The 559,992-nt window shown below is 47.0% G+C and overlaps 20 protein-coding genes and 1 long non-coding RNA gene across 51 annotated transcripts in view; 12 read left to right on the top strand and 9 right to left on the bottom strand.

Moving 5' to 3' along the window:
* LOC130146908 (ATP-dependent RNA helicase DDX19B) overlaps nt 1–10,326 on the top strand; it is an 11,630-nt gene extending 1,304 nt beyond the window's left edge. Inside the window, exons 1-12 of one of the 2 annotated variants that reach the window (XM_056333534.1) lie at nt 52–100; nt 548–601; nt 693–931; nt 1,414–1,549; nt 3,889–3,981; nt 4,660–4,762; nt 5,512–5,626; nt 5,806–5,983; nt 6,424–6,661; nt 7,718–7,880; nt 8,646–8,837; nt 9,258–10,326. In XM_056333534.1, coding sequence (XP_056189509.1) covers nt 913–931; nt 1,414–1,549; nt 3,889–3,981; nt 4,660–4,762; nt 5,512–5,626; nt 5,806–5,983; nt 6,424–6,661; nt 7,718–7,880; nt 8,646–8,837; nt 9,258–9,319 — 1,299 coding nt within the window. In that variant the 5' untranslated portion in view covers nt 52–100; nt 548–601; nt 693–912 and the 3' untranslated portion in view covers nt 9,320–10,326. Of the gene's footprint in view, nt 1–51; nt 101–547; nt 602–692; nt 932–1,413; nt 1,550–3,888; nt 3,982–4,659; nt 4,763–5,511; nt 5,627–5,805; nt 5,984–6,423; nt 6,662–7,717; nt 7,881–8,645; nt 8,838–9,257 lie in introns of those variants that run through there. The other variant, XM_056333533.1, reaches the window with a different exon arrangement.
* A 583-nt stretch (nt 10,327–10,909) lies between these two features.
* On the bottom strand, nt 10,910–35,092 carry UBXN10 (UBX domain protein 10). 2 transcript variants are annotated; one of them, XM_056333540.1, is made up of 3 exons: nt 31,364–35,092; nt 16,816–16,937; nt 10,910–14,382 (listed from the first exon to the last, which is right to left on the bottom strand). In XM_056333540.1, exon 3 carries the CDS (start codon nt 14,365–14,367, stop codon nt 13,486–13,488), a length of 882 nt encoding a protein of 293 aa, XP_056189515.1. In that variant the 5' UTR covers nt 14,368–14,382; nt 16,816–16,937; nt 31,364–35,092; the 3' UTR covers nt 10,910–13,485. The 2 variants fall into 2 exon arrangements, with proteins under 2 accessions (XP_056189515.1, XP_056189516.1); XM_056333541.1 differs by lacking the exons at nt 16,816–16,937; nt 31,364–35,092 and adding an exon at nt 16,330–16,417.
* LOC130145971 (phospholipase A2, membrane associated-like) lies at nt 20,460–22,040 on the top strand. Its single transcript, XM_056331533.1, has 3 exons — nt 20,460–20,704; nt 20,947–21,053; nt 21,383–22,040. Exons 1-3 carry the CDS (start codon nt 20,460–20,462, stop codon nt 21,526–21,528), a joined length of 498 nt encoding a protein of 165 aa, XP_056187508.1. The 3' UTR covers nt 21,529–22,040.
* LOC130146912 (basic phospholipase A2 Cdr-13-like) lies at nt 22,980–24,603 on the top strand. 3 transcript variants are annotated; one of them, XM_056333543.1, is made up of 5 exons: nt 22,980–23,131; nt 23,374–23,580; nt 23,865–24,009; nt 24,121–24,238; nt 24,318–24,603. In XM_056333543.1, exons 1-5 carry the CDS (start codon nt 22,995–22,997, stop codon nt 24,440–24,442), a joined length of 732 nt encoding a protein of 243 aa, XP_056189518.1. In that variant the 5' UTR covers nt 22,980–22,994; the 3' UTR covers nt 24,443–24,603. The 3 variants fall into 3 exon arrangements, with proteins under 3 accessions (XP_056189518.1, XP_056189517.1, XP_056189519.1); XM_056333542.1 differs by having other exon boundaries at nt 23,371–23,580; XM_056333544.1 differs by lacking the exon at nt 22,980–23,131 and having other exon boundaries at nt 23,372–23,580; nt 24,132–24,238.
* Nucleotides 24,749–26,819, top strand: LOC130146913 (basic phospholipase A2 A-like). 4 transcript variants are annotated; one of them, XM_056333547.1, is made up of 5 exons: nt 24,749–24,887; nt 25,225–25,281; nt 25,453–25,582; nt 26,058–26,164; nt 26,303–26,819. In XM_056333547.1, the coding sequence occupies exons 2-5, from the start codon at nt 25,242–25,244 to the stop codon at nt 26,425–26,427; spliced, it is 402 nt and encodes a 133-aa protein (XP_056189522.1). In that variant the 5' UTR covers nt 24,749–24,887; nt 25,225–25,241; the 3' UTR covers nt 26,428–26,819. The 4 variants fall into 4 exon arrangements, with proteins under 4 accessions (XP_056189522.1, XP_056189523.1, XP_056189520.1 ...); XM_056333548.1 differs by having other exon boundaries at nt 25,182–25,281; XM_056333545.1 differs by having other exon boundaries at nt 24,749–25,281.
* A 179-nt stretch (nt 35,093–35,271) lies between the features above and the next one.
* Nucleotides 35,272–46,342, bottom strand: OTUD3 (OTU deubiquitinase 3). Of its 3 annotated transcripts, XM_056333536.1 has the most exons (9): nt 42,913–43,112; nt 42,097–42,245; nt 41,215–41,327; nt 38,039–38,161; nt 37,199–37,324; nt 36,532–36,628; nt 36,067–36,248; nt 35,528–35,727; nt 35,272–35,440 (listed from the first exon to the last, which is right to left on the bottom strand). In XM_056333536.1, the coding sequence occupies exons 1-8, from the start codon at nt 43,080–43,082 to the stop codon at nt 35,551–35,553; spliced, it is 1,137 nt and encodes a 378-aa protein (XP_056189511.1). In that variant the 5' UTR covers nt 43,083–43,112; the 3' UTR covers nt 35,272–35,440; nt 35,528–35,550. The 3 variants fall into 3 exon arrangements, with proteins under 3 accessions (XP_056189511.1, XP_056189513.1, XP_056189510.1); XM_056333538.1 differs by lacking the exon at nt 42,913–43,112 and adding an exon at nt 46,241–46,342 and having other exon boundaries at nt 35,272–35,727; XM_056333535.1 differs by having other exon boundaries at nt 35,272–35,727.
* On the top strand, nt 46,229–48,747 carry RNF186 (ring finger protein 186). Its single transcript, XM_056333539.1, has 2 exons — nt 46,229–46,338; nt 46,864–48,747. Exon 2 carries the CDS (start codon nt 46,947–46,949, stop codon nt 47,865–47,867), a length of 921 nt encoding a protein of 306 aa, XP_056189514.1. The 5' UTR covers nt 46,229–46,338; nt 46,864–46,946; the 3' UTR covers nt 47,868–48,747.
* Nucleotides 48,748–52,734: 3,987 nt separating this feature from the next.
* TMCO4 (transmembrane and coiled-coil domains 4) lies at nt 52,735–93,963 on the top strand. Of its 4 annotated transcripts, none has more exons than XM_056333532.1 (14): nt 52,735–52,813; nt 56,384–56,568; nt 56,991–57,165; nt 61,777–61,804; nt 63,773–63,905; nt 67,543–67,640; nt 68,320–68,463; nt 68,984–69,103; nt 71,120–71,284; nt 71,834–71,970; nt 73,479–73,563; nt 77,340–77,457; nt 80,416–80,533; nt 93,202–93,963. In XM_056333532.1, exons 2-14 carry the CDS (start codon nt 56,390–56,392, stop codon nt 93,532–93,534), a joined length of 1,833 nt encoding a protein of 610 aa, XP_056189507.1. In that variant the 5' UTR covers nt 52,735–52,813; nt 56,384–56,389; the 3' UTR covers nt 93,535–93,963. The 4 variants fall into 4 exon arrangements, with proteins under 4 accessions (XP_056189507.1, XP_056189504.1, XP_056189506.1 ...); XM_056333529.1 differs by having other exon boundaries at nt 52,779–52,834; XM_056333531.1 differs by lacking the exons at nt 52,735–52,813; nt 93,202–93,963 and adding an exon at nt 89,822–91,669 and having other exon boundaries at nt 56,382–56,568.
* Nucleotides 93,964–95,134: 1,171 nt separating this feature from the next.
* HTR6 (5-hydroxytryptamine receptor 6) lies at nt 95,135–100,200 on the bottom strand. Its single transcript, XM_056333550.1, has 3 exons — nt 99,411–100,200; nt 97,628–97,786; nt 95,135–97,361 (listed from the first exon to the last, which is right to left on the bottom strand). Exons 1-3 carry the CDS (start codon nt 100,191–100,193, stop codon nt 96,966–96,968), a joined length of 1,338 nt encoding a protein of 445 aa, XP_056189525.1. The 5' UTR covers nt 100,194–100,200; the 3' UTR covers nt 95,135–96,965.
* Nucleotides 100,201–104,778: 4,578 nt separating this feature from the next.
* On the bottom strand, nt 104,779–117,727 carry NBL1 (NBL1, DAN family BMP antagonist). 2 transcript variants are annotated; one of them, XM_056333211.1, is made up of 4 exons: nt 117,551–117,727; nt 107,378–107,572; nt 107,049–107,160; nt 104,779–106,200 (listed from the first exon to the last, which is right to left on the bottom strand). In XM_056333211.1, the coding sequence occupies exons 1-4, from the start codon at nt 117,571–117,573 to the stop codon at nt 105,946–105,948; spliced, it is 585 nt and encodes a 194-aa protein (XP_056189186.1). In that variant the 5' UTR covers nt 117,574–117,727; the 3' UTR covers nt 104,779–105,945. The 2 variants fall into 2 exon arrangements, with proteins under 2 accessions (XP_056189186.1, XP_056189187.1); XM_056333212.1 differs by lacking the exon at nt 117,551–117,727 and adding an exon at nt 111,165–111,185.
* An 11,329-nt stretch (nt 117,728–129,056) lies between these two features.
* MICOS10 (mitochondrial contact site and cristae organizing system subunit 10) lies at nt 129,057–144,479 on the bottom strand. The gene is made up of 4 exons (XM_056333845.1): nt 144,333–144,479; nt 133,010–133,057; nt 132,273–132,382; nt 129,057–129,301 (listed from the first exon to the last, which is right to left on the bottom strand). The coding sequence occupies exons 1-4, from the start codon at nt 144,397–144,399 to the stop codon at nt 129,293–129,295; spliced, it is 234 nt and encodes a 77-aa protein (XP_056189820.1). The 5' UTR covers nt 144,400–144,479; the 3' UTR covers nt 129,057–129,292.
* Nucleotides 133,064–143,931, bottom strand: LOC130147066 (uncharacterized). The gene is made up of 3 exons (XR_008821094.1): nt 143,670–143,931; nt 142,336–142,479; nt 133,064–141,913 (listed from the first exon to the last, which is right to left on the bottom strand). It is a non-coding gene; the product is annotated as an uncharacterized LOC130147066 (long non-coding RNA).
* Nucleotides 144,480–150,620: 6,141 nt separating the features above from the next.
* CAPZB (capping actin protein of muscle Z-line subunit beta) lies at nt 150,621–214,408 on the top strand. Of its 3 annotated transcripts, none has more exons than XM_056333841.1 (10): nt 150,621–150,638; nt 153,363–153,469; nt 170,138–170,227; nt 181,756–181,877; nt 187,306–187,419; nt 200,469–200,610; nt 201,136–201,252; nt 209,165–209,230; nt 210,820–210,896; nt 214,157–214,408. In XM_056333841.1, exons 2-10 carry the CDS (start codon nt 153,467–153,469, stop codon nt 214,242–214,244), a joined length of 819 nt encoding a protein of 272 aa, XP_056189816.1. In that variant the 5' UTR covers nt 150,621–150,638; nt 153,363–153,466; the 3' UTR covers nt 214,245–214,408. The 3 variants fall into 3 exon arrangements, with proteins under 3 accessions (XP_056189816.1, XP_056189815.1, XP_056189817.1); XM_056333840.1 differs by lacking the exon at nt 150,621–150,638 and adding an exon at nt 212,163–212,275; XM_056333842.1 differs by lacking the exons at nt 150,621–150,638; nt 153,363–153,469 and adding an exon at nt 212,163–212,275 and having other exon boundaries at nt 170,105–170,227.
* Nucleotides 214,409–214,777: 369 nt separating this feature from the next.
* Nucleotides 214,778–223,191, bottom strand: SLC66A1 (solute carrier family 66 member 1). 7 transcript variants are annotated; one of them, XR_008821092.1, is made up of 9 exons: nt 222,802–223,191; nt 222,322–222,543; nt 221,474–221,603; nt 221,155–221,242; nt 219,890–220,044; nt 219,565–219,657; nt 218,975–219,160; nt 215,896–218,644; nt 214,778–215,720 (listed from the first exon to the last, which is right to left on the bottom strand). XR_008821092.1 is itself a non-coding variant. In XM_056333843.1 (8 exons), exons 2-8 carry the CDS (start codon nt 222,489–222,491, stop codon nt 218,546–218,548), a joined length of 921 nt encoding a protein of 306 aa, XP_056189818.1. In that variant the 5' UTR covers nt 222,492–222,543; nt 222,802–223,191; the 3' UTR covers nt 214,778–218,545. The 7 variants fall into 7 exon arrangements, 2 of the variants coding, with proteins under 2 accessions (XP_056189818.1, XP_056189819.1); XR_008821090.1 differs by having other exon boundaries at nt 214,778–215,657; XR_008821089.1 differs by having other exon boundaries at nt 214,778–216,490; nt 216,599–218,644.
* A 61-nt stretch (nt 223,192–223,252) lies between these two features.
* On the top strand, nt 223,253–227,338 carry AKR7A2 (aldo-keto reductase family 7 member A2). The gene is made up of 7 exons (XM_056333012.1): nt 223,253–223,482; nt 224,139–224,326; nt 224,866–224,970; nt 225,496–225,592; nt 225,693–225,792; nt 226,128–226,257; nt 226,823–227,338. The coding sequence occupies exons 1-7, from the start codon at nt 223,263–223,265 to the stop codon at nt 226,982–226,984; spliced, it is 1,002 nt and encodes a 333-aa protein (XP_056188987.1). The 5' UTR covers nt 223,253–223,262; the 3' UTR covers nt 226,985–227,338.
* A 107-nt stretch (nt 227,339–227,445) lies between these two features.
* MRTO4 (MRT4 homolog, ribosome maturation factor) lies at nt 227,446–229,889 on the bottom strand. Its single transcript, XM_056333013.1, has 8 exons — nt 229,778–229,889; nt 229,640–229,698; nt 229,466–229,569; nt 229,284–229,365; nt 228,969–229,036; nt 228,580–228,731; nt 228,050–228,126; nt 227,446–227,749 (listed from the first exon to the last, which is right to left on the bottom strand). The coding sequence occupies exons 1-8, from the start codon at nt 229,803–229,805 to the stop codon at nt 227,603–227,605; spliced, it is 717 nt and encodes a 238-aa protein (XP_056188988.1). The 5' UTR covers nt 229,806–229,889; the 3' UTR covers nt 227,446–227,602.
* A 38-nt stretch (nt 229,890–229,927) lies between these two features.
* Nucleotides 229,928–241,812, top strand: EMC1 (ER membrane protein complex subunit 1). 2 transcript variants are annotated; one of them, XM_056333010.1, is made up of 23 exons: nt 229,928–230,062; nt 230,194–230,318; nt 230,557–230,628; nt 230,786–230,879; nt 231,336–231,464; nt 231,618–231,744; nt 232,080–232,229; nt 232,541–232,708; nt 233,299–233,370; nt 233,840–233,899; nt 234,150–234,272; nt 234,502–234,598; nt 235,303–235,419; nt 236,321–236,520; nt 236,710–236,859; nt 237,144–237,305; nt 237,548–237,667; nt 237,895–238,032; nt 238,461–238,634; nt 238,791–239,001; nt 239,225–239,309; nt 240,409–240,538; nt 240,765–241,812. In XM_056333010.1, exons 1-23 carry the CDS (start codon nt 229,983–229,985, stop codon nt 240,942–240,944), a joined length of 2,964 nt encoding a protein of 987 aa, XP_056188985.1. In that variant the 5' UTR covers nt 229,928–229,982; the 3' UTR covers nt 240,945–241,812. The 2 variants fall into 2 exon arrangements, with proteins under 2 accessions (XP_056188985.1, XP_056188986.1); XM_056333011.1 differs by having other exon boundaries at nt 229,929–230,062; nt 230,557–230,622.
* Nucleotides 241,813–241,867: 55 nt separating this feature from the next.
* Nucleotides 241,868–320,549, top strand: UBR4 (ubiquitin protein ligase E3 component n-recognin 4). 5 transcript variants are annotated; one of them, XM_056333007.1, is made up of 107 exons: nt 241,868–242,235; nt 246,386–246,483; nt 247,184–247,287; nt 247,943–248,072; nt 248,170–248,309; nt 248,666–248,768; nt 249,290–249,431; nt 249,587–249,711; nt 250,427–250,551; nt 250,791–250,850; nt 250,975–251,165; nt 251,413–251,512; nt 251,602–251,739; nt 252,238–252,355; nt 252,786–252,973; nt 253,537–253,696; nt 253,829–253,914; nt 254,893–255,062; nt 255,733–256,015; nt 256,617–256,749; nt 257,164–257,243; nt 257,877–258,005; nt 258,461–258,643; nt 258,870–258,992; nt 259,082–259,311; nt 259,955–260,079; nt 260,670–260,767; nt 260,901–261,058; nt 261,762–261,971; nt 262,990–263,091; nt 263,986–264,086; nt 264,282–264,480; nt 264,715–264,903; nt 265,259–265,322; nt 265,513–265,704; nt 266,130–266,200; nt 266,328–266,475; nt 267,019–267,246; nt 267,469–267,639; nt 267,742–267,924; nt 268,208–268,366; nt 268,948–269,100; nt 269,388–269,615; nt 270,471–270,628; nt 271,667–271,838; nt 272,000–272,201; nt 272,497–272,660; nt 272,882–273,098; nt 273,486–273,702; nt 275,096–275,128; nt 276,247–276,310; nt 276,792–276,926; nt 277,597–277,771; nt 277,995–278,132; nt 278,582–278,703; nt 279,305–279,416; nt 279,907–280,037; nt 280,179–280,356; nt 280,547–280,651; nt 281,155–281,286; nt 281,978–282,146; nt 282,858–282,954; nt 283,351–283,458; nt 283,937–284,053; nt 285,246–285,455; nt 286,201–286,350; nt 287,052–287,279; nt 287,395–287,473; nt 287,963–288,205; nt 289,143–289,311; nt 289,909–290,053; nt 290,784–290,869; nt 291,350–291,437; nt 291,572–291,765; nt 292,818–293,057; nt 294,214–294,352; nt 294,903–295,028; nt 295,195–295,323; nt 295,784–296,127; nt 296,359–296,449; nt 296,830–296,914; nt 297,315–297,442; nt 298,163–298,292; nt 298,793–298,950; nt 299,487–299,596; nt 300,129–300,270; nt 301,024–301,105; nt 302,127–302,300; nt 302,735–302,856; nt 303,267–303,464; nt 303,592–303,672; nt 306,011–306,098; nt 306,503–306,630; nt 307,069–307,176; nt 307,405–307,524; nt 308,262–308,452; nt 308,802–308,975; nt 309,509–309,608; nt 310,169–310,387; nt 310,657–310,770; nt 311,074–311,216; nt 311,519–311,644; nt 312,426–312,620; nt 314,855–315,079; nt 318,584–318,674; nt 319,256–319,418; nt 320,146–320,549. In XM_056333007.1, exons 1-107 carry the CDS (start codon nt 241,868–241,870, stop codon nt 320,208–320,210), a joined length of 15,753 nt encoding a protein of 5,250 aa, XP_056188982.1. In that variant the 3' UTR covers nt 320,211–320,549. The 5 variants fall into 5 exon arrangements, with proteins under 5 accessions (XP_056188982.1, XP_056188981.1, XP_056188980.1 ...); XM_056333006.1 differs by having other exon boundaries at nt 281,149–281,286; XM_056333005.1 differs by having other exon boundaries at nt 281,131–281,286.
* Nucleotides 320,550–333,537: 12,988 nt separating this feature from the next.
* On the top strand, nt 333,538–370,661 carry IFFO2 (intermediate filament family orphan 2). The gene is made up of 9 exons (XM_056332569.1): nt 333,538–334,283; nt 359,267–359,327; nt 359,611–359,706; nt 361,937–362,077; nt 363,842–363,984; nt 366,414–366,534; nt 368,818–368,907; nt 369,571–369,701; nt 370,460–370,661. The coding sequence occupies exons 1-9, from the start codon at nt 333,652–333,654 to the stop codon at nt 370,563–370,565; spliced, it is 1,521 nt and encodes a 506-aa protein (XP_056188544.1). The 5' UTR covers nt 333,538–333,651; the 3' UTR covers nt 370,566–370,661.
* A 6,821-nt stretch (nt 370,662–377,482) lies between these two features.
* On the top strand, nt 377,483–387,699 carry ALDH4A1 (aldehyde dehydrogenase 4 family member A1). 2 transcript variants are annotated; one of them, XM_056332847.1, is made up of 15 exons: nt 377,483–377,606; nt 378,328–378,421; nt 378,751–378,843; nt 378,958–379,005; nt 379,393–379,548; nt 380,117–380,266; nt 380,394–380,468; nt 382,927–383,114; nt 384,008–384,081; nt 384,609–384,805; nt 385,190–385,237; nt 385,595–385,747; nt 386,441–386,562; nt 387,162–387,280; nt 387,411–387,699. In XM_056332847.1, the coding sequence occupies exons 1-15, from the start codon at nt 377,581–377,583 to the stop codon at nt 387,521–387,523; spliced, it is 1,656 nt and encodes a 551-aa protein (XP_056188822.1). In that variant the 5' UTR covers nt 377,483–377,580; the 3' UTR covers nt 387,524–387,699. The 2 variants fall into 2 exon arrangements, with proteins under 2 accessions (XP_056188822.1, XP_056188821.1); XM_056332846.1 differs by lacking the exon at nt 377,483–377,606 and adding an exon at nt 377,933–378,155.
* A 32,232-nt stretch (nt 387,700–419,931) lies between these two features.
* Nucleotides 419,932–520,366, bottom strand: PAX7 (paired box 7). 4 transcript variants are annotated; one of them, XM_056332157.1, is made up of 10 exons: nt 520,282–520,366; nt 518,104–518,339; nt 517,312–517,441; nt 516,175–516,303; nt 470,418–470,617; nt 456,755–456,920; nt 455,967–456,166; nt 431,055–431,120; nt 424,020–424,266; nt 419,932–420,047 (listed from the first exon to the last, which is right to left on the bottom strand). In XM_056332157.1, the coding sequence occupies exons 1-10, from the start codon at nt 520,364–520,366 to the stop codon at nt 419,932–419,934; spliced, it is 1,575 nt and encodes a 524-aa protein (XP_056188132.1). The 4 variants fall into 4 exon arrangements, with proteins under 4 accessions (XP_056188132.1, XP_056188133.1, XP_056188135.1 ...); XM_056332158.1 differs by lacking the exon at nt 431,055–431,120 and having other exon boundaries at nt 516,175–516,309; XM_056332160.1 differs by lacking the exon at nt 431,055–431,120.
* Between the last annotated feature and the right edge of the window lie 39,626 nt (nt 520,367–559,992).

The raw sequence follows: 559,992 nt of genomic DNA, 5'->3' as shown, positions 1-559,992 counted from the left end.
AAATGTAGGTAGCTTCAGAATGACTGATTTTGTGTTTTTCCTCACTTGTAGTTGAGCAATTTACACCTGAAGGAGGAAAAAACCAAACCAGATGCCAATGGTGAGTTACAGCTGCTCAGATGGTCTTAGCAAGGGCATGTTTTTCCACTGGGTTTGGAGTGCTGCTGCCACAGTAAATTCCCAATTAGTAAAGAAACTCCAGAAGAGGGAAACATAAAGTTAAGATTGAACAGTAGTGTAGGGTAAATATCCGGCTCTTGTGCTTGTTCTGCTAGGCTAGCTTTTTTTGATCATGGTTTGCTGTATTCAAGGAGCTGTGTGGGTAAAATCTGTTGGTACGGTGGATAGAATTCAGTTTGGCTGTAGAGAGCGAGTAACTTGGGTTTCTTCTGCACAACGATAGAGCAGAGCTGTTCTCAGGGCTGTTCTCATCAGGAAAATCAGCTGTTGTAGCTTTTCTCCACAATATTCAAAATGTAAATCTTTGCAGGTGTGGGCTGTCTCTGAGGCCTGACCTTACATGTGCCCCAAAACTGTTTTAATTTAGGTACCGTTGTCAAGGCAGATGACAACATAGAGAAGACGGAGGATGAGGAGAAGGGTAAGTGCTTTCTTGAAAGATGCTTTGGCAAGGAATGTTGAAAAGAAATACGTTTCATTTATACTTAAAGTAAGTCTGCCTTATGTCTCAGGATGGATGATCTTGTATCCTGCCCCAAGGACTTAATTGTAAGACATGTCCTTCCTCCATAATACTTTTAAAGCCATTGGGTCCTGTAATAACTTGGGAGACTCCTGGATTAGAGTGGAGAGAAATAAGGGGATAGCAGTATCCTCAAAGGCAGGACTGGATACAGGAGGAGTTGGATAACCTGGAGCTGGAATTGCTGTAGCAACCAACATGTTGCGTTTATGAAATGGCTGTTAAGAGGTGGGTATCGGCTCTAAATATTTCAGAAGGTGGCTTTAGAAAACAGATTTGTTAGCAAAACCTCAAAGTGCAGCAGTTTAACCTGTTTTGATCTCACTTATCCTCAGCCCTTGCTGTGTTTCAGCCCTGGAATCTTTCGAAGTACTGTTTGTCCTCAAACTTCCTGTAGAAAGAAAAAAACACCCTGAAAGGTGTCTGCCCACATGTCAGATAATACTGAGGCTTTAGGAGGCTTTTAACCCTGTCCTGCCTTCCAGTTAGATGCTAAGCTATATTATCTTAAGTAAGCAGAGTTCTGTATCTGTTAAGGTCCCCCTTAAAACAGTGCTTGCTTTGGTTTATCTTCCTGGATATTAAATGTGTATCTCTGGGATGTCTTGATAGATGTCCCATTATTCAGGAAGTTTGGGCTCTTTTATGACATTGCTCTGTAATAGAGACTTCAAAAAGTGATTTATTTTTTCTACCTGCTTTATCAACAGAGGACAGAGCTGCCCAGTCCTTGCTGAACAAGCTAATCCGCAGTAACTTGGTTGACACAACAAATCAAGTGGAGGTGCTGCAGAGGGATCCCACATCGCCTCTCTACTCCGTCAAGTCTTTTGAGGAGCTGCGACTGTAAGTGCCCATCAGCTCAAAGCTGCTAGAAGGGTAACGCTGGGACGGGTCAGAGACTTCTCTGCGTTGAGCTCTTAGAACCTGGGAACAGACGTACTGAACAGGCTCCCTGATGGCTGTATTTTTAGTGTGTTGTTTGGCCCACTCGGTTGTAGGAAGTCTCGTTCTTGAGCTCACGGGGCGCAGCGTTGACTCACTTTTGGTGAAACTGCAAGAACAGACGTGAGTTTGGAGCCAATCAGATAGTTGGGAGCCTCCCCTCGTGTCCCGATAGATTCCCTGGCTGCATAGGAGATACTGCTTAAAAGTGCATGTGTTTCTGTTTCAAGTTACTGTGAATTTGTCATTTATAAATTAGCACATGATTTATTGTATTATTTAAATGCAAGGAGAACTGTTTTCTCTTGGTACCTTGTGAAGGCTTCCATCTGAAACAAGCTCATTTTAATTCCTGCTCTGTGTAGAGCTAGCATTGCTTTCTATAATCAGCTCTAGCAACACTATTCTGAATTTAATGTATGGTTTTCATCAAATTTCCTTCAAGTGCACAGTGGAGTTTGCGTGTGGTAAGCTGGATGAGGTGAACAGAGGACAGAGGGCTGTCCTTCCATGGCCACTGTCACCGGGGTTATGTGAATTGCAAAGTGAGACCTTTTCCGTGTTGAAGGCATTGTTATTTTGCCCCCAGTTCTCCAGCAAATGCAGGGATGCTCGGAGCAGGTGTTTGGCAGCACCGCAGTGTTTTGGAAAATACAAGATTTGGTTTATTGGCAGAAGTAATGAACACAACCATCTTCTGTTCCTGATGGTTATTTGTGAAGGCCCAGCAGCAGCACTGAACAGCACAAAGGGAAAAGCTTGTCTTTTCTCTGCCAGCAATACTGGATTTATGTACTGGAGAGACTACTAGCATTAGTATTTTCTGACCCTTGCTATTGAAGACCTTTACCGGTGGAGCTTTCAAACAACGATAGCTGGACTTAAGGCATGATGGATTTATTTTTTTTTTTTAATGTGCTAAAGAGGCTGTCCTGTTGAGATTGTTGTTGGTTATATTGATGATCTTGGTTTCGTTGCTCTTTTGCAAGCTCCATGGGGAAATCGGAGCCGATGAGACTTCTCACTGTGAAATGTCAGGATGTCATTTCGTTCTGTTAATGTTAGTGGTTGAACGTCTACAAAAAAAGCTAAGGTCCTGTAGTGCCTGTTAGACTAATTCCCATCTTTCAAAAGCTAAACAATCCCAAGTGAATTAATGATGGGGGCAGTCAGACTAATTGAGTCTTCATTTTGTTATGACTTGGCGTATCCTTGGCAACTGTTGCAGAGTTGGGCTTTGTACGTCCTTGCTACTGAGTAGTACAAGGTTACATTTTCAAAGAGCTTTTGTTCCAGCCATCATCTGAAAGTAATACACGATTTTTTAAAAGCATGCTTGTGCTGAATAGGAAGTTCTTAACAGCGGGAAATGGTGGGCAGGAAATCTGTAACCTGCTTTGAAAGGAAAGCCCTTACTCCTGAGCACCGCTAACAGCACTCCAGTAAGCACTTGGAGGTCATCAGCTAAGAGTTCACTAGCACCATAACCTCGATTTTAGGTGGTTGTTGGATCTCCTTGTCTACACAAGTGTCTGCTGAGACTAGAAAGCTCCCTCGAGAAAAAGCAGTTGGTGAGCATTTGACTAGCAGTGTCAGTACATGCTGAGGTCTGAGTGCTGGGTTATACCTATGGATCACTAGGTGCAGTCATGGTGAACTACGCTTACCCAGTCCTTTACCCGTTTTGTGTGCTACACCAGTATCACTCTGGTGTGAAGATGTCAGTTTGTCTTGCAGAATCCACTGCGACTTCCTGAAGTCCTTGCAACGATTTCATGACGTTACGCTTCATTCTGTTCTGCCTGTACCGAGGTCGCTTAGTCCCGTATTTGAGTCTTCAAGGAGTGATAATTTTGGTGCCGAGATTAGGCATGGCTGAGGAAAAGCGATTGGCCTAAAGGACAGGATTAATACTTTCTGCTCTGGGTTTCCCAGGATTGTCTGAAAAGCTGCTTTAGAAAGAGAAGCCCAGCGCTAGCCTTAGAGCTGTGACCCAAGGTTTTCCATGAAAGGCAGGCATGCAGGCTGACTTACTAAATCAAAGGGGTTTTGCAAAGCTTCCTTTCCAGACTTTCTGCTGTCACTAGCTGTAGCTTCCAGGCACTGATCACAGTCACCTCACCGGTGTGACTGTAGTGGGTACACAGAAAGGAGAAGCTCTGGGTCTGGTTGCGAGGTTTTTTCTCACCTTTTTGTACACAAATGAAAACCAAATGTACTTTAAATTCCTGTGTTTTCAGGAAACCACAGCTCCTGCAAGGAGTCTATGCCATGGGCTTCAACAGACCATCTAAGATACAGGAGAATGCCCTGCCCATGATGCTTGCTGAACCGTATGTACACATACTTTCTACTCTCTTCCAGTATAGGAAGGGTTTGACAGATTTAGTGTACTATTACTGAACTCTGGGTGGGACGATAGTGATGGGGAAGCTGTCCGGGCTGTGGTGAAAGGGTTCCCATGCCACGGTGTTTCTGTGGTCACAAGCTATGTGACAGCAGCCCTGGACTTGTCCTTTTCCTAGGGCTGATACTGAACGTGCAGTGCTGAGGTGCTCAGCCGAGGTCAGTCCAGTTTTCGTAGTCAGTGTAGGGGAGTAATAATGAGGCCGCTATGGAACGTAGCTCCAGAAATCCTGGGTGGGTGGGAGTAGTTGAGATGCTGCATTGCCTGCACGGCTGGTTTTCTTCTCTGTGCCCCTGAGCTGAAATGTCTGAAGTATTGAGACACTAGGGGGAGATGTTTGAAATGGAAAAGTACTGACAGTTAATCACAGTTTTCATTCATCAAGGAAATAATCAAGTAGTGCTGAAAGAGAGTTGGTAGAGGGCAGAAGCTAACTTCTGCCCCGTGGAGCATAGCTGGTCAAATTAGGCACCGGTCCAGAGCAGTGGTAAATCTAAAAGGTACTAAAAAGCCACTCGCTGCATTTTCTTTATCATTCAACCCCATGAATATGTTGTCCGGGTGGTTCATCTGGTTGAGCTCGTATCTGTTGGATGTTTTGCAGCCCACAGAACTTGATTGCACAATCTCAGTCTGGTACTGGCAAGACAGCTGCCTTTGTCCTGGCCATGCTCAGTCGCGTTGAACCTGGGAACAAGTATCCACAGGTAAAGTTTCCGGGATGTGACCATTTCGGGGGGGTTAGGGGTGGTGCAGTGCCGCCTAGTGAAGAGGCTGGGCTTCTCTTGGGACCTTTGATACTCTATTTCTGTAAACTGCTTATCAGGGGCTGGTGATTTGGGGATGTATCGAAATGTTTAATGCAGAAGACGTGGATTTTGCTCACAACTTCTTCCTATCAGTCCCTCCCTTGCATAACTCAGGATGCCATTGGTCTGTGAGGAGTTACGTCAGGGGGATATCATTCTGGGGGAAATTAAATCAGAGAAATATTGCAGGCTGGAGGGGGTTAAGGTAGCGGAATTTGGGATGGAATGGAAGATATCTGTGGCAGTAGAGCAGACGGTGCCAGGAAAGGGACTTTTTCAACCCCTTTTCCTTATGAGATAGTTGAGCAGCTTTACCAAGGCTCGAGTTCTTTACTTAAAAAATGCTGTTCTTATCTCTAGGTGTTAGGTTCCTTGTTACTACTGTCCATATATGTCCCCCAGCAGAGTATCTGCGCTCTCGATTCTGAGGAGCAGAATTGAACACAGAAAGCTGGTAGCTCAGCGACTGCATCGATTCAACTCATTCCCCTAGTTTCAGGATGCAGAGCTGTTGGGCTTTCAGAAACTGTTCTGCTGCTCGCATGTTCATCTCCAGGAAAACGTCAGTAAGGATTTTAGAAAGCAAGTGTGACGGTGTTGCCCAGGATGTTGATAATCTCAAACGCGTTGTCATTCTGTCCCTCCAGTGTTTGTGCCTTTCCCCAACATACGAGCTGGCACTTCAAACGGGAAAAGTGATTGAACAGATGGGAAAGTTTTATCCGGAGCTGAAACTTGCGTATGCTGTCCGAGGCAATAAATGTGAGTAAGGTGAAACGCTACTAACAGACTGTGAATGAGAAAATGATCTTCCTTGGGTGCAACACAACAGACAAACAATAGAGCAGTGGGACGGTGAAATAGGCTAGCTTGGAGAGGGGCAGAGCGTTTCGCTGTCTGAAACAGCCATCTTACAAAAGACCTCCTTTCTGTCTCGGCAGTGGAGAGAGGTCAGAAGATCTCCGAGCAGATCGTAATCGGTACACCCGGCACTGTGCTGGACTGGTGTTCCAAACTGAAATTCATAGATCCCAAGAAAATCAAAGTGTTCGTCTTGGATGAGGCTGATGTGATGATAGCAACCCAGGGCCATCAGGACCAGAGCATCCGCATTCAGAGGTAAGGCCTTGGTGTGCGTTGCCTGAGGTGATACTTGTTTCTTTCGATTGTAGCTATTTTGTAACGCAGGGACAGCAGGACTAGATTCTTGACCGGTGTCTTCACCGATAAAGCAACAAGATTAAAATGATATATTTAGCTCTAATCCAGATGGTTAATAGAGGCAGAATGTCAGGGGATGACAAGTAGTTTCATTTTCTTACAGAATAAAAAGCCTGTCCCTCAAGCAGGGTTTATTAATTTTTAAGAATGCAAGTCTGGATGCCACTGGTCCATGAGGGAACGATCAGGCATTGGTGAGATTAGTGTCTTCCCAGCCACTGAAATAAATGGTTCTGAGGTCATTGTTCTGCTTTGCCTGCAGCGTTAATCCCATCAGGATATCAGGGGGGTGACAGTGTTGCATGGGAACCCTGCCCATTTTGCTCTCTCTCTTGCAGAATGCTCCCCAGGGACTGCCAGATGCTGCTGTTTTCAGCCACTTTTGAGGATTCTGTCTGGAAGTTTGCTCAAAAAGTTGTTCCTGACCCAAACATTATCAAACTGAAACGAGAGGAGGAGACACTGGACACTATTAAGCAGTATTACGTTCTGTGCAATAACAGAGACGAGAAGTTCCAGGCTCTTTGTAATATCTATGGTGCTATCACCATTGCCCAGGCCATGATTTTCTGCCACGTGAGTCCTTTCGGGGAACGTTAGTCCCAACAACCCTATTAGTGTCTGCTAGTGCTAAAAACCTGGCCAGGCACGCTTGTCAGAAAGAAACTGAGAACATGAACGGCCCTTTTCTTTGGCTTTTCTGGCTCCCTCTTGGAGTGAAATCTTGCAAGCTGTGATAGCCCTAGCTAGTTTGTTTCTCTGGGTTTGTCCGTCCAGGAGAGCACAATAGTCATTTTTATTCTTGAAGTCCTCTGAGGCAAAGATCAAGTAATGCACAGTTTTCCAAAACAAAGTATTACTCGGATCTACTTAAAAAAAAAAAAAGTGAGGCTGGAAAATGGATGAAAATAGAGCAGAATTGAGGGATGGGGAAGACCTGTAGTTCTGTGGCCGATACATAGCTTTTCCTGGGACTCCATTTCCCTCGGGTAATTGGCGATATACCTCTGGGCTCTCCCTGTGAATCATACTGAGACTTTTTCTTTTTTTTTCTGGAAGCCACTGTAATAACTCTTAGGAAAAAAAACCAGTCCTGACACACCAGAACAGCCATGTAAAGCTTGCTCAGGCAGGAGAAAACCTGTATTTGGAGTCTGCTGCAGCAGTCTGCTTTTAGCCTGTCTCAAGTATCAGACATAATCAGAGCTCAAAAAACTATCAAAATTGGAAACTGTTTAATTCAAGACTGCGTAGAGCCTCTGTGGGATTTCACAACTACATTCAGCTCTAACCCTGCCATTTTCCAAGCTGAGTAGTTTTGTTTTCTTGGCAATGCTCGTGAGTTTTTAGCGTACACATGTAATGCAAGACTCTCTCATAGAGTGAAAGCTTGGGAGCAAAGCACAAAGGGGTGCTTTTCTTAAACAGTGTTCCTGTGGTGGCAGATGCACGTTTTCTTATTTGTGGTGTGAGAGCTGGGAGCACAGTTTGTAATGGGGAGGGGGTGGGCACAGCACTTGGGAGATATAAAAACTGAGCGCCCACGGAGCTTCCAGTCAACCCCAGAGAGGTTTGTTTCTGCTTTACAGCATTTAAACTTCTCCCAAAGCCGGGCCTTACTTTGTGTTTCAGACTCGGAAGACAGCTGGCTGGCTGGCAGCAGAGCTCTCGAAGGAAGGCCATCAGGTGGCATTGCTCAGTGGGGAAATGATGGTGGAACAGAGAGCTGCGGTGATAGAGCGTTTCCGAGAGGGCAAGGAAAAGGTGCTGGTGACCACAAACGTCTGTGCCAGAGGTAGGGCATGGCAGAGCTGCGCCAGAGAGGGGCAGAAGCAGCAGTTCCTAAGATAACATACTGCTGGCCAGCTTGCAGAAAGAATTTGCATCTCAAGTGTTCCAGTCTGGACAAATTAGTCCTTAAAGTAATTCCAGGACTCCTGGGGTGCTGACTGTGTCCTTGCATATAAAGATGCCTGTCGGCAAACACAGGACTCCTTGCAGGCATCCCGCAGCTTGAGATGAAAAAGTCCATCCCATGAGAATTTTATGCCTCTGGCACCAAGCCTGGCTCGTACTGCTGACCCTCAGTGTTTAAAGTAAACATGTGCTGAAAGCAAACTCCAGCAGGAATTTGTGTTGCAATTTGACATCCTAGAACAGTTAAGACAATATAGTACTTGGGGACAAAAAAAAACCAACAACCAAACACCAAGAGGCCTTTACAGCTTCAGGGAGGAGGAGAGTTTCCAAAATTTCAAAGTTAAAGCATCTCCCAACTGCTTTTCCGTTAGCCGTTTCAGTGGGATTCTCTGGTGTAACAGCTAGATAGTTTTTATTTCAAAGTACCCTGTAAGAATATTGTGGAAAAGATCCATTTCGGAGCTTGAGACTGGCTTTTAACTCTTGACTCAATGTGGAGGCAGCCACAGGGCAGCTCTTGGAAAGCTGTTGGAAGTGCTGCTGCTGGTAACCTGGCTTTGGTGAGCCAGCTGCACACAGGTCAGGCTAGAGGGGGCTGTTCCTGCCCCAAATGTGTCATCTGATGCTTTCTTTTTATCAGGGATTGACGTAGAGCAGGTCTCTGTTGTTATCAATTTTGACCTTCCTGTGGATAAAGATGGAAATCCAGATAATGAGACTTACCTGCACCGGATCGGACGCACAGGTCGCTTTGGCAAGCGAGGACTGGCTATTAACATGGTGGACAGCAAGCACAGCATGAATATTCTCAACAGAATCCAGGAACATTTCAGTACGTACCCTCAGACTTTCTTCTTTCTCTAAAATTAGATGTTATTTCTGCAGAATTTTGACTAGCTGTGTACTGAGCAGACCTAATGGGTATTTGTTGAGCCTTAAACCGACTGCAGAACAGCACATCAGCTGCATTTTGCGTCATGTCACTTAGGATTGTGAACTGCTACAGATGATGGGAGCAGAAATAAGTCAAGTTGTCTGCTTGCTGTCTACCTGATAGTCCTTAAAATGCATGTTCCAGAGATTGGTAACATTTGAGTACCCAGATGGGGCTTTGATGAAAGTTTTACATGGTAGTTTTAAAACCTGACTGAACATTTCACAGATAAACCCAAACTCCCTGAGACCAGCTGAAGAAAGCAGCTTTCCCTTCTCTGCTCTGTGTTACGAAATCTGACTGACTTATCTTTTCCAGACAAAAAGATAAACAAATTGGATACTGATGACTTGGATGAAATTGAGAAGATAACTAACTGAAGTACAGCTGCTGGAACTGGTGTGTACCCTGCTGTGGAAGCTCTCCCACTACAATTGGATCAGCGTTCAGATTGGCACGCCTCTCAGCTAGTCCCGCAAAGGACTCTCTTAAGATATGAGTACACAAAAATTACCTCATTTTAAAAATTGCAGTTGGACTTCAAATTGTGCAACTATGGGGAGGAAGAGGAAATGTTTACAGAAGCTTTTAACATTTCTTAGTTTAGCCTTAAAACGGGATGATCTTTTGAATTCTAAGAAATACACTTGCCAAAACAATGGGCAATATGTAATTATTGAAAACAAATTTTAAAAAAAAAAAAAAAACAACCAAGGAGAAAGCTTTATTGCCTGTAATTTGAAATTAAGTTCAGCATTAACCTGATCAGTTAAAATTCAACAGCTGAATATTTAATGGACATAAGTAAAGGAGGAAAAAAAAAAACAAACCACAGAAAACCAAACAAGGCAGCTGGTTTTTGGCTAAATACTCAACTTGTACAAAATAGGATGTCATTCTTTTTGGCGCTCCCCTGAGCTCTTCCAGACTCATTTCTGGCTTCCTGATGGATTTGCCTTGCTTTTCCTTACGTAAGTTGTCCTAAGGATGTCTCCAGTAGCTCATACTTGCAAACACAGGTGCCGTGTTGCTTTTGCTGGGCAGTATTTTCTTTTAATTTGTCCTCGATTTGTTATAATGGCCACTATGCATAAAGCAGTGCAGTGGTGACAGTGCTTAAGTATGTACTCTAGAAGTTCATCTGAAGTGTGTAACCTCACCAAGGTGTAGGTGGGTGGGGTGGGGAGGGAGGGGCAGTATGAAGGGAACTGTACTTATTAAGTTTCTGAATAAATTCACCTCCATAAAATGCTAATGACTGTTGGAGTGGGGGTCAGTCACCTTAAGGCAGGTGGTGCCAGTTCTAAGATGCTGCTGTGAAGCTCTGCATGAATAACATCCAGAACTGCCGGGCTTCATCAATCAGTAATAGGAATAAAAAAAATAATCATGGTAGCTTGTATTGACCAAAAGAAAAGACTTTTTGAACACCAAATTTACCTATTACAGTATGTTTCAGTATCAAGAGTTTTGAGTTAAATTGCTCAGCCAAACTGCAGACGGGAAGCGCTCCACTTTCATTGTGCTCGTAGTGCAAAACAGGTCATCAGTCCCTCGCCCCAGGGTGATCCTTGCCGGAGAAGGAATGATTTGCAACTTCTGTGCTCGGGCTTTTAGTTCGGTTGGGACCATTCTCGTGCGCGCAGCTGAAAGCCTGTGGGTTGTTCCCCCAGCCCGGTTTCCAGGAGAAGGAAGCTCCTGAACTAGAACGTAGGGTGCACATTTTGGGGAAAAATGGGACGTGCGTGAGCAGCCATTGGCCTGCTACTCGATGCAGGAATCACTTCAAAACAAATGTATAAATTGTAAATTTAACTAGGAATTTTTTTCTTTGCAATTTTGGCCATCATATTCTGTTCAAAGACAGGAACATGGATCCTTTTACCAAGTAAAAAAAGGCTCATTTAAAATGTACCTAAAATTTTAGGAAATTGTGCACCCTTTTATCAATTTGTATAAAGGCTTTAGTGAAAAAAAAAAAAAAACAACTGTTAAAATTAAACTTTTTGTATTCTGGGGTGTATCTATTTTTATTCTGTTGGAAACCTATTTAAAGTGGCAGGTGAGTGAGTGCTTGCGTGTCGAGTGGAAGACTTGTTTCAATCACCTACTTTAATAGTACAGTTGAATGACCTCGTGACAGCAGAGTATTGGGTTGAATTGTCATGAAAGCTGCTGCTGGTCCTGTGTGCTGTTTCTAATGTACTTTTAATTGGAATAAAGAACACATACTGAACAATGCCTTGGCTAATTTCTTGCTTGAATACTTTGTTGTTGTTTAAAAGCCTTAGGTAAGGACGTTCCCAGCTGGGAGTCCTGGTGTTTTTTTCTATTTATGACCTTCTCAAAGCATCCTGTGACAGACTGAACTTCATCTGATTTAATGCTGAAATTTTTAAAAACTTCCCAGGAGGAGGCTCTTTAAATGATACCACACAATAAATGAGGTGACATAAATACTCTTCTTTTCCTTCTTGTGCTGGAGTTGGCAGAGTTGGCATCATCCCCTGCATGCCCAGATGACTTTGGAAGGGATGGGAAGGACAATGCAGGGAGAAGAGAGGTGTTTTCCCTGCTCTGCACTTGCCTGATGGGGTTTTTAGAAAAGGGAATAATTAAAATGCACCTCTTGGGAGATGCTGTAGCCTGGGGTAAGTTGGTTAGAGGACCAAACTCATTCAGCTTCATCTTAGATGGAGATATTCAGGAGGAATATCCCCTAGCACAAGAAGTGCTGTCCACTGTGATCCAAGTTGTTTTAACCAAGAGCAGAAGTGGAAGAACATCAGCCCTGTACGCTCTCAAGCCTGCGTGGTGGTTTGCCCTGTCTCTGTTGTTAGCAGTAGGCAGTCACTGATCCAAAGTGCTTCTTTCATGCTGCAATCTTGTATTTAATAGAGGACAGAGAGAAAAACTCCGGGAAGGCACTTGCAAGGTGGTGTGAATGGCAGCTGACCGTCCCAAAGTCTGATTTGGACGGTCCCTGAGGTATTTGCCATCAAGTTAACGGCATTTCTTGTTTAAGAGAATATGCGATGGCTAAACCTCCTGTTCACATAAACCATTCCAAGTTCAGGTTTCAGCCTGAAAGGTTTTATTGATTACACTACCACACAGTATGAAGACACTCTGAAATGGAGAAGGAATACAGTATACACAAAATCATAATAAGGGAATTAACCACCTAACGCCAAATGAAACACAGAAAATGGTTCCTGCTCTCGAAACATGAAATGCTTTGCTCCCCACTGAGGTTTGATTACAAGCCCCCACATGTTCGGATATCCTGATCTCCCTGAACATGGGGATTGCCACAGCGCAGTTACCATCACCCACAGTAGCAGGCAATGCTGTTCCATCAGGTACCATTTTCATAAAGCCACTGGACCCCAAACACTTGGCTTTAGAATGAGCCACTATACTCCTGGTCAACCCCAGCATCAGCTTTCTACTGCTGCTCCAGTTACGCTGAGGTTAAAAAAAAAAAAAGTCAGGTTTACCTCCGAATATTACAGCTAGCTTATCTGTGTAGCAAGCTATCCGGTTTTTTTAGTAGATTGAAATACTGCCTTTGAACCATATGTATTTCCATTAGAAACTTAGGTATTTTTTTTAGCACTGTGTTTATCTAAACCTGCCAGGTTACCCTATCAGCCTTTTTTGATGGTAGCATAGTAAAACACAGTCTACTGCATAAGCCAATTCCTCAGTCAAATCCAATTAATGTATTTTTATTTAAAATTTCTCAAAGCAGCCCCTTGCTTGCTTGGACTCACTCATTTCAGTGTAAAGGTGTTAAATGGAAGTATTACGTAACATCCCATCTTAACTATCCATCTATTCTTACTTATGGAGCATGAGTTGAATGAGAGAAGGAAAACTAAGTAGAAAATCCTGCTGCTCACCAATACAGCCAAAATAATGACTAGCTGTTCTTAAAAAGGTGATGTAGTCACTCTTAAAAGCTGCACTGAGGTTATCCAGAAAGAGCTGAGCCCTCACAGGTGTATTACCATCGGTCTGGCAATTTAATACTTCACATTAATCCGTTAATGTGTAATCACTGTTATTTCCAGATGGGTTTGGGGTTTGATCTCCTTTTCGGTCACACTCAAGAAGATGTTTAGGGTGAAGATGGTGCTCCAGAATAACACAGTTTTGTTTTTACCTTCCCAAATAAGTGCCTCTGCACGCAGATCCACTCTGGGAAGTGGCACCTTCCCACCATAATAGAAAAGGACATGGGGAGAGGTCTCAGAAACTTCAGTCTTCAAAGAACATCATCAGCACTTTCAAGAAACCCAGAAGGCCAAAGGTTGGTGGTGCTCAGGACGCAATTTGTGATGGCACACATGAAACAAGATGCTACTTATGTAGCAGGTATATACACTTGAAATATTGTTTCAACATGTTTACACAAGTGTGCTTCAAGGGGAATTTTTGGAAGGTGGCAAGATGAAGTAGGCCCAGAAAATACCAGGCCGTTTTTCAAAAGAAGTAATGCATCCCACTCAGCAGAAAGACCCACAGCGGCGTCTCTGTGCACCTAAAGACCTGCATCGTGCTGCTCTTTCTGGCAGATGCACAGCACGGACATGTGGAGAATCCCACATTCATGGAGGGACCTCGTAAGGTCAGGGAAACTCCTTCGAGGCACCTCCATCGTTTCAACACTGCAGCGTTTGTATTTGGCTGACATCTTCTGTTCTGCCACAGCAAGGACCGTCTGGAGACTGTCAGTGGGCTTGAAATGATGTTCAAATCTCTGACCAGAGGGAGATCGAATAGCGAGCAGCAAGTGCGACTCTTCTTTCGGAGGCTCTTCCAAATTTACAGTCAACATCGAAGGGCTCTCCTGCCTCAGTTGCATTCCCAGTTTCTTGGGGGGACACTGCACCTGTGAGCTCTCTTCAGCGGGGACATCGCTTTCTGGCAATGTGCTGGCAGATCCTTCTTCCCCAGAAAGAGTTTTGATTTTCGGAGTGTCCTCCAGCTCCCTGTTCACTTTCAGCTGGTTGGTCTGTTCAGCCACTGCATCCACAGTGCCACTCCCTTCACCTTTCCAGCCGATAGAGGGGAGCACCCTGTACTTGTTCAGGGAAGAGGAGCTCCTCAAAGGTATTTGCTGCAGGAGCTCTGGGATTTCCTCAGGAGACACATGGCCAGATGGGAATGCTGGTTTTGTGAACGATGCTCTCTGGCTGTTAACCACCTCATGAGGAGCTGCTGGTGGCGGGGAAGATGGCACTCGGCAAGGACAGGCTTCCACGCTCTGAGAGTAATTGAAGCTTGACCTCGTGCGTCCCTTGGCAGATTTTGGCCTGGTGACATGCATGTCTATGGTGTTTGTCCACAAGAAAGCAGCTGCCGTGCTTGAAGGGAAGTAGAAGTGAGATGGTGCTAAGTTCAGGAGAGCCGCTGTGGCCATTGCTTCTCAAGGCACCTGTGGATGGGGTAGCAGAGGGAAAAGTTACAGGAATCAGCCAGAAAGTTTCTAGAGAGCTTAATCTCCCTACAGCTCCCACTTCTGTGCTGCATGTCAGCTAATAATAGCAATAAATCTGGTGTATCACCATGCAGGCAGGCAGCAATTCTACGGTTCAGTAACAGCTGAGTCAGAGACGGCGGGATACGTGTATTTATAGGTGCTGGCTTTGTCAGGGATTGTTTAAAGTTGACCCAGAGCGTCAGGAAGTTATGCCCTTCCCAACTTAAAGTTTTTGATGGAAAGAACAGAAGCATTTTATTCTGAAGCTAGACACTCAGTGAAAATGGGAGATGAGTAGACTTCAAAGCACAGATCTGGCCTTTTTGCTGTTCCTGCAGTGACAGATCAAGTTCCTGTTGCAGACTTTTGAGTAAGATTCACTACACTTCACTTTTTAAAAAGCTCTGAAGACCTTTGAAATTGAGTAAGTCTGATTCAATACAGAGAAACCCATTCTGACTTCTCCTGTGACCAAAAGCTGCTTAACAGAGATTGATACTAACCCCCTGTTAAAGATGAAGTCATGTTCTGCTGTGTGTTCCCCAATTTAAGCTGCGCTCAGACCACCTGTGCTTTACCAGAACAAAGGAGTCCAACAGCCCAAACAACTGGGCCACAACCTTACAACAACATTTTTTAGAAGCGCAACAGGGTCATGCACCTCTTCTTTTTCTGTGGTTTGCATAGCAGGATTTATCAAGGAGGAAAAAGAAAACATCAACTTTGAGCCCCTGGCATTCTCTAGTAATGATAAAGTTGGACTCGCCTCCTGTTCATCACCCCAAAACAAACAAACGAACAGAAGGGAACAGCCACTGCTGTTGTTCCACAACCTTTTGCCAGTAATGTGTTAACACTAGATTTCTCCTCCGCTTCCGTGAAATGGAAAGGCTCAGCAAGCCAACACCAAGCAAAGCCAAGGCCCAGTCCCAGCACACAGGCGTGCCCTGACCCGCTCCAGTACAGAGCTGCTTGGAGGGAGAGATCTGTCCCTCTGTAAGCCTCCAGCAGAGCTCCGGACAGGGACACGCTGCCCAAGTGACTCATCAGAGTTACCTAGGAGCTTGTGGGAAGGAGAAGGTGTGTGCCTTTCGTTTACTGCCTCTAACAAATAAACACCAAGGCAACAAGCTGTAGTTCGGCAGCCTCTGAAGAGGAACTCCCAAGTGCATCAGAGCACTTACCAGGTATCACCAGTTACACCACCAGTTCAAACAAAAAACTCAAAGCAAACAACCTGTCCAAAGCCATGGTGAGACCCTCCTGAGCAAGGGCCTGCTCTGCTTCAGCACAGTATATATTAGAGGTTAACTATGAGGAGTTGTTTTAAATATGGTGTGCTTTACATTTGGGTGCCTCAATTGGGATGGGGAACTCCAGTCATGGAGGGCTGTGCCCACAAGTGCCCCCAAACATGGTGACCCCAGGGCCTGGGAGGGCAGGCACCCCAGGCCCTTAGCCTGCCGCACGGAAGAGCCCTCAGTGCCACAGCCTGGCCCCAGCCCCACAGCTAAGCCTAGTCCTACAGCCAGGCCCCGGCCCTATAACCCAACTCCGTGGCCAGGCCCCAGCCCTATAACCCAACGCCACAGCCCCACGACCAGGCCCCGGCCCTATAACCCAACTCTGCGGCCAGGCCCTGGCCCTATAACCCAACTGCATAGCCCCTCACCCAGGCCCTGGCCCTATAACCCAACTCCACAGCCCCACGGCCAGGCCCCGGCCCTATAACCCAACTGCACGGCCCCTCTAGCCAGGCCCCGGCCCTATAACCCAACTCTGCGGCCAGGCCCCGGCCCTATAACCCAACTGCACGGCCCCTCGGCCCCACAGCCACCCCCCAGCCCCACAACCCAGTCCCTCAGCCGGTCTCGGGCCCAGCCCGACCCTGTCACCCCTCACCTGCCGCCCCGGGCCGCCCGCGCCCGCCGGCAAACACAGCCGCGTTGCCATGGCGATCGCTCCACTTCCGGTCGCGCGGTAGACCCCGCCCCGCCACCACAGAGACGAACTGGCCGGAGCGCCGCCGCGCGCGGTCCTCCAGGGGCCACGTCGCGGCCCGAAGGATGGCGGCGCCGGGGTCCGTTCGGGTCCCCGCGCCCTGGGCTCCTTGAGCCCAGTGCGGCTGCGGTGGGCTACACGGCCTAGCTGCCCCGGCACAGCAGCGGCCTGTGGGATGGGCCCAGGGGCGGCCGTGACACTCCGGTGTGGGTGTCCCAGTGTGGGCCCAGGGGATGTAACTGGGCCTGGGGACAGCCCTGGTGTCCCAGCGTGGGCCTGGGGGCTATAACTGGGCCTGGGGACAGGCCTGGTGTCCCAGCATGGGCCCAGGGATATAACCAGGCCTGGGATGGCCACAATGTGCTGGCACAGATGGGAGGGACATACCTGGACCAGGGGACGACTGCGGTGTCCACGTGTGGGCTCTGTGGAGAAACAGTCTGCAGTGCTGGGCCTTGAAGGTGGTGGGGGACAGCCCCAGCATCTTGTGTGGGGCTGGAGGCTTCGTCCTGGGGGGCACAAGGGAGATGGGGGGGTGAGCAGGGGTGTAGCAGCAGGGCTGTCTCCCACACAACTGCTCCAAACCCTGTAGGTGAGTGTGATGCTGAGGCTGTCCCCATCCCTCCTGCAAGAGCTCTCTTTCCCCCATCCCACCCAAAGCAAAACTCTGCAGTTGTCACCCCACTTGAATACAGAAAACCTTTTTTTTTTTTTTTTCTTAACCCTGAAAGTTTAAAAATATGGTGTTACACCCTGTCCTGAGCAAAGGCAGCAGAATGAGAGCAACGGGACTTGGTTCTAACCCCCCTGTGGCATGAGTTTCAAGATACTGTGATTGAACAGCTTCACCTGAACGATTGCTGAATAAGACCAGACAAATAAACACCAAACTTATCAGGTGTTTGATGAGAACACCTTTAAAACATTACACTTCATGCACAAGATCATCCAGGGGCCTAAAACAACTCCCTGGGGGATTTTGCAGTTTGCTTTGTGCCTGGACGCTTGGCACCCTGGTGTCTGCTGACAGGGAGGGGGGAGTCCTTCTGATCCCCCAGGCTATAAATGATCCCTGAGTCAGTTTTCATTGTGGGAACACCCCACATAACGCTGACATTTCCATCTCTTCCCCATTAATCCCTATTTAAACCCGCTTCTAGTTAACCAGATGCTTCTCCCACCAACAGATGCCCATCAAAGGCAGCAAGAAACGAGCAATAAATAACTTTATCTACCCTCAACCCCGGGGATCTCCACCCTGCAGGTGGGGGAAGATCAAGGCATACCTGTGCGCTGAAAAGGTAAGAAAATAGTCACATATCAGCTCATCCCATCCAGAGGATGTTGAGCAACACCACACAGAAGACACAAACGTTTTGCAGATCAAAGCACCAGGTGTATTTACATTTCAATAAGTCCCTGAACACACAGATGTTGATACCCCTCTTTGTTTGCTCCATAGAAAGGCTGAAAAGTTTCATGTTTCCAATGGGATAGTAACTTCCACGGGTGGTTTTTAAGCCCTAGGGTTTGTGGCTCTGTGAAGAGAGGGTTTAACTTGGGGTGCTCACTCTCCTGAGAACTCTGTAGAGAGGGAGGGTTTAAAACAAGGGGATTTGGTTAAAGCCACCTGTGGATCCCCAACCTGCTCGATCCCAGCCCTCTGGTCTCTGTTTAGGCCCCCGGACGGTGCCTTTTATACAGGTTTAGCCAAACTCTACGGCAAAACCCCAAGCGATCAGGTCCATCTTTCACCATCGGGCACAACACAGCAGCAAACCTGCCCTGAAGGGCAAGGACCTGCAAGGCCAAAGCGTGTGAGCATGAGCAGCACAGAACACAACAGGGAAAATCTTCCGCAATGGAAGTTTTTTGTGGGTGAGGTGGGAAAGGGATACTCAAATGCCATGGTTTTCAAAGTCAGGTGGGGAAAGCAGAGGGTTTGGGTGTCGGCGTGATGCCCATCGGTTTGCATCGCAGCATTTTGAGATGGTTTCTTGTGCAGATGGAGAGTGGGTAAGCCACTCGGTACGCCTGAGTGGGGAGGCAGGTAAGCTGCTGCTCCTCAGCCTTTCCTTATCAAGCTTGGATGGCTTTTTATTCCACTTGGCAGCAGGAAATACAAGGTTGGAGGGAAGAAAAGCCCCTGGATGGACATCTCTGCCAGCATTGGAGGACAGCCGGGAGGCGATGTCGCTTCCAGTGAGCAGCTTTGGTGGCTCTCAAGAAATTCCACAAGGTATTTTCTTCTTGGATACAGACCCCAAGCCATTTTCTTACAATCCCACCCCTCCACCCCACATTCCCTTCCCTAGAAGGGTGGTTAATTGCAGCGGGTGGAGCCCTGCATACGTGCCTGATACCCTCCATTTGTGTGTGTGTTTGCCTCGTGGTTTCACAGGGAAGATAGCAGCTTTTGTTTCTTATCTCCTCCAGTTTTCTGCCTCCCATGTGTCTTTGTATTGTGTCTCAGTTATGGTGATTAAATACTGTATTCAAAAAGCATTCCGAGTTGGGTTTCCATGGCGTTTCCAGCCTTTGCTGCTGCTGATTTAATTTCGCGGACCCCTTGCCCACACACTCCTGGAGTCTCCTGTGCCCTGAGGGCAGGACCGGAATCCCTTCACCTCCCTTTGCGATTCCGTGTGGCTGGATTTGGATGCAGACATGGATTGGGGGGGGGCAATTGCAAGGGAAAGACCCAAGAGAACCCATCTCTGAGGATGCAGGGTGTGAGTTAGCGAAACCAAGTGCCCGCTTGAGACGACACTGAGGCCAAAGAGCCACCTCTGCAGCTGGAGCAAGGATGCAACATCCTCTGTGGTGCCAGCTCTGCACCTCCTGGGCGTAAATCGCTTTTGTCCTGACTCTCCAGCCACTAAATCCCTCAGTTTGTAAAACCATGGCCAAGACTTTGTCTGGCCTCATCCGGGAGCTGCATTGGCCCGAGATGGAGATGGCAGAAGTGAGATGGCAGAGGGAGCATCATGCCGGCTGCGCTGATGGCACACCACTATGGGGAAACTCTTGTTTCTGGCAGAGGGAAAGGATGGAAACCTGCTCTTCACCGAGGGGCCACTCAGCGAGACCTGCTCTGCGATGAATAGCGCCGTCAGTGCAGATAGAGGAGGGGGTGGACCTCACCATCTATATAAAGCAAACCCGCCGAGCCAGCAGCCTTGGAGCTGCGAGGTTCAGGCGGGGTAAGGAGAGGGGGGATTTTATTGCTGTTATTTCATCAGACAGCACGTGGGGCGGCGGCGGGAGGCTGCAGGCGGTGAGTTTCTCCATCAGCCCCAGGCAGGAGAACCGCTGTGTCCCAGTACACATCCCTGCCAAGTGCTGCATCCCAAAACCGGAGTCAAGAGGTTCCATCAGGAGTCAGCTGTGTGTACTTGGGCACGGTGATACCTTCAGGATGACATACATCCATGGGGACAGTAACATCACCGTGCAGTGCTGCCAGGGTGCACCCGACCAGCCCCATGCCCTTGGCAGGGGCTTGAGGGCAGCGTCTGTCCTGCCCCTGAGGTGCTGCTCATCACCTGCTGTTGTTTCCTCCTCCAGGGCCAGACTGAGGATGAAGAATCTCCTCTTTGCCATGCTCTTGGCTTGTGGTAAGTGCCCTGGTTTCACCAGGCCAGGCTGGGATCTCATCTGCATGGCAAAAGAGGTGTACAAACCCAGAGACTTTGTGCACGATTCAGGTTTTTGTTTAAATTTTGCAGTTTAATGCTTCGTGTAGCACTGCTGTGGTCCTGGAGATACTTGTGACGGTGAGGCTTTGGGATGCCGACATCCATATTTATTTTAAGGGGCTCTGGAGCCTGCTGTCACCTGCTTTCCTGCCTGTGCCAAGCCCACGGCCGATCCTGGCCATGTGGCATTGCCAGCTGCAGGATGCAGGCATGGCACAGCCTGTACAGAGAGCAGGAATACCTTCTGCCAGATGGGATCAGGGAGCTGCAGAAACCAGACATAATCCTGAGGGGGTTTTGGGGGGGCTTCCCATGGTTCACATGCCCGAAAGCATGTATTTCCAGCCCACACCAGCCTTTAATTCCTCATGGGTAACTCTGCCTGCCCCCTCGCTGGGCACCGGCGCGAGCCCGACCCTCTGCCCCTCCGCAGGGCTGCTGCCAGCTCACGGCAGCGTTTTGGAGCTGGAGCGGATGATCAAGTCGGCCACGGGGAAAAGCGCCCTGCTCTCCTACAGCTGGTACGGGTGTTTCTGCGGCATCGGGGGCAGAGGGACCCCAGTGGATGCCACCGATCAGTGAGTACCTGGAAGAGCATCGCTGCCCGGCTGCGGGGTGCGCAGGGATCCGTCCAAAGCTCCTCGCTGGCAGTCTGCTGGTGCTGCTGTGCTCTGATGGGGCTTTGCACCGTTCCCCAGCCACGTCTTGCTGCTGCCTTGTCATCCCCCTCCTCCCGGGCACCTTAGATTTGATGCTGGACCTTCCTTTATCATGGGGAGGGGGGGTTGGGGGCAGCAGTTTGATGTGGTGCCCCTCACAGGTGCTGCCGCGCTCACGACTGCTGCTACAGGAAGCTGAGAGAGGGCAAGTGCAGACCCCTGATAACCCCCTACCACTTCGACATTGCTGATGGAGACATTGTTTGCAGTGAGTACCGACAGGCAGGGGGTCCCACAGAGGTGGGCAACCAGCGCTGCTCCCCATGACACCCAAGCCCCAGAGCAGGGCACACAGGAGGGCATCCCCCAGGGATGGAACCAGCCTGATACCCGGGTGGGTGCGCATGGGAGGAGGCAGCGTACGATAAATAAATGGGCATTGCAAGGGACGTGAGCAGGTTGGAGAGGGCAAGCACCGGGCACGCTTCCTCCTGTGCTTCCCCCGGGCTGCTCCAGGCATCAGGGTGCCCCGAGGGGACTCCATCGCCGATGCAAGCCAGAAAAGCCACTGCAGAGCACCGTGTTTTCCCTCCACAGGTGATGAGCAGAGCTGGTGCAAGAGAGAGACCTGTCTATGTGACAAGGCGGTGACTTCGTGCTTCGCGAGCACTTTGCATTCCTACAATAAATCCTACCGCTTCTATTTCAAGCTGAAATGCCGAGGAAGTAAGCTCCAGTGCTGAGGAGGGGAAACCTGCACACAAAGTTGCAGATTTTGACTGGCTTTCCCCATTGCTGTGGCAAGAAAAGCCTGACATGGGGGCTGAACAGCCGAAGCCAGCAAGGCTCCCCGCAAGGTGATGCTCAGGGTGAGGAAGGGTGTCCGCGTTACGGATGGAGATCCCCCACTTCCCATAAAGACACGGCGGCTTCCATTTTTTATGTCCCTTCCTCTTCTCTTTTCTCTCTTGATTTAATTTCCCACAGATAATAAAAGGTTTTCAAAATGATTCTCTGTGGTGTTTTTCTGAAAGAGCCACTGAGACACTGCGATGGTGGCGTCTGGGCTGCTGGGTCCGGCGAGCACTTTTGCATCGCACAGCTTAGTCACACCATCTGCCTGATACCCCAATATTTCCATGGTCCCGTCAGCTGCCTGGAAAAGCTGAAGATCCAGCAGCAGCTGGAATTCACAGATCTATCACCAAATCTATCCCGCTTGGGGCAGTATTGCTGCTCCGGGTCCCCAGCTATGGAGAAGCTCTTTGCATCAAGCAATGGGGACAAATAAATGCCACCAAATAAAGCTCCCTGGGGTTTGTTAACAAAACAATTCCACAGCAGCGAGCCCTGATGGCAGTCAGTTTTTTTGGCTTTTCTCAGCAACGCTAGCTGAACTCGCTCCTGGAGCTTAAAAAATGGTGCACTAAGGGCGAGGTGAGATAGGACCAAAAGGTGTTTTTACAGGAATACTGGAAGTGGGAAAATGTGGGAGGGGATCTGAGACCCTCCTGTGACACTGACGTAAATAAGCTAGCCAAAATCAAGGCTAAAGAACAGTGATCTGCAGAGGAGAGAAGATGTCAAAGCCTTGGCCATCCCAAGGCAGATGCTAATTTAGGAAGGCAGTGAAGTTGGTGGCTGATTTCTCCGTAAGGGATGAGTTCTGCACAGGGGCTTCAACAAGGAGATGAAAAAATAATACAGAGGGAAATAAAGAGAAGTTGCATTCACTCATCCAAAAGTACCTATTTTGTTTCATTCTCCTCTCACGCTGGGCGAGCGTTTAATCATCCGCTATCTGCGTAACCCCGTGTTTCTGGGAACTGCGCGTTTAGAGATGCTTTTATTGCTGCTCATATACTTCTCTTAAAGAATTGGTAACTCACCCTGAATCACCTTTGCAGCGTGGCAGAGGAGCAGCTCCCAAACCGTACAACCCCTTGAAAACCCCACACCTGCTTCATTCACGGCTGCTAGGATTCAAAAGCTGAATCAGGGCTATTATTCCCCACCCCCACCCCGATACAGCGCCGTGGTGCTGGGGAGGGCAGGGGAAAGGTCCTCGGGCATCTCTGCAGGCAGCAGAGAGTGTTGGCTTCCTCCTTGAGCTGGAAATGATGCTGCTTTGCTGGCTCAGCCCTCCCGTGCATGGGGTATGGCGCTGGGGTGCTGACGGGGATTTCTTGTATTCCTGTAAAGGGGAAGGATGGCACCTTCTCCTCTGCGGAAAAGCCCAGTCAGCAAGATTTGGGGGAGCCAAGCATTGACAGTGGGGAGCAAACACTATATAAGGAGAGCCCTGCTGGCTGCAGGGCCCTGCAAGCAAGCGGCCGCTTTCCTGAGGTAAGTGGGAATGGACAAAGGCTTCTCCTCTCTTTCTTACTTTAACAAAAGCCGTGGTGGGCGCAGGGAGTGAGGTCCGTGCTGGGGAAGCAGGAGCAAAGGAGAGGCTCCCTGAGGTGCCAGCCCAGAGGCAGAGTGGCGGGGTGCAGCCCTCTCTAGGGCTGATCCTTCCTCCAGCTTTTCTTCCTTTCCCTTCATTTTGCTTTTTTCCAACCCTCTGCTTCCCATCCCCGACACAGCAGCGCTTTGGGCCAAAGCAACGGCGACGGGGACATCCTCACCCTGCTCATCTGCCCTAATCCTCAGAGCTGGGGAGCATCTCTGCCCTGGACAAGGAGGGAAGCAAACAAGAAAGTGGTTGACAGAACGGGGAAACGGTTTGGTTTCCTTTCCCAGGACTGTCAAAAAGATGAAGTCTCTCCTCACCTTCACTGTGCTGTTTGCTTGGGGTAAGTGTCCTCACCCGCACCTGTCCCACAGCTCTCCATGCAGTTATATCGATGGAAATTGGGACCAGGCTGGTGATTTCTTAGTCTTTCCCCATCACCACCTCTCCCAAACACAAACGCTCTCCTGCACCGAGCTGGGAGTAAGTTTCCTCTCAGTTGCATCTACTTGCTTCTAAGACCTCACTCACCTAGCACCAGTTTGGGGGCCAGAGGGATGGAGATGCTGCTGGGGAGCTGGGTGGCAGCATCAACCCCACCAATTTCCACCCCCCCCACCCCCCCAGGTTTGTCCCCAGCTCACGGGAGCCTCTGGGAGCTGCACAAGATGATCACAAAGACGACAGGGAAAAACGCCTTGCTGCACTACTCCTCCTACGGCTGCTACTGCGGCTTGGGGGGCAGAGGGCAACCCAAGGACGCCACAGACAGGTATGTACCCACATCAAAATCTCCCTGCCTGAACACAGCCTTGCGTTGTTTCAAATCTGGGGAGGGGGGCGGGGTAGCAGGAGGAAAACCCCCAACCCTCAGTGCCTCGAGCTCCCCTGCAGATGCTGCCAGCTGCACGATACCTGCTACAACAGCCTCCAGAGCTACCGATGCAACGCCAAGATGCAGGGCTACCACTACAGCTGGCGCAGCGGCAGCCCCTCCTGCAGTAAGTAGAACCCTGGAGAAAGGGGGTGTCACCCCCCCCCCAAAGCCAGGGGTGACCTCGGGCTCCCCTCTGCCTGCAGGAGAGGGCTCCTGGTGCGCCCAGCTCTCCTGCGAGTGCGACCGCAGCCTGGCGCTTTGCCTCAAGCGGAGCATTGGGACCTACAGCAAACGCTACTGCTTCTACCCCAAGCTCTGGTGCCGGTGATGGCAGAGCTGGGATGCAGGGCTGGAACACGCACAGCTTCTGTATCCGGATCGCCCCATGTCCTTCTGCATCCAGATCGCCCTAAGTCCCTGCCTCCACGGACCTCGTTAGTGTGGCTGTAAATTTAATCCATGTGAAAATAAACAAAGTGCTTAAACCACCCCAGTCCTCCATGAGCTGCTGCTGGGCAGAGAGAGAAATCCCCGTAAATACTCAGTATCATCTTCCCCGAATTCTGCAAAAACTCCATCTCGGCCCCTGCGTCACTCCGGGCTGCAGCCCCCAGGAGAGGGGGGGGTTTGGCCGGCGAGGGAAGGGGCGTAGCACGCAGTGGGTTTGGGACAGACGAGTCATTTCAGCGCTTCCAGTTGAGAGCCGGGGGGCCGGACACGGAGGGCAGCAGGACGGACTGGGAGCGAGGAAGCGGAGCCGGAGCGATTCCCCGGTGAGCAGCTCCCACCACGGGGGACCCTGGGGGGAGGCAGCAGGCACGCCGCCGCCGCGCCTGCCGCGCTGCCTTGCTCTCAGATCAAAACTGAGCTGGGAAGTTGCTGCTGCTGCGTGATGCCCTGGGCGGTGGGACGGGAGGTGGGGGGACAGCTTCAGAAAGCATCTGCTTTTGGCCAAGGGGCAGAGACAGAGATGCAAGGGGGCACAGCTGCCTTCCTCCCTCCAAATTTCGGGACAATTTGACCTGATTTTGGAGAGACGAGGCTCACACGGCAGCACCTGTTGACAGGCCACGCTGCTGGGCTGAGTCAGGCTCCTGTTCCTCCTCCCAGACGCAGGTGAGAGGAAGATGAAGGTCCTGCTGGCGCTGGCAGTGCTGTTCGCCTGCAGTAAGTGCAGCCGTTCCCAGACCCACGGAGGGGAGACGATGTGGGGAGCATCCCAAACCCCTGTGCACTCCACGGGGAGACTTGCAACCAAGCCCTCTTCTCCCCGCTGGTTCCCCAGGCTTCATTTCTGAGTATAACTTGCAAAAAATCACATTTTTCTGGTCGCTCTAGGTGTGTTCACAGCTCGTGGAAAGTTCCCACGCGCACCAGGACTGGAGGGAAGCACCGTAGGAAACCTGACCGCCCACGGTTGCTACTCGGGATGGGGCAGGAGTGGCACAGCAAAGGCTTCCATGGACCGGTACAGGCAGCGCTGCTCCAGAGGGTTAATGCTGGCCCTGGGATGGCTAACGCTGGCCCTGGGGTGACCCTAGGGCTTGTGAGCAACCTCAGCAGCATCCTCTGGAGCTTTGCAAAACGCAGAGCAGGCGATGGGCAGCAAGAGGAAGGGAACAAGTTTTGGGAAAAGGGGAAAGTGAGGCAGTGGTCACCCCCAGCTCCTGCCCAGTGACAGGCACCTGGAGTCAGTGGGATGGCACCAGCGGGGAGGGGTGGGATGTGCCAGGGTGCACAAGGGCTCTCGGAGCTGGGCAGGGGTTGCACGGGGAAGCAGAGGAGAGGGTTGGCATGGAACGGACTGGGAAGAGCAGCCTCTCAGTGATTTAGAGCGGGAGGAGGAGGCAAGAGGTGGCTCTGCTTGCAGAGCCTGTCTCAGGTTGGTTAGGAGCAGCCAGTGGCATGTTTCAGATGAGGCCAGGCTCTCCTCCTCGCCGCAGGTGCTGCCTGCTCCGCGCCTGCTGCTACGCCAAGCTGGTGGCACGGCGGTGCCGCCTGGGACCGATCCAGCCCCTCTCGGCGCCCCAGGCAGGAATCCCCACCTGCAGTGAGTCCCCACCCTCATGGGTCACGACGCCTCTTTCCAAAACATCCCTCTCCTTTGTGGTACCTATTTTTGGGGCAGCACCCCAGGGATCTTCCTGAAAAGAAGGTCTCAGGCATGCTTCCTCTCGGGTCCCTGCAGGGTCCGGGACCTGGTGCCAGAGAGGAGCGTGCAGATGCGAGCGAGCAGCCTGGCTCTGCCAGATGCGCGGCCGGGGGCTGCTCCGGCGTCGTAGCAAGTGCCGGGGACGTGCCGGGAGGTGTTGAAGGAAAAAGGCTCTGCAAAACCACCTCCAGGCTGATAAGCAAAGGGCCAGCAGGGCGCTGGGAGCATTTCCCAGCCCTGGCGGGTCTCCTCCTCGGGGCTTTTTGGCTTTGATATCAGGACAACAACCCTCTTGTGAAGTTGCATCATTATACACTGGATGCGAGGGGGGAGAGCAGCACAGATGCGAAGTTTCAGCACTGAAAAACAAGGGAGGGGTGGACACCTGTGACACATCACTGCAAAGGGCGAGATGGAAGCCAACACGAGCCTCTCCGCCGACACTCATTTCCCCTTGGCTCGAGCTCCCCGTGCAGCCTGTCAGCTCCCTCTGCTTTTTGCTTCACTGCAGATTCTCTTCTGTTGCTCCAAAATAAAAGCAGAGAGCGCAAAACATCGGTCCTCAGTGTGACATGCCTCAGCTGAGCCCAGCAACCACCCTTGCAGGCAGCGGGGAGAAGCTAACCTCTCAGCTGGGTCTCCCCCTGAAATACCCAGAAAAAAAAATGACACCCAAGAGGTGACGCATCTCCCACCGACATGCGGCTGCCCCCCTGGCTTAACCCCGAGCTTTGGGGGTCTGAAAATTTCCAGTTGCTCTGAGACAGACAAATCAAAGCTGGTGCAAAGGGCGGCGGGCAGGCGTGATGCCACGGGAGGGCTGGGCACTGACAACCTTTGCTGCAACAGGGTGGCCGGGAGTTTGCCTCACGCCCAGCGCGGAGCAAAACATATTTCTCACCAGAAAAGAATGTTTTGGCCCAATTTTGCAGCAACCCCAAACGCATCCCCTAGGAAAAGGCAGTTCAGGCGGTGGCTGCTTCCCCCCTCACGCTGTAGCATCCCCAGGGTACAGGTTTTCTGCGCTGCAGAGCAATCCAGCTGCACTGACCCCCTGGGAGTCAGCACTGCACACCCCCGTGGGGCTCAGCAATGAAATACAGCCACAGAAACAGCAACAAAATGCTGTTTCCCTGGGTGGGGGGAATGATGCCCTGGGCATCAGCAGCTGTAATTCCCACCCTGGCTTACCCCAAAGCTGAAATCAATGGCACTGGGAAATACCCTTTAAATCAGCAATGCTCCCCGCCCTGGGCTGTAACCCTGGCATCAAGCTCTGCCACCCTCCGCGTGCAGCAGCGTGTAGTCCTAGGGGGGGACAAGGAAGAAGGTGCAGCCCTTCACCCAACGGCTGCTGCTTGAAGGCATAAATCAAGGCTCAAACCCTTGCCGAGATGGGAAGGGGGTGATCACGCAGATTGCAGGCCAGGGTGAGCTGAAACACCCTCTCCCTCTAAAGTCTGGGTGAATTTTAACAATCTGTGTATTTTTCTGCTCGTACATCTGGCTGTACAAACCCATTCATGTGGAGCTCCAAGTGCCGATGTGTCGGCTCAGCTACTGCACCCACTCGCTACGCTGCGGTAAATTGGGCTGCAAAAGTTGCATTTTGCATGCTGCAAATAAAACCCAAAGTCCACGTCTTCCCAGGAGGCGTTTGGCTTGGGGAGGACGTTTATTTCATATTTGGAGAAGGGCTACTGCAAACCTGTCGCAGGCAGAGGAGTTGGGGCAAGAGTTTTTAACCTGGGAGCTCAGCCAATTTGATGCACAAAAATATACATTATTCCCCAGGGATAAAAACTGGCTGCGGACTCAGAAAATCTTGAATTACGACAAGTCCTGCTCCATCTAATGGACTTGCCTCCATCCCAGGGGTCTTACATCAGCCTGGAGGGCTGATGAGGCAAATGGCACATACCAGAGGGGGGAAGAGGTTTTGCTGAAGCCCTGCCTCGAGTTCCCTTTTCTCACCATCTCTCAGATTTCCTCGCAAGTCACATCCTTGTTACCTGCCTCAGGTTCCCTATCAGTGACGGGGGGATTTCCTTGCCCTGACTTTGTGCCTGCCCGTGCCGGGGTTCCCTGCAAAGCACTACACATCTGCAATATCTGCCAGAAGAAAACTGCTGAAATGATTGTTCGGCGCCACCTATCTAATTAGAGATTCTCTCTGAGCAAACGACACAACCATCAATCTTTTTTCACCCTTCCATCATACACCACTTGCATTATTTTTTTTTTTTGCTTACCCTGCTGCTTGCCTTATTTTGTTTCTACATAAAGGTGAAGCAGACACCTCAGGCAATGGTCCGTGAGCATCACCTGCTCTCTCTTTGAAAGCAAGACTGCAGTGTCCAGCACACGTGAGGAGAGCGATGGGGCACCCCACACGCAAGGGGCATGTAGGCACTGACAAGCTCCTGTTAACCAGAAAACCGGCGTACGGGGCCTTTGCTCAGCCCTGTCTTCAGCCACCACCCATTCGGGAGGACACCGGGACCTTCCTCTGCTCATGATGCTGCATCTCACCCGCCTTGCTAAGTCAAGACGCGGAGGCTGCTGTGCACTGGCTGTGTTTTCTCCCTGCCCAGGTAAGTCACGATGGTGATGGTAAGATACAGAACGGCATTTTCTAACCAAGACCCCAACAAACTAATAGTCACCCAGGAACAAAGTAGTTCTCCTTCTCCCACGGGTTCTCCTGTTTTGCTCAGGGAAGCACTGGGATGCTAACATACCCAGTGCACAGACCCGACCCCACTTCACCAAATCCTCCCCTGCAAAAGGCTCCCCAAGAACAGAGCATCCCCCAGCCAGGACCTCCAGCAGCAGCAAGAGGCTCACACACACAGCGGGACCCACACAGTGAGGATGGCCAGTATTTGCCCACTTTGGGCTCTCCACAGGAGGGGCCTCGCTGAGCAGGGAGATGGTGGCCATAAAGGGGGTGACCAGCAGCACCCTGGGCTCCCCCAAACACCAGAGCTGCCACTGCCAGACACAAAGCTCTTCTTGCTGCTCCTCTGCCGAGTACCCCCCCCACCAGCTCCCACCTCGCCAGACAAGGTGATGCAGAATGCCTGGTGCTCACAGTTCTATCCATAAAATTGGGGTGAAAATGTTCATTTTTGCTGTGGAGGGGTGGGATGAGAGATTGTTTTTCTCGGTGCTCCTAACCCACACCTCATCTCCAGTCGCAGGGCTGGTCCCTACTGGATTCAGTTTGGTTCAATGCTCAGGCACAAGACAGGGAAATTGGTGCTGTCCTACATCGGTTACGGCTGCTGCTGCAGCTTGGGAGGATCCAAACAGCCGCTGGATGCGACCGACGGGTGAGCTGGGACCTGGTGAAGGCAGAGTGGGTACCCCCAGCCCTCCTCGCCTCCCTCTCCCTGCGTACAGCAAGGGGAATGCCTTGCCCCTCTCCTGGGAGCCAAGATAGCAACACAAAACCCATTGCTCGTCCTTAAAACCTCTTTAAAAGTTGCTTAGTAGCAGTAGCTGATGGGAACGGCGTGCATCGGTGCTTCTTCTGCCTTTGCAGTGCTAGGCAGGGACGCACCGGGGTCCCACCGCCACCCCGACTCACTGCAGCACCCACCAGTGCTCCGCAAAGCCGCTGCAGCAGAGCAACAGCAAAGCAATTAGAGCTGCGCTGACGACGCCAGAAAGGCACGCGTCACCCTCCCTCGCTCCTACAGCGCAGGCAGTGCTGAGGAGAACAAGGCTTGACCTAACCTGGACACAAACCCAAGGCGTTTCTCCCGGGGGCTGGTCCCCACCGCAGCATCATCCCCACTGCTGCCCGTCCTGCCCTGACACAACCTTGGGCTCCCAGGTGCTGCCATGCCCACGACTGCTGCTACCTGCCACTGCCCTGCCCTCGCCGCAGCCCCAGACGTCACGTACACCTGCTTCAGCCAGGGAAGCCGGATCACCTGCGGTAAGAGACGGTGGGTCACAGCGCGCAGGCAGGCACGACCACCCACGCTCTCGGGGGCTCACTCGATCAGAGATGTCCTCTAGACCATCCTGAGTTGAAAACTGCTTGCTGGGAAGGGGTAGAAATGAGGGGAAAAGTGCCAGGAATAGGGCAAACATTTTATTTGCTAGGACAACGGTGAAGTTTAGAGCTTGCAGACCTCCCAGAGGAGGGGGCTTGCTGTTGTGGAACGGGCAGGTACCGAGGTGACCGTCCCACTTTGGACAGGGACCTGGCCCTGCCATCCTGGTCTTCCCAGAACAAACGCTGCTGTTTCACGGCGAGCGGATAGAGACAAAGCACTTCCCCGTGATCAAAGCAAAGATCTACACATACATGGTCAGATAAAGTCAATTAAATGGTCCTTCCAGGGCCACGCGTGGTTCACAGCCAGGTGGCTCCATGCCCCAGGGGAAAGGGGTGCCTACCCGAGACCCCCCCACTTCAACGCGGGGGCTGCTTACGCCTGACAGACACCCCCTGCCCCTCGTACCCCTTGCCTGATGCCATCCCCCTGGATTTCCTTCCAGGATCCAGGACTCTGTGCGAAAGACGGAGCTGGGAGTGCGACAGGCTGTGACTTTGACAAGAATCACCCCAACCTTCTGCGCGAGGCCCCCGTGCCCTCCTGCCAGCCCCCCAGGCTCCACACCCCAGAAACTGGGGGGCCACCCCCCATGCGGTCAGGCTCTGACACCTTTCACCGGAGCTGGTGCACAGGGAAAAGCCGAACCCCCACAATGAAATGAATCATAAACCCAAAGGAATCTCTGCAAACAAAACCAAATGTTCAAAGGCAGCCTGAAGGATTTGTGTTCCAGGAATCGCTGGTGGAAGGGGTAGGAAACAGCATGGAGCTTCACGGCTGATTTTCTGAAGTAAATATTTATGCATACATGCAGTTTTGCATTTTTTTCTTAAAATACATTTACCCAACAGTGACATCTGAGCAGCCAACTGCTAAATCTTAAGAGCTTCAGAGAGAAAAAGAAAATTATCAACAAACTGAGCAGCTGCTGCAGCCTGACTCCAAACCCAGCTCCCCTCAGGGAGCTTGGCCACAACACAGCCCCAGCCCACTCCTAACGACTATTTAAGTAATTAATACTCACGAAAGCCGTGGGGGAGTGTGGTGGTGGTGGTCTCAGAGGTTTGGGGTGGCTTCTTCTTGTTCCCCATCTCCAGCAAGTCTTTGTAGGGCCAGAGGCGCAGCGCTGGTCTCAGGCTGCAGCCCCTGTCCCCCACCGCAGCTGCACACCATCTGCAATTAGCCGTAATGAGCCAGCACCAGCTGCCCCTCACCCCTCCGGTTTTAATGCCACCTCCGGAGATGTGCTTTGCAGCTTCAGAGCGGGGAGGGTCCTAAAATAAAGGTGCTTTAGGGGTGTTTTTGAAGAGTTTCACTTCAGCACAAAGGGCTCCTGCCTGACTCCATTAAGCATCACGAGCATCGTCCCGGCCCCTTCCTCACACTCCCTACGGCAAACACTGTGTCTTCACAACTCCAAAACGCTCATTTCTACTTTTACTCATTTTCTGGTGCCACTCACTCAAGGGCTTTGGGATGCGGGAGGGGAGAGCTCTGCTCCAGGCAGCACCAAGGAACCATCACACAGCTCAACACAGCACAAACCATCTCCGTTTTGTAGGAGGCTGGAGCACGGGTCACATCAGCCACCATTTCCCCCCCTTCCTGCAGCTTCCAAAGCCTGTGAAAGCTGGCAGGTGAACATACACCCCAGCAGCTGGATCGCATCCCCAGGAAGGGTTCAGGTTGTGCAGACTCCTTCAAATAATTGGAAATTTTTGTCTTCAGCCCTCAGCACACCCCATATGCACAACTCCATTTGCATAGTTCGGCTGGCAGACCTTAGCAATATTTATTGCGCTTGGCATGCAAAAAGCAGAGGAGGTTTGGTAACAGAAACGAGTGTCCGGAGGGGGAAAGGAGAAGAAAACTCTTGTGTAGTTTCAACAGATGCCAACAGAAAAGGAAGGCACCTTCCGAGAGCACTGCAGATGCAGGTGCCATGGATGACGTGGCTTCTGTGGCTGTTCAGACACTGCAGATGAGGCCAAGCTGTTAAATAAACCAAAAAGCAACTCTCCCAAGAAGAAACAAGGAGTAGCACAAGCAGAAGAGCTCTCCCATCCACAGCAAGGCCAAGACACACTTACAGACATCAGACAGAAGCTGACTAAATGCTTAACACTTCCAGTTCAAGTGAACTCTGTACCTACAGGGGCAGGATCTAGAAAAAGTCTAGGGAAGACGATGGTAGATGGGATTCAGAGAAAGCAGCTTTCTACATCGTCCTGCTCCGTGTTCACCTTTGAGAGGCTGGCAGTGACCCTGCCGGTGCCGCAGCAGTCAAAGCACGCTCCTGGCCCTCTGCCCACTTGTGACCTTCGAAGATGTAAGCTAGCAGCTAGTAACAAACAGCAATCCTCCCCAAATACCGAGGGAACGGGCAGTGCTTATTGTCCCATGACCGCATATTATGAAGCACAGTTAGCTCCACCAAAGAGTAAACACAAGCTATGAATCATGTTTCTCTCTTGCTTCTTGCCTTCCTTTCTCCTGCAAGGAAAATCCACGACCTGTTTACAAAGCAGATTCTCTGTGTAAAAGCAAGTTCCCAGAGGAACACTGCGTAAGGATTCCACAGAAAAAAAAAATTTCGAAAGGGCACATTGAAATTTCTACAGCTAAAGGAAAAATCGAAAACAGCCAAACCCAAAGTTTTAATATCTTTGGATAAAAAATGCTCGTGCAGGTACAAAGCTATCCTGGCAAAAATAAAGAGAATTTGATTGGTGTAACAAGGCATAGGAGCCCAGCACACTAAGTTTATTTTAATCATATTATACTTGGAAACAAAAGCATTTTCAGCCGCAGGTATCAAGAGGCCATGAGCTGAAGGCCAGCCTCTCCCTCTGCTCCATAAGTGGTGTTGCTGCTGCAGGCCTGCCCATTCAGCCCGCACGGGTGAGCTTAGGTCTGCCCGGGCCCTTCATACCCACAGAAGGCTCAGCTACAGGGCAGCTCCCCTCACATCTCCTCATGCTCCAAGCACCAACAATCCTTTTATCAGCTCTGGCTCAGGAAGACAAAAAAAAAAAAACACTTCATTGAGATCAAACATCTTATTTGTAGCACACAACTGCAAATTCTTATTATCTTTGCAAACCTGCGGAATGCACCCACCTTTCAAATCAAGATACAGCTGGGCAAGACAGAGGTGACACTTTAACCTGAACTGCCTTGCTGTGCCCACTGTTTTCAACTCGGCACACTGGCAAAGCGACTTCTACTTTCTCCCTGTTAAGCTCTGACTTGGCATTCTTTCCACTCCCCTAAAACTGACTGTCTGGAGGAAAAAGAATTCCTGGAAGCTACATCACTAACAACAGGCTATCTAAGCTTGGCACAAAATGGGTTTTACCAAAGTCGTTTTCCACTTCAACAATGGTACTGTGAATTCAAGGCTGATCCATGCTCTTCCTACCTACGATGAAATACTACTCAGACTTCCCTCTGCAGCATTTAGTCACGTTTACCACCAGCACCTAAAGCAGCACGTAATCCACTGCTTCACTTGCCAGGTACTATGTCCCACCACAAAGCCTAAAAGCTGCTGTGTATTACTTTTTATTTCCACCAAGCTCATTACAGGAACCAAAGGAACTTCTTCAGCAGCATTACACCCTGTTGTACTTGCACACCACCAGTACCCAAAGTGGAGCTCCTTCCTTTTTATTCTTCAAATACTCTTGATAAACAGTAGCAGAGCGTAACTAGTACTAGCTCAGATCTTGGCAGTTCATTAAAAAAAAAAAACAAAGCAAAAACAAAAAAAGCATTTATATTTCTGTGCCGATTTGGAAACTTCACAGAATGAATAGATTTTTCAAAAGCAACATTCCTTACTTTTGAGAAATCTATTTCATCTCTGCCCTGGCTGATGAGATGTCTCCTGTTATCTATTTCTGTGTAAGTGCACATGTGCTGGATACAAATCCAAAAACCTGAGTGAAGCTGAAACACTGCAAGCCATAAATCAAGGGCCAAGTCCCACAGCCCTTATGCTTCAGTCGAAATGCACAGTCCTATAGTGGAAAGCATCACCGGATTCAAGCTGTACCTTCTACAGTACTTGGTGACCTTACCAAAGAGGAATTTAAGATGAAAAAAGTCCTACCCTGGAAAAACTTTGATTTATGAAGAGTGAAACAGGCAGGGTTCCCAATGATCACTGCTACTTGGAAGCTTGTTCCCAGGGCTCTGGATCCTTTGGCTATACTGATTTCATTTGGAGACTGATGGCTGTCAAGTTCCTGGCTTGGACTAAAGCTCTGGAGTAGCCCAAAACCTCCAGAGCATGTCAAAGGAGATGAGATTCCAAATGTCCAAGTAACAACATTTAACAGAAATCTCATGCCTGCTCAGGTCGCATTTTACGACGTCATTAGACTTCATCAGATTGGATTAATTTGCTCTATGGTCTCATGAGTTCATTGGCATTATTATTCTTTTTTCTCCCCTACAGGTCTCATCAGCTAGCAAACGAGCTGATCCCAAACTTAAGCTAGAAGCAAACATGGATGCAGCAATCCCATTCTCCCTTCACGTACTAATCACTTCTGGAACAGCCTAGTGCAACACGAGCAGTTCTAGTTAGATTAAAAACTTATCACTGCATCCTCTAGTTAGACTAAAAACCTATCACTGCATTCTTCCATGGGAAAGAAAAGAGGAATGTCATGTTTGATATGGTATTGGCTGATACACCTAGCTCTGGAAGGGATTCTGGGATTCTTTTCACTTACATTATTTAAATAGAAAAAAAAAACAACCACCAAAACCCACCCACCATGTTCCTGAGTTGACAATTGTTAAGCTTTCCCTGACAGCAAAGTAAAATAAAGCTCCTCCAAGCAATACCAAGTAAAAAGTTGCTATTAAAAAAAAAAAAATCTAAGCATATCAAGAGATGTCAAAGCAAATCTGACACTGCTGTGTGAAGAAAAGGTTCTCACCTTTATCTAACTCCAAAATTATAAAAACATGTCTCTACATTTTGTTATTTTCAAACAACTCTTCTCACACAGAAGCCGATGCAGAATTACCAAGTAACTGTTGGCCCCACAACTGAAGAAACAGGAAGGTCACGGGCGCTTGGAGATCTCTGCAGAAACAGATTTTAACATAATAGGTGCTTGGAGATTTGCTTAAGGGGAATTTTGTCTTAATCAGTTTTATTTGCTTTTCTCACCAAGGCACTCGGAACACATTCGCTCATATGTTTAGGGCTGCCATGGCCTTCACCAAGGTGACGTGGTTGTTTGAGTCTGTGTCTCTCCTGCTGCTATCTGCACAGTTACTCTTGTTGGCCAAGACCTTTTGTCGGTGCCTTTCTTCCTGCCGCTTCTTCTTCTCCACACGCTGCTGTTCCTTCTTTTGTTTTTTTGATACCTGAAAGGGAAGGATGAAAACAGAGATGAAAGCACACTTTTTTTTTTTCTGTGCAGTTGAGGAAAAATAATACACTGTAAAGGAGACAAGCAGATATCAAAGCAGTGGCCAGAGAATGTTTACTCCAAACTACTTATCAGGACTTTTGCGTCATTTTGGGAAGACTGCCACATGTCACTATTAAGTGTTTGAGAAATCACAGCTGTAGCAGCAACAAAATCCAGTAGGAAGAAGCTCTTTTTAATTCAAAGGAGAGGGCAGTTGCTGATTAAACAATCCTAAGCATTCCTCTGATCATGAAAGGGCGTGCAAATCACTGCCAAACCACACTTCACATACCTTTGGGTTTCTGCTAGCTCGATTCTCTTCATCGGATCTAGCCTGTCCTTTGTTATTTTCTATTTCACCTTGCCGCAAGCTCCGATTTCCCAAGATTCTTGAACCACTTCCATTTTCTTCCCACAGAGTTCTGCTACACGATTTCTGATCTTTGCTCAGGGGATCATGCTGCTCTTCAGTACCTACCAATAACAGAATTCTTTCTCAGACACACTCTATGCAGAAGCAGTCTCACTGTCAGCCAATTTCTTCTGCCATAATTTCTGCAACAGTGGTTTTTTTGGAAGCTGGATTGAATGTGCTCTCACTAACAACCTGCCTGAGCACAGAAAGGCTGAGGTGGGAGCACAGCCGACAGCAAGCTCCAACTCCTACTGTCCATGTTGAACTGCTGTTTACAGTGAACACTAACATCATCAGACAGCGCTCTTCTGAAGCATCACATGACAAACTCTGTGTACTTACTGATTCTTTCCACTTCGTTCACTTGAAAGATGGCAAATATTGCAGATTCTATATTGTAGTCTTCCACTTCCAGAATCTGGCTTACTAAATCAGTGTCCTGTCCACAAGATGAGAAAGATAATACTGAAGAGAGCTCAAATCACTGACATACACTGATTTAACAACCATCTGCACCACTGAGAGGGGGTTGCTGTCTGCTTTCAATTAGCCTGTATTCCATTTCTGAAAAAGGTGAGGGGGAAAAAAAGACTTTAAATCCTGAAGATACCAGGAAAAAGGAACGTGCTGTTTCAGTGTAACTGTTTCACTGGGAACTGTTTCAGTCTGCAGGAACCACACAGGCTACCCAGTGACAACCGCCAAGTTAGCTAGTCATTTGGGATGTTCAAGTACAGACATCCTCAAAGGATTTCAAATCTTACAGAATTTGTTTCAAAGTGATTTTTCTGAGATGTTGCACGACAAACCTGCCAAAATTATTAGGTATCCATACAGAGCACCTTTCATCTGCATTTAAGGGTTGAGTCTAGGATGAAATGCATCCGGATTTATGGCTGCAGTGCTGAAATTATCCAAGATGAGTATTTTTTTACGATTCTTCCCAAGGCAACTTTCATGTATCAAGAAGGTTTGAACATTAAGCACAAAAAGGCTACTCAATACTTACTGAACATCCAGTTGCATTACACACTTTTTGTACAGCATCATCCATTTCAATTTCAATCTCATCTTCAGAGTCACCCTTCTGCGGCTTCACTTCCTCCTCCTTATTTGAATCATTTTTGCAAAGCATCTGCAAGAAAAGCAAAGACCAGCAGATCACACAAGCATGCAGCGATTTCATGATATGCAGTAAAAAAACATCTGACATCATAATGAATTTATTTATTATGGCACACTTGTCTCAGAAATATCCTCTGCCAAAGCATCTTGGAAATTGTGTAACTTCTTCATCACTGACACCATTTCCCACGACTCATACGCTACTGAGCAAGCTCTCACATACTACAAAATTGTGCATACCTGTAAATAATCACTGGCTTTTTAAATGCAGTATTTATCTTATTACAATACCACACATTACACAGTTGTGTGCAGAGAATCTCAAGGACAGCACAGCTTACTCCTTGACATGAAAAAGTGAGATATGAAGAGGACAATTGTATCCAGCTGTTGCCTTTCCAGCTCTGTCCTCCCTCCCCTTTGTTTCTGCATTCAAGGTGCATAAGTATGTAACTTAGATGAAGTTGCTTCAAGACTTCTACAGCTCATATCACAGCAGCAGATTTGGGATTGATTTCCAGCCCAGTAATTTAAACACTTCACAGCCTGTCTCAGGACAGCAGGCAGCACTACTTACAACGACCTCAGGGGCTTTCCTATGCCCAGCGTGACACAGGGACCAAACTCTCAGTCTCGATGCAAATGAGAAAGGAAATGAACTGGTCATTTTTATCTCTTTTATTTATTACCCACAGCTGACTCAGGTTGTTCTGCCATAACCAACCTCCATCTGAAGATACGCTGGAGCTTCAGAATCGTCATTGATTCTCCTCACACTGTCATAGTGCTCTCCATAACGATATGCAATATGCAGCTCCCTCACGTTATTTTTATCTGTGCCCCGAATCTAAATAAAAGAAACAAATTGCAAATGAGCATTTGGAATCAACTTCAGCATTGTATTTTTCAAAGTATTATTTTTTTTAAGCAATGATAAACACTGTGATTGGAAGCAAAGTACGTGGCTACTGAAGCATCTTTAAGAGTTGACCTAATAATCCAGATGTGCCTACAGTAACAACAGAGCTTCTGTCTCAAGGATCATATTTGAAAACCAGATACACAACATTGGGTCAGTTACGTCATAACAAACAAAACATGGTATGAAAATATTTCAGTGGACAGCTCTTAACTATTTTCTAAAATTTCCACAGGAGCTGTGAGCTTTCTTAATTGCCTTTCCCAGGCCCAGTCGCAGTGACAACTCCCACTGAGTGTACAATGCCTTCTTCCCCTCAAACATGAAGGAAATAATAATAAAAAAAAAAAGTCCAAATTATGACCACAGTGGAAACACATCACCCAGACTAAGTGGTGTTCAGCAGCTGGGACGAGATGCTGTTTTAACAGTTAGCATTCAAAGTGGTTATGTTTTGTTTTTTAAAGAAAGACTAACAGAAATAAAGCCAAACCATGAAAACGTACTAACTCGATTCAGGAGCACTATTAACCACCAAACATTCCTTTGCTTTGTCAGCACCAAGTACAGCGGTTTCTGTAGAAAATTCCTGCTCTGAGTATTATCTGTACTGATGCAAGAATCATTCTACCCCAACCACCAGTGTCTCAAGTTATTAGCTAAAAGCTACACAGCATTCCAACTCTTACAAGGAATGCAGAAAATTACCTGCATTTGCAGATCTCCTTTGCTTACCTGTCAAGCCAGAGTTCAAAGATCTGACAGCCTTTCTGGAGAAGATGTCAGTAAGCAAATGACAACAAATGCTTGCTTTAGGGCTCCACAATTTCTCAATCCTTTTACATCTTTCAGTCAGCTTATCCTAACTTAGGGAATATACACCAAGTCACCTTTCAACCATGTCTTCACTCTGCGTTGCTCTAATGACTTCAGATTTCACGATAGAGATTATCCATTCATCTATTTCACACTTGCTCACCTTTAAGTTCCAACTCAACACTTGGTTATACTTAACTTCTGCCTTTTATCCTGTTATTTGACATGTTGGAACTCAGGAAAATTTGTTTTCAACACCTCTCCTCTGCCAGAGCCTCAATGGGTATCTAACAAATCCCAAAGCTCTTTAAAGATCATTCTGAAAATTACCCAATTTAGCTCTCAGTAGTGAAGCCTCTTTTTGCGTGCTCTTTCCACAGTACACTGGAACTGTAAATAAAAGATAGCTGCAGATAAACAAAAATAAAAAAAAGGCAAAACCACTGAAAAAAGGTAAGCAGTTATCCAAAAAGCCAATAAAATAGCCTGTACATCTGAGCTAACTTGAAGCTCTACATTTACAGTCACTATCAAAAAAGGTAAAGGGCGTTTAAAGCCCTAAAATGTCCACGCAGAGATGCCTACCTCCGAAGAGCTTTTGATTAGGCCAGAGATTGAGATACAAGCTGGAGGTCCTGAACACTTCTGCTCACATCGTTCCAGCTTAGCTGTACTGGATCCAAATGGTTCTCTCAAAATTAAAGGATAACTCACCATCTGCTTTAGAGGAGGGAGATATTCACTCTATCTGCTTTAAGCATCTTGCTCACCTGCCTCTCTGGAAATGCTCTCTTTGGAATCTCATCTTTCTAAAGTTTTGTTGGGCTCCAAAGAAGAAAGGGGGAGGTGGGGGGGTGGGAAAGTAGGTCGACATATAGAAAATCAAGAAAAAAAGGTGTCCTGGGTTAGTCAAGCCCACCAACTTGCTAACATTGTCATCATGTTTGTGACGCCTTACATACTTCAATGTCCTGATGTATCCTCTGTGCGGGCAGGAGACTCCTTACATTACAACTATTACCTTACGCCAGTCTCAAGAGCCTAAGACAACCCTTTACTAATAAGACTACACTCAGGCAAAACAGAACCTCATCACAAACTCTGTCTTTACAACCCTGGAAAGGTCAATGAATGGGGAAAAAAGAGTTTAAGCTTTTTAAGAGGATATACAAAATATCGATAGGAGTTAAGTACACAGAGGTGAGCACCCCGTTCAAAACAGTAACAAAAACATGAACCGCACCCCCATGAACTCTCCCGCAAGGTTGCTACCTCGGCTCGCTCTCGCAGGTCAAGCAGTTGAGGATTTTAGTTAGCTGTCTTACTGCCCATGGCTGCCACGCAAATGAGCTTAAACTCGTCTGGGTTCAAGAATCCACCTGACACGGTTTCAAATGTATTTGAGACACCATTGACAGTGTTCACCTGGTCTTTTATCTTTATTGCCTTGTTTAATCTATATACTTCATTGGTTCTGCCTGTAAATTGTGGCCAGAAACAATCCTGACTTAAATACAGGTTCTCACTTGCTCAATGGACAGGCAGATTGAGCGTGGACCCATTCCACGGTGGACTTGCCATAGAAAAACAACGAAAAAAAGCAAGCAGGAGGGACCTGATGGGTTGCTTGTTCCAGTGCCCTGCTGTCAGAGGAAACCATACCACACAGCCCTTTCCAGAAGCTGATTAAACACCACCTCAAAGTTTTAAAACTTCTTGCCTCTTCCACCTCATTTCTCCAACTGTCAGAAACCTTCTCATTCCAAATCCCATGCAGAATTGACAGAGCTTCATTCCAACACAGCCGCCATACCCTGTACTTCCATATTTCTGAATCTTATGGTACAGGTTTCCTTAAGCCTGGCTCAAATTCCTATCAGAAAAGTAACCTCATGTGAAGTCCAATCTTCAGAAGACAGGGAAACAGAAACACAACAACAAAGCTTAAAACCAAACTAAAACATGCTGCTCCACGTCCACATACTTTCACACATTCATTGTTTTCTTTCATTCCCTCTCCTCCTAGCTGAAATCTGGAGTGTTTTTGCCCAAGGGTGAAAAAGCAAGCACAACTCTACACCATACAGCTACTGATTGCTCTTTTGTAATGATCAGGAAGTTTCAACACAATTTGTAGGTCACAATATAGAAGTTTCGTTTCTCACCTGCCACAGCGGAGCATTAAGCTGATGAATAACCACATTCATTTGATTGTTCCTTGCAAAGGCCACAATAGCATCGTTGCCAGCAAAGGTACCGGGCTTGGCCAAATTGGTAACTAAAGGAAAAAACATCCAGAAGAGTTGGAAACCTAGTTTCTGGCAGTTCCAGAAGCACTGGAGGGATAGTGAGTAACAAAAATTCATCACAAGCCCAAGAAATTCCGGAAAGAAAAACCCAACTGTGAAACAGTGACTGCTGAAGCAAAAATTTGGCAGGGACAGAAGTTAATGAGTCTTAAATGACCACAGAAACCTCTAAAAAATGCAGTACACCCTTAGATTATGCAAGGCCATCAGCTCTGTGTTAGCTCAGAAGGAAGGAGTGCCACATACTAAAGGCCCAAACCACTTTCATGCATCACCTGCATGGTACTTGGCACATCCTCGAAGCTTTCAGAACAAAGGCTGTATTTTTGTCTGCTTTGGATCTTCCCCTGTGTTACCACCATGAAATATCAAGTGTCAAGGAGAAGAAGAAAGCCCAAGAAATCAGCCACTTGACACTCACCAGCATTCAAGAAGAACTAGGCAATTTTTGCAAGTTCCTTTTGAAAACATCAAATTTTAACTTCTTGGCTTTTTTTGCCTCTCTTTCCTTCTCCAATTTTTTCTTAAATTTAAACTTATTTCCAACACCGATTTAATACAAGTTTAATAGCTCATCATTCTATGGAACAGACAGAAAGGTACACTCACAGTTTCTAAACTAAAGAGAAGCCCTAACATAGTCTTGGAATAAGGAACTGTTTAGTAAGAAGATATGCTTAATGAGACGTAAACACATTAAGCAGTAACCCTTCCACTAGTATCCCATGGAGACCATACCGTGTTTCTCAAAGGGTACATCATCCTCCACAAAAGGCTCAAAATCCTCCCGCTGCTTTATCATGTAATCCACTGTTTCCTGGCGATGTCTGAGGTGGTTCCGCGAGTGCCCCTCAAGCTGATCACCAAGGGCCCGAAACAAACAATTGCTACCGAAAGAGAAACCACCAGTTAGCGTGTGTGAAACATACTAACATACACCATTAAACCAACAACTGGCGTAGCAGCAAAAAGATACAGTGATAAAAGGAAAGTATTTGTGCTCCTTCTGCCCAGTTAAGTTCAACAAGGATATGAATGTGAAGTAGCACCTATTCCCTGTACTTTAAATGGCTGCTGCTACTAGAATTGCTGGTAAGAACATAAGGTTTTGAGTGAACATGTCTACAGCTCCAAAAGGGTAAGTCAAGCATGGTAAGACTGCTAGGCCAAACTGTCTTAAACTGACAAAAGACGTAATGCGACAAAGGACAACTCAATGATCTACCAAGCAGTTTCTCAGCAGACATCTAACACCTCTTTCACCCAATACTGATGGTCCTTCCTACGCTCTGCTCAGCAGACCAGGGGAGCCCTTAGCCCCGCCAGGGACCAGGCCTGGGTCCAGCAGAGCCCTCAGCACCCCCGGGGACCAGGCCCTGCACACCCACAAAGCAGAGCCCTCTGATCCCTGTGGGCTCCAGCGGGGAAGCCCCCATCCCTGCGGAGCACTAGCTCCACTCAGCCACGAGGGGAAGGCCCTCAGCTCCCGGGGACACAGGCTGCCCACCCGCCGACGGAGGAGAAGGCTCCCGGGGGCAGGAGGCCGGCGCTCACCCATCGCCCGGCACCTCCCGCAGCTTGAGGCCGAGGGCTCGCAGCTGCCGGGCGAGGCCCCCGCCACCCGGTGCGGGGTCGGGAGCCGGTCCGGCGGAGGGCCGCCGGGGCCGCCGCACCTTCCTGGCTCCGGCGGCGGGCCGGGCCTTAGCCGCCTGCTTGCGGGACATCCCCGCCGGGCGCCACCGCGCCTGCGCCGCCGGGCGCCCCTCACGTGAGCGCGGCACCATCGAGAGCAGCGCGGAGCGGCCGGAGCGCCGCCGCTCTAGCCCGCCCCAGGCGGATTCCTCCAGGAGGAGGAGGAAGGCAGGTGGGAGCACGGGGTCCCGGGAGGGAAACTGAGGCTAGGGGAAGCGGAGGGCTTTAGGGATCAAAGGCAATGGGAGCTGTGAAGGGAAGAAGCGTGCAGGAATCAGCTGGGAGAAGGGGGATCGGTGGGGAGGAGGCTGGGAGCCTGCAGCGAGCATCATTGATACGGTACCAAAATGCTTTGCCCGAGATCGCCACGTTCCGCGCCTCATTAGCTTCCACTGTGAATTACACTCTGTCCAGGGGCTTTTTCCTCGGGGCACGGCCACAGGCTCCGGTGCCTCTCCCAGCAGCCCCAGCACAGCCCCAGCTGACCACCATGACCCCTGGCCGCTGCTTTGGCCACCCTCTCCCGTCACACGCCAGGGCGAGTTACTGCAGACAGTAACCATTCCACACCAGATCCACGCTCCGGGGTGAGCTGAAAAGGAAAGGACCCGCGAGGTGGCACCACGAGAACGTGGCTGACAGCTGCCACGGGAGAGCTGAAACTGTGAAAATTAATTAAATTAATATGTGTAATATGCTGAAGCTTAGTGTCCCATTTCCCCAGGCACGGAGGGAAACTCCTCCAGACCGCAGAAGGGGGCTGGTGACTCAGTGACTCGGCCAGAGTATGGATTTGGGGGGATGATTCCCTGCTGTCCTGGTGCCACTCTTCCCACAGCAACCACAGAGGCCATCCGCAGCTGCCCCCCCTCCCCGTTGCTGCCCCCTCCATCTATTCTCTCCCTCTACTCTGCTTTTCCTCGCCCTACTTTTCTCTGCAGGTATCGCAACAGAATCTGCCTGGTGCTGCCAGTCGGATTTATGCCCAATTCCTAGCAGTCTCAGTTCAGAAGGTGCAGCCAAATGGTTTCACGATGCACGCTAAGGAAACACTCCAAATTTGGGAACAGGCCCTGAGATAACGAGTGAATCAACTCCCTTGGCAGGAATATTACAGACGTGCCACGAAAGCATGTCGTAGTCTAACAAGGCAAGATAAAAATCACCAGGCAGGATTCTCCTGCGAGGTGTTTCAGATCACAAAAGGCACCATCCGCTGCAGCTTTATTCACCACAGAACAACCTCCTTTTCCACCTCAGCGTAAGAAACTCCTTGGCACCCCAAATGACGTGGTGTAAATCTGAAGGCGACCTCTCTGCTTCACCCGTACTTACGCTGGGTAACAGGGGATACAGTGAGAGGCTTCACATCAAGATAAATTTTTTTAAGTTCCTCTTGTTCAGAGTCACAACAATCTGAAAGAGAGGAAGAAGCTCACAGGACTATCACCAGCACCTTCTCAGATGTTTTGAATAGTATTGTGCTCAAAGCCCTATGGCAAGCAAGGATTTTACTCTGAAATGACATGACTACACTTTTATATCCATATCCTGTCATAAACAAGTCCATAAGAAACATTCCATAGAAACATATTTTCTTATGCAAACACACTAAAAGCAGGAAAACAAGATGAGTATATAAACTGACTGCAAATGATTAATGAAACAGTAATTAGCCTAAGTAGTGTTAAAGGGCTATAAGCAATTCAGTTAAGTATAACCTGCATGCAAGCCAGTGAACATCACTCGTGACACCAAGGACAAAACTGAGTCAAAATTAGGGCAAGTCCTCTGACACTTGGCTGAAAATTTCATCAATGGAGGACAACGACAAAGACATATTTTTAATCCACTACGACCAATAAAAATTGGGCAGGGAGATGACACGCTCGCTGAACAGCAGTGCTGAAACCACAGCAAATTGCACGGTTGCAGCCTCCTGAGCCCCCACACTAGATCACGCATCCTCCCCTGGGGTCCCCGATCCACGTGGCAGTAAAGCACAGCCCAGGAAAGCATAAGGGCCTCTCTGAAGCACGAGGACCTCGGCTTTCCCCTTCCCTCAAGCGATTTGTCCTAGCTGCTGACACACATCTGCAGCAAGACAATTATGCCTCTGAAGCAGCTCCGAGTTTCCAGAGCACACAGTCGGAAGGCACGCAAAAATCACTCCCACCCATTGTCAGAAGACAGCACATGGATACAGAGGCATGGATTCATCCCACCTCCTTTTAAACTTGAAGTTAGGAGTGTTGCCCCTCTTGGTGTCTGTTCCAGCTTCCCAACATTGGCAGGACAGTTTCATACTGTTCTAATAATCAAGAATCAGTAATTTTATAAGACATTTCCATTTTGGACATGGGAACTGACAGACCAAATTTGAAACTGCTAAAACACTGTGAAAATGGCAGGTTTCTCTTCCACTTTCCCAGAACTTTTTAACAGCATTAACTTCCTAATAAAGAGGTATGTGAAATGCAATAGAAAATTCTCCTATTTTTAAACATAAAAGAACCCGCTTCCAGGTGTTCTTGCACTTCAAGTACAAGTACCACTTCTGCAACTGAAAGATCTTCAGACTCCTAAAATTTGGGGTCACCCCAAAGTCCATCAAACACTGCAATACGCCACATCAGCAGAAATGTAGCAGGAACGCCTAGATACTTTTACGGTTTGCTTACAACAAACCTTCTACTATTTCTCAGCAAAGAAGAACAAGCTCTTCCCCCCATCATCAGCAAGTTCATGAGATTAGAGTCTTCCTGAACTCCTTGCCCTCCTAAATTGCAGTTATTTCATTTATTTCTGTTGCTTTTGTTGGAGGGAGGGGCTGGCACATGGTAACACAGACAGCTTGAGCATTCAGGTGCATGTGAGGCTACTGACTTGGTACTGCCTGTCTTCTACGGGTAATGCTGACTTAGTCCGTCTTTCTGGAGTTAGTGAACCTTCCTTTTCCACCTTCCTTCCTTCCACAGGATTCTTCCTGACAAACCACCATCTGTATTTTACCCCTCAAATAAGAAGGGAGGAAGAAATTAAGAGACTGAGGGATTTTGTTCAGGCATATATTTTTTTTTCCAGACGAGATGAACATTCACAAAACCACCTAACAGAAGGGCGTTCCTGAGTGCATGAGGTTGTCCTTCGAACACTACAGAAAAGAAAATGGTGCTACCAAGACACTAACCTTGCTCTTGATCTCCAGCTCTCTCTCATGGACTGTGTAAGACCCTAAGTCATGCTTCAATTCACACCTGGAAGCCCACTGATGACTGAAACCAACAGGTACTCTCCTAGGATAAAAGAGTTGATAATAATCAGACATTTAATGCTCAACATTAATAATCTCATTCTTTACTTTGTGCTGTAGGGTACCAGCTCGAGGGTAGTGAGTATTGCTAAAGCAAGAGCAGACTTCCTAGCCAGAGCTCCAAAACTGGTGATACTTATGCTCTCTCTAATCAAAGTACTGCACCCAATACACCAGTGTTAATACCAGATAATTCCTCTGAATCTGTTGCTGTCCAGCAAATAAGTGTTTAGAGACCAGTGAAATTGCTTTCAACAAATAAAGTACTAATTTAATAATAATGGTAGCGCCTGGCTACCACAGTGAAGAAAGCTGCAGTCTGTTAACGCCATGGGGTCTGCTTCCGGACAGAAGTTGCTCAGTGATATTATCAGCCATTGTAAAACATCTTGGCCGTGAAGTTAATGATTAACTCAGGTCCCCATCTCATAAAAGCACCGTATTGTAAGAGCACAACACGCTTAAAGCTAGCTGTCACTAATCAATCATGCATATAACAGGAATAAAGCAACACATATAAGGAGCCAGAAACTCAGAAAATCCTTCAGCTAAGGGAAGACAAACCGCACTGAGGTTTATCTCCATGGAGAAATCCACTGACAAGCCAAACAGTGGAAACAGCTCGACAGCTCCTGGAGTACCTCAGGCCGACAAGGACAGTCCTGTGCTCGCTGCAGAAGGTGCTGCAGAAATGAGCAGAGCAGGACCCCTAACCGAAAACGCTGCCAATGTGAAGGGACTGGGATTTATGGAAGAACATCTTAAAAAAATTGAGACACCTTCAGGCACAGAGCAAGACGGTCCTGATGCCATTAACCCAGCAATTTCTGAAAGAGACTGCCCAAACGCAAAGCCTCTTGTTATGCTAACGAACATAAACCCTTCTGAAGCATGCAGTTTTGAAATGAACCACCAGTGTCCAACCACAACGTCTATTGATACGGACTGCCTAGTCTGCTTCAACAAGTACGATATTTACAGAGTACCAAAGCTCCTGGACTGCCAGCATGCCTTCTGTGCAGTCTGCCTCAAGCTCATCCTCAGGAAAGAAGAGAGTACCTGGATCATCACCTGCCCCCTGTGCAGAAAAGCCACTTTTGTGTCAGGAGGACTCATCCGCACGCTTCAAAATAAAGAAGACATCATGGAGCACTTGGAAAACCCAGATTCAAACCCTGAGGTACACATCTCAGCCATAGGGCTGGACAAAAATAGCTGGACTCTGACCAGCCAAGACGTTTTACACGGAGATGAAAATGTTCCAGCGGACAACAGACTGGCGATCCAGAGACTAGTGCTGCTCCTGCTGCTTGTGGTCATTCTCACTATCCTCATCCTCCCATTCATATACTCTGGGCTGATAAAATGGGTAATTTGTCTCATGCTGACTTTGGGGTTGGTCCTGTCTATGGTGCTTTGCTGCACTCCTAAATTCTACTGGAGGTGTAACAGGGACTCGCTCACCTCCTGCCGCAAGGAGACTCACATTGCTGCCATCGCCTGAAACAATAACCTGCGCTGCTGAGAGAGAATGGACCAGTCCTGCCTGCAAAGCTGCATCCTAGGCGCGCCAGTCAGTTACTGGACTTTGAAAGCAATCATTCACGCAATAAATTCAACAGGTGCCTAAATTGGCCCAATAGCAATGAGTTGTTAAATTTCATTACTGGAAACATAGTCAAATATTTATATGTTGGTGTATACAAGATAAAAATTGTAGGCTTTCCATACAATTTTTATCCCAGACTAATAATTTTGTTGGTTTGCTTTTGTCATTTTGCTCTTCTCCATGTCATTTCCTGATTAGCACTTCAGAACATTATCTGAAACTCCTGACAGATATGTCCTGTGAAAATCCTGTGGATGTGTTTTCCTGGTCTCTTAACACACGTACACCTTTTCTTGTGACAATGTGGGGAAATGAGACTGCTAAATTTAGCCTAGCCTCAGTGGAAGAGAGTAGTTTTAACCCAGATTATCACTTAATCCCTATCACTGCCCAAATGGTTGTTGGTAGGGACAGGAAAGGGACTGGGAAAAGGGGATGTCAGTTGATGCCATTTTAAGTTACACACAAAACTGGAGAGGAGAAGGCAAAATCAACACTCCTGATCTTGAGTCTGTGGCTTGCAAAGGGTAAAGCTCTTAGAAGTTCATGACCCTTCAATATTCCCCATGTTATTTAGCACAGAAATGGTTCCTCTCACCTGAATTCCTTTATCTGGCTACCTGTACCACCTCTCTTCTTGCCCTCTTCATGTTAGGTTCAACATTGCCCCTGGAGATGCTTATAGAGATAAACAGAAACCTGTCAATTGTTACGCCATACCACATCTGCTATTTTTACATGGAATGTGTCCATTAAAGTTCAGTAATATTAATTACTCATTGACTTCTGTGTTTCAATTCCTCACTGACAATTCACATCAAAACATTTCAGTTTCCTCATTGACAGGAACTACAGCTGAGAAAACATATTAGGGAGTCTGCACAATTGAGCTGGTGAGTAAAGCAAAGCAGTAATGTGTTGGATTTTTTTTCCTTTATTTAAAAAAATACTTAGTTGCTAACAGAATACCCTATAACCCAGCTAAAATTAAATTGGAAAAAATCAGGAGTTTGCTCTAGTTAAGTTACATTTTTAAGAGCACCATGGATCTCAGGAGACCTTGGATCAGGCCTGGGGTAAATATTTGTGTTCGATAAGAATGGAAACTGATGTACTCCAGTTGCTCAGTATATAAATATACATAGTGTCTCACCAGCAGATAAAACAGATTAGACTAAGAGGGGAAGGAGCTGTTCTCCTCCTAGGGTCTTGGAAAAAAACAGGTCTGTTTTCTGCCCCAAAACACAAACCTTCAAGGGAAATAAATGCTTTGGGTTTTCTCATATATTTGGACAGCAACTGGCTTATTGCAGAGTACATATATAGTAACATTTGCTAATATCCAACCAGAAAAAAGCTTTTCAATTGGGAAAAGGCAGGTAGCTTTAAATCCAAATACTGTATTATTCCAAATACAAAGACTGGAACAGTTATTCAGCTTTACTGAAAATAATTTTAGAAACTCTTGGCAGGTCTTTCAGCTCATAGACAATTTTCTTGTCGAGTTCCCTTCACCAGCACTAGTGGGTGACTGGTACTGTAAAGGTTTGTAACAATTCGTATTGGCCTGAACGTAGTGTGCATGAATGCATCAGAGTAAGCTAGAAGCGTTAAAGGAAGATCATGTGCTAATTGCTACACTGGTCTCATTCAAACAACCAGATAGCAGGAAGAAACAGACTGTCCTAAAGATAAGATGGCAAAGATGAACTGGACTAGAGCCATAACATTATCCCAACTGGTGGAGGAAAAAAAAACCAACAACAAAAAAGATAAAACTTGGGGAATTTTGCCTGAGGGAAGAGACCAAGCAAAGTATCAAACAACTCCAGAAGGGTGTATACATTGAACTCAGTATCAGTTTGTCATTGTCAGTCCAGAAATATAATTAATAGACGTAACAAAATGAAATATAATGAAGAATATAGAGGCAGCATCCCTTGTCCTTGTATCACTCACAATGGAGCTGGCCAGCCCATGTGGCCTTGCCAGCCCATGTGTGTGAACAAATGAAATCAGAGAATTAATGTAAACGGGAAAAATCCATTTGTTATATACCCTGTCCTTCCAAAAGGGTGCATTCAAGTTCTTTTACACTAATTTCTCCAGTGCCAAAAAGAAAAAAGGCCAACAAAAAAGGGCTTCCCTCAAGGCGGTACACAGCAGCAAGAAGGAAGCGCATGCGCTGTTGGCTACCAGTGAGAGATTGGCCCACTGAAAAAACCCCTATGGATCCATACAGTAAGATTAGCAGCCATGGAACTCCAGGTTTCCACCCCAACTGCTTTGCATCAGCAGCTTCCAAGCTTGCATTCAGCAGTTCAACTGAAACATTTCTTTAGCCTTTGAGAGCCACTAACAATCAGCTGATTCAGAGTTCATGGATGTTGGTGGAAGTCATTAGGTCCTAGAACCTGATATCTTTATAACAGCTGTGATTCTCATCTGACAAGATAAGGCTCCATGACAACGTAAACCTCTGAAGCAGCAACTGAGTTTATGGAGAAAAGGCCAACAGAAATGTATTCCCATTCCAAAATGGAAAGGATTTTTTTGTACTCAGATTTAATTCATGCCAGTATTCCTGGAAAGAAAGTTTCAGCTCTGAACTACGTTGCCCTGCTTACCTTACCTAGCTGGCTCCCAATTTCAGAGAGTGATTAGGTTAACACACCACAGCCTGAAAGAGAGAGGTTCATAATGAGCCCAGGCAGTAGTACTCAGCTGTACCCAAGAAACTGCATAAATATCTGAGAATTGGGATTTACAAAGACAGAATCCCATTGAGGCATTAAGAGCATCATAAGACCCAACATCAGTATTTAAAGGCTATAGTCTGTATAGACAGAATCCTGGACCAGAAGCATCAAAGGTACTTTGTTTAACAACAAATGTACACAAGTGAGTTTCAATTAAAAAATACATCTATCTTTTTGTCATGCTGTGCTTCTGCACTGCCCCTCTGCCCACAGGACCCTTCCCAATGCCACAACTTTTCCTATCCCAATCCCTTTCCAGGCTTCTCTTCAACAAACAGCACCTCCATCAACCACCACAGTCACTAGTTACTTATGTAAGAGTGAGACAGGTGCCTGAAAAATTCAGAGTGTAGGTGTTCTAAATTACTGTTAGATGTAGAAGTCTCACTTTATCTGCAGAACTTTAAATTATCCATAATTTTGCTGGCTTTGATTACTATTAAACTATATAATGAGATCCCAAGTTTACAACATCTGGTAAAACTCACTCCTAATTGTCATTCCACTCAACTTCGGTTTTGGTCCACTTTTAACAGCTCTTCTGCATTACCACACAAATAGGCAAAAATAAACATGGAATAAATAAGACATTTCACACCTCCACACCGCTCAGATTCAGTACAAACAGAACTTTAGGTCCTCAAACACAGAACTGGCAAATCTACAAGAAACTAATTTGCAGATCTTGCTCTGGGAAGATCTCCACAGATTTATGCCCAGGTGATTCCTTACTTGTTGTGAACCATTTGCAACTTGTCTGTTGTGTTGTGCAGTTACTCAAGTGAGGTAAAGTCACAGGTGAAGCAGATACCTTCTGCACCCTAACTGGGAATCAACAGAACTCGCCTTTTGAACTTTAGTGTCATATTTAATGACTACATGATGATGCTGAAAATACCTATATTTAACATGAGTACTTGTGCAAGTACACTCGAGGGGGGTGTCTAACATTAGTACCATGCAATCAGGACAAGACTTTGGCCAAAGAAAAATCATCTTTTAAACAGAATTGGTACCCAGCTTATTTTAAAAATGTATTTATAAGTCAGTCCCACATAGCATGTTTTAAAGTACGTATCAGTTACCCCAGCTACCAAGCAACCAAAACCAGTTTTGCTTTTGTGAAATGTGGCTATACACAAAAACTGCTCTCTCCCCCCTGAAAAATACCGATTTCTCTGAGGATGACTATGCACTGCACTTAGGGTTCCAGCTGGAGACTGCTTTCGCAGCAAATGCATTTCTTAAACCCCCAAAACACAACGCAAAAGCATTACGCTTGGATAGCTGAACTAACTCCAAAGTATTCGGATTTCTGCAAGGCCAAATAACCAGAGTGACACAAAACCTCTGGAGGTGACTGTGTCAGTAACCCTGCTGCTATCAGCAATATGTACATGGCCCTTACATTGGTCTGATGAGTGCATATATACGCACACACTTCAGCTTCTGTTCCTATGGCTTTGGGATCCCACCCGGTAATACAGCACAAAATTCAAGACTCCACTAAAGCTTTAGTTTTCCTCAGGGTAACCCCCAGCGACACCAACCTGTCCTGTGTGGAGATGGCAGAGAACTCCTGGGGTAGGAACCTGAGAGCAGCTTCACGAAACTCACATGCCTACTTCTCTGATGGAGAGGTTCTCACAGGGGGGAAAAGGGCTTTAGGACTGGAAGGACTTGAGGGAAAAAAAAGAGCGAAAGGGCTGGTACCCAAGTAGGCCTGAACCCCCTGCGAGCCACCAATGCGGCGTACAAGGCCCAAGACCGCAGATAAAGGCGGGCAGCGAGGGCAAAAGCCGCTATACCCATCTCACGGTGGAGATGCGCCTCCCACCACGCCCGCGAAGGAGCCGGCAGCCGGGAAAGGGTCGGCCCGGGGCTGGCTGTCGGCTCGCCGCCACCATCACCTCAGCCCGGCGCGCCTCCCAGCTCGGCTCCGCAAACTGAGCGCCGCGCTACGCCAGTCGCGTAGGCGAGCCGCAGCCCGTCTGCCATACGCACATTGCGCAGCAGCGGTGGGACGGGCAGGAAGCGGAAGACAGCGGCGGCTGCTGCTCTTTGAGGCCGGGCCGGCGGCAGGTCGGGGTCGGGCTGGGAGAGGTGGGGAGAGGGGCTGCTAACGGCTGGGGTGGGGCTGAGGGGGAGGCCGCTCCCCTCTCCTTAGGCGGGACCCCTCTCCTTCAGGCCGCTCCCCTCTCCTTAGGCGGGACCCCTCTCCTTCAGGCCGCTCCCCTCTCCTTAGGCGGGACCCCTCTCCTCAGGTCACTCTCCGAGGAGACTGCTTTCCTCAGTGGTTGTCAAAAGTGCTACTTTCTGTTAAAAAAAAAAAAAAAAAGCTTGTATTCTAGCAGCAGAGATGTCAGCCACACAGGATTTGTGGTAGAAGTGAATATCGGCAGCTGTGGAGGTGTTGGTCCTCACAGCTTTCCCAGCTGAGGTGTTTCCCTCACATTTTCCCACTAGTGATTTCTCCCTGCTGGCCTCATCCCTCTTGGCGGCTTTGCCACCTTCTGTGTAATGAAATTGCTTCTCTGGCGCTGCTGCTACAAGCATCTGGATTAACCGAATCACACGCACTCTGTTTTGCAACTAGTTAAGCTTTTAGCTTTTCCCCATCCCCTCCGTCTCTGAGCCCTGTTTTACATTTAGCATGCATCTCTGCAGTGGCCATCTGTATCACATTCATGTGTTTTTGCAGCAAGATGTGATTTTTATCCAGGACTGAATTAATTGCATTCTGTGTTCGTACTTCATATCTATGGATTAATATCACATGGTGCTGCCAGCATGTGAGCACGTGTGTGGCTCTGGAGTCCCATGCAGGTCCCCAAGAAGACTTGCCCAAATACTTCCACAGTCTGTTGTGTCCGATGCTTAACCGCAGTTCAGCTGTGCTGTCCTTCAGTGTGCCTCGCTAAGGGACTTTTTGGCCAGCCCCATCTGAATAATTATCTACAGCTAGTTATCTGAAGTGAATGAGATGCCTTGTTAACTTTTGAGGGTCTTGGAGATTAACACATCAGCGGTTTGGCCATTTTTGTCATAGTTTTGGACAAATGCAATGCCAGCATCTCTGTATTTCTCCTTCCAGCAGCAGGGAGCACATGTGTATTGTACAGTTTTAGATTAGGATTATCTTTAGGGTTGTCTTTCTGCTTTCCAAATAGGACTGTGGGAGCCACTATATAAAACACACCACCTGTCAAGAAAACAAAGGGCTTTGTGTGAAAAGTGAGCACTGGAAGTGATAAAAAAGTGTCTCTTTCAAGTGATGGTTCAGATTATGGCAATGCTATTGATTGCTGAATCACATTGTTCAAGACAGAGATGTGAATTCCAGTGCCACAAGCTGTAAATAACTTTTGAGTTACATTTCTAGCTCTCAATTCCCTCCTCTTGAATTTAGTGGCAGAACTTCTTGGCCCAAGGCTTCTTCACTGAATCACAATTGCCCTTTTTTTATGCTGCATGTCTGAAAACCCAAACCCATTATTTCCTAGGCATTTATGAAGAAATAGATACCTGTGTATGTATCTTTTTGATATACTTGATACATTTGATGTACATTGAGCATACTGATCAGAGCACCTTCAAAGTCTTTCAAAACTTTCTCTGGGTGTTTTAGATGGTCAGCATTGTGAATTATTTGTTGCATAATAGCAATAAAGTTGCATGCAAGAAGCCACTATAGTGTCGCTCCACAATTGGTCATATCTTTTGTGTTATTGGGAAACAAGGTTAAACAGCTGTACTGTTTTTGGATCCTTTTTAGCTGCTTTGCTTTTCATATGAGTCTGTGTTAACAAATCAATAAATCTATCACAGCAGGGAGGGGCATTTTATTTTCAGTGTTGTCTCTATAATAAGCTCACAGGTCTGTGTCCAGAGGTGACCAGACGTTCCAAGTAATTGTTTGCAAAGTTATTGAAACTTTAAACTGGGTTATTTATCTAACTTGTAAATTAGATTATTTCTGGGCAAATTGGTCCATAAGTCTGGATGTTTTAGGAAGATCAGAGCCTAGTGAGTGATGTGAAATGGATTTTCATGGTCCAAATGAGGGCTTTGGAGCTGCTGAGGTAATTAAAAAACAGTCTTGGTATTTTGTTAGAAAGTTCTGGAAAGCACAGAGGCACATCCTGCACCACCTTTACAGCTGCACTTCAGCAAGCACAAATGCTGCTGTGTGTTGAGGTTGGTGCTGGGGCTGAGACTGATCCCAGGTACCTGCTCTCCCTAGGGAAGCGTAATCCAGCCCTTCCCTTCTCTGGATGGTACGGAAATAACAGTTAGTTTATTCCTGCGGACTTTGTGCTCCCATGTTGCTGGAATGTGATGTTTCCATGGAAACACACCGAGATGCCTTAGACCCGTGTGCTCAAGCCACTGACATGCCAGGAGGTACCTGTTGCAGGGGGGCTGAGCTCCTTCAGGGAGAGAGATGCAAGTTTTGATAACCATCAGCCCTCAAGTGATGAGTTTTCTTTGCATTTATGTATCAGCAGTTAAATAGCGCAAGCTTGAGCAATGCAAATCACTTTGAATAAATTTCTGAGCGGAAGGCAAGACAGACACCTTTCCTGGAAGACCATGACAGACAGCACCCAGATAAAAAAATCTCTTTAAAAAGAGCTACTCCTGTGCTGCATTTATTTCTTTGAGGACTCTTAAAACAATCCCATAAATGGTCTCTGCATCCTCTGAGATTCAGCTGTAGTGTCATGGGCTCCTAATTTCTACTTAGCCACTTTCTTTTCTTCAGGGCTCAGAAAAAAAGGAAACATTTAAATATGAAGTATATCATGAAATAGGTGATTTGAGCCCCGTAGAAACCAACTGAATCTTGATGAAGTCAGTAGAAATGTCAGGTGATGTAGGTGAGCTTTGGAGCAGATTGTTACCCACGTTGAATTGTGAAATGAGCTGTTGTCACATCTCTCTGGTTTCAGTCATCTTGTCAGCTGCTTGTATAATCAGAGGAGCTCCGGGGCAGCGGTTGTAAGCCATTCAGTTGGAAGCATGCACATCTGCACTCTAAAAAATAATATTTTGGCCCAGCTCTAGGTCCATGCAATGCAGGGATTTTATGTTTGGGGAAAAAGCAGTGGCAGGTTGTATAAAGAAGAAAATGTTACAAGCAAAGCCTAGCAATGTCCATGGGACACGCTAAAAATCGTTCTCATCAGAGGCTGCAGCTAGACTCAACTTTCTTAATGCAAAATAAACAGAGAAGTGATTTGGACTGAGGATGAGAGGCAAATTATTTCCCAGGCAGCTGTACTGGTCCCTGCACCAGGTGCAGAGCTTTTATTCTACACGCTATTTTTGCAGTAAACATGTGAATGATATGCCTGACTGGAGCTCAGTCTCTGCATCTTGAAGAGGACTTCTTTCATTCTTTGAAATATTGTTGGCTCATTTTGTGCAAAACTTTTGAGAATTGGTGAAGAGGAAGTCTCCTGTTGTCTTCTATGGTCACAGCACCATGTTGTGGGGGGATACACAAGCTGGACCTTGGCAGACTTGTCTTAATACTGACAGCAAGTGTGACAGTGAAAAATCAACGGCGATTTGTCTCCTTGCTTCCTGGTTTCCAGCTGTTTATTGGATCGTTTTTTTTCTTCTGCTTTTTCCTCTTTGAACTTGCAGGTAAAAATGGCTGCAGAAGAGAAGTGGAAAGGTTGCACTTCGAAACAGCATAGCGAGGCTGAACAGGCAGGTGAAAAAGAACCGTGTGTGCTTCTGGGCCAGCAGCTGGGTGAACCGGGAAGATTTGCTTATGCGGCACTTTGTGGGATATCCCTAGCATCGCTGTTCCCTGAAGAAGAGCAAAGGTACTACACGGGGTGGCAGGGGGTGAGCAAAGGAGGTGGCTTTTGGGCAGCAGCTCAGATGGAGCTGGTATCAGACTCTGGATGGGGTCTTCTGAAGTTAGGGGAGTGGAAGATCCTTTTGACATTTTCTTAATGTGTTTTCTTAAATGTACTGACTTTCTTACACCTTTTAAGACTTCTATACTTAAGCACAAATTGCATCCCTTAATACTGCAGAGTTCACAGCCTGCATTGAAGTAAGGTCTGGCCCCATTCAGATTGCTCGCTTGTTTTTTTAGCCAGCTTGTGTAGCAACTCAACTTCTGCCGACTTCTTGCAATGCTTTGCTTTTTGTGTGAACAGTAACAGATCAACATTTGAAACTTTCACAGCTTGTGAAAGTACCCAGTTACAGAGCCTAAACTGTGACTGTTGCCTTACAGCTCCTTCAGGATGGAGTTCATTGAGGGCTTTGTGAAATGGCTGGACCTGCCCGATGCTGTCTTACCCGCCATGACAGCATTTGCTAGTGGCTTAGGAGGTGAGGGCACAGAAACTTTTGCCCAGATTTTGCTGAAGGATCCCACCTTGAAAGAAAATCCAGTTGTCATTACCCAAGTAAGTTCATACGCTCCCCTCACCCTTGTTTGCTTTTGCAGGAGAGATTTGTCATACGTGTCTGTTTGCAACGGAGGTTCTGTTTGTACAGTCAGGAATGTAAAATTAATATTTCTGATATGCATATATTTCTGAGCAGCTGTGTGGGTGACTGGTGGTCTCTCTATCCATAAACAGCTTGTGGAAGTGATGAACACGAGGCATGGTTGCTGTCTGTTGAATTAATGTTTTGTGTGTTTGATGCTTTCACTCTACAGAACAAAGAACTGTTAAACTTTTTATTTGACTGTATTATTGCAGTGGGTTTGATTCATATGTGTGTTTTACAGATTTTGGTGAAACACTGAACATGATAGACCTGATTTTAATTTGCTTAAAAGCCTCTTTACCGTAGCTGCAATACAAAACACCTCTACATACATGCTCCAAACAGCACAGTTCCCAGAGTCAGCTTTTACTGGAAGGCAATAAGTTATTGTGACTTTATTTTCTTTCACCAAGGAAGTATTAATGAGACTGGAACTCCATAACGTTCTGATGTAAAAGCTGACATAGAGATAAAAAAGGTGAAGCATTTCGGTGGCGTTCACCTTTGCTGCAGAGTCTCAGCTGGGGAAGATATCTGCTCATCCAGCCACACATTATGCTGTGCAGGGCAAAGAGCACGGTAGGCTACCACTGATGCCACACGTAATGTGGCCACTGTCACCTCGCACCCTACGCCGTATGCTGCACACAAGGGAACAGCGAGACATCCTTTGTGCAGACAGTGCTCTTGTATTGAGTAACAGCACACACTCACCTTTAGCAATGGCCTGACAGAAGAGGAGATGTGAGAACACAACTGCGTAAGGAAAGATATGATAGGAGTGAACTTCCTTGGTCATCGTGACCAGCTCCCATTATCTCAGCCATCTTTCCTGTCTCCTAGTCAGTCCATAAAAGGCTTCAGAGGATCTGCTCCAAACATCCAAATGTTACAATGCTCAAAGTCCTGTAACAGTATGAGTATAGCGACAGAGAATCATAAGTTTAATACGTTAGGACAGGTCTTCTAAAATAAAAGCAGCTGTTTTGATTTTGTTTGCTCAAAATCAATAAATCCACACTTGCTTCTTTCTGCATTTAGATGGCTTGGTGCTTCCCAGGTTATTTAACCTCATTCTCTCTGCTTCAGGATGGATTCTCTAGATTTAGGCAAGTCTTCCTGCATTGCTGCTGAGTTTATTAAGGGTGAAATTTTGGTGAAATCTAGCTTGTGCTTCCTCTGAGCATATGTTGCATAAGGGCTCCATGTGCTTTTACAAAAGTGGCTCCGAATCAGCAGGACCGCGCGGTATTTTGCTCTGATCCAGAGAACTGAGGCACTTATCACCTGGATTCAGGTGGAATACAGAAGCTGTAGATAACAATTCTTTGATTAGTTAAAAGCAAAGATCAGGAATAGCTATCAGTCTATGCCACAACATCAGTGCCTTATGCAGTCTTGTATATGAGCAAGGTGATTGATTTTGTCAAAGGAGAGAGAGAATGAAAGACTTTTGTAGAGCAAGGCAGCAGAGGCTTGCAAGGTGTGTTTGGGAGAGTCTGCTGGCATGTGGGAAATTTCAGTGTATCAAGCTGAGATCAGCTTTTTCCTTCTTACCTGAAAATAAACAAGCTACAGCACAAGCTTTGTGAATTCTTGATATGTTGATTTATGGTGCTCTTGCTTCTTCGTAATCAGCTGCTACTGACGCAACATTTACTGTTCCTATAACAACTATACACTTTAATTGCTCAGTGTGTTCAGTGGCAGGGTCCTGTTGGCACTAACACCTGCATTTTTGAATGCCCTCCATCTCAAAGGTGCTGAAGGGAGGATACATGAGGTCAGGAGATTAGAGGTGAGCTCAGCATTGATTCAATGAAAATTTGAGCCTTATGGATTTTTATCTTTGTTTGCATTCATTGCAGATGACTAATACAGGCAAACGTTGGTTAACCAAATCCTTTAAGGACAGTAGTTATAACACACAGGCTGTGGGTGCGGTATGAGAAGGCAGTGCAACAAAAAGAGGTGAAGAAGTGATGATAGGTGACAAAATGTTGAAAGTTCTTATTATGAATAATTTTTACTTTGAATGCCCATTTTTCTGTGTCTTTCCACACACAATACAGTTTCTTCCACTGCAGTGCAGATTGGGTGCTCTCTGTTGTTGAGGAAATGGGTTTTGAACTTGCAGCAATTCATTAAAAGCTGGCAAAGACTCCGAATAAAGATTGCTTCCCTTTGTAAGGTTTCTCAGTCATATAGGTGGTAGTCTTGTGCACAGAGCTCACAGGGAGATTGAAAACTCCAGTTTCAAAATAAGACTGAAATATAACAACCGCTGCTTAGAGGAGGAAAACATACTACTTGTGAACTAATGTAACCAATGCTGATTTGAATTCAGGTGACTGCACAGCAGTATGTGCAAAGCCTAAACCAATTAGTAATAGTTGAGAATGCTAATTGGCACAGATGCCATAAAAACAGTAGTTCCAGTTTATCACCTAATTACCTGTATCCATCTGTCATCTTTTGAAATGCATGGAGGCAACTGCTTAGGCTAGATTTTTAAAAGAGGTTATTTGATATTAGGTGCCACAGATGATACTGGGCATATCGTACAGGACCTGAGTCAACACCCATGCTTCCCTTTGCAACACACAGGGAGAATTTATTGCCTACAAATCATTGCTGCATAAACCAGTAACCCTGCTCAAGAGGCTGCTTACATTAGTCCATGGAAAAGGATGGCAACAAGGTCACAAGCTTCACCCTCTTCTAGACTTCAGGCTTTTTGCTTCATCAACTTTCTGCTTGGAGCTCCCAGCCTTGGACCTTCTGGTGGGCTTTGACACCTCTGTGCCAACCCTTCCCTCTAAAACCGCAGCTGGGGAGGAGGTGATGGTGCCCACTTACCTAATTCCTGCGTAGTCACAGTACTCGGGCTTTGGGAAACCAGAGTTACATCTCTCCCTCTGCCTGTAGGGATTCACGTCTCCAGTTCCCACATCCCACCAACCAGCCTGGGGAACAGTCTGCAGCGTGTGTGCATGTACAGGGTACTAATCATGGCCGGACCTAAAGAGAAGCCTTTTTTTTTTCTGCATTGTGGTGATTAGGGGAACAGAGGAGACGTGATTCAGTGACAAAAGGGTTATTCACACACTGGTGATGGAAAACCAGGATATTCCTTTTCTTGGGTGAGCGCTTTGGCCATTGAGATGCACGATGAAGGAGCAGCGATGACTGCTTTGTGCAGAGCCCAGCCCAACAGATATCTTCTAGAAATCCTTATCCCATTAGGATTTGCAGGACAGGCAAGCAAAAGAAGGCTTCGCTGTGAATAGGAACAGCCACCCAGATACTCAACAGTAGAGCTGTGTGTGTGAAAACATTAAGCAGCAGGTTCTGGGACTGTACCAGGTGAAAAAGCACCCATAGGTGGGAGTTGAGCTGCCCTAATCCTTTGGTTTTCCCAGTCTTATGCAAAAGCTCTTCTCCTTTATGAAACAGCAGATTTTTCTCAGGTTAAAATGATACTCAGAGTCCAGGCACTTAGCTTGTATCTACAGTTCGCTCCTCTTCTGGTAGGAGTTGGTTAAGGATGCCTTGTTCTCCGTTCTACATTTCTCATGCAGTAGGGAAAAGATTAGAGACATTTTTATGATACAAATTTTGCTTAGGAGCTTATGGGACTAATAATTATAAACTCCTTGGCAGCCTCCTACATCTTTGGCTGCATTTTTTGTGTTCCCAAAGGGCTAAAGGATTCCCTGTAAAATTCAGCTGTGCTTTACTTGTCTGTAGGAGAGGGAAGTAGCTAGACTGAGCTAGTGCTTAGTGTTGTAATTACGTAAAGAACTTAAAATTTGTCCAGTGACAATAAAAAGAGAATGCAGTAGTAAAACCACTGGCCTCTTTTTTTCATGGATTTGTCCATAGAAACCATCTATTGGATTGATTTGTTTTTCCAATTTTTTTTTATGGTGAAGAGCTAACACAGAAGTCAAGTCCTTCAGTCTTGACAGATGGCTATAAATTCTGAGTTTTCTATTTCTGAGCACTTAATCCAAAAGAACTTCATGTCAGTTCAGCCTTACTGCCTGGAGCTATGAATGCCCACAATACCAAAGAAAATAGGGGCCACTGGTCCATTAGACTAGCATTCAAACCTGTCACTCATAGTGTAAATATGAATATATATGACTATATAGCAAAAAGAAGACATTAGACAGGTAGGAAGATTAGACCTCTTTTCTCCAAACTTTGATGTCTGGTGTCACCATGGTGCTTTCAACTGCAACAGAGTTGCTAATAACAAAAAATACAGGTTGCTTCAGCATGTACCAAGCATTATCTACTTCCATCCAGCCATTTGGACCTGCATGTGGAGAGTTTTGTACTGGAAATATCTGGCTTTGCTTTGTGCTGCCTTGCTGAATTGTAGCGTGCTGGCTTCCCATGTTTATGAACTGACATGCTGCAGTAATTATGTCATGGTCTGATGGGGTTTCGTGCCTCCATTTTGATACCTCCAGACATAAATCTTCAGTTTTAACTTGAATTTTATTTTTTTTTAGGACCTTCTATCCTTCTCTCTTAGAGATGGTAAGTTTACCTAAGTTTACATTTGTTCATTGTAAGAATAATGTACTTGAGTTTACATCTGATACTTTGAAACACTCAAAAAGCTCAAGTTACCATCCTATTTTATCTTAGCATCCTTTCTGGCAAAAGCAGCACACTCTTTTCTCTGTGTCCACTACAGGAAAAGCTACTATTATATTAAGAATGATTAACAATACCTGTTAAAAACTGAACAACTGTTCACCTCCTTGCCTCCAGATGCTGTGCATTGGCATCCAAATGTATGTGATAGTAGAAAAATTCTGAACCGACATACCTAGAATGGAGTGTTTCTACCCAAGTGTTTCTAGGGGAGCAGACAATTTCTTCCTTTAGGAAGGCAGTAAAGCTGTTGTGACAATCTCAGCCTAGCAAACATTCTGCAGATTGCTTGTTGCCTAAAAAGAAAAAAAAACCACCTGGAATAAATTCCAGAGTGTCCTGTGTTGCCTATTATAAATAAATGTGATTTTACACATATATTATATTACACATAAAACAATTTTCTGGTTTACAATCCATAACATGGATTAGTCTAATAAAATTAATGAATAAAGACTGCCTACTTAACAAAATGTTCATTTCTAAAAGGAGCCTGTTCTATATTGCTACTTGCATTTTTTAAATCTCTGTGTTTTAACATGTTCTCCAGGAAAGAACTCACTGGTTGCTGATTAGCCTGTTTCACTGCAGAACAAAGTACCATTTTTGTTCTTGCTTTATTTTTAATGGAAAATTAACAAGTCAGTCATTGCAAAACTGCTTATTTTGCTAAGCTGGAATTTAAAAGAAATATATTTTTCAAGCCTTGCTGACTTGCTGCCAAGCTGGCTAAATAAAAAGCTAAGTTGTGTGTTAGCAGGCAGGAAGCAAGGAGGCTACTTGTTAAAACACCTGCTTGGGCTTGCAAGATATGGCACATATGAGGGATGAAGTTCCTTATTTCTCAACTAAGCCCAGATCTTAAGAGTGGTGTCATTAAAGCCTACCTAAAACCAAGTAGTTTGGTATCCTGGTAATGATGATGCTAAATAAATAAACTTAATAGATTGCGAAATGCCGTATTTGATCTATGTGTGATCAGAAACACACTTTGTAGTTGGGTGTTGCTGGTATCTTCACCCACCCCTAAAAAAGCAATTGTGTTTTTTCATCCCAGAGTGCACTGTAACCCTTTACAAAAGCCTGCCCTCAGGAAGCAGCAGGTGCTACTGAGAGAAACATATTAAAAAAAGCAAGAGATGGCACAAATAATTTAAAATCTATTACACTTACAATGGGGTTCTTTTGTTAAGAACACCTGCTTATAAGCCCAGGAGTAATAATTTTTCCTATTGGGCATTTTCTGAGTGCGCTCTCTGCTCCTGCATCTCCAGCAGTGAAGTATACCTGCAAACAGTTGTCAGTGATGCTGCTAGGTTAGCCAGCGCGTAGCTTTAAACTCCAGAGTGCCTTTTGTTGCCAACAAGATGAATTGGAAATAAAGCTTTTGCATGGAGGTGCATTTTTTAAAAATACCGTATCTTGCGTTGGTGCATAGCTGAGGTATATTGTGTCATGTTACCCAGATACATATTTGATATTTCCAGTTAGGAATGGTCTTGCTGCAGCATTTCTCTGTTGAGAAGAAAGATGCAGCCTACCCAGAGCCAAAAGGCCTCAATCACAGAGGAAGCAGACCGAAGGATTTGAGATCCTTCTGCCATAGAGGCAATTACCTGGTGCAGTGACTATTCGTAGGATGAAGTTTACAGGGAAGAAGGATTTTCCATTTATCGCTCTCTTTAGATAACAGGAGTCGTGTTCAAATACATGGAAGACAAAGAGGGCCTGAGGGAAGGAGCTGTACTTGTATGTGACGTGGTCCTCTAGCACAGCTGAGTGCGCCACTCGCTATTTAATCTGGTGTGATGTAGACTGATTGATTTCCTGGGCTTCCTTCTGTTTAAGGGTACTATGATGCTCGAGCCAGGGTGTTGATCTGCCACATCACCTGGCTGCTGAGAATCCCCTTGGAGGAGCTGGAAGTTCTGGAAGAATCTCTGCTTGAGAGCCTGAAGGAACAAAAAGAGGAAGAGTCAGAGTAAGAACATTTGGGGTGACTGTGCAATGAAAAAACACTGCTGGTGCTTGAAAACTTAACAGCAATTACTTGTTCCTAAGTCCAGTCTCTGATCATTCCCCCCATGGCTCTTAGCATAATAATTTATGGCTTGATTGGAGTTGCAGAGCCCTCACAGCACTTCAGCTGCACTGAGAAGCAGGAAGGCTCAGCATTCTTAAAATCAGAGCCAAGAGCCAACCTTGCAAGCTGGTAAAGGCTACTGCACACTGGGGAGCCTCATTTCCTTGTTCCTGTTTCCTCTCCTAGACGGTAGATTATGCTTAAATACATCACAAAGATCTTGTGTCTCTTATCTCATGGCACAATATTCTTCAGCTAGAATTGCCTCTTGCAGAATGAAGTTCCTGTAAACTTCAGGATTAGATCCTCAGCTGCTCATTTGCTATGAATCTGTCCTTCTCTGTACCTGTTTAAGAGACAGCTGTCTAACTCCTGTTGAAGGTAGATTTCCAAGGGCAACAATCTGCATCTTTAGATACTTACAGACCTGACTCCTAATTCTGTGTTATTAATATGAGATTAATTCTTTTAGTCACTACTTCTTAGATGTGAAACAGCCAAAAAGTTGGTGTCTGTAAGAAATGTAGTATTTTTATATTCCACTTATCAGGAGGAATTATGTGAAGGTTTAGTAATATGTAAGGCAGTAAATGTGTCCATAGTGGCTTTCAAGGGACCTTTTACTATTTTTACCTGTCAACTCAGCAAACAGATTATTAGATTAACCTGAGTGCTAATAAAGGCTTTAATCAACATCACTGACACAGAATAGTTCAGACATTACTGTGGGGTCCAGCATGGAATCTTTCCATTATTTCAATAAAGCTTAACTTTATAGCGCACTGTAAAAAGGGGAAGTCAAAATAATCTCAAAGATCATGGACTGCTAAACAGCACAAAATCTGGCATGCAGGAGCAAGGGTTGGTATTAGTGGGGGCTGTTGCTGTGCTTTGTGGAAGCAAACTCAGGAGTGAGCCTTTAGAGCAGAGAGCACCAATGCCGAGGGTGGGATGTCACTTGCAAAGATGATGCTCCAGTACTTAATTCTGCATCAGTTGGACTGTGGCTCCTATAGCACAACCCCAAAAGATAGCAGTGTGTCTGGTAATGGCAAGAGTAGCTGGAGAATTACGCTGCATACTTACAAGCATGGCTTGCAAACATTGCAGCTAGCCTGGTGGCTTTTGTGCATATCTGGTGTGGTGAAAGCCATGGATTTCAATCTTGTTCTTTGGCCAAGTTGCAGCCATGGAAGTAAATACGTATTAGATAAAGGAAAAAAGAAATTCTTTATAGTGAGAGTAGTCCAAGACTGCAGTGCGAACACATTTGTTACTGCAGTGCTAAAACAAGGCTGATATTTGTGGGGAATCGATGACCCTTTGTTTTAAAGTTAGGAGTCAATGGGGAAAGGAAGCAGAATATAAACCTGTCACCGCTTTGACCTCACAGACATTTGGGGGCAGGGAATACATTAACATTTGTTTAGGATGCTTCCAGCTTTGACCATCCACCAAGAGGTTTTGGAACAGTAACAACCAAACAGGGTTCTGGCAGCTGCCTCATAGGTGCTTTTTACTGGTCTTTGTTAACAGGAGGTTTTGCTCCTGCCTTTGCTGCTGGGGATGTGTTGGACAGTGGCCCAGAACCTGCGAGGTTAAATGTACGGTCATCTATAGAACAATGCTTCAAACACTTAAATCCGTATTACTAGCACCAAATGTGTTCTGACTTGCAGGTGTGGATCTCTCTTTTGTACACAGTTCTGTAGGAAACTGGAAAACATGATACCAGTTGTTCACTAACTTGTACTCCTGCCACTTTTCATCATTGGAAAATGTCCTGAAATTCCACCTATAAAATCTCTCTGAATATAATTTGTGGTTCAGGCAAGGAGCTGCACGTCAAAGATCACTGAGGGTAGAGAAGTACCAGAAGAGGCAGTTAATTACCATAGTGGATAAAAAGCAGTCTAGTAATCGAGCGATAATTGTAATGCAGAAGCTATTAGGAAAGCAACTGTCAAAAGCAGTTGCTAGCAGCTACGGAAGGAAAGCAATGACAGGTAAAACTTCTCATGACAGTTGTTTTACTTACTGCATCTTCAGGCGGGATTTAGCTGCAAACGATCTTTCTACCCACATAACTCAAATTGCTCATTATCGCAACTGAAGCCAGTTTAGCCATATTTCAGCTCCCTCAATGTCATTTGCAGCCCGAGACAACAGCATGTTGACTGTAAAAGCTGATGAACCACTATGTAGAACAGAAATTGCTGGATATTGCCAGCTGAGGTATTAACAGTCAGACTGCAGCACTTGTTTAAAGGACTCCAGCAGCAATTGTTTCCAAAGCCAGGCATTCAGACTGGGGACTACATGCACCAGCTAGGGCACATCCAAATACTGCGTTGACCATGGGGTTGTAGAAAGTGGACTTGGTTATATAGAAAGTGCTGACAAGGTAGCCGTTGCAGGCTGCACTGCTGTTCTCTGTGGACAGTTACGTCTGCAGCTGCCAAATGTAATATACCATGTTTTTTCGGAGTATCTCTGTGGAGACAAAGTCTCCGTGCCATGCAAGTCAGTGGGAGTTCTGCCATTGACTTCAGTGACGTGGGGATTTCACCCACTGTGCTTCATTCTCCTCCTGCTGTGTTTTACAAAGCTGCATATTGTTTGGGACTCGTCTAAAATTGTCTTTATCAAAATTACAGTGTGCTTAGGGGGTTCCAGGAAGGATTAGGCAATTATCTGGATAATGAAAATCCACAATTAAGCTAGGATTAAGAGGAAAATATCCAAGTTTGGAAGCAAGATAAATTCTCATGTTTCAAGGCCCAGATTAACTGCTGCATAAGCAGGCTAGAAGGAACCTTCCTCTGTAAACAACTTACTCCAGTATCCTCTGTTTCTCACACTTTCCTCTGAAGTGGGAAGTATTTCTTGTAAGAGAGAAACCAAAGACAGTGGAGACAAGCCAAAAGTAGTGGCTATTAAGAGGTTCCTTTTAGGTGTAGTTACCTGTTTCTGATAAGCTTGTTAAAATGTAGCTTAAATGTACACAGACAAATGAACTAATGACTGTGTTTAATACCTATTATATTATATTGTGATGTGCAATTAGAAAGTGGCTCAATGTAAACACTGTGGCTGGAAAATAGTTTAATTCCATCTCTTTGTTAGCACAAATTGCCCCTATTCCCTTTTGTTTCAAAAACTTTTCCCTGTTTCCACTTGTGGAAACCACAGCTTGCTTGTGGTTTTTTAAGACACAAAGGCAGTATATAGTTATTGAAATGCTTTTGACTTTTTGTTTCTTCTTTTTTACAAGCTTCAGCCCCATTAGGAAGGGGTTTCCAAGTAAGTAACATCTGTTGGCTTTTGTCAGCAATTAAATTGTTTCAATTTAAATCTGTGGGTTTATGTCCATGCTCGTAAATCTGTGTGTGTTGTCACAGTCAACACCTGCATGTTACTTGTTACTGTTCCCGGTAGGGAAATTACACTGAGGAGAATAAAAGCAGATTCTGATGTAGCACTGTTATCTGTCAGGCTTCTCCATCAGTTTTTGTGCTTTTAATTCCCCCCACAGAACTGCAGAGGTATCAAGAAAAAAGAAGGAAAGAAGAAAAAAGCTGAAGAGATACCTGCTGATCGGTTTGGCAACTGTTGGGGGTGGAACAGTGATAGGTGAGGCTTGCCCTAGGCATTTTGGAGACTTGCTTCTGAATTGCATGTACAGCACTAGCCATCATACCTTTTAGCCCAAGCTCTAATTTTAAAAGAGTTCACTACTTTTCTTTGCCAGGCTGAAGGTAGTATGTCACTTAAGATACCGAAAAACCACCTCAAACAAAAAAAACAAAACCACCAACACCAAAAGAAACCAAATCCAAGAAAAGTATTTTCAGCCACACAAAAATAAACCTGAAAGAATTAGCTGGAAAAGTTATTCCAGTTTAGCTTCAGTGGCTGGGGGACTTATTAAACTGAGGCTGTTATCCTTAAAAAATGTTTTCTCCTTTTTGCTCTTGTGTTGTTAGAAGATCAGATATTCCAGCTCTCAGTTCAAGATAATGTGAGACCAGATCAATGTTTCCTAAGCAAATAGGGCATAGCTCACCCCAGCATACCACACATGCTTCCTTTGACTTCTAAATTATTCTTCATTTGTACTGAAGTCAGTCAAGGAATCTGTGCAGAGATTCAGGACCTGGGGAGGGTCTCAGAAAGCCCCTTCAACGGTGATCAAAAAAGACCATAATTTGTACTCTTAGTTGCATTAGCAGTACGCACACAGCACAGGGACATGACTGACTGTGTTTTGTCAGTGGTACCAGTTTGGTGATATTGCTTGTTGCATCTTCAGGCTTGACAGGGGGTCTTGCTGCCCCGCTGGTTGCTGCAGGAGCTGCTACTATCATCGGAAGTGCTGGAGCAGCTGCTTTAGGTTCGACTGCTGGAATTGCTGTCATGGCATCCCTTTTTGGAGCGGCTGGAGCTGGCCTTACTGGTAAGAGAGCAACGACACATTTCTCAGCTACTGAGGCACAGGATCATGTCTGCAAATGCAGAGCTAATGACTTAACTGAGCTCTGCAGAGCAGGGGAAGCAATACGAGGTGTAATCTTAGGACTGTGACATTTTTATTTCAATGCTGATTAAGATACTGCATAGCCCCTGATGCCCAAGTAGGAGAAGAATATTCAGTATGTGGCTAATGAAGGAAATGAAAGCTTGCTGCTTTGGATTAGAAAGATGCTGCCATGGAGAGCAGCAGCTGTTACAGCTGATGTCTGGTCTGCAGCAAAACAAGCCTTCTGCTGGGATTTCCTCAGATCGCACAAGCTCAGAAGGATCATGTTGGCGCCTTACCAAGCTCTAAGTAATGCATGGACTGGCTGAGGGGTTCAGAAAGGAAAAAAAAAACCCTATTCCAATTACCCGAGTAATTTCTTATGAACTTCTACTGTTATCAGTCTGTCCTGGCTTTGTGATTTCTAAGACCCATGTTTCTGCCTTGCTGTGTGTAGGATACAAGATGAAGAAGCGTGTGGGAGCCATAGAAGAGTTTGAATTCCTCCCACTTACTGAAGGAAAGCAGCTTCATATCACCATAGCAATTACTGGATGGCTGTGCACTGGCAGATATGGTAAGAACAAGAGGAGGAGACTGAGAGAAGCCTGGCGAGCAGTGTCTGTGTTCCACTCCAAGGCAGTGCGCTCTCATAGCACACATAGCACACACAGCTCTTCCCCACACTTGCGTGGCCTGATAAGTAAAACAGATCAACTCTCAACATAAAGACTTTGAAACCCAACCTGCAATCCCAATCAAAGCAAAGGAGAGAGGGCAGTGAATTGGTAGTGATAGTAGGCTTGGTAGTAGTCATAGCAGGATTGTTTCTCTTAATAAATGCTTTCTGGTTTTGCTAGGAAAGGTCTGTTTGGGGTGGATGATTTCCAGCACTAGTACAAAGTGTCTCACCTCTCTCTCTTATTTTTATCCTCCAGCAATTAACAGAAAATAGCATCTTTTTTCTTTCTTGGTATCTGCCAGCTAATGAGGTTTATTGGCAAGAAAGTTCTGTCAAGTAAATCCTGTTAAGCACAGCACTCAGGAGGTGAACATACAGGCAGCCACCTTGAAAGGTCTGTAGTGTTTTATTTTCCACGTAGCTTGTCATATAAAATATGTCAACTGTCTGCTGATGTGTTCAGCAACCTGACTGAACAGCTGCCAATTTATTCTGAAGCATCATAATTAACAGTGGATATTATTAAGGATGTCTCTGTCCTGTTATTTTTGCTCTGCAGCACTGCGCCTTGGCTTTTCTCATTGTCTCTCTGCCAGGGGTCCAAATCCTTGGGGTTGGAGGGCTCCTAGGCACTGTTACAAAGACAAGTGTGTCCCTTCAGGAACCTTTTTGTGTCTGCTTGCCCTTAAAAGGGAGTTACAAATGACACACATTCTTCTTCCATAACTAGCAATCTGCTATAATGTTTAAAAAAGCAGAACTAGAATGGTCATCTGTTTTCCTCCTTACCGCTGCGTGTGTCTATTTACACACTTGCCTGACTCCTTAAAACAAAGCGACTAGCGACAGGATTTTTATGGAATTTGCCAGCTTGTGATTTTTGAGCTCCCGGTAGCTGCCTATCTGCACGTTCACAGATTGGACAGTACATTGCGGTGCAATCGGGCATGGGGCTCTCTCATGGCACTTTGGTCAGCAGCTGCCCCAACCTGCCCACATCGTTCGGGGAAGGAACAGTGTGGGAAGGGGTTTAGTTAATTAAGGTGAAAACTGCTTTGCCATTCACAGTTTATCTACCATTAATAGCATTGCCAGGCCCCTCCTGGCCACTTAATACAAACTCCACTACAAGGAGGAGAGAGAGTATGGCTTAAAAATTGTTCTTTTAGCCAAAAATTAGACTCGCACAGTGGAAATTATCCATTATCTCTCAAGCATCCAGGCACTGCTTTTGAGTAGCACCTGGAGGGAAAAAAAAATTAAACTGAAGTGGCTAACAAGGCTAGATGACAAAGTAAAAATAATTGCAGCCTGGATCTGCAAATGCAGATTCCTTGCTTTCAGACAGGGCCATTACTGCAATCCTTGCCCACCTAACTGAAGTGCCAGAAAGGTGTTTTATGGTAGATTTTGACAAGATCTTATATATTTTCCATGCTTCTGGTCCCACTGAACTCAGTCCATGCAGCCATTCCGCACTTCATCTTCCTCAGGACAGGCCTTCCTTTGATCTATATGACAAGATGGAGCTGCAGGACTTGGCCAGATGGCTGATGATAGGAGGAATGTCCTTCATACCTGACATAATTAGTGTTAATGTCCATCTGTCTTGGCAGTTTCTGAGTCAACTGAATGGGTCATTAAGTCTGAGCCTGTCCACACTGAAGACTCTTTGCCAGGGCAGCTAAAGCTGTACCGTTATTTGCAAAGCCCAAATTTATTGTAAGGCATTGGAAATGCAGAGTCTAAATCTCACAGTATTTTTAAATATGATTCTTGATCATCACAGTATATCACTATATTCCAGTGTCCTGCAGGTTCACTTCTGATTCTCTATTGGGCTCGTCTTGCCAGGAGTCAGCCATTGTTGTTTTCTCTGAACTTGAATTCCATCTTTGCAACCTTTCTCAGGGAGCTTCACAGCACCATGGAGCAGCATGTTGCAGTCAAGTGAGCAGTATTGTCTGGCCTGGGAATCCAAGTACTTGATGGAGCTTGGCAACGCCTTAGATACCCTGCTGAATGGTTTTGTGAACATGATGGCTCAAGAAGCCCTAAAATTCACCGTCTTGTCAGGTAAGAACCTAAACGGTATCCGATCGGCTTGAGTGGGTCTTGTGCAGTTTCACTGCTGGTGTCTGTTTAAAGGAGCTTTTCTAAACAGAGAAGATTTCTGAGAATGCATGTCCCTTGGACCACCCTGCAGAAGTGGCCTGAGAACCTTCTCTGCCACACCTGTAATTCAGATTTGCTTTCCTGGATTGCTGTGCCTCTGTGTCATTGACTTGTTTGTTTAAAATGACAGCTGGAAACACCTTCCTTCACGTGTGACTGTGTTTATTTCTCTGTTATTACACTGTGGTTTACTGCTTTACATAAACCTTTCAAACACGCAGGTTACATTCATGCATGGTGTCTGTTTGCCTCTGTATCAGAACATCAGATTCTTTCTTATCTTTTGTCTAGCAAAACATTTCTCAGATCAGCTCTTGAGAAAGAAGAACTGGAAATGACAAAAGGTCCTAGGCTTAGCATTTAACTTCAGTGAACCGTCTTGCTTTTGATGTTTCCTAAGAGCAGCCCAGATTTGTGACTATGCCGTGCTGTTTGTTTTGTGTGTTGCAGGTATTGTGACAGCCTTGACTTGGCCAGCTTCACTCTTGACTGTTGCCAGTGTCATTGACAACCCCTGGGGAGTGTGTCTCCATCGGTCTGCTGAAGTAGGCAAACACCTAGCACATATCCTGCTCAGTCGACAGCAGGTAATTGGCTAGAAATTATCCAGAATAATGGCTGGAAGGGATTTGGCCCATGGAGATTTAAGTTTTATAGTCATGCTAGTAAATTATCAAGTGGTATCCTTCCAAGGAGACAAAAATTAATAATAAATAGAAAAATGAAAGAATGCTACATGAAGGTGACCAGCATGTATCTTGTTCACTGGGGAAAAACAGGAAGTCCCAAGTGAATCAGAGAAATCCTGCTAAGATCCATTCCATTTAACCTAAAGCTTTTCTAAATGAAGCAGAAGAGATCCAGGTCACAAATGACAGATGGTGTGACCACGTCACAAAACAGCCAGGCCAACTCACCTAGTGGAAATCTGAGAACAGAAAGTAAAGACAGATTTAGATAAAGATAACGGAGAAGAGAATACAGAGAGTTAGAAATATTCACTGGTAATTAAGAGGTATTAGCAAAACAGCATAAGAGAAGACCGTGCAGCAGTAGATGCACCATGAGCCATGTTTTTGCCTCCAGAGAAGCAGAATGGGCTGGTACCTGAAAGAAGTGGCAGAAATTATTGACCTTCCCTGGGAAAGCTTGCAAAAGATGTTCTGCCCCGCAAAAGGCTGCCATTATTTGCTGGGCTATCACTGGCATGGAGAGAGACTGGTTTTTGCTGGCCACATGTTCGTCTCAAAGGCACACTAGTCCTGCATCTATTATAGAGGAGCCCTATGGGAGCCACAGCCCCAGAGGTGCATGTCATAACAATATGAACAGCAGAGTAAAACCAAACTTGATTTCTCATAAAAATATAAACCCAGGAAAGGCAATTCTTTTATATAAGCCCTTTGTTTTGCTTGGGGGCATTTGTTACTGTCTTAAGCATTTGCTATTGTGAAAACACACATTCCAACGTGCTGGAGCATCTAAAACTAGTTAGTGTATGCCTAAGGAGTCCATTGCACACCTGCTCGCTGGGTAATACAAAGACCAGTTTTCATTGTTGTGGAGATTAGGCTCTCTTTGATCTTACAGAAAATCTTATTAGGCTATTCAAAGTAAAAGCTTACTCCACATCATTTTTTGTAACAGCTACACAGTGCTGCTGTTGTTCAGTTTTAAATCTAGAAGTGGTCAATATTTTTGTAGGACAGCTTCTTCTGTTTATTGAAACATTTCTAAGAAAATTTTGCTCCTTGAATTAGGCTTTCATTTGGAAATTTCAAAACAATGACAGGGTCTGTTTTGTTTCTGTTTGAAACGTCAGCTTTGTTGTAACTTCCGATTATTTAATTCTTTCCACTGATTTTCTGAATATCAAAAAATACAAAATACTCAGATATGGAGAATTCTCAGTGTTGAGCTGTGCGTAACTTTGAGGAGACACAACCCCTTTGAAGTCAATCAAATCACTCAAATGTTTGAAAGATCATGCACAAGCATAAGCACTTTGTGGATCAGGGTCTCGGGGATCCTGCGGCCAGTCTCTCTAGGCCTAGAACAGTATTTAACGGCATTTTCTCCTTTCCTTCTTTCTTAGGGCAAGCGACCTGTTACACTGATTGGTTTCAGTCTAGGTGCAAGAGTCATTTACTTCTGCTTGCAAGAAATGGCTCAAGAAAAAGGTAAAAATCACCTTCTAACTTTTTCCTCCTTTATTTTCCTTACTGCTGGTAGAGGAGTTTTTCTTCCAAGAGGAAGAGTTCTTCTGGAACAGAGCTTGGGTCTTTTAGGATAGGACAAAAACCTAAAAAAATGCTTTTGAAATGCATTTGGAGCCAAATTCTACTGTCATTTCCACCAGTTCAGTGGATTAAATCCACTGCCTTCACTTGAGGTTCTCTAGTGTGTCAGTTTGGTCTCCAGCCTGTAAACAACAACTTGACATTTTGTGACATTCGACTGCTAGATCAGTCTGTGGGCTGCCCACGCGCCACTGTGATCTTGGCAGAGGATGCTTTGCCTTTATTGGAAGCTCTCTGTAACTATTGTATCTGATTCCCTGAGTCCTCCCTTCCATTTAAGTCACTGAAATGCCACTGTCATCTGCTATTTTCATGGTAATTTTCCCCCAAAGTCAAGTATAAAACCATCTGTCAATTTATTACCCATTGTGGTTCTGTTTATTAATAGATTCTATTTTTAATTTAGAAAAAGAATAAAATCATGATGATCAGTTGATGTAAATTGCATCTTGGAGTTGAGTCAGTAGTGAGTGTGTTCGTGCAGCCTGCCTTCCCCCCTGCATAGCAATTTAATTCATTAACCATTTAGCCTCACAAAGAGTCACTAATAAATAAGGAGTTTTATAAAGGAAAATGTTCAATGAAGTCCAATAAGGTGGGAATAGAGTCAAGTGAGGACGAAGGAGGTCAGCATTTTTTCTGTCAGCAGCTGCGTACCAGAGCTTCACTTCTGGTTTAAGATGGAAGTCCTCAAATACAGGAATTTTGTTCTCAAAGTAAATCTAATCAAATCCAGAATGATCCTAATGTAGTTATACTGAAGCCAGAACCCAGATTCTAAGCTGGCCCTAGATCTACTCTTTTTATATCCTGAGCATGCCAGGGGCTGAGATATTTTCAGGGTTTTATTTAATGGTCTGCAGTCTTTCACTGGAATAACATGGGACCACAGCTAAGTAATATGTGAAAGGAAACCATTAGGGGTCTTCAAGGTTGGCTGCTATTCTAAAGAAATCTAAGTATCATAATTATGTATCGTAGCAGCTCCCCACTGTACACTAATTTTTCAGTTCCTTAATTGAATTATGAAAGCTGAGCTGTTTGTGAAATGAAAAGCAGCATGTTTAGTGCAGATTGCCAGGGCGTTCACATGCACATTCCAGTGCAAGCCACAGAAGGAATGGAGCTGGGACCTGGGACATCTGAGACTGATTTGGGTTTGGACTTGGATGTCTCACACAAAAGAAATACAAGGCCTAGTCATGCAGGCCTTTTGTATCCAGATGGCAGTGGCATTTCTGAGGACAAATAAATAATCATGATTATCCAGTGAAACACTATGGCAGAAACTCAAATTCTGTTAAAAAAACCCCACTCTTCTGCAAAGCAATTAAATAACCTTTGGGATACTTCATCAGAAATGAGTTTGGAAGCAAGAGCTTAGTAGGTTTCCAGAAAATGACATTATAGCAGAAGATGTAGTAATGACCCATCAGAGACAAGTTATTGCATGGGAAGATCATTGGTCTGATTTCTTCATCACAATTCCCATGCATTTTTGTAAATAAAAAGTGTAAACTAATGAAAACTGATAATGGCTGTTACCACCAGAGCCTGAACCTTGAAACCAAACTGCGCACCACAGGAGTGAGGTATCATACAGTATGTATTTGTCTGATACTGATCGCAGTGTCCTACAGAACTGCTTATGTGACCAGTATCGCCACTGGGTTATCATCTCTGCTGTGGTTAAGTATCAGGAACGCGGCTGCCAGACTGTGGCGTGAAACACTGTCCCAGTGCTGCATCTGCACAATGCCCAGAGAAAGCTAAATTCCACCCCTGTTCTCTTTTCAGTGAGGACTAACGTGATGAGATGCTTTCCTCTTTGCCCAGTGAGCTGTACCCTAAAGGCACAGCAAAGCACGGCTCCCAAGGACTGGTGGTGACCTCCGGGTCAGTTTGTATCTTCCGCAACTTTTCTGGACAAATCATCTTACTAGTTTTTCATTTTTGGCCATCAGTAAATCCTTCCCCCCCCCCCCCCCCCCCCCCTTTTCCTGCTTGTGCAGACTTTATTGTTCTTCATCATACAAAAAAACTAGCAAACTGCGAAATACATTTATCTAGAGTGTCAGCAAGTATGTCCGTGATCTGTTCTCAGGTTTCTGTCTCCCTCTGTCAACATTAAAAGAAAAAGAGTATTTTTCAGCCAAGGCTAAACATTTTTGTTCTGAGCAAGAAATAACCTGCACAAAGGACCGGAGAAACAAAAGCTTCCAATACCTTGCCCAAATGTTCAGGATCCTGATGAATTAGCTGTTTGTTTATTCAGTTGGCTCACACTGTGGCCATGGAATTTAGTACCTTGATTGGAACGAGCTCCCCATTTGCAAGGCTCTGGGTTTCGTTTTCATTGCCCATGATTATGGGAACAGGACTTTATTGCTCACAGATTACACTAACAAAACTGAATTGCTCTTTGCTGTTCTCAATTGGCGCAAAATTTGCTTTGCAATAAGAAATAATACCACCAGAGCTCTTTTGGGTTGTTGTCAGGTGCTGGAATTTACACTGCAGAGAAAGATGCAGGCACTGCACCCAGCTCCAAGTCGTTTACTGCTATCAGGGAAAGGAAACCAATTGATTTACATTTTAAAAATCTAGCCAGGCAGTGCCTCTCCGTCAAGACTTAATGTGGTATGCAGTCATTCTCACTTTCACTTCCCCGTAAACTTCAGCATATTATTTTATGAACTGCAAATGCCAGCCTGAGCATGGTTTAGCTCACATCTTGCAAACTCTGGTCTCCCACAGGTGGGGAGTATGGGAGTGCTATGCCCATGAGTCTCCCAGGACGTATGCTGCTGTGAATTTCATTTAACTGCTGTGGCATCAGGTGCTTGATCTCTCTTTACAAAGAGGATTTATGAACAGATATTAATATATCATTTAGAAGTTTAGGAAAATAGCAGAGCTGCCCAATATTTCTCATTCAGTCATTAATTCTACAGAAATTCCCCACCTGCAGCGGTCTGATAAGAGGGGGAGATTTATTATGCTTAAAAGTCAACATTCCTTTTCCGTACATCATGCCCTGGGCATTCAGGTTGAAGTACCCTTCAAGAAAATCAAACCAGTTTGACAGATTATCACTTTGTGTTGGCAAATGCCTTATTGCTAGTTCCCAATCAATATTAAGAACTTGGGAGGTTTCTGTTGCATATACAGGTCATGTTTTTCATGAACTCAGCTCTAAGGACTGGTTGCAGGCAGAATTTATCATGCTTAATATATGACATTTGCTCACTATATGGAATGTCAGTCCCTTTTGCCTTTTTCAAAGCGTAATAGTTCAGCTCTGTGCTAAGCCAGGTCAATAGGTCTGTGGAAAGAACCTTCCCCAGGTTTGCTGCTTGAACTGCACCTTTCTGGACAGAGGCCAGGCCACTACTCCCTCTTGCCATCAGCCTGGTTCCTTTCACTGTCTCAGGTTCTTTAATTTTCACATTTACTGGCTCCAGCTGGAACTGCAGGCACTTACCATTTATGCAAAATTATATTTAAGATCCTCCCTTCTGTTGTTTCTATCTTTAAAATTTAAACCACAGAAATGATGATTTTTCTATAGTGCACGTCTGAACATACCCCTTCTTCATGTACATGTTTTCTGATCCGTCTTCTAAATCTGAGCTGTTCTGCTTTCATCTTAATAGACTCTCAAGGGATCATTGAAGATGTGGTCTTACTGGGAGCTCCAGTGGAAGGAGAAGCCAAGTATTGGAAAGCAATCACAAAAGTGGTGTCGGGCAGGATCATAAACGGTTATTGCAGGTCTGTATGAGCTCAGTCCCCTGCTTCATTATCCTACTGTCACATTGAAAAGATACTGTACATTTTAAACATTTTGTAAGTGGATAATTTTTCAGCTGGTGAGTACATTGATTCAGCAGTGTCGTAGTCTCTTCCGTCCGGAGGTCTGTTGCCTGCATTAATTGGAGATGACAGTCTTCAGGAGACACTTGAAGGCTGTTCTGCTTTTACACTGGAGCCTGAGGTGCGCAGTGTGTAGGTTCTGTTCATACAATCGCAGTGTTGTATTGCTCTGGCAGCTTAAAGCTGGGTCAGTTTGGTTTTGTGCATCATTTGACATATTCTAAGGCCCCTTTAAATCTCAGCTTTATGTAAAGGACTATAAATACGGCTGTTAAGTTCACTGACAGTTAAAGAATGTGAATTCAAACCTATAAAAGCTTTGAGACACAGTTCACTAGGGGCTGCTTATAGGGAACAAGATGTAAAAATTGCAATGGAAGGGAAGGAGCTGAAGCAAATTGAAGATTTTTTACATCTAGAGTCAGTTTCTGGTCAAGATAGTCCATGTGAACAAAGGAGGTATAGCTGGAATAGCTGTAGCAATTAACTAAGGATGTGAAAGAATAGAAAGGTTACCTTGAAACCAAGTATCAGCCTTTTAAAACTGTGCAGACAACTGCTAGGCAGAGTTGTGAGAGCTACTGGGCGAAAAGAGGGAGATTCAGAGGCACAAAACAACTGAAGCAATTTTATAAAAGCTATTAAGAATTCAAGTGACAGTTTCAAATCTAATGACTGTGTATTGGAAGATAATTGTGACAAGAACATTGCTTACCAGCACAATTAGAAGATGCGAAATTCAAATGAAGGGATGAAGCAAGGAAGACTAAGAGCATGGGCAAATAAATTGAGAAATAACCAGGCAAAGATTAGCAAAGAACATGTAAATGCCAGTCAAGACAGCTTAGAAAGCCATGAGCCCTCAGGTCAAGGACAGTTGGAAATGCTGTTGGTACTTTACATATACAAATACAGAAGTATGCCTACATACAGACATATAAGATGAGGAAGTATTGTGTTCATGTGCATCTTAACACAGTATATTAATTTACAAAGAAGAATTAAATAAAAGAATTAAAAGCATTCAAGATTAAACCAACAAATTATTAATCACATCTGGCAGTTAGGCTGAAAATTGCTGCTTTTGTCCTTTTTGGATCACAGGAGGTTTTATGGATGCCAGATGTGCACACCAGTTTCAGTATTTCTTCACTTGACATAAGGAAAAAGCAATTGCTACCTCCTTGGGAGTGCTTCTGTGTTCCTCCAAGAAGCCATAAATGACAGCAATTGTTGCATATAACTGAATCTGCCCTGGCAAATATCGTTCCTCCCTGTGTTATACAAAAATCAATTTCACTGTAAAAAGCTCAGTGTATTCATTTCCTATAATGAAAAAACAAACAAAACAAAAACAAACAACAAAAACTTGTTATAGTTTCTAAGCCTGCATGTACTGTTGGAATAAAATAGTATGTGTGTTTGTACCTCTGTGTGTGCAGTAATTTGGTTAGTCTCTGCTTTGGCAAGCCCATGTCTTGAATGTTGAATGAAAAATGACACAGAAATTGTAGCTCGTTGCTCACAAATAGGAAGAAGCAGGTGAGGAGACTGTCAGGAAATATTCCACTATGCAGGTTCTCTGCTTTGCCCTCAGATGCTGAATTTGAGGGTTATGCAGTTAGCACGAGGGACAGCTAGAGGAGGTAACTGAGAGACAGGGAGAATTTATGTGGGGATATTAGATGTGAGAGAAGGATTATACAAACGTTTTGTGGTGAGACCTCACCTGATTCTGATTTCTCTGGTCTCGTGCTTATACAAATTGTGGCCTCGTTCTGTCACTTGAGGAGTAACTCTATTTAGGTCAGATGAATTACATTGAATAGAATTCCTGCAAGATCAGATTTGGGCCTAATTTGTTGAGCTTCAGCCCACTGCAGCTTGTCTCCTTTGGCTTTGAAGTCTGAAAGGATATGGAGAGTGAAAGCCAGCTGTCAGAGCTGTCCCATCCGATTTCACAGCAGGGTTACAAATTCCTAGTGGGAAACCTTAACGAAATTAGTTAGACTCACTCAGCTTTTGAAAGAACCCATGCCTGAGTAGTGTGGATGTGTTGCAAAGACTTTGCAGAGCTCTGCATAGACTTAAGAATTCTAGGATAGACCATTTTGGAATGGACAGGAGCAGCCAGAAACAGCCACCTGTGCAGATGCACTTCACCTTCTGCCATCACAGAGTACAAGTACCACTCACATCCAACTTAAATTTACTCTGCAGAGTGTAGTGGTGTTCAGGTGCCCAGATTTTATGCTGTTGCTCAGTGCAGAAGAGGTTATGTATTTCCAAAGGACGCATCACCTTCTCTCATCATGCTATAGTCTGCCCTGAAGCTGTCACAGTGACTTATGGCAATACTTTACAGTGGGAACAAACTCTTCCTAGTTCTGTCATTGAACCCAGGTATTTATAGAGTACCTATAAATCAGGAGCAATCCAAGGAGCTTCACAGTCGATATTTATGTCAGCAACATTGGTATTGCAGGCCTCATCACGTTTACAACTGTCTACAGGCTGGAGAACTTCTGCCTATTAGTACATTAAAAAGATTAAATATGTGAATGTATTGCAATCTCTAAGCAAATACAGGAATAAACAGAAGGGGTCAGATTTTTAAACATGCGGCATGTAATAAGACTACACCCGTGAACGAGGATTAAATTCAGATTTACACAGATACCTTGCCCTGAATGCGGCAACTGCTGCGATTCCTACATCAGACAAAGCTGCAGAGGTCTCAGTCCAGACATCGCTGTCCTTCCCTGCCCTTCTACCCTCCTCGTGGTCTGAGCAGACACATATTGCACGGGTTTGGCAACAGGATTTATTCACGCTCTTCTTCTGCTCTGCTCCTAGGGGCGACTGGCTGCTGGGATTTGTATACAGAACCTCTTCTGTCCAGATCAACGTTGCAGGCCTCCAGCCAGTCGACTTGGATGACAGGAGGATGGTAAACATGGACCTTTCGTCTGTAGTAAGTAGCGCTTCTTATATCATCAGTTTTTGTCAGCTGCCCTTTGCTTGCAGCACTGTAACCTCACACTCATCGATTAGGAGATGACAAGATACTGCGGAGAGCACCTCTGTGTACATGGTCCCTCTTTCCTTTCTTTGAGATAACTCTTATCTCAGACTTCACTATAGATTTTGTTGGCCCAGACAGCACTCAGTATTGAGCAAAATAATGAGAATTTTTCCTCTCTTGCTGGATATCTTTGGGGTTTTTTTGTTCTGAAATATCTCATACTGGAGACAGACAATGCCATTATTCTCTTGCTGTCTTGCAAGCCCCCAATCAGTGGGTAGGTAGGATCAGCAGCTGAGAAACATGGAGCTCAAACACCCAACTGTGGAACAGGTGCAACCTGCAATCTGGTCTTGGTGGAGTCTTCAGCGCTGTTCAGGTTCATCCAGGGTCAAGTTTGTAGGCCTTGTACCTTGGTCCCCTGGGCTGCACTGATGCCGTGGTGCAGGAACCAGTCTGTAATTACAGAAGCTCTGTGATACCGCCGGCTGGTTTGCCAGGTCCTGGCCTGGGCTGCCGCCTTTTTGGAGTGGAGGTCTCGCGCAAGCAGGAAGCGATTCACCTGGTTGTCTCTAGGTATTTAGTTTCCTCAAAGCTATCTGGTGTCATTAATGATAAGCCACTATATCATAGGTCTAGCCATATTCAACCCAATTACCTTAAGCAAACTAATGATCTTACTGCCTTATCTTTACTCATGAGCGAGCTCTTCCACAAAAAATAATGCGAATTTAGCGTGTGTATTAATTTTCACAGTAATCTTGGACATGCAATTTTGTTTCTATGTATCTTAGATGTTTTAATTCATTTTTCACTCTCTGCAAACTGGACTGAAGAGGCTCAGCACAAAGCTGAGGATACTTCCATGGGCATTGTTCCTGCCACGACTCCTCCCAAATGTCCCCACAAGCTGGTAGCGATTGTCAACGTTGCTCTGCAGCCAAAGGCACTTTTAAGCGCTTTCAGATATTTTTGAGCACCAGCCCACTGAGCCTATAAATATGCAACTGTTACCAGCTCATTTCATTCATTATAACTGAGCTATGTACAGCCCCTGCCAGAAAACACAGGACTTAATGCTGTACAGATAAAACAGAGACTTTGCAGAACAAAATACAGGCTTCCCAGAAAGCAGTGGTATAGTAGAGGCTTTTAAGCATGGTCCAGTACTGTAGCTGTTCTCGTATCTTTGCATCTTACTGGGTTGTCGTGGACAGCATTTCCACATGCTCTTACATCTATTTTTTCACCATCCTCAGATGGTCGCCTGCGAGCAGCGGCATCTGTTGCTGGCGTGAAAAGCAAAATGGCCAAAGATGTTAAGCAGCGGTGGCATTAGGGTGACTTTTCCTGACAGTTCAGTCTGTTTTATTCTCCTCTTCTTGACTTCTCTTCAGAGACCCTCTTTCTGTTGACCTTCTGCTTCCTGCACTCTGAAACCCCCTGGAGTCCTGCAGACTTTATCCTGCCTGGCTCACAACAGCCTCTCCGCTTTTCCCCCAGAGGAGCAGTATTTACATTTCAGCTAAATGAATAATGCTTGCAGAGCTGCTATCTGCTAATCTCCTATTGTTGTACATCTGTATCCATGCTGCACGATGCCAACAGACAAATCCCAGTGCTGTTCTCATTTCAGAAAGAGCTGACACTTTCACTTGCTTAATCTTACTGCAAAGCATTGGGGGGAATAAAGAGCAACCCCCACAGGGGGAAAGACTATATTAAGTAGATGTCATTCTCTTGATCCATTTTCCAGACCATGGAGCTTTATGAAAAGAAATACACTGCATTCTTGTGAACATTTTACAAGTAAAAGGAGCAAGAACAGGGAAGGAAATATTCAGGGGCAATATTTTTTAAAGTGGCAAGAAAGCCAAGATGGATTTTGCTGCAAACATAGTGCAGTAGCATAACAGAAATACAGAGAGAGATATTTTCTATAATAGGGACCAGCTCCATCCCTGCAGATGCCCTTGCTGGAGGTCACCGTGAGTCTCCTGCCAGGAATAAGAAGGGACAAGCTGTGATAGAAGAATAAAGCATAGCTGATGCAATGGTGTTCAGCATGAAAATATTGTGCAAGCAGGCAGCCTCAGCATTTTAGGCATCTCCCAGTCCATCCATAGTGAAAACTGGACTGGAACCAAAGAGCTGGGTTGTCTTTGCTGTGGTAGCACCAGAATCCTCAAATGAGTGGAGGACTAAGAGACCTCGGTATAAGCAGGAATTCACCTTCAAGGCATTTATTGCATGTCTCTCTTAATTAGTATGTTTTTTATCTGACTGTCAGTAAAACTGAGAGAAAAATGTCCTCCCACTCAGCAAATGCAGTTATAAAAGCCTTCCTAATGGTTACAATGGCACTGATTTATTCAGTAGATTTATTTGACAGCGCCTGTTACAGAGACCGAGGAAGTAACTGAGCTGTAGTGTATTAGATTGATTGCTGTTTGTTCAAATGGGATATTGTAGATTACATTTTGCATTAACATTTGAATATTGCAGAACTGCTCAGAGTCAGAACATAGGCAGAGCATTTTCATGGAGGCTCACAAGTCAGGAATGGGTACTTAAGTTTCTCTGGGCGGTTTTACCACAGCAGAAACCAGGGATGAACTTGCAAGCTTAAGGGCAGTAGGAATGTGTGGCTGGAAGTCTAGTAGAGAGCATGGGTGGATCATGACAATTATTGCAGCAGTCAGTACTGTTCTCTTGTTAGTCCAATATGAAAACAGTCTTAAACAGCTTTAGACTACGATTAAGTTTTGCATTGACTTTAAGACTCCTTCCTTTCCTGTGCTTTCGATGGCAGCTGAATTCTCCTTTTCCTATTGTGGATGGCAGCTGCCTACCTGCTGCCAGTGCTCACAAATCCCTGTAAAGGCAACACGTGGCAACACCAACTGAGAGTAAACACCTGGCGTGCCAGAGCCGTGCTCTGTACAGCCCACAGACTAAAGATACACTTTTCAATCTCTAGAGCAGTGATTGCAATGGTACGGAGAATGCTGATACATTTCACAGCCATATTCTTCTCCTGCGGCATCTCTGCACAGTGGAAGGCAAAACAGCAGAGTTTCTTTTTAGAACAATCCGTATCACACAGCAGCACACTGTTGCTTTATCCCTCTGAGATACCTCAGAAGCTTTTTACCTCTTCTTTTCTTTGCTGCTCTAAGTGAGCAATGGGAAAGCCCTCTTTATGACAATGATTACAAACCAACCATAGAATCGTGTAAGTTGGAAAAGACCTTCAAGATCATCAAGTCCAACCATTAACCTGGCACTGCCAAGCCCACCACTAAACCATGTCACTAAGCACCACATCTCCACGTCTTTTAAATACCTCCAGGGATGGGGACTCCACCACTTCCCTGGGAAGCCTGTTCCAGTGCTTGACCACCCTTCTGGTGAAGAAATATTTCCTAATATCCAACCTAAACCTCCCCATGCGCAACTTTTCCTGAGTTCCAGCCAAAGCTCTCTGTTCAGCCAGGCTGGTCTTCCCCACCAGCTCATCTTTCGGCACGTGGGGACAGCCTGCTCCTGTACCTTCAGGATTTCCTTCTTGAAGGACGTCCAGCCTCCCTGAACCCCCTGGACCCTCAGGGCTGCCCCGCAAGGGACTCTGGCAACCAGGCTCCTAAACAGGCCAAAGCCTGCCCTCCAGAAGTCCGAGGTGGCAGTTCTGCTGACCACCCTCCTTACTTCAATGAAAATTTAAAACTCATTATTTCATGATCGCTGTGCCCCAGATGGCCTCCAACCATCGCATCACCCACCAGCCCCTCTCTGTTCGCAAACAACAGGTCCAGAGGGCACCTTCCCCAGTGGGCTCCCTCACCAGGAAGGTCCCTCCCGCACGCTCCAGGAACCTCCTGGACTGTGTCCTCCCTGCTGGACTGTATTTCCATCAGACTCCTGGTAAGTCAAAGTGCCCCACGAGAACAAGAGCTAGCGGTCGTGAGACTTCTCCCAGCTGCTTACAGAGCATTTCATCTGCATCTTCACCCTGGTCGGGTGGTCTATAATAGACTCCCACCAAGGTATCTGCATCGTCAGCCTTCCCCCCGATTCTTGCCCAGAAGCACTCGACCCTATCGACACCATCGTTAAGCTCTAGACTAACTCAGGAATAACTGATTTTTCTTTCCAAAAGCTGTCTTAGAGGAGGGGCCTGGTATTCCCATTATGAGGGAAGGCAAACAAATCCAAGGCAGTCTGGCCTTCAGCCAAGCAGGTACCCAGCATACATGAATACCGTAAGCAGATGAAAAGTCTGAATTTTGTGAAATCCAACTGATTTGGCACTTTTGTGACTTGGGCTTTTTTCCCCTAAATGCATCAAACTGTGTTTTGTTCCCCTGCATTCCCAAGACTTGCAGGAAAGAATTAATTGTCGTTACGAAATGTGGATTAATTAAGAACCCTGGGAAGTTCAAAAGGCAAAAGGTTGCCTGTGTCTCATTACACCTTTGTTTCATTTGTTTCAAATGAGCAGTGCCACCTCCCATGGTGACAGGCATTAACAGGATCAGAAAAGCAAGAGCTAGGAGCAGAACTTGGCTTCAGGCAGCAGCTCGAAGGGGCCCAGAGAGCCTTCTCTCAGATCTGGGGACCTGCAAGCCTTTTGGGAAACAAGTCTACGTGTCTGCTTGGCTCTGAGGTCACAGGGATGATTTCTTCCTCTTCACATGTCCCTACAACCCTGGAGTCATCAGTGGCTTAGTTTTCTGTGATCCTTCTTGCTGTTGATTTGGGAATTCCAAGAATCACACATTGAATACATATTAAATAAATGTTTCCCTTTGGGATGCAAGCAGAGGGTGCTGGCAATATCAGTATGTTAGAACAGAGGAAGAAACTGGAAAACCTTTTCCATAAAGTGCGTGCAAATGGACCCATTAGTAACTTGCAGTTTGTTTTTGCTTTGTGGCAGAAAAAAACCTCAAAAGCCCATGTCCCTCCTTGCTTCAACACAGATGTATTGCTTCACCTTGGTGTACGCTTTGGGAGGCTGGGGGTATTTAGCTGCTTCTGAGAGGCAGAGAGAACCGTTTTATAGTACTCCCTGAGCCTTTACTCCATAAGGCTGGTGCCAAAATTCACATACGTGCTGCCACTCCGAAGCAGTGTGGTGCCAGAACAGCATGGCCTTCCTGCAGATTTATAGAAGTAATTTTCCCATTTCCTCCATTGTGCGTGGAACATGTGGGTATCGTTTCATGGTGGACTTCCACAACATCTGTTTGAGCGTGTACAGTGTTCAGAGACCCCAACAAAGAGAGAGAGACCCTGGGCAAAGCTGAATGGCTGGGACTGCACCCCTCGCCTTCAGAAAAGCTGAGATTAAGTGCCACATTGTAGAAAGATCCACAAGTAGTTTACATTTACATCTAATAAGTTCAACAAACGAAATTTGCTATTCCACTTGAGTAACCAGCAATGTTTTCATACCATGACATCTTTCTCCCATGGAGCCTAAGAATTTACATCACTTTTCACCTTTTATAGAGCTTCTTTTACATTGCATATATATCAGAGCACCTTGCATTTGGAAACAGGACTGCTCTTGCAAAGCCAGATGTTGCAGACTCATTCTTGACAGGTTTGCGGCGAACACATTTGTAGCTGTTGACTTTGCAAGCAGCTCACCTGATCACACAGACCCTAGTCCAGCAAAACAGCCAGGAAAAGCAGTGGGAATTTTCCCTAAGTAGTGTTAATTACATTTGGTTCTGCAAGGGTGGCTACACAAAGCACGGTAAGGTGAATTAAGGATAGAGAATTCAGCTTTCTATCTCCTGTCTTATGTTGGAACACAATCGCTAATTCTGTATAATTTTTGTGTTCAGTTTTGAACTTTGTTCCTAACCTCTTCAGCTAACATGGAAAGAAAATTCAGCTGCAACATCCAATTAAAAGTGTTAATCAAGGGGAAGACTGACTTAGCTGACACATTGTGTACGTGAGGTTTTTCTCCTGCAGCACACTTTCAGCTAACGTGTTTGAGATCTCGCAGTTACAACAGCACATATTATTGATGTTAGCTGCCTGTAGCTGAAAACACCATGAGGCTTACCGCTGCCTGCCGCCCCAGCGACACTAGGGTGAGGTCAGGGCTTAAACTGGCTGCAGTCCCAGTGTGATGGTTCTGTAGGAGATCACATTGCTAAGGAGAGGTGTTGCACTGCTCCATAGCTTTGGAAATTTCCCAAATGCCCAAGACTTCTTGCCCAGACAGATTATTACCATCAACTCATAAGGGGTGAATAAGGTGAGAGCAGGTCATTGTCCCCAGAGACAGCAGGAATTCCCTTAGCTAACCAAAAACAATCTTGTTTTGTGGACTTCGGCTGAGAAGTTGGTTTGAAAGCCACGAAGATGGTAACATTTCAGCTGCCAAATCTTGTGTATTCCTGGAGCAAGATGGGGAGAGGGAGGGTGATCAGTCCCTTTTGGTGTTACAGAGGAGTCATCCTCCACTGCAGGCAGGTCCTGTTATATCATCCTGACTATGGAGACTGAATCTCATCTCAGTGTTTTCATCTGGACTCTTGAAAAATTCTCCATAATCCTGGCTTGATCAGTATAGCAGATATTTTGGATCACTAGTGGACTGCTGTAGTTTATAACATCAGATACCTGGGTCCCCTAAGCTACTTCTAGGAACACTCCAGTTCAATACCTCAATCCAGTCTTCGTTTTGGGAGATCTCTTTTCTTCTGAGGCCAAGAGATGATGTTCAGATTACTCCCCAGTGATAATTATATGCACAGTTGATGCTGGGCCTTTGAAAACATTCTTTATAGCATCTAATGTAAATAATTTGCACTTGGATTAGCACTGAAAAATAAGTATTTGATTATAGCCACCTTAAAAGTGAGTGGCATGTTTTGCAACTTTGATATAGCTGGAAAGACTCTCGAGTGTTCAGACACCAACCCGATAGCTAGAGAAAAGAACCAATTCCACTTCTGGTAGTTGTCAGAGCATCAGCAAAATAAAACCAGTCACCAGCAGCTGTGCAAACGGTTGAAAAATTCATGGCTCAGTGTGCGGAGCGTGTTACCTGTGAGCAGAAGGCCACCTGTGAAGGTACCTTTCCCTTGAAACTCTTTCAAGGGCTGTCTTATTGATCCAGAATTTATGAAGCTCCTTCTTCCTAACTTTATCCTGCCCGTCATCGCTGACATACAGCTGCTCTCCATCTCGCCCCCTTAGGGCTTCAGGCTTCCCAAACTGATTTCCTCCATTTACTTCCTCTGTTTTCTTGTTGTATTCTGTGTTTCACTCCTCTCCATCAGTCCTCTTGGAATTGGTCAAGGTAAATCGAGAGTAAAGCTGGCAGAGTTTTTCAGCAGCGGACAAATCCAGCAAAAGAAAGTGTTCACTCAGAATTTTCAACACTGACATGTTCCCACAAAAAAACCCAAACATATCAAAGTTTGATGGGAAAAGTCCTTGGAAAAAGTTACTGCATTGGCGTGAAACTGCCTGAGTGCTGTCTGAGGGTAACATCCCTCAGTTATTGTCCCGGAGGTGAGAATGACTTGATCAATAAGTTGTGGCTGAAAGATGATTGCATGTAAAAATTACAGTCTTGCTCAAGACATGTTGCTGTAATTGAAGGAGAACTTTTACCGGTCAAGTTAATTGTTAAATGAGGAGAAAAATAAGAATCGAGCGACTTAGTCTACTCACAAAACTGTAATTGTGTGAAGGACTGATTTAGAAGCAAAGCCTATTAGCTACAGCTGAATCATGCTCCAATCTTTATTCCGTCAGTTTTTCAGAGCAGAAATAGAAACATTAAAGAGGAATAATGCAAATGACATTGACAGTATTTTCAAAATAAATTCAGCTCTATAGAGTTTTCCTCAAATATGTTTTTATTAGCTTCTCCTCTGCTGGAAGCGAGAATTGCTAATGCTCAGGATATACCTATAGTGCAACACAGATGCCAGATTCACACTTTTTAATAAATCCATTTAAATGACAGCTTCTGAATCAGTGGATGTGTTCACTGCCCTCACTTTTGAAAACATTGTTTCCTAAGAACCCAAACAGAAGAATTTTCTTTCTATTTTAGCTTAATTCAGCCACAGCCTCTTTCCAGGTTTGTTTCATGTTCTTCTCGTTCTCGCTATGGGAATCTGCTCTGCCACTGGCTTTTGGCAGGTCCAGCCATATTCCCCAGCTTGGGCAGCGTAAGATCTTTGCCAGAAGCTCTCAGAAAACTGTGGAAAATAGATAGGACATTTTCCACCAGGCTGAATGCCCTCTATCATGCTGGATATACCCAGCACTCTGAATTAAGGCTTACGCTGACACATGGGAATAACTCTGAGCAGAGGAGCCTGCCAGCTTGGCAGGGATGACTGCATTTTGAGTGATAACCTGGCATAGCTTGAGAGTCCTATAATCAATCAGGCTTTGCCACCATCTGGAAGAGGACGGCTGCATGGCTTTGGAGGCAGTACCCAGAACTGAGGATTTTTTTGGAAAGGAAGAGTGGCATGCGAGTTTCTTCCCTTCTGTACCAATGCCACGCCAGAACTGGCTGTCAGTTTATTTCAGCGCGCAGGGTTGCGCTCCGGTTCTCTTCCTGAAAGACAAATTCACTGCCACTGTTGGAAACGGAGAGGAAACCCAAGAGTTGAACGGGCAATTGCAAGAGTTGCTGAGCTGGCTTTATTGAGATATGCCACCCGGAGGCAGTTTGCATTTCATTATGTGTGTACACAAAGTGTCTGGCACCATAGTGGGAAGAAAGCACTGCTGAAAAGTGAGGTGTGATGATTAGCTGAGCTTCAGAAACTGCAGCTCACTCTGTTAACTCTTTTCATCCAACACAAAATACCGTTTTCTATTAAAACAGACAGTATTTGCCAAAAGGGAATCCTGAAACTGCAGTGGCCTCCAAGATAGTCTTTACTGCTCCTGCTGAAATAACAAAGCCCTGGAGAGATGTTTTAACTTGAGGGTATCTTCTTCCTGCACAATAAAGTTGCTTTTTGGATGTAATGGGCTCAAAACAAGTCAAAGAGGTGAAATTCTGAGCCATATTAATGACCTGCGCTCCTGTGACTTGCAGAGGGTACCTGTGCGTGCTCCACTCGTGCTGCATGCCTCCTGTGCTCCTCAGGGATCCTCTGCAAATCCCTAGGATGTTTGGTCAAGGAGAGCAGGAGGAAGGCACAGCCCAGCTGCTCTGTCCTGTATCTGTCCCTGCAGGTGGCAGAGGCCAAGGGAACCCAGCTGAGCTCTGGCAAACTACGCAGCCCTGCAAAGCAAAGCGCTCCGCACGCTGTGCCAGGCTTTGGAGCCGGTGTGCACTCCTTGCCTTGGCTGCTTGGGATCGGCGGCGGAGCTCTTTTTGTAGGAAGCTGGACAGGATCTTACAACAGTTGGCTCTGGAGTAAGCAAAGACTTCTTCTGCCATATTGAGCAGAGTCCAAAAGAGCTGGATAGATCCTGCGTTGCTGCTCTATCCGTTCTCTTGCAACGCTGGGGAAAACCAACTGCAAAGGCAATTGAGCAGAGCCGTGGAGATTGCTCTGGCTGACCATTAATGGAGAGAGCTGCGTGGTAACTGCAAATGGATTCCATTATCATCCTTTCTCAGACACGCTGATCGCTGTCCCCTGTCCCTCTCCAGCTAGAAGTGCTGTCGTTAGCATGGGGAGCAGCATCTGCGCTGCAGAGCTCACAGCTCGCCTTGCTACAGTGGCCACCAGTGAGTTGGTTGCAGGCCCAGGGATGACATAATTTGTTTTCAAAGCTCCCATAAACTGAACTGTGTTTTTATGACACCATAACCAGAGGCACTTATTGCACCAAACAGAAAGACTTCTATTTGAATTTAATAGATGCAGCTGATAGGCTTAACGATATTTTGGATGCTTTTTGGGTGGATTTGAACTTGAAAACTTTTCCAAACTTACTGAACTGGCGCCTCCTTTCAGCTGCCCGATTGATCCAGCTGAGCGATGCTATCGCCTGTAGTTCTTTGGAGATCTTTCGGTGCCGTGCCATAGTCCTGCAGCAGAATTAGTGACACAGACGGCTGGCTTGTGTTTTCTAATGAGTCAAAGCAACCATAAAATCAGATATACCAGGGGAGAAGTCACCTAAGCACACTGATTTTCATTTCCTTGTAACAAGCAGAAACATATTTGCTTTGGTCACAAGAACACTTTTCTATTCCATTTATTCTTAAATGCTTCCTGCACTTTGTTCTGGAAAATATTAAAACAATTCTTTACTTCCCTGTAAAATTTTATTGTCCCTTACAGTGTTTTAGATGTTCCCATCCCATCTCCAGTGCAGCCTACCAGTGGAGGAATTCAGCTTTGCAGATAAAAACAGGCTCTTGAGAGATGAAATTGCTGAATTTTCCCACCAGGCTGGCTTCACAGTGGCAAGGCAGTATGTTTGCTGTTCTTTTGCTGGTGGCTCGGTATTTAATATCACAATATAGCAGAGAAGGAGTCCTGCCTCCTCCTGTGCTGCTCAGGGCTTGCACTGGGCCGGCTTTGTGGGCTATCCTGGAAACAGCAGTGGGTTTCCTTTGAAGAGATGTCGTGGTGCTGGCAGACCTGCAGTAAGGGACAGACTTTCAGGAGGGTCAGCTTCTCTTTTAGCTGCGTGAGGAAAGGCTCAGCTCTTCAGAACTGCTCCTATCCAGCGTCTCTCAGCGATCGTGGTGCTCGAGGAAGAGGAGTTCCCCATGGTTTTAGTGGAAGCTGCTGGATAATGAAGCGTTATGAAAATCTAGCCCTCAGGGTGGCAGAGGAAATTTGTTCTGACTCATGACTAGGTGAGAGAAGAGGCTGAGAGGTCCCCAGGTGGTGGCCAGGGCAGGCAGCTTGCGGTGACTGTAGAGGTTTCAGAATACAGCAAAGCAAGAGGCTTCAGCAACCCCTCCCAGTAAGTCCATTTCTTCCTTGTTTCTCTCTGCCTTGTCCAACGCTGCACTCATTTCTTTTTTAGCACCAAGCCTTCCCACTGTGTAGGGAGTTCATGCTTTTTCAGAGAACATGTACGCATCTTAACAGCCAGTCCATTAGCCCTTCAATGGTTATTTTAATTAACTAATCTGTTCAAAACATCAAGAGCCTGTTGAGCCATCTGGACTGATGAAAGTCACATATTGCATTACTAATGTGCTGATTAAATCCTTCATTTTGCTCCAAGTCCTAAGCGCCTCCAAACGTTCCCACTCAAAAACTGTTTGAATTTTGCCCGTGCAGGAAAGGAGGCTGGTGTTAGGGTTGGGGAGAGGTGCTGGTAACCCTGCTGGCCGCACAGCGAGGCAGGGTGCCCAGGCACCAGCCAGCCTGTGGGACTGAGCCGGCAGGGAGTGCAGCGGGGGGCCGGGGCTGCTCTGCAAAGGGCTTTCACCGCCTCGTACGAGCAGCCAGCCCCTTCCTGGGGTGCTCCTACACGTGGCCGGGAAGCGGGAAACCCAGGGCTGTGGTGGTGGGTGTTCCCCGCTGTGGAAATTCCCTAATTACTAGTAAGGTTGGGGAAAATAGGAGGTGGTGTTAACTGAGACAGCTTTCTGGCGGGGTCAGGAAGGATGTAAAGTGTTAGAAATTGAATTTACCAAAGATGTTAAATATCTGAGGATGCAAATCAGACCCCTGAAGCTGTGCTGAAATCTGTAGGCCGGCTGGTGCATGCACCATCAAAATAGCCCCAGCTCAGCCTCCCCGCGCTTTTCCCCTCCACAGAGAAACCAGCTGGAAATCCACCTGGCGCTCACAAGCGCTTCCTCCCATCTCGGCTGTGAGCACAACAGCCAAGGAGCTCTGAAGGCTGCTCTCTGGCAGAACCTTTGCTGTCGCTGCCTCAGACGCTGGGTTTGCACAGGACCCCTGACACAGAAGGGACCTTCTGCCTTCCCAGCCAGGTAGCCTGCTGTGGATGACAACGACGACCTGCGGAGGAGGTTTTCTCTCCCTCCTGTGCCCTGACTGGAAGGACGCATTCCAACGTCCCTCTCAGAAGGGTTTATCTTATCATGGAAATCACCTTACAATAAAAATGTGTGGGGTTTTTGCATGTGCTGTTGACTTTAATGTGGTTTATGAACCCATAACTCTCAGGCTCCCGGTTTTATATGGTGTGGGACAGATCAGTGCACCTTCCGGCCAAGAACCTTAACACGCTCGGTAGCTGCTGTGAGATTTAATGACTATATTCTACTTTAAGTAAGATAATTTTTGCTTTTACAAGGCAGCTAAGGCACAGGAAGGACACGTAATTTAGCAGAGAACAAGGGGCTGAACTAAGACAACTTGTCTCCTACCTGGGTGTCTCTCACTGTGGCACATCGCCTCCTCTCTTACTCTTGTGGCACCCAGAGTCTGGGGGTTTGTAACTCAGCAATGTTACAAACATTGTAACGATGTTACTGAGGAGAGGCAATGCAGCAGCAGCAGCAGCCGGTTCAGGTTATTCAGTGGACAGCTGCGTTTTTCAGACCTCATTCTTCCAGCCTTTCAGAGCTAAACCCAAACCTCACGACAGTGCTGGCTCTGGAGATGAAGGACTTGACGGAGCTGCGCTCCCTGCAGCTTCCCCACTAACAGGACTCTTGTTGCTTGCAGGTAAACGGCCACCTGGACTATATGAAGCAAATGGACACGATCCTAAAAGCTGTGGGCATTAAAACCAAGGAGTGTTGTCCGGAAGAGAAGGGCAGCGGCAGCCTTTTCTCCCCTCCAGCCAAGAAATCACAGCGGGCAGCGGGCCGCGAGGCTCCGGAAGAGGAAAACACGGTGCGAGAGGAGGATGCGGCCGATGGTGAGGCTCTCCCGGCCGGCCGTGCTCAGCACCCTGATGCTCCCAGCTGTCTTGGGGGAGAAGCCTCACTCCCCTGCCCAGACTGTTCGAACAGTGGGGACGGCAAGAAAGAGGCAGCAGGCAAAGGAGCAAATTAGAGCTCTTTGTGTTAGGCAGAGATGCTCCGCCAGCACTAAAACCGCTTTCAAAGCACCATCCTGTTGCAGCAGGATTCCCAAAGGAGCACTGGTGGAGCCGGCAGAGCTGTAGCTGCCGTTTGCAGACCCTCCCGAGAGCTTGGAGCGTGGCAGCGGCGTGTTGCTGCATCAAAGCTTCTGGAGCAGCCACCCACGGCATCTCCCATGGACAAGGAAGGGCTGGTTCCTGCCTGAATCAGCACTGCTCAGGAAGTGGCGGCACTTCCCTCCTCGCACAAACCGCGTTGGTTCTTGAGGGAAGCAGCTGTCACCGTTAGGGACTGTGTCTCTGCTATGTAACTCCTGGGAAAGCAGGTGGCTCTGCGGGTATTTTTAAGCATATCATGGAGAGGGGCTCGTCACTAGGAAATTAAAACCATTTTTCCCGCAGTGGTTGATTGGGGTTTTGGTTTCATGTGAGCAGGTGTGCTGCGGGCTCTGGCTGCCCGGCTATGTACGTCTCGGCGTCCCCGCTGCGGCTCCGCTGACGGGGCAGGCGTACGGCTCGGGCTGCCTGCCCTTCTTCCCCTCAGTCCTGTCAGAAACGCGCGTTGAGACCCTAGGTGAAAGACAGCAGAAGAAACAGAGCGGGCTTTTTATGATTTATTACTTTGTGAAATTTCCTCCCAGGCTTTGCAAGCCAGCAACCCACAGAGACTTTTGTTTTGTGTCCCACACACTTCTCCAGCCTTAAAAGCCCCCTCTGGACATATTTTTAATTGGCTTAGAAGAAAACCAATACTTGGCATAGGATAAATATGAATCTGTTTGATTTCTACCTCCCTTTATAAAAGCGGATTGGCATCCGCTCTCTTCTCCCCCCTCTCAAACCGGAGGGAGGGACCCTGCTTTACATCCCCGGCCTTGCAGAATCTTCCAGAACCCTACGGGACTGATCCACATCTTCCACAAAAGGTCCCTCTCTGGCCTGTTTTGCTGCTGAGCCCAAGGCAGCACATCCAGCGGGAGCACGGCGAGGACAGGCCCCAGCTGAGAGCACCCCTGTGCTTCCCTGCTTCAAAACAAGCGCCGAGGGGTGTCAATACCCTCCCACACCCACACCTGGAAGGTCTTGTTGAGTCACAGGGGGAAATACTGCGCCTGCAGCTTCCGATTTCGGTCCTCCTCCCTCCCGGTTCCAGCACCAGTTTAACCAGCACCACCTCTCCCTTCTCTCCCCGGACCTTACCTGCCGATTATTGCTCACGGCGTGGGAAACGCGGCGGTTTCTGGGGGCAGCGGTGCAACCTGGCAGCGTGCCATGGCTTTGGCTGCAGCACCCGGCTCTTCCTGTCCCCCCGTCCCGCCACCGAGTCCAGTATTCACACTGGAATTTGAGCTGTGATCAAAAGCAGCTTATTTAGCAAGTCCAGTTTCCATATGACGCCAGGAACACCATTAATAAACACCTTTTCTTGGTTTTCTCTGTCATTTGAGAGACGTTATAGCTCTTTGATCATATTCAGGAATACATCTGTCTTGAGATAGCTGGGCCATCGACCAGCTACTTCCTACCTGATCCTGAAACTACATTATTTCATCTCTGCCTCTGGCATGATGCCTTGCTGCGGGGCGACGGGAGATATCCCGACACAGGCTATGGGGTCCCACCACGGTGGGCCCGGCGCGCTGCTCGGCGGTGCTGCTGCCTGCGGGGAAGGGGCTTGACTTCTCCACTGCACCAGAGGATTTGTCCCCAAGCAAACGCCTCGTTACAAAGAATTGGCTCGATGAGGGTAGTGCATTATTGCTTTCGGACATCTGGCTTGAGGAGGCTGTCTCTGTTTCTCCATCTCCTGCAGCCTGTCTCTGCGGAGCCACCCACCCAATGGACCTTCGGAGTTTGTCGTGGATTTTTCTGCTCCTTTTTAACTGGAGTTGGAGTCGAAGTATGTTTTTATATAAAGCCATTTGTGGAAAGACGCACATCTTTACCTTCGTGCTTGATACCAAACTCAAGCTACGTGGCCACAGCTACGTGGCAAAAATGTATTGAACAGTTTGATGTTTGAACCTGTGCTCAGTTCTCCTTTGTCACGGTCGTTTATCACTGACCGCTGGGCCGGCCGTCAGCTGCAAGGGGATTTGTGGCAAATAAATGTCAAGTTACTCATAAAAACACTTGTTGTTCAGTTCTGGAATATACGTGGGCAACGTGGAAAGAAAACTAATGAGACTGGCTTGGCGTGTGGCTGCTTCTTGCAGCACCCCGTACCCAAGGGACACTCTGTGTTCATTTCTCTGTGTGACCGTGAGTTCCAGGAGCACCTTAGGGTGCCGCAGGCAGCGCGGGGTGCGGGGTGTGAGGCCAGGGAGGGCACAGCAGCCAGCGGCCAACCTGCCTCTGCGTCTGAAAGGCACTTGAGGAAGACTTTGCTAAAAGCATTTATTATTTTTTAAGTGCCCACTTACCACACTACTCGCTATTCCTCCTGCTTGTGGCTCTGTGTGTATGTTGGGGGAGGGGGCTGGCATTGTTATTTAAAAGACAGTATTTGTTTAGATTCTTATTTGAAGCAGGGGGAGGGGGGGAAGGTGTGTTTTCTAACAGCATCATCTAAAAATTGATGGATTGTCAGAGCGCAGTGTGATGGTCGGATGCCAGAAATAGGAAGCTGTAGGATGAAATCTAAAGGGAAGCTGATCTCGTTACTTACTACTGTCAGGATACCCACGGAACCACCACCGCGGCGAACGCCCACTCTCTTGCTGCATCTGCAGAAAGCAGCGCTGGACGTTTTGCATCAAATTTAATCCCCCGTAGTGCAGGCTGCTCATGACCAAACACGGTGGTTTCGCTGTGTTGCAGTTTGGCAGGAAACCGAGGCAGGGAGAGCCCAGATCAGGTGAGGGAATTAAGCTCCAAGGAGAAGTGACGTTCTGTGGCCTGAGGCGGCCCCAAACCCCTTGTCCATGAGTCTCGGGACGTGGTTTCCACCGTTCCTCTGGGCACACTGCGTAAGGGAGGCGATCGGCTGAGCCGTGTCAGCGGAAGCTGGAAACCTGGCCTGAAGTTTAGGGAGCCGGAGGCTGGCGGAAGCGTCAGGCGCCCGAGGTTCGGACTAACTGGGGATGAAAAGGCCACAAGAAGCAGCTCTGGAAAAGGGCGAGGCATCGGTGACGGTGAGCAAAGGTGGCATGGACACAGAGAGAAACGAGGCAGATTCGTTCAGCGGTAAAATGCGGCTTTGCCGTTTAAACCTACCCGCCGAAGTGCTCGGTGGCAGCGCCTTCTCCGAGGAAATGCCGTCGTGTTTGGAGAGGGCATCGGGCAGCGAGGCGCGGGCAGGGAGAAGCCTTGCAGCAGAGCAGCCCCTTGGAGAGTTTGCACCGGGCTGGGGGACCCCTCCCAGCACACAGTGGCCCGTAACCCCCTGCCAGGCCACCCTGGCTCAGGCCACGGGGGTGCCGAGCTGCCTGGGCTGCGGCCCCGCGTCGAAGCGGTTGAGCAAGCGGGGGCTGGGGGCTGGGGGGCCACCGCCGGCCGGCAGCAGGCCCTGTTCATTCCCCAGTGCCCCGGAGTCAACCGAGTCGGTCTCCGCCTGCAGGGTGAGGACGTTCTTGAGGGACGTGGCGGCGCGTGGTCCGCTGTTGGAGTTCCTCATGGAGAGGGAGATGGCGCTGGGCCGGGGCTCCCCCGCGCGCCGGCAGCAGGGCAGGTACCTGCCCATGGCTCTCTTGAAGTCCCTCATGAAGAGCGGGTAGATGATGGGGTTCATGGTGCTGTTGCAGTACCCCAGCCAGGTCAGCACGTCGAAGAAGCCGGCCGGGACGCAGCTGCAGACCGCCTGGCGGGGGGACAGCAAGGGTTAGCAGCATCTCCCACCTCGGCCCCGATCCGGAGCGGTTTCCCAGGCATGCCAGCATTTCCTTTTTGAAGGAAACCTTCCAAACCCTTTTGAAGGGCTTTTTCCTGCCGTTGCTCCCTGAGGAAATTGCATCTTTGACCCCAGAGGCTCTCCAGCAAGACCCGCAGGTGTCTAAGATTGAGCCCAGCTGGATTCGAAGCGTAAAACTTCTGAAAACCCGACATAAGCCCGCCCGACGTGCTTACCTGCGTCACGTTGGTGACAAAGAAGGGGAGCCAAGCCACGAAGAACATGCCCAGCAGGATGCCCAGCGTCAGGCTGGCCTTCAGCGCCTTCTTGCTGTGCTTGGTGGCGAACCTCCTGCTCTCGCTGCCGGCTGCGGGCTGGCTGGGGGCGCGGGGAACCTGCAGCGGGACAGGGGGCGGTGGGCCAGCGCTTGTCCCCAGGCCAGAGCCACGGGCACCCCCGCCAGCCCCCGCCAAGGAAAGGGGCGTTTGGGCTGCAAATCCCCCACCGATACCCGCCGTTGTGCCCCGTCTCACAAGGGGCAGGAGGGCGGCGAGCGCCGCAGCCCTGAACCACAAATCAGGAAGAGGAAGCAACAGAAACCCTCAACATTGAGAGTATTTTGGGATTTTTTTACTGCAAAATAGTGATTTTTTAATACTATTTTGTAATACTGTACATTAGGCTGTTCTTTTATAGAAAAATCCGACTCAGTCAATGTTTTGGTCAGGATAAAGCATGCCCTAAAGAGCAGCTCTAGCTGCTGATTAGAGCAGCAAACTACATTTTAAAAATTACATTTTTTTTTTAAAAATTACATTTTTAAAAGCAGGACATCAAACATTTCACCCTACAAACACCACAACTAACTCAGGCCTCTATCCACTTCTGCAGTCTGAAATTGTTATCTCAGCCTTCTGCCGGAATTACTTGAGGCCCCATTGCCACTCAGCTTCCTACCCCAAAAGAGAACAAAAAGATGTTAAAAAGATGAAACTCAGGGGTTCCCTGAATTTTGTTTTCAGCTCACACCCACCCCCCACACCAATGTGGGGCTCCCGGAGCCCGCGGGGACACTCGCCGCCGCTGAGCCACGGGGTGGGTGCTGGTTCGCCACGGCAGAGCAAAGCACCGAGCATCGCTCGGGGAGCCGGGCTGCAGGGCTGCGGAGGGTGAGTTCGTAGGGTCTGGGTGGAAAATAAACATTTTATGATATTGCCCGTTGGTTCTTCCGTTCCCATTTTCCTTTGGGAAGCCTGGCACACCTGATGTGCGGGAGAGCTGGCCAGCTCAGAGCCCTGGCTCCTTAAAAGAAAGGAAAACAGCAAACTAAGTCGAGGTATTTAAAGGCAATTAAGTTTGTCTTTTTCCCTATAGGATATGAGGTCAATAAAGCCTATTACAAGGAATTAAAGCTGTTAGATTTAGTGGCAATTACCTTCTCCCGGAGAAACACAAACAAGGGCAGCCACGTTTTGGCTATAAAAACACACACGCCGGTTGAACCAGCGCTCGAGTACGGAAGCATTTTGCAGTTGCCGTTATAGACCAGGTGACAAAAACAGAAGCCGGCTGTTCAAAACAAGGTGCTCCCCAGAATTTGGTATGTGCTATTAATTAAACTCCTTCTCCCCCGCATGTCTCACACCCACCACGGCCCAGATTTACGAGTGGAAAGTCAGATAAGATTAAAACCCTCCGGGATGACGCTCGCCAAGAGTGGGGCGAAACCGCATTTATTTTGCACCACTGAGCGCTTTCGCCTGTATCTTAATTTATTTCTCTGCTTCTGCTCATGCCGTTACTGTGCTCCTGAGCAGCTTAAAAGCGCAGCATCGCTGGGGTGAGACACGGGGCACCTTGGGGGGACAGCAGGGAGGTGGGTGCTGCCCAAAATCTCCCTCCCTGCTGGTTCCAGCCCTTTGCTGGCTCCAGCCCCGAGGCCACCTGGAGGGCAGACCCCCCCCCAGGCACTCAAATCACTGGGGTCCGCCAGGAGCAACGTCCCTGGGGCCACCTTACCTGTGGCGTGGTCTCGGTGGTGGTGGCGGTGGCCACGTTGGAGGCGAGGGAAGCCACCTGCACCGCTTGCTTGCGGGCTGCCAGGAGGATGCGGCAGTAGGTGAAGGAGATGGCGGCGGACGGGAGGAAGAAGGTCAGGCAGGAGGCCACCAAGGCGTAGGGCAAGCTGACCAGCAGCCGGCACTGGTCCTCGTCCCCTTGGGAGGTGACGTTGGGGGACCGGACCTCGAACTCCAGCTCATGCCAGCCCATCTTGATGGGCAGGAAGGAGGCCAGTGCAGCCAAGGTCCAGGTGGCCAGAATGAGCCAGAGGGCCCTGCAGGAGGTCATTCGCAGCTTGTATTTGAGGGGGGAGATGATGAGCAGGTAGCGGTCCAAGCTGATGATGCAGAGGTTGAGGATGGAGGCGCTGCAGCACATGACGTCAAAGGAGTACCAGAGGGAGCAGAAGTCGCTCCGCAGCACCCAGCGCCCATAGAGCTGGTTGAGCATGGCGGGGGGCATGACCACCAGCCCCACCATCAGGTCGGACATGAAGAGGGACACCAAGAAGTAGTTTGAGGTGTTGCGGAGGGAGCGCTGGGTGATGATGAGGAGGATGAGGAGGAAGTTCCCTGCCGTGGTCAGCAGGATGATGAAGCAGAGGAAAGCGGCCACCCAGCTGCTCCCCACCAGCAGCGAGTGCTCCCCCAGCATGCTGGCGTTGGGGGCCCCCAGATCGTCCTCCATGAGGAGCCGGGGGGCAGGGCTGGCTCGGGAGCTGCGGGGACCTTCTCCAGGCATGACCTGGGCTAGGTGATCATCGCCAGAGCCAGCGCCGGGGGAAGAAGCACCACCTCTCCCTCTCCACTCTGTGTCCGCCCTCCTGACTCCTCTCCTCCTCCTCCTCCTCTCCCTCTCTTCCCCCTCTCTCCCTCTTCACTGGCGATCAGGGCAGAGTGACATTCCCAGGAGCCGATCAGCAGCAGCAAGGTTCCCCTCCCCGTTACTCACAGACAGGCATTTCCTCGTCCCTGCAAATCCCCCTGCTCCACGATGTCCATGGACGCCGCTTCGCTGCTTCTGGATGCTGGGGATGCTCTGGACACCAGGGAGGCTTGGGATGCTCGAGATGCCGGGGATGCTCTGGATGGCAGGATGTTCTGGATGCTCTGAATGCGCTGGACCAGGGAATAATCTGGACCCCAGGATGCTCTGGATGCTCCAGGTGCTGGGATGCTCTGGACCCCAGGTTACTTCTGATGCCAGGGATGCTCTGGACCCCAGGATACTCCAGATGCCAGCGATGCCCTGGGCCCAGGATACTTTGGATGCTGGGGATGCTCGGGACCCAGGAAACTCTGGATACTGCGGATGCTCTGGACTCCAGGATGCTCCAGATGCTGGGGATGCTCTGGACCTTGGAGGATCAGCTCTTGCCCCCCGAGCTGGGCTTGGCTACCTGCAGAGCTCTGCCCCCTGGGGCAGCGGAAGCCGCCCCCCGCCCCCTGCCCCCCCCCCCCTCCCCCCCCCCCCCCGAGTTCCTCTGTGCCTTCGCTTTGCTGCTGCTGCAGCCAGAGCCAGCAAGGAGAGGCAGAGCAGCCTGGAGGCGAGTACAGGGATGCTCCCCGCCGGGGGAGGCGAGTACAGGGATGCTCCCAGCCAGGTTCGCCCCTCAGGAGGACGATGCAACACGCAGGGGTGTGGGAAGGTGTCTCTCCCCTGGCAGAGGTGCGTCCAGCGCGCAGGGATGTGAGCAGGGGTGTGTGTCCGTGAGCAGGGGTGTGTGTCCGTGTGCAGGTGCCAGCCGGACCTTCACCTGCTGCTCGGTGATGCACAGAGAAGGATGCAGAAATGCCGATTTGGAGGAGGTGGGGCCGGCGGGGGGTTGCGGGGGGAGAGGAGGAGATGAAATGAAATGCTAATGAAAACATGGATCTGGTCTAAACTCCACAAAGTGGCAGCCTGAGAGTTCCCTCTCCTGCCTTAAAGAGACAGCCAGCACTGGGCTCTGCCTCCCCACCGGCGCTGGAGACCCCGACCCCGCATTCGCCTGGCAGGTGGGCAGCGACCCACAGGCCAGCAGGTCCCTACGCCCGGCCGACAGCACCAAAAGCCAGGCTCCATCCTCCGCACCCGCCGATAAAAAGCAAAATTTTGCAAAACCAAATAAAAAGCCACAAAACCTGCCTGCCATCGCCCCCAGTCGCCTGCCCGGAAAGCGGCCAGAGGCACGGGAGGACCGGCTGGCCGGTTTTCCAGCCCTCGGCAGCCAGGGATGGAGGGTGGAAGCAGAAGCCGAGGGGAAAGGCTGCCCCTCTGCCCCAGGGCTGTTTGGGCTGCCCGCAGCACAGCCCGGGGCCCCCCTTTGCAGGGGCAACCCTGGCTGGACCCACGGCAACTTGCCCTTTGGCAAGTGTGAGGCAACACGTCAGAGGACCCAGCGGGTCCCGCCGGCTTCTCCGCCCCTTGTGGTGCAGAAGACACTTCGGAACCAATAAGTGCTGTTGGGTGCCCCACGCGACCACCTCCACGCTCCAGGGCCAGCACCTCGGGGGGCTCGGCAGGGACTCATTTGGGGGGGTTTAATTTCCAGCTCCAAAAGGGGCTCTTTTCTTCCAACAGATGGCTGCAGTTCCCGCTGGTGGGGAGACCAACGCCGAGGGCACCGATGCCAGCACAAACCAGAGCCACGCGTGCGTCTCCGCTGCGCCCCTGGCACCCACCCCTGTGGTCACAGGGCCAGACGCTGCCGGCTGCTGCCCCTTCCTCCCCTGCGCCACTGCCACAGCTTTTGCTAACACGTTCCCCTGGGACGATGCTGCTGCAGATGTGGGGGTGAGGGCCAGCTGTGCACGCCACGCGCCCCACCGGCCCTGTCCCATGCCCGTCCCCAGCACTGGCTGTGCTGCCCAGCTGCCCACCCCCAGGCAGAAATGTGTCTCTTCACCAAGACCTACTTTTCTCATCACCTTTTCAACAACTTTGTCGTGCTTTTCTCAGTGGCTGAACGGGTAATTCAGGCCTGGAAACCATCTCGGAGCCAAGGACGGGGAGATGCAAAGCAGGGCTCACCTCCCAGCGCGGACACAGCCCATCTGCCCCCCACTGCCCTCCCCGGATCTCCGTGCCCCTCAAAAGCTGTTCACTGGGAAGCAGCTGCCATCGAGGACAAGCTGCTGTGCACGGTGCCCACCCTTCCCCTGCTTCCCCAGGACCCTCTCCTTGGATGCTCCCAGCCAAACCTCCCCGGCCACCTCTGCGTCACTCGGTCCTGGCAGGCGTCCCAGGGCAGAGCACACACATGCAAGGCTCTGATCGCAGCAGGAGGTTTCTTTAGAAAAGTGCTTGTACCAGGAAACCCTCACTTCCTCGCCCCATCTGTGCTGGGAGCAAGCGAGAAAGCCCCCCACAGCCCGCTCTGCGGCAGCCCCCCCAGCTAGGGCCCAGCAGTGCAGCAGCACAGATTTATCCCAGCTGCTCCACGCTAGCGCTGAGCGAGGAAGCCCTGCCACGGTGCAAAGCCAACCTCCCCCCCAGCCCCGCTGCGCTCCAACCATACCAGCATCTTGGGTATCTCCAAGAGCTTTTGCTTCAGAGGAGATGGGATGGGGAGCGTCCCCTCCACAGGCAGGGATGTGGGAGGTTTCGCACGCTGGGTTTGGATGTATTTGCTGGGGAAGCGAATCTGAATTGATCGAAGTAAAAGGTGTTGAAAAAAACCCAAAAAACCTGCCTTAAAACGAGGTTCAAATCCTACCATCGCCCCTGCAAAAGCTTCTCTGCTCCGGCAGTTCTGCTGGCCTGTTTCTGCTGTCTCCCCTGCGCCGCTGGGCACATCGGCAGGGGCCCGTGGCTTCCACCAGCTCTGCTCTCCAGTACCGCTAGCAGGGAAAGCAAAACCAGGTTGTCAACAGCCACTCAAGTGCCAACGTGGGGAAAAAAAGGGCCGGTGAGCCAGAGTGAGTGAAACGGGAAGGCCAAGAGACCTCGGTGAGGACATCCAGGGTGGGCCAGGGCTTAACACAGCGGCCTCCGATAGTGCAACCTATCCTCAGGACCTCATTCCATCCTTTACCTGGGATGGCTCCTTAGGGCCGATTTTGGGCAGAGCCTGGCTTAGGGACCTTTAAAAGATTTGTGTTTTCGTCTGCAAAATGGCTCTCCACTGCCTGCCTCCCCTGAAGCTCAGGTTGTGTGACAGGAGGTGGAGACACCCTGCTCCAACACCCCGATCCGCAGCTCCTGGAGTTCACAGGAACGGCCCCCCCGCTAAACCCAGCCCGTTTCCACTGTCCCCCAATAAAAGGGCCACGTGGCGGTGCTCAGTGACAGCAGGGGCTTCTCCACCTCCTCCTGCCCCCCTGGCAAAGCCCCCCTCCTTGGGAAGACACTTTACAAGCCTAAAAACATTATCTTCATGCACAGGACACCTCCTCCCCTGCCAGGGTCCTTCCCTTTCGGCCTTTGCTGTGGCAACCGCTGCCGTAACGCAATCCCGCTCCCGCTCCCCACCCCGAGAGCTGCTCCCCACCCTTGTGCAGAGCCCCCCGAGCCTGGCACTCGGAGAGGGGGGCAGCAAGAGCCCCCGGCACGGCACAGCCCCCTGCCCCTCCGGGAGCAGACGGGACCTTCCCCAGGGTTAGGCTCAGACAGGGGAGCATCATCTCATCGTTTTGGGGGCACAGCCACGCCCGGTGCCCGGGCATCGGTGGGAGCGGAGGGTCACGGGGGCAGGCTCTGCCCTGCCCAGGGAACACTCGATCCAAACACCCCTGGAACGGGCCCGCTGGTTTTCAGCCAAGGCGCTTGGGTCCCCTCCTCACCCACGAAGGGCCGTCCATGTCCATGTCCATGTCCAAGTTCGCCATCCTCTGCTCCAGTAGCACTCCCGGGGCCACGAACAGCTGGAGGCCACGAACAGCTGGAGGCCACCAAACAGGCTGGATCAAGAGTGTCACCTAGTGGCAACAGAGCTGATAAAGGTTGCGTGATCCCGCAGAGACCCCACGCACTTCCCACACGAGTGGGACCCGCCAGCCCTTAAACCTCCAGGCTGCAGCGACACGGGCGCTGGAGCGCAGCTGATGCGCAGGCTCCCCGCGTCCACATGCAGCCCATATGCTGGGATTTGGGGATCCGTTTTCCTTTTAGCGGCTCTCCCTCCTCCTCCACCTCCGCCTCCACCTCCGCCTCCTCCTCCTCCTCCTCCTCCTCCTCCTCCTCCTCCTCCCAAATGGAATGCAGCAGAAAGCTAAAGGGAACCATCGCTCTCCCATGCCCTGTGCCCTCCTGCGCTGCTGTCCTGCCCGGTGTAAACGGCCTTCTCCCCCGCCAGCCCTGAGGAGCCTCCTGCCAAAAACCAGACAGGCATCAGAGCACTGAGAAATGGAAGTCAGAACTAATTTATTTAAGAAAAAAAAAAAACAAACAAAAAACAAACAAATAAACAAAAAACCTTGTAAAAAGGAGGGGGAGGCATCGATTACAAGCTCTGGAAGCTCTTGTCAGGACAGCGCCAAAGAAATCAGCTTTATACAACTGAGAGAAAGGGGTAGCAGGAGGGGCCCAGGGCTGTCCCCCCCCCCGCCCCCGAGCCTCCCCAGCCCTGCACGAGCAGCCCCCTGCAAAAGTACATCAGCATCCCGGCACTCGTCCCCCTTCTCCCTCCACCACCGTTAAAGTGCAGCAGGGAGAGGGGGGAGAGGGGCTGGCTCCCACCCAGCCCACCCCCACATGAACCTGCTCCTGGCTTTCCCCTGGGGGCCATGCCAAGCGCGAAGCCCCCGCGCCTGTGGCATGGCCCAGGTCCCTCGTTCCCGGGGAGCTCCGCGGTGGCCCTGAGGACCAGCAGGGTAAGGGCTCTCGTCACCGCGGCTCCCCACAACGTCACACACACAGCCCCAGAGGCACACCCCGGGGGCCACACACCCCCCAAGAGCTACCCAATTAATTAAGGCAAGGGGGTTGGGGGTGAATTAAGATCCAGCACGTGCCAGGAGGGACAGCGCGTCCATGCTGAGCCCACGTGTCCTTAGGCAGGCAGGGGGAAGAAGGGATGCCGGCGGCCCCGCACGCTCCGGGAGAGATGCGCGTCTCTTGTGGGACCGTGGAGAAGCTGCGTCCTTTCTTCCTCCACCCGAAAACCCCAGGGCTCAGCGAGGGTGCGTGTGACCCGCAGTGAAGAGCGGGTTCAGGAGCCTGCAGCCAGCCCCGGCAGAGCCCAGCTCAGCTCTGGCTCTCAGCCGAAACCCCCTCGTCCGGGCTCCCGCTCCTCTCAATATATTATTACTATTATGTGCAAGTAGTTTTGCATCAGAAGACGCCGAGCCCTCCTCTCTCGCCCTGCAGCTCCAGCCCCACGGCCGCCCCTCAGCCCTGCTTGTGCCTCAGAACGTTCCTCCAGCCCCGGGGTGTCGTGGAGAGCAAAGCGTGAGGGTAGCTATTAGACAGGAAAGACTCCACCACCCCCCTCCCTCCCCCAACCCCAGCCCTCTCCCTCGCACACACCCCCTGCCCGCGCCGCTGGCTGCAAGGACAGTCCGCAAGGGCCAGGTCAGTCGTCGCCCTCCTCCTCGTGATGGTGGTGGCTGGAGGCGGGAGGTTCTTCCACCTCCTGTTGGTGGTGGGCATAGTGATGGGGGCTGGGACCCTCCGCGGGCATGTTCTCCTCCGCGTTCAGGTAGACGTTGAACAGGGCTCCCTCGTGGCTCGGCTCCTTCCCGCAAGCCTGGCAGCTACAGTGAAGGATCTTCTCCACCAGCTTGTCAACCCTGGGGATCTCGTCGTTGCCTGGACAGTCCAGTGTCACCTAGGCAGAGGGACGAGGACACGGCAAGTGAGGGTAGAGCTCAAGGCCCGGATGGCCATCCTGCCCCACACCCTGCAGACGTGGGGTATTTTAAGCGAGAAGCGATGGCTCCTGTCCGTATAAACAACCCTCCGCAGCCAGTCTGCAAGGCAAAGCTCTCTGGGAGTGGCTCACCAGGGTCACAAGCTGCAGAGACCCAGGGAAAATGCACCAACTCGAGAGGGACACTGCTCCCAGGTGCTACCGGCACAGAAATATCAGCGGTAACTGCAAAGGCCACCCACAAGACACGTTGCTGAGCATCTCAGGTAGCTTGGACTAAACCATCTGCCCAAATGGCTGAGTCGAGAGCAGAGCAGAGCGCTGAGCCCCGCTCCCCGGGTGCCTGGGCTGGCCTCGGAGGCAGGGTTTATGGCTCTGCCAGCATCAATGGCGGCATCAAGCTGTGAGGTCTGAGGGTGACGGGCAGATGGGCTGTGGGAAGCACTTCTGGACATCACAGAAGTCAAAAATTCCCGAGTGGGAGGAGGTGAAAAAAGGAGTGGTGGAGAGAACAGGCAGGAAGGATGAGCACAGGGATGAATAATGCAGGGATTGACGGGGGATGCTTCTGCAAACAGTGATAAATGCATCATTCATCACATCAGTCACGTTGCTTCCAGCAGCCCCTTCTACCCAGGCATCTCAAGCCAGGGTACAGCCACCTGAGGGACACCCTGGAAGGAAACTACAAGCAGGAAAACCTCAGGGAAGGGGAATGACTTGCCCTAAAGCGGTGGCAGAGCAGAGCTGAGAGCCCCTGAGCGAGGCCCCGCAGAAAGAGCCGTGGAGCGGGCAGGGATACTCACGATTTCCCACATGGACTGGGCTGGCATGCAGGAGTCGCAGTGCACCAGGGACTCCGTGGACTGAGGGAAGGTGTTGGGGACGCTGTAGCTGAAACACTGTCCCAGACAGGCCCTGCAAAGACAACGGGAGGGATGAGGGCTCAGGGGAGGCACCTGCTCTTCCCAGCAATGGCAGAAGGAGATTTGACCTTCCACTGAGACAGACAGAAGGCAGCCGGGCAGAGGCAGGACATGGTGCGAGTGACAGTCCCCAGAGCCACTCCGGCGTCATCAGCAAATGGAAATCAGCTTCAGCCGCACGCAGCTCTGCCCCCAGGGCGGATCCATACCTGTTCTGGATGGACTTGGACTCGCAGCCGCTGTGCCCCACGATCTGGGTGATGTTCTTTGCCTCGCACCAAGCGCTCTTGTCCGGGAAGAGGGCGAGCTTGTTGATGGGGGGGGGTGCGGCCAGGAGCAGCGCTGGGAAGAGGGCACCTACCACGAACCATAACATCATGGCCAGCTCTGCCAAAACCCTGTAACTGGAGAAGAAAGCGAAGCGTTAGCAGGGAAGACAAGAGACAGAAAACAGCCCCACTTCTCCAAGCCCGTGGCAGTTCTTGGCTGCGACAAGCATAGGTGCATCCCCCCCCCGTGTGCCGGTACTCACATCCCCCTCCCCAGCCGCTGCCGGGGCCAGGAGGGCTCCCCAAAACACTGCACAGGCACTGGGAGATGCTGCTGTGCCTCCTCCCTCTTCAAAACAAGCTCTGGGGCAGGCAGATACCTGCATTACTTCTCCCAAGCTTTGGGCCAGAAGCAACAGCAGCTTTTCAGCATTTCCCACCCGAAGCTGGGCTGGGAGGAGTTTGCAAAACACAAGTGTCACTGCCACGGGCCGAGCCAGGTTGGAGAAGTTGTGGACCGCAGAAATGTTTTTATTTGAGGAAGGAGCAGACTTGCCCACTTCCTCCTCTCCCACTTTAAAAGCCCAAGCCGGCCTCGCCGCAAGCTTTCCCGGAAAAAAAGGGACCGCTTTCCCGGGAAGGAAAGCCACCCTCCTCCTGGCAGCACGCAGCAGATGTCGCTGGGAGGCAGCAGCACGCAGGGAGCCGTGGAAACCTCAGTCCAGAAGGTAGAAACCCACAGGAAAGACCAATGCAGCACTGATTTTTATAGAGCCACTCAAATTCAGCCAACGGTTACTCTGAGGACGGGACCTCAGGCTGCAGACGAGGTGTGTGGGGGGCTTTTATCACTGAGCATAACCCTCACTCGCAGAGCTGGTGGGCTGAGGGGGTTACTCACCGCCCCGGAGCAATCCCATGCCGCTTTCCTTGTGGGTCAGCTCTGCTCTCCAGCCAAGGTGCTGCATTAACACTCCCAATCGCTGGGGAAAGGCAGATGGAAAAGCATCACAGAAACCGGGAATTTTTTTCCTTTGTGGGGTTTGGATGGAGTCACAGTGAAAGGCAGGCATTTTCTACTTCCTAAAATATTTGTTAGAACCACGCTATTTGTTATTTCCTTCTATTTATTTATCCAGACGAAGATCCAAAGCCCACACTGGAAAGACTCTTGTTGATTCCCATGGCTCCTGGGCCCAGCCCTCTAACGCTTGCCGGGAAAGGAGAGGAAAAATGCCTTGTTTATGGGAGAGCGGTGTCAGAGGCAGCTCTGCGCTGGGGACTCCCAGCTGGGTGGTCCCCCGGTCACTCCGTCCACCTGCACAGTCTTCACCAAGACATCCTCGGCTGGAGGACCACCACACTTCTCTGAATGATGGAGATGGCCTACTAAGCACTTCTCCCAGCTCCAGCTCAGGTCATTTTAAGGTCATTATGGGGCAGAGGGTTTTGCCCTGTTACACTTCCGCTGAGCCCAACATCCTTGATTGGAACCGAGAGACGAAAGCGAGACGCTTCCTCATCTCCATCCCAAGGCAGCCGGAAAAGGGCGTCCTCATTCCCTGGCCCCGGCATCTCTGGAGGAATCAGGTGGACCCTCTGCTATGTTTTCTGACTTCTCGGTGATACAGGAACATAATGGTATAACGCAGCAACACCTTTATAGTCCTGGCTTCCTAACCCTCCCAGCACTTTGTTGATGTGAATCCCGTGGGTCCCTGGTGAGAATACCCACACAAAGCAGGGTTTGCAGGTCTTGGTTGGAGATAAGCAGAAGGTTTTTAGCCCCTGAACTTGCAATACCATTAACAAGAGCGGTGTGGTTAAACACATTCCTCCTGAAGACACTTCTTCAAGCTTACTTCTGCTTCCTGAATTATATTTTTTTCCATTGCAGTAGGGGAATTCTGCAATTTCTGCTAAGGAGACATAGCTAAGCTGCGCGCGCGCACACACACACTTGGTTTGCTTGGTTTTCTGAAACGAGCATCACTCATTCCTCAGATGCCAGCAGCTCTGGGCTGAGGAATCCCGCTCCCAAAGGCAAGTCCGAGATCCGAGCTGGGATGTGACCCAAACAGCAGTAACAACCCCCCGGGGAACAGCCGAAATTCCTCTGGAGTCAGCACACAAGTTCACTTCCACACGCCCGATTAGAGAGCAATTTCCTTCCTTCCAAAGAAAGGTGGTGGCTGGTTTTTCTCCAGGTTTCTGTGCATGTCTACCCAGCAGCAAACAAAGAGGCAAACAGTTCTGTCTGCGCTGACAGTCCTGCTTCCCTGGGACCTTTTTTTTTTTTTCATTCCTGGAGGGAGGCGTTCAGTACAGAGGTGTTTCTGCAGCACTGGTCAGAGCAGACCAGTTGCCAGAGGCATGACGGATCATCTCTGAGCATCTGGGCTCCTGTCTCGCTCCGATACCGAGAGGAAGACGAGTGAGGTTGTGCTCTGCTAAAGCACAGGGCCTGGCCTGGATTCAGAAAAGCACTTAAACACACGCTGAAGCCCTCTCCTTTTCTGAGCAGGGATGGCTTTGTAACCAGGGCCCCTGGCAGCACGGCCACAGTGAGCAAGGGAACCGGGTACCTCTACAGAGACGGAGCAATTCCAGCTCTGCCCCATCCTCCAGGGCACGCAGGTCCTGAGCGCCGCTATCCCTCCCTGATGGCCACAGCCCCACGGTGTTTTCCTTCTCCCAAGAATGCTCTGGAACCCGCAGGGCCACATTTCTAGCAAGTAACAAGGTTTATGCCAGCGCCTAGGAAAACATCTGATGCAGCTGAGTTTAGGAGGGAGCTGAGGCTGGAAACAGCCCATGTTCGCTGGCATAGTTCAAACCAGTCATGCGAACAGAGCTGCCACTAAAACCATTCATCTGACAGCAGCCACAGGGTCGGAGACAAAAGCACCGTGTTCCTTCTCCCCCCCGCCCCGGCTGGGAAGGGAAGGGAAAAAGGAAGACAAGGCACCCAAGCAGGTTTGCAAACTCCTGATTAAATAAAGGCATTGAGCACATTCCTCCGTGACAAGCTAAATTACACGTTGCAGCCCCTAAAGGAACAAGTGTGCTGACCCCAGCCCTGGCCAGCTGGCGGGAGCAAGCGCTGCCCCGCACACAGGGACTTCTTTCTCTTCTCCACACCAGGGCACATTTTTTTCCTGCTAGTCAAAGCTTTTCAAGCAGAAAGTTCAGCTCAGTTCCGGCAGAGCCATCAGCCCGTGAGGGTCTCCCCCCTCTCCCTCTGCAGGGAACCGCATGGCAGCTTCCTCCACCATCCCTTCAGCGCATATTTGAGAAATCAAATGACTCAGCCCTTGAGCCTGGCACATCCCGGACTCCAGAGACAAACAACTCCTCAGCGCACGCACAGCTGCAGCCTTGTGGTGAGCAGCCCCGGAGCCCTTTTCCAGCCTGCCCCAAGCCCAAGGAGCTGAGGGGCAAAATGTGCAGGGCTGACGGGGCTCAGCCGTAGCACCCCAGCACCCCGCCGGGGCCGGGAGCCTGGCACGGGTCCTGCCGGCTGAGCCTCCCACCAGCCTGGCTGCCAGCCCTGGTGGCGGCACACTCAGATGTTTCGTGTCACCTGGAATCGCTCCTTCCTCCCATCCCGGCAGTCCCCGGGGGCTCTCAGGAGTCCTTGCAAGCAGGACAGTCCCCACCAACGCCTGAAAGCAGCTGGGAAAATCTACACTGGTTGCATCGGCCGGAGGACAATCACGGGAATTACCTCGGAGGCCACATTCCCACCATCCAGCCCACAGCTGTTCCCGGCCACTTGGAAACCAAACACTTCTGGAGGAAAATAAAAAAGATCTAATCAGTTTTACCCTCTTTTTCCAGTGGGAAGTTTAAAGCATAATACAAGACAAGCCTGCAGGTGGACATGGGGAACATTTCATGAGTAGTTTAATATATTTATAGGGGTTTTTTCTTATCCAGGATCTTGCAGTTTTGCCAAATACATAAAGCCACAGACACAGGTATATTGTGCTCATGGCCACACACACGGCATCCCAGGTTCTGAGAGACAAGAAGGCCCTGAGCTTTATAAACATTGCTTAGCCGAGGCTCAAAGCCCGTGCATGCAGCACAGAAACAGTGTCAGCTCCACGCTGTAGCTAAGGAAAATGAGGTACAAAGCCGGGAAATGGCCTTACCTCAGCGCTTAACTCAGCCATCCAAATCCTTGTGCGAGATGCATGAGATCTCAGCAGAGATGGACAAGGTCAAGGTGTCAGCTCCTGGTCTGGATCAGAGCTGGGACCTCCACCGTCCTCTCCTGCCCCCCTGGACACACGACTCTTGAGCTACACCCTGCCAAGCCGCCAAGTGAGTGTTAGACAGGAATCACAGTGGTAACGGGTCCTGCTTTTGTGTTCAACGAGTTATTTGTGCCATTTTACTGAGAAAAGTTGCTGCAAGGCACTGCCCGGAGAAGGTCCCAAAGACGTGGTGCTGGGTGCACTGCTCCGTGCCTCAGTTTCCCCACTCGTGGGACCACAGACAGCGGAGTGCTGTATGCCGAGCGAGCCGATGGGTGCAGAGAGAGCGGAAAAGCACAGGGAGGTCTCTGGAACACCAGACTTCCTCCAAGGGAAGGGGCTCCCCAGGGCAGGAGTGGAGGGATGGCTGCCAACAGCCTCTGCCCCACACGATGCGGCATGCGTTCCTCGACAGGAAAGGCGCTGTGCTTCAAGGGCAGGTGGGAGTCAGGCCGGGACATCGCTGGGGAGTCACACAAGGACAGCGTGCCGCAGGGCGAGCGGGGGTCGCTGCATGGAAACTAGAAAGCTCTCCAAGGACTCGGGTGGGATCACCCCCGTGCACGGAGGTGGCCAGGAGCCATCTCGTTGCAAGTAGCTACAAATGCTAAAAGGCAAACGATTGTTTAGGCACCTACAAGGAAGCAAAGCTACAGTCAGCGTCTGGTTTGGTGGCAACTGGAAAGAAACGTGTATCTGTCCCAGAAAGATCCAGGGCATGGCTCTCCTCAGACATGGGATCTTGTCTAAACAGTTAACCCCTGAATCCTACAGGGAATTTGCCTCTTAGGAATCTCAACTCAAGTACTATTTGCTTACATATAACAAAAAAAATCTAGCCGGCATTATTAGCAGGAAAAGCTTAAATTTAAACTTCAAAACCCTAAAAGGTCACTGCATACTAACAAAAAATATCAAACCAACCGATTTCATTCAATACTTGTCCTTATTTCATACCTGCCACTTTCTTGCAATTTGCATTTAGCTAAAACTTCACAATTTCCAATTTAGGTGCAAAAAATACAAAGCGTAACATGCTTTTGGAGACTCTACTATTGTGCCTGCAGCAGTCCAAATTCATCTGATCAATGTCACGACAATATTGCCAGGGGAGAAGGAAGAGCACTATGCCCTGAGAGTATCTAGAGGTAATTCTTCAGGACAGCAAGATGGATGGGTGTTTAACTGAACACAGAAGTCTCTTCTGAGCTGACAGCTTCAGTCTTGTTTTACTGAGCTGCAAAATCTGGGAAGAAATTATAAAAAAATAAAAAGGGAACTACCGTAGGAAGACATTTGATATTTAACATGCACAAGAATCAATCCTACAAACTTTTTGATAACGGCGCAAAAGCTGTGTCATTTCTCACTGTGCATCTGGCTGCCTCTGCTCCTTTCAAAAGCAGATGTTAGAGTTTCCCTTTCCGTAACATATTAATCTCCACTCAAGCTTGCTTGGGCGATTCACAGAAGTAAAGCAGAAATAGAGAAAAGCAGTGCAGCATTTTAAAAGCCTTCTCCCCCCCCACTTTGGCCAGAATTTCAAAAGACTTTGGTACATTAGAAGTTTAAGTCTGGCTTCTCAGCCAGGCACTGAGCACTCCAGAAACTCACATTTTGCAGCTGGAAAAAAAATAAAAATCCAAGCTCTTTTACCTACAAAAGTCATTGGAAAGCTACCTATGGACTTAGATAGGCTTAGAAGGAGCTCCTAAAGGAGCTCTGCTGGAAAAGGGACATGCTAATGGCCTGTGGAGGAGGCAAGAGTAATATAAACAGTTTCTGGTAATTTATTTCAATTACTCTATTTCTTGAGCACTGAGAACAATCACGGCCAGGAAAAGGCATCAGCCTAAAGCAGAGGAATATATCCTGGCCCCCACTACCCTCCACTCCCTCTCTTCTTTAAGCACCTGCTCCAAACGTGGGGCTCTGCAGCCCCTAAGAGCAGCGGGGCAAGAGGGATGGGAGCTGGAAAGCTAGCCCAGCACTAGCCTCCAGCAGCCAGCAGTTTTGGGGAGCCCCGGGATGGGGGTGCCTCGGCGAACTGGGGACAGGAGAGATCGTACAGGCTCTGCCTGCGCCCCTGCGCCAGGGAGGACCAGTCTGCCACGTGTGCTGGCTGCAACGGTCCCCAGCGGTGGGTCGTATCTGGGTGCGTTGCAGATAATAGGAGAAATAGGCACTTTTAAACACAGCTGTGAGCTGCATTTCAGCCAGGGGCCTTGCTCGCATGTCTGGACCTGAACCGGGCTCGACTCCCTCCCACCTTTCCCCCGGAGCTGGTGTTTCCCACACAGCCGTCCCACACGCTCGCTGCCGCCCGGCACGGGAGCTGAGGGGATCGGCCGAAGCTCTGGCGGCGCGGGAGGACAACAGGCATCCGAACGTGGACCGCGCATCCCAAACCCTTTGGAAATCCCACGCAACAACAGCGCTGGCTGCCCTCCAGCCGGGCTGCCCTCTCTAAAGCTGCCCCTGACCCCTGCAAGCTGCAGTCTCCCCCTCCGCGTGGGAAGGGGCTGTCTTTTCCTCCACCGCGGCATCACCAACAGAGCCTGACCGCTGTCGGCATCTCCCCCAAGCACCTGGCTCACCCCGGAGCCCACGGTCACACCGCTTCCCCTTGCCACCCAAGCCACAGCCTCTCCCCTCCTTTTTTTCGGTGAAAACAGCTTTCACGGGGCTGGTAATATGCATGCTGCCTCTGGGAAGGGTCCCAAGAGTCGCTCGCTTTTCCCGTGTCTGATCTGCAGGCAGGCACCAGCCGTTTCCCAGGGGAGCACTTCTCCCAGCAGGCCCAGTTCTGCTTCCACTTAGAGTGAGGTAAACTGGGACCGGCTCCTCCGAATGACTCCACTGGTGCAAATGAGCTCAGAATCTGGCACTGCTCGTCTTACTCAAAACAAGCCTAACTGGAACCAGATAAAACCAGTTCTAGTACATAGTGGCCACTAGGATTATGATTTTTTTTTTTTTTTTTTTTTAATTTAGCACACACGCCGCGTAAGGCCAACCTGCAGGCAGGGATAGGAGTTGTCTCAAATGCCAACCGCGCTGGCTTTCGGCTCGCGCGGTCATTCATTACCAAACTCGTATAAAAAATCGAGCCCTGTCCTCCGCAGCAGGGTTGCGCTTGCAGGATCAGGTTCCCAGCTGCTGAAGCAAGAGGGAAGGAGAAAGGGGTTTGCAGCTGAAGCTGTGGACTTTTCAGTGACAGCTCAGGATCCTTCCTGCTGTTTCCCCTCTCCCTTTACGCCCGTTTAGGCTGTATCCCAGCCACAACAGCAGAAATCCACTCGACCCGAGTGCTGCTTCGCCCTCTGTTAATCTCTGATTTACACTGCACCAGCCTTCCCAGTTTGGACGGCATAAAGCCCAACGTCTGCGTTAGTTACCCACGGCACTGACTGCGATTATCTCCAGTACTGAAGCATAAAACCAGGCAGCAGCGCAGGGCCGGAGGCTTTCGGGGGTAACGGAACAGCTCGCAGCCCAGTTGGTATTTTCAATTGCTACCAGACGTGCCGGAGGCTGACCTCACACTTGACATCCAGACAGCCTCCCTAAAACTGCAGGACCGGGCGCAGTAACCACAGCGAAACCCAACGGTGAACCGAATGCCGGTGTTTTTCCCCGCTCTGGGACAAGTTGGCCGAGCTCTGTATCAAAGAAGGAGGCTTAAGCCTTGTTTGAGAGTGACCAACGCGAGGGCCCGATCCTGACGCCATTTCCAAAGCTCGACTCCAAAGGACTGCGATCTTGGGGATGGGGGTAGCGGCCCAGCCCAGCTCCACGACTGGTAGAAATGAGCGTTGTGTTGCTCCGTTCCCACCACCGGTGCTAATTTACACCCAGGAAAGCCCTGGCCCCCACCGCCCCATGTCACTCCCTCCCTAAACAGCACCACGAGAGAAACAAAGGTCCGGGGAAATGGCAGGCACAGCTCCTGGCTGTGCTAACGGGAGGTGCGGAGGGCAGACCACCCCTCATTTCCAGGCCGGTCCTCCCCCAGAAGGACGGTTTTATCAGCTGTTCAGGTTTTTAAGAGTCTGGTTTGAGCGGGTGTGAAGTTTCTTTCCCCCAAGCGCTCTGGTCCTTGCTTTATCACAGGGGATCTCCAAGCCTGGGCGACTCGAGGCAGCGGGATTTTTTCCAGCAGACTTCAAGAAAAAAAGGAGCAGGAGCAATGCCCTTGGATGGAGCAAGTCCCCGGCTTTGCCTGCCCCACAATTGTTGCAGCTAGGGTAGGGGAGCCGGCAGAGGTACTGGGAACGCTGTACTGGGAACGCTGTACTGGGAACAGCACAGAGCTTGGGGAGGAGGCACTGCCCAGGAGTTTACTCTGCTTCTCGGGCAGGTTTCCCACGCCTATACCAGCTTACCACGACCTCAGCAATGCCAACAGACACCACGAGCAAAGTTACTCCAATACGGGCAGGTCTTCAAGGCTACTTTAAAAGTGTTCTGGTTCAGGGCCCAATCCTGCACTTCTTGGGCACCCGAAACTCCCTCCAGTTTGACTCTTTTCCTCGCTCCGGAAAGACGACCGGGCACTCGGCAAGGCTTTGCTCATTTGCCCTTTTTGCAAGACCGCAAACTCCCCAAGCTGGAATTCAGCACAGAGAGGTCAAGCCAAGAACCCGGATTCTTCTCAGGACTGTTTGCAAACAACTTGGGATTTTTATACTGAAGGCAAATTCCATTTCCCATCCTGCGGTTTGCAAATTTGAGGCGAGCTGCCTTTTTCGTGATGGGAGACTGCCTTCGAGAAGCAAAAGTGCCCATTGTACACAGCTGATTTTTGGCTGGTTGGACACTGCAAAGAGGACATTAAGTTTTCTAGGCTAAAAATACAAGGGAAAATCTGGGCCTTGCCATATCACCAGGTTCCTTCCCACTCGTTTCAGTAGGGTGCAGATTTTTCCCAAAAAACCCCTGCACAGCAAAGCTACGGTGCCCTAAATCCACAAACACTTCACACAGGCTGAATTTTTAATTCGATGGGGTTATTCCTATCCCGTAAAAACTTTGATTGTGGAGCAGAAGCAGAGCATAAGTTTCTCGTAAAAGTGCCCTCATAAGAGAAAAGTTAGTAGGCAATAAGGGATTGTCTGGATCAACTTTAATGCAGCCTGAAAATGAGCTGAAGCGTGCTCTGTCCCCAGAACTTCTCTCAGAGAAAAACAGAAATCCCCACTGTGCATAAAACGCAGAGATGATCATATATAACAAGTCAGAATTGCAGCAAATATTGAAGAGAAACTGAAATATGCTGTTACAACTCAAGAAACAGGTAGAACTATGCCGGAGATAAACCTTTGTAATATTTCAGTAAGCACAAAAACCTATTTGTAAGATACAAGGATGTATTCATCCCTAGTGCAAACTTTTCGAGTACCCATTGGGAAAACCTCCTTCCTTCATGCGTGATACCCGAACTATACGCGTCCTCCGGCGCTGCGGTTCATGGATAGTCCGAACGTTCCCGTTCGCTCCCTGCACTGTTGTTCGAAACCCGGAATAGATGGGAAGGAAGGACTCTGTACCACAGATGTGCAACCGATAGAGCGCAGCTCCTCGTATCCTATTCTTTTTATTTTATTCGAGCTAAAGCGGCGGTGGAAAGAGTTTAACGCTTGCACAGCAGACCCCCCGAAGTCCGCCTCATCTGCAACCGATTTCTGCCCGGGGCGATATTCTCATCCTCCCGGCCATCCATCACCCGCGGGGGGGGCAGGGAAGGGAGAGGGGAAAGAGGCGGAAAATCTGGTGCTGATCAAGCGGCGGCGAAAAAGCAGCAGGTCCGCTCCGCTGGGGCGGGGGGCACACAAAGCCGAGGGGTACTCACCACCCAGGCGACGGCGGGCGCATCCCATGGGCTCCGGGGCCGCGGGCGGCGGCGGGCGGCTACAGCCCCGCGGTGCCCGGCGGCTGCCGCATCCTCGGCGGCCCAGGGCCGCCTCCTCCCCCCGGTGCCGGGCTCCGGGCGGTGCCGCCGGCCCCGCCGCTCGCGATTGCACAATCGGGACAGGGCGGGGGGGAGCGGGAGGAGGAGGGGAGAGGAGGGGGAGGGAGGGAGGGACGGAGGGAGCGGCTGCAGCGCCTGCCCGCCCCGCCGGGGCTCGGCCGCTTGCTGGGGCGGTTCGGGGAGCCCCGAGCGGCCCCCGGGGGAGCGGCTGCCCCCCGCGCCGTGCCCGAGCGTGGGAGCCCCTGGGGTCGGCAGCCCCTGGCAGAACCCCCGGGCGGCGGGGCCGGCAAACCCCCGGGGGGCGGGCAGCACCCCCGGGCAGCCCCCCAGCCAGCAGGGCCAGCAGCACCCTTTGGGGCTGGCATCCCCCCCGGGCAGTGGGACTGGCACCCCCTGGGCATCCCCCCGGGCAGCAGGGCCGGCAGCCCCCGGGCCGGTTGCGGAGCTGGCAGGCAGAGCTAAAAAAACCACGGGGAGAGCCCGTTGGCAGAGCACGGCCGTAAAACTGATGGGTCTTGAAAAAGAAGAGCCGTGTCCGAAGGTAATTTCCCAGCATTTGCTCCTGCAGCGACATAAACAAAGTCTGGATTTGCCTCACCGAAGGCAAACAGTTCCTATTTCAACATCCCACTTGATCGAGTACTTGGGGGAGAGTCCCAGCCGCAGCGAAGGCTTTGGGAGAGTTCTCCAACACCAGGGAGGCCAGTTGTCTCTTCTACTCTTTCTTTTTGCTTCCTCTCTCTCATCCTTTTCTCTTTCCTTTTCCTGCTCTCCCATTAAAAAACTGAACACAACCCCAGCGAAACCCCATTCATCGCTATCTTTCAGTTAGGGTAATTGCTGGAGGCCGGAAGGGCTCTCTTTCTGTCAAGGCGCAATTAATCTGATAGAGGCCTCCACATGGCCTGCACTACCCAAGTCAAAAGATACCTGCAAGGCTTGGATGGGCTTTGCTGGCTCCTGTTAGTGTGAAGATTTGCGTAGGGATCAGAGAAGCAGGAAGAGGAGATGGTAAGAAAGCACCAGCTGCGCCGAGCCAGCGAAGCGTCAGCCGTGCCCTGGCGGTGGTCCTGGGGAGAAGCTAGGAAAGCAAGCTTCGGGGCTGGCTGCTAGCTGAAGGAGGCTGGAGGTTGCCAGCGAAGGAATGGTTTCCCGCTGCTTGGTCCCTTCCAGCTCCAGGACAAGAGGATTTTGTAAATAGGATGACAAAAAAGGAGACATCAGAAGGAAGTTCTCAGGTTTGTGGATAAATGAGGAAAACCAAGATGTAGGCGCGACCAGCTATGAAGCAACAGACCACAGGCATCGAGGTGAAATTCCCCCAAGAGTATCAGGTCCACGGTTCAGCATTTTGATGTTTTTTGTGGGATCCTCAGCACTGGGGTGTGATTACTCTGAGCGAAGAACCAGGCTGCGTGCAGAGATGTGAGCCAGCGTGCAGTTCATTCACCTCCTACTATTCATTCTGTTCCAGTTCTGTAAACAGCCAAACAGCAGAAAAGGGGAACGCAGCCATCAGTAAATCTGGGGGTGGGAAGGCACAAGGACCGCGGTTCAGGTTTTCTGGTGTCAGGAGATGCAAGCAGAGGTGCTGTATGACAGAGCAGGCTGGCTGGAGGATGAAAGAAGCTGCCGAGAGGCTGTCAAAGCCCTGGGCCAACGTTTTTTCCCCTTCCTCTCTGGCAATGCGGTATCGCAGCCAGAACAAGGAGTGAAGACCTGGTGCCTGCAGATGTCATTTGGACAGACACTGGCTCAGGCACGGGCTGGAGGCAGCTGCTCCGCGGCTGGGAGCGGACAGGAGGGAGAGCAGGGAGGCAACAACACCGGCAGGAAAGGAGCCATCCTCACCGCTCGGGCCCCTTGCCCCCAGCCAGGGATGCTGGCTTCAGCAGCGTTTTTGGACTCTTGCTCCACATCACCCCTTGGTTTCCCAGCTCCTGCTCTCCCCGCAGGCCCTGGGGAGCTTGCTGCCTGCTCCTACACTGCCCATGCCAAACCACACTCTTGTTTTCACGCTGAGAGGTGCAACACGTAGTACGATGCAACTCTCCAATCCCCCCGACGACAGCCCATTTTATCAGCCTGTTGTTTTCCACCACAGATAAGACACCATATGAAAACACAGGTGCACACAGCCTTGCCCAGAACATCCACACACCCACTGATGTCTTCCCCCTCAGCCCCTTCCCCTGCTGCTGGATCGCCAAAGGCTTTTGTGCACTGAGACACAGCAGAAACCTGCTCTCCGGTCTCCAGGAGCTTCCCTCCCTCGCCCGCTGTTGCTGTTTTGGGCCCGCTGACAAACGCCCACAGTGCCAGGGGCTCCCCGCTTGTCAGGACAGGACTAGAAACTGTGGGCGTGAGAATTAAAAGGGTGTATTTGGAAGTTAAAAATAAAACTATTCCTTTTATTTGCGCCTTAACACAGAATTCCAAAGCTCCCTGCCCATATCTGGATGCTAGAAAACGCACGTGCCGGAAGGTAGCTGGGAAAAGAGCGAGCGAGGGCGTGTGTATCTGTGATGGGCTGCAGGGAGCAGCAAGGGGGGAACTGCCCTTCACCCACCGCAGCAGGACCCACGCTCCATCTCTCCCCCAGCGACTTGCGTTTTGTTCGCTAGCCCCGAGACAAACTGCGTAGGGTCCAAAGAAGAGGTCTCAAGGGCTAAACCCTCTTGCATGACCCACGAGGGACTTGGGAGAGCGACGTTTGGGTCTGCCGTGGACTACCCTACTCCACCTCAGAGCAGGCAATTCATCTCTCCGCATCTCATTTGCAAAACAGTACAAAATTGCACTGCAGCTCCCTGGAATGAAGACAGCTCGTTATCAGCTCCCTTCTCTCACCCGACCATCACCTGCTGGAGCTGAACTCCTGCTTCTTGGTTCCTAAATAAGCCCTAAGACAGCTCCAAGATATCTACTCAGGACCTCAAACTGCTGTGTGTAAGGACATACATGTCTGAGGTGAAGGGAGCGGTGCTCATGCCAGGAGACGGAGGCAAAGGTTTTACTGCTGAAAAAGCTGGGGCTGATTTCCCATCACCATCTCGGGTAGAGTAGCGGCAGGTAGGGTGTGAGGAGCCCATCCTCCCATCGCTGCTAGTGTGCGACTCTCACATTTGTGCAGTTCCAGCACCCACGGGCAAGGACGGAGCAGTCCTTACAAATACCATTCTTGCTTTTTTAGATACACTCAAAGCACGTGCATCCAGTAGCACTTCACTGCTCGTTCAGCCCACCAGGTCGACCCACCCCGAGCACTGCATCTGGCTTAGTAACACACACAGCAGAGGTAAGGAGAGGCTAGAGGGGAAGGTTCAGCCACGGGAGGAATTTGGACCAGCAAGCTCCATCAGGCCACAGCTGCAGGATACGGGATTTGAGCTCGGTGCTGAATCCCTTTGCGTAGGCAAAGCGGAAGGGCACGAGTCCTAGTGGTAATCTGGCTAGCTGGCTTGCACTGCAGAGTCTGGCTTGGCTGGCCATGTGTAGAAACGGAGATCTAGGGACGGACCTGGCTGGCAGGGACTGTGCTCAGTAGTAAAAGAAAAGGATTTATCATAGAGCTCATTAGAAAACATCTGGGCTCAGCAAATGACCTGGAATGCAACTCAGCAGTGGGGCGCTCCTCTCTTCCTTAGTCCCGAGAATGCGAGCTCCCGCAGGGCAAGACTCGAGCCAGCTGTTTCCTCTAATCCCATCAGCCTTTCCTTCCACAGGGGTCCCAACGCTGGGTGAGCGGGAGAGAATGAGAAAGTCCCCGTTCCCTCCCCTTGGTGACTGGGATTAGTGGTTTCTCTGTAGTGCCGTGCCAATGCATTTTGGGGCCCTGGGGCAGCAGTAAAAAAAATGTACCCCTCCCATCTCCGAGCAAGTCCAAGTGTGTTTAATCACTTTATTTTTCACCTTGCCCAATCGTTCCCTGCTCTCAGGCGCTCTAGGCCCCTTCGTCCCTCCCTCCCTCGCTTCCCCAGCAACTCCGGTCATGCAAAATCCTTCTCCTATTCAGTTCATGTCTGCAGGGGCAGCTTCTATCAGGGAGGGCTGGGAAGAAGCTGTTGGGCTTCATTTGCAGATGCCCTCTTCCCTACAAGTTCAAACAATTTTTTTTCTTTCTACTTCAAAAATACCGGTTTCCTCTGACTCCATTACAACTGGCTAAATCCCCTCTGATAACCATCTTATTTTCTGCTGCACAACTTCCCCCTGCTGCAATCGCTCAGATCCTCTTATTATATGAATTATTTTTTCTTGCAGCACTGCCTGAAGGCCCCAGCCAGGCTCAGGGCCTCGTCACAATAGGTGCTTGTATGTGTTTAGAGACAGTTCTGGCACCGAAGCGCCTACAAACTGTCAACCAGCAGTACAAACTTAGCACATACACATGTGTGCAGGGAACATTTTGCACATTACCGAAAGGAAACCGGCACCCGCCTGAAACGAGGTGACTCAGCCCAGAGCAATATTGCACTGCTGTTGCATGGGAAGAGGCTCCTGCACAAACTCTCCAGCCTTTAAGAAAAGCACCCAAGATCAGAACTCTTGAAATGCCAGTTTCTGAAGTCCTGCTGCTGCAAGAGAGTCAGCCGTTTTTATAGATTAGGGTAACAGAGCAAAAAGAATGTATGTATGTATGTGCTAACAGATTAAACTCCTTTGCTCCCAGTCCCCCCACCTTACAGAAGACAAATGCAAATGTAATTCTTAAAGTGATAACATGATTTTCATATTTTAGGAGGGTGCGGTTCAGAAACGTGGGACCCTCAGAAGCCTGCGTTCATTGCCTTCCTCTCCTCCTGCCCTGAAGCAGGATCGTGATTTTTGAGTTTGTGAAGCTGATAACGCTGTTGCAGCCGATGAGGAACTGTACGAAACTGGCCAGGAGTTGTAGCTTATCACTGCTTTCATGAACATGCCGAGACATCCGTGTTAGCACTGGACCAATTTTTCATCATTTTGGTTTTAATTCTGGTAATAGGGACTGGCTCGGGGGCTGCTCCAGTGTATGACAAGAGTTAACGTTGAAGCCTCAGCTAAATAATTAGACAGCTCATCCTGTGCTCCGAGAAGTCACAATGACCTTCTCTCTATCTGCCAGCCTACCTCTATTTATACCTAATATGGATATAAAATCCACAACTTAGCCGATAGTAAACTAGAGCCTCCCACAAGCATGCTGCCAGTATACTAGGATGCTCCCAAAGATTAAGGCAATTATTTCTCAGGCCTTAAAAAAACCCAGTAAATTCACTTTCTCCGTTCTGTCCGATGTGGACTCCCCCATGCAGTCCCTCCAGTGCACCTCCAGCCCACAAACACTCCTGCAGTTCCAGCCCCAGGCTTCCATCCTTCATTCAAAGGTGCATTTATCGACACACGAAATACCTCAACCCTCAACAGATTTTTCTGTGAAACCATGTAATCTTCAGAGAGAAATAAAGAAAAAACGGGCCCCATGCCTGGAAAAAGGAGCAGGGGAAACACACACCATCAGCCGTTCCCTCAAACAAACCCAAGGAAAACAGTGCAAAAGGGAGGAGCTGGAAGAACAAAGCAGCAATGATCAGCACAGGAACAGGTTGTCTTACATCCAAGAACCACACCAGGGACATCTTCAGGGAGCGTCTTAACAAACGGGGTCCCTCAGCTAAGAAAATTCTGTGTTTAGTTCGTACCAGATTAAGCCATGGGACAGAGAGCCGGAGCACTGCAATCAACCTTTATGACCTTACAAGTTTAAGAGAATTTATGGCCAACAAGAGCAGTTAGATCATCTGATACGAATCCATGTGTGTTACAGGTCATTTGACTTCACCCAGGCACTCCCAGGTGGAGCACAGGAACTTGCATTTAAGACATCAAGGGTTGAAGAATCCACCCATTCCGCTACCAGCTTATCCCAGTCTCTGCTTATAATTCAGTCCCTCACTGCTCGCCTGCTTGGGTCAAGCTTCAGCCTCCAGAGATTGCTTTTCATTACACCTCTCCCTGTCAGCAGCAAACCCTCCCATTCCTGGGTTTTCACGACCCCTAAATCCTTGTGATCTCTGGCTATGATCAGCATTTGTTGCATCTGGATGTCAAAATTCACATTTGATTATATCAAAATCTACGTCGCTGTACTTTCTTTTTCATTTACATAGCATCTCATCAAATAGTAATTATTCATCTGCCACCATTTTTACACTTACTTCTAGATAATTAATGAAAATTACAGGTAATACAAAGCGGTACACTGACTCCTGAGGGAGACACGGCATCCACAGACCCCAGAGCACCACTGTGTTGCAAATCAGACACAGGGCCATCAGGACACAAAATATTTTCTTCTCCTGTGGCCTCAGTCAATCTTTGACCTAGAAAGAGGCTGCTGAAGAGAGAGATGCTACAACCCATGACAGCTGCCTTCAGCCTGAGCCTCTTTTCCCCTTACTCCATCCAGAACTACCGCCCTTTCTCCCTTCTTGCTCTGTGCTACAGCACATTGTCCTGGAGAGGAAGTGCAGGAGTTTGGCGACAGAGAAGCAGGTGACTGGAAGAAATGAAAGGGTGGATAAGAAAGTGCAGAAGTATTCCCCTTTCCACAGCACACCTTCACCTTGTTATTCCAGCATCTTCAAGGAGCAGAAGCCAAAGTATTTTGTGAACTGTGGGGGGCGATTCCATCCAGCGCAGACCGGCAGGGTGCTGTGGTGTCCCACAATATACACTAGCTGGCTAACAGAGCTGAATTTTACCCGGCAATGAAGTTAGGTCTTAAAGCCACGACCAGGTGGGACGAGTATCACCATTTCCATTTCACAGGGGAGAAAACTGAGGTGCTGTCCATCACAACTGGACTACTAAATCCTCGGGGAATGCATGGCTCATGGGATTAGTAATGGTTTTGGGTTAAGCTGTTGGTCACTACTAACAACTTCAAGTGCAGCAGCAAGAGGGAGGAAGAATGCTCTCTGAAACTTCTAAAAAGAAACACGCTCCTTCATACAACAGGAGATTTATGAACTGAATTTTAACTGATAAGGGCATGTCCTTTTCTAGGAAGGGGCATACGCTCCTAACCCAGATCTGGAGTCTTTACAGGCACTACTAATAAAGACTACAGATGAAGAGCAATTTAGTAGTCACCAACAACTTTCTCAGCATCTTTAAAAGCTACAGGAGGTGGGTATCCACCACCAGGAGGAACATCCAGCTTAAATAGCTAGCAATGCCGTACAGCTAAGTGCTGACAGCCAGAAATCACAAGAGAACAGCGATCCACAGCTGAATTTCCATAAACTACATTCTCATTTAGTTTCAATCTCAGTTAAGCACTTCACTGTGGGTGGGCTACAGGCTGGACTCTCCGAGCAGTTAAGACACAGTCCGCACTGCATACAGCTGCCTACTGGAATCGGCATGCCGAAATTTGCACCAGTCCCATTTACAAAGACAGGAGTGGGGTGGGAGAGGAGGAGAAAGTTTATTTCACAATAAACACTACCGGGGTGTGGTAGGGGGCAAAGCAACAAACCCCAGCCAGCTCAGAGCAAAAGGAAGGGTCAGCAATGCCTCACCGATGCAGAACACTGCTGGAAAACGTGGTTTGCCCAGCAGGTCACCGATCGTGTGCTCCCCAGCTCTGCCACCAGCCTCTCCCTTCCAGCTGCAGCATAAGAGCTATAGCTCATGGCAGATCACTACCACCACAGCCACCACGCACCCACTGCTTACATTTGCAATTGAGCACCTTTGTGATTTCTTTTGCACTGCTCCAAAATTTCGGAGGGAACCCAATAAAAATATATAGAAACAGAATTCCTTCTCCTTTGGAGAACCATCCATGTGAACCCTTTGGGAGAGCTGAGCTATGCTATTGCTGCTGTGTTTCCACTACTGGAATGACACTGTCTCCTTGATATTCTCCCTCTATCTCGATCTGTTACCTCAGCTTGTATTTAAGGTCGATGTACTAAAGCAGTGACTATCTTCTGGTGTTATGCTTACGCTATGCCTAACGCCGTGGTGTCCTATTCCATGAGATGCAAAGAACTGGTAATACGTTTCAATTTTTTTTTTCTCTTTATCAGATTCGGTTTTACCCCAAAGTCATTACTGAGGATCTCAGTGTTTTACACCTATTAGTGATTCAATAAGCAATCACCCCCTGGACAATAAAACAGAACTCCTAACTTCTCAGAGATTTGCCATTAAGAATTTGGGGCGATGTGAGGACAGCAAATGGTTGCAGAACATACCCTTCTGGAGTCTCTCAGACTGTGAAGCAGGCAGCCTTCCCCTGAGACTCCATGACCTGCCAAGTGAAAAAACAGAAAGGACGGCTGATTGAGTTCAATGGCTCAAGACTCAAATTCGAGTCCCAGCTCCATGCCACATTCCCTCCAAGACTCATCACTGACCTTGCCTACAGCTTCTCCCATCTTTACAATGGAATTATAAGCCTTTCTACCTCCCTTAAACCCATCTGTTTAGTTTGTAAATTCTCCAGGGCAGAGACTGGGTTTTATTTGTGTGTACAGCACCACATACAGCAAGGTCCTGATCTTGGCTAAGGCTCCTACACATGATTGAAATACAAAGAAATGACGGTATCTTGATCAAACATGAAGAATTCAGATAAACAATAGAAAAGCAGCTTGATATTTTTTTTCCTACAGTCTCTGCTTTTCCGTGACTTGTTTATTCATCTCAAAGCCTCAGCAGACATCTAATCAAGCTGTTAGAGAGTCAGATTTGTGGCCAGTCAAGCACTTAGGGAGTTGTTAAACATTCAAAAACAGTTCTGTTCAGCAAACAGCTTCTTCTTTTTTGGGGTGGGGTTTTTTTTTTGCTTCTCCCTTCTCTTAGATAGCAGTATGGTTTCTTTACTCACTGTATACTCACTGATTTCCTATTCCAATTGCATCAGGGTGATACAGTAACTTCTCCACTAAAAGGTCTCATCATGTTTCGGGTAGGGACACCTGACTTTTTTAGGCCCATCTTGTTTGCACTTTTTGGTACTGATCCAAATCACACTACAGTTAAGACGAAGCAATGATTTCAGCAGGCTTAAGAAAGAAGGAAAAATGTGATAGTTTCCAGATGAGCGTATTATACTAAATTTAACATGCCTTTTGGTACTTAGAATTTCCACTTTTCCCCCTTCCATTTATGTAATTAGAAATCAAGCAGCAGGAAACCATTCCTATTCCAACCTCAGTTGGGAACAGTATGGTCTCATTCCCATAGAGGGAAACAGGAGACTTGTCCTCACCAGGAGATACTTTGCACAGCTTACATGGACAGGTTCAAAAACAGGTTTTGAATAATACAACTTTAATCAAACCAAAACAAATACAGGCCCGTTATGTGCTAGTTATATATGCATATACATATCTCAACACAAAAAACAAGCAAGGCAGCTGTGAAAAACAAACAAAAAAAAAAGGTTTTACCCCATTTAAATGACAAATTTTAAATTCCACTTTTTAAATTGTGCAATTTTTCCACACTCACCCTACTAGATTTCGTATTATTGAGCGAGAACACTTGTTGTGATTATTCTCACTCTAGCAATAAAGGACACACTGTAAATTGATATCTACAACTGGTACCCTCAGAGTCACAGGGCCAGCAGAACCACTTGATCACAGGCCACAGCAGATCAAAGTAAGAATGAACTCTGGGAAATCAATATTTGAACTAAAGCAGAGCATACTAGGGCAGGACAACTCGTCACCAGGGACAATAAATAAAAGTGGAACCCATCATCACAGCCCAAATGACACAGTGCGAGCTAAAGTTTTTTCCGACAGCCATTATATTCAAGAGCGCTGCTACCACTTTTGGTTCTCCTGTTTCTTACCCAGGTTGATGCTCTTCCCTCCAGCTGAGCACAGGGGCTTACCAGACTGCTAGCATTGCAGCACACATGCACAGAACTCAATAAAAACACTTTCCAAACCACAGAGGAGCTCTGGCTCCAAAGTACATAGTTCAAATTAAAAATTGGGGCCAGATAAAATGATTCAAAATTGGGAAGAAAGAAAGAGATCCTGTTTCCAATAAGCTGTTTTGACCTGACTGATGAATGCAGTCCGGCAAGGGAGGAGGTGGAAAAACAAGGACATGCTCGAGCAATGGTCCTGGATGGTATCATGCTTTGACAGTCTTTAATGCCGCTCTGGCATTAAAGCTATTTTATTTCACAAGTCCATTGCTCTAGGCAAGCTCTTCAGCTTCTGTTGACTCTGGGCACAGCTCAACATGTTTCTTCAGCCTGCAAGATCCACACACATGCGCCCAGGGGTATGTGGGGGTGCAGGACCGCCGTAGCACCCAGACCAAATCTCAGTCCATTGCTCGGTGAGATAAGGAGCTTCTCAAGCTCTCCAAGTTCAGAAGACCGACCCTCAGACCATCCCCTTCCTTTTCTGGCACCGTTTAAAACACAAATATTGCGCAACTTGTTTTCCATTGTGTTTTCCTTTCTGGAGAGGAATTTTTTTGTCACTCTTCCATCTGCCAGCACTCACCATGCAGCAGAACAGGCTTTCAATAAAGGAAAGTTCCACATCAATCTGTACCATTCTGTTTCTATCTCAGGAGACAAGCATTTACATCTTGTGCTACGCAGACAATACGCAGCAAGCATGGGACAAAGAAAAGAGGCCCTCGAGAGCCATCGCAATAGCTAGAAAATTGTGCTGAGTAAAGAAACACTGAAGACAACCTCTTGAGTCAGGAGAAGAGCAGTAGACAACATGCCAACAAGTAATTACAAGGACTGGGGTAAATGGAAAGTAGAAAGGAGTACTTGGACCAGTGAATTGCCAAGATAATAAAGAGCTTTAAGTATTTGTGACTTTCCCAGACACTGAAACCTGTATGTTCTCCCACAGAAGAGGGGTGAAAAAAAACAATCAATCTAAAAAGTAAGCTCAGAGCTAGACATTTAGTTCACCCACTATCCCAGGAAGTTTCAAAACTGGGTCATTCCATGACTCTAAGCTTCAAGACACAGCACTGGCTAGCTGCATCAGTCACACAGTTAGGATCTGCCCTTTTGGATTCTGCCTCTTTGGAGAGGACAACATTCCAATTGTAAAGGGCAACTGTACAAACAAGACATAGGAGTATTTATATTCCTCTCCAAACACCAGCAAAAGCACCAGGGGTCTAGTGGGTGATTTATGAGGTGGGAATGCTTCTTTGAACTGTACGTTAGACGGGGGTTGCCTTGCAGGAGTGGAGAGGAACATACGACGGCTGTCTTTTCTGAAGAGCTCTCACAATGGCTTTTACCCAGGTGGTCACAGCTGCTAGGTACTCAAAATGAAGTTCGCTCCTTCCATTCTCTCTCCCTCACACTCACATACAAAGTCAACACACCAGAGAAGGCCATTTTTCCTTTATTTATTTCCCAGAAGAGCTCTTCCTTGCACTTTCCAGACATGATACAAAACAAGCAACAGAACTTTGTTTCATGTACAGAAACAGTTTGTTGGAGTATAAAGAGTTACTGGTGATCGTTACTGAAGAATGTTGGCTTATTCCAGGGGCACTTCAGTATTCCTGAGGAATAATCATTGATTTCTCCTTCCTTCCCACTGGGATAGTCTTAGTCATTAGTCACTGTTCCTGTAAAGCAAGAAGGCTTATATTATTAAAAAGCCATTTGGGTTCCTTACATGGAAGGTGCTGCACGATGTAAAGCAAGCCACTTAGCTTTGTGACATTTCCAGAAGGTAGACTAATATTTTCATCCTTCACTAGACTAAGAAGTTGAGCGTGGAGAAGTTAAGCTGCTATTTTCATACCAGAAGCATGCCACGTTTTCATGCATATAACCCTCCATTCTGATAAAACGGGTACTTCAAAAAAAACCCCAACATTATTCTTCAAGTCAACTATTCACAGATTGAATAGAAATCAGATAGAAATCAAAGCCACAAACAGCAGGAGGAAAGGCTCCAGTTGCCAGACTTCTTGTATTCTTGCACATCAATATAATCCACACTGTTATCAGAGTACAGGGTTGTGGGTTTTGGGGTGATAAATACAGGCTAAATAACCTGAGAAATATGATACTTCCCATTTTGCAAGAAAACCTATTCCATGTAACTTTCAGTCATACTGTTTTAAGCCTTGAATTGCTAGATGTTGATTTTAAATTCAGCTGAAGTCACAGTGAAATCCACTTGATCAAATTACTTAAAAAAAAAAAAGCAGCCCTCAATCTTATGACCACAAATTAGAGCTTTTCTGCATTTTAAGTAGTCTCTTAGTCTACATGAATGGCTCTTGCATTGGTGTTAGTGTTTCATGATCAAATTACTAACCCAAAGAATGGGCACTGTGATGATCCAAGTTACAGTTAGAACAGCTGTAAAGTCACTTTGCAGTCTCCTGATTATTTGGTATCGTGAAGGTCCACTGTCCTCTCTCATTCTCACTTAAGATTCAGAATTAAGAACTTGATCCTGAAGAATCAAGAATCCAGACTGGATAAAGCCCCGACTAACCTGGTCTAACCTCATAGCTGACCCCAGTCTGAGGTCAGACTAGATGACCTTCTTGAAGTCCTTTCCAACTTGAGTTATCCTGTGATCCTATGCACTTGACAGGTTCAGAAAACTAGAAATAATTTCTTTCAGGTTAATCAGTGTTACATTTCTCTCTCTCTTAATAAAGCTAATTTTCTTGCAGAATCTCACATTTTGACAAGTTAGCATTTGAACAGAACTCAGTTTTGTAAAGGAAGTCCTATAGAGTTTAGCTACAACAGTGTTTTCTAGGAAAAAAACAGATGAGTGATAATGCAACAATATTTTCCATGTTCCTAACCAACAGAAATGAAATAATTTTGTTGTAATAACCCTGGAGCCATTATCCATGACATGACATTTTGGAGAGAATTAATGATATTAACCATTAGATGGCTTCATCCATGTGTTCCCTCTCTCCACATGTTCAGCTTCTTTGTGCCAGAGAAAGCTAGCAGAGACAGTGCGCTGGAAACTATTTGTCTAGTCTTGTGCCATGCAGGCAGCTGTGGTTCTTCTGCAAAGTGTCCTTCCAATTACCTCATGCTTCGAAGGACCACCCTTGCTCCAGAACACAGATTAGTCCTTAATCCAAACGAAATCCCTTACTAGGCTGACCTGAAAGTCAGTTTTCTGTTGCCCAACATCCCTACAAGCATCCTTGAATGAATAATACTTTCTTAAGACCCTGTGAACAGGGCATTTACCACTCACCTGAAGCCACAGGCATGTCATTCCAAATTCTTTTTTGAGACATAAATTGGAGGAATACCCTCAGGATGGTGTGGAAAGCTAACATGTTTTAAATGTTAACAAATCCAGCCAGAAGACTCAAGCACAGACTTTTGATTCTGGGCCGTAGCTTGCAGTGTTGCATCAGCTGCATCTAAGTCAGTTTCTCTATGTTGCTATCCAAAATATTTTATTCTGAAGAAGTTGTTCAAGAATCTTGTTATCGTTTCTCCTTTCTTATCAGACAGCTGAAGAACTTATTTATAAACAGGTATGTCTGCTAGGGCTGCAGAAGGGTGGCAACACGTCTGCCCATAAAACTCAGGAGGATTGGACTCAACTTACAGCTCTAGATGCATCAGAAAAAAAGCCCCAAAACACTTTCAGGCCTCCTCCATCAGCAGACAAGCGATACAGGAGCAATTTTTGCATTCTGTATACTTGCCACGAAAAGTTCCTGGCAGAGCATTTGATCTCAGTACTTTCTGAAGTGCTAAAATAACTGTAAATATGTCCTGGTGAATGCCTCTCCACTGGTATTAGGGAAATGCTTTTAGCAATATATGGCTTTGGGGATCCAAAGTATGCACGCATATCCCTTTTGTCCCCAGGTGCCACAAGAATAAGCTACCATACAAACAGCCCCAACTTTTACATGTAAAAAAAAGAAAGAAAATATTAACGGAGACAGTTTGTGGACTTCATGCACTGCAGGCAGTTTGTGAGCACACAAACAGTTCCTGTTAATTCTTCTAGTTTTAACTGTTTTATCTCAGCATGGTCAGTGATAATACTGAACTCACGCAGATTATCCTCTTCGAAACTATTTAAATTGTAGAATTTCTCCAGACTAATTATTACATTACTATCCAGCCAAACAAGCCACAAAACTTACTAGTGTTTTCATGTTGAACAGGAAAAAAAAAACAACCCCACAGAAAGTCAACAATACACTTCCACAGGCAGATCTACCTGACATGACTTTCAGTTTCTTCCTAGCTCCTCTCTTTCAAAGTCTGAAAACAACACAGTTTAAGTTTTTCAGCTTTTCTAACATGTATTTTTATTATACTTGTTTTCAGTTGTGGGAAACCTACCTGTAGAATCTGTTAGACTAAGTCTGTGTATTCAGTCTAGTAAGTTTACTGCTAAACACACCAAATATTAAAATTTTTTGAAAAGCAGGGGAACCACCCCTGCTTCAGCAGTACAAGTTTCTTACTGGTACACTTTTGTGAAAGTCAGAGGAATATCCATTTAAATGGTGTCTAGAGGTACCATTTAATGCTCACTTATAAAGTTACCAATTAATAGCAACTAGTACCAATACTTACTTTTACAAATTTACCATGGAGAAGATACGGAGACTGGAAGTCATGTTGACAATTGGAATAAGCCATTCCTAACCCCATCCCTGACCCAAAAGCAATAGGCCATGTCCTTCCTGTGGGGCAAGCAAGCAGAGAAGAAAAATTAAAGTCAAGAAAAGTTGTTCATTTCACATGACAGTGAAAGCATTGTTAAATAAGCACCAAGAAAGAATAAATTACTGGAAGACACATATTAGGCATTTTCAAGTTCTACGAGCCCTAAAATTGTCTAAAAACCAGACCACTTCAGAAGAACAACAAGAGTAACAGCAAGTAAGGCATCGTATTTAGAATTTAACGGAGAGCAATCTCTACATTCAAGATACTACTGAAAATTATTCCATTACCAAAGCATAACTAAAAAAGAATTTAGATCAGTTTTAAAACACTGGCAAGACTGGCATAAACTGATGTCTAGACACATGGCTCCAGTAATTTGGCTCAGGGTTTCCTGCAATTCCAGAATTTGAGCTGAGCACAGTAGGAGCTTAGAAAGATGCTGCGTGTCACAACCTTGTTACACAACAGCTAAAAGTTTAGGTAACTCCATCTCAACTGAAAAGAGATGACCTATAATGAAAGAATTGGTCTAACATGCCGATTAAGTTTTACATGCCTCAAAGACTTCTTGGTTTTAAACTGCACCTAAAATAGATGGAAATAAGAAAACCAGGCAGCCAAGATTACTGCAGCGTACTTACTTTTGAAGAAGATGACTGAGAAAACAATTCCTAATCCAAATCCAGCACCTGTAAGAAGAAATGAAGTGAGTGAGGACTAAGATAATGCAAAGTAATGGAATGTGATTTCGTTCTTTACAGTAATTCTTGTTCCAACCCAGGAATATCAGGCTACACGTTATTTCATCACACAAAACAAAAACGTTCTGAAATAGCAATTCTGAAAAAAATAATTGTTTTCTTAAAAAATTTTAAGAAGCTATTTCAGATTCGAATCCCAACATATATAAGTAGATTATCAGAAAGATTTGAGAAACAAACCAGACTCTCATCCCAGGGAAACTTACTGAATTTCTGTCACCATCTACAATGTGGAATTAAGATTTATTTGGCTCATTGTCAGCAAATGAGAAACACTTAAATGAAAACTTCTTGTGTCCTTGAGCTTTAGATTTTGCAGATGAATATCTTATTGTATTTCGTTTATCTCACTACTTTAACTACTTCAATGTGTGTCCTGAGGGCAGCAAAACTTTGATGCTTTGTGTTACCCTATACCTTGCAAAAGAAAGCTCCAGGCTGCTTATCTTCCACATCCACAACATTCATTATGGAGCATATTTAAACACATTAGAAATGAAAGACTTTTCACATCCTCATACTATATATAGAAATAACTGCAGCAGTTGAAAAAAATTTATCCAGCACCATTAAAAAAAAAAACACCTCGGCTGGCACATTTAAAAATAATTTTTGCTTTCCTTGGAACGTGCGCTTATGATTTTTTGCAAGAAGTCAGGCAAGTCTGCAAAACTCCTCTCATGACCCAATAAATGTAACAGTGAACACTTGGAGCTCAGTGGGCAAATTCTATCTTTAATTCTATCCACTAAAGACAGGAATTTTAGATAAGGCGCAGAAATACAAAAGTTTAAAAAAGGAAAAAATAAAATCAGTCATGCATATGCTCATTAAAAAAAATTCTAAGAGTTGCAGATTTATTTTGTAGCAAAAATATCCTGTTATGCATTTCAATTCTCCCCTTTCAATACAAGAAATATAAGAAGTATAGCAAGCTTTATTAATTAAAAGACATACCTTATTTTTTTAAAATATTCCTAAGACCATATGATCCTTATTTAAGCTCCTGTTGAACACATTACTAACTGGGTTAAGTCCAGAACAATACTAAAGAATCATATACCCTCACGGCATATAGGAGTAAGTTCCATTTTTCTTTCTTTTTAGTTTCCTTCTGCTTTTTAAACCTTTTTCCGTGCAAAAAATTATCTAATGGTAGATTCTATTGAGGCTCAGGTATTTAAACAATACTTATTGCACTACCTAGTAAGTTAACCAAGCACCCCATGTTTTTCGTTGATTATAAAATCTTGAATATTAGAACAGAGATGACCAAACAAATGATCTGAGCAAACCTCCTTACGTTTACTCTCCTGTTAGGGCTTCACAATCCATATTTACTGAGAGCTGGAAATCAGAGTTGCTTTTGAAAACTCTCTTCATTCTACTACGGATTTTCAATTGTGACAGAGGTAACTACTTTACCAGGTCACTACAACTTTGGAGTAGGTTTACAAAACATGCAACTGCAGGAAAGAACTTTGACTGCCTGCCAAGTGGTCCTGACATAACTCCCCCAGACATTTTAGAAACCGAACCTTTTGCAGAAGGTCAGATTTTCACTCTAATCATTTGCACAGCTAAGGGAAAGTCTCAGTCCCTCAGATGTCTGGTCAGAGCTTTGGGTTTTTTTCTGCATTACAGACAGCAAGAGATACACTACTTGGAGCATCTCATACAGACAGCTAACTACTCATACCACATCACCGACCGGCACTTATATGCAGACTGGAGGAGACATCATGCATTACTAAGTGCAGCGGTTCATCCGTGCTAATTCCTCCACTCCCCCTCGCCAAGTAGGGCCTTCCTTCTGTACCTTTGCTATAATACAGCTGGTGTTGGCTCTCCCAGAATGTTTACGCTATTAAGGATAATCACTATCTTCAAGAATTCATCCAACGGACAACCGGTCGGCCCTCTGACCTGCCTCCTTCTGCCAGTCTTTTCCTGTAATATGCAGTTATGCTGCCTTTTTGTTTTGGGCTGTTGTACCATAGGTCTGAAAACGACTTTCTGGAGGCAATTACTTTCCGTTCAGACAGCAGTAGGCGTTGTTTGAACTGTCCAGTTCAGAAGGCCTGTCATGCAGTGAGTGATACTGGTCCTACGCTTCCTGTCCAAGAAAAGATCCCCTCTGCCAATCCAAACAGTTTAGCTAATCAATGAGAAATGATTTACACTATGACAAATTCTGCATCATCTCAATGCAGAGCCCAGGCAGTTTCTAATGTCACCACATTTTCCACGTTACCAGTCAAGTCCACATTCTTCTTACCGGAGTGGTGGTAAACTGCTTACTTTCTTAAGAAAAGTCTGCACTAAGGAAGCTGCTATCCTTAATACAGTTTCTTTCCATCTACTTCCAGAAATCGTCATTGTCTTGTATTCTCTTCACCTCCTTCAGATGCTCTCTCACATTACAGCCCTGCTTATAAGGGCTCCACGCAGGTGTCATCAATGCTGCTTCCTGCTGGCTATGGGGGAAGCTACAGGATACACTTAAAAGGTGAAAAATTTATTTCTGCCATCTGCAATTCAACCTAAACCTAAAACAAAACCTAGGTCTTCCCCCATGCTAATACCCAACAACACTGTTAAGCAGATGTGGTCCAGCACGACTGACTTAGGAAAGACCATTCTGTCTTTCCTCAAAAAGCTTCTTTCTGAAGCAGTGCATCTCAAGGGATTCTGCTTTTTCACGAAAATGCAATTTTCATGCAATTTTAGAGGCTATCACTGCAGCCTGTTCCAGCAGGAAGGTAAGTACAGTGGCTGATCAGTTTAAAAAGATGATGGTAAGATACCTAGTGCCTTGCTTTAAGTTATGAAAATGCCACAGAGCAGTAAAGGAGACTGACAGCTAAGGATTTTTTGTTTTCTGTACAGGAAAGTAACTTGAGAAACGAAGCCAAAGTACCACCTTAGCTTCCCTCATCCCAAAGGCAGCTAGGTTCACTCCTTTTCTTACTGAGAAAAAGGCTACAATCTGTGCTGAAAATCATTGCTGATAACACCCACCAACAAGAAACACTTAGATCTGCCCCCTCACACCAGCCAGTGCACATACAGCATTCACTCCTTTCTACTTGGTTTTAATGTTTAAGCATTGGTTTTAACTTAAAACCAGAAGCTTCGGCTACATTTAATTTCTCAGCCCATCTGGTTAAGAACCTATTCCTGTGGATAGTTTGTCACTCATCTTCATTCCACTAGAACATATTTGTGGTTATGTGGTCATTTCCTGCGTCCCCAGGACCAAGAGGGAGCGAAACCATCTTACCAGCAAAGTAATGCGTTTCACTTTAATTCTGTATAGAGTTACACCAGAGATAAACAATGGCAGAGCTGTTGATGAGTTTTACAGGTTTAAGTTCTCACATGCTCAATTTCCTTTTAAAGAGGCAACATGTTGCTTCAAAGAGCCTCCCACCTGACCAGGGGACACTCAGTCTGCAGCTGTTTCTACTAAAGATCAGCACCTCTAGGCCAGGCTTTAACTTCATAACAATAAAACATGAAAGGTTTATCTTACAATAAAAACAAACGAACATGGAAAAACTAAGGGCTTGATCCATGCCGGGCACATTTTCCCTCCCTTTCTTGCATGACAGACTCTTTGGAGGAAAAGGCCACAGGAAAGAGTATAACCCATTTTTCACCTTCTCTGACAGTTTAAAATGTTTAACTAGAAAAACAGTCTCTTCCACCCTACATCTATCACTTCAGCTTAAACCCATTTACAGTCAAGTGTCAACAGGGGACAGGACAGTTCTGTGGCCATCTTACTCCTGCTCCCCAGTAAGCATCCTGGCCGTACGGACCAGTGCAGCCACACGGAATTGGTATTAGGCAGAAAGCCAAGTCTCCAAAACTTTTTCATTCTACTTTTTTGGCTCATACACCTTCCATGAGAAATGTCACAGTACCTCAAATCAATCTGACACACAGAAGAGCACGTGCCGTATACCCAACAGGACATCATAAAAGTGTCTCTGAGAGAAACACAAATCTTCAGGATGGGCTCCTGCCCCACAAGAACATCTGGGAAAAGCTTCTTCTATAAATTTAGTTAACAGTCCCTCCAACAGCGGTACTATATGGTTCTTTCCTAGGCTACCCAAGTAGCTATGGGCTGAAGCACCTATTAAGACTTGCCACACCTAGATACACTTTTCTTCACTAGTTTGAAACTTAAAAACTGAAGGATTAAAATATATATGCTCACTGACACTTGGCCAGTGTGTTGCTGTTACTATAGCAGCTGCAAGTTCTTCAATTACTTAAGATGATGACAAAAAGAAAACTATTTTCCTCTGCTGTTCCTTATACACAAATACAAAAGAGCGCTACAGTCTCCTGTCCATCAGATTCTGTTATTTTACAATTTAAAAGAACTAAATGAATGAAATCAAATGAACAAGAAGACATCTTCCAGGAGCTCCTTCTTCTAAGAAAATAGCGACTACTCTATATAGACAAGACACTCTAAAATAGGTCACAGGCTTGTCCCAGCAGAGAAGATTGCTTCCCAAATAGAAAGAGCGCTTCCATTAGGATCGAGAAAATTGATTAGATTGGTTAGTTTCTCCGAGGACAGCAATAGCTTCAAGGTCCAACAGCAGATCTCATCCATGGGCCTGATACACTGGAAGTTTCAAATGAGCATCGGCTCGGGCCAGCACTAAAATTTGCTTTAGTTAAGGAAATACCCAAGAAAACTCAAGATCTTCAAAACAAACAAAAAAGGCAAGCAACTCTCCAAACTGTATTCGCCCTCCTGTTGCAGTGTCCCATCCTGCCCCCCTCCAATGCTGCTTTGACAAGATACACAGGTAATTGTTTTGCAAAAACAGGGAGGAGAGCCTTCTTCATATACCAGGGCCTTTACAGGGCAGTACTGATCACTAGTTGGAAATCCGAGACCACAAAATCACTTATTTACAGACAGAATTAATTTTAAGCAGACCCTTAGCAAGGTCTTTCATGGCAGGAATCAGGTTTTCTTCAAACATCAGCTTTGAAGCTTTCATTCTCATCTCCCCTGTTGTGTGGATTGTTTACATAGCAGACAGAAAAAAGCAAGGACGCTAGAACATCACGAAACTGTATACCAAGTACTCAAGGAAGAAGCAGAGGGGGGAAAGTATTTTTTCTTCTTCTAGCATTTGACTGTAGTAACACAGAATACTTGGAATGACAGAATATAAATATCCAAATACCATTATAATACAAAAATCCCAACATGCTTTCAAGGGCCGCTGCCACCCTTCAGCACTCCTGCAGGTCAGCCTCTGCCCGCAGGCTAACCTTACTTAGATAAACATCGGGGCTTTTGCAGATGGACAGGCAGCAGCAGGAAGTATCGCCTTAGCCCATGATCTCCCAAGCAATCACAGCAATAGTCTCATAGCAGACCCAAAACTTTTCATCCTCACACCCATGACTGAGCTGCTGAAAGGAGAGGGCACGCGCATTTCCTCCCTCTTTTAAAAGGGGAGAAGAGCGGAAGCTGTTCTTTGAATAGACAGCGCAACTAAGGACCTCATCATTCAAGCTTTTAGACAAAGTCAGGGTTGCACTCAGTTTAGAACCACATATAGAAGAAATCAGCAAGATACTCATAATATGAAAGATACACCTCTGACAGAAAACTCTACTTTGTCTTACTGCAATAAAACATTCCACTAACAAAAACAATGGCACTGCTAAAAAGAAAAGTTTAGCTGGAGTAAACACATCCACATTTAGAGCTTTCTCAATCCAAACTACGAGGGTTGGCACTCAGGCTTCTTCACACCCATTCAATGTAGGTTGACCATTACTGACGTCTACTGGCTCAGCAAAGAAATAGAGGCAACTTAGAGCAAGAAGCGTTACGGTGGCATCTCACCAGCAGGAATGCTAAGGAAAGAAGCATGACCCTTCTCAAATCTCTCACTATCAATTTATTATCATCAAGGATGTGCCAGCAGCCCTGAAAGGATTTTCTTAGGGAACTATATCTGATAGAACAAAGAATAAAGAGTTGTTCCCACCTACTGCTGTAACATCTTCAGGACCAAGATAGTGGTTTAGGGTATCACTTGGCTAGAGTCCTCATTCCGTATACAGTGTCACTGTGTGCCACCTCCCAAAAAAGGCACAGTTGGCATCCATCAATGCACTAATGCACAGGACAAGAAGTCAGCACGCTTTGGATTCATTTCCAGCAGAGGAGACCTTACGTAGTCTGGGGTTTTAAATGGCTGCACTACCAGATGGATGCCACAGCTCTTCTTTCAGGTTTTCTTGCACACCAGATGTATTGCCAAGAACCGGCGGGAAGAAGGGTCGAGCAGGGCTTCCCCCAGTATCGCTCACAGCTTCAGTTAGCAAGCCGATGGGTGCACCCAGGGCAGAGCTTTCTGACCCAGCCGAATGGCCAGCCAAGAGGAACAGCAGGACACAGCGCGGTTAGGAGAAGAAACACCTGGATTCCTAAAGATTTTCCTGTCTTTTTCTTCCAACAGAAGATAACAGCCCCTTAATCAGAACTCTGCTAACAACATAACTAAATATTGCTGTTGGACAAATTCTGCCTCTCTCTTCCAAACAAAACATGTTTTCATTAGCTGTACTGTCTTCCTGCACAACTTAAGCCATAAGCAGTTAATATTTACACTACTTGGTCTGCTACAAGATACAACTAGTAGAATTGGATCTTCTCCTGTATGACAAAGGAAAGTAACCTGGGGTTGCAAACAAAGCTCACATAACACCACAGTTGTGTGATTGCATAATATTTGTGTTCTCCAGTATTAAGAACAAAACCCCAAATGAAGAACAAGTCTTTTGACCTGGTAGCTAAGATTGGATGGCCACGTTGTAATTGCCAAGCAAAAGAACACTTCAAAACAGGAATTTCAGGATTTTTGTGCATTTAGAGAAAGTCTAATCCAGTTTTCAGAAAGTATAATCAAGCTTTGTTATTATATAGACTGACTTTATCCTATTCATAACCATATGAAGGATTATTTAAAAATACTGACATTGCAATCCATACAATGATTCTTTCTGAAAGACTCAATCTGTAGAGTGACACAAACAATACTATTTCACCCTCACCATTAACAGAAACAGCTCTTCAAGCATGCCAGATGATGCAAGCCAGAAGAAATCACATTAACAGTTGCAGGAGAATTGGAAGTGCCCTTTTCTCTTTAAAAATTCCTATTAAATGGAAATTTGGAGCAGTTTTTATTTTCAGATGTCAAAACAGAGGATTAGAGGAAAATGAAGATCACTACACTGGGTTATTTACAAGCTTCCAGGATGAATTTTGGTCAGCCACAGACATATGTCAAAACATTTATCTCATGCAAAAATAATGAACTTCAGCACCGCAACTTAACACAAAAGTCAAGAAGCAAACAGCTTTCCTAGGACTACCTTTCAATAACAGGTAAATTACAGCATTTGACTAATTTAAAACTACAACAGTTTCAAAACAAACCAAGACACACTGGCACACAAATCTCCCTCTCCTTACACATATACTCTTCATTGTCTCCCTGTTTCCTGGAAACAGCATGTAACAATAATTCGTCCAAAATTACAGCTTTGCAGAGAAAAAACAGTTCTGTCTGTCCTTCATGAGTAATTGTCTTTCCAAATAAAGAGGAACGAACTACCAATTAGTTAAACAAACAAACAAACTCTTTAAACAGGGTTTGAAGCTGGTAGGATGGTAGAAGACCACATTACTAATTACCTCCCTGTCCTTTCTCTGCAGAGCTCTACTGAATAAAAAGGAAGAAAAGGCTGTGAAGGCTGGAGAGGGGACAGGAGTTTATAAAGCTTTGCAAGTTGGGAAGAAAAAGAAAGGCCACTGTAGTTTGATTCTCCTTCCTTACACAAAAGAAGCAACTTTTCTGATGGGTAACAAAAATCAGTATCAGTAAGAAAGATAGACCAGAATTTATTTAAATGACTGCAGGGGTGAAAAGTCTTAAGGACGGTGTGAAGCCAGAGCCAGCATGATCTGGATCACCCATCAGAGAAACCGCCTGGTCAGCCAAGAAAGCACAACCCAGCCCCCTATACAAAGCACTGTGGTTACAGCTAGATTTAGAAAGGGAACAAAAATACCTAGACCCATCCTCCCCAGTAGCAAAACAAATGTCAGTCCTAATAAGGAGGTGAGCGCATAAACTCTTAATGTTCTGAGGTTTTGTGCAGGCAGGCAGAGTTTTACAGTACTTAACTCTTTGAAGTGAAATACTGTCTTAACAATGCCTGACAACGTATTTTGTTTTGAACTAACAGGAAAGAGTTTTAATACTAACTACAAGATGCACACAGGTAGTGACCAAGAGGTCAAAAATATAATACAGCATTTCAAATGATGTAACATAAGATAAATACGTATTTTGGACATTTTAGTGGCAGGAGATAAAAGTTTCTTCCAGGAGCTTGATCTCCAACTAAAACAGTATAGTACCACTACAAACACCACAGCCAACTACAAACACACTGGTTTATGCAACTGCAGCGAAAAGCCCGACAGACTACTACAAGACAGAACAGGCTGCACAGCCTCCAGCCATTATTTAAAAATACACTATTACTAATAAAGTCACCTCGATAGCTGCTGCCTCCCCTTCTCACTCTCTTCTGTTTCCCATGTCCCTCCAGCCCTCAATTAATCCACAGGAGTTGTGTCTCTACAGTTCTCACAGACACTGGAAAACTGTCCGTCATGCAAAGCTTCAGAAATTCAGTGCTTTCCTTTATTTACAGGGTCTGGAATGGGAAAACACAGTGGTAATCACAATGTTTGTTCTTCCCCATCTATTGGCTGGAAAGACCTCTCTTGCAATAGCACTCAGGAAGGATATAAAGGAACATACAGGAAGGAAACTGTGGCCACCAAAAGGAAAAGTCCAACAAACAAGCAAGGATTTGGTAAACTTCTATATCCCATATAACAAGCAATAAAATTTTCAAGTAAAAAAAAGTTTATTTTCTTTCCTTCTTCCCAGTATAACAACCACCCTTGATAGTTTATTGGGAACTCCAGCAAACTTTGCAGTAATATTACAAAAGCAATCACCATAACCACAAAAGTTTTTGAAGTCCCTACAGAGGAAAAAATCATTTCCATTGAGAAAGTTTGTGTTGTCAGTGCACAGTTAACTGTTTGCATAGCTAGGCTACAGACTCACTTCGCATTTAAAGGCCATCATCATCTTCAGTCACAAACTACTGGAGTATGAAGAACTTCTTGGTTGTTCCGACTTCCAAAGTTCATACCGAGCCATTTGTTGTTAATATCATGGAGGAGGTTGCCAGCACAGATGCTTCAGTTACTGGATCAATTGTAAAAGCACACAAAACAAAAAATGCTATCACGCATGAAGAGAAACATGTGTCTGAGGCCATCACACTGGATTTAGTGCTGAGGATAAAATTAGAGCCCTGCAGCCCATGTGCCCTTTTTGGGCAATCCAATGAAAAGCATAAATTTTACTGAGACCTCAACTCAATGCCATCATGACGCTAACACTGGGAATCCTTGGCCTAGAGCACTAGAAAGTCCAAACATACATTTTTTCTTCTGTTGCCACATTAGGATGGAAGAAAACACCACATTAAAACAAAAGGCCTGCTGAAGCAACATGCTACATCGAAATCGGCCCTGTATCTGCTTCTTTCAGCCTCCTGGAGAGGCTTTCCATGTACAGGATTCCTATATGTACAGCTGCAGCATAGAACAAGTTCTTGTTTATAATTTGGCATACTTAATATTTTATGATAAAGCAACCAACGCTATGGAAACATAAACATATCTGGATATGTTTGTCAGACAAACCTGAATAGAATTTCATAAGGCAAAACATTTCTCTGGAGCACTTGACACTTTTCAAAGGCCTGCTATAAACAATGGAAGTTTCAGTTTACTTAAAATTACTAAACATCTTTTCTAATGGAAAAGTATTAGGCAACTAAAACACTGAGTTCCTCATCAGCTTTCAAGCATAAGGCCACTGCAGCAACAAGAAATAAACATTCACATTTCTCAGATAATATTTATGGCTCTAAAAGAGACGTCGGCACCAACAAGGAACGCACACCTTTTGTGCCAGATACTTTACCTCTGGGTCTATACATTGCATTTAAAGATTTGGGTTTGTACACACATTTTGTAAAACCATAGACTCTTGTCTGGTCGATTTTCCAGCCTGTCACATTAGGAGCACCAAACTGCACGTACTCAATTACGATCGCTCCCAAAACTTGCAGTTCTAAGTGCAGCATTACGAACTGTTTGCTGCAGAACTGAAGCACTGTAGGCACGTGCACAGTCTCAACTTTAAGGACAAACAAACATAAGGAAAAATCAACAGAACTGCTCCCTAACTTAAAGGCACAACTGTCTGCAGGGCTGGGAGAGTGGACGGAAAGCTTCTCAATGTCAAACCATGCACTGTACAAAGTAACACATGCCAAAGCTATCAGCATGTCACTCTGCGTATCGCTTTTAATAAACACAGCCCACCTCGTACACTGAGTGATGTAGACAGCTCGGCAGGAACAGGTTTGGAGAACCAAGGCCTCATCGCAGTGAAACTCAAGGCAGCGAGGCAGTGGCACCAACGGCCCGGGCTGTGCCCTGTGCCTACCCGGGCCCATTCATTCAGGGCAGGGGGCGTCCCGCGGGCCCGCAGCCCAGCACGGCGAGAGATTTCCCCGGGAAACCTCTCGTCTTCTACCGAGGGAGAAACCAGAGGCCACAAACGCCCCTCCGCTACCGGACCGCGGGTAAGACAGGCCAGGCCGGACCGCAAGGCCCGCGGCGGCGGCGGGAGCGGGCCCAGCGGGGGTCCACGCCCGCGGCCAAGGTCACCTTGCCAGGGCCGGGGCCGCCCGGCTCCCCCCGCCGCGCCGCTCCCCGACCCTCGGGGGCAGCGTCTTGCGCTGAGGGCGAAGCCACAGGACATCCCGCTGCCCCGCCCGGGCCCACAGCACGGCGCGGCCGCCGCCGCCCTCAGCCGGGCCCGGAGCGGCGGGGGGCACCGGGCCTCACAGGGCTCTTCCTCGCCGGGCCCGGCCGCGCCGCCGGGGCGGGCACGCGGCGGCTCTCCCAGCCCCGGGCCGCCGGGCCGGCGGCCACCGCTCCTCCCCGGGTCCTCCCCCTCCGCCCTGCCCTCCCCGCCCTTACCCAGCTTGACGGCGGAGTCGGCCAGACACCGGTCCCACTTCCTGCCCAGCTCGCCCTCCGACGCCATCTTGGCCGTCCCCTCCCACCTCAGGCCGTGCCCTCGCCTCCTCCCCCGCGCAACTCTCGCGAGATATGCTAGCTCGGGCAAGCGGCGGAATGCTAGATCTCGCGAGATTTCCCGCGGCCGCCGTCGTCAAGGTTACTGGCGGGAGGGCGCGATGGCTGCTGCGCTCGACCTTGAGGCCGGCCCAAACTCCCGTTTTTCCCCGTAGGACCAGGCCCACCACAGTCCCAGCCCTTCCTAGGCCCAATCCCTGCAGCCAGGGCTCCCGCTGTGGTCTTGTATGGCCTCGTATCCCTCAGTCTACAGCAGGATTCGCATCTTCTCACAGGCCCCTAGCTTGGGCCCACACCTGTTGACCTGCTCCCCTCAGGGCTCTCACCTCATCCTTGGTAAGAGCCGATCTTTGCTGTAGGATCCCATCTCTCCCACTGCAGTTGGGTATATCCCGCTGGATATGCATTCCCACGTAGGTTTTCCCTCACCAATGCTCGCACAGGTCCTGCATTCTACACAGCTCCTGCATTTTAGCTGGCCGCCCTCTGCTTCTCCTCAAGGCCTGAAATGAGGTACAGGGGTGTGAATAAAACAGCTGTTGCCAATCTCTATTGATGTCCCAGGGATCACTTCTAGTTAAGAACAACCCAGGCCCCACACCTTTGTGCTTAATTGGGAGTAGGAGCTGAATAATTTCTGGAAGGCTGTTGTATTCAAGAACTATTCCATACAGTAGGATGCTAATATTAGATTAAGGAGCTGCGGGGAAAGTTCTCAATGATTTATGGTTCTTTGGCACATCCTGAAATGCGCTACAGCCTTGTGGAACTGGTAATGTAAGCGTGAACAGTTTCAAACTTACTGTAATGATCTTTATATTGCAAGTGTTGTGTAGGCTTTCTGGAAGTAATTCTCTAGAAGCCTTGTGGAAAAATACAGAGCATTTTTTGAGTAATAATGTCCCCATTCACACTTGGTAAGGCAATTTCTAGCTGTGATTACTTGTTTTGATTTCTTCAAGGTTTGACAGTTTTCTTTATCAGGTTGGAGAGGAGGAGGCAGCTCTACTGCTTTATAAAACTGGAGGTTCTTTAACAAGTCAATTAAAGACTAAAGCAAAAAATAGAAGTCAAAACTCTGAAGTTAGCAAAAATTTTCTCAAGTTATTTTCATTTGTGGTCTTCCGTTTGTCTTAAAAGTATAACTGGTTTTGATCTAGAGCAATGATGAAAGGTTTTTCCAATATTTGGTTTAGTTAAACTCCTTCACATATTACTGAACAATCACAATTGCCTATTATTTTTACTTAGTTAAAATAAAAAATATCTGAATGGCTTTTTTAAAAAGTTTTTTTGGCAGGTGCCTGGTTAAACTAAGCCCTTGCAGGTCCAAGAGGTTTCCCTGAAAGGGAGCCTCCTTTTCTCTTCCTCCCCCTGATAATTTACTCAAATCAGTTTGCATTGCTACATAGTGAGTATCAAAAATAGAACCATGCATCAAGTTACTTATAAAAATACCACCAGGATCAAGCAGGTTTTTTTCTCCTGACCGGATAAAAAAAGTGTTCTGAAACCACTGACCCAGTGGTACATCCCCATGTGCGAGCTCCACCCTCCCATTTCAGAACAGCTCTGGAAACTATCAGGAAGAGAAAGATATTTGAAGCCTCCAGATAATTCTTTGATCCCCACCATCCCCAAATTAAATTCCAGAAATCGGTGTTTAAAAACAGCCCAGAAATGTGGTCTTCCCTTTGGCAAAAACAAATACCTGGTGCAGGCCAATGTGTAGTCTCACTTCACACTTACTCATTTTCAGGCTGTTAGGCTTACTGGCAAGTGCTGTTTCTTTGGGGATGAAGGAAGCGGTGGTGAGCTGTTGGACTGTAAGGCGCTTCATAAAGGGTCGCATTGCTGTGTAATGGGTCTCAATGTATTTTGACAGCCTTGCATCAGGAACCTGGAGCATTAAACCCTTTCTGAGGGGATGGAATAGTTCAGTGTAATTGTTTTGAACGTCCAGCTTCCTTCTGAGAAATCAGTCTGCTGCTTTTTAAATCCCAGAGTCACTGAGTGATCAGAGGGGGCTCTGGAAAACGTTATCCATTAAGGATCTAGAGCACATTCTCTGTACCCCTTCCCCACCCCAGGGAAAAATTAGGGCAGGAGGGAATGTGTCCAAAGACAGCCTTTTCTCTCCATTGCTATAGTTACTTGGCAATTAGACCCTTGCAGTGTAATATTGAGTACTTATTATTGTATGACTCCAAGGTGATGTTTAGAACACGCGGTTCTGAGAAACCTTTTTTGCATTTTACAGTGCAGCATGTGCTGTCCCAGGGTTCCTTCCTTCCCTTCTCCACACACACTCTTCTCCTTTCTTCCCAGTAAATAAATAAATGAAAAAAGAGAGAAGGCTGAAATGAAGCCAGAAAGCTTAAAAAAACCCAACTTCCCTGCCTTTTTCTGATGGAAGTCAACTTTTGGTAGGTTCAGACCTTGTATCACCAGTTATACTGACGATAAACCTAACTTGGATCACATATTAAATCAGTAAGACTACTCACCGACTGAAAGTTAGGCATTCAATTAAATAAACTGCTGGTTAGCTTTTCAACAGGCGGCTGTCAAACAAGCTCGAGGCAGAATCCAGGATCCAAGCTGAGTAAGTGCCACTATTATTCTTCAGAATTGCTATTTCTCTGGTGGAAGAAGCCATGCACAGGGCATGTCCATACACACATGAGGAGATGAGGAGCTTTTTGGGGGCTGCACCAGCCAGAATGCAAAGCCCCTTTTCAACATAAGGCTTCATTTTCTTTTAACTGTTAACCCTAGCTTTTATATAATGCAGTATAGGATGGTTCACCCTCACCTCAATAGTTTTTGCTTTAAAACTTCCAAGCAAGTTTCTTTTAAATCTTGATCCTTTCTCAAGATGAACTTATTGCCTCTTACCCTGTTTTTAAGAATCCTATAGCATTCCTCCTGTCAGTTCCCCACTGGATACTAATATGCTCTTGATCTCCTCTCTTCCAAAGAATACACATGTAAGTTCTCCCATAGTTTTAAATAACATAAATCGCCTCCCCCACACACACACTTATTTATTTATTTTCTGCCAAGAGTAGCAGCGATCTGCATAGGAAGACAGCAGTGTAGGAGTTATCTGCTTGAAATGGTTGACACAGCCTTGGTAGCGGGCCCCCACTTCGCTGTCTGTACTTCCAGAACACTTCTTTCACGTTACAGAGAGAATCAGACCTGGGCAGGAAACTTCAACTCTCAGTCTCCACTCGAGCTTGTTGGGTTTTTTCTCTCGCAGATACAAGCTGTATTCGCCAGCAGATACTGATGCTTATTTTTCTCTTTGAAAGCCTTCTCGCTATCCAAACAACAACAAAAAAGGTCTATGCCCAAAGTCTGCAAAGTCCTCAGCAGGACTTTGCCTTAAAATGGGAAAAGTGCCAGAGACTCCATTAAGTCTCCTTTGCTATTCCTATTGATTTTATGTGGAAGGCTGTCGGATACTGTGGGGATGAACAATAGTCTAAAGGCTGAGGTAGACTTGCATTAGGAGGGACAGCTTGCAATGTGGAGTGAAATACCATTCAGTCTTTTCATGGTGATCACATTCACGTTAATCAGCAAGTCCATTTTGTGTCTGTGCTAATGTATTTTCATGACAGTTTTGCCAAGCTGATGTTATATTCAGTAGTGTGGTATTGCTGGTTACAGTTGTCAGGTATGGCTGATTGAAGCGAACCTTTGAAAAATGGAACAAGGTGCATCACAGCTTGTTGTGCTAATTCTGCTTTAAGCTGCTTTTGCCATGAATATGAAGTGTGCCCCAAAAATCTCTGGAGAAAAGCACTTGCATGGAAAGACTGACCTGAGTTTTTGCTAATTCTTGTGTTACAGGCGTAAGCACCACTAGGACATTTCTTGTCTTTATGTGATGTGTACTATATTGTGATCATTTTTTAGTTTAGTAGTAGAAATAGGAAAAGAATGCATTGCACTGTATTGATAGAAGCTTTCTAATTAATAAGCCCTGAAAGAGTGTTATTTAAGTGTATTTTTCCATTCATCCATGTGACTGGCTAATTCTATACAGATTCTAACTAGTGAACCATGACTATTGTATTAAGAAAGAATCCAGGCCCTTACAATTATTTTGGCTGGTATATTAGCAAGCTTCAAATGAAGTGCAACGTGTCAAGGAAAAAGTAAGGGAATGGAAATTTTTGTTTCCTTCTGGTGCATTTAATCAGCTTCTCCTTGATTCTTTTTTAATGACAAGCTGCAGACATTATTACTACAGTTAATGACCAAGTTTGACAAGAATGTTCTCAATACTCTCTTTGCTCAGGCTAAAGACATTTCTGAAAGCTCCTGTCTATCATGCTTTCTGTGCTGAAAACATACAGTTAAAAGAGCAGTTGCCATTACAGAAATAAACAGCATCCTAGGATATGCAATCAAGTAGTATGTGCTGGAAAACTAGCCACCCCAGACTGCAGTCCACTGTTCTGGAGTGATATTTGGAAAAAAAAAAAAAAAAAAGAAAACAAAAGCCTTGTAGTCCTTTTCTGAACAAGCATTGCTGGGTTTCTCGAGGTGGAATTTCAGGTACATCTCAGTCATATTTGTCAATTGGTATTAAACCTTTTGTGGAATACAGCTGGATTGAAATCTGTGGGATATGTGAAAAGAGTGTGGCTGCAAGCATCTCCAATGCACATCCAGACACAGTGTACTCAAAATGTGGGCAGGTACTTTTGGACTGAAATAAAGCAATTGGTATTAGTGCATGAAGATGTTACTTTATACATGGAAAAAACGTCCAAGATCTGGACCCAGGTTGCAGAGATGTGACTTTTTAATGTGACTCTCTGCCAAACCTTGTCTGTGTACATGTTGGCTTCAGCTCTTCAGTCTGAGAAAGAGGGATGTGGGAAATTACTTGGTTTCACCTATTTAGGCAAAACAATTATAAGAGAGTGGCCAAAGCCAGAAAAAGCTCATGCCTCTAGTGATATGTGTGCTTGAGTGATAGGTAACCTGTAATTTCTCTGCCGTTACTGTGACAGTGCTGCACTGGCAGTTGAATGTCTAATTTTTTGCCAGTTTATGGACATCTTAGGCTGGTAGGTAGGTTTACTGTCTTTGGCATTAATCAAACAAGCAGATCTGCTTGGGTGCTATGAAAGTGGAAAAAAGTCTGGTTTTAGCTTTCTTGGAGGGGTGTGTGGAATGCCTCAAACCTCCCTCTAAATGGGCAATATGTTGTTTTTCATTAAACATGGTATTTTGATATACTCATCAGTTCCTGCAGTGAATGGGGAAACTCTTAAAACCTTTATACGCAGAGTACTCTCAGCAAACTTGCTTTGGAATCTGAATGGGAGGGAGGCTTTTTTATTGTTTGTGTGTTATTTTGACAGTGTGTACAAAGATCTCCATAGTGAGAACTATCTGTGGCTTGAATACAGAATTCCAAGGCGTTGGGTAGTTTTGTAGGTACCTTTTTCCTATATTAGTTTCCAAGAAACACTTGGTTTTCAGCCTCAAATCAAGTGATGCTGCTGGTTTACTAACTCTGACTAATAAAACCCAGCAAGCTAAACTTTACCATTGCTGGAAGACTCTTGCAGCAATAAATTCAATTTATGAGAACCCCTAATAAAAGTTTACATATCTTTCAAATGCCACAAGCTTGACATGAAAGAAAATGGTCAATCTGACCTAAAAAAAAAAAAAAATTCTCAAGATGCCTTCTTCTTTAATAGAAAAATGAATATTCAGTGAAGCATGAAAGTTTTCTCTAGGACCTTGTTTCTAAGCATGTTCTCAGAGTCACCCTTGGTCCTGGCTAAACACTGGAAGAAACAAAATAAATAGCATTTCACCATGCATGAAGGAGGATAAAATAAAAACCACATTCATGTTGGAACACAAATGCTTTAGGAAGTTCTGGCTAAACGTGAAAAGTACTTTGTAATGCTAGCAAGTATTTATCCCTTTGCTTCCTTGAATATAATCAAACATGTAGGGAAAGCACATGTATTTTATAGTTGCTGATTGCAAGATCAAAAGCCTTGTTATTAAATGGACATGAATCTGATGTTGTAGGGCCGTTAAGCCGTCAGCTGACATCATTGTTTGCTTCCTTTGTTTACAGACCCTTGATTTAAAGATGTGTAACATCTGACATGAAGCCTTTTGAGCACACTCTTTTCTGTTTAGGTGAGTGATTCTGTGCCAGGAGGTGGTAGGAAATGTCTGTAGTGCGGGTCACGCTACCTCACAGCGCTCAGATTTATCGAAGGTCCCTGAATTAGCTGTGTTTGGTGTCAACCCCTCCACAAATTGCAACAGAAGGCAGAATGGCTACAACTGTAGCTCCATACGTGGAGCCTTCTGCCTGCTGAGATCCGCTCCATGCTGCAAATTGCAGCCTTACCAGAAAGAGTCTGGTCCTACATCTTAATAAACAAACAAACAAAAATTCCCTTAAGCATGTCCTGCTGTAAACAAGTGAAGTGAGCAGCTGGTCCTCATTTGAAAAGATGTTACATCCCATTTCAAAAGGAATCTGCAGATCTTCTTAATGCAAATATTTTTAGGAAAACAAAAAGCAGCTGTTTATTCCTCTTTATACCTATTAGCAGGAGAACAAAATCCAGAATGCTTGTATTTCTTCCACTAAGAAAAACATCCTTGTGGCCTCAGCATTCATTTGGATCTCAAATTGTTTAAAATACATTAGGCTGCATAATTCTGCCGTTGTTCTGCTTCTTCAGCAAGCAGCTAGAAAGTTTCTGTTCCTAATGATAAAAGCTACTAAGAGTAGAGCAGTCACTGAATGCTTTGTGTAAGTTTTGGGACAAAAATAGTGATGTTGAAAGCATGCATTTTCAAATTCATCCATTTACCAAAATATCTGCCCCACATCATACATGTACATTAGATGTGTGGATCCCTGTAAAATGAATGAGTAATTTGCCCTGTGTAATGAGCAGGCTTGCTTAATTACTGCTGGTAGGCACCTCTGAGGGAACATACGGACCGAAGGATCTGGGGTTTGCAAAACAGATAGCACTTGGGATTGCTGCATCTTACAAGCTGGTTTAAGGAGGTTAGGCTGACTAATATTGGAAAAGAATTAAAAATTTGGAGACTTTAGAGCAGGAAATTGCTTCTGAGGTCATGTGGCCGCCCTGCTAACCATGGCAAGATTACTTCCCATCTTAGGGTTTATTTGGTAGTGGGTTATTGATGGAGTTTTATATGCTTTTGTTTTTTTCTGTGAAGTAATGGCTCCTGTTTTTCTTGCAATTGTTCTACTGTTTTCTGTCCTTTGCCTCCTGGGTTTGTTGTGTTCTTGCACTGAAAACACCCAGAGGCTTAAGAACGGCAACAGAGGAATGGAAAAAAGTGTGTAAAAGTGAACTTAGCAACATGGGTGATGGCAGATTGTCAGAAGGCATCAACATACAGTGTTGATTTTCTAATTAGTGTAAGCAGTGATAGCCGTTACGCCTGCACGCGGTCATTTGTTGTACAAATTCACGTATGCCTCCATGCTAGCTGCTGTTCCTGGATGCATGTCCAAACTGAGCTTGTTCTTTTCAACTGAAAGCTACGGCTGGTTTGCCCTGTTCCGTTAAACGAGTAGAGTTGTTACCTCTGAGAAGGTCCTGTTTGGTGTCTGACAGCCAGGGAAATTGAGAGTGGAGCCACAAACATCTGTGATAATGTCCAAGTGACGAGTCAGAGCTTGGCCTTGGTCATCTCCTGCGGGAAGGACATACCACAGTGTTACTTCCAAGGGAAAAAAGAAGCAGTGCGCAACTCCCCTTGTCCTCGTGTCCAGTTTCAACAGCAAACTGAGGAAAGTAAACGGAACAACAAAAGGCTCTTGAGCAGCCGCAGCATACTGGTGGAGGGTGCTTGGGATCCTGGCACTATAACTCTGGTGAAACGCAGGCCAAATACCAACTCCAAAAAAGCTGCAGAGGAAGTGTTGTCACATAATGTGCCTGATGCTTTCCTGGGGCAACAGGGTACACTACAGCTCTGAAATTTGCAGGTCCGTATGGAGATGTATGGGTCTGGAGTCAGGGTCATTTTCACCCGAGATCACTGAAATGCGAGTTTGTGCATTGAAGGGAGGGAAGGTTTTATTTCTGGGACGGTCTGAGAAAAGGAGAGGTGCTTTATTTGTGCTGATGGCTATCTCGGTTGGGAGATCCATATCACAGCTGCCTGAGCCCTGAAGTCATCCAATCTGTAAGCATCTGCTCAGCTTCCAGCAGGTACCTACACGCTTTGCCGAATCAAAGGCTGAGCTTCCAGAGAAAGCTGAATACTTGCTTTAGAAATTAATCAACCCTGGCCTTCAGCAGCCAGAGGCTAATTGATTTTCCTTGTCGCTTTAGAGCTGAAGTAGATGTATTAACAGGCAGCACCAGTGACCTCTGTTAGGCGCAGTTCTCGACGCTGATGACGTTGCTAAAACGTTACCTGTTGGGGCTGACGTTTTGCGCCCTAACTGCTGCGTCGTACCGGCTTTTGTTTAACCTTAAGGGTTATTTAAGCGTTTAAAATGTGTTGGAAGGAGGGATTCGCCACTAGGGCTTGGCGGCTGGCGCGCCCTCCCGCAGGCCCCGCCCCCTGGCCCCGCCCCCGTCTCTGATTGGCCCGCCTCCTTCTGGGGGCGGCCGGGCTTACCGCCGCGCTGGAGTTGGTGGTGCCTGACGCCCGCGGTGCAGCTCCCTCGCGGGGCGCCGCAGCCCGCCCCCCCCGGGGGGTATGAATGGTTCCTCCCGCTCCGCCCCCCTGCCCCTCCCCGCCCCGTTCGCGCGCCGCGCTCCATACTTGGCGATGGCCGGCGAGCCGCGCGCTGATTGGCAGAGCGGCGGCGAAGGGGCGGGGCGGTGCGGCACTGACCCGGATGTTCACTCCTAGGCAACGGCGGAAGTGGAAGGGCCGCGGCCTGCCTCGGAGGGAGACCGGACGGGACCGGGAGGCGCCGCCGTTGCTACCGCCCAGCGCAGCCCCGCCGAGCCGCCATGGTAAGGGCGAGAGGGGCGGCCCTGGGCTGCTGCCTGCTCCCTCTCCTCGCGCCTGTCTTTCTCCCTCCTGGCGGTGCTGCCCCCTCCCATCCCCCCGGTGCCGCGCCCCGGCGGCTCCTTCGCTACCCGCCCCCTCACCCCCCCACACCGGTCGCGTCGCAGCGGGTTGGCGGAGCGGGTGGGCCTCGCCCGCTTTCCCTGGGGCGGTGGTGAGGGAGGCCCCAAGCCGGTGCCGCCGGGGGAGAGGGAGCAGTGGCCTGGCCTGGCTTTGGGGGCGGCGGCGGCGGGGGGCTCTGCCCGGGGTTCTGCAAGGCCCGGGGGCACCGGGTGTCCGGGCCCGTCTGGCTGCTCTGCTGCCCGCTTACTTCCAGGTTTGTGGGCCTGATAGCTGGGGTGGTGTTTACAGAGGGAATGCTTCCGCTTTGCATGGTGAATGTTACCGCTTGATGTACTTGTAAACGGAGCCAGTGAACGAATGCGGCGGCTGCAGCAGCGTTTGAGAGCGATGGGGGCCCCATTTGCTATCGCTGCTGCTCATAACCCCCGAATTGTCTCCCACCGTCTGGCATTTCCTCTGGAAGCCGGACTCGCTTGTTAAGGTGCGTTAAGATCTCATGGAACCTGCAAAATACAGGAAGACCACGCGCAGTCAGGTAACGTTGCAGTGCTGGGCGCTACTTTTCTGTGTGGATGAGAACTTTCAGTTTTTTGGAGGAGAATCTCTGGTTTCTTCAGCCATGTAAAATAATCTCCATTTTGCTGTGTGTTTGCTGAATGGCTTTGCCCAGGTCACAAAACCTTTGTTTCCTTTTGGCACCTTGTGTGAAGGGGGCGGATTTCATCAGCTCTAAACAAATGCAGTAATAAGAACAGGAACTGGCCCAGGCCTGGTCTGCTCCCAGCTCTTCTGGGATCGATGTGTGCATTTGCAGAACCTGTTTAAGGCAGCATAACCCCTGTGGATGTAATCACTTTTCTGGAATCACTGAGATACCTAAATATTGTTTGGGAATTTGTGATTCAGGCTTCCCAACACAACGATTTAAGAATGTTCAAATGTATTTAGATTTCATAGAACCACAGAGCAGTTTGAATGGGAAGGGACCGTACAGAGCACCCAGCTGCAGCCCCTGCCGTGGGCAGGGACCCCTCCCCCCAGCCCCGGCTGCTCCCAGCCCCGTCCAGCCTGGCCTTGGGCACTGCCAGGGCTGGGGCACCCGCAGCTGCTCTGGGCAGCCTGTGCCAGTGCCTCGCCGCCCTCACCTGGAACAGTTTCTTACTAAGATCTAGTCTCAATCTACCCTCTTTTAAAAAAGAACAACCTAGTGCCTGGCTATATAACAATATAAAGGCTGGTTAAGCAAGCAAGCAAGTGTAATCCTTCTTACCTCAACCATAGGAATTTCAGAGGCAATACCTTAGATTTTTTTTCTTCACAGCTGAAGATCATTGTGATCCTGCCACCTGTATTATACAGGATAAAGATCTTTCTGGTGAAAAATGGTTAAGATCTAGGTTCTGCTCCTCTGGTCTTGTTTGGACAAACGAGATGCTGTACCTGACTGAGTGTGGGGGGTGACAGGATGGAGCGTCTTATTGCAGTTGTGTATCTTATTTCAAGATACTGAAATCTGTATGTATGAGACCTGACAGTAGAATTTGAAATCAGGATTCCAACAAACTAACCTAACTTCTGTTGTGGCAAAAATCCTCACAGGAGAAGAACTTGAGAAAAATGAGCAGGCTTCATGTAAAGTAACAACAGTGATACCAGTTTCTTTTAAGGGGATATGAAAGCATGCTATAAGAAGAATGTGGTCAGGGTTTAGCTGTAATTGTATCAGTCATTAGGAGGAGGTAGAGCACAGATCCTTTAGAAATTTCGTGAGCATTATAAGCTTATGTTGTCTTCTGATTTTTTTCGTGTTTAGTCATGGAGACCACTGGGCCTAGGAGAAATTTGATCGGAACGTCCAGCACTCTGTGGTGGTTTCTGTTGTTGAGTGCACTTCAGGGATGAACCTGTGGCAGCCACTCTGTTATTTGTATGTCATGGTGGCTGTGTACACATCTGAAGGCTCCAAGAACGTGACAACTTAAACGTGGCTCATCTAGGTCCAATAGTAGGAGGGCACAAGATGAATCACTGTTCGTGTTTGCAGAAGACAATTTGTGGTGATATTTTAAAACCTTCCTGACTCTTACAGTTATCTTAACGTTATGCAGAAAGTGCAATTGAAGCATCCAGTTTCAATTTAAGTGCAAACTCGGTGTTTAGAGTACTTCCAGGATCTTTCATTTTAGTGCGAATGAAAACACAATCCTGAAATGGAGCACTGAGATGCTGAAATGGCCCTTTCATTGGAGGCAACAGCAAGTTCCCCCCCAACAGCTGGGAGAAGCTGGTATGGTACAGGATATTAGGTCAAACACCTTCTTGGTTCCATGGGGTTACCAGTAACTGTGTAGAGCAAAGGTTCTCATCTGTCCTCTGCACTGCCTCAACTCTTGAATTGCTCCTGAGTGAGAATTCAGAAGTGTGTCTGCATTTCAGTCAGGTGCTTGGTGAAACAGGGCAGGGCAACACATGAGGCTTGAAAACTGCTTCGATGGATGCTGTCTCTTCTGCTAAAAATAAACTTAATGCGCTGTTCAGGGCTAAGCAGGACTGGGGAGAGTGGATCTGCTGAGATTTCTGCAATTGTAGGTTATGAGTGGATGGAATCCAGTTACTCTTTGTAAAAACAAAAATCTTCCTTTCCAGGTTACGTAGACTGTCCTGATCACGTTAGCAAGTATTTCTTCTGCTATGCAGCTCTTCAGGAAAAGGTGGAGAATTTTAGCAAAATTTATAACTTAATCAACCATAAATTCGGGCTGTCTAGTGTAGTGCTGGCTGCACATCATCCATTTAGAATTTGTGAGGCAGCTAAAAAGTGCTGAAGCACAGCCAAGGATGCATGATGCGACACCGACACACTCGATGCATAAACATTGTGTGCTATTCAGAGTAACTAATATTTTCAGGGTAGGGGCTGTTTGTCTTCAGCAAGCACATTGCTGCTTGATAAATAACTTGGTTTTGTGCAACTGCTACCAAAGGCGTATTAAATGATTTGTGAAACTGAGCAACTAAAGGTAGCACTTTGCCAGCTCCTTGAACACCAAGCCCATCTCCCTTCTAAACTGATTGTGCTGCTTTTGAAACCTTACCGTACAGCGCAGGAGCTCACGGTAGGTTTTCAGTGTCCACAGCAAGTCCTTTGCACCTTGTGCCTTTGAAGAAATACTGACTTTAGCTGTTTTGTAGAGTCCATGTTTTATTAGGCAAGCCAAGTATATGAGCTTAGCTAAATGTTATCTTAAAAGGCAAATTCCCAAAATAATCAAGTTAGAGGATATCACTGGGAGAGGGAATACTGCCATTGCAGTGATGCTTAATCTTGTGGTTTATTAGCAAAGGGAAAACATTTGCGAGCTAAAGTTGTTCAAACAGGATTCCCTCGTATGGTAAATATATATGGTGATATCTTACTACTTGACATCTGGGAGTACAACAAAATGAAAGTGCAGTTCAGCCCTTTTGAATTACTATTTTTAGTCCTTATTACTGTAGCTGAGTGGAGAAGTTACTCTCTTTGGGAGAGAGACATTGCTGCCCTATTGAATTTCCCCTTTGACAGTTCTCGGTTGACTTTCACATGCAAAGGATAGCTGATGAACTAACTTGGGGGTTGTGCGTGCTTGTGCAGCACTCCCCTGTGCTGGGTACTCATCCAGTTTGGGTTTGGATAGCCAAACGAAGACTTGGCTGGGGAGTGCCGATGTTTATTCTCCTGCCTGCCCTTTGGAGGGATGTTTGCTCAAGTCCAAATGGCTCCTTACTCTGCTAAGTAAGCTTGTAGAGAAGTGTTTTGTTTTGTTGGGTTCCCCCCTCGCCTTGAGCTGCTACACATCGTAGTAGTGCCACCTCAAGTTGAAATAAAACTGAATGTGTTTCAGTGTCTGCTCGAGAGAGAACAGCTTTACTGGAGAAGCGTGAAATTCTGAAAGGTGCCTGTACAGGCAACATAAGCTGGAGTTCAGGTACATGCTAAGCTCCATTTTTTACTCTGCTTTAATCCAATGTGATGTTTAAGGACTTCCCCCCCCCCCCCCCCCCCGGCAAAGGTCATGATTGCAGAAGTATAAGATAATCAAAATGATGTTGATCTTCTGGTTTTATTCGTATTTTTGTTCAGTCACTGTGCATTATAATTTCCCACTTTCCCATTGATTGCTGGGAGTCCTGTAGAGTTCAAAAAGCTTTGACCAGATCTTTGTCTCTCTCCTTAATGTGGAAGGTCCAAAGCATGTTTGTGCTTCAGTTCTTCCTAATTCTTTGGCATTTCCAGGAAGAAGGGCAAAAAATCCCCACTCCTTACTTAAAAACAGGGGACTTCAAATTTGAGTTTCTTTTGTGGGTGAAACCTGTGTGGTATAAAGGAGCAGTTAACACATGCGAACAATGTAAGCCTTCCCCAAGCTTCCTGCTCTTTCTAGCTGGGCTTCAGCCCAAAGTTTGTTTGCCGATAGATTGTGTTAATTAAAGAACTTATCTAGCTTGAATATAAAGATCAAGAATTCAGGCCAGTGCAGTGGAAGCGTGCCTACTTTAAGCTGGAGTATAAACTAATTTTTTTCTTCAACTCTCATGTAATGTCTTCTTAAACACTTACTAGTCCATGAAGGAGGTGTTCATGTTGATGTTAATGTGAGTATTGACCAAATCCTGGGAGTGGATACCCGACTAAGGACTTTATCTGAAACTTGGAATGCATCTGGAAGAGTCTTAAGCTGTTGTGCCTTACTTGAGCTGAATAATACATTCCTGTTACCTGGACCTGATCAAGGTGTCAAAATTCACTTATGGGGTTTTGTGTCCTAAAGCAGGATGGGGACAGATGCTTCCAGGCAGGTTGTCTTGGGAAGTTTGAGCTCTTGCTTGTCTGGTAGATGAGGTGTTTGCTTTTGAAACTTCCTTCATGGGGCACGAGGATGAATGCTGGTTGAGCAAGTCTTTAAAGATGTTTACCTGTTAGTTGAGCTGAGAGGTTTTATTCTGGGAAGAAAATGCAGTGTACTTGAGGAAGGTGTTTTGCTTGTTTCCTAATTAAAATGTAATTTTCCACAATAGGTGCTGTCTTGGTAATGCCAAATGCAGTTGGAGTCCTGTCCTTTTTCTGAGTTTTTAGATACAAAGAGGTTTTGAGTAAGGAATTGAAAACAGGATCTATTTATTATTTGTGGCCAAAACAGGCTTCTACTTAGAATTCCTTTAGTTGCATTAGATAATATCTTGTGCTCTGTTTCCTAGAGTGGTGGCCTGAGCCTTGGCATCAACCAGTGAGATTAATTTTCTTGTATTATCTAGTGCTGTTCTTTCACCCTACCTTCCTCTGCTAGGGTTTAGAAGGAAAATGTGCAGTGTGCTTTCAGCTCATCTCTTTGTGCCACAGCTTCCAAGTTGGGCCGAAGAATTACAGGATGGATTTACACACACTTGACTTACCTGGCTGCCCTTCTCATAAATTGCTTGCTTTATTCCTGCTATATGCAAATGAATCCTTATTAGTTTACATTTCATCAATATAGCCTGTGTTATTTTTCAGCCCAGGGTTGGTTAGGAGTCCTGACTCTTGGTTTAAACCCACGAGATGTTACTGAAGGTGTTCGCAGCCGTGCTGCAGAGCATGTCCTTGCTGATGCTGTTTCCCTGAGTATGAAGAGGATGTCCTCCATGCCTTTTTGTTACAGAAAGTGGAGCTGGGTTCTTTCCTGGTGCGTTGACTTGGAATTTCAATCACGTCCTTGTTGCAAAGTGGGAGGGTTACCAGCCTGGGTGAAAGCAGAACCCAGGATCAAACGATTTTAGCAGCATCAGCTGAAACAGGACTGAAAACAGCACTTAAGTAAGAGTATTTTGTGCGGAAGGGAAAAAGGTCGAGACCGCATTGAAGACATAAGCTTAGTGGTTGCCTTAAGCCACCAAAGACATCATAAATAAAATAATCTTTATTCTCTCGGGGAATTTTGTTTGCATTTCTTCAGGTGATACTTTCTATCTTTTCCATTAGACAAACTGCTGAGTTAGAAAGCGATGTCCTATTACCTGCCTTCCCCAGTTATTTTTGCTTTGGTAAATACCAGGATTTAAAAAAAGCTTGCTGCTAGCAAAGGTGCCTGCGCTTGCAATTTGAGACTGGCTGAGGAAACAAGAGATGGGTATTCTGGTGAGTTAATTCAAAGGAGGAGAGAGCCATGAAATGGAGGAATGAGGTAAAATATCAGCTGCATTGTGCTGACCGCAGCAGTTAATAGCTGTGTTTATCCACCGAGTCCTGTCGCTGTGCAAATTTAAGGGTCATCGTGAAGAGTTTGGGATGTAATGCTGAGAGGCGGCATCTTGGCTCAGTACGGACAGTGCTTCACCGGATGGTCAAATTCAGCTTTCATGTAGCCATTAGTATGGGCAGAGCTATTTCAGGTGAAAACTGGCCAATAAGTATTAACTTTGTATTAAATTGAAGGAGAAATTTGATGTGGATTGAAACTGGCACGTGTGTGTTGTGTGAAGCACTGCTCCTCCATAAACTGTCTCTACTACTTAAATTTATTAAAAGTTTTGCAGAACTTGCGTGTCTTGTTGGATTGGACGCTGTCTCTCAGCAGTTTTGACTTAAGGGTAAGTCAGACGTGTTCTGAAGTGGCAAGGAAAACATAAAAAGACGGAAAGAATAGGCAAGTCTGGGAAAATTTTGGCAAGGGAAGGAATTCCAGAGAGCGTGAACATCTTGTTAGGTGGAGATGTGATGTTCTTATGGCCTATATATCTGCAGAACCATTAGCTTCCTAGTTTAAAACTTGAAATCCTTAGCACTGAATCCCTTGAATGAAACTGAATTGTCTTGCAAGCTTTGCAGCGTAGTCAGCAGGGTACGTTTTGCTAGACACAAGCGAAAGGCATATTAACCTACTTTTTTGACCTTTTAGGCAATCGGAGAACATTCAGGGATGAGGGCTAATTAGATAACCTCTCTGTCTCTCCGCTCTGCCTTGCCAGGCATCCGATTACTTGCCAGAGTTATCTTGTGAATTTACAACCCCGTCTACTAGACTTCAGGACGCTGGAAAGTGCTGAGTTTGAATATTAAACTGGGCAGCTGTCAGCATGGCGGCAGCTTACCGGGGGTGATGGGGGCTCTACAAACAGGCCGGCATAAAGCATTATACTGAATTTGTATATCAAACGTTTGTGTTAGTTATGCTTTCAGTAAGCATGTCAGTGTTGGTTATCGAATATATGCATCCCTGCCGCTATAATAATGTGCATTTTCTCAAATGTTTTTGATGGAAGTAACTTCTCATAAAAAAGGTTTAGGTTGTAGTTGACTGGAAGGAGAACCTGGATCTGTCAGGCCAGGGCCAACTTGCCAAATTTTACTGTTTTCTGCAGGAAAAAAATTCTCCATTTCAACTGAGCAGTTCCTCTGCTGATGCTTTTGTGACCAGGCTGATTTGAACATGAAACGAGCAGTATGTAGAATAAAAAAAAAAAAAATACACCACATTTTGAAAAGATCATCAAGCATTAACAGGATTAAAAGAAAGCATTACAGACAATATGTTTGCGGATGTTCAGGATGACAAATAGTGCTGAATCTCAGGAGCTGGTTTGTATTTGTAGTAATTATGGTTTCAATTGAAAAAAATTGATCTGTGTAGAAATTAAGCAGTCTTTCTCTAGAGGCTGATTTGGGCAATTTCTCCATATTATTTGAATGGAAGGCAAGAAGACGATGTGACTATGAAAAGCAGGTCATCAGATTTATGAACCAATGCAGACCTACTGTATTAGGTTGTTTCAAAGACTGAATTAACCCGGTTAGCCAGTTAGTAGTAGATTTACAGAGAAAGAATGAGGTAATGAAGTGGAGGATGGGGATAAGAGAGTATTAATCAGTAATTTGGGACATGTTTGCAGGGTTGAAGCTGAGAGGTGTACAAAAGGATCTTGCAGAGGTAAGTTATAGGAGTTTTTGCAGAAGGGCTGGCAAGGTCAGGAAGAAGATTCTGTGAATGATTTCCTGTTGATGGGCAGTCATCTTCTCTTTGGTGTGAGTCAGTGCGAGTGAGCTGATGGGGGAAGGAGGCTGCTCAGGAGGTAGCTTCACAGTTTTCGGAAAGCAAGACTGACTTGACTGCACACCACCTTACTACAGGGCAAAGTATTTGTGAAGCTACAAAAAATGACTGAAGCATAGCGTTGAGTTGAGTCATAAGGAAATATGGAGAGGCACCTGAAGTTACTTGATGGATTAATACTGAATGGTTCCCCTGTCAGTAAAGCTGTCTGGGTCTGGATGCCTTGTCTTTTAGGGGTACCTGTGTGCTTGTGCTCAAGCCAACCTCTGTTCTGGTAGTGCAGCTATCAGGCAGGCATTACGGGCTTCCTTATGAAGCAAATATGTCCTTATTGCAAAATAAGGACAAGTTCTCATATCTCAGTGCTGTGCTGTTACAGGTTGTTTTCATTTTGTTTAGCTAAGATTTCCTATCTGTAGTTATATCTAACAAAATGTTATTTTGTGTTAAATCCAGACTTGAAATAGGGTGTGTGTGTGTAAGAACCCTGTTGTGCAGTAACATTAGTCTAATTAAATCTCTTAATGTTATTTGGCAAAGGTGGTCAGCTCTGCAGTCAACTTCAGTATCTTTAATCCCATTTATTAAAAGTTAGCGATGCTTTTTTGCAATCTGTGCAACTTTTCTATGTAGCTCTGCTGTCCCCATCTTACTCTTTCATGTGGGGCTAATAGATTGCATATTCACTTGATGCCATGATTTATTGGGAAATGACTTTTTGCAAACTTTATGCTTCACAGGAATTCTTGGCACCAGATAAAAGCTAGTAAATTACATTGTCATGTTCAATGACAAGTTTAATAAATAAAACATTGTTTCTGTTACCCAGAAGACAAACACTGGTGCAGAAATCATTAGTGATCGTGGCAAAAGGTCAAGATGAATAGCCTGTTCCCAGAAATCCTTGTTGCTGGTCCATCGTGCTCTTCTGTTTGTATGTGGTGGCTCATTTCCTTGGGCAGCTGACAGATGCTTGCACCGGGCTTCAAATAAACTGATGCAATCGATGTTAAATTAGTTTTGAAAGTAGGTACAAGTCTCTGCCATCTCAAAATACGTCCTTGCTGGGGAGGAGGTGCCAAGAAATGTGAATTGTTTTCACTGTGTGCTGTACACCTTTGCAGGTGGGCTAACAGGAACTGAAATGCATCCAGTCGAAAAACAGCCTTGGGGAGCGCAAACTAGCCGTGGAACATACTCAAGGAGATGCTGAATTCTTACTTCCAAAGCAAGTAGTAAATTACAGTCAAATGGCCTGCTCCAGACTATTGGGGGTTGTCAGGTTTTTTTCAATAGATGTAAAACATTTTGGCAGATAGTTGTTCCATGAAACGGAGCTGCTTAATAAAGTAATGCAAGCAGCTCTGGTTTAGTTAGAAACTAATGGATGGAAGTGCCTTCAGAGTATTATAATTCACTTGATAATTGTTTCTAGAGTTGAGCTAGGATGTTGGGTAATGTCCCATGAGCAGTAAACGGCACTTACCTGATTTAGAGGTAAGGATGATAAAGCCAAGTCAAATACAGTGTATGACTGAAAGGATGCTTGAAAGCAGCTGTCTAAAGGTAAAGCAATGAAGGAGGATTTGGCAAAACTGTGATGGCAAATTTTGAGATGCTCATTGAGCTTCAGTGCAGGAGGAGATCTCTTTGGTGGTTGCTACTAGAAGACTGTTGCCACTCCTTAAATCTGTCTAGGCCTGAAATGGTGAGAAGTATCCAATGTCATCAGCGTGCTGGTGGCAACGAAACTTAAGCTGCCTCATTTGCTCCCCTTCCCGTAGATTATTTTAGTTCCCCTGCGTGGGTCTTTGGAGCAGTTGTGCAAGTTACTTTTTCCTGTAGAACCTCTGTAAAGAAGAGATCCCTTGTGAGCACTCGTCCTTTTGGAGTTGGTGCATATTAAACTTCTGGACCAGTGTAGAACAAAAGCTGGTCAATGTTTCTGAGGTTTAGAGTAGACCTCTCATTTTTTGGCAAGCGTGTAGGTGCATTTGTCGGTGTGTACAGCACCTAGACTTGAATTTAGAAATCAAGCCATGAAAGTGTTTTCAGTTGTTAATTGGGGCTAGTACTGCTTTTCTATAGCGTGCTCAATTGTTTTGAAAGTTAAAGCGGCGCAGAATAAAAGAAATAACGTTCTGCAGGAGACCATCTGAGAAGTATTCGCTGACTCAAAAGCTGTGGTGTGACTTGCACAGTTGCTCTGTGAGTAAATACTGGTTACAGGAGAGCTGTGGGAGACAGGGTAGAGCAGCTTCTACTAAATTCTTCTGATCCATCACTTCTTGCTTTTATTTTAATCTTTAATCCTTCTCACTTGTAATTTGTGGAATAAGCGCTCTCAACAGTTGGTCTGTCTGTTTGGCTTTGACCACAGTGGTAATGTGACCACAGCAAATTGAGCTAAACACGTTACTAAACTTACAGCGTGGTCATAAGTGTCTGAGATAACAAAAGCCACAGGATCACATCCTAACCAGAGAAGACAAAGCTAGAAGTAGTTCAAGAGAAGGAGAATATAGTCTACATGAGTGTCATGTTCTTTTAATAAACATTGACCTATTCTTTTATGACTGTCCACAACATGGTTTATCTCCAGGTTTTATTAAGTTTGTTTCTTAAATATGCTATCACTGTTTCTCCCATGAGTACACCTTGCTGTCGGGAAGCCGTGATTTATAAGTGCATGACAAATGGTTTTAGATAGGATCTGCCAGAAGAGGGTTAATAGTCAAGGGAAAAATAATGTAGAAAAACAGATTGCAAGGAATATGTGCAGCTGATGGAAACGTCATGAGTGCAGAACTTGTCTGAGATTCATAGCTGTTACCATCTAATATCTTAAAAAATGAATGCTGACAGCTGAGAAGGGAATCCTGCGACTTAGCGTACTACTGTACTTTTTATTACACAGGGGTTACGATAATTCAACCCTTTGCTAAAGCTTCCAGCAGTAATACTATCTTACTGTGCAATTTGAAAAGGGAGTCTTCTGCCTTTTGAGCTCTGGAAGTTGCCAAGGATTAAAATGACAAGCAGGAGGGGAAGCTGTGTATCTGTTTCAATTAAAAAAAATTAGTGTTTTAGTACCACAAAGCTGAAACATTAGTCAGACATTCCTGTTGGGAGAACTGACAGGAAATAATATGATTTATAATCTGGGGTATGTTTGCAACACAAAAGGAAGGAAAAAAGTAATTTGCTGATTGGGTACTCCTGGCCCTGCGTTAATTTACAAAGATACTTTGCTTGTAAACTGACCAGTGACCAAAGGGATCTGATGTGTGATTTTTTTCAAATTGCGGGAGTTGAACAAATGTTCTGGTTTTGGTGTCCCTTCAGGTTTTTATCTTACATTTCTGTTCTCTGAAAACTCAGATGCCAGCTTGTACTTTAAATTTGGATAACTTTTCACATGCCACTCTTGAGCAAAACTTAAGCATGAAACAGAAGACCTTTTTTTATCTGTTAGTAACCCAGCTGCAGTGTCCTGACAACTGTGGCATCTCAGGACCAAACATGAGCAGCACAGGCCAAATAATGAACGTTCTTACTACATGTTTGTGGCTTTTTTACTTTAATTCTAATATTTGCAATAATTTCTGGGTTACTCAGTTCTTCTCAGCTGGCATCACAGATTGGAAGGGGTAGGTAGCACCATCATGCCTTGAGTAAGGTGTTAGATTTGGTTTGCTGGCTAGAAAGATTTGGTGGCCCAAGTGACTTATTTCCCAGAAAGGGCTAGAATAGGAAGAAGCCACCACTGCAGTAGCACTGAAGTACCTCAGCTGGTTTGTCTTGACTCAGGGGTGAGCTCAGAGTAGTGTTAATACAGAAATCCAATACAGAAGTGAAACAAGTCTGGCTTTCTTTTTCAAGAAACTGCCCAACTCTGTTAATGCTCAGCAATAACATAGTCAAATGAGCAGGAGCTATCAGAACAAAGCTGTGAAGGCTAGGGAATTAAATCTGCAATTCTTTGTGACAAATAGAAGCAAATTCCTGCTGATTGGAAGGCTGGGAGCTTTAAATGAAATCTTTTACCTCCTTTCAAGTGGAATAGCTCAGCCTTTGAAATGGGTAGAGCTGCAGGTTTGTGTAAACCTTCTTAAAACCCAGAGTATAAGTTAAGTCTCGTGTAACTAGCAATGAAGAGTTGTCATGATTTAGGAATAAAGCTTGTGAATTTCTGTAAGTGTATATAGTGAAATGTGTGTGTAAAGATACCGTTTAAAAAGTGTGAAATACTTTCAGATGGTAACTCATCCAGTTGCTAGTGCCTATTGAAAAGAGAAAACAAGTATAGCTTCTGTGAAGTGTTACTGGTTCTGCCAGTGACGCTGGTGTTTGAAAGGCTTTAGGGATGTATCTTGACTTATAACAACCTCATTTATCAGGTGACAATTTTGTGCAAATTATGATGCAAACATGGCATGGTTTATTACTTCGGTCTGGCGGAGCGTATTTGTGTGCTGTGAACTGGAACAGCTGCATGAGAAGTAGCTTACTTGCTTGCAGGTTTGCATAATTTTGGGTCTGTCCCTGTTGCCTGATGTTATCAGCATATGTGAGCCTGGCCAGGGACCATTAACGAATGCCAGCTATTCCTGGGCCATGTCCCCCTCATCGTAAGCAGCTGTGGGGTTTCAGGGATATGACAAGTGAGGGTCAAAAGGAAGTTCAGCATTTTGCCTGCTGTAATTTTTGCAATTTGCATGCCTAGAGTGACTTCCTGGTTTTTTGTTAATGTTTTGCATTAAATAATGTCCACCCATACCTGGCCTTTAATTGCATTCATAATGTAAGCAATATTGTTTAAAGTATGCAGCAGTGCTTCTGTGCAGCTACACATTTGTACAACTTTTTTTTTTTTCAGCACTATTTGTTTTTATTTGAGCCTCAGCACAGTCTGCCTAGTTGACCAGAGACCTGTGGCTCTTTTGAGAGGGTTTCTCTTGCAGATCAACTAAGTACAGTGGGGATAGAAGAGCAGATGCAGGCAATGGAACCTAAACAAACATAACTACTCCTGTAGACATATTCATAACATTTTTCCCTGTGGTAGTACCATGGGAATGCTATAGCAGATGCTTAAGTGGAGATTCTAGATAGCCAGACATCTTTTGAGGAAACTTATGAAGGAGCTTTCATCTAAGCTAATATTTTCAGTCTTTGAGATTCCTATGATCTCTAAATCCTTCAGTGGCTTGAGCTGTAATAAAACTTCATTTAGAATTTCTGTCTGAACTCCCTACTCCTCCACAGGAGCTCTGTGCTGGATGAAACAGGGGAATGGTGGAAAACAGCCTCATATCAAGTAAACACTAAGTTCATTAAGTCCTGCGACCTCAAAGAGCTTGGCTCTGAGAGCAGCCCAGGCTGGGAGACAGCCTGTCTAATCACCTGCGCAGTGAGCAGGGCTTTATAAGCCTCTCTGTGTCTGAAGGCAAGAATTCTGTAGAAATGCTTTGTCTGGAAGTCTATTTGGAAACCATGTCTTCAGTATGCAATTTTACAAGAGAATTAAGCAAGTGGAAATCCAGTACAGGGGAAGTTAAGAAAAGTAGGTTGGCTCAACTGCAGTGAGGTAGGTTGGGGTGGACCTTGAGTTCCCAAAGAACACCTTCCTCTTACACAAATTGTGTGAAGGCTCTGTGGGATTAAGTGCCACTGATGTGCCACTTTTGAAACTGTGGTAGCACATGCCTTCTGTAGGGGTAGTATCACCCTTCTATAAGTCGGGGAACTGTGTGCTGCTGCTTTTGGCACCTCAGATGTGGTTCCCATCTCTTTGTATGTAAGTATCTACAGCTACTCTATGTGCTCCAGCTGGGGTGGAGGTCTGGAACCAAAGGATGTATTTGACGACAGACTTGGTTTTTAAAACCTCACTTCACCTAGAAAGAACCAGAAGCAAAAGATACTGGTAGTATTAACCTTTCAGTTCTGAAATGGGACATACCAGATGTATCCAATATCACAAGGTACCACTTTGCTCTGTAATCTGGGTGCTTTGTATTGCCTTTTTGACTGTGCCAGTATGGATTTGTGCTGGATTGAAGTGACTGTATAACCACAGCTTTAGGGACAGTAATACAGCAGAACTTGCCTTTATTTTGGTGCTTTAAGAGATCTGCTGTCAAGCTGTTTCATTATTTAAATGCTCTGCAAGAAAACTGAATAGTCCTGCTGCTCGGCCTTGCTTTTACCTCTTTGATACCAGAAAAACATACTGTTAGTATGTGCTTGGATATTTTTGTTTTTCCATTGTGCTCATCCACGCATGCCAGCCATGTCTGAATCCTTTTAAGAATCTCTGCCTTAAACGGTCTTGCTTGTGTCTTTTTACAGCTGTTATTGAATATATTCGTATTAAAATGGTCAGTCAAGTTCTTCTGGTTAATCCATAAACCGCTGCAGATGTAGATACTCCTTCATTCAGTGTAGTTTATTTCACAGTTGTTTCTTTGCAAAACACTGGGGTTGCAGCTTTAGCGGTGGTTTTTAACATCTTTCCTTCGGCATTTTTGTCTATTAAACAATTCCAGCTGGCAGAGGAGGACGGAGCACTTCCGTAAGTGTTCCCACGATCTGAAAGTGAGGAGCATGACCTTATGACCATGTGCCAGCTTTCCTTTCTGGATGTAAGAGATAGCAGGAGGTAAAGACAATACTTTGTAAGAAAGGTCCCCTGCTGGAGCTGGACAGGCGTAGGCCATCTAAACAGTGTCTTTCTCTGGGGACGGAAAGGTTACTAGCAAAAAGAGAGTAGTTCTCCCTTCCCCTAAACATTTAATGAAGATAACTAAAAAGTTTTGAAAATCTTGGCCATCACTTTTGTGCATGAATATGGTGATAGTTCAGTGGTTGGTTTGTGGTTGCCTTCCAGGGTAAATAACATCCCTCCAGACTCACTTCAGCTAAGGATTTGCTTGTCACATTATCCAAGTATTTAAAGGGTAGGGGGGTGTGTGTGTATGTGGGGTGGGTTTATGTACGTTGCTTGAAGGCATCCTCCTCCAGTGACAAGAGGTGACTGGCGTAAACTTCTGTTCGTGGAGTCTGTGCACCCTGCTTTGCAGGCTGAAGGCTCAGATCTTCAGGAAATTATTGCAGATATGGGAGCCTGATGCCTGACTGGCTGTAGAGCTGGAAGATTTTGCAAAGATCATGTCCTATAACTTGACCTGGATGAGAAGTAAATATATAATCTCCCCAGACCAGGCTGTCTGAGTTGCTGGCTGTAAAATATTTGTCTTTAGACGGTGGATAGATAGTGCCTCTTAAGAAGCTTTCGTAATGGATGTCTGCTGAACAGGGAGCTCCCTCCTTTCCCCATTGCTAGGGTATAGCTAAATTGCAGGAAATTTCCTGTTTCTCTCTGACCTGGGGGCTGATACTTGAATAATGTGATAATGTAACTACTTCAGTTTTGAAGCCTTTCTTAAATAAAACTTTTAGATCTTGGCAGAACACAGGAGGGAGAAATTAAAGCTAAGCTCTTTGTATATGGGTGGCTAGAAATCGCAAAGAAAAAAGGGAGGGGAAGAACGAGAGAAAACAAACTGGCTATGCTTCAGTGCCTAGTGACCTGCTGATCAAAGTAACTCATGCAGATTTTGGGTACTTGTTAGGCTTGCAGGAAAGGGTCTGTTTATATCTGTTGGTGAGGAGGAGAGCTAAAGGTTATGTCAAGAACATGGTTCAGCTCGTCAGATGTCTGTGGTAATGTCTCTTGCACATTTTCTGACTCTGAGGAGAAGTTTAAGATTGGGTGGGGTTTTTTTTGTCAGAACTGAATGTGAGACCAGCTGCAGTAAGTCCTTTGGAATATGTTGTTGCCATTTCTCAAAATAACTGAAGTCCCTGATTTCTCAGATGCAGGCAGCTTTTGGTGTGTTTTGTAGCAAGAATAAAATAATGGATCATACTTTGTGTCCATGTTTCATTCTGTGGCTTTTTTTTTTATAAAGCTGAAGGAGGGTGAGCCAGCTCTGTTTTGGAACAGAATTTGTCTTGGATACTAGTTATCTCAAGCTGAATGGCGTAATACAAATGAGGAAGTGTTAAAACTGCTTCGGGAGAAGGAACTTCCAGTTCCCTAACCCAGATTATTATTGAGATAGCATGGAAAAACAATGCATTACACATTTACATGAATGTTGGAAACTGTTTTGGTGAGGTAAGGACTGGACTCTTCCATCAACAGCATGGTGTTAAATTGGTGGCATGACCCTAGTTAAAGCTGTGCTTTTAAATCCAGAGTTTAGAATGCTTTTTGCAATACCAAGTCAGTAATCTGCAATCAAATGGTACTGAACTTTACTGAAATCTGTTGTTTGTGTTAATAAAAAACGTGTTGTCGCTTAGAATTAGGAACTGTATCTCTTGTATCAGGAGCCTGCAAGCACTGCAGTTCTTGTGTGCCTGTGGTGTATTACCTGTACACATTGTAATGGAGGGATGTTCTTGTTTCTGCAGAGTGACCAGCAGCTGGATTGTGCCTTGGATTTGATGAGGCGTCTGCCTCCGCAGCAGATAGAGAAGAATCTCAGTGACCTCATTGACTTGGTGAGTATTGGATGCTCTGACCAAGTAATGGCTGAGTCCTGGGTGTGATGAAGATCTGGTATGTAAGAACATTTTCTGAAGCATCTCGAAGGTGTGGTGATTTGTTTCTCTCCTTGTCTTTTAGCAAGCGTAAAGAATACAGCAATTGCCCAAACAATGCCGGGAATCTATGTGTTCATTTTGAGCAAGCCAACAAGTAGTACTGTGTAAGCATGGGCACGCTTTCAGATGAAGGGTCATTAGCAGTTTTCTTGATGAAGTCATCGCCGGTTTGGGAGCTGTTGTTTAGTAGAAGTAATTTGGAATAGTTGATACAAGGCTGATGCATGCCCTTGTTACGTGTGTGTCTCCTGGTGAACTACCTGCCTGTTTGTAGTTTGACGCAGGGTTTGTGCGGTAGGTGCAGTGGATGTGCTATGTCACATGCTTCAAAGATGTTACTGAGACAGAATGTGTCAGAACACTGGGGTTCTGGAGAACACCCAAATCTATTTCTAATTTATGCCGTATCAGGTATTCCGCGGTCTAGCGAGTATCCAAAAAAACCCAGCCTGGCCCGCTGTCTTGTGCCTGATCCCTGTTTTCTGCTTGCCCCTGAAACAATTGTTTTCTTTCTGTAAATTGCTAGTGAAGAAAACTAACTTAAGGATGTGTATGCTTATTACTAGTTGCATAGGATCTAGTTGCACATCCTGTGATACACGTTGGGCTATAGTAGGCTACCTAGTGTCAATTCTCCCTTAAAACAGTGTGGGCCCAGTTGTCTCTGGAGTAACTTAAAGTATTACTGAAATATGGGTTTGATCTATCCAGAACCTCCTATAAGGGTACCTGGGAAAACTTGTTTCTATTGTTAGTCTAAATATATGGCTTATTTTTGACCTAAGCTTCTGCATTTTTGCAGACAGAGGACACTGAAGTTGGAATAGGACTGTTAGACCTTTGAATTCAGCCTTTGGTCTTATCCATAGTAAGAACTGCATCTCTTTTTCTGGGGAAGATCTGAATTTTATGTGTGATACAGACAACCTTGTCTGAGAGACACTAAAAATCTGGTGGTTCTACACATAGCAGCTATTCTAGTGCCTCTTAATTAAATTGTGTCCGAGCCGTTAGTCATCTTTGTGTGCAGAAGAGCAGCTGCTTACCAGGTAAAAGTTTAGTTGAAGAGTCTGTTCCGAAGTGGTGCTGAAGCTGGTGCTGGTGAGCTTGGGAGGAGTCCTATGGTCAAGAAGTTGTGGCTGCCTTAAATTTATCAACCTCTTTAAATACTGCTTTTAGTTACATAAGCCAAGGTACAGGTAAGAAAGCTCTGTGGGTCAGGAAAGAAATTATTCCCTGCAGGAAGGGATTATTTCTCTTTCTTGAAACCATTTAGTAATTGGCTACATCTGTGCCACCAAAACTCTTGGCAACCTAAAACATCATTTTTGTGGCTGTTGCTGGAGGTAGGACACAGTAACTAAATCATTGATATGATCTGGTGTGACGTGGTTGGTTTTCTGATGAAATTTGGAGGACTGGATGGATATCGGGGTTTGAGTAGCTCCAAGGACTGTTCAAAACAATGAGTTGTTTGGGGAGCTATGGTAAGCTTGACTGTATAATTGGTATGAGGTTTTTTTTTAATGACTCAGAAAATTGCTGGTTACCTCTAAATGTTGGAATTAGTTTTGGATGGTGCTCATTAGTGCTCTACATGCTTTCCATCAGCAACACGCTCGCTGGGCTTCTTTTCATATTGAAAGTGTAACATGAAACAGACCAGCTTGAATAATGCTTGTTAGAAGGAGGGTCTGTGCGATTCCCACACTAGTCATTGTAGTCACTTCTCTGGGGCAGAGATGAAATAATTGGTTAAATCCAGTATGATTTCTTTATTGTTGAGACATCTGTAGGCTTCTTCTGCAGCCACTCAGCCTGACCTCCACAAGACTGAAGTCTATGCTCTAGCTAGACAAGAGCAGTGTATGCACTGCCACCTGTAATAGTTCCAAAAACATCATAAGCCAGACTCAAGCAAATAGTTTTTTGACCTTTTTGGCAAGTTTCATCCAAACCTTTACAGCTGATGTTTTTATTCTGTTTCCTGTACCATTACCAGACAATAGCCTCCTTGAAGTAAAAAGTCAAACTCCAAATGCATGACGAGCATGAGCAGGTTCATTAAATTGGTGATAGAATTATAAAAGATGGCACCTTGACTTGTGCTTCCTTTGAGCTTGGTTTCCTTGTGCTGGAGCAGACGTGAAGCAGAGGCCTGCGTCACTTTTTGGTGTGTGTGTGTGTAAAGTGCAGTTTATTACTTGAAGTCCACTTGCGGCTCATCTTGCCACGGTCATTTTGTAGGGATTGATCTCCAGATGGATGAGTGTAGCTACTGTTTTGATGTGTGCTTAAGATCCACTGAAAGGAGATGAAGATGACTTAGGAATGTTTTTGTATGTAAAAACTTTTCAGGATTAATATAGTGAGAAACTGACATCTACTTCCTAGGCTCGTATTCCTGCTGGGGTGGATAACAGTGCTATGTTTCTTCCCTGAGGTCCCTCTTACTCTATCAAAGCCACGCTATGCTGTTATTTTTTAATTAAAGAGCATCTTGGTGCCAATGTGACGATATGGAGGATGTTCAACTGTACATTAGTGCCCCCAAGTGTTGGGCGGATGAGGGAAAGGGTCCAAACTTGAACATGAAGTAAAGGAGTGGGTGGAAGAAGAGAATTTTTGGGTCACTGGCCCTCATCAGACCAGACACTTTTCATTCATTAGCAAAACAGTTTGTGGTTTGCCCTTTTACCACATCTGTTGTTGCATTTTTCAGACTGCCGGGTCTTCAATTAGAGTTCATTAGAGGCCTTGTCAGTCATAGGACTCCAGAAGTCCTGCCTGAAAGAAGCTGTGCATGGTGCTGGTAATGTGCCTTGGCATGGAGTGCTCTGGTTGGAATTCAGTTAGTCATTATTTGTAAATAGACTACTCGGAGGCTGTCAAAATATGCAACAGGACTTCTAAATCTCTACAGAAAGAGTTGAGTGCAGGCACGTACCTTTTTAAGGACAATTCATTAAAATTAGAATAAATTTCCATGTAGCTCCTCTGGAAACTGCAGTAACTGAAGCGTTGGAGAATCTACCTGTCGGCCAAGTCTGGACTGTAAAGCAGCTCCCGTAAGAAGAGCGCTAAAGGCGATTGCTTAGATGGATTGGTTATGAGGCTGCCCCAAGCGATAGCATTTGTAGCATTAATACAGATAACAGTCTAGCATAGATACTGTCTCACCTCCTTATTGCCTCGCATCATCCAGAAGTTGCTGCTGTTGATACACTGTGCTTCTCATAGAAGTCAGTTATGAATCCTGTCTGTTCTCAGCACTTCCTGAAAGGGAACATTAAGGTATTTTTTGGATGGAAGTGTCTCTTGGTATCAGTTAAGACTAAGATCTTGTTTTGGCTCATGGAAATCGCATTGAGTGGCATGAAATAAGGAAGCTGGTTGATCTGATCTTTCAATACAAACCATTAAGTCACTCACAAGCGGGCTCTATCAGAATTGTCCTGCTGCTTCCATTCTCTTAAGCTAAGTTGTACATTAAGTCAGTCCTGGTGTACTTGTAGCTGTGTTCTTCCCAAGGGAGACCCTGAAGACATCAGCTTTCAGATAGCGCTGCTGTGGAGGATCTCTTCTTAGGATACAGCATGTGTCACAGGGTGGGCGAGTGGCAGCTGGAGTCACGGCCTCCAGAATCTTTTGGTTTTTGGTTTTGGGGTGTTTTTTTTGCAAGACAGCTTCACTGACATGTCTTAGAGGGGTGTTTCTCTGGGAAAGGTGGAAGATGGAAGTTGGATTTATTGTGCTTGTAGGCTACATGCAGCAAATATGGGATCCGTGACAGGACTGCCTTGATGGCTTTGAGACGAGTGTGGAAGTTGATGTGCTTTCAATCTCGGTAAAAGTTAAGCAGGTTCCTTTTTCAAATACAAGTTTCCTGCTGGGTGTTTAATTTGGATGTTTGCCTGTGTGTATATAATATAAATTAGATAAAAAAAAAAATCTAGCTGACTCAGAAGAATCAGGTGGCTGGTATAAAGTGGGGATGGAGAATCATCCTTACAAAACTGGTTCATGAAACGGACAAGCAGGCTTGCCAGAGTGGGGTTTGCTCACAGCCACAAACTTCTTCCTCCCTTTTCCCAGTAAGACTGATACTCAAATAATAGTCAACTTATTCCCCGAAGTGAAAACTTTCTTGAAGTACAGAATGAAGTTATGCTGCCATGGAAGAATTAAAGCTGCAATTCTTCATAGATACAGCAGGCAGTAACTTTACTGGTTATTTTTCAAGGCTGTTTGCAATTAAGGATCTGGGAGGTGATCATATTTGCTTTCTCATCACAGGAGAATGCTTAAATATTTTTAGTAGAATGTTGTTACTTTTTCGAAAGTCCCAGAGTGATGAATTTAAAAATGTGTGAACTTAAGATTTTTGAAATATTTGAACAATATTCAGGACCTTGCTTCACATAGCTAATGTGCCTCCAGGCAAGTCTCAAATCTGCTTGCACGCCTTTAGTAACTGAAGATATATGAAGCTAGAGAATTTATCCCCAGGCAAACTGCGTTGCTTGGTCTGCACAGACCATAAAGAACATGAGAATGTGACTGCAGCTTTTTGTGTTTGGAGTCCAAGAGCCTAAACAGTATGCAGTATCGAGGAGAAAGATAAAGTAATTGAATGCAGATGGTCAGCTGAACATCTAGTGAGGGTGGAAGATGTCTTAAAAAATAATAAAAAAAATCAGACCTAGTGAAAACTTAAAATAGTGGAAGCAGAAGTGCATTGACAGCCTCGTGGTCTCAAAGCTGAGTTTTTGACCTGCTGTTCTTCCTGGACTTGCTGACTTGTGTGATATGCTCTAAGCCACCAGCTGCCAGTTTAGTTTCTAATGCAAGGATTATTGGCTAAAGAAAGGGGCTCTGGCACTCTGAATAAATTTATGGTTGTTGAGAGCCAGTTTTCCATTTGGTGAGTGGCTGTAAGCAGGAGCTTTTCCAACTAGAAAAGATTATGTCTGGATATCTTGATGGTAATTGGAGATAGCAATTAATTTATATAAATTGTTAATGTGATGCTTGGCTTAGAGCTAGCAACCCCACTTAACTTGCAAGAGATTGTAAAAGTGAATTTCACTTCTGGCTTCATATTCACTTACTCTTTCTTTTTAAGCCTAAACTCTGCCTTTTTTTCTTCCAGGCTCTTGCCACAGCGCTGCTGGTGTTAGAGACCCTTAGAATGTCTGTTTAATTATCTTTCTGAAGGAGTATGCGTGTGTATCAGTTGGTGAGCTTGAATCCTAATTAGAAACCTATCTAACATCTTTTAAAGATGGGGGCAGGGGGAAGCGAGCATATAGAAACATCGCTGGAGAGAGTATGCCTCTGCATATCCCTTAATTGTTGCTGGATATCTCCAACACCAGCTGGACTCTTGACAGAAATAGTCAAGGCTTCCCAAGATACTGATACACTGTGATGGCTCATGGGACTTGTGACTGGTAATGAGATACAGAAGCCTTCACCTGCAGGTCACTAGTCAAAGTCTAGGGCACTCTGGTTGTGCCTGCCAGATGGCTAGCTTTTGTTTCTCAGTAAGCCTCAGAACGGTAAACCTAGCAGAAGCCGTTTTATCCACTAAATCGCAGGAAGAATGCCAAGGACTCTGTTTTATGAACAGTAGTCACCTTTTTAAATGCAGTTCCTTGAGCTGAATTGAAAAATTCTGTAATTAATGTCATGTTTCTGCTGTGACATCGCTAATGAGACAAACTTGGATCTGCAATCTTGTTCGTTTGCCTTTTTCCAGAAAAGCTGATTGGTTTTAATTTTGTTTTTGCCATTTCTTGCAGTGTTGGAATTCAGTACAAATACTTGAATAAAGCTGAGCTGTTTCCAATATCAATTACCTTTGGTCTTGAACACAAAAGTCCATTTAAGTGTCATTTAATAAACAAAGCTTGAAGAATGTGTGGCCCTTGGACATCTGATGGATCAAATTAACATTTAGCAATGTGTGGATTTGTGGGAGTGACTTTACTAGTGGTTTTAGGCCCAAGATGAGTGGAGCCAGGCTTCCTTCTTGAGTTTCCACAACATCCGTCAGGCTGTGCCTGTGTTCTGCAGGAACAGGAAACTCTAAGGCTATGGAATGACTCAGAAAAATTATAATAATATTTTATTAGATGCTGGCCCAGAGGGGAAGAATCTGAGCTGAAAGGGCTTTGTGTGCCAAAATGGTTATTTTGCAAGAGAGCCTGGTAACTTGCATGTGCTCTTCTTTGCTATTTCCCCAAGTGATCCGAGCGGTGGTGTTGTCCACTTCTGTAATGATGTAAGCTGTCGTAAAAAAAAAAAAGAAAATCAGGTCTTAAGAGTTCACATGCAATTTACTCACTTGCCTGTTTTGATGTGGCTTTTAATTAAAAACGCCTCTAGTCACACGTGTGTTCAGATACCTGCACATTATAGATGCAAATTCAAAAGACAGGTGAATCTGAATGCCTTCTGTGCTAATCTTTTGAAGCTCACTTAGTCTTCCTTCTGGTTCTTTAAGGAAAAGGTAGGTTTAATCTTTAATTTTGCTGCATTTGAACATAGTTTTCTAGCGTGTGAGGTTTCTGTGCAGATCAGTACATGCTGACCTCTGAATAAACATGGAAAAAGACCATTCCCAAGGACAGAACCTTGCACCAGTGATTTGCTGTTTCAATTGTAAACATGATTCTTTTCAGTCAAGGCTGTAGAATACAACCACAACCGTAGTGTACTCATGTTGAGTGGCTAGGAAGCCAAAATACTAACTTCTGAATGTGTAAGGTGCAGAATTTGATGCAATTCAACCAGCATGATCAAAGTGAGGGTGGGGAGTGCCTGGAAGATGTGAAGAGCTCAAGTAGAGTTCTTTTTTTGTCTATACTTTTTGGGATGCTTCTTTAATCATATTTAAAAAAAATAATTCAGAAACAATTTAGTTAGCAATAAGTTCCTTTAACCAAAAAGGGAGTCAAGAAGGTATGATTATTAGGTTAGCTACTCCAAAAAGGTACAGTTTCAACTTTGGCACAAGTGATTATTTGTCTTGATAGCAGAGCGGTTGACTTAATTAAAACACTGTCCACATACCTGGCTTGCTGTGATGGAGAATAGTGTTACACGAGACAACAGAATCCTTGTTCAACATGCAGGAGAGTATACTTAACTCACTTTTCATTCAGTTTTTCTTTCCCCTGTACTACACATTCATTGTATCTCTCCCTGGAAAAAAAAAATAATCCCACAAACACAGTGCCCTGTTGCACGGTATGAGCTTCTGAATGCTGCTGCTGTTCAGTTCCAGGCTGAACAGCTGAGTCTGGACCCCCCGAGATTCTTTTTTTTTCTTTTCTAATTTACATTGAGGGTGGTCTCACTCCATGACTACACATACAACCACCATAATAGATGATTGAGTGCTTATTTGTGGAAACATGTGTGCATTAGGGTCCAGAGTACACTGTGGACCAAATTAAATTAATGATGGCCTTTAGCTAAAGATAGGAGGTTAAGATTGTATTCTACATCTGACCTTCTGCTGCTTAGGGTGGGAAAAATTTCTGTCAAAATAAAGGTGGGAGCCCAGTCTTTGCTTATAAAAAAAAAAATAAAAATCCTCTTGCTGCAATGTTTTCATTGCAGAGCACTTATTTATAGCATCGTGATGAATTGAACAAAATCACTGCTTTGGCATTTCAGTATTAGGCCTGGGGAGTGGGCTAATTCTTGCGTTTCTAAATTTTAAGTCAAAGTTCCTTATATAGTGACTGTTGGAGGCTTGCACTCAAGCACCCAAGTGCTTCTTAGCTTTTCAGTCAACACAGAACAAGCGAATAGGAGAAGTTAATAATGCAAACCCAGTGTTTCTGACTGAAACCCCAGAGGATTGGTGGTGGTTCTAAGCAGAGTTGTCTTTGCTGGCATCAGAAGGTTTGTATGTTTTCTCGCTAAAGGTAAACTGAATTCTGCGAAAGTCTGAATCTGCACAAAAGTAATTTAAATGTTTTGGGAAGGTTCAATACTTGACATGGAGAAGAATTTAAGGAAAGGTGTATGTGTAGTGTGAAATAATTGCCCAGTGCTTATGTGGCAGCAGCTAGCTTAGCCTGGCACTGGCAAATACCTCATCAGTACGTGGTCTAAAATGCAAAGCACCTAAATTCAGAAGGAATCGAATAGTCTCATGAACGTGTAGCTGAAATGTTTAAAGCTGCAAATCAAATCACTGCATTTGCCTTGTAGGCAGCTTCCTAGAGTAGAAGAGGAAGACCAATATGCTTAAGTCTTGTAAGTTCATTCTTAGAAAGGAAATATAGCAGCTGTCAAAATGTAATAAATGATAGAGAAATTATTCTTGCGAGGTAACTGTAGCTCACTTTTCCGATAATTAGAATTACATGAGTAGTTCCATCAGCTGGGATATCTGTTCTGTTTATAAACACTGTTGAGACTTTCTAATATTTTCAAAGTAGATGGGTGACTTTTTTATTCTGAAAGAAGGAGAATATATTGCCTGAAGTCCTGTCGAGTGTCCGTACCAAAGAGACAATGGATGTGCAGCACACTGTTACAATGGAGTATTATAATATAGTGTAGCATTATATTCTAGTAAGGATATGACATAATGCATTCACTGTTAGGGCTGTAAGACTAGCCATAGCACTTAGAACTTGGAAAAGTGACCGTGCTCATGAATAACTCTGTTACCAAATCATCCAGAGATAAGCTTAGGTCACCATTACTGTGTGGAAATTAAATAGCTTGCATCTTAAAAACAACGTGTTAAGAGTTTCTTCTAGTCAATAAAAGATTGTGCTCTCTCACTGAGCAGTACAGAAACACCATACTAGGCTTGTGCTATTTTTAAAGGAAAGTTAAATTTAAAAGTTATTTGTGTGGCTTTTTGTAAGGGTTGTAAATTCTGATGGTTGTTAGGAGCTTTTTTGCAGGGGAATTCACTCTGTCTTGAGTTCGGGGTTTCTTTTGGAAGTGCTTTGTATGTATATTTGAGTTTGAAGAATTGTATAGCGAGACCTCTCGTGCTCCCTTCCTGCACGCGTAGCATAGGGCTTTTCCCAAAGAAAAGAAATAGAAACAAGAGTCTGGGAAGAACGCCACTTTTCTCCAAATTGTGTTTCCATCACTATTACTCATGCTAAACGCATGTCAGAGTGAGGAGTCTGTTCCTGGGCGCTTATCTCTCTGCTGATGGGCAGCTGGCCAAATTGCAGCCAAGGAGGAAGAATATATTCAGCTGGTCACTCTTAGGAACAGCATGGAGCACAGCTCTTTGTGATGGGGTGCTTTGGGTCTTGTTGTGTGTGCATCTGAAATTGAAGCAGTCATCTCAGGTTGCTCTCTGCCTGAAGAGTCAGCCTAAAATTAATAGTTAATGGAGAAGCGAAGGAAGAGGCAAAGTGGAACCAGATGGGCTCATGAACACAGATACATCATTGCACTTAACTTGTGCCACGACACTGCTGATTTGTATCAGCTCCGTGGAGTATTAGGGTTGTCTGTTTTCAGAAAAAGTAAAGATTTTCCTAAAAGCTGCTTGCTTCCTGCCCGCTTTTATTTACTCAGTGGATGTGTAATGGTTTTGAGGTTGCTTCAGCCAGGTCTCCCAAGTATCAGACGATGAACTCCTATGAGAAGCGTCTAGCTTTATATAAATACTTAACTGCCCTGCTCTTTCATCTGGGCTCTTCAGTTATCACTCGTTACCACGTTACAGTGTATATAGGCCAAAGTAAAAAACAGATTTATATTTCAGCTTTTACAGCACTGTTGGTAACTTTACTAACCATTTCTTGATTTTCCTCTTATTTTTTGTGTGTTTACAGGATGATTGTGTGGGTTAGGTGGTGTATCTCTTGCTAGGCACATGTTTCATCCTTTGGTCTTTCTGTTTTTTGGGGTTTTTTTTGTCTTTTGCAGTCACATTGTTTTATATTTCTCCCTCCTTACTTTGACTAACATCCTCTGTATGTTATTGCTTTGTACTCAGAAATGTTTTTGTTTCAGGCAGTTTGATCTCTCATGTCACATCTAGTGCATTAAAATAGTTTGCTATTTTAATTGCTTTGCATTTTTTGCTTATGCTTTTGGGAGCTGCACCCCTAAGTTGGTTTTTCTCCTCTAGGCTTCTTTCCTTTGGAATTATATTCACCAGTTCACTGAATCAGTGACTTGAAGAGAAGAAAGCACACTTCCAAATTTTCTTTATTCCTTCCTCCCTTCCCTTTTTGTTGCTCATGAGTTGTGAATTCATCACTTCATGATTAATTTTACCCTCGATTACCTTTTGTCTTCACGTTCTCAATCAGGTTTTCTTCTCTACAATGTAGAATGAAATGTGGAAGAAATTCCACACTGGTTATTTCTTTTATCTTCTGTATTAGCATGTTGTCACCGTATATTCAAGAGCTTACCAATTGTCCCATATCCTGTTGCGTTCCCAACTTTCCATTGGGAAAGGGTGTTTTACTTCCTTGCAACAAAATCTGGAATGCTTTTCCCAAGGGAAACACACAGTACACTAATTGTTCAGTAATAACTCCAGGAATGATTTATTGATAGTCCCTCAGAAGGATTGGGAAGCGTGGCTGCACATGCCCTAGAGTATGTCCAGGGGAGATGGAGTTCCTGGAGGGAGCTGCTGGCCTGGCCGAAGCCTGCAGTATAGGGATACTGCTATCGATAACGGGGCTGCCATCAGCTCCGGAGTAAGAGGCCACAGGATGGAACTTGCTTGATTTGCTTGTGCTTGCATTCACGCTAGTTTCAGGCTGCAAAATGTCACCTCATCTCTTTGCGGTACATCGAAGCCTCTCTGCCGCGTTAAAAGCAGATCTTGTAGTCTTTCTCCCCATGAAGTGCAGGGGTACAGCGGGGGTTATGAGTCCCTGAAAAGCTACCTGTGTAGATGTATTTCATTTTATATGTGCACGCGCACAGACACACGTGTGCTTTTATTAGCCAACATGGTAATGTTTGGCCAGCTGCCTGGAAACTGTTCTAAACTCTACCCAGAGTGGGAGCTTGTGAAAAATACACTCTAGCATATGGATGGCGTATTCTTTTAGCAGCTCCCTTGTTTCTACTCCATTATAAATATTTACCTTTATTCATCAGTCCGCGACAATCAGTTTACTGGCTGTCTTTGGCAAGAAGCTAACATCGAGAAATGTATATATTGAAGTGTACTGGACCACACTAGTGGTTAGGTAATTAAACCTGAAATTATTAGTGGTGGGAGTGTAGCATTGTGTTGTAACTGAAGTGCAGATTGCTTTTTTTTTGTTTTAAAAAAATGGTTTCTGGCTTTGGGACAGACGTGGGTTATTAATAACAAAATCTGTTCTTAGGGATGCCAGTCTCTTTTAACTTTAATGTCTTACCCTCTCTTCCCTTCCTGTTGTTTTTCTCCAAACCATCAGGTCCCAAGCCTCTGTGAAGATCTCCTCTCCTCTGTTGATCAGCCATTGAAGATTGCGCGAGATAAGGTGGTAGGAAAAGACTATCTATTGTGTGACTACAACAGAGATGGAGACTCATATAGGTGAGTTCATATCCAAAGCAAGGAGCTGACTGGTTTACTTTGTAGATGAGAGCTATGTGCAAGTATTGCAGTCCCTTCTCCCTCTTGTTTCTAGCCAAAAAAAGAAATTTAATGATACTAAACTCTTCTCGGCGATGAAATGGGGACTATTTCACATCCTCTTCTCTTTAGTAAGACATGGGGTCCTCCACAGGCTGTGGGTGGGTATCTGCTCCATCGTGGACCTCCATGGGCTAAAGGGGACAGCCTGTTTCTCCACGGGTGCCTGGAGCACCTCCTGCCTGCTGCTGCACCGACCTGGGTGTCTGCAGGGTTGTTTCTCTCACATATTCTCACTTCTCCCTCCAGCTGCAGTTGCCGTTGTGCAGTTTTTTTACCCCCTTCTTAGATATGTTACCCCTGAGCTGCTGCCACTGTCACTGATGGGCTCAGCCTTGGCCAGTGGTGGGTCTGTCTTGGAGCCAGCTGGTGTTGGCTCTGTTGGACGTGGGGGAGGCTTCTAGCAGCTTCCCACAGGAGCCATCCCTTGGTAAAGGGCTGACTAACATATTTATCTTAGACTTTATGTAGCACAGTTATATCTGAGAGAGTTAAAACCAGTCGGATCTCTAGAAGAAATGACCGTGATGGCCTTGATACGAAAGTAAACCATCTATTGTTGCAGGGTTGTAAAATCTTTGGGATGGATAACAACAGAAAAGAGATGATGCAAGCAGTCAGTTTAAACAAATTCATCTTTTGCTTGCGCAAAACAGGGTGGACTTGCCAGCTGGGAAAGTCGATTTCACTCCCATTTTGCAAGGGATGGAGCCTGACTTTGGACATGCAGTGTTGTTAGTTTTATGTGAAAATCTTGGCCCAAGTTTTTAGAAGAGAAGCAATCGCTCTCTACTGAAATAGCTAATTTATTCTGAGGACTTCAGACAAAACCACTGAAAATACTTACACAATATAAGCTATATGTAATTAATTTGTAATGAATTTTGAAGTAGAAGGGACTGTAGTACTGGAATGGTACAATCTTTTCAGTATTTTGGCTGAGAGTTTGAACGCAGTCTCTCTTAATGTTCTTATTGTATACCTTGCCGTTAGGATGATTACAGTTGAGTGACTCTAATTGTTCAAGTATTTGAGTGAATTTTTTAATATTTTTTTTTTTACTCACCCTCTTTTCTGCATTGACTGACTTTTCTTAATGGCTCTAGTGACAGTGTCATAGTTCCAAATATTTCATTAACAGTCACAAAGCTTATAGTCCAGAAAACTTTGTGAATATTGTATCACTTACCTTTTATTCTTTACCCTTAATGAACAGTGCTTGGCTGTGAACTAATGACCACCATTCATCTTATGTCCTGAGCTAACAGCTTGGCCATTCTGCTGCTTCTGGTTATGATTCTAAGGGTTACGTTCTGGCTCTCCTTGCAGCTTCAGTGTAATAGTTTACGTTTTTAGGGCTAACATTGGAACTGATCTACCGTAATAATCTAGTTTTGCTTTGGGTATATTTGTAGTAGTGTTTTACATTCATCTGCCCACAATGGTTCAAGAATTTTAGTTCAAAGTGGAATTCCAGAAAATATTTTAACAATATTTTTTTTTCTTTGGCTCAGAGGCCATCATTGCAGAAGCAGGTAAACTTATAAAAGATTCTAGATTAATTGGATTCAATTGCTTTGAGTTGCAGGAAATGTACTTCTCTAAACTGAAAGCATATCTGTCTGCAAGTGATTTACACAGGGAACATGCTGAGATTCATTTTTGTCCTAGGAATAGGAGGAGGAGAATGATAACGTGTGCAGTTTGGCAGTGCATCTGGATCGTGGCTGAGTGTAAATCTTAATGAGTTTTTTTTACAAAAATAACCTATTGCAGTGGGCCAAGAAGAAAGAAGGTCTCTAAGGTGAAGTGTTCACTCATGTTCTAGTCTAACATTGAAAGTTTGTTCAACCTTCTACAAAAGTCTGGTGCTTTTTAAAAGCCTTTGTGCATTAAGCTTGTAGGTTCAAGCTGTTCAGATCTGCGTTAGCAGCTATGTGGATTTAATCAGTTCTAAATTAGTAGCTAGAATAGCATTTTATAGCTACTGCCCTCCACAAGATGTACTCGTGCAGCTGTATCCTGTCTGGCAGATGCAACAGAAGGGATTAGATCCTGTATTTCTTGTGGGTCATTCAAGAGATGCTTTCTCACTGAAGTTGTGATGTGTTCCTTGCAGTCCCCTTGGATCCTATTTAGGCTGTTGACAGGAGCATCTATCACCAGAGACACAGGAAACTTGAAAAGGCACTTGTTAAACAGTATTGTGACATGCTGAAATAACTTAAAACACTTGCACCCTCCTCGGCCCCTGCGTGTTTAATTAGTGCATGTGGCAGCCCTTTCTTTAAGGTTGTTTTCATGCTTGCCTCTGAAATTTGCTCAATCTCCTTCTGAGACGGTATTTAAGTAGTTAAGAAGCAGGAGGACTTAGGTTTTTTAAATCACTTGGAAATGTTCAGGACTTAGTAATGGAGTTTCAGAAGAGCGATTTCATTTGTTCATAAAGAATAGGCATAATATATTAATTGCTGCATTAAAGAATGCTGTTCTTTAAGGCTTTTGATTCGGATATTCTGGATTGAAGTGATTCTTCCTTCTGGAATTGATTGGTCTCAGCTCTGTTTTGTGAAGTAAATTCTTTCCTTCATCACAGAGCAAAAGCCTTTGAAAACCAAGCCATGCTAACGTGTGCATGTGTTAATCCCATTCTGTGCCTGCGTTCAGACACTGTTATTCATACCTCATAAAATCTGAAGTTGTTACTGGAAAGTGGCTCTTACACTAATTTAATCAATTAGGCCAAAATCTAGGAGGAGTTTACTGTGCTTTTAAAAGCTTTTGATATTTCCACAAAGATTTTTCAGAACCGCATGCTCAATTAGAAGTCTCAAGAAATACTGTTCCCTGCCTGCAACATGCTACATCCCTAATTACTGCACACTTCAAACTAAACACCAGGCTTTTTCTTATTGGAGAGGTTGCTAATTGCATTTCTTTTAATACTAATCCAAGGATTTCAAAGCATTCTGTGGACAACCGAGCCTCATGCTACTTTGGCAGGGAAGGTAGAGCTAGGCAGTCAGACATTCTTACTGGGAATCAAGTTTTATAGGATTTTTTTGAATGACTTTACAGTTTGACTGGGAATTAGCTTTGAGAAAAAGCTGCTGCAGGATGTTTGGCCATTCAGGTGATAACTCCAGCAGTTTCATGGGGCAGCACCCTGGGAAATGAATATCCTAATGCTTAGCCCGTCACAGTTTACTCCTTCCTTGTATTTAGACAGACTTGATACTCTCTGTGTTGCGTATGGATCAGACCAGAAGGTAGATTTTTGGAGTCTCTCTCTTGGATCTTCATAAATTTATTATTTTTGTTTTCTTCATATTGTAACAGTGCTGCTTGTGGGAGCAGCCTTTCATGCACATAGTTTCACAGGCACTTCTGCGAGTGGTCCTGTAATAATGAAGGTTTGTGGAGGATGTCAAACAGCCGTGGAATCCACATTGTGAAGGCAGAGCTTTTATTAATTTTTTTTTAATATGACTTCAAGGTCCTGACTTTGTCCATACATTTCCACGCTAAGTGTGTTTGATCACTCTATTAAATGGAATCCTTATGGGGAATTTGGTGCCAACAACACTGAAACCTGTTAGCTGAAACAAAAAACATTCTCTTTTAGGGAAATTAGAGGTCTGACTTTTGAAATTTAACCGCTTGTCCATCTGTCTTTCTTCAGATAGCCCCCATTTAAGTTTTTTAAATGGGTTGTGAGTACTCTTCCACAAAAAGAAAAATATGGGGTTGTGTTAATGAGGGTTTTGGTTGTGTGTTGGTTTTTTTTTTTTTTTTTAGGTGAAGTTGCTTCTGGCTCTGACTGTAACGGGTTGAAAATGCCACAGTCCCTTAGCTAGAAGAATCTATGTTAGTAGGCTTCCCTTAAATCCCGTCCCTGCAGCCTGCAGAAGAGATGTAAGGTTTAGAGTATCTTCACTGTGGCTTCGGTATGAGTTCCCTGCTTGCCAGTTTCCTAATCCCTGATGGAGAAGCATAGTGTTCTGAATTTACAGAAAACAGAACGTTTTTTGAATCAGCCTTTTAAAATTTAGGGAAAGAAAAAGCAAGTGCATCCTAACGGACGCTGCTGATCAGGTAGCAGCGTATGCACTGCTTGGCATACGAGCCCTGGCTTTGCTTTTGCAGACTTCATGGTAGCAAGGTCAGTGCTGTGACTGCCATAGCTTCTTTGGTGTCGTTTGGTTTTATGTGTACTGCCTGATGGGTGTAGGTGTGCCATTTGGGAATCCCGCAGGAAGAACTGGCGGTGATTTTTGTGTATCTTCGAGATTTCAGAGAGCTGTTAGGTAAAGGAGCACTCCTGTGGCTGTTGACTCTTCAAAGTTTTAAAGTGAGAACCACCACCTGAAAAACATAGCTCTGGTGGAACGTGACATAATGATTTAGCTTTTCCTGGTGTCTCACCTTTTGAATCAGATGTGGTAGGGAGGAGTGAAGGGTTGTGAAAGCCAGAGCAAAGCAGAGCCTGTTCTTTGTGCTTTGTACTGAACAGATGTCAAAACTAGATGCCTTTGAGAAACGAATAACAAATGGCTGCTGAGGAAAAAGCCCTTACGTATGGACTGCATTAAGATCTAGTACTAGTAGGCTGGAACATTTTGAGAAGGGAGCAGGTAAAGGGTAGAGGTACCTTTCTTTAAACTAGCAGTGATATATGTAGGTTGGTTATTCCAAGGGGAAATGAAAAGGAGAATGCAGGTTTACAGAATGGGAATTATAAAAGTCCCAAGCAGATGGGCAAAGGGGTCCATTAATCTTTTAATACCAAATCTTTCATTAAGAGCACAAAATCTCTTCCACACCTGCAGAAACTATAGTAAAACCTACAGCTTTACAAACCCTGTTAAATCCTTCAAACTGTTCAAGCGTTTTCCTAATGTTATGCTAAAAGTAGAGTTTATTTCAAAGCAAAATAGTGGAGTAGAATTTGGACCTTAATTGTAGACAGCAGTGTTTGGCTCAAATACTGTCACGTCCCAAATAAACTACACAAACTATTTGTGTTTGCATGAAAATAATTTAAAATATCTAATGTGCTGAGACCTCCTTTTTGAATATTTAAGAAGGATATAGTAGAAACCTGAAGATGGTAAGTGTTCCCCGGGTACACGAAATTTTGAGGAGTCAGTGTCCCCTTTTTGTCAGCGTTTGAAATGGCTGTTGAGGGTGAAATGCTTACAGGTTGCTCTCGTGCCTTTTGGTTTTCTGGAAGTTTGGCATCTGCGGATCAGCTCAGACCCAGCGATCCCAAACCTTTCAGTTTGTCTCGGTTGTCTAACTGCCTCTGTTTTTCTTGTCTCTTTGGCAGATCACCATGGAGTAACAAATACGATCCTCCCCTGGAAGACGGTGCCATGCCATCTGCTCGCCTGCGCAAGCTGGAGGTGGAAGCCAACAATGCCTTTGACCAGTACAGAGACTTGTATGTCAGTTCTACCATACAGAGCCCTCTGCTTTCTTTGTTTCCTTCAGCAGGCATGCAGTACACACAATGAGTCTAAAATGTGGTCGCTAGCTGCCTCTGAGAGTGGCATACCGAGGAAATATGGGTGGGCAGCTGCTGATCTGCTGTTGGGAAGCGTATCTGCTGTGATTTCACAATATGAAAACATGATCAAATTTGTCAGCTGATGCTGAGGTGCTTTCCTGCCTCCCTCCCCCCTTTAACAGATTAATGGTGTCTTTGTCCTGAAATGACCTGTGTTCTCTTTGATCTTGACTAAGTTCAGTCTTAAACCATCTGCTTTTTCCATTCCCTCAAGCCTGTAGTCTCTCAGAATATCTCCGTGTGTGTATGTACATATATATCTATATCTATATATCTATCTCAGCAACTTTCACATCTTCCAGTAAAACAGCAGGCACTAGTATACCAAAACGCAGCAGCTATATGGGGATTAATGTACTTCTGCTGCAAGGGCCATGCTTTGACGGTCGTTTTAGGCCCTGTCTTGTTAAAGAGGTGTAAAGCAAAGGAATTAATAGAGCATGTGTCAGATAAACGTAGATTAGGCAGTGCCTTTTTTAAAGCAGCAACAGGAAACTGTCTGGGTGACTTGGCAGTTGAACAATTTTTCTAAAAGGTGGGACTGCCCTGATCTTGTATTGCAATTGCGTCCAAGGGCTTGAGATGTGATGGGATTTAGCTGTTGTCTTTATAGGTTGTGGTGTCCTAAGCAGTGATGGGATGGAAATAGTAATGCAAAATGTAAAAATCAAGCGTGGGTTGCAAAAAAAAAAAAAAAGGAATGTACTGCTTTCTTCAGTAACGGGATGCTCTCTTACTGGAGGTGCCTAGTGGCCATGAAGAAGGTGAAGAAACTTGCTTCTTCACATTGCTCAAAAATAGAGATAAAACACATCCTTAGAGGTAGTTCACTGTGCGTCACTGTACTACTACAATGCTAACAAAAGCAGGTTAAAAGGTACTTTTCTTGCTTGATTTTCTACTTATTTTAAGATGTGGGTTGATGTAAATGTAGCCTGTCCAAAGGTGTAATCATCACATTTTTGTTACAGGTATCAGATTTTTACTCATTTTCATGTACTATTTTCATAGATACAGAGCTTGTCTTGTAAGGAGCGGTTGGTATCTGAACTTACTGGAAGAAAGGAACTTTGCATTTGCAGCAAAGAGGTTTGCAGTTACTCCCCAGGTGCAGAACAGACTGGGACCAATAGGATTTGTAATACACTCAGATGAAAATGAGTAGGTTTATGCAACCAAGGTTGTCTTTTAAAATCCGTTTCTGATCAAGTGACCATGAACTCATGGCTGGGTACAATAACTTCTTTAAAAAGGTTTTGTTGGCTGGAAGAAAAGCACGGTGCAGATTACTCAGACTTGGGTGAATCTGCTGAACCCTGTTCAGCGTGTGGTACAACAGTAGTCTTAATATATTGTATGGAAGTAAAAGGCGAGATTGTATAAAATTTCATCTTTCAGTTTGTCAGTCCAAGTTTTATAGGCGATACATTGTTAGAGGGGATACGGGAGGGGTTTCTCACAAAGACTTCATTCTCATGTCATCAGCCAGAAATGACAGAGGCATTATGAGTCGCAGTGTAGTCAGACTAGATAAGCGCATCTGTCAGCACAGTATGCTTTGATGCATGTTATGATCTCAGAAATGTGTCAGAAAAAGAGGAGAAGGGTGGCTTACGTTTTGCTGAGCGGTGTAAAAAAAATTGTGGCATTTTTGGAAAGAATTTGCAAAGTTAGAGAAACTTAACCAGACCATTTGAAAGGTTCCTCATGCTTGAAATTGGAAATGATTTGTATTTTACCTACAACAGAGGATTGGATAGAAACATGCTTTTGTTCTAGTAGATGGACTCTGCAGTTTCCTTAATAAGACAATTGGGTTTTGTATTTTGACATCAGAAGCTTAATTTTTACTTGGAGATTGGAGCCGTGGGGGGAAATGAGGTGGGGGTAACAAGCATCAACTTTTCACGCTGCTGCTTGCTGGTCTTGCCAACAGATCAGGTTGGGAATGGCTGTAACAATTACCCGCGTAGCAGCTGCTGAGGCCATGTGGGAGTCTGAAGTGTGGGGAAGGTTGTAGTGGGAACAAGATGGCAATTGCAATGATGTAATTTCCATGGTCTGCTGGAGCTGGAAACTAATACTGTGTACCCACTGTAAAGCCAGAAGTAGGACCGAGCCATGTGATGGCAATTAAAGGTGTCAGTGGCCTTCTGGTTTGGCAGTTTGCAGCGCTGGGAAAGGAGTGCATGATGCATCGGTTCCAGGACAAAGTTATCAGTGGTGTTTCAAATCCCAGAGGCAGTGGCAACAGAGTTTTTCCAGCGTTGTGAAATATTTCAGGCTCATTTGAAAGCATTGTTGTATTAATCAAAAAAGTAGTGTGCTGGCATCTTCAGTGCTGTATCTTTTGTGGAAATTAGGGTTTCTGTTATATGGGAAGATTTATGACAGGTCCACCTTCCAGTAACGGTGTTCCTTTCGTAGGCAGTGGCCAAAAAACTTTTTTGAATTGACCTGCAGAGACTTCTGTTGTCTCTGTTCACTCTGATGGGTTCGTCTGTCCAAACAGCCCGTTCTTGGGTGACACCAAGCTAATTGATACTTCACATTACAAACTCTTTTTCTTAAAAAATTGCAAATTTAAGCACAGTGGCTGTTGCACTGTTAGGCTTTCAGCTTGCGTTGCAGAAATGCAGGTTATGAAAGGGGATGAAAATGGTGTGGAGAGAGAAACCTCAGATCTGACACAACAGGTTCTCATACAGCGGTCCCTTAAGCGGCTGTTCTGTCCCTCTCGAGAATGTTTTTGAACTGCACCTCTTAACCACAGCTATGCTGTGTTTTATGGTAGAGAGGTAACAGTTAATACAAAAATAATCTTATGTAAGCAGTCATTCACAGAGAACACCGGGCCCCAGTGTGCTTGAATTTCCTGGGCTGTTAGACATTTTAGGCCTATAATGAGGGTTTCTGCTAGCTTTTTCAAAGCAGTTTGTGGCTTTGTTTCCAGCCATGCTGGGCTAAACTGCTGGATCTTGTGCTCGCAGTCATCTGGCCGGTGTGGACTGCCCATCGCAGAAAGATGTTGTGTTATCTTAATACCTTGCAAACGCCGATCTCTGAGGTGTTGCTCTGCACAGTGCTCGCTTCATTCCCCAGTTTTGAAATACATCTTATACTGGTCGTTCTGGTGGGGTGTGGAAGAGGAAGACGTCTCCTTCCTATAGAAAAAGAAGTGCTTGTGAGAATATGTGCTATTCCCACTCTGCTCTCAGCATATGGTCCCAGCTTCCTCTGGATTATCTCCCGTTTTACCTTTATGCACAGTAAGGTGATAATACCTCGCAGGGTTCATCTTGGGTGTCTCCCAGGACTTCAGATAGTTTCAGTTTTTCCTTGTGGCAGTCCCATTTGGCCCACATACCGTTCCTTTTTAGATTTCTGTTTTAATCAGGTGTGGTAAGTATCCACCTACGTTTAGTGACTCATTGGCACGTATTTGCTGTTTCCCAAGGGGTTGGCACCTGCTATCGTGGGTGTTTTGATAGCAGCAGCCTGTTACGCATTTGTTAACAATTTGCGTGAAATAATCCATTTGGATTTCCTCACTGGTGACTAGTTTTGTCCCAAAAAGCTTATTGGCCAGCACACTGAATGACCGTAGCGTGCAAACAAGCTTGGAGGAGTCTTGTAATATTGCATGGAGTTGTTTCAAATTGTGAAAGCTCGAGAAGAACAACTTTGTTGGATCCTCAGTGCCTCTTACACCAGTGCTGAGTTGTTCCCTGCCAGTGTCTGTTTTAATGCATGCTACCTTTAAGTATCTTCAGAGTTGCCCACCTTTTATTTCTGGAGGCATGTTCACATCTTTTTGGGTTAAAGAGGAATTGTACTGGGTTTTAAGTCCCTGTCTGTTATCTAAGTTAAACAACAAGCATATTTCTTGGTTATCTGTTTTACCAAAATGCATGTCACTTTCCCAAAAAACAACTGTTTCATTTTGATCTCCTGCTGCCAGGTTTAACTCAGACACTGCCTGAAGCTAATGCCGTGGTATGTTTTTGTTCAGTAGGTTATTATTCCCAGATGGAAGTCTAATATCTTACACCATTCAGTTAGAGCCTTGGCTCTCCGCTTCCAATATTGTGAAGATAATTTCTTCAAACACATGGTTGTAATGTATTGCCCTTTGCTTGACGTGTGTGTGCGATTGATTGAAATCAAAGCATAATGAGGAGCAGGGCATCTGGTTAAATCTATCTATTTTAGATGCTGTGTTCTGTTGTTTTGCGTTGGAGATAATCAGTGCTTTAATTAAGTAATCTAATTGCGCTTTGTTGTCTGGAAGAAATAATTTCTGAAGTGATTAAATAGACCTCCCTGGGGAAGGATGCTGCTGATCTGAATATTTCTACAAACAAGATGAGTTTTGGCAACTTTGGACTGGTTTAGTAAGCTGACATACATTTAGAAAGCTATTTCTTACTTCTTTGTTTCTTGGGTTAAGTTGGATTTAATGGTGCTTTTGATTTTTAACAACCTTTAAAAGAAAAGGAAAGAAAAAAATGCTCATCTTAATCATTCTGCTCCTGAAAATGTTTCTACTGATTAAGGTTTTGAGTTCCCTCAACAGTGTGAGCAATGAAGCCTTTTGAACTTCTGCTTCTATCTGTGTTTTGATGTTGATCCATTTTCAATTTATTATGTTAGTGCTCTGGACAAGGAATTTGGTAGGAGCGGAAGGAGGTCTGGGAGAGGATTGACCTCTAAAATGTCTTTGTTGTGTGTAATCCTTTTATTATTGAATTTTGTTTTGGAATCCGGTCCAGAATGGAGTTAGTCACTCAAATGTTTGATGGTGTTAGCAGTGCTGAGGATGGCACCCCTGCCAGCCAAGCATATGTCATGCTCTTTGCGGTATAGAAAGTACCAAACCTGAACGTCTGTCACCTTTCTGTTTTCAGCTCGAAGATGAAAGGCTACAGTGGCTGCCTGTACGTGTGGCCCTTCAGGAATGCGCAGATTTGGGAGCCTTTTGCTAGAGAGCTTGAAGGTGCTGCTGGTCAGGGGCAGCAGCAGAGTCCCAGTGACAGGCAAGCTTACCCGTCAGTTTTTAGAGTGCTCAGGGCTGACTTTTTATTAATTTTTTTTGTTGTTATTAGTGTGTTTAATCTCATTGAAGAGCTTGATTTACTGAACTTGCGGGTTGTCTTGTTTTGACCCTGTGGCTTGTTGGCATTGAACTCTGCACCATCATCTCTGCTATCGAGTATGCTCAGATGTCCTGTAAGCTGCTGGATAGCTTTCCCCTTGATAGCTGTTCTTACCGGTTTTCTTAATTTATTTTGGATTCTGTGCATGAACCACCTCCGATACTGGCCTTTTGCCCGCTTGGCTTGATAAGAAAAAATGGCAACCCTCTATTAGGGCTGACCTTAGACTTTAATCCTTTCAGAGTGCTGCTGTAGATTGTCATCTCATTTCTCCTCCCCTGCCTTTGTATGTTTGTTTACCTGGTCTGATAGACCACACGATCCTCTCGGCGGAGTTCATTCCTCTCCGATTTTGAACTTCTCGCAAGGTTTGTAGCAACTGCTCTATTTATCTGCCTGACCGAATTTGATTTATATTGTGCGGGGAACAGCGCCGATTCCACCAAGTAAATAAAAGGAGAGCACCAGATGTAAGAGGCATAATGAGCGTTTTTGGTTTTAGCACAGCCTGCCGCTGCTCGTGCCTGTAGGTGTGCACGGGGGAGCAGGCGCTGAGCTTCGATTCCTGTAGCCTGCAGTGCCACTTTCAACTCACAAAGTGATTAGGCAGCTGTGAGCTCTTTATATAAAGCATTCTGTCTATGTTTAGATGTAAACCTAGTTTGCCTAAACTCAGAACCCATGGAAAGCTTTGAAGTGACTTTATTGCCATTAGCTCACTGTTCCTCATTAATGGTTACTAGCCCTTTGTGATGGCTTTCTCTTGGGCATGATGGTTACTGTGGTTTTCGCAGCAAGGGCCCTGCAGATTGAATCCAGATGCATTTGTTATGCATCGTAGCACTAAGGAAACCTGACTTTCCATCTCACTGCTGGCGAGGGTTTTGCACAATAGGGTGTGACATCAGGATTATGTCATCTGTGAGATTCTTGCCTCCGGGTTAGACTGATAAGTACAAGATGAAGTCTCATAAGACAGACCTAAACTGCCAAGATGCTCGCTGCTTTAATGTTCGTGTGCTTTTAAAATTACAACCATGATGTTTTCCCAAGGAAATTGTTTAGATGTAAGAGTAAACAGAGCAGCGTTGGGAGTCCCCATGGGCAGCTCAAAACTCAAACCAGAATCAATATTGAAGTTGCTGATATATAATACACAGATTAGAGCAAACTTAGAGGGGAAAAAATTAAGCATACTGTCATGCTGTGAAAACTAGATTAGTTGCTTTTCATCTGATTTTTATTTTCTTCTTTGGGTGCTTCATTTTGGAGCAGTTCTGTACGGACTACATTCTTATCTTCTGAATCTGAGATATTTGGCGGAGGAGGAGTTTTTCCCTTGGGTTCCCACGGTTCTCTGTGATTACATAAAAGTGAACGCTGGAGAGGGAAAGCTTGTATTAGGAGGTCAGCACTGATGATGCAGCACTGTCCTCAAACACCGCTCTCTGAAGGCTTGCAATCCCTAGTAAGAAATTACTTACATGCTTTCAAAAATGGAGTGAGACTAGATTTTAAAGTGTTGGTTTATTGTAATCTGAAATTTTCAGACTGAGTATCTCTTAATAGTAGTACATGGCTGTGCTTGCACTTACAGAGATTTTTACCTTTTGCCCTCACAAATCTGTGGTGTTTTAATGGTGGAAAATTGAAGACAGAGTTACTTAATAGCCATCTTGTAGCATGTCAGATATTGCCTGTTCAAAGAAGTACATCACGTGAAATCTGTAGTCTGCACAGACTTTGGCAAACCCGATACATGACACGGAAGACTTCTGTTGCTGTCTTCTCCCCTCCTACCCATATTTGAATTATAGCTGGCAGAACCTAAAATGTGTCAGACTGTCGGTGGCTGAAGCAGTGGGCTGTCTCTGCAGAGCACGCTGGTCCAGCGGATGGGTACGGGTGAAAGATTTGTAAGCAGTCGGCGCTTCCTGGTAGTTAATGAACCGGTTACAGGTTTGGACATGTTACAAAGTGACCCATTGTCTTGCTTATTAGGTGGCTAATGGAACTGTTTCCAGGTGACTTCTCAAAGGGGATTTAGTCATTAGTTTCCATCTGCCAAGAGCAATCGGATGGTAAGGAAAATGTGAGCAATACATGTTTTGTGGTGGTTTTATTTATTTATTTTAAAAGAAGTACTAGAAGGCACAAAATGGGAGGCTCTGGGAGGTTTTTTTAGCCTTCAGGATCCCATTGTTTGGATACTGTTTTTGCTCCTTACGGAGTTCTTGCACTTCACAGCTCTGCTTCGCAGTTTGAGTCATCCCACCATGGTCCAGATGTGTGCTTTTAAGTACAACTGGCATTGAAGTTACACATACCTAACTAGATTGGTATGTTTGCTCGAGGGATTTTTGCACCTGTGTATGCTGGAAAGAATTTCTGTAAAATACCTGTACAGAGTCCACAAGCATACTTTGGGCTGAATTCATAAACTGCGGTGAAAAACAGCTGGTCTGTATACACAAACATTTTAACTTCTTCATTTTAAGTATTTAGCTAACATTGTGAAAGTGTTACATGGTTGCCCTCCTGGGACCAAAGAAGGAGGGAGAGAGGAGTTGTAAATCATCTGTACTTAGGCCAGTGGGAGAAGTGTTATATCCTGGTTAGTTCCTGGTACCAACCTGCCCTTTTTATTAGAGAGCAGGCTTGTGAGCCTCGTTACTAGAAAGCTGGATGGAGGATGCAGGCAACAAAATTTGGTGACACTTCAGATCTCTTGGTGTTGCCCTGAAGGCTTCCCCCCCCTTCACTATAGCTATAGATTGCAGGTGATTGGAATGAACACCTTAGCAAGGTTTTGGGGTTGGCAGAGGGTGGGGTGCTGAACTTGCCACTTCCTTCATATTTCTGTTGCTGTTTATGTGCTGGTCTGAGGTGATGGGGTGCAATCACAGGGGAAGGACTCGGTGAAAATTGTGCCAAAGTCATTTGCCGTTACAGCCATCTGTTTTAATAATGGTTGAAATGCCTGTTTCCTCACCTGGTATTTTAGGTAATGTTTTGGGGTTGCTGTTAGACACTGGCTTCTCAGACTGTGACTTTTAAGTCATTGTCACTCTTGTAAAAACATTTGTAGCTGAATGCTCGATATTTTCCTTTGGGGGTAGGTTTTTTAGATGACATGTTTCTTGGAAGTCTGTTGATCTAAATAGATGGAGACATTTCTCTTCCTGTGCTGAACTTCTGTAGCTGGAAGAAATGGCTATGAAACCTGGGAGGGGGAAGAAAATATATTTTGCTGCTTTAAATGAGCCAGCTCAAAATACTGTGCAACTCTTTTGAAGGTTTGCATAGCCAGTCTGGGGGTTCCAGGTACTGGTGCTTTGGCACAAGGGTTTTGTGGCTTAGTGCTGCAAGAGCCATAAGCCAGAGACACTGGGTGGGTTTTTGTTTCTGGCTCTCGGTTACTTACTGGAAAATACGCAAGTGTTTTTATGGATGAGTGATTTGGTTCTGAAGTGTAATTGAAAGTCATGGTTTGTTTGTGTTGCAGTGCGGTGGAAACTCATTTTCTCCGTCTAGGGTCCAGCATTCATTTGCAAGGCTTGTTAAGAAGTAGAATGCTATCAGGAAAGTTACTGGTCCTTTTCTGATCTGTCCTTTAGTGGTAAACCAAAGTGATTAATCTGTCCTTCTTTCTTGAGGTCTATGCTGGAAGCTGGGGGATTTCCTCCCCGATCACATCCCTCTTGAAGTTATGGCTTTGTTCTGGCCACAGTGTCTCTATTTCATGGATACAGCTCGAGTTCCTTAAACAAGTTTCCATCCTGCGTCTCCACCCGCTTAGACTTCAAACACTTCATAAAGCTTTGGATCACTTTTAGCTTAAATATTTTCTTTTATTCTTACATTTGTAAAGTAGGTCAGCCTTAAGTGTGACATTTTTTGTATAAAACAGCTTTTTCCAGGAGTTCTGTGGTTGATGAGTAACGGATATAAAACTTAAGTGTTTGATCATGACATTAAAACTGTAATTGATTTTGAGTGAAATGCTATTCTGAATTTTGTAAAGAGAATTAATGATTATGTTGGGCCCTACACCTTTTAGTCACCTTCCTGGTTAACTTTATAAAAAGATTTTACCAGAGATGTAAGAACACTGGCTGTCCTCAGAGAGGACAGGGGTATCGTTTGGACTAGATGGTCTTTCAAGGTCCCTTCCAACCCAAACTCTTCTGTGCTGCTGTGATACCATTTGGCAGCATTTTGGTTGTTAATAAAGGGACATGACAACCATATGACTGTTTTTTTCATTTTTCGATAAGAAACTTGTCTGTAGGTAAACCCCGGAGTGCATCCTGGAGAGATGCGTGTCCCTGAGCAGAAGAGGAGAGATGGTTTTGCTTTGAATTGCTGACCTTTGAAAATGGTTTATCCTTGGGGATGTTTCTGCGGTACCCCGGAAGGAATCAGACTTTTCCTCCCACTTCAGACCTCTTGTGCATGTCAGAAGCATCTGCAGATTTCTTTGTACAGGGCCTTGGGTGCTGTGGGAGAGGACTCAAGCTTCTAAAGAAGATGGATTGCCTTGTATGAGCGCTTCTGCATGGGAGGATAACGTAGCATGAGCAGGGGTATCCAGAACAGCCGGTCCAAGAAAATTGTTTGACCCAGGAGCTGTGTTGTGCTTTCAAGGTGTTCTGCTGCAACTGCAGCCTGTGACTGATGGGCCTGTGCTCTGCTTTGCCCGCCCGTGTCTTTAACAGCGAAGATACCAGCTTATCCCTTCAGGAACCTTTTCCAAGCTGGTTACCTCTCCTGCTTGGATTTTAATAAGTGCTGCTTTTTAATCTGTGGTGAAGGGGTTTCTTGGAGGTAGCCCAGCTTTCTTGCAGCAAATCCAAGTTCATGAATGTAAGATTTAAATTCCTACCAATCTGTCTGTCATCCCGTTTTCTATTATGTAGCAGCCAATTAACCTGTAGCACTTCTTTATTTTTCTTGAAGAAAACAGCTTTCAAGGAATGTTCCCCTCTCCAAACACGACTTTCTTGGGTTTAGCCAGTCTTCAGAAATCCCACTTTGGTGCATTTTAGTTGCTGCGTGAGGAAAGGGGAAGTCTAATGTAGTAATCAATTATATAAATTTTCTCCCCATGAAGGGGAGGAGTGGATTTTCGAAGCGATTATATATTGCTGAAGCACAGAGAGGAGGCTTTGGCTAATATATATCCCGGCGTGCCTTGGATTCATAATGGTTCGGTCGCTGGCATTGTTGTTTGGGTCTCAAGATACTGGATCTGGCTATGGCAAAGCAACTTTATTGAAATAGCATGTTGGTATTTAAAACAATATTAATACTATATTTGATTCATTAAATATACAAAGGCAAGTTAAAGCGTTTCCATGTGTGCACTGTTAGTTCTGGCGGGAGGTTCTTCAGATGGTTTTATGTGGTTTCAGACAACATTTTAGCACATTCTTAAAATACCCACAAAAGCCTTTATGTAAAATCTCATAAAGGTGAACCACATAAAAATTATTTTTTTCCTGTTTCATGTCATTAGGATCAAAGTACAGTAGGTAAGAATAAATTTCCAAAAACCTTGTTTCGGTCCTTCTCTTAATTAATGTTTCATGCTCATAGCAAGCTCATAAAGTGGGTAATGGGGAAACTAACTGTACACACTGTAATATTCTCAGCGGCTGCCAGTTCATTTTGAGTGAATTCACTTATTCTATATATGAATATTTTTTTTAAGCAAACGTGGTCTGGAAAGGGACAATAGCTTCTGCTCTCTGGCCTTTGATTCACGCTGCAGTTTTGTCAAAGGAGAGGTCGCTTAGATTGGAACCGAGCTTCGCTGCGGGACTGAAATTCCCATTAACTGCGTTAACCCAAATCCATTTGTGAATTCCCCAGGGGATATAAAAAAGGTGTTTGTTGGTTTGTTAGGTTTAAATTGCCTGCTGGAAGTCTGGCTTTAGCATGCCTGTGGAGCAACGGGCTTTCCTTTTTTAATGGTATATTATCAGTGGCTTGACAAATATGATAGGACAGTGGTGTGTATGTTTGTTATGTGCCCAGGCTAAGCTTGGTGATGAGTAGCAGTAGCCACCCATTAAAAAGAAAATTATGTTGTGAGTTAATGTGAAGTCATATACCCATCCTGGGGTCAACATTGGTTTTGCTACAGACTTGGATGCATGCGATTAAAAAGAATTGGGGCTGTTTTGGTGACTCTGCCTTCCTGAAAAAACATACTGGACTGGTCTGTAAGTGCACAGACTATGTTGAAGGTTACCTGTGTTGTTTGCATTAACTTCCCAATATCTTTTCTCTGACTTGTAAATAAAGTCCAAAATGCACAGTAAATCAAATCTTATGTGCCATTAACGACTGCTAGGCTTGTGGTTAGAGAGGAGGGGAGCGTGCAGGTGGGAGGGTGCAACAAACGTTTCATGTTGGTGATGAGTGAGACTTTCCTTTCTTGCAGAAGAGGAGAAACATGCAGTCACTTGCAGATCGATGGGATCGTCTCGGTCGTGACAGTAAGAGGCAGGAACGTAGAACAGTTTAACCTGTGTGACTCCTCAGCTTAGCTGCTGGGAACTGTCAGGCAGAGCAGCTCCTCCTGTCTTTGGATGATGAGCTTCTGCTCTGCTCCAGACAATGAATTCTCAGGTGTTTTGTCTGCTTTATGTATGTACTTGCAGAACAGCAGTACGTGCTCAGAGCAGGAAAAAAAAAGTGTCCAATGAGTAAAATTTTGTGTCATTGATCTTGTGGCTCAGCTGAAGTGGCATCTCCTCCTTTCCTTAGCTCTTTGCAGGAGATGGTGATTCTGTGCAGTGTGAGTTCGTTGCTGAGGTCTAAGAGTTCTGCGCCATGAAAGAGTATTCCCTTTAGCTCAATACTCCTAATGGCTCTTCGGTAACTTAAGAATGGGAATTGTTGGTAAAAAGCTGTGGGGGTCACAGTTTTGGTGTTCTAGAATCCAAAACTGCATCTTGTGCATCTTTCTTCGTACACTGTTGGGTTGCTTACCATTCTTTTAAAGTGTGTCTTCCATCTGGCACACAAGGAGTGTAGGCCTGGTGTTACAAAGAACGTGTGGGGTTCTGCAGATGTCATTGTTTTATTAGTATTTCTAGGCGAGTGTTTTTTGCTGCCAGCAACCTGAGATTTAGGTGGTCTGGCTTACTTTCTAGGCTCAGTTACGGTATACAATAGAATAACACGTAAACCTCAACAGCATCCCTTCGTTTCTAAGAACCTTGGTTTCCATTCAGCCCGATTTGTAATAAATCAATAAGCTTCACGCAAACTTTTGAGACAGCAGCGTAAAGCGTCTTGTTCCCTTTTGTCTTAATTAGCAGACTTTGTTGTAAAGATCTTCCAGACTTTCCCAATAGCAAAAGGGGGGGGGGGGGGGGGGCAAACTGTAAAATAAAGCCTTGCGCTCAGCCTGCTTTGTAGCTTGTGCTTTTACCAGCTGTTACAGTTAATTGGAATCAGAGGAATTGTTTGCTCAAGTACTGTAGAAATCTGTAACTAGCTCTGTTTCTCCCTAGACTTTTATTCTCCTTTAGAGAAATGTACAAATTTTTTTGTAATTAAAAGTCTTTGTATTGTAAAATGATTTAAACTGCTGTGTTTCTAGGTATGTTAACTGGTGAGAGTGTGCCACCTTAAAAGAAAAAAAATATCTTTGCTAGGATATAGAGATTCTGCTTATTTAAGATTATTATTGCTATCTGACTCTGGCTTGGATCCTGCTTACTTTTAACATGCATATTGGATTGCGTCCTGCAGGTATTTTGAAGGTGGAGTCTCCTCTGTCTACCTCTGGGATCTGGATCATGGTTTTGCCGGGGTGATCCTCATTAAGAAAGCTGGAGATGGATCAAAGAAGATTAAGGGATGCTGGGATTCCATCCACGTGGTGGAGGTTCAGGTACAGCCTCTGGGGCAGCTGATATACCCAAGTGAAAACAAAACCCAGTTAATTCCAGACAATTAACGAGCACAGGTGTTCCACTGAACAATGCAATATTGTGTTAGGGGCTGTAAACTTCTTTCCCCTGTTAATTTTTGAGAATTCCCTGAAGCAATTTGGATAGAGATAAGTCAGGGCTGTAATCAAAAAGAATCCCAGAAGAATTGAAAGTATGTTGCTTTCTGTGCATGTGATCCTGAGATTATTTTTTTTTTTAATGTAAAGGTCTACAGATAAATATCACTAATTAGGTAATAAAAACAAGGTAAAAAGAGGTTAAATTGCTCTAACTAGATTTGCTTTGGAAAATTAGGGGAATGAGCACACTTAAAATGGCTTTTAAGAACCGGATTGTGCCGTGTGAGTGGAGTTATACGTATCTGTCCTGTTGCTTGTGGAATCTTCTGGGCCAGCCACCGTTTGGGTTTTGGCGGGATTTTAACCTTTTCTCTCTACCCCTTTTTGTTATCCTTCCACTTCTAGGAGAAATCCAGTGGTCGCACTGCTCATTACAAGCTGACCTCCACAGTGATGCTGTGGCTGCAGACTAATAAAACTGGTTCTGGTACCATGAACCTTGGAGGGAGCCTTACCAGACAGGTATGTCTGTATATTGCCACAAGCGTATGCTGCAGACCCGAGGCATGCCTTTCCTTATTTATATACCCAGTAGCCCCAGTCAGGCACAAAAAGTTGATTTTGTGAGGTGTTGTATAAACATCTATTCTCCTGCTGCGTATGCAGCCCAGTGAAACAGTTAATGCGTAAGTGTGTAATTGCCAGGAAGCCCCTTGAACTTGGCTTGATGGCAGTAGAGCTTTCAATTAAAAATATAAAACATGCAGTAGGAGTTCAGACTTGCTTTTAAGTCTTGGTTTGTCTTTCGGTATTCCTAAATCTTCATGCTTCCATATGTATTACCCAGATACTTTTATCTGTAAGATTTGCTCACTTTCTTACTGGAAGATTCCAATAGGATTCTAAAAATACAAGGTGACCTCTTTTGTTATGTGTCTCTTTAAAAAGCCAGCTTGGCCACTGTGAACAAACCTGTGTTCTGCATTGACTGTAGGGCTCTGCTGTTCTTGAAGACATCACTTATCTTTTCCTATTCTTTAGTATATTCCTCCTGCAGTACCAAAACACCAATTTAAGAAATCTCTTTTAAAAAAAAAAAAAATCTTCTAAACTTTGGGGATTTCTGTGCTGGTGTTAATTACTTAGACTCCCTCTTGAGAGCTGTTTTTTGCAAGGAATGTGCCAGACTGCTGGCTGTTTGGGCCGGGCTGCTCTCAGTCTCTGGCAGGCAGGATCTGCCGGCCTTGCCTCCACGGGGTGAAGGTGCCCACCTGCCAAAGGTTGCTGTCTCCCTGCTTCATGCCGCTGATGAATTGCGGTTGCTTAAGATCTGGACTGTGGAAATCGGTGAGTCGAGCAGAGTAATAAACTCTGGAGGACAGGAGGCGTGTTGTATGGTCGTGAGTGACTAGAGAGACTGGCAGTAGCTACAACTCCTTTATGAGACTTCCCAGGGCAGACTGTTGCTTTCGATACAAAGGACAATGCAGACTCTGTTAAACAGTCCGTGGTTTTGTACAGGTTTGAGCCAGGCGAAGGAAAGAAGGGTCTGTGATTGCAGAGAGGAACTGAAGCGGTGTTAGTCTTGCAGTCGCAGAAGCTTGCCCTAGACCTAGGTGATTTTTTTTTTTCCATGTTGTCGATTTACAGAAGAAGCTGATGGAAAAGCGGTGCGGGGGGGGAAAGGCATCTGGAGACAGTTTTGAGCACTGCATACTTTTTTAAAATTTTTGCAGTAATTACACCCGAGTTATGGTGACCCGGACAAATATTTAATCACAGGCCTTGCTAATACTTTAAATCATAGCTGTGAAGTGGAGGCCAAGGGCTTAACTCTGGCCATGGCCTTGTGGTGCGTGAGAGCCGTGCCAAGGAAAACAAGAGCCTGTTGAGGATGGGTGTCCTCAGTACACCTTGGCCTGAACTGCTAGGCCTTGTTTAGTTTGACTTTCATTCTCTAAGCTTTAGTGGGAGATTCATGCTTCTGTCATCATTTTAACAGCAGATCATTTAATTCATATGTGATGCATTAAAGCAGGGGCCTGCTTCCAATGTAAGTAACCATAAAAAAGCCACTGGGGTAATGATGCACTGCTTCTGCACAAACAATGGAAACTTGAGTTTCAGAATTTAGCTTTGGGCTGGAGATTTTCTGTTTGCAGATGCCATAGTAGGCTTAACGGGACAGGCTTCGTCCGAATCCACGGCAGAAAACGAAAATCTTCATGTTGCCTTGAGGTATGCCCTGTGAGGAGGAGCTGTTTGTCCTCAGCCATTTATTTAGCTGTAGCTGGACTAAATGCCCGAGCACAAGGCTTTTCCTTTGCTGTCAATCCAGTTTGCCACATCACCTCAGGACAGCAGGTTTTATTTTTACTTTTTGGTAGGCTTTTTATACAGTCTGCAGCAAACTTAGGCACCAAAAGTAGGTTTTAGCTATCTCTCGAACGGTAGGTTACAGTTTTACCTCGATGATATCAGTGATCTGATGTCCTAACCATAATTTTGAAATAGTTTTGTCCATGGTGAATGGTACATGGTTTTGGTCAACTCAACATTTAAGCTACTTGAGCACCTTTGATCCTAAAATGTGAATAGCAGATGTCCTTGTGTTTCAGTGGAAGCTTTTGAAGTGTTCACAAGCTTTGTAATATCCTGGCTTATAAAGTGATGGCAGAGAGAACCTTTCAGTGCCTTGAAAGAGAAGTCTGCTGAGAGCCATTACTTTGAAACCGGTTTTGCCTTGTAGCTGCAAATCGGGTATTTTTCGAGTGATGACTGGAATGATTAACTTGGTGGCCAGGAGCAGGCGCAAAGGAACAGCTAATGTCATGCCTCCTAATTCACCACCTCTGGCAGCGGTGAAGAGCTGGGCATGTCTCACATTGAAATGCTGTGGGGAGCGTTCGCAGCTTCATATGGAAACACTTGTTCAGTAATTCCCCTTCCTAATGTCTGTGGATTACGCTCGGTGCGAGCAGTCAAGCAATGCTGTTTGTTCTGTGACTGGGCAGCATGGTGGAGCGGAGCTTGGATCTGCAAGTAAGAGTCTAGAAATAGCCGTTCTCTGCTGTCGTCTCCTGTTGGTGAAATATTGTTGCCCTGCATCAGACACGAACGTTGCGGGGTTTGTTGCCTTTGTCAAGACTTACTTGGAAAAACTTGTCTTTGCGTTTCTTGAACATCCCCAGACCCTTGTTACTACAAGGCTCCCACTTGGGCTGTTCCTAAATGTTGTGCTGAATTTCTGAGAATAATTTTTTCCCTCTAAGGCGCCGTGTAAAAATTTGGCTATTTTTACACCTGGCTTGGGGCCGTGTGAAGGTGGGTTCAGGGTAGCTCTTGCTTAGAGGTCATGTCCCTGGCCTACGTCTGCTTTGGTGTCATGCAGTGAGAATTGACGTAGCTCTTCCGATTCATTGAACTGCTGCTTCTCCGTGGCTTTCCCAGTGCAGTTTTTCATGTGCTACAACCCGAGTTGTCTCTGCTTTTGTTTCCAAAAGTAACTGTACGAGCATTTTATGGTTTTGAGCAGACAGAATAAGGAAAATAGAGGGAGAGATGTGGTAGATGAAGAACTCGACCTGTTTTGGGAAGCTGAAAACCTCCTTTGTGTAACTTTAATTTACTTTACCTGGTGGTTTTTGCAAATGAGAACTTCAGGCTTTTGCTTTATCAGTTCAATTACAGGAGTTTCTTTAAACGAACTGAAGTCAGAGACTAATTCAAATAAAATGTCACATGATGTGTTCTGAACAGAGTTTTGGATTTTGGGTGTGGTTTTTTTTTTTTAAATGTAGGTTTTCAGATTCTGTCCTGATCCAACAGAGAAACGTGTGTATATGCACACAGAAGTATGCAACACAAAGCCATACGTATTGTGAGATATAGTTCTTACATAATTTGTGCGTATGCATAGCTGAGTTTTCTATGTGGATGTATATGCTTATCACGAGAGGATGGGAGAAGGCCTTAGCCAGCTCCACGCACGTAGGATCCATAGACCGTAATTTTGGTCTGAAAACTTTGGGAGTATTAAAGCTGTAATGACATCCTCATCCTGGCTACCTCGTTAGATGGTTGTCGAGGCAGTCCTTTTGTGTGGGAGAGCACTCATCTTCTGGCCTAGTGAAGGTTTTGTTCGAACCTTCAGCAGTATGTGGTGTTATACGTAAACACTGACACAGCGTGTGTAGCCGTCTGTTTTGACTCCAGAGGACGTTACAGAAGAACTTTTTGGTGGAACTGGAAGGAGAAAGCTGGGTTTCTTCTTTTTTTCCTCCCCCAAGAGGCGTGCAGTGTCAGATAGAGAACTTCTGGTTTTACACTTGCCTAGGCAAGGGTGCTCCTCCAGGCAGCCCGTCCTGGAGACGAGCCTGGATGCAACTCGAGAGCTGGGAGCTGAAGCGCCACGGGCCAGAGGATGGAGGAGGTAACTCGCAGCTCACGTCCGTCGCTGGCAGGCTGCAGTCAGGACAGGCTCTGAGGCTGGAATTCGGGCAGGGAAGGAGCGATTGGAGTGTTATGTGCCGGCTGCCCTGACTGGGGGCCGCAGGCTGAAGTGCTGCACGTCTGAGAGGAAAGGACAGGACACGCTGCCTTCAGTTTACCACAAAGAGGGCAACGCTTGCAGGGAAATGAAAAATGCCAGCAGCTTTTCAATTACCTTGCACATTCTCCAGTGACTGCAGGTAACTCCCACCCCCCTCCTGATTCAAGCCAGATGCTTGGCAGATGATTTTCTCTCTGACAGACATTCGGGTCCCGTCCTCTCTGTGTACATTGGAATCACTTGTGTCGTTTGCCATGGCGCTGTATTGCTTTGGCTGAATTTTGAGGTTTCATTAGGCTGCACTTTTATTTAAGGTAAGAGCAGCTGCGTGATCCTGTTACATTTTATGCAAAGTAGATGTAGCCTTCCCGATTTCTGGCAAATAGTCAAAACTGCACTTTGTTGGACAGATTTCTGGAGCCCCCTCCTTAAAAGCAAGACTAACAGGTGCCTTTCTGAGATCTTGGTGCGCACAAAGAACCTGTGTCTGCTTCCTAAGCCAGGATGAACATTGTGAGGAAGTGCAAGTTTGCAGAAAAAAAGTTGGCTCAAAACCTGTAGTTTATTTACATACAGAGGTGTGGGAAGGGGAGGATATAAAGTTGTAGGTGAAGCGAAACCTGGGATTTCAGATTAAAGCTGCACAGATGGGTGTTGATTTTCATACTTGAAATACTCCCTAGCGAAGGTGGAAGGTTTTGCAGAGCTGGATGAAGGCTGGTCTGTTGCAAACTGAGCTCCCCCTGCGTTCAGGAAGATGTACCCTGTGATATATTACTGCTCAATAAAACACCAGCAGAGACATTCTGCCATTTATCATAATAGGTAAATCCTCCGAGGCTTGTGCTCTGCAATTAGGAGAGTCGTATATTTCCATCAAGTTGAGCTTTCATGTAAAGGCCTATCCCACCGACTTCCAGATGTTGGAACGTAAAGCGGGGCATTGGGGAGTGTTTTATCACCGGAGTGATCTTCAGGTTGTAGCGGTGGCGATCCTCGAGCTCCCCCTCAGCAATCGTCCCGTTTCCTGGAGGTGCTGGCCCTTTAATTGCTAACCGAGGGGTATTTTAGGGTGCAGAGGATGGCAGAGATGTACTGAACGCTGATTGTCTGGGAAATGATTTCTGCTTCACAGGAAGATACGGATTTTACAGTGGTTCAGTTACGTAATAGCTGGTGTTAGAAAGAAGAGAGTAGAAAAGCTGAGCGTGTAAGGACCAGCGGCACGTAGCCTTGATGTAGCATCCCCGGGTTTGCTCGTGGTTTCGAATGTGCAGTTTGGTAAAGGATATGGGATACCTTTGGTTACGCTGGGTAGAGTAAATACAAAGGCCATAAAAGGGTGAGGCAAGTTCTCAGCTGATTCCTACAAAGCTGCAAGCTCCATGGAGCTCACAACCTTCATTTATCTAGTTACAGTTTGAAATAAGCGTTGGGGAGAGAGAGAGAGGCTAAATTTTGCCTCACTGATCTCCAAATAATTCCGTGTATTTTCCACCTGGAGACTTAAGCCTGCCCACTGCCTGTGGCTTGGGAGCCTTTGGCTCGCATCGGTCTGTGTTTCATTAAAGAGATTTTCATGTCGCTCCGTGGCCAGAGCAGCTGTGGGTGTTGTTGTCAGTTCTTCGGAGCAAAATGGTGGATGAGTTTCCTTCTTACCTTTCTAGTATTTTTAGATGCCTTCATGATGAGCCCAAGTGTTTATCCAACTTATATTTCTCTCTTCGTATTAACTCTTCCTCCAAATTAAGTTTACAGAAAGCCCAAACAGCTGCTCTGTTCCATGCAGGAAACATCCGAAGTGACCAGCCAGCCATCGAGAGCTTAATATACCCCAAAGCGAGTTCCCCTCTGAGTCAGACTTGCAGCAGATGGCTGGGGAAATGAGGCACGGAAGCCAAGCAGCGTATCTCGAGCGGGAGAGGAGCGACTGGGCCCTGTAGGTCGGACTTGGCTCCTTCTGGAGCGCTAGGTTTTTGGCTGAGCTCGGCGGCAGATGGGGAGTGACAGTGGGAAGATGAGCTGCTTGTTAACGTCGACTTAGAGTGGAATTTCCCCTCAAAGCAAATGAACCCCTTGATTTAAGCAGCTATAGCCTTTCTGCTTCGGACCCTGCAGTAACAGCCTCTGGAAGGAACCTTTTAAAACTCCCGACAACGCTGCTGTGTGTGGAACATGGCTGCTGACTCCGAACTCCATTAAAACAGCCTCTCTCGTAACATCTGGGCTTCTCTAGCACATAAATGTTTTCCTTCTGGCAGCAGTTTTTATGGAGATGTAATAATATACGTTTTGCAAAAAAATAATTCTATTTTCAGATTCTGCTGCTTACCAATGAGCTGGGCCTGGCCAGGTGTGGAGGAGACGCAGCAGGGAGCCTGTGGAAGTAACAGACCTGCTGCCAGCTCCCCGGCTGCCCCAGATTTGGTCAATTTGCTGATAGTAACATGTATATGTGTGTTTGCGTGGTTCAGATTTATATTCTCCCTGTACTGCAACTGGATCTGTTCTCCAGGCAGCGCGTCTCCATTACATGTAAACAATCTGACTGCAATCTGAAGGAAAAAATTAAATGTCCTTGTTCTCTTTCTCCCCCTCTTCTAGGTTATCTTTCGCCTTCGGGCTTCCAACTAAATTACATGCTTTCCCAAGCCTGTTAGGGACTTGGCTTATTAGAAGAAACCTGTAGCTGGCCCAGATTTTTAAACTCTACCCTGAGGGAGGGATATGAACAGATGGATAAGAGAATTCAGTGGGATTAGTAAAACCCTTTGAAGACAGTCCTTCCCACTACATTTTTCTCCCAGTTTTGTTTTCATGCCATCTCAGCACATCTTGTATCAGTTGAGGTTCCTGGGACTGATGTTCGTTGTTCAGCAGCTTGTCTGCGACTAGCCAGAATTTTCATCTCGAGAACTGGGGAACGTAGTCTTATCCGTGGCGCAGACCACCAATGGCTGTGGCCTCTGGGTGGACGTTCTGTGGGGCAGAGCCAGACGGAACAAAGCGAGTATTGCATCCTGCGGTGCCAGCTCCCAGCTTCTAGTCTATGGATATCTCACCTGGTTTGGCTACCTGTCTCCTCTCCAGGTACCACACTCTTCCAACTCTCAATTTCTACAGCAAAAGGCAGTCTGCTGCTTTCCCCCCATACGTAATGGCTTTGTACGTCCTTCCCCCTGGTAGTTCAGTAAATGTTGGTTCAGCCTTTTGGTCGAAAAAGAACAACGAACTACGAACTGCCAAATTTCTCTTTCTGTGTTGTTGCAGTAGTTCAAATCATCACCAGTCTTGCAGGTAGTTGCGGGTTTTGCATTGCCTGCACCTTCCCTCGCTGCTGGAGAGTAAATAATGCCGAAGGTGTCGTTTAACAGGCGATCTGGAGAATGGAAAACGCACCCCACGTGTGGTCGGAAGTAGCGTTTGAGACGAAGATTAAAAGGACCAGCAGTTTTTGCAGGGATAGTTCACAGCTGTTCAGCTGACAGCACCATCCTTGTGTGCGTCTCATCAACAACAGCCTTGTTTTCATATCCCCATGCTGTGCTGCCTGTGTTAGATGTTCGCTATTGTAGATCTCCTGCAGCCCTGTAGTAGGTAGGGAACAACAAGTTTGTAGTGCCTGTCTACACCGGGGATCTACAGCAGGGATTTAGTTTGATTCATGGTTTTTATTACACTCCATTTCTGTTATCAGCGTGTGAGCCTTTGTCACGTTCTGGGAATTTCTCAGGACGTTACTGATCTCTTTGCATGTTGAAGGAGTGTTTATGGGAGGGTTTTGAGACACGCTTCTTCCATCCCTCCTTTGGTCAGGAAAGCTGCCGTGCGTCTGCTTTCAGATTTGCGTGTTACCAATGGACACGTGTCTTTCCTTTCTAGATGGAGAAAGATGAGACTGTGAGTGACTCCTCTCCGCACATAGCCAATATCGGACGCTTGGTAGAGGTAAGTGCCGTGCAGCCACCGCAGCGTGAGCCTGCTGCAGGTTCTCGTGCCTGTATTGGTCCCGTAGCAAAGACTTGTGTTGCTTTTGTCTTTACGAACAAGTTACTAGTATTGTACGGAGTCTAGTTGTGTAAATGCTGCTCAGTGCTGATGGCTCAATACTCCTCCTAGCACGACTGCCAGTCGTTTGTAGATACAAACCCCACCAGTCTGCGCTTTGTCTCCTGCTCGTTACAGCAGTCACCTCCCTGTAAATTAAGTAGTCCTTTCCCTGAACTCATTAACAATTTCTTGCCCCTGTGTTTGCTTCTACAGTTGCTTTGGGGCAGAATTATGTCAGGTTGCGTTATACAGAACAGTCCCTTTCGCTGAGAGTTCAGGGTGTATCAGGTGTTTATTAAATCCGCTGGAGGTGGGTTTAGTGTTGGATTTTGTAGCAGTTGTCAGCCACGTGCTCAGCACGCGGAGGGACGGGTGCGATGGCGTGGGCCGCTCGGGGGGGCTCTGGTGCTGTGCTTTGCGGCTCCATGGCGCCCGCCTGGATGACGGTGTTCTGGATTCCCTTGATCTTTGCAGCTGCTTTGACAAGAGAGGAAGGAATTCTCAGCTACAGTCACAGAACCACTGAGGTTGGAAAAGACCTTTAAGAGCATCGTGTCCAACCGTTAACCCGGCGCTGCCAAGTCCGGTGGGGAGCTGGGGGGGTTCAGCCTGCAGAGAAGGGGGCTCAGGGGGACCCTCTCGCTCCCTGCAGCTGCCTGACGGGAGCGGGTAGCGAGGGGGGGTCGGGCTCTGCTCCCAGGTGACAAGCGACAGGACAAGAGGGAACGGCCTCAGCTTGCACCAGGGGAGGGTCAGGTTGGGCATTAGGAAAAACATCTTCACCGAAAGGGCTGTCAAGCGCTGGGACCAGCTGTCAGGGAGCTGGGGGGGTCACCACCCCCGGGGCGCTTAAAAGATGCGTGGATGTGGCGCCTGGGGATGTGGTTTATAGACTAATGCGTTTTTTAAAGGAAGTGGGAAATAAAAGAAAGGCAGGTACTTTTTTTTTCTTTTCTAAGTTTTTGGCTTGAGTGAAAATGACCTAATGAAAAACACTGCTGCTTTACAAGGTCTTTCTCAAAACTGTTTGCCGTGCAGCTTTAACGAACGCATTGCCAGCTGAAAAATTCGCAGTAACCCGTAAGCGCAAAGCGATTGACCCGCTGGTTGCGTGAAGTGACTGACTTGCCACTCGGGGAAGTGACAGGCGAAGGTTGGGGTGAAATACGTTTTCCTTTTCCCAGGAAACCGATAGCTGGGCAGAAACTGCCCTCTTGTGGTCCGGAAAGCTGCAGCCTAGGGCCGTTAACGGGGAGGAGAGGACTGGAGTAGAGCTGAGCCTTCGTTCCTTTGATAAAAGCAGAGAGAGGGTCCGCCAGCCTGCTGTGAGGATTTAAATAGTAGGAACACACCGGGTGGAACCGTGCCGTGGCGAGGGTTGTACGCCAAGGTGAACACGTAACGATGTGCGGAAGGGCGTAAGCGCAGCGATCCCGGCAGCAGCTGTTGTGACTGAAGCTCTGCTTTCTTACTGTTCTTTCTTCCAGGACATGGAAAACAAAATCAGAAGTACACTGAACGAGATCTATTTTGGTAAAACAAAGGACATCGTTAATGGGCTGAGGTAAGGGGCTCTCCAGCCGATGTCGGACCCCCCCGCGCTCCCCCGCGGTGTCTGTGGGACTGTCCCCAGCGCTGAGCTGCTTTTGTTTGCCGGAAGGCCCCTTCCCTGCGTTGTGTCTTTGCACGTCCCCAACTGTTCACCTCACACCGTGCTTTGGAAGCGGGATTTGTTGTGTGGAGTTCAGGGAACGCTTCTACCTTGTAACTATAGAAATGCGAAGCGACGTTTTAATCCCTCGTTCCCCCATCAGGAAGAAAACAGCCCAATTAGCAACACTTGTATTTCAGAATTATATTTAGTTAGGAGTTCTATTCTTCACAGTCCTGGGAGTTGTACTTGAATTCTGCCCTCTCTTTCTGCTACTTTTATAAACAGTCAGTTGGTCCCAGAATTAAGTCACGACATTAATGGTTTGCGGCGTTCGGATTTTGTTTTAAATTCTGCCTTTCTCTAAACGCCGCTGGTCAAAATACCGTGAACTGGAACAGGCTGAGCGAGTAAAGCCCCGGTGCCAGTCGGGAGGGAAACAGCGCTGTGCTTCCAACCCCTCGTGGGAATCCTGCTCGTTCCCGGCAGGATTCCCCCTGGAGATCCCGAGCAGGTAGTTCTCGGGCTCGTGGGGGAAAGCAGGGAACCGTGGTGCGAAGTCATTTTTTGTTAAACTGCAGACAGCCCCCTCGCGCAGGGAGCTAACGGAGAACAAACAAATGGTGCAAATCAGCGCACTGCTGCGCTCTCGCACACTGAAATGTGGAAGAGGATGGAATAATGGCGCTAATTAAATATTTGTGCTGCTGCCTTAATGGCACAGGCAGAGGGAGTCGACCAAAGCAGCTGTTCGGGGCTTTTTTTCCCCAAACCCCAGCTTTCATAACAGGCCTCTGTTTTCGTTTGTGGTGTGCAGGGCTTTAGCCAGGAAGCACTTATTAACGTTAAAAGGAAATATGTAATAGAGTCTTTTTCCCTGTGAACGTTGCCTTAAGCTTTTGTAATTGAATCTGTTCCCTGTGTCTCCCCATTGCTCCGTTTGAGTCACGGTACTCGGTGCGTCGGTGAGGTGACCGGCTTGGAACCGGTAACACTCGGAGCATCTGGCTTTGCCTTTCCCTCTGGCCTCTCTCCTGTTTCTTCTAAGCTCTGTATTTACACTCGTTCTTCCCGAGCGTGCTCCTGGTGGTTTCCGGAATACCAGCTCTGTGTTACTGAAGTTCTTCTGACTGTTCTTTTCCCTGTTTACTTCCCTCGTTTCTGAACTGCTCTCTGTAGATCTATTGACGCTATCCCCGACAACCAAAAGTATAAGCAGTTGCAGAGGGAGCTTTCTCAAGTGTTGACCCAGCGCCAGATCTACATCCAGCCTGATAACTAAACCAATCCAGGTACCCCTGCCTGTGAGGTGTGACAGCAGCACTAAACCAGGGCTCCCCCAGCCCAGCCCTCTGCATGATAACCCAGGCCAGAACTAACCCCTAACTCCCGCAGGCTGAGAAACGACGTTTGAGCCGTGTTTCACCCAAGGGTTGCTCCTTAATACAGCCAACTAAACACTCGGATTTTTGTTTTAAGTGTTACTCCACTCCTTCCCCCCCCCCCCCCCCCATTTTGAAATCTCACGCTCGGAGGTGTGGCAGGATTTACCACTCTGCACTCTAGCTTGGGAGCGAGAACGGAGCACGTGGTCACGTACCCGAAGGAGCGTTAGCTTGGACTGATTCGATCCACAAGCCCCGGGACTCTGTCCCTCGCGTACCATCAGTTTTTTACAGCTGTGGTACACCGCTTTCGTGAAGAAACTCCCTATCTTAGTGTTCTCCCGGCAGAAAGGAGTGATATCTTGGAAATCTCAGAGGGGTTTTTTTGGGGGGGAAAAAAAACCTGAACCCCAAACCAAAAAACCAAAACCCGACTGGTACTTCCCGTGACTTCTGAGTAAATGCAAGCTCACCCCCCACGCACATCCCTGTTTGCCTGGTGTATCTTGGATTTCCTTGGAGCTTGAAATCCCGTCCTGCTCAAGCTCTATGGAAACATTCCACTCGCTTGTGCTCCGCGCAGCCTCTGAAGGGATTTGTTCCTGTGCTCTCATTTGCTCTGGAGCTCTCCATGCCGAGGACGCACGGCAGTGACTAACCCCAAGCCAGTTTAACCTTCCACTCCAACTCATAATGAATTACAGATGTCGGTTTTAACATGTTAAGCTGACGAAGGGGAAAAAACACTATTTGTTGATAATGGCCAAGAACCACTTCTGTAGCCTGTGAGAAATGCAAATATAAAATGTATGTATTTTTATTAAAGCAGCAGAAGTCTCCAGAGACAAGAGAATGGAAATACTGGTATAAAGATGTTAGGAAAATAACTGACACAAAGAGGAGCCTTGTTTACAGGAGACAGCATCCAGGCAAAATAAGGTAGCTTTGAGTGCTGGAAAGGGTGTGAAATACGGTTTCTGTGGGGAGAAATCCCACCAAACTGGATCCTAACCGCTTCTCTGTGGTGGTGACTCCGGAAAAGTCAAGTGTTATTGTTCTATCCGTGATCAATTTAAGAGGGCTTTGTTCACGGTGGGAATTTCTTACTGTGCCACTGAAAAGGGAGGTTCCTCCGCCACCACCTGACGGGGCAGGGAGCTGAGGTGACCCCTCAATAGGTGGAGATTTTCTGCTGTAATGAAACTTCCAGCAGAAGGGAAGCCTGCAATAATCTGGCTGACAGGATCTCTGTTCTTCGGCTGCTTTGATTCACTAATTACTCTAGGTGAGGCGCAAATTGGAGAAGAGACACTCTGGCCGCTCTTCCCGCTGGAGGGAAGTTTTGACGTGGCTGCTCGACCCTGGGTGAACAATCTGAAAAGTTCAGGAGCTCCCGTCCTGGGAGAGGCGGGATTTGCTCTGCCTTCCCGTCACGGTCATTTGGAGAGCAAGAGCGCTAACACCCTTCGCTGGTGGTACACTGGGGTTTTTCCAATTAACGTAAAAAAATTGGGAATCTCCCTCCAGCAACTGGAGGCTGAGTGGATCTTCTGGGGAAGCGTGGCTTTTGGTGCCATCCTCGCTAGAGTGAATTTTGCTTTGGTGTACTCACTCGAGTGTTCACTTTGCCTTTTGCTTTCCCTATTAAAACAGGCAAGCTGAGTTTTGTTTCCTCTAAGCCTGGGTTGAGGTGCTTCTCCTTCCTTCTGCCTCTTGTGCCAGAAGAACCATTAAATCGCTGTCTCGCAAACGCATCGCCTCTGACTTGCGTTTCCTTCTTCCCCACAGGTCTGTGCAGACTTTCGCAGACAAATCAAAACAAGAAGCTCTTAAAAACGACCTGGTGGAGGCTTTGAAGAGAAAGCAGCAAAGTTAAAATACTCTTCATGCTAACAAGACATGCCATGCACTCGTTAGATTCCTTTCTTAGAAAACTCATCCCCCCCCCTTCCCCTTTTCTGTTACGTCACGTCACAATTTGCATTCAGTACTATCCATGCAACGCCATCTTCTCCCCATGAATAAAGCTGTACAAACTTTTTCAGTCTCTGAGGCCTACTTTGCACCACATTTTACTATTGAGACCTTAGGCTACGTTTCTGTAGAAGTCCATGTATTTTTTTCCCCCTCTCCCCTCTCTTCCACCCTCTCCCATTTATATGCATAAACACGGATCATTGTTTGTCTTTTCTTCCCCACCCCCTCCTGCCTTTTGTTACATTGGTGTAAAAAATGTAAAACAAAAATTTATTAAATACTGTGGTGTGTGAAAGAGGAAGAACTGGAAAAAAAAAATAAAATCTATTCCACGTATGTTTGGGGGCTGGGCACAGGGGCTGGCCGGTGGGAGGGAGGGAAGAGAGGGTGTTCCTCAGTGTTGTACTATACTGACTAAACCAGATTTGCAAGGAGACGTTGATTAGGAGACCTGCTGAAAGTTCTGCTCTTCTATAGCCTGGTTCCAAGGCGCTTTTCTGTCAATTTTTATGGAATGCAAAAAGGGGTTTTTGTTTTGATTTTGTTTTTTGTAAAGCTTAAATTGAATCTACATCTGATACTTGAGCCTCCATACTTAAAAAAAAAAAAAAAGAAAGAAAAAAAACTAAAATAAAAAATAAAAATTAAAAAAAATCCCAGGAAGCAGTGTGTGCAGTTGGTGTCCTCTTTATTTCTCTTTCTTGCAGCGCTGTAACCGCTTTCCTTTGTAGCGACTCGGTGCAATTGCGTGGCTGTAGGTGGGTTTGATGTACTTGAAAACCCAGGCACCAGCCCAGCAGGCCGGGAAACCCAACAGCCGCGGCAGCAGCCAGCCACAGAGAGCAATAAATTTATTTTTTTTTTTCTTTCTTACATCCAGATTAGCTGAAACCTGTTTTAAAGAGGGTGCGATGCGGTGTGTGACAGAGCGATGTTACTCACCTGCTCGCTGTGCTTCCAAGGTGCTGGCACCGAGGCACTGACATCCCACCGCCGGGACTGGCTCTGCAGGCATCCAGCCGCCACGGACGGGTGCGTGGAGAGAAGGGTTAGTCCGGCAGTGCTGGGGGTGCTCAAAAGAACTAAGGGGGGCCTGCCTGGGGAAAGGGGGGGTGGGCAGAGGGGAGGCGCTGCGGTTCTTGGTGTGCTGAGGTAGATGGTTCCAGCCATCCCAGAGCTCCTCGGCTCAGTCCCCGTGTGATCCGTGGGGCTTGTCCGGACTTTCCCTGCTCTTCAGGCACGTGGTGGTCGCAGGGGCCTCGCACGGCTTCAGCTCCGCTGCCACCTTCCATGCACTTCGGTTCCCGGAACCCTGGGGACGTGGAGAAAGGAAACGCCTGCTGGGCTCTTCCTGTAGGCGGCTGCTGGAATTAGCCTTCGGGTGAACATTAATATTGATTAACATGCTCTAATTTTGCTTTTCTGATGTGACCTGTTTCACACCCAGACACCTGCAGGTGATTACAGTCCCGTGCCGGAGTATTTACCCAGAGCCCCCCGCCTGTAACGCAGCTCCCGTGGGAGCCGGGCTGGGAAAGGCGCACGCTTACCTCGCGGCTGGGCCCCCCACAGGGAACATGCTGGGGTTTTGTCATCGTCCTCTCTTGTTTCTGTCCAAGGAAGGACATTTTTTTGGAGTCGGAGATGAGTTTGTGCCGCCTCCTGAAGCTCAGAAAGGATTAGCTGTTTCTCTCACCCATCTCTAGCTGTCGTGCGCTTAAGTTTTCCGGGGGTTTGTTTTCCTTCTGTGAAGCTGGCTGTGTGCGGGAGCCGAGCGCGGGAGCCCCTCACCGCAGCTGAAGGTGACGTATAGGCTTGGGGTACATGGGGACAGGGCAAGCTGCCGGATCGATGCGGCTCTGCTACAGCTGCGCTTTATTCCTCCTGCGCTTCTCCAAGCAGCGTAACCGACGGTTCACGCACTGCCCTGCAGCTCCGTGCCTCCTCAGCATCAGCCTTGCCTCTGCCAGCCCTCCAGCGCCGGGCTCCCCGGGGCCGGGGCTGCAGTACAGCCGGGGAGGGATGAGAGCCACCACGGGGGCCTCGCTGCGACGTGAATTTCCATCCACCGCCACCACCGACGCGGCTGCTCATATCGACTCCGTCTGCCAGATGCAGCGGCTCGCCTTGCTCCATCTCACCTAGCTGGAGTAAAAGAAAGAGTCAATCAACTCCATACATAGGCTGTGCTTTGGGTAAACCTGCGGGAACCAAGCTGTATTTGTTTTTATATATATATATATATAGTTTTACCTCTTCATGTTGGACCTTCTCTGTGTAGCTCTAAGCAAAGCCCTTGGTGGCCGGTAGGTAGCCAAAGCGTGTTCCACCCCGCGCCTCAGGCCAGCTCGGTAAATCCCACTCTCGCTCTCCGTAACCAGCTGTGCATTCCCCAGCACCCACGTTCAAACCCCACTCCTTTCGTATCTCTACTGAACAGGTATCGAGGCCTGACGAAGCTGTGCTAACGCCAGCCTGCTCGGGGTCTGTGTTAGCACCGGGCGTGAATTGTTTTGCTGCAATTCCTGGGGAAAGACAGCAGAGGAAATCCTGCTGGCTTGGGGACAGGGAAGAGGCGAGCAGCCCCCTCGCCCGCGAGCCTGCAGGGGAAGAATCGTGAATTAATGCAGTGAAAAACCCACCTGCTGCTTTCAAGGGGGCTCAAAGAGCCTGAAAAATATTTTTTCTTTCCAAAAATAAATGGGTCAGCTCCAAAGACTGGCACAGCTTGTTTTAATTAATCCATTTGATGGGCATCCGACTCCCATTTCACGAGATCTAGGCTGAGCCATGTCGGCATGGAGCTGTGGCTTGGCTTCCCCGGCACAGGGACAAAGTAGGGAGGAGGGCGACTTCCTCACAAGGACAAACGTCACAGGGCTGGCAGAGGAATCATAAATTAGTGATGATAAAGCTAAAGCCAAAAGGGGCACGGAGCAGGGTGCTGCACGAGTGGGCAGTGGGGAAGTGCTGGGCATCAGAGAAGTGGCTGCAGAGGGAGATAAGAGGAGCGAAAAGAAGTGCCAACAGTGACTGCAGGCAAAGGACAATTCTTGTTTTTAAAAGGACAAGTTGTGTGGTTTTCCTGACGGGCCTGCAAGCTTTGGGTGATTTTCCTCTGGCTCGCCCAGGGAGATGGAGCTGCAGCTCCCCTGCAGAAACAGCTCAGCAGGGGAGGGAGCCCGCGGTCCCTGGCTGAGGCAACATCTCACGGCGACACCACCGCTCTCCCCTGCCCGCCTGAAAGCATCTCTCTTCCTGGGAACGCGGCTTCTCCCAAACCGCTGCGGCTTCCAGTCCTTCCCTGGCCAAGGAGCCACTGCTGGCACACGGGGCCCCACAACAGGGATAAATTCATCAGATTGTGGATATATTCATCAACAAGAGAGGTAAGGGCTGAAAACCAGACCAAGCAGAGGCAGCATCTTCTGCCTGGGTAACCACCTCCACAGCTAAACAGAAAGCAATGGAGCAACTTCCCCAAGAAACCCATGCAATTAAAACAAGGGTGAGGCAGAAAAATGAGAAGTCAGAGAAAGAGGGACTATGAAACACATTAAGAAAGAGGCTTGAGCTGCCAGATGAACCAGCAAAATAAAACCAGAGGCGGCACATGGGGCAAGGACTTGTTTTATAGACATGTGAACCATGCTAATTAGAACAGGTACGGCGTGGACTGAAACACTCGTTACGTTGCTCCTTTCCTTTCCTCCTTCTGAAGTGGCTCCAGCCACTGCCGTACCTTCCAGGAGCTCAGTGGTGGAGATGCAAGGCCACAGAGGTACATGGTGCTTGTGTTTGTGCCAGGTCAGTCATCTCCGTCACCTCCCCGCAGCCCCTTAGGCTCTGCTCGGGCCTGCCAGTACTGGGGGAGCCCCAGATCACCCTTGAGACAGCAGGTAGGCAGAAGGGAGCGGGTGCAGCAGTGGGGCGTAAGAGCAGCAAAGAGCGACCTTTTGAGGTATCACATAATTCCCTGTTTATCCCAATAGCATCATTGGTATCAAAGAGGCACAAGGTCTCTCAGCAGCAGCCCCGGCCACCTGGCTGGGCTCGGTGTCTCAGCAGCACGAATGTCACCCTCTGGCTCAAGTCCTCTTCTCCCAGGAGCCAGCAGGATGAGGGGCCGCGTGGCGCGGTGGTTAAGGCCAGTTTTATCGCCTGCAGCATCCTGTTCTCGCTGCGTGACAGCTCCCTTCGTCAGCTCTCCAGGCTGTCACCCTGCTCGCCGAGAAGAGCGTCCCTCTCTTCGCGGGTGCCAGGTCTTCCTCTCCGGTAAGCAAGGAACTGGAAGGAGATCTGAGAAGAGGTTAAGGTTCTTCACACAAGCAAGGTGGGGGGAATCTACACGATACGCTGGGTCTCACCACCTGAAAACAGGCTGTTTGTGCCAGGAGAGGTGGGAACAGGACAGTGAGGTTAATGCAAACAAAGGTTCGAAGCATTCAGCTGTTGCAACACCATAAATTACTCACCGGCCCATGGGTGAGCAAGCACAGTGCGCTCAAAAGCAACCACTGAGTAACATCAACCCACCCGCTTCTGCTTGCCCCCAGCTGGGACCACTCCCTGCAAAGCCCTGCCGGCAGGATGCGATCCCAATGGGAAGCGTTGGCGGGGAAAGGATACAACCACGTCGAGGGAAAGGACGCCCAGGCTGCCCACCAGCCAGGGCAGGTGGTGCAGGACGTAGTCGCCTTCGCCTTGCCCTGGCTCGGGGTTCTTCAGGAGGACGCTGAGGCCATAGAGCGAGTTCCCCAGCATCACCAGAGCAAAGAGGGAGTAGGAGACCCCGGTGGTGGATTTCCTTTTGTACTGGAAAAAGAAGGGACAGAGAGAAGAGCTTGGGTGCAGCTCTCCAAAATCTCACTATAAAGTAGTAGTATTAATCACCCTCTCCCAAAAATAGAGAAGAAAAAAGGTAGCGACTCAATGCCAAGAGCCTTTTACTTCCCCTTTTTCTTGTAAACAAAGATAAAATGAAAGCCCCATCCTCACAATATTGGTATGTTAAAGGGAGGGGAGAAAAATTAATCAGACTTTGGAGCAGAAGTACAGAAAAACAGTCCCTTATGAAATGATCAGAGACGGGGACCTGGGACTTCCAAGTGAAGAGGAGAAAGATGATCCCACCACCCCTCTTCAATTTGAAATCTCGGGACCCCAGGGGTCCCCAGGACTGGGCTGCCAGCCTGCCACACTCACAGCGCAGCACTTACGTTAGTGCGGATCTGGGGGACGCGGGAGCACAGGTACAGCACGGAGGAGATGGAGCCGATGGTGAAGCCAATGATCTCGCTCCTGGTGAAAGGCTGCAAGGCAATGCGGGGCCGCAAGCAGCCCCGTGTTTTCAGACGTGCTTACCACCCACGCCAGGGCTCCGTGCGAGGCGACGATGGGGCCAAACCCCAGCCTTTGATCTCCACATTCACCCCTCGCCCCGCTGATCATTAAGTGGGACCATGCTGGTCCACGAAGACATGCCCACCCCACCGAACGCTTCACCTTCTCTCCCCACATCACCACATTTAGGAACCGGCTCACCTTCGACCCAAGCTCATCCATGTGAGCGGACAACAGAGACCTCCCTTTAAACGTTGCTGGGTCCTGCACCACAGCAGCACCTCTGCCCAGGAAGGGGACGGTCGACACTGTCCCCAGGGAAAGGAAGATGAAGGCTGCGTTGATCGGGCCGGCGACTGCAGGGAATCAAGCGGAGGCTGGTTAGGGAGGGCTCCTCCATCAGCTCCCAGTGCAGCCCAGCAGCCTTGGTGGGTGTCAGGATCCCCTACTGGGTCAAGAGACCTCTGCGGTGGCACAGCCAGCACCAAGTAACTCAGGCAATAGCTTCCGCTGGTGTTTTATCTCGTGGCAATACAGGCAATTTGTAAGATATCATGGAGGAAACTGCTCCTATCTCAGCAGACTGAAAGCACTCGTGTTTCTTTGGGTTTAGGGCTCTTAAAAATCACCCCCTCCATCTAGTAGCTTTTCGCTGTCTTAACTCACAACAGTGCATGTTCAAACCGCTGCCAGACCAAGCCCTGCTTCAACAGCAAGACTTGTAATATGTTTCATAAACAAGCTCTCCAGCATTAACAAAACTATAGAGTCAATGGGGCAAATATCAATTGGTTTAATAAGTTCAAATGGTTTTAATAAGTTAAATAGTTATCAAGGTCCCAAGGCATGCCCGTTCGTAGTTCACAGAATGCTGCACTGCTAAAAAGGGGATAAAAAGGGGATTTTCTTTTGCTGTTCAAGCCTTTCTTGAACTGTTCAGGTTCCTTTTTTACTCCATTTTAACAGGAAGGAACTTCTCCATCATGTCAAGGCTGCCAGTAATTGCAAAAGGAACGCTGACCCCGAAGCAGTCAGATGCTTCGCCCCTTCCATTAAAGCGCTGGCCTGAGTCAAGAGTTCTGCCTGTGGTTTCCAGCTCCAGGATGGAGTCACCATGTAACTGCAGGTAAGTAATCTCTTTCTCTACTTAATGCAACTCACAGGGGTTTATTTTTAACCTGGAGACAGCATATGGGGGTTTGCAGGGGTTTGCAGAAGCCACAGGCATGGCCGGTAGCTATTTGTAGCTTTGGCTTTCATGGGTGCTCAGGTTATTCAGGGAAAAAACCCAACAAGGAATAAGAAACATCTAATAGCTGCATCAATGCATCTGCAAAGCATCTCTGCCTCGATGCATCTCCCCCAGGGATTCCCTCCCCTCCTGGCTCTGCAGCTGAGGCCAAGCCAGCCCAGGAGACATGCTAAGGGGAGCCCATGCCCCCACCACCCTTGTAAATCCAACTCACATCCTCCGCCCTGGTTCTTCACTTTGTAGTAGCAGTAGAGAGACAGCATCACCAAGTCTGCGAGCACATAGTAAACAGCTGTGTAAACCTGCAGGGAGAAGGATGGGTTGGTCCTACCCGCAGAAAGGCTTCCAGCTGATGGCTGGGATGAGCCAGCATCCCCAGGGGGAGAAGGAAGCACACCTGGGGCAAAAGGGAGCACCCCCAGGCTGTTTGGGTCTCTGTTTCCCGGTGCTGGATTTAAGCAATGTCCATCCCATCCCTCCTCCCTGGCATTCGGGGTGTTTGAGAGCGGACTCTGCCCTGATTTGGTTGGTACCTGCAGGGGCAACTGATCAGCCAGGAAGGAACCGATGAGGTTTAGGAGGTCTCCGCCCAGCCATCCCAGCAGGAAATATATGGAGAGAGCCTGGTCCATGATGCCCGTTTTGCAGGCTTGGTAAAACTGTCTGCAGAGAGAGAGTTGGGCAGAGACACAAACCATAACCCCCAGCTGGTTCAGCGCTACTTGGGAACCATCCCCAGGATCCCCTGTTGCTCCTACCTGGATCATTTTGCCCAAAGCACTCAGAGAGGGGAGGAAAAGCAGAGATTTCCTCTAGCAAAGCCACGTGCCCCTGTGAAAACTGGCCCCTGTGAGAAGTTATGCGACCCATTGAGTGCTCACTGCAACTCACTGGGCTCAAGCCCTCGTGATCCATCCCTCATGTAGGGGCAGAAAGCAGCAAGAAGCAAGCAGCAGTTGCAGAAACCACCTCTCCGGTTACAAAATAATCTGATGATACACAGAGACCGAGCGTGACCCCTCACATCCCCCTCTGCCACCGTTGTCCCAGCACTTCCAAGAAGCTCGGGGCTCCTGGAAACATTTCTTCCGCATGTATGACCTGCAACAACTGCATTGCAGTTGGCTTACGTGGGTTATTACAGCTGCCAAGCATAATAATAACAATATAATAACAAGCAAGGTTTTGAAGCTGCACCACCTGCTCTCCCTCCTCCTGTTAAACCCAAGTTTTCCAAGCCCAGATTGCTTTTAATCTTCTAATTTTAAACCAGGTAGATTTAATAACTCTGGGAGCTTGTGCTTGAAATTTGATTTTGATTTTGAGAGAAGAGTGTTCTACCAAGGGAAGGGCTCGGCCGGGTTTTAGGAACAATACTTACGGAAAAGATGCAGCTGCAAAGCAGAAGATGGAAACCAGACCCAGGACGACGCTGGCGATGTCCCGGCCATCCTGGGCACATTCGTTGAACACGTCCATCACCCAGCGGGAACCGTTGAGGCAGTCAGAAAGATTCCCGGGTCGGAGACCCCTCCAGTGCCGCGCATCCATGGCCTTCGGCACTCGTTTATCAGCGCCTGGCAGTGAAACTGCTGGGATAACGCTGGGGAAAATGCAATAACACAGGAAAAAAATTAAATAATGCTGGGGAAAAAAAATGTACCTGTATTAGGAAGAGGCTCCCGGTTCCTCCAGCTGTGGCTGGAAGCTGGCTCGCCCTCACTCCTGCCCCATGCACCTTCGCTGGCGTTCATTTGGCATCCAGCGGAATGGACTGACCGGGAAGGCCGACAGCTTGCCAGACTATGGCCTCAAAAAAAAAAAAAAGAAAGAAACTCAACCGGTGCGTCTTTGCTCTTACCTTGCTCGCCGGCGGCTGTTTGGCGATCGGCTTTATTTTTCTTTGGAAACGCACTACTTTTTCGTGAACTTAAGAGGGGTTTTTTTTCTTGCAAATCCACCGCTTCTTCGGAAACTTGCTGAGTTTCCTTTGCAAAACCTGCTGCTTTTTCAGCAACTTGCCGCTTTTCTTCCAGATGGGGAAGCTGCTGAGATTTTTCCCCAAATCTACTGAACTGGAGGGAAATTACTCGGATTTTTCCGACCCCGCTGCTTTTTTAGACTCTCGCTGTTTTTTTCACAAACCTGATTTTTGGGAAAGTGGCAGATTTTTTTCTCAAACCCGCCCGTCCGGGGCAGGCGGCGGCAGCGGCGGCGGCTGAGGGACGGGGCTGAGGGACGGCGGCGCCGCCTCACGGCGCATGCGCGGGCGCCTCGTGCCCGGCGGGCGGGGCGGGGCGGGCTCTGTCACGCGGCCCGCGCATGCGCGGTGGTGGCGGCGCGATGGCGGCGGGCGGCGCGCGGCCCGGCGTGGTGCTGGGCGCCATGGAGGTGGGCCGGCGTGCCGGGCCCGAGGCCAGCGCCGCGCTGCTCCGCGCCTTCCTGCGCCGCGGCTACCGCCTCCTCGATACCGCGTACATGTACGCGGGTGGCGAGTCCGAGCGTATCCTGGGCGTGCTGCTGGCTGGCGGCACGGAGCCCGGTATGGCCGGCGCCGGTCGCAGTGGGGCTGGAGGGGGGTGGGCTCTGAGGAGGGTCTTCCCTGCCAGCTATCGGCGTCCCTGAGGAGAAGGGACTTCCCCGGGGCCCGGTCCCTGAGGAGAAAGGTCTTGTCTGCCGGCTAGGCAGCGTCCCTGAGGAGAGGGGACTTTCCCGGGGCCCGGTCCCTGAGGAGAAGGGGCTTCCCCGGGGCCTGTTCCCTGAGAAGGGTCTCGCCTGCCAGGCTGACGCTGTCCCTGAGGAGAAGGAACTTCCCCCAGGCCCATTGCCTGAAGAGAATGGCCTTCCCTACCAGACTGGCTCCATCCCTGAGGAAAATGGCCTTCCCTACCAGGCAGACTCCATCTCTGAGGAGAAGGGACATCCCCAGGCCCATTCCCTGAAGAGAAGGGTTTTCCCTGTCAGGCTGACTCCATCCCTGAGAAGGGACTCCCTTGCTAGTGCTGAGCCCTGGGCCTTAAGGAGAAGGGCCTCTAGCGCAGACTTGCATTCCCTAAGGAGAAGAGCCTCCCCTGCTAGGCTGACACGGTTCCTGAGAAGAGCCTTCCCTGAAACACCTCACACAACACTGCATTATGCCCCTTATCCCCATTCCCTTCCCGAAGGTGGAAATGCTCATTCATTCTTTCTCTCTGCCAGTGGAAGTCGCCACCAAGGCCAACCCCTGGGATGGGAAGACGTTGAAGCCTGAGAGCGTGCGATCGCAGCTGGACACATCCCTGGAGAGGCTGAAGAGGACAAGTGTGGAGCTCTTCTACCTCCATGCTCCTGACCATGGGACCCCAGTCGAGGAGACACTGCGTGCCTGCAATGAGCTGCACAAAGAAGTAAAGTGGAAAGTCCAGGCCTGGACCACCTCTTGATTCCCTCCCTCCCTCCCTCCCTCCCTCCCACCACCTTTTTTAAACCAGAGCTGCTTGTGCCCTTCCACAGCACCAGGTTTGTGCAACACTAGGAAGCACGGACACAGGCAACCAGGGCAAAGCCAAGCAGCTGACGCTCCATTGCGCATTCGCGTGGTGCACTTTGTTCTCAACAGCTCATGGAAACATTAGAACATCTGAACTTTGCTTTCAGCTGCGTTGACTACGTTAAGATTAGTGCTGGGAATAGGTGAAGAATTCCTGAGCTGTGTTAACCTGAGAGTGCTATTTAAATTAGAAGATGTGAATTCAAAATGAACAGAAAATGGGAAATATTTTTATCAGGTCCTGTAATTCGTAGTCTGTCTAGAAAAGGTGGACAGGGGTGAGCAGAGACTCTGGACTAAAATTTGGTGACTGTCCTCGCTGCATGCACCTTGCACTGTCTAGGTACAAATGCACTTTTAAAATCTAGAACTGAATATCCTTTTATTCCTCTGCAGGGAAAGTTTAAAGAACTGGGTCTATCAAACTATGCGGCATGGGAGGTCGCAGAAATCTGCACTATCTGCAAATACAACAACTGGGTGATGCCGACCGTGTACCAGGTGAGGGGTGGGGGTTTGCTGCGGTCCAGCAAATCTTTTGTGGAGGCTGAGACGAATCAAACACAAAGAATCTGAGGGTTTGGATCAGGACAGCCTACAGATGTTCTCTGTGTTTTCGCTGCAATGGTCAGTCACCACGGGAAAGGGTTTGGGACCCCTAAATCTCAGACCAGCTCCCAGTGTGCGAGCTATAAACACAGGAAAGGAAGCTGCCGCAGTTAGTTTGGGAAGTCCTTTCAGGACACGCATGACTGAGTGAGGTTGTGTCTCAGGGTGGGGAAAAAGCTGACTACGCATTTGTTGCTCGAGTCAGTGACTCCCTTGATGTGGAACTTTTAAGTTTTTGCATTATTTGCAATCCTTTAGAAAGTCTGTTCCTAAGCAAATAATAACCTTGTGTGACCTGAAGCTGCTTTTCCAAATAAAACTATTGTCAGGGAAGGGTGAGGAAAAGGCTGTTCTAGGGCTCATGCTTACTGTCACGAGCTAGTGTTTGAAGTTCTCATCTCCCTTATTGTTGTGCAGGGTATGTACAATGCGACCACTCGCCAGGTGGAAGCCGAGCTGTTCCCTTGCCTGAGATACTATGGGCTGCGGTTCTATGCCTACAATCCACTTGCAGGTATGAAAAGGAAAGGGGTGAGATTTTGAGATGCAAACATACAAAATGGGGGCTTTAAAAGAGCCAGCCCACCCCTAAACATGCTGCTGACCCTTTGCAGGAGGGCTGTTGACTGGCAAGTACAAGTATGAAGACAAAGACACACGCCAGCCCACTGGAAGATTTTTTGGGAATGACTGGGCTCAAGCCTACAGGGACAGGTGTGTTTTGAGCTGACAGATGAGCAGGGAGATGCAGCAGAATGGCTACATAAAAAACCCAACGCTAACGATCAGCTGAGAAGAAGCAGAATGGACCAAAGCTTGTGCAGGGATTACATCTGCACATGTGGTTGGGGCTGTGACTCGTGACTGAGCTTTCAGAGTGGTTTTTAGGCTCAGCCTCCTCCCGGCTTGCAGTGGGGGATTGCAGAAGTCCTTGGAGGCTGCAAAGAGTTGTATGAGGCTTCCTGGAAGCCTTTCTTACTTGATTGGAATATAGATGTACTATTCACTAGAGCTCCCAAGGGCAATACAAGTGATTTCTTTTCTTGCAGGTACTGGAAAAAGCACAATTTTGAAGGCATTGCCCTCGTAGAGAGAGCACTGAAAGATGCTTACGGCTCCAACGCACCGAGCCTGACCTCTGCTGCTTTGCGTTGGCTGTACAATCACTCCCAACTGCAGGTAAGAGCTCAATGCGGGTGTGGCTGGCACAGCACCACCAGAACTGGGCAGCTGTTGCAGCACACAAACACGGAAACTTCTGTGTACAAACAGTTCTTTTTTAATCTGCATATCCCATGGGCTCGGGGCATTCCAAAGTGAGTATTGCTGTACAGACTCTTGCCTGCCAGGCAGTAGGAGCGAGTCAGCTCCATTTCCCTGTGGGCTCCTGTGTTCGTAGGACTGGGAGATGGGGAAGATTTTAAGTGCCAGTTACTGGGTTCTTGGCTTCCCACCAAGATGACTTCGCTTTTCATCAGACTAGGAAATTAACGGTTATATTCCCCCTCTCCCCAAAATGTTCCCGTAGCCCCGTGTAAGGTAGGAGTTGGTACTTGTGAGGAGGTCGCACGACTTGGAGATGTTCTGGCCTTATGAATGGAACTCTGTGGTGTCAGTTGTCTAAACGTTCAGGAGTTACTGGATGTTCTATACTGGAAAGAAACGTTTAAAGTTTGGCCTGCAGTGGCTTGGAAGGTCAGCTAGGTTTCTTTTGGGATCAGCAATGTCTCTTACCGCTTTCCAGGGTTCTCTTGGAGACGCAGTGATCATTGGGATGTCCAACCTGGAGCAGCTGGAGCAGAACCTTGACTATAGTGAAGAGGGTCCCCTGCTCCCGCCTGTTGTGGAGGCGTTTGATAAAGCCTGGAATCTGACTGCGCATGACTGCCCCAACTACTTCCGCTAGAGACAGGGTGGGGACAAGAAAACAGGTGTCGTGGGGGCAGATAATGAAGCCACAAATCTCTCTAAGCATGGGAGAGGTACTTACCCAGCTTGCCCCTTTGATCGATGTGCAAATGGTTTCAGATTTTTCCTATATTAATGAAGCCTTGTAGGATCCACTACCACTGTCAGAACTTGTCACGCTGGGCCATGCCTTAATCCTTTTCCCCTTGTGGACTTCCAGCTCTATGCAGTGCATACTGACTCAAAAATTCAACTGATCAGGGAAAATGAATACGTAACTGGATGAAGACCCCAGTTCTGCTTTAACACAGTATCTTAATTGTGTACAAGAATAAAACCTTTCTCTAACGCAGACCCTCTCTCTTAATTGTACCTATAACCTGTCTGGCATCTCCTTATCTGCAGTGGTTTCCTCAGATCCTGCGGTATTCAAACAGTAACATGCAGCAGAGAGCCATCTGAGGTTTTATAGATAAATTTATATTAAAAAGAGCATAATTAGGTTTTGGGCCAATCGTCCTTTTCCTCCACGTGCAAACAGGGAAGGGAAACACCCTCCTCTTTCAGTCTCTAAAACAGAGCAGAACTGTCTGGTGTCCAAATGCAAGGACTGCTGCTAGTCCTCATTGCTGTCGTCATTGTCGTCCTCCTCTTCTTCCTCCTCCGTTGTGTCCCCCACAAGCTTCTGGAAGTCTCCAGTCTCAGAATTCCACAGAAATTTGATGGTGACTTTAAACTCTGCCATCTCGTAGCCGAAGAGTTTCTAGGAAAGGACACAAATCTCTCATTCCTGCTTTATTATCTCTGTGGCCAGCCTAGCAAAACCACAGTAAACATTGCTTCCAGACAGGAATTGCAGCAAAGCAGGAGCCAAAATAATTGCTGCAGTGTTAGTGCTCACATTATGAATGCGTGAGGATGCTGCACCCCACTAACCAGTATCTAAAATCACTGCTCACCACCATCTGAGAACTCACCCCTCCTGTGGAATTAAACTAAACGGGTAAATATTTTGTATCGGGGGAAACAGAGGCTGGCGCAGACGCTGCGTTACATCACTCACCAGGACGCGGGCTTGTTCAGGGGTCAGAACATCGCCTTCTTTGCAGACTTCATAATCTGAAAGCAGCGTCACCACTCCTGCAAGAACAAGAGCTCTTGAAATAGGCTTACAAAGCCTGGATGAGCCCACTGAAACGTGGGGTGCAGAGCTCAGGCTCTCTCCAGCACCACCCTTCAGAGCTGATGCCTTTCCGTGCAAATATTAGTACCCCCCCGAGAAGCTGGGTGAGATCAACTCTAAAAAGCCCCCCACATCTGGCTTTGGAATGGGATGACAACGTGCTAGGTCAGGCCCAGCTGTCTCCACTGAGAAAGGGTGGGATCTTGTAGAAAGCTGGTTGTTTCACTCATCCTTTGATATCAGTGTGGGCAAAATGGTGCAAGAAGAAGCTAGTGAGTTCTAGACCAGCCAAACAAGGAGAAAGTTGTCCACTGGATTTTCTCAAAAACTAAACTCTACTCTGTTATTTAACACTCTCCTTACCTGCACAGACAAAAACCAAAGCTTACCTTCTCGGTCACTTCACATACCTTTCTTTAACGCCGTTGGCAATCCCAGCTGCCGTAGCTGAGGCTCCATGGAGTGGGGAAACTGCTCCAAGGGTCCCGTGTCCAGGCTCACAGTATATGTCGCCTTGTTCCCTGCGCGAGCAAAGTCCACCTCTTTGAATTTGGAGAACCACCTGAGACCAAGACAGGCAATGAGAGCTTTAGCTGTGGAAAGAGCATCCCCTGGCTATGACAGGGATTACGGCACAGCCTGCCATAACTTCTTCCCCACTGTTGCAGGGACGGCTCAGAAAAGCTTCATGAAATCATCCCTGCTTTGAGGCAAACATCAGCAAATGAAGTAGTCAAGTGGAAATAAAAAAAGGCTGCTCAGCATTTCAAAACCACAGCTGTGGCAGACGCATACTTACTCGTCCACCTCGTCTTTGGTGCGGTTAGTGAAGAGGAGACCGACTTCACCTCTCAGGTGCTTGCTGACCTGAAAGAACAAAGCCATCCATGGGATGGGGCAGCACCCAGGGACTTACCTTCTAGGGTTCAGTCCTGTACAGCTACGAAAGCCCTGCCGACCACACTTTTGTGTCGTGATACAGATGGATGCAGCTGAAACACCTGCAGACAGGTGACCCGTGGAAGCACCGTTGTCCCTTGAATTTTATTCCGTGACACAGCCACCATGAGCACGGTGATGCTTTAGGGCACCCAGAACCCCCGCCAGCCCCTACCTTGTGCAGATTCTCCTTGTACTCGCTGCTTGGCTCACGTCCCAGCGCCACCATCATCACTTTGTTCTTCCCGAAAAAGATCCTGGGGCGGCAGGAGGAGAAGGAGAAGAGGAGGCGATGGCGGCTGTCAGCTCGCAGGCCGCGCTCCCCCCGGGCCGCCACCCCCCGCCGTCCCGGCTCACCTGCTGTGCTTCCAGGCGTTCCGTACGTCCTTCAGCTTGTTGTTCCTCATGTTGGCAACGGAGAAAACGAAGATGTACTTGTAGGTGTCTACGCATCTCCGCAGCTGCAAGACAGCGGTTAGGCGGGAGGGGGGGGCACCGGGCCGCGCCGGTGCCGAGCCGGGCCGCACTCACCTCGGTGATGAGCGCCTGCTTGGCCTCCAGTCCCTTCCTGGGCGTCCGCGTCAGCGAGACTGCGGAGAAGGAAGCGAGGACGGCGCGTTAGAGCGGGGCTAGGGGGCCGGTAGGGGGTCCGGGGGCGGCGGCGCTCACCTTTGCGGTCCCGCTTGGACTTGGGCATGGCGCCGCCGTGCTCTCAGGCCCCCGGCGCCGCGCGGGCTGCTGGGAGCGCCGGGCTGCCCCGCGCGCTGCCTGTCCTCGCCCGCCGTCGCCCGCGGGCACCTCCGCGCAGGCGCTGGCACGGGCAGCCCCGCCGCCTCAGGCCCCCCCGCCGCCCCGCTCGCGGCCGGCCGCTGCCATGGCGGCGGGGCTTTGGGCGCTGCTGCTGCTACCGCTGGCGGCCGCCGTCTACGAGGACCAAGTGGGCAAGTTCGACTGGTGAGTGCTGGGGGAAAGCGGGGGGGTCCCTGCAGCGCCGGGTCCTCCTGCTGCCAGCAGGGCCTGGGGCCTGCCCCCGCCTGCTGCTCGGGCCTGCCCCGCCTCACCCCCGCGCCCCTTCTCTCGCCCAGGAGGCAGCAGTACGTGGGGAAGCTCAAGTTCGCCACCTTGGAGGCCTCGCAGGGTGCGAAGAAGGTCATCGTGGCCACCGAGAAGAACGTCGTGGCTGCCCTGAACTCCAGGAGTGGCGAAATCCGTGAGTGAGGCGGCCTTTTGTCGCGCTGGAGCTAACGTGTCAATGGGGTTGCACTGTGTTTTCGGACTGGAGGATTAATGCTGGTGATACGGCTTTGTCAGGCTGAGAGGATGCAGCAGCCAGTGCAAAAGCTGTTGCTTGGGGCAGGCAGGCTGCATAAACTTATTGCTCTAACAACCTAAATTTAAAAATAATAAAATAAATGTCTTTGGTTCTCACTTAACTCTGTTTCTTCCAGTGTGGCGCCACGTAGATAAGGGAACCCCTGAAGGAGCAATAGATGCAATGCTGATCCATGGACAGGGTAAGGGTAAGATGCAGATGGTGTGCTGGGGCTAGCAGTTCTCCTTGCACATGGGATCTCAGCCACGTGTTAGACCACAAGTTGAACTTGACAGAACTCATTGTCTTGTTGATCCACAGTGGATAAAAGTTCTGCACTCATCTTCTCTTTGTTTCCCGGACAGATGCCATCACTGTGTCCAATGCTGGACGTATCCTGCGTTCTTGGGAGACCAACATTGGAGGGTTGAACTGGGAGACGTCACTGGACACTGGCAGGTAGGCTTTCATGTTTGTACTGTCTTTTTCTCTTTGTAATGCTGGATTAAGAAGGAAGAAAAGGGTTATTGACCTTGTCTGGACTTGGGGTATGGAGAAAGATAAGTTAAATTTGAAGTTTCCAAAATAACATTTGGGTGAATCCTTCATGAATACGTGAACTTTGTAGTTAAACCTAATTTTGTTTCTATTTCTTAGCAAATCAGTAAGAGAGAAAGATACAAATTTTTTCATGGGTAAATTTTCTCATTATAATATATAACATGTTAAGCATGCATCTGGTTTGGAGTGTTTGAATTCCAGCCTAATGGTCTCTGTTGAGATCAGCAAGGATAGATAAAGTGAGCTATAAATTGTACTTCGAGACTGATGTTAAATGTTTGAAGAAAGTTGGTTGTTGGTTTTTTCCCTAGAAGAAAGTAATTTTCTAACTGATTGTCTCTGACCTGTGCTTAGTTTCCAGGTGGCTAGTCTGGTGGGGCTACAGGACACGGTGAAATATGTGGCAGTCCTGAAGAAGGCAGCCATCTCTCTTCACTACCTTTCCAATGGGCACCAAAAATGGGTGGAATACTTACCAGAAAGGTAAGAACATGTTTTAAGCAGAAGCATAAACTTCTGGCAGGGAGCCTGTTGCCTTGGAGAGGAGAGGATGTTGTACTTGCCTTACACTTTTGAAAACATCTAAAAGCAGTAATGTGACACAACGATGCTTCATGGTTACTGCCTCTCTTGCAGTGAGAGTACTCAGTACCAGTTGTTGTATTCCCATGGGACTGGAGTGATCCATGTGCTTGGAATTGTTCCCCAGAGCCACGTGAACATTTTAACATTCAGTGTAGAAGATGGAGAAATTACAAAACAGGTAATGCTCGGTTATGCATCCAAAATACTGAACTTGATATTAACGAAAGTACTTCCAACTATATGGACTGAGGCATGCTGTAGTACAGATAAACTTCCCTTTCACTGTGGCATTGCCTACAGGCCAGTAAATGGATTTTGCTGCTGAATGCCCTGAGAACAAAACTGAATTAGACTTGCAGCTGTTAATCAAAACCATCCTGGAAATCTCGGGCTGATACATAGGGTCATGGGTAAAAGTAATTCTCACTTAAATTCTTGTTGTGTCCAGGTTGATTCTTGGAAGATTATGTTCTATTGACAATTTCATCTCTCTGTTTATATCTCACTTGGCAGAGCAGAGTAGCGGCCCCGTGGCTGAAGAGCTTAAATGGCGTGTGCAGCGTGGTGGGGGAGGCAGTGCTGGTGTGCATGGACATGGACACACACTCGCTCTATGTTTGCTCCTTGGGGATGGAACAGGAGATGAAGCAGATTCCACTGCAGGTGAGAAGTGCTGAAAAAGCACTGTATGTAATCCATTATCCAACTGGTTTGATGCCTGACAATGTAGAGGGTTCTCCTGTTGGTAAACCACAGATGGATTGACGAGGTGGGGGGGGATCGTGATTCATAAATTGAGGGAGGGGAGAGAAAACTTTTTGGCTGTCTAATCATTCCTTCTGGATTGATGTCTGCAGAGCTTTGCTCTCATAGGGGCCTAGGCCTCCTTACTTCTTTGTTTATTGTGACATGGGGAATTCATTTCAGTGAAGAAAGAGTTCTCATGTACGCATATGCTCGTCTCCTTTTCACAGTCACTTGACCTGGAGTTTGCTGATGGCTTCCAGCCCAGGATATTGGCCACTCAACCCAGTGTAATCAGTGCTTCGCGGACTCAGTTCTTCCTGCAGCTGTCTCCGAGCCACTTCTCTCTGCTGCAGTACAAACACGGGCTGCTCAGCCACCTTCGAGACTTCCAGCAGGTAACCAAGATGAACGTATGCAAGCGAGACGGCCAACTATGGCTTAAAATTCTTTAAAACAAACGCACGCTTCCCTACTGAGCGTTCTGAATGTACTGCTGAGCTTCTCAATTCAATTGTGCTCTTGGATGCGAGACTTTTGATTTCATTTACACCAGCTGCTGAAGTGTTTCCAGGGGTCGGTGTAGGTATGCTTTGTTGCCAACAGCTGTCAGCATTGGGGTAGTTTCCTGGTTTTGATGTGGTTAGAGAGATGCGTGTCTAAGTGGCCAGTAGTGCAGCAGCGCTTTTGTTCGGCCAGCTGCGAGGTTTAGCAAACGAGCTTTAAGAAGCTTGGTAACGCTGGGCATAATGGTTCAAAAGCCTACAGCAGGGCAACTGTTTCCTGTCTTCATGAGAAGTATTTTCAGTCTTGTAAGAGATATTTTTTTTATTATTTAGTGAAACAATGAAATTTAAAATTTGCCTGTGAAAGGTCATCTGTTTTTAATTTTGGTAGGGCTTAATTTGCTGTACAGGTAGTTTTTGGTGGGGTTTGGGGGTTTTCTTGTTTGGTTTATGATATCCTGCTATTTTTTTTTTCTTTTCAGGCAGCTCTGGTGAGTTTTGCAACAACTGGGGAGAAAACTGTGGCTGCTGTCCTGACCTGCAGGAGTGAACTGGTTAGCACAATTTGCCTCTACTATGTAACCAGCACAGCTCTAGCGTGGATGTGCATTGGGGGTGGGTTCCACAGTGTTTTCCCTTATGGGTAGTAACTTAAGGAAGAGGAAGATTTAATTAGCTTCTTAGACATATGAAGACAACAGTAATGCAAGCAGGTCTTGATTATATCCAGCTAAGGCTGTCTGTGGCTTGGTGAAGCATGCTGTCCTGTGTGCAGCCTGTTTGTGATACACTTGGTGGGTATCTAGCCCAGGAATGGGCTCCTCTGATCTGTAGAGGATTTCAGTTCTTAGGGATACTGAACTCAGCAAGGTTTTGTTTTTATCAGAAATAGAACAGGACTGTTTCCTGCCTGTTATCAGAGTCAAGCTGAGACTTGCCAGGCACTCAAAAACCTAATTTATTTATTTTTTGTACTGTTACTGGGGCCTGCAGCCGTGTTACCCCTTTTCATCCTCATTTCAGAAACCTGGAAGTTCTGATGGCCTTCATGCTGGAAGTACTCTGGAGAGTTCCCGGAAGCAGGTATAAAGTGTGCTTGTTCTCAAGAACAGTAGAAGTTCTTGACAGTCCATTTTATTCCTTTGCATGCAGGAACAGAAGGAAAAAGGTGTTACACCATCTTTTTGGAGACTGCTGTTTTGTAGAAGCTCCATACATGTAATCTAAAAGTATTTTTAAGCAACAGTTCTTGCTGAGTATGAATATGAATCCTTCCGCACAATTTGGTGCAGCATGTATGTTTAATTTGGTTGGTTTCTGCCTGTTGTTATAGGAATCCTTAACCTGTTCCAATCAAACCTACAATATTAATCTCTACCTGGTGGAAACTGGACAAAGATTGTTGGATACTACAATTACCTTTAACCTGGACCAGGGCGGTGCCAAGCCGCAGCAGGTGAGCAAGGAGAGATTATTCCTGTGGTTTATGAGGCTTGCAGTGCCCTCCCTGCCTGGATTTGGCAGCATGGGTTGACCCCTTCAGACAAGGAGAAAAACATTCTGCAGATGCACTGGATTACTGAATACAGTCACACTGTTTGCTGTTGTTTCACCTGACAGTTCTGTTTTCTCCAAGGAGATGATGTGTTCATTAACCTCACTGTTTTACTGGCTCTTTTTTCCAGCTATATGTCCAAGTTTTCCTGAAGAAGGATGACTCTGTGGGCTATCGAGCCTTGGTGCAAACAGAAGACCACATGCTAATGTTCCTCCAGCAGCCAGGTATCTGGGACAAACTGCTAGCTTACTCCATTTTTAACAGTCGTTGTAGGACGAGAAGAAAACTCTTAAGTCCAAAATGATTATATTTTATCATTGCTTTCTTTGGAAACTGACAAAATGAATTTTAACTGTTCTAAGTCCCGTGAAAGATATTGGAGACTTTTTTACCCTCACAAGACATCTCGTCTGAGAAAACAGTTCTGCCGTGTTCGTTGTGTAGGCAGAGCCTTTGAATTTCGTGGGTTTTCTGTAGGTTTCAAAACTCCTTTTGTGGGATGCAAGTCTTGAGTCCTGTTGTAGTTCTCCCTCAGAGTTTCTTCAGAAGAGATCCTCATGGCAAAAATAATTTGCAGAAAAGGTTGAAAGTTCATTTTGGTGACATGATTTTTCTAGGGTTGAAAAGGTGTTCATGCTGAGTATTTCTTATTTCAAACAGACTTAATGACTGTAACCCTTTTAAAACACCGGATTGCTTTTGCTGATCCTGTGATATTTTTTTGTTCCAAAAGTGGCTCCAGTTGCTTAAAGTATTAGTCTTTTTATGAAATAGCTAACTGCATGTTATTAGTTAGATATGTGCTATTTTGCATTTCATTAAGAACAGTTATTTGCATTTGAAGGGTCCACTGCAAGACACTCCTATATTTAGTGAATCTATTCCTAGATATTAAGTTGATTTTTCCAATGCTCCTATTTCTTTCTAGGAAAAGTAGTATGGAGTAGAGAGGAGTCATTAGCAGAAGTGGTAAGCTTGGAGATGGTGGATCTGCCTCTGACAGGTGCACAGGCTGAGCTGGAGGGAGAGTTTGGAAAGAAAGCAGGTAAGCCATAAATTTAACAGAATTATCTTTGTGAGTTTGTTTCTCTTCCTGAATAAATTTATTTATTGTTTTCTTTTTCTTCTGAGGTGAGAGTTAGGGTTCAGATTTGTACTGATGGCAACTAAAATGAGCATAAATAAACCCATTTTTGTCTAAACTTTTCAAGTCCAGTGCCAAAGGCAGATGACATGAGTGTATTACATTGTTATATTAAAAAAAGCCAGCAGCAGTGGTAGTAGGGATTTTGGTTCTCCTAAATGTTTCCCTTTGACGTTTTCTGGAAGACTCGTTTGCAATAGCTTTTGGTTTTGCTTTGTTTTGTCTTTTTCTTGCTGTCCTGGATGCAGCCATTCAAGGTAACCTCAGACTGCATGCAGTGTCTCGTACTTCTGACTAATGCTTCCCAGTGGAACTTGATCTCTCTGCTTGCTTTCCTCAGTGGTGAAATCTAGTTAAGTCTGGTGTTTTGTTTATTTCAAGAAGATAAATATAAACCCTGATTGGGCAGAATTAAGTATTTTTTTACTTCAAGGGCTTCTCTTTCTCAGAGTAATGAGTGCAGAGGGACATGGGTAAGCTTTAGGTGGGCACTTGCTGTGAGTGTAGCTTTGAGAGAGACGGAATGCAAGGGAAGAGATTATGCGTTCTGCAGTTTGCTTTCAGTCGATGAGGGTCTTTTGGAATGAGCTGTACCAATGTGAAGTGGGGAAGGGTTTGAAAATGCCAGAGCCCATCATAAGAATGGCAACTATAACTCTGCTGTTGTGCTGTGGGAGGCAGAGGCAAAGAATTATCATAGGGTCACGCATGGCAGCATTTATTCTGCTGGCTGAGACCATAATTTCAGTTACAGGGTGGGACATTTTTTCCCTCTTGCTGTCACTGTTGGTCTTATGTGCAGATGGTCTGCTGGGGATGTTTCTGAAGCGGCTGTCCTCCCAGCTTATCCTGCTGCAAGCCTGGACTGCTCATCTGTGGAAAATGTTCTATGATGCCAGGAAACCCCGGAGCCAGATTAAAAATGAGATTAACATTGACAATTTGGCCAGAGATGAATTCAACCTCCAAAAAATGATGGTGATGGTCACCGCTTCGGGAAAGGTGAGAAAGCCAGGGTAGGAATCTTGTTTCAGGCACATTGTTGTGAGAAGATGCACAGAATATTTTGTGGTAGCTTTGGAGGGGAACTGAGACTCTTCTTTCTTTGTCATATCCTGAAGAAAGATGCAGTGCTTGAATGTGAGAGATGTGTTGTTCTAAACTTTGGCTTTACTGTGTCTCTTTGCTCAGCTTTTTGGTATTGAAAGCAGTTCTGGCACCATCCTGTGGAAGCAGTATCTCAGAAATGTGAGGCCAGGTTCCTCCTTTAAGCTGATGGTCCAAAGAACAACAGCCCATTTCCCACACCCTCCACAGTGTACCTTGCTTGTTAAGGACAAGGTGAGTCCCTTTCCTCTATCCCCCTCCTCTATTCAAGGGAGGAGGAGACACTGTTTTGTGCAGAGGCTGCTTCAGCAGGTGGCAGAGAAGGTTTAGTTAAAGCCACGAATACTGTGTTATGCCGTGGCTTGGTTTTGATGGAGAAATGTGGGACGGGGTATATGCGGTGTCCAAACAGCACAGCTGAATCCAGGGTATGAATAGTTGACATGGGCAAGTAACAGGTAGGAAACCAGCCCTTTTTTCCACCTTAGAAAAAGGTTTACATCTTGTTTGTTTTTTAGGAAACCAAAATGAGCTTTCTGTATGTCTTTAACCCCATCTTTGGGAAGAGAAGTCAAGTGGCTCCCCCTGTTTTGAAGCGTCCAATTCTTCAGACTCTCCTTCTGCCTATTATGGATCAAGACTATGCCAAAGTACTACTCTTGATTGATGATGAGTACAAGGTAAATTGCTTTTCTTGGAGGCAGTTTTCTTCATGTTTTGGGTAATTATTCTCCTCCCTTCTGGAGCAAGATTAAAAAAAAACCCAACATTGAGTCATATTTCACACAAAACTATGAGGTTATTGTGGTAAGACAGACCTCATCCTAGTGAACGTGTTTGAAATAATCTTTCATGTTGGTTTGTTTTTTTTTTTCACCATTTGCCTATCAGTTGTTTAACCTGTGTTTTGATTCTCTTCCAGGTTACGGCTTTCCCAGCAACTAAAAATGTGCTTCGCCAGTTAGAAGAAATAGCCCATTCTATCTTTTTTTATCTAGTTGATGCTGAGCAGGGAAAACTCTCTGGATTCAGGCTGAAAAAGGTATGTAAGACTTATTACAGTCTTAGTCATCACTTTCCTAAATATTCTTTGGACAATGGTAGGTCTCTTTATTTGGGAGTTTTGTTCAGAATAGAAACAGTTCAGCCTCAAAATGTGCCTAAGAAACTTTTAAAATTCAAAAGCAAACAAAGTTGCTCTACATCTTACTAGTGGAGATGGTGGCTTTTAAGGACAAGATAAAATCTAGTCATGCTTTTTTCTTGCAGGATCTGACAACAGAGGAGAGTTGGGAGGTGATCATACCCACTGAAGTACAGAGGATAGTGACTGTGAAAGGGAAGAGGTCCAACGAGCACGTGCACTCCCAGGGCCGTGTGATGGGAGACCGCAGTGTTCTCTATAAGGTGCCGTTGGTACTTTTTGTTGGTGCATCATCTTATGGGAAGATCTCAGCTTGATTTCTAGGTGTTATGTTGAGATTAACTGCCCTGTGATGTGATTTTTTTTTTTCCTATATATGCATCAGTGTCCATAACCCTCCGCAGAAGATGCTAATTTTGGTGGAGATTTCTTTTATAAAATTTTTTCAGGCAGCATTTAAGTCAGTCAAACATATGATGATGGGAAAATAGCTGCTTGGTTTCTTCAGGTGATTTGTTCTAATAAGATATTTTATAATATGCCTAATCCCAGATGACATGTGCTTGGTTTCTTCAGGTGATTTGTGTTAATAAGATACTTCATAATATATCTAATCCCAGATGACATGTGGATAAACAAGGTGCCAGTGGCACTAAAGTGGGTGTCTCAGTTGTGTTTCCTGTTTCTCTAGTCCTTGAATCCAAACCTGCTTGCTGTGGTGACAGAGAGCACAGATACGCATCATGAGCGCACTTTCATTGGAATCTATCTGATTGATGGAGTCACAGGCAGGATCATCCACTCGTCAGTGCAGAAGAAAGCGAAAGGACCTGTCCATATTGTTCATTCAGAGAACTGGGTGGTGGTAAGAAGTTATTCTTACCTTGTTCTTGACATTTGGGAGTTAGGGGAAGTTGCTGAAGCTATAAGGAGAAGACATTTTGACCGTTCTCTGTGATGTCCTGCTACCTCTATTATTGACTGTTGGCCTCGTAATCCTAAAACTCTTCTCTCATTTCAGTACCAGTACTGGAACACAAAAGCACGTCGGAACGAGTTCACTGTGCTGGAGCTGTATGAGGGAACGGAGCAATATAACGCCACAGCCTTCAGCTCCCTTGACCGCCCGATTTTACCTCAGGTTCTCCAGCAGTCTTATATCTTCCCATCTGCTATCAGTGCCATGGAGGCCACCATCACAGAGCGTGGCATCACCAGCCGTCACTTGCTCAGTAAGTACATGCTACTCTGTTCTGAATGTGTTTATGCTACCTGTGCAAAGTGAGTTTCGCACTGAAAACCAAACAAAATGCAGTTTGCTGCCAAAAATCATGCCTGTGGACTGCCCTAGGCTCCTAGCAAGGGCAAAGATAAGCACCAAGAGAGCATTTATGTTAGCTGTTAGAAAATACTGTCAGAAATAGCTGGGTTTAAGATGCATTTCTTTTAATGCAGTTGGGCTTCCCTCTGGGGCCATCCTTTCCCTTCCAAAGGCTCTGCTGGATCCCCGCCGCCCAGAGATCCCTACGGAGCAAAGCAGGTAAGGAAAGCATGGTATCTGCTGTTCCTGGGTAGCTTTGAAGAGGGATGGATTTTGTGTCTAAGAGTGTGAAGCAGAAAAACTTGTCCTGAACAGATTCAGGGCAATTCTTGCATGAAATTGGATAGCAGGTTGCCCATGGGCCAGCAGTGTGCCCAGGTGGCCAAGACGGCCAATGGCACCCTGGGGTACATGAGGAGGAGTGTGGCCAGCAGGGTGAGGGAGGTGGTCCTCCCTCACCCCCTGGTGAGGCCACATCAGAAGTGCTGGGTCCAGGTCTGGGCTCCCCCGTTCAAGAGGGACAGGGAACCACTGGAGAGGGTCCGGCGGAGGCTACGAGGATGAGGAGGGGACTGGAGCATCTCCCTGAGGAGGAAAGGCTGCGAGAGCTGGGCTGTTCAGCCTGGAGAAGAGAAGGCTGAGAGGGGATCTTGACCAGTGTCTACAAATCTCTTGAGAGCGAGCACCAAGGGGCCGGGGCTGGGCTCTGTGCCCGCTGGCCCTGGCTGCACCACTGAAAAAACTGCAGCACAGGAGGCTCCGTCTGGATGTGAGGAAAAACTTCTGTACTGTGAGGGTGATGGAGCGCTGGGATGGGCTGCCCAGAGAGGTTCAGAACCTGGCTGGACATGAGACTGCAACCTGCTGTAGGAGAACCTGCTTCAGCAGGGGCTTGGGCTGGATGATCTCCAGGGGGCCCTTCCAGCCCTGCCCGTGCAGTGATTCTGTGAAATAAAGCGAGGTTGCTTTATTCCCAGTCTGTTGATGGAACACATTCATCTGTAATACAGCAGGTCTTAGGGTTAGCAAACCAGCCTGTTGTCTGTGCTCTTCAGAAGTAGCAGTCAGAGTAACTGTCTGAGGTTTTTAGAATTACACTTACTTTTAAAACTTTAGAAGTCTAAAAGGAGGCTGCTGCAGTGTAGTCTGAGCCAGCCGGCATTTGATTTTCAGCTTGCTGGAAAAATGAATCTGCACTGGGAAAAGCTGCTAAATTTGCTGTTTCAGGTCAGCTTGTGATAATCAGGCTAGGAAGTTCAGGTGATGTCCTCCATGTGCTGTTTTGTTGGGTTTTGATTTCTCTTTAAATGCCTTTCAGAGAAGAGAACCTGATTCCATACTCCCCTGATGTGCAGATCCATGCCGAGAGGTTTATCAACTACAATCAAACCATATCCCGAATGAGAGGGATTTATACAGCCCCCTCCGGCCTGGAATCTACTTGTTTGGTGAGTACAGGGTGGAGGCTTCAATGCAGAGCTGTGGAGTTTGTGGGTAGAGCAGCATGGTATTGTAGCCTGTGGCAGGGAGGCATATAACCTCTGATACTGTGGCTGCTCATTGCTTAAATGTTTCTTGTTTTAATCAGAGCTATAGAGCTAAGTCAATCATTCTTGATGTATCTAGTTTTATGCTCAAATGCTGCATTACCAGCTCGTGATCTCGTCTCATTAGGTTGTTGCGTACGGCCTGGATATCTACCAGACCCGAGTGTACCCATCAAAGCAGTTTGATGTGCTGAAAGATGACTATGACTACGTGCTGATAAGCAGTGTCCTCTTCGGGCTGGTTTTTGCCACTATGATCACCAAGAGACTTGCCCAGGTGAAGCTGCTGAACCGTGCCTGGCGGTAGAGCTGAGGGTGAAGGGAAGGCTGAGCCTGGAGAAGGCATCTGAGATTTGGGCTGGCTGAAGATCTGCCACCCCACGTTGCCCCTGGGTTCGGTTAGAAATTCCAGCTTGCGTGAGTGATGGCTGCGAACATCTGTGTTAGATTTTTGCTGGAAGATATGTGGGAGGAAAAGCTGCTAGCGCAACAGAGTGGTACGCTGCCTGCGTGTCTCCCAGTGAGAAGAGAGACGGAAAAGAGACGTCTGTCTGTTAGGACTAAAAAAGAAATCTTGCAAACCTCCGTTAAAGCCCTAAAATGTGCCGTCACGTCATCTCCCTGATGTTAGTGAAGATAATACTGAGGACGCGTGTCCTCTTGGACCTTGCCTCTTCCTTGGCACTGGCTGGGACTAATGCCTTGGTGAGAGGACTGAGGGGTTGTTGGCCGCTGTGAACACGAATAGACTTGGTAACGTGCAACCTACAGTACGCGAGGCCTGAGAAGAGGAGGAGGCGTTGGGTCATGGCGTTGGGAAGAAGGTTAGAAATGGGGTGGGTGTCGGTGGGAGACAGCCTCATCGGGTCCGTTCAGTTGCAGGGCAGTGGGAGGAATTTGAATGTGAAGTCTCTCCATGTTCATTTATAATAATGATAACTTTAGTTCCTTCTCTTTTTTTTTTTTTTTTTTTTTTAATTTCCCTGCGTGTGGTGGATGAGACCGGGGCTGAGGCGCCCTCGTTGCGAAGCCTCGCAATAATGGCCGGTTAACTCTGTACGCAGATTTCAATGGTCATCGCCAACTGTGGCAGCGAGCTGCGCCTCGGGGGAGGCCGTGCGGCCGCCGCCGCCCCCCAGCCTGCAGCTGGCCCCAATAAAGCCGTGTGCCGAGGAGCTGCCGTGTGTTCCATCCCTGGGGCCGCGGAGGCCGGGCCCGTCGGTATCGCGCATGCGCGCCGCGGGGCCGGGCGGGGGCCGGCGCATGCGCCGCCAGCAAAGTGCTGACTCATGTACTGCGCAGGCGCCTGGGCCGGGCCCTGCTCTGCCAATCGAGTGGCGGGACGGGCATTGGGTCACTTCCTGTCTCGCGGCGCGTGGGGGGGCACTTCCGGCTCGCCGTCCCCCTCCGCCGCCGCGGCCCCCCCGCCCCCCCGCCCCTTCCCTCGCCCAGCGGAGCGGCAAGATGGCGGCCGGCGGCGGCGCGGGGGCCGCGGCGGAGCCGGGCTGGGAGGTGGCCGTGCGGCCGCTGCTCTCCGCCTCCTATTCGGCCTTCGAGATGAAGGAGCTCCCGCAGCTGCTCGCCTCGGTTATCGAGAGGTGAGGGCTCACCTGGCCGGGCCGGGGGGCGGCCCGAGCCTCGCCTCCCCTTGCCCTCAGCGGCGTTCTCTCAGGGCGGGCGCCCGGCGGCGGGGAGCCCCCCGGGGAGGCAGTGCTGGGGGGGGGCTCCGCCGGTGCGGGGCTGCGGGGGGCAGCCGAGGGGCGTCCCCGCCCGGGGCTGGGTGGGGGACAGCGGCTGGGCTGGGCTGGGGGCCGGGGGCCTGCGCCCCGCTGGGGCTCCCGGCGCCAGAAGGAGCCGCGGGCAGGGAGTTACTCACGGCCAGGCTCTCGCTTTCCCGGGGCCTGGGAGGCTCCCGGGTGGTGCCCTTGGGAGCTAATAAGCGGGGATGAGGGTGCCCGGCCGGCTGCTGGCCTTGGCTGCTGCTCGGCCGCAGCGGAGCACCTCTGACAGTTACCCCGCCGAGAGGCTTCGGGACGCTTCTTGTGGTTTTGCTTTTGATGAAGCGCGTTAGGCTTTTGCAGGCTGTGCGGTGAAAAGTGGTGTCTCACGTCTCCTCTGCTGACAGGCTCCTCGGCGGGGGGGGCCTTTGGGTGCCATTGGCTTCCTTTTAGGTCTCTACCAGTGAAATGCAGGTTGTGTTTTAAGGAGAAATAAAGCTGAAGCAAATCAGGTCTGCCCTTTCTTTAACCAGGAAGATTAGACTCAGAGCACAAGTACTCATTAGAGCCGTTTTATTTAACATAAAGCTTGTTTTATGATCTAAAATGCAAGGTCTAAATGCCATAGCATTGTGCTCAGATGCAGCCCTGAGTTGTTAGGAAACAAAAAATAAATGTTGCAGTGAGGAAGATAATAAAATAAAGCCTTGTGGTATTTCGCTTAATATAGAATGGCTGAGCGTATGAACAGTGGACGCTTCAAATTAGCGTTCTGTGCCTATAGAGGTACAGCAGTGTTTCACCTAGAAAGCCGCACATACTCAATATTTATGTAACTTGGGCAGTTCTTAGGCTAATCTTTCTTTTGGGGACCATTTCAGTTTCGCTTTTCCTTGCGGAGCTCTGCTGTCAGCGGGCTTAAACTTCGTTACTGGAGTGTTTTTGGTAGCAGAATATCACAGAAACACTTAAGTGGATGCGCTTTTGGGAGAGGGCTGTTTCCTCCCGTGGTGAGAACGATGGTTCTGTTTGCCACTTGAGACAGAAGTTTGTTGCCTTTAAGTAGCACTGCCCGAGGTTTGAGTTGTGTGCCTGGTACTGACCACGTTTCAGATGCGGCGAGGTTTAATGCGAGCACAAGGTCTGTGGAGTCTGCAGGACGATATAGTTTATTTCATGCTTTGATATAACACGTGACAAATTGCAGAGGGGGAAAAAAATAGCTAATAATCTGTCTTTAGATTTCTAATCTAAAATGTTTTATCTGTTCAAGTTATTTTTAGAAGATGATTGTTAGCTCTTGTAGCAAGACTGTTGGTTGACACCGTCTGCAAAGTGGTTGGATTTCCCATTAAATAAATGTGCTGTAATAACAGTGAAATGACTAATGTTATTCTTGTCAAAATAAATTAATAAACTCCTTTTCTTAACAACTCTTATATTTAATTTTTAAGTTTAAGCATAGTCAAATTACTGGAGTTCTCCTGTTAGCCGTTATATTCAAGAATCGATTGACTTTGGCCTTCTATTTGATGTAAGTTACAGAAATGCTGACTTGGAAAGGTGTAACTGAAGTGGAACGGGGTTTCCAAAGTCTGTTACAGTCAAAGGAGGCTGTTTTTTAGGGAAGGGTTTTTAACAGGGGGACAACTCCTGCGTCTGCTACTGTGCCTTTCCAAGGAAGAGGCTGCTTTTGTGCCTGCTGCCTTACATAAAGGGTCTATTTTGGGCCTGGTTAAGATTTGGAAGCAGAACTGAGAAAGGAGGTAGTATTTGTTGCAGACGTGTTTATTTGATATTGTCACGGAGGCTTCTCACTTACCGTGAGTAATGGGTTTCCCCGGGAAGCAAAAGTTACTTAAGCAATAAATCACAGTACAATAGCCCAAAGTTATTATTAAATCTCACTGTAGATGCAAAACAACACTTCAGCACATCACAGATTAAGCTGTTATCTTTTATTTGTTTTTATTTGCAAGAACTTGATGATTGGCTGACAGATGCCTTCCACTTTTCACTACCGTAGCAAGTCCACAACTTGTTTTATTAGAACTCAAGCCTCTTATTGCCCAGTCCAGATGAAATTCCTTATCTTGTTCTGGTTTCTGCACCTTTGTGTTCTTATACCTTGTGGGTGTTGTGTCATGTGCAGTTTGACCTATACAGCAGCACAGTACTTGAGGAGTGGCCAATTTCTCCTGTACTCTTATTATTCCCAAACTATTCTCATTTGTTTTCTTAAAATACGCTGCGTACACCTACTGCTGCTGATTTATAGTTGGGTATAAAGAGGAAGGTGAACACAATTAAGAGTCTGAATATAAGGGAGCACAAACTTTTTTGTACATGCAGTCTCTGGGCTTGTTACCCATCAGTGCCCTTCTGGCAGGAGGTGGTGGGGTGAAGCCTGCTGGGTGACACCTCGGAACTGAGTCTTGCTACACTGCTGAGGGTCTTCAAGTAAAGCCTGTGTCTTTGTAACAGTTCCTTTGCTATTTCGGCAGCTTTTTCGGTAGACTAAATTAAAAACGGTTCTCAGAACTAGGGTATCAAAGCTGATGAGTATTTCTCTTCGTTTTTCTGGAGAAATTTTGTATTCTCGAGTTTCTCCTCTTTCAGCTATGTCTCCCATTATGACTGGAAATGATGACAGGGTGGAAAAAGGGAAGGTGACCGGGCATAAACTGGGCTTTGTCTGGGTCAGCAGGGAATCGTGTGTCCTCTTCCTCCTCCCACCCTGCCAACGCTGGCATCGTTGCGTGTGGGTGGGTGAGGGGATATTTGGGTCTCTTCTGCCATACTCTGCAGCAGCACTAGATGATCCCAGACATGAGAAATCACGGTTTCAGCTGGGTGTTTGTGCTGTGATGGGCTGATGACCCCTGCATCCCACCTCCTCTCCAGGAATAAACTGTTGCCAGAGGTGGAGAAGGCTGCGCTTTGAGGAGTATATTAAAGTGGTTAGCAAAGTTGAGTTGTGCAATCTGTTCTTCTAGCTTGCTCATTCACATCGTTGACTGAAAATGTGAAAGAAAGCAATTTTAAGTGCTTAATAGCCAGATATCCATGTCCCTTGGTTTTGTCACAGGAAAAGTTAAGGGCAGAACTAGCTATGGGGGCAGAGCTGCGTTTCTGTTCTCAGGGTGGTTGCCTTCAGGTTTCTGTGCAGATGGGATGTGGTGTGACACTTTACTGCAGCCATCTTAACGTATCATTTCCCTGTATAAATAATGTTCTCCGTGGCCTGCGAGCCTCGCTGAGAAACCTCAGAGCCTTTCAGTGCATGGATGTATGCTTTGCTTTACAATTTTTACTTTTGGTTTGAGTTGGTCTTAAATTTTAACTGGCTCGGAGCTTTGCGTGGATTTGCATGCGGGGCAGAACGATGCACATCTCTGAAATGGCAAGTCTCTACCCGTGAGGCTGATTACAGTGGATGTGTTTTTCTCCTCTGAGTGTTGCCTGCCAAAAGTCTTTACTCCCCAGCTTGTTGCAGACGCTGCTTTGTGTATTTGTTGTTATTATGCAATTGCCCGTTTCGATCCTTCTGTTTTGCAGAATTGCACAAACCTCTGTTGACTCTGTGCCTTGACAGAAAGGGAATGCCTGTGCTCCAGTCCTGGCAAATCCTGCCAAGCATTAGGAGAAGAAACTCCAAACTTTACGGGCAGCTGAGTTTAGAATAACTTAAAAATTAACGACCCTCCAACAGGGAGAGCGATTGTTAAAGAGGCTGACCTGTTGATGTTATAAAGGAGAAATATTTGCAGTATTGGAATTATGTTCCTAATTTTCCTGTGTGGGTAGTGATGCTGATGCTGTGATTTGTCTCCTGCTGGAAGGTTCAGACCAGAGGGCGGGAGAGATGGGACACGAGGGAGGGGACTGTGTTCTCGAAACTTGGATTTGGAAAGAACATGTGATTTTAATGATCTTGTCTTTTATCTGTTGATATAACATATTCTGAGCATTGTGTGGTGCCTCTATTGTGCTGTATACAATTGACGTATCTCCTGTTCTCCTGTTGCAGTGAATCTGAAATCCTGCACCATGACAAACAATATGAGCCTTTTTACTCTTCCTTCGTTGCACTTTCTACACATTACATCACTACTGTGTGCAGTCTGAGTAAGTGTTCCCCGTCCTTTGCTTCTCTTGCTCTTGAGTTACAACTAGGATATAGTAAAAGTAAACCAGGACTATTGTCCTTTTGGTGTTTGTTTCGAGCCTTCTTTCTGAATTAGACTTCAGGACAGAGCGCGTGAGGCCAGCGTTGTTAGCTTTTATACTGGCGAAATGTCCTTGCAGATGGAAGGGGGAAGCTTGTTGATAGGAGTATTTGGCCACCAAGTACTGGACAGTGTTGACTTTTTGGTTGCTTGCTCATTGGCCTGACTTCATTTAGGGAAAATAATTTTTGGTCAAATGAAGTGTTTAAATCCGTTTTGAGAACTTTTAGATTATTCTTTAGGAGTTGTGTTATGATGTTGGAATTAATGATAGAAACATTGTGACTCAAAATACGCTGTATTATTTTAGCAGACATAATTTAGCAATTTCAGCAAAGAAGCGGGTTTGGTCAACTTGTTTCATGTTCTTTAGTGCTTCTGTCAGTATTCAGTGATGCTGCTGGGGAAGCCATTTTATCTATCTAAATTACCTTGTCTGGGTAGAAAGTATCATCCTTGCTTTACTGACATTTCTTGGATTACATTTTAATGAGTTCAATTTCTGTTGCATAGCAATCTGCTTTATTGAAAGAGTTAAGAACATATTATGCTGAACTGTTTTAAAACTTGTACTGAGTGCAAGCATCTGCTTTTTTCAGTACCAAGAAACCAATTGCAGTCAGTGGCAGCTGCTTGTAAAGTCCTGATTGAATTCTCACTGCTGCGTCTTGAGAACCCAGATGAAGCATGTGCTGTTTCACAGGTGAGCACAGATATTGACCAAGTGGGTGAGCCTGAATGTGGAAATGGACTTTGGCCTCTAATTCAGAAATATTTTCTCTAATGTTGCATAAAGCAAAATTAATTAAATTCTTAAAACATGTCAGTACAAACTGGTACCTGCTGAATCTTCCCTCTGCATTCTTTTCTCAGAATTCTGGCTTGTGAGCAAGCTGAAATAAAGGTGACCTGAAGCCTTGGTTGATTCTCTTGCAATTTCCTACAGTCTGGTTTTGTATTGAGTTTTTAAAGCTGGATTCTTCCCCAGTTGTATTTCAGTCTTCTGGGAAAGCATAGATCTTAAAAGCTTGAATCTTAAAAGAGGAAAGGCATGTGAGAAGTGTTCACATAAAGCCAGCCCTACCTGAAGCTACATTAAGCCTTAGTGAGTCATAGGAGGGAGAGCTTTTCCAGATGCTTTTCCCTAACAGGCACATGGGACAGTTAGTGACCTGAATTACTGCAGTTAGTAAGCAGTCACAATCTTTGGTATGAGATCAGAGTGGATTTGAGATGTTGCAGTAGCCTTACTAGTTGAAGTTGCAGTACTCTCAATGCAGCTGCTTGCAATAAACTATATGGAGGAATAATTGGAATGAAGAGAGTTTAAATTGTACTTGATGTCTTTTTCCTTGTAGAAACACCTCATTCTGCTGATAAAGGGACTGTGCACAGGCTGCAGCCGCCTCGATCGAACTGAAATCATTACCTTCACAGCAATGATGAAATCAGCCAAGCTGCCTCAGACTGTCAAAACCCTCTCTGATGGTAGGTGTTTTAATTTAGATTACTGCAACACTTGATTACGTGTAGAAAACACTGTGGGTTTGATGTATGAAATGGTGATGTGCTCTTTGCCCTGCAGTAGAGGACCAGAAGGAGCTGGCCTCCCCGGTGAGCCCAGAACTAAGACAGAAAGAAGTACAGATGAACTTCCTCAATCAGCTGACATCAGTCTTTAACCCTAGAGTCTCGTCATCACCATCTAGCACGCCAGAGACACAGGTAAACAAACAGCCCTAGAATAAGGCTGAAAAAAGCAGCCTGAATTTTAGCGTTAATAACATGGGTGCCGGGAAGAACAGAGGGCAGTAAGCAGCAGGTTTTTAATACACGTGTAAGAAACCCTTTTCTTAAGTGTTTAAATCCTACTTGCATGTTGATGAATGGCAAACGACGAGCTGCTGTTTGCAATGTATTGGCAAAAGTAGTTTGTTGCCTAATGGAAGCTCGTGCTCAGTGATATTCGTAGCATTTTTGAGTTCTGCTGCTGATACTCCTCGCCTGCGGCGTTGAGACTTACTGCAACACTGTGTATTTTTAATGCTTCTGTAATATATATAGTATGTGCTTGCTTTTAGGTGGAAGGAGAGAATGAGGATCAAGCTTCCACAGATCAAACCTCTGCAGCGAAGACAAAAAGCATATTCATTGCTCAGAATGTAGCCAGCCTGCAAGAACTTGGTGAGAATCAGCTTTCTGGCCTCAGGGGGGGAAAAAGTGCTCGAGCAAATGTCTCTGCAGTGTAAGGCCTTACAGAATGGGAAGCAACTTTCTGACCTAAAGGATTCACTCATTGCGTGCTGATGCTGCCAAGGGAGGTTGTGGCTGTAAGGTATTTTCTTCATTGCGGAGGAGATGAGCTCAGTATAGTTGTGTGCAGTTGCTGTGTTTTGGGGTGGTAAGTAAGGCAGGCAATGTAAAAAACCTTATGGGATGGATTATTGAGCAGGTGTGAGTTAGACCTGTTGTGCCCTGTAACATGCACACAGAGCGTTGTGACAGCCGTTACGAGTACTGGCTGAAAACTTCACCATCTGGTCTCTGTGTTGTAAACTAGTCTTCATCCTGTTACCTCATCTAGGATGATATTTTGTCACCACATAGAGTAATTAAGTCAATTATTAATGACCGTTACATCTGTTCTGCATAGAAGCTCTCCCACTGAGCAGTAAAAATAACACTACTTTTAAATATTTTGGTAGGTGGCTCTGAAAAACTGCTGAGAGTGTGCCTGAACCTCCCCTATTTTTTGCGATACATAAATCGATTTCAGGATGCGGTGTCGGCCAACTCATTTTTTATTATGCCAGCCACGGTGGCAGATGCCACTGCTGTTCGCAACGGGTAAGTGTCTGTCGCTGCTCTTCGGTAGATGCAGGGTACGGTGACAGAAAATAACTGTGCTGGCTATGCAGTATCAGTTATTATGCTGCTCTTGTGAGCTGTCTGATGTGTACTTTGCATTGCTGAACCTTAACATATGTCGTTACTTACTATAGATTTCATTCGCTGGTAATAGATGTGACCATGGCACTGGATACTCTGTCTCTGCCTGTATTGGAGCCCCTGACTCCCACGCGTCTCCAAGATGTGACTGTTCTTGCTCTCAGCTGTCTCTATGCAGGTGAATGGATTTTCTGTATTTGTTTTGGAACTTTTAAGTTGCTCTTGCTTTTGTTTTGCTTTGTTACCTGAATGTTTGAGGCTCAGCCCACAAGTAACCTTTATTTCTTATGAATTTGAAAGCTATGCAGCATACTGCGTGGTATGGTGACTGGGTTAATAGGAAAGTCGTTACAGTGACGCTGAATTTCTGTTATGTTCTGCAAAGATTCTTGTCGGTGTCTTGAGAGAAAGACTGACTGATTCAACATCTTAATAGCCTGTAATTTCTGCTCTTTTTTTTTTTTTTACGTTCATAGCGTAATATATTTTTGCAGTGCTTATGGCTTCTACTTAATTGGTTATAGACCCAAATCAACCTTGTTTCCCAGGAGTGGTTTAAATACTCCAGAATCCCCAATGTTTAATTGGTATGGGTAAGATTTTAAAGAGATAATGGCAGTGAAGTATAAAGATTGCCTTGAAAATGGTATTGAATTAAATGGTAAAGCATTTCCTCCTGTAATTGTTCTCATGTGGTTTTGTGGGAAAAAATTTCCTCTTTTGAGAGTAATTCAGGAAAAAAAATTAATCAGTCAGCTGTTACTCTGAGTATTCCCCACTCCCTCAAGTTTACGGGCATGTTTGCTACTGTTTGTTTTAATGTGCTAAGTAGGAGCATTGAGTCCTGAGATTGGCTCTTAATCAGAATGTTACCTCCACTTGTTTTCTATCAGGTGTGAGTGTGGCAACTTGCATGGCCATCCTACATGTAGGTAGCACTCAACAGGTACGAACTGGGTCAACAAGTTCCAAAGAAGAAGATTATGAAAATGATGCTGCTACTATTGTACAGAAATGTGTAAGTAGAGGAGAGAGCGTGTTTATTAGTTTTCATTCTCAGCAAGTGGGGTGCGTAGAATTTGTATTTATTTGGATTGCAATACTTACCTAGTATTTCTAGGTATTAGACTGGCTGATAAAGGAAGTAATGAGGTGGCTAATTGTAGAGGGCAAAACACAATTGTATTTGGAGTTTTTATTTTTATTATTGCCCAGTGGAGCGCTTAAACATCACCATGGTTTTGGATTTATTTGCAGCTTGAAATCTATGAAATGATTGGACAAGCCATCAGCAATTCACGCCGTGCAGGGGGTGAGGTAAGATTTGCATCTCAAGAAGCTTTTTCACTGTTTTTGTGCTGGTGTATTTTGGCATTTAGATTGACATTATTTTCTCTTTTTGGTGCTTTCCCTGCCTTCCCCTTCACTTCTGGCATGATAGCATTATCAGAACTTCCAGCTGCTCGGGGCTTGGTGTTTGCTGAACAGCCTCTTCCTCATCTTGAACCTCAGCCCCACGGCCTTGGCTGATAAGGGGAAGGAGAAAGATCCATTGGCTGCTCTTCGCGTCAGAGACATTATTGCTCGTACTAAGGAGGGCGTTGGGTCTCCCAAACTAGGACCTGGCAAAGGGTATGTAAATACCCCCCTGCAGTACTCACAGTCCGTGTATCTAACCATGCCCAGCAAGCCTCTACTATGGAGTTTTGTTGGTCTCTTGAAATATTATCTCTATTTATATTTATAATTTATAATTCAAGTCTTGATTCTTGGAAAGAAGAGAAGTCATCTTCAGTTTAGCCAAGCAGTCATTTCACTCAACATATATATTTTTTTATTTCCCCCTTGAAATTACATTGTGTCCTTTTTGTTTCTGTAGACATCAAGGGTTTGGTGTCCTGTCAGTAGTGCTAGCAAATCATGCTATCAAATTGCTGTCATCCCTCTTTCAAGATCTGCAAGTGGAGGCATTGCACAAGGTGTGTAAGTAGCATGTATGTTCTTGCAAAACATTTTGCCTTCTCCACTGGAAAACACTTTAAATTCTCTTTTCAATGCTGTCCTCCAGGGCTGGGAGAGTGATGGTCCACCAGCAGTGCTGGATATCATGGCTCAGAGCACATCCATCCAGAGAATTCAGCGGCTGATAGACTCTGTGCCACTCACTAATTTGCTGCTGACTTTGCTATCTACTTCCTACAGAAAGGTAGGAGCTGCCATACAGCTAGAGAACTTCTGTAGCTGAGCCACTGCTACTAAGTGTCATCTGCCTGGAAAATTCTCACTTTACAAACTGTGACTGTGCTAAGAAGAATTTAGAATTCTTTTAGAAGCTGTTGCTGGGGGTCTCTCCCTTTCCTCTTTTCAGAGATGTAAATTTGACAGACTTGTTCTCATAAAAGTTTTCTGAGCTCAGTGGCGTTGGTGAGTTTAGTGAGAAGGTGAAAAGGCTGTATTCCAAATGGATGCTTTTCTGTCGAAGCTGTTACTTGAAGTGTTGCTTACAGGCTTGGAATAGATTATTTGTTTTCAGCCATCCTATGTAATGTTTAATGTAACCTAAGGGGGAGAAGCCTTGAAAACCTGTTAATAAATTAGTTGAGACAAATTTGCTAGAAGAAAATGCTTTTGGAAGTTACTCTTTGTTTTCAAATTCTTATCTTTCGTAATCCTAAAATTTAACTTGTTCTGCTGTTCCTCTAAGGCTTGTGTCTTGCAGCGTCAGAGGAAAGGCTCTATGAGCAGTGACGCAAGTGCCTCCACTGATTCTAATACTTACTATGAGGATGATTTTAGCAGCACTGAGGAGGACAGCAGCCAAGGTAATGGAGTTTGCAGCAAGCAACTTAAGTCAGGATTTTACGCTGTCTTTCAGATTTAGTGGAAACCTGGCTACTGGGCTGTTGCCTTCTTGGGCTGGAATGACATGTAATGCTGAAAATATGAAGTTTGGAAGATCTGTTTGGCAGAAGTAATGCTGACTGTACTCTTTTATGTAAACTGAAGCCTGAGTGGCTGGAATTGAGGCAGTATTTGCTTAAGAGGAGAGTGGAAATAATTTCTTCTTGTAAATTCCTGCTTAGACTTCTGTAGAAGTGCTTGGCCTTGTGATTTGGAAAGGAAGAATGATGATAGCAGACACCTTAACTCTGCTCACTGAAACTCTTTTTCAGGCATTTTCTAAGCTGAGTGGTTTGTGTAAGGTATTTGCTTATAATAGTATGCTTTTGTTTTTCCTGACGCCTGTGTTAGATGACGACAGTGAACCAATCCTTGGGCAATGGTTTGAAGAGACAATCTCTCCGAGCAAAGAGAAAGTGGCCCCACCGCCGCCGCCGCCTCCACCACCTCTGGAGAGCTCGCCTAGAGTAAAAAGCCCAAACAAACAGACTGCAGGAGAGAATGGGAATATCCTGGCCAGCCGCAAAGATCCCGAGTTGGTATGGGAAGGTCTTGGGGCTTCATGAAGTAACTGATGTGCTGGAGCGTTGTTTACCTGTTAGTGGCTAGCAGTGTTGACAGACAGCATGATAAATGTTTTTTTAACATTGACAATGTATTTTAAGTACATTGCTATTTGAGCATCAGTGATTGTCTTGACTTTGAAGAAAGATGTTTTCTCTACTCTTCTGTCAGGTGGAATGTCACGGTATTTGTTACTGCCAAGGAGGCAAAGACTGAAGATAGTATCTATTTGGGTTAAACAGGGAGAGGGAAAACGAGGGCAGAACTGACTCGCTGATGGAATGCTTTTAGCTCCAACTCCGTCGGGTAAAGACAAAAATAAATACTGCAGTTGAGAAGTTAGAGATGTGCAACCTTTTCAGAGAATTCTAAAATTGGTCATGATATAGAACAGAGTTCAGCGAGCTGACTTGTGACAAGTAAACCTGTACTCCACTGCTGGGGTGGAGTTACGGGACTTGATTTATTTTGCTCGTGGTTTAGTATATGTTTAACGTGCTTTTGTTGCTTCTGTAGTGTTTCCTCTTTTTCTTTTCAGTTTCTGAGCCTAGCTTCAAACATTTTGAACTTTATCACTACTTCTATGCTGAACTCAAGGAATAACTTCATTCGCAACTACCTGAGTGTGTCTCTTTCGGAGCAACACATGGCTACGCTGGCTAGCATCATCAAAGAAGTGGATAAGGACGGGCTTAAGGGTGAGTGAGCAGAAATTTTCTGTTCGAGAACATAGACTTTAGGATTTCTAGGAGTACATTTTCTTAGTTTCATGTGGAAATTGTAAATGTAGGAGAGCAACAGTAGTCAATTGCTTGATTCCTGTCTTACAGGCACATCAGATGAGGAGTTTGCTGCTGCACTGTATCACTTCAACCATTCCTTAGTGACCTCAGATCTTCAGTCCCCTGCGTTGCAGGTAAGTCTGTGATTGAATGTGTAAATAAAATGAAGAAATGTTGTTGTCTGTTAATGTCTCTTTGTGGATTCTCTGCACTTTGAGCAGTGGGTTGATGATTCCGTTTGGCCCTAGAGTATATTCTTTTGCAAACAGATCTTGGAATATTTTGGATCCAATGAGTTGGATGAGCTTTGCAGTCATCCAGTACTAAATGTCCTGCAGGGCGTAACTTAATGTCTAGAGTTCAAATTAATCCACTGAACTTTGAAGGTGATGAAAGCTGAAAAGGAAATGAGTTTGTTTATTTTGTTTTGGAGGGTTGTCCATGCGTTTTATCGAGAGGCATTCCTGCATATTTGCTTTGCTGTCAGGACTGATGCCAAAAGGCCTTGGAATTCTCTCAGGAGAGGAAAAAAAATAATCCTTTTGCTTTCATGTACTAACTTTGTAGCCTCTAGGTTTCTTTGCTAGGTTGTGGGCTGACCCGACTTAGCACTATAAGTAGAGGTTATAAATCTGCTTACCAATCAGTGAATTCAATCCCTGTACTTTTTGTTGAGTGTTTTGTACTGTATTTGAAATACTTTGGTGGTTTTTTAAGCAGTTGGGCTTTTCAGAAATCTGCCTTTTTACTATATTTGAAAAGAAGCAAGCATTACTGTGATCAAAGGGGTCATCTTCCAAATTCTTAGTTACTGAACGTAGTAGTATAATCTCTCCTGCTGCGATGTTGCAGTAAATGGGTAGAGCTCATTAATGTCATTTTTTCTGCATTGGCATTGAAGTTGAAAGTTTGTTGTGTTTTAGGTGGCAAAGTGGCAGCATAAGTGTCCCTCCATAGCCATGCTGTATATTTCAGATAGAGAAACTGCTGTGTGCACCCTTACGAGCTCTGGGAGCCCTGGTGTTTATTGTCACCTGTATGTTCAGATCATGCTTTTAATTAGAGCACTGGACAGACTTGCCTTTTTTCAAAAAGTCTCTGTTTTGTTGCAGAACACACTCCTCCAGCAGCTGGGAGTTGCCCCTTTTTCTGAAGGTCCATGGCCTCTCTACATCCATCCTCAAAGTTTGTCGGTGCTCTCACGACTTCTCCTGATTTGGCAGCATAAAGCCACTGCCCAGGGAGATCCTGACGTTCCAGAATGCCTTAAAGTTTGGGAAAGGTGAGGTAATTTTATGTTAAGGTGAAAGCCAGTCATATCTTACCTCTAATTTTCTGTCAAGTGAAAATTCTCTGAGACCAGTGTAACAAGCGTGTCTGCGTTCTCTGAGCGGTGATGGTGTGTGATGCTTGGAGGAGCAGAAGGTCAATCCAGTGTTGCTGGAGTCCTTCATCTAAGCGTGTAAATGAAACCTAGACTCAGGATTTAAGTGGGTGGAGGCTGAATTACTTACAATGTCAAAATGCCATTTTTAAAAAGGGAAGGCAAATGTCTTATTTCAGCAGGTTTCTGGTACGATGGTGCCAAGGTTTTTCCTCTCCTCCGTTACCTGAATGTGCAAGTCTGTGATAGGGTTTAGCTGACTGAAAGCTGTAGTGGACAGCCTTTCCAGTGGCAACAGCTTTGCGTCTCTCTTTCTCCCTTCGAATGATTGTTCATATTTTTCATCAAATGTATTTGGTGCTAATGGAGTTTCTGTAGGTTTTACTGTTCGTGTGGTCTCATTCCAGTATGTAAGCAGTGAATAATTTGTGAAATTGACAGTATTAGAAGAACAAACAGAAAAATATAATTATGAAGATCTTTCTCTAAACTCTAGTTAAAGAGGTTTTAAAGAGGCATCTAAGCAAGGAGAAAAGTAAACTTTATAAACTCTCTCTCCTGTTGTCAGGTTTGTTGGCACACTGAAGCAAAATGCCTTGCAGGGGACTCTTCCCAGTGACACAGAAGATCTGAATGTTGAACATCTCCAGCTGCTGCTGCTTATTTTTCACAATTTCTCTGAGAGGGGTCGCAGATCTATCATGATGCTCTGTATCCAGACAATTGTGGAGCTGACAGTGAACATGGATACCCAGCAAGGTTCTGTGCCCCTTATTGTGGCACGCCTGCTCTTGGTCTTCGACTACCTGCTCCATCAGTATTCCAAGGCCCCCATGTACCTATTTGAACAGGTAAGATTTTGCTATCATGTTCTGGATATTTAATTGGTCACCCAGCAGAAGTCTGTAACAAGCAATTATTTGGTGTGTTCTGGTCTCTTCATGGCCTTTTTGTGAGTAAATCGGTTTTGGTGGTGTTAGAAGACCTTGGAGTTACAATGCATGATTAACTACAGCTGCTGATTCCTAGCAGCAGGTTCAGCTTGAGTGTAAATTCCTGGTGTAACTACTGTCCTAATAAATCCTGGTAAGGACAGAACGTATGTCTCGCCTTATCTTTCAAAATCTTGACTATTTGGGTATTTAGGCACTGTTTTGCTAATACCTGCTATACCATGCTTTAGCTTTTCACTGTTGAGGTTTTTGGCACTGTTCTCATTAGTGCGATACTCATGTTTTGTGCATAGCTTTTTCAGTTGTTGGAAGCGTGACTGTTGATTTAAACTGCTCACTCTAGAATAAAAATCACCAGATAGGTTCCAGGGCTTCCCTCAGAGGCTGGGAATGATTTAGCAACAGAGTATTTTATGGTTCTTTATGGTGGTGGTATTCTTCCCCCCTGTCCCTTAATGACGAGGATGTCATGGGTGCTTTTTTGTTTGTTTTAACTTAGGTGCAGTATAATTTGCTGACTCCACCCATTGGCTGGGTGAGTGGATCCCAGGATAGTAGCAGACGAACGTCAGTCCCGCTTTATCATGGATTTAAAGAAGTGGAAGAAAACTGGACCAAACACTGTTCATCAGGTAGGAAAGAAAACGTAAGGAGTTTTTTATTCCAAGATATGCTTTTACAAATAACAGAGAGCCCTGGTGTGGACAGCTTTTCCTACTTTTAATGGGCACAGTTACAACAGGTGAAACTGCATGTAATAATGCAAGATGAGTTTTATTAAATAAAATTACTGTCATGTAGGAGTATGCTACAAGAAATTAAAAATAAGTATGTATTTATTGTGTCAAGATTGTAGGAGTAGGAGAACCTTTGCTGCATATAGTATAGGCTAGAGCACTTATAATGCATCACGGAGTTAGCTTAGTAGAATCTGGTAGTGGACTTAAAATGTGAAAGGTTATGGGGGTGGAGGAGAGAGAATAATACAATACTACCTAATTAAAACTGTCACTTTGAACGTTTTTTTTTCTGTCCTGATGTTCCAGACGCAGTTCTACAACCCAGGTTCTACTGCATCCTATCTCTAGAAGCTTCTGAAGATGATCTGAACCGTCTAGATAGCATGGTATTGGGATTTCTGTTTTAAAGACCTTTCTGTAAGCCTTCAGAAAGCCACGTTGTTTTGACAAGAGCCAGGGAAAACAGACAAGAAGGAAAGACTTGATGAAGCAGAAAAAGCAGAAATTTTTCACTAAGTGGAGAGTAGTGGCTGGATAAGACAATACGGGATTCCTTTTTGCGCCTAATTGCATGTCAGAGAAGTCAGTATGCAAAGGCTGTGAAGATGTGTTGGACTGCTTGTAGTAATGCTTGTGATTCAAATATGTGTGCTGTGACAAGAGGGCCCTGTCACGGCCACGCTTGTTTTTCTGTGCTGCTGAAACATCTTAAACTAAGACACATGGCATTGGAGTTGCTTCCTCATCATTTTGCTCCATGTTCTTTCTGGGTTTTGTTTCCTCACTAAATTTACTGTCATCAAGATTGTGGGCTTGCTTCATCCATGCTTCCTCATAACCAGTTCAGTGGTACTCCAACTGGGGAGAGAAAAAACAGACAGAACTAACTTCCTGAAGTTTTATTTTGCATACTTTTGGTCTGTGGGTATTCTGAATACTTTAGAGAAGAGCTTGGCTGTATATAAATGTAGAGCTGTGCAATTTGCAAAGCAAAGATCCTGACTTGTCATCTCTTGCAGGTTTGTGAGGTCCTTTTCTCTAGGACTACGAAGTATGATGAGCTTTACACAGCCCTGACTTCATTACTTGCAGCTGGATCACAGTTTGATACACTTAGGAGAAAAGAGAACAAAAATGTCACTGCACTGGTAAGGCAGTGTTGCTGTAATGTTGTCTGTGTTGAGGAATAACAAGTTTTCAAACTCTGTATTTTCAAGCAAAGTACTTAAAAGTATTTTGGGCAGTGGTTGGAGTAACGGGGAACTTAAAAATCCCACAGCTATTAGTAGTGTTTATGGTGGCGGTACATCTCAATGAGTTTTTAATCCATCACGTGTTTTAGACTTGCTGTATGTCCCTGGTAGTTCCAGGAGGTCTGGCTAGAACATGACCAAGAAGAAAATAATTGTGTGCTCTTTCCTTTTTCTTTTCTAACTCCTCTTCGTTGCTTAACGTGTTGTATAATATGACAGAAACTCAGTCTAGTATGCGTTCATCTGATTTGGCCCATGTACAGGAGTCGAGAGTTTCTGATAAGATAATTTCACTAGCTGTAATAATTGAAACTTTGTTTACTAATTTGTCCAACTGTACTTTTGTTTAGGAAGCCTGTGCACTTCAATACTACTTCCTGATATTATGGCGGATACTAGGGATTTTGCCTCCGTCCAAAACCTACATGAATCAGTTGGCTATGAACACACCAGAGATGAGTGAATGTGATATTTTACACACATTGCGCTGGTCTTCCCGGCTGCGAATCCCATCTTATGTCACATGGATTAAGGTAAAGCCTCATATTTATAGGGGTGTTTTGTAATGTTGTTGAGAGTAAGAATGTCAGTCTCTTGTTCTTCCATGCTGACTGCACGTGGGACTTGTTATGTGGGCATGATGGTGAAAATTGGGAACTTGTGTCCGTGTTTTCTAAAGTGTTCTAGCCTGTTAATTGTCAGAGTGGTTAATGGTAGAGCACTTTTGAAGTGTGACAGGGCTTCTTTTGGCATCTATAGGATCACCTTACCAAGCAGGGCATGAAAGCTGACCATGCTGCTTCTCTCATTGAATTGGCCTCCAGCAAGTGCAGCTCAGTGAAGTACGATGTAGAAATAACAGAAGAATACTTTGCTCGACAGGTAAGGGGGGGTGAATGCAATTGCACATGCAGAGCTTCTCTTTTCATGGAATGATTTGCACTTATTGTTCCATCCCTTTGTATTTTAAGATATCTTCTTTCTGTGGTGTTGATTGCACAACTATTCTCCAACTGCACGAAGTTCCCAGTTTACAATCCATTTACACCCTTGATGCTGCAATTTCCAAGATTCAGGTTTCTTTAGATGAGCACTTTTCTAAGCTAGCTGCAGAAACTGATCCGCAGAAGTCTTCAGAGATAACCAAGAACCTCCTGCCTGCTACTCTACAGCTTATTGACACGTATGCTACGTTTACCAGGTACAGTCCTTTCAGATTGCTAGTAGGAATACAATTTTCTTCTGTGCGTAGGACTTTCTTTGCATTTTGTTTGTTGTTTTCTTAGACATAGGTGCCTTTTTTTTGTAGTCCAGTATAATTACTCTAACTTGCATCCTCTAGAGTGTCTGTTGTTTTAAAAGAAGAATAAAAAGTAGCTTCTCAAGCCATGTATGTGAAGTTGTTGTTTCTAAGTAGCATCCTTGTCTGATATTTCAAGGCTTTTTGCAAGCTTGCAAAATCAGCTTTTCATCCAAAGATGAAACCTATTCTCACCACTCTCTCGGATAGTGCTACTTAAGGTTATTTCACTGAGATAATATTGAGACTGTCAGACCATCACAGAAGGGGTTTAATTCTTACATTAAGAGTCTGAAGTCTTCTAAACTCTCGTTAGAGCCCATGTAGAAGAAAGCAAAAGTAAATCAGCTTTTTCTTTTGAGTGGGTGTTTTTCCTGGTAAGTAGCTTAGAGGAGATAAAAACCCAGAACTCCCTTAGTGGTATAACAGAAAGTATAGGGCAGAACTTCAGAACTTTGCTTGCTTATCTGTCGCTGTATTGACACCCTTGGTTCTGAAATGGAGAGCTGTTTCCTGAAATAAATCCTTTCCACCCTGAACGCAGATCTTACTTGCTACGGAGTCTCTCCGAAGAGGGCTCCACTGAGAACAAACCCTCTGAAGAGAAGCTACGAGGTTATGCTGCTGTCCTGGCCATTGGATCCAGCCGTTGCAAGTCTAATACCCTAGGTGAGGGTGCTGGATAGTTCAGATTTCCTTCTCTGTATAGGTGAAGCTTTCTACAATGCTGCCAACGTTTCATTTCAAAGCTCTGTGCTGGCTAATGTGTTCGCAGTCGCTTTGTTCAAATAGTGCGCTATCCAGGCAGCAGCAGACTAGGAAGTCTTTCCCTTTTAGTATCCTAACAACTGAAAAAGTTGGGCAAACCTTGAAAGTAACTATCTTGTGGACTTATCTGGAGTATTGAAATGCTTTTATAACCATAATATATTATAGCTCTGGTGGCATGGCGTAGTAAAGAGAATTATGAAATGTTGGTATGTTGGAAGGCTGCTGCGAATTAATATTTTTGCCGTGTTTTCTGTTTTAATTAAGTGAAAGAAGCTGTGAAGGCTCTTGCAAACTTCTAGGGATGATTCTGACTTGTAGAAAAGCATGGAACTAGCCTTTAACAGAATTACAGCTCAGGGTTTTTTTAGCAGAATTTAGCTACAGTTGTGTCTTAATAATTCAGTTTTAAAGAGTGTTATAGAAGCATTGCAGTTGTCTATAGGACCCGTGAAATTACTCAGTGACTTATGATTATGTATTAATTGCAGGTCCAACACTTGTTCAGAACTTGCCATCAGCTGTGCAGACTTTATGTGAATCGTGGAACAACATTCATACAAATGAGTTTCCAAACATTGGCTCGTGGGTGAGTCCAGCCTCGTGGATTGACCTGGGTGTGATCTTAACTCCATAACTTGCTGGCAAGGGGCAGGCAGTATGTCTTTCTGTTAAAGGTAAAGGGCTCTGATTTGTGTGCCTGTGTGTGTCTCAATCCGTAGCGCAACGCCTTTGCGAATGACACGATCCCCGCCGAAAGCTACATCAGTGCGGTTCAGGCCGCCCACCTTGGTACTCTCTGCAGCCAAAGTCTACCTCTTGCAGCTTCCTTAAAGCACACCCTGCTCTCCCTGGTCAGACTCACTGGGGATCTCATTGTGTAAGTGACGGGGTTTATATCGCTTTTTTGCTCTATATGTCTGCTCTTCTGAGTGTCTGTCTTCACCAGGCTGTTCGGGCGGAACACTTGGTGAACTGGCGCTGTATGTTGAAGTAAGGCTTTAACAGAGCTTTTGGTTTACAGTTCTAAATAGTAAATGAATGAAAGATAGCCTTTCTGTCTTGATCTGGCATCTCTAAAAGACAAACTCTGAGAGACCTGTAGTCCTTTTTGTTGAATAGGGACTTGAAGAAATTGGGATCTGAACTGAGACAATATGGATCTAATTAACTCACTTGTGTTTTGTTACTCACTTGTGTGACATTTTCAAAGCATAATAAAAGTGAAATGGAAGAAATTTTTTTTTCCAGGGACTTACTCTAAGATATTCTGAAACAAAAAAATAGTTATTGACACTGCAGACAAGTCCAAAAGCTATACTATGCCACAGCAGGACTGTCTGGTAGGAAAATGTTGTAACTGTATATGCAACAATGACACATGTAGAGTTTTCCAGATGAGGACTGTTTTTTCTGAGGGGAAAATTGCTGTGCCAGTGTATTTATTCCAGCTTTCTAAAAAGGGTTTTATCACTGATTTCCATCCAGACTTGTGCCTTACTTGTGTCACTTAGGAGTTATCTGGTAAGAATGTTCTCTGATACATCATGCAGAGAATTAACTTGTTGGCTTTTCTTTTCAAGCTGGTCGGATGACTTGAACCCACCACAGGTGATTCATTCCCTATTGCCCCTCCTTTTGGAGACCAGCACAGAGAGTGTGGCAGAAATAAGCAGCAACTCCCTAGAAAGGATCCTGGGCCCTGCAGAATCAGATGAATTCCTGGCACGTGTTTATGAGAAATTGATCACAGGATGTTATAACATCCTGGCCCATCACTCTGATCCGAACAGGTAACGGGGCTGTGTGGCTTGCAGTTCTCCTCCAAGAAAGCTGTATACAAAGAATTACTACAGTATGTTCAAACATCAGTGTCAAGATGTGCTGTTCAAAACCAGCACGACAGAAAAGCAAAAAATCGGCTTATTTTTATCTGTGGAAGGGTTCTAGATCTGTGGACTAAAAAGATGAGATTTTTTTTTTATTCTTGTTAGAATTTTCAGCGCTGCTGTTAAGGCAGCGTGGATTTTCATCATCTCTTGTAACTCTGAATGGAGCATGGATGTATCTGGATAGTTTTTTTTATTTCGGCAAATAGAAAATTATGTAAATACAAGCACAAAATCAAAGCTGAAGATGCCGACCTAACTCGCTTTATATTCCTTTGTCTCTCTTCTTGCTGTTTCTAAGGATGGTTAATCCCTGCTTTATCATAGCAAACTAGCCAGATTTGTGCTTCCCACCCCTGACTCACTGAGTGTATGGAGGGAATAAGCTTGATGTGCAGATGTGGATTCTACCCATCTGAAACATAAAACCATTAGGCATGATGATGTTGCATCTTTTTAATACTGATCCCCTCTGGATGGAAGGTATTCAGAGGGAGATCTACTGTGCCTTCTGGTAGAGAATGTAAATGTAATTGGATTTTACTTGCAGAGTGTGTTGTGGAGTGGGGATGAGAGCAGGAGAGAATGGGAAGGAGTAACACTAAAAGAGACTTGAAGTGTAAAAAGAGCAGCCATTTATAGGAATTTATAATGTGAGGAGTCTGAAAGGTCTAGATTATTATAGGTTCCTGTGTAACTTGCCTTACAGCATCATGTGCCACTTTTTTCTGAACACCTGGTGGATTTGTTGTTTATGTATGATTGTTCATCAACTGTTTTTCTCCTGTCTCTTGGAAGGAGAGCTGCTTTCAGTTAGTAGACAGTTTATTAGAATTAGCAAAACTGGTCACTTCTCAGCTCTTAGGATTAAGTAGTTTAAATTGCTCTTCTGTATTCTTAATATGCATCTTTTGATCCTTAGTGGCCTGGATGAGTCCATCTTGGAAGAATGTTTGCAGCATCTGGAGAAACAACTGGAGAGCAGCCAGGCCCGAAAAGCCATGGAGGAATTCTTTTCAGAAAGGTGAAGTCATCCTGGAAGTTGTAGCCTAGGAACTTTATTTCTCTTCCTTTTTCTCTTAGCTTGCCACTGTCAATACCTATGTGACTTTAATGCCTTTGCACAGGAAAATACGGAACTGTGTAAAGAGAAGATGCCCTTCAAGCAGTGCAGGGGAGTGTGAAAAGACTTTCTGTGTGGGAGAGGACCTAGGTCTTTGTCACTCCAAGTAAAATATTCACCGAGCCCTCACAGTGATCATCAGTGGGGAATCCTGCAAGATGATTGTTTTATCAAAGGCATTATAAGGATATTTTTGAGAGATGCTGGTCTGTAGGGCTGTTAGATCAAGTACAGATCAAGCTGCAAAATCCCAAGTTCTCTCAGTGCTTCCTTGGGGCTATAGGTTGATGTTTTTAAGGGTGGAGGTGGGGTGTTGGCCTGACTTAGAATTATGAAGGCAAATTGTGATGGAAACGGCATAGCACAAAAACAAATGTTCTGAAGAGATATGAGGGTGAACTGGAGGAAAGGTTTTGTGTGTTGGAAATCCAGCCTTTGTCTGGTTTTTCTCTCTACTTGTTTAACAGTTCAAAAGCAGTCTAGTGGCTGTTCTGTGTTAACATGGAAGGGAAAAATAGGCAAGAAAACATAGAATTTTGGTTTGGAAACCAGTACAAGCCTGTTTGTGACTTGATACGTGGAGAATACTGATATGCTCTTCAGGAGCTCGTGAGATCTACAAGGTTTAGTCTAAGCTAAGGGCTGTTTGTTTGAAAGCAATTGCTGTGGCCTGGATGCCGAGTGATGCTAATACAAACTATTGCCAGTCTTAAGTGTGAGGGCAGGTACAAGTGCAGGTGGAAAAAAGGGATGGGTCATCTTTTACAAAGCTGACAATTCCTCCTCTCCATATAGTGGAGAATTGGTCCAGATCATGATGGCGACAGCCAATGAAAACCTCTCAGCGAAGTTCTGCAACAGGGTGCTAAAATTCTTCACCAAGCTCTTCCAGCTGAGTAAGTAATTGTTGAATCTCTTCTGTCCTGCCTTTGTCCCCTTCATACTGTTCTTGTATTAGACTATGATATGAAGATACTTGAAAGAACAGCTGTAAGAGGAAGTGGAATGACAGCTTCACGCTTTTAATGGAAAGCCATCTTCAAACATGTTTGTTGTAGCATCTGTCACTCACTAGTAACTTTCTCCTCCAGCTGAGAAGAGTCCCAACCCCAGCCTGTTGCGACTTTGTGGCTCTTTGGCTCAGCTGGCTTGTGTGGAACCTGTACGTCTCCAGGCCTGGTTAACCAGGATGACCATGTCCCCACCCAAAGACTCGGACCAGCTGGACGTTGTGCAAGAGAACAGGCAGCTGCTGCAACTCTTGACAACTTACATTGTTCGGGAAAACAGGTAAAGCACAACCTTTGTAGTTTCTTTTGTGTGCTGTTCATTTCTGTTGTTCTCTAGATGTGCAGATTGCTTGCGAGTTGCTGGTGGTTTCTTGTTGTCAGTTTTCAAATGAAGTGATGGGGAGTGTGGCAGTTTGCCCTGAAGGCATTGCTGTGACAGTGCTCTTGCGGTGTGGGGCTTAGTGGTATTTCACTGGGTGACGTACCTGTCTGAAACTTTCTCCTTTTTGATTAGCCAAGTCGGAGAAGGAGTCTGCACTGTTCTACTGAGTACTCTAATACCAATGGCAACAGAAATGTTGGCCAATGGTGATGGCACAGGCTTTCCTGAACTGATGGTCGTGATGGCAACTTTGGCTAGTGCAGGACAAGGTGCAGGACACCTCCAGCTTCATGGTGCTGCTGTTGATTGGCTAGGCAGATGGTAAGAGAGAACTGTGTACTGCTGTTTGTTCGTTTGCATCACTTAGACTGATTATTTTTTTTAAAAAAAAAAAAAAATTCCTGGTAATCTGGGGACAGATGTTCATGTTAACTGAAACGTTTCTTAGGGTTGTTTTTTTTCAGAATGTAAAGTGTCTTAGAGAGGCTGATCTCTGTCCGCCCATTAAGAATTACCCTGTGTTTTCTTTGCCTTTTCCATACATGATGGTTTAATTACTGCATTTATACATTTCTTGTGGTTAATCCAAAGCAAACTGAATGCTTCAGGCTATTTGTCAGAACTGATTATATACCTCCCAGACTGTAATGATCTTCTCCACTGGTTTGTGTTACAGCAAGAAATACCTGTCTCAGAAGAATGTGGTAGAAAAAATGAATGCAAATGTCATGCAAGGGAAGGTAAGACATGTGACGTGCTTAACTTGCAGGAATGAATCTCAGGCCTCAGCTGTATCAGCTGTCCTGTTTTGGTTTCATAGTGGGAGTTTTAAAGCAATTTGGTTGGGGGACCGTTCTGCTTTCTTGCCTTACAGCAGCTATTGTGGGATCTAAATATTGTCTCTCATTTTCATTCATGTCTACTTTATAGCATGTGACTATCTTGGAGTGCACATGCCATATTGTCTCTTACCTGGCCGATGTGACTAATGCACTGAGCCAGACCAGTGGCCAAGGACCAAGTCATCTTTCTGTTGATGGAGAGGAACGGGCGATTGAGGTGGATTCAGACTGGGTGGAAGAGTTGGCAGTGGAAGAGGAGGACTCTCAAGCTGAAGATTCGGTAGGCAATAGTTAATGCTGCAAATGAGATGAAGATTTATTTTGCAGCTTTCAAATCAGAATTACTCAGGTTATAAATCAAGATTTCTATTGTTGTTGTTTATTCCTAATGTGGGACTGAGTGAGGAACCCTAGCTGTCAGATCTGGAAGAGAATCTGTCGTTAATGCATGCTTTAAAATTTGTCTCCCCAATATATATTTTTTCTTACTGGTTTTCTTACATTCACTCTTTTGTGTTGCTTTAAAATGTTACCATCTCCTCTTTCCATGTGGTTTGATACCAACTGCTGCCTTTTAGTGAAGTGATCCTAAAACTTGCTATTCTTAAAATGTGCATTTGTTGTCTGAGGAGTGTATTCTGTACCCTGTGCCTTTGCTGTAGCTGCAGTTGTGACACCTTTCCAAAATAACTTTCTTCTTGATAGGATGAAGATTCTCTTTGTAATAAACTCTGTACCTTCACGATCACACAGAAGGAATTCATGAATCAGCATTGGTAAGAATCTCAAATTTGTGTTTGCAATTTCAGCCTGATATTTCTGGCCACTGAGAGGGAAACAAATGCACCTGTGGGCCTTACTGAGGCATTGTATTTTATAACTCCTCTGGCTTATTTTGTGCAGGTATCACTGTCACACTTGCAAGATGGTTGATGGGGTTGGTGTTTGCACAGTTTGTGCTAAAGTTTGTCACAAGGATCATGAGATTTCTTATGCCAAATACGGATCATTCTTCTGTGACTGTGGAGCCAAGGAAGATGGCAGTTGCCTGGTAAAGTGTCTTTAAATCAACTTACAAGCTGTGGTTTCTTCAGTTTTTAAAGTCTTTTGCAGAGGTTTCTGTTCTGCAATAAGTTACCTTTTGATACGAGTGTGTAAGAGTACAAAGACTTGAAGGCCTTGGCTTTATGATGACTCCTCTTAATTTACAGCTTGCCTGGCAATTTACCTTTTTTTGCACCAAATAAGTGCATTTTCAAATCTTTGTCCTAGTGACTACTTGGATTCCAGTTAGCCCGACAGAATTTGCAAGTTATTTTAAGCTACGCAGCATTCAGATACCACCTTCTCCCATGTTTTCCACTAGCAGCAAGCAAAGCAACTTTATCTTAGATATGAACATTTTTCTAATACTTGGGTGGAGAGTGGCACGTAGGATACTGTTGTGTTATTTCTTTAAGATTGCAATCTAAGAGAATTGCACTCTGTTTCTTAAAAATTACATTAATCTTGCTGCTGTTACAACCTGTATTCATTTTATCAGTGGTAAAATTGAGTCTGGTTTGGGCTTTTAGCATTACGGTATCATTCCCAGGCTTTGGTGAAGAGAACTCCCAGCAGTGGTATGAGTTCTACCATGAAAGAATCCGCCTTCCAGAGTGAGCCCAGAGTGCCCGAGAGTGTCATTCGACATGCAAGCACCTCTCCTGCAGAGAAAGCCAAGGTCACCATCAGTGAGGGGAAGGGTCCTGATGAAGAAAAACCCAAGAAGAGCAGCCTGTGTAGAAATGTTGAGGGCTGTCGAGAGGAATTGCAGTCCCAGGTATGATTATCAGCTAGCTGTTAAAAGAAGATGGTTTAAGATGAGGATGAGGGTCAAACAGTGTTGGTTATCTGCCAAGTTGCTTGATTTTTGTGCTGCTCTTTCTGATAAGAGGGATCATAAAAGTGGTGTCCAGCTTTAAAAAGCAGTTGACATGCAGCTTTTATGAAGACTGCCAGCAAGAGCATCTTGTGCTTCACTTGCCTTATTTATTTCTTGCAGGCCAACTTCTCCTTTGCACCTTTGGTGCTGGAGATGCTGAATTTCCTGATGGATGCCATTCAGATAAACTTCCAGCAAGCTTCGGCCATGGGGAGCAGCAGTCGTGCACAGCAAGCTCTCAATGAGCTACATACTTTGGACAAGTCAGTAGAAATGACAGATCAGTTGATGGTATGATACTAAAGGAGCGATTAGATGATGGGACAGGTGGGATCACTTTTAAACAGAAAAATTTCAGTGATAGGCTTTTGTATGCTTTTCATAATGACACAGGTCCCGACTCTGGGCTCTCAAGAAGGTGCTTTTGAGAACGTCCGCATGAACTACAGCGGTGACCAGGGCCAGACGATCCGGCAGCTGATCAGTGCTCATGTGCTGAGGCGGGTGGCAATGTGTGTGCTGTCGTCCCCGCACGGCCGTCGGCAGCACCTGGCTGTGAGTCACGAAAAGGGCAAGGTGAGTTCTCTAACTCTTTAGAGAATTCTGGATTGTAAAGGAAAACGAAACTGGCCTTAGAGCACTGAAAAACAAGCAGGATACGATTTGTTCTGCCTGTCCTGAGATCTGGATCATCTGTAAAGTATTGTGTAGCTTAGAAATACCTCTCATTCCTTAGAGAAAAGAAATCTTGCAGCAGAAACAGTGAAAACTGTGGCCACACGGTCATAGAGCTGAAATTGAAATGCCTTTTTCCCCTCGGTTGTAAACATGGGTAACTTGAGTTCCTTTTGTTCTGCAGATTACAGTCCTTCAGCTCTCAGCATTGCTGAAACAAGCAGACTCCAGCAAAAGAAAATTGACCCTTACTCGCCTTGCTTCTGCACCCGTTCCATTTACTGTGCTGAGCCTAACTGGAAATCCCTGCAAGGAGGACTACCTAGCTGTGTGTGGCCTGAAAGTAAGTGCCCTTTTCCAGGCAGCTGGAAACATCAGCTCAAAACCAGGTGTCTGTCTGTCCTCTGAGGAGCTAGCGCAGAGCTGGCTCCAAAGGTCTGTCACTAATTTTAGTTGATGAATCACTTTCCTACTAGATATATGAAGTAAAAGGAGCAGGACCTATATGAATAATATAATAAATGAGACAGTGTCTCAAAATAGTACTACTTATTGTATTTAGGCCAAATTTATGACAGGAGTGAAGGTTTAGTCATGTGAAACTTGGTGTGTTAGAACTAGTCCGTAACAAGTGCTTTGTAGCAAGGACGGTTTTTTTTGTATTCTCCCCAATTTAGGTTCAGCTTTCCCAGTGCCGAATTCACAGATCTGATATTTAGCTAAGAAACAGCTGGACTCTGTGGTTTGGGTTTGTTTTCTTTACAAATTTCCACGTCATTCACCTTACCTGCAGGAATTTTAGATTCTTCCTCTCTGAATTATTATTGGCACTAAGAGGAATGCTAGCTTTTAACTCTGTTCTTGGCTTGAAATATTTATAAATGCTTTGTTCTAATATTTGACCAATTTTTTTCATTACTGCAGGACTGCCACGTGTTAACATTCAGCAGCTCGGGATCAGTCTCTGATCATTTGGTACTTCATCCCCAACTAGCCACTGGAAATTTCATCATTAAAGCTGTGTGGCTGCCAGGCTCTCAAACAGAGCTTGCTATTGTGACTGCCGACTTTGTGAAGGTACGTTTGGTCATCAGCTGTTGATGAGAGGTCTTCTTTCAGACATTAGAGTCTGGATCTTGGCAGAGTTGCATGTGGAAGAATGTGATCATATTCTTGGTTAGAAATTAATTGGAAATACAAAATTGTGGTGTTTGGCTACTGTTGTCGTAAGAAGAAGCAAAACCCAAAGAACCCAAAAAGCAAAAAAATGAACTGTAACATCTAAATCTCAACCTATTGTCTCAACTCTTGTCCATTTGCACTGGTTTGTATCATGGAAGTTATTTCCTTGATTCTTCCCACAGATTTACGATCTCTCTGTCGATGCCTTGAGTCCAACTTTCTATTTCCTTCTGCCAAGTTCCAAAATCAGGGATGTCACTTTCCTTTTCAACGAAGAGGGGAAGAACATCATAGTGATCATGTCCTCGGCTGGGTACATCTATACGCAGCTCATGGAAGAGGCGAGCAGTGCCCAGCATGGACCGTTCTATGTCACCAACGTGCTTGAAGTCAATCATGAGGACCTAAAGGTACTGGTGTCTTGCCTTTCTTGTAGCATGGGCTGCAGTGGCTTTCTCTCTCTTGCTTGTGCCTTATATTTGAACACAGAAGTTTCCTTTTTTTTTTTTTTTTTTTCCGCCCCCTTTCCTTTTAAGCCCCCTGATCTAGATCAATGAGCTTGCCATTCCTCTAAAGAGAGAAACATCCTTGCAGTGAAAAGGGGTGGGGGTAAAAATTAAACCCCTTGATCCTTTCATCTAGAAAATGGAGCATGTTTTCCGTGGCTGGCTCTGAAGTTATGCCCAGCAGGATTTCTCAGCAGGGAGGTGGCTGCAGAGCAGTGCTGTTCTTGGAGCGAGGTACTCCAAAGGTGCAGTAACCACAATGGATAAAGTTCCTGACCATTGCTGGGGCTGTAGAGGTGGAGTGAGCCTTTGTTGCTGGTCAACAGCAGCTCTGTAGTCTTGGGGGGCGGCTTTTAAAAGCTGTCCCCCTTTCATTCAGTCTTTTTACTCCAGCCTGCTCCAAAATGGGGGAAGAGATGAGAAGCAGGCCCTCAGGAAAGCTCTTTTATGAGCTGGGAACTTGGGGAGCGCTGCATGTGAGATTGCCATACAACATTCAAGCACACAGATGTGGTAGCTGAGGGCTACCTACAGCCTTTGGCTATGCAGTATCCCCTTCAAAAGCCTTTGAAGTATCTGATGGATGAGTTCACCAAGGAGTTCAGCTTAGAAAATTGTCATTTAGGGCTGTGTTCTCTCACTGGTGGCGAGGGGGCAGGGAGAGGCTTTTGGAATAATTCCATCATTTAAAAGCCTGACAAAGTGTTTTGGAGGATGTGTGCTTATCTTAAATGTTGTCGTTTCTCCCTGATCCTGCAGGACAGTAATGGCCAGGTCGCAGGAGGCGGTGTGTCAGTGTATTACTCCCACGTGCTACAGATGTTGTTCTTCAGTTACTGTCAAGGCAAATCTTTTGCAGCCACCATCAGCCGGGCCAATCTGGAAGTGCAGCGGCTATTCCCAATTAACATAAAGAGGTGAGGCGCATGTGGAAGACTCCCCTGAAGTTTTCATTTCTGTTTATCATTAATAAATATTACTAATTGTTCTTAACATCCCAGCTCTGAATGGCCAAAGCTTGTGGCGAAGATCCCCTTTTTGACTGATGATTTCTTGCTACTTTTTGTGGTGCTTCTGCCCTAATTGCAGAACGATTTGAAACCAAAGCTGCCTGTTTTGGCAGTGGGACGTGTATGCATTTTTTTTCTTCCTACTAGGATTTCACAGTGGAAAGGTGGCTTCAGAGCAGTCTTGCTGCACAGTGCAGAGCTGCTGGTGGTGCAGCAGCTGGAACCGATGGGATTACCCACCCTTGCGGAGGCTGCAGAGCAAGGAAGCCTTTTGTTTCTTTTCGGCAACAGTACTGCAGTGGACCTTGTGTGTTGTGCATGTTAAGGCTTATTTTCAGACTTCCTTGAGGGAAACCAATCTCTTATGCTATGAATGTGGCAAGAAAGAAGTGTTCTGTCATTTGTCCTGAGGAGGAAAGCTGGGTATTTGGGCCACAGGCTCTTCCCTAGCCTGACAGAAAGCCTCTGTCGTGAGTAGGCTCTGTAGCAGGGTCAGGTTCCAAGAGCTCCCTAGCCCTGGTCGAGTTTGGCTTAGTCTTTTTGCGGATTTATAGTATTTTTTTTCCAGTGAGCAGTGTCACATACATTCTCCTGCATTGGCCTTTGCTTAGTGCTGCTGGTGTGTTGAAACACGGACCTGTGCATCTGTTCACATAAAAAGATAGCCGAAAGCCATTTTAAAATTGCTTCCTTGGGTTTGGGCATAAAGTGTTACCAGGGCAGAGATCAGGACTGTGGGGTTGGGAGGCTTGTGCTTTCTCCCCACTCAAGTGATTGTTTCAGGTTTCTCACCTGTGAACTGGACGCTGATGTTCCTGGCTGTTCATTAATGCAGTGCTTTGAATTCCTGCTGAGGATGAAGCTTTGACCTGAGTGGTGAATTTTGTGTGGTTTCGCTTGTGTTGCTTCTTAAATGAATGTTATTCTGCCCTTCATCTCTTGCAGTTCAAACGGTGGGAGTAAGACTTCACCAGCACTGTGTCAGTGGTCTGAGGTGATGAACCACCCTGGCTTGGTGTGCTGTGTTCAGCAAACCACAGGTGTCCCACTGGTGATGATGGTGAAGCCGGACACCTTTCTCATCCAGGAGATTAAAACCTTGCCAGCCAAAGCAAAGGTGAGTCATAGTTCCCTGTATTTCTGGCCCTTAAAATGTGGTTTCTCGTTGTTCCATCAACAAGATCGCTAGTTTTCACAGTTTTTCTAATGCAGAGAGTTCCTTTCTTCAAGCAGCAGTTGCCGAGTCCTTTCCTTGACTTGTATTGCTTGCCTTTGCAGATTCAGGACATGGTGGCCATCCGTCACACGGCCTGCAATGAGCAGCAGAGGACCACTATGATCCTCCTGTGCGAAGACGGCAGCCTGAGGATCTACATGGCCAATGTAGAGAATACCTCCTACTGGCTCCAGCCCTCTCTCCAGCCTAGCAGCGTCATCAGCATCATGAAACCAGTTCGCAAGCGCAAGGCAGCTGCTATTAGTAAGGGGCTTCTCATACTTACCTGGTGCAAGGTAGCGGTGGCGAATATAGATGCAAAGATTGATTGGCATCATGTAGATAATTAAGATGTTCATTTCTGACAATTGCCAGTTAATCTCAAGGCTAAGTACTGGCTAAGTTTGGGTAAAATGTTTCCGTAGATGTATGTAAAAATACATAGCTATCTGGCTCGCACAGGCATTTCCAGAGGAGGCAAGTTTATTCTGCAGCTTTTTTACCACAGCTTTGCCTGTTGATAATGTATTTTGTTAAAAACATCTGTCTTCCCTTTTAGCAACTCGTGCATCCAGCCAAGTGAACTTCCCTATTGACTTCTTTGAACACAACCAGCAACTCACAGATGTGGAGTTTGGAGGAAATGACCTGCTGCAGGTTTACAACGCTCAGCAGATAAAGCACCGACTCAATTCCACTGGCATGTATGTGGCCAACACAAAGGTAAATGGGGCAGCGTGGGGCTTCTCTGGGGCGCCTGGGTGACATTATTGTTCAGATTGATTGCATGCCTTTTCCTAGTCTGCTTTGTTCAAATGACCCTGTACAAATCCCGTGATACTGTTAAGTAAACAGTGGAGGCACCTGTGTACAGACTTGAGCATCTTAACTTGGGAGTGATTTTTTTGAGCTCACCTTTCTGAGCTGTGATTTGTCTCCTCCAGCCTGGGGGTTTCACCATCGAAGTGACAAACAATAACAACACGATGGTGATGACAGGCATGCGGATCCAGATTGGCACACAAGCGATAGAGCGAGCGCCCTCGTACTTGGAGATCTTTGGCCGCACCATGCAGCTCAACATGACCAGGGCTCGCTGGTTTGACTTCCCTTTCACTCGTGAGGAAGCCTTGCAGGCTGACAAGAAACTAACCATTTTCAGTAAGTTTTTATTAATTGTTCACTTTGGCTACCTGTTGGTTTTGCTTGGCGGGGTTGAAACTGTTGTGCTTCACCCCATGGTAAGAAGGGTTTCCACAACCTGTTCGTTTGACCTGACTACAGGAATAGTTTGAGGGGCAGATCCTGAACATTTAGTAACTATTTATGGCTCTGTTTCTTGCTGCAGTGGATGAATGTGCAATAGCTCAGCTCAGTAATTTTGTGTTGAGGTAATAGAGAAGGAAAATGGCTTTGAAAAGATGAACCTGTCAGAGGGGCTGTATATTAATGATGCAGTGGAATCGCTATCCTGACCTTAGGAGGCTGTGCTTGTTTGTATTCAAAAGAAGCTGTTCTGTTTTTAAGAAATTCCTTTAATCACTGCAGTTGGCGCTTCTGTGGATCCTGCTGGAGTCACTATGATGGATTCCATAAAAATTTATGGCAAAACCAAAGAGCAGTTTGGATGGCCTGATGAGCCCCCAGAGGATTTCCCGTCTGCTTCAGTGAGCAACGTTTGTCCCCCAAACCTGAATCAAGGGAATGGCACTGGAGACACAGAGTCGGCTACCCCTGCTGCTGCCAGTGGGACTGTCCTGGAGAGGTATTTCTGCAGTCTTTCTTTTATTTCTCCTTGCAAATGGGTGGTTGCTGTAGAGGGGACATTGGTATGCTTGTGTACCTTTCTTAACCGGGAGAACTTAAGGGGATTTAGTGAGTTTTTTCTAAAACAATAACTGAAAAGTCAATAATTATCTTCTAAGGGAGGGCTTTGTGCTCACTCTTGATTTATCTGCTGGAGTAAACGGATAGATCTGTGTGCGTGCTTCACGTTGCTAAGTTCATTTGTTATAGCAGTCTTAAAGAGCTAAAAGAGATTTCTGCTGCCTTGGTGCATTTTCTCATTTCAAGCTAGCCCTTTTTCATTCTCTAGAGCTCACAAAGGTAAGGCCCCTGAAGTTCAGTTCAGTTTTGAAGAGGGCTTCGTGTGTGATGCTGCTTTAGGCGAGTGGTTCCCACTAACTTACCTTGTAGCCTGTATGTCTCAGGTTTAACTGCTGTGGTGGAGAAAGTGTTGGGGTTTTCCTCCACATAGCCCTACGGAGAGCCAGAGCACAAGGGTGAGCTGGGCATCTATTTAGCAGAAGAAAGAAAACTTTTTTTTTTTTTTTTTTTTTTTAATATCCACCCTGTGTTCTCTTTCTGAGCTCAGACAGTGTGTATCGTAAGGGTTGTAGAAAGCCTGGCAAGCTAGCAAGGATAGGAGGGAAACATATCAAAGAGGAAGTAGCACTGCTGAAAAATGAGCATTTTAAGGGATACGCTGCTTGATTGTGAGTAAATGGTGGTGAATTCTATCTTACTGAAGTTCTCAGGTAAAGGTTCAGGGCCTGAAGTAGCAGTTATCTCCAGCTGAAGGACCTGTTTGGCCATGTTTTAATATTTTGTCCAATAGTTGATGGGATTTTTTCCTATGCTTATTTTCTCTTTTTGTCCCTCCTCTGCTGTGACATGTCCACAAGATGTCCCTCTCTCCACTGACATGCTTTCTGCTTTTCCAAAGCAGAGGGATTATATTCTAAAAACTCAGAAAGAAAAAGATTGCTCTTGATTTTCACTTAACGTGTTAGAGAATGCAGCATGGTTACCTTATAAAGGGCCTCTTGAGTAGGAACAGCTAACGGCAGGCAAGAGGCGTATTTCCTATCAGAAAAGTTCGGTGTCTGCACTTCAGATTTAACCTTCAGTGGTGCTTTAAGCAGTGTGCTTGGCTTCTCTGTGCTAGGTGGCCTGGATCTCCTTTGTTTTGCTATTCAACAAGTGTCTGCTGCCCAGATAGAAAGACCCGTGCTTAGACTTACTGTATATAGCGCTCTCCTGGCTTCCCGATTTCCCCATTTAATTTGCCTTTTGCTTAGAATGTGTTCTAGGGAGTTTTTCTGTGAGCTTTACACATTATTATTTTTTTTTTTTCCTTTTTCTTTGCTCCCCCAAAGTTCTGAAACTGAGTCCCTAACCACCCTGGACCGGTTAGTATGCCATCCTTTTCTCTGCACGAATGAGTGTGTGTCAGAGAGACAGAGCACATGATGTGGCTTTTGTTGACTGTTTTTTTTTGTTTTCCAAGTGACATTTGCTTCTTTACATTCTGGTCATTGCATGGCAGATGGTTTAGCGAAATGTAAAGATGAGGGGGTTTGCAGATTTTTGCTGTATACGGCATAACTGTTGCTTGTTTGACAGACTTCTCTTTTCGCTTTGTTTCCTCCTCGCGTCTTTTTATCCCACTTATGCCCCTGCTAGCTTTATGGAGGGTGGCTGTGGGTAGGGGAATGTCATGTTATTTATCACCGCCAGACCAGACAATTGTTGTTTCTTCTACCTCGTATCCAATGCTGTGCTGTTATTTCTCCCCTTAATGCTATCTCTTCCCTCCTTCCTGTATCCTTGCACTGCTCCTTCTCGTGTGTCAGGTGGCGTTTCAGGTAGTTCTACTGCAAGGCATGAAGTGGTGCTGCAAGGGAGATTTCAACACTTTGCTGCAAGTTGTAAATAAGGTTTTCCCTTGGGGCAAGTGTTTTACTGTGAAAAAGTTTGGAGCTCAGCATCTCTCACTTGGGTCATACCCAGTGCTCCAAGTTAATTTTCCTCTGGAATATTTTGCGCTGAAAACTCCAAATTGGAAAGAGCAACCTGTGTGAAAATAGGAAGCGGGTAGAATCTTGCTCCCTTAGAAAAGTCGGTTACGCTTTTTCCCATGTGTCATACCAACCCTTGATCTGCAGTCATATGTACGTCTGTGGGCCATGGTGAATTGGTACTGTCAAGACAATCCAAGTTATCCCTGCTGCAGGCTGCGTAAGGAAATGTTTTATCCTCTTTGGTAGAGAAAAGCCCCTGTCTTTCAGCTGTGGATTATTAAAGCAGTCCTAAGTTTGTCTGTGAGCGTGAGCCAGGTTTAACTCTGGTCTGTAACACAATGAAATGATATGCATGGTGCCTGTGGCAGGTTTTATCATGCTTTGATTTTGTACTTGGCATTCGTTAGCTGTCTCTGAGCTACTCATGACTGTAGCCCGCATAAAGCAAAGTGCTAAGGAGAGAGAAGGGTTGCTGTACTCAAGCCTGCTTTCCTTTCTCCCTTCAGGCTAGTAGTGAGTTCTTTAGAAGCGCTGGAAAGCTGCTTTGCTGTAGGACCAGTCAACGAGAAGGCAAGTAACTTTCTGAATACATTCTTGAGCTTTCCGAGATGGGGGAGGAGGGGCAAGATCAGCAGCACCTCCTGCAGCCCTGGGGGCCTGATACAGAAGAGAGCAGCATCCGTTTTGCTGGGAGCACTGATCTGAAAGTTGACTTAGCGAAAAGCATTTGAAACTAGTTTAGAATGACAATTGGCATTTGCATTTATTGCTAGTGGGATTTTTGTGCTGTAGAGTGACCTCGTTTACAGAAAACAGCAGGGTAGAAGCCCATAAATCTCAAAAGGACTTTTCTTATGTAGACATGTGAAATGTTCCTTAAATGTCAAATAATAAATTGAGGAAGCTATCAAAACGGTATTGAAGGAAGGCAGAAACTTGTATGCACAGTGCAAGGAGGGGAGGGAGCTGCAGGTACGCTGAGAAATCAGACCATGCATCACCTTAATGGTAAATGTACTGAAGAATGTTTTTTGTCTGTTCTTGGGAGCAGGAGAAGAATAAGGTGGCAGCTCAGGAACTGGCTACTATGCTGCTGTCCATGCCAGCTCCTTCCAGCGTCCAGCAGCAAACCAAGAGCCTCTTGGCTAGCTTGCACACCAGCCGCTCAGCATACCATAACCACAAGGTAACATGGTGCAAGGATTTCAGTGTCTCCTGTAACCTGACAGTTTATGGTTGAGGTGCAGCACACCCCTAGAAAGCCCTTCCTCCATGGCAGCGCTAAACCTGCTGGCTGATTTTTCCTTTATCTCCTGCTGCCTGCCTCAATGGCTTTTGTGTTTCGGCAGAACTTCACTACTTAAAATGCTTTTTGAAGATTTTGGTGGGAAATAATGTCAGTTAATATAGAGAAATCTGGATCTTGAAACACATGAAGTTTGTTTGGAAACTGCATCCATAGCTCTGGCTTCATTTCCACAGGCATCTAGCTTTAGGTGCTAGGAAAATACCGGGGTAGGTCGTGGTTAGACTGTGTGCTAACATAACTGCGGTAAATGCACAGATGCCTGCAGATAGCCTTTGCTAACCACTGGAATGATTATGTCTATGCACTGGTCTTTCCATATGCATTTGAGCCTGAGGGGAAGCAAATGTGAAAATCAATTCTCGAGCCAGATTCCTTTTGTTACAGGGTGACTCTTTACTATTAGTTGTCCTTCCTAGATGACATTGGCTGAGAGTCAAAGCAGCGAGTGCTGGATTTCCCCAGGATCTGTCCTGCAGTTATGCTTCTGTTGCTTTGTTGTGCTGCTCTCTGTTGTTTTCCTCTGCCGATGTTATCTTTCACTTTACAGGATCAAGCGTTGCTAAGTAAAGCCATTCAGTATTTGAGTTCCTCAACCAAAGAAGGAAAGGACCTTGATCCTGAAGTATTTCAGAGGCTGGTCATCACTGCTCGATCCATTGCTATTATGAGACCCAACAATCTGGTCCACTATACAGAATCAAAGCTGCCACAGCTGGAAACAGGTAGTCTGTAATGTTCTTCAGCTTTCTGTTGTGGTAACTGAAGATGTCTTGGTATCTGATTTGGTGTAACAGGAACCGTATTTGATGTGTTAGGCGTGTGATAGCCCTTGTAATGAGGACATCAGAGCCTCTAACAAAAGCCATTTCAAATAAACTTGGTGTTATCCTGCTTGTTAATGCTTTCCCCTGCACATATCTGACACCTGTTTTTTGATCTGTACAGAGAGTGAAGAAGGGCAAGAGGCCCAGAAACACACTGAAGGAGATGGCTGCACGTTTATTACCCAGCTAGTTAACCACTTCTGGAAGCTACATGCATCGAAGCCCAAAAACGCGTTCCTTGCCCCTGCCTGCCTGCCAGGTGTGCTAGCTCTTTTGCTATTGTCAAGCTTGTTTATTTTGAAGGATCCTATATTGTAAACAGAGAAAATTACTTGTTCCAGACTAAGCTTGAGACACTAATGATGCCTTGCGTGCTTTCTAAGGTGTATCTACAAATTCTGCTCTAATGCTTTTGTTAAAGTATGTGTATTTTGCTAGTAAAAAGGGCCTGATGATTGATTTATTCACGTTTGGCTTCGTAGATGGTGCTGGAGGATATTCAGTGGTGCTGGTATATGGGGTGCGCAGTATTCCATTAGACAGACAAGGCTGGTGTGTAAATTCATTTTAGATTGAAATTTCAATATGTTTGTGGTGCTAACATTGTGCCTTGAAGCCTACGAACAAAAGACGCTTCCTGCAGTGTGTCTCTCTGTGTGCTGACATGGAAAGATAGTTGATTACGGTCCTATTTTTACTTCTCCTTAGGTCTCACTCACGTTGAAGCCACGGTCAATGCTTTGGTGGATATTATCCACGGATACTGCACATGCGAACTGGATTGTATCCATACAGCATCCAAGATCTACATGCAGATGTTACTTTGTCCGGTGTGTAATCTTGCTCTGCTCTGCTTCAGCCTGTAACGCAGCACCAGGGGAGGTTTAGATTGAATATTCGAAAAAATTTCTTTACCAAAAAGGTTGTCAAGCGCTGGAACAGGCTGTCAGGGAGGTGGTGGAGTCGCCATCCCTAGGGGTGTTTAGAAGATGTGTAGATGTGGGCTTAGGGACGTGGTTTAGTGGTGGGCTTGGTGGTGCTGGGTTAACAGTTGAACTCTGTCTTAAAGGTCTTTTCCAACCTAAATGATTCTATGATTCTATAATATGAAGGGAATTAAGTACAGGTAGAATGATAATATGTAGTACGGATACAAAACAGAGGTAGGCAGCCAAAATCATACAGCCAGAAAGTAAATGAAGGAGGAATTTCTCTCTCCTTGTGGTTTAGTAAACGTTTGTCACATGCTGTGTGTGGAATGGTGAGTACTGCTTCATGGCTGCTGGGGGAAATGGAGTTTAGATGTTTAGGCAGTGACTTATGTCAGCCACGACCAACAGAGTCGTAAGTGTACTTCAAGCTATCTTTCCAAATACCGTGAATAAGCACTGAAAGGTTAAGAAGTTTAATGGTTACGTATTAACTCTTTAGGATCCTGCAGTGAGCTTTTCTTGCAAACAAGCTTTGATCAGAGTGCTGAGACCAAGGAACAAGCGGAGACATGTCACCTTGCCATCATCCCCTCGGAGCAATACTCCTATGGGTATGCTAGATGCATTCGTCTTTGCCTTTAAATGAGCATGACCTACTTTATTTGTCAGAAAAGACAAGAAAATAAAGTAGCCTTATAAATTGGGACTAAAAAGGACTAAAGCCAGTCTTTCTCCTCTCTTCTGCTCGCTCTTGCCCCCTGAAACCTTTTTTTCCCTCGTCTTTTCCTTTTTTAAAAAAAAATAGTCACCTCTTCTTTGATCTGATTATTTTATCTAGGGGGTAGTAATCCAACCTGTCTTAGTATTTCCACAGATATTTTCAAGTCCTTATAAATCAGTCATAAAGATGTGTGCAGATCGAAATTAGGCTATCCAGTCTTCATCCAAGAGACACTTTTTGAGCATTGATGCGAATTGTGGTTGTAATGGAATCTATTCATGAGGGGGGATAGCTTAAGTGTTTTTTTCCCAGCCTTAATTGCTTAGTTCCTGGTGATGTGAGGAAGGAGTGCATCTGTGAATTAATCCTTTGTCACTCAGGAGATAAGGATGATGATGATGACGATGATGCAGAAGACAAGCTGCAGAGTTCTGGGATAGCAAATGGTGAGCATATCCGACAAGAAAGCCAAGAGCAAAGCGAAGTTGATCATGGGGACTTTGAGATGGTGGTAAGTCTAGAGTGCTTCTCTTTGGAGCCTTTTAATTATGTTAGGTACTTGAGTTTAATTTAGTTACAATGAATCAGTTTGTGTGCTCCATTAGCTAGAGATGGTTTGGTGAAAACTCTAAACTGTGTTTCCTTTCTGTAGTCTGAATCTATGGTTCTGGAGACTTCTGAAAATGTGAATAATGGGAACCCTTCTCCCCTGGAGGCTCTTCTGGCTGGAGCAGAGGGATTCCCTCCTATGCTGGATATTCCTCCAGATGCAGATGATGAAACGATGGTGGAATTGGCTATTGCCCTGAGCCTGCAACAAGATCAGCAAGGTAAGATGTAGGCATTATTGGCAGTCGGAAAGGTAAATAGAAAATGAGGAAACTGGGAGGGAAACAAAACAGAAGCTGTTGTGACATCAAAGCAAAGCAAAGATAATAGAACTGCAAAATGTACAGGGAAGGCTGGAGTTAACATTATTCTCTCATAGAAGGATACTCGTAACTTGTTTTCTTCTTGCAGGGAGCAGCAGTAGTGCACTTGGACTTCAGAGCTTAGGACTGTCTGGCCAAGCACCCAGCTCTTCTTCTCTTGACGCTGGAACGCTCTCAGATACAACAGCATCAGGTAACTGTTCACTGCGAGGAATCAAGCTTTTTTGATTTTGACCTAAATAATGACTTAAAATCTGTTTGTGAGTAAGGTTTTGAAGAACCGATTATTACTATTTGCTTCATGTATTTTCGATAGCATTGTTATGGCCTCTTTCTGCTTTGATGGGCTTTCATTGTAGGCTTCTGAGGAAGTTATTTCCTCTCCTTAAGATAAACCATATACTGTATTTATTTTGCATTTATAAACAACCAGACATTTGTTTTTCAAGTAACTTGCATGATTGTCTGTTTGATGAGAAGGTTTCCTTCTCAGGGTGTCTCCCCTCCACTGCTTTTTAGCACGCTTAAATGTATCAATGGACACTTCCAAGTTCCCTCTTGATTTGTTGTTGAAAATGGACACAAAACCCAAAGACAAATATTTGTAGCTTTTCTTTCGTAGCATGTGCGTCTTTTGAAGTTATATCAAGGCAGTGTTTTTACTTGTAACAGCTCTCTTTATTCTCTTAGCTCCAGCGTCTGATGATGAAGGCAGCACAGCTGCAACAGATGGCTCAACTCTTCGGACTTCACCTGCAGACCATGGTGGCAGTGTAGGCTCCGAGAGCGGCGGCAGCGCAGTGGACTCTGTGGCTGGTGAGCACAGCGGTAAGTCTTGTACACCGGTGTCTGTACATCTGTGTTCTATGTCACAGGGCTTTACCAGAGTGAGAGGGGGTGGGTAATCCCAGGCAAAGATAAAATCTCTGCTCAAATGGATGATGCCATGCATCATTTTATGGTTACTGCCAAAGTGGCATACAGACTGAATATTTGCTAATTTTTTGTAGTTCTCTAGAAGTGTGGAATCTGACGTAGCTTTTGCTGTCCTGTAATAACAGAATACAGGAGCCTAGAGCGAGACTGCAAGAATTCACTGTATTGCTGGATAAGTTTGGATGGGGTCAGATTAATTTCTCTCTTTGTTTGGTTTTTTTTTTGGTTGTTTTTTTTTTGATTGGGACTCATACCTAGCTAAAATAATCACAGACTTACATAAAAAAATTACATCTGTGCTGCCCATCCATGCCTCTTCTGACTCAGTTTAAATTACTGCTGTGGAACCAGTTCGATTTTAGCCACAAAGATGAGGCTGACGAACAAAAGAATGCTAGGGGTGCTAAGCTACGTCTGTAGAAATGACTCTCTTCTAGCTTTATGAAGATAACCAAAATCACAGTCTCCTTAGAACTGTAATTCCAAAGTCTAGTTCAGCTGTGTCTATTGCTATGAAGCAGGCAAGATGCATGTTCAATTGTGCTGATGCTGTCTTTCCTGGTTTTTTATTTTTCTTTTTCAGTGTCTGGCCGTAGTAGTGCCTATGGAGACACAGCAGCTGAGGGCCACCCTGCTGGGCCAGGCAGCGTCAGCTCAAGCACAGGCGCGATCAGCACTACCACAGGCCAGCAAGAGGGAGATGGTTCCGAAGGGGAAGGGGAGGCAGAGGGAGATGTCCACACCAGCAACAGGCAAGGGGCTTTGTTTTCCTCTTCAGGAATAGCACACCTGACCCTACAGTGTCATTGTTCATAGAGGAGTGGACTACAGGTGCTGAAATTCATGGGGTGTGATTTGTTACTCTGTTGGATAGTAAAAACCAGAAGCGAGAAACATGGAATAGAGCAAACTGCTATTGCAAAATGCCTCCCTCTGTGCATTCACCATGTAATGTGTCACACATACCAAACGTGTCCCACAGACTGCTGCCTGGACGAAGCGATGAAAAAATCCTACATGAGTCTAGTAAACCGAGGAATCACTAAAATGCAGCTTGTGGACTTGTGAAATTCAGTGTTAGGGAAAAAAGTATGTGCAGGAGTGCTGAGCTCTTTGGAAAGATCTGCCGTTTTTCATTCTATGGGGACAGATGCTCAGTCATTTTTTCAGCACAGTTCAGAACGGATTTGTAGTATCTGTTTCTAGACAGTGGAATTCGGCAGGTGGTTGTGCTAGGCAGTGTAGTTCCTAAGTGAGTAACTATGTCCACTGCCAGAGTTGCTGTGCATCTTTGACAACTTGACTCTCAAGTCTGAGGGAGTGCACTCCTGTCTGCAGATCTGACAACCTTAGGATTTCCTCATGCTCTGAACTTCTGCGGCAAATTGCACAAATTGTTGGTGATCCTGCTGGGTCTGGTATTTCTTGGGATCTGTCTGATCCTGTGGCTTCTGACTTCCCAGGCTGCACATGGTCCGACTGATGTTGCTGGAGAGGCTGCTGCAAAACTTACCTCAGCTGAGGAATGTTGGAGGAGTCCGGGCTATTCCTTATATGCAGGTAGGTGAGGAGGGTCAGGACTTAAGCCTTAATCAAACAGTTAATCACTACTACTACTACTGCTGTGTTTCTGTTTGCATGTGCTTTTCCCTTTCTCTTTCCTGCCCATTCACAGCGTGAGTCCATCTCTAAAGTGTTGTGTGTTGCACAGCATTCCTTACCCTACAGCATTCCTTGCCCAGGGGTCTTTGCTAGACTTGAACCTTTCTTGGTATTTGGGAGGGTCTTTTGGGTTTATACTCAATGTTCATATTAAGGTGTGATGGCACAGGCAGAATTTGGGAAAGAATGTAGATTAATCAAGATAAAATCTGCAGTGTTTTGTGAAAGATCATCTGTATTTATCTTGAAAACATGGAGCCTGCCTTCTATTAATTCTCTGACTTGTATTCCCAGGTTATTCTGATGCTCACGACAGACCTGGATGGAGATGATGAGAAAGACAAGGGAGCTTTAGATAACCTTCTGTCCCAACTGATTGCAGAACTGTGCATGGACAAAAAGGTAAGCTGTACTATGTGCACACACTCTTGATTTGCTCCTTCTTGACAGGGTTTCTTTCCAGGGGGGATTGGATGCATGGAAGTCACAGAAACACATTGCTGTATGGATGTGTTCAGGCAGTTTATTTCTCTTGGCTCACTTCACATAAGGTAGAAAATGACATGAGTCTCACTCGCACTGTTCCCTGGTTCCGGCATCCACAACTGAGCATGACAATTTGTTTCGCTTGAATTAAACTCTTAAAACAGACATGATCAGTAATGCATGATTGACATATATAGCTTTTCATTTGCGTAATACTGTTCTCTGGCATCCAGGCCACTGTCTGCCCTTATATTGAGGAATTTGTGCTGCTTTTTCAGTATTACTGCTTGAGCTGAAATTAGCAATGCTTCATGAGGATCAGAGCACTGAAATTTAGATGCTTAGGACATTGCTTACTTCCAGATCTGAGCACAAGCAAACTCTCTCCTTGCAGGATGTGTCTAAGAAAAACGAACGCTCTCCTGTGAATGAAGTGCACTTGGTGGTAATGAGGCTGCTTAGTGTGTTCATGTCCAGAACTAAGTCAGGATCCAAGTCTTCCATTTGTGAGGTACATTCTTCAAATTGCTTTGTCAAGGGGTTGATGTGCTTGGGTGGCTTTTGTTCATCAAAGGTGGTCTAAAAGCTGCTAACTGAAATAGCTGATCTAAATCTGAAAAAGTTAAAAGTGCTTTGGAAAAATTTGTGAGGAATCTGTAATGTTATTTGACTCTTGTGAAAAAAGATCTTTGCCGAAACTCAGAATGAAGGAAACTGACATGCGAAGACAACTGGTTTCACTTGTTTTGTGCACAGTTTCTGACTGAGCTAAGGGCAGCACATTACTGATGTTATTTAAAACTGTCTAGCAGGTTTTTGCCTTGCATCTTACTGGTGCTGAAGGGGTTAAAGAGGATTTGTAATGTGATTATTGGAAAGCAATATGCTGCTGTGTCAACGTAAAAGTCGCTAAGAGGATTCCTTAGATATTTGTTGCTAAAAGGTACAGTAATAAGGCATAAAAAGCAGTATGTGTGGTGGGAAGGAGATTAATAAAAAAGCATAGAGGTTAAAAAATTTAGTCTGAACTGCATCAAATTTTAATGAGCTTATGAGCTGTGGGGTTTGTTTGGATTTACAGGGCTGCTTTAATAGTTTTATTTACAGTAGCTTTTTCTCCAGCCTTTGTTATTCACTTGAGCTTCCCACAGAAATCAAAGCTCATCGTCTTGCAGAATGCAGGTGGAGCAATACCTGGGTGGAGCAGAGCCTCTGAGCAGCATCTGCAACAGGGACTCTTTCTCTACCAGAATTCACGCCCAGCTGGCCAAATCCCAGATAAACAAATAGAAATCCCAACTTTGGAAAAAAAAAAAAAAAGGGGGGGGGGGGGGGGGTGTGGGGAGCCGGGGAAGGGGAGGAAAAAAAGCCCTAGTCGTCTAATCCATAGCAGAGTGGCCTCTGGCACATGTGTCGAGGGGAGATTAGACTTAAGAGGAGATTTTATTTGTTTTCCTTTACTAAGCACTTGTTCAAAAGAGTCTCTGTAAATATTTGAGTTGCTTTTCATAAACACAAAAAACCAAAAACCCCAACCTCAAACAAACCCCAAACTTAAAAGCTGCCTGTAAAGTTTCACAAAAACCTGCTCTCTTATCCATACTGTCAGCAACTGCTGTCTGATTCTCACCGCTTCCCCTGCTCTTCCAACACAGTGGTTCTCAGTCAGGTGCTTTACTAATCCATCTCCTCTTTGTTTTCAGTCTTCCTCCCTCATCTCTAGTGCCACTGCCGCTGCGTTGTTGAGCTCTGGCGCTGTTGACTACTGTCTGCATGTGCTGAAGTCTTTGCTGGAGTACTGGAAAAGCCAGCAGAATGATGAGGAGCCTGTAGCCACCAGCCAGCTCCTGAAACCTCACACTACTTCTTCTCCACCTGATATGAGCCCTTTTTTCCTCCGCCAGTATGTGAAGGTGAGTCCCACCCTATGCTGTTAGCTTTACATGACCTGTGTTAAAAGGCTGCTGCACAGAAGCAAGTAAAAGCATCCTTGCAGAACTGGTTTTCCCTTAGCAGTGCAAGTAAAATCCATTGCTTTAGTGCGTAGTTACAACTGGGATTGCTCTGAGTTCTCTCAGAGCAGCCTAGCTTGCTGTTTCCATCGACGCACCCCTAAAGCAGGCTGTGGAGCTGCTGTCACCGTTTCTGGTTGAAGTGTTAATCTTTCCGAAGGGAAGCTACTCCATCGCGTGACTCCTTTTGCTTGGCAGACAGAATTTCTGAACCACCACTACTTAGTGTGGCAAGGAAGCCGAGCAGTTGATGGGGATTTCCACACTAAATCCTAGACTTGTTCAACCACCACGGTGCCTTTCTGCTAAGATGCTGCTCGGGAGGGGGTGCTTTGACACAAATACAGGTGCAGTGAAAAAAGCCTGGTTAAACGTAAGAATGTCTCCTAAGTTGAAAGCTCGTATGTTAAAATGCCTTTTTACTATGGACTAGCTTACTGCATCCTAATAGTTGCCATCTAGTTAAAGTCCTCGTGCAGGTTTGTTGGCTTGTTTTTATTTAAATCAGCTGGGAACGTTTCTTCTGGCTGCAAAGATGCAGAAAAGTTCTGGGTTTAGAAAATCAATAAATGCACCCTGTAGCTTGTCATGACACCACCCTGGGAGGGTTCGGTGCCAGAGCCTGATTGATCGCTCTTGCTTTCAGGGTCATGCTGCAGATGTTTTTGAGGCCTACACTCAGCTCCTGACAGAGATGGTACTGCGGCTGCCTTATCAGATCAAGAAGATTGCAGACACAAACTCCCGCATCCCACCTCCCATCTTTGATCACTCCTGGTTCTACTTTTTGTCTGAGGTAAGTGAGAACGTAATACACCTACAGATTTTAATGACAAAATTGCAGTAATGCTGCCTTTCATGGGAGAGGTGAGCTTTTGCAGAACTGATCTCAGATCCATCTCTGATTTTTAATCCCCCTTGAAAGCAGGTGAACTGTTGGCTTTGTTTTATTCCTGTTGAACAGGAATCTATAGGAAAGGATACATGAAAAATATATTGCTATTATTTCCTGTAACTCAACGTTTGCTGCCAGAAAACTCGAATAGAAAACCTTCATGTAACATTGTGCTCGGCTGTTGGTGTTTAACTTTAGTCATTAAAAAAGAAATCAGTAAGGTATTTGGAGTGTATCTTTTCAGTTCCTTTGGTGTTGTATAGCTTCTTACTTGAGATAACAAATTATCTTACATTTGCACAAGTATGTGGTAGGATTTCTTAATTAGGCTTGGTAGCTTTGTATTTGAGGTCATAGATGACAAAGTGGTTTTCAGCAGCGGTTTGACAATTGCACAGCTCAGGATGATGCAGTGGTGTTGTTCAGTGTTTCTTCTGCCTGTGACTGACTTTTATAGGGTGACTTTACCTTAAAGCTGACAGATTCACAAATGCATCACCTGTATCTTTTCTTTGTGTAAAAAAACACCATATTTTTGTTGGCGCAGAGGTTGCAAACTGGTGAGTTTGCAGTGCTGATGTTGTAGGCTTTTCTTTGTCTAGTACCTGATGATCCAGCAGACTCCATTCGTGCGCCGCCAAGTCCGCAAGCTTTTGCTCTTTATCTGTGGATCGAAGGATAAATACCGCCAGCTCAGAGACCTTCACACGCTGGACTCTCATGTTCGTGGAATCAAAAAGCTTCTAGAAGAGCAAGGCATTTTCCTTCGTGCCAGTGTGGTCACAGCAAGTTCAGGCTCTGCTCTGCAGTATGATACATTGATCAGCTTGGTAAGGAAAACTGTGCCACTGCACTAGGAAGAAGTGTACGTTGCATTTATGTAAGATGTCAGTAACAGAAATACTGACGTGCTGATGATTAATCCTGTCCCATTGTGCTTTTCAGATGGAACATTTAAAGGCTTGTGCAGAGATCGCCACACAGCGAACAGTAAACTGGCAGAAATTCTGCATTAAAGATGACTGTGAGTTCTTTCTCCGAGAGTATTTGAGGGAGCAGAGGGGATGCAGTATGCATTTTGGTTTCAATCAAAACTTCTCAGCTGGGGAAGCTCAGCAGGGAAGAAGTGGGGGACACACAGCTGAGAGTTTTGAGTAGGATTGAACTGTTTCCAGTACTAAGTATCACAGTGCTGTAATTGCATCTGTTCCGTAGCTAAGAAACACAATATGTTGTAATGGATAACTTACAAGAGCAGGAATAGGAGATCTGTGTTCTCTTGCTTGTGCTGCCGTTGTTCCAGTGTGTAATTTGGAATGAAACACTTTATCTTGGTCTACCCAAATGTTGTGCTTCTGTAGTGCAGGACAGGAAGGTTCTATGAGTTTGTGGGATGGTCCTTGTCATGTTTAAAGGGTTTTTTTGTTTTCAGCTGTGGTTTTTTGGCTTGCTTTCTTTTTTTCTTTTTTTTTTTTTAATTCAGGCTTCAAAGATTTTCTTTTTTTCTCTGCAGCGGTTCTCTATTTCCTCCTTCAAGTCAGCTTCCTGGTAGATGAAGGAGTGTCGCCAGTTCTCCTGCAGCTGCTGTCTTGTGCTCTGTGTGGCAGTAAAGTGCTATCTGTGGCTTCATCCTCTGGATCATCAAGCACCTCTTCCACCTCTGCTCCTGCAGCATCAGGCTCTGGGCAGACAGCAACACAGAGCAAATCCTCCACTAAAAAGAGCAAGAAAGAAGAAAAGGAAAAGGAGCGAGAGGGTGAGCTGCAGCTGTGCCCGTTTCTGTGGGTGATTTTAGGGATGAAGTCCGCTCCTCTCTGCCTTTCTTGTTCTGTTTAGAGAGAACTGCTTGCTTCTTACTGTCATAAATAGCACTGTTGTGAGAGGGTCATGGTTTGTGGCAAGGGCACTTGCAGACTACAGCAACAATTGGGGGAGAAGAGTAGGTTTACCATATACAGATTGGAGAGGGGCGAAGATAAATCAGTATGCCATAAGAGTTGGGGCTGAAATTAAATGCTGAGTAAGTCACAACCCCACTGTGAATATTTATTAACCATAGTGGGCTTTAAGTTGTCTAATGGAAGTTACCGATTCTAACGACGAAGTAGCTTCCACCTACTTGCCTGTCCTGGGTTGTAGGAGGTTGAAATGCTCATGGGGACTAAAACAAGTACTGGAGATGCACACCCAGTCAGCGCTCCTCTTCAATGATTATGTTCAGACTTGTTTCCTCTGTCTGACTTGTAAGCTGTGCTGGAGCCAGGGCTGCTGCTTAATGGATATCCAAAGTCCTGGGAAAGTAATTAAGCTTTCCTATAAAAGTCATGGGCATAAATTCTCTCTTGGCATAAATTCTTCAAGGCACTGTTTTGGCTTTCTCTATCAGATGATTCTCTGTGAGTCTTTTCACTGCCCTGTGGATTTATCCTTGACTTCTAATCAGAATGTGTAGCACATTTCTCACATACTTACTGGCAAGCTTTCCAGCGGTGGTCTTCCATGTTACTCAGGAGTGCTAGGTTATATTTTTTGGGAAAAGAAAGAAACATTAAACTTGCTTGTTGCCTGAAACACAGTCGTTTGTCCCCATTATCCTCGCTCTGAGATGTATAAAATAGGCAGCTGTTCTGTCTGCGAGATATTCCATTCATCTGCTTTCTTAAGCCTTTCTTGTGCCACCCGCTGTCCCCTAGGTGAGAGTTCGGGCAGTCAGGAAGATCAGCTGTGTACGGCTCTGGTGAACCAGCTGAACAAGTTTGCTGATAAGGAGACCCTCATTCAATTCCTGCGTTGCTTCTTGCTGGAGTCCAACTCATCCTCTGTGAGATGGCAGGCCCATTGCCTTGCGCTCCACATCTACAGGTGAGCTGGGAGGGAGCCTCTGACCCAGCTCTTCTTAGCCAGCCTCAGCTTGGTTATGGAGAGCTCTTGGTGTAAGAGTTAATATTTGAGCCTCTGTCCTGAAGAGCGCTGAAGCTTGCAGATGATTGCATCCCCTTGCATTGCTCACGCTATTTTGCAGTTATTGGGGCTGGAGGTAGTTGTTGTGACTTACTACTTGAGTTGTCATCTGCAAGAAGCGTTTGATTTCTGTCTGCAGAATCTGGCTCCTGACATCTGTGTGTGAGCAAGTGAATTTCTGAGGCAGGTGCAGACTCATGTAGTTAAAAAGTTGGGAGTTAGGTAGGGCAAGGTACACTTCAGCGTGCTGAACTCCTTCAGAACTCTGGTTGTTGCAAGGCAGCTGCTTTCGTTTCAGAGAGTGCTAGAAAACAGCTGGTGGCAAGAAGTGCTGAGATTTAACTCTGTGAACTCTGATGTTGAACATCACACAAAGCAAGATAATACTTTCAAGTTCAGTAAACTGTAGCATGTATTTTACTTTTGAATAAGATTGTGTGCTGTGCAGTCTATATGGCTAATTTTACAAGCCTAATTGATATGTAATTTGTTCAACAGGAACTCTAACAAGTCTCAGCAGGAATTGCTGTTGGATCTCATGTGGTCAATCTGGCCAGAACTTCCAGCTTATGGAAGAAAGGCTGCCCAGTTTGTAGATCTCCTGGGATACTTCTCTCTGAAAACACAGCAGACAGAGAAAAAGGTACAGTGTCATTCTGCAAAGGTGGTACAACATCCCAGGTCCCGCTGCTTCCCTTGAATTATGTTAGGGCTTGTGGATGATACAGCTGGGACAGACTTTCTGTCATGACAGGTTCTGGTGGAAATTTTTTTTTTGTACCCAAAATCCGAATGTTAAAAAAGGCAGGGTCCTTAAAAAATTGGGGAGTGTGGATTTTTCATTGTATTGTTTTGGAGGGTTTGGTGGTGGTGGTTGTTTTGAGAGGGAGGGTGGTGTTTGTGGTTTTTTATTTAGAAGAAACCTCCTTTCCGATAGGAAGCCCTTGTGGGAAAATACATTTACATGCTAGCTCTAATTTATAGACTTTTGATATTTCAGTTCCTAGAGATCTGCTGTAATCGTAACTTTTGAACCAAGGAGGTGGTAGGATTTCTTAGGGGAGCAGTGCACTTGGGAACAAATGATTTGGATGCACTGATGCTTGCATGCATATGTTTAAAGAGCTGGGAAAGCCTTACAAATCTTGGCAGACAGTTGTAGTGATTCTCTGACAAATAACTGTTATTGTGGTAAGGGTCTAATTTTAGGATCTATTACATTCTTGGGTAATGATTTAACCACTTAAATTCCTGTGGGTATAGTGCGTGCATCTTCTGGGGGACCTGGAACACCACAAGATGAGAAATCTTTATGTCTTTATAGCAATAAAAAATAACGTTGAGAAGGCAGTATTTTCCTAATTGTATTTCAGTTGAAGGAATACTCCCAAAAGGCCGTGGAGATCCTCCGGACTCAAAACCACATTCTTACCAACCACCCTAACTCGAACATTTACAAGTGAGTTCCTTTTGACTTTGATCCATTTCACTAAAGAGCTATTTAGCTGTGATCCACAGGGATACACGCAATCCTTTCAATAAAATTGTGGTGGAGGAAGGACCCCTACTGAGATTGCCTGCTTGCTGCAGCTGGTCTTGGGAGAATAGCAGATCCCTTTCTGCCATCTGAAAAATGTGACATTCTATGTGCAGTAGTTTGGCTTTAGCTGTTTTGATTTAATTTTTGGTAAATGTTACAAAATATTTAACCAGTTGGGGAATATAGACTTGCAGAATTCAGTGGTTTGTTCTGAGTCATACCTCAGCGGTTAATGATTATAATAAAATGCTGCCTAGTGAAAACCAGGAATTTTCAGCGTGCTTCTAACACTTCTGTTACTACATCTGGGACTGGGGACTGCAAGTAAACTAAAACTGTTGTGTTTAAAACACAGCGAATGCCAAATTACATATGTTGGTATTCTTCCCCTCGTTGCAGCACACTGTCTGGGCTGGTGGAATTTGATGGCTATTACCTGGAGAGCGATCCTTGCCTTGTCTGCAACAATCCAGAGGTGCCCTTCTGTGTAAGTAACTGCTGTTCTTAAACCCTTTGCGATTACAGGGATCCTAACAGTTTACAGCAGCGTGATTTCCTGTGTTTCTGAGGTTTTGGGGATGTAATCATACAGGGAGTGTGTCCTTGGTGTTGTCTCCTCAGTACATCAAGCTTTCCTCCATCAAAGTGGACACGCGGTATACTACCACCCAGCAGGTGGTGAAACTAATCGGCAGCCACACCATCAGCAAAGTGACAGTGAAGATAGGAGACCTGAAACGAACCAAAATGGTCCGAACCATCAACATCTATTACAACAACAGGACTGTGCAAGCCATAGTCGAGCTGAAAAACAAGTACGTTCCCTTTGTCCATAATTTTTTGCGTGCAAGTCTCTGAATTTGACATTGTGTTTTCTGTTGAGGTGCCTGGCTTCTTGCTTTGGCTTGTTCCTTCTTAGACTCTTACTCATCGCTGTCAGCCCACATTGGGTTGGATTGTTCTGAATCTCCTACAAGAAATTGTTGAAGAAAAGATCCAGCTTTCACCTAGAGCTTGACATACGCCTGTAAAATTTGTGTGTGCAAACTTTGTAGAGGCTCAGTTTTAAGCACTTAATTGTCTGGAAACTGGTAGTAATACCAAGAGCACCTCCTGGAGAGTTTGACTCAGAAAGGGATTAGGACCTTGCAGCTTGTCCAGAAATGCAGAAAGCGTTAACATCACTTGCTTGAAGCCATCTAGTAGAATTAAAATCAGAGGTTGGATGGCCTAACTCGGCTGCTGCTTGCTTTACCTATGAAAAATGCCTCCTTTTCAATACGTTGCTCAGTCTGGAGCCAGTTCTGCTTATATGCTTTCCCTTCTTACTTCTTGAGATGTTCTCACCAGAATCAGATCTCTTTGGCTTAGGGATTAATCTGTGCCTGCCGCTTATTGCTTATTTGAAGTCCTAATCCTCTGTGACATCACAAGTGGCTGCTGTGGAGAGGATTATGATGTCACAAAGAGAGGATTCTGACTTCAGGTGGAGAATAAGCAGTGGGAGCAGATGAGATCTTTAGAAATAAATATCCTGTTTTCATGCAAATGTCCCTACTAATAAAAAAATGGAGGTGAAAATCCCTAGAAAATGTCTGTAGAATTAAAGTTTTTCCATGAGGCATCAACAGCTCTTTAATCCCAAACAGTATCTCTCTATGAAGAGGATAAAGGCTTAAAATGTATTTCTGGCTACATATCATGTCAATACAGAAGCTAAGGAAATGAATCCTAGAACTGCTCTCCATTCATCCCATTTAAAGTAGATTTGGAGCTGAGACGGTTGCGTTTGGCTTCTCTTCGTACGTGGGCAGGGAGGGTACTTCCCCACTGAAAAAATCCCTTCTGTTTTCTTCCCTTTTCCCAGGCCGGCTCGTTGGCACAAAGCTAAAAAAGTCCAGCTGACCCCAGGCCAGACAGAGGTGAAGATTGACTTGCCGCTGCCCATTGTGGCTTCGAACTTGATGATTGAATTTGCAGATTTCTATGAGAATTACCAGGCTTCCACGGAGACCCTGCAGTGCCCCCGCTGCAGCGCGTCCGTCCCGGCCAACCCGGGGGTGTGTGGGAACTGCGGTGAAAACGTGTACCAGTGCCACAAGTGCAGGTAGGTCATCCTCGTTCCTCCCCACGGAGCCAGCGCCAGGGGTTTTCGGAGCCCTTGTGCCGTTGCCCGTGTTGGCTGTTCAACCAAATACCCTGCTATTTAAAGACATGATTCCGGTTAATACAACTGCACAATCAAATTAGTCGAGAAGTATAAAACAGGCTTACAGGGATTTAATGTTAATAGGGGCTAACAAAGGAAACCTGATATGACAATACTGAAAAAACACAGAAGTTTCAGATCGAGCACTCTAGAAGTTTAAAAAAAGAAAATTCCCAGGAGGAGGTTATTTTTGGCCTGCCCGGTTCCAAGGGTGTGCGGCTGGAGTTCGCTTACACGATTGCAGGGGGGTTTCCCGCAGGATCCCTGACGTAGCCTCTGGATGGACAGTGCTCACTTGTCTATTCAGAGCTTTTGTTCAGCTCTCCTCATTCAGAGCAGGGCTCAGGGCGTAATTTACTGTGTGCTATTCAAGCTTTCACTACAGCATTATAAATCCTTCTCTTTGGTGAGTTTTGTCCCCTTATCTGATATCTCTTCTCCCCTTATTGTCCCACAGTCCTCTCTAATCCTCACGGGAGTCAAGGTGTTGAGCAGAGTCTTTCCGTAGATCAGGTGACTACTGGTATATTGAAAGGTTTCCACATCCCTTCTTAAATTATGGGAGCTATAAATCAGTTCGTGTCATGCGACCCTAGCCTGCAGCAGGATAATAAGTATGCTGTAGCTAGTCCCACTGCAACTGGGTAAAGAGTGAAAGCTATTGAAAGCCTAGACCTTACAAAACAAAGTGGTTTCCTTTTATCTGTGTTCTTGTAAAGGGCACAGTGCCCTAGTCTGATGTTCTACTGGGAATTACTGTAGTTAAAGTAGAATTGTTAGGAACAAATTCACATCTGTTTCTGCTTTTCCCAGCCAGAATGTGGTACTGCTTCTGTAAGGAATTTTTTTTTTTTTTTTGCCTGATTTGTAGGTTTTCATTCTCATGCACCTCATGTATTTTCACTTGTGGCTTCCCCAGGGCAGTTTGGTAGGTTAGACATTTTAAGGACCATCCTTCTCTGTTTCCTGTGTCCCCTCACAGCTTACCTTCCTTGCCTCAGTTACCTCGATAAACCTCAGCTGCATTCTTGGACCTTTCTGGCTTGCCTTTCAGGTCCATCAATTATGACGAGAAAGATCCCTTCCTTTGCAATGCCTGTGGGTTCTGTAAATACGCTCGCTTTGACTTCATGTTGTACGCCAAGCCTTGCTGTGCAGTGGATCCCATAGAAAATGAAGAGGATCGAAAGAAGGTGAGACTAATAGCAGATTCATTAATGAAATACTGTATCTCTTGGCCAGGTCAACAGTGTAGGGACATCAGAGGTCCATCCCTCTTGGGAGTAACATGAAAACCAGTGCTCCTTCAAGGCTTTGCACTGACTAATGCGTTCCTTATTTTCTGTCTTGCTCCACCAAATAAGTAATTCTTCAAAAGACATAATTCAGTGCTTTGCTTATAAACTAGCTATCACTAGCTATCTAGCACTGCACCTCTTTGTCTTGCTGTACAAGGGGGTGAATTTGGACTGTATATTTTACCATCCCACCTGAGGAGCCCTGTTAATGAATGAAGAACCCACTGCAATATGTGGCCTGTCCCAAAGGGTAAGCGTGTTGAGCTGCAGCATCAGCAGCGTGGTGCTCATGGCAGAAGCAGGGTGCAGGACCGCCATTTGTTTCTTTTTTTTGCCAGAGAAAGGCAAAAGAGACAGAAGATGTGGAAATTGGTGGTTGTAGTCCTGTAGAATTAAAAATTATGTCTGAACATAAAATAAGTTTCCTTTCCTTTTTAATTCTTAGGCAGTAACAAATATCAACACTCTGCTGGACAAGGCTGACAGAGTGTATCACCAGCTAATGGGACACCGGCCGCAGCTGGAAAACCTTCTGTGTAAAGTGAATGAGGCAGCTCCTGAAAAGCCACAGGTAACAGGGGACAGATGGATTGTGCACAGAACTCCAGGCTGGTGAGACACTGGCCTTTATACTGACAAGAGCAACTACAGGTCCTTGCCTCGGCTGCTGTTCTGCCGTAGTTATCTTTGTGTGTAACCTCCGTGTTGATTCCCTTTTGTTTTTCCCTCTGTTCCAGGATGAATCTAGTGGTAGTGGAGGAATAAGTTCTACCTCAGCTAGTGTGAATAGATACATACTCCAATTAGCCCAGGAATATTGTGGTGACTGCAAGAACTCTTTTGATGAACTTTCCAAAATCATCCAGGTATGAGGTGCTTCCATTTGAATTTGGGTCAAGTGTTTTCTTCTGTCACCAGATGCAGTGTGTATCAGAAACAGAAAGCAAGATGTTGCCGTTCTGTGTTTAATGATATCGTTAACAATAGGTGACCAGCTGCATATTTTCAGGGAAATAACAAAACAATCATTTCTAAAAGTTATCGGCACTGTTAGTGCTATGGGATTTGTCACATTTCCAGTGTTACATTGGGGGTGATGTAGACAACAAGCCTTTAAACAGGGCAGGTAACTGGGAGTTAGGCTGACATTTCTACTGGGTTTCCCAAGTCTGCCGTTGATGTGAAGGATTTCAGGTTTTGAGACAGTTGATTAACAGTGTTTCTCCACAAAATACACAGTAATGAAAATAGCCTGTGAATGGGTTTAGCAGTTATGTGCTGCCTCACAATTCCATGCCTTTCATTTCTCCTTTTCTCCGTTTCCAGAAAGTGTTTGCCTCTCGAAAGGAACTCCTGGAATATGACCTCCAACAGAGAGAGGCAGCAACAAAGTCCTCACGAACCACTGTCCAACCCACGTTTACTGCCAGCCAGTATCGTGCCTTGTCTGTTCTAGGCTGTGGCCACACATCATCAACTAAATGCTACGGCTGTGCCTCAGCCGTCACCGAACACTGCATAACGTTGCTCCGGGCTTTGGCGACTAACTCTGCCATCAGGCATATCCTTGTGTCCCAGGGCCTTATCCGAGAGCTGTTTGACTACAACTTGCGCCGGGGCGCAGCCACTATGCGGGAGGAGGTCCGTCAGCTCATGTGCCTTCTGACCAGGTTAGATGGGGTTTGGTGTTGGCAGCCCTCTGACCTGCAGTGAACTCTGGAAAGCTGCGTGCTTGTAAATGCACCATCAGGAAGGAGTAGCTTTATAGGGAAGATACCATCAGCAAACCGTAGACTACAACTGCTTGTATATTTGTTGTCAGCTAAGCTGAAATCCCGGGAGCTTTTGGTATTTAGTGCAAGCATAGCATAACAGTATTCTCTTTTTCCTTCTGGAATTAGGGACAATCCAGAGGCCACACAGCAAATGAATGATTTAATCATCGGGAAGGTTTCTGCAGCGCTGAAGGGACACTGGGCAAATCCAGACTTGGTGAGAGACTCCAGTGTTTTCCTGTTTGTTTTCTCTGTCCCTCTGCAACTGCCGCTGTATTCTTATCATGGCATCTTCTCTCTTCTCGTGGTCTATTTGTAATACAGAAGTTTGTGTCTTGATAGGAGTTAAGATAAATGTCACAGTAAAGCACAAAATGATGTGATTAGGTATATGCCTCAGTTTCCTCAGGCAGTTCTGCCTGTCTTGGCTGTTGCTTGCAGCTCTCTCAAACAGGTTGCCAGTCATCCCAAATGGGCATGGGATTGAATTTACTTAGATCGATGAGTTCTGAACCTGTGCGTTTTAAATACCAGAAAGCAAAAAGAACTGCTGCATCACCAAGACTTCTTAAGCCTTTGAACACGTGTCTGTTACAGGCTAGCAGTCTCCAGTATGAAATGCTGCTGCTAACGGATTCCATCTCGAAGGAGGACAGCTGCTGGGAGCTCCGGCTACGTTGTGGTGAGTTCAGATGACTAGTGCAAAAGCTTTGTTTTAAACTGCTATGCCCAGGTCCATGCACTATAGGAAGACTTTTAAGGAAGGGAACTGATACTGACTCAGTTTGTGATTTGGGTTGAAGTGGAATTGGCACCAGGTAGCTTTGTCCTGGGGTAGTGCTTGTCTTGAAACAGGAGTGCTGAGAAACAGAGAGATGGAGGCTTAAAGGGAAGGATGGCAAAACTCCCTTTCTGTAATAAAAAATTGTTTTCCGTCCATGGCTGCGTGAGAATGTGATAGTTTTGCTTGAGGATATGAGGTCGTGCCTAACTCTAATTGCTTTTAATGTGCCGTTTAGAGCTGTGGAGGTGTGCTCTCTGCAGATCTTGCAGTGGAATGAAAATTTATGTCTGTGTTTCAGCTCTCAGCCTCTTTCTGATGGCAGTGAACATTAAGACTCCAGTGGTTGTTGAAAACATCACCCTCATGTGCCTGCGCATTCTTCAAAAGCTGATCAAGCCACCTGCTCCAACCAGCAAGAAAAACAAGGTACTGCCTTAGATGCTGAGCAAAGCACCTGGAAATTTGCTGATTAAAGTCTGGCACAGTGATCTCGGTGATTAATAACTTTGTGAGGAAGCCAGGGCTTGGTTTTCCTGGTCCCTGTTGCTAGGGAAGCACAAGTCCTGTGACTCTCGTCTTTGCAAATTACAGGTAACTGCTTTCTGGTTTTTACTGTTCTTTCGTGGCTTTGACCACTACTGTTCATAACTGGGCTTTGGTTTTTTCCCCACTCACATTGGAGGCCTGGGGAAAGAGCTGCTTCACAGCTACAGTTTGGTTATTTTGGGCAGGCTTTTGGTGCTTTCAACAGCTTTGTAGAATCAGGGACCTAAATGTGGTAGAATCAAGTACTTTTGACGCAGATTTTCAAATACAGCGCTACTATTCTGATAAAAGTGGTATTGATTGGCTGCTCCTTGATTGTAATTAGGATTTGCAAGGGAGAAAGTACGTTTCTGCTTTGATCTAGCTATCGGATAATCACAGATGGATGGCAAAGATGAGTTTGTTGATATTTCAGTAGTAACTGGAATGAGGCATCTCTCTTAGTTCATCGTTAACAGCAGCTGCATACCCTGCTGTTGTCCAGGAGCTGCATTTGCCTATTCATGGCACAGATGCAACCCTTGATTCTCCTACAGGACATACTCTTAAGGGAACAGGCTGTGGCTTTCTGAAGACTCATAGAGCTTTTTTGCTTATTAGGATGTGCCTGTGGATGCTCTCACCACTGTGAAGCCTTACAGCAACGAAATCCATGCACAAGCTCAGCTGTGGCTCAAGAGGGACCCCAAAGCATCGTATGAAGCTTGGAAAAAGTGCCTCCCTGCCAGAGGTAGTCCTGTGCTTTTAACTCTGCAATTTTGTGAAGGAATGTGTATGTCCCTCCAGGTTTAATAAGGAATGTACTTCTGCAGAGTTGTGTTGGCTTCTGTCCTGTGACATCTGATACCGTCTTCGCACTTAGCTTCACACTTAGACCTTCGAGGTTGTAGCACTGACTTTCCTAAGCTGTGTTGCTCAGACTCTAAGCAGAAAATGCACTGTGCCTGAAGTTAATCAGAGGAATGTAAAAAATGAAACTTGTTGCTTATTTCAAGTAATACCAGCCAACTTGAAAGGCTGATGGAATTCCCTGAGAGGCTGTGGGTTTTGTGTCTGGCTTGGAAGTGAACATAGCTCCACGCAGAGGTGAAAATGGCAGCAGAAAGAAATGAGAAGCTACTCAGCTTCACGACTGCAGTTTAGAGAGTTCCAGTATGAAGAAGAAAATATAATGGCAGTTTGCAGTTAACGGCTGCTGACAATTCTCTTGAGCTGTGTTCAATATTGCAGGTGTAGATGCCAATGGGAAATCTCCCAGCAAAGCTGAACTTCACCAGCTCTACTTGTCAGAAAAATATGTCTGGAAATGGAAACAGTTCATGAGTCGCTGTGGGAAGAGAACTTGCCCTTTGGATCTCAAGCTGGGGCACAACAATTGGCTGCGACAGGTAAACATGGGTGAAAACTCCAGTGGGATGCACTGGGCAGAGTTAACAGTCAGGGATTATTGGTAGCTGGCCACATTTTGTGCACTTTGCAGACAATACAGGCAGTGATGTTTCGGGAGACTGTAATTGACTGCATCTAATTCCATGTCAGTTTTGCAGCTTTGTTCCCTTAAAAATACTACTTCTAAACATTTGTCCAGTAGTCTGCATGTTCTTAAAACTCTGAACCTTTATTTGCCACGGTGCTCCTACCTATCTACTTAGCTGCATTTTGATTATTGAATTTTCATAGGTCCTGGGCAAAAGTTTTTTTTCTTGTTTATGTGGACTAGTATGTTGCCTACACAGTGCATTGTTTAAACATTTTGATGGTGAACAAAGTAGGCATTCTCACAGAATCGAGTGTTTGGAAGAACAAGAGAACGCTGCCACCAGGTCACCAAACTGTCGAAATGTATGCTGTGCCTTTTTGTAAGCTACCACTAGTTTTATCTGTGGAGGTCAAATGATACCGTCTTTTCATGCCCTTCCCTTAGGTGCTGTTTACTCCTGCCACTCAAGCGGCCAGGCAGGCTGCGTGTACTATTGTGGAAGCCCTGGCTACCATCCCCAGCCGCAAACAGCAGGTCCTTGATCTCCTGACAAGGTATTTCTGTGTTGCCACACTTGACAGCTCCAGGATTATTTTTCTTTAATTCCCATGAGAATCTCTCCCTTCTTCCAACTTCTCTCACACCTCTCCCTTGTATACCTCTGGTTCACAGGTCTTTTAAAACTTAATTAGCTGGGATGGTGTATATTTAGGGATACCTGGGTTTTTTTGCTGCCTGGCCATAAGCTGTTGCTGTTCTATACTTTTTCCAGAAGCAGATGGTGTTCAGCTGTGTGGATGACATTTCCCCTGCCTCTTAGACAGCAGAATAATAGCGTGAACTCTCTTCTAGTTCCTGTGACATAACTTGCCCCAATTGACACTAGTTGCAAAGTTGGGGAACTCCTTTTTGGGACAAAATACCACTTTAGCCATTGAGTGATGACTATCAGTTGTGCTGTTAGCTGGGAGGACAACAGGGAGGATAGATTTCTGGAGGCTTTTTCTTTCTTGTCATGGTGTCCTTAAGCTGTGAATGCCTCTTGTTACTGCGAAGCGGTTGTCAGTTTGTGTTTCTCTTTACTAGCTACCTGGATGAGCTGAGCATCGCTGGTGAGTGTGCCGCCGAGTACCTGGCGCTGTATCAGAAACTCATCAAACCGGCCCACTGGAAGGTCTACCTGGCAGCCCGGGGGGTTCTGCCCTATATCGGCAGCCTCATCACAAAGGTATGGACTTGCATGGAGGAATTAGGTAGCAACAGAAAGCCTGTCCCTGACCTGTCAGTTTGGCTTTTTTGCTTCGAAATCTTCATCTCTTCGTTCAGTGCCCTGTTGCTGACACTCGCCAGGTTGATGAAGTTCACACTCTGGCGCTGTCATCTCTGAACTGGAAGAGCTACAGCGGTTTTAGCCCCAGCTGTAGCATTCCCCAGCGCAAACTGCCTGGTACACGTTAATTAACTGCTCTGGGGGCAGCTAATGCTAAAGGCTATAAATATTGCCACACTGCCTTGGCACCAAGGCCCAAGTTGAAAGCTGTGTTAGCTGCCAGACTGGACTCCGAAAGCCCTTAATGACAAGGGAGGATTAGGTGTGCTGCCATCCCTTGAGTGTGAATTACAGCCTGGTGAAGAAGACTCACATTTAAGCTGCAGTCTTCAGAGTGTTAGGTTTTAGGAGTTTTCTGTGGTGATCCCTGGTGCCCTCCAAAGAGGCAGATGACACCCTCCTGGAGTCCATTGTGGAGGGCCACTAGAGCAAAGCGGTGGTAATAGGTAGGTAGAGGGAGAAAACGAGGAGGATGTTTGGGGTAGTTTTTCTCTCCTCTCTTCCTTCCCTCCCCACTGCTGCGTTGCAGCTCTGGTTTCTCTGTGGCTGGCTCTGTGTCTTTGCTGTATTCCTTTGCACCCTGTGTTAGACCCTCCCCAGCTAGTCAATATTGCAGTTTCTTGTCCTTATAGCCTTATTAATTATTTTCAGGAAATAGCTCGTTTACTTGCCTTGGAGGAAGCAACGCTCAGCACTGATTTGCAGCAGGGATATGCCTTGAAGAGTCTCACAGGTATTTAGCAGCATCAATGCAAGTCCTGTAGTAGGACTAGAGATGGGGTGGTTGTTGTTCCAGAACAGCATGTAGCAGAATTTGAGAGACGTTCAGTGTTTTGCAATTTTCAGCATTGGATTTTTGCCATCAATTTATCACTTAACCCCTAAATGGATTTTTCTGTGTTTTTTGTGATCAGTTTGAATTTTTAGTTACTTGAACTGTGGTAATGTATCACGAGCAAACTTCATCATATTACTTTTCTTCTCCATTTCCTAATTACATTCATTGTACAGTATAATTTGTGGGACCATTGTAAACACTGCTGATTCCTACCTGTTGTTTCCTACCTATTTACTCTATGGCAGCTTTTCTTTTTTTGAACCTTCTAGGGCATGCTTTTTTCCAAAACTTGTTGGAAATGGAAATACGTCATTAACTAGGTCATTCTCTTTTGTATCCTCTTCCGTGTTCTTCAAAAATTAATGGCCTAATTCATAAAGCCTGGCTTCTGGCAAGAAAAAGCATGTTGATAAATATGTCATGGGAAAGAATGGAAGTGTGTGTTTGATTGTTTTTGTTTTGTTTTTTTTTTACTTTGTTATAGGAGTGACCAATTTGATAATGAGGTAACTGACAAGTCATGTACCACGCTTGCCTGTCACATCATCAGAGCTAGCTTAAATATTCGAAGGAGAGCAGTCACCTGCTTTTGTAATATCTTACAGTAGAAAAATGTCCAAAAGTGCAGAATTTGATATCAGGCGCTTAGAAAGCTCGTTATGCTCTTTCCGCATTCCCTCACCATGGTCCCGTGTGGTATAATTTACAGAGCAGCTCTCTCAGGCCAGGGTTTTTGCCTCCAACCATTCAGTTCATAAAAGCGAGCGTTAAACCACAGACTGACAACCGGAGTTGTAACAAACCATTTCGTCGTGCTGCTTTTATGATAGCGTGGCCTCTTTGCTCGCCACATGAAACTCAGAGCTAACAAACCGGACTCTCCCATCCAGTTCCTGAATATCTCATTGCTTTATAGGTCTCCTCTCTTCCTTCGTGGAGGTGGAGTCCATCAAACGACACTTCAAAAGCCGCCTGGTGGGTACAGTCCTGAATGGTTACCTGTGTTTGAGGAAGTTGGTGGTACAAAGAACGAAGCTGATTGATGAAACCCAGGACATGCTGCTGGAGATGCTGGAGGATATGACAACAGGTAAAACCGCCTTGGTTCTGTAAAATTCAGAGTTTGGGTCAGCCGAGATGAAAAAGCAGATTGTTACAGCCACACAAAGACCTTCTTTCTAAAAGACTACTGCAGTGAGGGTTTTTTTATGGCTTGGACCTTCCCATATTTCCTTTTGGCACACAAAAGGTAAATAACATTCCTGAAGTCGTTTCTTATTTTCCAGGAATTTAAACCTCCTAGTTTTCATGGGATTGTTTTACTGCAGCCCAACCACGCAAAGGGATTTCCTAGTAAACGTACCAATAAATAGCCTTTCATCTTTTAAGTGGTGGATATGCAAAAGAAGAAGGCACTCTTCTTTTTGTGCTTCTTGCAGGAAGATTTATTGTGTATGCTGAGTTAAAATGGAACCTGTAAAAATTGACTCCTGTGTCTTTTTTAATACTTCTGGTTTTTGGCAGGCACAGAATCTGAAACCAAAGCATTTATGGCAGTGTGTATAGAGACTGCAAAACGTTATAGCCTTGATGACTACAGGACTCCGGTCTTCATCTTTGAGAGGCTATGTAGTATTATCTATCCTGTAAGTACAGAGATGGCTGTAGCATTGCTTATAAAGTTAGATTTCTGAAACAGATGTAGTTGCTTGCATTTTGGAACAAAACCCAGTGGTGTCTACAATAATGATTTAATATGAGCAAGTGTAGAACTGCAGTAGTATCACACTTTGGGGTTTTATTATTTAAATTCCCTGCTGTGGCATGCTCTGTGCAAAAGAGCAGAACCAGTAGTGTTGTTTCATGCTGAGGAATTTGCTTACGAAATGATACTAGACATCCTCTGAATGCCACTTGTGGCAATATACGGCCAGATGCAGCAGTGACGAAAGGACTGAAGGTTTAGGGACGTCCTGTCACTTGCTACCGTAAAAATGCAGGAATGGGAGCGTGGTTAGGGGAAAACTGAATCGTTTTGTCTGCTGCTGTCCTTTAGGAGGAGAATGAAGTGACAGAGTTCTTTGTAACTCTGGAGAAAGATCCCCAGCAGGAAGACTTCTTACAGGGCAGAATGCCAGGAAATCCCTACAGCAGTAATGAGCCTGGCATTGGGCCGCTCATGAGGGACATCAAGAACAAAATCTGTCAGGACTGTGACCTGGTAGCTCTGCTGGAGGATGACAGTGGGATGGAGGTGAGAATGGACAAGTGTGGATTTCTTGCACAGCTGTGTGGGGATGCCATTTCTAGGCAGCAGATGATTGCTGGATTGGTGATGCAATGGGAGCATTCTTCTTGACGTTTTATTTTCTTACTTTCAGCTTTTGGTGAACAATAAGATAATCAGTTTGGATCTACCTGTGGCTGAGGTCTACAAGAAGGTGTGGTGTCCCACCAATGAGGTACGTGTTACCTTTGTATTTGTTAGTCAGCACAAAGCACTCCTGTCCTTGATACTAACAAAAACATGGTGGAGCGGGAAATCACACGAGTCAGGATTTCTTTTCTGGCGTATATTCTTGGGCATAACTGGTCAGCACCTTTTTGTGCTCCAGAATAGACTGTTAGTCAATTCTGCCACACAAGTGATTTAAAAACACATAATGCTGACCCAGGTGAGTGTATTGAACTTATATGTGTAGCTTATCAGATACATGAACTGTCTTCTTGGGTGACAAACTTTCTTCCATTCCTCCAGAGAAATAGCTGAACTTTGTGTCACCGCCTTTCAAAGCGCGTTTCACACTCCATCTGCATGTGACAGTTTAATGTGTGTGTACAGGCAGGGACACCAGATTGCTCCATCAGTCTGTGCTTCGGAGATGAACCCAGGTTATTTACACAGGGAGCATCCAACATTTCTCCCTGTTACTTTGCGCTTCTGCTTTTGTGCTTTTCACGTAGGGATCTCAAGAACTTGACCGATTTCATCCTCCCAGTTTGCTCTTAGTAGTCTGCATTGCCAGTGTTTCAGATGAGGAAACAGATGCAACAGTGTTAAGGAACTAGTTCCTCATGTCACAGTGAGTTTGTTCCAGAGGTGGATGTGGTCTGGAACAAGCTCTTCCTTTTTTTGTAGCCACTAAAACAAACCCCCACCGAGAAGGAATCCATCAGACTAAATCTTGCCCATCGCAAATACATTCTTCAGAGGCACTGCTGGTAGCACTTGAGATTATAAAAGAACACTGATTTGCACAGCATTTCTTGTTCGTTCCTCATTTACTCTTGGGTTGCAGTCACCTTTGACTGAAACCTCGATTTCCTGAAAGCATTTGTTTGCTATGCTTGTGGGGAAGAATTCAAACAAAACGCCTGTGTTCGATGTATCGTGCTATGGGGAATGGTTCTCATCAAGCTCTATTTCAGTAGAAAAGCCTTCTGTACTGCAAAACCAAGCTCAAAGCTAGGTGACAATGATAATTTTTTAGTGAGGTACCAACTTGGATAGGGAAGTGAGGTGCTGGTCTGAATCTGTGAATTCTAATTCCAACTCTTAACCAAGTTAGTGAGGGAAAGCATCACGCGTGCTGCCTCAGCCTGCTTGCCCGATCGGAGCGGCGAGGTGCCGTTCCCGTGAGATGCCAAGCTGCAGCTGACGTGGGGCTCTCCCAGGATGCAGTGCTGGTGGTGAAAGGCAGAGTTTGCTCAGCGTTCCTGTCGACGAACAGCTTTCATCTGTCTTCCTTTGTGTGCACCTCCGCAAAGCGCTTCTGGAGCTGCGGCTCACGTTCCCTAGGAAATAGACAGGCGCACAAGAACGCAACCTCAGGCCCCCTTTTGTTTCCCTTGTCTCTCACTGGCTTTTTTTGTTCATCTGCCATTTTACCAGGGCCCCTGTGGTGTTAATTGCTGGTCGCTAGTGTGGCCTTTGAGCAGATCTTCCCCCCGGGGCTTTCCCTGTGCTTATGTATTTGCTGTGACATTAAGCACTGCTTATTCCACATTAGGCTTAGTGCGCTCTCTGACAGGTTTTCTCTTGCAAGGTCTCCTGCTCCCAAATCTGGGATTTTTCTTTTCTGCTTTTTATTCAGACCTATGGATTAAAATGGAAAGTTTAGTGATACGCTGTCAGTATTTCCAGCTGGAAATGCATGTGGAAAACTAGCCCTTTCCCAAGGTAAAAGCACAGCTCATGCTTCAGCGGGTTTGGCCGCATCATTTTAGTAATATACTGTCTTACTGAAAGCTTATTAAATTGCCTTTTACTCCTCTTCCATTTTCCATCGCTGCAGATGTTATCAATTTGAAAGCACTCATCCAATTAGCCTCTCCTTCATTTACTGGGCTGTGCTTGATCCCTGTATTTCCCAGGTATGCTGTGCAATACCCTTGGAGGGAAGGGATGCCGTGGAAAGCGGGCATTTCTCTAGAGATGAACACGTTTTGCTTGGCTATGTCTTTCACTGGTGCTAAAGGAAACTGTTGAAGCAGATCTAAGGAGGAAGAAACTGTTTTATTACCAGCCTGTTGATCTAGTTGACAATGCCAGGAAAAGCTGGGCAGACCATTAGATGAGTTACTAATGTTTTTGCAGGTGGTGGCTTTACTGTTGTTTTTAATTCATCTCCGTACAGGGAGAACGAGGGAGTGAAAGATTTCTCCATGTTGCCATCCACAGTCAAAACAGCATGAAGGAGAGCTGAGGCTGGAGTGTCTGTTACACGCTGTAATGAGAGCTGGGCTTGTATACAAGCGTCCACAGAGATACAGTTAATATAACGCTCTCCTCTCTTGCAGGGGGAGCCGATGAGAATCATTTACCGCATGCGAGGGTTACTAGGAGATGCAACTGAGGAATTCATCGAGTCTCTCGACTCCACTACTGGTAATGCGTTTGTCTCCTGAAAGCTGGGATTAGATTTGAAATCTGAGGTTCACTGCAGAGAGCAATGACACGATTATCCTTACAGCAGTGAGCTTCAGGTTGATTGACGTTGCTTTTGCCACGTTTACCTGCTTCACCTAGAGTGGAGGAGGCTTTTGATGACCCTTTAAATCTATACTTTAAACGTGAACGCTTGCATAGCACAGGGACCATTCTGCCTGGACCTTCTTCATATTCCTGCTCATAATTCTTTTCAAATTTGATACAGTTGAAGTTACTTGAACTGCTGGTGAATGTGTCCTACTGTACTCTCCATTTTTGCTTCACTGTTTTATCCCATGGGCTGCAAAAGCTTGCCATATTGTGGCTGCTTCCTCTCTTCATGATCTCTGTCTGTCCTGCAGATGAAGAGGAGGATGAGGAAGAAGTTTATAAGATGGCAGGTGTCATGGCCCAGTGTGGAGGCTTGGAGTGCATGCTCAACAGACTGACTGGAATCAAGGACTTCAAACAAGGCCGGCACCTCTTAACTGTGAGTCTCAGCTTCTGTTCTTTGGGGTCAGGAGTTATGTGATGGAAGATGCCACAAATGTTAGTGAAGTTTAGTTGCCTGCCTTGTGTTGCAGTTTAAGTGTTGGAGCAGAGTTTTCAATTTGCTAATTAGTGAAAACCTGAGAACTTCCTTCTTTCCCTCTCCCATTCCTCCTGGTTAGCAATTCTTTACAAAGACTTCGAAGCGTGCAGAAGCTGAAGAGTTGGTAAGACTAAATCCTCTCTTGCTAGAGTGATTCTTTTCTGCCTTGGCCTTACGTGAAAGCCAAAGCTGTCCTAAGGTTAATATTGGTGTAACATTCTGGATTGTACTTTACCCCAGGAGCCTGGAAACTAGCTGTATTATCGGGTGCTTCTGGTTTCAGCAAAATCCTCCTACTCCATTTTGAAGGTAATGTACATTCTCCGTATTTTGTAGGTGCTGTTAAAACTGTTCAGTTACTGCGTGAAGGTGAAAATAAATCGTCAGCAGCTGGTCAAGCCAGAGATGAACACTTTGAATGTCATGCTGGGAACTCTTAACTTGGTAAGGACAACCTGGACTTCCATAAGGTGTTTTCCGTGGACTCCCATGAATTTAAGCTACCTCTTGACTGTCATGCTGCCTTACGACAGCTACAAGAGATCTGGAATATTGCTGGACTGGCACTGCAAATTGTCTTTTAGGCATTCCTTAACTGTTCTGAGTGGAAGCGTGTGGGTCAGTTAAACCAGTTACTGTTGGCGTTGCAATGACTGCTGCTGTCTTCTCCAGGCTCTGGTGGCTGAGCAGGAAAGTAAGGACAGCGGAGGAGCAGCCGTGGCAGAACAAGTGCTTAGTATCATGGAGATCATACTAGATGAATCCAATGCAGAACCTTTGAGTGAGGACAAGGTGAGTGCCTGGGACTTGGTGCGTGAATGGAAATGTTAACTGGGATTCAAGGCTTGCAAATACCTTGTTCCAGTGATGCTGAGCTTCAGAAGCTGTAGAGGAGTGCTCAGTGGGAGTCTAACCCTTGTTACGCTTGCTGGCATGTCTTAGCAGGCCTTGGAGGTAGGGCAAGAGGAGTGCCCTGAACCAAAAGCACAGGAAGTCTTCTTTAGAATGATTCTTGCACGGTCGGGGGTGGGGGTTATTAGGCACTGCTTGGATCCCTTCCTTGCTGCTTTGGGCCACAGGCCAGTGAGAGACAAGAAGAGACAGCTCTGCCTTGTTTTTTTGAGTGTCTTCCTACGTGTTGAAAACATGATTGATTTTTCCAACTTAATGAGGATAAAAACTATATGTCAGCTAGGCTGAGAATGAGAAGAGTTTCTTGCTCATCTGTTGGTGTATAGGAATCTGGCGTCCTTTGGGTTGGATTTATTAGACCATTTTGACTGGAAAGTGCTTCAACAGTAGGTGGAAGAAGTCAGGTGTCAGCTAGAGGGATTGATACAGCCATTCCACAAGATGTTTGGGAATGAGGCTGGATTTCGTGCTTCATCAGGCTATCTTTAGCAGGCTCTAGAGCTCTAATCCTTCGAGGCTGGAGTATTCTACCAACTACTAGAGTGAGGGATTTCTAGAAGGTTGTAGATTTTTTTTTTTTTTTCCTGAACATGAATCGAGGTCTTCTTCCTTTGCAGGGTAACCTCCTCCTAACCGGTGACAAAGATCAGCTGGTAATGTTGCTTGATCAGATTAACAGCACTTTTGTCCGTTCCAATCTCAGCGTCTTGCAAGGCCTATTACGCATCATCCCTTACCTGTCCTTCGGGGAGATGGAGAAAATGCAGATTCTCGTTGATCGATTTAAGCCGTACTGTAACTTTGATAAGTATGTTGTCATATTTCAACTAAACGCACATGAAATTAGTTGTACGTACAAGTCTCTACCTTTATTTTTCTCATTGATGCTTACTTCAGTGAAATGCAAAGCTTCAGAGATCCCTGGTTGCATAAGCTTAATTTCCTATTTCACTTCTGAGGCATTATTTTAAAGAAATATTTGAGCGTGTAGCTCAAGAAATAGATCTTCAGAGCATATTCTGAGGTGACGAGGGCCTGAGTAGCTTTTCTGAGTCCCTGAGCTGAAGCATGTGTGTGCATTCAGCAGTAATGTAATGAGAACTGCAGGCAGAGATTTCTGGAGAGCCTCCAAGTTACCATTTCTTCTCTTCGTTCAGGTATGATGAGGAGCACAGCGGAGATGATAAAGTTTTCCTGGACTGCTTCTGTAAAATAGCAGCGGGAATAAAGAACAACAGCAACGGCCATCAGCTGAAAGACCTCATCCTTCAGAAGGGAATTACGCAGAATGCCCTTGACTACATGAAAAAGCACATTCCCAGTGCAAAGAAGTAAGAATCACTGCTTCATGTATGTGATAATCCTGAACATCCTTCTCTCGTTTTGTCACCATAACAATCTTCCCAGAAAACCGTTAACAAGTCCACACTCCGAAGCATTGTACAGCTTGGTACAGCTGTGATGCAGAGGGACTGCTGAGAGTGCTACTATAGAGATGGGCTAAAAAGCCTGTAATTTTGCCGTTTGATAACCACCCAAGCAGATTTCTTCGTATCATGATGCCTGTGTTTCCTGCCTGTTCCTTACCTATTGCACTGCAACAGAGCTTTTGCTGTTGATGGCCAGCTCATCAACATAAAACAAATCCCAAGGCTAAGAGCTGACACGATGGCTATTAGCGTGTGCAACATGGAAGTGGGAGTGTGAATGTCACTTCGTTAATTAATGGAGGAGGGACACAGGAGGAAGGGTGCTTGTCTTGCCTGCAGCCTGGGCTCTGCAAGCTGTGCTGCTGGCTGACCGCCAAGTGCCTTTTCAGAACGGGTGACTGCCCTTCAGCTGCTGCCTCTTGTTTTCTGTGCAGTTTGGATGCAGACATATGGAAGAAATTCTTATCTCGACCTGCGCTTCCTTTTATCCTGCGCCTGCTCCGTGGACTTGCCACACAGCACCCTGCTACGCAGGTAAGGACTGTCCTGAAAGCCAGGTGGGACACAGCTGGCTTGTGACGCTGCTTTTTGTGCCTGTACCTAAGAAGCTGTTTCTATAGTAGTGGATTCTACACTGGTTTTTGTTGGACTGGGAGAGAGGCACCATCTTCAGGTATCATCTGCTAGTCTGGAAAAGGCTGGAGGGCAGAGATTTTGACTTCAGTATCTTGTCATTCTGTGTGGTGTGAGGTTCACGCACCAGTGTGAAGAGAAGGTAATTTAGGGCTGTAAACTATATAGTATTGATAGGCTTCTCTGGGCCTGATTATTGTTTTAAGGATGCTCTTTATCCAACATCCACCTACGACCTATTATTAATGGCCAGTTTAGAGGCGAATTGCCCCAGTCTTGGATGCAGTTCTAGGGTCCAGAGTTCCTAATGTAGGAGCATCAAAGGAGGAAATAAGACACTTGGCAAAAAATTGTTGCAGATCAGTACTTCTGCTCAGCTGTCACGGGTGGGATTAGAGGGAACCGTTACTGTCACGCATACCCTTCTTCTGAAGAAAGTAATGTGTTTCAATCCCTATTAGGTGCTAATAGGTACAGACTCAATTACCAACCTGCACAAACTGGAGCAGGTGTCTAGTGACGAAGGGATTGGGACATTAGCGGAGAATCTTCTGGAGGCACTAAGGGAACATCCAGAGGTGAATAAGAAGATTGACGCTGCCCGGAAGGAGACACGTGCAGAGAAGAAGCGTATGGCCATGGCAATGAGACAGAAGGCGTTGGGCACTCTGGGGATGACGGTAATGTCTGTTTGCACTGACGGCAGACTAGTGATCTAATGGTCGTCTATTTCTGTCTGGCTAAAACTGCCACACAAGGAATTGTGTACAGTGATTTATTGACAAATATTGCAGAGCTCAGGCCCACGGTTTGCCTGGTGCTGCTGGGAGAGTAAATACGGTTGCCAATAGCAGGCTGGGAAATGGGTTGGGCATTCCTGTTGCAGTGGTGGGGATGCTGGTCTTCATCATTGTCTTTTGTAACCTGCTTGAGCTGTTCTCTCTTGCAGACGAATGAGAAGGGTCAGGTTGTGACCAAGACTGCGCTGCTTAAACAAATGGAGGAACTTATAGAAGAACCAGGCCTGACTTGCTGCATCTGCCGGGAAGGATACAAGTTTCAGGTAGGTTGAGATCCGTTTGCAGAGCCCTCTCACCAGCTGAGGGGGGCTCGGCGGTACCCGGCTGCACACCGCTTGGTGCGATGGCTCTGGGAGATCGGGGAAATCTCAGGTTTGGTTCTTGAGATTCCAGAGGTGGTTGGGAAGTGGAAGCGTGTTTCCAGTGAAAGCTGGAAAAGGATTTGAACGGTGTAGGTTTGAGGTGAAGACTGGGAGAGATGAAACCCAGTGCAGTGTCAAAATAGTACGAAGCATGAACGGTTGCAGAAGTGAATGATCTTTAACGCAGCCGTTGTGTCGTTGCAGCCGACGAAAGTCCTAGGTATTTATACGTTCACCAAACGCGTTGCGCTAGAGGAGTTTGAGAACAAGCCCCGCAAACAGCAGGGATACAGCACAGTCTCTCACTTCAACATCGTCCACTACGATTGTCACCTTGCGGCTGTAAGGTAAGGTCTGGTCACAGGCTGGGTAGTGGTGGTCAGTGGCGTTTTCCAAGGCAGTTTGTGAACATGGCACTTGGCCTTGTAGCTCAGGATGGGTTTGCTTACGAGTTGATCACTTTGCAGCCTGGAAACAGCCAGATCTGTTGTGATCTGTTGTAACATGCAAATAGAGGTCAGGCCTGGACATGGAAAAGCAAAGTCCACCATTTAAAGAAGTTGTGGAATTGTCAATTTTCTGATGGTCTCTTAGACAAAAACTTGCAGGCTTCTAACTTGCCTGGGTGTGGCTTGCTTTCTCGGCGCAGACTTGCTCGCGGACGTGAAGAATGGGAGAGCGCAGCCCTACAAAACGCCAACACAAAGTGTAACGGGCTCCTGCCGGTCTGGGGACCTCATGTGCCAGAGTCTGCTTTTGCTACTTGCTTAGCACGGTGAGTAGAAGTTGTTACTTCTCAAGCTGTTTTGCATCTGGGTAGGTGAGTCAGTACATTACCGCAGAGGCGTGCTAGTTTCAAACAGTGGAATCAAAGGTGATGGTAGCTAAATCTTAGAAACCTGAGCCATTTCACGTTTTACCATCAAGAGTACATCGCCTACAAAAGTGTAGGTGTCTGCTTCTTGGCTTCATGTAAATAAATAAATTCATTACCTCCTTCGCCCCCAGTTACTCCTGAAGATGCAGCTGTGTAGTAATAACGTTGATTTATTTGCAAGCCAGTGTCCCCCTGCTTTACTAAATTAAAGCTGGCTGACAGGAACGGATTCCCCTGTGTAATTTCCAAACCTCTGTTGGATGGTAGTGAGTTAGAGTAGCCTGACCCCTTACCTAGAGCAGGTGGAGACGGCTCGTCCTGTTACCAGTATTCTGGTCCACCTTGTGCTGTGTTTGTAGTCACGTTACAAACCGGGAGTGATAACATCTTCAATGCATTTTAGCCAGGGAGCTGTATTCCAAGCCCTTGACATGGGAAAATAGTATCGATGAGTGTCTATGTGTCTGCCAATGGAATTGGATTTGCCAGAGTAAGCCGAGAGCCTCCCCTTGGGGAGGTTAACCAAAGGCAGCAGTGACTGCAGTTTCGTATCCTGTTCATTCTTTAAAGCTTTTCTATGAAATGCTTGCTCAGATTCTGAGCTACGGTGTGGTAGAAGAAACTTTAAAAGTTTTTAAAGAGTTTTTAATAAATAATAAGCAACACTGCTGTTTTTCAGACACAACACATACCTCCAGGAGTGCACCGGGCAGCGGGAACCCACCTACCAGCTCAATGTCCATGACATTAAACTGCTGTTTCTCCGTTTTGCGATGGAGCAATCATTCAGCATAGATACTGGAGGAGGAGGAAGGGAGAGCAACATACACCTCATTCCGTACATAATCCACACGGTGCTCTACGTCCTCAACACGTCAGTACCTTTCTCTTAGCCGTAACCTCTGCCTTCTGCCCTTAGTCTCAGAAAGGTCTGCAATGGTTGCAATCCGGGCTTTGTTACATCTGAGTGTCAAGAAAGATGGGAAATCACACCAAAGTTATAGGGGGAACTAAATTACACATCTTAAGCAGACTGTTAGAGGTTTACATGGTTTGGAGTGAAGCGTTGCTGCCTGAACATGCAGGATAACAGAGAAACTACTGAATAAAAGCAATTGAGAATTAGCTTCTCTTTCCATTCTGGATGTAATTATTACCTCTGGAGTGAGCAGCAGGGTTATTAGATTAAAGAAACACTGCCAGCTTAATTTTCTCTGGAGCAGACAGAAGAGAGACACTAGGATGAAGTAATTGTTGTTAGTTGAAAACTTAAACGCAGTGTCATTTTATCCGATATTAAAATAACACAATCGGTTTTGTTTCCAGTTTTGGAGTGCTGGAATTCTTCTTTATTGTCCAGGTCAATCAGATTTTCCTGACATTTTTAAGAGTTTTGTATTATTATTTTATTTTTTTTACCCGTAAACAGCAGCATAGGAACACTTCTGCTGAAGTTTTTCAGTAAGATCTTATTTATTCAGAGCATAATAAGTTAAGGGCGTGCTTTGGCTTGACTCTATGTCTAAATATACAAATCTATAGGCACCTAAATGCTTTGGAATGCACGAGCTGATTCTGATAATGCAGTACCCCATGCGAAAATGTAATGCCCATACGCCTTTTATTCGTGTAGTGAGATACTAGAAAGTAATACTAATTAGATGAGGGTATAAATGTTAAAATATAAGCCTCTTCAACCAAGGTCACTCCAAATGGAGTGCAATGAAATCTCTCACTTTCCCGCCTGGAACTAATCAACGTTTTGGCTCTTAATACAATTTGGCTATTGTTTTTAATAACTATCTCCAGATCCCTGTGCTATTGTTTTCTGAGTCCCTTGGGAAACAAATAAATGAAACTATTCATCTCCTTAGTCTGCTTACTGGCACCAGAGAGCCCAGAACCCGCTGTGCGGCTGTTGTATAAAAATGCATTATGTAGTTTCCAGACACTATTTTTTTTTCTAAAGACATGTCGATATTAAATGGAGAAAATAAAGAGCTACTAGTTGACTACCAGCTGCATCATGTAACAAATGAAAAAGTCACACAACACTTGATGCCAGACACAGCTTTATCTGCTAGGATGCTGCTTTATACCTTCCTGATAGGGGGAGTATATCTAACTTGGAAATTGAGGGACCTGCCTGGCTGGCAGCTTCTTCCTGATGAAGTAGAGCAATAGACTGTGATAAAGCGTGATGCCTCTTCGCAAAGTCTGCTGTAACGGTCAGCTCTGGGCTGTCAGCAGTCCTGAAGAGACTGGAGCTGGGGGGAAAGGAAAAAAAATTATATATATATATATATAAGCTTACAGTAAATACACTGTCTCTGGTTTTGAAATTGGCCTGTATCTTCTCAGTGATTGCTTTTGCAGTAGATGAATAATATAAATTGATTCTAAGGTCTGGCTGTAGGAGCTGCAGTCATGTGCATGGTGTCAGATGGGAGATGGTACAAGCTGAACACATGAACTGGCTGGCCTGACCCTCTTTTATATCTTTAAAAAAAAAAAAGGAAAAATAGCTCTACAGTAGTATTGTCTTCTGCTGGGGCAATGCCAACTGCCTTGGAAACCTCTCTGGTACCATACGCAGCTCCAAGGAGGAGTGAGTTTGCTAGCCACGTATGCTTCACTGGGAGCAAGTACTCAACCAGTGGATGAATTTGGGGAAAAACCTGACCGTGCCAAGCTAGCACTGCTTCTCCCTGTGTAGGGGCTGCACGAATGCAGTACCTCAGAGCTCCTGGGAAGTGGGGACTTTTTCCAAGGGCCTGTGGCAAGAGGAAAAAGGGCAATGGCTTTAAGCTGAAAGAGGGGAGACTGAGGTTGGATCTTGGGAAGAAACTGCTCCTGGTGAGGGCGGCGAGGTGCCGGCACAGGCTGCCCAGAGCAGCTGTGGGTGCCCCAGCCCTGGCAGTGCCCAAGCCAGGCTGGACGGGGCTGGGAGCAGCCGGGGCTGGGGGGGAGGGGTCCCTGCCCACGGCAGGGGCTGCAGCTGGGTGCTCTGTGCGGTCCCTTCCCACCCAAACCGTTCTGTGGTTCTATGAAGTAGCAAATTAACGTGTGAGAGCTAGAGCAGCTGCTGAAGTTTTTCTTCTGTTTCAGAACGCGAGCAACTTCGAGGGAGGAGAAAAACCTCCAGAGCTTCATGGAGCACCCCAGAGAGAAGTGGGTGGAGAGTGCCTACGAGGTGGACGGGCCCCATTATTACACCGTGTTGGCGCTGCACATCTCGCCCCCCGAGAAGTGGAAAGCCATGCGAGTGGAGATCCTCAAGAGGCTCCTCGTCACCTCCCACGCGCGAGTGGTGTCCCCAGGGGGAGCCAGCAGGTTAGCCACCACCCTGGGGCTCCAGCTGCCACCTTACTCATGTTACTGTCACGTAGCCAGAGGCACTGGGCAGCTTGTGGGGAGCAAACATATTTCAGAGTAGCAGATATTAACCCTTCTGAGTAGCTCTGTACTCAGTGTTGCGGAGGTATGAGCAGGAGCATTCAATTCTGGATTTTTTTGGAGTGGCTCAATCAGATGATGACCGGAGATGATGCTTTTCCTAGGAGTATAGCTAAAAGTAGCAAAATGGTAAGATGTTTGTATTCCCCCCCCCATCTCAAGTGAAGCAGCGTGGTAACTTCTGTTGTGTGCTGTTCCAGAGCTGCAGCATGCTCTCTGCTTGCCTTACTAAAGAAGCTGTTTCTGTGCTCTTTTGATCAGTGCACCAGCTTCCTTAAATAGAAATATAGAAATAGAAATCAAATGCCATTGCTTTTAAAAAAGAAAAAAATCAATAGCAGCTGTCAAGCACTTGAAGTACAAGAATAAGTGGCTGTGCCTGCCTGACAAAAGCACATATTTCCAGAGAAGGAAGAGGAATTCCAGTTTTTGAAAAGATGATTTTAAATAGCTGTCATAATGAGGAAGAAATTCATTATTATTCTAAGTCGCCTTAAAGGGCATTCTTACTCTGATGACATTAATTATGTGTTTGATAAAGTCATTACATTGTAGTAACACACAACACAGCATGCATCAATGCTATTAGAGCCATCAAAAGTGAAAGAGCCCTTAAAGGGGCTCCTGTATTGATTTCTGTGCTGGTTTCTGCTGTTCAAGCTCAGCCTGTTTGGTGTTCGTGTCTCCTGTTTCCACCACCCTGCCTGAGTTCTGGGAAAGGGGGTTTAACAGTTACAGGAGATATTGTCATGGAGGTCTGTTTTCTCAGGCACGAGGGTGTGCAGCTTTTCACGTGGTCTGCCAAAAAGACTGGGAAAGCAAAGCCCCTGTGTGGCTTTGCTGGGGATGTTTGGTGATTTTTTTTTTTTTAAAGCCCTCAGTAGATGAACCTGTTTCTTTCCCAACTTATCTCTAAGCGTGTCTGTAAGAAAAGCATATTGGAACAGACATGGCAAGGAACTTCCAGCTAGACCATTCAATCTCTGGAATTTCAGGGGAAAACACTCAAGAAATAGTTCTCAGGAATTGTGTCAAGGTTTATTCAAGGGCTTTCTTTAATCCCTGCAGACTAAGAGAGCACAAAGCCTTCCCCTGGTAATACCTCTCAGAAATAGAAATACAGCAATTCTTATTTCCGAGGTCTGTGCTTGTTTATTCCTGAGGAAAACCAGGAATGAGGGCGATGGACAGTGAAATGCCCTGCAGATAAGTACCAGCACCTTGAATTTGTCGGCTTAGGAAGCCAGTGTCTGTAACCTCAGAGTAATATCACTGCATACAAAAGATTAAAATTAGCATTCCACATTAGGTGCCGTACAAGGGCGTTATGTGGGAGCACCACCGTTCCAAGCACGTCGGGCTGGTGGGGACAGAAGGTTGGAGAGATGCAGGGACTCGCTGCTGCCTTTACCAGCGGAGATGGAGAGAAGTGGCTATGCGATCCAGCAGTGCATCTAAAAGCAGCTGAGGATCAACTCATGATCCTGCAGAGGGCTTGTAAATCTTACGAATGAAGATGCAGGCAATAGTCTACATTCCCTCGTACTTAAGCGAAGGCAACAAATACTGCCGGTGGTTAGGTGTTTTATCCAGCTGCTCGGCTGGATTAGTTGGTATAAGACAGATGTGAGGAGAATCTAGCCAAAAATGTCTTCTGTCTCTGCCAGGAGCTACAGCTATCACAGTTTGTCTGCAAGGCCAAAGTGAGAGGTGCTCAGCTCCTTCTGTGTTCTTGGAACACTTTCTGTTTAAAGCCAAAGATGAAATTACCAGAACTGATAGGAGTTCTGGGTTTGTTCTTATTTTTTATAAGCGTAATTTCCAAATTCCAAGGAACTGAATGAAGTGACCGATTACCTGCTCGCTATTACTGAACCAAGAATTCTGGCTAGAAAAATCCTACAGACACTTTTCAGTGTAGCTTTCATCTGGAGTTTGGGAGGAAGATATCCTTTTGATTTTTTTTTTTTTTCCCTTTGCTCCTGACTGCGACCTTTATAAAATATTCATGAGAGAAGCAAGGCTCCCGAAGTGTTAATGTCTAACTTTGGGCTGGCAGTCCATGTATAGCCGATGAGCATGAACCAGCTTACATTAATGAAAACGCGGCAGCTATTATGTGAAGTAGCTGTTCCAGAAGGTAGCTACCAGACTTAACCCACAAGGGCCTTTTAGTTTTCAATTAAAGGAGCAGACTCCAATTAGATCAAAACCATTCACATAAAAAGAAGCTCTGTCTTGCAGTATTTGGGAGTCTAGAATTAGCCTCGCTCTAAGTTGCTGTTCTTCCCATGGAAATTTAGTCACCTTTACTAATTGGTTTTCCTTTAAATAATTAAGCTGAGCTGCCCAAGCAGGCTGCCACCTACCAAGCTGTCTGTTTTAAGGGCAGACACATAAATGTAACCTTTTAGAATTTGAGCAGCAAAATGTTCGTTTCCCAAAAAAAAACAACCCACCCCAACTTGTGGCAGATTTCAGCTGGGCCCATGGTCAGGCGATATGTACACTTTTGTCTTGCTGATGTGTGTCAGTGGCAGCTGAGCTAGTTCTAGATGCATAAAAAAGGGCTTTTTTTTTTTTTTTCCCAAAGCTTTTAAGTGGCGAGCAGGAAGTGGCATGTGATGGAGGCAGATGCACCTCAGAAACGCATGCAAGAAAATTCCAAACCCATTAGAGTTGCTGGCAGGAGGTTCCGCCTTGCCAGAACCTGTTTGTGATTAATCCTGTAAACTTTGGGAGCTGTTAGCCCAGGACAGCTCTACACCTTTTACAGCATTCCTTCAGCCAGATGCTGAATTTCCAAAAGAAGTCCTTGCATGGCGATAGAATAACCGAGAAAATATTAAATCGAAATTCCTCCGTTTCTTCAAGGACAAGATATTTCCCTCAGAGTCTTTCAGGTGTGCATTTGTCAGAAGCAAAAATATGTTCTCAGACATTGGTACGGGCTGTGTCTGAAACCTGGGTTTAGTTATTTCTTCAGGAATCTGCTGTACTCCAAGCAGCGAGCACAAAAATGGGGCCGTGGGTTGTTTTTTCCGACTTTGCTGTTGACTTCCTATATAGTTTTAGCGGTACCCTTCCCTCTGTGGTCGTTTTCTTCCAGTGGCATAAGGTTTTGCTGGCTAACCTGCTTTGGTTACACGAGGCGCAGCTGGGGAAGTGCCTTCCTAGCCACAGGAATTGTTGCAGAGAAATCGCGGGTGCCCAGTGTTTGTTTTGCATCCAAGAGCACACAGCAAAGCTTACTCCGAGCCATTCCCCGTGCGGATTATCGATAGGCTTTTGGGCCGTTTCAGCTTTCATGCTATTCATCAAATCGGTTACCGAAGCGTAGTAAAGTGATTAACTCAAAGATTGAATTCATTATCTTCCTAGACTGGCAGATAAGACAGTGAAGGAATATGCAACGTACCGCTCTGGTCTTCTCTTCTGGGCCCTAGTAGATCTCATTTACAACATGTTCAAGGTAAGAAAAAACATTGAAGTTCATCTATACCAGCTTTCTAAACGGAGCAACTGTATGCATTTGAAATAAAAGGCAGAGTCTGAAGCCCCTTTTTCCAAGATCCTTGTAAACATAAAACTTCACCTTGTCTGAACAGAAAGGCCGCAAGAGGCTGCCTGTGCTTATTATACCCCTTGCGATTTGGTATCTGAAGAATTGAGAGACTTTTCCACCTTGCAGCACTCCTCCCGTATTATGTATTTGCTTATTTTTTCTGTTTGCTGTTCGCTAAAGCAAGGATGTTCAGAGCTGCACCAGGGAGACAGCTGGGTAAGGAAGGGGGTTGGGGCATCCACCAGAAAGAAACTTGAGGCTTCCAAAGTGGGTTAAATAATTAGGATGAGAAAATGCCCGCGACCTTGTTTGCGTTCTGTACAAAAAGATTATAAAGCCACATACGGGGTAACTTTTCCTGTGCGGCTTGTTTACGAGAGGGAGGGGATGCAAGGTCAAAAGCCATGGGAGAAGGCATCAGGGTTTGCAGTTCTTCCTCCAAATAGTTATTTTTCGATTTGATTTGGTCCTGTTTTCCCCTCTTGTAGAAGGTGCCTACCAGTAACACAGAGGGAGGCTGGTCCTACTCTCTAGCTGAATTCATACGACACAATGACATGCCAATACACGAAGCTGCAGACAAGGCCCTGAAAACCTTCCAGGAGGAGTTCATGCCAGTTGAAACGTTTTCCGAGTTTTTGGATGTGGCTGGTAAGTGTGCACTTTCCCTTTTATAGGCTGTCTTATGCAACTCGTGACTGCCGCTTACTTGAGACAGCAGCATTCCTGACACTGCTGCAGCAGCTTGTTTGTACCAGGCAGTGAGAGGAGGAGACCTTGGCACTCCAGCTATTGCCTAAACTATTTCAAAAACAGTTGGGAGACACGCTTGAGCATCCCCAGACAGGAAAATTTCTCTCACCTGATCCTGCAGGTCCTCCCCCTGCTCTGCTAAACATACGTGCTTCCATCACAGCTTGAAGGTGATTTGGGGTATACGGGGTTTGAAGCCTGATGAACAGCTGTGATGGTGCGCTAGAGGCAGCACTTCAGTGCAGCGAGAGTTCCTGCCATAGGGGTTTTGGTATCCCCAGGAGTCGGGAGATGCTGAAAATAAACGTGCAAAGATGCTGCTGTTACTTCTGGCAGAAGTTAGTTGTGCCCCAGGCCAGGCTCTTGCTGTCCCAACGTATGGAGCTACCAGGATCCCTATAGGAGCTCTGTTGCACCAGAGCAAATGCCACATGTATTTCACGTACGCACTTTGGTCCCTTCCGCCTGTGCACCCAATAAGGGTTTATCTTTGTCTTGTCCATACTTAATAATGACAGCTGCAACGTTATTTTAACTTCCACGTGCCCTAGTCAAATCCCTGCTGTGGGCAGGAGAAATCGCTTTGTGGATCTAATTATTCTGTATTGTCTTCTTTTGTTTAAAGGACTCTTATCAGAAATCAATGATCCCGACAGCTTCCTCAAGGATCTGTTGAACTCCATCCCCTGAGCCGCCAGCACAGAGAAGCGTTGGGCAGAGACTACACTAGCTTGCCTTCCATCCCTTTGTGTTCCTCCTTGTGCAGTCTGTCCCTTCCCTGAGGAGTGCTGCAGTTTTTTGGTTTTGTTTTGTTTGGGCTTTTTTTTTTTTTTTATTTTCTACAATTTTTCTTCTTGGAGTGATTTGGAATTTAGATTTGTTTTATCTTGTATTTCAGTGCTTCTATCTGTAAAGCCTTGTGTATTCAAGGTGATTGAAAGAACTTGTACAGAGAGGAATCCAAACCAGTAAATCTTAATGCTTTAGTGTGCACCTCTTTGAAGTTAAATAAATCGAACAAATGGGTAAGATGGGTTTGACTAGTACTTTAACCATGAAGTAGCTTAAATGCCAAGTTCTTTCTCATCTTTTCTTTCAGAGCTCCTTCTCTCAGGGCTCAGAGCTGCTGCTCTTTCCAGCCCGTAGTCTGGACAAGGAGACACAGGAAACAAAAGGCTCGTAGCGAGCAAGGAAGCAGACTGACACTGTCTTTACTGACTGTACATGCAGAGCAGGTTTCCCTTTGTGGGACGTGAGCTTTAGAGACTCGTGGACTGCCAGGACAGCGTTTCCTTCCACCCCTCCTTCACCTGGGTGAGGGCGGCTGTCCCCGCCGCAGTCCTCTCCCCTGGCACTTCGTGTTACCCCTCTGCAAGGCATGTTGCATATCACGGCGTCTTTCCGGACTTGACTCTCACCAAGGCTGTGTTCAAAGCAAGCGCGTGTGTTGTTGCCTCCGGTCACGTAGTACTGATGGCGACCTTGCCTCTTGGGGGGACGCTGCTCCCATCGAACTTACTTTCTCTCTCTGGTAAAATTTTCAGCTTCAGCAAACTGCATGGAAAATAGATGCTGCACACTTCTGGAGCCGGCCACTTGCTCTTTTGATAGCTTGCATTTTGGTGTGCATGCCCTGACCTGAAGCCAAGTACCTGCTTTGAATACAGCCTTGCCTTTTCTCACCCAGTTGTGCATGCTGGTAACTTACCTTTACCACCAGTTCTGCTGTCCTGTAACCCAGCTGACACGTGGTTAAGCTGGAATCTAATAAAGCTTTCCCTGTCTTTCTTGTCTCTGTTTGAACTTGAATTTCCTCAATCCTAACACAGTCCCATCCCATAAATAATAATTATTTTAGAGGCTGAATAACTCGGCAACCTATTTGATGCCTTTTGTTAGTGTTAAGCACACGTTATGATTTGGCAATTAGCAAATGGGTGAAGGCGCAGTGTTTTTCTTCTCACCTCCACAGGTGCTTATGTCATTCCTGGCAGTCAGATTTGCTTCTGGGGAGGAGTGCTGAATAGCTAAGCCACCTTGAGAGGTTTGGGTTAGTGTCTTGCAAGGGACTCGAGGACATGTCAGTGGGTTACTTTGTCAGTCAGGTAAATCTGTCGTGCCTTGTGAAGGCATGGGAGCGAGGCTAGTGCGTGGAGTTTGTTCTTCTTTAGTGCAGTGATATTACACTTCACCTGCCTTTTAACCACATAAAAGAGAAAAAAACACCTAGTTTTGAAAGCACTGTAAAGTCAAACCTAACAGGCTTCTCTCCCAATAAGCAGCTGCAATATAGCTGTGGGTCGATGCGCAAGCTTTGCTTGCCAGGAGCGGTGTACAGTAGCTTGAACAACACTAAACCCCCTTTTTGACTAAATGAAGTCTCAGATCAGTGTGATTCCTGAAAGCAGCAGTGAACAGGTAACAAGAAACCAGGTTTTTATGACTGGGGTTCTAAAGGTTCTTGCCATGCAGAGGTGCAAGTCTGAGCCCCCACCACATTTTGACTTTGTCATTTGTGTAAGATTTGACTGGTTCGACTCTGGACAGGAGCTGTTGATGTGGTTTGGAAGGCTGGGGAGGAATACCGGGCTGCCTTGTTGACTTACTCATTCTCTTTCCATAGAAAAATAGGACTTTTCCCCTCCTGCAGCCGCAGCCTCAGCGTGCCAGGCAGTCCCTCAGCTTTTGCTTCACAGCTGTTGCCTCACTGGTGCGAAAGATGTTACAAATACCTTGCGCAGTACCTTTCTTCAGCTTACCTAACAAGGTAACTTCAGCGTAGCGCCAGTTTTTGCTGATGCAGATCGTGGTATAGCTCCATTTATGCTGGCACAGGTCTTCTGTGAAAACAGTTTCTGCTGTTGCAGGAACTGGTAAAGTTTATACCAGCAAAATAATTCTTTTTCTACCCCGTGCAGTTGGGTCAGCAGAGCCTTAACACTTACCAGGAGCAGAATGTGTTCAGCGATGTTCTTAGAGCTGCAAGGAAGTAGGATCTTAAAGGGAGGTGTCCTGTGTCCTCACCAGTATAAGTCCAGTTGCAATAAACTCCTTGGAGCTATTCTAGATGGTTTTGCAAAGGCCCAGAGCTGGATTTTGGAAAATAAAGGCGGCATATGGAGTGCCTCCCTGCCCAGAGGACAAGAGGGCTGTGAATTACAGGGAAGCCCGATTTGAAAAGAAGGTGCAGACAGCATGATAGCGCTTCTGCAGAGCAGAATAGCTTGGGAGGGACTAAAGACTTAACAATAACAACCCCAGAAGACCTAGAGAGGGACAAGAACAAAAGAAAAGTGTTTTGGAAAGTTTCAGCTGACGCAGGCCACACACAGCGGCTCAAACATTCTCAGTACTGCACAAAGGCAACGCACTCCAGGCTGCAAAATCCCCCATGGGCTGGGGAAGTCGGCAAAGACTTTCGGGGGGAGTGCATTACTGAAATTAGAATTAAGGAAGAGGAGCAAAACTGAAGGCAAATGCTTCAAAACGGGTAAAGTGACTCAAACTGATGAACCAGACCACTAGCTGAACAACGCCCTTCTCCAAAAAAAATAGTTTATTTGCAAAAGACATTTTCCGAGGGGGAAAAAAAATCCTTTGTGACGGCTGAGGGCCAGTGTGACTTCTGCGTTTGCTTTGAAGCTGACTTCATGGGCGAGAGCTTCCCCGAGATGCTCTGACATCCTCGTGATGGCTCTGACGCTGGGTCAGACTGGTGATGGGGTATGAACTGGTCTTGGGAATGACACCTCCCAGGAAGAGCAAGGTGCCCTGCCCTGCCCTGCCCTGGGCATCAGCTTCAGCAGGGACAGGACGGGCTCTCGCTCCTGCTGTGGGTGAAAAAGCCTCCGTGAGCCTGAGTTCGTTGTTTGCTGCTTCTGCAATCACAAACCTGTTGGGCAGGTGGTCCCCCAGCAAATCTGCCTGGCTCCTGGGCTTGTTCCTAGAAGTGGGAAGCCCTTGAGCGCTGCCCTTGTATTTCGTGATGGTTTCCTTTGTCCTGCTGCCTCTTCCCTTCGTAATTCCTTTTTTCAAGCCAGGCAAATGCCCTTCTGGAAGCTTGGCACGGCTGGGTGCTCTTTCCAACAGCTGTCCTGCCAGGATGGGAAGCCTTCCTCCTGCTCCCAGTGCTTCTGACTGGCTCTCCAGCCAGGTCTCTCCTGTGTTTTGTCTCTTACTGCAATTGCCTGGAAGTATTTTGAAACAAGCGGTGAATTAGAGCTGCTGAGTATAAACATACTGTGAGCTGCAGCATTTCGATGCCATAAGATTCCCTGGACTTTTGCCGATGTAGGAAAAGTGATCTATCTTCCTGGGCAAGTGTCCGCGGGGCTTGTTTCTCAGGCAAGGGAAGGACATGTAGATCACGTGTGTTCAACAAAACCGTGGTGAAGCCTCGACGGTTACGTGGGTACATCTCAGGGTTGCAGTCTCTAAGGCAGGAATTGGGAGCAAGAAGCTTCTTTTCCCTTTGCCCAAAGTTTTTAGGAGCCTTACTACACGTGAGCATGCACCGTACCGAAGGCTACGTCAGTGTTAACTAGCAAAAAAACCCTTTCAAGCAAAACCATTACCAGTTTCTGCCAAGGCAATGCCAAGAGGTTGCTCAAGGAGCCTACAGCAGATGCGCCGCCGACTGAGCTACGTGAGAACAGCTCCTACAGCGGGGCTCGCACTTACCCTGGCACAAAGGTTTGCATCGTGTGTCCGCTGAAACAGGGTTCGATGTCTTTTATTTTACCAAAACTGCTGGCTCTGGGAAGCACAGAGGCTTTTCCTCGTGCTGGGCAGCTAATTCCCAGGGAAAGACCCCCAGTTTGTTCATCTGAAGAGCACAGCATCGAGCTGGACCGTCTCTCCTGCTGCAGCATCGTTGGGTGGATTGTCAGCCCTGCCTCATCAGCTCGTGATTCTGCACACCTCACCTTCTCCCGTCTCGCTCTTGGCATCGCTGGCTGCTGCGTGGACACTGCACCGGCACCGTTCCTCACCTGCATGAGGCTGTATCGCCCTCCGTGCTTATTTTGGCTGTTGAGCACCTTTTCAACCAGGAAAATCACACCAGGCTCCACCAGCCCAGCCCTTTCTCCCTTCGTTGCGGGAACAACCACTTTTGCCGCGCTGTGAGCACAACGCTCGCAGCACCTGCTATGCAAACAGCGGGCACTGTCACGCTGGCTTTGCCATCTGCCTGTGACGATAAAGCAAATTGCAAAATTCCCTCCCTGCTTCAGCCTTGCTTTTGGGGCCAGCCCTGCTTGTAGGTTGGGGCTTATTCCTCACTGATTTATGCCCCATTGAGGATCAGACATCCTCCAGGCAGGTAAGTGACATAAATGAGTACCAGAAGCACCAGGTTCCCAAGTTGTTTTTAAATCCACAAGTGAAAGCAGGCAAGGTTTTAGCTGCTCTGGAGAACGGCCACGCTGCCAGCCCGAGGAGCAGCTCTCCTGGTGCATCTCAGGAGCCCTCCCCTGGTCCCTGCAAGCTTAATTAGAAGCCACCCCCTGGGTCACATAAGAAAATCAAGGTTGACTTGGACTCGTTTGCTGCGCATTGCTGGGGCGCAGCCTGGCCGTGTTCATCACCCCGAGCAGGGATGATTCACAACTCGTGCACAGAATCGAGGGCCCGGGGAAAAACAAGCTGTGCAGCTGGGAAGGACAGCTGAAAGAGACGTTTGGGCGAGTTTAGCACAAAATCGCTTTAGGGATGCCCCCCACTCCGTACACAAAGTTGCTGGGAGAAGCCAGCGGCAGCTGCCCAAACCTCCAGGAGTAGTTACTCCCTTGCTGGTTTCCAAGAGGGGAAAAAAAGTAATGATTAAAGCCCAACTTGCAGATTTTTTTGGCAGGATTGATCACGCTTGTTCACATTGACTGCTCAGCTCGGGGAGGAACCACTGTCACCAAAATCTCGGAATGAAGAACTTATCAATACCAATGTGATGTAGATAAGCAGACACTTCATTGACGGCCGCGTGCGTGAGCGAGTCCTCTCACGATCAACGCACACCAAGTTTCAAAATCATACACCTCATATAGAACTTATTCATGCATATTCATTAAGTATCCATGCATAATCATAATATTTCCCAAAAATCGTTAACATACTCTCCTCCCATATCCCATTCTGCGCAGTAAAGCTTAGAAAGGTCCAGAAATGGGTCTGGGGTACGATTTGGGTAGGTGGTGTATGGTGGTCACAATCTCCCCCTGCCAGAATTACCTTTTACTAAAGTTCACGGTTTCCTGGCAGGTAACTATGAGTTGTTCCAGTCGACTCTCCCCAGTTCCCATTAATTCCATATTCTGACATTTCAATACACTTTCTACATACAGAAGACTAGTCAAATACAAAGAGATCTGTAAAACCCCAAATTTGTTACCTAAGTTTTAAACAATGATTCTAGCCCATTCTTCTGGCCTTGATACAGGGCTGCACAAAGGATTTCATAGCAGCTTTTGCTGTGCAACTACAAGTTTCATTAAAATATATTTCTTATTCCAAATGATTTTATAAAATCAAATAAAGTCAATTAATTCTAACTTATTAGCAGATCTGTAACACCACCAGCTCCATCCCTGTTATGCAAACCCTGGAGAGGGGCAGAGATCACTGTCCCCTTCCCAAAGGGGAACGTGCTGGTAGGAAGAGGTGCTTTTTGGTTAAAATTAAAAACAAAACAGTACATGTGACATGTTGAGGGGAAGCCCTTGCACTGCACTTGAACACTGAGACCCGAGGCAGATTAGGGCCCCCCCGGGCATCGCTCCCCGAAAGGCAGCTTCCCCGGAGACCGGCATGGGGAACGTGGCTTTCAGCCCGCTGAGGTGTGTAAAGAGGTTTGGCCGCTGCCTCTTGCGAGGTTTTATTTTCATGGTGCTTATTAAGCCATTATTAGAGCAGGATAATCTCGTGCCCAGTGCTATTCCCTGTACCCAGGCTCTGTTGCTACAGGTCCCACATTTGAAGTGGGAGTTATAAGCTCTCTCCAAACCTCTCCTGCCCCACAATTATTTTTCCCTTCGGCCATTACCACAGACCTGGGAGGGTATCAGCCACGTTCCCTGTTTAATTTGTGCAGCCAGGTGCTGCAGAGCTCTGCTGACCCTATGCCACCCTGGGAGCATCATGCACCTCGTGATGGATTTCCCACTCCAAAAAGAGAAGGGGCTTCCTTCTGGAAACGTGCCACCGCCCTGACATTCCTCTGCCTGACTCAGCCTGACCCTTCCCTTGTAAAATAGAAACCACTTTTCGGTGACTCACAGCCTGAGCAGTTGGCGAACACCAGCCAAACCTGGTGCAACTCTCCAGCGAGTCCTCACTGACCTGCAAACGTCCAGGCGGCCCCGCAGCTGCAGGAGAAATGGATGGAGAGAGCCCAGGTCTGCTTTCGGGGCCGCTGCAATTAACCCTGGCCTGCTCCGCAGGGGGAATACACTGATTTTTTTTTTTTTTTTGCATTAGTCTTACACCCTGGGGAAGCAGGATAACACCCTCCCTCCAGCCTTTCTCTGCTGGGGAAGGTGTGTAATACAGAAAAGGGCATATATTAAGCAGGAATTGCAAAAAATTAAGCTGTTTATGGTTTAAGTTCAGCTTTGCTATATGAAGAGAGGCTGGGCTTTTTAAAAAAAAAACACTATAGAAATAGCAAGAACATTATGTTTGGTCTTGGCTGGTCTCACCAGGTATGCTGGGTCCTGCGTCTTTTCCACCTCTCCCCACTGTGGGGATGCGGCAGGGGCTGGAGGAGGTGAGAGGGGAATAAAGGAGATGCTTTAATTCGGGGAAGGAGGTAGAGGGCAGGGCAGGGCAGCCGGGGATACCCACTTATGCGTGGGCTTTCAGGCTCGAGTCGTTTCAATATAGAGATCTTTACCATAATGGTAATAACCCCAATAATTACTGTTATTAATAATAATCCTGCTTAGTGCTTGTTCTTTCCCAAGCGTTGTGGCAACAGGACCTCGGTAACCCCCGGTGCACACCCCCGGGGTGGTGTGGGCTGTCCTAGCCCAAGATGGGGAGACTGGGATGGGAAAGGGCTCGGGATGCTCCTGTGCAAGGGCTGAAGTCCTCTGGGGCTTGAAAGCAAATTACAGCCCTGGGTAGCAAGGCAGGCCAAAACCAGCACCCCAGGACAGCACCTGTGCCTGGCCTGTAACGCCTGGTTCTCAGCCCCTAATGGGTGTTTGAGGTGGTGGGTTGTGCTGGTGTCTCCAGTTATCTCTTGTGTTGGTGTTGGTGCTTGCCACGTTGTCTGGGCGCCTGAGCATCTGTGTGTTGGGACATTCCACGAGCCGTTCTTCAGGTGTTTAATCCCTGCAGCTTCTCCCAGGCCATTTATTTTAATCTTACTTAATGAACAAATACGAGTGTGTTCTAAACCCAGCACCATCCTTTAATTATTCCTAATATTTGATGACAACAAACTAATTCCCAAATGATGACATCAGACATTAAAGGCACATGTTCCGAGCGCCAGGTCATTAATATTTCTCTTCCCTCGGTCCGTATTTTGCCTGCTGTAAGCAGTTTTGATATAACGAGCTTGGTGACTGCATCAGCTGGCACAGTGGAAATGTATTTACCAGCCGTAAGCCACCGGGCTGCATTATGGGCTGGGAATCACTGAAAACTGGGCGTCTAGCTGTCACGGCACTCCACCCGAGGACCTCTCCCTCAGAAACACCCCAGGACATTGGGAAATCCAAGAGGGGAGCCGCTTCAACAGCTTTGGCTCATCGACTCACTCCACTGACACCAATTTTCTTGCAGCCTCCGCAAGCATCCTGCCAGGTTCAGGATGGGAGGTGGAGGGCTGGAGCGGTCCAGGGTGCCATAGCACATAGGATCCCCTCTGTAGGGCAGATCCCCTCTGTAGGGCAGATCCCCTCTGTAGGGCAGCCCCCCCCCCCCCCCCCCCCCCCCCCCCCCCCCCCGCCCCTTGTCCTGTGCTGGAGGAGAAAGAGGGGAGGCAAGAAATGCCTGCCCAGGGAGCGGGGTGCCCAAGCCAGCCACATCGAGTACCCCCCCCCTCAGCAGCTCCCACAAGGAAGCTTTTCTTCATCCTGTGTCATGCAAAACGTGTCAGGCAAAAAAACCCTCTGTACAAGCAATTAAAATACTTTGCTAGTGGCTTCTGGAAGAGAGATGGAGATTGGGAGCTAAAAATACATCCCAGTTCAGCTTAACCCTCTTCTGTGCTCTGAGCCTTGAATGCTGTTCAACCCACCGCTGAGCCCACCACAGGTCACAGAGTTTGGTGTAACGAGGAAGAAATCGTATATTCTAGCTTTGCCCCAAAGACAAAAATCATTTAAAAGTTGTTCTGAATTTAAATTAATTAGGCCAGGTTCTACCTGCTACCTGCAGAATGAGAAGCTTAGCAACAACGGGATTGAAACTGTGCACTTGGGCATGCACAAATTAACGATGCAGCATCCTGCAATTATCCTTGATGAGCTGCCAAAGCAATCACTGTGTCCTAAAACACACCTGCAGCTGGCCTGTATGGGCTTATCGATGCATATTTGCTGCTATACTCAATACAGATGCAAATATTTGGTTACTAAGGAAGCAATGAATATTGCCACAGTCTCCAAGGAAATACTATAGCGTGTCTCAACCGCTGCAAGGTAGTGGATGCTTCGCAGTCGCTTCTCAGCATCTTTATCTCCTGCTGCATCCCCGCCTCCTGCGTTCACCCACAGTTTTGGGTTGGACCTGGGGCAGAAGTTTTTGTTTCCAAAATATTGACGCGATCTCCATAGAGATCATCCGCAGCCTGGGGGCGAGGGGACGGGGGTGTGCTGAAGTCAGCCGGCCTGGGTCCACCCCGTGCAGCCCCGATGCTCTGCCGACGGGCTCAGGACGAACACGATGCATGAGCAGCATCCCTCGTTGTGGCTGGACTCTGCTTTGCAGCGCGGGTGCACATAAACCTCCCAGGTGTGGCAAAATGAGATTTTTCTCTCTGAAAAAGTGACTGGAGCAAAGCAATAGCCCTGCAGGGGGAGAAGGTGCTGGGTTTAAGCAGCAGCTCCTACTTCACATGAGCTGATAGAACTGGTAGAAAACATATAGGAGGAAAACTAAAGTTTTAGGAGGAGAAACCTCCTTTAAAGGCAACAAGGAACCTGCAGGGAGGAAAAAATGCTGGTTTTGTAACTGCTGAGGTAACTCATTCCTCCCACATCATCAATAGCAGCCAACCTGCCAAATATTTTCTGTTTCCACAGCGTGATGTGATGACCGATGCAATTGCCAACGTGATCCAAAGGCTTCCCTTATACGGCTGGAAATGACAACCTCGGTGACTAACCCGGCCCTTTCTCCACCGAATGACACCTCGGCGATAGGCAAAGAGGCACCGGCTTCGCGTCCTCGTCAAGGATCGGGTGCGTTAGGTGGGGTCTGACTCACTGGAGGACTCACCGGGGCAGCTGGCACGTTCTTGACCGTCTTCCCACGTGCCTGTTGCTCTGATTTCTCAAGGAGCAGCCCTGATGCTGGCGCAGCCACAGCAGCGTGCGGAGGAAAGGGGCCGGCTGGGGTCGGAAATGCTTTGCCAGCCAAAAATGCTGCCAGGATGTGGTGGGGCTCATTGCAGCAACTCATCGGCTGCTAATGCCATCGCGCTGCTGATGCTCAGGCACCATCGCATGTGTTTGGGTTAAAACCCAGCCTTTCTGGGGGAGGCACTCTTAAAAATCCCATGTGTTTCAGCAGCCTGGTTTGCCCAAATACCCTTACTCAGGCAGGCAGCGAGCTGCAGTGCAAGGGTAAGAGCCCTGGGTAAGCGATACTAATCCCACTGTAACCACTGAAGCTTGCTGGTTGTGGAATGGCAGCCTCAACGAGAAGCTACCTCTTGTTACTGCGGAGTCTGGGGTGAATAAATCACCTTTTTCCATCTCTGAGGCTGGTGAAGAGCAGGCTCAGGCGGTTGCCGCAGCGCAAGGCAATAGGAAGGGGGAAAAGGGAGGGATGCTGAGATCGCCGGAGCTTTGGTGGAGATGCTGCTTCACCGCAATGCTAGAAAGCCAGAGCCGAGAACTGTGCTGAGGTTATTGGGCAGGGCATTGGCAGGGCTGGGGCGCGTTATGGGTGTTACACCAAAGGATTTTTGCTTGTTTGTTTTCAAGGGGGATTTATTCAACTCGGCTGCACCGCGTGCCAGCCCGGGGGAGCATCGCCCATTCGCCGTACCGCAGTGCGTCCGTGCTGGCGAGCTGCTGCCTTCGCTTTGGTTTGGCAGAGAAACGGTTACTCTGAAGGAAGCCAGACCCAAGGGAACAAGAACTTTCCACCAGTGGCAGACTAACAATGTACACAACCAAATCCAGGAAAACGAATATTAAAACCACTTAAGCAGATGTAGAGAGCAGTCCTGAAAGAGTCACCAAGGTCTGTGGGTGAAGGATGCTAAAGATGTGAAGGTAAAAATGGGTGTAAAAATCAAACACAAGGGTCCAGATTCCTCAGGGGCTGCTCCAGCCCACATTTGGGTGAAGCAACTGAGAGCAAAAATAAATCCAGTACAGTATTATTAGCATCTCTAGGGGTGGTCACCGTTATTTAATTGCCGGATTGTTTCTGCATTCAGAAATAGCCCCATTTCCCATCCCTTTTCCTCCCTGTCCAAATAGGAAAGGGCTAATCAGTGCTTCATTATTTATATCTGCAATTGGCAGCCGGCGGAGAGCTTTCCACAGCAGGAATCGGAGGAATCTCTACAGGAATGTCCCCAGCCTGTGGGTATCCCATGTGCCGGACCACGGCTGCTTGGCACGACACGGGCAGCAGCGGGTCAGCTCTGTGGTTGCAGGAGCCCTCGTGAAAGAGGGATTTCCATTTCTCCGAGCCCAAGTCTAATTAATTGTTGCGATTAATTCAGGATGATTCACTTTCAGGGGCTGGGAGGAAACCATAGCCCAGCGGCGCAGCGGGATGCTGGTGGTGACCGTACACATCCCATTAGGAAAAACACTCATTGATTTAACGACCTTTGGATGCGGCCCTGGCGAATCCATCCTCACCGCCGCAGCGATGGTGCTGCCTAATGAGCAACCACGATACGCAGCGTCTCACCAGGCAGGTACAAAAGCATTCACTGCCTGGTTTGTCATTCCCTCTGATGTTTTCCTGCTTCCTTAAGGGAAAAAAAAAAATTAAATCTTGTTGTTCAACAGGATTTTCCCAGCTGTTGACCACGCAGTTTTGCTGGGTTCTGAAATCATCGGGCTCGTGGCAGCATCGCCGCCTGCCAGCGAGGATGCCCTGTGCCTAAAGCATGGGGAATTACCCAGCCGGGGGGAGAAACCTGCTCTTGATTGGCTTCTGCCCCTAAGAATAACCTCGTTATTGGCAGTTTTAGTCAAATATTAATTTCATTTATTAATATATTTTTATTCTATTAATTTTATTTTCTTATTTTGCAAGTAGTGCTGTGAATCTGCAGGGTGGTACATGCCATGGAAACGTTTCCCAGGGAGCTGCAGTTTTTTTCTGGAAGTCCAGCTCTGCCCGCCACATCCCAGTCCCCAGCATCAGCAGTTCCAGCTGTGCCCTAATGCCCAAGGTATTAAGGATGTTTTCCCGTAACCTCAGCAATGAGTGCAGGTTACAGCCGACATCAATTGAGGCTAAAGCCTTTTTGTGCTTGGGAAGAGCTAATCTTTTCAGGTGTTTCTTTGAGTCACCCTTCTGAGAAAGCAGCTCCACCCAGTAGATGCGATCTTTTTTCCAGGAGGTGCTGGGAAAACACGGGTTTGTAACATGTTTATGGAGCCCTTTGAAGAGCCTTTGGTTACGGTGCTAAGCGCGGCTCACGGGTGCTGGTGCAATTTTGGCTTTTGGATGCTTCTACCCGTGACATTTAGTATAACTATTGCCCATGTCATTTAATATAACTATTGCCCGTGTCATTTAACAGAAATATTGCCCGTCTTATTTCATAGAAATATCGCCTGTGTGGTTTAATCTAAATGTTACCTGGCAAGCATCCTATTTTTATTTCAAAAACTATTTGAGCGATTAGTGTTACTACAGCTTTACACCAGCACCGCTGAGAGTTTTCCATGGGCCTCGCTTGCTCACAAAGCATCGCTCCATCTGTGGCGGCACAGCAGAGTAATCACATTATTCGATTAAACAATATCCTTTGATTGCCAAGTGGCTCAGAGGTCCTGGAAGCAGCAGTTGGGAAACGCTTGTTTAATAACTTAGTTATCGTCATATCAATGTTATTTGGCGCTTAGGCAGACGCTGCATTGGGGTAACAAAATTCACCCCTTACAATGGCATCGTATCGATTAGGTGATTTCCCTGCTGCAAAGGCAGGGGCAGGGGGTGTTTCACAGGGCAGGGCCAGGCCCCCCCCCTCGTTGGTTTGACGTTCGCTAATTAACCGGGGGCGCGCGGAGGGACCAGGAGTGCTGCCGAACCCGCTCACCGCCCCCCCCGCCCCCGCGAAGTCCCCGCACCGCCCTGCGGTGCGCACTCGCTGCGCCGGGACACGTGGAGGGACCCGCCGCTGCCATGCGGCACCGCGAGGGCGTAGACTGGGGGAGGGGGCGGGGCTTCGGGCACGGCAGGTGGCTGTGGGGAGGGGGCGCGGCCTTGGGGAAGAGGCGTGGCTTCGGGGGAGGGGCGAGGCTTCAGCGAGCCGTGGCTGCGGGGAGGGGGCGCGGCGTTGGAGAAGAGGCGTGGCTTCAGGGAAGAGGGCGCGGCTTCGGGCAGAAGCGGTTCTGGGGAGGGGGCGTGGCTTGCGGCGGGGGCGCGGTCGGTGGCGGGGCGTGGCCCGGGCGGTGCGGCCCGCAGCCGCTGGCGCCGGGGGCGCGGTGAGGCGGAGCCGGGGCCGCCCAGTGCCCGGGCAGCGGCAGCGGCAGCCGCAGGAGCGCGGACAGGCGGTGGCGGCGGCGGTTCCCGGTGCCCGGTTCTCCCCTCTTCCCTCAGCGCCCGCCGCGGCGGCCGTTACCGCGCCGCGCCCGCCGCAGCGCTCCCTCCGCCGCAGCGCTCCCTCCGCCTCGGCGACCGTTAACCGGCCGCTTCCGGCCGCCGCGCGCGCCGTGCCCCGCTCCGCTCCGGTCCCCTGAGGCGCTGAGGCGGCCGCCGCGCCATGAACTCGCTGCTCTTCGGGGAGATGGCCCGCGCCTTCTCCCCCGCCGCGGCGGCCGCCTCCTGCCCGCTGGGGCCCACCGCTGGCGGCGGCCCGGGGAGCCCGGCGGCTGCGGCGGCGGCTGCGGCGGCTGCGGCGGCGGGGGGGGCCCCGCCGGTCACCGCGGCGCTTCGTAACGACCTGGGCTCCAACATCCACCTGCTGAAGGGGCTGAACGTGCGGTTCCGCTGCTTCCTGGCCAAGGTCCACGAGCTGGAACGGCGCAACCGGCTGCTGGAGAAGCAGCTGGCGGCCCAGCAGAGCGAGCGCGACCGCCGCCTGCGCTACAAGACCTTCTCCCGCGACCAGGCCGTGCAGACCGACGGCGGCCCCCCCCCGCTGCCCGGCCCCGGGCTGCCCGCCGCGCCGCTGGCCTCGCCGCCTCACTACAGCCGCCTGCCCGGCACCATCTGGAGCTACACCCAGGTGCGGCGAACCGGGGGCGGCGGCTTGGAGACGGTGCAAGGGCCCGGTGTCTCCTGGATCCATCCCGACGGCGTGGGGGTGCAGATCGACACCATCACCCCCGAGATCCGCGCCCTCTACAACGTGCTGGCCAAAGTCAAGCGGGAGCGGGATGAGTACAAGAGAAAGTGAGCGGCTGGGGGGGGGGGGGCTGGCAGCCGGGGGGGGCGGGGGGCGATGCGGGCTGCCCGCTCCTGCACTGCGGGGAAACGGGCCAGCCCCTCCTCGGGGCCGAGGGAACGTGGGGAGACGCCTGGGGGCAGGGGTCCCCCACCAGGGGCTCCCTCCCCAGGGAGGATGCTCCCAGGGGCACTTGGGAACGTGGGGAGACCCCTGGGGGCAGGGGTCCCCGGCCCTGGGCTCCCTCCCTAGGATGGATACCCCTTGGGGAACATGGGGAGACCCCTGGGGGCAGGGGTCCCCTGCCAGGGGCTCCCTCCCTAGGATGGATGCTCCTTGGGGAGCATGGGGAGACCCCTGGGGGCAGGGGTCCCCTGCCAGGGGCTCCCTCCCTAGGATGGGTGCTCCTTGGAGAGCGTGGGGAGACCCCTGGGAGCAGGGGTCCCCCACCAGGGTCTCACCCCCAGGGAGGCTGCTCCCAGGGGTGCTTGGGGAACGTGGGGAGACCCCTGGGGGCAGAGGTCCCCCACCAGGGGCTCCCCCCCAGGGAGGATGCTCCCAGGGGCACTTGGGGAACGTGGGGAGACCCCTGGGGGCAGGGGTCCCCGGCCCTGGGCTTCCTCCCTGGGATGGATGCTCCTTGGGGAACATGGGGAGACCCCTGGGGGCAGGGATCCTCGGCCCTGGGCTCCCTCCCTGGGATGGATGCTCCTTGGGGAACGTGGGGAGACCCCTGGGGGCAGGGGCCCCCACTCGGGGCTCCCCAGGGGGTTGAGGAGGAGGGTTGCACCTCAGCTTGGTGCCCAGAAAACTGGTGGGTCCCTCCCTGGGTGGCTGGAGAGGCTTATCTGAAAAGGAGCATTGTCAGCTGGCATTAAGGGGGGGGGGGGGGGGAGAAAAAAAAATCCTTTTTGGAGAAGGGAGGTAATCTGTTGTTAATATTGCATCGTGTAGTTACTCCTAAATTTAGCTTGCCTTCATTTTCTGGTCTGATCGCTCCAGTAGTCGACCTCGCGTGCCAGCTCCCCGAAATTAGCTCAGTGCTGCAATATTTGGGTTGCAAATACTGCAGGGGAAGGTTTGCACTCGGAGATTTTCCTCGGAATTACTCAAACCCAAAGCCCTAACGCCAGCCTTCCCAAAGCCTGCTCACCTGGAGGGTTGTCTCTGAGCGTGGTGGGGAGCCCTGGGATTCTCATGGGGGGGAGTTGTGTGTGTGTGTCCCCACCCGGTGATGGGTAACATTCCCTTTGCTGTATTTGCCTGCTCTTGCCTGCTCAACGTAGCGGTGGTGGAGATGGAGGCCAGAAGGGGGGGGGGGGGGGGGGGGGGCAAAAAAAAAAAAAGGCAGCTAGTTGGGATTCTGCAGGGAGATTCCTGCATTGTCTGACGAGCTGCCTGTCCTTTGGGGCTGGCATGGGCGCTCCTGTTGGGAGTTTTGTCATCTTTAGGCTTCAGATGTGTTTCCTCCTTTTGCAGCCTTGTATTTTATTTTTTTTTTCCTGCGGAGCAAATGTAATCCTTTCGGGTTTTTTTTGTTTTTTTTTTTGGCTCGGCTCTGTGGCCTGTGAAGCGTCGCTGAATTTCTTCTGTCCAGGGTAACAGGACTGCAGTGTGCTCTTTGCATACCTCTCGTCATCAGCTTTTATAACAGACCTCTTCTTGTCAATTAGTGCTCTTTGGAGGGATTTTATAGGCAGGCGTAGCTGTTCCAGTAGTAATTTCTGGCCTGTTTGTTAACTAAAATACTGTTTGCTTTCAGTGCGTCTTAAAGCTTGCTTGCCTTGATTGCTCAGTGCTGAAGAACCTACTGAAAATGGATGGAAAAAGAAGTTGGTCTCTCTTTTTTTTTTTTTTTTTTTTTTTAACAGTCTTGACCTGTAGATGCCATGGTGGCACAGGGTTGTTGTTGGTTTTACGCTTGGTACCAAGGAGTTGGAGTAGTGGTGGTGCTTCAGGGGAAGTTGCGTTCGAGGGTGGCTTGGTTAAGGAAGGTGTGTGTTGGGTGTGGGTTATGTCACCAAAAGTTGGGGATACTTCTTCTTTTTGATGGATGTGTGATTTATTTTTTCCTCTTAGGGAAGAGGAGACTTGTGGGCCATTTAAGTTCAGTCTTCCCGCTGATTCAGGGCTGATTCTGTCTCTTGTGCTTCGCTCACTTCTGTACAACAAATTTTCACCCCCGAGTCCGTATTCATGTGTGGCTGCTTGCACGCTCCTGAGGATTGCCCAAACCAAATGCACTCACTGTAGCGAAGGGGGCCTCTTTGTAGGCAATCACAAATCTTACTCTTACCACCCTTCTTGCTCTTGAAACAGGTTTTTCTCCTGATGCTTGGAAATAAAATTGGAAATAAAATTTGATTAATACATATCAACACTTACCACACTAGTATTATATCAGCAGTGTGTCTTTTATGGTGCATTCATTACTATGTAATTGGAATGATTATTCCACTCTTCTGTGCCCTTCAGTCATCAGACGGACACCACATGTTAAGCTCTTTTGGGGTAGACTGACTTTTTCATTTGTGGCCTTGAGCACACTTTTGCATGCTTATGGAGTAATACTGTGCTGTTTTAAATTTAATTCTCGCCGTCAGAGCAGATTAGTCAATTCGATTGCATTAGCATGAGCTAATGGGGTGTTGCAGTGTTTGTCAGCAATCCTGTCAAGGTTGGTACCAGTGTTTTCTTGTTTGTTTTTGCAGGGAAGGGGTTCTCTGTCGTGGCACGCTTGTGTGTGCGTACGTGTATTTAAATACACGCTTTGGGTTTACCTTATCTTGTTGCAAAGCCTTTGATGATCCAGTTTTATTTAGGGAAATGAGCTCCAGGTGGAACGTGAGCCTTGTGCCCGTCTCTTGATGGTGCTGCTGGGTCCTGCCGGAGGTCGGGCAGGCGGACCGGTGATCTCGCAGGGATGCGCCCGTGTTTGCAGCCCCTTCACCAGCAGGCAGCTGCTCCTTCGGAACGGCGTTGCTCCCGCTCGCAGGCACCTCCGCACTGCAAACACCGTGTTTACATGATGGACCAAAATGGGTTTTATACGCTGTGTTTGCTCCACAACCAAGAAAATACCCATTTTGCTTAACTCGGGAACCAGCAGAATGTGGCAGCCTTCTTGAAGCCATCAGGCCTGGTAACCTGACCAGTAAGCCACCAACTCAACCCACGAAAATGCTTAAGCACGTAGCGATACGTTACATTTATTTCCTAAAACAGTGGAGGCTATTTTACCTTTCCAGGATGACCACTTGATTAAGGAGGTAGTAGCTAGCAAATGTTTCAGGTTTGAAGTACTTGGCTACCAGGAAAACTCCGGGCAGATGATTACATCGCGGAGTTGTTGGACTCTCCTCAAGCGAGTAGTTTCAAAGACGTGTAGCCCCTATGGGACGTGGCTGTTGTGGAAGGCACACACTGCTTGATGTCATACTTGTGAACTGAAAAATAGTGGTGGCACTCAGGGGTGAAATAATCCCTCCTTTCCTTTCTTTTAAAGGTAGCTTTACTGCTACTCTTAAAAATAAGAATGGAAAATCATCTAAAGTTCTTTCCAATGAAATGCTGCCTGTGCAATTTTGGGGATTACCAATGGCTTCATTTTAGGAAATTTATATTCCACTACTTTGTTCCATTCCCCAAAATAATTTTCCTTGCATATCCTAACACAAGAAACTGGAGTTCTGAGGCCTAGAAAATATTAGAGCGCATGGTCAGTAGAGCAACTAGACTGTATTTTACCCAGGGTTTTGTTTGTATCTGAAGCACGACTGTGAAAATGTTCCCTCTAAGGAGCCCAGCAGATATTTCAGATCAAAATTGCTTTTTTTTTCCCCCCTCAGATCATGTTATTTTACACAAGTGGTATATAAATCAGAATCTTTGGCTGGTTAACATGTTGTCTTAATCTTATAATTATTTTTTTAGTAATAATTATGATTTTACACTATGGATTATGACTTCAGCTGGGGGAGTCAGCAACTGGAGGAAATGTATGGGAAAATAAGCTTAAAATTAGTTTTCTTTAGGATTTATTGGAGGGGTTTTTTTGGTCATACTCTGCTAGCATTTCAAAGAGCTTTTGGGCCTAGATCTGATGCCAAATCCTTTGTAACTTTGAATCTGTTACTCCCCTTTCAACAAGAAAAGGTAAAATTGTTGACTTTATTGAGCTATTCTGACTGCAAATAAAAATACTTTCAGGGACCGTTACGTGAAAATGGAGGTAAATGTCAGATGCCTACAAGTTGAAAGACACAGGTGAAGTGTTTTGGTTTTTTTGTAGAGAACAGCAAAATAACCAACCATACTGCTTCACCTCCCTTGAGGTGAGATTGTTGTGGGATTTTGTGTCGGGTGCGTGAATCCTGGATCTGCCTGTCCCCCCGGCCGTGGGGAGGGTGATGAAGCAGGTTTAATTACAGGCGTGCGACGCGGCTGCTGCCCTGCGAGGGGCCTTGGGCTGCTGTGATCCCTGTGGGTTATTTAAGAAGAAAAACCCTCTTTTTGGTGCTGCCCGGCCCCCGACGTGCCTTGGGGGTCCCTCGCTGAGGCGTGGAGAGGGCCATGCCGTGGTTCCCGCTGGTCAGCGTGCACCGGGTGGTTTAACCTGCTTGCCTGTGGGAAGGGGAAAGGAAAGGTGCTTCCCCCCTGAGCTGGTGGAGTTGCGGTGCCACGGAGGCTGGAGTGCTGGTGGGCTCTCCTGGCGAAGGCAGGATGGCAGGGTGCGTGTGCGCAGGGCGCGGGTGGCGTGTACAGAGCGCCGGCGTCATGTGCGGGGGTGGCGTGTACGGAGCAATGGTGCGGGGGTGGCGTGTACGGAGCAATGGTGCGCGGGTGCAGGGCATGGCGGTGCGGACGAGGTGCCTCACCTTCCAGGCTCGCCCTGAGCTCTCCCTGGAAGACCTGAGCGCGTCGCCGTGTGTTATGACAGCCAACATACTGCTGCGTGTGGCCGGCAGGAGCCTGCTGACTCGGTGAAATCCTTCTGCAGTCATTCACCCTTCTCTTTTTTTTTTTTTTTTTTTTTTTTTTCTCCTTCCTTCAGCTGCAAGAAGGCTGCTGATCTGTGGCGAGCCTTAGTCTGTACACTGGAATAGATTTGTATATTATGGTTTCACAATTGTTCTTAATTGGTGCAGATATTGAATCTGCCAGATGTTAGTCGTCCTTTCCAGCAGAGACTTAACTGTTACTAAGAGTTGAACTGGAAATAATTGTTTTACCTCAGGATGGTATTTCATTTGGAAGATTAATAAAGTCCACTTGAAAAAGAGATTATCTTAAATTTGCTGCAGCTGGAAAGGACAAAGATTATCATTGTCAAAGGCAATGCGCGTCAAAACTAACTGGATCTCGTTTTTTTAAAGAAGGGAACTTAATAAAAATGTGCTTAAGATAAGCCCTGGAGGAATGTCTGAAAACTTTTAAAGCTAAAATATCAGTGGTAACAAGATGCAAATGTTACGCATAGACCCAATAAAAAACAAATAATTTTTTTATCCCTGTAGAAGAATGTAACCAGCATGCTAGACTGCTGTCCGTGTTTCAATTGGTTACAGAGCTGCTAATAATGCAGTCTCCGTGTAAAGCCACATATATATATATATATTTAAAAATTTAATTCTGGTATTTCTGCTTTTCTTTTTATGTTTTAAAGGGGGCGTTATGTTTCAGTGTGGGTTTTCGGGGAAATTCAGTGTTCCTTACTGCTTCCAAAGCAGCCAGGCAGCCTGGTATTGGAGACTCTTGGATACCCCTTCCAAGACGTGAAGTTTGATGTTAAATGCTTGCTCTGGTGAAACCTGAGACTCTGTCTTGAAAAGACTTTTTTTTTACTTGCTTTGGGAGGACATAAGTTTTCTTTGTGAAGAATGGATAATATTGTCTATTGTGAAAAACTTGGCCGTATAACAAAAACATACATTCCCTCGTAATTGTTGGTTGGAAAGCTGTACTGCTTGGAGCTGTGCAAATTAAGCACTGTAAGAGTAATGTTTGTTTGGGTGTCAGATGTTTTTCTTTAAACGATGCTATATTTGCTTCTAAAATGCTGCCGCAGAGACGTGCGTTTACAGTATACATGGATCTCTGGAGCGTTCCAACGAATCTCCGGTTTATGCCATTTTTTCTGTGGTATAGCTAGAAACTGGGACTTCTGGGTTGTAGTAATGTGGGAGAAGTTTTGGAAGGAGGGGAGGATGCTTCCCTTTGATCCAGCTTTCTAGCAGTGCTCCGCAGTGGGCTGGGGCTGTATTTTGTTAAATATTTAAGTAGGTAAATCTCGGCGTGTACATTACTTCAACTGGCTGGGAGCGGGAGCAGCCAGGGCTGGTTTGAGATGGCTGTCTTGGCTGAGGTTAGCTCCTTATGCTGAGCTTTATCCTTGGCCAACTATTAACTCAGAATTATAATGGAAAAAAAATTAAAAAATTTCAGCTGAACTAGATGGAATGGGGTGAAGAGAAAAATCACCACCTCATGCTGTGGCTGGAGTTTCAGAGAAACTTGGGGCAGGATCTGTGCCGTGTTCTTCAAAGCGCAGCTTCCTTCGTGCCAGGGAACCGCAGGCTTTCTGTGTGTATTTTGAATTTACCTTTTGATTCCTCCTGTGACTCATGGGAGGAAGCTTCGGACTTTCTGAAGGCAAAAATCCAGCCTTTCAGAGCAGCTTAAGCATTGAGCAGGTCTGGGAGCAAAACCCCCCGCACACCTCTGATCTTAAACCCAAATAAATTGCAGAAGACCTTTGCGATTTATGGCTGAGGTGAAGACAAACACAGAAACAAGTTATTTCTAGCTCTTTGTCATGCAGTTTGAGTGCTGGGCATGTACCTAAAGAAAGCACTGAACCCACATACGGCTCCACAGCTGCTTTTTTGTGGTTAAGGCTTTGTGGTGATGCTCTGCCAGGTCTTACGTTGGCTTCCTGCATATTCTTTTCTGTGACTAAATGATTTCTTTTTTTTTTTTTAGCTCGCTAGAAATATTCACAGGATGTTGTTCTTTATGGTTTTAAGTCTCCATCTTAATATTTAAGACCAGCTTTTTTGTTTGTAAAAAAAAAAAAAAAAATGTCTTCCAGTTTGGCCTTTTTTTTTAAAAAAAAAAAAAGCTAAGAAACTGAACAGTAGGTACCTGTATGCTGTTTAGTCTAACTGAAGCAGCCTTGTGACCTCTCCCAACTAGAAGTTATCTTGTTGTCAGAACCCTGAACTGATAAAAAAAAAAAAGATAATAAATGGGACAAGACCTTTTGCTTAGTAAACAAGGCACAGGGAAATAATGTAGTGCGTGGCTCTGCTTTTAAACCAGTTCTCAGACTCCACTCTGCTCTATCCCACCCTATGCCTGGCATCTGTGGGGTATGTCCTATATTTTTCCTGTGTCTACTTTTGGTTTGGATGAGTGCAATCCAGCTGCTTTCATATGCTGGCGTTATCCTGGGCACGTTTTTCACCTCCCACTCATGCGTCTGAAGCGAAGGAACTTGCCTCCACTTTATTATGCGTTCAGATTAGGGGGCAAAACCGAAATCGTTGTCGTACGGGGATACCTTGGGCACACTAGATGTCTGTGTGATCTAGTGATAGATGACTGAATTCCAAATATGTTGTTAAAATGCCTTGGTTTGGGGTTAGAGGTGAATGACCCTAGTTAGTGACCTCGATGTCTGTGCCTGATGAATAAGTCATTTAGAAGGGTGGGATATTTTTTGGATACAAAAGGAATAAGGAATGTGTAGGGTGTTTTGGAATCCCAGGCTGTCGCCTAGTCTAGAAACGGTTCTTACCAGATCTTTCTGCTTCAAAGTAGGCTTGGAAAAAGCTAGGGTGATCTAACGGTGCCTGCTGGTGTCTCACCTGGGATGCACATGCTAGTTGGTTGTGAACGTGTCAGAACAATTCGGTGACTTTTTGTAGCCCTGTTGCAGAAAGCGGCAGCTGGGAAGCAGGTATGTTTACTGTGACTGGATTGACAAGGTGCTTCGTTTAGAAAAATTATTTAAAATGAAATTATTAGCGTTTCCTTAGAAAACCTGTGGGAATCTTGTGTTTTATTCGCTGTTAGTGGTGTTGGTCCGTGTACAAAAAGGACGTCGGCTCTGCCTCTGGATCTACTTCAATAACAAGAGCATCGGGCGAGCTGGGAGAGAACGGTGCCCTGTGCCCATTAACGATGCGTCCTGCTTGTTAATGACACAGAACACGGACTAGTTGCATTGTTACTGTGTGAAAGTGAATCACAGATGATGCATTTCTCCAGCCTTTTGTTCAAGCATTTCCACATTCTAACTCATCTACATGTGACTCGATGGTTACTGGACGCAATTTGGAAGCGTTCTCCTGGTCTCGGCATACCCGCTTCCCCCAGAAGTTTGTTAATTTGAATCCCCTTCCAAGCAGGTTTGGGGACCGGACCTAGTCACGCCTGCTTTCCGTGGCATGGCTTCAGAAATAAGCCCGCTGCCGCGTTTTGGAGCTTGTTCTCCCAGGAGATACGTTCAGTTGGCCCTTTTTTTGGCTTTTTCTGTCTGGAAGCCACCAACGTGCGTTGCTTTCGAGAAGGATTTGAGCCGTGGGTGATCAAACGGATGGCTGGCGTTGCTGCTGTTAGTAATCTGATGCTAGTTTCAGTGGCTTTATTCTGAATTTCCACTGGAATACAACCGAAAGCAAAACTTGGCGTTACAGCCTGAGCCTAAATTCCTTGTAACTTTGCAAATCTCTTGGTGCTGTGGACAAGCCAAATGTTTTGGTTTCCCGATCTGAAATGGTTTCGTGAATCTGAACAGCAATTCCAGAGCCTTTGTGAGCAGGTGAGCTGCAGATAAAGCTCTGGATTGCGGGTTTAGCAGTGCCCACGTATGCCGCTGCATTGCAAACCCAGTTTTGTTTGCACAGAAAGTTACGGGGGTTTGGTATATGTGGGCAGAGATCAACATTGGTTGAAAGACATGACGGCTCCCAGGCTCTGTGCTAAAAAGAGAAGGAATTAACCTAGCCCTCTTCATGTGGGCGAGAAAACTTACTAACTTACAATGGCTCATTAACACAGAGGACAGAGATGATGAAGGAGGTGATGATGTATAATAGGATTGGATCCCCCTTTGCCCTTAAATATAGTAGATGTGTTTAGTCCATGCGGTGACTCATGCTGGAATTAGAGATCAAAGGGATCCTGGCTCAGTATTTATTCCAAATCAGTGGTTTCAAATATATTTCTGTCTGTGGATTCTTACAGGTGAAATTTGTCTGCCTGTCACTGAGGGGAGAAAATAGGACTATGCCATTTATTTTTTTTTTTTTTTTAAATGAAGCTTTCTCTGATACTGAGAACAGAATTTAAATTTAGCAGTCCAGGTCTCTTCAGTCACAGGAGTCAAGCCCTGGCAAGTCAAATCTGATTTAAAAGAATACTAGGTATCGGTGTAATTTTACATAATTCTGTAGAATGGCATGGGTGCCTTAATATTGAATCATAACAAATATTTTAATATTAATATTTAATATTTCATAAAGTATTGTCAATAAAACAGCTACAAGAAAATCCCCCTCTCGCAGGTACAAAAAAATATTTTATTTTCCACTCTAAACTTTTCAATAAGGCATTGACCATCTGATGAAGCATTGGGCAGTCTGGTTTATTTATTTATTTTTTCTTCTCTTTAAAGAAAGGGAGAAAATGGTAGTGCAAAGCGCTTAAGAACTCCTTAATGCCCTGGAAAATGTTTTTCCACTAATCTGTATTCTTAACCAGAGCGTAGAACTGCCGGTTGTCAGTGGGAGACCAGCTTTTCTTGTTAAAAGGGACAAAGTGACCCTGGGAATGAAGCCCCACTTGCAGAGATGCTGTACAGAATTTTATCCTTTCAAGAATGGCTATGGGACGTAAGTAAGCTCATTTTGTGATAACTATCCCTGAAGGACAGCGAGCTCCTGGTGGTAGCTTGTGATGAATCTGCAAATAAACCCATTTTCCTTCATAGCCTCTCTTCCCCTTTTGGGCATTAGATCCTTCTATCCATTTATATGCAAGGCAGTCAGGCTCTCCCCTGGTAAGTTCCAGTGGCCAGAAGGAATTTGCCATCTTCTCTGCTTCCTATGTGAGGTAGGAGCCGGCAGAAGCCGCGTGGTCCAGGCTGCATCGCTGTGGGTACCACACGCTGGTGCAGATGCACGGAGCCGCAGCCCTGTGAGAGGTGTCACCCGTGTGCAGACGTACAGCCTTTTTCTTTCTCCACCGATCGACGAAGCGTTAATTACTGTTGGCTCTTTCTCCTATAAAATTCGCTGTGAGATATGGCCCTAGAGCCGTGGGCAGGGGTCTCCTCCCCACGGTGGGCTGCGGGTTCGGTGGGGTTTGGGTCCCGATTCTGCTGCGGGTGCAGGGCAGTGGGAAGGCAGGGCCACGAGGTCCCTCCATCACCCTCCTCCTTCTCACGGGCCATCTGCGTTAAAACCAGGTTTGTACTAGGATCCCTTGGCTGTCCATCTCTTCCCCTCCGCCAGCCCAGGCTCGCCACTGCCGTTGGTTTATACCTCCCGCTAATAATGATTTGTCGCGTTTCACACCATCTTAAAACGGGATTCCGTTTGCAACCTCTGCTTTCTTTGCAGCGGTAGGCAGACAGAGCTCACTCCCTTTCGGAGACCAGGTGAGGCTTCACGAAGTCTCTGCCTGGTATATTTGAGGATATTCCACTGTGGACCAGTGTTCATGAAGGGTTTTTTCATTGTTTGCCTGTGAATTCAAGAAAACAATTAGGTTCTTGGGAATTTACGTGACCAAAACAGCAAAAATAACTTACTGTGTTTGTGTGAATTTAAGACTGATCTTTGTATGAGCATTTAAAAATTCCTAATCTTGAGTTTTATGCCCTCCTAGTTGTCATCTTTATTAATTCGTTTCCATCTAAATGGCATAGTACCCTGGTTTAATGGTGATGCTGTAAAGGCCGTAATTAACTAGGAATACTAAACTCTATTAATCTGTCCATTGTGCTAGAAGTGATTAAAGCAGCTTAAACACAGCGAGTGTTCTCGCATTTCTTGAAGGAGCGTGTGAGGAGTGCTGCGTGTCTCAAGTGCCATAGGAGCCCTGGAAGGGCAGCGTGTCTCTTGTCCTTTGTTAATACTTGTGTTCTTAGGCTCCCGAAGCTGCACGTAAAAGCTGCACTTAAATATATTTACCTTTACAAAGGTAATAAAACTTACAGTGTAGATAAGAGAGGGAATATCTAGGAGCACTTTGCTACATACGGGGTGCGTGTCCCACCTGCCTTCCTGACTCTTGAGTGCTCTCAAGATAAGCGTTATCTGACGTCAATAAACAGTTTCCTTGATCTTTAATAGGTTAAGTAAAGGTGTTTAGGATCGGGGCAGAAATTAAGATGACTTCTAGCTCTCAGCTTTGAGTCTGGTTCTTAAAGAATGGGGAGGAAGGAGGGCAGATGGAGAGAAACCTGAAGACCAGGTGAGGAGAGCAGGGTAAGGATAAGAGCAGGTAAGGAGAGGGGATGTAGCTGCAGTTATTCTAGGCGCTCCAGGCTGAAGAACTGCCGAAGTGAATGAAAATGCTGTGGTAACACATTCCAGCAGGATCTGTTTCCTTTCCACAGAAGAGTAATCCCCATCTATTATCACTTGGTCTTATCAGAGCCTTTCGGCATTAGTTGGAGGTGATAACAGCGGAGTGGTTACAGCACAGCCAGCGAGGGGCATGGCTGTATATAGAAAACATTTACTCAGGAAAACAGTAAGTCAGATGAAGACCTTTTACGAGAGAGGATGTTAAAATACCAGTGTGTTGGACTTAGCACGGGGCACGTTCTAACAGCGAGGCTTAGCTGGTGATACGTGTAATTACACGATTCGTCTTTTTTTTTTTTTTTTTTTTTTTTACAGAAGTGGATCAGGTGTTCCCCAAAATGGTTGATTTGCCTCAATACTGAAATGAAAGACGATGGGAATATTTGTTGACAAGGAGGTGAGGGTTTCTGTGCAGTAGATTGCAGTAGGTGTTGAAAATGGTGCTGTGTCTGATCGCTTTGTGCTGTGCCAGTGATGTATTTCTTTTTCTTTTAAGCTCACCAGCTAGCCCAAATGCTCTGTGATCTGCTGTATTCCTGAAAGCAATCCTTGAGACAAGCGATCGGTTTAACTGGGATTTTTTTCCAGCTGTTAGCTGTGGGACTCAGGCAGGCATCCTTGGTTCGCCCACCAGAGTAATACTAGGCTTCACGCTGGCTTACTGGGGAAACCCCTCTTTGCAAGAGATCTGCCTGGGGATCTGTTGGGTGGATCTCGACTTGAAACCCTCGGACTCGCCGTGAGTGTAGATGTTCCAGTGGCAGAAAATCCCCGCTCTGCCTGGCGAGCAGGAGACCCACGGGGCGACACCAGTGCTCGAATCAGCCGGGTTCTCCTTTTCGTAACAGATGGCTGTGAAGTCAGAAGGCAGTTCTGAAAAGAAATAATCCTCACCCTACATGGGAAATATTCCCTGTAGTTAAAAGCCTGCTGGATTCCTTCTCTTCAAGCTGTGATGTAAGATTCTTCCACGTGGTCACATGCATCAGCTGAGCTAATGCACTATTTTAACTTGGCAGCCTCCAAGAGGACATTCATGAACGCTTGTGTTAGGTGTTTATAGAAAATAGAAAGGAAATTCATGCCACCGAAGTTTGCCTGTACTTTCCGACAGCTTAGCGTTAGATCTTCTTATGGCTTTAAATCTCTTCTGTAACTCCTTGTCTCCTCGGCTGCCAGACTTTTGGCAAGGTGTCCGCATTTCGCTAAGAGCCCTTAGCAGCAGGAGGAGGCGAGAAATTACAAGTGAAATGTCCTGAGCACCATAAAAATACACCATCCCCGTTTTAAAAATACGTTTGTATATTAGAGCACGCTTGTCTTGACATCTTTTTAAAGTTGCTGCAAGGCTGGAACAATATAGAATTATACTCCTTTGTTCCGGTAAGCGTTCTTGACTATAAGTAGATTTCAAATCTGGTTTATTGTACGCTTTATTTTTCTTATTCTTTTTTCTTCCCGCCCGAAAGCCCTCCTCCATACTAACGTTTTTATCAGCTCTTGAAACGTGTTCTGTGGATTAAAAAAAAAAAAGGGAAGGAGGACTGAGATTTAGGAGTGGGGGAAAAAAAGGAAAAAGGAAAGGTGAGGGAAGGGGCAATACACTTATCTGTGGGAAAGTGTGGATCCTTCTTGTGCTGCTGCAGACTCGGGGAAACCTTGAAAATCAGCTCAAGCCTCGTGTACTGGATTTTATGTAGAAGCTATGAAGCTCTTGGGGTGCTTGGCTTCAGAAACGTGTCGTGACCAAGTCTGATGTGGTCGTATGTGCTGGTAATACTTTTATGACCTGTTGGATATATTACTGGGTATTTTATATTATTCTTCAATGTGCTGAAGTTGAGTTGAAGGACCGAGGGTTTGAAGTGAGCATGCCAGGGAGGAAAGGAACAGGACGGGACCCCCCTGCTTTAGAAACCCCATTATATCGAGGTCAGATCACTAGTTAAGATCCAAGTTGGAGGTCCTGTTCGGTGGCAGGCCACAGAAAGCTTTTATCCGTTACAAATATTTGCTTAACACTACCAGTTTACAGTGGCATGGAGGTTTTTTCTGAAGTGCCCATGTTAGTAGTCTTGCATCTTAGCAAACTATTAAAACTCTATCGAAGGCCTGGAATGAGTGGCTTGGTGGTGGTGTTTTTTTAATGATTTTATTTAATTTATTTTTTCTTTTAAGCCAGTGAAGCTTCAGATTCTGGGACAGGCGTGCTGCTGCCTATCTTCTGCTGTTTAAATACACTGGATTAAATGAAGAGCATTAAGCAATTTTTAAGTTTCTCTAAACAATGGATGGATTTTTCTGTGATTATTACATGAGTCAGTTATAATAATCCCTTTTTTGTTGTGCGGTTTGTTGCTGAAACTGAGCACTGAAGGCTTGATGGTAACTCCCTTCTAAACAACCCGACTTCCAATTTGCAGAAGACATTTCTCTCGCTTCGTTCTGTTCTGCTGTAGCCTGTGTTTATTTCGGTAATGATGTGAATGTTGGAGATGAGCTGTCCAAAGGAATCACATGGCTTTACTGGGACACCGGGATAATAGCATGCAGTGTTCCACAGCTCGGGCTCCTTGCGCAGACTCCCCTTTGTCTGCGCAGGGTCCCTGAAAGCCTGTTTTGACCTTTTCCAGTACAGCAGACCACAATTCTACAAGTTTCTCAAATTAGTGCTTGTACCAGGCTATTTCTGTATGTTGACTGAAAGAATGTGAGTTGGTGAATAGCCTCTGCAATAATTGCAATAGGATTTAAAAGCGCTGGATGGGCTACTGCTTCCTGCAAAAAAAAAAAAAAAACCACCAAAAAATGCTCCAACATGCCCAGCTTCTGCCTCTCGTTTGTTCAGAGGTGCTTGTATGTCCCAATGTCGGACCCATATAATGCCATTTACCCCCCCTGCCATACCGTAGGTGGGTAGATAAACATAAAGCAATTTCTCAGGAGGAGTAGAGAATAATGGGCAGCTTTCTGATTTTTGCAGGAGGTTAAAAAAAAATATAAAAATAGACTTCAGTCAGTACTTTTCTTCTGGCTCGTGGTCTCTGTTCTGTTCATTGTCCTTCACTGAAGTTTTACAGCATCCGTCACTGTATTTCAGTAATATTTTCTGCAAAGAGAATGGTCTTTAGGAGTAGTGAGTTTGCTTGGCTGAATTTCACAGCAGTTTTATATAATTATAAGCCTGTGCCAAAGCATTAGGACAAAACACCTGAATGTATGACATACCAAAGACCATAAAATCGCAGCTTGTTATTAGGCAGAGTTGTAAAATGAATGTATATACATGATCAGCTGTCTTCAGTGCATGCGGTTTGTAGTACGTAATGTTTGCTAGAGATTTCCTTACATGGTAATTCAGTATTTGATAAATATAATTGATAATTATAGCAGTGCTATACAGTAATGTAGTTCTGTGCTTTTCCGATTACCTGTTCAATATGAGTCAGTGTCATTATTTTATCTGCGGTTACGACAACAGTTTTTACAGGAATATGATGTTCTTTGGCTGTTTCATAAGCTGCACTTGCAGTGTGTTCTGCAGGCCTAGAGTGTGCCGAGCACTTCTGTATGCTTCAGCGGCAAATGAAGTTGGGTTTTTGCGTGCAAATCCCCATGTTAATGTATAGAAATGAGCCTGGTGTTCTCTAGAAAACAGCTTGGTCAGAACTGACTTGAACATGGACTTGGCTGCAAGCTACAAATGAAGTACGGTGGCTTTTGAGGCTGTTGGTCTGATCTCTCGGAAATGGGATTTCTTCCCACTTGTGTTGGTTGCTCAAGCTCTCCTTTTCCTCTCTGTTTTGCGATTGTGCTGGTGGGTGGGTTGCTGGCATGACGAGTGCCCATCAGCACCGTGAGACCTGTCAGAAGTAAGGAAGAATAGCAGCATGGAAATAGGATGCTGCCCTCTGATACAGTGAAATCAGGATGTGTCCATCTTCTTAAATTTCCTTGTTATTGTTGATAGAAATATATATATATATATATATAAAGGGACAAAAAAAAAAAGCGGATATGCCTAGAAAATGGGGGAAAAGCCTTGGACTTAAGGATAAAAGAAGAGAATCGAGAATTTGAGCATTGTCCCAGGAAGGCTGATGTAGTAGCTACCTCGGCTACAATAAAATATATACAAAGATGACTCAATTCTCGACAATTGAGCTGAAAAGAAGCCAAAAACGCAACGCTGTGATTCTCATCTTGCCAAGAGTGTCATGCTATATTGATCTGTGTCAAATGGGTGTTTGGTTCTGAGTTTTATCATGTGTTTCGTGCTTAAACCTAATCATATTTACGGTGCCACGCGGGGGCTGTATCGTATTCCTGGAATCAGAGCTGACTTGTCAAGCAAACAGTCTGACGTTTCCTTTCTGAAATGTTGCTGCAGGTATCTCGGAGGCACAGAGACCGGGAGGTCCTGCTCCCCAGCAGTCCGCTGAATTCACACGAGTTGTAGATACCGAGTAGCCTGTTGGCAAAGGGAATAATAGTTGTGTGTCCCGATGACAAAGAGCAGCTTGCTAGAAGTTGGGATCTTGGCTAATTGAATCGTTTTGCAGCTCGCGTGTCGGTGGTGTGTTTCCGATAGCTGTAAGGCTGTCTCAGGCTACGGGCTGATCTCAGTAACTGGAAATGTAAAGTTCATCATAACACTTCCCTTTTGCAGTGGGGAATTTCCTAGAGGTAGGCTTTTGAGCGGTGTTTTCTCCCGTCTTAAATCTTTGCCTAGGCTTAAGCTATTGATATTTTTCTAATTGTAGGCTGCCTGGTCCTTACCTTGTTCTCTTGGCTGCTTTTCCTTCATGGCACGGGGGACATCCTTAGCCACCACCCCCAAAAGCAAGCCCACAGGGCAAACTTGAAGGCCTTGCCTTTGCCCGAGTAGCTTTTTTTTGCCAAGGCTCTTCTGTTAAAAACAGTTCTGGGCTAGCTGCTCTCCCGCTAAGCTCACTGGAAAATGGAAGGCAGGCAGCCCCCGCTTTCTCATGTTACTGAACAAATCCCTCTCCTCTTCCCTGGGGTCCGCTGGACCTAGCGAAAAAACCGGCATTTCAGCTGTCAAACACTGCAATAGACCCACACTGCAGTATTATTTGTTCGTGCTGAAGAGACGTGTATTTTTTTCAGGGGTTGTAAACACTTTCATGAAGATTTTGACAGGAGTGAAAAATGAATTTAAGTCGCTGGTGCTAAGGGGAATGCAACGACTAGCTTTAATTCTGCCTGCAGACATTGCTGCAGTGCCCACCGCTCTGCCGAGGAGTAAATCCAGCTCGATGTATTATTTCTGGTGCTTGTGGGTTGCTTGGAGAGGTCGGGCACAAATTTGTAAATCCATCTTGGCAAACGTCAGAGGAGGAGATGGGAAGCAGCGTTTCGTTTGCCTTCTGTATTAGTTATCCTATCGTGTATCACATCGTGAGCCTTGCTCCGAGAGCAATCGATGGTGTCTGACCAGCCCCAACAGTCCATGACTAACCAGCAATGATTTCCCGGCAGGCTGCGGGACGTGGTTGTGTTCCTCCCACCAGCACCGTGGCTTCAAGTGTGAAGGACGCTCGTGATAAAATGTGATTTTAATTACACTCTGGTTCTGGAGTGTGGATACTAAAGACTGAAGAGCGAGAGCCTTTTGTTGTATTGCTCCTTCAAGTGTAAAAGCTCTGTTCCTCCAAAGCAGTTACGATTTCTGTTTGCCCGAGATGAACAGGAGGAGCAGAAAACCATGGAGAAAGGTAAAGATGCTATGAGCTTGCACGAAAACACTAAAAGGAATTATTACCGTGCCTGGTTTCATTTCAGGAGGGTGTACTCTATCCCACTGCTGGTAGGAGTTGCGGCTTGGAACGCTTCTCATGGGTTTAATAAGCAATATTTAAAATAATTTCTGGCTGTGGAGTAGGCAGGTCAGTGATACGCAATTTTGGGTTATGTTGTCATGGGCCTGATGGTTCCCTTCAGGAGAACGTGGCATGCTTTCCGAGGAGCAGAGTGGGCAGCACGTTGGGAAAGAGGAAGCCGTACAAACCTTTTCTTTCCAAGGAAAGTAACTTAGCTACTTGCAGAATTCTGTTCTGGGCTCTCTCCTGCAGAATGGCTTAGAAACCAGCATGCTGGTGAGATTATAAACACAAGGGAAAACAAAAGGCTTTTTTGCATGGCACTTGTTCAGAGCGTTCAGAGTTCTGACATCTTCGTGTTGTTGGAGGACAACCTGAATCAAAGCTTGATCAAAGAGCGGTTAGAAAATCAGGGAAGATGGTTTTCTGAATTTGGCCTTAAAGTGAAAGCTGGGCAGCAGTGAACTTGATGGCTTCGTCGATTTTACCCCGTTTCTCAATCTACCTACAGTGAAAAATAAAATTACCTCTTTTAAGGCAGCAGTATTTCAGGTGAATTTGCTACTGTGTGATGTGGAGATAGACCACCAGCACCAGTAGCCTTGGATGCTCTGGTGAACAGAAGACTTTCAGGGATTTGTTTTGGGTTTTTTTGTACTTGGTTAGCTGTGAGATGGAAAATAACTGAAGTTCACAATTGGCACGTTTCTTTTGCAAGGACGGGAGACGATTTAGGTGCTTTCTCTGTCAGGAAGTTGTATAAAATATTGGGAAAACACCCACCAGCAGCCTCACCTGCTGTGTTAGACCTATTTCAAATTAGTATCTTGTGTCTTTGTTAATGGACTTCTGCGTCTGGGGCTGGTCGCAAGTACAAAAGGAGAGGTTCAAAGCTTATCCAAATATCAAAAAACACCTTAGATTTAAAACTGGCCTTTTAGTGCCATGTTCTTTGCAAGAATAAGTCATACAGGAGCATATGACTCGTAGCTATGTAGCTTAAAATATGTTTAATGTTGCTGTGAATATTGCAAAATTACATGTGGATTCTCCTGCTGCTTGAAAAGCACCATAATTTTCTCTCTGGAGGAATGCAGGCATGGCTGTTGCTTTTACTTGATGTTGTTGAACTCTTGTGACATTATGCATGGCTTTTGTTTAAACGCCTCGTGTGGTCAGGAACAAAACACAAACAAACTGGCAGATGATTTTTTATTGTGGTTCCAGTAACAGGCTGGAGCATCTTTCTAGGTGTATGTAATCAAGAGGTATAATTATGCAATGTTTTTCTGTATAGTAAGTCCTTCTTAGTAATGCTCTTCACAAGCAATTGCTGTTGTTCAAAGGTCTGTATGCTGCTTTAAGTAAGCACGAGTCTAGAAGAGGACTTTAATATTAAACTTCTCCTTTATAATGAAACTCCAAAGTATTAACAGTGCAAAGGGTACAAGTTCTTGCAGTGATTTTTTTTTTTTTTTTTTTTTATATACCTGTATCATCTAGACCATTGCTAGGGGTTCAAGGATACCAGCTCCTCTGTCACTGTGATGTTTGGGAAATGTGATGCTGCAATGACTGACTTGCAGCAAAGGGATTCTCTGGAGAGGAGGTTGCTTGCAACAGGCAAGAAACATGACTTCATTCCAGACTGCCACTGCTGTTGTGTTACAGCCAGGCTTTAATGGAATCAGATGTTCACATCAAATTAATACGTTTTACATGGAGCCCATCAACTAACATTTAATTTGCTTCAATAAGAACTCGGGGCATGTGGGATCAAAATGGTTTGTGCTTGGGATAATCTGGAAGAATCCCTGTGTTACAGCATCTTAAAAATGCTTTCTTAAACAAGAGGTAGCATTTGTGAATAGGCTAATTGCTTAATGCAACCTCATATCTTTAGTGCAAAACTGAGACTGGATAGGAAAATTACCTCTTAATCAAGGATTCTAAAAGTAGAGAGACTATTGCGTGCGTGTGTGTGTCCAACAAAATAAATAAGGTTTCATAGAGATTTTATTTTTTTTTTAAATGAAATCCCTCTTGCATGGTCTGGTTCTTTTGAGCTACTGCAAACGTGCAGGTGACTATTTGTATTTACGATCCCAAACTACCCTCTGGTATCAGGGGTGGCTAGTGAGATTGCAGGTGTAGGTTCTCTCAATTAATACCCTTGCAAATGGTTAGGTCGAGACTGATGCTGCAGCAGAATTTTAGTCTTGTAAAAGCTTCTGTAATCTGTCCAGAAAGTCTTGAATGTGATGCTTCCCTTATCCCCAACTACCACGGTACGTTTCTCTCCAGCATCTCGCCCTGCCCAAGTTTCTGTCTTGGCAGATCACAGGATTAGGCTGCGCATTGCTTTTGTGTGAGAATATAAGTTTGCACATCAGACGGGCCGTTAAGTCAATTCAAATGAAATCGGTGTATAATAACCAGAGTTATAAACTGTAATGTTGATAGTTATTATCTTCGTGTTGGAGAGGGGATTAGCGGGCATGTTACTACAGACCCATGGTGAGAGGTAGCGTGTAACGCCCGTGAGTAATGCGAACCGATTAAATCTGTTAGGTTTGTGCATGATAAGTGTTAAATCTCCTGCCAGCGCTGGTGAGCAGTGTGGTACGCCTTGCCATTTGGGGTTCCTGTAAACAACGGATGGGCGTCAAAAAGATCCCAAAGCACCAAAGAACAAGCAGTGCTGCCACAAAGGAGCGGGAGCACAAAGACGTGCTTCCAACCTGTGATGGCAGAGCACAGACGCTCCCAGGCAGCGCTGGACGTGTAATTACCTGGCCCTACCAGAGCATGGGTGTTTTCTTCCATGTTCTTGCAGGTGTGGTACATCAGAGAAGCATCGTGGATGCTTCATATCCAACAGATGAGCAAGGCTGGGTGCATCTCGTGCCAGAAATGGGATAGTGATGCCTTAGCATGCCAGAAGGAACAATTATGCCGTCCCCTGAAGGAGCACAGACAGCTGGTCTGTTCAGTGTGTTTATGTTTTCAGGACTCATTAGCTGTTAATACTTTCATGAGCATTTGATAGTCATTGTTCAAACTAACACTTTAGTTTCCTGTTGCGGACTTAAGCACTTGAGCTATTGGATTTTCCTTTCAGCTCCTGCTCTTCTCCCCATAAACCGATGGGAAGACGCGCCAACAGAGTGGGAAGCTCCGGAGTCAGTGCCTGGGAGATGGCAGGGGAGAAGCTTAGACCACTGTAAATGTTTTTTCTGTTGTTCTGTTTGGTGGTTTTCTTCTCTGCCTGACTAAAACTACTAAGAAGAAGGGTCTTCCCAAAGAGTTTTTCTTAAGGAAAAAATGCTTTGTCATTAAACGTTACTTGAGGAAAACTTGTTTCCTTGAGCGAGGGATATTTTTTTTAATGAAAGAAATAATGGAGTAGATACCATCAGGCATCGTTAACTATCAACTGGTCTACTTGTGCCTTTCTGCCTTGAGCAGAAACATACCTAAACCAGTATGTTTGTATCTGGCATACTTTGTAAGCAGGCGGTTTGTTGTCTAAATAATACCGTACTCGCATCTAAAAATCCTGGCGTTTTAAAATAAAATTACCAAGCAATATTTGGAAAGGCAAACTTCTCCAAAACTATCTTTCTGCTCTGAAGAGGTTTTGTGGATCTGTCGCAGTGGGCGATTCTCCTTGCTGGGCAGTAACCCGGAAGTTGCCTTGGTAGTGGGAGAGGAGAAAGGGAGGGACTGGTGTTAGTTGACCCAGGTATTCAGGGAGTGGGAAAGTGGTTTGAAGCTTGTTGAGTCAACAGACTGGTTTGCTTAATGTCATGAACATTAAGGCTTGAAAACTTAGAGAAGCTTTTAAGGGACGTTATCCGGTTGGTGAGAACGTCTCCATCAGCTTGGCAGTACGGGAGAAGAGGTCAGTATGGGTGAACTGGTAGCTCCTCTTCCAATTTCAAAGGAAACACACAAGTTTGCGGTGTGACTCAGCTTTACAAGAACACTGCTTTAAGCCCCGTTAATCCTAGCTGACTATTCATGTGTTTTGTTTGTCTAATATCCTTGCAATGTAGCTGTTCCCGTTAAAGAAAGCCAGCATCCTTTGTTCTCCTCTAAGCTACGTAAGACATGACTGCAGCAGCAGTTTGGGCCTGGAGCTGCAGTGACTGAATGCTGCTGGAATGTAACGTGTCGCATCTGGGAACAGGGGAATCATCCATAGCTTCTACAGTTCAGGCTAGCCCTGGATTTGGGGTGGGTGGTGGTTGGAAGGAAAACATCCTGGAAGGTGGGAGAGAAAGAAAAAAGCTTGATTTTAAAAAAAAAAAAAAAAAAAAAAAGAATTTCAAATCTAAAGAAATAACTGAAAATCCAATAAGAAACTCTGAAGTCTGGTAGATTTAGGTGGCAACGTGTGCCTGTCTGGTTTAGAAAAAGGATTTTTGGATACGGCTGGGAATCATAGCAACTGATGCATCTGAGCCAAGAAACAAGTGCGTTTGAGAGCAGCAGAAGCAGCTGACTGGTTAAAATCCTGCAGCAAATATGTGAAGGCTGCTGGTTTCTCCTTTTTTTTTTTCCCCCTATAGTGTGCAGTCATTTCCCTTTTGGCCATTATAGTCCTCGCCACACTGCTTCTCCTGAGGAGTTACCTGTCTGCTTTGCTTTATGCTGCAGAGGTGATGAGTTTGGCAGTGTTTCCCCCTTCCTTGAGGTGAGGGGAACACTGGGCTTTGGTCCCTTCCACGAGCATTTTAGGCTGCATGTGTACCTCACTGGTTCTGTTTGCTAAGAAGCAGAGGGCATCAGCAGTCTGCTGGGAATGAGACTTGGGGAAAACCAAGCCTTCTGCTTTTAGATGGTAACTGGGGAGGAAAATATTGATTAGTATAAATTACTGGGAGAATAATTTCGTGTGAATATTAAAAGACGTCAGAGCCATAGTTAGCGTCTTCTCAGTGGCACACTGACTCCTCAGCGCTGCATTTGTTGGAGCGTGTAGTAGCACAGCTGCCAAGGTCCCTTTTAAAGTCTTGTGTGGTACAGCAAATACAGGATGATCGTATGAATGAGCAATCCTTCTATTGTTCCACTTCCTCAGAAGTTTAAATAGAGTATTAATCCTCTGCTCCGTTGTTATCCTCTACCTTCCCGTCAGTTTCCTTCCTCTTTTTGGTACGGTTTACGCTTAGGTGTGAGGAGAAAGTAAGATTGGCATTTTCAGCTGTTAAATGAGGTTAAACAGCTTGGTAGTGGGTGCGAGAAACATGCTCTGAGGTTAGGAACGTGATATTAATGGTTAGCAGGACCCTTATTATCAGTCCAGGGTGAATTTCCAGCTGTTAAACTTTTTGGTTAAAAATCACGTGACTGTTTTATTGTTCCCATAATTAAGTGAAACGCAGAAATTGCAGAGAGGGTGTGTACGGGTGTAAAATAAGGCATCATTTTCCTCTTCTCTTGAGGACACTGTCTGGAGTTTGACGGAAGGGAATTAGGGCTGTAAATCACCGTTTGGCAAAATGCACTTTAAACTGGCACAAAGAAAAGAAATGGAACTACTGGCATTTCTGCAGGATGAGGAAGGTTAGTCTGAGCGGACTTTGAGATGTGTAATTTTGGCAGCTGCCCAGGATGGCTGAATTGCAGGGGAGGAATGCTAATCCTTTTTGCTGGCTTTTGGCACAGTCAGTAAAAATATGCAGATATGTTTTCCAAAAAACACATCCCTCTGCAGAATGCACAGCGCACTGTGAGGATGCAAATCATACAGCAGGCTAACCTGGATGCAGCCGGTATTCCTCATTTCAGCAGCTAAAACCTCAAAAAGCAGCATATCAATTTTTGCAATGTCTGCTTGACTTGCATCCGTAAATGACAGCCTGCTGGCAGAAGGACCGGGAGGGATGATTAAAGCCATGCAACACGCCTCCTGTAACAGAAGGAGACCATCTTACAGCTTGCTAATATAATTGACTGCTTTAATTTCACCTTCTTGACTTAATATTAAAAAATCTGAAAAACAGTTACTGTTTTTACAGAAATGTACATGTAATTAATAGTCAAAAAACATAGGATAGGGAAATAATGAGCTAAAATATTTGATGACAAATGTAAATTTCAGCTTAAATATTTTACTCTGCTTGGCAGTAAATAGTTACCGGTAAAAAGACGTACAACAAGTCTTCCTGCATAAATCAAACTTCTGCTGTAGGATGGAGAATTTGCAGGCTGTGGTGTCGGCTATTCCTGCACCACAACAGGAGGAAGGAGCGGCTGTAGGCAGCGTGGCAGCTTGGCACAGCGCTCGGTGGAGCTGCTGCTGCTGCATTGAGATGTGACCCGTTCAGGTGGCTCGGCTGGCTCCTGAGGACAGCAAGCTGCAGCAGCGCTGTGCCTGCCTGCGTCCTTTCCTGCTGAAATGGTCCGCCCCGGCTTCCACTGCCAATGGGATGAGGTTGGCACCTTGAATGCAGAGATGTACCGATGAGACTTGTATCTCCAATCAGTGGAATATCCCGCAATCTAGCCATCACCAGATATCTCTGCAGATTTGAAAAATCAGATTAAATGATGTGTTTGGGCAGATTGAACCTTGCATTTTCCAGAATGCTTTGATTGAATACATCTCTGGGCCCGTGGTTTGCCATTTTCAGTTCAACTGTAGAAAGTGTTGAAGCGGCAACAGAAATTACCGTGATGGTACTTGGAGGTTGTGTTCACAGGGTTGTTTTTAATCATGTGATATCCAAAGTTTCTTTTCCAGGACTGTGGTTCCTGTTGTTGTAACAGACTGGGCGAGTCTGATGTGGCATTATTGCCCGTTTAAAAAGAGGGGCACACGTTTTACTTTCTCCCTCTCCCCGCAAACTCAGACTATATCCATGCATGTGAACGTTAGTGTTTGAGTTAGTGATGTCCCATACCAGGTTTTGCCCTTTAAAGGGGTTTGGTGCTTAAAAAGAGGAACTGCTGGATATTTTGATGCTTAATCCGATAATGAACTCAAATGTAATGATGCTCGTAGTATGAGGTTTAATTATCATTTGTCGTTCCTTTTCTTCTACCCGTTGAGTACTGCAGCAGCGGTGAGTGTGTATCCCCTGCGTTCAAGGGTGCTCGTCTGAGTACTCTCCTTGCAGTTGTTGTGCTGGAGAATGAGTGAGGCACGTAGATTATTGAGGATTTTGATATAGAAGGCACATAAACGTATTAATTGATTGGTCCAAACAGATGAATATTAAGATTGCTCCTTCAGATAACTTACCTTCAACTGATTCTTTTTGCACTGAAAATCTTCCACCTTCTTTGCAACCAGGTATTGTATAGGAGAGCAGGAAAGAGTACTGATCCCAATGGAAGTGGTTTTAGCTGTTCTTACAGACTTCGTGTTCCTGGTTTGAGGGTGTGCTGGTGAGGGGGACCATCTGCTTTACATTTCAAATAACTGTCATCATCCTACAGCTATCAGAAGACTTGTGATTTTTTTTTTGGGGGGGGGGGGAGGGGGGGAAATATATTACTTTTTCCCTAGTTAACACTTTGTCTGCCAATCTTGTCTTTCAGATGGGAAGAGGAACTGACAAGAAGAATGAGCCTGGAATCTATGGTAGAAACCTTGCGAGAGGTAAGTTTTGCATAGTGTGTATTAAAAGTTGTAGCTTTTCCCTGCGCCTTTTATTATGCTGGGAATCATTTAATGGGTCTTTTAATTAAAAAGCCATCTTCTAGCGAGCAGCTGACTGCATAGCATAGTGTTGATGTTTAGAAGCTGAAGCAGGAAGGTGCTGAAGCTTCTGACCAAGCGCAGCGTGGGGGTGGCGAGGTGCCTTATCAGCCGGGCTGAGGTTAAGTGAGGAAGCATATGTTGGCCTGGTACCTCTCAGTTCTGTCTGTGCTTTCTCTTGCAGGAGGCTCAGGAAGCAGAAGCTCTCCAGGAGGAGTTAAACGAAAAGATTGAGAGACTGAAAGCAGAACTTGTGGTCTTTAAGGGTCTGATGAGTGATGTAAGTACACTGGTGAGCGGAGTGGCCGGCTCCCACTGCCTTTGTGAAATGTGTGTGTCATGCAAATGGCTTCATTCATAAAAAGGTTATGGTCTTAGTGAGTGCCGCTTTGTAGTTAGCGTTATGGCTGCTGGTATGACCTAATGCATCAGACAGATCACCCTCCCCCCTGCTTCCTGTCTGGTCTGTGTAGAGATGCATTAACTTGCTGCTTAGCCCATAACCCGGACTCTTCCCTCCCTTCCCCATTCTCCACAGCTGGCAGTGCCGGCATTCCGATCTGCAGCCATGGGGGAAAAGAAAAATCATGTTGGAGAACTCGTAGGTTAGGGAAAAGGGTTTGTCACCATGCAGCACCATGTACTGCTAACGGGGGGGTGTGTGTGTGTGTGTGTGTTGCTCTGTGTCAGGCAAGAAAGCGATGTTCAAAAAGATCCCAACTCCCTTTATGAAAGCTCGGAAGAGATTAACTCACTGTCACTGGTGCAGGTAGCTGGCTTTCTTTCCAGTGCTGCTTCCACCTAATTTATTTATTTATTTATTTATTAAAAAAAAGACATTTTCTCAGGAATTTCCTCATGTCTTGTTAGATAATGACTTCCCTTCAAAGCTGGGGGATCTTTTAGGCTATGACTGGGTAATTTTCTTACATTTTGACACACTGAGAAGCATGTACCCATGCAGATACCTAGAAGGATAAGCCAGGTGAACGCTAAGTAAGGCGCCTTTCTCTGCGAGACTGAAGTAGCGCTGATGCCAGTTGTCTAATGAATGTGTCCTATTAAGCTTATTTATTCTGTAATTTTGCATAGAACTGCTTCCTTCTGTCTTTACATAAAGCTTGCAGAACCCGCTCCCTGGTGTCAAATACGTTCTCTCAGGGCCACTCGATCTGTTCATGTGAAATTTCGCTATTAGCTGTCTCTCATTTAATTGAGAATAGGCATGCTTGGTTAGAGGCAGTGTGAAAGGGAGGAACTTGTTAGGGCTGCTGCTGACTTTTTCGCCGAGGAAGAAATGTTGTTCTGTGTGGACAGAAAGGGTGGCAGTGAACGCAAACATCCTCCTCGGCTTTAGAGAAAGTGTGCTTTGGGCTTTGCGAGCTCCGTCAGGGAGAAGCGAGCCAAAGGGAAGCAGTGAAAATGCTTGTTTTGAATCCCACTGTGTAAATATTTAGAGGAGAGAAATGCTGGATGTTGGTATGTGACTCTTGCCTTCCTGCGGATAAGAATCACTGATACCTACTCAGTGGATAAGATTGTGTTTGGAGTGTGTCAGTCTTTAGAAATTTCTTATTCTTAGTGTTTTGGAAAACAAAAATCTCTAACTTGTCAAACAATGGTTGACAGGGGTTGGAGAAGAACTCTTGTCTAATAATAAAAAAAAAAAAAAATTAAAAAAAAAACCAAACCCAAAGCTTTCTTCTTGGAAAGGGGATTTGATATTGAAGAATGCTCTGCAAAGAGTTTTTCTGCTTTTCTGGTCAAAGTGGAAGCATTGCCCCTAGCCATTGAAGTGGTACGTTCTAACAGAGTAAGTCTTGTCCAGGCTGGAAAATGTGCCTTTTTTAAAAAATGTTTCTTCATCAGGAGCCAGATGTACTATCTGAGTGGGAGTGTTTCTTACAAATTATGTTTATAGTTACTGCCCAGAGTGAAGCAAGACAAAATAATACTCATGTAGAATTTTTGCTAGGCTGGAGCCAGGTTAATGCCAATGAAGAGGAGCATTTTCTGTGTCACAGGCTTTCGTGGATCTCTTTAGATCCAGTCTTGATTTTGTTTTCATAGTATGTATGATGTTGCTGTGTAGCCTGGATTCTGTTTTAAAAGCAGCGTCTTGTAGGCACAGTTCTGTCTGAAAGGGGGAGATGTGTTGCATAGTCACCAGGTATTAGATTTCATTCTATTCTGCACGTGCCCAACAGGGTTTTTCTTCTCCATTTTTAAAGCTTTATTGACCTGTGAAAGTTTACTGTTGCCACATCTAGCAGTTGTTTTGGGGTGGGTATAGGTTTTTTGGTGGCAAATCACTCTTGAGTTGAAATTTTATTAGAATTGGATATGAAATGTGAATTATTAGCTGTCTAGTCTATTCAGATTGTCCGTGTACTGCCTTTCCTGGATTGTTTAAGAATAGTATACCCTGGGGTTAGAGAGATACTGTGGGGTATCTCTTCTTTCCTGAACTGTATAATAATAGAAGATAATCACTACTGTCCTTCCTGCAGCCCATGACAGACCTGGACACAAAGATTCAAGAAAAGGCCATGAAGGTGGACATGGACATCTGTCGGCGAATCGATATCACAGCCAAGCTGTGTGATGTAGCGCAGCAGCGCAACTCTGAAGACGTTTCCAAGATATTCCAGGTGATTAGGCCATGAATTTTCCATAGGGTAGGACGAGAAGTGAGGGGACAGGAGGGAGCAGTGCTGAGGATTGTGGTCCAGGACGTTTGCCTTTTCTTGAAATTTCTCTCTGTAGACTTATTTTCTTCTTTCTCAGTCTTGAAGCGTAGCTCTCTTCTGCAGAAGCTGCTGTAGTACTAAGCACAAAATTTAGAGAGTTTAAAAAAAAAAAGTCTCAGGATGAACTTTAAGACATGCTGTTAGTCTGATGCTAGCCTACAATGAATGCAGGGAAAAAAGGCATTACAGGGTCTAGGTTTGTATAAATGGCTTCCTCACATTTGTTCCCTTCACAAGTGAGAGGTTTTAAGCTTGTGGAACTGTCATCTGAATGTCTTTATTTCTGGCCCAAGCTCCGTGGCCAGAAATAACGCTTCTGTGGTGGTGAGCTATGACTGCTTGGTGAGACTAGAAACTCCAGTTGCTTTCCTTGAGCTATTGTGGCTCCTTGGTGCTGGTAGGAAAGTCCTTTAATTTGCTCCAAAAGCAAGCAGTAACAGCTCTGTGTGGAGCAAACCTGTAACTCCTGATGCAGTTGGTCTTCTGACATAACTGCAGTTTCAATTGCAATTAACCCAGCTTCCTTCCACTTTGATCTAAATGTGTCTTGTTCGGTCTTTCAGCAAGTCTGATGCTTTCCTCTATAGCGATGCCATATAGTGTGCCAAGTGCTGTACAAAACCACTGTAAAAGATCCCTGTGGTCTCTCCTGGTCGTGCTTTCTGGCTATAGTGGAGTTGCCTAAAGGTTTGATGGGTTTTTTTTTCTTACGTATCCCAAAAGACTCAACTCTCCTTATTGGAGACAGTTATTTTTTTTTTTAGCCTGTTGAGCCATTGCATTGTGATGGTGGTTCCTTCTTGTCTTTGAGTAGAATTGCTATGCTCAATTTCTGCTCAAAGGCAACTGCGAAGCACGCTTTTGGTCGGGCATGCAGTGGTTAAAATGATCCTCACAGAGAACAGTACCAGTGAGGGATGGTTTATATGCCAACTAGAGGAAAAATTCCAGTAGGTTGGGAGCGGACTGTGTGTTTGGGACTGCGGCACCACCTGTGAATATCTCTTACGGTCACAGCCCTCGGGTGAAGAAGTGATCCTCTGCACCCTTTGCAGGGGTATCCCTTGGGTTCTCTGCACGTCTGTGAATTTCATTTCTTTGAGGTTGTCCAGGCGTTTTTCATGGTTCAGTTAAACCCTTCTTCTGACAACCTGCAGATGAGCAGCCTGCCTCCGCGGTGGGGTGGGACTGACCTGAAATAAAGGCTTTTCTAGAAAGGCTTCCCGGCTACTCTTTCGTGGTGGTTCGATGCAGGGAGCAACAGCCTGTGGCGGTGGCAGGAGAGGGAGAGTTCTGTCATTGCTCTGGAGCCTGCTGCCTGGGCGCTCCTGCCAGCTTACGCTTTTACCCTGTATCATTCTAACCTCTGCATGTTCTCTGGTAGATCATAGACTGGTGTCAGTGAGCAGATGAACATCTGTAGAGCGCTGGCAGCCTGCAGCTTGCTTTGCTCTTCGCCGTTCTGAACTGCTTCCTTGTGCTCTGTGTTCACCACTCATTAACAGATGCGATCCCCGTTTTGAATACGAGCAATCCCTGAGTTGCCTGGGAACTGATGAACGGTTATATTTGCTCAAACCTAACGCCTCTCCTTCTTTATTTCTGCCCCTCATGGCGCAGTACCTCAGTTGAACCTTCTAGTTACTGCTCTTCTCTCCAATTAAGGTGGCTTCCAAGAAGAAAGAACGCAAGCTCACATCTGACGATGACCTCTCTGAACAGGATGGAGATAATGGCAGGTTCTCTGACGATGAGGTCAGCTGTTCTTTGAACATCACGGATGAAATGAAGCGTATGTTTAATCAGCTGTGAGTATCGTGGACAGCATGGGGGAAAGCTTAATCTGAAGTGCAAACTTAGTCCCAGAGCATCTGAGCTGCCAGCATGGTGCATACTTCAAGGTTTTCTGGACGTTCAAATGAAATTAATTTTTGTTCCTCCCTTATGTAGGGGGAACTATAGAAAATATAAAAAAAAAAAATCTACTTTTACTACTATGCATTGTTACAACTGTAGCAAAAGAAGAAACATGCAACAACAACAAAAGTACAAAACTTGAGTCTGTTCCGTACGTTTGGCTGAATATTAGATTTCTAGAGTTTTGGAAAGAACCATGCTGCTGCTTGGGCTGGATAGAATTTGGCAATGTTGCTGAAAGCTCGGTTTGAAATGGATACAGACTTTTCTCTAGTATTTTTCATGACTTTTCAGTTGAGCTATAGAAAAATGGTAGCGGCGGATCTGGCTGGAAGATGAGTTCTGGCAGTGAATAGCAGTTTCTAGATTCCAAGAATATCGGTGTTATAAGCCTTGCTGCAAAGTCTGGTCTCCCAGTGTGGAAGAATTGCAATTTTGCCTTAAGTTTTACCCTAAACTGAAGTGTTAGGAAGCTTGTAGCAGCTGAGAAGAGACTCTCTGCACCTTGGTGCTCCACAAAGCAGTTCAGGAAGCTGCCTAGCAATGTGTCCTGCTTTCCTCTCCTGCTGTCCTGGAATCGGTGGAGATGGCCACAGCCTGGTGAGACTTTTGTGGGTCTCTGCTGTTTTCTTTGGGCAGAGAAAAGCCCCAGCAAGCACCGTAGGGCTGACTTCCCTAGTGTTCAAATATGGGTGTCTTCTGCCAAGTTCTGCATGACTGCAGAGGGAAGAATTCCCAGTGCTTTCCCACACAATGTAGGACAGTATGTAATACGTAGGAGTATTACAAGTTATCTAAGAAGCACTAACTCCTGTGTCAGCTGTTGCCAAAAGTTCTACTTTCAGGAAGTCTGTGTCTCTCTTTTTGCCTGAATTTCAGACTTAGGAGGGCATGTTTTTTTGTGAAAGTTAGGACTCTTGTTTTAGACGTCTTTAGGCCCTTATTAATATTAAGTGTTGTAAATACTTACCCCCTGGTCCAATTACATATGCACAGAGTGCTGCAGGATTCTCGATACATTCAAATTGGGTTGATCTAGAAAGCGTTCATGGCTTATTGGAGATGGTACATTTCTAAGGATGGCTGGGTTTGGGGTCTTTGTGAAGTAGAAAATAATAGTTTACAAATAGCTGAAGATGTTCTCTTTTTAACAGAAGTAAAGCAACTTGCATTTTCTCCGTAACGAATGTAATCTTTAAGTGTCTAGTAGTAAAAAGTCACAATCCAGCCGACTTTGAACAGTGTCTATGTCTGAAGTAAGCAGCAGTCAGAACTGGGAACCTCTGTGCTCTCTGACAAGGAGAGCTTTTGCAAAAAGAAACCAATTTGAAGAAGTTGAATTGCAAAAGGCACAATCATGTATGTCCAAGTGACTTGGGTTGTTTTAGAATTATTTTTTAGAGTCATGCTGAGTATAGACAAATAGCCTGTCTCTCTTGCCAAGCTCTTCAGCCTCCTAAAGACGGTATTGGACTCGGCGTCCGGACTGAGATGTTATCTGCTTGAAAGGAAGTGAGCTAAAGTAATAAAAATGCATTGGTCTGAAATTAGCAGACTGCTGCTGGGAGCCATTTCAGGTTTTTGTCAGGCCTCCTTAACAAGGACAAGAAGCAGCTACTAGTGTTTTGCTGTGCTGCTGTTCAAAGCCAAAGGGACTCGAGTGCCTTCTGAAACTTTCCTTTATTGCACAACTGACCGTACTAAAAGGGCTTGACCAAATAACAGTGTTAAAGGTCACTCTTGCCACTGTTTGTTCTCAGTCTTAAGTGGCTGTAGTAGCACCTTCTGTTGGTCAAGGCAGCAATCGGTATTTATGCTCACCTGCGCACCGTCTCGGGGTTCAGATTTTTCATAGTTGTTACTTTTGAAAATAATGTTTAAGGGCTGCAGAGAAACAGTTGGCTGAACTTCTACGTGAAAATCACCAGGGAGTCTTCTGATGGCTGTTTCTTGTAAAATTCCTCGAACTGTGTTTGGGCTCATTTTCCCATGTATAAAAAGAATAGTTTAAAACATTTTTGTGGTTTTGCAAACCGGGGAAACTAATGTGCAGCACCATCTGGAGGACAGAGCTAGGACTGTGTACTTGAACCAGGAATGCTAACAAGGATCTTTTATTCTGCTTTGGCATGGCAAGGAGCCCAGGAGCAAGAGACCTGGACAGTGGCAAAGCCTGTTTGTAAAAACTGTGAGGATTTTCCGCTGCTGCATTGTCTCCTTCATTCAGTTCTCGCAGCCTCTTTTTTTCTAGATTAATTAAAGGACCGAGGGAGTGGGACTGGAGTAGTTTTCACTAATGCTTTTTCCGTTATCTTAACAGTCGTGAGACATTTGATTTTGATGACGACTGTGATAGTTTAACGTGGGAGGAGAATGAGGAAACGTTGCTTCTTTGGGAAGACTTCACAAACTGCAATCCTTCAATTGACCTCCAAGGAGAGGTGAGTTTATTTCCGTTATTTTCTCGAACTATTCTCTGCAGAAACTGTATCCCTCAGCTGCTCTTTTAGCCATTTGAGCCTTCGGATATTTGACTGGTGATCTAGTTTGCCACGCAAACTTGCTTTGATTTTAAAATCCTCTTAGTGCTTTCTCTCTATGGTTGCTTTTCAGTCTGTGCCATTTGCCAAACTTCATTTCTTCTGCTCCTTCAAACTGAGTATTTGAAAGTACCAAGCGAGTGTCAGAAGACTCAATGTGTGTCTAGCTGTTAGCAGAGCATCACGCCATCTGTCACCCTAAGCAGTCACTTATCCAAAGCCCTGTATCTTCCACGCAGCATCTCACTTTCTCTGTAGATTATCATTCACACTTTAATTGTCAAAATAGAACGTGTAATGTGGGGGATGGTATTGCACAGAGGAAAAAAAAAAACCCACACCTCGGTATGGTCTGTGGAAGATGTTAAAGTCTGTATACCCCGTTGCAAACAAAGAAGCTGTGGTTGCAGGACTGCATAAGGCCCCAGGGATCTTCTGAACCGTGAATCTTGTGCTTCCATCTTCCCAGTCAATAGGAATCTCCTGGCGCTGGTGGATAATAAACAGCTTGCTTTTAATCCTTACGATCCCACGCAAAGCTAGCTAATGGCTGCATGCTGCCTCATTCAGTGACTCCTGAGCCTTTTTAAACAAGCCTAAAGAGTGATTGAACTGGCAAGGTCTGGCTTTGTGCAGGTAGTCTTAAATGTGATGCTATTATTTCACTACTGAGTAGCACAACAGCAGTAGGTAAGAAATAATCCTGCCTTCCTCCATCACCGCTGCAGTGTAAGGATGCTGAGGCAGCAGTCTCCTGAATATTGTCTTGTGTTGACTGCCAGGGGTGTGTTAATTTTACGTCTTCCCATTTGTGTATCATCTGGCATACACTGAAACTGCAGAGATTACTTAGAAGTGCTAGGACTGCAGAAAGCGGCGTACTTAGCTACGTGTCGTCTTTTGAGCAGGGAGAGTGGCAGAGTGATAATGTGTAGCCATGTGCTGGAATTAGTGACAGATTTATTTGCATATACCCATGTGTGCATGTATAAGCGCAGCTATCAGAGGAATATTGCCGAACTCAGACCTTACGTGCGAAAACTCTAAAGGTTTTAAGAAGCTTAAATCCTTCTAAATGAAAATTATACAAGGAGAGGGTAGATTTGTCTTGTAGATGGAGATTCAGAATAAAGACTGCTCTGTCTGTGCCTGGTCTTTAACATAGTGCTTTACATGCCTGAATCTTCCTTCCACTGGCTTTATTCCTTTCAAGTTCTTACATGGTGCCCTAGCCACCTTCTTTAATGACCTTCCTCCTTAAAGCATTTCTGCATGTAAAAGGATAAGTGGAATGAGTCTTGTAACTATAGGCTGGATAGCTTGACGTTGATACCAGGTGTGATCCTGATAAAGCTGCCACAGATGTGGCCAAAGGGTGGAAACATAATTAATGCTCATCAGTGCAGTTGCATTAAATTGATTTTTTTATATTTTTTTTTTCTGGAAAAGGGAGGTAGTTAATAGCATGAAGGAGAGCATGAACAATGACATTGTTTTTAATCTCTTCGTGACAGCATGAAATAGCGCTGTATGTTTTGTAGCCCAGACCATACTGGCAATCCAAAGTGATAAGGATATGGGAGCTGTTGTCTGGCAGGATGTTTCCTTTGGGACAGCATGTGTTCTTGCATGTGGTGTTTTCATCGATAGCATGCAGGAGAGAGCTTGCTTTATCTAGTGGTTAAGTGAAGAATTTCAATAGGATGGAGACTTGAAAGGACTCGAGAGTAATTTGTAATCAGAAAATGAGAATTCCAGTGCAAAGCCGTAAGTCGTGGTGTGGTCAATGCAAGGGAATACTTAGTTTCATGGCTGGAGAGCATTACAGTCTATCCAAGTGTGATCAGACTGTGAAAGGTTCGGGAAAATCCATGGTTTTGGTTCTTTGACATCATCAGGTATATGCGTTTAGTTGCCGGAGCTTTGGTCTGTAGGTTCCTTGATCAGAGACTTTATCTTTGTGTGTCCAAAGCCATGGTCATGGTACAAAAATGTCTCCCGCTATGCCAGGTCTAAGCGGCAGAATGTTGCTTGCCTGCATAAAAATGTATTGAAAAAAATCTTTGCACGAAAGAGGTTAACAACCTGCAGTTCTGAGTGAGGTTAAATAAGGAAATCTTCAGTCTGCTACTGAATTCCTTGTTAGTTCCTTGCTAATGCTTTGTGTCCTCCTTTCCCCTGCAGGAAGAAAACCTGGGAAACTTGATCCACGAAACAGAGTCTTTCTTTAAAACGAGAGACAAGGAATACCAAGAAACAATAGGGCAGATAGAGGTAAGGAAGTGGTTCGTGACAGTATGAATTGTTTCTGATGGATGAAAACATGCAGTGTTCCGGTCCACTGTACCCACAGAGGAAAGGTGGAATGTCTCTATATCCAAGAACGCAAAGGTGTTTTCCTTTGACATCCTCTTGGGATTTTTTTCTAAATGTCATTCTCTATGCAGCACTGTTACTGAGTAAGCATAAATCTGTAGCTTGTGGAGAGAGAACCTTCAGAACAAAGAGAACAAAAGCACGCTATTATTCATTTTCCCCTGTTTGTCCTGCACATCCACCATCACACTGGGAAATGCTTTACGAGATGTGGCCTCGCAGGTCACCAGGCACAACAGCTGTAGCTTCTCAACCATCTTTGCCCTGCCTAGAATATGCTTTCAGTAATTACTGCATGTTGACAAACAAGATGCCAAACAGCAGAAAAAAAAAAAACCTCAAGGGCTGTTTAAAAAGTGTTGAGCTCTGATTGGAATACGCTTCATAAGCTGATGAATACATTGGCAGTATGCAACACCGAGGTTAAACATATATTGTGCGGGTGTTTTGGCTTGGCTCTGGGCAGCGTTAGCATCCCCACCAGTATGTAAAATCGAGCAATGCTGGGAGAAGCTGCTAGCAGCTCACCTTAGGCTGATTATTTTCTCTCATTTCTTACAGCTGGAATTGGCCACGGCCAAGAGTGACATGAATCGCCACCTTCATGAATATATGGAAATGTGTAGTATGAAAAGGGGCCTGGATGTACAAATGGAAACCTGTCGTAGGCTTATCAAAGGCTCAGCTGACAGGTAATAAGCTACCACCATTCTGCCTGGGGTGCTTCAAGAATTGTTTCCTGCCAAGTTGTTTTAAAGGCAATAGTACCATTTTGTCCTAAAGCTTTGTCTTTTAGATAATCCTGTTTGGTTCAGGGCCAAATACCAGTCTTATAAGGAGCCCTATAAAAGTGTCTAGGTTCCTACACACAGTAACACTGCTCAGGATTCAACACTTATTGGTAAGACCAGGGATCTCTAACCTGGACAGATGTTTAGTCTTCATGTCGTAGATCTACAACTCTTGAACAAAGCCCAGAATAAATCTTGACTGTGGACCTACATGAAGAACGTGGGTTTTAATCTTCTCATGTGTTAAGAACTCTATACTATGATGGATTTTCTTATCTCTTGCTCACCCCCAGTACACGCCCTGGCTTCAAAGAACAAGATAATAAACTTTTTGGGGGTTTTCAAGACTGTACGTATTATGGAAGATGAGAGTCTCTGTAGGATGTTCATTGGACTTAAGTGTCCTGCTCCCTGTCAGGAAACCTAGGGCAGCCTTTATGTTTGTATAGGAGATTGCAGGGGTGGGGTGGCAGCACACGGGCTGCTGACGTTTACAACTGATATTTACTGTAAACCCAAAGTTTAATGTTAATAAAGGATACTTTAAATTGTTTTGGGCAGTGAAAGGACCATCTTCTTTAAAGATTCCTCCCCCCGCCCCCCCTTCTCTCATTGATATTTAATTTCTTGTTTAAACCTTTCTCTTAATTTTTCGACAGAAATTCTCCATCTCCCAGCTCTGTAGCCAGCAGCGACTCAGGAAACACAGATGAAATTCAGGACGATTTGGACAGAGAGACGGATGTGGAGCCCATGGTCAGCTGATACGTAGTTGGAGCATTCCGGTGAAAGGGAAGATGGAAGAAAAGATTAAAAAACAATACACTGATGGGGGGAAAATAAGACTCGTAAGCCCTTGCACAGGGTTTCTAAGGACTCATTCCTACACGCATCCCCACCCCACCCAAGGATTGGTGCTGTAAATTTCTATTGTTATACAAATCATAAATGCAGAGTCCTGTAAGAAAACATGGTGTTTTAATTGTGCCTTTGCCCCAAGCTGAGCCACTTTGAGCTCCAGTGGAATATTAATAGCAGGTGTTTTTATAAAAAATACTACTTTAAAAAAATCTGGTAGCAGCAGAGAATGGTGCTGCAAAGGCTCTGGGTATCTCAATAAGCTTATGGGTTTATTGAACTGCGCACTGATTGGCAAAAGGAATGCTGGCAAAATGAGAAGCAAACCCAAGACAATTAAGGTACAATTACCAATGTCTGGCACAAAAAAGAATGCCTCAAAATTGAACTGTAAACATTTAAGAATAATAGCAGGTGTCGAGGCAGCTTTTAGGATTAAGCAGTTATACAATATTAAAAGGAGTTACTTCATTCCGTCTTTCTGGGTGAAGGAGCCTTTGAGATTTGTGCAAACTTTCTGCTAGGCTCCAGAATCCGAAGCAGCAGGTCTCAGCTCGGTGGCAAAGCAGGTGGACAGAGGAGGGTTCAGTGGGGTGGGACTATCACTGATAAACTACTATGCAAAAAAAAAAAAAAAAAAAGCTCGCCTTATTTATATGGAATGTTTGGTCCCTGCTGGGCTACAGTTATCTCTTGGGGAAAGGAAAGCTAAAAACAAATTTGCACATGTTAGTTATCTGTAGAGCTTCTTTTGAGGAGGAATGTCGTATTACAATGCCTTTGTTTCCAGTGATTGGATTAAGAGGGGAATCAGCCCTTCAGTTCCGTGTTGTTTTGTGTTTTCCTTTTTTCAGTTTTTTTTTGTTTTTTTTTTTTTTTTTGGTTAAAAACCATAATGTTTGCAGATTTTACTTTGCTGACAGGGAGATAACTCCCATTTTATGCTGCTTTCATGATGTTTAGAGTGGGGTAGTTGAAGCATTGGGATAAACGGACATGTGGGGGTGTAGATGTAGACTTGAGACATGCCATTGGGAGAGTTCCAGACCACTGTTCTTCAGAAAAGCTGAACATCGGAAAATACTGTAATCCTTTTTAGGGCATAGTGAAATGAATCCCAAACTACTGCTGCCCAAGAACGAGGGAAGAACAGCCATGTGCTTTCTCTGTGAGAAAGTGAGGAGACGTAGGCTTTGTCAGTCTTTCTGTATTTTTACACAGGAGAAAGCAGCACCAGAAGTTGGATCACTTGGTGGTATTTTGAGGAAACTCTGGCATAATCAAGCTGTTCATGGTTATAATGGGAATTGTAGCACCTCAGCCAGGTAAAAACAGGGTATAAACCTCAGCCAATAATTTTTTGTTTGTGTTTTGGGGTTGGTTTTTTTTTTTTTTAGACTAAAGTTGGAAGTGTAGTTAATACTGCCTAAAGGTAACTGTGTAGTTAACTAGCAGTTGTAAGACTTGGAGTAAATACCAAATTTTTTTGTGTTTTTTTTTTTTTTACCTGCCAGATAGCTTAGAAACTGCTATGTAGGGGCAGTGCTAGGACTGGACAGGGACATATCAGATTTAAGCACCCTCTCAGTGTTACGTAAAGGTAAGCTGGCCAATCTTTTTAGCTTCCTGAGTATTGTTTCCAAGCCCCTCTCACGTATTGATCTGAAATCAGCGGGGTTGCATTGTAAGCATACAGCCAGTATAGATCAGTGTTGCTTTCTTCCAAAAAGAGCTCAAGTGTCTTGGCAAACAGCGCGTTCCTGGGCAGAAATGCCTCTTTGGCGCAGCTGTGCAGGGCGGCAGGGCCTCGGAGGGTTTCTGTGCCCGCTGTAACTGTGGGTACAGTAATGTCGTCTTCATTTGAGTTTCCCGTGTCGCTGCCTGGAGTTTCATCGCTGTTCAGATCAGTCTCCTAGTTGGACACAATGGTGCTTTTGGGCCACATGAATCAGATGGGCTCCGTGGTTTTTTCAGCGTGGGGAGGAGTTCTGGGATGATTCATCTGGATCCACAATGTGGAGGCCACGATCTGCAGTTGCTGGCTTCTGAGAAAATAGATGCAAGGATATTCTTGTGGTTTCCTTACTGATTGAAATGCTCAGTGCAGTTATTCATAGAGTAGCTAGCGACTCCCTGGTTCCTGTGGTGTGGGTTAGGGGCTTTTTCAAAGCCTGTTTCAACGCGTAAATGTAGATAACTTTTCTCTGGGAAAGAAACCTTATTCCAAAGTGTTCATTCCTATTATTTCTTAGGTGGCCAAAGTGGTAAATGTCACGTTCACTGGGGCTGCAAGCTGGGGTGGGTGGGTGGGGGCCAGAGATGCGATATTTTTTTGAGGGGGCTGGGACTGCATGTTTTCAATAAAGTACTCTTAAGGTTTTTGAAGCCTGTATGAACTACAGCTGCTAATACGTAGTTTCTCACAAGGCTGAGAAACCATCTGCCAAAGCTGAGTGTCTGTAATGCTTTAGTGACTTTGGTGGAGGCATTGTGAAGCAATCGACTTGCACAGTGAGTCGGCCTCATCAGAGGCTGTCGTTGGCTCTCCTGAGTTATGAAATGCTCTTTGGTACTGGAGAAACTGAGCAACATTAATGGCCGTCCGGCTTAGCTGCTGTTTGCTGGTTTGTTTGTTTGTTTTCCTTAAAACTCAGTGTCCTAGTAGGAAAAAGGCTGAGTGTTCCTGAAACTAGTAGCTGGTATGTTGAGGGTAGGAAAGAATATCCTTAGTTTGATGGTGAGAGCCAAGTGAGGAAGCAGAAATTCAGCTGTGGAAACAAGCTAGCTGTAACCTACAGTTTATCTCATAGCCATAATTATGAGGAGCATCTGTAATAGGGTTGCATTTGTTGGTAATTTGTAAGGGATGTGGGTCTATAGTAGAGGATATAGAAATAATGTGTATGGTGGTGATGTGTATGATGGTAAATTACCATGGTTGTTGGTCTCTGTTTCTTATAACCATATGTAATCCATTTTTAAAGAAGAAAAGGTGATTTCGTACTTGGGATTGGGGTTTTGTTTTCGTTTAGGCTGTGTAGGACTTGGTGGGTCAACCTTTCGGGAATTACTATGGTTGATCCTTGATAGTTTTTCTAGGAGGTCTTTTGGTTTAGTTTCAAGCGATGCTGCTGATTTAGCCGACAGTGGTCCTGTTCTGTTTGCGTATAACCACTCTGTATAAACCAGATCAAAAGCTTGCCAGAAAAAAATGGTGAAAATGCTGGAAATGATTTTGATGACCTCTTTCTTTTTCCTTTGTAAAGCTGTAAATACTTTATTTTTGTTTTCTATTCTTAATGCGGTGTCATATTGACACTTTTTTAGACTTACAATCAGAAAATCCTCCTCATTGTTTCTCATTTTTTAAAGGGGGATTTCAAGGAAGCAAATTTTTTTGCTTGTTAGCAGTGTAATAGATCAAATTCCTAAAATGGGTTTGTACAAACAATGTTTTCAGTAAACAAACGGCAGTTGCTTTTGTGGATGCATGTTGTTCAAAAATGTCCAAAGAATAATGTGGTACAAACATTTTTTTCAAAGACTTAGTAATTATAATATTAGTTCACACAAGGAAAAACAAAATTCTTTAAGAAAACAAGTGTCGGGGCTGGGGGGGACTATAATGAAACTCATCTAAGCTAAATGTGTAATCTATTTATAAAAAACACAGTATATATTCTATTTTTATTAGAGGTTTTTAAAGTGCAAACAGAATTCTGTTAGCAAATGCAATTATTCCCTTGTAAAGTATCTTCTGCTCTGATGTGACTCCAAATTCTCAAACGGTTTCAAGTGGCAACATGGGAACAATCTAACAGGTACGGCTGTGAAGCACTTGCCCATCGCTTCCTAGGAGCAAGAGAAGGGGGGGTGGGGGGGAAGTAAAAGAAATAACAGCTTTTCTGCAGCTGCAGGAGTATTGCTGTTTCTCCTGGTTCGTTTTTTTTCCTTCCCCTAATGGCGTGGCATTCTGCTGAAGAGAGTAAGGACCTCTTTTGCTCTCCTAAACCCCAGGGGTGATTGCAGCACAGTAGTTTTAAAATCTGCCCCAGAGTGGGTTTTGTGCTTTACCTGGTTAGAAGATAAATGATGTTTGTCTGCACTGGCATAAATTGGAATTAACTTGATGAGACAAATTAATAGATTGGAATTGTGCCTGAATAGAGTTCTAAAGCTGCTTCTAATACATGATTATTTTTTTTTGCATAACCATTCCTGCCAGCAAAAACACAAGTAGAGTCCTTGGTCCAGGGTTGGCTTGAGGAAAAGCCACAGCGATCGGTGGGTGCTCACAGCCTTGCCACAGCGCTGCGGGCTCTGTAAAGCAGCTATTTCCTTCTGTTTCCCTTGGCTCTGGAGAAAGGCGGGGGAATGTTTGTGTTGGAGCACGCAAAGAAGAGAATTGCAATATTGGGAAGTGTCTGATTGTGTTTCACGTTTGAGAGTGCTTCATTTTAGAGCTGAATGTTAAAAGCACGATTTATCACAGCAACATTAAGAAATTATAGTGCTTCCAGGGTGTAATAATACCCTGAGGAGGATTTTTCACATTTTGCTTCAGGACTTCTGGGTTTTTTATTCTTTTGCACTGGTCCAGGACTTTGTTGCAGGGGAACACACAGGTTTTAAAAATACCTGCCTTCAGTGTTAAGTCACACAAATGCTTGGTTTTAAGCTTTTAGTAGAATGTAACTTCTGTCAGTTCGAGTTTTAAATGAGAAAAGAAATTGCCACTCTAAGGCAACGCATAGTATCCTGGTGTTAATAATGCAGGGTTCAGAGGTGAACATAAACACTACCTGCCAAATTCTTCATTCAGTCCCTTGCCAGCCCGTTTCTGGGGAGGGGAACACCGAAGGCTTGAACACAAGTCTTTGGCAGAGTAGTGAAGAAACACTTGATTATTTCTTTTTGTCTGTTTTTGTGTGTAGTTCAGTGTCTTAAGACCCTTCTGCATTTGCGGGAGCCTTTCAGAGCTTCTCTTTTGAAGAAGCAAACATTGTGTTTAAGAAGTGGGTATTTGATGCCTCTAGAAATCACAATTCCCTCCTAATTTGAGGCACTCCAACAGTGAAGCACTTCGGTAAGCAAAGGTGGTGCTTGTGGGTCTGGCTGGCTCCATCTTTGGAGGAAAGATGAAGTTAATGCTTAAAAAAACCCAAACCCTGGGGTGGCTTCAAACCTGTGTTGTTTCCATGGCAGAACACCCCAGTACCACTGTGCCACAGACCCAATGCCCGTGGTTTGAGGGCTGCCCAAACTGATGACCCCTGTACGGATTTCATCTGAAATCCTGAAATTTCTTCTTTATCAGAGAGGGCTGAGGATCATTAAAAGCTTGGTCACTAGACACACTTCTTGTGTAACGTGGTTTCACCAAAAGACACGCAATTGAGTCCTTAAAACACCTTAACCTGCGGCTAAAGTGTATTGTAGCTAAGTTCTGCCAAAAATGATTATTTATTATTTAATGTGTTTAAGTGGAGGGTATTGATGACTCTTTCCCCATGCTGTGTCACTTCTTGTCAGTTTCTCTTAGGTCATGTAAGAATTTCTTTTGTACACATTAAAACAGACTACTGATCAGTGTGGAAATGAACCTGTTTACCGTACTGTTGTAAATATTGTGCTTTATATTCTGTATATTAGCTTCTTTTAAAGAAAAAGACTGAATTGATGATGCTATTTGATCTCTGGGGAGGAAAGGACGAAGGATGAGCCAGCTCCCAAGCTTGCTCCGGAGTAGAGATGCACATCGATTACCTCTGTGGCTGCAAGCCTGTCCTGGATATTTGCAAGCAGACCAAATGGTGGTGGATTTGGGACCATCAAAGGCTTCAGAAATCTAATCCACTTTAGCAGGGGCACCGAGAAACACCCGCAGCGAGAGCCAGAAGCATTCACACTCCTCTGTCCTCTGAGTTCCAGTGGATTATCTCCATTTTAACTTCTTTAGTGCCAAAACCAACCTCACCGCCCCCTTCCAGGTCTGCTGTCCGGTGCCCTGTACTGTGCTTCGGTCTCACATCCCACCAGGTCCGTCCGTCCGCGTTCATCCTTCGGCACTCGGCCCATCGCTCCATCGCTCGCCGTACCCGCGGTTCTCTGCGCAGAGGGGGTGTGCGGGGGAGCTCGGCCACGCAAACGGGTTATGGTCCTTCTCTGGTTACAAGGAAAAAAAAAACTAAAACCAACTTATCAAATAAATACCAAACACCTGGTTCACGTCTGTGTGTGTTAATTTCAGGGTTGGAAAACACCTGCAGAGCAAAGGCTGCTTGGGGGGGGGCTGAGGGCGGCAGGCGGCTGCTCTGAGGCTGCGAAATTAGGAAATAGAAATACTCCGTGTAAAACCAGGCCTCCTGGTGGCCATCTCCCCCCTCCCCCCCCGCCGGGCCCTCGTTTTGGGTTAAAACCCTTTTTTTTTTTTTTTTTTTTTTTACGGTTTGGGTGCGCGGTGGGGGCAGCCCCCGGGGCCGGGCCCCGCCGCCAGCCGAGCCGCCGTTGCCGCGTACGTTTTATTTTTTGGGCTTTTTTTGAGGAGGATGGTTTGGGTTTGGGGTTTGGTTTCTTTTTTTAGTTTGTTGTTGGGTTTTTTTAATTATTTTTACCTCAGCCCAGCGCCCCGCCCTCTCCCACGTGCTGCGGCGCGCGGCCGGCCCGCTGGTCGGGCGCAACCACCGGTGAGGAGATGGGGGGGGACGGGACGGGCCACTCCCGCCCCACGAGAGGGGGACACCCCCATACACACACAGAGAGTGCGCGGGTGTGTGGCTACTGTGGGAGCGACCTACTTCCCTTCCCCTCTTTTTTTTTTTTTAATTTTAATTTATGATTTAATTGTACGGGTTTGTCTCCGTCTCCCCCGCCCCGTGTCGGTTTGGGCGCGGCCGCGGGCCGGCGAGGCGGCGGGGCCGGGATGTGGCGGGCGCTGAGGGGCGGCGGGTGAGTGCGCGGCGGCCCCTTCCCCCTGCGGCCCCTTCCCGGCGGGGCGGCCGGACCCCCCTACACCCCGGCCCCCCGAGCCCCCCCGGACCCCCCGGGACCCCCCTCTCCGCAGCACCCACGGCGGCTGGGGCGCTGCGCTCATTCCCTGCCCTGCCCCTCGCTGGGCGGCCCGGCGCGGGCGCCTCCTCGCCACCTGCGCGGGTTGCCCCCCCTTTTTGCCCCGTTTTTGGGGCAATATTGCTGAGAGGGGCAGTTCCGCGGCCCCGGGGGGCTGGGAAGCACGTAACCCCGGCATGCCAGGGGCCAGCGGCTCGCTGGAGCCCGGGGCTGCCAGCCTGGCCTTCGCCCCGTGCCCTGCACTTTGCCCGCAGCTGGGGCGGTGGAGCAAAGCGCATCGACTCGGAGCTTGCCCTGCGCCTTGTCCCTTAGAAATTAATATATCAGCATTTTTTTCGTAGCAAGGAGAAGGGATAGTTGCATGGAGGCTATGTCCAGGCTCAGCTCCCGGCTCCAGCATCACCTTCGGATGGGCAGGATGCAGCACAGGCAGGCGACACGGTGCCATGCGCGGGCGCGTGTGGCTGGTTTGGCCAGGGAGCAGGGTGTTAAGTGATAAAACACGGCTTTAAGCCATAAAACACATGTGAGCTGGAGGTTGGGGCGCGGAGAGAAGGAGGAAACCAGGGGGATTTCAGCATCTGTCTTGCTCCTCACCTAGGCGGAGATGGCAGCACCACTCAGCCATCCAGGTGACCAACGAGCCGATCCTGGAATTTAAGCCAGGGAGCCCCGAGCGAGCAGCGCTTCAGAAGGTACCACCGTAGGGAATTGGGCTTTTTGGGGTGTTGAAGGTTCTGGTTTGTGCTTCAGGTGCTGTGCAGCAGCCCCAGGCGCTTTCCTGGTGGGGGAAAGCCCTGTCCTGCCCAGCATCCACTCCTTCCCTTTGGCGACAGTTGGAGTTGTAAGTTCTGTCCTGGTCCCTCCAGCCCGCAGGCACCCCCGTCCCAAGGGACCGAAGGAAGCCTGTCTGCAGGTTTCCCTGTGCTCGTGGGGCTGGCAGGGAGGTGGATGGAGAGCGAGGGCAGCTGGTGGGGGTCTGCGTGTGCAGCTCCCACCGCGGTGCTCTCCTCCTCTGGCTCAGGCACTTGCTGACCTGAAGGGCAAGACAGAAGCCATCCCGTGTGTGATCGGGGGAGAAGAGGTGTGGACACCGACAGTGCGGTACCAGCTGTCGGTGAGTTTGGGGGAAAATTCTTGTTTAACAAGGGAGCACAGAGCAGGAGGGTGTACTCATCAGGAGGGGGATCTCTTGGGCTGATAACTATGAAAGTTTTTCTTCTCTTTTCAGCCTTTTAATCATGCGCACAAAGTGGCCAAGTACTGCTACGCCAGCAAGGTGAGCGAGCACACCTTGCTGCTCTCCCTCTTCTTTTCGTGTTTTTTTGGGAGGGGAACCAGCAGCACTTCATCTGTGTTTAGCAAGTCTTATCTCGCAGCGGGGTTGCAGCATGATGCGCTTTGAGATTGCTGGTGAGAAGGCTGGGAGAGACACAAATGATTGCTCAGGCTGTGAGCAGGGAGGCTGCAGGGGTGGGTGCTGGCTTTCCAAGTCCCAGGGATCTTGAAACAAATTAGTACCAGGAGCTGTAAATTCGGGGTTATGATGGGAAAGTGGCTGCTGTTGTTTGTGCCTGGGGGTGGATAGCCCTTCATGTTTCCCTCCCAGCTGGTGGTGGAGAGGCAGTGGGTTTCTCTTTGCTGCCTTTCCCCTTCTCTTCTGCAGGAGCTCATTAACAAAGCCATTAATGCTGCCTTGGCAGCAAGGAAGGAATGGGACCTGAAACCCATCCAGGACCGAGCCCAGATTTTCCTGAAGGCAGCTGACATGCTGAGCGGCCCGAGGCGAGCAGAAGTGCTGGCCAAAACCATGATCGGGCAGGTAAGGGGCATGTGGGATTGAGCTGGCAGATAGCTGGGGCGAATGGGAGAGAATCTGGGGAGCTGGGGAAGCAGGGCAGGAAGAGCTGCCAAGATGTTTTTTGACAGTGGGAATGGCTGTAATGTTAGAAGTGCCTGTAGCTGTACCGTGAGCGGTGCAGACTGATCCTTGCCTCTTTGCTGAGAAAGAAGGGAGGTGAAGCTGGGAGCCAGGCCTCCTGGAACGGGATCAGCTGATGCAGTGGGCTGCACTTACCGGGCTGACCTTTGTGAGATGCCCCAGCAGCCCTGGCTTTCCTGGGGGAGGCCCTCAAGGGCAGAGGGGGAGCACGGGTGGGTGTGATATTCCCTGGCACAGGCTGCGTTTGCCTCTGCTCGCTGCAAAGGAGATGTGGTGGGATAGGGGCTTGCAGGAGGCCACATCTTTGGAAAGCGAGCATGTGGTCTGCGTGAGAGAGGCAACCCACAAGCTGCGTCTGGCTGCGCCATGCCGCACTGCTGCAGCACGCGGCATTCCCCCCACCGCCCTCCCCTCAGTGCTTTTTAATTGATGCGACCTCTCCTGGCAGGGTAAAACGGTCATCCAGGCAGAAATCGATGCTGCTGCGGAGCTGATAGACTTCTTCCGATTCAATGCCAAGTACGCCCTGGAGCTGGAGAACAGCCAGCCCATCAGCGTGGACATCAGCACCAACAGCATGGTTTACCGGGGGCTGGAGGTGAGGGAAGGGCTGAGGCTGCCCCCCTGCTTCTGGAACTCTCTTTTTTTTGCCCCAGGCTGTGGTATCACACCACGGTGAGAGGAGGCACCGTGCTCCCATCCATCACTGCCTCTCCCACCCACAGGGTTTCGTGGCAGCTGTCTCCCCCTTTAACTTCACGGCGATTGGTGGCAACCTGGCAGGGGCTCCAGCATTGATGGTGAGTGTCATGGTGAGGTTTAAGGAAAGCCAGGGATGGCAAGGAGAGTCTGGGGAAAGGCTGGGACAGGGACCCCATCTCTCCGAGGCTGCAGTTTGCCTGGTCTGGGATCTGCAAGGAGTGAATTCAGCCTCCCTGGTTCTCTGGTGCTGTTTAATAGGCCACACCTGTGGTCCTGCTTCTGTTGGTCCCCTTGAATTCAAGCAGCTGTCTTGCAATTAGACTCAGATGTTTTCAATTACAAGAAGGCATTCTAGTGGCTGGGTTTTAGACCTGTCCATCAGTGGACAGGTGTGTTGGAGGAAGTGTTAGAAAAGGAAACAACCACCCAAACCTGTTTGTCTGGGGTTTTATACGAAGCAAGCTGTCTTTTCCTTCCCAGGCTGAGTTGTAGATTGAGGGAAGGTCAGGGTGCTGCGGGAGGGAGGGGAGACGAGAAACACAGCAGGGTTTGGTTCTCCTGTGTGGTGCTTGCTCTGTGAACCAGGTTTCAGGGTGCTGTCATGACCCAAAAGTGTGATCTGTTTGTAATTGCTCAGGTTCCTCTTGGATGACGCTTTTTGGTTGCAGTGGGTGTGTTAGGGCGAAGGCAGGAGAGAGCTGGTCGTGGCCCTGGCGTGTAGCACTGAACTGGGAGACAGGAGACCCTAGCAGACATAAAAATGGTCCAAAAAGTCAGAGTATCAGCAAACAGCATTTCTGTAGTTGTCACACACCAATGTGTCTGTTGAGGATGGGGAGCACCTGCCTTTGCAGGGTGGGTTTTGGGGAGAGACTGTAGCAACCTGATTAATTTGGGCCAGGATTAATTAATTTATTGTTGCACTGGAAAAAAATTTACAAAATTGTCCTAAGCTCTTTACTGATTAGGCTCAGGTTTCATCCTGACACCAAAGAGGGGTCCCTGCAGCAGTAGCGTCCTGTGTTGGAGGTGGACGAGGCTGTGATAAGGGAGCACACCAAGCTTTTAATCTGGGGACATCACATTTTAAAACCATTTTTGGGGTGAAGCATTTGAACCTGTCACTTCTGTAGGGGAGGAGTGGGGAGAAGGAAGGAAGAGGGTGAAACTACTAATGTGGAACTGGGAAAGTTTTTTGGGGAGGGGAAATGCATTCCTCCCACCCCAGGATTCGAGGAAGGTCCTCGGCTTTGGGGCATTTGGTGCTAAACTCATCCCAGAGCAGACAAACCCTGTTGGGATGGGGCAAGCCCACGCTGATGGGTCTGGGGGAGCTGTTTTGGGCGTCCTGCAGTGCATTCCTCCTTGAGTGGGATGATAAATTCCCACCGGGCTGCTGCAGCGTGATGAAATCCCCCTGCTCACCCTGGGGCAGGGGCAAAAAGGAATGGGGTGGCTTGAAAAGCTCAGCCGCAGGTGGTACCTGGAATTAAATTTAGGAGAAAATGGTGCTTAACAAGCGGGTATTAATTAGAACCCCAGTCTTCTGGTCACCACAGTGTGCTTCCCAGGGGATTAAACATTGCTCTTGATAAATAGCTGCAGAGATCAATGCAGTTAATGCTGTTGGGAGCAGGATTTCCTCGGAACCGGAGCAGTTGCTGCACTGCACTGGTACCCAGGCTGCCAGGCATACTGGCACTGGTTGTGGCCAGTTAGGTTTCCCAGTTGCTGGGAGATTTTTTGCAGTGTGGTTTGGTTTTCTCACCGTTTGGAACGGCAGGATTAGAGCCGGCTGGGAAGGAGCTTTGCCTACGCCACGAGTCCCTGGAAAGCAGGCGCCTGGTTGAGACAGAGTCCAAAACTCCCCATCCTGCTGCCCCAGGGCTTTGACCCTGTTGCACGGTCACGTGCGGTGCGTCGGGGGCCAGGCAGTGTGACAGTGACACCGGGAAGGTCACTGGGCCCCTGTGGCTGCGCACGGAGCTGAAGGGAGGACGGTGGCGCAGAGCCAAAGGGGTGGGGGGCTGCCGGCAGTGGTTTAGCGTGGTGCTTCCCAGCCAAGTGTGCTGTTGGCTTGTGCACGTTTCATCTGGGCGTGAGGTTTGATTTCAGCGCTTTGGCTGGCACAACCACCTGCTGGGTCCTGCGCAAAGCCGGTGGCAGTGGGTGGCAGTGCTCGCAGTGCCATAAGCACATTTTTTAGCGGCGCTGTCCCATTTCCCGAGACGTAAAACAGCTTCGTGTTTTACGGCTCCTCATAGGGAAGGCAAAACTCTGTGTCCTGGGCGAGGGAGGGTGTGAAAGGCTGGCACAGCAACCTGGTGGTGTGGAAGGGGAGGATTTTTGTGCCTTTCAGCTGACCAGGGCTATCGCAGTCGTTTTCAAAACCAGTGCTCGGGGTAAAAGGTAGGTGTGAATCACCCAAAGGTGCTGTTGCTGTGGTCCTGTCCGCTGTGGGCTGCAGGACAGACTTTTGCCAGAGCATTTGAGCGTTGCATAGCTGTGTTTGGGCTGAAGCCTTTCCTTGCATGCTGACTTTGTCCTCTCCCGCAGGGAAATGTGGTCCTGTGGAAGCCCAGTGACACCGCCCTGCTCTCCAGCTATGCTGTCTACAAAATCCTCCTGGAAGCTGGGCTCCCACCAAACGTCGTGCAGTTCGTGCCAGCAGATGGGCCTGTGTTTGGAGACACCGTCACGAGTTCCGAGCACTTCTGTGGGCTCAATTTCACCGGCAGCGTGCCGTACGTTGGGGAGGGGAGCGGTAGTGGGGAGAGGGGTGAGGAGCTGCTGGCTGAAGTGATGCTGGGTGCTCGTCTGCTGGTCCTTTGAGCATGCAGGGCAGCGTTGAGTAGGGCAGCAGGCAGGCAACCGGCCATCCTTACACAACATAATGAAGGCAGGATTTTAAAACCGATGAAAAAAGCATCTAACCAGGTTTTCTTGCCACGGGGAGTGCATTTAATAGCAGGGAGTTTCTGTTGCTAAACCCGAGGCACAGAGAATAGACAAACTCACATGTGACAATCCCAGGGATGCCGTGATTTGGCTTAAACTGCACTGCACTGGCAGGGCGATGCCAGCTCCAGGTAGATTTGCATACCTGCACTCTGCCTGCACGTCGTGGTGTGTTAGTGATGCTGAGGGCCCTGGCAAACTGCAACGGACTATTAAACCCAGGGACCCCGCTCCACTGGCGAAGGACATGGTCTGATGAGCATCGTGCTTTAAAGGTGGGAAGCTCATAAATTAGTATTAGCAGCTGTGCCTCCTGTTGGGAGGTTATTAGCATTTTTATTGTTTTGCAGCCAAGGGGTTTGTCACAGTAAGGACTGAAAGGAAGGGGGGAAAGGGGAAGAGCAGAAACTTCTGCTGGATGTTCACTCCTGTGGTCTTCCCCGTGACACTGCAACAGTTTCCTATTTTTAAAACTACGGGGTTGTTGTGTAGTGCCATTGCTTTGATACCTAGGGTCTCATTCTCAGCTAGCATCTCCTCTGCCGCTTGCAGGGCGTCCTTTGGTGACAGACACAGGGTTTTGCTGGGGTCCCCTTCAGCAGGACACAACACCCACACATGCCTTTTCCAGTGCCACCCTTGTGCAAAGGCACTAACCAGCTCCTCCTTTCTCTTCCAGGACTTTCAAGCGGCTCTGGAAGCAAGTATCTGAAAACCTGGATCGCTACCGCAATTTCCCGCGTCTGGCTGGAGGTAACTGCCACTTACACCTTTTTTTGGTGGGGAGGCCATGCAGGGGTGGCAGGGGAGTCCATTTCTCTCCTGCTCAGGGAGGAACTAAAGTGATGGCCAGGATTCCTCTCCTCATGAGCAGAGAGCAAACGACACAGTAGATTGTGCCCTGTCCCTGCTCTGTGGCAGAAGTGTAAAGCTTGTTCGTGGGGGTGCACTGGGTATTTGGGGGAGCTTATGGGATGGGTTTTTACGGTGGGGAGCTGGCGCTTGGGCAGGGGGCGGTGGTGCTCTGGGCTTGCAAAGCCTCCACGCCAGGTCTGGGAGCTCGGGTCGGTCCCTTTTCCATCAGTTTGGCAACCCTGCTCCAGCTCCTCGAGCTCTGGGGTTGGGCTCCCCGCGGTGGTGGTGCTCTCCCTGTTCCCCGAGGGACCCTGGCCCAGGCAGGGCGAGCCCCCTGGAAGGGACCTGGCCAGAGCTTGTGGTTTTTGAGGGCGACCCAGCCCTGACAACTCATTTGCCCCTTTTCCTCCCTTCTCTGGCACCAGAGTGCGGCGGGAAGAACTTCCACCTGGTGCACAGCTCAGCTGACGTGGCCAGCGTGGTGAACGGGACCCTGCGCTCGGCCTTCGAGTATGGTGGCCAAAAATGCTCGGCTTGCTCCCGCCTCTACGCCCCGGACTCGCTGTGGCCCCAGATCAAAGAGAAACTGCTGGAGGAGCACGGGAAGATCAAAGTGGGAGATGTGAGCGGAGCTGCCGGGCTGCTGAAGGGCTTTGCAGCTCAGCGGGTGGTTGATGGGATTAGAGACTGCGGTAACTGGCTACTAATTCCTATTGAACCAAGCTTTTTATCCACTGGTTCTCCCCACCACCGCCCCTCCATGTCCCCCCCCCTTCATCTTTTTTTAGTGATTAGAAATTAACTTGTAGCCAGCGTCTGCAGGAAGGATTGTGTAAGTCACTGAATACTGCAGACTAATTGAAAAGGGGTAGCTTGTGCCCTCGCACAGAGGTGCGTTTGGAGCGGAGGGAAATGTTACTTGGGGAATTGCAGCTCCTCCTAATTGCAAAGTTAGCTTTTTTGGCACAATATGTACTTACGTTGCCTCCTTTCTGGCTTCCTGCAGCCCGCCCAGGACTTTGGGACGTTCTTCTCTGCGGTGATTGATGACAAGGTGAGCTCCCGTCTCCTGTTCCTACTGAGGCAAGAAGGTAACGCCACCAGGCTTGCGTTGCGTGTTAAATGGTTTTTATTGCTTACAGCAAAGTATGAACATCAGTGATTAACTGGAGCTGATTATCAGCCCTCTTTCACTCTCACCTGGAGTATTGCATGCCTTAGTCACTGCCCCTCCTGAAAAGTGGGTTATTTTGCTGAGAAAATATGGGCTATAATATATTTGGGACTCCGTTTCCAGCTCCCACTTCTGAGCTGGAAAAGCACTAGGAGCAGCATAGCATGAAGGGGGTTGCCCAAACCCCCTTTTGGACCCCAAACCCACCCTCTTTTTTTTATTATTTCCCTTTCTCAGTCTTTTGCACGGATAAAGAAGTGGATCGAGCACGCCAAGAAGTCGTCCAACCTCACCATCCTGGCAGGGGGCGGCTGCGACGACAGTGTTGGGTACTTCGTCGAGCCGTGCATCGTGGAGAGCAAAGACCCGCAGGATCCCATCATGAAAGAGGTGGGAGCAGCTTGCGAGGGGGTGGCAGGAAAGGTGTGAAAGGGGCTAGAGGTCCCACCCCGAGATGTCTGCTGGGCACGCGGAGGCGAGGTGACCGGTGCAGGGGTGGCTCCAAAGAGCTCTTTTTTAAAATAAATGGCCCTGACTTATCAAAGAGATTGACCACCAGGCACCAAAGTATTGGCATAAAAGACACTGCTCATTTATATTGAAAACCTTTGATCAGGCTGGATCAAGGAAATTATCATATGATAACCTAAACTCTCAGACTCCTTACACTGAAAAGAAAGGTAACCTCAGTGGGATTCCTCTGGGTGAGGATGTCAGTTTGGGACAAATCAGCTTTATTTCAACCCTCAGCGGTATTATCCAGAAAAGAAATGCAGGAGCAAATCAGTACAGCTCTGATTCCCAGTTAACTCGTAGTCTGAGTCCTGCTGCTGCAGAAGGCAGCGAGTCCGTGATAGGAAAGAAAAAGATTCTTTCCTCAGCTCATGCTTTGTTACCAGGTTTAGGGAAGCACTGGAGAACACCCCTCCTGGGGCTCTGAGCAGGAGAGATGAAGCTTTTCTAGGAAGTCAGGTTCGGGAGCCTTATTGTCGCCCGGTTGTAGCTCATCGGGTGCTGTAGCACCCAACGCTGATTTCTGGAGGCTGTCCTTGCTGAGTGCTTTATTTTATTTTTGCTGTACAGGAGATTTTCGGCCCGATCCTCACGGTGTACGTCTACCCGGAGAAGCGGTACAAGGAGGTGCTGGAGCTGATCGACACCACGACGCCCTACGGCCTCACGGGGGCGGTCTTCGCCCAGGAGAAGTAGGTGCCAAAATCCGCTGCATCCCTGCCCCTCCCCCCTCCCCCCAGATCCCCTTTTGCCCTTCTGGGGGGAGCCAGCCACCCCGCTTCTCTCCAGAGCCCTGCGCTGGGTGCTGAGGAGGAAAGGTGGCACTGCCCCGCCAAGCTTATGCGGCTTGTAGCCCTCCTCCCACCCCTGAGGGAAGGGGATGGATGCTGCTAAAGCCGTTTCTCAGCCCCAAAATGCCTTTACAGCGAGAAATGATCCCAGAGGCCACGTTTGGAGCGTAGGGGAGGATGCACCCCCAGGCCCCTCAAGTAGGAGGGGAGTCTTAAGAGCAGTGTAACCTCAAAGATGAAGTTATAATTACCTTCATTTTAGAACAATAAAACTTAAAAAGACAAGCAAACTATAAGAAAACAAAAGTGGGCTGATTTGATCGAGTTCTAAGGAGGCACGACCTGCTTCAGTGTGCATGAAACAACGTGCAGTGCTGGCAACGTGCGCGAGAAATGCGAACAGGCTTTTTGCGCAGTTTCCATTGCCGTAGAAGAGCAGAGGCTTCCCCACAAGTTTTTGCCGTTGCGTTGTGCTCGCAGCCATTTCTGTCCCCCCTTAGGAGAATCATTGATGAAGCCAGGAACCTTCTGCGCAACGCAGCCGGCAATTTCTACATCAACGATAAGTCGACGGGCGCCGTCGTGGCGCAGCAGCCCTTCGGAGGCTCCCGCATCTCAGGTGAGACAAAAAACTCCTGCCTGGAGACGGCACTCACCTACGCGGCCGCACACTGAGCCGCGTCCCCCTCCGGGCAGGTCCCCCACCTCCCTGCTCGTGGTCACCAGCACTTTGTTACCTTCTGAAACAGGCACCAACGACAAGCCTGGTGGCCCGCACTACGTCCTGCGCTGGACGTCTCCCCAGGCCGTCAAAGAAACGCACGTGCCGCTGACGGACTGGCGCTACGCCTACATGCAGTGATGCCTTCTCCCTGGCCCCGCGCCTGTACTACTGATCCTCAACGCACAGAGTAGCTTTGCAGCTACAACTTTAAATAGCACTTAAATCTATTGATCTTTAACCCAACAAGCTTAGGTTTTATTTTTAAAGAAAAATTCTATTATTAAATTGTAAACTCTGAGAAGAAAAAAAAAAAAGTCCTTGTGGTTTTCTCAGTCACGTAAGCACGCTGCGGTAGTGGATTGAGGCGTGGTTGCAGGAGCATATCTGGGCACTGGTTCCTTTTTCCTTCCATTTTTTCTGTCCCGAGCAGTCCAGTGCAGTTCCCTCCCAGTGTGGCTGAGCGCTGGAATTAAAGCGGGAGACGAGCATTAAGAGGCTGGCCCAGTCCCAGTCACTAGCAGAAGGTGACATCCTTCCCTTCCCTGTCCCCAGGGCCACCTGGAGCCTGGCAGAAGCTGCTGGACATCCAGGGCAGCTGGTACCGGAGGGGGGGAAGCTGGGCTCGGCTGAAACCAGGCATGGGTGCCTTGGGAGCCCTGAGCTGTGTTCTCTCCCTGTTCCTGAGCAGGAGCGAAGCCTCACCTCCCACGAATGCTTGTGATGCAGGATGTGAACCTGGCAGAAGGCGCAGGGTGCTGGGAGAGGGCGGTGCTCAGCGGTGAGGTTAAGTGCCTTACTTTACCTGTGCATCACCTTACAACTGGTCTCAGGCACGCTGGACACGGGGCAGGCGGAGCAGCCGGCTCGGTCCCCTTGTTTCATTACTGGTGACAAGGTCCAGCTACCTCCAGCATTTCCCCACCGGTTACTGGCTGCTTCCAGTGCTCTGGTCCCCTGCGTCACCACTGGAAGGAAGTGGAAAGGTTTTAAGGGAAGGTGTTTCCCTCCTAAGCGCATTCCTGCACAAGCTGCTTGGGTGCAGCACCCCTCAGCACCCCTCGAAGGAATTGAAGTTGTATTTAAGGCAGCAGGAGGTGCCGGGACAGCAACCGGGGGTCTGCAATAACGAGGGCAAGATGTGTTTCCCATCCTGTTGTGCTCTGCCCGGGGCCCCGCTGCCGTCCCGGGAGCTGCTCACCAACACGGCCCCGCTCCCAGGCTGAGCGCTGCCCAGTTCAGGAGGGACACGAGTTCTGGCCTCTGTGGTCCCTGGTGCCGTGTCCTGCACAGGTTCTGCCGCGCCAGCAGCGCGCTCACTGCGTGGTCCTGCAGTGCAAGTGGGAAAAGGGATTTTAGACAGAGTCTCGCCTCCTTCCAGGATCATTTCTAATGTAGAAACGTTTACGTTTGTAACACCTACAATTAATAACTGTTCAATTATCAGGATTCGCAGGCAGAGTGGATAACCCTATAATAGGGCTGGTGTAATGAGCATTAAATATTGATCTGGTCCATGCCTGGGCTGGTGTCCAGCACGCAGGTCACAAACGACTTGCATTAATACCTGTGAATCCTGGTTTTACTGAGGAAAATGTGCAATAAACTAAACTACAAAAAACTTTCTGCTCTTTTTGAATTATTTCTTCAGATTGCTGTCAAACAAAGAGCTTGATCGAGTGTGGCTTTGGTACCTTTAGTGCCTGCAACATGATAAAAGGTGGGACCAACAGGGCAATCCCCAAACCTGCTTCTGCATCCCAGCAGGTGCCGTTCGAGCGGCTCTGCTCCATTTGGGGACCTGAGCGCAGATGCCACCGTCATGCCGCTGCACCCATCAACCAGCACTGGTGGGTACCAATTATTTGTTAAACACCCCAGCTTTAGGGGATGAGCCAGAGCACCCTGCCTGCTACAGCTCTGCCTTCGCATGTGGTCGAGCTGTAGAGGCCCTCAAAAATCAGCCTTTTGGCTGCACTTCTCACCACCACGCTCGTGCTATTTTGGGGGGGAAGAAAAAACAACAAAAAAACAAATAAAAAGCACCAGTTTTGTATTTTCTGCTAAAACTGACATCCCCCTTGCATGAGGCTGAGAGGCAGCACCGATCGAGCAGGTGCCCAATTCCGTGTCACCTGGGTTCATACAGAGCATCACGCAGGAGCCTGGTGCAGCTCCAAAACACCAACCGCAATCCCACGGCAGGGAGGACGGGATCGACCCCCAGCCCCGATTTCAGGGATGGTCTCTGAACCCCCCCGAGATCACCCCGGTGGGACCACGGTGGGCACCACGTCCCCTCCTGCCACCTGGCTTCGACTAAGCCCCACCAAAGCTCCTCCGAGCGGCATCCCTGAACCTTTCCAGACTGGCCCATCATTTAAATCTCATTAAGGGCTCTGCCTCGCGCCCCCTCGCCGGGCAGCCGAGAGCCATGGCCTGGGAGCCAGGCGCTCCTCCGAGCCGCTGCCTTTGGCTCACGCCTTTTACGACTTAAGGCCGGAGTGTCAAGTGGATTTTTTAGCCTTAACTCTGAATTTCATGGCTTTTGTGACTTTAAATCAGTCCCCTAATGCTATTTAAACAGTTGGCTTTTTGAAGCTGATAAACGCTTTGGTAGGTGTTTGGGAGAGACGGGGGCTCTCGCAGCAGCCCCCCAGGCACCCTCCTGCCTGCTCGGGGGCTCCTGGGGTGGGGAAAGGGCCTGGGGAGGGCGGGGGGCTCTGCAGAGCCCCACGGTGCCCAACAAAGGCAGGCAACAGGTTTGGAGCATCTCCGGTAGGGATTCAATCCCGTTCCCGTGCACAGCCAGAGCTGGCCCAGCTCTCAGCGGTCCCCCACCGCATCCTGAAGCGCTCGGCTTCCCCTCTGCCGAGCCGGGAGCCGGTGGAGGCTGAGCCGGGCTCGCTCTCGGAAGCAGCAGATTTTCCCCTCCGATAACACCCAGCTCCATCTGCTTCCCGTTAGCGGCCCCGACGGAGGCTAATTGACAGATCAAACCCTCCGCTGTCCCACGTTAGGAGAGCACGGAGCGAGTACGACGCGCCTTGGCCAGCGCCCAAAGGCCTTTCCCCGGCACCCTGGGCGGTGCAGGACACTAAAGCAACCCCCCGGAGCTGGGGGCGAGGAACCGGCCGTGGGACATGTGGCAGTTTAAAAATTGACCAGATTGAACATGAGAGGCAACGACCACAGCGATGCAATTGCTGCCCTAAGCCTTATTCACCAATGGTGCTTGCTTTATTTTTTCTTTTTTTTTTTTAAAGGAGAGGTTTAACTCTCCAAGGGTAACGTTTGCAATTCCCAGCTCTTAACACACACATTGGGAACGGCCACAATTCAGGGAGGGCACAAGCCTGGAAAATCGCAGCACCACATCCCGAGGACAAAGGGGATAACCCGTTGCCTCACCACCAGCACGGCGCACAAACACGAGAACTACACAGAGGAGCGGCTCGGCTGCATTTAGCTTAGCAGGGGTTAAGAGCCCGTAACCGCCCCGAGGGAGTCAACAAACAGTGTCCAAATGCTGGCACTGGGCAGCGGGTGGCGGCCAGTGGAAATACTGCACCAAATACGCTTCTGCACCAAATGCAAAAGTGAGTGCACCCAACTGCAAACCCGCACCGAGTGCACCCAACTGCAAACCCGCACCGAGTGCACCCAACTGCAAACCCGCCCCGAATGCACCCAACTGCAAACCCGCACCGAGTGCACCCAACTGCAAACCCGCCCCGAATGCACCCAACTGCAAACGCGCCCCGAATGCACCCAACTGCAAACGCGCCCCGAATGCACCCAACTGCAAACCCGCCCCGAGTGCACCCAACTGCAAACCCGCCCCGAGTGCACCCAACTGCAAACCCGCCCCGAGTGCACCCAACTGCAAACGCACCCCGAATGCACCCAACTGCAAACGCGCCCCGAGTGCACCCAACTGCAAACGCGCCCCGAGTGCACCCAACTGCAAACCCGCACCGAATGCACCCAACTGCAAACCCGCACCGAGTGCACAAATACGCAATCCACCGGGGCCTCTCTATGTCGCAGGCTCCACCGGGGTCCCCGCAGAGCCCCGGAGGGTGGGAGACCCGATCACATCAGGGTGCTGCTTTGCAGCACGCGTGCCTGGAAAGGGCTGGAGCTGAGGGCAGCTGCCTGCTTCGCAGGCTCCCACCGTTGCTCCCACCCACAGCTTTTCCCTCCTGGCGCCCGGGGCAGCCACGCCAGCCAGATTTAGCAACAGGTTTCCATGGTGGGTGAAATTCAGCTCTTACCTTACAGGATGCAGCACCCACCTGTGGGCAGATCCTGCGGTCCGAGCCGCATCCCCCTCTCCGGAGGAGCAGGACCCCAGCCCACCGTACGCCTCCTCTCTCCCTGCTCCCAGGCTTTGGGCTTCTGGGCTTTTGCAGGGGTAAGCTGCCCCTCTTTTCAGCAAGCTGGTTTTGGGGGAGACCTTTGGGCTCTCTCCTTTCCCAACCTGCCTGATTTCCTCCTGAAACTCCCGTATAGGGTGTCCTAGGGGCAGGTTTCCTGCCCAGCCGTTGTTGGAAGCTGGAGAGCAAGTACTAAATGCAATCCAAGAGGTTGTGTTTAGCTTTGCTGGTGCCAAAGGGGTGGTGGGCGAGTGGCCCTGACTCTGGGTGGGTGGGTTTTACCCTCTTTCCCAAGGAGAGGCCAGAAGAAACTCATGACATGGATGCTGCAGGGGTGGAGGCTGCGTGGGATGCAGGGAAGAGATGGGGATGGTTGTGGGATAAAGGGAATATCTTACCTTCAAAGCTGGGCCCAAGCCAAACCCCAGCTTTACAAATCCTCCGCAGCTCTGCTTGTCGGGAACCCCCCCCGGAGGCTGAACGTTTGTTGGATCTCACAGTTCTGGTGAGGGGGGGCTCTGCACACAATCCCCAGTGTCCCCCTACATGTGGGCAGCCAGACGGGGGGATGCTGCGGAGCGCGTCTCCTGCCCATCGCGGGGGCAGCAACCACGAGCTGGGGCAGGCAGCAGCTCACAGCACTGGCACATGCAGAGCCAGGTCCCCCCAGTGCCCCCCGTTTCCTCCCCATCCTGGGGCAGCAGCAGCCTGGCATCACCACGCCACCCCCAGGGACCCACTTTCAGGCATGTCCCGTGTCTTTCTATTTTTCCATCCCTTGATTAAAAAAAAAAAAAAAAAAATGAGGAAGAGAAAAGAGACACAGGGGCAAGGAGGGTGCGAGAGAGGAACAAGTGTGACACAGGGGAGAGGCGGAAATCCTGAGCATCCTGCGAGATGGTTTTCTAGGGGGATGGAGACCCCCTTGGCCCCATTTTTCTCTCTTTCTACCTTATATTATTTCTCCCCTCTTGCCCTTTCTGCCCGAGGCTTGGCCGCCCCTGCCTCTTCAGCGCTTCGTGGCTTTGGGAAGGCAGAGAAATCCTCGGGGGTCCGGGGAGGAGATGTTTGCAGTACAAGGACTTAGCAGCAGATGGTGGTCTTCATCCCATCCTCCAGCAGCCCCCCAGCTCCCACCAGGCTGCCTCATCCCTGGGAGGCTCAGGACTGGGAGCCTGTGGGACCAGGGATGGGAAAAGCTGCTGTGGGGCTGGCATGAGGGAAAAGAGTTTAAACTGATGGGGAGAAAGGAGCAAGCTGCTGGGTTTGGCTCGAGAACCAGACTTTCCCACAGTACGGATGGGAGAAAGCGGAGAAACACGGCCCGGCAAGGAGGGGGAGAGGGTTTCCGTGTGTCAGCCCCCTTCAACAAACAAACTGTGGTTTTGAGCCCGCGCTCCCCATTCCCTCCAACAACCGGCAAAATTATGGAGAGTCTTCTCATAGTTAGCATTTTTGCTGACGGCCCAGGTCCTGGAGTCATGAGAATACGGCGGGATGTCAGCTTCCAGCTAAAATAAAGGGGATTCACATCCTTCGGTCTAACGCAGCGAAGCTGGAAGAAGACTTGACCCTACCTCAGGGCCGGCAGAAAATCCTGGAAAGCAAATCAAGGGACCAGGAGGCAGAAAGCCCCCTACCCAGCCCCCATCTCCTCTGCACAACCACGCTGCTCCCCCAGCAATTCCAACGCACGGGATACATCCCTCCGGAGGAGAGCACTCTCCTTCCCAGGGCATCTGAGGACACCTGGTTCCCTCGTCCCAGGCTTGGGTGCCCTTCCCTGGCCCTTGGAGGCGTGGGGCAGCCTCGGGGCAGGCGGTGGGAGCTCTGCAGCTTTGGCAGGGGGCGAGAAGCATACCTAGCCCAGCAGTTCCCAGTTTACCCCAGGGAGGGCTTGTCTGGGAGCCTGAATTATTCTGGAGCCAGGCTGCTGAGAAGAGGAACAGGTGAAGGCAGCCGCCAGCGGAGCCTGGCTCGGCGTCTCTCCTCCGGCTCTCCGGGGAAGCCCCCCCAGGAAATAAATTACTTGCTGCTGCCTGACAGCATTGAGGTTGGCTCGGAAGGCAAATAAACGAGGGTTCTGGCAGCAGCGGGGAACCGCAGCAAAGTTGGCCCAAGGCGGCTTGGGATTAAGAGCAAACTTTAGCATCTGCCAAGCGGCTCCCTCGCAGCATTTCCCCTGCCAGCTGCAGCCGCCAGCCCCCCCTTTGCCTCCCCAGCCCACCCCCCTGGGACGGGGAGAGGCTGGGGCAGGATGAGGCACCGTCTTCCAGCTCGAGCCAGGCGGTTCACACAGCCCCAGCCCCCTGGGGCCGGACCCGACGGGAGGGATGGGGCGAGCTCCCCCACACCCTCCCCCAGCCAGCCCCCCCAGCCAGCCCCCCAGGGCTGGGAGGGAGAGCTCGCCACCCCCTTCCCCTGGTGTGGGCACCATCCTGCACACAGCAACAGCCCTGTGTCCAGCCACCACATGCCACAGCATCAGCATCCTCACGTGCCTCCGAGACCTAAGCAAAGCGTCAAGCTCGTCCCCGCAGCCGCAGGGAGGGACAGTTTTCTCTCGAAATCACCAGTTCTTCACACCCAGAGGCCATCTGCACCCGCAGTCCCTCTCCTGAGGGGGGGTTAATCCCCTAAATCTGCTCCTGTCCCTACAAACCCACCCGCTCCCAGGCTCAGCACCAGCCCCCGCACAGCGATGCACCCTCCCAACTTCGCAGCCATTCAGGGCGCATCCCCCCTCCCCAGCCCTGTGTTTGGTTGCTTAAAATGTATCTGCAGTACCATCTCAGCTGCTATTTTTCATCCTTCAGCGATAAGGCATCTGCGTGTACACAGCACCCAGAAAATTACTTACAAACAGCAGCTTCCTCCCGCAGACTCCCCCCCTTGTGCCAATTATTAACATTATCACAGAGGCAGCCCCGCTCCGGCATTGTTTTTGTTTAAGATTTTCTCCCCCCCACCCCACCCTTTGGTGGTTTTTTTTTTTTACCCCCACCCTGCGTCACGATCGCAGATTTGAGATCACAAACCTGACATTTCGGTGCCTGCTTCACAGTGCCAGGCAGGCAAAACTGCCGGGGACAATCAATTTTCCCCGCATCGTCTACCGGTGCCATCCAAAACATTTAATCAACGCAAGATCAACCCTTCCGGCAGCTCCCCGCTCGCTTTTTTCCCAGCCTGTGAAAATACGCAACACCCCAAAACCGAGGGATGCCAGGAGTAGAGGTTGGAGCTGGGTGGGAGCATCCCTGCTCCAGGAGGGTGGGAAAGGTAAGGGGGCAGCTCGGAGCAGACCGAGCAATGGGGTCTCAGCAGGGAAACCCGTGCCCCCTCCGCAGACAAACTGGTTTCTGCTGGGATGGCTGTGGAACCGCTCTGCCTCTCCTCCAGCATCGCGTCTGCAGCCCAGTGAGGGTCAAATCATGCGAGCAAAGGGGACCCCAGCCTGCTGCCTGCCTGAAAGCGCATAGTGGAGTCTGGGGGCTTCTAGGGAACAGGATTAATTGGATTTTGGGTCCCAGAGAGATACGCTGGGTCAACACTTCCCTGGGCTTCAGGGGGTGCAGCTGGGTCCTCGGGTGCCACGGCTGGGTGCTCAGCTGAGGTCTGTGCCGCCAGGCTGGGCGCGGGGAATGCACCTACCGCTGGCTCCGTATCCACAGAGGGACCCTCAGACCCCTCCCGCAGGGAACCCCCTCTCACCAGGGACGTGCAGGCACGCTGGTGTCGCCATCCCATGCGGTGGGTGGGGATGCTGCGGCACAGCGTCAGGAGCGAGCCCGGGACGTAATAACTCCCACTGCAAACAACAAAGCGGTGATGGGGCCTCCCAGTCCTCCAGTGTCCTCCCACCAGTGTCCCACGGGCAGACGAGGGGACTCCGGGAAGGGGGTAAAAGTGGAAAAGCTGGGGCTGAGGTTGCCATGCACAGATGGCATCCCCTACTTCTTCCTCGCGTGTTCCCGGGGCTCGCACCCCCAGCTCCGCACCCAGACAAACTCCTGGGGGTCCCAAGGTGGAGGAAGTTCTGGGGGGGTCAGTTGTGGGGGGACACGTGGCTCCAAATAAAACCCACGCATGCCGATCCACAGGGGAAATGCACAGGCAGGGAGGGAAGAGCCAAAGTGACGCCCGTCCCCCAAGAATGCGTGTCCCCCTCCCTCTCCTGCATGCCTGGCCCTAATCCGGGGGTGGCAGCGGGATGTCTGGAGACAGCTGTGCCTGCCCCCCGCAGCCCTGACATCACCCACCCGCTATGAAGGCGCTTGCCTTGGCCAAGGGGTCTTTCTCCAAGCGTTTGCAGGGGAGAACGGGGGCAAGAGACACCCGTGCTCCCCTTAACCCTCTGCTAGCAGAGGGGAAACCTCGACCCTCTGCTTGCAAAGTGGCTCCAGGTAGCGCGTGGCTCCCTAGGAGAAATCCTTTCACGAGCGTGCAAGGCAGGGTCATTCCTGGTGCAAACCCTGCTGCTGGGACAAAGGCGGCGTGACACCAGCCTGCTGGAAGCACCCGAGTGCTGCGATCGGACAAAGAGGCACCAGCTGACCAGTCTCATGGAATAGCCCCAATGTTCCCCCCTCCCACCCTCCCCAGCTGCCCAGAATCCAGCTGTGAGCTTTGTTTTCTCAGCCCCCAGTCCAGGCTACTTGTGCCTCAAAGCAGGGAACAAAAATAGGTGGAAGGAGGGAAGGGTGCAAGCAAGCTCCAGCTGGCTGGGCCAGACGGACACCCAGCAACGCGCCTGCTCCCCTCCTCTCCTCCCTCTGCAGCTCTGGGTGCTGCTGTGTGGGGGTTAGGCATCAATACTGCGCAGCAAAACAAGTCCCAGGGTGGTCTGGCTACAGCTAAAAAGGATGCTGGTACCAAGGGAGCTGTGCTAGCATCCTCTGCTTCATCTAACAGCTAATTCCCCTGCTCCGGGCCGGTAACTGTGCTGGGGCTGCACGTTAGCACCGCTGCAGCTGGTTACCTTCGGCATTGTTCTGCACACTCAAGGGGTTTGCTACGAAGGGCAATTTTAGACTATACACCAGAGTGCAGCTACCCATACAGACACTGGGAACGCCACTGGGATAGTCCGGGGGTTAAATGGGCAGGCAGCTTTCCATAGCTGGCTGACTGGCACCCCAAATTCCCTGCGAGGTATGCTGGGGAGAGGCTTTCCTCCAGTATTTCCCATCACCCAGGGCTGGACATGACCAAACCTTCCCCTAAGCTGCTGCTAATGGCTCAAGGCTGCAATCAGAAGTGACACACCCAGGCACGAAGCTCAAGCCCCAGAGAGATGCTGATTCCCCTCTGCACCTCCTTTGCCCTCCATCCCTGGCTGGGTAACAAGTGGGACGACTGTAACTGGTCCCAGCTTGCTGCTGGTCTTGCCAGCGGGGATAGGATGTCAGCCGGCTGCGCCTTGAAAACGTGATCCCCCCTGGGCCGCTCTGCCTGGTATTTTCACTGGAACCATCAATCAGCGCAGGAGACACGATCATATTTTATAGCCAGAGTGGCTTGTGAAACTCAAGCTCGTCATGGCAGCCGCTCTCTGCTCACTTGGCAGAGGAAGGCGAAGCCTGGACACGTCTTTAACCCCTTGTGACAGGGTCCTTGGAGCTGCAGTCCTGCAGCAGCTCTTCTGCATGTGTGATTTCATCCCCCCAGCCTCAGCAGCCGATGCTGCAGATGCAGCGCAGGGTGCTAATGAGACGCCAGCCTCTCCTTACGCTCCCGAGAAGCTCTGCACAAGCAGGCGGCACGCAGAGAAGCACGGCTGCACACAGATGCTCCTTCCCACATTATTTACAGCCCACAGCTACACATACCCCTAGACTCGCTACAAACAGATGACAGCATAAAACACAAGCAGGTCTGCACGTTCCTCCTCGGCTCCCACGATACCCAGCCCTGACTGCAGAGCCCGAGATATCCCCAACGCATTTGCAGGCTTGCAGCTAAAATAGATATTGCACAGGCGGCTCCTTCTCCATGCACAAATGCAAGCAAATCTCCCCCCTGGAAATGCTCCTCTTTGTCAGACCCCCATCAGCAACGCTGCTGCTATTAAACTCAAGTCAAAGCAATGCCCTGGCCGGAGAGCCCGGCTCTGGCTTCAGAAAGTTTATCCCGGTGTCCCGCTCCTTTTGTTTCCCCTCTCCTTGGGGAGCTTGTTGCTGGCCATCGTCCCACTGTGCAACGCTGTTCTCTGGGAATTGCTCTGGTGGCTTCGGTTACGCTTGCCCAGGAACAAAGCGGCTCTCCCCGACGGGCGAGCATCCTCCCCGCAGGGGAAGAGGAGCCTTGCTATTGAGACCAGGGGCATTCCGGAGGCCACCAGGATGTTTTTACAGCCCAGCTATGCCAGGCTGATGGATTGCTGATTGGAAATTAGATTCCCAAAGCTGGAAGCAGTCATAAGCATTTGGAGAAACGATGGCTCCCACAGGGAATGAATGCAGGCAAGGGGAGGACGCGGCTGAGGTGGAGACAAGTCCCTGGGAGCCATCTGGGACGGCTGCATGCGGAGATGCTGGGTGCCCGCTCCGCACCACACAGGCTCTCTGCATCCCCGAGGCAGAGATGCGATGTGAGATCGCTGGCTCTTCTGCCCTGGGCACTGGCTGTGGTGTAGTTCAAGAGCACAGAGCAGCTGCATGATGTAAAGCAGCGCCTGAAGGATACACGTATAGGCAGGGAGTATTAGGAATTAGCTAAACCGAATTTTTGACGGGGTGAACCACCCGTGCCACACGGCCCCATCCCTCCTCCAGCACAAGGATCCCCAAGCTGGGATGCTCAAGGGTACCAAGGCCTCTTGGCACAGCCCTGCCCGCCCTTATCCAAATGCCAAAGGCATCGGAGGTTTGCACCCCCTGCGTGTGCCAGCCTGTGCAGCCGCTGTATCCGCCACGAGACCTCACTAGCAAACGGCGGATTACAAGCGAATAAATCTGTCGAAGGAAGAAATTGAACGCACACCAAGGGAACGAGCTGGAAGCAGTTTCCACGCTATCAAAAATAGGAACTGGCTGATTAAATCAGGCTTGATTTCCAAGAAGCTGACTCCAGGACTGTACAGTCCTGTACCCAAACACGCCATGAGCTTGTGAAGTCGCAACTTCGTGGTTTGGGGAGCTGAGGGGGGATGTGACGGTGCTGGGAATCAGCTAAAAGCCTGACACTGGCCCACCCGTGACTTGGAGGAGCCAAGAACTGAGGGGTTTAGTCTACACCAACAATAACTTGCTGTCGGCTATGACCAAGCAGCTGCTCCCTGCCTTGTCCCGCACCTTTTGGGTGCCATCCTGCTCTCCACCTCGCCTAGGGCTGAAGAGGGGTACATCAAGCAGATCAACGACTCTTGGAGCAGAATTTCTGGTTCCCTGTTGAGGGGCAGAGACTAACTGAACATAGAAGGAGAAAAGAGGGAGGAAAGAGGCAAAACCACTGCCTTTTCCTTCTGCTTTGGTTACTGAACACACAGCTGGGGTGTTTTGAGCCCCTCAGAGGACATCGGTGCTCACCAAACCCCTGAATCCCAACTGGGACACTGTCCATGTCAAGCACCGTAGCTTGGGATCTGCTCCCTGAGCCCAAACTCCCTGCTGGCTCCGAGCATCCTCAGCCCCGCAGGCGATGGAGCAGGGCTGATTTACTGCTGCCCAGGCTGTGGGGAAGGTGATAATTCCTCGGAAACACCTGCATGTACAGTCTGCTGGGCCGGGCTGCCTCCCCCACTTGTCAGCTCCTTTTAACCACAGCTGATAACTTGTCAGAGGCTCTGGCCGTTGTTTTTTCCCGGAGCTGGGCAATGTGGCGAGCAGCTGCCTGCGGGGAAAGTCTCATCTTTCTGCTCCAGGAGGGAGAGCGCGTCCGTAACCTCCCCACCTCCCGTTTTCATTAGGGATGCTAAGACTTTGGCACCACTTCAGAGCCTCCCTCCTGTCCCAGGGACGGGGGGAAGCCAGCTGGGATGCCTTCTCACAGCCTGGGAAAATAGTTCAGGGCTCTGCTTTTCCCCGAGAGCCCTGAAATTCAAGTGGCCAGCACTCTCGCTCCCTGCTCCCTCCTCCATCCTTCTCCCTTTCCTTTGCCCTCCTCTTTTCTCACCCCAACCTACGAAGCCCTCGTTTAAAATTAAGCACTCTTCCTTCCTCATTAGGGGCGAGATCAGGCCACCCATCCCGTACCCTACCTGGAGCCTCAGTGCCCTATGCATCCCACACATTTTCCCTAGAAATATTAACCCATTCCTTCTCCACCCCATGATTTTTAGGATAGTAATTCCAACCATTCCAAGAGAGTCCTTAAAAACGTACTCTTTATTTCCATTTCACTGCATCCATACCTGTACGGTGAGGCTGGGAGCACTACTGCTGCTGGCCATATGTTCCTATTCTTCAGGGTTGCAGTTCCCACAGAGCCCACTTCTATGAACCTCCAAGACCTCCCAATTAATAATTAAGCTGCCAATGCATCCCTGTCTTAAGAAGTATCGTGCTGTTCCCCCGTGACAGGTGAGAACGCTATTTATCCCTCTTTTATAGATGGGGAATTGAGGTGCAAAGAGATTTTACAGGTTCCCAGTACAATAGAGCAAGGCCAACGGACATGAACCTAATTCCCACAGCTACCCAGGGCTGCTATTTCGGTGAGCTTATCCCTGTTTTACCACTGAGGAACTTCCCCAACACATCACAGATGGTGATTTCTGGAGTTCAGGCATGAAACCACGGTGCAAAGCCACCTATTTCCCCAGCAGGGAGTTGAGGGACAGCCAAGGCTGCTGTTTTCCAATTGGATTCCCTATTTTTGCAAATATTTGGCATCAAACCCAGGTAATGGATGCAAAATAGGTCATGCAAATGGACTAAATATCCAGTAGAGACCTTCGAAACATCTGTCAGCACCTCCAGGCAATGCCTTGCTATGCCCTTCTTTGTGGAAAATAAGACTTTAGTGCTACTTGGCAAACAAAGGACCCAGCTCCCTCCCAAAGCTACTGATGCTCATGCAAAATGCCACCGAATCAGAGTAGTAACGGTTTGCACTCATTTCTGTACTACAGAAATGGTGCAGTACTACAGAAAAAGATGCAGTCAATAGCCAGCGCGCAGAAATAAAGCCTCTTCATGCAGACAGAGCATCAATCCCTGCCCAGGGTGCACTCAGCATCCAGACAGAAGGGTGGCTGCATCCCACCGGTGCAGCTGGACAGAGGGTACAGCTTGAGTGGTTTGGGAAGGAAAGGTGGGTGTCAACAACATACGTTTTACTAAGGTAACACCCCTCTCGCCTTCCTCCTTTGTTGTTCTACAGGAGGGAAGGGGCTGCTCGAGAGGCCGGGGGTCTCTCCAGGTCTGAAGGAAGGTCAGTCCCGCAGGGACCGCTGCTAGAAGCTTTGGATGAGCATCTCGGTCCCACGTGGTGGATGATTTGGATTAGCGATTTGTCACAACCCCCTCAACTCCTCGGGTTTCAACGATGGGAAAGACGCACAGATGTAAAATCTCACTTGTGTGGCTTTGATTTGAAGTTGGATTGACAACCGTACGGAGCTCGGGGTTTGATTCAAGTTTAGACACAGCTGAGAGATGTTATCCCAGAATTGTGACCCAATAGGATCAATAAATTTGGTGGCGGGGACAGAAACATGCAGGAAGATTTTCAGACGGGGAAATCCAAACTTCAAGACAAAGCCTGAGCTCCTCAGAGCTCCAGCCTCCACCTCCACTTGCCAACCATCACTCAAACCACGTTTGCTTGAAATTTGGCCAAAACACCACGTACGCGAGAGGCTCACAGATGTTGCAGAAGCTGGTTTCTGTTCTCCCCCCTGCCTGCAATCGGATGAGTTTGGGGAAAATGAGATCTTGTACCTTTTCCTGCAAAAGGAGGATTGCCAGCGTTCCCAAACCAGCCAGGTCGGCTGGATGCCTTCTCTTCCAGGTGCAGGCAGGGCGGCCTTGGCGGTACCCTGCTTGGGATGCTGCCGTTCTGCCTAATCACTGCAATAGGAGGCGGCAGCTTTTAACAGCTGTGAAATGCTGCAGGGATCAGAGCGGCGATGCTCTCGCCAGCTCGCTTCTTCCACCCCTGACACAAGTCATTTATTTATTAACTTCCCCCCTCGCCTTCCTTCTGTCTCTCTGATGCTGGGGGTGGGCAGAAAGGGTTGGATGCCATCGAACCATCCCAGAAAGGAGGAATCCGCTCGCAACGGTGGCAGGTTCAAAACACAACCCCCCAGCCGACCCCCTGTCCCCACCGCTTACCGTCGCAGGAGGCACGAAGGGGCAGCAGGACGCTGGGAAGGCCAGTGGGCTGAGCCAGGCTTGGGGGAGCTGGTTTGGAGAAGGTCGTCGTTCCTCTTCGTTGCGTTTAATTGCGTTTACACCGCAGCAGCAGAGGTGGAAGCAGCTGCTGATGACCTGAAGCCCATCCTCGGCTCTGGTTAGAGGAGATGTCTTTATGTGAACACAAGGAGAGCGGACGGCTTTCCCGGAGGGGTCCGCAGCGTCGGAGATGACCCTTCCTCCCACAGCCAGCGCTTCTCCCTGCGGAGAAGGGTGAGAAGTTGTGTTACAAAAGGGAAACGGCCAGTTTGGGGAGGCAGAACCAAAGGGTTGCGTGGAGGACTTGCAAAGAGGATCAGAGCAAATGTTGGTGGGTTTTCTTAGTTTTTGGCCGGAGGGGGTTCCTAGCCCAGCCGCTCCCCAAGGCAGGGCTGCGGCCAGCACCAGCTCTGGTCAGCCACCACTTTCCCCCGCAGAGCCTCAGTTGCTCACATTGAAGAACACCCAGTTGCTCATTTTGGATCAGCCCCCCCCCACCCCCGACGTGAACAGAGGGTTTAGCCCCCATGGAGAAGTTTGGGAGGTTGTCGACACCCACATTTCCTTCCCAACCCATGAACTCTGGGCAAGTTTGTTCCTAATCATGAGGCCTCGGGGTCCCGTATTCCCCTCTTTTACACCAATTTCATCTCAGGGTGACTCTTAACAGCTCTTGCACCTTAACCCCAAGGCAGAGATCAGGCCACCGTGCAGCCCTGTCCCTGCGTTTTTGGGTGCAGCTTGGTCTCCCCGTCCCGAGCAGCGGGTTTTCCCAGCCCTGCGCACCTGGAGGATGGAGGACGGAGCAGGACACGATGGGAAAAATGACAAACAAAGCAGAACAGCACATCTGACGCCCTGTGAATTAATCAGAGAGCAGGGCCAGCATGCTGGGCAAACAAGACCTGGAATTGCATCTCTAACCTTGATTAAATTAGAAAGCTCTCCAACTAATGCAAACGCCCCTCGGTAAACAAGGGAACGGGGGCTAATGAAGTGGATAAGAAGCAACTTGACAAGTGACAGGGCTGGCGAGGGAGAGGCAGGAAGGGAGCAAGGCAGGGCCAGAGATTTAGAGAGGAGAAAAGGGAGGAGGGAGCCACAGACAGACAGGATGGGGAGAAGAGAGGGATGAAGGGAAACGGGAAAGGTGATTTCCTTCCAAAACATTTTCCTAAAAAGCCAACACACAAAGCACCTCTCCTCTGTTAGAAGAGCTCCAAACACTGAAAAGTCAGAAGTCACCGGCGAAGGCGAGGGGTTCCGGCAGCGGTGCCGATGCCCACAGAAAGGCACGAGGAGGGCTCAAGGCTGAGAGCAGCCTTGATTCAGGCTCCAAACTGGCACGGCTCTGGCCGCTCTCGGCTGACTGTTTTTAGTGGGGTCAGAGCTGGCACCACCAGGCCACACATGTCCGATATGTCGATTAAAACTCAGTAGCTGCAATTCTGCAAACAGGCAGGTGGCTTTGCTCACCGGCCGGTGCCAGGCTCCATCCCTACACCCACCCCATCCATGGGCTCCTGCCACCCTGCCCCTTACATGTAGACCCTCCTCGCTTCCTCATTAAGCTGTATGTAGAATTTACTTAATTCAGATGCAAATTACAGGACCAGCTCTGGCGTAAACCAGGAATGAGCTGACTGAAGGCTCTGGAGATGCATCAGTGTCCCATGGGAGTGAGAACAGAACCCAGCAAGCCCCTTCTCCTTCCATTTTGGGAGCATTTACCCTCCACAGCCAGGCATAAGGAATAATATAAACGTTGCCGAGACACTCGTCCCTCCCCACAACTCCCCAGAGCCCAGGCCAAACCTTATCTGAACAAGTACCACCCAGCTACGGTGAAAGGAACTGGGGTAAGGGAAGACAGTTTCTTTCCTAACACCTTGTCCAGCATCAGAAGAGCCAGAGCAGGGAGGCAACGTCCACCAAGGGCTGTGAAACGATGCTGAGCTCGATCTGCTCACATTTATCCTTGTCTCCCATCCCTCCTCACTCACTCATCCTCCACCTTCTCCTGCTGGCTAGTTAGAGAGAGGTAAGTTTTTTGGGTTTTTTTTTCCTTCCTTCTTCATTCTTTTTCTTCTTTCTTCTTTCTTCAGTGCATGGCAAACCAGGAGGCAGAGCAAGTTGATTCCCACCCCTCCCCACCTCCGCTATGCCAGCGAATTTCCAATTTTCAGCTAATATCAAGGTCGTGACAAAAAGCGCAGAGGCCCTGGTAGGACATAATGGCAGAAGAATTGTAAATGTTGCTTTTAGTGAATGCAGAATGAGGAAGGGCCAAGGAGGGGAAATTTTCCATTCAGCGCCGGCCTCTGAAAAGCGAATACATTTTCTCCTCCAGTGTGTCGCATTAGATTTCCAGAGGTGCTCGGCACCAGGTACATGTCATTAGTAACAGTTTGCGTGGTAATGAATCCTTTTATTTCTCTTCCACACAGCTCATGAATACATAAAGAGGCTGGTTTTAGTCGCATCTGGTTCAGCTGCAGGAGCCTCACATAACTTAATTTCGCATCCTCTTCAGTAGGGTAGCAAACCCAGCTGGGGCCAGCCTTAAAGGCACAGGGAGGTTTGCAAAAAAACTAAGTAAAATCTAGGCTCGGAGGCGAGGATTTGCTTGAGGGCGCCTGGGAGCTTGCTCTGTTCCCTGATCATCTTCCTAGAGACGCAGCATCCTTTGTTTGAACGTGGAGGAAGGGATGTGCTTGAGTTCAGCCAAAAGTTTGCCTGCTTGGGGCAACAGTGGGTACCTCCTCCTGTAACATGCAACGCATGGGGCTAGCTTGTGCTTTTGGTGGAGGAAAATCCTCCTTCCTTGCCCCGGGAGGATGAAGACTATGCCCGTGACTGTAGGTATTTGGGTCTTTCCTGAAGTTAGAAACTTGCAGCCAGGAATTCCGGCTGCATTAATATACTCGTTCTGCATGCAAGGAACTGCTGCCAGCAGTGTAATTGCTGTGCTTCCCCTTCTGAAGTTTTATCTTTCTTAATTAAAATTAATTGCTTTGCTATTTTAATAATAATAAAACAACTCTGCTGCTTTTGGCTCTCTGCACCCACCCTTCGGGGCCACGGCTGCAAAGCCTTGCTGCAGGAGCTGTCGAGCGGTGTTAGCAAGAGGTGGCTGCAGGGGAAGAAGGATTCCCCAGCCCAGCAAAAGCGCCTGTTGAGTGTGGCTGGGGAACAAATTAAGCCCAAACCTCCTGGAGCCACCAGCAAACCCAGCCGAGGCCAGACTTGCACAACATCTCACTCACAGAGCCTCAGTGACCTTCCTCCTGCGGTGCCCAGCTGGCACTGGGGCTCAGGAGCATTCCTTCAAAGTGATTTCTCTAACAAGGCACTGTCTGCAGCACGGGTAGGCTTCTAGCTAGAAATAAGATGCCACGAAGATATTAAACATTCAGGTGCCCGGTGGACCTACAGCAGGAATGAGCTGAAGCCACCCATTGAAGTTGAGGGTTTGGGAAGAACACGGCTCCGGACAGCACTAGGCTCCCCAGGCTAGGCACAACCCACCCCGGAGCAGGGGCTTCACCCGAATAACAAACCAAAACTCATCACCTCCTGGTGTTACCAGACCCCACGGGCTCAGCAGGGCCAGGCTGGACCTCTCCCAAGGTTTTGGGTCAGTCTCAAGGGTGGCTCTAGCCGAGGGCAGCTCCCACGCTGCTCTCTGGAGCTGCTCGGGAAGTTGCTTTTGAAAAAAAAAAAAAAAATCGAGAGGTGTCACCTCTCCTTGCCCAGGCAGGGCTGGGATGTAGGTGGGGTGTGTGACAATCTGGCTGGATGATGGGAGCTTTGGGGTGAACATTATGGTAGTGAATAACTGCCCTCTTCCAGCATGGGGGGCTGGATGCGGACGTGCTCTGCCCGCATCCTGATCACTAGGGATCTGCTGGCTCCCTGGGACCAGCTGCACCTCTGGAGGCAGAGTTGTTTGGGTTAAATGGCAAGTGAAAACACGTGAAGCGTTCTTAGCATAGATTTCAACCCAGGACAGGAGAAACCCGTTTGTCTGCAGCTTTGGTTAAAAGAACAAATTCCCGGTGGAATTCAGGGGACCCAGCCCTGCATGACCCATCCCAATCCAACCGTCCTGCTCACTTTTCCTTTCCCTGCCAGACCCCTCCTGTCCTCACCTTCTTTAGGAGATGGGGTGGGATGAAGACAAAGCAAAGTGTCTTGAGCTAATTTTTGGTTGTTTCTTTTTTTTATTTATGGGCAAACAGCCTCCACGCTGCCCTGCACCGCCTCTGCAGGCACCAGGCTTGGAAAATGGGAGATGCTCCTTGGGATGCTTCTAAATCCAGAGCATCTCCACTGCAGGCAGGGTATTCAGTGTAGTGGTTTTACCCGAGCAGTTAAAGAGAGATGAGAACCTGCCTCTTCTTTGTGTTTCAGGTGATGCTGGGGCTGGGCTGGGATCCAGTGGAGATCGGCAGAGATCTGGTTCCGCTGGCTGAGGCCATACAAACTCAGTTCAGCTGTGACCTCAGCCCCTCCATCCCAGCAGCACAGCACACCTGGTCCTCCCCCAGCCCCCATCCCAGATGAGGGGGGATGCACACCACGTTTGGTTGCCAGAGAGCAAAAGCAGCAGGTCCAGCTGCTGTCCTAACCTTTTTCCTTGCCCAAGCAGTAATAATTTCTTAGCTGAAATTACTGATTACATTCAAAACAATACTCAGCATTTTTCTGCACTAAAATAAATGTTTGTTATTAAATATAAAGAATTGCTAGATTTTCTAGATGAAGACAGGAAAATGTAAAAGAATACATTAATAAAAATAAAAAATGTTTATAATGGGAGAGGGAAATAACTTCCTGGCCAATTCCAGTATCCTTCTCTAGGTTGCTCCTGCAGAGGTAATGGGGCTTTGAGAACTCACACGAAACAATTCTTAGCTCTTTCTTACTCAGGAGCACCCAAAGCACATGATTTCCACAGGGACAACTAACAAAACTTTCAAAATTTGGTTAAATACCCAGCTTAGATAATTAAGGAGTCTCAGGCTGCCCAGTCCCTCGTGGTGCAGCACGAGCAGGTCCAGGGGATGCTCACCTCTGCCATCTGCAACAATATTTTGCCACAAGCTCCTCAGAATCTGCCGATTGATAGACTACTTTTATTTTTCCCCCCTCCCCGACACGCTGTTGTGCTGAACCCAGATCACAGGGTGTGAATTTTCAGTAAGAAATGACGCTGCTCGCAATTTGGGGAGCAAAATCTCAGAAACGTGAATCAAGGTCAACAAACCTCGAAGCAACAAAGGCTGGACCCACCACAGCAAGCTCCCTGTGCCCCGTAGAGATGACGCATACAGAATTTGGGAGGGAGGAAGGGATGGAAATCACAAAGAAAAGTTATTCCATGGCACCCGAAGCGATGATTATGTGCTGCAGTGGTGTTCTCTGCCAGGGGAGGACCGAGGAAGCAGGACAACCTGTGCACGAGGTTTCTGAAGAGCACTCTCCACGGTGTAACCACACACAAAAAGCCACAAACATTTTAATTAAAGAGCTGATCACGCCCACCGTGAGGCCAATATTCAGCATTATCCCACCTCACACTGAATCTCCACGCACATGGTTTTAAACGGAGCCAAGTTTTAAATTCAGGCCACACCACAAAGCAAGTAGGACACCTCCCAACGCCCATCCTCCCAGTTTATTATCCCAATATCCCAGTATCCACAAGAGATCAGAAAAAGAAAACACATCTCTGCCAATTGTGTGCTGCCACAAAGGCACAATTTCAAGACGCTTTTGGTAAGTGCTACAAACCTGACGGGGACTCTTCCAGCACAGGATGGGTCCAACTCCTCCTTGGCTAACAAACGGTGGTGCGAAGGCTTTGGGCTTCATGACAATGGCTTTCACCTGTACAACATGGGGTTCCCATAAAGCTTTGGGCTTCATGACAATGGCTTTCACCTGTGCAGCACAGGGCTCCCATCAGCAGGCTGCAAAGGCACGTCTAAAGGACTCCGCTTCCCTTCCCAGCTACAGAACGTGATTAATTGTATCACACATTTACCCTCTAAAGATATTCGGTTGTGTTCTAGGTAGCAATTTAACCCCAGCACGCACCCACCTGGTAAAATACTCCTAGGACCCATTTTATAGAGGAATTTTAAAAGGACAAGTCTGATGCAGACCTACCGAAGCGATGTCGCTCCTTTTCAGGCACAGTTCATTCTCCCAGCCCACTAATGGCTTTTAATTGAAGTATATGCTAAATATGAGCGCAGGTTAGGCAGGAGGACAAAGGGACAGAGCTTGAGACCAGTTCCAGCCCGCCACCCACCCCACAGAGCATCGGTAGGTGTCTGGGTGTGATGCTACGAGCCCCCAGCAAGCAGCATCACTATAAATGGGGATGGGTTGGTGAAACCTCGATAGAGGCACCTTCAGCTACTCAAGTACTAAATTTTACCCCAAACATTTGTCTGATGTATCAGAGCCGGGTGTCCAGCTCCTACGTTGGTCCCCACGGTGCGTTTCCTTGAACAGTGGTGGCAGGGGGCAGGAATCACGGCGTGACCTTGGCACAAGAAGCGGTCAGCGTGGGTGAAGCTGGTCGAAGGGGACCAGCAGAGAGTGTGGCACTGCTCCTTTGCAAAAGCTCCTTGCAAGCAGGCGGGCGTCCAGCCCCCTCTCGCCCACCCTCCTCTCCCCACTAAAGTCCACCTACTCCTGCAAACTTCCCCGTTGTTATTTCTTCTCCCCCCACCCGCTCCACAGGCAAGCGTGTGGGTCACAATTTCTCTGATTTGCCTTGTATCTCCAGCTATAAAAAGAGAACATAATGGAAAAATAATTAAAAAATAAAAGAGAGGAATAAAAAACAACATTTTAAGGGAGAAAGGGGAGGGGGGCCAGGAGATCTGCGGAGCTAGTAGATAACCAGCAGATGTGATTTTTGCAGATAAGCGTAGTAATTTAGATAAATCTGGAGGCTTTAGAGCCTTTCGCTTGCGTTCCTTTTCTTTCTGTCTGATTTTTTTTTTCAATTTTATCTCACAAGTCAAGAGGAGGGGGAGTGAAAAGGAGGGAGGGGGGGGAAGCTTAATCTTTGGGTAGTTTTTCTTTTCTTTTTAATGTGTTTTTCCCCAGAAGGTGGGATAATGCGAGCTGCTCTCCCCCCCCCCCCCGCACATACACACACACACATACGCACATGCACACAGAAGCTGGGGCTATGTTTTTTAAAAGCAGCGGACAAAAATCAAAATATTTGAAAATGTATTTCATGGTAATTATGTCATATTTCATGGACTGATGCCACTACTGAAAGAGAGCCTGAATGCCTTAATTTGTATAGAAATTGTAATCATTTGTTCATTTCAAGGTGAAAATTGCATTTTTTAATTTAAATTGTATCCTGCGTGATAGTCTATTATCTAGTAAAATTGTCTCCATGTCTGAATGCCTTATATGCAGCTGCAATGCTTGTTACAAATCCAGTTATATTCATAAAAGCTTTGTCGATGTCTCGGGAAATGTGAACAGTTTCTTGTGGGTTTCTTCTCTCTCTTTTTTTCTTTTTTCCCTTCTTCCCTCCCATTCTCATCCTCCCTCCCCTTCCCCCTTCGTCTTTTTTTTTTTTTTTTTTTCTCCAGTTGAAATAAACCCATATCTACTATTAATAATAATTAGCCTGGGTATATACAAAAGACAATTCTGTGTGCAATAGGGTGAGGGACGTGCAGAAAGCATTCAGGATTCCTGCTTATTTATTTATTTCCGAGCAAGCCACCTTGAGGTTGCGTATTGCTGGGGAATAAGGGACGAGAGAAGAGAAAGGACACGATAAAGGAACGCAGTGAGACTAGGGGAGAGGTTTTATGTGGCAGCTCCTGTAAATAAAGCTCGGCCCCAGAGGATGGCACGGGCAGGCAGGGGCAGAGGGACTGGCACTGACGTAAGAGAGAGATTTCAGTCCCTTTGGTGTTCCAGAGGTTTGGGACCGTGGTGAGGAGGGAGGAAGGGAGGTAGAAGGTCACTTTGCTGCCAGCCCCTGGTTTCCAGAAAGCCTTCGGATTTTCTATCCTGAGACTACAGCGAATTGCAGCCTTGTCTCTCCTGGTGTTTGCTTTGATCCCCGGTGTGATTTAGGGATGCCCAGCATCTGCTGGAGGGGAAACAGAGTCTCGGAAGTTAACCGTGGTGTCCAAGATTCCCCTCAGCACTGGTAAAAGGCCAGATCTCCCAATTTCCTCTCCGCTGCCACGTTCGCTGCGTATTCGAGCTCCCTTACTGTCTCGCAAGAGGGAATTTGGATAAATGGAATCGCAGCCACCCCACCCGCACAGCCCCCCAGGGAGAGCAATCCTTCCCCCCTCATCTGACTTTGCCTGGGAAGGCGGAGATGGATGCGCCTGCATCTCAGCCTCCTCGCCTTCCACTCCTGCTTCAGCCAAAGAGCCGAGGACACCCCACCTCCCAGCACCCGGCTTTTCTAGGGAAACGACAAAAAAAAATAGTCAGCTCGGAGTAGAAAGGCTGGGAATGCTGGCCCAAGGATGCACAGCGTTAGGGGAGGACTGACAGGGATGTTACAGGAATGCAGGATGAGCTCGCCGGCTAGTGTAAATCAGCGAAACCAGTTAAAATTCTGGGCTGGTTTGCACCAGGTGAGAATGTGGCCTGCCCGGGACAGGATATTAATCATATTAATCCTTAAAAAAGAAAGAAATCGGCCTCACAAGGAAATCCTTTTTCAGTCGTTTAATTCCCTTTCATACACCTCTCCCTGTTCAGAATACCCTGATTTTATGCAGGTCCACAGCCTATTATAATAAACTTCTCTACACCTATTCTGAAAAGAAATTGCTCATGAAATGCTGTAAAGCTAAAGGCTGCTGAGCCAAATTTGCCGGCACAGTCACTGTCTGACAGTAGCTATAACCACGGAGACGAGCAACGACGGATCTAAACACAGGTCATGAGATGGGTCTGACCTCCGAGCCAGGCAAACATCCCCCAAGGATTAAGTCTTGGAAAGGGGGGTACCAAAATGCTGATAGCATGACGGTTCCTGCAGGGATGCTTTCGGTTAAGCATGCTTTGTGTGCACGTGCGGCTGTCTTAGGATTGCTGCAATCATGCCTTTTGCAGCTTCGTTCGTAATCTCCCCAGTTCATCAGAGAGATTTAGCAGCTGTAAAGAGCGAAAATAGCGGCAGCTGAAATACAAGGTGGACCCTGCATCCAAGGGGACGTTGTAGGGCAGGAGGCATTGCTCGTGACAAGTGATGGAGCTGGAAGGAAGCAGGTAGGACAGCATGGAGGAACCGTCATCCCAAAAAAGACGTGTCAGTGCCCTCCTCAGCCCCCCTGCCTTGCTATCCAACAGGTTGCATCAGCTACACACAAGACATCTGAATTAATCCCACAGGGGATTTACAGCGGTGTCTGAGCCAGAGGGGAAAGGCCGGTATTTTCCAGTGATTCAGGTTGCTACCGTAAGTAGACCCTCATGTGCACAGGATGGGTGCTGTGCACTTCCCAAAAAATCAAGCCACTGATGCCAACTGGAGCTGAGCAAAAATGACAAGCCGGTTTTAAAAGTCTCGGTGCGCTGCTTTAAAGGGCACCTGGTGCCCTTCCACCAGTCTACAGACTGGTGTTTGGAGGTGGAGATAGGTGCTGGGACAATACCTTCCAAATTTCCCTTGGGGTTTGCCTAGATTTCCTAATGCACACTGCCGTGGTCCCTGAATCACACTTTCAGAATGTATTTTCGGCGTCAATGCCAAACAAAAAACCAAAACCTCTGCCAGCATTCGCACCTCACTGGGCTCAGGCCAGGCTTTCTGCCTCCCAACCTCCATCGCACCCCAGTCGAGGTTTGGGGTTTGGTCCGTTGAGGCACAAACGAGGTTCGGCCACTTAAACCAACGTGATCCTGCATAAATCACTTGACTTTCATCTGTCAGTAAAACACCTTTCGAAACCATTACGTTACAGCGACGCTGGAAAAGGTGATGTGATGGAAAAGAGGAAAGATTAAAGGTGGTTTAAACAACTTTTTCCAAAACATTTTGGTTTTATAATAAGGACCTTTCCTTATTGTTTCAAATAATTCAATTATTTGAATTATTCCTTTTTTAGTAAAGAGAAAGGAGGAAAAATATTAGTTTCTTTAGTTTTAGCTAAAAAAAAAAAAAAAAAAAAAAAAGATTTAAATCTCAGGTTAGAAAGGCAAAAATGTTTTGCTTCCCTTCCAGGTAGTTCTCTTTTCTTGTGCACCTTTTAAAATGAAAAAGAAACAGAAAAGTGGGAATATCCTCAGTCTTTCAGATATTATTTATTCCTTATATTTCCTCTGAGAAATATATTTGTGAGAACATCCAGGAAAATCATGTTAATACATTCAACTGTTTTTTGAGTCATTCAAAGAAAAGTGCTCGTTACCCTGTCAAGTGCTTCTGCCCTCCAAAACCACGTAGCAGTGAGAAATCTGTGTGTGTATTTATTTGTGCTCTGTGTCTCTGCTCGCTCGGGGTCGTGCTGGTGGGTGCTTTCTGCAGCAGCTCAATGCAGAGCGCCGGGGGAAGATGCTGTGGGGGACTAAGAAGAGGCACGTGGGCGACGGCTCAGGTCCCACAGGGCTGTGGAGGGGGTTGCTGGAAGCAGGAGGGAGTGAAACCCAAATAAAAACCCAAATAAAAACTGGAATAAAAAGCAGAGCAGGAAAGGCACACAGAGCTGAGAGAGGAACAGCCCCTCTCGTGCGAAGCGCAGGTGGCCGCACGCGGCGCCCTGGGTCAAGTCCAACGCCACGGGACCGACACGGACGCGATGCAGCGCCTGGGGTCAGCGCCCCGTCCCCAGCACGCAGGATGCAACGCCTTTGCCAAAGTTAGCAGCTGGTGTCGGATTGACTTGAATTTGATTTATCGCCAGCTTATCAGCAGATTAAAGTTGACGACAGCTTGGAGCCATAATTGACCAGTGATACTCGTAGCGGGAGCTGTATCAGCCTGAGCAGCTCCCTCGTGGGCTAGCTTGCGCCCTTGATGGCTTTCAGAGGGCAACGGAGCGACTCTGGCAAGGCCGGGGAAATATCCTGCGCTCCTCAGATAAGGTCTGGGTGGTTGGGAGAGAGGATGAGGAGCTCGGGGAACAGCTGAGGGCAGTGTTGAAACGCTCGCAGCTGCAGGGCCAGCAGCGACCGAGCCTGAACGTGACCATTGCTGGAGCAAAGTCATTTCGGGGGGTGGGCTGGGAGGAAGCACCAAGCCGTTACCTTGCAGCAGCAGGCCAGCACAGACTGAAAAAAGGGGGACGTGGCTAAGAAATAATGTTGTCCTGCTTGGGGGCTCCCGGAGAATGATGGTCCCTTTCTCTACAAACGCCTCCACTCACCAGCGGGCAGTGTGGCTGGCTTGGCCGCTGCCCAAACACACCGGCTCCGGGGTGAAAAGCAAGTGCTGCTAGCGAGTGCGGGTCTGAGGTGGGAAGAGGGGCTCCAGCATGGGTGAAATTTGCAGATGCCAAATGTAATTTCCGTAGGACACAGCCGGGGATAATACTCCTCCTCTGATGGCTGAACTTGGTTACGGTTCCTACACAAAAGCAAGCCTCTCCATTTCATAATTATCACCAAAAAAAGGGGTTTCTGACAGCACAGTGCCCTTGGCATCACGCAAGAGCAGCAGTTTCCAGCCTTTTTCCCATTTGGAGACTTGTAATATTTCCCAGGGCTTCCCATCGAGGGGGAAGCTTCAGTGTGTGCAGCCCCTGCGTGCCCTGGCCCAGGCACCCTGCACTCCCCCGTACTGCTGCCCTGCTGCAAACCCATCGCTGGGGTGGTCACCCCTTGGCTCGTGTGTCCCCCATTTTCCCATTTTCCTCCCAAATGTGAATTATCCAGACAGTGGGAGCAGGCGTGGAGTCACACCCACACTTTACCTGCTCTAGGACAGGCTCTGCTGCCCAGATTTTTTTTTCCTAGGACCTGAGGAGGCTTTTCTGTCTTGGTGAGGGAGGCTGATTTTCTTAGCGAGATGTTTCCCTCACTCTGATGGACAGGGAAGCTGTGACCAGGTTTTCTATAGCCCACCTAACCTGGGGGTGGCTTTGCTGGGCACGAAGCTTCAGAGCCCTGCTGTGCCCAGGGGACTGCAGACAAGGCCCACACCTTCCCTGGAGGTCTCTGACTCAATCTGGGGCTCCAGGCACTGGATCCGTGTTTCTTCAAAGACATAGTACCGAGGGGAGCAGAATGGAGTTATGGAAGGATCTCAGCAAGTGCTTGATAAGGAACTAACTCTGATGCCAGCCACGACCAGCGTCGAGGACCAGAGGAGCCCTTGCTCCTCCGTGGAGCCTGCTTGTGCCGTGGGAGGCTCCGGGCTGGCAGGTCACTGCCTTTTTCCTCCACAAAAGACAAATGCATGAGCAGCATCTCATCCTGCAGTTGGTGTATCTTATCTAATGGTGATCTCATCTGGGGTTGGGAAGCCACTTAGCTCCTGTGGACTGATCCCTCTGCTGAGAGGCAACCAGGGAAAAACACCCAGCGGCTCATTAGGCTGGTTTCTGTGTGCGGATATTCGTCCAGCACGACTTGGACGAAGATCAATTTATTTTACAGAAAGCCAAAACGTCTTCAGATGGGAACGGCTTTTGAATTCAGTGCTTTGTTTAAAGGCAAAATGCTTTATTACTGATTGCCGAAGCCCCAAGCCATGTATTCCTCCGTAGGGTTTCAAAATATTTTTTCCGCCTGTTGATGCTGTGCTTTGGCATTTAACGAAAGCCAGGTGCCTGCAGAGCTCGGAGGTAAGGCAGCAGCCCCGGCCAGCGCAGCCTGCCTTCCTCGCCCATGCAATAGCTTGCCGAAAACATGAATGCATAAAGAAATGGTTGTATTTAGAACAGGCCAGGTAATTGTTCTCCCCTTGTGAAAAGTCACAGTGAAATTAAATGTTTTATTTATTTACGTATTAATGAATGAAGCACAGGATTTTGCTCTTTAGCGAAAACATCTGTCGTTTGTATGTATGTGTATTTTTGATTTACCAGCGTGTGTTGGCACGCTGCAGAGCAAGTTAAGCAAACAAGCCACCCAAAGACACTTTTAATTCTTTTTTTTTTTTTTTTTTAATGTATAACAGTTATGCCTGAGTTACAGAGAGACACCTACAGGCAGCAGGTAGTTAAAGCAAAACCAGTTTCTCTTTCTACTATACTACTCCATATAGCTGAATAAATTATGGTGCGATTATATATATACACAAGCACGCACGCAGGCACACACGCGCACGCACGCACACTCACACGCAGGCATACACATGGAGCAAAATGGCTATGAGTCAAACACAGAAGCAACATATCCGCAGTTACTAGGAATAAGGAATGTCCTATAGTGCTATGTAGATATTCCCCAGGTGGGTATATGGAGGTGTTAGGGATGACAAGTTAGAAGCATTAAATACACAAAGTCTCTGAGCGACAGGAGCCAATCTGCTGAGTTACTGGACACAGTGAGGAAATGTCCATATTGTGGTCTCAGGATGGTGCTGAGAGGTGAAGGCAGGGGCACGGGGAGGTAAAAGAAACCCGCTCGGCGCTTTTCCTTTCCCCCAGGGATGTCAGTTCTCATCTGCAGGCATGGAAGGAATGTCGACCTGAGAGAACATCTCTGGAGCGTGTCCTTTCGCTTGGCGGTTTGTTTGGATGAGGTGCAGAACGAGTCTTGGATTCCCAGGCACCCTCACAGTCACCAGTAGTGGAGTACCTGCTCAGTCCCCGCTTGCTCTGCTTTGAGCGACCGTGACCGACCGACGCTCTTCAGGGTCCTGCTGTCCAACGCTTGTCTGCTGCCCATTGCTACTCTTCCATGCTCGGTTTTGTTTCGCCTTCAAGGCACCTCCCTCTGTTCTGTCCCCCCCTTCCCCATCCCACCCCACCCCCTGAGTTTGTCTCTTTTCAGCAGAACTGAGGTTGGCAATCCATAAAACCAAACCAAACCAAACAAAAACAAAACAAAAAAATACTTGGACTTTCATACATGAATGTACCTTAAAACAAAACAAAGAAACCAAAAAAATTCCCCAAATCAATCCCATCCCACCCCAAAGATTCTGGAATGTATTTTGAAAAAACACGATAGGCAAATTTCTACAGTTCATCCCCCCTCCCCCTCTTTTTTTTTTTTTTTTTTTTTTTTAACTAGCACGGCACTCACTGTGGTTTTAGTATAAAAAAAATGTCAACTTTCTATAAACATACAGCACATGACCAAATTTCCAACTAATGTACAAAGTGCGACCACGAGGGAAAGGTCAGAGAATAGCTATTTGCGCTAGCATGGGGTGGTTTTCATATTCCTCTAAGAACTCTATTTACAGCAGTGCCCGGGTGTTCGCGGACTTTCTGGTGAAGGTAATTGGCAAATAGGTTTCTACAGTGCTCCCTCTTTTTAATCTTTTTTACTTCTGCGGTCCTGCGCTGTGCGCTGAGCTCAGCTGAAGTCCTCCTTGACAACACGCTGGCGGCGAGGACCGACTGTCCGCCGTTGAGGGATGCTCAGGAGACGCGTGTGCACACACGGGAGAAGAGATCAGAGAACGGCGGGGAGAAGAGAGCTGACAGGTCTTTGCGAGGGGGAGCAGCGGACAAGCAATTCTCATGACAAACTGAAACTCTCCTTCTAGTTTAGCAGGCAGCTAGGAATGCATTTGGTCAGCAATTTCAGTATAAAGAACAAGGGGTTGTGACTGTTGGGGGTAGATACGGGGCCAACAGTCACCGTCTACAAATTTCATCTTCCAGTGGCAAGGAGGGTGTAGATTTGTAGGTGCTCCCAGATGGGGTGATTATCGGCATTTGGCCTCTTAAATACGATTAAATGAAGCACAATCATGTGCTCTGTTGTTTTAGCAGTTGGCTCAGGATGATACTGAGACACTGGAGCAGATTCAAGCAGGTGCTTCGGTCATTAATCCCTACACGAGCATCCGTCACGGAGACACCCTTGCTCCCACCCTCAATCCCCCAGTTCAGGTGTGGCCGAAGGTTACTGTTGTTGAGAATGACATTTAAGCCAGGAATGGAATTCTTTAGATCAGCTCTAAAGTGTAAACAACATAAACCAGCAGCTTTTGTTTCTTTCTGAGATCTCAGACTGGCACAAAGCAGGGAGAGCGCGTCAGGTAATGCAACCGGTCCCAGGCGTTTTGGCTCTTCAGTCACCTCAAGGAAATCGGTACCTTTGGCCTCACCTATTCGTCCAGCTGTAGGTGCTATACATTGCCCTGAGAAAGGATGTGAAGAATGCAAGCCTCGAGAACTTCAAAAGCTTTGTGAGCCAAGGAAAGACTTTAGCAAGCAGGGGGAAGCTTTATGTCTGATACAGCTGGGCAAGCAGAGGCTGAATTGGGATCTCTGGAGCATAAGTAACAGCAATGCAGCCTCTGGATGCCGATGTCGCCCCGCAAAGGACTCCTGCACAGAAACATGCATGTGAGAGGCCAAGCTGGTGTATGAATATGTTTTTAGGAATGTAGAGTGGGCTCTGTCACAGCCGTAAAGCAAAGCTGATGAAAGCCAGATGTGGCTTTGATAGGATGCTGAGCAACATAAGCAGCAAAACTCTGCTTTGGTCAGAACAGGTACTTGTCCATATGGCTCAAGAGAAAGTGGTTTGGTGGTTCATGATAAATGATGCTGGGGCAAGGCAGGGGATAGTTCCCTAGAAAAATGTTGTTTCAGCTGCAAAAACAAGATCAGATTATTTGGGAAGGACGGAAGAGGCAGCAGCAACAGAAGACAGCGCAAGGGGAGCGTCTCCTTTAACAACATAGAAGCGTATGCTAGACCAGAACTCACCCCACCACGTGGTCCCCCATTACCACCAGTGGACAAAGCAGACATTCATTATGGGAAAGCAGACATATAAAATAGTAAGTGTGTTATAAACCCTAACAGTCTGTGGATGACTTTAAGTACTGCCTGTTGCCATTGAACTTTACACATCAGCTACTGGCTGACACAGATTCTGTGTCTCAGGGTGGTTATCGCAGGGACAGCTTTCCTCGCCCTCTCCAAGTCAAATTTCAGCACGTTCTTGAATGGATCCCTCTCAACACAGGAAGGTGAGGGGGGAAAAAAGTCTGTAATATTAGACATCTGCTTAAGAATAATCTAGGATCATCACAACATGCAAAAAGGAAACTATTTAAAAACCCATGTGGGCCATGACTTGGCAGTAACCTCTTATTGTTGGCTGCTTTTATCTGAGCAGCGTGATGAGCAGAATTGTGAGGCAATACAAAAGCGAGAGCACTGGCCGCCTACAGAAAAGTGGGGTGATAAATCCAGAGAACAAGATCTGGCTTAGAGAGAGACAAGCTCCACGACCAAAATGAAAGCAGAGGGAAGGGACTGAGAGATTTGAGTTGTACAAAACAGTACGTGAAATAAGAGGGGTGGGGAAGAGCCAGGAGGATGGACAAGGGGAAGCATTTCTCCTGGCACCTAGAGGACAAAGAATGCCGTTGGTAAGGTAAACCTTTTCCTGCAGTACAAATAGGTGCAATGCTGCAGCTGAGAGCACCTTTCCTTCCTAGCTGCTGTTAGAAAGACTCTTCAGGTCATCTCCTCTCTGACTCCACGGCTACATTCATCCCTCAGTGAGAGGCAGCTGCGGGAAAGCATCTTCAGAACAAGCACCTTTTTCCTCCAGGTGGCCCTTTACTTGTAGAAGAACCTGGCTTTGCGTACTGACCCCTCCAAGCAGGCAGCTAACGAACACCTCTGACTCTTCCCTCTCCTGTCTTAGTTCTCATGGCCAGCTTCTCTCCTGCTGAGCGAAAGAAGGGCCACTGAAAGTCCTTGCCCTTCTCGACTGGACAGGCAAAAGCTCCAACACGACCGGGTGCCCCGATGCCCTTCCTCTGTGTGTGCAAGGCCAGCGGTCCCTATCGCATCTCCTGCTGCTATCTGACGCCTGTGTCTTTTCAGTGATAATCAGGTCTAAATTGGTCCCTAAGAGGAAAAGTAAATGTTGCTCGTGCCTGTGCCCATAATCTCCAGTCCTCATGCAGCAATTTACATTTACACTTTCCAAAGGTCCCAGGCTGGATGGCCTTACATCCTGCCCCTGCTTAGCAGCAATCTGGCCTGCTTTGGCCCTGCTTTGGGAAGCCACCAGTGAGAACGGAAGGGTACAGTGGGGTGGGGAAATTTGCTGTCACTTTAATATATGTTTTTCTGGTTTTGATTGTGGTTTTGTGTTGGTTTTGTTGTTGTTTGTTTGTTGTTTTTTTTTTAACAAGTTCTTATATTTGGTCCATAGGTCTTCTGTGGTCTTGAATTGTATCACCCTTAATGATCAGCTTGGTTATTCCTTCCTATACAACATTCACCAAATTTACAGCAATGGAAAGAAAAGGAAACAAAATGAAACATTTCTTTTTTTACAAAGAAAAAAAGATCAATTTGGCTTTGACTATGCCAACTACCTAGATCAATGGAAAGTCCTTAAGTGTGGGCAAAATGCCATGGCCAGGTAGGTTAGAGGGAGGGCATGAGCTCGGGGTTAATAAATGTACCCAACCCGTTGTCTCTGGCCACAAGAGGAGTCAGGTCACAGAGGCCAGGCTTGCCTCTGAGAAGAGTGCTCCGGGAGGAGCTGGATACTTGGAGAGCCCTCCCTCTCTTTCCCGTCTCCTTCACAGCTCAAGTTGATGCGAGGTGGAAGGGAAGGAGTAGGGTCCGGGTACAGGTAGATCCCTGGAAGGCTGGTGGTGTTTTCTCCAGTGGTACCAAGTTGCTGGAGTGGGTTGTTGGCACAGTCGGACTCTTCAGTAAGCTTGGCCTGTCTCTACTGGTAGGAGGCCCAGAACGGCTGAGTGTTCTCCGAGCTTCATCCTACGCTGTGTAGACAGACTCACGTTCTTGGCCAAATAATCAACAGCGGCTGAAGAGGAGGGGGGAAGAAAAGAGGGTGAGAAAACAGCAAAACGTTAGCATTTAGTGGAAATAAGGCTTTCAGCATCAAAGGGTGTGTAACCAACGGACCCTGCCGACTGACTCTTGCAAAGAGAGGCCCAACACAGTGGCTGTCACAGACATGGGGGTCCTGCTGCACCCCTAGGAAAGACTGCAGGCAGATGATGGCCCTGCCAGAAACACCTGACAGGTGCTGCTGGGGTTAAGTGCAGCTGCAGCGTGCAGAGTACACTGCACATGCTGCTGCAGTCCCTCGAACCGCTCTGTGAACCTACTGAAAAGAGCTAAAATTCTACTTCTGCCATGGAAAATGGTGTTTCCAAGGGAGCTGCCTGAAGATGAGCCTGAGCAGAAAGCCAGCAGGCTAAGCTTTCCAGCCTCACCTCCCTGTATCATCGCACAGCGGCAAAGCCAACTCCTGCACTCAGTGATGCTGCTGTAAATGATTCCAGAGATTTCACTGGGAGCTCACCAAATCTGGACAAGGCTTGAATCTGACTCATCCGCTGCATGCTGACTCATTTCTGCGAGCTCTGCCACCTGCCTTCATTCACCCTTCCTAAGGGAAAGTGCTTTGCTTATCTCCAGCTGGGAGAGAAACACAGCCACAACTCCTGAGGCAATGCGTGAACCTGTACCCCAGCTCCCCTGACTGCCCCATGGTCTGAGGGGGAAGAGGACCAGGGCAGGATGGTGACATTGCTTATTAGCTGAGCTTCAGTCAAAGTCTCTCCCTTTCACTAGCTTTAATGTCTCAAATTAGATTAATAAGGAGCTGGCAGGAGACGTACAATTGGTGCCAATGAGTAAACAAATTTCAGCCATCAACGTCTTGTCAGACGCCTGCCCCAGAGGAGGTCCCTTCCAGACACAAATTCTTATTAGACTTGTCATATCTATTAGAATTCCTTTCACGCTTCTGCGTTCCATCACCGGCATCATTAACACAGCTCCGGCCTTTGGGAACCACAAGGACCACATTAATCTGGCATTTCTGCTCCTCACTGGCTGGGACAGCGAGGCTGTGCGAGCGTGGGCAGGCTGGCACGCTGGCAGCGAGCAGGCTTGGCGCAGGGTGAGTTATCCAGGGCCGGAGCGATGCCTGCCGGGGAGCCCAGCTTCTGCAGGCGGCAGGGTCTGAAAGGAGCGGAGTTAGGCAAGTGGAGCTGGCTGACTGGCACTCCTCGGGGACTGGGATCTGGGATCCTGGAGCGCCGGGCTCTGTAATGGTGCACTGTGGTGCCTCTAGCTTCAAGGGGGGTTGTACAGAGGATTAGATGCCAAGCTATGGCGCTTGTCCAAGCCTTATCAGCTTGGTCCTCTGGTATTTCAGGTAAACGTATTAAATAATGTCTTGGAGAGGCTGGAGGTAAAGAGGAAATTCACTCCTCAGGCACACTGTGGGTGCATGGTGGCTGTGCCTCTGTTCCTGTTGTCACCCGTGCTCTGGGTGAATTCAGATGGCTGCTTGGGAAAGGAGGGAGGTGAACGGCCAGAGCCGGCCACCCCACTCTGGGCAGTATCCAGCAAAAAGGAAATTTGATGGCAATCCCATCCTTCTATAAAAACCCAGGCTAAACTCCCAATATTGTTTTTTTTATGCCAGTGGGAAGAGTGGCTTGTTGGTTTAATACAGTGGAAACCAAAATAAAACCAGAAACTTACCAGAAGTACTCTGGGTGTTTATTTGCTTATGGGAGAAAGTGTGGTTTTGTGTTTCTAAAATAGAGAGTAAGAAGGAGAGAAAGTGGGGATAGAGAGATTCTCTGCAGGCCAGGTTGAAAGCCAGGTACCAAGGCTACAGAGCTCTTATTTACAAGCCCTGGTTACGTCCCTGTTACACAGAGCCTGCCCCCACCATAACAACCCCCCGTTTTTATTCTATCACAGTGTTCACTAAAAAGAGTTTTGATACTTCTGTGCCGCATCATATAAGCAAGAAACACACGATTTGAACTGAACATCAATAAATGATCTTCTGGAGCTCACCTCAAACTGATGGGCATTTAAACAGCATTTGAAAAGAAGCAGTGAAGAATTAAAAAGCAGGAGGAGTTAGAAGTACCTGCTAAATACAACACGCACTGAGAAAGACAAGGAATAGTGGTGTTGTATCAAGGTCAACTTCATGTGATTGCTCTAACAGGACTAATTACCAATGAAAACTGTTTCCTTGCATAGAGATTATTATAAATGGGGGTCATTATAAGAAAGGTTTATAGAGGAGTGGACTTATGGACTGCCTGTGCGGAGCTGTAAATACAAATATCTATACATACACATGCACACATGTGGAATTAGCTGCTTAACATAGATCCTCCCTTAGAACAGCTACAGCTGGTTGTGCAGCATTGCCATGCAGCGTGGCATTGGCTTTGGCTGTAAGACCTGCCACCCCACTGGGTGTGACTCCAGCTCCCAGCACTGGGAAGCCCTGGCACTGTGGTTGGCGCATGATGGTTTCTCACCTACCTTCCTTGCCCCAGCAGGAAGAATGCCTTCATGACTACCTCCCTGCATGTCTCTGGGCATGGGGCACATCTGGACTAACTCTGTTGACCATGCAAGACTTGATGCTGGGCATAAACCTGTTGGCAGCCTGGACTCTCATGACTATTAACAGGAAAACGTTGCTGTTCTGAACCGAGCCCAGTGGGCTTTAAACTGGACTTGTAAATTGAATGGGTGTCCAGCAGGACAGAAGCCATGCGACAGAAATCAGGAAAGGGGGACAAATAAAGCAACATAAATAGGGCTGTGCGAGCAGTTTTTCATCAGCACAAGGAGAGGCCCAAGTAAAAATTCCTGCAGCAAACCAAGACAAACCCTTCTTTCTCTTTCCTCCTCCTTTGCTGGTCTCTCTCTCTCAGAAAATGTAGCTCGTCCTCCTTATTTTATTTTTTACACACATGGGTGTGACTAACGTCTTGCCCAAGGGAATCTTTATTGGAAATACATGGTATTGGAATTTGTTTAAGATTTTTATCAATAGCACGTGTGTCCAGCCTCACATCCAGAAGCGAGGGGAAGGTCAAGGGGTCACAGATCAAACTCCCGAAAAAAAAAAAAGGGAGGGGTGGGGGGAAGCTGCTATTGATCCCGTCTGCTGCCACAGCCGGTTCTCATTTAGCTGTAGAAGTTAAAGACATTAAAGGGCTGTGACGGAGAGGGGAATAAAAAGCCACAGCCAAATGGAAGGAAAGGTCACTAAGGACAAGCTCTGGGCAAGCAGGAGCGCTCCCGGAGGAAGAGGATGCACCTTTAACCCTCCGCAGATCACTCTCTCACACCACCACACTTATTATTAGTTTAACACCGGCAGGTGAGCCCTTTGCCAGGCTTGCTGGTGGTTTTGTGACCCAGCCATTCTGGAGGAGAAACAGACTCTCCCAGGATCCCTCTGCCTTTCAGGTTTGAGGTTTAGGTTCAGGATTACAATTCCAGTCTCACTTCAGCTTTCACAGAACCACAGCCCAGTTGACAGGCAACGGCTTAACGTATTTTGTAGCAAAACCTCTGAGCGTGGACGCAGCCCTTGCCTTACAGGGGGCAGGGGGGAAAGCAACACATATAGTTCTGCATCCTAAGGGACGGCATTAAAATCCCAGCTTTCCTTTGGCTGAGCAGGGTGAACATGTTGTAGGGCTTTTGGAGAAGTAAGAATTGGATATGGGGAAGGAGAGAGGTCTGGAAGTTGTCCTTTTCTAATAGAAATGTTTTACCTCAAGTGTTTCAAGCACTTTTGAATTGGACTGCGAGGGTGTTGGGGAGGCTGTGTGGAGCAATAACCATCTGTGTCTGGTGAGTAGAATCCCTTTTTTCTCTCTAGATGGACAGATTTCCATGGGAATCCCCTCCGATACAATATCCATACTTTCTTACATTTGCTCCCTCTCTTCTCCTGTTCCCTATGCAGGGGGAATACAGTCAGTGCACTTACTTTGTCCGTACTGTCCGTATTGGTAGCCAGCCACCGGGTCCACACTGTAACTGGTGGTGCTGTAGGTGGGAGGACAGTAGGACTGGGAAGTCGGGAGGCTGTCCACAGACTTGATGGAGTCACTCCGCTGGCTGCAGCTGGCAGAGATGGAGTTGGTGGTGTCTAAGCCACCGTGAAGGGGAGAGATGGAGAAGTCAGCTTGGGGTTGCGGAGGAACCCCGCTGGGGTTGCTCAGGATGCTCATCACCTGGAGAAACACAGGAGACAACACGTCAATGTCTGGAGGAGAAAGGGTAAGCGTGCAGCTGCCTTCATGCATACCAGGGAGAAACAGCCTGCATATAATGGTGCTCTATCAGTATAATATACAATATCAATAGAGGTTTGGCCAGGCTGGAGAATGAAGGCCTGCTACCATCAAATAAAACCTCCGCAACTGGCTCCTCTGCATGTAATGCTTTATTTCAAAAGCTTACTAGGGATAATTCAGAAGCTGCTGCCCAGCACACTCAATCTTTGGTCTGTCTTTGCTGACCTGCCAACGTTAGCTGTGCTTTTCAGCATGAACGCTGGAGAAAGGAATAAACGGGACAAACCCTCTCGACATGCACTGCCGTAGGCTGGCACGTCTCCCTTTCTATGCCCAGCCCTCACAGAGGAAGAAACACATAAGACAAGGAGCAAACCCCCTTATTTTCAAAAAGGGATGCTGAAGACTTTCTTTGGAAGTTTAAGTGGAGCTCGGTTTGCAAAGGTCCCTAAGCAAACCAGATGCAAATCCTTTCTGGCTTTGATGCAGATTCAGCTTTAGGGACTGAAATGTCAAAGTTCTCTTTACCCTCAAATGTTAAAGGATAACAGGTCCTGGCTCGGCTCATTTCAGTGTAGTGCTTGGTTTGAAAATGTAATTAAATTTGCACACAAGCGATCTTCCTGCTTTGAGACCTGAAACAGATGAACTTTTTTTTTCCCCCCCTTCTTTTGCAGCGAAAATGCCAGATTTGTTCCTGCGGGTGAGTTTGGGGTAAGCCGCTGCCTACAGGCCTTCACACAAGGACCCTGATCCCACTAGCGCTTTAATGCAATTGCCTTCTGCAATCAGCAAAATTACCCCCGGGCTGCCAAGTTAAGAGTGTAAAGAGTTTGCAGAAGCGGGGCTGTGGTGAGGGAAGGAAGGGAACTCCTGATGCCTCTCGGTTGATCTCCGCAGCCGCCGCAGGCGTGCCTTGCCGTATTTGTGCTGGGGAAGGGGGGGGAGAGGGGACAGCCAGTCACCTCGGGGGGCCAGGCCAGTGCTCAGATGCCGAGCGGCTGAAAATCTCCAAATTTAGCATAACCTTATTGACATCAATTAAAGTGGCAAATTGGAAATATTTGGAGCCTGGCAAGTGGTAAAATGAGCCCTTTATCCCCCACCAGCGGCCTGGTGAGCTATTGTGCAGAGGATACATTCTCTGCAAGGACACAAGAGGGGTTGTATAGAGCGGCGTCCCCCCTTCCTGCTCACCCCGACACCTTCCCCATCCCCTCCTCCCTCACCTTCCTGCCGGAGCAGCGGCTTAGGCTGAATGACCAGCTACGTGCTGCTCTTTGCTTTCTAAAGCTTCTCCTCTTGCCGGAAGGCCTCAGGAGTCCTGCAAAGATGCTTTCCCTTGATGTCATGCCACCTCCCGACTCAGCCAGACGGAGATCCTTCCCAGGCATTTGTCTGGGAGGGGAATTTGGGAGCAGGGGTGGCTGGACCCCCGTGGAGGGGGAGGCAGTGGGGAGGGACTGGGGGGGGCCGGGGGGGGGGAGTGTGTTAGTTAAAAAGCCTGGAAAATCAATCTAACCCCAACCACTGGGTTTGTCTGCCGTGTGGTACAGAGGCACAGGAACGAGTTTTGAACAAGCAAAGTAAAAGCAGTGTAGCAGCAGCAGCATAAATCTCAGGCAGTGGTCATTTAGCTGCTCCTCCTTCAGGGGTCTGCAGCCTGTGCTGAGCTTAGAGTTTGCTGCTGGTCCCCAGAAGTTAAAACTGGCTTAGCTGTCTCTACGCCACGGGGCAGACCGAGTCTAAATTATCTCCAGCTCTCCAGGCCCTCTGGGCACAGCTTCTTAATCACAGTGATTAAGCCTCGAGGTATCTAGATGAAGTTGTTTAGCCATAACACCGTGCAAAGTGTGCAGGTGGAACTCCCTGCCCCATGACAGCCCAAAGACTGAAAGATGGGGATGAAGAAAGGAAATTGCATTTAAATATGCAAGAGAGTAGATTAATATGAAAATAGGGCTGTCATGCTTTTCTGTGTAGATGTAATGTAAACCTCTCTGCCTCCAGGCTTATGCAGCAGGGAAATCACGTGAGTGCAGCCTGAAGGTAGGTTTCCCAGCTGCAAAGTTATTTGTGACCTTCCACTAAAGCTGGGTCAGGAACTTTGACCTGGCTCAGCTACGAATCCCCTCAAACACCCCTCGATCCCACCGGCTGCAGCCAGCTCTCACAGCTTCAGCACCACCTTAGCTGCAGGTGTTACACCCTGTGCACCTCTTTGCCCTGACAGATAACCAGGACACTCACATATACAGCAGCCACAAGACATTATTGGGTTTCATTCGCAAGCAGAATCAGATGTTTAAAACAATGAACATCCTTCTTGCATGCGCCACGATACAGTCATATGAATTACGAGTTATTTGGGGAAAGCTCCACCTTGGGCAGCACAAAGCTGGGCCGTTTCACTTCTCCCTTCCTGAGCTGTCCAGGGCTGGCAGTGCTGCCTGACCAGGGATGTGCTGCCCGCACCGCCAAGCCCTGCAGGTGCAGAAAAGAAATTGTGCACTATAAAATGAAGGGCAACTGGAACCACTCAGAGACCAGAGGGTTTTCTAGTGCTCTCCCTCCTGGCCAGCTCCCCAAAAGAGTCAGCTGCTTTATATTACCCAGAGAAAATAAAAGGCTCTTAAAGCAAGCAGAAGTCATATTAACACTTCCGCTAAAGCCTTTTTAAAAAGAAAGCAATGTTGGTAAATGAAACCCAGATTCACACTCTTCGGGTTCAGAGGAGCTGAGACCGGAGAAGACACTTGCACAAATCCTACTAAAGACATTTAATTGTCTTTAATCAGTCAGAATCAGGACTGATTTCTAATCCCAGCTCTGCTACTGACTCACAAGGGTTTGTGCAAGTCACTTAAGCTAGGACTCAACTCAACTAACCTTAGGCATCTGAAGTTAAGTTTCTAGTCTCTGCTAATCCTCTAGAATCCGTCTACAGAGAAACTGACACTTCTGAAGGACAATTCATCCCCTCCTAATACAGGCTGAATTTCCTCTGGCAAAACATAGGTGCGCCAATATTTCATCACAACAATGCCAGGGTGGTGAATGGGTATGTAACTCTGCGGAGGCTGGAGAGGAGAGATGCTGGAAGGTGGTTACAAGATGCACATCCCTGCTAGGTGCTCCCATGGAGGCAGGGTGGTCTCAGAGCTGCAGATGAACGCTGACAGAGGCTGAGCCAGGAACCCCAAAGATCTCTGTTCCTTCTTCAGCAGCACTGACGGTGGGAAGCATCTGCCTTTTCCAGGCACGCTGACAGCAATTTGGAGCTGAGTTCCCCTGAAACTCTGTTTGCACAGGTTTATCAGAGGACAGCATCCGATCTCCCCAACCCCAGGACAAGAGTAAATCGGAGGTTTCTATTCCCTCTCTGCTACACAGCCACCCAGCATGGCTAACCCTACACAAGCCCTCCAGCCTCAGCAGGCCCGTGTTATCTGACTTCTTGTTTCAGCTGGATAAACTCATTTTCCAGGCAACTTTTGAACTCAGGAAAGTCTGGGGCATCTGGAGAAATCCCCTCCTCAAGAATGCAAAGTCCTTTTACCTTTTCTTTTTGACCTTGCTTTCTTATAATTTATTACTTCTTGGTGCATTATCATCACTAACTAAAAATCAATACCCACTTCACATCTGTAAGGTTTTATCTGGAGGGAAATCTGCTACCTGTCCATCACAGTGATTGACAGCCTTCCCTTTCCCCTCCCTCTCGTCAGTTGTCCCTCTCCCTTGCCCCATCTCCTTTCCTTTTGCTGCTGTCCCAAATCAGTCACAGGCGTGGCGTGGGCTTGCACTTCGGGGTAAGTCAATAACAGCCATGGTGCTAGGAGCCTTCAGCCTTGTTCCTACCCTTTCCGGAGGTCATTTGTCATGGGGGAGAGGGGGGTAGGGGTCTTGATGTGTTGGGGAGACCAAGGTTAATGCACAAAGACCCTCCTGGATGAAAGAGCCAACCCACCCCCCCTCCCCACCTCCTGCTGCTGCCTCCCTCCCCACCCTCATCTCTGCAGCTCCCCCCTGTTCCTCCCCCCCCCGGGACGTTTCATCACTCTCTCCCCTACTTTAAAAGAAGGGGAGTTAAAAAAATGTAATTAATTCCCTCCATTTCTGAGCTGGCCCTCAGGGCCTCTGGCCGTGGAAACTGTAGCAGGGGAAATGTGCACCCTTTATGATAAACGAATGCGGCTTTGGAAAGGGAAGTGCAATTAGGGCCTTCAATCTGTGCAATCAGGCCTTCAGATTTTAGGTTGGGGGGGGGGGGGTTGGGGGGGGGGCAGGAGGGGCTCAAGGGGCAGACAAGCAATAGGGAGACATACCACTTAGCTGGAGCAGGGTGTGAGGACGTCAGGGAGGGGAGCGGGCGGGTGGCAGGTGAGTTCCATGACAAAGCCTTGTCCCAGCAGACCTGGCTGCTGCACCTCTGCCGTCAGGAGCTCTACAGCAAATACCAGGGCAGCCCAGGCCATGCCAGTCATCCTGAGAGTCCCTACACCTCCTACCCTGCGTTCCCAGTTTGCTTTAGGCTTGCTAAGATACCCAGCTGATAGAGACATCAGGCCCTGACCACAGCGGGCTTTATATCTATGCTTCGTGATGCTGCGCTGCCCCACGCCCAGGAGGACACGGAGGTGCTGCGAGGAGATCAAACTCAAGCAAGCAAAACGATGGGGAGGCAGGAGCCTGCAGACAGCATTTTGCAGAATGACCCCTGATTCTGTGGTGTCTCCATTTGTGGACACCCAATTTGACACAGCACAAAGCGTCCAAAATCAGAGGCTGCCTTAGAAAAATGCTGCATTTAGAAACTGCTGAGCCTGGCTAAGTTCAGAATAAAGGGAAGACGTAATGATCTGCAACTAGCTGAAGGGTGTTAACTCCAGAGAAGCTGCCGGGTGGTCCCAAAGGAATGCAAACTGGATACCAGGCAGAAACCAAAAAGGAAAGGTCTCTTAGCAGTCGGCAGTATTTCTGAGGCTGTGGTACAGCTTTCCTAGGAATGGGTAGAAATCCCGTCTCTTCAGGAAAGGCTGGAAATGTGATCCGTTGGAATATCTGATACTACATCACTAGGAAGTTCTCTGTTACAAAGAGTGTTTGTAGGCTGAAATCTCTGTTTCAGCTTCTGTGGTGTTAACATTTATGCCACTTCCTAGGGAACAGAAAGTGTGACAGGGGCCTGATGGCTGCGCTGGGAAACAGGCTGGATCTTGTGGATTCACTAACGACATGCACCAAACTAACAAAGTTCCTCCACAAGGGCTTGGACTCTCTGCCATTTGTGGTTGATTCAGCTTCTGCTCTACATAGGTCATGCTCTGTCCTCCAAGACTTTCTTAGCTACTTGGTGGGGACCCAGCTTAATCTTTTCCATCTTTGTTTTGCAGCCTGTTCAGCTAATCTTTTCCTTCTCTCTTGCAGAAGGCAACCCTTCCTCATATTAATGCTTTTTGATCTCTGTGGATTCATTTTCACTTGGTGGGAAGAGGAAGAGTCGATTATTCTATACATACATTAAATGGAAACAAAATGAAGAGGTGACTGTAGGACTATTGAAAGCTGAAGAAAGAGTTAGGAGGAGATAAATACAGTTTCCCCAAAGATCTTCACTTGAAAGGAGGATAAATATATGCAAATATGCCCCTAGGTAGGACTAAAATGACTTATGTAGCAATCACTAACACTGCACTCACAAAACCAAGCAATTAATTTTGAATATTTTCTAAATCACTAGACCCAGATGAGTTGCATCCCAGTATGCCAAACCAATCCGGTAAGTACACCCATTAAATTTGATTTTGCAATCAGACCAAGGATCCAGACAGTGCTTCACACTTCTTGCACCCAGAAAATGCCTGATCTGGGTAACAGCAGTCCCTCGCATCTAATGTCACTTCCAACTAAATTTTGGAGCCGAGGGAGCAAACTTCACATCAGCCTTCTGTAAGAGTAAGTACACTCGCTCCAAGCACAGTCCTGATTCACACTGGCATAAATGAACATGGGACTCATCTCTCCCCTTCATTTTTGTTGTGGGTTAAAGTTTAAAAAACCTGATGCTCCACTGCCTCATCTAGCCAGTAGTGCTAAAGAGAACAGTGTTAAGAATACAAGCTAACATCATCTTACAAATCTTTACGCTGCGGCAGGACTCTGGGGCTGAGGTGGCTGCTGCTGTATAAGAGTATTGTCTCCGTTTCCTAACCTTCCCCACTCCATTGGAAAATACGTGGAGGCCAGAGAAATGCCTTTCCCAAGGCCACACAAAGTGTGTCAGAAGCAAAGCCGGGAACAGAACGCAATGTTCCTGAATCCCTTCTGGTGTGTATGGGACATATCATACCAGATCCCTTCAAACTGCTCAGAAATGGTTACTGTGGGCCTGTGCTTGAGCAGTGGTACAGTTTGGCAGTGAACAATAAACCCAGAAATATCATCAATGCCTTTCAGTGACTTAAAACATCTGAAGGATGTTTTAGCGCCATAGGGGAGTGGTCTAGGACACAGCGGGTGAAATGGAGATGAGCATTTGTGTCCTAAAATGACCCTGTTCACTTAACGGATGAAAAACTGCCACACACTCATGATGGAGAGGGCTTGGGGAGATGCTGGGGGTGAGATGGAGCTGAGGATGCAATGGTGAGCTGCAGCAAAGCAGACCAATGCAGGCTGCACAAGGGGAGGATTAAAAAAAAAAGGCGATGGGAAGTTATTACCTGATTGTTCAAGGCTATGGTGAGGTTCCACCTGGAGCACTGCATCTTGTTTTGGGCACCCTGCTTCTGTAGAGATGTACAAATTATAGAGAAGGTCTAAAGAAAAGTTTCTAAGCTATACAAAAGAATGGGAAGGTCTTAGCTATAAGGGTAAGAGAAAGTGATTAAGTCTGGATGTTCTGGGAAAGAGGAGTGGGCTCTTCTTGCAGTGGAAATAGCGTAAGGAAATTGGAAGTACCACAGGGTTATACATCCACTAAGGGCTACGAGAAACCCTGCAGCAGAAGTGTAATTTGGAGGGGAAGGGCGGAGGCATCACTGTGAATAGGAATTACATTAAAACTGCTTGATCTAGAAACATGAGCCACTATCCCTGGCATTAGGGCACACAACTCTCCTATCACTTACATAAAAGCAGATGGCAAAGTTTTTAGTAGTCTGGATAACCAGAGAGGAAACAAAAAGCCAAGCTAGCGCGGGCTGTTTGAGGCAAAGGGGGGTCCTAGTTCTATGGGCATCAATTTCACTACCAAGCAGAATCAAGTAACATGGGCTCACCCCTTCCAGAAATGGGAGACACTCAAGCCAAAAGGCTAACTAGCACCTTACCACCCTGAAATGTCAAAGGGGTTTGATTTGCATGGACCGCTGAGCATCTCCCCCCTGAAAATGGGCAGTTTGTGCTTTACTAACCACCAACTTCATTATTCATCTTCTGCTACCTAAGCATGAAGTGTTTTTCCTGATTATATTGCAGTTGCTATGACATTTCATATAACAGTAACCAAAAGAAAGCCAATGCTCCCCAAACGTGCTGGTCAGCAAACTGAGCCCCCCCACGTTCCTTACTTCTAGGCAGTAGACTGCATTAACAGAAGTCACCACAAGCAAACTACGCTGATGCTGTTCTCCCCATGAATACATTTTTCTGTGAAGGCCAAGTGAATACATTGGGAAGGAAAGTCTCCACAGGAAAATCCCTTTGTTGAGATGCAGAGCATCTCTGGGCAACTTGACACAGGGTATTAATTCCAGGAATACAAATCTTGCTTGTGGCATTTTGGAACTCACAAAGTCACCAGGGATGAGAAAGCAGAAATGCACAACCATGGAAAACTGGAATTCCTAAACTTTTCCAAACCAGCAGAAGGAGTCAGGTTAGGTTTGGTTTTGGAAATGGGCTGGACTTGTGCCTTTTCTTCTGCACCTATTTTTCCATTCTTAGGTAAGCTCAGACATGCTGATGGCAGGCAGGGAATGAAAAGCTTTTGGGGCTTGGGGAGAGATTAAAAATAGCAAGAACTAAACAAAACAACATACACCAATGTTTCCTGCTAAATCAACCCTAAATCTAATTACTGTGCATCTGCCTGATGTGAATAATGGCAGGGTGGGGAGACCATGCAGTACAGCTAAGTCCCAGCAAATTAAAGCTGGTTTATAAACTTCTGTTATTCCTCTCTTCAGCAGCCCCACGCTGGCAGAGACTAACAAAGACAAACCAAAATTCACAGAAAGGTCTCCTCTTCCCCTCCTCCCTTTCCATTTCTCTCCCTCATTTTTTTTTTTCTTTTCCATTTCTCAGCTAAGCTGATCTGTGCTCGCTCACTATCACAACCCCCTGCGGACACTGGTAATGGAGTGCGGGTGCTGACTTACTGCTTCGAAACAAGATTTCCTGAGATCCTTTGAGTCTGCTCCATGCCCCCCCTCGCCTGCTTTTCTCTCTCCGTCTCTCTCTTTTTGGAGAGTGGAGGGGAGCCTCTATAAATGTGAAAGGAGCTGCACTACAAAGAATCCCCCGAGTGGCATATCCCAGCCCCAGGCGAAGCTGCTTGGTGCACTGATAGTCCTGCGTATCTGCTCTAGGACTCCTCTTTCTCTTCCCCTCCCTCTTTCTCTGATCAATCAAGGGCTGTAATCAGTTAAGGTCCAGCTTAACTGCAGTGTAAGATACACCAGTTAAGCAAAGCCAATGCCTCCAGGGTTCCCATCGTAAATATGGAGAGGTCATGGGGAGATGAAATAAGCCTGATAAGTTCAGCAAGTGCAGGGCTAACTAGGCTCGCACCAAACACTTAATAACTCAAGCTGGCAAAAGAATGGAAGAAAGAGAAAATCAGAAGTGATTCCTATTGCCAGCTCCTCTGCTGCTTGTTTGCTTTCTCTCCCAGTTCCCTGCTTTCCAGGGGGAGTGCTTGGTGCATTTTTTAAGGTAAGGGTTTTTCTTTGCAGCTCACCCTAATGAATGAACAACCCAGATCCCGCTCCCATCTGGAAGTGCCTCAGCTCACTTTGGATATTCTGAAGGATGAATTATTCAAGTCAAGACCATTTTTTCTTCTCACCATAGGAAAATCACAGCTCCTGAATCCAAGGCAATGCCTTTTGCAGCCCTACATAGTGCCATGTGCTCTCCCTTCGGACTCCTCTCTGCTGCTAGGGAGCACTGTGGTATTTTCAAAGACAGGGAGCTGCTTGCTTTTGCCAAGCACGAACCCCAAAACCCTCACAGGATCTGAACTCAGGGATAATGGAGCTGCATCCACCAAGGTGCAGAGTATTAGTGTAAACAAATAGCAGAAAAGTGGGGATTTGTGCTGAAAACACTGGCTTAAATAGAGGATCACCCTTAGAGCTAAGAAGTTCTAGCTCAACAATCTCTTTGCCTGTTTTGCTCCATAGTAAGGCTTTTCCTTTCTCTCCAGAAATTTCCATTCTCAGAGATGGTCCAGGGAAAACAAGCCCTTTGTATTCATAATTTGCAATCACTTGTACACAAAATTCTTGTTGGTCTGGATCCAAAGAGCTTGTAGTTCCACAATCCACTTCTTGAAGAGGAGGCTGAGGACTATCGGACTGTCCAGGGGACTTGCCTGTGCAGGACAAGCTACTGTCTGTTTCTGAACCCCAGAGCTCATTTCTGCCCCTCAGATGTGAGAAATCTGGCAGGATTCGATCACCATCAAACCCACCCCCAAATTCTACCTGGTCTTAATCCAAAACTCATATCTCTAGGTGAACACAACATGAGGTTTGGATCCAAATACCACTGCGTCGGCTCCCGTTTAATTGGACATTGGCCCACTAGGCATTACAGATAGGGGGGAAAGAAAGCATATAGGATTTATTAAAAACGATGCAGACATACAAAGAGCAGAACAAAATCTTTAACCAGGAGCGATAAGAAAGCCCTAAAGGATTTGAGTTTAGATAAGTATCCCTCTTTGAGTCCTCCAGCTCTTTAAAAGCTATTTGGACTGGAGTTTTCCTGTGGTGTTATAGGTGCTTACTTAAGCAGGGGATGAGATTAATTCTTCCCTGGGTATTTTGGCACTCCTGCACCCGGGGTCTGCTGAGGAGCAGCACAAATGTCGGTAAGTTTGCAATGATTATTTGAGTAACAATCACAAACAGGTGAAGTCTTTGAACAATAAAGTATAAATGTATAAAGCGTAAAAGCATAAAGCTGAGCTAACACATCATTAACTGCACTTCCTTCTTATTTGTCCAGCACAATTTCATTTCAGCTATGTCTGATGGCACTGCAAAATAAAATATGTTTTAGAATTATAATATGAAGCCACCAGGAAGCGATCTCAAGCATCAGACTAGTGAAACACCAATTTCTGAAACCTTGCTCTTCTTATGAATGTAATTTACTGCTTTGAACTAAGTGATTTTTAAGAAGAAAAAGATACACTGATGAAAGGTAGCTGTCTGCTGGCAAAGCTACGTCTGTGCCAAAGGGAAGGGTCTTACCTCATTAAAATTAAACCTCTTCCAAACGAAAACAGCAATACATTTACTAAGTGGGTATGTAAACCAGCACATAGCTTGCTCTCTTGTACAAATGCAAGCAAAGAACTTTATACATTAACCCCACAACTCCTGGCTGAGCTACAAGCTCTCTTTTCTGAAAATATCTTGATCAAAAGCCTCCAAAAAATGGCAAATCCTCTAACTTGCTGAGTAGAGTGGTGCCCCTCACCTGTCCTCCTTGCTGCAATGCCAAGGGCAGGAGTGAAGGTATCGCACCCTTGTATTACTCAAGCAGAGTTTTTAAGGCATCTCCTGCATGCAGAAGTTTAAAAGCATACAAGCTACTGCTGATCCAGAGATAAATGGTGGAAAAGGGATTAGAGATACTTAGCAGAGGAGAGGGAAGACTCAGGAAGGGCTGATTATTTTAAAGATATGACTATTTAAAGATAATGATTGCATAAATTTAATTAATGCATTTTCATGCTGCAAATGGCCGTTTTGTAATTAATGTATCTGGCCTCGCTAAGCATGGGAGATCACATCTCCCAGCCCCCCCTCCCTTCTCAATTCCCCCCTCCGCCTCTCGTTTAATGAAAGACAGAAAGCAGATGACAGAAACAATTTGTCAGCCAGTACGGGTGTCAGATGCCTAATTGGTTGCGCTGAGTTAGTGGAAAGTAAAGGGGGAGAGGGTCGAGGCTGGGGGGGCTCTTTCCTCTTTATCCGAGGCTTCAGGGTGGGTGTCCGTATTGGTGGCGGGGAGCGAGGGGGCGAAAAGTGTTTCTTGTTAATTGATGGAGATTAGGACACAGATTGGCTGTGGCAGGGACTGGGCAGTGACAAGAAGGGGACAGGAGAGGCTGGTTAACACCCGTGCAAACAAGCTGCCATATCTCACAATACGTTAAGTCCCAGCAGCATTGACAACACCAATGGTTTTCTCCTGTGCTCCCCGCTCCCACTGCACCCCAGTACCCCCCGTCACAACTGCTGGGGGAAGAACTTAGCACAGAGATCTGCAGCCCTGGGCACAGCTCTCCTCTGGTTTGCACTCTCCAGTTTGGAGAGGAATCAGGACCCTGGCGGAAAGTTCGGGATCCTGGGGAAAGGGTGCTGTGCATGGGAGGATGCAGGGCTGAGGCCATGGGCAAAGCAGAAAGACCAAAGCCCAAAACCAAGATCACTGCCTGGGTCTTACTTGCTCAAAGCCTTGCCCTGGGTTCAGACCAGGGTGTCAGTGTTAGCACGTAAGAGATCCTCAGAAAATTTGTGTCCTGTCTCCTCCCATCCCTGCCCCACCAAGAGACTGTCTTAAAAACTGCAAGATTAAGTAAAACTGGAGTTAACGTATGTACCAGCTGGAGCCTGAGCTTTGTGGGTGCATTTGGGTCACCAGTAATAAAGCGTCCACCTGATTAATTCTCCTCTGGTCATTATGTGGAGAGGAAAACCTCCTGTCCACACAAAATGGCCCAGGAGTCTGGAGCTTTCTGTATCGGGGAGCTCACCCCCTGAACTCCAGCAAGAGCTGAGCATCTTGACCCTTCAGACACCCCCCAAGAAAGTAGCAGGACAGATCACGTGCTATCCAAAGTCACACCTACGTAAAAAGCAGAAATGTGTCTTCTTTCTGCAGCATTCTTCTTTCTTCAAAGATTGTGGTGACCTGCTTTAATGTATTTATCATCAGCCCTAGGCAGCGTGGGGCTGCCACCTCTCACCTTACAACTGGAAAAATGAGCCCAATAAAGGCTAAAACTCAAGATGGTGCAGATTTATGGGGGAGCAGGAATCTGAACAACCCAAAGCCAAGGCTGATGTCCTCCTTCCGGACAGCCTTATAATAAGTTAAGCACAGCAATGAGGGGAACTTCAAAACATTAGTGCCACATGATGCTGTTTGGTGTATCTATAGGCCTTTCCCTGGAAGATACAAGAAAGTTTTACAAAGGTGGCAACAGCTTGATCAGCTCTGTTTCACTGCCACACACAAAAAAGGTGGTGGGTAGCAAGGCATGGGGAGCTAAAAATAGAAAATGTTGAGTTTTCATGCTGGGTACTGATCACATTTAAACATGCAGCCTGCAGTAATGAAAATACTATGAAGCTTCTGCATTATATTATAGGTCACTCCAGAAAAGGTTTACAAAGGGTCGACAGGTGATGAATAAATACTATGAAAAAGATAAACAACATTTTCTTTTACATGAAAGAAAGCCTTTCAAATAGCATAAATGCAAATGGAAAGGAAATGGGTGAGGGATGCACGCGCAAATACAAACTTCTCATTGAAAGATCAAAATGAAGTAAAACACTGCAATTTGTAACAAAAAGATACTGAAAATAAAATATCCAGCTGCAACATTTTTGTCCCTTTGCTTATAAAGAAAGACAAATAAGCCCTGCAGAAAGTGTTGAGTGAAATGAAACCATTTTGCTTTCCACAATGTCCCAGCAACCTGTCCCCTCATCTGTGGTGATCTGTTATCCTTTCTACCGCAGGGTAAGCGTGTTACAGACGCACCACAGGACTTGGCAATGTATAATGAAGCCATTCCTACTGCTATTTATTTGTGTTGCAATGACACAGAAGTGCTGTAGTCAAGGAGCATGTCCCACTCCTCAAGACCCTGCACAAAAAAGCAGCAAAATCCAAAAGCCCCCAAATGCCAGATATTTCAGCTCTGGGGACTGGTTGTCTCCCCTCAGGCCTCGCTCTCTTTCTGCTCCCACCCCAAGAAAGCAGATCAGAAGAAAAGGAAAGAAGGGGAATGCACCAGATTCCTGAATCTCTTCCCCTGCAAAGTCAAGAGAGTAGAAGCCAAGTCTGGTCCAACTCTAAGAATGAAAAAAAGGGCCTAAGGTGCTGCAGATAAAATGGCAGAATGGGAATTATTAATTAACCTCTTCCAAAAATTCACCATGCACAGGCACTGAAGAAGTACTCTGCATTTACTCCTTCCACAAACACAACCCCCACACACCCTGGCATAGTCCTTCAGCCTCCTGTGTTGAGTGTGAACCACTGAGCGGTGGAGCTCTGCTGACGAGGAATGTGGTCTATTGTGTCTTAAAACAAATGCTAAATGATTACAAGCACTGTACCGGCTGAGAAAAAAAGCAGGCTGCGGTGAGTTGTGCCTGTCACGTCACTGCTCCTGCTTGGCAAATAAGTTCTAATGCACAATTGGTATTTATTAGATGACATACAACAACTGCCTCATTAAATCAGGGCTTGAGTGTAGGCCGGAAGTCTTAATTTAAAGTGTCACCAGCTATTGAAATCAGATGGTTTAGGCAGGAGCGGAGTGAAGGGAAGGGGAAAAAAATTGGGACCTCAAGAAGTAGGAAACCGTCACCGGTCCTAACTCACCTTTTGAAATGGGTTGCGATTTTTATGCTGGTCGGGGCACTGGTTCGAAAAATATTTGTTCTGCATTTGCTTTCTCTACGTGCACTTTCAAACTCTCCCCCTAATAAACGGTTGGGCACCTTTCTGTGTGTTTTAAATGCAGTGTCGAAAGCAAAGGTTAATGCTGGAGATTGCATTCCAATTGAAAACGCGGCAACCGGTAAATTTGGTTTGTTTAGAGTGGAAATGCTTGAACTGCTGTAGATGGGTGGCGGGTGCGAAAGCATGGGGAGAGGGGGGTGGGAGACGCTCCCTGCGCCCCAGCTCCTCTCTGGACAAAATTAAATTTCAAAGTTTAATGAGTTGCGAAGGGCGCTGGATTAAAAAGCCTGGTCCCTGCGCTGCCAAAACTGAAGCAGTGCGATGAAGAGAGAGAGAGAGAAAAAAAAAAAAATCCCACCGAACCCAAAACGTCAGGGAACAGAGCAAGTGAAAAATGTCAGGGCAAATTGCTCTTGACAGTGTTAATATCTGCACCTCATAGCAATAATTACATGTAAATAAATAGTGAAATAGCTCTCAGCTGGAGTCTGTACTCCGAGTGCAGATGCCACTAACAGCCAGCTGGGGACCTTTCGCTCTTCGACTGCCGTTTCCCCCCTTTCTTCCCTCCCTCCCCCCGTTTCATCTATGCCAGAGCAATTGCTAGCGACTGCAGATCTGTTCACAGCCCTCCCCCCTTTCTCATGGCACCGTGTTCGCTCCCTCTTCATATCACCCTCCCAGCCAGGGGCTGCTGTCGGCTGTCAAGGAAAAGTACGTTGTTTTTAGCCCCTTGCTAGGGGAAAACAAGCTTTACTGGATTCACGTCTGGCCATCGCATGAATAAAGCTGAGGGAATGGGAATGGCGTGGCTGACTATCCTTCCATCTCTGTGGGCTCCTAAAAATGTCAGGAGGGATGGAGCTATCTGTTTCAAGCACTGGGATTATGTTCTTCTTATCACCAAGGTTGTCTATATTTCTAAAGGACACCAGCGAACATACGGTTTGGCATCAGGATGCAAAAAGATGCTTCATTTCCACAGGAGATGCATCTCCCACTGCTATCAGTAGCATCCACAGAGATTTATAAGCCTGAGCCAGTGCCTCCAACCCTTGCCCCAAACCCACACCATTCCTTCCAAGGGCATCACTGCAAAAAGCTGCCGAAGAAATCATGAATGATATTGAGAGGGTGAAAATCATGTGAGGCCCAGGAAAGCACCCTATGCCACATCCTCATGCAGAGTTTATGTTTATGGTTGCTATCAGCGAGGACCCACTGGGCGAGGCAGAGCTCAGCCCCAAGCACTGTGGTTGTCCCCAAGCTCCCGGCAGCTCCAAGGAGAAAATTCCCATCGTTTCCCAGGCACTCGGATCATATGGCCAAAGGGCTGTGGGCCTCTGAGTGGGGAGGCAGGAAGGGAAGACTCCAAAGGGCTGAAAATAAACAACAACTGCACAGGAATATGGAATTACTAAATACAAAGCACTTTTACAGAGAAGGCCTTTTGGGCTACCAAAGGGCCTTGACAAAGTCTCAGGTTCCTACCTTACATTTAAACAGGATAAAATCTCTGTGCCTCCATTCTTGGCCTTGCAGATAACAACGTTCCCCATGGGACCGCGAGGAGAAACACATCCCAGGATGATGAGATGCTCAGATATTACGATGAAAGTCTTAGATAAAGTTAAGCTCATTATTTTAGCCCTATTCTCTTCCGCTCAGCCAATTTCTCTCTCTGTGCCCTCAGTTTAGCTCCCAGCCCTACAAGTCTGGGTCTAGTGGTGAGCCATAGGGCTCTGCTAACCATTTAGGAGACCCGTGATGCTCACTGCTGAATGAAGCTGGCGTGTGCCTGGCCCCGCCACCAAAAGATGCCATGCTCTCACGCCGACACAGCTCATTAGCCACTCCCTAATCAGCATCACTCCGGGGCCAAACCACTAGACCAAAGCAAATAAAAAAAAATAACCTGCCACTGATAGGAGGGAGACATTCCTGCTGAACCACAGCCTTGTGTAAGGGAGGAAAGCTTTGAGGCCTTTCCTTTCAGCTAATGAAATTCACAACACCACCCCACACTGCACTGAGCAACAAACACAGCTCCATTATTTGGAAAACAAATATGTTCTTTAGAGCTTCCTGGTTGTCAAACACCTTTTTGTTTAGCTCAACAACTAATCCACTTATCAGAGGATAAAGCTGCCAGTGAATCACCAGTATGATAAAAGCATGCACAAAATTAGCAAAAATTTGCCTATGGCTCCTGCACATTTAACAAACACCAGCTAAGAGAAAAATGATTCCTTTTTTTTTTTTTTTTTTTTTTTTTTTTAATAACTGAGATCCCCATGAGAGATTCTGTCAGATAGTGGCTTTTATTTTGCTTGCAGTTTTTTTTCCCCTCTCTCTCGCTCTTCCCATATAACCCAAGCACTGAGGCTGGGAGATGCTGGGAGCTGATATGAGATCCACGGAAATTGGCAGTATTTGAATAAGCAATAGATGCAGCCAGGCAAAATTTTAATAAGTTAGGGGGGTTTTAAATAATAATAATTAAAAAAATAGCACTCAGGCATTGGCTGCTTCCCTAGAACCTCAGCGCTGCTGGATGCTTTGCTGCTCAGGAGGTTTTAACACCTATAGGATTCCGGATTTGTCCTTCCCTGCTCTTCAGTGTGTTTTGTAGCCCTTTGTGATATTAGTCTCTCTGCATTCCTGCATGGCAGATCCACACTAACTTTCGTTGTTACACAGATGGGGAAACCCCTGCAGACAAGAGCAAGTAGTTGCCAGAGTTGGGCCACCAAGTCAGCAGCAGGGGACATCAGTCCAGTGACTTCCAGTTCTCTGCTGCCACAAACATTAAACCACCTTCCCTTTCTTGAGCTTTTCCACTAAAACCTTCGGCAGGACCCTGCACAGCATTAACTGGGCAAATGGGATTTAACTACTCTCTGAAATTCACTCAGCTACGTAAGCCTTGGGGATTTCTCCAGCGTGGATGTGTGCAGAGATGTCCTGGTGAGATTTCTGGCATTTCTGGACACTGTTACAAACCAGCGTGTGTGAAAAAGGGAATGAGAAAGAGGGAAAAAGACTCAGACTCTAGCAAAATACTTGTTCCAATAAAGACAAAATATATGTCTCCTTAGTCCAGGGCACTCAGTAGAGTGGGATTCAGTTTTTCTGAGGTCTGACCCATTTTCTGAAGATTCCTGTCTCTCTGCACTCGTCATGTAGAGCATCTAAAATGACTGAGCCCCTAATGGAGTGTGTTAGTTAAGAGGAATGAATTTGTGTGATACTGTGCTTTGTTACCTTTAAACGACGACAGTCTGAAAGGGAGAATCACCACAGCATGACCATGTGGCCTTCAAGATTACCAAAATCATGCTAGCATAGCTGTTACTGGTCAAGAACCCACACAAGCTGACTGACGTACTTAGCAGCAGCCAGACCTCGCAGAGCTCACAAACCTCATCAGAGCCCACCTCCAAAGGCTCAGGCCAGCTCAGATGATGAAAATGCTCCCTTGATCCTAAATCCTTATTTTTTTTGTACCACATCATCCTCAGCTGGACATTTGTGTCACTGTAGATCAGCAAGAAGATGCAGTTAGTTCAGAACTGCACCATAGCAGCCGTGCTGGGAGAACTGGGGGCTTTGAAGGTTTCTGACTTTACTTTCTGAGTACGCATCTTTACTTGAAAGTACTGTCAGCATGACAAGTGCTGGAGGTGAAGATCTGCAACTGTTCCAGGCCATGATCCCACCGCAAGAGCTGGAATGGACAGAACCTGATGCATTCCAATATTCTCCTTTTTTCACCCCTAACTTTGCCTAGGCTTGAACGGGACTAGAGCACATGACGACGGGAGCATTTAGGGGAGCTGGGAATTAATCAAGAGGCACCCACCTGTCAGGCTGGTATCTGGAACTAAATGGAAACACTTGCTAGTGCTTGACCTCTCGCCCTCCAGACAAGCCTGCGGCTCTTGAGTGGTTTGAGAAACCCTCTTGCAGGGACTGCAGCTCTGAGACCCCGGGTGAAATAAAGCAAGGGGAGCAGGCAAGGAGAGACACAGGAGCTGGGTTATGAGCAGCGGGGGAAGGAGGAAGAGGCTGTAGCTGGTGGGATTGATGGGGAGACCGGCAATCTCCTGGCATAGCTGGGAGAATGTAGCTGGAGAGCTGGTGTAATGACACGGACACAGTGGGGAAAAAACAGAGCATGCAGGCCAACAGCAAGAGCTGTCTGAGGCTCAGTGCTGTAGGTAAAAGAGGCTGGATAGTAAAAGACACTGGAAATATTTAGAGTCACATATCCCCATGACTTTCCATATATCCCCTGGATGGGATCTGTGATAGGTGAGATATATTTGATACATCAGTGCATGCTGATTAGCAGTCCAGCACATGTTTCAGTGTTAAATCAGCCTTTCTTGTAGTTAATGGAGGCCAAAACTCTGTGCTGATGATTGTTCAAACAGCGAAACCTGAGGCAATGCTAACTCCACTAAACAGCAGAAGAAAGCCCTGCATGCATGCCAAGGGATTTTGAAATACCAATCTTAAAGTATGGGATTAAGATCTTAATTTTTAAAGAGATGTAGGGCACTTGCTCTTTAAAATGCATGAACAGATTCTAAGCTGATATAAAATGGCTTGGCCACTCTGATAACATTGACCTCAGACCCAGATGATGTGACCAGAAAGATGCCACCTTAGTTCTGACTTTCAGATTTTCAGTTTTAGGACTTCTGTGGTGTCTATGTAAACACCTGTGAGAAGGGAAAGGACAAATACTTCAGGAAAACCAGCCCTTTCCACCAGACCCAATACTGAGAAGAGAGAACAATACAGAACAAGTTCGCAACAGTGCAAAGGGGTTGGGACACCCAATGCCAAGCTGCAGCATCCTATAAGTTTCCACACTCTAACAAGTGCAAGTCAGTTTGCCAGTACAAAAGACACTGATGTTCCCAACAGGAATCTGTTACACCTGCTTCCTCCTCATCTGAAATAAAAACCTCTCCTTTCCTCGGCAGCAGAAGTCACTCAAGCATTGAAGTTACCAAGAGCCTTAAGTCTTGCCTGTGAGAAACCTTAATACTTCAGTTCAGCTCCCCCAAAGGCCCCTGGATCTATATGGTATGGACAGAGTTTCTGCTAGAAACCTGCTGGAGCTGGAACACAGACCCTAAAATTCTTTGCATGAAAGATGCCACTTTATAGATGGTCATGGAAATGAGGTAGGGAAAGGGGAATGGATATTCATGGGAGCTGGGCAGAGACTGAGAGCTAAGGGAGCAGCTCAGAGCGAGGAATTTATTTGTTTTGAGAGGTATAATGAGCCCGTGGCCTGGTGATGAGAGCAGGAGGACAGAAGTGGCTGCTACAGAAACCAAGGAAGTATTTTCTGCAACTAGTGCCTGCTTTTTCTTCTTCATTGCTCCAAGCAGTGTTGACTAAAATCCCTAGGGAGAGCTCAGAGCCTCTGGTGCTGTACAGAAATGTGGCTGAACCATGTTTCCTTGGTCTAAAAACCTGGAGCTATGGATTGTGCTGCAAGAAATGCTTTTATGGAGTCTCCAATGCAAGGAAGATCAGGAAACAGCATGGATCCAGCCAAGGATGCAAAAATGTCTGGGACACAGCAAGTAGCTAAACTGAACTCCTTAGAATACCTGCTCTGTCTGGCACTGAAACCACCTTGGTCCCTGGGAGAGCAAAAGGCACTGTGAAACCATGCCACAAACTAAGGCAGAGCAAATTCCTGTAGAAGCAGGCAGAACCATGTCCCTTTCTCACTGCAGCGTTAGTGGCCACCTCCAGCCCAGCTCTCCTGCATCACTGACCTGCTCTCACCGCTGCTGTTCATTTTTAGGGAACCCTGTGCCCCCCTCCTCGCTGCAGCCTGCAAGTCCCATAGCAGGAATCGGTGCCCACCTGGGGTGGCTCCTGCCCTGTCTGCCAGGCCGGAGCAGGGCAGAGATGCTATTAGCAGCACGCATGGCCCAGAGCTTCATTAGAGCTGGTGGACCCACGCCCAACAGAGCTGCTGAATCCGGTGTTGGCTTTTAGGGTCAGGGAGACCCCATGTGGCTCCTAATTCAGGGCTGGATTTGTGCTCAGCTGTGCACTCTAATCGCTAATTAAAGGTTTGCCATCATCCTCCGGCAGCTGTTAGTGTCCTACAGGTCGATCCCCAAGCAACACTCTGCTGAGCCAGAGCTGCCAATTGGAAAGTTCATTGGATGGGCAGTGTCCAATCCCCTCCCCAATACACCCAGGTATTTATTTCCTCATCAGAAAAAGGTTGCAACATCAGACAATGCTCTACTTTGCACCACTTCTTCCTTTCCTGCAGTCAGCCCCCAAATATTTCTTGCTTTTCCCCTCTCATTCATTCTTTATTTTCCTTTCTTTTCTTTTCTTTTTTCTTTTTTTTTTTTTTTTTGAATGAAAAAATGTTATTTTGTGCCTCCTGAGCCTTGCCGGCTGGGCTCGGCGTCTGTATCAGCTGGAGGAGCTTATGAGCCTCGTCTCCTCGGATTTAGACTGAAATTTTGATTTTCTGCCGCGCTCAGATAATGTGGAAATCCTGTTCCCCGATATTTACTGTTTATCAGTGCAGCACAGCGCAGTTCTGGGGGGAAGGGAATCTCTCCCTCCGTGTGTCCCCCCTCGCTCCCCTCCACCCCCTATCCTGCATGTTAATAGAGTTTGTCTTCCCAGCAAAAGCTGCAACAATAGCCTAATTACAGCTAGTGGAGGGGAAGGGGAACTCCCTGGCAAAGAGGCTCTGTGTTTCTGGGATGAACTCTGATCCCTGTCCCCATCACCTGAGCCAGCCAGAGCACAGGGCTGGTCCCTCAGCCTGTCAACCACCTGCCCCCCTCTAGGCCCACTCCTAAGCCAAGCTTTGTCATCTCAGGCAGCTCCCAAGTCCCCTCCAGCTTTATGAAGTTGAGGATGGAGAAGTGCAGGAGCACGGTGAGCCATGCCATGTCTGCTTTCCCCCAGCTCCTCACCTGGATTAAGCAGTCCTGTCTTGCATGTCCAAGCCAGGTTGCCCTCAGCACGACGGTCTGAGGCCACTTCCCTGTCCCTTTCGCATTGTGTTTGTCCTGGAGGGATCCCATGTGTTTGGGGACGCCCCTGACAACCTGGCTGCAAGCACAGTCCCTTTCCAAGGCATGTATCCTGCTCCCCAATGTGCCAACCAACACGCACACCGAGTCCTGCATCCTCCAGTGAGGATTAGCATCACTGAGCCCTTGCAAACTCACTCCTGAAAGCAACCTGAAGGCAAGAAGGGAAAGGGGGGGGACACCTCCTTGCATGACATGAACTAGGCAAGAAAAATAAAACAATCATAAAAAATCTGGGGCTCAGCAGCAGGGGAACAGCTCTAAGGACCACTTAAGTGGCCAGTGGTGTATAATGCCTTGCTATTAATGAGGCCTGCTGCCGATCCCTAAAAGGATTGGTTATTGTCAGATAACATACGGGGCTTTCTCTCTCCCCTCCAGCCCCTTGCGGGGAAGGCAGGCATTTCCCTGTGGTTGGGATTGAGCTGAATAATGTCCTGGCCACCTGCAAATGCATTGGGTTTTCTCTGCAACTGCATAATTAGAGGTAGCATTGGGGTAAGGTGGCAAGGTAGCACAGCATGTAGAAAGAAGGGAAAGAAAAATGGGAAAAAGAGGGGTTTTTTTAAAGAAAAAAAAAGGGTGGGGGAAAGAAATGGAAAGGGAGACAGGAAACATGATAAAGCTCAGCCAGGCGCTCTCTGCTCGGCTGTTCTCTGTGCAGCTTGGCTGTTGGCTGGCTCTTCTGGTTTAAAGTGACTCCGCTTCTTATGGAAACGGAGAGGCGGTATTAAAAAAAAAAAAAAAAACCACCCAAGACACAGAGAGCTTCCTTATCTCATGGAGACAGTTGTCAGGAATCACTTTGACTGAGTCGTTTTGTCTCCATGCTTTTTTTCCGCTGTCAAGCAGGCCTCAGGACATGGATCAAAGGAGAGGCGCCGAGCGCTCGCTGAAACTTCTGATCCCTTCTCGGTACAGACGCACGAGTGGCAGACAGCTCTCCTCCACATCAAATGGAAGGAGAGAGGAGAGGGAGGAAGAAGGGAAGGGAGTGGAAGAAGGGAAGGGAGTGGGAGAAGAAAAGCTGGGAGAGACATAGAGAGAGGAGGCTGTGAGGGGCTCTCTCTGCCGCTCTGGATCTCGGGGGAAAGAGAGACAACAGCAGACTTTGCCTTCCCTCTTCCCCATTCCCCATCAGGAGCATCCCCCCGCCAGTGTCCCTCTGAAAGGGCAGCTGGAGGGATGTGTGGGGCATGCAGCAGCGCAAATATTCCCCCAGACAAACAGGTGAGCTCCCCACAGGGCCTACCTCAACCCAGGCTTGGCCCCACGTGTCGGTGGGTCCCAGACCAAGCATTGCACTGAAGACCTGTGGTGAGCAGCGTGGGCTGCTCAGACATCCCTATGTCGGCTCTGCACTGGCTTGGTGGGTGAATTCCTACCCCAAAACAACCCCCTTGGTGCCAGCCTTGCCTCTTTCCCTCTCTTAAACCAGTCCCTGTGATTTTCTTGTATCTGCTTGGCAAGCAGCTCCCTACCCTTTCCCCTACGTGGCTCACAATTCCCTTTCAGGTACTTATTCCCTGAAATAAGATCCCCCTCATCTTCAAACTGGATAGGCTTAAGGGCTGACTCCAGCTTACTGCAGCGAGCTAAGACCCTCCGCACCTTTGATCACTTTACTACTCACACACCCCAGACCCTGCTAGGATTTCTGATCTTCAGCCCCTGCTGTAAATTGATCTCGTGCACGCCTGTCTGATGGAGGCAAGAAGCAGCATCTTGCAGCAGGAGGCCTTGCTGCACCCAAGCCATCTTCCCTCACATCCACCACTGTGCGAGGGGGAAGCTCCCGTGCGGCATGCACCCCACAACCCAATAGCCCCCCATTAGTGCTCGGTTGCGCACGCAGCTGTATGCCCTCTCCTTTGCACTTTGCATGCTCCCTGTGCACTACAGAAGCCCCTGCGCAGCCCTGTAACCCCAAACTGCTCAATGACGTACTGCACAGCCATATGCTGCTCCCCTCTCCACACGCAGTGGATCAAGAGAGTTGGCAAGATGAACGCTCTGCAAGCTGATGCGGTACCCAAACTCCCTTCCATCTCACACAAAAGACCAGGGCAGCATCTTTTTAGGGTACATCTCCCCCATAAGCCTCTCCTGATGCTTCAGGACCTAATAGCTCTTCTGAGCAGTCCTCCAGAATGCTCCAGAGATGGATATAGCCCCCACCACATCCTCCCTGTCCTCTTAGTCCCAAAATGACCTGCTCACAACTTGCACCCCAGGATGATGCAACCTATCTGTCAGCAATCCCAGCAGCTGGCTGGCTTTGGGATGGGAGCGAATGTGGATTTCTGTTGTCGTTAGCACACAGATGATGAAGCAAACAGAAAATAAACTGTACAGAATAATGACCCCTTTCAAAATGCATCCATTAGCTCTGGGAAAGCTGGAGATCATGGCATATCCCCCTAAAATGATTGAGCAATGCACAATCTTGTGTCCATCTTCAGTGTGTAGTGTTCCCTGAGGTGGTGCAGGCTTGAGGCTTGCAAGGACAGCAATAGGCCCACGTACACCTGCGATACACTGTCCCACTCCCTTTCCCAGCATGGGATCTCGGCTGTTCTGTCACACCCACTGAAGTTAAAACACTTTCCACAACCCTTCTTTGTGGGAAAAAAAAAAAAATAGTGAGGCAGGTTGGGGTTAGTGCCTGATCCACTGCGAAGTATGTTGCTGTAGATTTTTCCTATCATAGATGGCTTTTCACAACCAGGGCACAGCTGGAGCACAGCTGTTACACCATTGCTAGATTTTAATAGGCACACACAACACATGGGCACACACACTGGTGTGCACACGCAGAATGTGCACGCAGAACATTGATGCCCTTGTGCACACAGGCGTGCGAGAGCACGCGTGCATGCCCCTGCCTCTGAATCCTAATTATTCCTTTTATTGCATTCCTCCCTTTTAAGCTTCCCCTCTATCTCACTTCCCTCATTCCAGGGCTGCCTTTCCCTGCTGCGGTCCCTTGATTCCTCTCACGGCTCAGCACCAGCTCCCTAGTCCCTGGGTTATTGCAGCTCTTCGAGCCATGCGGTGAAACACTCGCCTCTGAATGCCAGAGGTCGCTCAGAAATGCCAGTCACCAGGCTGGATGCTGCATTAATTGCTAATCTCTCATTTTCTCTATCCGCCCTGCCTGCCTTGTCTCGAGTTCCCTTATTTAATCATAAAGCAGGGCAAATCCTGCATTTGAATTCTCCAAGTCTGTGTCTCCTGGCCAAGTCCCTCTTACCCTCCATGGTGTAGAAAGGAGACAGGACCCAGAGGAGAGGTGCTTCAGCAGAGCTGAAAGCCCCACCAGTCCTGTCTGGATTTCAGCAGGAATTACAGCCCCTGCAATGCCTGTTCCATCCACCCTGCTTTGGCTTTGCTCCCACCACCCCATAAGTGGGTAGCAGGGTCTGGGTGGGAAGGGATATTTAAAGATTTATGGGTACAGATTTCCGTGTCTTAGTCCAGGGTATGTTAAATACATGCTCCCTGCTCCACCGTCTGGGGGCTTATCAGACACTTTCACACCTCCCTCCATTTCTTCTTCCTGCTGTCATCAGTCTCGTCATTCTCCTCAGGTGGTTTGTTTTTTTTTTTTTTCCTGTATTTCTTCTCCTGTTTTCTCCTTATTCCCCTTTCTCCCCAATTTGACTACTTCTGACATTTGAGTTTACAAATAGTGCAGTAGTACCACAGGGGCTGACCCTGGACCCATCAAAGGGAATGACAAAGCTCCTATCGAATTCAAGGCTCAGGAACCAACTATTTGCTCTGAAATCTTTCAGTGTTTCTAATATTTTAATATCACAGTAATATACATAGAGAACAATGTCTGGAGTGGAAATCACATAGGAATAAATGCAATCTGTGCCACCCAGAGCATTAGAGTTAGGGTTAAGGTAATAAGATTCTGGTTTAGTTGTTTCTAATCAGGTTTCAGTGGGACCAGAGCATCCAAATCCATCAAGGAAACTCATGAAACCTCAAGACTGACAGAAAGTGAATTGGCCCATCAGATATGAATTTCCCCCTTCCCACTCTACTCCTTTGTTCACAGAAACAGAGTCATTAGGAATCAGGGAAATAAATACGTATCTATTTTCACATGAGAAAAATGTTCCATTCTCCCCTTTTCCCGTTGCTGGGAGCAGAGGCGTCTAATTGACAAGAGCAGATGGGCTTTGTTTGGTTAAATAAAAAAAAAAAAAAGAAAGCAAGAAACTTTAGTGGAAAAACTACCAGCTTTCCTGGGACACATAGGTTAAAAGTTTAGAGAGATGGAGCTGCATTTGACACCAAGCGAGGGAAAACGCCAACGCAGTCTCAACAGAGCCAGTTTCTCCCAGAGAGAAACCCGGAGCTCCCATGCCCCCTTTCCATCCCCCTGGCAAAAAATGGACATGGATTTTAGCACATGTTCACCTCCTTCTCCAAAAATGCTGTGTGCAATCTGCCGCAAGGTCGTGGGGAGGCTGAAGACAGCTCACTGGGAAAGAAACAGGGTGCGAGGAATAATTGCAATGCTGAAAAGGGACAGCAGCCACTTTCTGAAGGGCAGACACTTCATTTGAGGGAATCATGGTCCTCTAGAGAGATGGGGCTGCAGGGGGAACGTGGAGGAGGCAGCATGGGGGGAAGAGGGCAGAAATGACATGAAAAAAACTGGAGTGGAAAAGGAGGGTAGGAGAAAGTGGAAAGAAAGAGGGAAAAGGGAGGTAAAGGAACCCAGGAGACAAGGTTAAAGAAAAGCCCTCGTGTGGGGTGGCACCCAAGAGCGTCAGAGGTTAAAGAATATTAGAAGAACATGTTCCTACACTAAGATAAGCCGGAGAAATGAATCCTTATCCGTCCAAAACCAACCCTTTAAAATTCGAGCGAGAGAAGGGTCTCCTTTCAGGGAAACGGGGAATCCTTAATGCTTCCTCCCTCAGCAACTGTAATGCCAGGATGTTCCCAATCTGCTTTGAGGGATGGAAAGATTAAGAATAATAAAAAAATTGCAATAAAATATGTGTGAACGAGGGGGTAATTGTGGACAAATGCAGCATTCAAATTCATTTTTCAGCTCTTTTACACACCATTTCAATCTTATTTTCTGCTTGTTAATGAGATCTTGTTGGTTGGGGTGGGCACGGCTGCCCAGTATCGCTTGGGTAATTGCACATAATTTTCTCTCTACTAGTGATTTGCATCAGATTTTTTTTTTCTAATTCTTTGCTATTTAAACCCCCTCCTCCCTTTCCCCCTCCCCCCCAAATCTCATCCTCTCCTCCCCCTCTTTCTTCCCCTCCCCTTCTCCTGGCCCAGCAAGACTCATTTTGAATGCTTATTATAGGCACAGTGTCTCCGACAAAAAAAAAAAAAAAAAAAAAGAGAGAGAGAGAAAAAAAAAAGAGAAAGAAAAAGAAAAAAAAAGAACCAGACAGAAGGGATCCGTGTCACTGAAGGAAGGAGCGCTGTCTCGCTGGAGCCAGACACCGCAATGCCTGCTCCCCTCTTACCAGCTAACATCGTGTCCTTCCCAGTTGCCAGGTTTTCCCCCCAAAAAAGGGCTCAGCTGGCTCTTTTCATTCTTCTGCCAGGATCAGTGTGCCTCTGACAGGGATTCAGATGATCTCTAATCCCACCCCAACGAGGCTGAGGAAAACCTGATAACCTGGATGGTGGAAGAGAATGGAGCCCTGGGATGATGTCAGGAAAAACAGAATTGTGCTATGGTTGTACAGACTAAGAAGATCTCTGAGTTTAGAGTGTAAATTTGTTGGCAGAGCCTGACCTGTGCCTCAAGTGTCCCTCCAGGAACACTATCAAGAAATGGTGATAAACCAGAAATTGTAAAATTTGGCTCCAACCTTCAGATACTGCCACTACACTGGAAATGAATTTGCTCATGGAGTAAAAAAAAGCCAGCGAAAGCCCTGAGAAAATTAAAGCAACAAATACAAGATTGTGAACAAGTTTCTCTTGGCTCTTCATATTTCTGGAATTGTCTTAATCTCTGGGTGATCCTGTGGGTTTGTTAAAAGATTCAAAGGTCTCAGAAATAACATGTTATGAAAGTACAGAAACACCTGACTCTTAACTATATCTTAGTATGTTCTCCAGCTACACAGGGGCCACCTGCAACAAACTAATATTCTTTTGCTTTTGAAGAACCCCTTGCACAACTTGAACATGCTACAGGGAATGGTCAGACACATTTAAGATACAGACCTGGATCTAAAAAGGCTGCAGAAATTTTAGGAGGTGAAGCAGTGGGCAAAATGCTCCTAAAAACCACAAAGACATTTTAAAAGGCAGAAGAGATGTGCTAGTGATGAAAGCAGCCCAGAATACAGTATGGTGCTACTTCTTTGCCGTTTGAAAAGCACCCGGGGATCCTCCCATCATCACAAATGGCAGAGGCAGAGTCAAATGTGGCCCTCACTTTTCTCTTTATGTTGACTTGTAATGTACTGCTTAATTCACCTAATTTCCTCCCACCTCAGCCTGCACTGCAGCATACACATTTCTTGAAGGACTGTCAGATGCTCCTCAGGATGTAACGGGGCTTAATACTGAGATAAGCACTATTTTGTGCTATTTGTCACAAGCCTTATCCCAGCCACAGTGAGGGGCACTACTCAGCTAGCACAGGCCTGAACTTCAAAACCAAGAGATGCAAAGTTTGTTCTCGTTGACAGTGTGAAGCAGGAGCTAGCTGAGGAAGCCTTGGTGCCTGGCCTTGTCCTCATTGAGGTTGATAGGTATTCTCAGAGAAATGGGAAATGATTCCTATGTGGGATGAAAATGAGTTGGAAATATTTACAATGTATTTATGAGATCCCACCCACCCACACTTGTTTTTACAATCCACTCTTGTGAGAAATGACGAGACAGAAGCTCCAGGGCTGGAAATCATACTCTGTATGACTGCTAACCAGTTACTCACTCTTCAAATTTAACTTTGCTTCAGGAGTCCACATCTTTGCTGAGTTTTGGCACAGGCATGACTGCCAGCCTGGAGGCAGTTATGAGCCACTGAGTCAGCCCAGCTGAATCTGTGACAGCTGCTGCTAACCCACACGACCTTTGGGGAGCAACGGCAACCTCACTGCTGCACATTCTGGCTCCCCAGTACTGAGCTACCTTCTGATCATCCATGACTGCTGCAGCCACCAAGTGCATCCTGACAGATGCAGGGTGACTCATCTGGCTGCAGCTGGCCAGCCTGTGAAGTTGACTTTCTCAAACAGGCAACAGTCAGAGCAAAATCTCTCTCTTAAAAAGGCTGCCCCAGCACAAACCCATCACAAATCACTGCTCTGGTTACCCTAAGGTCTCTCGCTAAGGTCTAGGAATGAGTATGACATGAAAGATCATGCCAGGTAGTGGTTTAATCACATGGGACTATCCATTGTACAACCAAGTTGGTGTTCTTTTATGAACTGTCACAAAAAACATCATCACGGGATTAAGTAGCTGAAGACAAAACCTCCCAGCTGACCTCTCACTCCTCAGGTCTGGAACAGAGGCAGGACAGCCTTGACACCGGGGAAAGCGCGTGGGAAATGCTTTGGGGATCCAGCAGCAGAGCTGGACAGGCACAAGGCTTTGTGTGCCTCAGGCTGGAAAACAAGCGAGAAATGGGCCATTTCCCAAGTGAAGGCTGGGTAAAACTTGCAGCGGTGTCTGCTCATTCTGTCAGGAGGGGGAGGACTAAAGTACGTGTGTGCGTGGGGGACTGAGCCCACAGTGGCCAAACGTAATCCCCTTTTCTCTGTTGTGAGAATGGAAATGCCACACTTCTCCTCTAGAATTTCAGCTGCCAGCACCGAGCCCGTCTGGTGGATTCTGGCTGGGACACCCAATCCTGGGGTAACTGGATAGCGTGCCGAGCGGCAGCAAATGCTGGGAGCTCTTGGCCAGGCTGGCCCCCACCTCCTTGTCTAAACTGCAAAGAAATCTCCCTCCTGCTGCTGCTAAGGGATGAAACCAGAGAACTGTCTGTTTGCAGCTCAGACAAACAGCCATCATTTTAAGTTCCCAATTTTTTTTTCCTGTCTCCTGAACTCCCTCCATTCCTGCAGTTGGTATTTACCCCTGCAGAGAGCAACCAGATACCGCAGATAGCTGTACAGGAGGATGAGAGGATTGAGGTGCAATGGGTTTTACCTGTAATATCGGGGAATAGCTGCATTATGTACGGAGAAGCATCCCATACTGAGACCTCACAAAACTCTTAGCCACGCCAGTACATAAAAGAGGACATCTAAGAGTTCTCATGCGTGCTGTTAGGAGTATTTTGTGCATCCCTCCACTAGGAACAGCAGAGGGCTTAGGAAGGCAGGAAGGTAGCATGATAAGTAAATATAAAGCAGTCATAAAATAACCTGGGTTAGCCTTTCTATACACAAAAGAAATAGAAGAATTTATATGCTGATATCTTGGCCCTCACATGATTAAAAGCATTAGGAAAATGGGAATCTCCCCTTCTTGGGGGTGCAAAGCTGTCTTTTCTTCAGGTCTGCCAGATAATGTATCCTCTTTTTCCCATACAAAGGGCTTATTGGCTCAGGACTCTATCTTCCCCTAGCCTGAGCCTGGGGGCAGGGTAATTTGGGATAGGGATAAGCATAGAAAAAGCGTTGGTCTGGTCATTTCAATGAGCCTCTGATTTAGTGAGCAGGACTAGTAAGTAGATGATGAAGCTACAGAAATGGAAATTGCATGATGGACTTGTATATGTCTACTACTTGTGCAGCTTATCACACAGATCTCATCCTTAACTTATTCTATGGTGCTAAATTGCACTTGTGATAATCTGAATTAATCACGTGCCCTGGACCATCTAACCTGCAGTCTGCCTTTGAATTCCATACTATATGCCTATCTCCCAAGCCCAGTGCTATTAGAAATCCCTTGTCAGAAAGATGTCTCCCTATTTCCCCCACAAATTACACTGTTTGAGGCAATATTCAGCCTCATGCCAGTCACACTTTTACATTTTCCATCTCGTGACCATTCAAAGCTAGAAGTGGGATTTTTATACCATTTCAGAGAAGCTGCAAAATTTCCCTCTTTCCATTGACACTCAATGTGTGTTTTCACACTCGAGAGATCATGAGCTATTGGACCTTAAAATCTATATACCTCTCTGATGTCCCCGTTTATTGGACTCCTCTCTAAACAGTTGTAGCCTTTTCATTTCAGATGCCTACCTAATTTCTCCTTGTAGTTTCAAATTATTTTGCACTTCCTGTCTTAAATAGTGTTACTGGCCACTCTGAAACAACGGCTAAAGCACGCTTCATACGTCTCCATATATCACAAGTGACTGACAGCAAAAGTAAAATGCATTTGGTACCCCTTCAGGATGGCAGGCACCACCTGAATATGAGTCCTTGCTGTTAATTTTAAGCGTACAATACGTGCCTTGTTCCACTTAAAAGCAAATGTGCATTTGGAAAACAGATTACATCAGGTAAATCAAAGAGAAGGTTGAAGGCTTTATCTAATGAGGTGACAGAAAATTAGAATTCTTATCCCAGGACAGTGATAGAGAGTGGGCTGTATTCTCAGGTGGCATACATCCTGGCATCTCCACTGACTTCAGTGGAGCTCACTGGCCAGGAACGTAAGTCCGCTGCCATAACACACACATAGCACAGGCTCTGCTCTCTCTAGACCTGCTGGTGCTGGAGGCTTTAACCTCTCTGCACTGCTGAGCCTTGCTTCTCTGTCACATGCAGCACTGAAAAGCAATGTACACAATTGGCAGCAATCTGATCAAACCTGGGACAGGGCACTTCAGAAGGCAGCTGCGCTGAGGCTTAGAGCACGGGTCCCAGAGTCAGGTCATGGGCGCTCTATTCTGAGCTCAGGCAGTGATTTTAAAATCAAGGATGTATTACATGGGGAGGCTGTGGCTGTTACCTGGTAAACTTAAAACACACGCCTGTGTGTGAAATATATCTTTTCCTCCTTTAAAGCTTACCTACACCTCTTATTCTGACCTTGTGGAAAGCATTAGCAGAGTTGTTTGCATGACAATTACTTTCTCAAAACTAAATCCTAGATCTACATCTCTGTGTTTTGAGGAAGCTCAGATCTGTGGCACTTTCACGTTCCAGACTTGGACAAGCTGGCTTCAGCTAATCTCTAAATGAGTTGCCCACAAATCATGGACTGCTTCAAAAGGGAGCCTGCAAAAAGCAACTAAAAAGGTCGAGCGTGCTGTCATTAGGCTAATATCCACACTCAAAGGGCCCACACCTGCACTAGAATTCTTTTGGAGGGCTGAGAAGACAAACACCAATGCTTTAGGTCCTGGTGTTTGTGATTACAGTGTGCTAACCCGAACATAGGAACTAACAGGATAAAAATGCTCTGGCAATACAGTGCTGAGCTCAGGATAGAGATACTGCTGATAAATTAACTAATTGCTTTAACTAGGCTGCCTCCAAGAATTTGTGACAATAACAATAACTCCCTTGTTAACCATAATACACTGTGATAGCCTGAAGCTTGCCCTGTTCTCAAAGGATCTGAACCAGCCAAATACTGTCAGCCAAAGAAAGAGAATGGAAACGGGTCACATACCTGTGGAGAGAGGCCATTGCTAACAGGATTCATGTGGTTGGCAGGAGCTGCTGCATTCATGAAACTGTCCGAGTAGCTGGAGAAGCTGTGTCGGGCCCCATAGGCAGAGCCAGTGTCAGCAGCGGCGGCTGCAGCAAGCCCTCCCTGGTGCATGGTGGATGGCGGCAGGGGCTGGGGTCTGTGTACAGTGCTTCCCCCATCTGTGGAGAGAGCATTCAGAGGTGAGCAGTGGTGGGGTGTTACAGCTGGGACTGTGCGAAGCACGGATTGATGGTATGCCTGTCCTGATCTCAGCTTCGGGGTCCCACCACCTCTGTGCTCCAGCTGAACACAAGCATATCATGTGACAGTACAAAATATGCAAACCTGGGATGAAATATCATCATTTTCTCTTAACAGACAGAATCCATAAATTCCTTTGTAAAAACCAAGGGCAAAGCCAACTGGAATTAGCAATACTCCTTCCCTGAACTCCACTATGGAGTTTTATCTAGAACAAGAGATCACCTACATGATACTCACTTTATAACGATCTGCTGCTCATCACTTTAAAGCTGAGCAGCACTACAGTCATGAGACAACATTGGTCCAGCAGAAAGGACCATGAGACAGAGGAGAAAACTGTGGAGTTTCCATTGACTTGAGGAAAAACCTGGTCTTCCCAACTAAAGAAAAACCACCTATATATTACAAGAGCCTCAGTGGGATGTCACAAATCAGAAAGCGAAGGGACAATGGGATGATGCAGGGCAAGAAAAGAGGAGCAGCGCAGGCAAATGGGTGCTCACCTTGGGAAATGGTGGTTGTTGGGTAGGTGGAGTCCGGCAGCTGGTACGGGGGGAGAGTCGGCATTCCTGTAGGCGGGAAGCCCCCCGGCAACAGGTGATTGAAAGCTGCAAGTTGGTTCGCTCCCGCTTGTTTGCGCCATCTCGCTCTTCGGTTGCTGAACCACACCTGATGGGGAGAGGAAAGACCACGTGTGAGCTCTGGGCTGCTGATGGAAACACACCTTGAATTACACCACTGGCCAAAAATAGGTTCAAGTTGCTGCCTGACACAGATTTTGCGAGTATTTGTCGCCATTCCTCAGTTTCCTTTCTCCCAAATGACAGTACTACTACAGCCCTGTCTCCTGGGTGAAGATACATGCGTTTAAAATTGTTACATACCGCTAAGAGCATGGGAGGGTGCTATCAGCCATAGCATGAGATGAAGAGGAATAATTTAGCCTGTGTATTCCGAGAGAGTCCATACTGAATAGATGCATTGCTACCACCTGGCCATTCTGCCTTGTTATCTGACAACTATGTGAATTATGCTGAAGGATTAAGTACCATAATAGCAACACGGCTGCACTGTTAGGAGGGATAAATAGACAGATTAGCATCATGGTTTCTATGTTAGACAAGCTAAATAGATAGAACCACACCGGAGGGAATACAGGGTTTTCTTAGCTTCTCTGTACTGCAGCAAATCACCGTTGTCTGTTGGCTAAGACACATTCTCCTTGCAAGAGGCACTGCAGTGTGCACTAGAATTGTACTGCAGCCAATTTAAATCTCTGTGCATTAAAATAAACCCAGTATTAATGCATGTGCAAAGCTGGGCTCATGTTTCCTACAGTGCTAGTTTACCTGTAAGACTCAAGGGGAGATTGTTCTAAATGTATTTGACTGCCCTGATGTGTTTTATCATGGGCAATCTCCCTTCTGCATAGTGGAAAGGGCTTCTCAAGCTGTCTCTTGGGCTTGGTTTACTTCATTTAATCAGAGAGGCTCTCAGGCCCGATCCCTGTTTGGGGTTCAGAAGTATGCGGATAAGCTTTCAAGCCAGATGAGAATGCAGCTGCTGGACTTTGTGAGGCCTAAAGGGCTAGAAAACACGATTAAATTTCACAGCAACAAGAAAAAATGGAGCAAAAATCAAGAGTGTAAAGCATTTGGGGGGAAAAATATCCTCCATCAGGCTTCCAAGCTGCTCAATGTCAGGTCAGAAGCTGGGGTTACAAGGGTTTGAGGCACTACAGTCCAAACTGTCCCCACATCTTGTGAACCAAAACAAAAGTCTCTTCCCTAGATACATCAGAACTTTAGTCTGATGCACCTTGCACTTCAGACATGATCCAAATCTCCAAGTGGGTATCCTTCTCTGGCCTTTAAATTGAGTTTCCCTGTAAAAGGTCACTTGTTAGTTTGCCTTTTTCTTATTGGCACCTGTGGGTGCATACAATTCACTTGGCACGACAAGGCAGCAAGGCAGCATGTTTTCGCTGAGGACTGCTTCTTTAATGGAGTGTTGGCTCTCAGTCCACATGCACTAAAGTGTGCTTGCCACAAAAATGAGCACGCACTGAGCTTCACACACAGATTTCTGTGGGGTTCTCTGCATCACAGCCTATTATTGCTCTTTCGATGTGTTACTCATCTACTAGTGTGCTGTGGAAACAGTTTGATTAAAACCTGCTAATCATAGCTCTGTGTGACCTGCTGGCAGTGGCTAGGAAGGACCTAGCCCTGCAGAGTCCTTCACTTCACGCTGTTATTTACATCCATGTACAGTGAAAACAAAAAAAGCCCAGTTTTCTTTGGAAGAGTTGGTCTAAATTAAGCCCCCTGAAATGTATACAGTGCTGATGTCAGGTCCTTGGCACCAAACACATCTTTTTACAGACCTCTTCCTACTGCACTACTGGCTGAAGCAGCATAACCTCTTAGCACCTTCCAAAAGCGTGACAGAAATAGGTCAGCTTACATCCGATCTGCATTGATCAACAAAGTCCATGCAGGTCAGAATCTCTGTGTCCATTTTTGGCACCAAGAGTTGCTAGCAAAATCTAGGACAGAGTTAAGGAGAGAGAAATGAATGAATGTTAAGGTCTGTAGCACTTCACAACTCTTATACAATCCTATCCGTGGCACAGTTTCTAGGAGCAATGAGCAACACAACTTAATAAATAACTTTTTGTTTGCTCTGGTCACGCAAACTGGACAGTCCTGTCTCTTTCTCATGCATGCAAGTATGTGTAATTCATGCCTTGAATTAGGGATACAGAACTTGGCTCCTCCTCTCATATAATTTGCTTCCACTTTCACACTTAAGGTCATAAAAACTGTCTGAATATTTCTGTTAGCTGAACATAAGGAGATAAATAAACCTCCTCTCTCCAGAGAAAGGCCCAGTCCCAGGCTGGAAGAGGTTTCACTCCAAAAAAAAAGGATCTCAGTGCTGAGAAGGACATATAAAATTCAAACACCTGAAGGGAAAACATAACCAAGCAGCTATGAATGCAGGAATCAAAAGGGAAAGAAAAATTGAAATTGAACTCCAAGAATGTAAAAGCCACTCTAGTGATTTCTGACACACTTCTAACATCGCAAAGGGTGGGAAAGTTCTTTTTTTATAACCAAGAGCCAGATGCTGGCAAATCCACTCAGGATTAGAAGTTCAGAAGAAACATGTGGAGCAAGATGCTCTAGTACGGGACACGTTTCTCCAACATCCCCGCAAGCACTCAGCTCCCTTGTGGTGGTTTGTCAGTTGGCTTGGCTAACATATGATCAAAACAACTTTGAAAATATTTCTGTTGTCTTATGTTACACCACGTGAGGTTGTTGCTGTCCATACACCAACATACACGTTTGCATCTGTTGTTCAGAATTAAAGTTCACACATGCATGTATGACTCCTCCTGTCTTGCTTCTCCACATCCAGTTAATGGTGTGTAGTTCCTTTATTTTTTAGAGGGAGATAAAAGGATGCTCTGGATCCTTTTAAAGCCAGGTAGGGTTGACCAAAAAGGCCTGTGCATTGGCTGTTCTTGGGGTGTCTTGGTCTACAATGGGCACGTGAAGAAAAGAAAGCTAACTTTCAAGACAGTGGACTCCCACCAGAGAAAGTCAGTCAGTTCTTAATTATGCTACGGGCACCTTCTGTGACTTCAGGAAAGCTACTGCTTTTCTGATTTGAAGTCAGTGGAAGCATGGCTGCATTCGACAAATTTTGCTCCTTGCACAACACGGGTATCAGATCACCACCTCTAAATGGAGGATAAAAACCATTTTCCTACATTTTGGTTTATTTCAGCAATCAGCCATCTAAGATAAGAGGCTCTCTTTAACTGCCAGTAGGCACCATGCCCAGCACAGCAAGATCCCTATCTTGGCTGAAGCATCGTATCAAAACAAATAATAAACGATAATAATAGTAAATACACATACACCAATAAAATTCACAACTACATGCTTAAATGTAGCGCTTCCTAACAGAGACTGGCTGGAGAATCCAGCCACAAATACACTGAAACCTTCCACAAAGAAACTGATAGGATTTATCTTCCCGTGCAGAGGAAGGGACATTTCATGGCCCAAACAGGTTGATTCTACCCCTTATTTATCACCCACAGAAAAAAAGAAGATACATTCCAGCTAATGACGTTAGCAATTCTTTCCCTTCCCCCGCCTTAAAGGTGGCTCAGGCCTTTATGCTTATAAATCATTTTATTGGTAGTTAAAATATAGAGGCTAGAGAATCTAACTGTAATGCGAGGTGTACTTCAAAGGGAACCTGCTTTCATTTCACAACAGTTAAGGTTTTATCAGCCAGTAAAGATTCCCCCCACCAGAGGATCCTGTTACACCATGTTAAGCCTGGGGTGAAGGCTACGGCTGCTAAAACCAGACTGGTGGGAAGAAGATGAGGAAGAGGAGGAAGTTCTGAAGCTGCTGGTCTGCCTGTGGAGACATTGCTCTAGATGCTGCAGGGACTGGGTCACACGATTGTGGTTTTATGCTGGGAGAAATGTAGCCAGCACTTGGGAAAATGGCTGTGTGAAGAACCCAACAGCAGAAAAAAGGCATGTCAGAAACCTCTGCTTTTTCTTAAAAAGACAGGTTCTTCATGATTATTTCTCTGTGCATAGCAAAAAGATCCTGTGCTATGTAAATGTGCTGCTTTCCAAGGGTATGGCAGTGTAATACAGGCCACTGAAGACAACTGTTTGTACCGCCTAATGACATTTGAGGGGTTTGTCCCTGTGAATTGCCTTCCAAAGAACGTGTTAAGAAGATGGAAGATGCATTCTAGAAACTGCTCAGCTCTGCTGAGGGAAAGTGGATAGATACAGGAATTCCCTCATGGAAAATAACTCAAAAGAAGATATCCAAGCGGGTTTTCCATGTTCTAGTCATGCCTATCATCCAGGTAAGACCAGAGTCACACACCATGCCACGTGCACCTTGCTCAGTAAGCGAGTATGCTGCTACAAAGAACCTGAACACTAAGATGTTCACCGCAGAGGAGCATCACTCCATCTGGTACCTTCACCATCCCCTTCCCAGATGGGAGAGGCAGGCATGGTGAGATTTAAGAAACCTCTCCAATTCATCACTGTCTGCCTTGCAGAACCAGCTGATTTCAGAAGAGCCCATCCTCCCGGCCAGATTGGGTTTGGGGCAAAGGTTAGCACTGGTTCTTATTTAACCTGAACGCCTGCACCCAACCCTGCCAAGGGCCAGCTCGAGATGTCCCAGCCACTTGTTCTCAACCAGCAGAGCAGCAGGGAAGGGCTGCAGAGACAGCTGCCTGCCAGGATGGGGCTGGACTGAATTATCCCTGCAGCCTCTGAGATGTGGGTCAGCTCCCACAATTTGTCAGACAAGGAGAGGAAAGGAAGGTCAAAAAGAGCCTCCTGTGGGAAAGAAAGCCTGTTGTGTTCCTGCTCAGCCTAATCAGGACTCGATGTTGGAGAAAGATAGATGGGATAAATGAGCTCATAAATGGAAACAGGGATGGAAAAGCCAAGTCATGCCTTTGCTCTCCTGCAGAATGGAAGAGATGCAACATGTGTTTGCTTTCACAGGCCCAAGAGGTTGCAGAAACCAGGTGGAAAAGTGTCATGTGGCCATTTATGGCCCAAGCACACCAAAAAAATTCCACCAAAGTCAGAGGAGGTCTCTTCCCAGGTTGCACAGAGGCAACTCTGCCAGATCAGGTGCTCTCCACGTTCTCCTTTGAAACAGAGTAGATCCCTGCAGTGCCGTGCCTTGTCCACACTAGCTATAAATGCTGCAAACCCCCGGCTTCCCAGGAGGCTGATGCAGAAGGTTTGTAGAGAGGAACTCTAGCAGCAACAGTGATGAGAAACCAGGGATCATTATTGCTCCACCTGAACGCCTCCTTTCAGGTGGTGCTGAGAGGCAGCCCTCCCAGACTGGAAAGGGTTGAGGCGTTACAGTGAGATGGGATCCTGTAAGTCTGCACAACAGCTGAGTGATGATTACACTTCCTCTGCCAGGTGCTCAGGAGTGCAAACAACACCCATCAGAGACATATAGGCATCGTTGAGGCTACTAAGGTAATTCTTTCCAGAACAAGAGAAAAAGCCCAGGAGAGTGCGCGGATTTTTATCTGCCTGTGCAGGGATACGGCTGTACCTAGTGACACTGCCTACAAACGCTGAGCCCCTGTCACTTGTGGGTGATATGGTTAAGATAAATATTAAACAAGGTTAGTGGAGCAGAACAAATGACTTTTCACAAATGAGATTATCCAATGAATTTAGCCTATATTTCCCCTGGCATATCCCAGCTCCTGAAGGTGTTAGCTACTTATAACAATCTATTGAAGAATTTCAACAGTTTGTGGTATGTGGATTTTTTTTTTTTTTTTGCAAAGCACTTTTTTTTTAAACCATTGTTAGCAGTGAAATATTTGTAACATTGATTACTTTTGCCACATTCTTTATCTTTGAATTAATCATGTCACAAACACTTCCTCAAGCAGAAGGCCATCTCTACCTTTAAATGATCATCACAGCATGAACACTTTGTAACTACTAATAAATTTCAGACTCTAGACAGGAAAGCAGGCAGACAGACCTGTCCACTTTCTGACTGAGACAGACTAAACCCAGGTTTGCACTCGTGGCTTCACAGCTCCAAGCCCAACCCTGTTCAGTAATGCAGCTTTACCACTTACTGTAATATAAGTTAATAATATTTACAAATCTTAAAAAAAATATTATTGTTGATTGAAATAGCTATTGGATACTGAGTGATTGTTTGCAAAGGTTACGTTTTCCACCTCTACATTTTGCAAACTGTGCTTCTCAGTGATTATTCCAGCTGTCAGAGGAAATTCTATTAAAATAAAATTTGAAATAAAACACCTGTTTTACTTACCTGTTTATCTCTTTATAAACCCTATGTCTGAGGATGAATGGGACTTGTGGAAACTGAAAGACATTAGGATGAGTTCACTGCTGTCAGAAAGCAGCTGCAAGGTAGTGTATTTTATGAAGTGCTTTCTCTCCACTTGAACACTTGCTTCTTAGATGGCCAAGTCTTTATGGTGTTAAGAGTTGCATTTAAACATTTTGAAACAGGCTTTGATGTTCACACCTCACAGAGGTGAATGAGATGTTGGAGAGTAGATTTCCCGCTGCTGTTGTTTGGCTAGAGATAGGCTGGGCTTTAGCAGCAAATCAGCAGCACATCAATTCCTGCTATCAAGATTTTCTTTGCAAGAGAAAAAGCTATGAGCTTTTAAAAACGGCTTAAGCACTACAGGGAAGTGGCTCAAAGATTAAAACACCCTGGCAAACCCTCCTCCTGATTATTATAAACATTTTCCATTGTTGACCAAACAGAATCTATTTAACCGGTGTCCCAGTAAACAGCAAGCCTCCTTAGCTAGGGAGATTGAGAACAGAGGAGAGCCACGCATGCTGGCTGCTCAAAGCAACGGCACACTTGCTCACTTTACTGGGCACACACTGAGTGGTAGCTCTACTAGAATGAGAGGTTCAGCACAAGGCATACGAGCCAAGTGTATGAGAAATATTTTGGTCCATGCCCTCACTGGACTGGAAATTTTCTGATAAAGATTATTCTCGCTAAACCTCTGGGAGGCCCTATTTGTTTTTAACACAATGGAACAGACACTCCGCTGCTATAAATCAGTGCAACTTCACTGACTTCCATTTAGACCAGCTAAGTGTGCAGTGTTAGACACAACTGCTTCATCCAGGGAACTGGGATCTCGTTCATTGCTTTGGCCTCTGGGCCCTCTGTCCTTTGTAAGGAAATCAAATCATTACCACATTGTGTAGGGGATCCCTTTTTCAGCTTGTGACCATGAGGCTGGCAGCTCTGCTCCTTGGTCCAAAGCGGACCAACAAAAGCAGAATAGGACAAACAATCGAAAAAAGTCAGATCCAGGTTTTGCATCTCAATGCAAAAATCCACAATTTTATCTAAAAAAGCATGTTTTACTGAACTGAATGGATTCCTCCACCTGCAGAAGCCAGCCAGTTCAAACGAGCACTTTCTGTCAAAATTCCCCCATTTGTTTCATACAGATTCCCTGCCCCACACGTACAAAACAAGCTAGTCTTGCCAAATTATGCTGCAAGTCCTGAAGTTTATATTCATTCCTGTTGATTTCAACCAATGCTTTGCCAGAAGGACTACAGGATTAGGCTTATCATTTTCATCTTCAGTAAAGTATAATATACTTATAACGAAATAGCGCTGACTCTCTCCAGCAAGATGCCCTCAGGCTTACATAGCTGGGACTATGTCCTCTGTCACTGGGACATTTTTATTTCCAAGGGGGCTGGTTACTGTAATTCTACTACAAATACCAAAAGTGCTGATGTTTTTCTGAGCAAACCCTTAGATACGGACATAGGACGTGCTTGCAATTTTAAGAGATCATCTCCGGCTTTTCCAAAGTTCAGGTGGAAAAAGACTTGCCACTGCAGTTTGGATACCTGGTAATTTACTTTACGGTTCAGTTCTGTTCATTTTTTATGTGACTAGTAGGTGGACTGAGGACTTACTTGGAGCATGTTAGCTGAGGCAAGTATGCAATGGGTTACTCTTTTCCTTAATCCAATTGCATTTCTCTTTCTAATTCAGGCTGGAGAGATGTGAAAGAACAGCAGCGATTCGATTCGTGAGACCTCAAGCACTGATTTGCTAAGCAAACAGAAAGCAACGTTACAAGCCTGCAGCCAACCTCTCTCTCTCATCAGCCACATCCTTCTGCAGCAAGATCTCCATGAGACATGAGGGGGAAGTGCCTGGACCCTCCTCATCATCTCAGCTGCATTCAGCCCTCGCTGGCTTTACCCTGGGGAGCCGCTTCTTTAAAGCTGGCTGGAACAGCGCGCTACCCTCGTCCCGACCTCTCCCAGGAGCTGGATGCTGCTTGGCATCACACCACCAGTCCCTCGACGTGCCTGGGCACACGCACCGGCAGCACCACCACAGTTCTCACGGACCGGCTGCCGCAGTGCCAGGGGCTGTTCTCACTGTGGGCCCTCTATCTGGACACTGCGGTGTGCGAGAGCACGGGCTGGCCCTGTGCCTTGGAAAACGAGCGTGCCAAGCCAACCTCTGCCAACGAGAGCCCCAACTGCCGGCTCCTCTGCTCTGCCTCTCGGTGACCCAGCTGCTGCCAAAAACACAGGGCAGCTGTTGTGTCATAACCTCATCACAGCCCTCTTCACGAGAAATGTAAACTAGTCGGACCCTCAGGAAGAAAGAAAACATTCTCAGCTGACCTTAAAGGCAGGGGGGTTGCCTCAGAAGAGCCAGTTTGGACACATCTGAAAGAGTTTGGGAAGCAAAACACCAGGCAAACAGCATTAGGCTCCAGCAGTTTTGCATGACTCTGGTTAATGCGTAGAGCCAAGGGAAGACCTGCTTGCCACCGTATCGTCCCTTCGCATAACACCTTCATCTTCAAAAAGCACCATCCCAAGGAACAGGGCAGACAGCTGGTGAAGGGGCACTGCAGTCTCCACTAGCACACCACAGAGATGTTTGAGAAGTTCCTGAAAAATCCATGTATTTTCTAGAAGCTAGATTGCAGAGTACTGCTGGGTAAACGGTGGTTTTCAGCTTCTTTGCACTGAGAACAGAACTGCTTTGTGAAAATTTTCAAGCAAAATTGAATGGAATTTCTTTTCTGGTGCTCCACTTGGCATGTCCGAGCCACTGCAGCACGATCTAGAATATGGCTGTTTGTTTACTACAGTTTGAAACTGTCATAAAATACAGATTATGTGAGTAGCCTAGAAATGCACCAAGATTTCAGAGACAGAATTGCTCTGAGCCTTTTTATTAAATGAAACATCCATTTTCTCCCAGGCAGAAATCACAATGGTATCCATCATAAAAATGATCAATAAAGCACTGGGTTGCGACTCCTCTGTCTAGTTTAATTTTGTTATTGAAATAACGGTTTCTCAGTGCACAGAATTTCCTGGGGATTAATAACAGACATCAGCATCACAACGCACCCACCCCTTCACGCTTATTTATTTCCAGAAAGCACCCACTGCCCAGACCATAGGAACCAGGATTAATGTACTTGCTAGCAGTATGCGTGCTTGTACCCAGCTGCCTATGGTATGACCATCTGAATCATCCGCAGGTGATGATGAGAAGCAAAAGCTGCCATCTATTTTTTGGGAACAATCTTGGTAGATTTCTGGGAATGTTTTTTAAGATAATGCTTAGGAGCCTGCCACATCTGCCTCATTATAGCACCAGAAAAACCAGAGATGGGCTGCTTGCGTTGGAACCTACACACCGCAGTCTATTCGTGAAAAATATTTCCAGTGCACAAATTTCTAAGTGACTTGAGATTGCAGTGCTGACCTGAGGACAATTTGGGCATACGCACTGCTTTGTTTTACCTTATATTTCTGCTGGTATTGTTCAAGACAAAAATGGAAATAAGAACCGAGGTTTGTTGCTAACTAGCCTTAAATATGCAATACATTTGTGCAAACAGATCCACTAATGGGATTGTCCAGCAAAAGGATTAGTTTCAACTCCCTAGACCCATGACTGATGTACCTGGTGTCTCTTGATATTAACATTGCTTTGAGAAGTCCCTTCTACACCTAGACAAGAATTTCTGGCAAAACTGTTTTCTTATTGAAAAACACTGTACTGACAAAGCTAAACTGTTCATGGGAAAAGGGTTGCTCTGAAAACTGTCCCTTCTCTAGAAATGCCAGGGTGAAAAGTTTCAAAATTATCACGGAATCCCATTTAGTGGGTTTTTTCCATATAAAAACTTTGACATCATCAGCTAGATAATTGCAAAAACTGGTGTATAAACCCAAAATATATTCAGGATTAAAATCAAAGCTTCCATTAAATTAGCTAAGTGAACTGCTTAGCTGTTAGACTTAATTTTTAAATCCATGAACACTTGGCATTCAACAGCTTGTTTTCTGGAAGGCTGGAAATGGGAACTTGCAGATGGGCAAGAATTTGTTCAGCACTGGACGATTAGTGTGGACATATGAGTCAAGACATTGCCTTGCACAAAAACAAGTCAGTGGGAATTTCCACTGGTGGCCTCACTGGGCATGGATTTGGCACTGTAATCCTGATCCTTCCGGAAATCCATGGCTGTCTTGTCCCTGGCTATGCTCAATTTGGGATTAACCTTTTAATGGCTCATACTTTGGGGCGTGTTGAAGTCTGAAAGCTGGAATCCTGCTTCTCAACCACGCAAACACCACAGTAACCTTGCTAAAATATTGCTCACCCTCCCGTGATCTTCCTAGCAGATGAGAAACCAGAGCCTGGAACTGCTCCCCACCACCACCCCCTCCTGTTGTTCAGCTTGTGAATTTTATTAGCTGTCAACATGTCAAACTTCCACTTAGCTGGACAGCTGCATGACCAGCCAGACTCTGAGGCCTGACAATAAAGTTTAACAGAGCTATCAGCTTTTCACGTGGAAGAAATTATGGTATGTGAATACTCAGGTATCAGAATGAATGGGACTTAGGTAAGTTCACCTTTGACGTGGTAAAGCAAGGAGAGGTGAGGAGAGGAAGCAAAGAGACAGACAGGCCCATTTATTTTTGTTCAGTGCTTGTACAGTGATTGTCAAAATGGGATTCTAGAGCAGGAATGTTGTGTATGTGATACAGTAAGAAAGCCTGATAGCAACACCCAAGCCGTGATTCAGAGACTTGGGTGCGATCTGGGGATTATTCAGCTACAGCTGCACAGCAGACATGGGGCACCGAGATCCAGAAGACAGATGAAGCAATGACCAGACATCGAGGAGCAGTGAAGGTGGCTCTCAAATCTCTTTTGTGACTATGGGTCACAAAGTACTTTTCATATGTCTGCCTCCCATTTTACATGTTAACATGATAAGCTTTTGGGGACAAGATAAACAGGTAGTTGTTGGCATGGACCTTAACACCCAGAATCCCTAATCTCAGCTGTCCTTATTGTTATTACAGCCACCTTCAATCCAAAGCACGTCTCCTGGCCTTAACAACTCTGTTGAAACAGGAGTAAGACTAAAAGGTGGTAGAAGATTCCCTGCTGGATGGGTGCATGTGTGGATGTGTGTGTGTGTGGTGCTTTTCTTTTTTTCCACAAGAACTTGATTGACTAATGTTTGTAGATCCTGAGAGCCAGTAAAAGATCTGCTCTGATATCCAGAAAATTTTACAAGGGGCGGCAGGCTTAAAAGTGGTGGGAAGAAGCTGACTCTGCCAGGATGTCGGAATGAGAAAGCCATCAGGAATGTGCCTCGGAGAACAGCTGCTACTAGAGCCCTGGCAGGAACCTCCATGCAAGCTGCCTGGGAGCAAGTAGGGGGATTCAGAGATCACAGCTTGAGACGAGGGAAAAGTTCTCTTTATTTATTTATTTAGCTTTCCCTTTCTCTGCTTTTACCTCCATCCCTTCTCCCAGCCTTGTCACAGTGAGGTCAGAATGCTTTGGAAAAGGGAGAACCTGCCTCTGGTTTTTGCACTCCTTGGCACTACAGGGCTTTTCCCTTCCTCCCCACCATGCCCTCATCACAGCTCATGCAACGCAGGTTTTCTCTCACCCCATGAAAAGGTGTTGCCTAAACTCTGTTCTCCCTTAAAACTCCTTTTTTTCTTTTTCAGTCTGTTTCCCACAGAATTTTTATTCCTCCCTTAACATCTTATGTCCATCTACACAAATAAGAGCAATTAGAAACAGAATATGCAAAACAAAAATGCAGGAACTCACTCGTTCCAACTTTTTGTAACTTAGTCACCTTAATTAGCCACTTTGCCAGGCTCCATCTACCTATGAACCTACACAGCTAGCAAATTAATACAATATTACTACTGAATGCTCTGGCATGGTCTTTAGGCTAAGGTCAAAACTAGAATCAGTTTAAAGTTTGCTAGATTTCCTTTCTGCAGTCTCCGTAGCCAAATTGTGAGGGATGATGGATTCAGGAAAATCCAGTACCTCTGAAGAGAAAGCTGGAGGGAGGTGAGGGGGCATCTGCTGCAGTGCTGTGACCGGCTTAATACTTCTTTGGGAAAGAAGGCTAAAAGGAAAAGTCCTTAACGAACGTCCCAGGTGTGTGGGGGAATATCCATTCCCAGACAGCTGGGGGAAAACAGCAAAACTTTTGGCGGTTTTGGCTTCTGAGCAAGCACATCAAGCTCATTATCCTGAGAACCACAGAACAAAAAAAAGCCTGTTTTGTTTCAGAGGAGCTGGTTAATTGACTGTTTCCCTGTCATAAGCCTGGAGTGCTCTTTCCCTCCTCTCTCAGTGCCTGCAATTCAACTCTCGGCTGCGTGCACAGAGATCCCGTGCTTAGCCTGAAACTTAATCGCGCCGGCCACACGGAGGACGGACTGCTGGGGTCTCCATTTCACTTCTTTAACGCAGCACAATCCCCAATCCCTCCCCCTTTCCTTCCCTTTCCCCAAGGGACTCTATTATACCCCCCGATCTGTTCACACTCCTTATCCCTCTGCGTGTTTGCACACACTGCTGACCCAGCCTTTATCTGGAAGACATAAGGGTCTCTGTGTGGAGTTCCCACAAGGGCTATTAATCGTGTAGATGTCAGAGTCCCCTGGCTCCAAACCCTCCCTTCCTGCTCCTCCCCTCTTCTTCCCTCCCCCCGCCCTTTTTGTGCTCTCTGGAGATCGAGGAAAAAAAAGTTTTATGAAAATTCACACACAGAACTTGCAAACTTTGCAAAATATGATCTGCTCCCTTGGGCAAGGTTGGTCAATGGTGTGATTTCTCCTAAAACACCAAATACAAACATACACACACACTGCTTCCTCCTAGGCAAATGGAGGAATTTCCTCCAACAGAAAACAGAGCTAAATGCCTTGCCAAGTTAGGGAACATTTGGCTCCTGGTCCCAACCTGGATGGAAACCCTCCAGGTGGTACCTCTGCAACAGGCCAAATCCAGATGGCATATCTGCAAATCCATGGGAACCTGCAGAACTGCATTTCAGTCTCCGATCCTTGTGGATGCAGCTCTAGAGAAAAGAAGTGTGTCCACACTACTGCTTTTCAACACCCTCAGCCCCAGCACTACCATCTCCTTCCCCAAGGTAAACAAGAAGCTGTGCCACCAGGCTGACTTGCCATGCACTGGCTCTAGTCCTTACCTGCACTCGGGCCTCGGTAAGCTTGGTTCTCTGAGCTAGCTCCTCTCGTGTGTAGATATCTGGGTAGTGGGTTCTCTCAAAGGCTTTCTCCAGCTCCTCCAGCTGCTCAGCGGTGAAAGTGGTTCGACTGCGGCGTTGCTTGCGCTTCAAAGGCAAGTCTGGTTCAGATTCAACATCAGAGCCTTCGTCCAGCCTGTTACCTGGGGTGGGAAAGAAATGGGAGATGAGGCTTGTATGGTTAAAAGCCATACAGAGAAAGGCTGTTGGAAGAGTTAAGCAGCCCAGCAAAGTAATCTCAGTTCTACCATGATGGTGTCCGTGAAAACAAACACTCTGTGTATGATACATCTACCAGTTTTATGATGTTTCTGTAGTTTCCTGTTATTATTTTTTCCCCACATTGTAAAAAAGACAACCTATGAAAATCAGAATGGTTTGCCGGAAAGGAATGGCTCAAAGTCCCCTATTACTGAGACAGAACTTCACTTGTTGCCTTCAGTTATTTCAAGAGATTTCTATTTTTTATTTTAAATTACTGTTTCAGAGTTTACACTAAAAAATGTGGAAGCTGAAATGAGCACATTAAAATGTCAATACACAATGTGTTGGCTTGTGCAGCCTAATCCTCTTGTGTTTTGTCAAGTGTTTAAGATTTCAACTTTTTAAAACCAACTTAGAAGGAAAAAAAGAAATATTAGGAATTCGTACAGCTTGGAAAAACCTTTCCAGCCCCTCTTCACCTGTAGGTTGGGCTGCCCAGAGGATACAGTTAAGTTCCTCCTAACTTCCCAAACTTCAGCAGCAGTTTTGCACAGGGCCAGGCTCCTACAGCACTAAGACACTATGACAATCCTTTACCAATGTCTAATTGATCAGTCGCTTCTTCCACCTTCACTTGCCCTGGACCTCTGCCTTTCCCTTCACCCTGCCTTAAGCCCAGCACCACATCTATTGCCTTCTGAGGCCCTTATCAAACCCAAATGAGGACAGCTGGAATAAGTAAGTCCAGTTTTGCTCTTTTGGGTTTCTTTTTTTGTCTGGAGATAAAGGAGAAGGCACTTCATTGATATTCACCAAGCTTACAGTCAGACTCAGCAGATTTGAGAGGGGACGCAGCAAGAACGGTGTTAGCTGCGACTCTGGTGTTTGCCAGAGGCCTCTCAGGGAGCAAGGCTTGGGTTTCAAAGATGTGCGATATGCAGGTTATAGGTTCCCTGCAGTCAGATGTTGATGTATGGAGGATCTCAGCCAGGCCAAAACTTTATGTCTGCCTTTGGGACAGTGAAAAATGTGCCACTGGTTCATGGCAGCAGAGAAGGAAGAGTATGATATATGAAACCTTTCACCTAGGTGACAGATCTGGCCTCTGTCACATTTTCCTTCTCTCTCATGAAAATAGGAGACTCATTAAATGCACACTTATTTTTTTTCCCCTACCAAGCTTGACCGCTGTCTTTCAGAGTGACTGCACAGGCAGACTGAGAGCCAGAATCTCCCTGAACACTGTGCTCACAGTGAAGTATTTCTTCTTTGGGGTGGTAAACCTTTGCTAATTTAGAATTAAAGCAGGACTTACATATGCTCATCTCGATGATGAATCCCCCTAAAGTTACTAATAATGTTTTTCAGTCCTCTCTTTTTGTTCAGCTTCTATACTATCATCATCCAAAAATCTGCCTTTTTCTTTTCAGAGCTGGGAACAGCAGCTGTGACTTCCCCAACAGCTGCTCGAGAGTGGCTGCAGTCTGAGGAGTACGAGGCAAATATCCCATCTGAGCTCACTTGTTTATACTGAGATCATCACAAAACGCCATCGCATTCAGCTTGCTACAATACAAAAATGCTTTTATGTCTTGGGGCTTCATAGGGAGGATGCGGTGTCAGAACTCAGCTAACTACAGTTGCACCAGAGTCAGAGAAACTCTGCTGCAGAGGAGTGGATGGCTTGTTTTGGGGGCAAACACATCACCTTGAGAGGTGTTCCCTTATTCTAGCTCTGGCTTAGCAATACATAGGGTCTTTACACATGCTCAACTTTTTAGGCCAAGAACCTTTTGTTTCTCACTGACATCACTGAGAAATTCACTGTTGACTTCAGAGGAACAGCATCTGTCCCACATTTTAAAGACAGTTTCACTGTACGTAGTAGAAATCTATTACTAAATTAGCTTTTTGGTTATGTCCATTTTCAGGGAAGGTCTAGAGTCTTCAGTGGTGTAAAAGGAACATCTGCACTTGAAAATAACAGCCCTCCACATCTGGCTCCCAGATGATTCAGGGCAGGTAGAAGCACATCTGGACCTTGGGAGTACCATGCCATGCAAAAGCACATCTGGAAACCTGCAGCACACAGTACATTTTTTTTTAAGTTAATCACTTAAGTCACTATTATTGGTTTAATTAGTTAGTATCTTTTCTGGAAATATTTGGTATGAAAAATAGTAAGGACAGAGGTGTGTTTGGGTCCAGGATGTGAGAGGGCCAGTGTGAGAAAGGGGAAGGAAAAATACACTAAGTTAAATGTCGTTTAATTCTGGAGGTGAGTAGGTGAGTATATTTCTTTACAGTTAATACATATTTCCATACAGTTACTATGCATGCTTACTAACAACTTTCAGCTTGTGAGCTCTTTAGCACAGGAATTGTCATTGATGGTATGTTTCACACTGGTGTAACAAAGCCCCAAACTGGTTGGCAAGTACTATGGTGACAGTAATGTCAAAACAACTAAGATCTCACTTCTCCTGCCCACTTGATAGCAGTGCCATAACCATCTACCTACCGCTCACCTGCTTGGTTGGTCCAGCTGCTTACACAGCATCCAGTATCTCCCCAAGGGAAGGGAAAAAAGAAAAAGAGGAGTCTAGAAAAGGATGTGTAACATGTTTCATCACCCACACTTCACTTTGCTCATTTTTTTTCTGCAAAAGTCTGGAAGGGAAAACAGCCAAACTTTCTTCAATATATTTATGCTCCTAATTAAGGATCCCTGATTTGGCCACAAAGTTTTGGGAGACAACAACTGATTGTCATGAGCAACAATCTGTCCTACTCACAGCAGCACCAGCAACTGCACTGGCCATCATGCTGGCTACAGGGTTAAAAAGGTAGAGAGGCAAAACTTGCAATATAAACATTCCTATCTGCAAGTCTCCAAACAGCTCCTGACTGGCATTATCTCCTTTTTACAACCATGGCAGGGATGGCGGAAGTCACCCACCTACGGTTGCCCTGTGAGTCAGGAGCAAAGCTGGGAAAAGAAGCCACAGCTCCTCGTGCCAAGTCCGAGGCTCCAACAACCCAACTACAAAGATGAAACCGAGAGAGCAAGAAAATTCCCAGGGTATGTCTGGAACCAGCTGGTCTTAGTACGATGCAGCTGCTGCTGTCAGACACAGATTCATTAAACAATATAGAAAGTCTTTCAGCTGAGACAGGCTGCAGTACGAGCCTATTATCTAACACATCTATTATCAGGGGGCAGTCTCCCTTACCTGCCTAAGATGCAACTCCAGGATCTAACAGGTCTTTTTCATTCCTAACAGCTGAAATCTGCTGGACAAACCATTGCCATAACTTCCACAAAGTCTCTGTGCAATTAGAAGTTTTATGAAGCTGCAGAAGTAACTCAAGGGGACTCCCTCGCTAGGCAAATCCAGGGGGATTCATCCAAAACGTGAACACTTCATTTTCTGTGGCACATGCCTTATGAAAGAAGGATGGGCAGCAGTGCCAGCAGCATGAGCAGGGGGTGAATCCCCGTTTGCAGCCTCCAGCACAACAGGGCTATTGCCACAGAAGTAATCATTAGCATGTGCCGGTAGCATTTTACACTTACTCAGCACGTATGGCAATGAACACCCTGTAAATATGAAGGTGGAGAAATATCTAGCAGCAGCTTCTTGTGTGGCTTACCAATCGTTAGTTGTGATGAAGGATGGGAAACAGCTAGCTGTCCAATATGCAGGTCCCCTAGGGTAGCATACTGGCTAAAGACTGACAGAAAAGAACAGAATGGAGAGGTGAACAGGGGGGAAATCTCATGGCAGGACAAGTCAGAAAAAAGGAAAAAACTGACAGAAAAGCATGTGTATTACAGGACACACACACTGATCTCATTACATATATATTTATTTTTTTTAAGAGCAATTCTAGCTTTATTATTTAGTGTAACTGCTCTGTAGCTCAGAAAGAAAAAACTCCAACTGCTCAAATCTCTTTGCTTTGCAATACTCTAAGAAATAAGGAGACGTAGGCTTCACTATGGGAACAAAAGCAAGGTTGCCTGTGTGAAAATTCGTAAACTCTTCCCTCTGCTCAGGGGGAGCTATTCAAATGTACAGGCAACTTCTTGAACAGAGACACAACATGGCTCATGCAAGAGGGGAGAGACAGCCGTGTGAAGGGACTTGCTGAAGGTTTGCACTGAGTAATGTCATCCCACATCTTCAGGGAGGATGAGCTGGGAAAAACTGAATAAACCAAAACGGTTCTTTCTCCCTGTGGAAATGAGTGCAGCCAGAGCACGTGTGCAGGTGTGTGTGCAGGCTGGCATTGGAAAGGTGACAAATATAAGCCCAGGCTTGTCCTGGGACCCATTCTAGCATGAGGAAACATGTAAATTATGGCCCACAAACTACATTCCTGAATAATGCTGCTGATTCAGGTTGGGGTACAATTAGCAGGAGCTGGGCAGAGCTCTTTGGAGGGCTTTGAAAGAAACAGAAGTAGACTAGAGCTCAAGCAAAGGAACAAGAAAAACCCTCCATAATTATGGACTGGATGTGTCCTCCCTCTCCCCATTCCCTTCACTCTTCTGTTTCCCTTCCACCCCCTCTGCCTTTCTCCTCTCCACCTCCATTCACTGCTTCTGGGTGCCTCTTAGCCCTGGAGTTAAATTAATCAACAGGATTAGGCGGAATCGGCCACAACAAGACCCTCCAGGCTCAAACTGAGCCCTTGATGCTCTACAAGGACCTGCTGCCTTGTCTTGAAGCACCTTGGTGCCGTCTGGAAGGATTGGCAGACAGGACCAGACATGAAAACGCATTCATTAAAGTGGGGATCGGATTTTGTTAGAGGGTAAAGGGGAGCTGCACATTCTCTCCTTCAGTATTTCTCATCACATTTCCTCTCTCTCTTTCTCTCTTGCTTCCAGCTGCACCATCCTAAAAATTAAATGTGTATTGGAGGGGAGAGTTGAAGAAGGGGGGAAGGGAATGGTTTTGTGAATGGCTTAGCTGTAACTGCACCTTTTGTGCTCCAACTGGCTTTAGCAAACTCACCCATATGCTGCTGGAGCAACGGCGATGCTCCAGAAAACCAGATCTGGAGGTGACTGACTGAGAAGCTAATGCAGCCGCAGGGGAACTTGGATTTAATGGCATGACAGAAGTAAGAAAATGTATCTTACTTTGAAGGTACCAGCAATATCTGACCACCCCCACGTTACAGCCTCACACCACCCCCTTCTTCACAATGCTCTCCAACACCAAAGCTGTCATGCTTGGTGGCCCCAACAGCCACCCCTGCATAAACATATACAAGCACATTTTTCCAGTCCTGCGTGTACCTGAACTTCAGGTACATAACATTACTTCAGGTTATTTTATGCCGGAAGACAATTAAAGAGTCTCTCCGTGGCCTTGAAAAGAACAGGCTTCACCTGCCACATGATGCTTTTGCTGCCTGACGTTCCCTTAATAAATAGAGTCACATTGCCATGAGACAGTGAGGAGGTACTCCTCTCACAGGCGAAAATATCTCGCAGTTGAGGTTACCTAGTCATGAGGGCCTGAAATAATGATATATTATAGCTGAGAACCCTGCCATGGACTTTGGCTGTAGTACCCCTGTGGAGCAGGAAGGGTGGGACCGCACACCTCACACTTCCCACTGTCCCAAAAAGATGTGGTATGAACAAGGACCACCGAGACGCAGGCATTTATTCACAGAATATGTCTTTTGTGCTGGACTTGCAGTCAACGGCTTTAGAAGCAAGAGCTGAAGCTCTCCCTGACTTCTTAGCATCTGCCTTTCCCTCTGGCAGAAAGCAAACAAAACCCATCAAAATGCAAACAAGACTATGAAAAGCCTGAGAGAAGGGTGACACAGTGGCAGTGTCACAGGCACAGAATTGGATTGCCTTGATTTTTCTTCCCAATATGAAAACCAGAACACCCTTTTCTCTCTCTCTTGTTGGAAAACGATGAAGTCCTGAGTTCACAATGAGAGAGAGGTGCACATGTGTGCACAGAATAACCCCTGCTCACCTCCAAACCTATTCAACAGCAGGTGGGACTGCAAAGGGAGACAGGTGTTGCAAATTCATCCCTTGCCCCCCTTTCCCTTGTCCAAGCACATTCCCAGACACAAAAATCCAGTAATCGACACAGCACATACAATAAAGCTTGGGTTTCCCCCTCCCTCCCCTTTCCAACCTGTAAACTCCCCATTCTCCAGCATTTGCTCAAGCCTGCGCAGCTGTATTACAGTTTAACATAGTTTAGAGGGCTGTGGTGTGGAGCAGCAGCAGAAAACGAATCACATAATAGTTGATATGCGTTTTAATCAAGTAATTCGGCCCAAGCAGAATGATAGTGCCTGTTGGTAGGGTGCCCTTGAATACCAAACAGACTGGGTAGCAGGCCTAGGAAAATGAAAAAGTCATTTACAGCTCAGCTGGGGACTGCAGCGTTCAGCAAAGCATTAGTGTGGGGGCCTTAGAAGATAAAGGTTTGGGTATTTTCCTTTTTTGGGGGGTTGGGTGGGTTTTTTTGTTGGTTTGTTTTTTAATTCAGGCACTGAACTGGCCAGCTGTAACCAAACCACAGACTCAGCTAATGTCCATTATGGGCTTTACAACCTGGAAATAATACTCACAGTGGAGCTGATGCTTTTGAACAGGGAGGCAGAGACAGTGTGTGTCTTGTCTGTCTGGGGTGAATACAGGAAAGGAGGGAGGGAGTCAAAAAGAGAGGTGTTTCACAGCTGGATAATTCCCTCATCACATCAAATTCTCTACTGAATGAGCAAGATCATATGTGGAAGGAGAAGCTGTAGGAAGGAGGCAGAAGGGAAAGCTGGAGGTTTAATGGATGAAAAGGGAGCGTACACAAAAGGTATCCAAGTATGCGCACCCCTCTGCATGTGGGTGATGGGACACACAGCCAGCAGGATGACCACAGTGAGAACCACACAACCTGTCCTGGCTTGGAACAAAGGATCCAGTGATTTCTCCATGTCTGAATTCCAAAGATTCACCCAGGAGGAGCCCCACATCCACATGCTGGGCTTCAAAAGTCAAAGGTGATGTAATGTATTAAGTTTTACCTGGTTCTGCCTGTCCTACTTCCATGAGCACTCACCCAAAACTTATTTCCCCCCAAGCTCTGTCAGAATTTGCCTCTTAACTCATGGATTGGTTTGGGGATTTTAAGAAAGCTCTTATACAGGGGTATCTCACCTGGCACTTGGCCATGAAATACATATATGCCTCTAAACAAAAAAAATTATTAATTTCTCTTTAGTTAAAATGCTAGTTTGGGATGCACAGAGGTCCAAAATTCACCTCAATTTTCCACTATAAAAATCCCTGCATCTCCTTGAACAAGCGCCTTAGCTTTCTGGGCTCAGTTCTAGCCAGGTTCACAGGTATAACAAGTGGAGCACATTTTAGAAAGAAAAAGCTAGAGACCCTGTTTTCCTTGGAACAGTCATCCATCACCAAAAGCCTCTTGCCAATACGAGGCTTTGCACTGAGTGAAGATATACCCAACAGCTCTCTCTGCATTCCTCTCTGTATCAATGGCAGCCATTCCAAGTAACTCTGTTCAGCTTGGAATGTACCTTTGCCTTCAAGCTGGAAGCTAAACTCGATGAAGGCTTTTCCAAGCCCACAAAGAAGAAGGAACTGCATCCCTAACCAGATGCTCTTTCAATAATCCAAGCCATGCATACAGACCAAGCAAACTCCTTTGCTGACGTACACCAGTGCTGTTCTGGTAAAAGCCAAGAAGCTGTACTTATTTATCTTGGTGGAGGGATCTGGCCCCGGAGGCTCCATCTACTCTGCATGTGAAAGTAGTAAGAGACATCAGGACCCCAGCAAATCCTAACGCAAATCAGGGTCTGGCAGCATAGGTACCAGCTGCAGTGCCCCCACGCAAAGACACATGGTCACAAAAAACACAACATATTCTGTTCCTTGCGAGTAGTGAACAAAACCAAATCATCCAGAACATTTGAAGGAAGATAGGGAGGGAGGGAGGGCAAAAGAGAGTATGTCTCCAACAGCCTTTGTTAATTCCCAGCACTGGCCTGAACATAAACAGATGGAATATCCATCAACTCCAGTCGTCTTTTCTTTTCTTTCAACTTTTTTCTAGTTCTCGCCTCCCTGCCCCCTCCACCCCTAACACTCTTTCTTCTGGCTTTTGTTTGGCCTTTTAAAGAACCCCGAGGTAATGAGGCCTGCCCCAACTCCCCAGCACATCTGTGAAGTCCATAAAAGGCCCCTTTTTCACTTCAATATTCATAGCCGCGTGCTTGTGGCAGGCGCAGGATCCAGCGGAGGGCTGTACGAGAGGGACCGCAGGGGCTTGCTGGCTCCTCTACTTGAATTGAAATGATGTAGTTAGATGTAGAGAGGCATCAATAGTGCTCCCAAAACTGAGAAGCAAAGGGAGACCAGCTGAGATACAGGGGGAATAAAGAGGCAGGGAGAAGAAAAGTCTGTTCACTTTCTCTGGAGTTTTCCCTTTTTTGCTTTCTTCCTTTTTCAGCATCATCTCTCCAGTTCCCTTGAAGCAATTTCTCATAGATACAGGGAAGCTGATGGACCCACTCCAGGGTCTGAGCTGCAGACCAGAACCCAGAAGAGGTACCCAGGATGCTGGAAGCCTGCTAGTACTAAGGATGGGAGATCTGATCCTTTGATAACTGCCTTGATTTCCAAGTTAAAGCAGCAGGTCAACAGATTACCTGGCCTGCACCATATGAAGCATTGTATTGCAAGAAGGACTAGTGGGTATATGGTACCTGTGGTCAAAAAAACAATAGGTGACTGACCAAAGGGTAAAATTAAATGTTTAGCTTGGTACTCTGTGTTTTGTTGCAGCACTTTTCCTGGCAGAGGTACTCAGCGCTTGCCTGGGGCAGCAATATGGCATGGCCCCAACTCAGCCAGCAGCCTCTCCTGCCGGTGCTCAGCTTGAGCCCCTGACTCTCACTCGCTAAGTTCATGCCATGCCTTGACCAGGCTGCAGTTCCAGCTGGGGGCCAAGGAAATGCAAGGAAAGCCCAGTGATGCCCAGCTTGCTGTAATCCTACTCTTTGTGCTCCAGCCCTGCCCGTTTTCCCCCAACAGCAAGTGTACATAACATCGCAGCCACTGTAGTAAGGGGGCGAACCTCTAGGAGCCTATTACACCAGTTTGCCTCCTCATTCTGAGCACAATACAGTGTCTAACTGCTCCCCACAAGCGTTACGACCACCCTCCAAGGTTGCCAGGAGATACAAGAACCGTAATAGAAAAGACACTGTACTATTCAAACACCTTTAGGAAAACAACACTCAGATCCACAGGAGAGAGACTCTGAACTGACCCTGTACAACAGGCACCTCTGGGCAGTTTTGCCCTTATACCTCAGCTCTCACCTTGGGAAACCTGTGTGCTTCTATCCCAGACCCAATCCCCCATACTTCATCTATCCTAGTACTTTTTACTTCATAATTTTCCCAAAGCTGACTGAGCAGAAGCACCATAGCTATGTCTCAGATGCTGGTGATACCTAAGCAAAAGTTACCTTTCCCCAGATCTGGGCTGGATTCCACTTGGTACGATGCGTTCATCAGCACATCACGTATGCACAGACATGCCATCTCAGATGTCTAGCATCCTAGTGAGGTGCACAAATCCAGGTTTCACAGTTTCTCATCTGTGACAACCTCTGCTCCCCCTGGCTTTGTCCCAGCATAGCTCGTGTACTTGAAGTACTGCCACCCCTTCTGTTCCAGCTCTGGGCCCCACACGCTCTGCCAGCACATCTCAATCTCAGCCGATAGCTGCCTGGCTATTCTTACCCTGGTGTCCCTGCACAGCTCTGTCCTTGCTCCTCCATCCCAATTTGCAACACCCTCTTTTATTTTCATCCTAAACCCCTATATAGCTCTGCCAATGGCCCTTAATCTTGTCCTGTAGTTCCTCTGCTGTTCCAGCCCTGGGCCTCCCTGGCTGGATACATCAAGTTAAAGACCTTTCAATATAAGACTCTTTCAGGAAAGATAAACAAATTTAACCTCATAAACCTTTCCCAATCCTGAAAAACCAGCCCGTGAGAATGAGGCACCAGAGACCACTTAACCACACATGAGAAACACATTCCTCCTGCTGTTTGCAAGCCCTGCTTCATTTATCTGAATGTCAGACCGACTGCCTGAAGCCAAGAGGTGTGCGAGAGTGGGCACGAGCAACCACTTCACTTCCTTCACTTTGTCCTCCACCGGGTCTGTGAAAACAGAGGGACGCAGCAGAAGTCGTTAACGCAGTTGTCCTTGGAGAACATCCAATTCTTTTTCCCCTCTTCAGCTTCCTTCACTTTCCTGTGTCCTTATGCTTTTTTATTTACATAGATACACACACAATATATACACAAACATATGTGTATATATATGCACACATCCTCTCTCGCTTCACTGCTACTTCCACTTGCTTTCCTGCTCTCTCTGCTGCACTTCTGCTGGCTCCTCCATCTTTCTCCCTGTATTTATGCCCCTCCCCTGCCTACTTTTCTCCCAACACACACAAACAGTCACAGCTTTACATTAATTTCAGCCCACGGAGAAAACACCAAAGTACGTGACTGTAAAGAGCTCCAGGAGAAAGGACCCACAAGCAGAGCGTGCCCCTTGTCAAGCTGGCCAACAGCAACTCTGGCTGCCGCTGAAAATGTGTTGAGAAGCTGGACTGTGACATTCGCCTGCAATTGAACCCCTCTGCTTGTCTCTGCTGTTTGCTGCTAGCCGAGCCGGGAGAAGAAAGAGAAGAAAGAAAAGTATAGGGAGGAGAGAATGCAAGTGACAGAAAGAAGGATTGAATGAAGGAGTGAAAAGAAAGAAAGATATCCCTGCGCCGCTTGGTCCTTTATCAGCCCTGTCATCTGGTGCAGGGCCCTGTTCGCATTGTCTCACCTTGGACAAAACAAAAAGGCGTTTTTGTGCAGATTCCTTTAGAGCTGCCAGAGCCCGCACCTTAGGGGGTCGCTAAGGGCTGAATGTGCAGCTGACAGCCCTACGCAGCCCGATGTGATATCAATAAACTCCGACACGTCAACTCTTCAGCACAGCTCATGTGGAAGGTACGGCTTGAATATTAAAACCCCCAGCGGCCGGGAAATAAGCTTGGGGCGGAGAGGGGGAGGAGGTGGCTCAGAGCAAGATGAGGTCGACAAGCGAGGGGGCTGCACGAGCACAAGCAAGGACAAGGCAGCCAAAAGGAGAGACACCATTACAGATCTGCTACCTGCTGTCTCTGTAACTGCTTGCTGTCTTTTTGCTTTTATCCTTGACCACCAGTAAGGACAAGAGGCGTACAGACTGATACAACAGCTTCTGCTACAGGTCCTGGGACAGGGATTCTCCTCGAGAACCAAAGCGGAGAGGAGCTCAACAGCCAAACCAGAACCTGTGCTCACCTGCTTGGTATTGCATCCTGCCCAGCAGGCATTTGCTTCAGAGCAGGCATGGTGTACACACACGTGAGCAAATATACTACCTCTTCATGCACTGCTGTTTCTTATATGATGGTGCTCAAAGGCATCCATCAATGACAGAGCCTCAGTTGTCCTGCCAGCAAAACTTCCACTCCAGAGTGACAAGCCAGGCAACAGAAGTGCCTGTTTTGCTGACTGGATCAGCAGCAATTTTTTTTATCCATTTCTGATACTATAACAAGATGCTTTCCCAGAGGAGTAGGCACAGTACCACCACAGAAGTACTGGTGGCCTTTCATGCCTGTTAGCACTGGCTACAAAATGTTCCTCTGCTGACACTTTCCATCACTAGGTTCCAGAGTGAACATGCCCAGCTGAAATAAGAGAAGCAGCTTGCTCCAGGAGAACTGAACTATGTTAAGCTCAGAGCCAGCTAGGCTCTCTGAAGACTACATAATGTCCCTTAGTGCTGATGAAGGCAGGACACAACTGTCCCATGAGGCCACCATCAAGACAGAAGTAAGTTTCGAAGTCTCCAGCCCTATGGAGTTTTTTTCAGGAGGTAGATAGCTATATATGCATGATATTCTGTGGGGTTTATCTGCCAAGTATTTCTCAGGATACATGACTTCATTCTTTAGGTATTTTAAAATGTAACAAGGGATCTTTCAGGAGCTCAGGATGATCTCTTTCCCTCTTGGATTGTGATCCTATGAGGCAACTGTGCCCTGACAGACATGGAGCATAAGCTGAAACCTTTCACAACTCCTTCTTGCTTAGGAATTCAAGATGAGGAGCAAAGTCAAAAACATTTCCCACCATCACTAAACCAGAAGGATGTGTGCAGCAGAGCTCTGCTCTTACCAGATGGAGACACTGAATACGTGGGGAATGATGTTTCAGCCTGTCAGTCACAGATGGGAAGAGGTATTTCTGCTACCAAATCTATTTTGGTTAGAACTGTGCAGGTCTTGAGTTTTTCAGTTTAACAGTCAAATCCCCCAAATGCAGGGAGATGACAGTGTTTCAAGATAATCTTAAAGAATGTCTGTTTGACTGGACTGCTTGGTTTTGTGTTTGTTTTGTTGTTTGTTTTTTTTAAATAAAGAATCAAAATATTTTAATCTAAGGTAGTAGAAACATTTCAGCTGACCTGAAACAAAAAAACCTTGCTTCGTTTTCAAACTATTTGATCATAATTTTTTTTTCTGTTAAGGAAAGGCAAGGAATCAGCTTCATTTCAACATGAAGTTGCAATTTGAAAAGGCACTGAAAACCCCTTTTATCTTTTGATTCCCCTCCCACATGTGGCCAATGGTCCTGCGGTCTTTGCAGAGGCTTCTGGTCTTGCTTTAGTTCAGTTCTGAGCACATGCCCTTTGCCAGTCGCAGAAATCAAGACAGCCAAGAGTTGGTACCATGTTGTTTAGAGACATGATGTCTCTAACATCAAACTGTTGGTTCCCCTGTGACTACTGCTGTGCAGAAGGGAGAGCATTTGTGTGCCTGGCTCTCTGGGACCTGCACAGACACATGCAGCCTTCTGTGGTGTGAGCTAAATTCTGGCAGTCAGGCCAGCAAGGTGGCAGGCATGTGAAAAATATCTCATGAGCTACATGTAGGACTGGCACTGTGAACAAAAACAAATTCTGAGCAAAATCAGCAAATAAAATAGATACTAATGACACCCACTTGGGAAAAAAAAAAAAAAAAGTCAGAACCCCCCAAAAAAATACTTGAAAACCAAGCAGTGAAGTGTTACAAGAAGAAAATTCTCACCCTCAGCTTGAACGGACAGAGCAAGTGCACAAAGTGTCACAGGAAAAATATTTTTCCAGCTACTGATGAGCCCACATGAGAATCACTCACCCTTCAAGGGGCCCGGTAATATGTAAGTTAGTTCCACGCCATGTACAGTTTTGAAAGCTGAGCACTGACCATGCAAAAGCCTAACCCCTTTCATCCACCCCTTCTTCCCAACCAAATTTTACAAACCAGAGAAAATTAGCTGGAATGTTTAATGAACCTTTTGATATTCATACTTCTTCAGCTGGTAAATAATTTCATTCTGCACGCTGAGGACATTGAGGGTGCAAGCACGGAGATTTTCCTCTTGGGATAGGGTAAGTTGGCTTAGCTAAATTAAGAAATTACCTCCCCCTGAAATTTGAAACACTTCAAAAATGCAGTTGTCTGAATTGTCCAGATTCTGTGTTTCAGAGTGTGAAACAGTATTAACTGTGATTTGTATTTCTGTAGTTCCTACAGCCCATAACTAGGGTTTGGTAGGGGGGTTGCACCGTACCGAAGCAAACATGGACAAGCGATGGCAGGAGGACAAGACGAGGGAACTAGATGGTGGAAATTCATTTTCACTGGTCTGAGTCAATATTGGAAATAACATTTGGATGCCCTGACTCCCAGATGGCTGCTGGTTGATCCTTTGTGAACTACAATGCCAAAATAAAAAATCATGACTTACTCTGATTCCTTGCCAGATGTGCTGCCTAACTCCTATATCAAGTCCCAAACTCCTGCTTAGGTGAAAACATACCTTTTTTGCAAGACACCGCTCTGCTGAGTATCACCTGCAGCTCTAACACATTATTCAAGTAATTGATTAGCCTGCCCTTCTTACTTCAACACTTTCCTCCATGCCTAAAGATTCCCATTTCATGCTTCAAAAAATCCCAGAAGAGAACAAGCTCTGGGGTTGCATGAATTTACTGAACAGCGCTGGAGCTGTTAGCAGCAGGGACAAGGCAGACCCCTCTACTAACCAGCAAGCAGAGCATCCAGATGCCATCTAACAAATCCAACAGGTCAGCAGAGGTTTGAAATCCAAGGCGCCCTTTGAAAACTAGAGTGTTTATTTGTTTTAATGGATGTTTTCTAAACAGCACAACAGAGAAGCCAACATCAGAACAACTTTATGCACAATGCAAAATGAACTATGCATTGGGACAGTTGGAAGAGTAAACAAGAGCCCTAGACTTGAAGCCTGAGCAAAGCACAAGCTGAAGAGCTGGATGGTGCTACTTCGATATTAATTTTAACCCCGGGTGTGCTGTAGTTTCGGTGGGGAGAAACCCCACTGGGATATTCAAGCATTGGGCTCCAACTGGCAGCAGCGGGAGCCGAGCCCTGTTCTGGGAATGGCAGGGCTGCCCCAGGTCATGTAGCCACCGTTCCACTCCCCACTGCGAGGGGCCCCAGCACTGGATATTTGCAACCGGCTTTAGCGTCACAGTGGGAGCTGGAGAGGACTTACCAGCCCTTTGTGATGGATACGCTTTTCGGTCCAATGCTGCCAGCGCTATCGCTATTAGAAATGCCACCAGAATACAGGATAGATTTTCCACTCCCTTCTCATCCATTATCTTATCTGTCTGTATTGTCCCCTGTTTGGTATTGGGCTCAGGGACAGCTGACACACACAGACACAACTCAAGAAGTTCCAGCAAGCCTTGAACCTCGTCGCACGGGCCACGACTGGGTCTTTTAAAGGCATGCTTTGCACACTGTGTCTCTGCGATCTGCGCGAGATGCTGATATTTCTGGGAAAAACTTTTAAAGCGTGGTGCATGCCCCACACCTACTTAGTATTAGGTGGAGGCACCCATCTCAAACCAGCAGAGACTGAGTACTCCCTTTGTACCTACGAACAATCTTCCCCTCGCATTGATGATTAAAGATTATCCATGCACTGCTGACTGCACGGGAGCTTTGCCACAGTAGGTGCTGTGTGGAGCCATGAAAGCACATGGTAGTACCTGGTCCACAAGTGAATACCAGCAAAATCCAGCATATGTATATACATTTCAACAGCCTGGTCACAAATGTTCACACTTAGCTAAATTCATAACAACCATCTATAGCCAGTCTTAGCAAACCCATAGGAATGGCACAGATTTTTCTTTACTAGAAGCGCAATCTAACATTTATATTATTTTATATTCTTGCAGAATTTCACTGGGATTAATTTCATTCCCAGAGGGCAGAAGAGTTTCTCTTCCAAAACCTGCAATTTCCATCAAAAACATGTACAAACTTAGATCAGGTACATATTTTTATATAGCTAAAAAAATTAAACACTATTAGCAAAAATAAGAATTTTTAGGCACAGAAATAATTATATTTAGTTTTAAAATACTTTCTTAGTCCATACCAATGCTACATTAAAATAATTCCTTATAATTCACTATCAATTTTCACAAAACCTAACTTACTTTCTTTAAATTTTAATCCATTCTAAACACTCAAACTTCAAAGTTTTTGTTGATGGTACTCAAGATATTTCCCAAACCTGCACAATGTCACCCTCTGCTGACGCATTCAAATAGAAGTTTTTATAACAAAAGAGATAAACGGTCAATTTGATCCAGTATCCTGCCCCTGACAGCTCCCAACACTAGGTACTTCCCGATGGAGACATAGGCTACTCTGTCATTATCTCCTGCACCATTACTTCTGTTGAGTGAAGGCTAATCTTCCCAGTGCCAGTTAATTCATGGCTGAGTCATGCAAAAACCTGCATTGCTTTTTTCATTAAAAATTATTATTTGGTATGTAGGATCAAACCAGGGCACTACTCAAAAGTTCAGCTGCTATCTAGGACAACTTGAGCCTGAAAATCCGGGCTGGAAAAAAGTCTCCCAAGAACTGCAGAACAATCAACATTTGAAAGACATTTACATAAATAAAGAAGCAGGGGATACAAACAGCTCATTACTTGCCAGCAAATTCTGCCATGAAAAACTGGAAATCTGAGCAGAGTTAGAGGCTGTCTAAATAAGGTCATAAATAACTATTCTTTATTAGAAAAGCTTTCAAATTCATGAAACAAGGCCTGAGTTTGCTTGCCGATCTTCATCCCTCCTCAGCTTACTCTGCAGAGGTGCTCACTCAATTGTTTTGTTTGCCTTCACGAAGATTGAAGCCGATTTCACACTGGTCTCTTAGCACTTTCTAAACCCTGTTCCATAAGCTTTAATTTGAGATGGAAATTATAGTCAAATGCTTTCATCTGGTAATTACTGAGTCCAAAAGGCCAGGTAAATTTAAACAGAGCAACATATATGACTTACTAGCAAAGGTACACACCTAAATAAAGATGGTGAAAAGCATGGTAAAGGTTAGAAAACTACATACTAATAATAGCTGGACCTTCTTATATGCTTACATATTCTGTGCATGATACCTAAGGATCTGGCCAGACATGGAGAACAGAAATACGACTGGGGTAAGTACTAAAAGGGATAAATATAAATTACAGGTATTTGAATGAAATTGTGGCTCTGAAATTCTCTGTGACTTCAAAGTGCCATTGACAGAGGCATTTACTGCACTTGTGTCCTGCTGTAGTGTTGAGCCAGTGGGCTCTGTGCTGTTGTTTTGTAAGAGAGGGGTGGGATTTATCCTCATAAATGTTCTGGAGTTAGAAACCTTGCTCCAAAGTAACTGTCACTTATCAGGGGTGCAGTGAATGTAGGCAGAAAGAGAGATACAGGGGACTACATGCCTGGTGGGTGGACAAACAATAGGTGAGGTTTCCTTTTAACCTAAAAATTGTCAGCAGCTGGAGAAGAGATAAAGTGGCAATGACTGAAAACAAGAAGTGTACTTTAATCAATATTTTAGTACCTCAAAATAAAACAAGAGGAGGAGAGAAAAAAAAAAAAAAAAGTCTGGATCATCCGTCACCACAGGCCAGCAGAGCTGTCATGAAATAAATAAATGGCCTGGATTGTCTGCAAGGGTGACTCCAAGTCAGTGACACTGATCCACATGTCCATCTGGCTGAAAACTTGTTTGTGGGCTGACCCTTCACTTGGTGAAAAGTGCCTCCTATGGCTCCTTCTGCCCATCATTGCTCTCTCCTTTCCCTCAGTCAGAGATAATGAAGTTACAGAGCTCGCCAAGAAGGCAAGGAGGTTGCTGGGTTTTTTTCCTAACCCTTCAGCTCCCTCTGAAACAAACCCAACAACAACTCAGCTGGTCTTCTTCTGTTATTTTTGTTGGAGAGACTCCCCCAGACCCCCCTCCCTATGGATCTGCTGCTAATAAGAGTCGTGTAAGTTTGTTGTACACCTGCCAAATTTTCAGATGGGACAAGGAGCCAGCTTGCAGGGTTTTCCTGGACAAGAAAGCCTGCAAGGGCAGGCAGGAGTGCAGCAGTACCTGAATGCTGGGGTTAGAAAACATGACAGGAACTGCCCTGCACTGCATCACCATGGTGGGAGAAGGAGTGAGAATAAAAGAGTTGGAGAAGTATGGAGGAGCGCATGAATATTAGCACTCAGTGAGGAATGCCCTTGGACAATATTCAAAAGCAAACCCAGCTCCTGCGGCATGCTTTGGGGAGAGACACAGCGGCTGAACCTAACATGATGTTTACTGTTCACCGCTCTGATCGCAAAGCACAGACTTTGGCTGTACTAGTACCTGGGGCTGTACAGACACATGAGCACAGAGCACAAGAAAGGAAGGAAAGCCCAGAAAGGGCTAAACTCACACACCAGCAAACCCAGACACCTCAGAGAGCACTGCCTGGAGGCAGCCAGCAATTTCAGCACAGACTGCAAGAAGGGGTCTGACCTTGCCAAGGCTGTCACAGGGTCCCCAAGGCTGCCGCAGTAGCACCGCGCTGTGCCTGGCCAGCTCTCCCGAGCACTGGGCCCCACTGCCCTGCGGGCTGACCACAGCCAGGCAGCTCCCGTGGCCCACACCACCACAACCAGCCCACACCAGGGCTGCCCTGACTGGCTACCTGCTCACATTAGGGCTGTCTTAACCAATTACCCACATCAGGGCTGACTGACCCTGCCACAGCCACTACACTAAGCCCGCAGAGCAGAGCCCTGCCTCAGCCCACAGCCACCCCGCTCCCCTCAGGTGCAGGGGGTGCTCCCATTGGCTGCCCTCGCTGCAGGCCCACCCCCTGAAGGTAGCCCAGCCAATCAGGACTGACCAGGCACCTGGGTGTGGTGGAAGGTGCCAGAAGCAGGATTTACCTCAGGTGCCTGGCAGCCATGACGGCAGGGACGGGATGGCTGTTCCCTGAGGGACTCAGTGCCCATGGTGGCCTGGAGAAGGGTTGAAGGGGTAGAAGAAACTCCATTTTCCTTTAGCTGACAGCAGGCAGGGCCCTGCATTAGCTTCCCTCCAGCCTGAAGGCAGAAGGGGGTTGGGAGCACCTGAGGCGTCCATTTGCTGTGAGGGAGCGGAGGGCAGCGCCACATGCAGGCCCCTCAGCATACCTGACCTGGAGGGTGATGAGGAAGGGGACACAGCATATGGATTATACCCACGTTATAGCATCATACCTGTGCTGTTTCAATGAGAGGGATGTTTGGCCTGTGTGCACAAACTGTGGCCTCTGGGCTGCTGTGTACATCGCAGTGGGATCGGGGGGGTGGTGGGCAGGCAGCCATGAGCTGACGGCAGCTTGAGGGGGGCACACCGAGTTAAAAAAACAAGGCAGGAAGAGTTTTGGGGAAAAGGTGGTTTAAGGGACTAATCTCTGAGATTTAGGAAATGGTTCACAAGGGGTGAAAGAAACGGGAGAGGAGAGGCTGAGGGGTGCAGGGAGTGAGGCCAGGCAGTTGTAATTGGGGTAGATTGCACAGGTCCTTACACAGAAAAAGCCAGATTTTGATGTCTCCCTGAAGAGAGATGCTTGCACAAAGGCTTGAGGAGAAGATAGATTTTAGCAGAATAACTTTGAATAACCAAGAAGCCAGGGAGGAAGAAACTCAGGAGCAAGGAAAAAAAAAAAAGACTTAGTAGTTCATCTCCTGCACACGTCCATCAGCACAAGGCTGTTCTTGCCAGTAGGAACTTTTCCTCCTAGAGTCAATAGTTAAATTTAAGTCCCAGCACTTTCCCTAGCATCCAAATGCCGCAAGAGAGGGAAACCGGACAGTCCGACTTCACTAACCGCTAAGTCCTAAAATTTCTTTTTTTTTTTTTTTTTTTTTACCCCCCTGTCCCTATTTCTTTTGATTCAGACAAAACTCCCTCTGAAGTTGAGTGGACCAAATACGAGGGCATTTACTCAAAGCTCAATTCAGATGTCACTGGGGGTAAATCTCCATAATGCCAGCTGGCGCTTGCTTGAGTGAGCAGTCATTACTGTCTAAGTCAGCCATCCAGTAAAACCTGAACCGGGCCCACAGGAGATGTAGTAGTAAAGGGACAAGCCTGATACTGAGGAAAATGGGGTTCAGAGCACCATAGACTTTTATTTAATTAAAGGTGAGCTGTTTAGCATCTGTGTTTGCAAGCACAGATCACAACAGTCCCCAAGGAAAGGCAGTTTGCAGATACTGTGGTAATAAGGCCAAGCAAGCAGCATTCCCCATAAATTGTACCAACTAAGACAATTCAGTTTGTGTCACAGCATCCCGATCTGGTCTGTTGAGTTGTCTGCAGAGAGCTTTAATCATAATTTACGGAGGCTAAGTGCCTAAAAGTGAACCCATTTAAAAATCACAGGCTCTGTTGAAATTAGCGGTCTGCTGGTTTAGAATGGTTAAAAATATGTCTCACAGGCTGCTAGGAACTGAGTGAGATGTCCTTGATTTTTTTTTTTTTTTTTTTTTCCTCACTCTGCAGGCAGGACCTCATGGTTATTTCTTCCAGCTTAAACAGTATAGGACACATTAAAACAGAACAAAGCAAAAAAGCCCAAACCGAAAACCTCGATGGTAGGAGGGGGGGAAAAGTTAGCAAAAACTCAATGAAGGCAACAGCCGTTTCTTCCCGCCTCAGGTCTGATTCAATCAGGTCTTTCAAAAGAAACTCCTGTCACCACAAACTGCCTTTTCATGCCAGATTCCTCCGGCTCCCCCTCTCTGCCCCATCCCCTCGACTTCAACAGCACCGATCAATCTCCAAGCGACACCCTGCTCCCCCCCCTCCCAGCTGCCTCCAGCCACCGCCGTTCCCAAGCAAAAGGCAGCTTCACCCAGGAAGGTGGTGGAAAAAATGTGGACAAATTTCTGATTTGCAACACTCTGGGAATGGGTTTATTGCCATTGTTTGAGTGCAAATGTATAAATAAAGCAAAACGAAGATTCCAGGGTGAGTCCGATGAAAAGCAGAAAACAAGAAATTTTATGGCCATAAGTGGCGTGGGCTAATGGTGATTTTTGAGGCACTGGACCATGGTAGTTACTTAGCTAAATGATTGCTGTGAAACCGGGCAAGAGGCTTATTTCTTAATTACTGTTACATATTATGTCAAGCTGACACTTCAAGGCATGCTCGGGCACTGATAAAGTTAGCCAAAAAAAAAAAAAACCCACCCCAACCATACTAAACCCAACCAAAACACCCTTACCATTCTGAGAGGCTGTTTTTAAAGCGTGGTATTTGGAGGTCACGGCTGGCACCCAGAAAGGGGTGCAGTGGGGTCACACTTTCCTTACCTCTAGATCCATAGGATAGGGCAGGAACAGGCAAACCTCTGGGAACCTGGCAGCCTTTCAGCTGGCTGAGCATGGAGGCTCTAGGGGACTGGTAGGAGCCAAGAGGACCAGTGGCACTAGGACAGAGGAAGGGGACAGTCCCTGCTGTCCAGCCATTTGGAAAGAGCGAGAGACAGGTTTTCCCCTTGGCCACAAGGAACCAGCCCACCATTTTCAGAGCCGAAAACATCATAAACGGGAGCACAATTCAGCCTTGAAGAGGGACGTGGCATGAGATAGATCACGGAATAAGGCAAAGCAGCATATTGTCCCCATCTCAGCGCGGCTCCTGATTTCTAGTGGCTACAGAGCTCACTCAGCTTACACTCAAAGCTCTCCACAGTCCTGCCAGGACACCCACCTCTCCTCCTTCCTCTGCAGATCCAGATGTTTGAATTCAGTTTCCCTGGGGCCACCTCTTTGCTGCTGCGCCCTGAGAGCAGTCACTGGCAACTGCTTCTCTTTTGATTGCTTTGCCCCCATGCAACATCATGGGTAACGCGGGGCATGAGCGATCAAGCTGCTAATTCCCTACTCCCCGATCTATCTATGTAGCCATCATCAATTATATTGTACATATACTTTGATCACATATAGCCTGTATGTAAAAATCTCCCTTGGAGGTAGCTCAGATTTGCAGTTCCTTATGTATCCCATAGGTTTACAGTCCAACAGACTGTAGTTCTGTTACTTTACAAAATAAATATATAGACTTCCCAGGGTGCTGTTCTCTCCCTCACTCTTTGCCCAGTGCACCAGGAGGTGTACAAATCCTCAACAAAAGCATGGTCTCTGCACTAAAATCTTATAACCCAAGCACGTAGTTTTGTCAGTGAGATTTCTTCCCAGTCTAAACCAGTGCACTCCAGGAGAAGAGGGAGAAATTACGCATTTGGAATGCCTCAAGAAAATTGGCTCACCGCTGGCATGAGCTGGATATAAAAAAACACTAGAGAATATTGAGCTAGGAGAGATGGACAGAGCAGCATCACACAGTCCTACATGATCCCTGTTTTTAATTTTATTTAATCGGCCAAATCAACACCTCTGTCTCCATGTGACCTGTCAATTTGTGGCATGCAAGATTCAGAGATGAGATTTACACCTAGGCCTGTTTTACCCTATGTAAGTTGATTATTCCCTACATTTAAAAAAAAACAACAACAACAACAAACCTCCCTGTGTAAGAATGCTAATGGCAAAATATATTCACAGCTTATTTAATAACCCAGACTCCATAATTGCAACAAGTAAGCTCGTCCTGAGGTGTTTAAGTTACATTTTGTGAGCAGAAAATTCTCCCTGAAAAAAAAGAATGGAAAATGAGAAGTCGTCACTGAGACTCCTCAGACTGAGAAATTTCATTCCCTTGGAATTAGTTTCTGTCCTCAATACTCTTCTGAATAAATGTAATTATTTGTAAATTGTGGGGCTTGCTTTGCGACTAGCTGGCCATGCTCCCGAAAATGCATTGGTCGCCCATTGATGTTGGAGAACAAGTAAGGGCACTCTTTCAAAACTTTGGGAAAAGGAAAAAGAAAAAAGAAAAAAGAATACAAAAAGTCAGGGTTCTTTTTTTCTTTTCCTTTCAGCTCTTTGGAACAATTTGCCTTCAAGAGCCCTGGATTTGCTCCAGTATTTTTGAGGTAGGAAACATGGAGAGGTTTAATTCTTTATTGACTCCATCAGGTTCAGGTTACAAGTTGGGGTATAAAATTATAAACAAATGGATGGCATTTACATTTCTGAAGTGTTTCCAGTCCCCTCACCCTCATGCCCCTCTGAAAGGTACAGCACAAGCGGTGCTGCCTGGGTAAAGGGAGCCAGGTGGCTTCACCAATAAACAAGACATCCTTTCTATCCTCTTCCTAGCAGCAGGCTGCTCTCTCCCTCGGGTCCCTGGCTTGAATCCAAATTGAAATCCTACGTGAGCCACGTAGGTCAGTCTCAGGTGAACCCTGAGGAAATCAGACTTGTGTCCCGAACCCAGCGGTCTGAGAAATTATAATTTTATAATCCCAGTAATACAGAGAATAAGCTAAAAGTTCCCTGTTTTCACGAGCAGGTCAGCCCTAATCAGGATCGAAGAGAAGGTGTCAAAGAAATGGGACAGGAGGACGCCCATCAATGTTTACTGCCACCCCCTTAGCCATTGCCACTGCATTTTCTGGGGGAGCATCGATTCAGATCAGCTTGGCGAACAGCTCCAGAGAGGTTTTCTCCTACTATTGAAAATAATTGCTGTCATTTGCTCTGTTGTCATATTTGTGACTGGGAAGTGAGGAAATGGAAACTGTAAAGTCACACAACTCTAATCGAGGCTTATGGTTCCCGGAGAGAGGAGGGACAAAGTGACAGCGGCACTGCCGATGTCACTTTTTGTTCTAATGCGTTTCAAGTAGACAATCCTGCCCAACCCTCCGAGCCTCCCGCAAAGATCAGAGGCTTGAATGGCAAGAACACGCAGGCAACTGGAGGGAATGCTGGAATCAAAGCCAGCCAAGCCCCGTAGAAATCACCAACAGCCCAAGTTTTCCCTTGATATGACCGTTTGTCATGAGCAGTCAGAAGTGCGACGCTTCTCATGATGACATATAACCTTGATCATGAAATAGTAAAGATGCTGCTTCACAATTAATATCAACAGGCTCCTTGCACATCACTGTGTGACAGCAAAGGCAGTGCAAGTTGTAGCAAGGGCTTATTTGAAGATCCCGACTGATGTGTAACTAGTGCAAAAAGAGGAGTACGACTACAACGGGGCAGCTTTCCCTGAGGCAAACTCTTAAATACCCAAAATGGCAACAGCCTCTACTGAATAGACTTAAGGAACCGATAATTATTAAGAGCAATTCCTTGGAGCCTTGACAGTTACAACATCTTGGCTATTTCTGCAATGTGGTGAAGAAGTACTACTCCAGAGCTGGTTCACATTCACCTACTGAATTATTAACAGTGGCTCTTGCAGTGCTTAGGTGTTTCTTAGACGTCCTCCAGCTTCAGGAGACATTTAGTTAAACCAGAGCAGCAGTGATACATGTTACTACTGCAAGAATGAAGCGGCTTGGTCATTTTGGGTCCCCATTACGCTGGACACTGAATGAACACAAGGTAAGAGACTACCCTTGGTCAGACAAGACAGAGAAGGGAACAGAAACAGGGCCACAGAGAGGGGGAGCATCTTGGCCAAAGGCAAAGCAATCCAGTGGAAGAGCCAGATTTTAAGTCTTCAGAGCCACGGTTCAGTTCCATGGTCTTTAGACAAAATAGACAGCACATACAAAGCAGGACTAGGTTGCATGTTTGCAGATTAACCAACCTGGTGGTGCTGAAATAAAAATCCAATATTTTTTTTTAATCAATATCTAGAGCTTGCAGATGAAGTTCCTTATTTGGTACAAGCTAAAGCAGGTCCATCAAATTCACTGGTTTATGGCAGAATCTCTCCCTTAAACTTGGCGTGTGAGCACAGCTCTGCTACAATGGGTGTATAAGGAGATTCTGCACCCTGGGGAACACTTATTGCTAACTGAGCTAATGATCCCTTTTTCAGCTGTTCACTTTTGTAGGAGGTAGTAGTGGAAGTATCTTCTTAATCGTGTCTGTGTTTCATACTGCGAGGCTACTCACATGTGTAACATTAAATATGCACATAAGTAATTGCAGATTTGGGACATGAGACAATAAGGACCAAATTTTCAGTGGCTAAACCTAGGCCTCCAAAACTGCATGCCTTAAATTGGGAGATGCGGTTATGAATGATCATGTTTTCATATGCCCCAGAGCTCTGAAATACACACAAACATCTTTTTCATGCACCAATCTAAGTTCCGAGCAATGAAACCCAGACCAAAAACGTATGGATATGGGGAAGGGGGGGGAGTAACTGATCCCTTCTCTGATCCAAATGAGGAATCTCTTGTGAAATAGCTTGTTTTCCTTGCGTGTAAGGAACATATTTCTAGATCAGACCTCATGAGATTTCTTAGATGTATCGGCATGGACGATTCTTACCAACACAACTGGGTGGAGGGTGGAATCCTTTGCCAAATAATCAAAATGCTACACCTAAAAGTGTATTAAAAAAAAGGAGATGCAGAGCTTGTGGATCACAGACCCCAAATACCAAAAGCCCCTCCTCAAATCCACAGTCAGCTATCTACTCAGTTTACAAAACTCCATGAAGCAAAGCCATTTTACGTTATTTGAGAATCTGACCCAGTGAGTGGGTTGAGTCTCAGCATGGAGATGATTTGTGGAGATGGAGGAGGTTGTTCCTTGAGACGCAGATTCAGTTCCTTCTTTAACTCTGAGCTCCCAATGGGACACACCTATCTAGCCTGTGCTTTAATTTCCTCACCTATAAAAAAAAACCTGATCATATTGCCCTTCTTCTGGGGTAGGGTGACCCAAAATCCAGTAACAATGCGCTGGTGAGTATATGACATATGTGTTCCCAGATAGATTTTCCAGCTGGTCACATTTCACTGTGACCTTTTAAAATATTTGTCTTGCTGCTACAAAATACAAAATGCCTGTTACTGAGTGGAATAAACCAGTGAACATCTATTCAGTGCTTGCTTGAAAATGAAAAAAACCACCACCCACAACAGTCAGAAGAGATACAAGTGCTCACAGGAGCCTTTAAATATATATTTTTTGGTTAACTGTGATGTTGCCTGTAGCTCTTTATAGCACTTTTAAAGCATCAAAGCTCAGATTTGTTATATTGAACCTGGAAAGCTTCAAAAAGTTTTTGTAAATTAAAATTTAAAAAAGAAGATACCAAAAGCTATGAAGTGGTATTTTTCAGATGGGAATATGCTTTGATTTCAGTGGTTAATGCAAATAATACTCTCTCCTCCTCCTCCTTCCCCCTGCACCCCCAACAGAGTTTTCAGTGCTGCAGAGGGAAGGTGGGGAAAAACAAATATGACATAAATTGTCTCGGTAAACAAGTAAATAGTGTCACTTAACTCTTCCCCCTATGACTTCTTGCTGGAACTTGGAATTAGTTTATGGCAGGGCTCTGTCAAAAGGCCCCCCTCCCTGGAAACAGAGGTGAGCCCTCAAAAGCCATTGTCTCTTTAGTTAATTAATTAAGGTAATATTGAGTAGAGCTTTGCTTCTAAGTTCAAGGAACCCAGCTGGGGGCAGCAGCCTCTTGTTTGATGCCATGAATACGAAGGAATGAGCTCCGGGCCCTGCATTAAAATCCAAAATCGTTTAAAACATGCTGGGGAGGAGAGGATGGGGGGAAGGACCTGGCGGGGGAAGCGCGGTTTATGGAGCTTTACAGCAGGGTCCAGCCTTCTTCAAACAACCACGGGGAGTCACTTTGCATTTTACACCACTGCCAGCTAAGTAGCGACCAGTTCCTCTGTTCATTACTTGTGTAAGAGAGGAGGAGGCTGTTTAAGTTTTGCAGAGCTGATTTCTTTCCCTGCGCAGCCTCCTTCGGCTCGGGAGTGCTTCTTACCGGTGCCTGGCCCAATCCCTATAAATGTCGTATTGGTCAATTTTGCTTACATGGGGAATCCTCTCACAGACATGGGATGGGATGACTCATTTGGATAAAGTCGCCCACGAACGTAAGCCTTTGCAGGCCTAAGCTGGAAATGTGTTTTATTTCCAAGTAGCATCTAGTTGTTTGCTCTGTGAGCTGATTTGCCTCTAAAGAAAAAAAAAAAGAAAAAGCCAAATCTCCCGGTCCATATTCAATCTTTGGGTAAAACTTCTGCAGATACCATGGGAATTTTCCTGCATAAAACCACCAGGTTTTGAAGAAAAAAGGCTGTGGACGGGGCTCTGCTTAGTAATATTTACATAAGGTTCCAGCTTTGGCTTTGCCGCTGATACACCATGTGAACCTGGGCAAGCTGCTTCACTTCGGTTATCCCCCGGCTCTTTTCTATGCCACAAGCTGGCTCTGGCTGTGCATCCCTACACTGCCTAACACACCGGCTGCAAATCTCAGTCCTGGCCCATAAAGCAAATAATATTTAGCCATTCCGTCCACAAAGCAAGGCATGATGCCCTGCCTCAGTCCCTACCCTCATACTGCAGGCTCCCCGTGCCTAAACATGGATCTATTTCTTTTGCATTTCCTATAAAATGGGAAATAACAAGCCGATGGGTGCGGTATTTAATGCCTGGAGATTGCATGATCTTGGTGGATTCAAACCTTTCTTTTTTTCCCCTCATTCCCATATGCTGTGTATTAATATCTGCCGCTGTGTTAAGTCTAATTTAGTTTGGTATCTTCTCAGGGGAGAGGTTGGCTCTCATCTGTACGTGGCTGCCGAGTGCCGGGCACACCAGTGGCACTGGATAAATAACAGTGATCATAAATAGCTGACAACACCTGCTGGTTTTGAATCGGCAACAAGTGATAATCCTGCAAGCAGCTAAATGGGACTTTGGGATTGCGGGTATTGGCCTGGTTAGCTGGCTCCTTGGTTTGATTTTGTGTTTTCCCATTTCTTTTTTGCCTTTGCAATGCCTCAGGGAGCTGCTACGGGAACAGGAATGACCCAAAATCTGTTGGTCTTTCATCACGTCAGTTCCTCATCTGTTTCTTTTTTTCCTCTCCCCGGCCCCATTTGTGATGCTTTCAAGCAAATGTACCTTATGGAAGCCCCAAAAGGAAATAATAAAAATATCCCTGCACTTGAGGGGCTGCAAAGGGTCCCCCATCAGGCAAAAACCTGAGCCCATCAGTAGGTCCATTGAAGCCGATGGGATTACTTGTATCAATAAAATCAAATATGGACGCATTTGCTTGAAGGGTCAGAGGCTTAATTAATTCTAGCATGGGACCAAATTGTCATGCTTCTCTGAAAATGAGGGCTTGGGACTAGGGAAGTGCATAGGTTTATTCCAGAGCTGGGCTGAGGCAGTAAGATGCTGTCACTGCGTGCACACATACACACCGTCCCTTTGTGAAAAGCGTTACCACCACTAAACTGCAGCTGAAGATGGGGATGATTGTCAATTGCTAAAGTCTTCCTTGGGTTTGCAAAAAGTTAAACAGGACTGTCACCAAAACTGCACCTGGGGTTCCTACAATCCCCTAGGAACTATCATCCTCACTGATTAATCAGGTATTTCCCTAGCTGGGAAACACTTCTGGTTTGGCTGCTGGTTTTTTTCTTTCGCTTAGTATTTCTTCTCCCTGTTGCTTTTCTGGGTTTGGGTTGGGTGTTGGGGTTTTTTTTAAATAGATTGGTTTTGCCCTTGTGGCTCCATCTCCATTCAGGTCAACTCTCCAGGAGCACATCTCCTTTGGAAAGCACTAAGTACAGGTTAGGAGGGTCATAAGTCGCATAACCCCCTTGAGGGAAGTTTGACTTTAGCCAGCCATGAAATAGCAACTCTTCTGCTGCAGAAGGGAAGGTGAGGCTGGGGAAAGGGGGGTAATTTTATTATTATTATCATCGCTTGACCTCCCAACCCAGTGCTCAGAGCTGTGTCTTGTTAATGAGTGTGCAAACAGGCTCTGTGAGTGCCAGAGACCAGCTAGACTGATCCATCATGCGAGTTATCAGGCCCCCAAATGCTGTTACAGCCGCTACGGCAGCTGGGCCAAGACACTCTCACCTCGGAGGGGTCCCCTTTATGTAATAAGGATGGAGGAGACCCACAGACACCCAGGACTAGGACATGAAGGCGAGGACCGAGGTGTTTGGGTGGGCTGGAAAATCTCTGCATTCAGGTTTGCGCCCCACCTGGGCTATTTCTTGCAGTCTGCACCCTAGAAGTTATTTCAAGGGCCAAAGTGATGAGAAACTCACTCTTTCCCTGTTTTTTCTACTGTCCAGGCAACAAAATACCCTGAGATCATAAAGCTAAAACACCGACAACTGCCAACACACATTAAAGCCACTCTCCCCTTCCAAAACATTTTAAAACTTTTCTGAATTAACCTTAATGAAGGTGGAAAACATCTGAAAGAGGTGAAGGGAGGGAACCGAGCGCTCGTACACCTCATCACAATTTTATGGGAGAGAGACCAAAGCTGCACGGTATTACCCAAATTTACCCAAACACTACTCAACCCTGTCTCCTCTGGCCATGACACAGTCTGGAGCTGGGAGCAGTCGGTGAAAGCGAGCAGACCTGCAGCTTTGGGCATTAATTTTGGGACTTTTCCGGGCACTCAGTGCCAGGTTTTCTGTCCTCTGCCCCTCTCCATGGGATGCTTGGGGCGTTTCTCCCTGCCACTGCGCTCTGACAGTGCAAGGCCAATATCCCAGGGAAAGGGGAAAAAAAAATAAAATAAAATAAATCCATCAAAGCCTATTAGTTAAATTGCTCTGTGCAAACCTAATTGACCACGAGGGATCTCCTAGACAAGCAGGCCATAAATCGTGATTTTAACAGCGGCAGGGGGAAGGAAAGAGGAGGAGGGGGGAAAGGGAGAGGAGGAAGAAAGTTTGCGATTGCTGGGGATCATTTTAGGCGACTGCCTGGCTGGAGGCTGCGGAGAAAGGAGGGCTGATCTGCAGCATATGGTGCAAAGAGCCAGTGCTGGGGGTGGAAGAATAAAAACCCCGAAGGCCGCAGATCCTAAGGAGCTATTTATTCCTCCCCCTGCAGATGTACATTAATGCAGGAGGAGTAGGGGGAGCAGATCTTTGGGTTGGAGAAAGAGAAACAGCGCTCCTTCCTTTTAACATGCTGTTGTCTGGCTTGATCTTGTCACTCCAAAGGGACCCATTCAGAGGTATTCATGCATCTGCCTCAGGGGGACAATGGGACCTTAGTTTATAAACTGTCTGTCCAGTTGCCTGCGGCCTTTAGTCCTTTTGTTTTCGCTTCTCTTAATAAACTTTTTGGGGGAGTTCATCAATACGCTTGAATAGCTGATGTTCTCATTCTCAGAGAGGGGAATAACAGAAGGTCTCGAAGGTTTTTTTGGTTGTTTTTTTTTTTTTTAATAGGGGTGGGGGTGGGTTTTTTCCCCTTAAAGGGGAACCGAGGCTTGAAAAGCATCAGAATAAACCCTTTAAAAAAAAAAAAAAAAAACACACAACTGAACCAACCCCAAACAAAACCTCTATTCAAAAGAGATGGAGAAATGCGCAACATTTAATTGCGCCCCCCCCCCCCCGCCGAAAGCAATTTTTTTCCTCCTGCCGACAGAATTAAGATGATCTCCGCCTAATTTTACAGCTCTCAAAATATTTTGGGTAGGGGGATTGGGAAGGAATTTCGGAGACCAGGCTCATTTCCAGGGGATTTAGGGCTGAAAGCTGGCTCTAACCTTTCCCCCTCCGTTCCCCCCCATTCCCCCTTCCCCCGGCAATTGCAGAAATCGCAGCCCAACCGATCTATTTACACACACACGCTCCCAAATCGCCGGGAATGTCCCCAAACCGAAGTCGCTGGCCCGGCCCGGCCCCTCGGGCAGCCGGCGGAGCCCTCCCCTTCCCCGGCGCCTCCTTTGTAGCCGAGCCCGGAGGCCGGGGGGGTGCGGAGATGCCCCGATTTCTAAGGCACAGCCCCCTCCCCGTGCCGGCTCCCTCTCTCCTCCCTTGATTTCTCTTTTAAGGCGTTTATTTCCCTGGCAGCGCCTTCCTCCCGCCCCGCACAGCCGAGGGAGCGCGGCTGCAGCCCGGCGCGGAGGCGATGCTCGGCTGCCCCCCCGCATCCCCTTCCCGAGGCAGCCCCCCACCAACCGCTCTCCCCAGTGACTCCAGTTCAGCGTTTTAAGGCCCTAATGAGTGTTGACAAGTTTAATGAGTTTGTTTTAAAGAGGAAAAAACTGGTCAAGTCGAGATTTCCGAGTCAAATCCATTAGGGGATCCCATTCAAACCCCTCCTGACAGCTCAGCCGCTCTCACACTTCACCAGCCAGCGCAGGGCCGGGCTGCTGTGTGAACCCGAGCCCCCCGCCCCACAGCGGGGACACTCCCCCGGGAGCCCCCCTAGCCGGGGGTGCCGCTGCCCAGGGGGAGCCGCCCGGCCCCGGCGCCTCCTGCAGGAACGGAGCGCGGTTTGCCGGGATGGAGGATCGGGCCCTCCCTCCCCTAGGGAGGGGGCGAGCCTCGGGGCTGTCCCTTAAAGAGGATGGAGAGGGTTCTCCCCCCCCCCCCGCGGGGGTGTAGGGAACCCCCTAAACCCGCCTTACGGGACAGGGACCGAGAGCACCCGGCAGCCAAAGGGGACCGTCCAGCCACGCAATAACCTCACATTTCTGTAGGAAATTTCATTAAACTCCCCACCATACGCACACACACACACCCCGCCTCCCCTCTCGCTTTTTGTCTCCCCCCCTCCACCCAACCTTCATATAAGCAAACAGCCCTATGAAGCCGAGGTGGAGGTCACGTTAAGTCATGCAGTCTGACTTGGTGAACTTTGAGCTGGGTGATTAGGAGGGGGGTTCTCCTTTTTCAATTTCTCCACTTCCTAGGTCTCTCCATTGTTCCAATTCCAAACAGCTGCTGGTGCTAATCTTTCGGTTATTTGCAATCAGGAGGAAGAAATACCCACACCCTAGAGTGCTCCGATATTAGCCCTGCCAGCGGAGTAAAGAGACCACTGGAAGCTGGGGAGATGGAGGAAAACAAAACAGACCCAAGTTATTGAACTCAGTTTGACTCTGAGCCTTTCAGGTACCTCTCAATCTCAAATCCGCGCCGGCAGAAAGCCATGGAAATCAGGCTTACAGGTACCACCACATCACTTAAGGCCAGGCCTGATTTTTTTATATTTTGCCCCAAAGGTTAAACACCTCCATCCACTGACAGTCTGGCCAGGGCTGGAGAGAAGGCGGAGGGGGGGAAATACCAACCGAGGGTGATCTGGGAGGAAAAGAAACGACGACAAAAGCCCAGTTGGAAGCAAACCTGGAGAGCTACGCCCAGGAGGGTTTTGCTTGAGCTGGCTCTGAAGGATTTTAATTTTTTTTAAGCTATTATTAAGAAGGGATGGAGAAACTAAAGGGTTGGAGGAACCTGCAGTTGCCCTTGCACAAAAGAAACCATCCGACTTACATGTGTGGAGGTGGTGACAGACGGGAGTGCTCTGTCCCATACGAGCGGATAGGAGATCCCCTTTAACTCATTTATTCCCCTAATAAATAGGGCGATGGGTGCCGGGTAACGATGGGTGCCTCCCTTGCAGTATCCCAAAGGAGAGACAGGAATCACCCCCGGCTTCCCAGGCAGCAGAAACAGCATCACCAACTCAAACCTTTGCCAAGAGCCTCACAAACCAGGCTCCTAAAATTGCTAGGGTGGCCCCACACGTGTCCGGGCCGGGAAGAAACCGCCGTTTTCTCGGGGGTTTATTAATATGCTGCCCTGGCACTGCCGGGGGGAGCCCATTAGGCCTTGATAGTCTTACACAGCCCCTGCCTGGCCCGCAGCCCTCTCACCAGCAACGCGGAGCTTTTATTGGTTTACTTAGGTGTTAATCCCTTAACAATCAAGTTGTCTGACCATGGAGCCCCGTCTCTATTCTTGTTTACATCTAATTACGGGGCTGAAATGCCACTTCCCTTCCCACCCGCTTCCTCCCCTCCCCAAGCCTTCAAACCAACTTTCATTTCACCCCTTTTAAGCAGGTAAAACCCCTTCTCCCGGGGAAGCAATTGAAGATAATTACAGCAGCGGTGGCTCGGCAGCATCTCGGGCGGCTTTGCCGGGCGCAGATGGCTGGGAAAAAGGGAGGCTGGCCGGGGGAGGCAGGGGGTCTGGGCCCCAAAAAACCTGTCGTACCCCCCCCCCCCGCCTCCCCGTAGCACAGCCCACTTTTGGAGGTGGCGTGGCCCTTCTCTACTGCATCCCCCCTCCCACACCCCGACGGTCCCAAAGATGTGCAGATGAAAGGAAGAGCTCTCCTATCCCTCTGTCAGAAGCATCTCAGAGCTTCCCTTAATTCAATTAAAGCTCGTAACTCCAGGAAACCAGCGGAGATCCACCCGAGCAAGCCAGTAGCCAGGACTAACAAAAGGACCTTTCTTTCCAGAGGGCGTAGGGACCCCGCTGGCCCGTGTGTCATCCACACCCGGCGACTCCTGCCTCGCCGGGGTTAACGATTCAGCCACCACTGCGAGCTCTGGGACTGCAACTTGGCTTAGATAGCGTCTCAGCCCTGGGGCAATTCCTCTAAATCAATTTTCAAAACAATCAGTTTAGGGGCTTTTAATTAAGCTTTAAACCAGTGGTTAAAAATAGCAGTTTACTTCTTTGGGATGCAAACTAGGCTAGCGTAAAAATAAATCAGAGACGGGCCCGCTGCCTTTTGAGATTCAGGGAGACGTAGATTATATACGTCCCAAGATTACGAGGATTTTTTTTCCTTTCTTTCTTCTAATACTTATTCTGTCTCTCACGGCAGCTGCTCTTTCCCTGCCAGGCAGTGAACTGTCCGTAGGACCGCAAAGCCGAGGGATGCCGTGCAGCTTTCCCAAAGCAAAGCAAAATTTCGGCGAGGAAACCTCGCCACCCCGGTCCTAGATCAGCATCCCGCTGCCACCAGCAGGTTCACCGCCTTTTTCTGTGTATCATGAAGGGGGGAGGGAAAGAAAAGTAAAATAACCTCAAATAAACTATCCGGCTGGGCTTGTGCAAGGGGGGGAAGCCCAGCCAGCCCCTCAGCCCGCGGATGGGAGCTCTGCGAACCCAACCTGCTCTCCACAAGGATGAATTTCCCCTTAAGAGATGAATTTAGGCTCCTTTTGTGCCTTTGTAGTTTAAATCGGGTCCTTCAGGTTCTTCCCACCTCCCCGCCACCCTCTTCCTTTGTTTAACACTTCTGTGCTCACAGCGAAAGGGATGCTCGCAGGGCCCAGCCTGAAACACACGCTCCACACCTTGAAATCCCTTAAGCTGGAGCAGGTTTTTGGCTCTCCAGCCTCGGCCGGGAAGCAGATGCTTAAACGCAGCTCTTGCACCAAATGCAGCTCTTTAAAGGGACCACTGCGCTAGGTTGATTAAAGAGTAATTAAGGGCGGTGGGACTCCTTTGGTACCGGCTTCTAGGACTCACCGTACCCGGAGGATTTCTCCCTAGGTGAGCCAGATAAATTACAGATAGGGCTAAAATAACTTTTGTCCATGCCGGGCCGGGATGAGCCTGGACCGCAAATCCCTGCTCAGCAGTGGCTAATGAGGCAGTCATGCAAAACGCAGCCAGTTAAACCTGAAAAGCAGCGGTGTGGGGGGACTTCTTCTCCTGCCAGACGCGCTGGGGCTTTGCAGGCAGGTTCACTAACCACCACATCACCCCTCGACCACCCTACCACCCCCCGATTCACAGCCCTTCTGCGGGGCCAAGCCCGGGGAGCAAGCGGGGCTCCTCGGCCTAACGCGTAGCCGAGACCTTGACCCAGTTTACTCCCAGTTTAGGGAGAAAATCGCCAGGGTTTTGCTCCGTCTCCGTGCTGCTGCAGCAAGGAAAGAGTGGGGGGATTTCCCCATGCCCTGTGCCAACCAAAAACTCTGCGGGGATATCTTGGTGGTATCCCCAGCCTGGGGAGAGATGCCTGCGCCCAGCCCGGGGAGGATGCACAGGTCGGGGGAGGGGGGGAACACCCCGCACCATCCCGGCCGTGCCCTCGGGAAGCAGTACTTGGGGTTTTCCTCCTTTAATTCCCTCTCAGCGGGAGGAAAGACCCAAATTTCCCACGGGGAAGGTAGAGAAGAGCTTTTAAAAAAATTAAATCTCACCACGAGAGAAGGGGGGAGGGGGGGCGGGAATAACAGAAAGCCAGTGGGAGCTTTCCCCGATCAACCTGTTCTGGGGTGGGGAGGGAGCAAAACCTTTCCACAGCTGGATTAATTCCCCCCCCAAACTCTCTCCTTCCCCTTCCGCGCTACTTTCAAGCACTTTCTACTGCTTTTCCTCTGCTCCTTCCCTGAGCATCCCCCCCCCCCCCCCCCCGCCCTACCCGCCAGCGCCTTCCCCCCCCTTTAGATCTCAGCGTGTTTGCTCTTGACTTCATCCACTAAGTCAATAGTTTGGAGATGCCCTCATCCTCAGAGGCCCGAGCCCCCGTGTCCCCTCCCTGTTTTCTCCTGCGGATAATGGCAGCCTTTTGTCGTGTAATCAAGCTCCCGAGGGGTTGGGAGACAGATATAGATTCTTGGCATTTGTCGGTGAAAATGAAAGCTGGATTAGGCAGAGGCGGCTGCACACTCCATGGTAAAGGACAACAACTATTCCCCCATTGAAAGTCCCATTCTGGTTTGGTTATTTTATCTTTAAAAGTTGTTTGTATTTCTAAAGTGGCTATTGATGCACTTAGAAAGTGTAGCAAGCTGTAAAGCCTCGCTTCAAATGAAAGGCGGACAAAAAAAAAAAAAAAAGGGAGAGGAGGTTAAGGGGAGAAAACAGAGTGAGAAAAAAATACCGTCAGAAAAGGAGGGGGGAGAGAGGCGGGGGGTGGTAAAAGAGTTAAAAAGATCAAATTCAGCCTGGGTAAAGTTTAAAATCGGAGAGAAAACTCACGAAGTCGCAGAGCCGGGAGAGGAGCGAGGCCGCGGAGGTTTCGGCTCCGCTTTTTACCTTCCCTGCCTCGCAGGGAAAAAATAATTCCAATATTGAGGTTTCCTTGCTGACGGGGGGGCGTTGACGGGGATATTTTTTTTTCTCCGCGGGGGACACTTGACTTTTTGCAACCGAACTCTAAACCCAACCAGCTTTCTGCTCTGCGCTCAAGTTATTTTATTCTTTAGCAACTGCTCACTACCACCACCCTGTTTTCCCCCTTGACAGAGATTTGCTGAGACGCTCTTGCCAAGCAGAATTGGGGAAGATTGTCCATCTCTGCACTATTAACCTTTGAGCATTTTTTCTTGAGAAGCAAGGAGATTTTGACATTTTATGTATATACTTATATATGTATGTATAATTTTCCCCAAAACATCACTTGGATTTAACAATCTTGGATCCCTTCGTCCTTCAGATGCGTCTTAATCTGGGGCTGTACCGTCTCTCCCTCTTTACATACACTCCTCCAGTGAATAGGGGGCGGCAAGATCTGAGTTATTTTGTTCGTTTGTTAAAAATCAACAACAACAACCACCTACATTTGTTAAAACCTCCAAACTTTTCTCCTCCTTATGCTGGAGTTTCAGGAATGGAAATTGCAGCTTACCCGCTGCGAGCATATTCAGCCGCACGCACAAGGGAGGGTTTGTGGCTGGAAGGAGATTAAGGGGAAAACTCCAGGAAAAAGAAACAGAGCAACAAGGTACAATCCAAATATTCACATTCTTAAAAAAAAAAAAAAAAAAGCTTCAAATAGCTCAATAGCTCAATTTGCTGCTATTTAGCATCAAACAAGCATCTTCTCGACAACTGGGGAAAGTGCTTAAAAAGAATTAAGTTACTGCACGGAAAAATAACGAATCCCTTTGCAAAGCGCCAGCCTTTTACTAAATACGCGAGTCTATACGTGTGTATATATATACATATATATATATATATATATACAGTCCTTTAACATCACCGGCAGCTCCGGCTATCTGCCCTCTCTGGATAATTTACACCATACAAAGGTTGGGGGCTATTAATCCCGTCCCCCCCAGCCCCCATTCCTATTCATGTCAGTGTTTCTTTCTTTTTCCAAGCAATCAAATGTGCCGGAGACAATTGTAGCGAATTTAAACATGACTGTCCCCTGAATATCCCTCGACATCGAAGTGTCCTTTGTACCTTCCCCCTCTCCTTTTAAAGATGCTTATACATTTACAAATGCAAAATAATGCAGCCAGTGGATCTTTATTAAAGTGCAAGACGAGGATCTGGTATGATTTTTTTACAAGAAAAAAAAAAATCTTTACGAAGTTGTTTAACAGTGGGAAGTTTCACGGACTATTTAAGGACCCTTCTAACTTTAGGCGATGCGAAAATCACCCGAATATTTTTAACTCCACTCGGAGGGGAGTTGCTCAAAAGCAGCTTCTCATTGAGCAATCCTGTCGAGTCAACTTTCCTCTCTCTCCTTTAATTCCCAATAAAAATGCAAATCGATTAGTCCCCATAATGGGAAACGAAATAAATAAATAAATAAATTACAGAATTGCTGGCGCTCCGGACTTTCCCCTCCACTCTAGATTTGGACGCCAGTGGAAACCGCAGTGGGGCAGGTTTCCCCCCTTCCCTTGGAAAACAGGGAAATAACATTTTCTGGGGACACAGCCGCCCCCCCCCCCAGGTTTGGGCACCGCGGTTTCATAAGCGGCTCCCCCCGGCTCTGCGCTTCCCCTCTCCCTCTTTTAAAGATGCCACCAGGTCACTTTGATCCGCGGTCTTTAGGGTCTCCGGACAAAGGCGGCAGTGAAGGCTGAAGGCTGCCGGGTGTCGTCCCCCCCCGCCCCCACCTCGCCCGAGGGGAGCCCCGCCGGCAGCCCTGCCCTCAGCCCCCTCCCCAGGGTCAGGCAGAGTGCTGCCTTCCAATTTTAGCAACAGCAACAACGCGGGGGGGGGGGACGGGGGGGGGGACGGGGACGGGGACGACGGACACCAAACCCAAAACAAGAGTGAAAACCAAGAAGGGTTTTTCCTCCCTCTTCCAGAGAGCAGGAGCGAGCCCGGGGGCAGCGGACGGCCAGCTCGAAGCGGGGGGAGCGGGTGTAAAAATAGTTCGTGTTTCCCCTGCCTCCTCCGAGCCCCCCCGAAATATCCCTCGGGGCTGTGGAGCATCCCTCCGCGCCCTCCCCGCCTCCTCCCAGCCCACCTCCAGCGGGGCAGGGCAGCGGGGGGCCGAGCAGCCATAGAAGAGGCAGCCACCTCTCTGAACCCCAGCTCTTCCCCCCCCCCCTTTTTTTTAACGTTGACAGGTGGAGGTGCAAGGGGAGCATCCCTCGGGTGGGATGCTGTTGAGGGGAGGGAAACGTTCCATTTCCAGCGCGACCTCCTCGCGTCACTTGTCCTCTCTTTAGGAAGACTTGGCTAGGTTTTTTACTTTATTTATTTATTTATTTAATTTATTTATTTTAAAGCCCTTTCCCTCCTCTCAAGCCCCAAACCCTCCGGGAGCCCCAGAGCTGCGCAGCCCGGCCGGGACCGCAGCCGCGCACAAAATGGATGAGCTAAGATGTCTCCCCAGCCACAGACTTCATGAATGAGCGACCCCCTTCCCCTCTCCCTCCCCATCTCCGGCTATAGATTGATAGATATAGATATATTTCATGAATGAGCCGAGGGTCCTTCCCCGCCTCCCCCCTGCCTTGGCTATCCCTGCAGAGCCTATAAACAGCAACGGCCCTTTACAACAATTCATCACAGGACCCAGAGCCATCCAAGCAAGTAATATGTAGCCTCAGATCTAGTATGTCCCACAAGACAGAGCGCCTGCTAATTAATAGACAGTGATTCCTGCAAGCAGCCCTAGCAGTCTGTAATATGATGAACTTCCTTTGTACCGGTGTCACCACAAATGTTTCTGATAAGGAAAAGCATCCAAGGATCAAAGACTATAAGCTTCTCAATTTCCTCAAGCTGCCTCTACTTTTCCTCACCTACTTTTTCTCCCCCCCTTCCCAGCCCCTCCAAGGAGCTGCAATCCTCCCTCTCCCTTCCGACAGCCCTGAGGTCCGCTCCAGTGCAGGGGGCAGCCCCAGACTGTACCCCCAAAATCTTATCACCATCACTTGCACGTTCATAGTCTGCCTTTAAAAAAAAAAAAGCAAAAAAAAAAGCTCCGATTCCGGTCCTCGCCCTCCCCCACACCTCCGTATCTCTTCCCCACTTCTCCCCAACTCCGGGTGACAAATGTCTTTATAAACATGCATTAGCTGACATCTAATTTCTTTTGTGGCAAGATCATGCAAAGTGCGAGCGCACAGGCGAGCCCTCCCCAGCGGGTACCATCCTCGGGTCGGGATGACCTGGGAAGGAGGAGGGCTTTTTTTTGGGGGGGAACAAGCTGGGAGGCCGGGGGGGGGGGGGGGGGGGGCGGGGGATGCAGCAAACCTCCCACCCCAGGGCACGCCGGCAAAGCCGCATCCCCACCCCAACCTCTCCTCCCTCCGTGAGCTGCACCTGCGCTTCCCAACTCCTTCATTTCTTTTTTTTTCCTGGGCTGATAGGGGAGGGGGGAGACCAGGAGCCCCCCAAAATCCAGCCCCCGAGGGCTCTGCTTGCTCCACCTGCATCTTCAGGCTCCTGGGAGGGGGAAGCGATGCCCGGCCGGGCATGAGCAGCTCCCACTCGGGAACACAGGGCTTCCCCCTCCCTGTCCCGGAGCCTTCCGCTGCCTCCAGGCCTGGGATCCCCCCAGCTTCTTCCCCCACCCAAAAACCCCCAAAAAACAAACAAACAAACAAAAAAACCCCTACCCAGAGCCCAAATCAGACTGAAGTTCAGAATAAATTAAAAAAAAAAAAAAAAAAAAAGCAAAACCCAGCAGTGGAGAGAAATGTGGCAGATGACTGAAATGGGCTTCTTTATATATATATATATATTTAAGAATAGACTCTATAAATATATAATATCTCTAAAGCTCAGGTCTTAAGAGGGTCCCTTATTTGCTTATTTCTTTTGTAGCAAACGTAATTTTCAGAAAGATACTTCCCCCCCCGCCTTACCCTAATGCTCGAGTAAGTACCTTACAGCTTTAAGGCTAGTGTTATATGTGCTTTAAAATCCTGCCATGTAAATTCCCCTGAAAAATTTGGAAAGCTTCTCGGGGGGGCTTGGGTGGGGGGGGACGGGGGGGACGGGGAGAGGGGGAGGGGGAGAAAGGGGAGGTTAATCCGGGTTTAATGCTATGATGCAGTCACAGGACCAGGGCTAGGCTGATTGTGTTATCTCTTCCCAACATTTGGGTCTCCCATATTTCACCCAGCCAAATAGCTGCGAGAAAAAAGTGCGTATGGAGGCACTCCTGACGCCTCAGGAAAATATGTTATTAATATCTAAATAACTTCCCAATACTGTCTCTAAATCTCCCCTTCACCACTCCAGATGATGAATTCGTTTGAAGTGTTCTCCCGTCTCATCTTTTCAGTGTCTCTCTCTCTCTCTCTCCCTTTTTTTATAACCAGGCTTATTTCAAACTGGTAAATATCTAATTCCTTTAACCACACTGCAGACACGTCTCTCCCCTCTTATATACAATTCTCATTTGGAAAGATCCATATATACATATCTCTATAAAAGAGAATAAGCCCCAGCACAGCCTTAAACTACTTCTTTAAATTATTTGGGGGTTAAGAGCAGGCTTTTTTGGGGAATCTGTTTGTTTCCGAACAACCCCTGCACACACCTGGATCACACATTTCTCTCACGGCCTTCCTGCTGCTTAATTAAATCTCTGCCTCCTCTCTCCTACCCCAGTTACGGGCGAAGCCTGGGATTAGAAATAGACCTTCCAGCTTCCTTCCTCTCCTTCTCTATCACGGCATCCATCTCCCCCGCATCGCCAAATATCTACTTCCTAACCCTCCCAGTACAATGTAATCTACCATCCACCTTTAATTTATAGATTATAATGCCTAGAATGTATTTCCTTTCCCGACCGAACTGAACCCCGGGCACCCCACCTGCCAGCCAGCGCTTCTGATATCAATATTTCCCTTATATTTTCCCCGCTCTGTAATTGAACCTATTCTTCTCCCCCAAAGAAGAGGGGGGGCTATGTAGAAAAGGAAAAAAACCAAACAAACCCTGGATCACAAACATCTCCCTTATATTATTTCACTTCCTACTGTATAATTGAACCTCTCTCCCCGCATCCTTGTCTTAAGTTTGTTTTTTAAAACGTCTTGTATTAGATTATACTCGTTTATTCCCCCTTCCAACCTTATCTCTCCTCCTCTCTTCTCTCCTTCCCGTCACACTTGATTTAGGAAGGAGTTTATCTTGCAAACATTTGCCTACTTTGTTTATGTAGACCAGGTTCTGCAGCTACTTGTTCCCAAAAGCCACTGTTTGCCTTTGTAATTGTTATCTGTGTTTATTGTTGTACCTCATTTGTCTCAGCTTTTTTTGTGACATGTAAGCTCCGTGTGTGCTCACATCCAGCCCCCCCTTCCTTCTCCCTCTCCCTGCCTTTTTTTTTGCCTCTCTTCTCCTTTTCCCTCTTCTCTCTCCCTGAAATATGCACAGAATAACTCAGCCTAAAGCCAATGAATTGCTTGACACTACCCTATCTCTTTCCTGCCCCCCATTATTAGAGCTGATCCCACTCGCAACACTCACAAATCCCGCCTGGTCTCTGTTTGATTAGATTGCCAACCTTTCGTAATCCCTTGATTTGATGAAGTGTCTATTCTCGCCCCCCCCGCCCCCCCCCATCTCCCTTCTAAACATACATTTACAGAGAAAGCGCTTGTTGGTTTTAAATCAATGCAGATTGTTTGCTGATAAATTGACTCCATATCCCCTCTTCCCACCCCCGCACCCCCAGCTTGGGAAACAAAGCCCCTTTCCAGGTGTGGGGGGGGGTCCCCCCTCTTTCCCCCTAGCCCTTCTCCGAGCCTAATTAAATTTGGCAGGACCTTGCACACCCAGTCCAAACAGCTCCCTCCCCGCCAAACCCCTATATAAGCAGCAGCGGCTGCTACCAAATTAAATTGTTATCACCTCCAAGGGTCCGAACAACCCCCCCACTGCTGCTCGCACCTGTACGCCTTTCCCACCTCCATAAAAATACACACACACCCCCTCCATCCTCGCCTTTCCCTCCCGGCTTTCCCACCCTATGCATTATTTTCCACGCTGCCACGGGGCGAGGGTGGGTATCGAAGCAAAAATCGATCGTTGGGAGAAAGTCCGTGCAATCAAGAGGAGTTCAGAGAAATAAATTAATTTAAAATCTCTGTTTTCATTCCAGACATAACCCGATGCCCCCCCCCTCCTCGGTACCCTGCCAGCACCGCCCAAGCCCTGAGCATCCTTCACCGGCATCCTGCTCTGCATCCCGAAGCGGTACAGGGCGCAGGACCGGCTGCCCCCACCCGTGACCGTGGCGTGACACGCGAGCTGCCGAACTTCCCTCTCCTCCCTTCGCCTTCCCCATAACCCCACCGACACACACCGTCCCCCCTCCCCTTCACCCGCGTCTGGTTGCAATTAATACCCCGCCAGGATGAGGCCTCGCCCCCGCCCCTCCAGCACGAAGCGCTGAGCACCTTCCCCAGCACCCCCTTAGGTTTGGGGTTGCCCAAAGGACCCCCCATCCCCACCCAGCACCTGGGATCTGCGGGGTGTGGGAGAACAGCGCATCACCCACGCGTGACCCTCCCTAATAAACCCCACCAGTCATAATAAATAACAACAACCAAAAATAATAACAACTCCGTCTTAACAAGGATAAAAAAATAAAAAAAAAATAAAGTGAAGCCTCATGAATATATGCCCAGGGCTAGCTGGAGTGAGCCGTTTAAAGATGAAAGTGCAAAGAAATAAAGGCTCAATTTAATCTGCCTTAAAACCCTTCAACTTAACGTTTGTGCTGGGAACTCAGAGAGTGAGTACTGATTGGGGATAAATACATTTCTTAGCATGCCTTGGAGCTATTACACCCTTCTCCAACACAGCTCCCTATTCAACAGCCACAGTTTTCATTACCAGCTCTAATAAGTCTTAACATTATTAAATGCCAAGCAGACGATAGAAAGAAACAGGCGCAGGGTGGAAGCTTTCTTTAACACTTAAAAAGAGAGAGCATTTAGGGCTGTCTTCCTCCGGCTCCCCGCAAGGAGAACCCGCAAATGGAGCAAAGGCGTTTGTCAAGAGCAAAAAGGCCAAAACAAAGTTTCCCCCCTCTCCCTCCCATCCGCAATAATAATAAAAACGCGTTATAAAAGAAACAAAACAACAACCCCCCAAACAAAACTCAAACCCACTCCGTAAAAACAGAGCTAGAGAACAAGTGTCAGAAGCGCGTTACTATTTTTATTTCATTGCAGACCAGGAAAATCGGTAGGACTGGGGGGGCAGGGGGAGAATAAATCGCTAAAGACTATTATTTTCCGGGGGGGGGTGGGGGGGGGAAATTAAAATGAAAAATATACAATGTACACTCACCGCCTCCGAGTCTTTTACAAGTTGAATCATCAATTACCTTAATAGGGCCATTAAAACTTTTCCGGACGCGAAAATATATACATTGACGGCAGTAAATTTAAAAAAAATGAATGGTTATTTTTTAATCGCATTTTATCTGGGGGATCGCGGCGCAGGACCCAACCCGCTGCCAACTCGCCGCTTCTGCGCCTGATGCTCCCCCCGCCAAACCCCCAAATCGGAGCCTTTTTGGGGTGATTTCTCCGCAGTCTACAGACTCAAGGCGCGATTGCGGGGGAAGAAAAAAAAATAATAACGACTGATAAATGGGGATTTATCTCAAGGGATGGGAGAGGGAGCGGAGCCTGCGCGCTCGGGGGTACCGCGGCGCTCCGCGGGCTCCGGCATCAGGAATTTGCCCAAATTAGCCCTCGATTCAAACCGGGCTGGTTTCATAAAGAAATGGGGGCTCGTGGTTTATTTGTCCGCGATATTACCCATGGAGGAAGAAGAGAGCGTTTTGTTTTGCTTATTAACACGCACTTCTGCATGTTATTAATGAATCAAAAGCCTCCGGCTCCTTCACTCTTTTTTGGGGGTGGTGATGGGGAAAACACGCACGGACAAGGGAAAAAAATAATAAATCAGCAGTTTAAAAACGATTTTTTTTTTTTTCAAGCGGTGAGATTCTAATAAAATAAATCTTAAACCCAAAAATCCGACAAACACCCCCACCCCACCCCCAATTAAAAACACCCCAAAGTGATGGGGGGGGAGCTTTTCGCGGGCACAATAGCCCCGATTTGCAAATGAGCATCGCCTGTTTCCAAATCACAAGCAACATTTTGCAACGTCCAACGGCTATCCTTTTTCCAACAGACGGTCCTATAATATTACAAAACTATCTAACAGCAGGGAGTTTTGAATAATTTATCTCCCTTTCTTCCCTTCCTTGGCCCTTTGTCCAAACTTTTTCTCCTCCTTGCAGAATTTTGAATGAGAATAGACAAGCCCTCCCTCCCCCATCCCTTTACTCCATTTTTAAGGCAGCCTAGGGTTTTCCCCCCCTTTTCCCCCCCCCCTTTCTCTCCCCCCCCTTTTTTTTTTTTCCTCTCTTTTTTTTCCCCCCCTCTTCTTCTACTGTTTGCTTTTGTGGTCAGGAATCTTTTACTTATAAAGCTTCAATAGACTTGAAGGTCTTTGTAAGTGAAGTTCATCTTCAAGGTTGGAAAAAAAAAAAAAGGATCAGATCCTTAAAGAAACCCCTTTTGTGCACCTTCATTTAAAACTCCCAGTAACGTTTGATGGTGACACGGAGAAGTTTTTTCTTGCCCCAAATTCCCCCCACTTTAGTATTTCCCCACTCACCCAGGCCTTCCCAAAATGAGGAAAACTTTGTAGCTATTGAGAAACTTTATGAGCAATCCCTCCCTGCTTCCCACCCCTGGGCTGGAGACCCTCTCCATGTGGAAAATACCTCTCACCCCGTCCCTCTTGGCCCGACACTGACGATATCACAAATCCCCCAAAACACCAACCGACACAACCCTGACAGGCCCGGACCATCGCCATTTTACCATCAATTTTGGAGAAAAATAGCAACCCCCAATTTCCTGATGCCTGTCCCCAAGACTTGGATAATTGCCATTTCCCCACCAAAAGAAGCGCTGAGCTCTGCGACACGAGGAAATAATTTTCTGCCCAGGCTGATACAGCAGCTCCTCCCTCCCATTGCTCAAAACTTCCCCTTCTTTGCAAACACACTCATTGATAAACCTCAATTATGCCTCCTAAAAATGCCACCTTTCTCCCCCCCCCCCTTTTTTTTTTTTTGGGGGGGGGGGGGGGGAAGGGGAACTTCAGCCTCCACTGAACTTGCCAAAAATCAAATTACAAGTGCCACAATGGCTGGCTCCGGCCATGCCTCATCCCCCACCCCACATTTCCAGCACAGGAGCTTGAAAAAGTTTAATTTTTCCTCCCATGAGATGGAAGTGCCAACTGTGGGAGACGATAACAGGGCCCTTGCTCTCCCCCACTGCCGGCCTGGCCTTAAGCCTTTCATCACAAAAGCCAGATTTGTTTACCCAGCTTCCATTTAGGGGTGCAGATCCCCCATTTCCTCTGATCCAAGGATCCCCTACCTCCCCTCTGCACCTCCCCAGCGCCGGTGGCTCTGCGGCAGCCCCAGCGCAGCGCCGATCTTTGCTTCTCTAATTGATATTGATTGGCCAAATCGGTCAACTGTCAGCCCGTGTTTCAGGGGACCACTTAGAGAGCAGGAGAGAAATCTGTTTAACAAATTCATTTAGGAATCAGAGATGCCTCGCCCCTGCCATCTCCTTTCCCCCTTTATAAATAATTGATCCAGAGCAAAACACCAACAGCTCTTCCTCCTGGGAAAGCATCCTCAGCCCGCAGGGCTGGGTACCACCGTCCCCTCCCAGGGCCCTGCATCACACCCTCCGCTCTGCCATCACTCATTTTCCAAAAGGACAAATGCAAGAGGCTCTGGAGCCATCCCATCTTACTCTTGGTAGGGAGCGACACGTCCCCTCTCCCAAATGTCCCCTCCAGCCCAGCCCTGGGGCACGCACAGCCACCTTTACCTTTGTCACCCAGGATGCCGTCTATGCTGTGCTTGGCCTTCTTCTCTCCATCTTCCTCCTTCTTGTCACAATCCTCCTCTTCCTCTTTCTTCCCGAATTTGATGCGTAGCACACGGCTAATCGAACTCACTAAACCTCAGACAGTCAAAGACAAAAAGGCAAGTATAAGCTGCCTGGGAAGGCAAGGTGGGAGCTGGCCAGGAAAACCCAAGCTGGGGCCACACGACTTGGGCATGAGGCCTCACACATGCACGAAGGGCACCCGCACCCCCTTTTCCCAGGGGTACACACCTGCCTGGTCCTCTGTGCCTTCCAAAACATCCCTGAGCTCACTCAGGTGCCAAGGTGGATGCCCAAAGTTGGACGCACTTGTCGCCGTCCCCTTGAGACGCTTGGCACAAGCGGCACCCGGTTGTGTGCAACACCCCAGGGAGCATCGCAGCCGGTGGGACACCCCAGAGTGTGCACCCCCAGGGTTACCACCGTCTTTGTAACAGGGAAAGGGCCCCCGATACCCACCTACCACCCCAGTCCCAGACAGAACCTCACAGCCTGGATTCAGACATGGGCCCTGTCCTGATTTGGGGGAGAGGTGCCCTACAGAGGAGTCTCAGCCCCCCCAAAACAGAGAGGAACTCACAGCTAGGACCTAAAGAGCTCAGCAGACCCTAAGCACACCCCCGCAGGCCCAGTACTGGGGTACAGGGTATCTTTCCTCGGGTGATGGGGATCCCTGGCCGATGGAAACGCCACTTTGCAGCCCTCACTGAGGAAGCAAGTCCCAGCAGGGCAACCAGGGTCCCCTGTAACGCCAGAGCTGGGGTCTGCCTGCATGCCGGCTCCCTCTGTATCAAGAGAACCTGGCTTTCAAGGGAGTTGGAATAAGTTGGGAAAATTGGTTTGTTTGTGTGTGTTTTTCCAGCAGACCGCAGCGCGGCCAGGGCACAACACCCCCTCACCTGCTGTTTATTTGCTGCTGTGAGTTTGCTTGAGGTGGGTTTTTCCCCCTCCTCCCTTATCAAAGCAGAGGCTGAGAGGATGGCTGTAGCCTCTGGAAACATTTTTGGTGGCAATAATAATTTCCCTCCATGTTCCTATGGGTATCAGGGTGTCCTTCTGGCCAAGCTGCCTTCTCACCTGAGGGCACGGTGCTCCGGTCGCAGTGCCCATCCTTCAGGAGCCTGTCTCTGATCTCCCAGCTAAACATCCCAGGATTTTCCCGTTTGTATTCCTCGATTTTCTTCTCTACGTCGGGAGTTGCAACCTGCTTTTGTGATCAAGGGACACCGGTGTGTGCCCGCGTGTGCAGAGAGAGGGGAGAGAGAAGAAAAAAAAGCGCTTTTAATTGAAAAAGAAAAGGTGTTCAGCTCAGTGCAATCCTCCTTGCCCTGGCTGCTAGTTTTGGGGTTGAGAATAAGTATCTGGAAGGGGGGAAAAGGAGGAAAATTAAGCTGGGGAAAGGCCCTCCTTTCCCAAATGTTGGCCATCCTAAAAGTAGATCCTTTGGGGGCCAAAGAGATCACCCAGGATGGACTTATCCTGAGCCCCAGGGGCAGAAGGAGGCAGGGAGGGGGTGCAGGGGACGCTATTTTTAGTGAGGTTATATACACCCAGGGATTTATTATTCCCCAAAACATCCCGGCTCGCCTCCTCCCCAACACCGGGGCCGAAGCAAATGCTTGAACGCGCGCCACTTGTTGCACAGGAGAAAAAAAAATCACTTTAATTTATTCATAGCCTTCAACTCGGCACTGGTTTCTACCCATCCGAGCCTGAAAATTGCAGCTTTATTAAAGCCCTTTCCCCTCCTCCCCGTTTTTCCCTGCGTACCCATTTGAAAATCTTAATACACTCCCCACCCCCCCAAAGAAATATTTCATTTTTTTAACATCAGGAGATGGTTTAGCTCAGCTCCCGCATTGCACTCACCCTGGGCTTGCTGCCTCCGATGGCTCCGGGACGGATGGAGCCCGTCTCCTGGTACCTGCAGAGGATTTTGGAGACGCAGCCGTGGGAGACCCGCAGCTGCCGGGAGATCACGCAGGGCCGGATCCCGTGGTGAGCCATCTCCACGATCTTGTGACGGATGTGGTTGGGCAGCGGCCGACCGTTGATGAACACCCCGCCGAGCTGGTTCACCCTGCCCTGGCCCAGCGGGGTGGAAACTGGAGAGCAAGGAAAAAAAAAAAAAAAACAAAACAACAAACCAAAACAACCCAACAACAACAAAAAAAAAAACACCCAACAAGGGGGGAAAAAAAAGTTAAAAGAAAGGAAAATCCAGCAAAACGGGGCACAGCCCTCCCCACATCTTCAGCTTCTCTCCCGGTATTTGAAAGTTTAGAAGAAGGGAGAAACCTCTTGCCCATTCCCCCGGGTGTTTGTCCCGGCAGCACGGGGAAGACTTTTCCCAGCGATAGATGGAAAATAAAATCAGCCCGTGACCCACACGCCCGTCACCCCGCTCTCCGAGGTGGCCGCTACGTTTGTCTCTATCCCTATATTTTTGGCATTTCACACCTATATTTTAATTCATACCCGACCTTTTAAATAAGGGAAGATTTAAACCCGCATGGCAAAGCCCCCCCCAAACTTCCCATTTCCCCCAAAAGCGCGCTACGCTTGCTTCAAATTACGGAGCTATCTGCTTCCCAGCAAACTTTTGGAAATAGCTTTTTAAATACCCTCGAGGGGCTTTTTTAGTTTAGGTTTGGTTGTTGTTGTGGTGGTGGTGGTGGTTTTGGTGGGTTTTGTTAAGGGGCTTGGGGAGGTGCGGAGCAAGCGCCGCTTCCCCGACACCTTGCAAAGCGCATCCCCGCCCGGAGCGGGGACCAGCGGCTCCCTAACCCCCCTCCCCAATTTGTTTAATATCTCGCAATGTAGATCTTGCAGATTAATGCGATTTCACAGGCTGGAAATTAAAAAAAAAAAAAAAAAAGGCGGGGCGGGGGGGAGAACTCAGCTGGGTAATTTGCAGAAAGGCTGGAGGGGGCGAGGGACAGGGAAGGCGAGGGGGGTGATTTTTCTCTTTATACAAAGAAAAGTCGATTCCAGAAATTGCCTCGCGATTTAACAAGAATCATGCACCACTAATTCCAAGTCACTTGGCCAGCACTCCCTGGATATATCATTATCGACAGATAACACTCGAGTGGCCAATTTTACATTCAAGAGGTACTAAAACCGCCGGCCGCTCTCTCTTTTCATTATTCCCAGTCATGTTGTGCAAATATTGTTGTAATCCTTTGATCCTTTCCCTTGCCGTCTGTTTTACTTCATTTGCTACAGAAAAGCACTTCAACAAATCCCCCCAGCTTGTATGTTTTGCAGCCTGCGTGGTTTTCCACAGGTTTGAGTTTCGCCACTTGATCACGGTCAGGATGAAATTTTCCTGTTTAATAAATGCGGGGAGAGGGGTCCTGCTCTAATTTTGCCTTTTTTTTGTGGTGTGTGCCTAGAAATAATAACCCCGTAACACAAAGGAAAAAAAAAAAAAAAAGCAGATGACGGGGGAAGTTGATGCACTGCGAGGTGGGGATGACACTTAGCGAGGTGACAGCTACAAAGTCCCCCCCCCTCTCCCCTCGCCAGTCCCGGCCAAGGACATCTCGGCTGGCCGCAGCTGGAAGTACCCCCCGTTTAGAGGTTTTTGCCCTTATTTTCCCGCAGAAAAGTTGAAATAAATGAGTTGGGTTGGTTTTCCCCACCTTTTCGGGGAGATTAAAGCATCGGGACACTTGCGGGTTTAAAAAAAAAACCAAAACAACAAACACCACCCCCCAAAAAAACCCAACCCCAAGCCTAAAAAGCAACCTAACCCATGAGAATTTGCCCCCAAAATCTGCGGGATGCCTGGAATGACTTTAAATAGGGGGAAAAAATAATAATAAAAAAAGGCGAAGCCCGGTAATTTCGCGGGGGGCAGCCGCTACAGCGGGAAGGGAAGGGGCTAAATATTAGCGAGAAGTTGGATGCTCAGATCGGGAACCCCGCCCGGCTGCAAAGTTTAGCTGCATCCCCCACCCCCGGCAGCCCATCCCGTCCCCTCCCGGGTTATCCCGGGGTGCTGGCGAAGGAGCAGGGAAGAGGGGTGCTTTCCCCACCTACCTTCCAAGGGGAAGCCTGTGCGAGGGTAGTTTTGCCCCGGAGCCGGGCGCATCATCCGAGGCACCGTCCCGGGCAGAGCTGCCATGGTGTGTGTGGGGGTCGGGGCAGCAGAGAGGGTCCGGTCCGAACCGGGGGGGCACCCCTTGGCCCCGGGAGAGCCGGGGGGGGGCGGCGCGGGGGGGGCTGTGGGGATGTGTCTCCTCAGAGCCGAAGTGCTTCTCTCTTCCAGCCCGCGGCTGCAAAACAAGGGAGAAATCTTTGCTCCAAGGAAAGAAGAAAAAAAAAAAAAAAAAAAAAAAAAGGGGGTGGGTGGGTAAAGGGGGGGATCACCCACCAGAAATTCCTCTTAAAGTTTTAGGGCTATGTCACAACCGGCCTGAGCGGGCGCTCCGGAGGAATGTAACCCAGACTGCCGGGAGAAGCAGACACATCCAAAGTTGCCTCGGTGCTGGGCTGGGCTTAGGGCTGGGGGGGGGGGGGGGGAGGGGGGGCGTGGGGAGCCGAGTTTCCCCCCTTATTTTGTTGTTGCGTTTGGTTTTTTTTTGTTGTGGTTGTTTGTTTTTTTTTTTTTTTTTTAAAGTGGTTGGTGCCGGTCGCTTAAGGGATGCTGCTGATGGGGAAGGGGGGGGGTAGTAGTGGTCGGGGGGGGGTGGGGGCCGGGGGGGGGGTGGGGGGTGTCAGATGGAGGGTTTGGAAGTTGTTAAAGCCTGAAGTTGGGGCCGTGGGGAGGACGAGCGAGCTGTGATAGGCTCCAGCTCCTTTCTTTTATCCGCGGCCGGGGAAGGGGGTACCACGGCGGGGCCGAGGGACCAATAAGAGCCCGCAGCATCCCAACGCGCCGCGCAGCCACGGGCTCGCCGCCTGGTTTTTTTTTTTTTCCTTTTTTTTTTTTTTTTTTTTTTTTTAAGATGTTATTATTCATTACTAGGCTTGGCTTCCTTTTGATTGAAAGCTGGGCGCCCCCCTCCCCCTGTTTGAAAAATATATTGGGGTGAAAGGAGCGAGGAGGAAGTTTAGGAAAGTTTTTTTGGGTGTGTGTGTGTATATAAATATATATATATATATATAGGGTGGGGTTTTTTCCCTAAGAAAGTTGGGCATGCCTAGAGCATCTGTGCGAGTCCCAGCGGGATAAGGCCGGTCCGGTGGCTGCAGTATGGGTTAAAGTGTTAATAATATAGATAATAAAATAAATAACATAATAAATAACACCACAAATAAATAAAAATAATAATAGATGAAATAAACCCGAATAAAATAATAATAAAATAAATAATAAAATACCCCCACTTAGCTGCTCCTCCACTCCCCTGGGAGAGGGTTGGACCCTCTGCCCAGCAGTGATGGTTTGAGGCTCATCCCGCCCTGCTCGCAGCATCGCCGGCCCGCAGCATCCCGCCCCCCCCGTTATACGGGCCGGGGTCTGCGAGCAGCTGAGCAGCCCCACCGCCTCCTTTCCCCAGCCCCAGGTAGCCCCCTGCGCGCCTCCCTCGTTAACATCACGTCTTTAATTAAAAGACAGGCTCCGTGCTGCTCAGCTGGTATCTTTTTTTTTTTGAAGGGGGGGGGGTTTGGGGGTGGGGGTGGGGCGGCCGGTGCTCCCCGCTGTTCTCCCGCAAACTGCCCGCTCGCTCGCTCGCTCGCTGACCCGGGTCGGGCTGAACAAATAGCCAATGTTTTCCCCCCAAAATAGGAGCGGGGCAGGAATCCTCCTCGCAGCGGGGCATGACGCCAGGGCTCACGAACCCTTTTGTTTGCAGCTGTAAAAGGACTTGCCGTGCAAACCGCTGGAAACTTCTCTTCCCCCTCCCCTAAAAGCATCCCGGGAGGGGGGAAGAAAGCAGCCAGCGACACTTCTGACCTGTCTGGACCCAAAATGCGGTCCCTAAATCTCCTCCCTGTCCGCCCCCCCCCCCCCCCCCCCGAAGGCATCGCCACCCCTAATCCCCCCCTTCGCCAGTGCTGGTTTTTGCTTTGAAATTAAAGCCCTGGCTGGACCCCTCCCAGCCCGGCCACATCTTCATCGCTCACCTTCTTCTTCCTCTTCTCCCGCAGCCGCCAAGCTCAGCCTAAACCCGCACCCGCCTTTGCTTTTCTCACGTTTCACGCCTGAAATTCACCCAAACCCCCAGAAAAACCGCGGGACGGGGACAGTGTGGGGGAACCGAAAAAAAAAAAAACCCCACAAAAAACCCAATATTGAAATTCTTTCCAAGGTGTCAAGTTGCTCCCAAAGTCTCAGCCCGGCTCAGCCCTGACTTCGGGGCTCCAGCAAACGAAAATCAACCCCCTCTCCTCCCCCCCGCCCCAAAAAACGCCAATTCCCTAAGTTTTAGGCAGAAAAATAACGGGCAGGGCTGAGCTGGACCAGCTCGCAGCCCTTTCTCAACCGCATTCCTCCAGCGCGGCAGTAATTCAATTATTTGCCTTTCATTTGCTTAGATGGGGGGTGAAGAGCCTGGGAATAAAGTTGAAAATTAAATGTTTCTGCTCTCCCAGCACCGGAGGAAGATTAAACTCAAGCACCCGAGCCCGGGTCCTTGCCTTCCCCGAGCTCTAGGGTTACCTCGCCGGGAGAAAAACCTCTCACATCAAACACAGCAGTTGTTTTCCTTCACATCTCCCCCCCTCCTCGAATTGGGGCAAGATTTGACACTTTCAGCCAAAAAAAAAAAAAAATAAAAATGCCCAAACCCTTCACTTTCTCCTCCAACACTTGCTGCCAGCTCCGGGCAGCCACTAAGCAAAGAGCTACCTTAATATATATAATTTTTACTATTTATTTTTATTTAAGCGATGCTGTGGCATGTGGCTGCAGCCCCAAATTTTGTTTCGGGGGAGAGGGGGGCTAAGGGGGTGCCAGGGGACTGTCACAGCCAGAGGAGGGGGGGACACTCCTGCTGGAAAGCAATTTCACAAATCATTTTTCTAACAATTAAGGAGTGTGCAGGGGTGAAATGGCGATTTCACATGCAGATCTGGGGGCCGGGGTGTTACCTGCGCACCCAAGCAGCCAGCTGAGAAAGAGGGAACCCCTCTTAATTTTTTTTTTTTTTTTAATATTTTTCCCCCCCCTTTTTTTTTTTTTGCCCAGTGCTCTGCTTCATTACCCATGTTCACAAAAGAGAGACCCCTTCTTTTTTCTCCTGGGAGCAGCGAGCAATAGATTAAAACAAGCATCAATCAGGAAAGGAGCAAGTAACTGCTTAAAGGAACAGGGGCAGAATTCCTCCCCGCTTCCCCCTTTCCCTGCGCATCTCCATGGTTTCCTAAGGTATGTTTCTGGTTGATAAATGCCGTATATCGCTATTCCCTTTGGAGAAACGGCTTGTAAATCAGTGCTGAAAGCCAGCTCATAAGCAGAAGGGAATGGGGTTGGCTTTTTTTTTTTTAGTTTTTTTTATTATTATTTTTTAGGAGCATCTCTCACCGCAGCATCCATCCCTTGCATCCTTCGCAGGAGGAAGGGGCTTTTCAAGTGTGAGGTGTTAGATGTCTCCTTAGAAGGGGCTAACCACCCCAGGCTTGGGGGGGCAAAGGGCTGTCCAGCCAATTCTCTACTCAAAAAACCCCAGATGCACACAGGTTAGCTAAACCTGCCCAGAAAATGCACCGGAGGAGAGCAGCCCCAATCATCAATCATTAATAACTATGATTTTCCACCAAAGAAAGTCCTACTTTTTTTTTGGGGGGTGGGGGGGATGCTGTCCTGCTTCTAGAGCGATGTGGATCTAGAAATGAGAAATCTCCTCAGAAGACAAGTCAGATGCGTCTCATCTGGTCATCTAAAACCTGAAGAATTTGATCATGATCCCCTACCTCCTTTCACAAGTAGGATGCAAAAAGAGAAAAACCCACCAAAACCGCCCGGGGATGAATTATTTAATGAAAAGTTGCTACCTTCTGCAATTACAAGAAGATTACTAATGTGGGAAGGTTTTCCATTTGAGATCCCGGAGTAATAAGCATTATTTTTTTAAGCGATTATCCAATAAATCTCTCTTTAAAGGGCGATAAATCCACCTTGAAAACCAGGGATTTAAAAAAAATATTTCTGAGGGACTTCCGCATTTTTTAAAATGACCATTGAAAAAATCGTGAAAGCAAGAGTAACACATTCAGCCTGAAGTGTTTGTTTTTTCAGAAAGCCCATAAAGGAGAGAAGGAATATTTGCAGCAAAGGCAGGCTCAGGAAAAATGGACTGCTTCGTTAAAAAGGTGGCTGAGGGCTGGCAAAGCAGCTCCTAGTCCAGGACCAGGGAAGCCAAGTCCACCCATCCTTGACGTAAGAAAAAAATTTTTTTTTTTTGGTTATTTGCATTAGAGCCCAGAAGCTGCTAAAGGAAGCAAATGGAATTTGGGTGCAGACATTTGGTGCCTGATTCCACAGCAAGCCTCTTGCAGCATCCCTGAGCCGCTGGTGCAGAAGTGCCCTCCCACATCGCAGGTCTCAGAAGACCCCAAGTGTCACCAGGTATCAGCGGTCCTCAAGCAAGGCAGCCACCCACAGCCAGCTATAGGCAAAAAATTGACTGCATTTATTGCCGAGATCTGCTCTTGGTTGCAGGTGGGTTAGAAGACGACAAGACAAGGTAGAAAAGGGAGGTTTAAAGGCTCCCCAGCTCCAGGGCATGGCCCTTAGGTTGCACGTTGGCCTCCAATTCTCCTCCTTCCTCCCCTTTCTTAGGGGACAAGGCTCGGCTTATTTGCCAGAGATGCTCCTAACTTCATTCCTGAGGAAGGAAGGGAGTTCCATGCCATCAGACCATGGGGTTTTTGAAGCCCTAAAGCAGGGAGAAAGCGGTTTCTACTTCCAGTATTATTTCTAAAGGAGAAGTTTGCTGCCCCCTTTTTTTTTTTTTTTTAATGCAGAGTACTCCTGCACCATCAACCCTGACCCTACAGACTTCCAAAGAACTGGGTTAGCCATGCTGTTCATTTGTGCATGTCACAGGGATTCATTTCTTTTTTTCCCCACCCCTCCCAGAGAAGGCAAGACCCAAACCCAAGAATAAAACTCCTCCAGCTCCGCTCCCTGTCAGGATGCTGAACAAAAGGCGGAGTGTCACACCAGCACCGGGCTCCTTGGATCTGCCTCTCCACTGGGTCAGGTTTAATTTGCCCAGGGTGCAGTATTAATAGGATGTAAGCTGCGCCCTTGAACAATTACCTTATCAAAGCATAACATCTATGGAATGAGCAAAGTATTTTCGTTAAACAAATCAAAATAATAAGGCTGGCAATGGCCTTGTTCATTCTTTGAACCTCTAAGTGGCTTTAGAGATATTCAACAGTACCGCACCAACTTCTATTCCACTGGTAGTCCCTGCTTAGTTTTTCTAAAGAAGATTAACTACTCCTTGCTAAAAGGCTCAGTTCTACTTTTGTCAGGGTGCACAGACTAATTGGGTTTTCCCTGCATACAACGGGATTCCTATACTTCCACTACCGCTCTCGCTTCCCATTTCATGTGGCTTTTCAAGACAGGGAGAACACTTTCCTCCGCGCATTTGATTTGTTCGGTGTTAGGCGTTAGAAATAACACACCGAAATACAACCTGACTGTGCAGGGAGTATGACTGCATGGGGCAGAGTAAGGGTGCAAGAGGGGATTTTCCTAACTGGTACCTTCCTGGAGCTTAGCAAATAATATATCTCAAGGGAACAGGCTGTTGGAGGAAGGTGACAAGGGACACAGCTGGTCCCAGGGGGAAAACATAGGCTGGGCACCGAGGGACCAGCACGCTTTAGGAGGGAAAGGACAGCCTTAGAGTAAGGGAGATTGTGATTTTAGGGTGCCTTTCTATTCAAGACACCCAGCTTCAGGCACATTAAAGATGGATTTACAAAAGAGAGCAGAGCACCTGCCCTCAAATAATTCAAGCTGCCTCCACACTGGATATACATCCAAATCCCTTGTTATCTGGCTCATAACTCACCTGTTCCCAGATTAGTCCCACTCCAGTACTAAGGGCCAGAACATTTCTCACCCCCATAAAGACATCACTCTTCCTTTCTTACACTGGGGGGTAAAGAAATCCACCCGGATGCCTGTCTCCGGCAGCCCAGCTATCCTCAGTGCTTCTACAGCTGTCTGGATTTTCTGGGAGCTGGATCTCCTGTGTAGCAACAGTGGCCAAGGGGGACACTGAGCTTGTGGAAGCCCTTGGAGAGCCAGGTAAACCAGACCACAGGGCTTGTGTCCCATAGCCTGCGCTGGCCCCAGGGGGCTATCGGTGCAGGAAGGACCACCACGGCCGCAAGAAATGAGGAGCACGGAGGGCAGAAAACACAAAGGCTTTGGTTTGGTCTATTCCTGAAGTGTAAGGAATCAGATGGAACCAAGCTGCATATTTGTCTGGGTGAATTAAAAGCACAATCCCCTCTTCCCAGAGGGAGCAGTTGCTTCATATTTATACATTTAGTCTTACAGGTGTAAAATAGCTTCCCTTTATGCTTATATAATAATTTTTCATTTGAATTTCAAGGCTTTATTCCCTTCTTTGGATTCAAGTCTCCTACCTGAGCCTGATTCTCCGTATTGCCATTAATTCCTTCATCACAGAAATGAATTCCATTTAAGTCTCTATAGCAGTTGTTAAGGTAGATCAAAAAGTGCATTTGCAAAGGTTTCTTCCCTTTCTCCCTTATAGTTTCCAGCTCACCTGTGTCTTGAAAAAGACTTGGATTTGAAGCCATAGCACACTTCACCACCGGTTCCTCTCACTGCAGAGGAGAAAGGGGCAGGCAGGAGAAGCCCTTTTTCTCCTCCACAGCTCACAGCTGGGCTATTTCACCCTGGCTGGGATTAATAAAGTTAATTATTGGCACCAGCTCCAGCCTACCTGTCTCACCAGGTGAGTTATAATTAGGTAAGACCCAGCCCTGAGTGACTTGGAAAGCTGAGACAACTGCAGAACCCAAGATTTCTATGAGGAGGAGGATGAAGGCAAGGAAAGGGAGAGATTTAGGGAAAGACCTTGCTAAACACATGGATTTTTAGGAACACTAGTCCTGCACTTAGAGGCACCACTGAAGCAGAGCATCTCCAGACAGCTCATGCTGGTGGCGATGAGAGATCCAGCAAGGCTTCCCTGGCTGTATCAGATGCTTCTCTTTCCGATGGGGAAAGGCTTTTCCCAAGAAAAGAGGAATTAATACACAGATGGTGATTCAGGGCAGCTAGCGAATAACGGCAGAAGTTAACACTGTGCTTTTCCACATCTATATATAACACGTAAGGCGACTGTAACCATGTGGCACCTTGAAATCGGCACATCTTTACATCCTGCCGTGTGGAAACACAGTGAGAACAACTCTGCTACCCCACGTGTTGATCGAAATCAAGCAATAACAATAACACAGCTCACACAGACCCTATTAGCCATCCAGAAAAATTACATAATTATGTCAGGCTTGCTGCTGTAACCCCAACATTATTCAGACACAGAACCTCCTCGTTTAAAGCCATTCACTTCAAATTGCTCAGCATCTCAGCATAAAAACCTCCTTTTTATTCCCATTTCAGCGTAGGTCAGGCATTTTAACTCCAGTATTGTATAAGCAGAGCTGCTGTGTTGCCAACTATAACATTGCACAAATACATTGCTACAGCCATAAAAAAAAAAAAGAAAAAAAAATAGCTGGAAACCCTTTTCTAATGCTTAATTATAGCATTGCAAATTAAAAATCCCACTATGCACCTTAACTACAGCCACTAAACCTCAGGATTACACATAACAAAACAACACAATAATATTGTTTTGCTTAAATAGCTGATGGTATAGAGCAAGCACATACCAGGGACTGCAAGCCAGGATGCTGCCCAGGCTTGGGAAAAGGGATTTGAGGAACTGTTGACTTTTATAGTTCTGGAATGTTCTCTGGAACTGGTGGAATCAGTGGGGGCAGGTGCACCTGGGCTGCATGAGGTCACTTGTGGGGCTGATTTGGGGTAGTCGCTGTGGGTGAAGAAAGTTCTGGGTAAAGTGCTTCATATAATTTTCAAACTTACTTTTAAGGTTACTACAAAAGCTTAGGGAGAGTTATATGTGAAGCAGCAGAAGCGATCAAGCCTTGTAAGCTCTGGAAAGCTTCATTTATTCTTTTCCTGGGCTAGTTTCTACAACGTTAAGGTAAGTGCTGTGCAATTGCTTTTTTTTTTTCTTTTAAAAGCTGATAGTTTTATCATCTTGCTGTTTGTGTTCTTGATGTCTGAAGCCAAGATAGGCCTTCTATAGCAACTTTATTAAAGTAGTTAAAAAAGATTAGTGTTTGTTTCTGAAAGAATGTATTTTTTTTGTGTATTATCCTTAACTTTCTGCGGCTGAGCTGATTACTTACTGCTGTCCTTGTAGGGGTTTCTGGGGTGGGTCGTGGCGGGTTAGTGCTGGGAGGGCAGCTGAGGTGAAGCAATACGCTGTAGTAAGTAGTTTTACAGTGAGTAAAGTAGTAGTAAGTAAGTTTACGTCTCTCCAGGTGGCTTCAGGCAGGCTGGAAGGGCTTTTTCTGCTTCAAGCTCTGTGCTGGGGCAATCCTGAGCATCACAATGCAGATAAGGATGTGAGTGCAGGAAATGGTTGAGCTCCCTGGGGATGTTACTTGTATCAGCTATATACTTTTTTTATATTAATCTACAGATCACTGGGGGAGTAGCGTGAGCCTGAAACAAGCTGGTTTTAAACCAACGCAAGCTGTTGTCGCTAAACATGGTTTACTTCAAAGGAGGCTGGTTTGCAAACTTCCATTGCAGCGGTAGGAGACAAAGTCCTTCTGGTTGAAGGACTTGGCTTTATCCTAAAAATAAGTGGTTTAATTCTTACTTTTGCTAAATATGTTTTTATTATTATTTAACTTTGGTGGGAGCTTTTAAAAGCAGGGTGATTCTTCTGTTATCCCCTTGCTATCTTGTGCACGAGCTCTGTAGGACAACAATGGTTTGCAGAGCCTCCCAGGGGCTGCTGCTGAGTTCCCAGAGTTGCAATTCTGCAATTTCCCTGGTGTGAGTTGCATGAGGTTATGCATCTTTTCCTGAAAGGCAGTTTAAATTTTGCATGCTTCCAATGCTGAGAAAGAGAGAAACGATGAGCACAGGGGAAGAAAAGGTTAAACTTCACAGCCTCAACCTCCAGTTCCCCTCTTTCATTCCCACCAGGTAGCTTCTAATTACTCTAAGAGGAAAAAGGTCAGGAGGTGGGAGGAGGCTGCCACAATAGGGAGGAAAATGTTTTATTAGCTACTAAGTTAAGGGCTCCCACCCCCTGCCCAGGTGTACCCCTGCACCCCGCTACTCTCTGCAGGCTTAAGAGTCTCAGCAATGCTGAGCTATTTCTTGTAGACGATACCTTTGATGGCCAGGTATTTTTTTAACTGTGTACGGGGTGGGGGGGGGAAGTCCCACTGTTAGTTAGTTTTATGTAACTTAAATCTAGGTGGTGATTTCCATATCCATTCAGATTAATGCAGTGCCATTACTTTGGGCAGTATTGCATGGAGAAGAGCAGCTCTCTCCACTTTGGAGCTGTCTTTGGTTGCATTAATGGTGCATGCCGAGCCTGAAAATGATGCCTCTGTCTCCATCTCTGCCCAGAAGTGCTTGGGATGAGGGATTATTTTCTTCCCATGCAGGCAGTAGTGGTACGTCCTGCTTCTGTAAAATGCTTTCTCTGAGTGCTATTGTAAGACCTTGCTAAATTTGAGATGAAGCTGTTTGCTTTTCTAATGTGAGGCTCGGTGGTGTTTTGTCTTCCTTTTAAACTGTATTTTTTTAGCCATTTTTTCTCATCCTATAATAGTGATTACACCAATTCACAGTGATACAAAACATTAAAGGGGGGAAAAAAATCCTGGTCTAAGAAATGCATAATTTTTTTGTCTGAAGGAGATAAGTCTTCAGAAACACAGAAAGAAATTTGCACGCGGCTCAGCCTTGTAGTGCTTAATCTCATGCAATAATCGCTGCTGCTTGGGTTGGCAGAAGAATAATTAAACAGATATTAAAATTGTAATCGGCTGTCACTGAAATCTAATAGGAACCCTGGGTGATCAACATCTGAACTGCTGTTGCAGGGAGAAGAGGCCAGGGGAACTTTCCCTGGATGGGTTTTCCCCATCCCTGATGCACCAACCTGGATGGGGAGTTGGAAATGGGGTGGTGGAAGCTCTGCAGCTGTGGAGTCCATAGGAACAAGCTGTAGGATAAAGCCCCTTCATGCGGGCAGAGTCCATATCCATCGGTCGTTTGTGCGCGTGGCCGAGCCTGGGCGCGAGGTCTCTGATCTTCCTTGCGCTGCTGCACCACAGCACAGCAAAGATGTTCTTGACTTAGTTGTGTCTGGCATTGAGATGTTGACTGCCAAGTCCGTAAGATCCTTTGCAGACTGGCTTAAGTTTGAAAAAGTGTTTGGGGAAAAAAAACAAGACAGGGAACGTTATGTAATATTTAACGTTAAGGAAGCAAAGGATGGATTTTTTTGGTGTGCAGCTTGTGGGGGCTTGCTTTAATTTGGTGCTGATTTTTTGAAACATAATTTCTTTTAGTTGAGACTGGTTCAGGGGCCTGAGATGAAAGACAATCCGCTCACTAATGCACCGTAAAGTAGGGGAGAAAAAAAAATCCACCGACAAAACCAGTAAATAAGGCAGGAGGGTATTTTTTTTTTCTAAGAGTCAATCCTAATTTCCTGAATTTTCATTAGGAAGGAGAGGAGAGTTTTTATTCTTCCCTCTTAATTCTTTTCAATAATCAATTGTTTTGCTTTAATATTTGACATAGGTGACAAACTGTTGAAAGTAGGTAATTTAATTGTTTTGCTTTCATGTGCTTAGAGCATTTGAAGAGTGGCCTCCTGTTTCTGGCACCAGTAAAGCCTACGGTGATGTCCATCCCTGCACTGGGAGAAGGGACAAACCCATGCAAAAGAGGGCATAGCAATGGTAATACCTGGCTCCCTGAACAGCAGTAGGGCAGGATCAGGTCCCCCTAACACAAACACGGGAGGAGATTTTGATCTGAATTATTTTGGCCAAAATCCAAAGTAACCCATCGACTTCAGTGCAGTTGCTCCGGCTGGATGGATGCCCGGTGTAATGGAAAGCAGGGTTGGGGGCCCCCGCCTATAAGCAGATATTTAACATTCACAGGTTACTTCTCAGCATTAGGAAAAACAAATTAACAAGCTTCCAAAAGGATTTCTTCTCCTAAAGCAGTAAAATTGCTATTTTTTTTTCTCTTTGTCCTTTAAAACTAAAATCTTTCTGTCTTCGTGACACTTTTTTTTTTTAATTTTTTTTTTTTTTGAAGCCATTACCTGTACAATTTTTTAAGCCCATGGTTACATTAGCCTTAGATGATGCAGTATCTGTAAAAGAAGGGTCTTTTGCTCTAACGCGCCAGCTGCACTTGAGTGTTTCCTATTGATAGGAGATAGAGCAGCATGGAAAATAGCCTGCGCAAGGCCAGGTAAAGGGAGGGAAGTTAGCAAGTCTGCTCGGCATATAAAACCACCCGTTCTCTTATCATAATCCATAGACCCACTTTCCTAACATCACCTCCGCTCTTCTGGGGAGAAGTAGAGCTATCTTCCCAGGCTGGAGAGAGCTAGATAGTAGACGAGCCACACACTTATCACGCAGCGCAGCGGGCATAATGGGAACTGAAAATTGCTCTAAAATAAAGTTGCTGGGGAATTAACTTTTAAAGGGTGGAAATCCTCAGAGAAGGGGGGTTTTGGGTCTGAACAGAATTAAAATCAGGCTCATGCTTGGTCTTGCTCTGTTCCTGGGGAGTTGAAAGCCTCAGGTTGGCCAAGTTTTTTTTCTCCTTGAAGACTTAAAGCTTTTGTGCAGTAGCTTTGATGGATCAGGCCCTGGAAATGTGCTCCTACTGAAGGGGAGAAAAGCAGTGCGATGCAAAGCTGGATCGCAAGCCCTGGTTGCTTTGGAGCATGTCTTTGGGCTGATCTTGCTGGCCTGTGCCAACGCAAAAAGCACTCAGCACCTTGCTGCATTCATCTCAGCTTTTGAGCAAGGTTGGCGGAGCTGAAACCATAGCCCAGCTTCTAAAACTGGCTCCTGGACTTTGGTGGAACCATGTCGTCCTTGCGGGGCACTGGAGACCTCTGCCAAGAGCTCTGCCTTCTCCGGCTGCTAGCTCAGCAGAGTGTTTTGCCTCCATCCCTGCTCAGTCAGTGTTGTGATGCCTTGATGCCTCCAGGGTGTCCTGTGAAATTCAGGAGGATTTAAACTGTGCTTAAAGCAATTTAACCCAGCAGTGGAGGGAGCCCACTGGAGGGAGTTGGGTATTTTGTGGCTGCGGGGCATGAAGTAGAGTGCTACTGAGAGGAGACAGTCCTGTAGCCAGAGCAGGACAGTCAGGATAGCCAGCTGCTCCCTGTAAATCCAGGGGTTTTTTCTTTCAAGTTTTTAAATCTAGAAAGTAGGGTTGCTTTGTTATCAGTTGGCTTGGCTCTACTGCAGTCAGAAGCTTAGTTTGGTGTTTCATCTGCTTTTCTTCCTGAGATCAAGCTTGGAAATAAGTCTAGTAAAGCACCCTGAAGTGCAGGCTTAATTCACGTTGCCTCCCTGGAAAGATGCTTTCCTGAATGGGACAAGACCTAACAGGTCAGAGAACAACATCTAGCAAAAAGAGTAATAACCTGGAAGTATATTTATCATATTGTAATTCCAAAGAGGTCTCTGCTAGAGCTGGTTTCAGCATGGGAGTCACTGCGATGCTCCTTTCCCCTCCAGCAGCAGTCGCCCAGCTCCGGCGAAGCCAACCAATGTATTGAGAGTGGGATAGAAAATAAATTGCTAATAAAAACTCTGGGGGATGCCGTGTGAATGGGAATGGAAATAGAGAGCCCGGCATCTGTTTTTATTGACTTCAATGGCATTGCACCGTGTTGTCCCCGCGCTTGGGTTTGGTGATAAATTACAGCGCATTTCTGACAGGGGTGGAATGATTAAGCTCAGATGTCTTATTAAGATCTCTCCTTTCCAAAATGTCATGTTGCCTTGATGTTTAAAGGTCTCTGTTGTGCAACAAACACGGCATTGTGGCGAGCAGCAGGCTCGCTGGTGTGGGCAGGCAGGACCCGTGCGGTCCCGCTGGGAGGCATGTGGAGGGGGAGGATTGGCAGCTCCCCTCTTGCAGCCGGGCTCCTGACTGTGGGGGTCCCAGCCCTCCGATGTCCCCAGAAGAGGGGCAATGGGATGAACGATGTAGGGCCTGGAGTGAAACTCACTGGTACCTCCAACTCTCTGTCTCCTGGGTCAACTCCACCGCTGGTGCCTTCAAGTGTGCCCACCGAACCCCTTGGGGCAGGCTTGCAGCCCCTCACCGTGCCATCTGACTGCACGCATCTCCTCCTCTCCACCCTGATGTCCTCGCCCTGTCCCGTAGCGCTGGTTTGAAAGGCTCCTGCCCCTGAGGCCACCCCTCTGCGGAGCCTGGGGGTGACGGTGGCTGCCATATTCTTGCTGCTGCTCGTTGAGCAGTGAAGATGGGGCTCCGGTTCAAACCCCTCGGTAGCGTTAAGGGTCCGTCGGTGCCCTTTGACTGGTACCAGCTCAGCGTGCGGTGAAGCAGCTGGGTTCACCAGGAGCTCGGCAGCAAATCGTGTCCACAAGAACTGTACAGGGAGCAGAGGAGACCGGTGGCTTGGTTGCCCCCCGGCCATGGTGCCTTTTGGCCCTGCTGGGCCACCTGAAGGGAGGAGGGGGTTTGGGAGCCCTTGGGGAGAAAGGGGTTGTCACATGGAGGTCACTAGTGTGTCCCCTTCACCCTGCAGCGGTGACCAGCTGTGCTCAGGGTACCACCAGAGCTGCAAAAGGATGCTTGCCCTTCCTGCTGCGGAGGGAAGACCTTCCCTCGGCTCTGCCTGAAGTTTAGCAAGCCCCTTCTCCTGGGGGCAATCACCGCCCCCCCCCCCCTTCTCCTGGGGGCAATCACGCCCCCCCCCCCCTTCTCCTGGGGGCAATCACACCCCCCCCCCCTTCTCCTGGGGGCAATCACACCCCCCCCCCCTTCTCCTGGGGGCAATCACACCCCCCCCCCCTTCTCTTGGGGGCAATCACACACACCCACCCCTTCTCCTGGGGGCAATCACACACCCACACTTCTCCTGGGGGCAACCCCCCCGGGCAGCGTTCCTGGGGGCAGCAGGGCACGGTGAGGGGCGCTGGTCCCCCCACCCCGCCCCGGTGCCCGCTCTCCATCAGCCGGTCCCTGCTGCCACCCCGTGGCTTTCGCCGGGATGTTCGGGGAGCGATGTCCTCCTGTCCTCCTGCCTTCCTCCCCCCATCCTTCTCCTCCTCCTCCTCCTGGCCATGGCCAGGCCGCCCTGGGTCCCTCATGGCCCCATCGTTGGGGATGCGCTGCCTCCCCAGGCGCGGGGACCCCAGGGGTGAACACGGAGATGGTTTGGAAAAATCGGATTTCACTGAGTTCCCGGTATCTGCGGGGCACGTTTGCGGGGTGTGACTTGCGTTTGGAGATGAACTGTCCCAGGGTCCCGTAGGAACCGGCTGCTTCCGGGCTTATTCTTGTGCTTTTGGTCCAGGTGATTCCTGCAGTCTGGAAAACCTGGGTGAAAAAAAGGGGGAAGGAACCTGATGCGCTCCTCATTATTCCCCCCGCCTTAAACGTTCAGTGTGATTTGGAGATTTTATTTTCTCCAGACTGGTTAAACATCCTTCTGACGACTCACCTGTCTCCCCCACTCGCAGGCTGGGGCCTTTCCAGGTCTTTAACAGGTTCTTTGGGGTGGCAAAGCAACTTGGGGGGAGAGGGAGTTTGGGCTGACGACTGGTGGGATGGGCATACAACCGCTCTTCCAACTGGTGGGATGGGCATACAACCGCTCTTCCAACTGGTGGGACTGGGATGCAACCGCTCTTCCAACTGGTGGGACTGGGATGCAACCGCTCTTCCAACTGGTGGGACGGGGATGCAACTGCTCTTCCAGCTGGTGGGACGGGGATGCAACTGCTCTTCAGACCTGTGGGATGGGGATGCAACTGCTCTTCAGACCTGTGGGATGGGGATGCAACTGCTCTTCTGACTGGTGGGACTGTGATGCAACCGGTGGGACTGGGATGCAACAGCTCTTCCGATGGGTGGAACTGGGATGCAACTGCTCTTCTGTTAGTTGCAATAAGGACGTGTGAATAGCCTGATGACAAGGTTTTCTTTTCCTCCCCCAAGGATTTTAGGGGTTTGGTTTGAGTCCTTGTACCTTACTAAGGTTTTTTGTGTGCTTAGACACGTGTTACCTCCAAACTTTGCTTTAAAAGCAGGTGCTCGTGTGGTTGGCTAAATTATATCTCGACTTGAATTTGTCAGGAGAAAACCTCAGTGTGTTTTTTCTGCTTCTCACAGTTTGATGCCGCAAACAGAGTGGTACAGAATAGGGGGCGAGGGGTGCAGGACCTTCCTTGGTCCCAATGCCTCTCCCAGCACCTGCCAAAATCAGCTTAGAGGGGTTCTGTGTGGGTGCTGGATGCCACAGCGTGGGGTGCTCCCCCTTCCTCCACCTTGGCTGGTAAACTGGGAGCTAAGAGCACAGCAAGGCTGTAAACGAGCTTGGCTCACGTGCCGTGGGATGTCACTCCATTCCTGCCCTGGGCTCCTCTGGGGAGAGAAGCCGCTCTTTGACAAGCTTCTTAATTAGCCAGAAAGTTGGGTCATAACCACTGCTGTGTCTCCCCTTGTCATGGTTAGACTCCAGGGTGTGTGAAAAATTGAACCAGTACAATGAGTGTTTAGAGCAGCTCATGTTAATTTTAGAGAATGAAAGGAGGAAATATTTTTTTTTTTTCCCCTGTTGATAATGATTTTTCAGTACCCTCAGGAAAGGAAGAGAACGGGGTCTCTTTAGAAAAAAGCTTTGAAAACGTGTCCCTCTGCAGTGCCGGTGGTTTGGGAGGGAGGTGCTTGGCTCCTGGGCTGGTGCAACAGGCTCCTGCGCGGGATGTCTGGGGCTGCTGGAGCTCGGGGGTCGCTTGCTCCATGTCAGGGCAATGCAGCGGAGCCAAAAGCAGAGCGTGGAACCCTCCCTCACCCCCTCACAGCCCAGAAGCGGCGTGTTTAAACTCTGCCCAGCGGGTGTGATACAGGATGGTTTGGGCAAGCTGTTGGCTTGGGGTCAAGGTCAGCAGTTTCCTGCAGACCCTGATGCTTGGTGAAGCATGTGCTGTGAATTCCTGTTTTGATCTCGCTGGCTTTAATTCCCCACCCCCCCCCCCACCCCCCCCCCGCTGGCATTTTGCAAAGTACAAGGCATGCTTTCCTTGCAGCCAGGAGTTTTTGGCTAACCTGATGACCCATTGAATTCTGTGGTGTTCTAGGAGGGAACGGTTATGATATATATATTTATAACAGGGTGGATTTTCAAGATAATCAACCAGACTTGTGATGTGCTTTTTACACGCGCATCTGCCAGCACGTGGCAGACACACTTAGGCTCACCAAAGCCAGTGACCAGCTTCTTACCTTTTTCTTAGCCTGTCTTTTGCGGTGCCTGAATCTGAAGATCCTTGAGACTGTAGCAGAAGCTGGAGGTAACCGAATCCTTTGTGGGATGGGGACATGGCCCCTCTTGCACTTTGCAGTGTCCTTGATATTTCACCTGGGTGTTTGCCATTGATGTCCTTGGGTGCTCAAACATGGTCCTGGTTGCTCAGATCTTGCAGCGCCCATGGATTGGGTGGGTTGGCACCCGTGGGTGGGCTGGGATGGTGCCATTTTGCAGGCTGTGGGGTGCAGTAAGCAGCAAGGATTGCTCTGCCCTCTCTGATATCGTCATTACTGGTGCATCTGATTGCAGGGTTGAGGAAAGGTGCTCGAGCTTGCTCTGAAATACTCCCGGTAACCTCAGGTACCTGTGAAAGCGCTTAGGCTCAGGGCTTTGTATTAGTGCATGAGTGAGATATGTCAGACTTCCCTTTGGTGCCAGCTGCTTTGCAGACCTAGAGGATGCCAGACTTTGTGCAATTAGCAATGTCGAGGCCTCAGATCCTTCCTCTCAGAGCACAGACCTCCTGGGTTTGATGCGCTAAATGCCACTTGAGTCCTCAGTCCTTTTGGCAGCCTTGTCTGGGGGACCTGGTCAGCCCTCATGTGTAGGTGACAAGCCTTGCTACCAAGGGTGCAGTGCTGGGTGCTGTGCGGAGCTGTGCCCTCCAGCAGAGCTCCAAGCAGGATTTGGGCATGCATCAGTGATGCACCTGCAGCACAGCAAGGAGCTGAGGCTGGGAAGGACCTGCCGGAGGTGTCACCCTCTGCAAAGGGAAGAACGTGGTGGGACCTGCTGTTCCAGCTAAGCTGCATTCCCCCTGGCACAGGCAGCCCTGTGAAGGGTAAGTGCTGCAGGTTGTAGCCCTGCTCTGTTAGCTGGTGATTTGGGAAAAACAGAGCCAGGTCTCGCTCAGGCCCTTTATAGGTGCAGAAGGAAGCAAAGCGTGATGATAACTGAGCTGTCACCCGCCTTAGTCCTGACCCCTTTATTAAACAATCTTAGCCAAGTTATTTCTGGAGCTTGTGCCTCCTTCAGCTGCTATAATATTCAAAACTTTGTTTATACAGCAAGAGCAGTTTAAAGAATGGTATGAGCTGTGCACAGATTTTTCTCAAAGACAGGGGAGTTCAGGAAAATCCGTTCAAAAAATAAGGATGACGTGGAAGGTTTCAGGAGTGGAGAAAAGAGTTTTGCAGCGTTTCAAAGCCGGAGGGCTGTGCCAAGCTGCTGACGGTGAATGCGGTGGCAGGGTGAACCTCTCTCATTGCCTTTCGCCGTTCTTGGCTTCCCCTGCCCTGGGCATGCTGCCATCCCTCTCTGCAACATCCAGCTCGTGTGCCCTCCGTCTCCAGAGCCATCGAGCTACTGTGAGCGTGGCCTGCCTGCCCTTGGGTCTCTCTGGGTCCGACTGGGGTCAAGGTTAGGTTTGAACTTCCCAGGTTCCTGGTGGATCTCCACCAGCTAGCAAGATCGCTTAAACCAAAGCCAGGTACCGAGAGGTGAAGTGTTGCTGGCTTGTCTTTGCTTTTTGGGGTTTGTGTGTGTGTGTGAACCGCTGGGGTGGAGGTGCTGGAGAGCCTTGCTCCTCTGGCACAGCAGAGCTCTTCGGGGTTGCGATGAAGGCATCAGCATTGATGGCAAAAAGGTGCTTACACTAAGACACTGGGGTTTTTGCTGCTGGTTGGTGTTGTGGTTTTTTTTTTTTTTTTTCTTTTTAGAGCAAGTGTAAAAATAAAGTGCACAAAGCCAGAAAGCAGCTCTGTGGTGTAGAGATCTTAAAATCCAATCGATATATCAGCTCTGGATGAATGCTGAGGCTCAAAGGAAAGTAAATCTCTCTAGAAAGTTGGTTTGGTTAGAGGAGATGCAGGTTCATTGCTCCAGCCCTTTCTGGACTTAAAGGGCTGTCTGATGCCACTGCTAATGCAATAAATGTCATACCCAGAAGGTCTTACATAGGTACCAGCTCTTCATGAACCTCCCTTATAACGGGGTTGGAGCGGGAAGAAAGCTGCCTTGTGATGGGGCTCTTCTCTCTTCCTTCCTATGGAGACACCTCTGAACACTCCAAACGGGTGGGAAGTCCATGCTGGTGCTGTGAAAGTGACTCAGACCCACGTCTTCATCACGCAAGTCCTGGGTATGGTCACCTGGCTTCCGGAGGTCTCAGAGCAGGGAAAGGCAGAGGAAGTGCCCCTTAAGGCTTTCCAGTTATTTTAGAGGGAGATTATAATATGTAGGAAAAGGGAATTCACCTCACCTGGGCAGACCTTTTTCCTGTATTAAAGTATAGGAAAAAAAAATATCGAAGGGGTGAAATCTTTTGCCGAAGTTGCCAGTGTTAGTGGCAGAGTAGGAAACGTCTTGTTGTGGGTAAGTGGTGAGACTGGAAATGGAATAAATGTCCCTTTGCCACTTGCACTGTGGACTAAATGCTCAAACCTGGGCATTTCTCTGGAGGCTGGTCCACGTGAGAGCACCCTGCTCAGGGGGGTAGTTTGGGATGAGAAATGTCAGGAATAGTAATGAAATGGGATTGGGTTCCAAGGGCAAAGCTCCTTCAAGTGATGTCTGTACGTGTGTCCCGCCTCCTGCCTGGTCCTACTAGAAACCGCGCTTCAGAGGTGGTGCTGTGCATTCAAATGATGTCTTTGTCTTTTCAAATCTTGTTACAAATATCCTAAATGCTGGAAAGAGATGTCAAAGGCTGATGTCTCACGCCATACCCCTTCCCCAGACTGACTTCAAACACTTCTCCTTAATGGTCACGAGATGATAATTGATTTAAACACTTCATTCCCACTTGACCTTTTGACAAAAGCCAAATCATGAGTCCCTACAACATGCGTACGTGCTTGTAGACCAGCACCACCACACCCACAAGTGCTGTAGCACAGGCAACTTGGCTTGTGCCTGTTGCTTTCCAAAAGCTTTTCCAAATTGCAGCGACTTGGATGCATTTGAGGTATTTGCCCTAGTGCATGTAGGAGCTGTGTCCTCCAGTGTGTTTCTCTTGCTTTTTAAGATGGGTGCCCCACATGCAGTGAAGAAATAATATAGATGTTGGGGGAAAAGCCCCTCAAAGCTTGTAGCAAGCCATATGTGTGGATGTACAAGTAAGGAAGGAGTAAATGAGGGAGGAGATGCAAGGGGATGGATGGTGGTGACCGTGATGTATAAGCTGGGATGGAGAAGGGGCGGCTCCTCTGCCAGGAGTGGAGTGTTGGAAACCGAGGAGCAAGGGCGTTGAGGCAAGACTGAAGTGCTGGAGAGAGCCAGCTGCCCTAGAGCAGGGGCTGGGGGAAACTGGTGGATGAGCTCCCCTTGCAGCGGGCCGGGAGGTGCCTTGCTGGTGCACTATCTCCACCGCTTGCCATCAGCCAAGCACGGAGTGAGACCCTGGGGGTAGATGTTGCTGGAGAAGCAGGACTTGTCACCTTGGGTAGCTCCGTGAAAGAGCATGCATCCAGGTGCTGCTGGCTTTGCAGGAGACCCGGAGAGTCCTGTGTCTGCAAACCGGGTGGCCCCAAATCACCGCAAGGCACAAAGCCCCAGTATGCTCCAACCTGCCACACTGCTCGGCATCAGCAAAGCACCAGGCAGGCACTGGGAAGCTGGCCACCCCCGGCGCTGGGCTTTCATGCAGCGTGGATGCTTTGTGAGCTTCTCGCTACCTGTGCTGTTGGGGAAGGAAACATCTGCAAGGACTTTATCTGCTGGGCTGGGATCCATCCTCAGTGCCGCACACTGCATCCCGATGCAGCATGGAGCAGGGGAAGCATGGGGCTGCGGGACAGTTATGTTTCTGCTGTGAGGTGAGGGGGTTCCGTCTGGAGCCCCCTCTGGAGCTCAAACCTTGCAGGGGAGCTGGCCAAGTGCTTTGTGGTCCTTCTGGATAACTGGAGGTGTGTTGATAACAAGCCTTGGGATGTTTACTGCTAATGGGATGTGCACAGGGCTTCATTCATATGAGTCAGTATTGGCATTTTTTTGCTCAACTGATCCATGTTTGTTGCTGTTAGTGGTGTGCAAGGGCTTAAACGAGAAAAAAAGAAAGCTCTGGGTTGCATCGTTGGAAGAGGTGGTGGTCTAAATAGAGAAAATAAAAAGCCTTGGGGGGAGTAATGGAGGTGCGTGGAGGGAAAGGGGCTTGTGCCAGGTGGCAGCAGAGGCTGGCACTGGGCGCAGGACGGGAGCTGCGTTCATCGTCTCCTCTCGTTGCTGTCAGAAATGTGTGGAAGTAGCAAAGCCCAGCACGGGAGTCTCCGAGGATGTGCTGCTGGGAGGTTCATGTGGATTCGGTTAGGGGCATGAAATAGAGATGCTGGTAAGAGCACTCCCGTGACATTTATCACTGTCTGGATGGAGGGGTGTGGGAGATGGGCAAAGCCAGCTGACAGGCGCTGCTTGGTAGCCGTAACACGGGGGTGAATAATGACAAGTGAAATCCCCCTGAACACACAGCCCCGTTCTCCCCCAGCTCACCACACGCATTTCTCCACTCAATCCTGTCCCCTGCTTAGCACCTGCAACACCTCCAGCCCTGGAAACAGAGGGTGGGGGTGTTTGTCAGCTGCTGTGAGAAATGCCCTTCATTCCTACTCGGAGCTCCTGTTCCTGGGCAGAGTCATTTGTTTCTCCAACAGAGGATTTCTTGGTAGGTCTTTCGTGCCAAGATTGTGTCAAAAGGGAGGTAGGGGAGCAGGCGAATTTGGAAGACAGATGTCTCACCTGCTATGTCATGTTAGTGTCAAGGCACAGAGATCAGTGTGAATGGATATTAAGCTGGGAAACACATGGAGGGGGGAGAAAAAATAAGGTGCAGACATAAGAAAAAGACGCTGTCACACTGTCTGTTATTTAATGCGGAAGGCTTGGAGCAGCTCCATAGCAGCTTATGAACACTGCATGCTGGGCTGCGGGTTGGGGTTTTATTTATCTTTCATATATTTATTTATTTATCATGACTTGGTATAAGGGTCACTTGAAGGTGGGAAGCGGAGCTGTCGCTTGAGGATGGGTGTCTTGTGCCGAACGCGAGTGGTCTGGCAAGGTGATGAGCTGTAGCCTTTGCATTCATCTGCGCTGGCCAGGAGGAGCGAAGTTCAGGGCTGGCTGAATGTGAGGGACTGAGCTAAACGGGGACCACCTGCATCGAAAGCGAGGGGTGGCAAGGGCAGCTGGGGGGGGTGTACCCCCACCTGCAGTCCCATGGCATGTGCCTGGGTGGGTTTATTCACGTGTCCCTCGAGCTCTGGGTCTGTCTAACAAGGTGTTCTCTCTCTGGTCCCCGGCAGGCAACCAGGGGATGTGCATTTGTGCTCCGAGTAGCATCCGTGGCTGTTGGGTGTGAAGGCAGCTGCAGGTGGGCAGGAGGTTTGGACCTCCTGGTGTTGGAGGGGCAGGTGGCACCAGGGGGTTCACATGTTGAGAAAACCAAACCTTCAAGAAGTAATACTCAAATCCCCTTTGGGTTGCATAGCAATCATTCTTCAACCGCCACCTGTGGCTTAAGCAAGGAAAGGACAGAAATCTTTGTTTCCCTCTTGCTCTTCCTGGTTTTGGTGGTTTAGGTGTTCTGCTTCGCTCAGCTCCTGCTGGGCAGCCTGTGAAGCCTCACTGCTCTCCCTCGTGGGCTCTGGGCAGATGGATCATGGCCAAACCTATGCAAGCATCACCTGCAGGGTCCAGAGAGCAGCCATCTCCTGATAGCCAAAGCACCTCCTGAACAGCTCAAACCAGCAGAGTAAATCCATCCTCAAATATCTACCAAGGGGGCTGAAATCGGGTTAAGAAGCAGGATACAGGCTTGAGGGAAGGTGATAACTGGGATGCTGTGGTAGCCACTGCTTCCAACCATGTGCCTTGGGGGTGATGAGATATAGGGAGGAAGATGCTTTGGAGAAGCCCAGGACAGGGCTGAGCAGAAAGGCTGGGGGTCCTGGGGCTCTCACAAAGAGCAAGGCTGCTTGGCTTGGTATCTTTTATGAAGCTCTAGTACAATTAATCACCAGTAAACCAGGCTGTAGCTCAAATTATGGTCATCAGCCTTGTGCATGCTGCGTGGAGCAGCTGCTGCTGACACCGGAGGGAAGGTTTACGTCCTGCCCCGGGGGACTCTGCATCCCAGTTTGGGTAACCAAGCTGATGGAGCCAGAGGCTTGAGCAGCCTTGAGGTGCTGCGGTGAGAACATCAAACACCAGCTGAAAACATCTCGGGTAAGAAGCAGCTGGAGCTGGGCTGGGGCAGTCAGACTGGTTGAGACCTTTTGTAGTTTTTTCCTCCCTATGGTCTGTTGCTGGGCCACAAAATCCTCGGAGGGGTTTGCCTCTAATTAGCATGTCGCCTGTTGAACAAACAGCCATTGAGCCCAGGGCTCTCCACCGTGTAGCCTCCGGCTAAGGGGTGTGCGAGACAAACATTTATCAAATCATTTTTATTTCAGTCTGGGAGGGAGCTGCGATGTTTGGTGAGTGCCAACGACCACTGGAGCGAAGCAGTCTGGCACGGGTGAGATGTCGCCACTCCAGATGCTGTTGAGTTCAGAGGTGTCAGCAGCAGCAGCAGCTGCCAGCGAGGGTCTCTGAGGCTGCGTGCGAGCCCCTCACACCCTGAGCACCGATGGCACGAAGAGCAGGAGCAGCCGCAGTGTTCATATCTGGGCTGCGGTTGCACTGTGGAAATCAGCTGATTTATCTCTGCCTTAAAAGTCATTATGCACATAAATAAGAATAGCTTGAGTCATTGTCTGGCTCTAATTTCTTTACACCATGACTTGGTGGCAAAGTTCTTGTGCTTGGCTCTAAGCAAGCGGTGCTGCTTGTGAACTTAGTGAAGCATTTGCAGGATCAGGGCAGAAAACCTGCCTAAAAGCTGCTGCGTCGCCGTGACTGCAGGTTTGTGCTCGGGCACTTCATCACTAGCTAGGGACAAACACCCCACCGACACTGCAAGCCTGTGGCGTAGACATTTATGTTGGGGTAGCCTTATTAATGCCACAGGAGCTGCTTTTGGCAGAAATACTTCTTGCTCCGTGAGTGTTTCAGAGGTTGGAGATTCTGAAGAAAGTCTTGTGTTGACGGGACAGACTTGCCCGAGCCAGTTGGTGATAAAAGCTCTGTGCCAGTGACTCAATATAGATCATGTGTGTCACGAGGGGACGCCATGTGATGAGAAGAAATGACTCCATAGGAAAAGGTTGTCCCCCCCTTTTGTTACTCAAGGCTATAAAAAGTTGTCCCGACCCAGGTTTTCCCTTGCATGTAGCCTCTGGTCTGGTGTCTGGCTTGGATAAATGGAGCTTGCATATACGTAAGGCTAAGGGAGAGGAATAATTAGTGATCTGGAGATATTTATAATGACTCTGCTCTTCATCTCCTCTCCCTGCAGCCATGCATGTGACCCAGCCTCTGCACTGGATAGACTTGTTATTGTAGTGCCTTGGTCACGGTGGCTGCTGCTGACACATGATGGAAAGATGTCGGGGAGACCATCAAAGCTGGCTTTTCACAGGGAGCCCTTGTCTGCGCGGAGTCCTTTGGACTGACATGAAATGAATTTGGGTCAGCAGGGGGGAAGCCTTAAACGGGCAAGAAAAATTAGAAAGCCTTCTGGTCATTCAATAAAATAGTGTAGTAGGAACCCCCATGAACGCAGGGGCCTTTGCTAGATGATGGGGTGGGTTATTAGGCTGACGTGTGCGTAGGAATGCACGTGATGGGGAGCAGGGGGGTCGCAGAGACCATGTCTCGTGGGCATCTGGGGCACAGGCAGATGGGGAAGCCCCTCCGCCCATGTGCGTTTGGGCAAAGCCCTTCCCTTGGAGAGAAAACGCTGGGCATGGACAGCTGGGTTAAACCCCTGAAGTTCAAACGTGCCTCTGAGTTTGGCCTCATGTGGCTCCACGAAACCTTGTTTTATTATTTCTAACCATTCCAGCTGGAGTCTCTGCTTTTTCCTCCTGCTCTGGGTAGCCCTGCGTGCTTCTCTCTGCAGCCCAGCACCCATCGGTAACATCCATCCCCAGTCCACCCAAATAAGCAGAACGATTTATTTCTAATATGCTTCTTGGTACCTTACATCATTCTATCCTATTTCTGCCCCCTTCCCCAGCGCCAGATCACTTTGCTGTGGGTTGCTTAAGGTTCATATCCAGGCAATAAAATAATTTCCCCCCTAAAAATAAGCAGCAATGGGGGGGAAGAGATGTCTTTATCTCTCCTTTTTAGCTGAAGAGCACGAGATGCCCCCACGTCCTGGGTACCTGCAGGAGGCTCTTTATCGCAGCACGCTGTTACACACACAGCTGGCGGAGATCAGCGCTTGCAGGGGAGATAAGGAACTGAGTCTCCGGGGCTGTAAATTACAGCTGTGCTTGCGAGCTGGCTGGGGAAGCAACGTACTCGAATATGTGAACTGGAGCCAGGCAGATTGATGCCACGGGCTGAGGGTGCTAGATTTGCTCAGTTTTGCTCCGGTGCCACTGAGGCGTGCCTAGCTGCAGGAGAATAGCTCTTCAACAACTCCCTGGCCTTTAAATTTCCAGGGTCAGCCGTGTGCTGCCACCCTTGCTTGAATCTTGCTGTCAGTTGGGTGGTTAGTGATAAGTGTCAAGCGAAGAAGCTGCCAGCTGTGCTTATGGGCAGGACGGCTTTGTCCGGCTTGGGAAAAACCTTCCTGGTGGTCCTCAGGTTATAGGGTGTAGTCATCCTCATATAGGAGACCCTTTCCTTCGGTTAGGAGCAGAGTTGCATTGCTTTATTCGGAAAAGGATGGGAAAAAGCTATCTGTTCATGCAGGCTTTTAAATCCTGTTTTGTTTTGTTGTTTTTTTTTTTTTAATTATTATTTAATGAGTGCTTTGCTGCTGTAGCTCCTGGGTGAGCACTGGGTCCTTCTGTGCTTGGAGGAAGACCTCAATAAAGCAAGTAGAAGTCTAACAGAGGCACTGATGGATCGCTTGAAAAGAGCTAGCTGGGTAAGGGGTGTTCCAAGCGAGTTATCCCTTGTAGCCAGGAATGGTGAGGCAATGCAGCAGCTGGTTTCCATAGGCATGAAACTCTCTAACCTTTGGAATATGTAGCTTAGTTAAATATAATAACCCCAGCATCACTTTCCCAGCTTGTAACATGCTTTTTCATCTCTTCAAACAATCTCACATTAAAGGCACACCAGGAGACATGCATCCTCCCTTGGGGGAGGATGGGAAGCTCTCAGAGCTATCTCAGATGCCAGTGTTAGAAGCCTATAAATAGATGTTTTGGATCCTCCTGAAATACATTGTGAGCATAAATGATGCTGGGTTGTATCCAGCAGCGATTCTCCAGATCGGTCCCGTCACTGATGGGAGCTTCCAGCTGATGCTACTGTAGAAGCTGCTGTCCCCAAGACCTTATGGATGTCAAGTCAGGTCTCCGTAATCCCCAGCAAGAGATGTTTGTCTCTTAAAAGTTTTGGGTTGGTAATAAAAATCGATGTTGGCTGAAGATCTGCAGTGGAGTGGAGGGGTGTTAGAGGTCTGGGTGTCTAAAGCTGCCACTGGAGTTGACCATCTGACAGTTTGGAGCCTGGTAGCCAAAGAGTAGGTGGGACACTGGGGACGACTATTTTAACAAACTGCGGTGACTCTCTTAATATATCCTCTTACGCTGAGCTCAGAGCAAAGAAATCGCATGACAGTGGCCTGACCATGTACCCCTGAACAACCTGCAGGGCTCTGACCTAAGGGAGGGGGTGTGGATGGCGCCCACAGCTTGTCTTTGGCCAGCTCGGTGTGACTTTGTCCCTTCACCAGGAAGGTGTGTGTGCCCTGAGGGGACGCTAGCGGCACTGTGTGCTGTCCTGCCCAAGCTCTTGTCCTGCAAACAAGTCAGGACCGAAGACAGAAGCTACAATATTGGGCTCCGCTGCTCTCTGCCCCATCTGTGTGCCCTTGTCTTCAAGGAAAGATGACTGGACCAAAACCATCTCCCTAGGCTTGATTTAGGACCACTTCATTGCGGTGTTGAGAAGAGCTGTTGCCTTCTTCAGGGTTCTTCTGAAATGAGGAGTGACGTCTGTTGCATAGATACTTAAGGGAGCACAAAAGGGGCTTGTAGAAGCATTTCTCCTCTCTCCTGGTCCTCTTTAGGCTACGGTCACTGCTCCTCCTGGCTCCCTGGAGCAGACCAAGATGCTCTTTCCATCAGTGCAGCCTGGCTGGGGTCAGCGTGTCTACTTGGCCCCGGGTAAGGGGTGAGCTTGTCTGTAGCAGCTTCTCTGAGGTCTTTTCTCTAGGCTGTCCTGGAGGATCTTCTGCCTCCCTCCCCCAGTGACCTCCTCTGTGCTGGGGACTGTGAGCACGGAGAAATGTCACAAAATGTCACGTCCCTGCCCTGACCTGCTGCTCTGTCACAGGCTGCTGCAAGGCTTGTTTTCCATCGGGGGATCCTATCAAACCAGGACAGAAGAGTCGATGTGACCATTGCTTTCAAGATGACCAGTAACTTGATATTTGGGCCAGTTCATAGCCCTGGCAATTAAAAAGAGAAAGGTTTTGGAGAGAGATGGCTTTTAGAAATTGGCGGAAAAGGCTGGCTGGAGAGTTTTCCCTGCTCTTGCCTTCCACAGTATGTTGTATGATTTTTTTATTATTATTATTTTTATTTCCCCCCTCCCCCTGACTATCCCAGGTGATACCATCTCTCCTTTCACGTGGCACAGAGACGCCCTTTGATTGTCATCTATCTGGCTACGCCTCATCACTTTGCTAAGCTGCTTTTCCCTCTAATATTCCCATTTCTTGTTTCTAACGTTTTTAGTGCTTGTTTTCCTTCTGGAGAACATCTGCAGCAAAGTTGTGTCTGATATTTTTTTCCACCCCTCCTATATAAGAGCGCTGGAAGATGAGTGTAAGGGGTTAACTGTTTTCTGGTGCTTAAAAATGAAAATACATAGAGAAATTAGCAGTGAGAGACATCGCACCAGGGAGGAGGAGTATTCCTGCATGCTCACTTAACAGCAGCAAGTATTATCTTGTTCCTAAACATGGTTTTGAGTGGGTTGATAGGGAGAATATGCCACTGAGTAAGCACTGAGCCTTGTCAAATAGTGATTTCCAATACAATCTACACGATGACAGACTAAGGCGAGCTAGTGCCTGTGAAAAGGCTTATTGGTATGCTGTGAAGTGCTCGTTCTGACAACTTCTGGGCCGGCTGTGGCTCTTGGGAGGGATGAAATCACATAATGTGCTGTGTACGGGGTCTCGTGGTCCTCTAAATCAGCCTTACCCAGCTAGAGCCAGGGGTCAGACCATAAATTGGCCAAAATCCACTGAAACGATAGGTTTTTTACAGCCATGCTGTGCCCTTTCCTTCTTATGTGGGGTGAACAGCGTTAAGAAATGAGCATCCCTCTCCGTCGTAGGGTGGAAGAGGGAACAAGAGCCTTGGTGTGACCGAGGGTTTGGGAGCTGTGGTGGGACACAAATTACTCTGCAGCTTAAAAGACTTTTGGCAACACAGTTTTATGGCCTAAGCTGAGCCTCACGGGTCTCCTTTTGTACCTTCAAGCTTTTCCTGCAGAAACGTGCCATCCTTCGCTGCAGCAGTAATAAACCTTAGAAAAACCCCGACTGTAGTCAGATCGACAGAAGAAAAATCCTGAAGGTTCCAAGCTGCGAATAAAAGGGGGCAAAATACAGATGGAAGAGCGAAAAAAAAAAAAAAAAAAAAGCGCCATGTGTCCTTTGGTCTCGTGGTGCTTACAGATGGAAATAGTGGCGGGTGGGGTGGGGTGGAACCGAATCCCCCTTTTACTGTTTTACTGTTTGCACTGAAGTGAGGAGCCGCTAGATGGCAAGAACACCCTGCCAGCGGTTGGCAGCTGGGCTGCACCTCGAGGATGCTCCAGTGGTGAATTTTGGGGAGATCCTGAGCCACGTTTAATGTCTGGATGGTTCCTCCCCTCCAGCGTTTCTCTGAGTGCATCCAGCACATCGCTGCAACATTCAGCTTAGGGCTGTTGTATTTTTAGTGGGAGGGCTGGGGCAAAGAGGTGCTTTAACTTCTCGGCTCAATTGGATACTGGGCAGGGAGGAATCTTCATCTGATGCTGCGCTTTGGCAGGCACTGGCAAAAGAGCTGTTTGGAGGAAGATGCTGAGAACCCTGCAGGTTTTGCTGTCACTACCGCAGCAGGTAGTAGCTGCAGTGATGGGGAGGTAGTCCACAATTTGGTCAAGGGTCTCAGCAAACTTTAAAACCTCTTTTCATACTTATTATTGGGCTGCCTGATAATTTATCTTTTCCTCTTTCTATTATCTTTTATTGTCTTAAGGAAGATGCTCCATTTAAATCAGAAATACCACACTGCCAATGAATCTGGCTCTGCTAAAGGCTTTGGGAGCATCTGGGGTGAGATGTAGGGTGGGAGGGTCCCCAGCTCTGCTTTAGGGTCCTGACCATTTGCAGGAGACCTCCTGGCTGAGCTGGGCTGGCTTTAGGCAGGTATATACCCTGTCTATAGAGCTTGGGTCCCTTGAGGAAGGAAAAAGTCATCAGCCCAGGTCTTCTAGCCTTGCCTGCTGGCTCCAGAAGCTCCATGGCAGAGTGCTTCAGCCCAGGGCTGAGCGGTACGGAAGTACCTGGAGTTTGGTTAAAAGGTGCCTTGACCTTGGTAGTGTTTTATTTAGGACCCATGTTATTCTGGGGACAGGTTCTCCAGCACTTCTGCATCTAGTGAACCACAGCTGGTGTCTGCTTCCTTCTGTAAAGGGAGACTTGTGGCTTCGTTTTTCCTGCTGGGTCTTGCAAGAAGGTGTTCTCCAGCCTGCCCTGAAGGCATGCCCCAAGCTAGCTCACTTTTCTGTGCTGCCCCATGCCCCTGGGAAGCCCAGGCATGCTCAGGGTTTGCTTTTCCCTTTGCAGGATCTGTGACAGCAATTGAATTTTCAGGCATCTCCTCTTCAAGGCACATTCATTTTCCACCGAGGGCTAGTGCTGATGTGTGGAAGGGGATGGTGCAGGTTTATGTGTTTATAAACTACTGAAGACATCTCTGATCACCGCTTTGTGCTTTTTATTGGCCATAAATTCTCTCTACTACAACACTTTATTGCACCATAAGCAGACAGGTGGCTGTCCCTTTTACAACCCTTAAAACATCTCACCGGCTTTCGGTCTTCATCCTCTTATGCACCCCTGAGGAATGGAAATGCAGGTGTCGGCTTAAAGCAGCTTGGGTCAAATGCTAGTAAATGGTAACTGGGAGTCACCTCCGAGGGCTTGGACTTGAACTGGGGGTGCATGGAGAAGGAAATGGGTTGCTGTACGTGGAGGTGACAAGCAGCTGCATAGCTGAACGGCTTTGCCATCCTTCGTGTTGGCTGCAGAGGGAGATGAGAGCATTGCAGAGCTCATGGGGTGCCGGGGCTGGGAGGAAGGAAGCAAAGAAACCCCATTTTTGGGGGCTCCAGGGCTGAGAGGGGGTTGTAGTACCCATGGGGAGCAATCTGGCAGTTTGAGCTTCCCTGTGCTATGTGCGAGAGGTCCGCCCTCGCCTGGCACTCATCCGTCAGGTCTCTATGTAGCTGCTTAGCTGCTGGGCATCCAGCTGATGCTAAATTACCTCTGCAAGTAGCAGTTCACTGGTGAGTGCAGAATGGCTGCAGGTGTGGATTTAGACGACTTCTGCAACTGATCTCTGAAGTCCAGTACTCGCTTTTAATGATTTCTCTGGCAGCCGCTGTTAGAGCTCTCGTTCAAGTGCCTGCTTCTCTGTGCTGCGCTCAGGAGTTCATTATCTCGCCAGAGGGTAATGACTGAGACGAGGGAGTCAGCAGTGGGGGGTCTTGGGAGATGGAAGCTGCCTGTTAACTTCTACTCCTTGTAGCATCTCTCTGCTTCGTGCTGTAGAGGCCACGGCCCCCCCTGAATTGGTCCCCCCTGAACTGATGCTCACCCGGGGCTGCCCAGCCTCTGGTGGTGGTTTCTGTGGGATGTGGGCCAGGGATGCTGCTCTCCTGTCCTTCCTCTTGTTATTGCTTTGGGAAGGGGGAGCTAGAAAACCTGATGAATGCCTCACCCACCCCGAGGGCTTCCCGATACCTTTTGGTGGGCAAAGGGCTCTCCAGCCATCCCTGGGATGTGGCCAGCAAGCCGGGAGCACCGAGGCTGAGCAGTGCACGGATGCCTTGGCCTGAAGGCAGCCCCTGATTGCTCTCTGGAGAGAGGGGAAGCACTTTTGGGAACAGGTTGGGATTTATTTTCCCACTTCTAATAGTGGGAAGGAAGGAGAGGCGGCTGCTTGTGCAGGCTGCAGCCCAGGAGGGGTCAGCACAGCCCAAGGATTGGGAGGAGAGCAGGCAGGGGATGCCTGGGCTGGGGGCCAGGAGAAGGGAGGACCACTAGCACTCTCTGCTCCGCGCCAGCATTGCTCCGAGCATTGCTTGTACCAACCTCAACTGCAAAGCGCGGGGCAGTGGCCTTGGGGACCACCTCTGTACCTGTGAGATGATTAAGATGAGGACTATCAGCTTTCCCTGGGCAGCTCCTGCACCCCTTTGGCCCTGCAAAGACATAATTCAGTGATGGGCACAGATGCTCGCTAATAGCAGAGGCGGTGTGGGGTAGGCTGGCGATAAGGATGCTCGGCTGCTGGCTGATATTCTGCCAAACTACCCAGCGCCCGGGTTTCAAAATGCTGCTGCCTTCTAGCATTGTGGCTGTGACACTGGTGCTGCTAATTACTAATTGCTGGGGAGTCCTCAGCTGCCCTGGATGAATCCTCTTCTTGTAGTGCTGCCTGCCCCAGACAGTGCTTCCCTCTGCCAAGCTCCAGCAAAGCTTCAAAGGCTTTAGGATGCAAATTTCCATTGCTGAAGCATCCAGGAGAGGGAGAGGGCAGGGAGAGAGACGTCTCCAGTCTGTCCTTCTGCGGGGTGGAGGGGCTGAGCACCGAGCTGGCTCTTTCTCCTTCCTCTCCTGCAGAAATGGGAGGTGGCAGTGCGGGGTTTGGGCCTGAACAGATGGCTTGGACCGTGCCAGACCTTTGCACCGGTGCTGGCGGGCAATGGCAGGGAAATGACACAAACCAGTTGCTAATTAGTAACTAATCAGTGAACTGTGCTGAAAGCAGGAGTCTGCAGCAGATGATGGGGATGGGGTGGGGGGAAGATGGTGCCTCCGGGAAGATGCAGATCAGCTGTTTGCAGCCTCCACTGATAAAGCAGACCTGGGGTTTGCTACTCCACATCCTCCTCCCATCCTCGCTGGGTGTTTGCCCAAGTGGCTGATTGTTGGGAGCTCAATGTGGGCCCCTCACATGGGGCTTGGGCAAAGACCTGGGGGCTGGTTTGGAGCGAGCATCCTCCTGCTGTGGCATCCATCCTTGTTCTGGGATCACGTGTGAGGGTTGTCAGCAGCACAGAAAGAGTTTTCTTTCTTTTTGGTGAAGTGAAACCCTGAAGGGCACTTCTCAGAATAGGAAATGAGTAAATGTCTCCAGGCTTGACCGCTCAGATAGAGGCACAGCCATTGCACAGTGCCTTAGTAGTGGAAGAAAATGTTGGAGGTGATTTTGCCCATGTCCAGCTTCCCCTGCAGAGCTCTTTCAGTGCTTGGCAGGTCTCTGTGGGATACACGTTAGCCTGTCATGATGGAGATGGAAATTTCTGTCTTTCTCATGTCCTGGGGTAATGCCTTTGGAAATAACTAGCTCACCCATTCATTTTCTCCGTCTGATTCCAGTGGCTTGTTTGCAAAGAAGGGTAACAACCTCCTAAAGCTGGCTCATGCTGCGAGCTGCTGCTTTGGGTACTCAGGGCCAGAGCCAGCAAGGGATGAGAGGGGGATGCAGCAGTGACTGGGTACCCTGCCACCCCCTGAGCAACCACCCAGACCTTTGTCACGAGCAGTAGGGATGCAGAGCTGCATCCTTCCCCTGCACGCACAACTTTTCAGGTTAACCTGAAGCCAGCTCAGCTTTTCTTCCGCTCTTCGGGTTTCGGTTCTGCTGACGTTCCCCAAGAGGCAACTTTGCACCTTCCCTGCAGCAAAGCAAGGAAAAAGAAAGCGGAAGGGTTGGTGCCAAGAAAGCAAACTGGAAAAAAAGGCTGTAAAGCAGAAGTGACTGGAGTGCTGAGGTGGCTCTGAGTGTGTCTTGCTGCCTTTTAAGGGGCAGAAACGCCTAATGAGTTCGGACAGGGCTGGTGATGCTCGTGCTGCTGGCAGCTGCAGGACCTCCCTCCTACAGCTCTGCCCTGGCCAAAATTAACTTCTTTTGGTCCAGCAGGAACCTTGCCAGGGATCCCAGGCAGTTCCTGGTGTTCCAGGCTTTCAGAAGTCCCAGCAGCTCCCCCAGCCCAGGGGGGTGACGGGTTAGGGAGCAGCTCATGAGCCCCTGAAGGATGAGACGAGGTTTCCAGGTCCCATTTACTGTGCTGAGTTGGGGGTACCCTCCATCTTTTGGGGCTCCTGAGATGCCAAGCCTCAATACCCATCGCTCTCCTGCATCTTGGTGGCTGTTTCTGGCTTTTTCCCTCGGGATTTTGTGGCCTGAATTGGGCTTTCTTCAGGGTAGGAGCAGATCACAAAACTGCCAAGTCCCTTTTTCTATCTCTTGTAGCTGCTGCGTTCTGGAGCCACAAAAAGCCAAGGAATATTTCCCCAGCTGATGCGTTTCCAGAGTCAGTTAATGCAGTCAGTGCTGGGGCTGGTGTCAGAAATCTGCAGCTGTAGCCCAGGGTGACATATTTAAGCAAAAAAGGCAGCGACCTCGTGGCTCTGCTCTCCTGATCTGGGCTTTGCTCCATCACGGCGAGGTGCCGGGACTTACTGAGGATGCTGGAAGCAAACAGGGCCTGTTACTCTCTGCTGTCTGCCTGGCTCACCCCAAATCATCCCTTATCTCCTCTCCCTCCATATGCTTACCCCAAATCTTGGCCCAAAATTCGTGTTTATGGAAGCGGCTGCGGGCTTCTCCCTGCCTGTCCTGGTGGGGAATCGCCTGGCTGCTGCCATTCTTCACCCATCCAAATAAACCTTGCAAGCAGCTGAACCCTGCAATGCGTCATTTTTGAAGCTCTCTGACCCTTTTTTCCCAAGCTGGATGCTCTGGGAAAAAGGTGGGGAAAGTGGGAAACTTCCCCTGGTCCTTAGGGAACTGGAGGGCTTGAAGGACTGGGGCTGACTGCGAGCGCCTTGGCTGGGGGGGAGCTGGGCTGTTCAGTGGCCGTTCCCACGTTACTCCTGTTTATTATCTTTATAGGCAATGCTCCGGAGAGTTACGTTTCTTGCCTGATGCGGATTAAGGTATTTGCAGCGCCTGGTGATGATAGACTGGCTTAAACAGCCTGGTGCCCTTGCGGTGCTGATGGAAACATCAAGGCAGACAGGCCCTTGCTAATGAGCCACCCTGCCCTAACGAGCTCATGTTTACAGGCTGGGGAAATAAAAAAAAAAAAAAAAAAAAGTTGGAAAGTACAGCCATGCATCATCAAGACATGATTCTTTTATTAAGAGCTGGTTTTATTATGGGTGCTTTACCCAGCCATCCCGACCTGCTATTTCAGACCTCGTCTATCAACCCAAATGAGGAGGGAAAAAAAAAAAAAAAAAAAGAAAAAAAAGAAAACAATTAGCTGGAAACGCAATACTTGTAATGGCTGCATTTTAATTACAAATAAAAAGCTTTCCAAATAGGCCTATCATGCAGAAATAAAAAATTCGGATGCTTGGCTTGGTGCAGATGCTTTTCTTTGTGCAAATGGCTGTTATGGCTTCATCTCTGTTTATTCGGTTGCAAAGAGAAGGGGGGAGAGCAGCTGCGTAGCAACCCGGGCGATCTCCCCGCAGCACATCTGGTGCTGGCGTGGCTGTATCCTCGCCTGGGCTGGGTGTCAGGCCAGGGGGCTCTGGGGGTGTAAATCAAGGGGGTTAAAGCTGATGTGGGGAGCAGGAGCTTAGGCAGCCAGTGACCCCGATGCATCTCTCTGGCTTGTGGGGACAAGTCAGTGGGATTGCATCAAGTCAGCAAGGAAAATTCAGTGGGATGAGTGGCTGGGTACTGAGGAGGTCCTGTGATGCTGGGAAAGCTGCATCCTCCTGGCTCCAGGTACCAAACTCGGGTGCAACAGGCAGGATGCGCCCCCGGGGCTGGTGCTTGTGTCTGTGGGGCGTCGTTTTCCCAAGGCAGCGCAGGCAAACGTGCCCTTCCCAATCCTGGGCTTTGGAGCCCACAGCAAATGATTGCAACCTACAGCGGTGTGGAGTCAAACCCCCAGAAATACAACTGTTATTTGCAGGAATCTGGTTTCTAGGTGGAGCTGGCAGTGCTGGTTTGGTGCCCCGGGTGTCTAGCACCTTTTCCATGTGTGCTTCTGTCCCATGTCTGTGAAATTATTTCTAACGAGGAGGCGCCAGTTAGAGGGTTTGTGCTGCAGGAGTGATATTTCCAGGCTGGAGGGGAGCGAAGGGTGAGTGTGATCGCTGATGATGGGGATGCCGGCATCTCGCATCCATGTGAAACAGTGCAAGGAGGGAGCTGGGAGACAGGGTACCACAAAAGTAAGGATGGAGGTGGCTGTCTTGGTCACCCAGCGCATCCTCCATCCTTGCTGGTGGGATGTCTGGGGTGAAATCCATGTATAATAAATTTTCTAGGTTGTCCCCGCACCCGAGCAGAGAGGCTGGAAAGGCTGGGCCGGAGGCTTTGCAGCTCTGAATCAATAGCACACACTGGGGCTTGCAGAAAGTTTCAGCCTCAAACAAAATGTGATTAATTCACTGTAAATTCAACTGATGGAAAATGAGGAGGGCTTCCCTTTAATCTTGTTAACTTCTTGAATTCCCTGTTGATTTACTGGCCAGGAATTGGAGAAGAGGAAAAAGGGAGAATTCTTTTTTTTTTCTTCCCCCACCTTGGTTTGATGTAAAATTTGATCTCATGGATGTTTTAAGACTCTTTGCAGTGGTAGTAGTGCCCTTTGGGAGTGAAAATGGTGCTGCTTTGTGAGAGAAATGGTATTTTGGTAAAGTTTCTTCTTTTTTGGTGAGAGGAGGGGAAAAAAAAAAAGAAAAGAGGCTCTATTGCTACTGAACCAAGCGTAAACCTGTTTCTAGCCTGAGGTTTTTAATTCTCCCTGTGAATATTTTGATTGTTTCTCTACCGCATGCTGTAAAAAAGCCCCTGTGCTGGCATTTCATCCTGCTGTTGGAGAGGGAGGCGTTAAACCTGGATGCCTCCCACAAAAACCGAGGGGGTGGCGGTGGCATGAAACCGATGAAAACCTTTTTATTGAAGGTTTAAACAAAAAAACCCAAAACCGGCAGCAGAGTTGGGAAGCCTCAACCGTGAGCAAAATGATGGATCAAATTTGCGTGTCACTGAGATTCACTGAACTGCTATTGTGTTGATTTTTCTAAAGATCCGCAGCCATCAGAGAAATGCAACATAATTACTGCCCTGTTTATCGACCGTGGGCACTGAAAATCCATCTCTGCAGCAAATTAACCCCCTCACCGCCAAAATGCAGCCAAGCTGACATGCTCCAGCCTCCCCCTCTGACACCTTTGAGCTCTCAAACCAAGCTGGGATGTTATTCCCTGCAGCATCCAGTCACTCGGCTTCTTCCCAACACAGAAGGTATCTCTATTGATTCAGAATTATATTGATTTTGTCTTTTTTTTTCAGTTTTCCAGCTGCTTTCTTAGCAGCTATCAGGTATTGATAAGCTTTGCAATAAATGCAATGCCCCTGCTGCATCCTCCAGCACCCTCTTCCTCCCCCCAGGAGAGGAAAAGAAGAGCTCCCTAAGTGCCTGCTCTTGGGAAAGAAAACACAGGACACGGCTGAGCAGCTGTAGTCTTGGGTTTTCCATGGGATGGCTGGGATGGAGCCAGTGTCCCCCCTCGCAGAGCCTCACTGGCTCTTGGCATCAGCCCTAAGCCCTTTATCAGCTGTGGCCAGTCTGAGGTGCCTTCGAGCGCAGCTGCATCACCGGCTGATGCCTTGCCTTCTGCCCACAGATAAGGCAGGGGAATGGGACAAAAAATCTTCCCATGACCGGACCTGAGGGCTTAAACAGCAGGTATGGGGTGGTGGCACAAAAGGATCCATGCTGGGGATGCAAAATGCCTGTGGGAGCTGGAGGTGATGGAGCTAAGGGCGATTTGAGCAGGGTGTGAACCCTGGACTACGAGCTGGGTCCGAGCAGCAGCTGGAAGCGCAGGGCAGGGAGCTTTTATCAGCTCGCGTGGCTCGCCAGCAGATTTCCTTGCACACTGTATTTTGCTGTGAGCTGTATATAGGGGCTGCTGGGGAGGCTTAGAGGGAGGGTTTCTTGCTGCCGGTGCCTCCTAACCAGTAAGGACGTCTTCAGAATCCTTCACTGAAACTAAGCTGGACTAAACCTGGCACTTGTGGCCATGGCGGCCACATTGGGGATCTGCTCAGGGTGGCTCCCGGGGGCTGTCTGGTGGGGTTGGTGGCTCTGGACCAGCCGCTAAAGTGGAGGATGCAGCTCACTGCAGGCACGTGAGTCCCTGAGGCTGCTGGTCTTGTGTCTGGGCTGCTTTTTCCTGGCATGGCCCTGAGCATCCCCAATGACTTCTGCAAGCAAAGGGAGGTAGGGAAGGGACCGCAGCATCCCTGCAGCACAGCATTAACGAGGGACCACAGCATCCCTGCAGCACAACATTAACGAGGGACCACAGCATCCCTGCAGCATTAACTAGGGACCGCTGTACCCCTGCAATGTTAACTAGGGACTGCAGCATTAACCAGGGACTGCAGCATCCCCACAACGTTAACTGGGGACCGCAGCATCCTCACGGCATTAACTAAGCTGCCTTTTTGGAGCTGTTTTGGAGGGAGACAGCCTCCAAGAGAAGAGAAGAGAAAAGCCTGAGCTTCTCTTGGCCACCCCATCCCTGCATGGCTGATACACTTCACTGCTCCCATCTGTCCTGGACCGCTCACTGAATGGATGGTCCTCACTCTTGGCTCTGATGGGTGATAGCAGGCGGGGCTGGATGGTCTTCCCAGCTGCCCACACATGTGGTGCAGTCTGCTCTGTCTCCTCTGAGCCTGGCGAGGATGCTTCCAGCATGATGCTGTCCTTTGGTTAGAGCCACCATAAATTAAGCAGAGATATAATGAAACAATAGCAACAAGCTGGGAGGGCTCTGAGATCCTGAACTAGGAGGAATTAAGGGATAGGCTTCACCTTGGCTTGAGGTGGGGCATTTCATTGGGCAATACCTTGGCCATGGAGAAATCCAGCATCTTGTACTGCTGTGGTACCCACTGGCTCCTTGGGGCTGGAGCCAGGATGCTCATGTCCTCCTTTCCACCATCCCTGATGGGGCTTGGTGGGGTGCCTTATTCCCTCGTGATGGATTAGGGAGCTCTCGGGGGGCATGGGCAGGGCTGGGGTGATGCATGTGCAGTCATCCATGGGGGGTGTTGCTGCCTGCCCCCTGAGCAGGCACTGCAAGCTGGGACGCTAAATTTCAACGTCAGTAATTCTGGGGCAGGCAGGCAGACCCAGCACAAACCCTGTATTGCCTTGCCAGGCCATTCGATTTGGGGCAAAAAGGCAATTTCTGCCAAAAGCCGGACCTGGTGTTCAGGAGGTGTGAACTGAACAAATGATGTTGATTCAAAGCAACTTGAGCATCGCCCAGAATCGCCCCCTTCAGCAAACAGTGACACACGGAAAGGTTATTTACCTGGATGGGAATGGAGGTATTTTTTGGGACACTGACCTGGCATGGAGTCTGTTGTCCCCAGACCACACACTCACCCCCTCTCCATGCCCAGGGCATGCTGTAGGAGAGCGATGAACCAAAATAGCTGTTTTAATAATCGGTCTGGGTTTATTTGCTAGATGGTAGCTTCCTGAGAGATAGCACCTCCCCAGGTTGCCTTGGGATGAGAGGTTTCACCCCCGGATTGGTACTTCTAAGGGACCTGGGGATATTTTCAATAAGGTCCATGAAAGGCAGCTGAGAGGAGCCCAGCTGCTGGTTTTTTTCCTTGAAATCATTGCCCCGTGCCTTCTGGTTTTGGTTGAAAAGCCCTATTCCACTTCTGCAGCTTGAAGAGTTTTCCCTTCTCCCTTTCTTTGGCTCTTCTGTAAATAAAAATGAGCTTCATTGATTTTATTTCAGTAACGGAGAAATAATTTGCCTTTGGCCTGAGCTCGCAGGATGCTAAACTCCAGCCAGGAGTGTGGGTTTGTTTTTTTTTTTTTTTCCCCTTCTTTTATAGCATTTCTGATCTGTGTTTATGATGCCAGCGCTGACACATCCTAAACTACAGCGTGGCTATAACCCCCGGAAAAAACTCCCGGTGGGATTGAAATAGTGGCTGGCAAATGTTCCCTCCTCGCTGGAGCTTGTGAATCAAAAACCATCAACGGTTTAAGCAAAGGCTTGTGCCGGGGAGGGAGAACTTATGCCGGAGTCGATGCATATTTTATCACCGCGCTTATTCACTTGCAGCCCTTCTCCCTTCAAATGCTACACGGGTTTTAATTAAATAGTCATTGGCGAGGCTGTTATTCTAGCTTGGAAGACCTCCAAATGGCCGTGTTTTTTCCCCAAAACTATCACAAGGGGATGTGTTCCCATCCCCCCCATCCTTGCCAAGATTTGTCTTCTGCAAATACTGCTAATTACATTTGTCTGGCTGGACGCCGGGTCTGCGATAGCATCTTTCATTAGCATTGACCTCAGCCGTGCTTGCAAGGGGCTGGCTGACGTTCCCGGAGTGATGTTTTGCCAACGCCACCAAGAGACGTCCCTTGGGCACCAGGCAAATAGGTCTGGGTCCTGCAAGCGATGGGGTCCTGTTGAACCCTAGTTCGTTAGCGTCTGCTTCTAAATGAGGTTCTGCAGCTTGGGTGCAGCTCCCTGTCCAAGCAGTTGGGTTGATCCCGGTTGCAAACCGGAGCAGGGAAAGGCTGAGGGTGGTGCCTCCAGGATCTGCTTTACCAAGGGCTTGCTGGTGGCCACGTGCGGGTGGTCAACTTGGGATTAAGTGCAGGAAGGGTGGAGAAATGAGTGGGAGAGGACAGGACAGCTCTCCTTGGCTTTAAACATCTCATGGAGGCTCTCCTGACGGCAACGCGACCTGTAGCAGTGTGCATGTTGCTTTAGGCAACTCTGCAGAGGGTCTGGGAGAAACCACGGCCAGGGGCTGAGAGGTGC

This window comes from Falco biarmicus, chromosome 3 (assembly GCF_023638135.1).
Source record: "Falco biarmicus isolate bFalBia1 chromosome 3, bFalBia1.pri, whole genome shotgun sequence".
NCBI lineage: Eukaryota > Metazoa > Chordata > Aves > Falconiformes > Falconidae > Falco > Falco biarmicus.
This window is presented reverse-complemented; position numbering and strand designations above follow the sequence as displayed.

Excerpts from the sequence above, each read along its gene's own strand:
- UBXN10 (XM_056333540.1), bottom strand. The coding sequence starts at position 14,367 with ATGGCCACAGCGGCTCTCCTGAACTTAGCACCATCTCACTTCTACTTC.
- LOC130145971 (XM_056331533.1), top strand. The coding sequence starts at position 20,460 with ATGTATTTCCAGCCCACACCAGCCTTTAATTCCTCATGGGTAACTCTG. Across the intron at positions 20,705-20,946 it reads CCAGTGGATGCCACCGATCA|GTGCTGCCGCGCTCACGACT; the intron begins GTGAGTACCTGG and ends TGCCCCTCACAG. Across the intron at positions 21,054-21,382 it reads TGATGGAGACATTGTTTGCA|GTGATGAGCAGAGCTGGTGC; the intron begins GTGAGTACCGAC and ends TTCCCTCCACAG.
- LOC130146912 (XM_056333542.1), top strand. The coding sequence starts at position 22,995 with ATGGCACCTTCTCCTCTGCGGAAAAGCCCAGTCAGCAAGATTTGGGGG. Across the intron at positions 23,132-23,370 it reads CAAGCGGCCGCTTTCCTGAG|CAGCGCTTTGGGCCAAAGCA; the intron begins GTAAGTGGGAAT and ends TCCCCGACACAG. Across the intron at positions 24,010-24,120 it reads CCCAAGGACGCCACAGACAG|CTCCCCTGCAGATGCTGCCA; the intron begins GTATGTACCCAC and ends CAGTGCCTCGAG.
- LOC130146913 (XM_056333547.1), top strand. The coding sequence starts at position 25,242 with ATGAAGGTCCTGCTGGCGCTGGCAGTGCTGTTCGCCTGCA. Across the intron at positions 25,282-25,452 it reads GGCAGTGCTGTTCGCCTGCA|GTGTGTTCACAGCTCGTGGA; the intron begins GTAAGTGCAGCC and ends TGGTCGCTCTAG. Across the intron at positions 25,583-26,057 it reads GCAAAGGCTTCCATGGACCG|GTGCTGCCTGCTCCGCGCCT; the intron begins GTACAGGCAGCG and ends TCCTCGCCGCAG.
- OTUD3 (XM_056333535.1), bottom strand. The coding sequence starts at position 43,082 with ATGTCCCGCAAGCAGGCGGCTAAGGCCCGGCCCGCCGCCGGAGCCAGG. Across the intron at positions 38,162-41,214 it reads TTAATGCTCCGCTGTGGCAG|ATTCGGGGCACAGATAAAAA; the intron begins GTGAGAAACGAA and ends TCTTTTATTTAG. Across the intron at positions 35,728-36,066 it reads GAGCTAGCAGAAACCCAAAG|GTATCAAAAAAACAAAAGAA; the intron begins GTATGTGAAGTG and ends CTTCCCTTTCAG.
- RNF186 (XM_056333539.1), top strand. The coding sequence starts at position 46,947 with ATGGAGAAATCCACTGACAAGCCAAACAGTGGAAACAGCTCGACAGCT.
- TMCO4 (XM_056333532.1), top strand. The coding sequence starts at position 56,390 with ATGGCTGCAGAAGAGAAGTGGAAAGGTTGCACTTCGAAACAGCATAGC. Across the intron at positions 56,569-56,990 it reads TTCCCTGAAGAAGAGCAAAG|CTCCTTCAGGATGGAGTTCA; the intron begins GTACTACACGGG and ends GTTGCCTTACAG. Across the intron at positions 67,641-68,319 it reads TGGGGGTGGAACAGTGATAG|GCTTGACAGGGGGTCTTGCT; the intron begins GTGAGGCTTGCC and ends TTGCATCTTCAG.
- HTR6 (XM_056333550.1), bottom strand. The coding sequence starts at position 100,193 with ATGCCTGGAGAAGGTCCCCGCAGCTCCCGAGCCAGCCCTGCCCCCCGG. Across the intron at positions 97,787-99,410 it reads CCACCGAGACCACGCCACAG|GTTCCCCGCGCCCCCAGCCA; the intron begins GTAAGGTGGCCC and ends GTCCCGCTGCAG. Across the intron at positions 97,362-97,627 it reads TTGTCACCAACGTGACGCAG|GCGGTCTGCAGCTGCGTCCC; the intron begins GTAAGCACGTCG and ends TCCCCCCGCCAG.
- NBL1 (XM_056333211.1), bottom strand. The coding sequence starts at position 117,573 with ATGCGCCCGCCGTCGCCTGGGTG. Across the intron at positions 107,573-117,550 it reads CGCCCGCCGTCGCCTGGGTG|TTACAGGGTTTTGGCAGAGC; the intron begins GTGAGTACCCCT and ends TTTCTTCTCCAG. Across the intron at positions 107,161-107,377 it reads TCCAAGTCCATCCAGAACAG|GGCCTGTCTGGGACAGTGTT; the intron begins GTATGGATCCGC and ends TTGTCTTTGCAG.
- MICOS10 (XM_056333845.1), bottom strand. The coding sequence starts at position 144,399 with ATGGCGTCGGAGGGCGAGCTGGGCAGGAAGTGGGACCGGTGTCTGGCC. Across the intron at positions 133,058-144,332 it reads CGACTCCGCCGTCAAGCTGG|GTGCTGGATTTGGATTAGGA; the intron begins GTAAGGGCGGGG and ends TTCTTCTTACAG. Across the intron at positions 132,383-133,009 it reads CTCAGTCATCTTCTTCAAAA|GAAGGACATGGCCTATTGCT; the intron begins GTAAGTACGCTG and ends CTTGCCCCACAG.
- CAPZB (XM_056333842.1), top strand. The coding sequence starts at position 170,120 with ATGTTCTTGTTTCTGCAGAGTGACCAGCAGCTGGATTGTGCCTTGGAT. Across the intron at positions 181,878-187,305 it reads AGAGATGGAGACTCATATAG|ATCACCATGGAGTAACAAAT; the intron begins GTGAGTTCATAT and ends TCTCTTTGGCAG. Across the intron at positions 210,897-212,162 it reads GACATCGTTAATGGGCTGAG|ATCTATTGACGCTATCCCCG; the intron begins GTAAGGGGCTCT and ends TGCTCTCTGTAG.
- SLC66A1 (XM_056333843.1), bottom strand. The coding sequence starts at position 222,491 with ATGGATGCGCGGCACTGGAGGGGTCTCCGACCCGGGAATCTTTCTGAC. Across the intron at positions 221,604-222,321 it reads TTTGCAGCTGCATCTTTTCC|ACAGTTTTACCAAGCCTGCA; the intron begins GTAAGTATTGTT and ends CTCTCTCTGCAG. Across the intron at positions 218,645-218,974 it reads TCCTTTCCCTCGACGTGGTT|ATCTCCTTCCAGTTCCTTGC; the intron begins GTATCCTTTCCC and ends ACCTCTTCTCAG.
- AKR7A2 (XM_056333012.1), top strand. The coding sequence starts at position 223,263 with ATGCGCGGTGGTGGCGGCGCGATGGCGGCGGGCGGCGCGCGGCCCGGC. Across the intron at positions 224,971-225,495 it reads TGATGCCGACCGTGTACCAG|GGTATGTACAATGCGACCAC; the intron begins GTGAGGGGTGGG and ends ATTGTTGTGCAG. Across the intron at positions 225,793-226,127 it reads GCTCAAGCCTACAGGGACAG|GTACTGGAAAAAGCACAATT; the intron begins GTGTGTTTTGAG and ends CTTTTCTTGCAG.
- MRTO4 (XM_056333013.1), bottom strand. The coding sequence starts at position 229,805 with ATGCCCAAGTCCAAGCGGGACCGCAAAG. Across the intron at positions 229,570-229,639 it reads AGCAGGCGCTCATCACCGAG|CTGCGGAGATGCGTAGACAC; the intron begins GTGAGTGCGGCC and ends GCTGTCTTGCAG. Across the intron at positions 228,127-228,579 it reads GCCAACGGCGTTAAAGAAAG|GAGTGGTGACGCTGCTTTCA; the intron begins GTATGTGAAGTG and ends TTGTTCTTGCAG.
- EMC1 (XM_056333010.1), top strand. The coding sequence starts at position 229,983 with ATGGCGGCGGGGCTTTGGGCGCTGCTGCTGCTACCGCTGGCGGCCGCC. Across the intron at positions 230,319-230,556 it reads CTCCAGGAGTGGCGAAATCC|TGTGGCGCCACGTAGATAAG; the intron begins GTGAGTGAGGCG and ends TGTTTCTTCCAG. Across the intron at positions 236,521-236,709 it reads TGGTCACCGCTTCGGGAAAG|CTTTTTGGTATTGAAAGCAG; the intron begins GTGAGAAAGCCA and ends CTCTTTGCTCAG.
- UBR4 (XM_056333005.1), top strand. The coding sequence starts at position 241,868 with ATGCGCGCCGCGGGGCCGGGCGGGGGCCGGCGCATGCGCCGCCAGCAA. Across the intron at positions 251,513-251,601 it reads AAGTGGAGGCATTGCACAAG|GGCTGGGAGAGTGATGGTCC; the intron begins GTGTGTAAGTAG and ends GCTGTCCTCCAG. Across the intron at positions 256,750-257,163 it reads GACCAAACACTGTTCATCAG|ACGCAGTTCTACAACCCAGG; the intron begins GTAGGAAAGAAA and ends CTGATGTTCCAG.
- IFFO2 (XM_056332569.1), top strand. The coding sequence starts at position 333,652 with ATGAACTCGCTGCTCTTCGGGGAGATGGCCCGCGCCTTCTCCCCCGCC. Across the intron at positions 334,284-359,266 it reads CGGGATGAGTACAAGAGAAA|ATGGGAAGAGGAACTGACAA; the intron begins GTGAGCGGCTGG and ends CTTGTCTTTCAG. Across the intron at positions 369,702-370,459 it reads ATCAAAGGCTCAGCTGACAG|AAATTCTCCATCTCCCAGCT; the intron begins GTAATAAGCTAC and ends ATTTTTCGACAG.
- ALDH4A1 (XM_056332846.1), top strand. The coding sequence starts at position 378,088 with ATGGAGGCTATGTCCAGGCTCAGCTCCCGGCTCCAGCATCACCTTCGG. Across the intron at positions 378,156-378,327 it reads ATGGGCAGGATGCAGCACAG|GCGGAGATGGCAGCACCACT; the intron begins GCAGGCGACACG and ends CTCCTCACCTAG. Across the intron at positions 379,549-380,116 it reads CCAAAACCATGATCGGGCAG|GGTAAAACGGTCATCCAGGC; the intron begins GTAAGGGGCATG and ends CTCTCCTGGCAG.
- PAX7 (XM_056332157.1), bottom strand. The coding sequence starts at position 520,366 with ATGGCAGCTCTGCCCGGGACGGTGCCTCGGATGATGCGCCCGGCTCCG. Across the intron at positions 517,442-518,103 it reads TCGGAGGCAGCAAGCCCAGG|CAGGTTGCAACTCCCGACGT; the intron begins GTGAGTGCAATG and ends TGATCACAAAAG. Across the intron at positions 516,304-517,311 it reads CCGGAGCACCGTGCCCTCAG|TGAGTTCGATTAGCCGTGTG; the intron begins GTGAGAAGGCAG and ends TCTGAGGTTTAG.